Here is a 525,057-nt window from a genome sequence, read left to right as displayed (position 1 = left end):
ATAAGTGGGTTTAAATGACAGTGAGGTTGGTCCCAGTTCTACGTATTGCCTCTGAGGTTCAGCTTTTTGGATTTAGATGTTTTAAGGAAATATCTTTGTTCTAGCTTTAGTACTTGCCTAATGAGAGACACCTTTCGTCACCTGAGGTATAATGTTTCATGCAGTAATTACTCCTACTGATTACTTCGAAGAAATTAGCGATTTCATTTTTGTGAGGCAAAAGGAAAAATAATACTGTAACTGAAATCTTCTTTATTCGCAAGCCAAATGTAACCCAGTAATTCACACTGTGCGGCTCCATATACAGCACTAGCATTGTCCATCCCCTTGGTTTGCGGGGACTCGCCATGCACGTGTGCTTCACAAAAAACTGCCAAGTGTAACTTTGCTCTTTTCAAGGGAACAGTTTTGTACGCGTGGAACTCTTTTCACATCCTCACTTCAGTGCGATGCAGGATCTCCGAGATCAGCGGTGATCCGGGAACGGTGGAAGGCAGAGATTTTTGCAGGTGCAGTGCTGTAAGCTTTTTGGCTAGTATGGCTGGTATTATAGTACCTGGTTGTGTAACTTCTTGATTTCAGAAATTTGGTCATGCTGTTGCCTGGTTCGTAGCCTGTTGCCTCAGGAGAGCTGCTCCTTCAGCCTCTTGCAGGACTACGAGGCGAAACAGAACACAACCACCCCCCCAAGCCTTCGCTGGTCTCCTCTTCATTGAAAGTGTGCTGCTATAAACAGTGATTTTTTTTTTTGTTTTGATAAACTTTGCCCTCCTTCCTCCCACCCCTAATTAAAAAACAGCAGCTTGATAGCACAGCAGCAAATGCACATTAATATCAAACAGAATTTTCACCACCATTTTCATATTAACATGAGATGTCAGAATGTAAAGTTAGCTAGATCTGCACATGGGACCATTCTTGCTGTTAAAGGCTTAGGCTGGAACTGAGCCCAACATTTTTAAAAGAAATGCAACATTTCCAGATCAAATATTAATTACATGCTATATAGAATCATATTTTTGAAACAAATTTTATAAATAAGAATCTAGGCCTTTCAAACCATCGGCAATATTAATTTTGGATTTGAAAGATTATGAAAGATAAACAACCACATAACTGTGAATTAGAAAAATACTGGCCTAGGTTGCATAAAAACCTCCATTAAACAAATGCTGTAAGTTTTCATATGAAAATTCAGTGGCATTGTACTTTAAAAAACCATAATGAATTAACCATCCCGTTAATGATACTCGAGTTGTTTGTCACAAATCACATACACATACAGGAAGTCAGATGGCCAAAGAAGGCTACACACTGGATTAATACACAGTTCAACAGAAAGTACTCTCGATGTGCTCTGCTCCTTCGTTGTAACTTCCTGACGGTCGTTGCAGTTATCAGCTGCAAATCCTGGCACCTTGCTCCTCTAGGTCGCCTTGCTCTCCCAGAAGGTCCAACACCCCGAAGGCCGACACAGCGGGTGACTGCCACTGCGGTCTTGCGCATTCACCCCTCAGACCACCGGTTTAATCTCGGGGTGATTCACAGTGAGTGGTTCTGGTTTCCAGTCTGGTTGGAAAAAGTGAATATTGAATGTCCGTGCCCAGTTCTCAAACACTCGTTTCTCTGTGATGAAGCGATGATGACTGCCCTTTCGTCCCCGCTCGTGTGAAATGTACATTGTGCATTCATCAGGTCCCAAAGGTTCATAATAATGATAAGGTACTGAAAGATGATTAGGATCCCTGTGGAAGAAAGAAAATAGATGGAAGCCTGAGATGTTCTTTTTCACTGATCGAAAAGATGCTATCTTTAATGAGCTGACAGGCTCAAATCCACTTTTTCTCCCAGTTAAACCAAATTTCTAGGTAGCTGTATTTTTCTTGCATGTTTAATACATCAGCATGGGGCAAAGGTGTTTTCTTTGCTCTTTCTATTGCTCTCCTTTAATCCCCTCCTCCCAGTTAAATAAAGGACGGCAGTAGCTCATAAACAAGGGAGAGTGCTGCAGGGCTGTGTTACTGCTCTGAAATTTGAAGCAAACTGCTTAAAAGAGATTTATGTCTAGATTGTGATTTGTAAAAAGCCTTGCAGAGGTATTTACTGAACTGGGGGAAGAAAGGGAAGGGGCAGATAGAGGGGAGGTGGTTATCTGTGTCACATCAGCTCAGCTGAACGTTCCCAGCGTGGTGCACGAGGCTCTGAGGGCACCACTTCAATGAGCCTCTCTGCACGCCAGGTCAGTGGTACGGTCTGCTGTTGCTGGGTTTGCAATCAAACATCCGATGCATGAATGAGTTCTTTTAGATTTTACAATAGCAATTTTCATGTGTCTAAGCTAAAAATTAAAACCGTTCACCCATAGGAACCCTCTGACCTTGTGAGCCCATCTCATCAACCAGCAGGAGATGCAGTAGTCAGGTGGTGACACACAGGGTACGCCAAAGACCCACTAGACTTAGGATAAAGTTCATTTTAGCAGTTCTACCCTCAGTGTTTTGATGTTACATTCTGTAAAAGACACATTTGTATTACACTTACAATAAGCCAGTGATTCATTCTCCTTTTGTTTTATTCTTTACGTTAAACTGTACCCGTTATGTTTTTGCTGTGGGCACAGGCATTTGGGGCTGACGAGAACTCATACAACTGCCTCTGTCATAAATTCAGAGCGATCTGTCCCAGACAAAATATCCCCATTGTACCGCTCACCACAGTTGCCACCAACAAACTGTTCTGTAGCAGCAGCAAAGTGAATCCAAATGTTACCATTTAGCGAAGCCTTGGAACCGCTGCATGTTAAAGCCTGAGCTAACAGGACCCTGTAGTACGGAAGAAATCTCATGCAGACTGAGGGCTCTCAGCTCTATTACAGTTGATTATTTTCATTTTGAAGAGCTAACATGTAAACTCACTTTCAATTGAATGCATCTACAATCTGTCAGCATTCTGTCCTGGTCATTATTTCTACTGTGTAATTCTGTCACCTATGCAATTCTCTGATTTTTCTTATTTTACCGTTATCCATATTGTATACGCAGCAGTAATGTATGACATTGCTGCTGCTTTCCATTTGTACCTTAGATTAACATTTTAATTCAATCAATCTAGCTTCCTGGTAGCACAACACAGTGATCAATCTTACAAGACCAGAATAACAATAAAATTACATTTCTGGAATAAGATGGATTCTAAATTTACTGTATATATTCTCACCAGAATACTTAAGAGAGTGAAAAGAAATCCTTCAATACCTCACCTACAGAAAACATATTTGTAATGTAAAAAATACCCTTCATATAGAAATTTAATACCTTTTTTTAGCTACAACTATTAGATCTCAATCTTTAATTAATTTTTCACATACTTGTTTGATACATTATAATGTATCTTATTATAATCTCTTAAATGAATCATTTGTATGATTACGCTAAATCTTAACAGGATACATTTTAATGCGATCCATTTTTTCTTAAGAACTACTGAACAAATAGGCCTCCATCTCTCCTTTAGACTGCTCTTCCTTTCTGCACCAAAGCTGGATTTTACTCCTGTGTTCTTGACGGTGAACCTGTATTGCCTGGTGGAAATTTACTGCTTTAAAGTTAGGATTAGTAAAGTTGAAATCGTATTTCCAGCAGAGTTATGGAAGGCCCAGCACTGCACAGGGAGCCTGCAAGGCTGCTGGCCCCGACACCTCTGAGCAGATTTGGTTGGGATCCTCCCTCCGCTGCCCTGCTCCACCCCTGATTTTATGAAGGCCTGAGCTGGGTTTGCAGAACATGAACTAGAAGAGCAAAAAGCAGGAAATTAATCGCTGTGTGTCTCTTCCCTGTTCCTTTGCTGTACGCTGAAATTAGCAGTGGATGATAGGGATAACTTGAATCAGATTTCTCATCTATAGGAACACTGGTCATCTTTTTTTCTCCACGCAAAACTGAAAGTATACAGGTACAGGGGGTATGTGGATCAGACAGAGAGAGGCAGGAGAGAAGACTTGAAAGTGGTCCTCTTTCTTCTCCCTTACCCTGCTCACTTAGTGTTTACCTAGGGTTACACTCTGCTGTTACCTCTCTGAAGCAACATTTTGAAGCCTGCACCTCCCAGTAAGTGCTGTATCTCTTCTGCTATCGGCATTCTACCAGTGGATATTTTAGCAATGGATTTCCCTTTTGAAGACAGGGATTCCACATCACATCAAAGGCTCTGCAGCTAACAGCAGAGCATCCAAAGTAGGTGCCCTTAGCTCCAGGCTGTAATGGGTCACTATGTTTTGTGCAATGTCCCATCAGAAATGGTCCCGAAACATCTGCACAGGGCCTGGCGTGAGAGAGGCAGAGGAGCGGCGCGGTCCAGGCACCCTCTTGGGTTCAGGCGTCCCCGATGGGTGCTGTCAAGGCTTGTATGCAAGTCTGCTGAATGAACTGGAGGTGAATTCAATACAAAAATGAAAATGCTGGTGGCTTTAGAGCTCTCCAAGACTGCTCTGCACCTGACTGAGGCTTTGAGGCTGAATTCCCTATGTTGTGTTTTGGATTCAGGAACTCTGAAAGGCAGTTAGGTACCTAGGACGTTCTGTCCAAAGCCCTTCTCCTTTTGTGGGAGTTCTGGATTCCCCTAGATTGCACACTAGTAAGGTCTGGATTTGAACTCTGGCTTGAGTAACTACACCATAACCCAAATTAACTGTACTGTGCTATCTTCTAACTCTGCAATTAGCTTGTGTCACTGGCAAATGAAATGCATGAGTAATTTCTATACGGAAATTGCTTGCCACCTCATTTATTAACATTAAAACAGATGCTGTTTTATCACTGACTGATACTGGACATTAATCAGTATTTTGTCAGACTTTGCATGCATATTAATGCCACAGCTGAGAGGAATCTAGGAAAGTTCCTCTGTAAACCACAGCACACTTCCCGCCCAGTAGCCTGCCAGCACAGCAGCCGTGCAAGCGCTGGTACCCAGTGTCAGGCACCCACTGTTCGCCACTTCAGTGCACTTCTTCCCACAGATGGCATCCACCCACAGCCAAAGCTGTTTGCCTCGAAAGAAACACTGCAGAAAACCAAGGCCATCCCATATCGCATTCTGGTCAACCTCTTCCTTTACAAATAAAGAGCCATTATAAATCAACCCACTAAAACTGTATGTACTCACATGCTTTGTAAAATAATTCATATTATTTTACATGGAATGTGGAAAGAGGGGTAGGCCACTTGGGAAGAGTACAGAAACGTAGTGAGAGCATGCAGGGATGTGACGAGGAAGGCCAAGGCTCACCTGGAATTGAAGCTGGCAAGGGATGTCAAAAACAACAAGAAGGGCTTCTTCAACTACATCAGCAGCAAAAGGAAGGCTAGGGACAACGAATGCTGAATGAGGCGGGTGTCCTGGTGACGGAGGATGCGGAGAAGGCAGAGCTACTGAATGCCTTCTTTGCTTCAGTCTTCAGTGCTAAGACTGGCCCTCAGGAATCCCAGGCCCCGGAGATAAGAGAAGAAGCCTACAAGGAGGACGACTTTCCCTTGGTCGCGAAGGACTGTGTGAGGGATCGCTTAAGTGATCTGGATGTCCACAAATCCATGGGCCCCGATGGAATGCACCCACGAGTGCTGAGGGAGCTGGCGGATGTCATTGCTGAGCCACTCTCCATCATCTTTGAGAGGTCCTGGAGGACAGGAGAGGTGCCCGAGGACTGGAGAAAGGCCAATGTCACTCCAATCTTCAAAAAGGGCAAGAAGGAGGACCCAGGGAACTACAGGCCGGTCAGCCTCACCTCCATCCCGGGAAAGGTGATGGAGCAGCTTATCCTGGAGGCCATCATGAAGCAAGTGGAAGAAAAGAAGGTTATCAGGAGTAGTCAGCACAGATTCACCAAGGGGAAGTCATGCCTGACCAATGTGATAGCTTTCTACAATGACATGACTGGTTGGGTAGACGAAGGGAGAGCCGTGGATGTTGTCTACCTTGACTTCAGCAAGGCTTTCGACACTGTCTCCCATGATATCCTCCTAGGGAAGCTGAGGAAGTGTGGGCTGGATGAGTGGTCGGTGAAGTGGATAGAGAACTGGCTGAATGGCAGAACTCAGAGGGTTGTCATCAGCGGTGCTGAGTCTAGTTGGAGGCTGGTAACAAGTGGTGTCCCCCAGGGGTCAGTACTGGGCCCAGTCTTGTTTAACTTCTTCATCAACGACCTGGATGAAGAGTTAGAATGTACCCTCAGCAAGTTTGCTGATGACACCAAACTGGGAGGAGTGGTAGATACACCAGAAGGCTGTGGTGCCATTCAGCGTGACCTGGATAGGCTGGAAAGCTGGGCAGAGAGGAACCTGATGAGGTTCAACAAGGGCAAGTGCAGGGTCCTGCACCTGGGGAGGAACAACCTCATGCACCAGTACAGGCTTGGGGTGGACCTGCTGGAGAGCAGCTCTGCGGAGAGGGACCTGGGTGTCCTGGTGGACAACAGGTTAACCATGAGCCAGCAGTGTGCCCTGGCTGCCAAGAAAGCCAATGGGATCCTGGGGTGCATCAAGAAGAGTGTGGCCAGCAGGACGAGGGAGGTTCTCCTTCCCCTCTACACTGCCCTAGTGAGGCCTCATCTAGAGTACTGTGTCCAGTTCTGGGCTCCCCAGTTCAAGAACGATAAAGAGCTACTGGAGAGAGTCCAGCAGAGGGCTACGAGGATGATGAGGGGACTGGAACATCTGTCCTACAAGGAGAGGCTGAGGGAGCTGGGCTTGTTCAGCCTGAAGAAGAGAAGGCTGCGAGGGGACCTTATAAATGCTTACAAATATCTGAAGGGTGGGTGTCAGGAGGATGGGGCCAAGCTCTTTTCAGTGGTGCCCAGTGACAGGACAAGGGGCAATGGGCACAAACTGAGGCACAGGAAGTTCCGTCTGAACATGAAGAAGAACTTCTTCCCTCTGAGGGTGACAGAGCACTGGAACAGGCTGCCCAGGGAGGTTGTGGAGTCTCCTTCTCTGGAGATATTCAAGACCCGCCTGGACAAGGTCCTGTGCAGCTTGCTGTAGGTGACCCTGCTTTGGCAGGAGGGTTGAACTAGATGACCCACAGAGGTCCCTTCCAACCCCTACTATTTTGTGATTCTGTGATTTTGAAGGGTGAATAAAGTGTCATTAATATGTTGTGATGGCCAAGGTGCCGTGGCAGGACTGTGAAGATTTCTGGATAATTTTTTGCCTTCTATTCCCAGCATCTCATTTCCTTGACCTCCACACTAGCCCTGTTTGCCAAACCATTTAAACATTTTGTTATTAAGTTATTAAGGGAAAGAGATGAGACCCAGGCATATGGACTAAAGGGAATTACATACTCCCATACAGTTTAAAATCCTGTGAGCACCCCTCCTTCCATCAAGCCTGTCATAAGCCCCAGGAAATGTAACTAGCAACAACTGCTTCTTTGCACTTGATTTAAGGCAATTGAAAGTGGAGAGAGGGAGGTAAGAAAATACTAGATTTAAAAGCTGTGCCCAAAGGAATAAATTAAAGGATTTGAAATGCCAATTTTCAGGCAAATTATCACAGATGGGAAATGGCCTGGCAGTCAAATGAGGATTCTTATAGGAAAATGATCTGGCTCCGTAATTGGAGGAAAAATTATTCTTGTTAGTTAAAATAAGGCTCAGAATTAAGCTTTAAGTTTCTGCAAGTTCCAGAAGGCCCAGGCCGGGGGGGGTTAAAGAGGGCTCTTCTCACTGACACACGGAGTTTTCCTTGTGGGCACAAGGGCCCAGAGATACATGCAAGGAGCCACCCTCTCGCTGCTGCCGGTACTCCAGTGGCCAGGGACCGGAGTCACTACGGACCACATCAAGGCCTGCCTGTGGCCTCCACCCGACGCTGCGGAGCAGGCACAAAGCAAAGCAGCAGCCCTGCAGTGCCTCCAGGAGCTGTGGGGCTGTCCGTGCTCCACATCTGGCTGCCGCTGGAGGGAGGCCAAAGGATGTCCCGGTTTGGGAGAGGCCCGTGCATACAGCGGGCTGCCCAAGGGAGCTCAGAGTGGGAAATGCTTCCCATCTGGGGTGCTAGTTTGCTCCAGCAAAGGCTAGGATTGTGATCCCTGGGCACTGGGGAAAACACAGCATGATGGCTTGCCTTGCTCATGACAAAAGAGTGCGAGGCGCGCATGCTCTCCGAAGTCTTTGCAAGGTGCGTGGGAGCACAAGCTTTCATCTTATTCTAGAATGTGCAAGTCAGATGTATTTAGCAGCAGTATGAGAGCAATATCAAAGCCATTAACCCTTACTACAGCATAAATCTGTAGCAAAGGGCTTCAATATTACGTATTGCTTTGCTGTAAAGTAGCAGAAATTTATAATAATCAGGTCACCGATTGCAGTTCAGCTATAAAAATCAATGTCCAGTGAAAGTAAATAGAAATGAATCTAAACCATGTTGTTGCAATTAATAGTGACAAATCTTTTAGTCTGTACTCCAGACTCCTTCACTAGACTATTTTTCCTGCATGGATGGGAAGCAATTTGGTTAATGATCTTAAGCTAATAATTTGTAGCAGAATCAACAGTATGATATTCACGATACCTTTGAGATGTCCTTCACGTTACAGATGTGATACTAATTTAGTTCCGTGACAGTGATCACCCACACTCATTACTTGCTGCACAAATTAATACTTAAAAAATAATGGGTATCTGCTGAAGTTGTAAATTTGGTCATATTAACTCTGAATAGAAATAAGGTGGTGTTTTTTTTTTTTTAATCTCACTGATTCTTTAGTTGCACAGCACCTAAAGTACCTACACCATCTCGCACAGATATGAGAGAAGTAGGGTGTGGTTTTCTGTTGTTTTTTCATTTTTCTTTTTTAAATAGTAGATTTGTATTTTGTCTGACTAAAAAACAGGAAATATGGCTTAAAATAGGAATATTTCTTTATTTCTGCTGTTCGATTTTGTTGTCTTATTTCTTTGAAAGGAAGCACTGTTTAACTTCTTAATGTGTGGCTGAAGAGCAAACTAAGCAGGTTAACTGTATTTATGGGAAGAGGTTCCTTTCGTACATCTTCATGGACAGCTTCTTCCAGGCGTGGCAACTACAGTTTTCCCCTTCATCATCTGGGGAATAAACCTGAAGTGAAGACACTTTATATTCTTTTGATTAAGAAATTACCTTTTCCCCTTTTTACGACCAGGTAAGTGTATTTTTATGTTAAGATTTTTTTTATGCAAGCTGTAAGCATTATTACATCTATCAACAGTAGGATTGGTTACAGCCTTTCTTGTGCTATAATTTAACATTGTATCCCTTTCCTTTCAGTGTATCAATTCTATGAAAGCCTTATTATGGTCTCAGTGACAATTTTAGCATCTCTTAAAAACAGTTGGGTAATTTTTTTTTCAACTAAGTATATGTATCTAATCTCACTTTGCTGAAAAGTTAGGATTGAGCATTGCTTTACGGTGACTTGCTGTCTTCTGTATTTTTAGATCATCAGTTAATTTAAGAATTACTTCCGTGTGCCACTGGAATACAGCCACTTCTGGAGTAAGACAGGCCAGCCCCTTACAGAAACTGAGGAAGTGTGTGTTGGCCAACTGAAATGAGAGGGGAGCTGAAATGCTGAGCTGTGGAAGGCATTTATGTTGTCTGGAGTGTCTGATCTAGTTTGTTATTTTCCATGGAGAATTCATGATGAAGTCTGGCAGTACATCACAGCATTTATCGTCAGTGTTTTGTTATAATTTGTAGAAATTCTTACAAAGTGGAATTTAGTGTTGACATTTTGTATTGTAATTTCTTCAGGGACTTATCCTATGTGCCCAGGACAAATGCAGATTCACAAATGATCTTTTTCAGTGCTCAGAAGAAGTCAAAGCAGTCCTGTTCTTTGATAGATGAGCTAACCTGTCGCTGCAGCCTCACTCCCCTTGCCCCTGAAAGCCATCTTGAATTAGTCAATGAACCAGACTTCAGTGAGATCACTGCATTTGCAACAGAGAATTCAAGCAAGTAATTCTTAGTTGAAGGGATTTGTGAGCAGGTGATGAAACGTTCCACTGATGCCATCATTGCACACACATCATTGCCGGTACCACCTCTGTGCATTGCTGGGTCACCAGCAGTGCAAATGGGAGCAGGGCTAGGTGTGGGCACATGACCACACTGTTCTGAAAGGCCGGAGTGCTAGGCCTAGCAGTGGATGGACAGGTGGTACTTAAATCAGCGTAAACACTGCTGACCTAAAACAATTTTGCATTAATTTATACTGGATCAGTGCTTTGCGCCATGTGGCTGACAGGCTCTTGGTCCAATATCAGAAGTCCTGAATTCCGTTTCCTTCTGTCACTGATCCATAGCAGGAAACCTTCACCAGCGCCTTGGGTCCGAGTCTGGGATACAGCTGGAGGCACAACGCAGCCGTGAAATGTACCCACGCCGTTACTTCCCACACCAGCGTGAAGGGGTCCCACAGCTTCCACCGCCAGAATGCGTGTGCTGCTTCTGCCACTTGCGGCTCACACCCTGCATGCCCAAATGGGCGATGACAGGACTGGTCATCTATTCTGCAGGTCCAAATTTGGGTGGGTTTTTTTGTTTGGTGGGGATTATTTAAGAAGCTAGTTTACTCGAAGATTGGGACTCACATGACAGAGATACAACCACCTTAATTTGAGCTGCGTAGAAAGTTCAATTTAGAAACTAGTCACTGTGAGAAGTCCGTTCCTCTGTTAACTGGGGAGGAACTTTAAAAACGAATTAAAAGTAATGTTTTCCAGTACTCCTTTTTCAGATTAATTTCATGCCAATTATTGCATTACTTTTAGCTGATAAATATTCAGAGACTAAAAGAAACAAACAAGATGGATTAATTCTCCCACACTACAATTTTTAAAAAATATTTTATATAACATAATTAAATGCTGCTTGTTGTTTTCAGAATCAGATTTTGGGACATGTTAATTATTTTAAGAGGACTGAAGACATGTTGCAGAGAAAAAAAATTACAAGATTCAGGTATTTATCTGTAACATTCAACCTTGTTGGCTAATAATGGTTCCAAAATAAATCCTACCTGCAGAAATCCGGTGGCACCATGCCATAAACATTTATCCTGTCACAGAGCTCTAAGGCGATAGTCATTGTGAACCAGCCCGTGCTAAGCCAAGTGTTGGATATCTTCCTGAAAGCAAAAACATAATTAAGTTTCTAGGCTGACAAATAATTCTTGAGATATCTGAAGCAATTTCTGGGCATTTTTTTCATTCCTGTGAAAGGTTATGAAAATTGGGCAACCAAGACTACTTTGCTCATTCATCTTTTCATGATTTCGCTAGTGTCGTCTGTCAGTGGGCTAATCTATGCAGAAACTACCATTGCTGAAATTAATTTTGGGCACAGAAATGTTAATATTTAGCTGACCTTTTGGTAAGTTTACCTTAAGTGACTGAAACTTCATGTCTTATATTTGTGTTTTTCTGCTAGTAATCTATACACACGTATAATCGTCTAATGGAGCTTACACACCGGGTGCTCAGGAAGACGCGTCATTGGGGATAAAGAGGGTTGCTTAAGACGCTGTCTCCTATAGCACACAGAGGAGCCTGTCTGCTGGAGCGAGATCTGGCTGCAAGTACTTGGTCTCACCAGCCCTCCTCCCACCTCGTCCATGATTTGGTTTCTAGAAGCTCCCAGCCACTCACTGTCACTGCTGGCAGGCAACTCGTGGTTAGCTGCAGCTCTGCCTGTCCCTCAGCCAGCCTGGGAAACCTTCATCTTAGCTGCTACACCTCTGCCTGCCCCGAGTCGCATCCTGCCTGCTGGGACCTGCGAATACGAATGACAAGTGCTGCAAGGGAGGCCTCTAAGGCACCTCCTTTCCTGGCCTTCTCTGCAGGCTGGGAGAAATCTTTAAAAGAAATACAACTGATCCCAGAATTATTTATGCAAAATAGGGGATATCTCCTTGTAACTGCACACAGATGTAAGAGATTTACAAGGTGTGCCTAGATTTTGCGGTATCACAGGTTCTTACCTGCAAAATAGCAGCAATAAAGTTTCCTCTTCCTAGCATTTCCTTGTCACTGCTGTTCAGTGTGTAAGAGCTGGGTACTGTAATGGTTACTGGTTGCCTGGCACATGCACTGGAAGTCCCAGTCCTGTGTTAAGTGCCTGCACTGTCCCTATGCTGGGGGAGAGCCAGCAGTCTTGGAATGGGAGGGTCAGTGAAATGCCAGGAGCACTTCTTAAAGGAGTCGTAAGGGGCTATTTAGGCGCAGCCCTACAGGCCCAAGTTGGGCACCTCTCTTGGCAATGGAGGCACATACAGTGGGTATTTGCTCTAGAGAAAACTACTTCACTCAAAGGTCTCCCTTCACTTACTGTTAAAGCAGGAGACAGCAGGTCTCCCTAATGGCTCCTCACTCAGCTAGAAAAGTCCCGCAGAAAGATCAAACTTGTGTCATCTGCGTCCCAAAAAGGCCTCCGATTCCTGATGACAGCCTGTCACAGTGACTGGCTCTCCTTTCATCTCCTACTGAAGATGAGACACTGTGAGAGCAAATGCAGGTTTTTGGATGGCTTGTGCACCATGTCGGATCGTACTAGTATGGAACCTACATTAACCCCATTCCACCACACCTATATGCCTGACACCTGCGAAATTTTGTGACCCCCTAAAAACGCACAGCAGAGAACATGAAGTTCTCATCAGAGCAGTCACCTGGGAATCCCAGGTCCTGACCCCAGTTCCAAGGCCATCTTTTACAATGTACCCGGTGACAGGGGAATGCGCAGCAGTCCTGGAAGTAGAGACCTGAAGTCACTGCAGCCACTGCAAGCAAGTGCCAGCAATCACTAATTTGTCATTCAGCAGGCAGGAGCCCACTGTGCTGCTCCCAAGCTAATGCTGAACAAGTTGGTTCCAGGCAGGGGCAGCAGGAGGGAGATGTTTTAAGCACTGTCAGATTGAGGAATGCCTTGTACCAAGGTTTCCCCATTTCCTCAGTGAGTTGGACTATTGCAAAGAAAAAAAGAAATGGTGGTATCAGTGCTGGCTGCATAAAAGGCACTTCTAAACATGAGGGAATTCTTTAACCAAAATTGCCTGAGGGATGCTGGGGAGCCTAGGTAATTTGTGGGTCACCTGGTAATGTATGAACTCTTGAAACATACTTTTTCACTTCTACTGACAAACAGACTTCCAGGCTAAGCTAGCATTTGGAGACTAACATGATTTAAGCATCTCATTAGTTCCAATTATGGGACCTTATTTATTTTCTGAATTTGCACTTAAGCGGGGGGGGGGGGGAGGGGGCAGGGTGCAATTTGTCACAATGTCGTAGCTGGGTCATAAGCTCAGCAGAGGCCTTCAGGCACTGCAACAACACAAAACAGCAAACAATAATTTTTGGCTCAAAATTATTAGGAAAGGGAAAGCTAGGGAAAAGCCTAAAAAATTTGCTTTCCTGCCACTTGAGAGTTTCTGAACCTATATATTGCTAGGTAATTCAGGAACATGTTCAGGCTAGGAGCACTTTGGAGCTTGCACAAGGCTACTGTTGGAGGTGTCTGTGACCTTACGCTCCAAGCCCGGGGGAGCCGTTGCATCTAGACCATGACCAAAGTGGCTGGGCCTTGCACACGTCAGGCAACCGAGCTAGGCTGGCTGCTGCTGGGTTAGTTTTTTTTTTTGCTATGCACACTTATGCTGCAATTTAGAGTTTGAAATAAACAGGAGAATAACTGAATAGAAATAAACTAGCTTAAAACCTAAACAACAAAATAAAGATTTAAAAACTTACTCAAGTGCCACTCTGGCCTCTTTAAATACTATGTCTGTAGGACAGCAATATAGAAACAGGGTTGTAGTGTCTTGCCTTTTCATAAAAGATCTGAACAAGAGTCCAACAAAATAATACTGTTTTTATACCTAATCAGCAGTAATAAAAGAATATGAAGAACTGTCATGTGCTTATTAGGGGAAATTATCAGATATTCTTTTATATGATGAACTAACACACTGTGCTGGCAATTCTGTAGTGCACACTAAATTACAATTAAAGGCCTTTCTGCTCCACCAAAATCTCATTTACAATATCTATGGAAATACTCTTCCTACAGTTATTTCATTTATGCTTCCTTTATCTAATTACTATAATATTGGTTCTGAATCATATTTTCTTAACATACCCTTATTCAATTATAAAGTTATTTTCAAGTACAGTTACTTTATAATACCAAGTATATTGCTCTGAAGCCTTTGTCAGACACTATGCTATTTAACTGGCAATGTTTCCTGAAGGTTTCCCTTCATTTCAAAACCAGCTTTTTTTTGAAAAACACAATACATCCAATTACCTTTTTTATCATCATTTTCAAGACAGAAATGAATGGTTTGATTATTGCAACCTTGCAATCAGGCTTCTCTCTCCCTCCTTTGTTTTTTGCAGGCGCTACTGTCAAGAGCTCAGCAGAAACCTCCCAGGGAACAGCAACATTCTGGGCTGCACAATGTTCTGCTCCTGCCCCCACAGCTACATAAATTTCCTTTCCTTACAAAGTCCTTCCTACCCTGGTTTCTTTTCATCTTCCCTCTCTTTTTCTGTGCTGCCTATTCATTTATTTTCATCTCCTGTTTTAATCTTCTTAGTCCTTCAAGTATGCTGTATGTGCCCTCTAAAGGAGCAGTTCACACACAGCAGAGCCTGCAATTTCTTAAAAGCAACGGGACCTGTTCAGGAGGCTGCATTTTGCAAGCGTCCAAGTGCCCTGGATTCACATAGGGCGTTTGGGGTGCCCGTGACCGAGTCCACTATAAACTTGCTATAGTGTCATTAATGTCTCAAACACCTTGAGAATATTTCAGGAGCCAAGACTGAGCCTGGTGCCTGTGCAGAGAAAGAAACACTTTCATCTCATGCACAGCTATGGGCCGCCTGCTCAGGGCGGGTGATGCAGAACCAGAAAGAGCAGCTTGCCTGAAACTGCACAGCAAGTGTCAGGAAAGGAATGGTCCCTGGCTCCCCATGGCAGAACTGGCCAGACTGAAGCAGAGGAGGTAAACTGTTCCTCAGACCTGGGGACTGGAAGTGGGTTTACACTGAAAGAGTAATCCAGCAAAGGAGGTGGCAGCGTGCATTCCTTGTGTCCAGGGTTTGACCCTTAGGGCTGATGGTGGCCCATGTTGCAGTGCAACTACAGCTATATTAACTTTAATGCCTTTGTAAATACAGATAGTGCTTTGCACTTTTCTTGAAGGGTTCAAGTGCTTAATTCCCATGGATCATAACCTTCTCACTTTGCTCTACTCCAGGTGAACAAACGTGGAAAGACTGTAGCACATCAGAACTGGCCGGGTATCTCCCCTTGTTATCCTTCCTTCTCATGCTGGCAGAGGCAGAGCCTCTGGCAGAGCTTCAGAACCACCAATTTGAGGAGGATGAGAAAAGGACCTTTAATGTTAAGAAACTGACCAAGTTAATGTGTGCTAGATCTAGCGTTGGTGTGAGTCAATCAAGAACTTGGATACGTAGTCTGATCCACTGTAACTGAACAGAGCTCTGTGAGCAAACCATGTGGGGTGTGACAGAGGCAGCAAATGCCAAGCAAAGATACAGTCACCGCCAGCTAAGAGGATACAACAGTTTCCTCTAACACTGGTTCTGCTGTTTGTGTGCAGCCCAGAAAACAATGACCGTGTTCTTGAGTCCTCCCTCCACACAAGAGGATCGAGCCCAGCTCCAAGCTTTAGTACGTGTAATACTTGTGAAGTTAGAAAATTTCACCGTGAGTTACTGCACAATAAACCTACCTCTTCATTTGTACCTAAGCGGGGACCCTGTTCCATTTTTACAGCAGCATATTTAATATGTAAAAAAATAGAGTTCATTAAAAATAAATGTATTTCTTGCTAGGAAGTCTTTGGCTTAAATGCCCATTTTCAAACATTATCTGTGAAAATCCTCAAGTCCTGCAGTGGGTCACTTATTAAAAATTTGATTTGAAGATCAGCCTACAAGTCATAAACAGTCTCATAAAGATGGAACTATCACAATAACTTTCCTTTTCCCAGTTGGAAATACAAGATTAACTGTTCTGAAGCACCTAATGTATGACTAATGTTTATTTGTTTTACAAGAAGCTTTACAGCTGCAATGTTCCAAGAATGCTTAAATTCAATAAAAGGCTATTACAATTCACTGAATGGTGGCATTTCCTCTATAAGAAAACATAATCTATCCATTCTGATTTTTCAGAATCAGTAAAAAAACCTTTCAGGTTTATTACCCCAAAGTGAGATTTAAACAGCTCCTGCCTCCTTGTCTGTATAAACAGTACATCCAGATTCTGGTATTCTAAGTTGATGAGGCCATACTCCATACAAATTATTTTGATGCATATTTTTTACTTATGTTACAAGTGATGTTATTTGGCAAGTCATACCATATTACAACTCATGAGGGAGAGGATTTAATGGGTGTGATGGCCCCTCTGAACAGATCTGAAATTGGTATGTATAAACTACATTATTTTACTACTGTATGACATCCCCCAAATGCATCCACATAAGTTCTCACCTGTCTTTTCCAGTTTCTCTTTTAAAAAGCTCATCAAATTGAAGCATCTTGTGGCGAGAAATCATATATGCTTTTAATTGAGGCAGTATCTGATTCATCAGCTGCAGGTTATTATACACTAAGCCTTTACCATCTCTCCTCATGTAGCTGCTAGGACCCCAGAAGATAAACACAGCACCATGGCTCATATTTAAGAGTTCATTGCGATTTCGCAAAATCCTCTGAATACTGGAGTGTGCAATGACTCGAAGGCTCGTTTTGTTACCAACATCTTTTCCATAACCTCGAGTAGGCGCGTCATTCATTCGTATTACGCACTCCGTCTCGTCGATTCTGTCACCTTGTTTACTTCCCAGAAGGTGTCCAGAGCTGGTAACCAATGCACAACTCTTGCAGTGCATTTTTAAAGGCTGCAAAGACATACATACTTCAAAATTAGCTGTAAGCATCTTCCCATTCACTACATGACAACTATATTTTACACGTACGTGGCATATTTTACAGAAAAAATCTCAGAGGACTTTACATCAGTCTCTCCCAGCAGTCCTCCCAAATAACTGGGGACATACTACCTGCACACTTTGTAGATGGGGAACACGTGGTATAGGTGTATAGCCCTTAAAGCTCCCCTGTGGAGTTAAATCTACTAATGTTTAAATCCTTCTTTCCACTGCTGCTTCATATACATTAATCACAACAGCTTCTATACTGTTCCCAGCTGCTTAGGACTGTACTTCTTCCACTTGCCATAAATGAGCTATAATTGGAGTATTTGTGATGCTTCCTTTTCCAATTTTTTTGCAGGAAGTAATCAATCTTAAGTCCTCATGAGCACAAGTGTGAACAGCTTTTCCGCCTTGAGGTCAGGACATTTTGCTAAGGGAAGAGAGTTATACCTTGGTCCAGTCCTTCCACGCCATCGCCCAGTTGGTGCCATGACCACTGCAATGCTCTCATACCTCCCGTGTGGTTCAGCAGTCAGAGCTGGTCATTAACGTCTGGGTGTATTTCCTGACAGTGAGTTAGTGCACTGAACTTATTCTAGCTTGTCAGGTCATGTTTAGAAGTTACACAATGAAATGGAACAGGAGGTGCCTGTTCAGTGAGTGTCTGACCTAATGGAATCAGCAGAGTAAAACAAGCTTTCATGAAAATGAAAATGCATTATAAGTCATATTACTGACGTATGCCATCAATACAGATGCCAGTAAGAGGAGTATGTAAGTGTATCTGCTGCTCAGCATGAGAACTAGAAAGGGGCAAAGGGTTAACAGTATCCCCAAAGTGCTACTTTCTAACGAGAACACAATAAACTGGAAGATAAATACTGCTTGAAGGTGTGCCTTGGTGGCCGCCCGTGAAACAGTATCTTGCAGCATTTAAGACCAGTAAAATCAGATTACAGAACAGAGTGTCTGTCTTATCATTCCTTTGGGGGGAAAAAAAAAGGCAAACACACTGAACTGTGCTCACCAGTCTGAGGTTCCTTGGAAGGCTATTTTCGTTCATGATGATTTTGATCTACTGATCCTCTTCCCTAAGGCTGTCAATCAGAATTTTACTTTCATCATTTACCATGAAGAATGGCTTTCCCACACCCTCCTGGTGAGTAACAGGCTCGTTTAATTCCAAAGGCTCCAAATCAGACACCCAGCATGCCACCCAGAGGAGTGGTCTCCTGCACTGTGGCACTGGCATGGCCCCATGGCCCCATGGCTGATACGAGGAGGTGTCAGTATTCATTGGCTCTGAAGAGCACTAGCAACCTAAACCCATCTTTGACAACCTTTGGCACCTCAAGATCAAACCTTGTGGCTCTCCATGGCAGCTCACGGTTCACGCCACTACAAACATAGCTGGCATGTCTCCAGGTATAAACGTGGTGAGTTTATTAGCAATGCTGAGACATTACAGGGACATATGATTACACTTAGTATCAACCACATGTATATAGGAATCTAATGACTAAATCAGTGTGCTGTGAGGCTCAGCTTAAATCTCTAAAGCTGAAAAAAAGACATAACCTAAGTTTGAGATAATCTTAATTCCCTGTTGAAAATGCTTTGGCCGCTAGCATTTGAAGGGGGTGTTTTACTCAAATAACTTGTTTTTAATTCTGAAGGTAGTAAGTCCTTGCAGTCTGATCTTGTTTTCTATGAGAATACCTAATGAATGACGAAGTGCTTTTTAATTAAAAACAAAGTAACTAACTATACAATTTGTGTAATGACACAACAGTAAGCTTTGTATCTCCATCCTCCCCAAACAGCAAAGTCTCCTTTCTTTCACGTATATGGATCATAAGCCAGAGCTAATAATATGGGTAGAAATGTTCATGCTTTTGTGAGCCAAGGCTCCTAATGCAGTATTTACACGCATTTTCCTTTAAGCTTTCATCTGCCACTTTGATGAATTACCTAGCAAAAGGCTCTATGGTGAACTAGCTGCTCCACCATCATGCTTGGGAAAGCAAGATGAAGTGCTAATGAGGTTAAAGGAAATGTAGTCAGCACCAATGTTAATGTACGTGGGTTTGAATATCCACATAGCAAGACATTTTCACCTAAACAATCTCTGCTGGTTTCTGGCCTACTGAGCTACAACTTGTTTCTTTTAAAAGTCTGCCAGAGAACGCATCAATTGTTAGGAAACAAGGGCGACCATCAGTGGAGCTGTGGAAAATTGGGGAGGGGGTTGAGGGAGGGGATGTCGACATTTGCTAGATGATAAACATTAACATCCCCCAAAACATCAGTCCCAGATCTTGTTTGAAAACTGTTCCTTCTGGGAAAAAGTCTTTAGACTGAATTCAGGTATTGCCCAGCTTCTTGTTGAATGATGCATGGGGGCTGAGCCCGTGTCGCTGCTCCGAGCAAGTCATTTTCACTCACCTCACTCAGATGCTTTCAGTCGGAATCTGCAAAACTCACACCTGAAAATTGTCAGAGGAATTCACAGCCAACAGCCACAACATTCTCCTGCCAGCTGTTTATAATGCTTTGACAATATTGAAAGCAAGGGGGGAAAAAGCTATTGGCTGTAATACCATCTCATTGGGAGGCAGTGGTTGCACCAGAAATGTCATCTACTTAAGCAATACTAATGGAGGCACAAGGCAGTTCTTCGGGATTGATGACCAGCTGGGAAAAGTTGATGGCCTGAGAATAACCAGGGGCCATTAAGCCAGAAGAACATTAACTCCACACAAAGCTCTCTGTTACGGTAATTATTACAGTGATATTTGTTAAAAAAAAAAAAGGCAAACCAAAAAAAAGCAAACCCATGACATAAGAGTTATATTTTAGGTAGGCGATGCAACCCTTATTTCATGAGCCTTGCTTCAAAGTGCTCAGAAAAGGGACAGGGTGAGCGGTAGGTGAGTTTTATGGCATCTGTATTAATTACCTTGAAATGTAACAAAACCTGCATGTAAAAGCTGCTGGCATTTAATGGCACCCAGTGCCAATAAGCAGTCCCAGTTTTGTGTGTACCTAAACTACACGCACAGCACCTTGCACACCATGGCAGTGCGTGTGGCTACTTCTAGAACACAGCTCAGCCCCAGCAATACTCAGGGCTCTGAGTGAACAAGCCAACTACCAGCCAAATAAACTGCCCAAATTACCTCCTCGTTCCAGTCACCTAAACACATGTATGGGGGGAGGGAGAAAAGAGGTTACAAGACAGCAAGCTCACAGCGCTAGAACCCCAGAAAATGGCAAAATCAGCGTGCTTTTCTGGGATAGATGGGCTATCCCAAGGGACTGAAAGGAGCAGGTGAACCTTGCTAGGTTCTGGTAAACACCAAGACAGCATCTTAGTGGCCACAAGAAATTTGTGCAGCCTTGCACTGCTCCAAGTATCATGCATGGGCCAGACTGACTCCTGGCAACTTCCACTTACATAGATTATAGCCCAGTAAGTACTGTTGTTGTATCATATGCCTCTGATTTGTTTAATACCAACCAACAGACAAACCAAAACAAAAAACAATGCCACAGCTGTTTCTGTATTTTCCACTTTGAGGCAATATCTGTTCCGTTACCGACTTTAAAATCTATGTTGTCCAATGATAGAAAAATGTTGTTTTCAGATACTTTATTGCTTGGAAAAAATCAATGGAAAAATGTTATTCCTGATTCAAAATATGTTACTCTTAGATGTAATTATTTTCAAATGATTTTTTTTTTTTGCTTACAGAAGTCTTGATTTTAAAGCCAAGAGTTAGAAAACAAGACAATTCCCTCCTGTAACACCAGAAACACTGAAAAACACACTTTTTCCTGTACTGAGTACTAAATGACCTACTTTCAAGACCCCTGGGTTCACATCGCTCCATTATCAGTAGTATAAAAGTTTTCCTTCTATAAATAAAAAATAGAGTAGTCTATCTTGGCAATGATGACCTGGCCAATAACAAAAAAAGTCTTCTGGAGTGAAGAACAGCTCATCACTGAGTTCAGCAGAAAAAGACCACCTGTCAGTTCCTCAACACCAACATTCCCCATAGATACACCTGGAAATACTACAAATTACTTCAAAGTGTATTGGGAGACAGCAAAAGAGACTGAGAAAGCTTAAAGAATATCCAAATTCCTTTTGGATGAATGACCTTTAACTAAGCATTTGAGATTGAAAGTGCAAAATACCAATAAGGTACTCGACAGCTATGTTTGTCTCTTGCACTGCAACACCTGTACAGCATTTTGTTAGCCAGCACCCACATGCTTGTCTTCTGTCTGATCTGGAATGAAAAGCTATAGGGCTTCTTCACTCTGTATTAACTGCCTGAACTTTATTATTAAACCAACAACTTCCTCTGCAACAGCTCCCAAACTGACCACTAAAGTAAAAGCAGCGGCAGAAATAAGAAGACTGATATACAGGAAAGCAAAACTGTTTCCATTTTCAATTGAATTAATTCAGTATAGGGCTATATTAACAATTACAAAAGCACATACAAACACTACAAGAGGCAGTCTTACTGGTTCAGGAGAAAGTGTGCTTATCCAGAGCAGTCTAGCGTTCTCTTTTTGTTATAAAGCAGGTAATTTCATTGGCAGAAGTTTCACATCTCCCCTACCTAGTGCCCATTATGCTTGGCCTAAGCACAACAGCTAGCTTGTGACACTCACTGTGTTACCTCAGTATTTGCTTTTTATGTTCCTTGCCTTGTGCACAGAACTCATTCCTACGTGACGATAATGAGCCCTGTGTTCACCCCATGTTTAATGTAATTTATTACTTATGGTTTGTTCTTGATTGCTTCATGAACCACCACCAGCAACACTGAGTAATTAATGCATTGCCAGTAATATCGTGTTTTGTCCTGGCAGCTTCCATTCTAACTTTTTACTTTCTCATAGCCTTGAGCAGCTTTGAGGTTTCTCACAAGCTGCTGGCTTGGGACCACTGCTCCATTGGGCTGGCTGCCTCTCCAGCGGCTTCGAGGACAATCCCCCATCACAACGGGCACCCCAAGCTGTGCAGGAGCTCCAGCCAATCCATTGCTGGCACATCACAAACGGCTGCTCCAGCTCTTGAGAGCCCCTGTCACTCAGCACTGCTCCAGGTACAAAGCTTCTCTTGCCATTGCGTCTGTCCCTCATGACCAAGCTATACATATTGTTTCTATCGGTGCGCCTCCTTCCTTAATATTTTTCCTAGAAGACTGACAATAGTATGGCCAAATCTGCTTTTCACTGAGAAATACCCAACAATCACCTTAAAGTAGAATATAAACCCTGAAGCTTCACATTTGCGAAATAAATTCTGTTCTGTAACTGGATGCAGCAAGCTGTAGGGCTCAAGCTGCCTCATTAGTGAAGTACAGCTGTGCACAATGCAAGTACTCTGGGAGACATGATCCTGTGAAAATAATGCAAGTTCTCTGATATTTGCTTTGTAATATATTGATGTTGGGATGTTGGAGCAGTGCTTTCGTAATAACATGAAAAGAACTAAAAATGAAAAAACATACCAACGCAGTTGCTTTGGTATTTTTCAAGTCCCATCTACCTGACACGCAACGCAATGATGCTCTCAAACTAGTCTTCTCTGAACAGTACAAATTATTCAGACGCATATCAGAGTATTTTAGGTAACACTTCTGTGTATAAAAAGCTGAACAAAAAACCAGATTGAAGCACTTAAAGCATGAAGAGAGTTCTGAACTCCAACCAACTTCAACTTTCTGTGGTACACGCACTTTTCAAGTCTCTGGGAGTTTTGATTTTGTGGTGCCAAGTTCAGATCTAGGAGATGATTTTGCTTTGATCATGACATTGTCACATGTATGTACAGACAGGGCGTGTAGCTTCAGTTCTACACTATGCATGCCAGCTCAGACTCTCCCCTCAAGTTTCATCAATTTTTATTTTTTAACCCTTATGCTAGCAGATACAGAGGGCTTGTAAAGAGGAGGGGAATAAAGTCCTCTGAGCAAATACGTTTACAAGTTTTGTTGAAGTAGACTTTCGGAAAGTTAGAGAATCTGCCATGAAAGCAAGCTGCATTATCCACTGAACTAAAAGCACTGGCTGCCTTGAAAACTGTATCCCAGTGACTGACATCACACAAGTAAACAGAAAGGGTGAGGAGATGCCACTTGCCCAGCATTGTTAATCCTTATGCAAATCCAAATAACAAGCATTTGCAGCAGAACTTTGCAATTCAAAAAAGGTCTGGCAAGTCTGTTCATAAAGATAAATGCATGTCTGTTTAAAACGACAAAAGATAAAACAAATGAATGTCTTATTACTTCGCTTTGTTTCTTGGGCTGCGGAGCTTGAGTATGCAAATGTTGTGGAAAAATTAGCATCTCCATTTCCTATTGATTCTTCAGAGCTAATTATATAACTGGACTCTGACTTCAGATATTTGTTAAGTAGAAACAGTGAAATAGCCAAACTTCAGCAAATGCATGCATCACACTAGTCATCACAGCGCCCTAGGTTTTATTCCTCCAAAGAATGGAAAATTTTTGTTTTCCATGATACTATACTGATGGGCATTTGCAAAACCTGTAGTAAAAATATAATAATTCTATTTTCAAAAGGTCCTCAGACACATCTAATTCAATTTCAAAACATGAACCAATATTATGAAAAGGGAAACAGAAAAACAAATGCACACCATAAAGCTTTCACTGGGATAATTTTCTTAGAAAAGTACCATTAAGCACATTAGTCAGTGAAGAGTCTTCTGCTTGTTTGAAGTGTTTTCTGGCACATTTACTCTTTTTCAGGCGACTGCCTGCTAGTCAAAGCTTCCATTAGATTAATTAAAATACGGCTTCTCTCACTGGAAAGAAAAGGCACGAATTTGGTTACAGGACCTTGCCCACCTCTAGAAACCGAGCCCTTTCCAGTTACATAAAACACAGACAGAAGTCGCACAGGAGACTGAACAACAAGATAACTTCTGGTATATGGACTGCATTTCTCTTCTTATTTGGAAGCACGATTACCAGGTGCTGATGTTTTCCCCTAAGCCACCTGAAGTGAATATAAGGTGCAACCTTGCAAATTGTCAGCACATATAAAGCTAAGATTTAGAGAGTAGTTTCCATCCTGCATCCTATAAATGTGTCCCATGAGGAAGATTAGTATCAATCATAGGCTTATTGGAGAGGGAGATAGGATACAATGATAACCTGAAGCTATCAACTAGAGTAATGGTCTAAGAAGAAAAAGTAATCAGAGAAAGAAAAGAATATCCTCAATGAAAGACAGAACTGGAAAATCAGGCAGGAATGTATCATGTTGATGAACATGAGCTGCTATACAAGAGAGAGACTCACATGAACAATACACAGGCTCTAAAGAAATGGTTATTGCCTAATGTTTATCTTAAAAGGAGTGCAAATAGACATCCATATTACATCAAACTGCTTTATTTCTGTTCTGCAGCTGAAGTACTTGCACTAAAATGCAATAAAACCACAAGCATGGTGTCTTAACTATGCGAGTTGTTATCACTGAAGTGTCAGAAAAACAGGAATTATTTCAACGGTCCACAGAAAAGGTATTGGACAGTTTGGATTTTTGCTTCAGAAAGTTTTCATATCACCTTCTCTCGCCTGCTTTGGTATGTTCTGGCAACTCCTTCCAATTTAAATGCTTCATGGAAATATGCCCTCAGCTGCTCTCTCTGCATCTGTCATGGCTGTGCAAGATTTTTTTTGAGCTTTAAGTTTTACAGCGTCACCTTTTTTTTCTAGCCCAGGTTCACAGCTAAGCATCATCAATCCTTAAAGTCTGTGCCTAAGTTCTCAAACTGAAGCACTTGCTGCTTTCTGTGACACTATTTGGCTCATCCAAACTCATCTAAACTCTCGCTATGACCATTATTGCTACAAGGCAATAATGTGATAGCAACTGCAAGGACACGGGCAAGCCTTTCCAATGGCACCCAGTTTTAACATGATAACTTCAACACAGCAACAGAGTCCCTACAACAGGCCAGATGAAATTTAAACCCAAATGTCTGAGTAGAAAGAGTTAATGACCCCATAGAGAATTTTCTCTAAAATATATTTTGTCTTGTATTTCTTTATCTTGTTGAAGTAGACAGAAATCAAAAATAAGGCTCCTCATTCCTTTGACAGGTCTTTGTTAAAAAATTTTGTTCAAAGGTCTTTGTTTCAAAAACTGTCAAAAATGTTCAGCCACATGGTGTTCTCTAAGGCCTTTCGATTTTCATGTGGCTAGCTCCAGCTCCAGGTAATCTTCATCAGCTTATTTTATATTAACCCAGACTGCTCTGTATGTTCTTACTTCTGTCCCTCTGATTTAGCAGTGCATCAGGAATCAGGGAATGAAAGCAGATTAAATTTTTTTTTTTTTTAAACTCAGATACTGCATCTGAGTTTAAAATGTTTTTTCTGAGGATATATCAGGTTCAACAACACACAAAGTTGTACCGCCACTGGAGCAGGATCCCAATCACTGGCATATTGACACTAAAGACAGATGCTGGAAACAGGTGCTGGCAGCAAAACTAGTCAAAACATCCATTTCATTCAATAGCTACAGGATGCAGAATGTTACTGGGAATTTCTTCCATGCACATTTGTAGAAAAGAAAAAGAAAGTGTGTTTTGGGCTAAAATATTTGTATATTAAGCTTTGGACTAAAACCAGATGAAAAGAAAACATCTTGAAGACAGATGTTTAAAAAATCTGTATCTATATATGCAACTATGTATCACTATAATTTTAACTAGTTTCGGACTACAACCAAATTTGAAAAATAATTCTTTGAATTCAGGGGTCAGCTCTGAAGTTTTGAGGTTTTTTTAAAGGCTCTCAAGCATTCCAAACATGTCTTTCCAATTGTTTACAATTATCACAGTCGTGATCGGGAGACAAAAATAAACACACACACACATTTGTCCCACCAGGATGTTTGTCAGTGTGCAGGCTGATATGAAATAAAACACTTGGTGGAAGGAAACACTTTGCACTGAAATGGACCTACCACCGAGGGTTAATCAGACAATCATGTGCAAGAGATGGCACTGTCTCTGAACATGGCACTGCTTCTCCAGAGAGAACAGTACATGGAAACTTAAATCCACAGTATGCAATGCATTTGTAGAAGGGTGTGCCACAGAGAGGATGCAAGAGGTAGGTTTAAGAACAGATACCACAGAAATCAGGAAAAAACCTTTTAGTGAGCAGCAGCAGAGACAAAACCTTCCTGCAGAGGTGAAATGCAGAGCACCAGAGTCCCAGGGGATTTGTGGGTGCTTTATACACTTTATCTGCTTGTTATTTTACATTACTAGTCCTAAATTGTACTCCTTGGATATGATGTGTGTGTAGGTTTAAGTGCATTTTACCTGCTAGTGTCATTAAACAATTCCTGCTCGCTTCTTGCTGGGTTGGGGGGAGTGTATTTCACTGGCTTACTGCTTGGATCAATTTCACAATGGGAACGAGAGGCAAAGAGAAACAAAAACAAGGCAGGGAAAAAAAAACCCCACAAGATGGATGGCACTGCTTTCTTCAGTGACACTGAATGTACATAAAATTCAGCCCAAAATGCTACGGTAAGATGGGTGATGGTGGGGGGGGTGGGTCATGGAAGACTGAAAAGGAGAACATGGCAACATGATCAAAAAGTGCTAGGCTGCAGAGGTCTTCCAAAGTATCTCTGAATCTTTCATTGTTTCAAACCACCATTAGTGAATGCCTTGACAAATAACTGATAGCTGTCAGCACGGAATTTTAAATTCTGTAACCAGCACTGGCTTTTCAGGTCTCTCTACCACACCTGGATGCAGCCCAGGATTGCTTCATGTGAATGAATCTCTGTCAAACAGTTTCTTCAGAGCAACAGGCATATTCTAAAGAAGTTTCTTCTAGTTTTTCAGCACTAGACATGTAGCTCATCTTTCCAGCTTTACTGCCCACCCACCTGAACAGCATTTTTAACAAACCTAGACCTCTCTAGAGCCACAATTTCACTTCTCAGAAGAGATGGCAGGGTATTTTCTTCTTGTAGGGGAGAAACACTGAGGTGTTGACAGTTTTTTAAATGTGAATCTTTCAGCAAAGCTTTAAAAAGAGCTTTGTAGTGCTTTTTTCATTTGTTTCAAAAAGAGCTTTGTAGTAGACCAGCTACTCACCAGGTGTAACTGCTTCACTCCACTGAACAAAGATGTGACCAAGTGGGTTCATTCTGCCTTCACTGCATGGCCCTTGGGTTGCCCTCAGGGGCTGCTTCACCCTGCACCAGAATGGGCCAGGAGACCCTGCCTGCAGCTGCCCAAACCCCACTGCCTCGCTGGCAGGGTGAGACGGTACCAGCCCTTTTGCTGCCCACATCCATCAGGTGGTTCTCAGAGCTGCCTGGTGTTTCATGCTCTTGGCTCATCCCCAGAGCCCAGCAGTGGTGTCCACCTCACTGCAGGAACCCTGCCCGGGTGTAACACCTGACCCCCACACCCTGCGGTATCCCCAGCAGGGATGTCCCCACACCGGCACCCTCCTCTCCGATCCCCCACCGAGCCCACCCAAGCCCACCCACAGCCCCACTGATCTCACCGGGGTGGCACACTGCGACGAGGACAGGGCAGGGCAGAAGGGACACAGACAGCGCGGAGAGGCAAACACGGTGACAGTTTGCCAGGAGATGGCATGAGAACATAATCCTGACTCGGCATGCCCGGCCACCCAGACGGGTGTCCGCACCCTGGCAAGGGAGAGCCCTTGAGGACACCGGCACCGCGACACCCTGAACAACAGCGTGAACAACGTGGGAATTTCACCTTGAGTGTGGCAGTGTCTGCGCTGTGTCGGGCCTGCCTGTGTCCCAGATTTGCACAACCGAGGAGGAACACCACATCCTCCCAGGAGAAACTGCTGCTCCCGTTAGCACAGCCCGGCAGGGAGGTGCCGCCGTCCTGGAGATCCACACGTGAAGAAATGAGCAGCCAAATTCCACTGACATGTCAGCGTTTAATTGCGGCTGGAGTGTGGTTCAAATCTTCCCCTTTCTGTCATGTGTTCTGCTTCCCCAAACACAAAAAACAGAAACAATGCAGGATTTCTACCCCTCAAAAATAATCATCATGCTACAGCCCTACTATTATAATTAAACAGAAATTAATTACATTCTGAAGAAGGGACAGGTTCTGAAGGCTTAGTTGGTTTCCTTTTTAATTATTGTATAACATTGTGAACACAGCAAAAATCTTCTTTTTAACATGCTAAACGCACTGGGGGTTTTGTTTGCTTTAACAGACTGCAATGGATGCTACATTTGCATTTAATTAAAAAAAGTTATTAAAATAGTTTATTTTGGTTCAATGTGCATTTGTTTAGCATGTGGATGGTTTCACATCAGAAATGAGATTTTTTTTCAATCAGTATTGAGCAATAGACATCTGGGAAAGCAAATCAAACGAACAGATCAATATATTTTGAAAAGAAAGCTTGTTAATGCAAAAACATTTGGTCCTGTCACAACTAGATTATTTTTGAATATCCACCACTTCCAAAGGAATCAATCGCTATCCCAAAAGCTAAACAGTAAGTTGCCATTTTGACAGGAACAAAATAACGTAACCCCAGAAACTGGAATGCATGCAGAAACCTCACAGCAAGTATAAACTACGCTCTAGCCAACAGTGATAGGAAGAAACAACTGTTGTGGGTAGATGGCACCACCCCTTCCAGCTATGTTTCTAGGGGCATGGCTGGCTGTACGAACGCAGGGTCACTCTGCCCAACGAGGCAGAGCATTTGGGAGAAAGAAATTCTACTTTGCAGCTCCTGAGCAGCCTTATACTGGAATCAGGCACTTTGGCAGATGCAGAAAAAGAAGTGCAGGCATCCAGTTCACTTGAAATTCAAATGAGGGAACAGCGAGTTGGTTTATGTGCTTTCAGGGTTAGGCAGCAGCTAAGCAAAGATTTAAACTGCAATTTTATATTTAGGTTTAGGAGTGGAGCTTTAATTGGGTTAAGTCCTGCTTTAGACACCACAGCTCTTCACAGGATCTAACTCTCTGTTCCTGTATTAAATAAAAGTCCTAAGGAACCATTTCTTTGTAGCCACATGGCTGATTCATCACTCTTTGGAAGGCTACAATAAATCTGTCATGGAAGCCTACTAATTGCTAGTACATCACCAAAGTTGGAAGTGTCACAAGCATATCCAAAAAGAGTAGAAGTGAAGAGCCGAACATTCAAAGAGCTCTGGGGTGAAATTCTGTCACTTTACAGATGAACCTGTAATCTGTGTGAAAATAAATGATATATAATGATTACTAAATTTGAAATCAAATCTTCACATGAGGACAATTCAATAAGGTTAGGTGATTATACGACTACGCAGCAGCATCAATTATGGAGCCAGAAATAGTCTCACGTCCCTCAGAGGCTACAAAAAATCTGCATTGCTCTATTCACCAACATCATAGGACATTCACTTTCATCAAATAGTCTGGGGGTTCTCGTTTCGGGGGAGGCGGGGGGGGAAGAAAAAAGGAAGGCAGGAGCCCAAAAATGACTGGCAGTGATCCCAACTTATCACTTGAGCTACCATTTGCTCTGCCAATTGATGGGAAATGAAGTGTGATCAATTCTAGTCCATTGTACATCATTCCCATTGACTGACCTGCCAAATCCTTGACTGAATAATTAGTTAAGGTATCAATATCTGCCATTTTGCACAATGCTCACAAGACAAAGCCTTCAAGTTTTCATAAAATGGACAATTACCATGTTATCTGTAATTCTACATTTTCTTTCACATCTGTAACTCAGCCTTGATATTGCCTTGATTATGGAATAAAACCATAACAGTACACAAGTAGTAGTAAAATACAGAAGGATGAAATCTAGAGGTCAGTGCAACCCCTGAAGTAATACAACATACATTTTTAATCTTACAGATGGATAATAAGCCATATCAGAAAGGATTAAACCTGTGCTCCTCATTTACAATAGTTCACTTTAAGTAGCAACCTGTCTATTTTCCATCTCAGTATCAGGGGAAACAGCACTAAGTCAGGTACTTGGTGCTGACTGACAGCAATGCTGACATTTTAATAGCAGCTACTGTTTAAGAGCACTGTCATCACCCTGTGATTCTTAAATAAAGATTTAATCTACTTTTGATGCAGCAAAGCTCTGCAGACCAGGCAATCTGCTGCTAGGGCACATGAAAAGGTGGGGGCTTCTCTACTCCCACCACCCGGTCCCACACGGGGTGTGTAACAAGCTGTTCCAAAGCCATAAATTAGACTAGGTGAGGCACTGCCTGACATTATACTTTACATTACAGTCCCAAGTCTGAACTGCTAGCAGACAGGGACACTACATACACGTTTCTATCTCAGACACAAATGGTGTTAACTCCAAATACAAATCAGATATTCAGTGTAAAAAGTGACATATGACTTGTAAATTGGGCCCTTTCTAAGTACCTTGGCATTTCTATGTTTAGCTCACATGCATGGACATAGTTTCCAAGTATCCAGATGCCACAGCAGTAGCTAAAGACACCACTTCTCCCCCAGACCATTCTGCTGCGGCTCTGGGTGTGCTCACCACCTTCCCCCTTAACTCTTGTATCTATTCCCCTCTTATCTGCCAATGAAAAGCAAAATCAGAAAGGGAAATGTACAAACTGAAAATGCAAATGCATCATCTAAAATGCAGGAAAAGTGCTAGTGGCTTACAAGGCAGAAACAGAGAAACCATGAGAAAGAGAAAATACCCTACTCCACATTGTGGATGACTAATTTCTTCCCACACTACGTTGCAATAGATCCTAGCCTTTGCTAACACAAGAATAGGAAAGGCCCTTCCCAGAGCTAATAAAGACATGCCCTGCTTAGCGCTCACTTTAGTGTGCATAAATGCAAGGCATTTCTGGTTTGCCAGGTAGTGGCACCTGAGATAATCCAAAGAAAACAGATTCATCTTTCCTTCTGGGCTGACAGCAGGTTAAAAGCATACAGCCATAGCTTGGTATCCACAAAAGGCTTCCTTTGGACATGACACCAACCCTGCCCTGGGTATTTATTTTTAAATTGGCAGAAAATATCGTACCAGTGCTATCCTAGTGCTCGCTGGCTGACTGTTTTTTCGATCCCTGTGCTTGACAGGTGTGTGCAATAGCTGGGACATGCTGCAGGATATTTCCATGCTGCTGCTGTAGTGCAATAGTTTGCATAACACTTTGAAGTGAACGTTTCTTAAGAGTGTAAATCTGCATTACAGAGGCAGCACTTGTATCACAAACTATATATTCAAGTTGAATGCACATCTTTTTATGTCAAACAAGCTTTCTTGTGCAAATCTCTGTCAAGGGGATTTTCAAATTAGGGAAGGGACACAAGTTGGACCAATCGCCACCCTGAATTGCTTCAATAGTATTTGCCTACGAAGTGTACATGCAAGCTCTGTGCAGTGTGTGAACTCTTCCTATGTAAATGTGAATTACATATATATTTACTATTTGCAGGTGAATACAGTCCGAAGCAATCTGGTTCTGTGCATTTTGCATGTTGAAACAGCTTTCTCTCGTACGTTCTGAATGATGCTTTTTAATCTTATTTGAGGATCAGCTATCCAACGTTATCTCGCAATATCTTACAATGTGTGAGTCCCTCCTGACTAAGACTGGAACGACCAACTCAAATCCATGGACAGACAAAACGTTAACACATCATCTTCATCAGAAATTTCTGCACACTTCTGGGTTACCCACAGCAGTTTGGGTCTTAGTAGTTAGCCAGCCTCTCTCTTTTCAAGAACAAAAAACCGTATCTCTGGTTTTCTACAGGGCTTAGCTCTGGTGAGTATTAATTAAGCACTATGAGTATCATGGTAGAAAAATGTCTCTTTTCTCCCTGCTAGCAAGACTAGTAGCAGGGGGCATATAAAATATAAAATAAAATATTCGACCCTTTCCAGATTAGCCCAAAGCACAAACAAGTACTAGCATTCCCTTTGTTCTTCTTACCCAGAGCAAATGCTGCATCAGGTTCAAGAAAGACAGTTGCATCTTGAGTGAACTGGCTCCAGGAATCAATCAACTTATGTCATCCAAGAAGAGGTAGGATGTCTAGACTTCTACATTTGTGGAAATGGTTACTAGGCATTCAGTAATAATGATAACATGATGGACTGACAAGACTTTATTTTCCTCTGAGATTGGAAAATTCTGATTCTGCTTGGCAATAAATGTAAATTATTTACAGTGTAAAGATTTGGTAGATACCATGCAGTCTACTGCACATGGGTGTACGTAATTCTGATATGCCGTAATTGTGCACTATATATGCATTGATAAAATTAATAGAATTGCAGGGAGACTATTTCTATCTTGAATATTTTTCCACACATTAACCATTCATCTTAATACTATGCCTTTTCTTATCTGATTATTTTATTAGGAATTGGTAGGGGTTTCTATTCAGCTAAAGCTTACTGAATGAAGGAAAACTTGCAGTTCTTTAGCATGTCAGGTAAAAAGTGGATAAAGCAGCCTCCATACTGCGTAAGATGCCAGCACCCTCCAAAATAACATTTACTAAATGGATTTTCACAAGGGGCAATTTCTGTTTACTAAAGCAGTAAATGCAGTCTTGCAATATCTGAAAGAATTAAACATTCTCTGTGAAAATTAGCCATACAGCATCACAGGAGGTTCCCCTTTATCCAACATCAGTTAAATTTTGCTGTCTTCTAAGAAGATTAAATTCCCCCTTTACAGCTCTGTTTCCAACTGTCTAACACACTTCAGCAAGCTTTCAAAGGCAGGCTGGCATCACTGCATCCCCTCTCAAATCCAGACTGCTTCCTTTGCACCAAGCTTCTCCACTGACTATTTTTTCAGTGTTTTTTCCTTTCTTTCCTGGTTGCTCACTCCCCAGTATATCTTTATTTTCCAGGCTAAAATTTTTATGCCGTATATATGCCATCTCAGTGACACAACATAAATGAAGCACATATGGTAAATTAAGAACACGTTTGAAACATCCCTGAAATTCACTTTGAAGGATGAGGGGAGCACATCAAAAATTGAGGATGTGAATGTGAATTTTAGGATGTTACAGACATCAGCTGGGCACGCTATAGATTTCAATCTTTTTTCTGTTTCTTTTGTATTTGCTATCAGCATAGGGTTACCAAAGACTTCATATGGACAAACTGCAGCCTACGGACAGTTCATAAAATATGCTTTCCGTATGTATTCATCACTTGTTAAAAACATACAGCTGTTACTTTAATAAAGCATATTTTGGTAACTTCAATATATTTACAAGTTCATGGTTTACATTCTGGGTTGCTTTTTCTCTCAAGAACACAGTGATGGTTGCTCATGACTTAAACCCGCAAATGAACAGCATCTCTGGACCTTAGTAGACAACCTTCCTTCTAGTGACCACATATGGCTTTTCTTGATGCAGGCATCTCAGAGAAGGTCGAATTACTGCATAAGTAGTATTAGATTGATGAGCTGTTTACTCTTCTTACCATATTGCCAATTGTTACAATTTTATTATATATTTCATAATATTGCATGTTTCTCTTAAGTCTCCAGCACCCAGAGTGATGGGATTAGAAGAGAATAAGTTTCTCAGAGTGGCTGAGAAACTGGAAAGTGTAACATTAAGTACACAATGAAACTTCAAAAGCAAAGGAAAACAGAAACTCCAAATACAACACTACTATTTATAGCTTACTATTTTAAAACCAAAATATTAGTTGGACACAATTTCTGATTGTTTGACTCAGACTGTCCAGAGCTGCGATATCTAGGGAATGTGTGAAGAATGATCATATACGCTCACTTCAGACTTCTATAGTTATCACAACTGAGATACTGCTGCTTAATCTGTATCTACTCTCTACGCAGAAGTTTTGAGTAGTGCTCACTGGGAAGTGTTGCATCATACTCTCCTCTTTAACCCTGCTAGTGTCAGGACTCCCACCAGCAGTTTGGAGAACAGTGCTTCAGATGCTCTGTCTCCAACTAACTAAACCCAGCATTTCCTCTGCCTCAGTTTAATACATCCTCCTTCCCAAAATGAGAACTGCCACAAAACATGAGAATTTCCTGTATACACACAGCTTCTGCAGGATAACATGCCTTCAGCATCACAGCATCCTCTCTGCTTGGCCGCCCTGGTGCTGGCTCCATCCCGGTACTCCAGGACATGCCAGACACGTTTCCATAAATCTATTCCTACTCTCTCCCTCTCAAACAGATGCATTGGAGTCTCTATTTGCTTTACTCTTCACGCTTTAGCAAAAGAGTCTACCATGCTGCTTCCCCTCCACTTCTGCTTCTGAAGAACAGGCCACTAAGGAGTCACCTGCCATATGTCCTGGTAAAAACAGTAAGGTCATTTGGATCACTCTTTTCCCCTCTGCTCTTGCCTTCCTCCTGAGAAAAACCCAGCAACTCTTCAATTCATTCTTGCAGGCAAAATTTCTGCTCACCCTGGGAGAGCGAATTTATTGCGTTTCAGTCTCTCTGACCAGTTCCTGGCACTCACATACAACTCTCAGAGTGACAATGTGAAGGAAGGGAAATTTTCTTTAAAAAATTTTGAGTGAGATTTTAACTGTCTCATTGAAATGCTCGGCAAAATCCTTCATGCCAAATGAGGGAGATGTTATAAACTGCCTTAAAAATTGATCCCGAATGAATGAGTCACCTTCTTAGTAAGTAAGGCTTGGCAGGACTGATTTGCATCACAAAGCCACCACTGCCTTCTGGCATCCTGAAGACATTGTCAGTGAAAAAGCCAAGGACTGAATGGATAGAGATGCAGAAGAGAATCTCTTACTCCTAGCGCTGGCAGGCTTTAGCTGCAAAGCTAGCCTGAACTTTAACTACTGCTCCCTACCACCTCCCTACCCACACAGCAAAGCTTACGATCTGTCTCAGAGGACACTTTCAGCTTGTGCTAACACAGTGAGGAAAGCACAGGCTTGAGACCCGACGTTGGCTCTCTCCAGGCTGGAAAGCTACCTACTTACACGTCACACAGTGGCACATCAATCATACATGCTACTGTTCCCCAAGCATCACTGGACAGTTCAACTAGGATGAGATGCTCTTGTTCTGTGGCACAAATCCTAAATTTTCTACAGTGAACTGCGATCATCAAATGTTGCTGGAGTAAAGATATGCCATGAGAGGACACCATGGCTTTCATCCATGTGACTTCATTTTGGCATCAAAGAGCGAGCATCTTCGAAAAAGCTCTTCCATGGTTAGCAGTAAATATGTAATGCTGTAATTTATCACCAACAATCCCATTATTACACTGAAACTGGTTACACTGAAGAACTTTCAACCCCTAAGGGGTTTCAAGCAATTCCCAGTAAATTTCCATGTCTAGATATGTCAATAAATTCAGTCTCTTAAGCAGCAAGAATAATCCACCATGGGAATAATACTGATTTACCAAATCTGTGCAAATAAATTTGACTAACACAAAATACCAGTTTAAAAAGAAAAAGACAAATACTATTTGTATTTATCAGTATTAAGCATAATTCTGCCCCATTTCCTTTGTTTTGTACCAGACAAACTGCAAAAGTGTGATTCCTTCACAGCCAATAATCTTGCTGAGCTTCACCTTTTACTCCAGGTCTCTTCATGAAATTCATTCCAGCTGCCGAGTGTGACAGCTACACAGCAATATATGCTTGGTGATGAGCATTTGTGACAGCATTTAAGTAGACCCAGTTTTCAATGTAGTTCATACATCTTAGCGGAAAAAAATCCATATCAATGAATAGGATATGAATGCTATTCTATTATTGTCTCTACTGACCCCTCCCAAAGAGAGAGAGAGAGACTTTTCCTCTGTATTCAGCCCTTCTTATTCTTCGGTCATTTTTATTTTAGAGGCACGTTATTCTTCCAGCAAAACAAGTATAATGCCAAAAACCCAGTCTTATCAGGGACACAACTATATGGTAATACTTTATACTAGGCAAGCTGCATCACCCCCTCTCAATCAAGCCAAATCCTACCTGACTTACGGGTACAAATGCTTCTACATTAGCCTCTTCCAAAACAACTGTGCCAGTCTGTGATCACACCTTTTCTCCTCTCTCAACACCTACAGGGCTCCCTAGCATAGGTCTGGCACCTGGTTTCCTCCCCTGACCATCAACAGTAGCACAAAGTTATTCCTATTATCCACATCCTAAAGAAGCTAATGACCCCCACTGCCATTTCAGTAAGGCATTCCCTGAAAACACTCTAGAAATTCCAGTTTCTTTAGTCTTTCTTTTAGGCAAAGAAACAACTACACCTCGTCTTCCCACTGACCAACTACAAAATCATACTGACCAGTAATGCTTTGAAAGCTTCCTTTGTTCACTTCTGCTTAGTTGTCACGTGTGCACAGCCGTGCTTGCTTACTGTTAAATACAAATTTCATCTTACTATTTGCAGTCCTGCTTCTTAAGTGCGTTTTACAAGCAAGAATAATGGCAGTTTGTTGCTCTTATGCGAAGTATTCTCTGGTCAAAACCAGAAAAGCAAATATAAAATCCCCTCTCCCTGTCTTCCACATCAGATTTGTTTAATAAAAAGGCCATTTTGGTTTTCTTCCATGTATCTCTTCGCACCTGGGATCCAAATGTTGAGCTACGTTCTTTCTCTTTCTTGTATCATAGGGAGTAATTAGGATTCTGCACTCTGCCAGCTGGCAACTCAGCTGATGAGGAGTAAGGCAGAAAAATAATTCAGAGTTCAATACTCCTTTCCATCACTTAATGCAGAAATCAGCCAAAGAGAAAGAAAATGTAATGTGAGTAACGAGAAGAAATGGTGAACAGAGACTGTACAAGATGCTTGCCTGAAGGCTAAAGAAACTAGCTGATGCTCCGAAGACTTCCGTGAGTTTTATGTAAAATGGTCATTGGGTAATCTGGAGAAAAAGGAGCAGGGGTTGAACCAAGCTCTTCCCAGCATTCGGCTCACACTCCCGCTTGCTCAGTTCTTTGTGCCTAGAGGCACAAATCCAACAAGAAGTACGAAGTACAAAGTACTCTGACCCCTACATTAGTTTATAGTTTTGAAATTAAGGTTGTATCCTTAGAGAAAGAATTGTAAATCATCTCTCACCAAGGAAGACATGAAGGCTTTGCCTTCTGTGTTCTAGATAAGCATTCTAATCACCAGGCTACTCTTCAGGGCAAAGCAGAGCACCTTCTTGTCAAATTAAGGTTTGGCTGTTTTTTTGCAAGGGTGACCTTCATCTCTGATTTTTGAGAAAAGGGTGAAGAAACTTATTTCAGGACGAGCATTTAGGACATCATGAAGGAAGGTGTTTCTTCAGAGCCATGAATAAGCATGAAGATAGGATACTTAAGACGTAACCCCTCCCTCATTGTTTCCTATTATCTATTGGTTTGTATTTTGGGGGTTTCTTCCCAGGTAATTTTATACTGTCATAAACATATGTTAATGGATATATATTTACTAAACAGTGCATAAACCAAGAAGATATGGCATTTTATGTGCATATGCAGTTATATCTCCAAGACTTAAACAGTATCTATTGAAACACTTAGAATCTTCAAATATATAATTGTTTTACACACTTGATTCACAGACATTTCTGAATGTAATACAAACCCTTTTCAATAAAGAGATGTTATTTCCCACAATACAAGCCCAGTGAAAAGCATGGTTGTCATTATGTAACATGTTTTAGTGTTTCTTCCATGCATCTTTATCTCCATCACTAATTTTGTAATTTCAAGTAAATCCCAATGTGTATCTCCTGTGAGAATATGAAACACTACATTCCCTTCACAACTACAGGGCAGCAGAGATACTGCACTGTTTTTCTTGAACATAGTTTTGAATGTGTTATTGACAGAGAAATGCCCACCTTATTGATTCAAACAATATCTGAGAGGCATCAAAACTGCAGCAATAGTTTAGCTGCTAACATGAATCACAAACTCTTTTTCAGCACATTTGAAATGGGATCTTGCTGCCCTGAACACTGATATATAAATAGTTCTCTGACATAATGTAATTTCAGAGCAAAATCACATCAATGCATTGACTTAATACCAGGTTCTATATGAGAGCCTCATATTCTTTGCTGATTACTTAGGAAGTGCAGCCTGAACAGCCCTGCACAAGGCAAAAAAATCTAACCTATAGAAAATAAGATATAACCTTATTGGACAGATGCACTCTGAGATTTTAATTCTGCTTCAATTCCTGTTTAGCGGAAGTTCATTAAACTCCTACATCATGAGTCTGACCTAGAAAAGTAAATAAGTACTCGGTTATTCCCTTTAGAGCCCTGAGTTACTAATAAGGAATTATAAATCTCCAGTCACTTTGTCAAGCAGCCAAATACATCCCAAGTGAAACACAATCGCAAAGTTCATAAAAATGAGGCCGATCGAGATGCAAGACTAAAAATGTGATTTTGTTTTATAGACCATGAATTAATAACACATTGTTTCCGCTCTTGTGAACTACAAATATGGACAAGGAAGAATGAAGAGAATACAGCTACATTCACCCACCTAGTCAACTCCTTCACCGGCCCTTGTTTGTCTCCTCCTTGAAAACGTCAAGTTACTGCACTTATATAGCACTATTCATCACAGATGTTTAAGCTTTTTATGAAGACAGATAGGTAGTTCAGATGTGGAGAGACTTGGGAGCAAATAATCATAAACATTCACACGTGCCTCAGCCAAAGTCACCACACAAGCCAGTGATGGATTTCGTAACGGGGCCACAGTACACACCCTGGCTCAACTTCCAGCTCTAAACCCCACAGCGTATCATGGGCACTGCTCCAGCAAAATGCTCAGCATATACATTACTAGAACTTTATGAATGATCACGCTGAAGATGGTATCTGAAACAAAGCCACAGTCCTATGCATAGGATGAAATCTGGGCTCTGCTGGAAAACCTGACTCACTAACAAAACTCCTCTTGGCTTCAGCAGGTGTAAGACTTTCCATTCCTTTCTATGTGTTTCTTGAAAATCTGCTTTGTCTTTGTTGCTCTGTTTGTTGGATGACCTCAGTTATACTATCCAGGCTATGTTAAATATAGTAGCTTGAATTGTCATTACCTACAGCAATTAAGCCTATAATTAGATCCCCTTCAATGTCTTCTTGACTTGCAAATACATCCCTTCAACCTTCCCTGATGCTGTTTTACCATTTGACCCTGGAATATCTCTGGTTGCTTTCCTGGTGCAATAGCTCTGAAGTCCTCTTTGAAGTAATCTGGCCAAAAAGCTGAATGCTAGTTTTAACAGTATAGTGAGAATTATTTATAATCAAGTTTCCTCTGCCTAACTACAAAAGACCTAAGGCTCATTTACAAATCATCCTACTACAGTTTATCCCACTGCTTTTGCAGCTGTCTGTCAGAGCACGGTTTTGCCTGTAGAGCATTCTGAGTGCTGCTGAAACTTCAAAATATGCACCTGTACATGTAAACCTTGGTTTTGGTAGGAATTTGGCTACATTAATTACACTGGTGAGCTCAACCCTTCACCTTGTGAGGCTCACTCAGTTCGCCATGAGGAAACCCTCCTAATGAGGCCATAAAAGCCCAAAAGTCCTGCCTGCTCCCAGGAATGAAGATGGCACGTCTTATTCACAAGAGTCATGTTCTAGCTATGACTAAACCTTCCCAAGTCAGATGCTGTCCCTTTGGCTGCGGCCTTCTGAGGACAGAATGGTCTGTACCATGTATATTCTGCGTATATTCTGTAAAGCAGTTTGGGACTCTGTGGTACGAAATTAAGCTAATTTCTAACATGCCTTCACAATTTGAATTATACCCCATGTATCTGTCAGGTTGATTTTTGATTCTCTATCCATCTCTAAAGCTGAGATGGCACCATTAATTACATAGCTGGAACACCGTACCTGTATAAAAAGGTGAATGAAATCGCTAAATTAAGATTGCCTCCAAGAAACCCTTGCTTAGTCTCATTAGCAATATAAAAGTGCAGTAATTGAAATGCATGCAAGAAGTTGTTTATTCAACTGGCCAAGAAACCTGACAGTTACTAAAGGCAATCTCAATCTACACAAAGAGAAGGTTAATTAAAGATATGCAAATAATATGTTTTCTTGTGTTTCAAGCTAGAAAGTACCTAGTGTCCCATTTAAATAGATGATGAGAAGACAATAGATCCTCTGGAAGATCACGAGATGTGAAATATGTTGTACGAAAGGTGTTAAAAAATCATGCACTAAAATAGAACGTACTAAGAAAACAGAAACTCAAATCTTGTACACTTGGTGCAATTTGCATATATTTTAGCATCCCACTGGGAAAATAAAACATGTTTGGTAACTGCTGACACCTCCACATCAAATTCAGAGACCAAGTCACTGAGGGGGTTTTCCAGCCACACACAATGTTTCAAAGACAGCATGTCACAGTCTTTCTAGCTCTGACAGAAAAAGACAGACATGGCTCTGGGCTGTGGGAGAGCCAATGTTTTTTACTGTTACATGGTTAAAACCATCTAAAAATCCACCAATTGATCTGTAAACTGAAAAGTAATGTTAGTGACTGGACAGTCTGTGTCTCCACTTCAGGCAATTTAATATCTCCTATCTTTTACTTTCCTTTTCTCTCTGTTCCATAAAATGCCAATAAATCCTTCTTTTCTTTAATCTAAGCTTAATTGGGTTTTTGGCTCTTATCTGGGGAAATTACTTTTTCGCATTCCTGAGGGAAACAGAACAGTGTCCTCAGGAAAGCTGAACACACCAGTCAGTCTACTGGTCAAGGGCAGGGGAAAACTGTTATCTCCTTTCAAGGAATTGCCTCAGAGGGGTCAGTGGTATCATTATGAACAGAGAAAGGGCTCAATGACTTGAGGATACAATGCACCATCAGGGACTTAGACACACATAATAGACTACTGGTAGTGAGAGCTAGGATTATACACAAACATCCTAGGAATAAGATGGATATCTTCAAAAATATTTCAAAAGCAACATGTTCACTGAAATACAGTGCACATGCAAAAGTCATATCATTTTAATTATAAAAGTATAATTAAAGCAGTACAATTATCTTAATGTGGATGCAGACTTAGAGGTATAAAGGTGTTTGTTCCATGATAAGCTAGACTGGGAAAACAAGAATGAAAGGCATTTCTGGGATAAGGCATCTTGACACTATACATCTATGCCCATGGCAGAAGATGACTATTTCCATTAGGGATGTGAACACAATAGAATAAAACCTGCACGTAGACTAGACCCAACAACAAAAGAGGGCATATTTTAACAGAAATGGGGAAAACAGGGTTCTTAATAAAATAAAAAAGGGCATAAAAAAGCAGTTCTCTTTTGTTTGTACATCAAAGGCACAAGATTATCAACATAAAGGAAACTTTTCTTCTCACCGAGGCCCTCCTCAGGGTTTGCACATACAGACTTTTCACTAACAGTTCTCTGCATTGTGTAATTACAGAAGATGGAAATAGACACACAGTTATGAAGTGCTTTCAATGGAGTTATCACTTTGCAAGTCTGAGCCTAGCATTTTTATTATTTTTGCTGCTTTGTATCACTGTGCTGCTTGGAATATTTATTCAGAACATTTGTGTTCCAAATATTTCCATTTTCAGAATACAATTTAATGTATAGACAGAGCAGCAGACTGTCTGCTTCCTGACAGGGCTGATAAGAACCAAAATGTTTACAACGCAAAACTGTCTGAGAAGCAAAGCAACAGACCTCTGCAGGACAGGTGCTCAGACAGGAATATCTACTAGTAAATCTGAAATGTCTCACACTAACAGAACCATCCTACCCGCTATCCAGAAATGTTCCTCTGAAATACCAAAGTAACTCTTTGGTAACCAAACTTCTTTTTAATATAAAATACCACATCTTCCCCTCCTGTGGCCAGATACATTCTGGACACCGACATATTCGAAACATTTTGTTGTGACACCAACATACATGTAGGTTTTTTCCTCCTAGCTGAAACAGTACACTTCCAAATGGTCTGTGATGTGCTACGATGAACACACATACACATTTTGTTGTGACACCAACATACCTGTAGGTTTTTTCCTCCTAGCTGAAAAGTACACTTCCAAACAGTCTGTGATGTGCTATGATGAATACACATACAGTCTTACTCTCCTTGGGTTTCTTCAACAACTGTCAAGAGTGTGGAAAGCTGTGTTAGCCTTTGTGTTGTCCCTAGCATTGAGCACTGTTATCTCCAGATGCATTCTTAGGCAATGCCTCCTGCAATCCTGCCTTGCACCCATGATCTACGAAACCACTGCCCAGTATCAAGTTGCTCTCCTGGGGCAACTGCACAAGTAATTCACAGAAAGATCACAATATCCATAATTCTACCATGGCAACTTTGTGAGAGGGCTTGGGAGGAAATAAATAGCCCTGAAACAAACTCTGCTTTATAAAATACTCTGATGCAAATTCATACTCTAAACATTCTTCTTGTGCTAGAAGAAAGGAATATAAACAACTGAGAATATATATTTTATATTTGGATTTACAGGGGCCATTATGAAAAATTGATTAACTGTAACAAACCTCCAAACAAATACTAATTTAAACAGTCAGGTGAGAACCACAGTAGTGATGAACAGCTAACCAATACATTCACCTAAGACTAAGTCACAGTCAAAAGATGCTAGTTTCCATTATTCCTATTTAATATTGTGGATTTTAAAATACTTTGGGCTAGATCTTAAATCTGTTTGAAATGAATGAGAATTTTCATCAAACTACTTTTGAAGAACTAGCTCTCTGGATTTCTCATGGTATTATCACAGTTAATGAATGCACACAGGAAAGAAATTGGCTTAGTCACACAATCCACTAGCTGAGGTTTGCAGCACCCTCCCCACTGACGAAAATAATCTCACATTAAAATTTTGAACATTTTCAAACTGTTTCAAACACTAATACTGTTCTGTGCAGCCTGATTCCTTCCTACCGCGATGGCTAATATGCTGATATCACTGTAAGATCAGGGATCTAAATCCACAAAATACTGAATTGTACTAAAACTACTAGGCAACGACCCTGCCATGCTATCGTGGCATCTGTGTGCCAGTGAGGTCCAGCAGCTCCCTTGGGGGCAGGAGCATGGGGGGTCCCTAGGGAGCCGGCAGGGCAGAGCCTCAGAATTCCAGCCAGGGAGCAGGACACCTCGGGGGCAGCCCCTGCCCTGGGCATTGGGCACCTCCGCGGGGATGGAGCTGTGCTGAGGCCAGCCCAGGCTGTCAGCCCACAGCTTGGGCCCGCCTCAGCAGGGCAGGACTGGGGCAGAGCTGGAAGCTGACACTCCTACAGTGTTGGCGTCAGTGTTGCTTGGGCAGGAGCTGACGGCCTCAGGCTGGGCTGAAATGAGGCTCCTGGGCCCACAGGAGCCGTGGGTAGAGCTGTGCATGTCCTTCTCCAAAGCAAAAGCAGAGCTGCTATGCAACTCCGGCAAAAAGTATCTGTAGGTTTTGAGGAGAACACAGATGAAGAATATGGCTGTGCAGGGAAAGGGTCTTGTCATCAAGGAAAGGTTAGGCAGGAAGGTCCCAGCATCCGTTTGTGCTGCAGTATCCAGTCCACAGCTATGTCAGTGTCAGATCTAATGGTCAGAAAGGATAGATAGGTCAAACAATATTTATAGCATTTATAATATTTATGGGTACCAGGCAAAACATTTAGACGGTGTTGCCCATCACTTGTAGGTACAATGATTCCATGACAGCACGGCTAGACCAAGGCTCACTAACCAAGTGACATCATTTACAATTTTATATGTCTGGATAAGACACAAGGCTATGATCTTTCTCCCATATATATCATTCTGGTGAGTTTTACAAAATGTCAAATTACAAACCTGGTGTCATTATCTTATAATAAGAGATGAGATCTTTCCATTTAAGACCCCTAAATGTGAGATACTAAGTTCAATACCAGAAGCAGTCAACTAATATCAATTTAGGGCAGCTCGTGTCCATCCAACCAACATACAGGTAATTGCAAACAGCCCTCTTTTAACTTCTAAAAACAGCTTGCCACCAATCTTTCAAAAACGTCCCTATGAAATTAATTTTGGAGAGATTTTTTTTTTTTCCATCTCTTCCTAATGCAGCTTTAAATTTACATGTTCAATAAAGCAAGCAACACTCCAGCTCTAATAGCCAGAAGCAGTCTTGACCCTCATTTTATCTTAGCTGGAGATAATTACTTGATACTAATGTAGAGTGCCAAAGACATTCCTGAATTTCACTGAATTATTAGACAGATTTTGGTTCAACTCACTCAGTATAACACTACACAACTATATATCGGCTTCTTTTGTAGTATTCTTGCTTGCTTGCAGATGAAGGTCACGAACCTTGACTGTACTTTCAAGTAAATCCACAGACTTCAGGACCAATCCCATAATCTAATACATGTAAGTAATCACATCAATTGGTTTGTACAAATCCTTCTCAAACAGAAAAGTGCATACTTGTTTCCCAGAACCATGTTAAGTGCATTTATTACAGGCGCAATTCATGGAATATTATATTACGAATAGGGTATCATATCAGCTATGTAGCAAGTAGTCGCTGCTTTCTGTGGAGGTGTGCCACATGAGGTGTCAATAGAGTTTGTCAAGCAGTACCTTGAAATTCAGTTGTATCTCAGTGGATGACTGGTTAATTTTACGGAGTCTAGACAGAAAGTCTGAACATTAACATGCATAAATTTGAATCAATCATTGCTATGCATTTAACAGCCACTGCACTACTGGTATCTATGGAAAAATGACCAGAACTGTTTGGAATATCAATAAGAAACCCCACAATAGATGGTTACCTGTCAACAAATACTGAAGTACCTTCATAATCACAATTCCACCACGTTTGAAAGGATGTACTGCCTCTCTCAATGAGGCGATCATGCCCTTTGCAGCTATTAGCATTAAGTAATGGTCAGTCACAGTGAAAAATCTTGATGATTCAGCCTTAGTATATACAGCACAGTGTTATGCGTCACATGAGAAAAGACTGGCTGGATTTTCACTAATCAGTTCTGAGAGTGCCAAAGGCTCACTGATTGTTTCATCAACTCAGGTTTATTCCAAGTATAGCTCATCAGATTACGAGTCTGACAGACACTGAAGTACCTTACAGTGTTACACAGCTGATGAGCACAGTGTCACAACGGCAAACTGAAATGAGGCAGAATCTTTCTTTCAAAATATATTCTATTAAATATTAAGCTTTCTCCTTCAGAATGTGCTTCAAAAATTAACTGTATTATGCCAAAATTCTCTACTATTCAGATGCCACTACTTAACTGCATACTCCAAAATATGATACTTTCTCTGTGTGTCTGCAGTGACGTTTCTACACATGTTGGAGTAATATGACAAATGTAGCCTTTTGTATTCTTAATGGATCAGAACCAATACAAGGACAAAGGATGGTTGATCTCAGAAAGCAACAGGCACACAGACATTAAATGAACGATGCACCTGATATACGAGGTAATCCCCACAGTGGATGTTTCACATGCATCAGATATGTTGCTTTGGTATCAGCGCTCTGAAGAAATATTTCAGCCTTCCTTTGCAGCCTAGTAAGTAGTTAATAACCTTAATCTCACACAGTATATTTTAAAACACTGTAAAACACTTTGTTCTTTTTTATCTTCCATACACATTCAGCCTAACCAGGAGTGACACACACAGGCATATAACCTCACACTTGTATTGAGAACCTCATATCTACTAACAGATAGATCACTTCGGATCACAGGAATTTAAAGCCTTCGAAACATTTTGCAGTACTGTAGGAATCTTCCACTGCAGTGGCACTTTTAAGCAGGACAGAAATTTGTAGGTAATTCGGTTACTTGGTTTAGTCTGTGATGCTTCATCTTTCTTCGTGACTTTTTTCTGGTGTTTGATAGTTACATTATTTATTTAAATGACTACATAACTGTACCAACATGAGATAAACAGTACCTGTAATACTTCTAGCACTTACAAAAACTTCTCATAGTTCAGATGCAAGTGTACTGAAACAGTCACCCGACTGTTACTTTATGCTTTACCTTGCATCTTCTTGCCTCACCTACTGTCTTTCATCCTACTTAATCCTCAAATTCTTCAGGTCTGGGAATTGATGTACTTATTACAAGTCTGTAGAGTTCCTGGCACATTTAGGCTTGGTTTCCTACCTCTGCTCTAAAATAAACAGCCAGTAACAGAAAAGGTTCTCTGCTGCAACTCCCTAGAGACACTACTCACCAACACCTCAGAGCTCATTTCTTTCTAGTTCTCTGGCCAAAGCAATGCAAATTTGTACATTCCACTCACAGCAAACCACTGCATCTAAGAAAGGGCAGTTCAGCACAGCTTGACCCATACAACCAAATGTAACAATTAGAATCTGACTATTCTTAAAGAAAACCCACTATATAATCTATGCTTTGTAGGACCTGTGGCTTGTATGCTGATTTACACAGAGTTACAATTGATCTCTCTGGTAGAACCAACAGATATTGTCCTTTATTTTGATCTTTTTCAAAGAGACTCTGACCATAAATGAACAAAAATCTATGCATTTTCTTATCATTAAGGTACAACACGAAACCGGAAGTGGGGGAGAAGGAGCCCTTTTTATGCCAAGGGCTTCAGTTCTGGATACAAAGCTACTAACACCACTTTTACGGATTACATTGTGTCGACAGTAACTAATCAAAAGCTACCCATGTGCAGATTTAAGTAGCCACATATTCCTAAAGAGAGAGGCCATCTCTTCCGGAACACGCTGACAACATTTACAGGCACCGGGGGAAGCCGATGCCATTTTGGAATCAGACTAGGATAAGCAGGAGTCCAGCACTTATTACTAGAGCCTTCACTAGCGCAATAGTTAAGCATGTGCTCAAATATTTAATTATTCTCATTAAAGCAACAGACAAACTCACAAATTTAAGTACCTCACTGAAATGTAGTTGTAATTATGGTCTACTTTCCCTGCCAGTATCTTTCAATATCACTGAATATTCTCCAAAGCGTGTGGACATTTCTGGAGTAAGACTTAGGACAGTGGCTGAGAGGAGGGGGCCTCAACAGCAGAGTCATGGTATAGTTTCTCAGCATCATCTGAGTTAGCACTTGCATGCTGCTCTATTCCATCCATGAGATACCCCTAAGCATTCAGACAGACAATGCAATGATGCTTCTAAAATACAGTATTATGCATTATTTGACTGAACACTATGCCTCCCCGAGGGCTTGTGAAGCAATAGAAAGTCAAAGTGAGTTAGGCATTAAAACCGATTCTGAAGTCCCCTTTCCCAAAATCTTCTATACTGAACAAAAAAATTGAATAAAATCTTCATACTAGTAAAAAATTCATGATAAACACAATCTTTGAAATTTGAACACATAATTAAATGCTGCCATCATTAAAAATTCATAAAGTTTGAAAAGTATGGTAGAGTTGAAAATACCAGATATGTTAGTTACAGAGAAATGTGACTTGCCCCGATTATTCACTGAACCCCTGACATGCTATAACACACAGCACTGACGTCGGAACTTGGAACTTGAATTACTGCATTGTGTTTGCTCATAATAGAAAGTTACACACTATAAAGGAAGTTTGGGGTTGTCAGGGGTTTGTTTTCTTTTAAGAATCAGACGTTGTACAGTGCAGGCAACTTCACCTGGGGGTAGGGGTAGTGAGAAGGGATGGAGAACTGCTTGGAGGGAGCTAAAAGAGTCCTGTACTGAAAAATATACCAATGTAGGTAAATATTTCAGTTATATATTTCATAGTCATACTTACAACCTTATAACAGCACTGTGAAAGGCAATGAATGATTCAGCTGGATAAATACAAGTTCTTAATGGCACATCTCTACCTCTCAAACTAATATCCCATCACAGCCATTATTATCTGTTTCCTTTAGAAGAAAAGCAAAATACTAACGATGGTCAGAATTCGAACACACATTCTCTTCACAGAAAACCTTGCAAAACGCCAGTGTTCTGAAAATTGTTAACATTTTTTCAAAAAACACCTAAGCTTCCTGAAAAGTGTTTTTCCCTCAGTATTAGGTTTATTTGGCTTTACTAAAATGCAATCTTTCATTTTTAAATGCAACACCTTTTTTTAAAAAATATACCATTTTCCAAGTATCAAAACACATTAATAGAAAATAGGAAAATCTGTTTTTGAAATATCTAAAATGAAAAAAACCTTAATATATTTTTTTTAAATGATTTTGTTTTCTGGTAGGTTCTCCCTAAGAAAGAAAACAGATATACTGACACCAAAGTATGTTTTCTTTAAAGCTGATCGCTTTGTATACTGCATAGTATGGGAGAATGGTGAAAGAAACTTACCCTCTCATTACTATTATAATATGGCTCACTGGTAAACACATACAGGATACAAACTATATGCAACACTTTCAGATCCATTCCATTCACTTAAAAACAACTGAAGAAACACTCTTAGCATGCAAATGATTTGATATTAAATCAGTAACTAAAATAAATTTAATTTCACTTAGGATTCCTTTTTATCTTAGAGCGAAATAAGTAAATAGAACCTATTTGTTTTCATATTTATACTTTCTTTGATCTTCAAAACACAGGGAAATATACTGCATATTAATTTTGTATACTCAGTGGCATTAATTCCTCCACAAACCAGTCACCAAACCACAGCCTCATTTTAGCATAGCATATTGCAATGCTCAGAAGGATTACCTCTCTCCCATAGGTTATTTATGAATGCCCATTAAAAAGTGCAAAGGTGCAGCCTATTAATTTATCCATTAAATAGCTAAAATAACATTTGTTATATTCTGTAATATTCCTGACACTCAATGTCATTAGGTTTTTAGAAGGCAAGTTTTGTTCTCCATGTAATCACCTACATAGAAAAAATGAATGTTCACAGCTGTCAGAACATATCTACAACTATATTCAAACAGACAAACTATCAATACAAACACTTGATACATAACAACAAAGAATATTTACGGCTGCAAATAACTGACCATACAGGATACCTTTTATTTAGTAACTAACATAAAGAATTGGGTGCCTAGCATCAAAATTAACTTCACTTTTATTACAGTGTATTTTGGGGAGATAATTAACCATACATTTGTTCAATGCTTAAATTCAAACCACCTTTTTCTAGGATTAAGGCTCTCTGTGACAAAACAAATGCACCTGCAGAAATATGATTTAAAGACAGACTGGCATAATTACGTATGACTGAGAAATTCTGCACAGCTCCAGGCTGGATGCCTGACTGGATTTACTCCAGAGGCACAACTTTTTTGAGCTGAGTACCATGAAACTGGACAGTGGTCGTGAAGTAGCTATGATCCTCCAAATCCCCATCTGTTTCTGAACAGGTAAACTGTCTGCAGTAGTTAGACTATGGACATGATGTCTAGCATCAGCTAGAGTTACGGGGCTCAGATTTAATTCCCGTTTAAAGACATGGAAGGCTGAGGCGGAATCAAGCTGAGGTGTTCATCCTTATTATATGTAACAGGGAAAACCAGCTTCGTAAGCCCTGATCAGTATCATAAGCCTCCAAGATGTACTCAGCATAAAGACACAACTGAAGTCAAGGAAAATTGAAAGGCAGAAGTAAAACAAAACATGAAACAGGATTAACTAAGCAATCAAGAAGTAGAAAGCAAAAAAGAAAGGGCTAAATGCAAGAAAATGTGAAATTTCTTAAAGAGCATTACACTATAATATGAAAGAAGAAAACTACACTTATGGAGTCGGCAAAAGTCTAAAGTTTTAAGGCCAGCACTAGAAGATATAATGGATAATGACATGGGACAATTTTGAAAGAAAATTTCTTCACTAAGTGGGAAGGCAACTCATGTCCTTCAAACACATCTCACAATTGTGATTGGTATTCAGCAGGGATCAGAAAAAATAACACTCATCAACTTTCTTCCTGACATCAAAACCTGGTTAAGAAAGGAAAGTGATCAAAAGCACACTCCACCTACCAGCCAACTCGATCATACAGTGCGAGGTGCTTACGGGAGAGAAAATGCCTGAGGGAGGGCAGCTAGGTCACACCAGCCCCACAGAGGACAACCCCATGGTGGACTGCAAGCAAAGCAGTCCCCGGTGTGATGATAAGCATAGAGATCTTCACAAGGGGCTGACCTGCTGCACTGACATTCAACCTACAGCTATAGGGAGCAAAATATCAATCCCGATCTTCTACAATACAAAAACACCAGTGGGTAAATGAGCTATCAGAGGTTATGAAACTATACTTCTTCACTAAAAAGTGCTTGGATTATATTCTATTCCTCAAATCTGTGCAGAAAAACAGAGCCTGTATCACACTTCTGTATGTACAGTTAAAATATCAAGAACTGAGTACAAGGGCATACCACTTCTTCAGAGACACACTTGCATAACAACAATGAAATCTTGCACAGAGTACATAAGAACATCGAAAAGGACTTATCTTACACCCAAAATGAAAGATCCAACTTACAGAGGAAAGAATGGGAACTGTGTTAGTTCCAGCCACAGGCAGACAGTAGGAATCATTTGACCAATATTGCAGAAGTGTTCAAAAGACTGAAGGATACTAGACTGTATTCAGGCCAGCTGAGAACTTACACTGAAATCTTGGGAGAAAAAAAAAAATCATAGAGTTTTATTTCAAAAGGAAGGAAAATTACAACACCTCAAATATTTCTGGGTTTCAAAAAGCCAGAGGTTATGCTAATGAATGTATAGGACGGGAGACAGGCAATGCACTTCATATTTAACCAAGTCACTTAAAAGCTGTAAGCAGATGGCATATGAACCAGTCAATTTTCTAATTCAAGGACCCCCACACTAGAGTGTTAATATTCACGACACAAGTTCCTCCATATTTCAGGTTTTCCCATATTACAGGAATCAAAATAGTTTTCAGTGTGCAAATTACAATAATGTATTATATGATCATATACAATGTGTATATCCCTATAGAGCTCTCCAGTCAAAATACATTATACTATAGATACCAGCCTGTTACAGCTCAAGCTAGAGCAACTCAGTCCTTTAGCTTCTACTACAGCATCCTTTGGTTTTAAATCTGTGGGTCCGCTGTACAAGCTGTGTCTGTCATGTACATTACTAAATAAATTACTGATACAACTATTAGAACAGGTCAACATCTGAAGTTACGCATATGTGCTGGCAGGACTATGGCTTTCAATTCTACATAACCGGAAGTTCTTGGGAAACAAAGCAAGAGGAAATGTATCTCCTAGCTTCCTGGAGACAACAGGTTGCCTGTCCCAAAGTCAAGCACAAGTTTGCATTTTTTTTTGATCAATAACAAAAAGAATAGAAAACTATGACAGAACATATTTCAGTATTTATTACTGTCACTTACGATGCCCCATAGAAATCACTGATGAATTTGGTATTGACTCGAGGACTTCAGAATCCAATGCAAGACATTTTCACTTAATAAATTCTAACCAAGTACAAGATGAAAGTGCTGTCTACGTTCCTGGAATGCCTAATGTTGTGTTCACAATATTGGGCTACCTGATATTCAGGATGAAAGCCAAGATAACCCTAAGGAAAAACTAGTTATTAACATACCAGAAGACACCACCACTGCTGCAGCATGCATTTCAGTAGATAGTATGGGAAAGCACTGAATTTTAGAGAACTGTCTCAGAGGAGGTGGAGCGAGGGGCCACAATACAGTACCATATGCATTCCTGTCAAAAGAGGCAAATAACTACTGTACCTACAGGCCAACAGTTTTTCAGAGAGTCACAGGATGAAGCTTTACAAAAGGGCAAGAAGAAAGAGCAGGTTTCAGACTGTAACTTTCCAAGTAATGATATAGTTCTCTATAACCTGATACATTAAATAAGCATGTGTCCTTCTGGAGAGCAGTGTACAGTCAATAACTATTTATATTCAAGGTGATGGTACTATAATCCTAGGATTACTGACTGTCCTTCCTCTTGTTTCTTAATATGGCTCGTCTTCTACCATAAATCTCTTGCATGACATATTAGTAAGTTCTCACACTGACCAGCTGCCATGGACCTCCTTCACCACCTACAGCACAACCAAGTTCTTCTCTACAGCAAAACTCCACGAGCAGATCAAACTTACATCAATACACATCTGCAACCCCATCATCATCACCACCGCTCTCCAAATGCATATTCATACTATATATATGTGACAGGACAAAATAAGGGACAGGAAGGGGAAGAAAGACAAGACATGATGTGACATGATGTACCTATCAGAAATGCCACTACAGCAAATCATTTCATTTCGAGTGGTAAGTTTTAAGGGTACCTGCAGTACATGCAGAAATATACTCTCAGTAATAAACACTTAGCAGCTCTAAATAACCAAAACATTACACAAAATGAGCATGGTGAATAGTCATATATCCATTTCTCATTGATTCCAATGGGATTCAATGTACAATATCTGATAAATTATACTGTGCGGCTGATAAAACACATACAGCATTTCATGAATAATAATGGATATTTAACTTCTTAAAACTCATAATTCTATAAATAGTACTTTGTATTTTATATTGATTTTAGGGCACATATAATACATTATGTCCCATTAGAATCAATGAGGAGTGAAAATACAATTACTGAAAATAATTTGGATTAAGATAAATATGACGGAACTTTTAGCCTTTTTCCATGTTTTCAACAAAACAGTCTGAGAAACAAATGTAAGATGACATTTACATTTAAGAGTAGCAGAAAGGGATAAGAGACTTGTGACATCCAGAAGCACGGGATGGACCTACAAACCAGACAGCAAAGTTGCTCAGGTGAATAACTAATACATGAAAAGCTGATCTGACAGACTTGCTTCTTGTCTGTCCTCTATCAAGCTTAATTTTCTATCTAAATCAAAAATGAAAATCTTCATCGCTTTTCTTTCAAAAACTGGAATTTAGATTCTATAGCATATGTTTAATCTTCTGGAAAACAGCATTAACACAAGCACAGGCAATTATATCAGAATATCAAATAAATGGATTTAACAGACTTTTGCAAAAGCCTTATAGATGAACTCATCAGTCAAATTTAAATGCTTGGATAGAACAATAATGCTACTTACTAAACATGTCTATGAAGAGCTGACAGATTCTGTAGTTGCCAAGAGTAGCAATACACACCTGAGAATAATCATAAACATTGGAGCTAAAACAAAAATGGAGTTACCAACTTCTCTCACAGAGGGTGAGAAGATAAACAGCATAAAGAATATTGACAGAAAGGCAAATTACAAATAGTAAAAAACATCAACTTGCCATTTGTAGTTGTATCATGAACATATTAATGTAAAACACCAAGTTTTCTCACGCAGGACACAGGCAAATTAACTTCAAAACTGAAGACTTCCGTTGTCTTCCAGAACATTAATACTGAAGTAGCGTAAGTGTATTGTTACCTCAAAAGAAACATTTTTCTTCCAATTTTTACAAACTTAATCATGTCTCTTCTATTTCTTGCTTTTTTTAAAGCACCCAAGTGCTATGGAGTGGTTCTTTCAAACTAATGAGATTACAGACTTACATTATCACTATCTATAGTAAAAGGGAAAATGCCTCTCACTAGACTGTAGAGCAGAGGCTTTCAGTATTGTATATCTTAATGGCATATTTCATTTGAATGCACAGCAACAGACTGCACTGAGGTGCAATGAGATGAGGAAATAACACACAGAAAAAAGAACTTTTGAAAAAAAACGGTTACACTGAGGTGATATATAAAGTACAACTGGCATTTTTGAGACTACTGTTCTTCCAATACAGGATTTAACCTTTACTGAAAGAAGACCAAGGAGCTAGTTTCTCTGACTTCAGAACAAATGTTTCCCTACGTCCCATTTTAGCACCGGCATCTCAAAATAATTTGAGGTAAACACAGCTACAATACAACTATAAGCTGATTTATATTGTCATCATTTGGCTTCAAAGCACAGACCGTTTCTTTTTACAAACCAAATCCAGCGTGTATCACAAATTCACTACAGGTGAATTACACATCCTATCTGTATCCCATCCCATATCCCAACACTACATTTCCCATCCATAGCCTCACTTTTACTGCAAATAAGAAGATGAAGCACTCTGAACACAAATCTGAACAGGCACAACCGAGCTATTTCAAAAGCTGGAAGAATCTTTTCAAAAGCTTTATCAGTGAGAAAATACCAAGTCCGGTGTCCTCTCCCTCGTATCTTCAAAACCAGTGATTTCACATGCACCACTGGATTAAATGGCAAAGGCAGCAAAGAATGCCTGCTGCTTTTGCAGATGGATATGCTACATCGGGTAAAATAAAAATTAACACCATGGAATTGTTCCACAGAAAAAGAACATGACAATTGCATGCAAAAATACAGACACTTAGTTGTGACGGTCTCCATATAGTTTTCCAAGAATGAGGATGTTTCACCTGGATTCAGCACCTAACACTTGAGTTACGCAACTTGGTAGACAAATGCTTAACACAGAAGTAAAAATACCTAATTTCACTCTCTATCCCATTTCATGGCTGCAAGTCAGCTCCCTTAAACAAATAAGAATTTTCTGCCTTTCATCAACCAACCACAGCAGCCATGCAGCAGGTCCAGCAAGTGTGGGTACAGATGTGAACTGAGCAAGTCTTATCCTAGTTAGCCAGGCTGTACCTCTGGATCAGCTGTCGGGTGTCAGGATCCTCCTGGTCAGCCACTGGCCAAGAAACAGAGAAACCCCAAGCAAACAATGCAGGCTGCCTTTCAGTCTCAGAAACAACTCTGGATCACTTCGAACCCATAGGCTGCCTAGTTTATTGTGAAATCATCACTTTGAATTTCATCATTCATCTTTAAAATAAGTGTCATAACACTGATCCACTCTTTACCCTAATGGCTCAAAGCACTTTAGGAAGAGCTATGCAAGTGCTACGTATATCATGCTGAAAGAACAATCAATAGAACAGGTCCTGTGTTTGAAAGCACCTGGCACCTCAGAGCCTGCTCTGCAAGTCTTAAAGGAGTAATGTTAACATAAATAAACACCTTATTCTGTAACTGTGTCCTGTTCACATTGCCCTCGGAGCCATTTAGTCCATTGCCAGAAACAACAGCAAGGTCTGTTTGTAGCAGTCTACTTCATGTACAGCCTTGAATAAACAATTTCTCACATACTGTCATATTATTTTCATTTCTGTATTGAAAAAGCAAATGAACTGCCAAACATTACTTGCTAAAGCCAAACTATAATTTGCCTTCTTTAAATGCTGCTTTCAATACAAAGCATTAGTTCAGCACTATTTTATGGGAGGTGCATCATGTAGAAAACATCACTCCTAGAAGAATATATTCACAGTGAGTGTTTAGAGCAATGTTTGAACAGCTTAACACAGGAAAAGGGACTCCTTGGGGTTTTTGAATTTCTGGTCAGATGAGGGTGTTGATAGCATTTGTCCTATATCTTCACTCTTTCTCAACAGCCTCTGTAGGACTGAGAGTTGAGTGTTTAAAAGTGAGAGCTAGTGCAGTGGTTAGGAGACATGGAGCTTTCACCACCACTGTTTCAGCCCTCACGTAAAATATCCTGCTATTGACTTCTGTAAAGTTGCCAACCATATGCCTTACTGATGGGAAGCCTGCAACATCTCAGGATGTGGAGCCTTAATTTTCCTGGGACAGGGCACCCTCTCTGAAACCTGGGGCACATTCAGACACATTCATCTTGAAATGCTGCAGTCTTAACACCCAAAGATTTCAAACTAAGACTAGTTAGCCTGGTTCTATTTTACACTAAGCCCATTTCATACTTTTAAAATATTAAATAGGAGTGTTCAAGTGGGCAGACATTGTGAAGTGTCCAAGAATGCCTTCACACCAACCTCTCCCTTAGCCATTAGTATAAGCTGCATCCAATAGTACAGAATTGAACTATTCTGTTTACAATAACAATGGATAATACTAAAAGAAGAGTATAAATTTAGAGACAGCATAGAGCTGCTCTGACTCTCAGCAGGGGCCAAGAGTGATACAGTCTAGTTCCAGAAATATTTTTGCTGTTTGAATTTCTCTTTCAGTCTCAACTATAGGACTAAACCAGAAGTCAGTTGCAGTATAGTAACATTTACAAACAAGGCTTATATTTAAAGTAGTCGATCTCTCAAAAAAGCATACAAAAGTATAACACGTTGTATTTTTGCATTCATAAAAGGTTTCTGTACCTGTATCCCCAGTTTCAAGTTGAGTGACACATCCTTCAATCTCATCAGACAAATGGCTTGTTTGTTTGTTTGTTTTCCTATCCTTTCTCATACACATAAGTGCTCTTCTCCATTTCCTCAGATTTAGAATAACATATTTAAAAGGCATTCAGGACTCACATTAACATCTAACCAGCAGCAAAAACTGTCACTTCTATTTCATCCCTCTTAGCTCCCAGATTACAAAGTTCTATTAACTGAAAGACAACACCAGTTCACAAAGATAATCAAGAAGAAAGGTCAGTGCTTTATGAAAGCAAGTTCTGGCCTTTCAGGGCACCACTGGGACTTGAGCTCAGTGCTAGTTTCAAGTATGAAAAGACAGAGACTCAGTGTCCCTCCATAGTATAATCCTGGCACCGCTCATAAAACCACACAGATTTCCTCAGATCTGAGGATGACCACTGAAACACCAACCCTCAAATGGGAATTCCTTACAAATGGTCATTACTCAGACACTATCAGAATAACGTGACAGCAAGCATTGCCAAAGTGTGTACTTTATTAAAATCTAGACCTGCTGATAGACAAACCAGCGTCACCTTCTATAGCTGTCACCCTTTAAGCAGAGAATCCTAAAAAATGTTTAAAAGTAATATAATTATTTCCCTGATCCCAATTCTGTATTAACAATTTGGCTCCAATTCCTTCTGTGATATTCTAAGTTCTCGTGCTCCTTTAACAATGAGACACATATACAAAGATTTTTAGAAACATTCGGTGTAGGAAGTATTTGGAACGTACCAATTATTAGCCCTAGATTGCAGCCTCCCACTCTTTTCCCTAATCCGTATGAATCTGACGGGGAGAACCTGACCCTGCATGCTACTTGCCCTTCTGTCTTCAAATCTTATCGATGTATAGATTTCAACACTTCAAAGCAGAACGAGGAAATAGTCTATATGCCAACATAAGAGAGGTGGTGTACTAGGTGATCAGCAGCTGATGCTTAATGTCTCACAGGCACGTGCCCACAGCACTGGCAGCCTCTGCTAATAACAATTGCTTGGGCTGTGGACCTGGGTCCTAATCCTGCTTCTGCTGACTTTCAGGGGAGAATTCCACAGTTTTAGCAGAAGCAAGATTGGGCTCTTTGAATAACGATATTTCATTCGTAGCATTTCCTGACCCTGTGTGCCTCTTCCTAGCTCTGCAAAGCAGCGTGTGGGAACAGCCTTAGTCACCCAATGCTCTGCTTTTGTTCTCCCAAGAGATACAAAGACACAGAAAGTTACAAGAATGTCTGCCAATATAAGACCGTTAGGAGATGCACAAGAAGTGACAGATTAGAATAAAGAAAAAAAAAAAAGGCTGCTTGAGACTGCCTTGCTCGACAGAGTCTCAACATCACTTGATGGATTATTTGTCAGGGTTCACCATTTGCAAGTCATCTATCTGGCTTAAGCTGCAGCTCTGTGGCAGGAATATGTGTGTTTCAGCATCTAATCAGAATGGTCTGGTTTGTACACCTTCACCCTGAAAGCTGTGCAGTGCAGCTTTCAGTGCAGGTTTGTTATCCATGATAACAGGATTCACTACTTGCAGTTCTCTCCTCCAAGTTTCCTACTTTAAATAACAAGAATGGAATTATCCTATCTTTATTTTTATCCTTTGAAAGCGAACAGAAAAATATTTACCCCTAATCCACAGAAAGCAAAGAAAAATGAGGTCATTTAGACTTCAGCTGCATAATGTTAAGACTGAAAGATCTTAATTTTTTTCAAAGATGATACTCCATAAATCCTGTATTTCTGTACCAAGTTGCTCGTATCTCACTACAAAATCTAACTGAAACTTTTTGTATCTGTGTTCCTGTATCTATAATTTTTGTACTTGCTCTTTACACTTTGCAAATTTCAGGCAAAGAAAACCAAGGGCTATCTAAACACTGAGCATACAGTGGGTGCCCTTATAGTCTACAGAATTACAGGAGACCTACTGTTTTCATCTACTGGATCAAATACAGTCACACCACAAGTGATTTTTCTACAACTCAATGTCCAAGGAAACTCTGGATCATCATTCACAGAGAGGTTAAGGACTGAGCTGACAGTCTTAAGACTACTTTTACCTTTGCTCTTGAAGATGATCTTTCCGGGTATACGGCAAGATTTTTCCTGCTCTTCCCAAACTGTTCTTGTTTCTCAGGATTGTGATAGACTTCATGCTCCAAAACTATTAGTCAGGTACTTTATACAAGCACAACATTTATACTCAAGTATGTTTTAAATCATCCTATTTGTTGATCGTCTTCTGCAGTCAGGCAAGGAATTTATTTTTCTTTACACCAAAATACGATGGAATTACTTGAATATGCAGAGAGAAACCTGCGATGTGCTGTCGTGATTCTTCTCCCCATCACTGAAATTAATGTATTTGATTTTAAACAGAATGTATTTTTAATACAACTTCATATAATAGATACCAAATGCATAACACAATACAACACAAAATATATACCAAATATTTTTAAGGCCTAATAAATTAATGAATTTTGTATCAGTAGTTGGTGCCAGTATGATGAATACACTGTTTCCCTAAGGACCCGAGGGTGCCTATTTAACACTGTTCAGTGCCCATATTTGCACACACCTTTAAAGTTTATTGGAGCCAAAATACTGTGCAGCCCTGCTGCACACATCAAATACCATTCTTAAAGCATTAACATGCCCTAAGTCACCAGACTTGTTGCAAAATGCATGTGGGTCAACATGCTCTGAAATTCAGGCCATTTATTTAAGTGCCTGCGTACTAATTCAGAGTGAGATCTCAGCATCTCAGACATAGTCGATGACACTTTGGCAGAACCTGAAAGCCAAAACCAGAAGTGTGATGTTCAAAAGCCTTGTTCAGCCACCATATAAATCTGCATTTAAGGATCTCTTTCTGTGTGCCTGGCTATGATCTGACAGGGGCTAAATCTGGTAGCCTCACAGGACATCTAGCATTGCCACATAGGATGAAGTTCCAAGAGTCAGACAGTTCGGTAAAGCAGATCTGAAACCTCTTTGGAAAGTTACAAGGTAATGCTGCCACCTCCAGTTTAAGTGCTTCTCAAAATAGGTGCTTCAACAGCTTCTGGAGAAGGAACTCAAATGCTTTACGCACCACTTCCATATAAGCTCCCCAACTCAAGACCACAAATTGCATTCTCTTTTGTTTTCTTTTATCTGGGCTAAACCATTCTCCACCATGATCCTGTCCAAGCAAAAGGACTAGACTGAAGGTGCACTTAGGTATTTTTCTGTTGGGCAGCTCTACACAGCAGAACAGGTATCTTGAATACATTTCAGAAGCATAACTCTTCCAATCCACTGTACGTAACTTCAGTGTTACACAGAACAAGGTCTGAAATTTCACTTCCAGGCCACACATGAAAGCCAGATATCTCAAGAGATTGCTTGTGCACCTGTCCCAAAGTTGAGTCCCCTCAGTTTTCAACACTTTGGCACTTTTCAAACTCCTACCTGAAATTCCTGGCTGGATACTTGGGGTCAAAACTCTGGTTTGAACTTTTTTGTTTCACTATCCCCCCCTATGTCATAAGGAATTAATAGGCCTGTACTTTAAGGCAGGAGTCTCCATTTAATGTTTCTATGGCACTTGGGGATCTTCAGAAGCAAGGTGATATGTAAGTATCAACTATTGTTATTTAATGAGTTGAGGGAAAGAACCTCTTGTTTCAGAAAACGGGAAGGTTATATGTGTGTAAAACATAAAAACAGCCACTTGAAACTGTATTTGAAGGAGAATGCGAAAGAAAATTGTTATCTGTTGAGGGTTTATTTTCCTATTATTTCAAAAAATATAGCCTGATTAGAAAAGTTCAATTTAGGCATCTACCACACTCCAAAGCTTCTTTCTAGTATATTTTACCTACTGCTTCAACGTACAACCAGTATCACTTCATTGGATGATTCTGTTATCACTTTGAATGAATATTTGCACAAATTGCACTAGTTGGCTGTTATCAGATAATTCTTAAAAAAATCCTCTTCACAAGTTTTAGCTAGGACAACCTGAATTAAATGGTAAAGCTACCCATAGTAAACCTTTGCTACCTGTAGCACAATACTGTGGCTCCTTACTACCAGTTTTATACCCTGTTGGGGCTAAAATACTAGCTTTAATCTTTCACAATGAACTTAACTTTGCCTCCCAGCTTCACCATTCTCTCCACACAGTTTTGTTTCAAGTCTTGCCTTGTCTAAATATGCTGCAACTATAGCACATCTCTTCTTTTGTGACTTAATGTTGTAATTTGAAAGGAAAATGTAAGAGTAATTACTGATGTAATAAAACATGAACATACTGTAGATAACTATGGAATTTTAATTAGCAAATGTAGGTTCACAGAGTTTCCCCTGTCCTTTCAATGAGCTGTCATCCACTGCACATTTCGTTTTCATGAATTAAATATTTTGAACACTTTCTGTCAACTTTGTCTTCATATTTTACAAGCATAAACATAAAGCAAATTATGATGCTGATAAATAAGAGCTTGAAATGCAATCTTCTTGTAGAAATGTGTATGTCTAATACAGTCTCTCTTTTTATTGATTGCTCTGTGCAAAAATATGAAGGCGTAAATACTAGGAGAGTTGATTCATTTTAATTTCTTTGCACTTAGACATGGCCTCAGTCTAAAGAAGGATCTAACCAGACTCTGACAGTTAAAGATTAACAATCCTGCCATACCAACAGGCTTGACAAAAGAGCTTAACTTAATCCTTAAGGCAGTATGTCTTATGTGTATTACTGCATAGAAGAACAACTTTAATAAACACAGTGTAATGTAATTTTCAGCAGTTTTACTGATGTAAAGTACGGAATATGAAACAAACAAAAAAAAAGACAGACCTATTTGTTTTCTAAGGGAAAAAAAAGGAACTAGAAAAGTGACTATTTTTTTAAAGATTACTTTTATTTTGAATTTCAAAGTCTCAGTGCTTTGCACAGACTGGTACACAAAAAAGCAATTCCAATAAAAAAAAAGACAAGCAGATGCAACCTCATCACCCACAATCAAGCAGCAATGAGACTACAATTGCAGCTAAACTCGCTTACATACTGCTCTGTTATAGCTGGTTTTACCTCTGATCTCAGTCACAAGGTTTTCATGTACTTCCTGTGAGCGCTACACTCAATTTTAAAGTCTTGAGAACTTAAAAGAACTGTTGGTTCTGGGACTTAGCATGACATGGCTGAGATCACCTCTTGCAGTTCCATGTGGAATTAATCTTATTTTTTTATTTGCTATAGACTGTGAAAATTAAATATCATACCTGAAAGTCTAAATATTAGGACACTGTCATGTTAAAATGATTTTTTTCACATTATGCACTACAAATAGGATATGTCATCTTCATAACACACTGAAAAATATCCCTAGGAAGTGGCATAATTATAAAAAATAATTTCTGAGAAACTTTAATAAAGCTGATGAATCTTACCATCAATCAATTTATTCTATACATGTCTGCGAGCACTGGTATAAGGATAATGGCTCTGTCTGGTTTTAGCATAAACTCTGTTTCTACCATGCTGCTAACGCAGCGCTTTCACTGTATTCCATATCAATACAAAACCTCAAAGACAGGTTTTCAGGTTCCGTGAATTGTCTCAAATCTAGATTTGATCTGAAGATACATGCTATTACAGATTATATGTATATGTATATATAGGATATGTTGTTATTCCATCTTGACAGCAGTGAGAGCTCTGACGGAAAGACTGAGAGCCAGCTGCACCTTCTACTGAAGCCCAGGATGCTGCATGCTCAGCGTCTTTCCTGAGAGCAGAAACATGATCCCTACACTCACAAGTGGGTAACAAGCTGCTGAAAGTTTCAAATTAGCACAGCTGGGAGTGAAAGGTGATTCTAAAGCCTCATTTCATTTTCCAGGCCAAAATGTCCACAGGCATAATTAAAGATAACCTGAAAGCTGTTCTGTATTGCACAAATTGCTGCAAATCAAAAGGGATCACTGTGCTGGAAGAAATCAGACACATTAATACCAGAGATACCCTCCTGGCCCCGATATCCCTCCTCCACATCTACCAGCTGCACAAAGTACCTCATTTATGCCCTTAAACCATCAGGGATACACCAACACTACTCCTGAGAAAGAATATTCAGCATATCTATAACTAGGTTCATTGCTTCTTTGCACTGCTACAAAGACATAAAGCAGATACAGCAAAAGTGAAGAATTTAGCTCTAGTTTTGATTCTATTTGTAAAAAAACCAGAGCTTTTGGCTATTCATAAAAATTAAAAGAGAAATAAATTAAATCTATTAATATTATAATTACATATGGAAACAGTAACATTAACACTGAGCAGTCTTTTGTTACATAGTGAAGATATTACTAAATATCCTATCAGCAAAATTTCTTCATTGACCAAAATTAAGATACAGCCATCAACATTTCCAAAGAAACACACATGGTAAGAGTACCAGAAATCACAAATGAAAACACAAACATTGCAAATGAAAGAAAGCTACGTATACAGAAATAGCCATGTTGCAAGCAAAAAATCCCTTAACTTCATTTTCAAACATGACTTTCTAAAGTAAAGTATTTAAAATCTTTTATTTTATAAGTATGTGCCCAGAGAAAACAGCAGATTTTGTCATAAATGGTGACTTAAATGACTAAATCATGCTCTGCAAACTCCATTTAAGGTCTCATTTCAAACTTTGAAAACTTGATCCACAACATCATCTATCCTATTAGGCTGCTGTACAAAAGACAAATGACGAAAAATAGTCTTTTTTCTTAAGCGTACTAAACATGTGGCAATCTAACGACCAAAATTTAGGTAACAAGAATACTGTGAGGTATGTAAATAAGACTTCTGATGTTACACTGAGAAGTGTGCAATTGTACAATAAATCTGTAGATAGTTCTCCAGTTGTACTAGGCAGGAAATTCTTGGTGGTGTGGCAGAAGGCTCCTCTGAACCAGGGTTAGGAAACCATTAGGATATGGACCAGCAGGTTTTTGCAGGGAGATTCAAGCAAATACTGACCATGCTCTGCACAACGAACCATCAGCAAGCTCTGCCCATGCGTCGAGATTGCAGGACACAGAGCAGCTCTACGGTGTAAGCCACATAACCACACTAAATATACTGCTGAGTCCAAGATAATAAACCCTGCCTCTCAGTCAAGCTTATTAGTTCTGGCTTAGGAACATGCTAACTGCAGCTACTCAGCTGCCAGAGCAGAGCCGGTGCATCTCCAACCAGCTCAAAGGGAGGGCAGAGCATGCTCTCGTCTGCTGGCAAAATCCCATACAGACATATGCTTAGACATCATGTCAGCTGGCACTTGGCAAGAGGGGGAAACCCTTACTGAAGTGCTGGTTATTATGTATAGTCCCATTCATGTCCGAGGTAGTTCTCATGGATAATGTGAGCAATATTATAACAAACTGTCTCCGTCTTCGTAACACTCATGAATCACTGTTAAAAACAGAAAGAAATCTGGAGCAGTGTTACAAATAGAATACGTAAGCAGATGAACAAATGGAAATAGCGGTGACTTTGCCATAGGTTTTTAATTCATAAAATGTATTTTGGATAGTCATCAATGATACCAATAATGACCATTTTATGGAACATAAGTGTTAAGAAAGAAATTATCTAAATAAAACAGAAAGTGTTTTGTTATTTTTTTTTTTTTACAAAGAGAAGTTCACCTACAATTGTGCAGGCACAGGCAGATGAGCTGAGGAAGGACAGGCAGTATTAACTCTGCATCACTCCAGCAGCTGCAGTCAGACCACTGGCTGTATTTTGAGGTTTTATGTTCCTATTCTAGAGTCAAGCAATACGCTGAGATGTGTAAAACTAACCTTTTTACAGTAGCATTAGGAATAAAATAGACAGCAACAAAATTTAGGAGCACCTTTGTCATTATTGTAATCACCAAGCATGAAATTTCGCCAAGTGTTTGATTTAGCCAAGTGTCTGTCTGAAGGACAGACCCAAAGATGCCACTGAAAGACTGAGTGGAGCAGGGAAGAGACAGCACAGGTTGCACAACAGCACATACTCCTGGTGAGCTTCTGCGCTCTGCATGAAGACTGAGGATAAGGTTGGGAGGGCACTGCTTCCATGCATTTGGCCCAAAGCTTTCTCATAAGGACTATGGGCGTGTCTTGGAAATCATAATGTTTTCTAAGCATATCTTTGCTATGGCCAAATATACAATCTCTGCAAATACAAAGGTGTATATAGCTTGGATGGCTAAAGTCAAAGCATGGCTAGTATTTCAAATGCAGTTTCAGTCCCTGGCACTGCACTTGAGATTTGTCCAGAAACGGTCTGGGCGTGTCTGTGCCACCATTCCCCAGGCACCCCATGTAGCTTCAACCTATCCTGACCCTGAAAGCCACAGAAAGCACAGCGGAGAGCCAGTGCAGCTCCAGAAGAAATGTACCCGCTAAAGGTCAGGATTTCCTTGTTTGGATACAGTGTGACTATTCTGCTTTCAAATTCAAGCTAACCAACTTTTCTCCAAGTACACTAGGTAGATTTACTCACCCAGCCTCCACTAGCTCTGGGATCTCTGCATTACACTTTATTCGCCTGTAACCACATGCTATCTTCCTGTCAGTTGCCTCGATTATGTGCTTCCTCAGATGCTTACGTTTCGTACAAGTCACAAGGGTGAATTTTATTGGAACAGAATAAAAATATTTATTCACAGAGAACACAATGCAGGTGAGAAAGTTCAGAAGGAAATGAGCCTGAATTTAAATCATTTCACTATCTACAAAACATGGCCTGCTGTCTCTAACTGGGAGAAAAGGTTTTAACCTCATGCAGGCAAACTGGTAAGTAGCATCTACTTGGTGATGAATGCTGTCTCTAGAAGTCTATTTCTCAACGAGCCATTTCTTAAGCATAACAATATTCCTTTAACTTATCTCTGCATAAAGCTTGATACAGATGTACAGTTGCACAAACTTGCACTGTTGAATTTTTCTTTTCCTTGGAGATAACTCTTAGCCTGATGGTCTGCTGAGTGTTATTACATCTACTTTTATGACCTGCTATTGCTGAAGGCAAGATATATTCTAATTTAATACTGTCCAATGGTACAAAATTTAGAGAATATTTTGTTTCTGCAATATCATGCCAATACCTCAGGATGCTAATAACATACTAAAATCAAAATACAGTATTTGCTAAACAAAAATGGATATTCCAAATGTATTGACTCTGTACTGAGAAACATTTTCCTCCTCTTTTCCAGGTTATTTCTTGCTAAGCCATCCATTCTGTAATGGAAATTTTTCTGCAGTTGCAATGAATTCTTAAGATGTTATATTCGACGACAAAGCACACATTTATATATTCTTGTTCTATGTTACTTACAACAGTCCAGATTATCAAATTTCAATTAAGAAAACTTGATCTATGCTGCATGTATACCTTAGAAACCCATTACTGTTCCCTTTTCTTGGACAATGAACATTTTGCCCTAGTTCACTGTCATTGTGAAAAAATACGCTAGTAATCTATTACATATATTGATTTGCCCTCTCTGTATTTTAAAATAACCCAATCTTATTCTGAAGTTTCCTTGCAAGGTTCCAGTAAGAATCTAATATTTATTATTGCAGTTAATATACACCTTGTGCTTCTCTTACATTGTATGTCTCTCTCAATACAGTCCAGGCACTAACAGTATTACCAGATTTGCCTAACCTCATTCTCTACAGGAATGTGTGTTTCTCAGAGCCCCGCGCTGTCTTTCATATAACGCCATCAAGGGTCACCTCAGAGCTCCACTTCTACATTAGTGTTTTGCACTTCTGTTGCAAACAGAATCTCTGAAGGCAGACAGTTTCAGCTTTGACTTGTCCCCTCACTTTCTATGTGACTCTTCTTCTTAATTGTATTTGGCTACTTTCAGAATGACAATGGAGAACAATCAATAGCAGTTTCTGAACTGAAAATATTTGCTTTTCCAGCTGATAGCAAACTTCAGTCATCAACCTGGTCTTAAGACTTCAAGCTTTAACTACTGAAGCAAAAGAGTGATGACTAATGGCAACTGCTTAGGGATGAGGTGAAACATCATGATGCTTCATCTCACCTTCAAACTAGCTTTTGTGCTGTCACATCTGCTTATATCAGCATCAAATGACTGCTGATTTGATCATAATTGTCCTAATTAGAAGTTCAATTAATACACCGAGTTCTTCATATCAGTGCCACCTCAGCATCAAGGATGTGCATACGGAGCATTACTGAGCAATACAGGTTAAACTAATCAGGAAGGTCACTGGGAAAAGGAAACTACCCGCAGTCCATTGTTCTGAGGATATCACATAGTTAGGATGACACGCAGTATCCACTTATGACCCAGGGCAAGCAGAAAGGGAGAGCTTAAGGAACTCTCTATTGAGAGATATCCATCAGCTGTGAACAAAAATTACATTTCCTGTCATTGAATATCTCATTTACTTCAGCCTTGCTTCCACTAAGGATTAAAACCTTTCAAAAGAACACTTTGTCTTCACAGGACAATGAAAATAGCCTAAAATCCTCACAGTGCAAGACTGTGCGCAAAAAGCGCATAATATTGTAACTTTAAATGTTTATCAAATACAATATACTTCAGCACATGCTAGAAATATAAATGTGGTCATTGAAACTAATTATGAAAATTAAAAGAAAAAGAATTAAGGAGTTTTACATGAGATACAGGCAAATCTCACTAGCAGACAAAGTGTCACCAACTCCCTGCCTGGAAGCATTTTGCATACCCATCGAATGAAGAATTTTGCATGTTTGCAAAAGAAGACGGGGAATCAGACAAGGGAAACAGACAGCACCCACTTATTAAAGTATGATGCATAGGATATTCATTAAGCAGGAAAGAGCATATTTACTCACCTTTCACTTTTCACGATTCAGGATAAAGGCTATAATCCAGAATCAATCAAAAACAGAAGCGCAAAACAAATAAAAACATCTTCATGCATCTGCAATTTTTCTTCTATGAATAAAAAAAAAGAACTTTCTCTTAGTCACTTAGAAAAACAAGATAACATATTATGACCAATTTCATAGTATGAGATATTTCTGTGAGATGACTTTTTTAACATGTGAGAAAATGAAAACACAGTTCTGCATTAACTGTCTTGACTTAACCATTTACCTATCATTTATGTTTGCACTGAAAGCAGTCATCAAGATGTTGTGATACAGCCACTGAAATAATCTTTTTGCTTCAGTTTCTATGAAAGAATAAAGCTACATCTCAAAATGTCACAAATTACACGGGGCAAGATCTTCAATCTGGTATAAACTCCAATACTTTCTCTGTTTTCACTATAACGACAACAATTTACTCTCCTTTATCTTCTCGATAACCAGGAAATGATCAGAACACAGCTAATTTGTGGTTGGGTAGGTTTTTATGCATCACTTTACATGAATGAATGTAATAACACCGTGTATTAGATGCATACCAAACATCTTTCAATTTTCAGAGACACCTGAATATTTAATAGTACTTGTACTCTTTTTAGACAATTCTTTCAAGAAACAGGTCCTGACCTCTGCCAGGAGTCACCACCTATACTAGTTAGATTTTGTCTTTAGCAGCACTTCTTTTAGAAAGAATTAGGCAATAATGATAACTGTAAAATACTGCTTGCTTTTACTATCCTGATAGCTAACATCTGTGTTCTCTCTCAAGCAGACACTGGAGTCAGAATTCTATGAAACAATTGTCCAACTACAGAATATGGCTTTTTCATAAAATAAATGCCTAAACTGCACAGCTCACAGATACCTATACACAAGCATTTGAAAATATTTCAAGATATTCTAAGTAGGAACGGTGCCAGGCTAGCATTACTGGTTCTTTGCAGAGATGCCAAGCAACCTGGAAAACAGGAAAATGTACCATGATTTCCTATCATTGCTGTGCGTTACGTATCGCACACAAGGTATTATCATCTAACACACACAGAAGCTGCTAAAAATTTTAGACAAGGGTCATCAAAACGAATGACGTATTATGATTTGTTAGCCTGAAAAAGCACACTACTGCAGTAGCTCAAAAGCAAGAAAATATAAAGCACAAGATAGTCGTAATTCAGATGTTGGGTAAATCTGGTGAAACAATTGTCTCTGTGGATATTCAGTTACATTCTCCGACTGTCGTGGTCCTAATTTTTTTTTTTTACTGTCAACCGCATGAGGATTTTAATGAACCTACAGTAATCAAAATACACAAAAGCCAGGGAACCAACAAAAACACTGACCAAGGGGCTTTTTGGACTGACCCCTTGCCTAGGTCTCCAGCAGACAGAAGGGTTCCCCCAAGGTTATTCTAGAAGAAAGTCTCCCCCTTGTGGATCTCTCACATCTTAAAAGCTCCATCAAATACCTCAGTGCATATCAAAGTCTGCGCTCCTTCCTTTGTGGGTAAGAATTTCAGAGGCAAATGGGAACACGTGATGAAATTATGGTACATGCTTTACTTCAACTCCGTGGACTCGATCCCGCCTCAGACAGGACAAGTTGTTTTGTTGTAAGATACCTTACAATTCTGTGATAAATTCATTTGAAAGACACTAAAACCCTCAAAATAACTTAATTCCTTCCCATCTCCACCTAAGTTACTTATGAAGGTTGGTTTAGTGATCTCCCACAAACTATTCAGGTCAAAACCATCACTTCTTTAACTATTTACGTAAAAATTCAAATTCCAAGCTCTACCTACTCATTAAAAAGAATGTAAAACATGGCGAGATTCTCCCCTATTTTAAGTGCACAAAGTCTGCTACCCTGGAAAAAATAGTTTCAACCCACAACAACTTCTTCTGTCTCAGAGATTAAGGAGCTATAGCACTATTTGCAGAATGACTCTTTCTCAAACACTTAATTAACTACACTAATCTCCGATCTGCGTTAATTTAAAGGGATCACAAAGATTTTTTTTGCATATGGTAATTTACATTATCATAAATTAAGACATCATTGTGATCACTTAAATTATGCTGCTCTGAATGCTCTCTTAAGGTATTTAAACACGGTTCTAATAAATCATACATTTTGTCTGCAAGATTGATTGTGATACTTTTTTTTATTTTCTGAGAAACAAAATCCTTGATGGCTTGAAATATTATTCAATTACATACGTGACAAACTCATACTTTATTTGCAGTACCAACTGTTGAGTCAACATTCGGTAAAAAGCTTTTTAACTAACCAGAGACATGTTCTCACATTGATTTCAGAATAGCAATATAATGGTTAAATATTTACTCCTTGCAAGTTCTGGAACAGTGCTAGGTTTCTTACTTTCATTAACAGTCTCTTATTTGTATGCAGTAATTGCTTTAAAAATATTAGCATTGTAATTTCTTCCTAGCACTATGATAAATCAACAGAAAGTCTTATCCCCATGCCTCCCCACGGAAGAGCATAATTCTGCTTCCCCCAACACCAGCGACAAAGCCTCTTTAATTTCAGGATTACACTCACAGAATTCGGGAAAGATGTTAGTTTGACAGTCGGGGATTTTTGTCCCTTTTAACTGCAGAACAGATGTAATAGCAAAGCAGTGCTACAGTCTGCCAATGTGCCTCTGTAGCAAGCAACAGCTCCTCAAAGCAGAAGGGTAGCTGCTACTTCTCCACTTTGTTTCAGTCCTTGACCTCTCAATAGCAACTACCAGCAAACTATGTTTTCTGTTCCAAATGTGAGAGGTTTTAGGATACAAACATCCGGCTACCAGGAACAAAAAAAGATATCATTCACTCCTTTCAAACATACATCAACAATGACTCTCAACTGCTGTTGGTCTGGGACACGCAGAGGTGAAATGTCAAGAACCAACGTCTGAATCCACTGCATTTTTGAATTTTCTTGTTTTAAGAGTTCAGTTCAACAAAAACAAAGTTTGCACCACTAAACTGCAAAAGGCTTCTAAAGCTAAGAACATGGGTTCTGATGTCTGCTGCTCGATTCTGGAAAAAAACAAGCACTAAGAAACAAAACATCACAAATCTGACCAACTGACAAGAGACTCCTGCAACAAGGTTCTTCAACCCAGTAAAAAGAATATAATGTATTTTAGTTGTATTCTCAGAGACTGCCTGCTTATCTTGACAGGATGGATGCAGAACTACAATTCTTACCAAATATAAAATGAGGAAAATAATTGGTCATTACAATATTGCAAGCTATATTTTAAAATCACTGGTACTCTGCTACATACCTTGATTCTCTGGCAAATAGTCTCCACACACGATCACCTAGCACTACTAAATGAGCTGTATCGCTAGTTGTGAAATATCATGTATTACAAATGCGTATCATTATGTGGACAATTGTTAAATTTTATCCCTGAAGAGAAATGTCTATACTACCATACAACAGAGCTTTTGTATGTGTCAATAGTCATATTGTAACTATGGATTAATAATAACTTTAGTACTTATCATATCGCTTCTACATATATGCCCATCCTCTCTCTCATTAAATGATCAGAATGGGTACAACACCACAAACATGAATCTAAGTTTTCCTATTAAAGCAAACTATGGGATCCAGAAACAATGTCTTTCTAAAGTTAAGAACACGTTTCAGCTCCTAGAGCTGAACAACCTAGACATTTAGTCTGCTGCTAACTGTCATTCACGCATGAACACATACCATGGATGAATTCTGTATAATGGTCATTCAGCTTCAGGTCATTCAACCTGACAGATAATTCCAAGATTCTATATGGGAAATTAAAGAAGCTGTACTGTGAAAAATCTACCATCCACTATCATTTCACACTGTCACCAAAATAACATGTACCATTGCTGAAGTCATTCCCCCCTTACCATTCCAAGCCTGTTGTCCTCATACAGCAGGTACTTTTCAACTCCCTCCAGAGCTCTCTGTCTCTTCAAATCTCATGTCTTTCTCACAGCTACAGAATTTTAGCCTGCTCTCTTCTTGCAGCTCTTCTAACATCCTTATATCTCCCCGATCCCTTAATTTTCTCTCACTTTGGGCTGGACTTTCATGCTGCTTGCTATTCAAGCTGTCTTCTCTGCAGTCTCCAGTGTCCCACCCAAAACCCATGTTCTCTGAAAATTTTTCTCCATGTCTCAGTTCTTGCAGTCTCTCTCCCTATTTTCCTCATCACCAATCCTGCATCCCTCTTTTTCCCAACAATTAATGCCTGCAATCCTTTGCATTCTCCATTTTTCATTCTGCAGGAAACCTGTATATTCTAATTTTGTAAATCCATGTTAAACACATCGGTCTGTCAAAATACTAAACCAAATACACTACTAAAGAGTCAAATCTGAGCCCTTCTCCATCATCTCCTCTTGGCAATACAGTGTCCTCACTGCTCTGTATACCACAGTGGCACAGCTCTCTGCATGATCTCATGTGCATTAAAATAAGACAAAGCAAGCTGGGAACACAGCAGGGACTGCAAAATCTTCTTTTTGACCCCCAGAAGTTATGTGGAAAAGTTATTAAAGCTTCAGCAGATTATTACTGTGAGGCATGAGCTATGTGAAATGAAATTCAGAAATGGAGTATCTGTGGGTTTTGGGCCATAATGCAATATATTAAAAAGCCAGAGGATTAGCTTTCTCCAAAACACAGGGAAACACTAAAATTACCCTGGAAGATAGTAAACACAGAACAGTGATTTGAAGTACGTTCTATTAATGAGGGGTGTTTGGGAGTCAGAAGAAATCAATATAAGGGGTTACCAGTGTCAGAAGGCTATACATCCTAAAAACCTATGGATACTTTTTCGATGATTACTGCTTGCAAAAATTGTGTGCATATATATCTACACCTCATCACTACAGTCATGTTCAAGAAGAACAAAAGAATTAGAAGAGAATCACACAACAGGGAGCCACGTGCACAAACTTGCTTTTTCTATATGGACATTACATTTGAGAATTTCCAGGAGAACCACGTAAGAAAGCAAATAAAGCCTACAAGGGACCATCATGAGCTATTTTTCTGTGTTACAAGCCCTGCAGATAACTCTTGCGTAGAAAGTAAAGCCAGAAGGAACAATAAAAATCTCTGTATATCAAAGTCACTAATCTTCACACAGTATCTCTAAACTGAGCTCAGTAACCTGTTTGACAACATATCTTTCAGAAAGATGTCAGTCTGGATGTGAAAACATGAGAAAGTTAAGAATCCTCACTTCCTCTGCTTATTTTTTACAGTAAATTTTTCCTGCAAGAAGTGTGCATACTAAACATTATCTGGGGCTTTGGCAGAGTGGGGTCCTTGGAATTTCCAGGTAAATGCAACAAACTGAGGACTGCACAAAGAGGAATGTGCCCTGAGAAAATTACTGAAGCTCGAGTATCTCTTCAGCATGGATGTGCCACCTTGCTCACTTTATGTCATTAGGTCTGTCCTGTGAGATATTAAAGCTTAGTCTGCCTATCTCTGGTAAACGTACATTACAGTCTGGCAATCCAGCCTGGTAATTCCTGTGTGAAGGGGACGGATATCATTTTGTTCACCGTTAAAGAGGTGCCCCCAATTTCCAGAACGGAGACTACGGTTGACAACTTCTGCTTCCCAGGAGGAGGATGAAAAGGTCATTTGTGCATGAGATACAGCTCTCTTCAGTTTCCCAAGATTAAATGAGCTAAGAATAAACACCTACCTATTGACTTTCTCTTCCAGTAACTAAACTTTCTCCTTTAACCCTTCCTAACACCGTCATAAACACACGTGTAGTGTACCTCTAGCTAGCATCCGACATCAGAACAAAACACTTCACCCTCCAACATCTTCTGGGCAAGGAAAATCAACGCTCCACAAACGCCTACCCGCAGGCTAGACACCGGGTCCCGTTCATCCAGGCACTCAGGGCCAGGCACCGCGGCGGTGAAGCCAGCCCGGGCACCCATCCCGCGGCACGCAGGGAAGGACGAGAGTGCTGCGGATCGGGGGTGGGGTGCCCCCTCGGGAGGACGGGGCAGCGGGCCGGAGGCTCACCTTGTGCTCCAGGACGCTGATGTAGCCCTCCAGGAGGCCGGCCCCGACGGGCAGCGCCGGGCGCTGCTGGCCGCGTCCCGGCGGGCGGCTGGGCACCGCCGCCACCTGCTGCTGCTGCTGCTGCTGCTGCTGCCGCCGCCGCGGCTCCGCGCGGCCCCCGCCGCCGATGCCGCCGTACATGAGCAACAAGCTGGTGCACATGGTGGTGAGCGCCAAGCAGACGGCCAGCCCGTGGCGCTGCGGGGGGCAGAGAGAGCAGCGGCTCAGCGCCGCGGGGCAGCGGGTCCCCCCGCCGCGGGGCCCGGGGCGTGCACCGCTCCCCGCCGGCGCGCTCCCGGCGCCCGCAAGTTTCGCGTCGCCGGAGACCCGGCAAAAGTGCGAGGAGAGAACTGGGGAAGCCCCTCCTGGCCTCTCGCCGGGCCGTTCCCCTGCCTCCCTCCCTCCTGCTCCCCCCGCCCTGCTCCCTCGTCTCTTCTCCCCTCTGCGTGCCCGGTTCCCCCGCGCCTCTCATCCCCACGCAGCCGTCCCCCTTTGGGCACCCCATGCGTGCATTTTAACGAGTGTTGGGGATCGCAGCGCTCCCCCCCTGCGCAGCTACCTCCAGCCTCGTCCTTTAAGCCGATCGGCTTTCTACACGCTCCTTAAAACGCACACGCACACCAAAAAAAAAAAAAAAACAAAAAAACAAAACCCCCAAAAAACCCCACCCAAACCACAAACCACGAGCAACGCGAATAAAAGAAAGCAGGCGGAAAGTTGTTCGCCGCCGCTGCCGGGGTTTTGTTCGCCTTCGCGCGATCCCGACGAGCCGCGGGGATGCAGCCCGGGGAAGGCTGGAGCGTGTGCAGGGTGCCCGGGGCAGCCCCGCTCGGCGCCGCTCCTCTCCTCCCCGCCGCCGGAGCCGGGATGAGCAGTGCCAGCAAAGCACTTACCATCAGGGTCTTCATTTTGTGCGCCTCCCGGCCGCCAGTCCTCCCGCTCCCCGCTAGGCTCGGCATGGCGGGGAAGCCGCAGACATGGCTCGGCCAGGGAAGCGCCGCCGTGGCGGGGATTAGGGGGGAATTACACCCGGCCGGACCCTCGGAGCCTGCCAGAGCCGGGTCCTCGGCTGCCCCGCCTGCCTCCGCCTCCGCCTCCGCCTCCTCCCGCCGGCGCAGCGGCGGCTTCAGGGCAGGTGGAAGTTAACTTCGGCCCCCCCTCGGTCGCGCTGCTCCGCCGGCGAGCCCGCGCCTGGGCGGCGGGCAGCGGGCAGCGGGCCCGCGGCGGGGCGGGGCCGGGGGCTCCCCCCCTCGGCCCAGGCTTCTGTCCTGCTTGGAGCACCGGGGCACGACCTCACGTTACACGCTCTGTGGTTTTCCCTAGCGGAAAATTCCCCGTTCCCCCAGCTCTGGCTGGGTTTCCTGAAGCGGGCAGCGTTCGGGCAATACTTTAAATTCACGTTAGTAAAAAAAATTGAAGCCCTCAACTCCTTGTGCAGCGCTCACATCACCCTCTCCTGCCCAAGCCCTAAAAACCGTTTGACAGAAGCTTTCTTCGTTATTTTTTTTTAAAGTAAATCTTTCAGGCTTGCTCCCCTTGCCATCTTTTTTGGTTTCTGAAGACACTTTCCCACTCTCCTTTCATAAGCAGACTCCTAAAGTTTGGGGGTTTTTTATATCTTTTTTTTAGTGTATTAATGGTGTACAGTTCACTTGTAAAAACTTTATTAACAGACCTCAAATTACGTAGATTTCTTGCTCTGGGAATTCCACGTTTAATGCACCCCTTCAAAACAAGACATTTTAAGGTTGATTTCTTACGAAGTTATGAAACTGACAGCACAGAATTAAAAAAAAAATCTATCTCCTAATCATGAAGATATTTCTGTTGAAATTACTCATGGAAATAATAGTTCTAATACATGGCTTCACATCCAACCTATAGCTATATAACATTAAAGATTACATTAAGGAGAAAACGATCAGCAGGCTAACTCAACCATGGGCACAATAGCAGCTTTCTCAAGGCTGGAATTGTTATTGAAATTCATTTTTTATCTTTACTAATTCATTGGAGGACTAACAGTGAAACAAATGCCATCTCTAGCGTTGGCACAGCATGCCACATGTAGTGCCTGTTAAGAAAGTAGAAAGATACAAGAATGTATGGTACATCAGCGGACAGCACAGTAAACACGCTTTTTCATTTCAAAGAAGAATGCCATATTGCGCGCATGCCTGCTATCTGTTCAGTTTGGGGGTTTGGTTTCAATAGTACCAGTTGTTAAGACAAACGAAGCAACATAAGAAGAATCTTATCAGGTCTTGGTAATTCTTTATTACGTGGTTGCACTTGACACTCAAATTAGTGAAACAAAGGGCCAACTTGATGAATCACTGAAAGCAAATTATCTGTGGCTCTCCAAGGCTTCCTGCAAGAGACTACAAACGGCAGCTCATGCATTTTACAGTGCTGTTTCTCAACCATCAGCAAGCAGGTTGCTGGTGACTGACCTTTCTAAGTCTTTCTAATGTCTTTTGCCATGCCAAACCGAAGCATCATTTTTATGATTTAGGCTCATGGCTGTATGTTAGACATCTGTTACACAGTATGCCTGACCAAATTCATTAAACTTATGGGTTTTGGTAGAATAGGCTGATTTAAAAATCTACTGATAAAGGAGACAAACTAAATTTTCTAATTTAATGGTGAGCTTGACTTGAATAATGTCCAACTTTCTGCTTGTCAAATATCTAATTAGATTGCCATGACGGTCATAGACAGTATTCTTGGCAGTCAAATGCTCACTGAAACAAATACAGTAGTGTAATGTAAATCCTACGGAGGTTTTCATGTGTAAGCACGGGAACTTTAGAAATCATCTGGAAAACAGCCCAGCTATTTAATTTAATTTTAAATTCCTATGAATTAATAGTTCTAGCTATCTGAAGGTTTGTTTTTTGACACTATTGGAATCTACATACTTGTAGATATGCATCTGTATACCCAATAGCTAGACGTGCAAAGGGGAGAAGATCACAGGCTGAACTAATAACCATTTAAGCAACTTGGAAACAATACAGAGAACATCTTAAAGTCCGCCTGACTTCCTACTTCAACCAATTTATTTTCAGTATGCACGGGATACTGAACTGTCCATGCATTTCTATCACTCCTTAGAGGTAGGAGTAAAGAGAGATTAAAACATAGACAGCTGCTTTCCCTATCCCAGGAGAAAAGGTGGCAGAACTGTGGTTAGGTTTTTCAACAGAGTCTGACTGACGAGAGCTTTTCATCTGCATGGAAGGGGCTGGATAGTCCCCTCTTCCAATTTACACCCCCCACCCCCCCCATTTCACCTTTCCAGCAGCTACAGGCTGACAAAACAGTCACATGAAATAAAAATCCAATTGTGGCTGCTTCAGGAGGACCAAAGATGAAAATGACAATATAGAAATCCATGTAGAGTGAGAAATCCATGTAAGAAGTCATGATGCAGATAGAGAGAAACTTCTCAAAACTGACAATGGACTTGGAGCGACAGAGCTCTTTCACTGATACCTAAATAAAACCGCTCAAACAGCACCTTTCCCTGAGCTGTCTGGATGAATGAAATAACTATCTTTTTACAATGCATTTTAACCAAGGTTGTTTTTCAGATCTTTCTTTGTATAGATATAAAACACCCTTTCAAACTATGGTTGATTTCTCATGAAGTTCATATATAGACAACATGGCATCATCTACCGCTAAACATAATGAACAATTAGAAACATACTTTCCACATTACAGTTGGCCTGGAATGAGTACTCGAGTGGAGGAGCCTCTTACTCTTCATCTGTGCTAGTGCATCTCAGCAACTGGTAGCCAAAATATTCAGTGCAGGTTAGGATGAGGACAATGGTGAGTATTTCTGCTGATAACCCAGATGTTGTTTGCCAGGACATTTTCCCTGAGCACACTGGTTACTACCTGTGTGACTCAAGCAAACCCTGCTCTAGACCATAACCAGATGTAGGCTGTTGGTGTGTGCAGTCAGTATACAGAATGCCTGCAAACTGGAAGCTGCAGCTACTCTTCAGCCCTGTCCCCTCCTCAGAATGAAAGCCCAGACGAATGTTTAATTATTTTGTGACTCAGTGATGGCAGTGTGGCTCCTTTGCTGCAAAAAAGAGAATATTTTAGAGAACTGATTTAGATCTGTGCCCAGTTTTAAAGAGAGTAAGAAAATGAAGTTTTTGTTTATCTACTACCCTTCACAAAAGAGTGACAAGAAAAGGGATCTGGTGTGATATGAGTAGTTAAACTCTGGATGAGTTCTGCATGTTACTCTGCAGGAGTGCTGAAAGCACTTAAATACATTCCCATCACACCGTGTCTATGAAGATACTTTCAGAAAAATATTGGTGATAGAAGTGTGTAAAATAGATAGGAGAGGGGAGGTTAATTGTATCAGGACCATTTTGATATGCTTATGCCTTTGAAATGAAGAATCTGTCTTACTAAGATTCTATACGTGGCTAAGCATGAGAAAATATTTGTTAAAAATATAATCTAAAAGTGACTCCTATTTAAGTTGCATTATTTTGTTGTTTCTGTTACATTCTGTGGTCTGTGAAGCCTTGGATCTGTCTCCTGAAGAGTAAAATCATCGCTCCACTGAAATTAACTCCTGTACATCTTTTATCCCTCTTTGCTTGCTGGGGCAAAGAGCCCACTAGCAACTATAAAGCTCCCACTTCTAGCTCTGCAGCCTCAGGAGGTATGAGCTTAAACCATGATCACTAGCGTAGAACAGAATGTTGCTTGGCCTGGGCCTCTAGCCAGTGACATTTGGGAGGACGGCTGGGAGTGCCGTATTTCAGAGGGGAGGAGTAAGCATTTTTTGAGTGACTGGCTAGAAAAATGAGACTAAAGGTGATAAGAAGGTTGGAATATGATGAAAGTTTGTGTGGATTAATGGACAGAGGGGCAGTTAAAGGTATATAGGAAATTAAATACATCACACTGATATCACCTCCACGTGTTGTTTTATTATTTATGTACATATGAAATTTTAACCTCTTTTTCCTGAGAGAAAGGGCTGCATTTTTGCATCACAAACACAACCAAAGGAAGACATTCAGCAGCCAGCAAGGTAATGAGCTTACACTATAGATTTTTCAAACTGCCCAGTGATTCATGAAATGCCTTTCAAAACTGGAAATATGCATTGAGGATTGGTGAAAAAAGGTAGAAACAATATTACAGATCAGTCAATACTGTCTCTCCTTTATGAAAGCAGGCTGCCTTTAAACTTCTGACAGAAACAAACAGTGATAGATGCATAAAAAATAAAAAGATTGCATGGAAATAGAGGTGCAAATGAAAACAGAAGGGGAAAAATAGTCAGATAAGATCTGCTGAATCTGCTGGTTTTTCTTTTCTATTTCTTAGTTTTTTCCCCAATCTAGGAAGCATGACTAAAAGTATTGGATGTTTCAGAAATAATCTGTCTAGCTCAACTGAATGGACTCATCCGCTTTAAGACCATGTGTGAAACACCGTGCTTCATTCCAGTCACTTTTGGGGGGAGGAAAGTTAAACAAGGCACATACTGGAATACACAGCATACTCAAAATTCCACGTCTAAAGTCAGAAACTTTGAAGGTTAAGAAATTAGCACATGAGGCTGCAGATGGAGGGTACCCAGTACCACTTGTGGAAGCCAACAGGCATGACCAGCAACTATTCTTTGTGGCTTTTGGTTTTGCAGTCCACCACCAAAACAAAAGAAGGAAGACATACATAGTCTGTAAACAGAGCACAGATTTAACATATGGACTAAAGCAACTGAGGACATAATTACTACAATTTGGTAAGAGATTGGATTTGAATATTCTGGAGGTACCTTTGCTGTAATAGAAGAGATCTCAAGAGGATCCTGAATGGCTGAGCTTTCTGTGTATGTATGTCTGATCCTTTCCAGAGAAAAATGACACCCACAGGAAGTTAAATTATTAAATGGAACAGAATTTCTAAACTTTTTAAAAAATTACCAAGCAAATATTATACATGCCGCATTAGAACAAAAAAGGAAGCAAAGAAGGATAAGTGCTCATTATGGATTGGTTTGCAGTTCTTTATGTATTATTGGAGAGTCGATAGAAAACTCTCCTGCTATTACTAACACAAACACAAACGTCACTTATGATGACAGGCTGAACAACTATGGCAACAAGGGGATCCATTACCATCAAACTGAAAAGGCACAGTCATGGAATCAAGTGAAGTCCTTCAGTGGCCAAGTTATATATATCTTGTTTTGGTAATAGGTGCTGTTCTTATCTACAGGTTTACAGAAACCATCATTGCTATTCACATAGTATATCACTATATAAGCATATATGCAAATTCAGAGCAATAAATCAGTTACTGTACAGTGTGAGAATAGCTGCCAGTGACTCCTGTCATAGCTCAGCAATTTCATGCTCGTGTCCCATGTGCTTCTGAAATTATGTAGTGGCCGCCTTTCTTATGCATGAATTTCTTCCATTTACCCAGCATACTCCAGACATAGTTACCTAAATGCAGTCTTGGGGGTTTGAGCTTACTGCTGAGAGATCCTGAGTACTCTCGTGTCCCAGGGCTGTCAAAGGGAATTGAAGGAGGGTGTCTGCATTCAAGTGAACTGCCTGTTCAAGATAGTGTTGGTTGTAGCCATTTGCAAATTCAGGTGGGGATAGATTTCTACTAGGAGATATCACAGATTATGAGCCTAGGGCGCAGTCCTTTTAAACATATGGAAACAATGACCACGTTTATATAGCTTTCTTAGTTAATCACAATTGAACATGGATTCTGGATCACAAGACAGTATAGAATGACTCTAAAATAATTTCCTGTGTCCAAATCTTGTACTGCAAACTACCCTAGACAACTCTTCTACTGAGGATGAATAAGCATTGTAGGAATTAGCCTGAAACAGTGGGAGAGTATCTTCACTGCAATAGATAACTAACTGAATGCATCAAACCAGCTGCTAAAACAGATGGATGGTCTTCCTTTGCGATGTGCTGTGTCCTTGTTTAAACATTTCTGCCATATTATTGATATCTGTCACTCTTAAACAGATACAGAAAAACAGTCTTCTCTGTTTCATACAGGATAGATATGTTGGGTGTCTACCGGCATCCTTAAATCATGGATTAGAGCAAATCCATGGCTATATACACTCATTTTTCTTTCTTACACTTCAGGGCAGAGGACCAAGTTCAGCTCAGCTGCAGAGCTGGATCCAACATTTCCTGCAGCAGCTGTACCCTCCTTTCTTCAAACTGCTATTAATACATGTTATCAGATTCCCCAGCCTTTGTCACTGCCAGCTGCCTTATGCTTTTGATTCAAGTGACAGAACTTTAGAAAAACGTGACTTTTTCCAATCATGGTAAATATTTTATTCTACATGATGATTACATACCATTCTCTCCTATAAACTACAGTGCCAGGAACATACTGACTCGAGTTTTGGTGCAATACTTTTACTGCCTTCAGATTATTTCCCTGTTGGGTGTTGCATTTGGCCTTTTGTTTTGCTGAAATTCTCCGGAGACCAAAACATTCTGATCAAACACTCACATTTATCTAATTGCTTTATTTTTCCTTTTTATCTATGAAATATTTCAGTTTAGAAGAGATTATTTTGATGTCTTCTTTGACTATGATAGTTTTTGTTTGTATGGTGAGTATCTAATTTTATTTGTTACCTAAAGCCCTCAAATTCTGTAAGGCTTGTACAGTTTTTCTTGTGATCAGTACTTGAAACGTGAAGCTAAGCTCTGTAGGGCATGTGCTGTTTCTGTCCCGAGTTCAAATAAATGAGGCCTTAGGCCATTTACTATTTAGACCATAAATTCAGATGTCAAAGGAACAGGTGGTAACGTGACACAAGCTGTTCTTGCTCATTGTATCAGTTTCCTCTGCTCAGTTTCATCTCTGTCACAATCTCAAATCACTCTCCAACAATGCTTACTCCATTTTGGTGGGTTCAGTTTCTGTGCATTGATAAATGAGAGCTTTTCTGCTTCTAAGCAATATCAGTCTGGAAAATGTGGAGCTTGAAATTCGAAAGCGTGTCTATACTGGCACATTAACTCAGGCAAAGAACCACATTGCTGTGACTAAAGCCTTCTGGGATAAGGCTGGCTCACATTGCCCAGCTTGGAGCCTGTGTAGAGGAGCTCAGGTCCATCTGCACATCAGCTCCAACTCACTAGCAGTCTGCTACGTTGAAGCACTGTGGGTGGTAGTTCAAAAACTTGCGAACAGTAAAGACGAACAAAAGCTTACCAGAAAAATTAAAACAATGGGCATGATGCATGAGTATAAAAGAATATAATAGTTGCTCAATGTTCGCTCAGTCACTGATTTTGGAGATTTTTTTTTTGTGTTGAATTCAATATCTTACTGGTGAGAAAGTGTGGACAGTGTTGCAGTTTCTTCCCAAGTGAAGAGAGAAGGAATTCTCTGCCAGTCTTGTTTATGTAGCTGGCTCTATCATTTCAATCAAAGCAACTACTGACTCTGTCAATTTCTTCAGGATCCTCAAAAAATTTTATCCTAAGTACTATTCATCTTCAAGTGTTGTCTGCACACTTAACTAGTCCTCAGAAAATCCATGTGGCTTCATCCCCATTTATGAAAATAGTGGTGTAGTGAAGGTAAGGAATGCTGCTAACTTCACTCCAGCTGTCACCTTATAGCTATGAATATTTAGTATCACAGAATCACAGAATCACAGAATAGTAGGGGTTGGAAGGGACCTCTGTGGGTCATCTAGTCCAACCCCCCCGCCGAAGCAGGGTCACCTACAGCAGGCTGCACAGGACCTTGTCCAGGCGGGTCTTGAATATCTCCAGAGAAGGAGACTCCACAACCTCCCTGGGCAGCCTGTTCCAGTGCTCCGTCACCCTCAGAGGGAAGAAGTTCCTCCTCATGTTCAGACGGAACTTCCTGTGCCTCAGTTTGTGCCCATTGCCCCTTGTCCTGTCACTGGGCACCACTGAAAAGAGCTTGGCCCCATCCTCCTGACACCCACCCTTCAGATATTTGTAGGCATTTATAAGGTCCCCTCGCAGCCTTCTCTTCTTCAGGCTGAACAAGCCCAGTTCCCTCAACCTCTCCTCGTAGGGGAGATGCTCCAGTCCCCTCACCATCCTTGTAGCCCTCCGCTGGACTCTCTCCAGTAGCTCTTCATCCTTCTTGAACTGGGGAGCCCAGAACTGGACACAGTACTCCAGATGAGGCCTCACCAGGGCAGTGTAGAGGGGAAGGAGAACCTCCCTTGTCCTGCTGGCCACACTCTTCTTGATGCACCCCAGGATCCCATTGGCCTTCTTGGCAGCCAGGGCACACTGCTGGCTCATAGTTAACCTGTCGTCCACCAGGACACCCAGGTCCCTCTCCGCAGAGCTGCTCTCCAGCAGGTCCACCCCAAGCCTGTACTGGTGCATGAGGTTGTTCCTCCCCAGGTGCAGGACCCTGCACTTGCCCTTGTTGAACCTCATCAGGTTCCTCTCTGTCCAACTCTCCAGCCTATCCAGGTCACGCTGAATGGCAGCACAGCCTTCTGGTGTATCTACCACACCTCCCAGTTTGGTGTCGTCAGCAAACTTGCTGAGGGTACATTCTAACTCTTCATCCAGGTCGTTGATGAAGAAGTTAAACAAGACTGGGCCCAGTACTGACCCAAATAGTAATTTAGGTATTGAAGCCCACAAAGCCTAAAATTGAGTCTTGAAAGTTAGAAGTGTCTTTTGGAAATTGGAAACTTTTCTTGACTTCTCAAAATCAAGAGTTCTTATTTCCCAGCATCACTTGGAAATTCCTGCAACAGCAAAATCTCCCATCTCAGTTTAAAAAGTCTCAAACAGTATTGGGTGGAAAGTGACCTAACAAAAATGCTGGCTTGGAACATTACTTGACATTCTGATTCTACACATTTCTAGCTACTGTAAGTTATGAAACCTCATAGTCTCTCCTGAATTTACATCAGCTGTTGTCAAAAACTGATGAGACACATTGGAGACTAATGGGTCATTGGAAAAAATAAAATGTGTTGTTTTCACTCTTCCCCAAAAGGCAAAGATGGACTATGCACAGGCTCATTTAATGAGAAACTGGTCTACCCTCTATTACCATATGTGTTATACATATGGTCCAGCTCTGGTTCTCGGTTTCCTCTTCTCCGCTTCTGCAGGGGCTTTGCTCAGACCTTTCTGCTTTTCGTCACCTCTCCAGCCAGCAAGGCACAAGGATCTACAAAAAGCTATGCAGAGCTGAACCAGAAATGACCAGAAGCCTATCATCACTGCAATAGTTTCCAATTACCCTGTACTGATTGTCCTAACACATTACAACTGCAACTAACACCTGACACAAACCTTTCTCAAATCCCCCCTCCCTCATCTTCAACTAGAAGCACCTGCACTCATTTCCTTCCTTCCTTCCTTCCATCCGTCCGTCCGTCCGTCCTTCTTTCTCTCTCTTTTTTTCATTTTTCTGTTCCTTCTCCAGTCATTAAGTAGCTGGACTGGGTCTGCCCTGCCTAGTCTTTTCTACCACCTACTCTGTTATCTACTTACTTACCGAATCCATGCAGAGCTCCATGATGTAACTGGGTAGTGATGGGTCTGCTTGGCAAGCCACTTTTCAACAGAGTGATTGCTAGTCGAGTTACTTATCTGTAGCTATATTATTACAGCATGTCTTTGTGATTAATTAGAAATGCAGTGCTGTAAGTTTTAGTTTCACAATCTAGGTATTATTAACTAGCATGCAGAAGAAAGAGTGCCCTATTCACAGCTTTACATATTTAATGGTGAGAGAGGAAGGGGAAGGGATTAGAGTGGGGCAGAAAGAGTATATGCAGCAGATATGGATATAGTACAGGGTGGAAGCACTTTGAGGGGTATGTCATGGATAAACAAGGTCTCAGACATCGTCACAGGCAGTCAAGAAGTCAAAAGAGATATTAAGAAAGGTATTAAGTCTGGTCTGCGCAGTTTCACTCACACAAACAGAAAAGAAAGCTTTGGGGCCTAAAGGCTGCCCTGGGCAGCTGACATTTCAAGCCATCTAATTAGGATTTAGCAAAGGATATAGAAGACAGTACACAGAGAAAGCATGGTATGCAATGGCTGCTCTGTGACCATATCAAATATAGTGGAAATATAATTTCCAAATCTTAATAAAGAGCTGGTGTAAAGGAAAGTAACATCTCTGCCTCACCCTGCTTGCAGCTCAAGATCCACAAAGAGGGAGACAATGTATTCAAATCTGGATGATTAAAGTATATTCCTAAACCCAAACCTAAATATTTCTGTATAAGGGTGTTACGTCTCAGCATGCCATGCTGTCCTGAAAATACAGCTCTAGATCCAAGATGGATCTTCGTCTTCTCTTTTGTCTCATCCAAAGCTGCTTAGTCTTTGTGTACGTGTGGGCTGGCCTGTCACTCTTCTAGTCTGTTGCTATTGAATTGTTCATAAATATTGTAATCATTAGACAAGGTTAGCCTTCACATTTCAAAAAGGGAACATCTTTTTTTTGCAAGCTGCTGTTGGCTGGTTTTAATACTAGATTATGCAAACCAGGTGCTGATCAGCAGATACTTCGCAGACTGTAGGGTGCTCATTGTGGCAACATTGAAACAGACTAAAACATGCAGGAATATGGGTTACATAGATACATTTTATTCCTAAATGCAGGTATTAACAAATTGCCAAAGTTATTGGCCAATTGACTCAAAGTATAAGCATTAAAATAATTCACGCTGAACAATGTGTGGTTTTATTTCATGTTTAGTACAGTAGGCTCACCTGCACGAATTTGCTGTGCTTATTTAATATCTCTTTAAGATGAAAAATGATGCCAGTCCTGTGGTAATAGCATCTTTTGACGCTGAGGAAGCATTTCACTGGATTGAATGGCAGTTTCTCTTTACTATGATGGAAATTTAAAAATTTGCTATAAATGTATTGCATCAGTTACACTGTTCTGAGCAAGGATGCATACTAATGTCACAATACTATCTCAATTTTGACTTTCAACAGAGACCAGTCAAGGGTGCCCACTTTCAGTGCTATTTTTGCTAATGGAAGCAAACCAATGTGTAAAAGACTAGGGAGTTTGGGTGGAGACTCTGAAATAGAATGAGTTAGAGCTGAGAACTTGTATTTGCAGAACTTCGCTTAAAATAGTGTCCCATTTTGTTGTACATTAGTAAGCCTTTGTAGACTCTAAAACAGATTCCTCAGGGAGCTACAGTTCCTAAACAACTTCCCAGATATGCAGTGGATTAGGATTCAGCCATAGATTTTGAAGCTGAAGTGATGATAGCTGTGGAACCACTGTGAGCCTCTTGCACTCATTAAACTGAAAACTCACAAGGCTGAGGACCTTCACAGTGGCCTGCATGGGGTACAGTGGGGCTTCAAATGCTTTACTCGAAGCTTGGATTTTCACATGATTTATGAAGGAAGAATTCTTTAGCAGCATTATATTGCTGTGATCACTAGGGTGATGTAAGGAAGAAGTGTCTCCTCCCCTTTCAATAAAGCATATCACCATGAAGAAAATGGGAAAATCCTTATGAAATCTCAAAAGGCTATACAATTTCTTCATTACTTTTCCTCAGTGTTCTGAAAGAGTCAGACAGAAGTATGCCAGCAATATTAGAATGAATAAGCTTTTGCCTCTATAAACAGAAAGTAAGCACCTTCAGCCAAACCAGGCATCATGTGAGCAACTGTGGCACAAGCTCTTCCTCCATTTCCTAGCTTCTTGCTTCCCCCATGTTAAATGTCAGAGCCCCCTTCTGTAATATTGTAGACTTGCCTTGTACTGCTTTCCCGCATTATGTTCACATTAATAATGCTGAGAGAACATCCTCCCACACTGGTTCTCTCCAGTACACATTAACCCTTACTTGAGTCTTTCCCATCCCTAGTTTCTGGTACTGTTCTCTCCTGCACCAGATGAGCTTGGAACTTCTTGCAGATAAGTTATTGGTAAAGATCCTTCCCCTGCCTGCTCTCTTACAGCTGTAACCTCCACACAGGTCTCAATGCTACAGATTTGGGAAGCTAGAATTAGTCCCTATGGCAACAAAAAAATCAGCAAAATACAGGTGAAATGTTGAGAGGTATCTGATGAAACTAACTAAACAGCTGGTTCCAATTTATCACAGGATTCTGCAATTAAGTGTAATCAGATCATCATTCCCACTATGAAAAAATATTGCAGATAACACTGCATGACCAAGGAAATACATTTCTTGGGTGGAATGTGATCCTTCTGGTAGGACACAGGAGAATCAGAGGAAGGTGATGGGATATTTAGTTGGCCCTGAAATCAGCAATGTCTACCTGCCATCCGTTCTTGGTGACCCTTGCCTTTTAGTAACATGGTAAACTGAGATACCTACAGAGGGAAACCCAACCTAAAATCTATAAATACTAGTTTTCCATTCTCACACCAGAGAGAATGTTGCAACTGAAGGACGTTTTTGCAAATTAATTACTCTTCTTCTCCTCTTCCATTATTTATATTTATGGACTTGTAAAAGTTTTAAATATATGGTGATGTAAATTAAATACACATTGATTCAAACATTTAGGAATAAAGCCCTCTAGTTACAAAAATTGAGATTTCACCAAGTGCTTAGAAGTTAAATACAAAATCAGTAAATAAAGTTTAACAAAGCTAAATTGAAAGGCAAAATGAACTCACTCTGATGAGTTAATGTAATTCTCTTACGGAATACTAGTTTCCCTACTATAATTAATTTTAAACACTAAACTAGTCTGTCTGGTTTTTGATAATTATAAAAATGCATTCATCCATGTCCTGGCAAATTATTAATATTTATCATAAGGAATATCCTGTAGACATTAAAAATCAAGGGAGACAGAGTTTTCAGCAAATTGTTACACAGCTTTACTAAAACAATAATGGAGTTTTAAATACCTATGAGTCCAAACCAAAGAGATCTATAGGGCTAAGTCTTTGAGCCTCCTTCCTAGTGCCTACCTCACAAATCACTCAGGCAAAACTTGCATTGAACCCCAAAATCCAAGATTTCAGGACTGCAAGTGTGTGATACTGCCAAGTGTCCTATGTGCTCACTTCATTCGTGTTCCACTCCTGGGAGCCAAGAGTATCAAGTGTTCTAAAGGGATCAGGCCATAATGATGTTATAAAAAGATTAGGAAAACCCCTGTAGTTCTCTTCCATTTCAGGGATAACTTCAGTGATAAGGAAACTGCATCACAACACTTTTGAGTTACTTCTCTGACATTTCAGCAACACTGATTATCAGTAGTTCTGTTCATGGACATTTTTAAGCCTCTCAGCACATTTGGACCTAAAGCTTCACACTTGTAGGAACTCAAACTCATCATCAGTGGCAATAAAAATCTTTCCTTCAGTCAGCAAGAGTCATTGGGGGTTTTGCCTGCATAGAAGCTGCTGGATCAGCTCCATGCGATCCAGTTATATGTTGGCTTACTGGTTATGATAAACCTGAAGATCAGAAACTGGAACCAAATATGAGGCATAGCATTTTGCAGTTTCAAAAACTTGGGTTCCATCTAACTTTCTTTTCCATTAAAAACAAAACAAAACCCACTTGTCTCACTAATTTCTGAAATGAAATTTGACCAGAATGTGCTTTCCTTCAAAATATATTCTAATACAGAGGCAGGAAACACAGCAATTTCATAGAATAGTTGATTCTAACATACACACTAATCTCTGCGTGTGCATATATTTGTATACATATGTGAGTACACACGTTAAAACTTCTTTGGTTGATAGGCTAGCTCTTAAACGTCAGACAATTTGTTTGAGTGAGGAAACAGAAATTCAACCAAGAGTATCAGCAAGGATTACAATAGTAATGATCAATAAAACCCATTGTCCTCTTCCAAAATCATAGGCAAACATCAGTTTACATATTCATGAATTAGTGGACAACGTGTCCTCTCCACAAATTAGGAAAAGGGAGCTGAACATTGGTGGGAACATCAGGAAATCTTTGCAACCTTTTTGTGGCTAGTTCCTGTAACAGACAGAAGGAGCTGGGTTTTCAGAAGATAACCCGAGTTTTCCTTTTTTCATTGTGCTGAAGCAGAGCAGCTCAGCTCTGTGATGGGGACTGTGAAAACACAAAGCACCAGATGTGGCAGAGCTAGACAAGAAAAGAAAGAAGTGTATTCCTTGTCCTATCTCTACTCAATAACTAAAGGAGGCAGGAGTCACAGTGATGTCAGTACAGGCTGGTGTACATTACTCCTTGCGCAGAGTGATGATGCAGTAACCTGCACTCCTACAATCCACATTAACTTACTGCTATTTCATGTGCCAATGCAAAGACTTAAACCAGCAAGTTTGCTAACATACTAAATATACCTGTAGGCTGAGAAAAGAAACTATTAGATTTAGACTAATCCAAAAACATCAGAGGTATGCAGGACAACCATTGTGGCGTAAGACAAATAGAACAGCTAATGATGTTTTAAGGATGAATAGTTCTTGCCTCTGGAAGTGAAGAGTTTTAGCTGGTTTGTGCTCTCTCGCTTTGATCTGACATTCCCAATTTTGTTGACCTTGCTGACCACTGAGAAAGGAATGAAAAGACTTACAGTGTGTGATTGTAGGGTGCTATTTTTTATGTCAGCATTCTTCATTATTGAGTTGGCTGTTTATGCTGCTGATGTGTAATGTTGTGAAGCAGATGAGCTGGTAAAGTATGAAGGGTATTCTATAACCTTTGCTGTACTTTCAATTACCTTACAGTAACTTAGAATTCAGAAAGGCTGCTCTGAGCAAAATCAACATACAACAAGTTAAACTCCATTAGGAACTGAAGCACTAGGGCTGTTGTTGAAGGAGGGCAAAATGGTCTAATTAATAGTTATTGCATCAAACTCACACAGCAGTTGCAGTAATGACACTGATGATATTGATGGCATTGAAGATAGAGTTTAGTTCAGAGTGGAAATGAGCAGAGTATTTATCTTCAACTGTGCCTTGCTGTAGGCAGTGGAAGGCCTCAGAGCTTCTTTATTTCGTTGTTCGGTTGTTCATCTGGTTTTCTTTGATGGTGCAGCTCCAAGTGATTAATACATATATTTACACAAGATGGAGCACGTTCTTTTCACTGGAGCCCCGTGGCTGACACTTGGCCATACTGAAGATTAGGCATTTATTGGTTTTTGTTCCTGCTGTTTGGTTTTTCAGTGACAGCTGCATGTAGGTGGATAGTTATCTAACAGGGTCCCTCAACTTCTTTATAATTTTTATAAAACATTTCTCCCTCTTTGGTTTGTGAAGCTGTTGGCAGCAGGGAATGCCAATTCCTGCATCCTGAGATAAGGTTTCATTCTCATCAGTATTTGGTTTCCTTTCAGACTCCTGTTGATATGTTTTCTTTCTTTCACTTTACTGATGTATCTGTTTGGCTTGTGCTATTGTTCAGAAATAAACACATCACAAAGTCTTCCAGTAACCAAGCTAATTTATGAAGGTAGATGAGGTCTTAATCAAATGTCAGGGTAAGTATAGCTCCTACCCACTCTGATACTAATGACCACTGTCTCGCAAACACCATTTATAAATATGAAATGTCAAATTCCAGAACTGGAACAAAAATCACTGAATAGGACCAAAATCTAACAAGGGAATCCAGAGCTTGGAATGTACCTTGGGAATTCTTCACAATGACTGACACCCGTAACAGTAGCACTTTGATTCTGAATGGGTCATGCCATATAACACAGCTCGAGAGCCCGGTGATCAAAAGAAGAGTCAGAGTTACAGATACCATATAAAATCTTTTTCCAGCACCATTTAATTTGATGGCAAAATAACTCCTGACTTCAGCAAAGAGAAAGATTTTCTTGCTTTCCTCTATCCAGACTTCATTCACCTGCCATGTAAACTTCAAGGTTGCAAGTGCAGTCCCAGCTGGGACAGACGTGCACCCAAGCATCCCAGGAGTTTGCTCAAGTAAGCAAATCTCAAATACCCAGATGGACAAAAGTTTACCACACAAAGAGTGTGCCAGGCCTCCAGATACACTGTACAAAACATCTACAGCACCTGTTTAGCTAGGCATCTGCAGATTCTGCTAATTGAAGAATAGTCCTCTGGTAAAGATCTGGTGTAACAGCTCTGAAGTACCCACTTCAGGAGAACCTGTTAAGAAAGTGATATCCACTCTAAAAACCTCCCTTGCTTCAGGAGTGCCCACTTGTGATAAAGGCCAGCCCTTGGCTGCATACCTTACTTTCTGCCTCCCTCAGCAGCAGTAAAATGCTGAGTCACTTGGTGCTGAAACTTCTCCAAGCGAGTCTTATCTGTTGCCTCAGGAGCAGACTTACTACTTTCTTTCCTTTATGTTTTAATTTACTTTCCCTGAAGATAACACTTCAAAGCAGCAACTAATGTTCTGTAACCTCTTTATTGGTCCATCTTAACACCTGTTCATCCATTTACAAAAAGAAACTCTCTGTCTGTGCAGGAGGAAGAATGTAAATGTAGGAAGTATTGTAGAGGCCTGGACATATTCCCAGGCTTTACCATTAATTTGTATGTTTAGTATTAGGAACGGTTACAGGTTTCAGTCATTCCAAGTTGTGAATTTGTGAGATGCCTTAAACAAGTTATACAACTTGTTCTTGATTCTGTACATCATAAAAACTCCAGAATCTTTTAGTCCAGAGTTGCTGATAGCACAGCTAACTGCTCCATTTCACCAGGTATGCATGGTGAAATTTTCAGGCACAGAGCCTGAAAATTCACCTTTCTCATGACCTTCCTCTGACATTCCTGGCTTTTGTAATGAAAACTTTTTCATGTATTTGCAAGGCTTGGCCACCCATTGGCATAGATGGAAAGCAGATATGATTGTTGCTGAGAACATAGCACAACAGTAGAAACAGAGGTGCTGAAAATATTAATTTCCAAATAGCCATGATTTTCATGGTTGTCTTGGTTTGTAACCTCCAGTCCCAAATTACTGAGTACTGGAGAACCTCTATCACAGATTCTCAGCAAATGTTAATCCACATAAGGCCATCAACTCCAGAGCAGCTAACAAAGTGAACCTTAGAGAGGATTCTGTTCTTTGCTTTCCCCAGAACAGAGAAGGCTTGTTTTTCATCGGCATTTCTGTCAGTACCTCATCTCACCGTACATAGTCTTACACTGACATGTTAGTATGTGGATATTTTTTTCATGATTTGGATTAGGAGCGGCTGGCAGGTGTTCTGTCTGGATTCTGACATTCCTACTGAGAAAAAGTTATCATCAGCCTTGTTATTCCACTAGTTTTCCAGGATTACATCTGAAATCAGACCTGGATCCAGGGAGTTTTGTTATCTCTGATCAACAACTAAAGAACACGGCTAATATTGTTCATGTAATATGGGCACAATATGTCCATACGATATGGGAAAAGCATTCAAACAAGGAGTCCCAAACCTAGTTTGCTGGGAAGTAGCATTTACTAAGGGAAGTCCAAACTAAGACTCAAGAGATTTTTGCTCAGTTCTTCAGCTCAACCCAACATTCAGCATCTGAGTGGGGACAAATCATCTCACCTGCCCTATATAAATGGGAATGATATTTTGCTTGGTACAGGATTAACAGAATAATAATACCTTATACTGGCTAAGACAAAGTTTGTGAAAGCCAAAGAAGTATTTTATAGGTATGTTAGACCTTTAAATATCTATGTTCTCCCTCAAGACCTGTGCAGAAGAGGTGCTGGAATTTGGCCTCCTGCCCTGACATGCTATGACTGAAGTAACCTTCAAACGCTTCAAAGCTTCTTCTTATGTGGGACTCAGCAGAAGGGAAATATTCTTGCCTTTTTAACCGAAAGCTTCATTATACTAGTTTTGTTAATTGGTTACTAAATAGCTTACCCTAACCCTTCCTTTCAAGTTCACATCTACTCTCATTTATCAGCATTTCCTAGTATTTTATACAATATTTACTTGCTGGTTTTTAGTTTGTGAGTTTTTTCTTTTAGTGGGTATCCAATGCACCTAGGGCTATTTTGCTGTACACACCCCTGCTTCACTGTTTTTTACCTTTCTGTGAACTACAGAACGTTTGTTTGCAGAATATGTTTCATGCACAATTCGCTACATTCAACAATATTTTTCCCCTCTCTTCTGCTACCACATGCAGGGTGGCCATTCTGTCTGGCCCAAGTAAATGTAGCAAAGCCAAAGCTTCCAAGCAATTTGTGTTTAGTTTGGCATTGATGGAGTAAGTGGTGATGTGACAGGCAGTATGTGTGTTATCTACATATTAAGAGCATCCTTCAGGGCCAAAACTGGCTGTTAGAAAGCAGAGATGAGTAAGAACGCACAAGTTATCCCAAAGTTAAATGCTTTCTAAAACTGCATCAGCTTTAATAAGAAAGGGCAGTTCCAGGCACCACACGCATCTTTTTCTACTGTCAAACATAAATGCACAGGAATGTGTTGTACATGATTAGCAAGTGGAACCACGAGATCTGCCAAGAAATTTGTGCACCTTGCCAAATAAATGCCAGTTAGGTTAGGCAGTACAGACATTGACTCTGACCTTGGCACCTCTAAGCAGTAAACCTTTGTCCTGCTAATAAATGGTCAATCACAATGGCATTTTGGTTTACCAACATATGGTCAGGAATAGCAATATCTCAGTCCTTGAAAAGAAGACTCACTCTTCTTTTTACAGCTCCATTCTTCTCCAATACTTCTCTCAGTTTTTAGAAAAATAATTTCATGTTCTTCTCCCTATCAAGCTAGTAGTAGGCTACTCTGTTACCAGTCATGAGCGATATTCTGTGCACTGGAGTGCACAACCTGTTTTAATGAGCTTTGGCAGAACATCAGATTCATTCCCCCTCCCCCTCTCTAATTACAGTCTGCCATTTGTGTCATTCTGGTTCAGCATCTATCAGCAGATCTATTAGAAACACCTACTTCTACGGATTTATAAATAAGCAATAATAATGAGGTTAAAAATGAGTGAAGAATGGCATGCAGCTGCAACATTTTTTGATCCTTTTTACACTGTTTACCCAGTTGGTTTAAGATGTTTTTGAGGTTTTACAGCCCTGTGTAAAGAGCAGTTTCCTGTAATTAACATATGCTGTAAATTCATTTTGGTACTTGAAGGTGTTTCATAAACTCTTGTAAAACAATTCAGTGAGAAAACGATTTGCGAAGTTTCACCTGTGGTTCAAAGCTCTCATCCTGCAAGGACAAATACACATGTTTTACTTTCTGTAATTTAGCAGACATGTTTGTATCTAAAGGATGACTGATGTGCTTTGAGTCAAGCCTGGTGAAAATCTTCAGCAGACCTAGATCTGCAGTAACAAGTTGAAGCTACTTTTGGCCCCGAAATATTAATAAATTACTTTAAAAAGAAAAAAAAGGCATTTGAAAATTGCTTTTAGTTTTAATCCTTTGTCAGCCTTGGTTTTCCCAGGACTCTCATCCTGGCAGAAAGATAAAGGATATATATGAGAGTTTTGCATGTGGACAAGTCAGGGACATAAATTGCTACAGTGCAATGTGTGCTATTCTGATGATTAAGGACAGGACTTTGCCAGCCTTTCCCAATTTTTCTGAACCAAACAGGAATTTTGCTTGACTAAAATCTTCATACAAGCTGATCACACAAATGTGTGTACAAAAAAATTGCTGTTTGATCTTCTAAGCTGTCAGTCATTCTCTAGTAACTGTAGACTCTAACCCAGGACAAAGTCAAAACATATCCTTCCTGCCTACAGAGATGGGTCTGAAATTTTTTTACGGTTATAAAGCCATCAGCTTACTCACTAATCAGACCTCACAATATTTATGTCTGCTTAGTAGGACTGAATTAGGGTCTACTCAATAGATTTGGAAAATAAAGGTATCTATCTTCACAGTTGTTATCTTGCTTTAATACAGGAATGAGTCCTCTACTTTGCTCATTCCTGTAGTAGGACACATCTTCAACTTTCCTATGAATCACAGTCCCAACTTCACCTGTGACTAAGCAGTCAACAGCAGTGTCTTTTTTATTAGCCCACTTCTTTGACAATTCTGCAATCTGAGCCCCACTCTGGAGCTCCCATCAGGCACCAGGAGGGAAACTCAGCTATGAAGTATGACATTTAGCCTGGCTTCTTAGAAGCAAGTCACTGGATGATCTACAGAGTTCATGAGCTGCAGATCTGGAAAGAACAGGTCAAAGATAGCTGTGAGGATGGACAGAAAAGTGTCCCTCCCCAATCAGCTCTCTCAAACAATTTCATGGCCCAGCTAAATGCAAGTTACTCTTTTCACAAATAATTTTTTTCTGCCTAGGTTCTCCTTCCAATGTGCTGGCCAAGACAGAGTGCTATAATAGAGATAGAAGCCTAAAGCTTGGGGACCAGTAAGACAGGGATAGGAAAAACGGAACTCCTTAAACCAAGATGTATAGGATTCCCTGTGATCGTACTGAAACAATTCACATGTTGTGTGACTCCATGCTTCGTCATCCCTGCGTAGCGGTCTGAGTATCTGAAAGACTCCATGGAAGTAGCTGTATATCACTTCACCCTTCCAATGCAAAACTCAGCAATCTCTGCACTAGCTCCCCATGTCACTGCACATGAAATAATTTTCATTTATAAATAACAGGAACCCATGGGCTCTACATTTAGCCTTAGATGATTCTGAATTTGTGATATACTAGGAATTAATTCTCATCTGCAGGCATCTGAGATTTCAGTCATATGTATGACTGAACAGATAAAAAATGTAAGAGTTAATACAGATCTACAGTTCCCACTACCCACTCATGTCTGGCTTGACTGAGTGGTCTAAGTGTCATCACAATGCAAAGAAAAATAAATACAATGGTTCGTTTAAGCATATCTGTTATTTCTTTCCTGTTACCACAAGAGAATACAATAAAGACAATAGTTTCTCTTTTTCTTTCTAACACAGAATTATTAATACAGCGAAGTTGAGAATCTGAAGAAAGAAGTGCTTTACAGGAGGTCAGTAGTGCAAATTTTATTATTGCAAGTCCACCTCACTCCATATGACTATTTAACATGTTTTTTGCTTTGTTGCTGTACTGCATTTTCCAGTCTCAGCTTTGTTCTCTGAACACTAAATGTCATGGTTCATGAGCTGACTTTGCCAGCCTTTGCCCACTGTCTCCTGCCTTCATCTCCATAGCTCTTTCTTGTTGTGTTGTTGGTTACACGTTTCTCAAGAGCTAGTTTAAAATTGGATGATGGGGGTTTATAGTCTTTGCTTCCCTTACCCAACACACATGGATCTTCCCCTAAGGTAACACAAGTGCAGTGTCTGTCCTGATTGCCAGTCTTTCTTTGCTTTAATAAACCAAGAATGCAGTACAGTTCATAGTTTTTCCCTTGTATGCCTATTTACATTTCTACAGCTTAAGAACTTCCATAAATCAAAAGGTTCCAGGGGCATTTTCAAGGCTTTCAAGCTCAAAATATGGCTACTGTCCTACAAGTGAAGGCTGCAACAGCTGTAAAATCCCAATTTCCAGAAGTACTACGTATGTTAAGTTTGCAAGCAAGGGTATAATGGTAAACACAAATGCGCTAAGAAGTGCGTAAAAAGTTCTATTATTAAATTATTCTAACTTTGAAGTGGAAGAGCTCCATTCACATGCATCTGTCTATGACTGCATCAGTACCTGATGAGATACATCTCTCCAGTCTTACTCTTTCACGTTCTTGCTGCCTGTCTTTTCATGGATCCCTAGGGCACATAAAAACTTCACTCTCTAAAACACTCAGTCATGAACTTCTGTATCTACAGTCCCTACAAACCCCAGGTTTTATTAGCTGGGACTGCTATGTCCTGTTTTCTGCAGAACTGGCTGACATTGTTTCATTAAAGGCACTGCAGGTGCTGCTGAAAAGATGGTGCTTCGAAATAAAGTTGAGGAGGACATTCAGAATCTGCTGGTTTTGTCCACCTTCATTTCTCAGTTTCATTACAATTATCAGCAGAAGCCACCTGCTGCTTCTTCTGAGGACAGAAGTAGGACCCACAGTGGCCACCTCCAACTAAAAAATTACATTGCATTTAAAAGTTGTTTAATATAATACCATCTTCAGGTATTTAAAATCTCAGTAATCTGAAGTAACATAAGACGTATTAGATATGTCATCGCTTTGTGACTGTCAATTAGGGTTCCTATAGACCTGGGATTTGCTGCAAACCTCTGTGACTTTAAGCGTGACCTCTATGTGGCACTCAATTTTCCTATTTAGAAAGCAATAACAGTAGATTCATGGGAATGGTTTGTGGGTAGACAAATTTAGTGGCAGTGAGACACTCCAGTACCGTTGAGAGGTGGCTACAGAAGAATCCAGGTAAAATCTGTAACATTAATGGAGTGATCCAGTGAGAGTTACAGCAACAATATACAGCTGGACAAACACTTCTGGATGACTAGTGCAAATTAATGACTGGCCTTGGTTCCCCATTTAGTTCTCTGATTTCTATTCATTTGAGAAACAAAGTGTGAAAAACGCAAAGAGTGGTTCACAGTTTCCCTGTGTGATAGCTGGCTATGGATTATTTCTTTGTACTGCTTTAACTTGAATCCTACTGCCAATGTCAACAAAACAGTGATGGCTAAAATGAGCTACACTGTGGTTTTGGAATATCTCTCTTTTGACCTTCTCTGTATACAGGTAATATTTTCTAGGGCTTGGTTATAGTTTCTGAATATATACAGAAGGCTGTACAGGACCTGGATGTAGCTCCTTTGTATTTGCAAGGTAGCAAAAATAATTTAAAAATTGGCTTCATGGAGTTTAACTCTGAATCTGAAAACTAAATTATACAAAAGACAATTTCATGAGTCATAAAAGTAAAGATTCTAGACCAAGCATGTTCATCATGGATCGAACATTCATTACTACAATTTTTCATACTATGGACTGATTTTAAATAATAGGGATGGTCCCTGGAAGTGCCGATTTGTCCTTTGGTGCAGGCTAAAGAATGGATTCACAGAGCGGTAGATATTGAAGTTCAAGGATGCTTTGTGACACAAAAATAGAAGAAGCCCTCAGAATCCTGAAACATATCAGAATACAATATAATCCTGCTGATAAAGAAAGAAAAATACCAAGCAGCCAGTACAGCTTCCCAAATGTATACTCAGAGAACCGAGGGCAGCGAGAATGTTCTGGAAATGGAATTACATAGAAATGAGCAGAGCTGGACAAAGATAAAAGCAACAAAATGTGCACTGAGGTAATTTTAGTTAAAGAAGAAACAGTGAATAAAAGAATATTTGAAGACATCAAGAAGAAAAAATACACTAATGAGAAATTAGACCAGGTAATAAATTATCAGGAGGATTACCTTGCTAATGATTCAAAAAATAACTGAGCTGCCTGCACTGTGTGTTTGTTTTGTTTTCGTTTTTTTTTAAGCTTGGTCTGTAAGAAATATAAATAAGAAAAGGTGGTATAGATAAGTAGCAAAGAAAACTTTTATCTGCATATGGTTGCCTTGGGAGCCCAGAGCTTTTACCACCCTTCCCTAGGGCAGGCTCACCTGGAGGCAGGCATGTTTTCCCCAGACCTCTACCATCACTTTAGGGAAAAATTTGCTGAAGCCAAAAATTTTCAATGAACTGTTGCTCTCAATGAGATTTAACTTCATTGTATTTCTACAGCAAGCTACACTAACATTGTACCATTACATTCAGCTGCCTTTTTCAGCAATCAGTTCTATCAACCTTTAATTTCTCAACCTTGTCTTGTTCTTGCTAGCATTCTCTCAGCTTTCTCAGAATTGTCCACATGTTTCAGTGTGAGGTTGCAAATGGACTACAGTGGTCCTGGAGAGCCCCAGCAGTACTAAAAATCATGGCATAATTAGATTACACTCCTGTTCCACACTTCAGAATGGCATTTACTTCTTTCATCCAGCATCACATTTGTGCAGTGACTCCTATTCAGTTTAAGGTCAGGTAATTATCTGCAGTGATTTTGCACAGCTAACCACAGTGTATTGGTGATTCCATCTAGAAGTCTATCTGTATCGGATGTCACCTTACTGATTTCAGAATGTTTTTCCAATTTATCATCACCATTTTCAGTTCTAATCTTCCCCTTGCAGACCCTCCCAACCTTTTGGTCTCATGTACTTTTAATTTTTTTGTTTTACCTTGTTTCACAGTCTCAGTCAATAGTGAAATGCTTGTGCAGCTGGACATAGGAAAGATCCTTGTGGGATTCCACTTGTTATGTCTTCAGAGTTTGATGTACCAACAGACTTTGCGAAACACCTCTTTCAAAATCTTATTAAAAATGTATTGAAATTATCTTCAATATGATCACTGTCTTAGCAACAGGATGCAAGCAAAAATAGCTATGAACAGGAGGCTAGCATGCTTTATCTACAACAGTGACAATTTAAAGGAAGTAGAAAATACACATTTCATAAATTTCATATATCATCATATCATTTCATAATGAATATGGCACTTTTATATTCTAGTCAAAGACAGAGAAACCATAAAAAACCCTCTTAAATGTTAGAAATAAGAGTAAAAGTCATAAGAATTAAATTCTTCCTCCAGAAATCAAAGTCATGGTTTGTTATACACTGAAGCACTGCAATTCTATAGAAAGGACATACTGGAAAGTCCAAAGAGACAGCCAAGCACAGCAAATTAAAGCTTACAGTGAAGGGCTGAAGCAGCAAAAACAGCAACTGACTCTGGCTTGCAGAAATACTCTATCACAGCCCAAGGAGGTGATCATCTTTCTCCTTGCAGGTTTGGTGAGACTGCACATAGAATTCTGTACATAGCTTTTAGCACTCTAATGCTGGAAAGGTGTCAGTGAACTAAACATAATTCAGAAAAAAACCCTGAGAGATTATGTGTAGATTAAAGAGGATGCTTTTGAAGAAGGATTAAAATAACTAAATTAAAACTTGCTAGGCAATGCTTATAGGGACTAATAACATCTACAAATATTTGACAAGGAAGAAGTGACATTTTCCAGAGTTATACAATGGATCATAATAATGAATTACAAAATGAAGGCAAAAAGCAAATATAACCAGAATATTAGGAGAAGCTTCCTAACTCCATGGATAAGGTACATGTCTACCAGGAATTAATGAAATCCCCCTCCGTCAGCACTGTCCGACCTTGCCTGAGAAACTTGACAAAAGCCAGGAAATGGATGTCATCTTAATGAACTTTCTGACCATATGACAGAGTGTTATCTAACTTTCGTCTAACTTTCTATCTCACTTAACCGTATCAGAAACTAGATTCCAGGTTCAATTTGGAGTATGGAGTTTGAAAAATAGGATCTCTTAGTAAACCTTTGCAGCAGGCAGTAAAAGATGATCAAGTCAGGCAAAACTGCTATGAAAGATGTCTCTCAGACTTAATGAATAATCATTGATTTCTACTCTTAAAGGACAAAAGGAATGTTTAGTTCTGTTCTTGTCTGAGCAGCTGACCAGCAAAGGGAGGAAGTTAGGAAGAAAGGATTGTCCTGGTCATATGGATGACAAGATTAGACTAGATTCAGTTGCATTACTGGGAATCATAGAAAGATCAGGACCCCTCTCTTAGATGACTCCCACAGCTGCATTCATAGTAGTGATCCTGCCTTTTAGTCTTCACTGAGAATTTCTCTAAGCTCCATTCTTCTTTAGGAGATTTCCTGTTTTCTAAAGATCTTATTTACCTGGATCTACAATTCATGCAGTTAACAAGCATCCTGTGCCAGTGGAACTAAAATCTGCTGGAATTTCTACATAGAGAATTACACATTTAACTTGTGATATATTCCACTCATTTGAGGCAAAAGCTGCAAACGATACTTTCACTGGAAGAGAACCAAGTTCATACTCATACCAGGTGAGCTCACCTGCTTCAACCTGAAGTACATAACATTCTACCAAGAAATGAGAAATGAAGTTTTAAATTTATGCATTACACCCCTTTCTTTCCTCCATAAGTGATCCTGCCTTATAAGGGAGATGGAGATCAACTGGTGCATGCCATGTATTTTGATATCCATTATGTCTTTAATTATTGCACCCTAAAACTGTCAGGTTCTTTGTAAACAAATAAGGGGACAAAGCCTGAGGAACTGAAAAATCTAAACAGGTTACAAGTGTTAACATAATCCCTAGCAAAGTAGCCCGAGATGCTAAGTAGAGACATTGGCCACACCTGATACAACACAACAGAGCACAGTTTCTGCCATAGTGATTTTCAGAAGAGAAAGAATGGACTCTATATGAGTATGCAAATATTCGGTATCACTGCCATTTTAGTTTGGGTAACAGGGTGCAGACTGTTGGACCACTGTCACTGAGATTAAAAGATTTGCAAGTATTCCTTGTTTTCAGGATCTGGCCTTTTGTAAAAGAAGCAATGATTTAAGTAACACATGCAGGACTTAAATGGAGGCTCAACGTATATAAAATGGTTAAACAAGAGAAAAGTGGTACTCTTCTAATTAATGCACATTAATCCTTTTTTCTGTGAAAGAAATAATTTCCCAGTATTTCCATTGTTTCTACCACAACTTATTGTTTCAAAAATACTGTCTGAATCTGGTTTTAAAATCTAAATCCAACTATAAAAACATGAATGTTTAAGTACTTTGCTCAACTGCAGTTATTTATATAACAAATATATTTACTGATTTTTTAAAAACTATCATCCTGTGAATTTTGTTTAAATAACCAGCTTCAATCTTAGTTCTGTAGAAACTCACACAACTTATTGGTGGACATTTTCCTGAAAAGCCTATACATAGAGGAAGATTAGGTACATGTCTCTTTCCAGACTGCAACAACCACTGTTGATACAGAAAACAAGTGGAAACAAAACAGAGATAAAGAATGGAAATTGTGTGTTTCGGCAGACAGATCTGCATTAGCTTATACATTATTATTAATATTCATATTGTACCCTGGGTAATCACACAGCGCACCACGAAAAGTTTAAAAGGCATAACTTATCAAAGTCTTCTAATCCATTGAAGACATTTCATTGAGTTATATTAAATTGGCAATGTCAAGATCCAGAAGCTGCTACCCATCTCTGATGAAGTTATCGAAATTAAATGAAAGCAAGCTATGCTACAATTGTCAGGCAGGAACCCCGGCCAGGTTTTCTGCCGTACTTGCTGATGAAACAAAAGCTATAGCTTGTAGAGAACAATTGAATATTTCCATGTGTTATGCCAGTAATAGCTTTCCCTCTAGCGAAGTTTCTCTTGCTTCTAGCTAACAGTAATGCTCACTACCTAAAATCTGACAAATGGACTGTGTTCAAAGTTGGCTAATTGGAATCTCAGTAGTGTGGACGTGACTTTTGTCGCTTAAAGCTATGACAGTTCATCTGTTCTCAATGATAACTTAAACAGAAAGCACAGACTTTTCTCATCCATTGCTGTAGAGTCACAAGTGGTTGCTGTCACAATTATCAATATACTCAAACCAGAATTATTGTGAAAATAGTTTCTATGCATTCTTGAAGAATTTGAGCTTATTCAGAAAAGCCTCTCAAACATGAAGATAAAATGGTACGCTAAAATAGCTTCTGTAATATAGTTCTTGAAGCCTAAAGAGAAGATAAAATTGAATGCAGTTTTGAAAGTTTAGGTTTTGGGATTGTCAGAAGTAGGCAGTAATTTCAGTTTATTTTTGATTCTTGAAATAAATACCTTTCTGCAGAAGCACAGGTTGTAAGATACAGAGAAGCCACACTTAATTACTCCATTTAATACTATATTTACTCCTAAAATATGTGATACATCTTCTCAATAACTGATTGTTTACATTGATTTTAGCCTAGGCCTAATGTTCACTCCCCTGACTGCTTTCAGATGGGAATGTATAATGGCAAATTAGCAGACAGCACACTCATCTGGATTATGCCCGTTGCACATGACAAGGAATCCTCATTAACATTTGGGAGAAGCATATTCACAGTCTATACAGCCTAATAAACAGTGAAAAATCACCCCAGTGAGCTTGGTTCTGTTCTCACTGTTACTTCAGTTAAGCAGTGTACTTAGATAGTACATAGTTTAAACAGGTAAGTAAGCAACTTCTTTGAATGAAGGGCTCTATCTGAATGCCTGCAGTTTGTTATTTGCTTACATCAGACTTAAAGCAAGAAGCTGTAGGAATCACACAGAAGTTTGGACTTCAGATAGTCTGATCAGTAATAAACTAATGATATGAGATCATGGGTATGCATGTTTTCAGGATCAGCATATTTCTATTGGTTAGCTCCACTGAAGTCAATAGAGTAGAAGCAACAAAGTGAAAATGTGAACTGGTATTTTCTTCTTGTAGCTGAAATGGGTTTCTTTACTAAATCTCAGATGTCATTCTTTTAAATATAGAGTGTTCAGAAAATGGAAAAAAAATCCAATCCTTTAGTAGTAGTCATTTTTACAACCATTTTAAGTGTTCTACAAACTAGTTCTAGCAGACTTCCTGAAACTTTGGAAGAAAAGATGGGATAAACATGCCAGACACACTTTACTGTCTGTTCAAACTGAGCTCCCACTCAGAGACCTTACAAATCTTTTCCATAAATACATTTTTATCCAATGCTGCTGCAAATCATTGCTGAATGTATTAACAATTCCAGTAACCACTTACATATGCAAATTCTTTTTCATATGACTCATCACTATCAATATATCTCAAAAATGAAAAAGATAATAAAAAGGATTGAGTTGATTTGTAATTCATAAGTCAGTCAGAAATAACTTTTAAAATCAGACTGTGAACCAGCAGAATTTGTCATAGTCTCAAACCAAAAATACTTCACCTCATTCTAAAAAGCGTAAGTAAAATAAAAAAAAAAAAATTGTATTTTAAAGGAGTATCTTGGCAAGCAGTGCCTGAATAAAATAGCCTGATTTTACTAAGTTTTCACTATTTCAGAGCAGTAATCTCCACTCTATGTTCAGCCACCTCTGACTGCAGGTCTAGTCAAAAACAAATCAGTCCAGGGATTTGATGAAAAGGGTACAGCAGCATTTCCTCCAGTTTCTCTGAGCCAGCTTGTAGTAGTTTGAACTGCTATTAGGTCTGAATGTGACCTAATACATGGCAAGGGAGATGTCTTTTTATCGTATCTCCTTACTCTCCTTGCACATCCAGATGAAACTAATACTGAAGACTTGATTCACTTCTAAGGTAGTCGACTTCCCTCAGCATCTCTCGGGAAGCCAAACCACTGGTGATAAAAAGGCCATACAAGGCAAAGCGCTATATCTAGGTTGTTTGTGAGTGTATTTGAGTCACATGCTTCAGAAGCATTGTGAAAGCGAGCTGGCAAAGCTGCTGAGAGTTATCATAACCTTTGTGCATCTATGCTGATTAAATCCTGAAAGACACTCGTGTTTGCAGAAGGCTCAGTTGTTTATATGTGTATGTACATATGTGTGTGTGTGTAGGGGTTCATTCCAGAGATCACTGGCATGTAAACTACAAGTTTATATTAACTATCCACTCTCTTATAACATGCATATGCATTTACACCTGCAATGCCAGTATCTAATATAAAGGTACATGAAAGTACTGGATCTGATTCTAATTTGCACTGAGGTAACTGTACCAGCTTTTGACCATGTTACGGGGCTGTAAATGAGTGGTAAAACTGAGCTAGGCTGATTGTAATAAAGACTTGTTTTCATTGCTGTGTCCAAGACTTCATGTATATTAGAATCAGGCCCCACCAAAAAACAGGACAATGCATATTTGGATGACTAATAGCCATGGTTTCAATGCATCTCAACATCTATATGGAGATAGATTCGTAATGTAATTAAAACAGTTCAGAAATTCAGAAAGCGAAACACTCTATTTGCAGTTTGATTCATAGAAAGCCAGATTAAATAGTGTTTTTTTTCTTATCTCATAGAAAACCTTATTTGTATTTTTTGAAGAAGTGTTTACAGAGCATCTTTTCTGTATAGTTCATGAAAATAACAAAGGAGTAAGGCCATTTATTAACTGGAATCTGACAGCATGCACACATGTGGTTTTATTTGCATAACAACTCAATTTAACTTCTGTGGAACTGCAGACATGAGCAAGTGGCTCATGTTTTAGAAGTTTGTAAGATTAACCTGTGTCTGTTTTCATCCTTCAGTATTGTTAAATTTGGCCCAGTGTAACTACATGTGGCTACTGGACTGCATAAGTGTAAATGAAGGGCTGATACTCCTTCACATATTGGTTTACACAGTAAAATAATCTTTCCTAACTTACAAAAATTTGAGAAAGAATGACCCTAGGTATAATATTTTCATTTCATTAAAAATCTAACAACAAAGAAACAAATCCATATTAAAAAGAAAGTACGAATATGTACACTCAGTTAAATACCACCATAGTTATTTGGCAAGGTAATGGAAAAAGCAGTGCTGCTGTTTGTAGAAGTTACTATTCTGCAAGTAATTTTTGCTATTTTTGCTAATATTTTGCTTTTTATTCTCTAGAATTTAGATTAGAAAATTTTCATTTTTGTTCTTTTACACTGTCCTAAAGAAAATCAGACATATGTGTCTCCTTCAATGGAAATATACACAATATACAGGACTTCCATTTTGGTTTTTATATTTAACTAATACTATCACAAAAACTTTTAAGCTTTGGATGAAAAATCACATCTCAACGACTTTACAGAATGTCAAGAACTGTTAGGTTAATATAACAGATTTTTAGGTGCTTTCTTTTATTCTCCTGTGTATAGCACTCACTATCCCTATTTTCCTTCATTTGATCATAACATTAGTAATAAAAATTCACTTCACCTTAATAAAATGGAGTCAAAGCATCTCATTTCATATAGTTCTATTTTGTTTTAAATAGACACTGATTACTGATCTGAAAACATACCTTCTATACTGTTGTACCTTTCTGCCTCATTTTTCCATTTATATCCTTTGTTGACTGTGATGGAATTATACTAGCAAAACAATATGATCCCAGCCTTGAGAAGATGTCTCTCTGCTAGGTCAAACAATTTGCCATAATGAAAATTGCAAAAAGAAAATAAGTGCATTCACCAAACAGTCAAGAACACTGCCCTTTCTTCTCCGTGCCTCACGATAACAGATTGGCCTTGCCAACTTCCATCACAAAAACATTTTCATCTGTAGAAGATCTTATAATTCTTGTTTTGAGTGATTGCTTTTAGATGACACATAGCAATAAATACGAACATTATTTTATTTAGTGTCCAGTGCTTCTGAAAGACTGCAAGCCAACTAGAGCAGCAGAATATTGAATATATAAAACTACTATTAAAGAAGGTTAAGGCTGTGTCATAAACTATCTAAAATGTTATTATTATTTCAAGCTCAAGCTGATATGTTGGTGTACTACTAGGAGAAAAGAAAAAGGATACAATAGCAGGAGTGAAAACACAGTCACAGTCAGAAAAAAGTCGCTGTAGTAATGACTTTGGTATGACTTCATACAAAAAAGAGCAGATCCACTGTGGGTTACACAGTCTACACCAATGATACCATATCAGTCATTTAACTCCGAAGTTACAGGAGATTTTTTTTTTCCAACTAACAGTCTAGAAGACACAAGAATTGGCCTCATTTGCAATGAACACAATGTGAACAAGAGCCATAATTTGGGAACTGCAAGTTAAACTACATTTCTTCTGTCTTTTCTGTCTCCATTACAAATGATTTTACAGCTGGAATTAAGTTGATGGTCTTCATGCAAAACAGAAAGTAGAAAGGTCCTAGTAAGTCCACAGATATATAATTCAGTTGTATTAACAACTTCTTGTACAGCTTTACCATTCTACTAACATAATGCCCATGTACACGTGCACTGCTTTCCCACTCCCCAGCAGCATGATAAAGCACAGCCTTTTCAGGGTTCTTTGGCTCTTAAAGTCTTAAAAATGGTGTTTGGCAATCACCAGTGTCACAGAAGCACGTTCCCAGACCACTGCTATGTGTATCTTCATCTGCCCAGATGAAAGTAGGCTCATCTCTGCCTTTCGGTACTGACTTCATCACTAGCTGGTAGGAAAATATGCATTGTTTGCCTCTTACACAAAGTCCAGGAAAACCCTTTTCCACAGACAGAAGCCTTCATGCTTTCACAGAGCTTTGTCAGAATAGACCCCACCCTAGACATTTTGCCTAGAGCATTTTAAAGGTCATGATATTCCAAATCCCCACCCAGGACTCAAGCCCCAAAGACACAGTGCTCTGGTCCTCACCTTAGGTAGGACTTTGCCTTCACATTTAGCTTGTGAATGGTCCTACTCTTTCAGTGAAATTTGATCTATGAACGGTACACTTGAGTCTTAAACAACAGAAACTTTTTAATTCACATGTGAAAAAATAGTGCAAAAGCCTTGCCATGCTTTTGAGATTATGCTACCAATTAATCCCCCAATGTCATAAGCCTACCTACCACTTCTTATAGGTGTTACGAAAAGCCTAAAGAGCACGGGCATATTTATGGGCTGCACAGCCAGCCAGGAGGAGTTTCAGGGTGTGCAGCCTCTTCTTGATAGCACTGCTGAGTTCAGCATATGTCTGTCTCTGCTGAGAGTTAAAAAACCAAAGCAGGTAATTCCACAAAGGACTGGGAAAGTCCTATCCTGTTTTCGGAGCATTCATAGCCATTACCTGATGGATAACATGGGGAGCTTGCTGTTGTCAGAGGACATCAACAAGAGTTAAACTTAGAACAGCTAGACAGCTTTCTGGGCTTTCCGTGAAGAGGCACTGTTCTGCAGTGGATATTTGGAGGAAAGAAGCCTCAAATGTTGACCGTTACATAGAGTCAGATACAGCTGCACCAAACTTTCTTGGTCAGGATCTTGATTCTCAGCATTTTTATTTTTCTGCTTTGCTCCAGCTTTTGATTTGAATTTGATTTCAATTCCATTCTGAATCACTTGTGAGGATGTCTGACAGTGAAACATAGCAAAAGAAAAGTCAATATTCAAATGCTGGGTTTTCCAGATTGGATTACACTTGTAAAAAATCCAAACACATTGATCAGGTGACTCCACTTAATAGTACACAAATAATGAACACAACAATGAAAGCCTTCTATACGAAGTTATTTAATCTATATCCATTTTATGCAACCTTATGCTCACAGGGAGAAAAAATGTCTCCTTTTTCTTAGCTAGCTTTGGTCATTAGTGTAACTTAAAACAATCTCATGGGCTTTACTTAGTTACTTCATCAACCTCTGGAGTCCAAGCAGAGTGAAGGCATTGTACTCGGAGTTCCCAGATATACCCTGGTGATGTCGCTACTGTTTCTAGAAACCTCTCCAGACAGGCAGAATACGCAGCTGACTCCTTGTCCACTGGACTTGGTAATGACCCTTCAGGAGCATTTGTAGTTTAATCAGCTTTTTCCAGAAATCCCCACTGCAAGATATCCACTCATATGGTTTATGGAAAATTTACATGGTAAACATAACTCACAAAGATTTTGTAAAACACTTCTGAAACCATTGTCTTTTTAATTTAACAGCATAAGAAACATTCAGATTTGTGCTCAAAAATAATGTTGTATGCACTTCACTGTCTTTGTTTTCTTGCCACTGGCTGGGATAAAGCCCAATGGAGTAACCCATGGTCTTCCTATGACCATGGAGTTTTTCAGACTATCTTGCTTATTAGCCTTGGCTGGTCCTGCAGCTAAATCAGATCCTACTGTGACACCTCTGTTCTTCATCTCTCCAGACATCATTTCCTGGATCTTCTTCTTAGATGAGTCTCCAAATTAGGAATTTATCCAAATTCTCTGTTTGGCAAATTTCCATTGCTCCAAACTCAAAATGCTTCCCTGCAATCTATCCCTGTCAAATAACTTTGTCAGCTACCTTGTTCCTGACATCTTTACACATTAATAATCTTCTCATTAAGAATTAACTAATATTAGCTACCTATGTTAAAGGAAATTATGCTAAAACCTATTTTAGCAATTTAGTTTACTCATTCATACTGCCAAATTAGTACAGCAATTTTATTCCTTCACTAGATCTTTGAAACTATATAATTCTCCAACCAATCACAGATACAAGTTTCTTAGTAAATGTGGATGAGGGTTGGCTCAAATGTTGAAAGAGCACTGTAAGAATCAATCAAACTACTGAACAGATGATTTCTGCACAACAGTGCTGTTGTAGCCAGGACAGTTTGTGGGTATAAGAGAGAAGATAATGATACTTGTAACTACTGTAATGGAAAATGGAAATGGACATTATTTCTAGCCCATGTGAAATACAAACTATTTTTACTAACTAGGTTATATGGCTTGCAGATTGACTTATGATTTATATGTGAATTGTATGTCTGGTTGAAATATCTGAAATTTACAATCTGATAATCTGCTGACTGTGAAACTCTGTTTTGGCTTTGCTTGTGAATAAAGAATACATTCCATTTTTCTTCCACCAATGCCTCAAAGAGCTGAAAACAGGTAAAATTAATGAAAAAATATTTTCTGTTACCTATTTGCTTACATTAACACTAACCACATTGTAAATTTTTTTTCCTTCCATTTTAATAGCTGGTGAATTTTTTTCTCTCTGCTTTTGTATCTCCTTGAGTTTTGCAATCCAGGTATCCTGGAAAGAAAAGTCTGTTCTGTAGCTGTAAAACTGACATTTACAGCAGAAATTTGCTACATCTACTTTGCTCAAAAAGAACTCCCCCACACGAGAACAGAACATCTGAATGGCATCTTGAACACCTTGGCATATCTAGTATAACTGTAATGTAGTGCCAGACACTGAAAGACTTAATTACTCAGTACCCCAGTACTGAAAACACGATTATAACAAGCAGATAAATGTCATGTACACAGACATGATCTGGTAACAACTTTCCACTTTGATGATGATGATGTAGATTTGAACCACAGTCTAGAAGTAGAGATCATGAGGGTTTTTTTTCACCTTCCTCTGTGGAAAGTCTACTTCCATACAGAAAGAAATAACCTAATTTTTTCTTGGTGACCTCTTTTCTTTCTGTTTCTATCATCAGTATATGTTCTACAATATGGGAAGGAATGTGGATGAGAAAAATGTTTCTCTTTAAAGGTACTTAAATAAAAATCTCTATTTTCTGTAAATCAAATACCTTTATCACTATACCTATTATTTTCATTACAATGTATGAGGTAGAAATATGAAATCCTGCATATACTGATATGAAATGCTGCAATGTTAGGTTAATCACTGAAAAAAATTATAGCTTGATAATGAGGTTAAGAATGAAAATGTGGCATATAAAAAACTTTATGTGATATACATTTCAAATGCAGTTTTAATCAACCCCTTACGGAGGAGTGTGAAATCTAAGTAATAAAAATGACATACTGCTTGTGAGACTTTTAAAGTTACATGAAGATACATCCTAAAAAGAGGCTGGATAACCCCACAAGTAGGGTTATTGAGCATGGTGTATCACCTTTCCCAGGAAATTGATTGGGGCTGACAATTGTTGGTACCAGCAATTTAAAAAAACAGCTCCTCCATGCTGGTCAGCAACGTACACTAATGAAAGTGTTAGTATAGGTGTCTCAAAATAATTTTTCCGTGTCATTATAAAAAGACTAATTGAGACCAGATAGGACACAAAAACTATACAGATCGTCTTATGAAAGAAAGAGGATTACTAATGGTTATAGGCAGAGTGATAACTGTAAGGGCTTTTATTTATTTTAAATAATGCTTACATATCAGGTCCAAAGGTAACATTTCAAATCAACAAGTCCCTCTCACACAAATAAGAAGCAAAACCTAGCACACTTCTTAACTTATCTAGAAATGTCAAGTAATGAAGCAAGGGGCATTAAATAGATCATTTTATTACCACAACTGTAGCTAACACTAGGAGCTAGGCTTCTTTTACAACAAAGAAAAAGCCCAACAAATTTAAGACGGCAAAAGATAAATCAGTGCTCTCGAAAAGCTATTAAGCCATAAGTGTTAATTTCCCTTAGTTAAATCTTTGCTCCATCACCTTGTTATATATGAATCATTTCATAAAAGTGCAAAAATGGTGCTTCAAACATATTAAAGTCACAGCGTTATGTCTTCCTGAATAGGTCAGGTTCTTAAACTTTCAGTAAAGGGTACCTAAATGCAGCTATCTTTGAAAAAGCTGAAAAAAAGATGACACACATAGTGCAGTGGAGAGAATCTGTGAAAAATCAAGAATACAGACATATCTCAAATAGATCTCATTGACTTTTAGAAACACTTTGAACAACAGCTGTAGCCACTGGGGTGCTGTAATGACATACCCCATTATAAAATGTAACACTAAGTAAATGTAGGAGTGGAAATTTAACAATTGGACGTTTAATGGCTGCAATTATGGCAAAAGAATAATGAACCTATTAGACAGAAGAACTGGCAATTACTCTAAGGCTTATTGCAATACAGCTGTGAAAAAAGTAATACAGAAGCATGCTTAAAAATGGTTATTAAAGGGGGATAATGCATTCTGTTTACCTTGACAGAAGCAATTTTTCTTCTGAAATTAAATGGAGCTTTTTGGCTATCAGACATGGGAGCTCAGATGTGATGGATCCTGCTATTTAAAGGTAATGTATTTTCAGATATGCTTTTCTAGGTATAAATGATGTCTACACTAAGACTATAACAGCTAGATTTATCAGCCAACAAACAGACAGAGGAAGATGTTTAAGAACATACATAAATGAAAAATTAATAGCATGCAAAAATTTAAGGTATCCTCTAAGCAGTCTAAGTAGCTACTCTTCATGAACGGAAATGTTAAATGTTAGTTGTCTCCTATCAAGACAGATTATGTGCCAGACCTATTAGGCAGCTTACAAAATTTCCACATTGGAATTCAGATATAATTTATTTCACTTGCTTAATTTTCAGCTGTACACACTCCCGTAAGGGTATAAGTGAATGAAGTGTGATACAGATGAAACAAGGAAGGCTGCAGAAGAAAGCCACAATTGTTTTGTATGGAACTGTAATATTTGATTAAAGCAGGATATAATTTTTAAAATTTCAGTTTCCTTTAGATTGCCAGAGTCAACAACTAGTGGTAGAAAGTCCACAGAAGTGTTAGTAAATGATGCAGGATATGTTGCTTGTCCACACAATTAGCAATCTGACAGAAATTCAGAGGACAGCCATGTCAACCTTGCCTAGGTCAATGATTTATCTGGTGACTCTCTGTTATGCATTGTAGAAAGTTAATCATTCCACACACCAAGTTGTGGTAGTGTTCCTCAAACATATGTCTCCAGACTGACTAATAATCAATCCGTGTTCATCAGCTTTCTACTTCATTCAGTGTTTCATAAGGGATTTGTTAAATACACTGCAGCTCTCAGCCATGTGTTCCCATGAAAGAGCTCAAAACTTAAATATGGATCTAAATTTGGATGCCAGTGAATGCAACTAAAGAAAGGGCCTCAGGGTCCATGTCTTATCATTTAGTGCAGACAGTTAGAAAGAAATGAAGACTTGCCCTTTAAAGGCAATGAAAATAGGATCAACTAATTGAGAAATAGAGTCTTGGAAGACACAAAACACAGTGCCGTATGAATGGCTTCAAAAGGCCAGGAAACAAAGTAATCAAAAAGTTATGCACTAGCAAAATTCTCATCAATGGCTTTCCCCTAAGCTTGCTTACATCACAGAAATGAATAAGTGCAAAACCAGGTTTATTTTTGGCTTAAACAGCATGACTAGCAATCTGCATTTGGTTCAGGTTCTGGGACTGGCTTTGGCTGCTTTATGCAGCTGGGGCTGCTCAAAGCAGCTGGAAAACTGCTGTAAGAGGCCATAAAAATGTTCCAGTTTGCTCTAAATTATTCAATAGGTCATTTAGGCCCAAGGCCAGTATGTGAACATGGGTACCGAAAAGTGGCTTTGAGTTATGGCTATCAGTTTCCTGGTACGGGAATTAATTTTGAGAATGAAAGGGATGATGTTGAAATTTGATCTACTAACTTAAAAAGGTTTCTGTTTAAGAGCAACATAAAATTAAAATCAAGCTATTCATAATATGTATCAAATATCCACCTGGCACTGTGGTACTTTTTGGTACTTTTTGTTACGTACTTTGGCTACTACTCTATGGAACTAACTCATTAGTATACATATTCCCTGCACAATTTCCTCTGTAAGTCTCAGTTCCTAGAAGTAAGTGCCTAGATCAGTGTGAGAGCAGCAGGGCTACCGTCTAGAAGTAACAGGCTTTTGAAACTTAGGAGGGGGGACAATATAGGCTATGGAGAAGCACGTTACAGAGACAGAAACAGAGAAGACCATTAAGGAGCTCTGAGGTAAACATAACCTTGTATTACTTGTCCAGAGTCAGAACTCCATTACTTCTGAAATGCAGGCTGTTTATTTATTCTTAAAATATATAAATACGTGTATGTATATTTACAGATGACTTGTGGGTGCTGTAGTGTGAAAATACAGTATAATAATTACCCTGAAAAAGATACTCTTTTTACTTTAAAGTGTACCCTAAAGTTAGTGACACTTACACCACCACTCCTTAAGCATGCCTGCCAGGCAGAACATCATGAAACTATAAATGACATCTCTTTTACCACATAAAATTCCTCCTTGTTTCCCTCATCTTTGCCCATACTTAGTTTTAGATCATACTTACACTAGCAGTGTATTGCATCACCATGCAAATTATACTTACATCTATTAATGTGCAAATGGCTGTTTTACCAGTGTCTAAATTATTAGACTTCTCTTTAGACTGCAATGTATCAGTGGGGTCTCTGGCTGGAAAGGTAGTCTTTTCACACACTCAACCCAAGCATGACTAAGAATGTAGCTTTAAAGGCATAGCCTGTTTGATTAGTGTTGATACATACGTCAGAAACTAGTAACAAATAGAAAATACAAGGAGGTGAGTATGAAGGAAAGTAGAAAAAACCATGCCATGAAAACCTGCTATTAAAGCAGGACGTTATCCTCAGTTGTCATCTGCTGAGAATGTATGAGTTCACCAAGTAATAAATAAACACATCCTCAGGTTCTCTGCCTTAAAATGATGATACAGAAAAGCGCATTGCTACTATAATCAAGTTTAGGCTATCATTTGGTCTATGGCAAATAGATGGTATTAGTTAACTATCTCTGGGAGGAATAATTCATTGCAGAAGGAGGAGTAATATTTCGAAGACTGCCCTTCAAACTTCTCAGCTCCCCAGAGATGAAGTATATTAAACAAGACTAGAGAAGAATAGAGACTGTCTTTGAAGAAGCATTAACATGCAGTGCCATCTTTTAAATGTTTTAATTGCTGATATTCAGCATTTGTAGGAGTAAGACTGTCTGTTTATATCAAATTTCTCTTTCTTGTTAACTTCCTTGTTCCTCAGAAATTGCTGAGAGGAGTTTGTGCTTTTTTTCTATAAGCTGTACATATTCATCTGGATGCCCTTGTGCTCAGTCTCCTTCAGACAGAAAGCCCTTGCTCTTATACTTTTGGATAGTTCTTACAATATGTGTGCCTTTTGCAGCATGGGTATTTTTAAAATATTACAGAAAGTCATTATTAAAAAAATATAAGTACTATACAGAAGGATAAAGCCAGATTGGTTAATTTTGAATCTTCTTGAATGTGGCGATATAATCGATTTCCTGAATTCTAAACATTGCCATTCAGATAGTCAATACAATCGGGACAGACGGTCAGGACAATGATTATTCTATAAAGCTTCCCTTTTCTTTTTTCTTTTTTTCTTTTTTCCCTTTTTTTCATTTTAGTCTCATGCTGCATCAGACCTTTATAAATGAGCTGTAAGTTGTCCTGGTTCATTTAGCTCCATCTGTCTGCTTCTGGTTTTATTATGTGGTAGACTGTCTACAAGTGTCTTCTTTCTAGAGTAACCTTTGAAATTAAATGTTAATAGAGTATGAGAGCTTGCTAACCAAGGATTTCCTGTGTTTTCCTGAGAGGTTCCTCTCAAAGAAAAATTCTATTTTCACCAAAAATTTGCAGAAATTCTTCTCACCGTGTTGCAGCATGTCAACTCTGTGCAGTGAAATACAAGACAGGTCTCTGCATTAGTGGCAATCCAAGGCTGTTAGCAGGACCATATAGACATAGTAGATTGGATCTGGAAGCAGAATAGTGTTGATACAGTGGCCCTGTGACCAAACTTAGAATCCCTGCTGTGATACTGAGGGGATGAGATGCTTTGGATCCAAGCTGTTTTGTGTACACCTACGTAGGTATTCCTAAGTTGTAAGACAAAAACTGTACAATGTAAGATATACTTGTCAACATGGCTAAAAATGCAATCCACAGCGCATAGTGAAGAATGCTTTAAATGGGCTAAGTGGAATATCCACAGTATTCTTGCCATTAACTACTCAGTAAGATGAGTGGGAAACATCAGCTCAAAGGGTGCTGGCTGTGTGACAGGCACTCTCAGGTCTGGTCCATAAGTTCAACATTCCCTGACACCAGACTACAGCATCAAATTCCTAACTGGAATAACTTACAAACCTCTGAATTCTGGCTACTTGGGGGAAACAAATATGAATAATTAGCTCACATATTTTTAATGATTGTCTGGGTTTTTGCAGACAGTCAAAGTTAACTTTATGCACTGTTGCATTTCTTGAGAGTGCAACCAGGCTCTATTATTTACGAGACAAGAACATCACTTACTCAGCTTTTGGAAATCTTCTGTGCTTTAGAACGGGTCTGGCATCTTCTTAGTTAGCACTGACATGTTGTTGTTTAAAAGAAAAACCAAATCATGTCTCCCAAAGACTCTTAAACTTGAAGCACATCTGCAAACATCAGAAAATGTTTAGAAAGTTTGGGTAAACTCAAATTTCATGAGAATTGTTCATCCCTAATTTGCATGCATGACTCATGTAATTGTCAGTGAGTGATGAAATAGGGAAGCAGGTGGTAATGTCTGCACACTGGGTTATGAGTGGAGTGTTCCGAGGCAGGATGTGTTTCAGTCTGTAGGAGAGTTACTGGGAAATGTGACAGACTGAGTTCTTTTGGTTACTGGACAAACAGAATAGATCTGAAAAAGCAGTTTAAAAGGCCAGGAAGATAAACGCTCTGGTTATGTTAGAAAGTCTGTGACAAGAAAAGAAAGATGATTTCTTGGATGACCGATGTGAAAATATTGCATGCTCAAAAAGTACAATGCACAATGAGGGCTCCTATTATCACAGAGTCACAGAATAGTAGGGGTTGGAAGGGACCTCTGTGGGTCATCTAGTCCAACTCCCCTGCCAAAGCAGGGTCACCTACAGTAGGCTGCACAGGACCTCATCCAGGCGGGTCTTGAATATCTCCAGAGAAGCAGACTCCACAGCCTCCCTGGGCAGCCTGTTCCAGTGCTCCGTCACCCTCAGAGGGAAGAAGTTCTTCCTCATGTTCAGACGGAACTTTCTGTGCTGCAGTTTGTGCCCGTTGCCCCTTGTCCTGTCACTGGACACCACTGAAAAGAGTTTGGTTCCATCCTCCTGACACCCACCCTTCAGATATTTACAAGCATATAGTAGGTCCCCTCGCAGCCTTCTCTTCTTCAGGCTGAACAAGCCCAGCTCCCTCAGCCTCTCCTCGTAGGAGAGATGTTCCAGCCCCCTCACCATCCTCGTAGACCTTCGCTGGACTCTCTCCAGTAGCTCCTCATCTTTCTTGAACTGGGGAGCCCAGATTATAACTAGCTTATCCAAAGACAACAGAATAAGGAAGATCAGAGAGATACATTTGCATCGACGAAAAAAAAGCCACACCCTCTTTATTCTGCCCAATGGCCTCATTAAAAACAAATAAACCACCTTGTTATAAGATTGAGATCCACTGTCTGTGTTCTTCCACTCTATCACAGGCTGTCATATTGCCTGACATTAGTGTATACCCATTTACTTTATACTCTTTGCAGATCTTTCAAAGCAGCATTATACCACAAAAAGTAATGTACTAAATATCCAGTAATACAGCATCCTTTGGACTAAAGACAAGAAAGGGAAAGAAATATTCTTCCAAAATATTATTTCAGAAACTCTTTGACTATATAACTATGTTGTACTTCTGAAATGTTTCTAATCAGTCATTTTTACATGCTGCTATTTTGGCTGCTAAAAGAAGAAAAAAAGCAGAGACCAAAGAGGTGAAAGTTCCACTTCTCTAGTTCAGCTCAGGATTGGTTCAGAAATTAACAGCAGCCTAATAACTGGACATGGATAGACATACGATGTAGGTGTAAATCCTGGGAAAGCACTGCACAGTATTTACAGCTCAAATTTGTCCACCTGTCATAAACTAAGCGATCCTGTAGGCTTGTTGACAGCCATACCACATTTCACATTACAATGGACAGAATTAAAGTTCTCTTTATTGCTGGGTCACTAATGCAGACTAATGAAATTTAGTAAAAGCGTTGCTAACTGCAAAAAACATTCAGAAGTACTCTGACATTGAGATCAGCATTTCTGACTTGTCCGTTTTGAAATATGATAGCTCTGTGCTGAAAGTTAAAGTCAAATGTTCTGTCATTGGCTTGTTGCATTACAAGCTCCATTTACGACCAAACCATCCGTACTGTGCCAGGAGATGGAAACCATGTAAACTGCTACAAACTTGTGAGTCACTGTGGGATCTCAACTGTATATATCTCTTTCTCACTGAAATACCGTTTCCTAGTAGTAAAGTCTTTGAATGGACTCTGGAAAGCAACCTGCATGGGAAAGAAGTTAAATTCTTCAGTGGTTTGCTCTGAAAGCTGCAGTTTGTCTACCTGAACACTTCGCTTGAGGAGCTGTCTTAAAAGTGAAAGTCATTTTATTGCAACTAGTAAGCAGAACTAGCTGGCAGAAGAAGAAGAGGCAGGAGGTATCTATTTGGACCAAGGGTGCTAAGTGGAGTGAGGATCAAAGGTGAAGCATGACTTATCAAAGAGAATTTTCTTGTTTTCAGATTTTCAGTGCTCTAAGCTTTTCGAGAGATGTCGTCCCTCCCTAGGATTAGGAAATGCTTTGCCGAGCATGCTTTTGTCATTTTTGCCTCAGTACCAACCCATGAATGTACTGAAGTTGCCAGGCTCTCTGGTTCCGTCATGCCTTCCAGTGTATTAGTGGATCAGTGCAAAGCAAATTAATGAAGTCCTGTTCTTTGCTTTATATTTATATACATTTCTTATGTCTATTACTGAACAGATTAACAAAGCCAATACACATCCAACAAAGAACAGCCTAACAAATTCTAGCATTTGTGAAATGCCAAGTAAATTTGTGTGCTCACAGAATCCAGAGTGTATTTCTAGACACTGTAATTTCTCCAGGTTTGGAAAATATGTAAGATCACAACAGCAATAGGCTTTAGGCAAACAGACAGAAAACACACATTCCCATGGTGGTTATAAATCTCCAGTACCATACCTACAAAACTAAGTACCATTCTTCTGCCACTGTTTGCTTAATTTATGCATACATTCATCTAGGAAATATAAGCTTGACCTACAAAATAATCTGGACGGAATGACAATTTATACAAAACACCAAATTACTAATCACCATTGTTCAATCATCTGCTCTGATCCTTTATTTCCGATTTCTTCATGGATAGACTGCTGTGACCAACATTCATAAGTAAAGCTATTGTAACTGTGTCTGCAGGAAGCTCAGCACTTGGCAAATAAAACATTCCTTGAGACAAGGTGGTTGTAAAATTGCATACAGGTCTATAGTCTTCTACTCTTCACTATTGCTTAAAATTAGTTCTCTTTGGTTAAATTAATTTCTTAATGGCAATCAGTTATGGTACTTGTGGCTGGTTTATATTACATTTTACAGATTTCCAGTTTTGTGCCACTGAGACATAAGCTTCCTGACCTTCAATGCATTAAGCTAATGTACTCCCACATTAATGTAATCAAATGATCACAGGACTTTCTACCACCTGTGACTTACAGTGATTGGCACAGAAGCCATCACATTTCAGTTGTGTTGTCCACTATAATAACAACCTCCTTGCTATGTAGTTTTTAATTCATTATTATAGTGCAGTCACAATTTCCACAAAAAAAGCTGGTGGTTATAAGAAAAAATTAACTTGCTGGATACAAAAAGAAAGTCAGCTTTTACGAAAAATGTAAATTTGACACATTAGGGAGAGGTGATGTCTTTTATTATACAAGCAAATACAGCAAGGAAAAACAGACCAGCTTTGGGTGTACAAGGCCTTCTTCAGGCGAGGGGTTTTTTTCCACTCAACTATTATAATAGCTGTTTTAATAAAGTATATGACTTCTACTCCAAAACCTTGCCCTATCTGTATTCTTAGGCCATCATAGCAACAACAATTTTTTGCAATAGGTGTACACAAAATTGAAACCCTAGGGATCTCAAAATTTTTTGTGTTTTTTGTGTATGTTGTAGTGTTTATGCACCTTTAAACCATAAACAGTTCCTGCATGGAGGCAAGGGTGTGCAACACTGAAATTGCTTCACAAATATTTGATACAGGAAATAAAAATTTCCCTTGTTAGAACTAGCAGAAGGAATTAGGTTAGAACACAATGATTACAAGAATTGAAAACTTCATATTTTTCCAAAACTATGCCTGAGGTCACACAGGAGAGGAAATCCTAAAAAGGGCTTGCTGCATGTCAGAAGCTTGTAACGGTACTGTAACAGAATCAAGCACTAGCTCCCAAGAGTCTTTAGGCACCTAGGCTTGGTTTGGAGGCATGTGCTCCTCCAGTAACGGAGGTGACAGAGCAATACAAAGAGAAAACGCATAATAAATCTGCATACTTTGTAAAACTCATAAGCTTATCTTACAAGCTGGTTACATGATATAGTCTCTTTGAAAATGTTATAGATAAACTTGTGCCAGCCACAGTCCATCAATTTTATGAAATTATATTTAATGAATGCAGCACATTCCCATAGCACAGGAAGAACTACAGAACCATCATGAATAATGAACATAATGAAAGAAATATACCTCCAAGCACAGAACAAACTACTGACTGCATCATCAGATTAAAAAAAGAGGGTGACTTAAATAGTTATTTGCAAATACCATTCTGTAAACAAATTTGAATATAAAAGCCACACAGAGTTTGTTATTCTTCAAATTTGTATAAAGGATTTGTCATCTCTGAAATGACAATCCATTCAAAGTACAAAGGCAAATGTACTGAAAGTGCCAGTTTGATTTACCAGAAATACCAAGAAATAGGGCAGAATACAGCTGAGCATAAATTCCTACCAAAAGTTATCCTCAAGTGAGTGATCACTAGGGAGTAAAATGCTTGTGCCTCCGCGTCATAGACATATCAAGGAACAGCAGTGCACTTATCACCGATCAGTACCATTGCCACTGTACTCCAGAAAATTGTATTTACAGAGGTTTATTGCTTCCTTTACTGTCCCCAAATATAAGACAGAATTGGATCAAAAATGGTCCTTACCTTTCCCCAAGCAGAAATAAAAATACATAAAGAAACACCAAATCACTTGCCTCCCCACTCAGTTAAGAGTTTGAAAATAAAAAGGAATGGATTTTCCTTTATTTTCCAGTGGACTGCATACCATATTCAGGCCAGCATCACATACTGAAAGATTAGATAGCTGATAGTGTGATCACCTGACAGAGTTGGCTCAAAGATAACTCTAAAGCCTGTAGTTGCTACCCAGCTCAGGTTGTCCCACTTTAGCTGTGCTCAGTCTGAGCCTACGAAAGGGAGGGTCTGAGACTGAACCAGCCAGAGTTAAGCCTTCTTGGCAAAATGTAGATTTCTCTACCATCTTGCTGCATTTGGCATCTCTCTGCCTGCCTGCACAGCTCCTTATTAAAGAGGAAATTGAACTCACAGAAAGGAGGAAGAAGAAACAAACATCCCAAATGGGATGACAGCTTTCAAAATACTTTACAGATAGAGGAGAGGCAGCTCCCACAGCAGAGAGTGGTAGGAGTAACCCTTGAGTTCCACTCTGAAAGTCTGCTGTATAGCCCCACCTTGGCCTCTATGTAAATTAGCACCAGGCCAGGTGAAAGGAATCTACATTTATCTCCTCCTTCTTCTGAACTAAACTCTAAGCTGTGCTTTAGTGGGAATCTGGGATAGGGAAGTTCCTTCCTGCTGCATTATAGCACCAAAAATAGCAATTTTTGTTATGTAAAAAATTGTAAGCAAAACAGTAAAGACTTATCCTAAAAATGTTGGATCTAACTGTACAGCTGTTCTTAAAGATAATTAGTAAAAACTTGGCAAAAGCAGAAAAGGCACACGTATTTTCCTGTGTCTGGTATGAAGTTTAGACATCCAGAATCCAGATTTTTACAGAGGCTAGTTACATCTCAGTTAATGAGTCTCTTGACTCAACTGATGCATGTGTGCTCCTTAGTGCCAAACATACACACACTCTGGATAGAGTAGTGTTACCCTCACTACAGACGGAAATGTTTTCAGTTGGTTATAGATATAGTAAGTGAAAAGAAACTGACTTCATTTATTTGAAAGCTACTGTCTCCTGTGCACAAGAAGTACCAAGGAGAAGGTATGAACTTATGAGTGACACCAAAATAGAATGGAAAAATTGGCAGAGAATTTGAAGGAATATAAAGAGGAATGTAGGAGGCAAAGTACTACTAAATGAGTGATGTGGAAGTTAATTTGAATACAGAAATGTTTACATTTTTAGGGTGACTAAGACATGTTTTAAGGGTTCTCAGAATTAATCAGAGACTTATTCATGCAAAGCCGTGGTATGCATGGGGCCTACTATCAGTAACTCTGCTTCTCACTGTTTTGTTTTTTATGTTTCAAGAAGCCAATTAAAAAAACCACAATTATAAACAATCTGGTTATGTCATTGCATTTCCCGGATGGTAGGTCTGTAAAATGATGCTTGGACTTTGTATAATTGGGCCCACAGATGTCTCTCAGAGGAACTGAAATGTACAGAGAAAAGATACATGGGTTTTTGTTTGAGTTCATTTGGAACGAAAAGGCACAGCCCTACTGCAAAGCGTATTTGTGAAGCTGGGAAAAAATAAATGTGGTTGTTGCCATCTGGCTCTTTTAAAATGATCCCTACAGAGATCTGTCTCTGTCTATTTATACCATATCCATTGTCATCATATCTGACTGTCCTGTGAGACAGCACTCTGGGCAAAAAAACATATAGGATGATACTCTGAAAATTATGGAGGTGATTCTCAGTGAAAATCAGCATAGCAAGATTAATGAATGAGGTAACATAGTTTACACCAAATGAGAATCTGTCCTTATGAATGAATTGCCCTTTATTAAATGATTTTAGAAATACACTTGTCATGGCTGTTCCTAGCATGCTTGTCCTGCCTCAGAGACCAGGGATAAGGCAAAATGGCTTTTTGCTTTTCTATGTACGTACAAATGTAGCCTCATTCACACTAGTATTTATGGACCTTCTCTAACTGTATTCACATACAAATACATATTATGTCAGAAAAGCTTATATATCCACCTATGACATTCTTTGTAAGAAGCAGGGCCAAGAGGGGGTTGGAGGGGCACTGAAGAGAGAACAGTTGAAGACAAATATCTGTAAATTAAATACAACTACTATATATCTAACAATGAGGGCAGGTAGGCAGTGTTCACTATTTCATATTTAATAATCAGGGATACAAACAGAATAATGTGCTCCTCTGAAAGCTCTTCCATTTGAAGATTTTCCCTGTGTATCTCCAGCTGCCCTTCCCCTTTATACAGCTATGTCTCCTTTTTTAAGGCAGTAAACCCCGGAACAGGCCCAAGCAATGCTCTCTTTCTGTGGGGATCCACTCAAGGAACAGGGACAATACAATGTGATTCAGGCATCCATTCACACCATTCAAATGTTAATTATCCACAGTAAAAAAGCCACAGGAAAATGCATTAACAACATATTAACAACAAAGGTACTATCTAAAGATAGTTACCCGATTTTTGGGAGGGAGATGGTTTCAACAGTTAAAATGGGCCACATTCAGCCAATCATTTTCTCCTTTCCTAATTTCATATCCCACCCAAATGATAAAACTGTCCAAAATATTTGACCAGCCAAGGGGAAAAAGCCACATGAACTCCACTGAGTTTCTTTGTACAGCAGAAGAAATGCTGTAAACAACAAGTGTTTATTAGAAGTGCTCCATCAGTCTTTGTAAACGGTACCACTAAGACTCTCAAAAAAATACCCAACCTCTAAAAACTCCCTAACATAACCTTTCAAACTAAAAAAGGGTTCTTAAATTTTGTTCTTTCTTATTAAATCCAGTCTAATCCTAGGCAGGGGGCACAGATGGTTGCATTACTCACATACAGCATAGTTCTCCAGATTCTACCCCCACCAAAAAGGGTCTCTCAGCTTTTAAATGTTTTATGATTTCTGAAATCTTTCAAAATGTCTACTGTCACAGCTTTAGCATTACTGCTACTTAGACATGTAAAGACAGCATAAAAGTTTTTAGGTGTTCAAATACAAAAAAGCATCTACAGAAATACAACACTGAATGGCTTAATTCTGCTCCTATTTAGCTCAGCTGAGAGCAATAAGAAGTAGTTCAGTGCTGGTTTAAGTTTCCACAATACGCCCTAACCCCCTGCTCTCTACTGGCCCAGCAGCACTACTAGTTTTTTGGGCAAAACACTGCTATGGAAATCCTTGCTAAGATACTGGAACTTGCACTGGGCTGAAAGACTGGTGTGAATGCAGACTCCTTAACATAGCATTCTCGCTGCCTTCCTGGGCTCCACCTCACAGCAAACGGCCTGATTCTGATGCACTACTTAGTGTAAAAGGGTATGAAATTTAAATCAAAATCAGTCATAAGCTTTTTCTCCTAGTGGCAAATCCACTCTGTCTCATTTGAAGTAGGAGGTATTCCTAATTCATCCACCAGGATTTTCAGCCTAGCCACAGCTGCCAATTTATGAAAAAAACAGCCTAGTTCAGGGAGTATGAAACATGACAGCAGTGATAGCTCATACAGGTGAACACCAAGTTAGTGTTAAAATCTTCACAGGACCTAGTCTTGGAAAAGCTGTGAAATGTGAATACTTATCTGAGCCGGAATATATACTACACAGCAAGTCTCTAGTATATTCATTTCTCTTCAGCATTTTGCTAGGAATAACTACTTTAGAGAAGCCTGGTAGCCGATTCTTTCCCTACCTTTCAGCCACCTCTTAGAAGAGCTTCTTCTACTTTCCACCCTTTAGGGATCACTTTTATATCTTTTCTTCTAATCACATCTAGCTCCTTTGCTGGAGGTTGATATTTCTTTCACTTTTTTTTTTTCAAGAGAAATATAATTTTTCTAGCTACAACCTTTTGTTCCTTTCTCTTCAAGTCACACAACCATCATTCTGCATCTCCTTCTAAAAAAATTTCTGTTTTATATAATTACTCATAGATCAAAATAGCAGAGACTGCCTTTCCTGCTGTAGTTTTTTAGTGTTTCTGATAACTGTTAATGAGAAAACGATTTGCACTATACTTCTCTTGTGTCCTAGTTGGATATTACTTGTATTTAGATCTCGACATAACAAGAGGTTGAAACTAATTTTCATGAATATTTGTGGTAAAAAGAGGACACATTTGAAATTATAATATTTAGATTCTATTAAGGTGCAATCAACCAGCTTGCAGACAGCAGAACAGAGGCTCAGGAAGAAATTACCTAAGATCCCTGTAGGACTCAACATTCAGGGCCAGATCCTCCATTTGGCTTCAATGGAGCAATGCTGATGTACTCCCACACACAATCTGGCCTTGTTCTCTGCAGTGCTATCGCACCCAATGCTTTTTTTTAACTGGCTTGTCTTTGCCTGATTCAAAGACTTTTTTAATATTCAAGAAACTTTTCTTTATTCAAAAAAAACTTCTGTGTTTAAAAGCTCTAAAATGCAACCAATAAACTCCGTGTCAGCTTCTTGGCTTGATCATTTTTCATTCAGTCTCCATGTGCAAACAAAGACCTTCAATAGCCATTTTCTCAATACATCTCCCACAGATGCATAATATTCCCTGGAAGCTCTTCCAGAGATGAATGTGCTGAAATTTCACTGCGTAGGGGTAAAATACGGTATTATGTAATATTGAATTTTAGTCTCATATCAGAGATTTTCATCTGGAGATATTACAGCACCCAAAATGTAATATTCCAACTTCTGTATTGAAGCATCGAGTATTTAACTGCCAAATAAATGCTCTGTCAGCTGTACCCCTCGGGAACTCCAGTGATATCTGGAGCTTATCAGACAATTCTTAGAATATTTTTCCGAGAATTTCTTGAGGCAGTATCTCAAGCTAGACTGCGCCTATGTAAAAGCAGCAGTCCAAAAGGAAAACAGTGCTTTTATCCTGCATGCCTAGATAAAACATCTTCATGGGCTTATTGTGCAACATTCTGCAGTAACGGATATGAATGGCAGGCAAACCCCAGAAATTAAGAAGATACTTTCATGCATGTGTCTACAGGGAGTCTTCATTAACATTAAAGTTGAACCTCTAAAGAGATGGCTAGACATTTTGCATGGCACTCCTCCTGGCCCTTTACTTACAGTATTTTATTAGCATCGACGCTGAGATATTACTTACATAATAAGAGTTTATGACAGCACAAGTGCTTGTAAGAGAGGACTGCACTTCATTAGAACATATTTTCTGACACCGTGTATTCTTCATTAACTTTTAAACATTTTACTAATTAGATTTCACTTTGTGAAATGGACACTAAGTAGGATGGCTTTTATCCTGGCTCCTACTCAGTGAAAAATTATGGGATTGTGGGCAGCAAATGTTAATTGAATATACAGCAGTAGCTGAGTTCTGCTACTGCCCTTCTCTTCCTGCTGCCCTTTTCAAGACTGAAGGCTGCCATTATTGTTTCATTCCTTTGACCTCTTATAAGGGCAGCAGAGAAAGGTCAGGCTGCTCTTTTCTTTCCTCTCCTCCAGATCAGTCAGCAGTCCAGACCTCTCCAAATCTCTTCCCATAGTTTTCTATTACACAGCATCTCCCCGCATACCTTACTTCTACTCTTACTTCTGATTGATTGTTCTAGTACTAATATATCAAAAATTAGGCAGCTCCAGCTCTCCAGGCACAAATGACTAGCACTGGCCATATGATCAGATAGCAGCAAGAAAGACACCTAAAGCAAAATGTGATACAACTCTCCAGTGTTTCACCAGAATCCTCTTTCTGCCTCATCTCAGCCCTTCTATCTCTGTGACCAAGGGAGAAACAAGCAATCTGCCTCGCAAATTGTCTTGAAAGTTAACAAAGATGTCCATAGGAACAGTGACTCACTGCATCTGCCTTCCCACTTACTTTTGTTTAACTCTAATGTCGCAATCTAATCAAAGCTTATGTGATCACAGGCATGCTGCTCGTTTGCAAGTCTGTCTGGCTCTGCCTAGTAACTGTGGATTTCACTGGATAATTTAAAACTAATTTCACAGAAAAACAGAAGTCTCAAACACAGGCATGAGTTTCATGAAGTTCAGCAGCCAGCTAATAGGAGAGAGCCCCTGCTAGCACTTTGAATGAAGGAAAGGCAGGAGCGATTTAAATTGTCTCTTTTGTTCAGTTTGCCCAGAGCCTGGGAGGAAGTAGCAAACAGGTGTGAGTACACACATTTTAACTGGACCAGAAGTCTACACATAACTTTAAACCAGCCAAAGTATGTTTTCTTTTGACCACCAGACAGGGCAGAGGTTGGTAGAGACTATGGGAAGGAGATCTGAAGCCACTTCAGAAGCTACTGCAGTAGAAAGTGCATCTGGGGACACAAGAAAGGGATGGGGTAGTGTGGAAAAAGACAGGACATAGAGTTATCACAGAGTATGAGGATTCTTAAGAAACATGGGGAATCCGGAGCTAAATCAATGGAGAAATGCAGACTATTAAGGACAAATCCATTGCTAACCAGACTTCATTACTCCCAGAACAAGTAACAGGGCTATGGCTTATGTCCCTTCACTGGCAATAAGTACAGACCATCTCAGATAGAGCTCCTTCTAAGGATTCACTCAGATTATTTAGCTTTCTAGATCAAAGTCAACAGCTTCAAATGAATCTGGAAAACAATGGCATGAATGGCCTTATGGGGTAACATGAAACTTCAGCTTTTATTGATATCGGTGAAATGAGATCAATAAATGCAGTCGCATAACCTTCCAAAGCTCAGGCAAGTCTAGTTAATTCATTATAAATGAGTGTATCACCACTTGCTCTGTTCAGGTGTCAACACTTTTAGGTTGAGATAATATACAGAATTTACTGGTAAAATTTTTACTGTGTTGTCTTTCTAAATAGCGTGACTACAGTATTCGTGCTATTCCTGATAGTGTAGGGCTTACAGAGGACCCTTGCCCAGCCTTAATAAAGGCATTTGTAAAACTGTCCATAGAAATCTCTGCATATGGAATTAGGCTGATCCTGGAGAGCAATGGCAATGCCCTTACTAATTCAAACATTTTCTTATTAAGAGATTTTAGTACTCTCATTAACATTAATGCATGAGAGCAATATCTTGTTAAAAGGAAATACAGTGTACTGTGAAAGAATGCTGCAGAGAGGAAGATTTCCACAGGGCTTAAAGATCCTTGGCACAGGATACAAATGAGAGTGACTTCTGTGTCTCAGAAAAGTTACCTTGCTTTGCCCATAGAAGAAACATGGCTCACTGAATTTAATTAAATATTGCCCCCAGGCTTGATTCCTATAGCCAATGAGTTTGATGTTAACTCTTCCTTATACATTGCAAGTTACGAATGTACTGATTTTATATAACTTGTATGTGGGTTCCACTGCTTTGGAAAATCCAAGCCAAACGTTGTATGGATTTCTCAAGCATCTGAATACAATTTGAAAACTTGTTCAATAGAACTGGATAAATCTGGAATAAAATCCAGGAAAAGTTATAGACTGCTTACTTGTTCATCTCCCAGTTCACATACATTTTCAGGTGAAATATTATCGAGTTAAATTACGGAAGTAAATTTGGATCACCAAAGTAAGAAGACAAACTTAATCTATCCGGAAACATATTTTTGTTTCCGGAAGTTTTAAATCTTCAATATTGGGGAAAAAAGTATATTCAGCAATTCATACTGGGGCCTGATGCCATCTATTCTAGTGCCTGTTGTGCCCTTACTGGTAATGCTGCTATGAAACATGACTCTAGGCATACTCAAAGGTGTGGAATTAAACTGCTTCTTTCATGCCTTCATAGCTAATAGCTTTTATCAGGTTAGTATGTAGACTGATCAGAGGAAGAGGGTTTAAATACTCGGTGACTTGTCACACTGAGGCCTTCAACTGTTTGAAACAGTAGATTATTTTCAGACAGTTGCTGCTGTTCAATCATGCATTTTTGTTTTGTGATGTATATAATCAGTCACTATATTCACAAATCCAAGATTTCCCAGTGGGAAAAGTTTTAAAGATAGGACTTCTATTACTTTCACGTCTTATCAAAATGGAGGCAAGCAACACATGTTTTCAGCAGCAAATATCTTGGGAAATATACTAAGGGCTCAATCCTGCAGTTCTCAGAAATTTTAGGATTTACTGCTACTGACAGATAGGTTAGGACAGTATGCTAAGCCCAGATCTATTCTGCGTTCCAGACAGAAAACTCTTTTAAGGGAAAAAACAGGGAGGCTATCAAATTCCAGACCAAAAGGCTAATACATGTGTCAAAAAATTTACTCAAAAGAATGAATATTAGTTTCCTCAGTTTACACATTATCAACTTTTTTTTGCGACCAAAGCAGGAACAAAAACCTCTAACCAGTGCTAAAAACTCCCTTCACAAGCACTAAAGAACCTCTTCCCAGTCAGGAGAAACAGACAGATTTGCAGCTGTCCTTTGCAGCATCTGCATATCCAAGTCTGTGACAGCCCATCAGCACTAACTGCAGACACACAAAATGGCTGCACGCCTTCTCTGGGAAACAACAGACCTTGGTGCCTGCACATACCTTCTATCGCTCCTGACAAATCTTTTGCATTTTATATGAAGTGGAAAGCAGACTGTGTGCAGCAAATCCACCTAGATTTGCTCCATGTATTCCACCAGGAGCTTAGATTCTTTTGATATATTAAAGCCAGAAATACATTAAGTCACTGACAGACTGAAACATTTTTCTCAATATGGTGATGTACAGTGATGTAACATCACTGAGGCCCAGACAGTTTTGAAATGTGAGGGCAAATCATAGGCCTCTTAGCTTGCTAGATGCAGTCAAAACAGTATCTAAGATTTCAAGCCTTATAAAATTTAAGGAACACCAAAACACAGATCCAAGCTTTGTCTGCTACATCCACCTCTATTAATATTGTGTTAGAATATTCCCACATGATGAGGAACGTGTCAAAGATAGGCCAGCTTTGCTTATGCGTTATTGTCCAGAGCAGAAGAATATCCACAGTTTTTACATTTCAAATCTCTGTTTTGCTTAAACATCAAAGTTATTTCCAAAGCCCCCCTGTGAGAATCAAGACACAATTACTCTGAGTGCTGAACAGACAGTTGGTGTAGAGCATGACTCTGGACTGAAGATTTTTTCCCTTCTCAGACAAGATATCTGTAGCCAACTTTGACAATAACATTTCATACAATTCTTTTTGATTAGAAATATGCTCAGAAAACAGTCCATTAAAACTGAATGAAAGGTCAAGTCTCCATTTGGGTAATTATGTTGTTTTCAAGAGTGATCAGAGTACTATGGTAACGTATTGTGGATTAGTATCTGCCACCATATGGCACTTCAAAATGACAAATAGAAACAACGCATATACTTTGTTACAAATGTAAGCAATTTTATAAACTGTTTTACAAAATCAACCCTTGCTATTAAATACAGGAAACCTGTGGGATATTTTGTTGTGAGCATTGCTGTTCAGGTACAGAAATAGCTGAGGCCATCAGGTCCCGGGCAAATCTTTTTTTACTTCTAATTATTTTAGACTTTTTCATTTGTACTATCTAAGAAATCTTTAAGGTATCTGTAGCCCTAAGGAAACATCTGAGTTGCTTAAATACATGCTTAAAAGGCAAAGCAAAGACACCCAGGTGCAAAGGTTCAGTACGTAGTTCTACTAAAATCAACAGAAAGAGAAATCCTATAAATTTCAATGGGACAGAGTTTTCATACCAGGACTGCTGACAGGAAAAAAAAAAACCCAAATTGTTCCTCCTCCTTACTGCTTCCCCTTTCTGCAAATCATGAGATGGGTTTAAAAATTGAGAATTCAAAAAGAAAAAAGGAATTTTTTTTACCTTCTCTTTTCAAATCTCTGAAACATACATAGATTAGTTCTGAAGTTTTTCTGCAGGAAGAACTGCAGGGGTTTTTGTTGGTCTTTCTTTTTCAAGAGAGTTCTCATATGAATTAGGTCTTCAGGAAGAAATTACAAAATCCTGTGAAATACGATGCTTTCAAGAGCTCAGAGCAGTGTATAATGGTAGGCCTTGGCAGGCCTGGACAATGCCCACCTGGAAATTCTAAGCTCCTGCTGCCGGGCAGTGTTGAGCAGAGATGGCAGTGCTTTGGCACACAAGTTTGAAGAATGAGTTTGACAAGGGTGCCATGTCACTGGCACCATCCTTCCCAGCTGTGCCAGGCACCTATAGCAGATCCTGGGCACCACCCAGCCCACATCAGCTGCCGGAGCTGAGTCAGAGCTGCTCTGCCCTTGACCGCCACAGCCTCCATCTTGTCTGTGCTCTGCTGAGGGACCTGTCTCCCTCTTCAGAACTGCTTCCTCCAGTAAGAGGCCGGTGACAGACAGCCAGTCCTTTGCCTTTCTTGGAGAGTGACACTCCTCTTCTCCAATGAAAGCCCACCTCTCTGTCAGGCAGGGACTGTCCTGCCCCGAAGGCGGCTGGCAGGGCCGAGGGCGGGGCAGGGCTGAGGCGGCTGCCTCACACCTCAGCCTTGTGGCAGGAATGTGCCTCCCTGCTTTGAGCTTCACCTCTCAGACCGGGATGAAGTAACTGAGACAGACAGAAACTTCCCCCAAACAAGACAAACAGAACTGTTTTGATAAAAAACCTGCAGAAACAAACCGTGCGAACAATTGCATGGAAATCGTGCAGCTTCTCTCCTACCTTATCATTCCAATTACCTTCTCCTAATCTACACAATTGAAAGGTAATGAGCAGTATTTCCTTAAACCACATTAAATAACACTGTCAAAATGCAAATTTATTCATTAAGTATAAATGAGTGTGTTAAATATTCATGAATTGTTGCTTGCAGTATATAATTAATCCCATGGTCTGTGTGTCCAAAAGCATTTAGAAGATAAAGAGTTGAGAAAATGCTGCTGTAGAATGATAACATTTAAAGCATGTTTTTAAAAGCAAAGGTCGCCAGCCCTTTGGATCCTAAACTGTTACCAGTGCTTATAATTCATTGTAATACCTCTTCAGCATGTACACATGCTTTCATGATTCAAGGTTTGTATCCTCAACCCTTGCTGTCTAATAATATATTCAAGGAAAGAAATACTTGAGAGCGGAAGGTGCTATTAAATTATCCCATTCACTACTGATGCACTCAAATTAATACAGTACTTTTCACATTTTAAAATTCCCAAGGATTGCGAAGCTGTCCTTGAAAAATGATGCAGTTTGACTCCCTGGCCCTCCTTTTTCTGAAAAAAAGTGCATTCTGACACTTACTTGAACTGTCACTAAGGCTGGTTGTCATTTCAAGTATCATGAAAGATAAAATAAAGGCTTCAGCACCAGAAAAAGACTGGCCTCTTTTTTTCTGTGCTTTATAGCCATTTGTGGATGCGAAGAACAAACCCCAAGTCCTGTACTAAGCTTTAAGTAGGAGCTCCCGTTGATGCCAATGAGAAGTACTGCATGTAAAACACTGGATGTTACGGCTCAATGTCCTTAGCTTAAATATTCACTCTTTTCTCTGCCACTCTTGAATTCACGCTGCTTCCTTTCACGTCATTGAAACTGCTTTCAGAAACTCCTTGTCAGTCTGCTTCATACTTTCTGGGAAGAATCTTTGAGGTACTGATGAAAAGAAGCGATTTTCTCAAGATAGCATGAAGACATAACAAAAAATAAAATCATGATAGTGTTCATAGTAATTCTGTCCACAATCACTTGATGATCTCAGGTTGCTTACTGTATACAGCTTTCAGCTAGTTGTGCAAGTATAAACTCTGCAGTCTCCTCTTCCTTCCACAGCACTTTTTTTAAAAGTATGTCAGTGACTTGATTTATGAAGTTATAGTGTATGACATTTTTACCATGTCATTTTGTGTTCATGTGAATTAATCAACACAGTGCCAAAAGTGATTCACAATTCCAAGTAACTCAACCTGTTGTTCACAGCACACTCCGTAGAAACAAGTTATTTAAGAAGAGCTGTGAGGCTTTTTTCGTGTTTTTCCTTGAAAAAAATATAACAAACGGTATTTTATTTGTGTGCAGACATGTTTTGTTCATTCAGAGCCAGCAAGAGTATCTCTGCATGGCATGGACTTGTACTGTACCATGTGGACATATCCTACAATTAGGTGCTGGAGGATTTTCAGTTTCTATGGAGTATCTTCAGGGGACTTATCTGCATAGCTGTCTTCCTAGTTCTTCAGAACTAATACATAGGACAAGGAAGCAATAAGACTTTTTGCTAGGTGACGTCACCATAGAATCACAGAATCACAGAATAGTAGGGGTTGGAAGGGACCTCTGTGGGTCATCTAGTCCAACCCCCCTGCCAAAGCAGGGTCACCTACAGCAGGCCGTACAGGACCCCGTCCAGGCGGGTCTTGAATATCTCCAGAGAAGGAGACTCCACAACCTCCCTGGGCAGCCTGTTCCAGTGCTCCGTCACCCTCAGAGGGAAGAAGTTCCTCCTCATGTTCAGACGGAACTTCCTGTGCTTCAGTTTGTGCCCATTGCCCCTTGTCCTGTCACTGGGCACCACTGAAAAGAGCTTGGCCCCATCCTCCTGACACCCACCCTTCAGATATTTATAGGCATTTATAAGGTCCCCTCGCAGCCTTCTCTTCCTCAGGCTGAACTAGCCCAGTTCCCTCAGCCTCTCCTTGTAGGGGAGATGCTCCAGTCCCCTCACCATCCTTGTAGCCCTCCGCTGGACTCTCTCCAGTAGCTCTTCATCTTTCTTGAACTGGGGAGCCCAGAACTGGACACAGTACTCCAGATGAGGCCTCACCAGGGCAGTGTAGAGGGGAAGGAGAACCTCCCTCCTCCTGCTAGCCACACTCTTCTTGATGCACCCCAGGATCCCATTGGCTTTCTTGGCAGCCAGGGCACACTGCTGGCTCATGGTTAACCTGTCGTCCACCAGGACACCCAGGTCCCTCTCCGCAGAGCTGCTCTCCAGCAGGTCCACCCCAAGCCTGTACTGGTGCATGAGGTTGTTCCTCCCCAGGTGCAGGACCCTGCACTTGCCCTTGTTGAACCTCATCAGGTTCCTCTCTGCCCAGCTTTCCAGCCTATCCAGGTCACGCTGAATGGCACCACAGCCTTCTGGTGTATCTACCACACCTCCCAGTTTGGTGTCATCAGCAAACTTGCTGAGGGTACATTCTAACTCTTCATCCAGGTCGTTGATGAAGAAGTTAAACAAGACTGGGCCCAGTACTGACCCCTGGGGGACACCACTTGTCACCAGCCTCCATACATCAAGTGTCTTTCATCAATCAAGTCACTAAGAAGATGAAGCACTTCAACTTGTAGTGCATCAGAACAATGAACTGAACATCTTTTTGGAAGTGCTGACAAAAAGAGGCAGTGTGAGACCAAATGGATTTGATTAGCGTTATTTGAAGGCCTGAGCAGTAGCGCTTGATGAACTATAGGCGCTGTAAGAATAGGTTGAAGGCAAAGTTGGTCACAGAATGCAGGATAATGTTTCATTGTATCTATTAAACAGGTAAGTCATCAAACCCTGAAGCCAGGCAGCTGCAATCCAAACACTGCTGATGCTCAGTTTACAAGACGTTTCTGATAAGTGCTTTGTTGTAATTAAAAAGCTGTCCAAGTCTACCCAGATGTGTTGTAACCAGTACCTTATCTCCTGTGCCAAGATGAGGACAGACCTCACCTGTCAAAGACAACTAAGTTAGATAGCTCTCCTCTGGACAGGAGAAGAGTTAATCAGAAATTCTCTGGTAGAATGTTTTGCTTTTTCCAGTGAAGAATGCTAGTTGGTTGTTATTAAAATCTCCAGTAGAAAGATGCAGATTTTGATCAATCTTCTGACAAAACAAGCCAGTTCTTAATCTGTTTGATTTTTTGGCAGTTCCTCTGCTCACTTTACATACCATCTCAGAACATAGACTCTCTAGTTCCCAAATTCTGGCCATCCAGAGGAGAGATGGGAGCTGCAAGCCCAGGGACTGGGCTGCCCATGGAGCTCTGGTTTCCTCTGTGCAACAACAAAAAGAAGGGCCCAAGCAGATGTGTTAGAACAGCCTACATTTTCATTTGAAAACAGACATCTTGCACTCATCTCCTATTCTCCCCTGCCCAAATTTCAGAATCCTCCAGAGGCAGAAGTGCTTTTCAAAAAAGGACAGTTAGGGATCATATGTAGCCAAACAAATCTGGGGAAAAGGCTGGAGATACAAAGATGATTGGAAAGACTGTTTTTGCAAAGGAAAAGTAGGTAACAATACAGTGTTCCTGCACAGCCTGGGCTCAAGGTATGTCTTTAAGATTGAACAGGTGTCCAGTGTCAGAGATCAAAGATCATCATCAATTACACATTAAGCACCAGTGACTCTGCTTCATGGGGGGTTGTCTCACAGACCTCAGACAAGTTCAGGGAACCCTGAACATTGCTGCAGGAGAAGAATGCCTGTATGCTCCTCTAGGATATTATCCCTGGTGGCAAATGAAGGAAGACAGGAAAAAAAGATCATGAACATGGAGCATCTGTCTTTTGATGCAGGTGAAAGAATGGCACAGTTTGGGGGGCCTCCTGTTCAGTAGGAAGGCAAACAGCCTGCTAGGGAAGAGGCTGAAAATGAATGCTAAAAGGGGAACTGATGAAAAAAAAACAAACCCAAACAAACAAACAAAAAAATGAGTCCTCGTTCAGCTTGAAATCAAGATGGCAAAACCAAAATTAATCAAGGATGTAAAAGTAGTAGATATTCTACAAACCAATACTAAAAAGTCTGGGTAAAAAAGGAAAGGAATCAGAACTACCTATTTATGAATGCAGTAGGGCTGGTATTACTGACACTAGATGGGAAGAACTGCGTAACTGGAACATTAAAATCAATGGTTATAACCTATTTTGGAAAGATCAAGTAGAGAAAAGGGGAAGAAGAGCAGAATGCTATGGTAAAAAAGACATAGTCTGTTTTCAGGACACTGGCAGCTCAGAAGCAAATGATCTTGAATGCAATGGATCAATAGTCTAGCAGATAAAACACTAGATGGGATAGTAGCTGCTGTCTGCAAATCACCAAATCATAGAAGAAAGCAGGATGACTGGATGCCTTTGCACCTTCTATAATGTGTAGGAGCAAAAAAGCTGCACTATCATCCAAGAATTCAGTCTGCCTGACATAAGCTTAAAGTTTCATGATGCTGGTACTAAAACCTCTGCAGAATTTTTGAACATTATATATGAACACTTCTTAAACCAAAAAGGGAAACTCTCCAAAAATGAGAATTTTACGTGAGATCTCATCTCACAAATAATGGAAGAGATCAGAGGACTTGATAAAAGAATTAAGTATTAGTGGCTATGATGATAACTTGGTTGCCCCGTATGGGCATAAAGAGAATGAAGCCAAAACAGTAATAGGGATGGTGCAGTCATCTTACCAAACTGAAAATTATTGTGAAGGAGAATCAGCTAGGAGAGACAACTGATCAATAATTGGAAAATACAGATATTTTACTTAATAGCTGAAAAATTAGGAAAGAGAGCTGTTTAAAAATATCTAGCTCAAAGGGTTAATGAAAGCCTCTACATAGTTATAAATCAATGAAATGACAGAAGAAAGTTGATAACACTGAATATAGATTAGAAGTAAGGAATTATGTAAATAATTCCTCCAATAACTGTAGCCAAGTTGTACGGAGAAATTTATGGCCAGAGAATTAAGGACAATATTTTTAAAAAACATTAGGAATACTGACAATGGTATCAGTTCTTTATCAGATTGAAGTGGAAGACTTGTTAACAATAATGAAGCCAAGAAAGAACTGTTCAATAAGTATTTGTGCTCAGTATTTAAGGAAAAGACAAGCAATTGGTGATGCTGTATGAGGATGATGAACTACCAGGCAACAAAAAAACGCAAAGGAAAACATCAAATGGAAGCTACTGAAGTAAGAAATGTTTGCATAGGAATCTTCAACTAACTTGTATCCAAGAGTTGTTAAATTGCTGACAGAGGAATCTCTATTGTTATTATTGCTTTTTGCTAAGTCTTGGAACAATTGGGAAAGTTCCAGAAAGCTGGAAGAAAACTTATGTTGTGCTAATATTTAAGAAGGGTAAACTTAATGACCTAGATAATTACAGTCCTGTCAGTCTGAAATTGATCTGGAGCAAAGTAATGGAATGGCTGACAGGGGACTCAATTGCTAACTAATTAAAGAGAAGAAATATGGTAAATGCCAATCTAAGTGCAATATGGAAAAGAGATATTGTCAAACACATTTGCTGGCTTTTTTTCCAATTGTGACTACAAGCAAAACACAACACTGTTGATATACTTTGATTCCATATGACATTTGATGTGATATTCATGACATTTGAGTTAAGAAACCATGATAATACAAAATTGACGTCGCACATTAAATGAATTGAAAACCAGCTAACTGACATTTCAAAATGAGAATTTAAATGGGGAATGATCACAGAACAGGTATTCTGCTGGGATATCTTCCTGGGCATACTCTAGTTAACATTTTTATCAACAACTTGGAAGAAAATCCAAAGTTTTGCAGAAGACTTAGTCATTAAGGGAGAAGTGGGTAATAAAAAGAAAAGCTCACTGTGACTAGTTGATGAGGATTACTGGGTGATCTTGTGCAAACTAATGAAGTAGGATCCAAAGATAAAGCCACAGGAACAAAAACTTCAGGCGGATAGGCTGGCTATTCTGTAAGGGTTTGAAAAGTTCTAAAGGGGATAATTCAATAACAGTTGTTTTACCTGAGTATCTGGTTCTATGACAAATAATCAAATAAACTTGCATTCACAGTCCATGCCACTACTATTAAGTATGAATGTACTTACAGAGTAATATATAAACCAAACTGTCCTGCACGGAAAAAGCATGAAATGAAGCCATATTACAGCATGCTATTAGTATGCATTCACAGCTCATGCTGCAATGGTTCTGAAGGGAATATTACTGTATATTCAGAGAATATGTCTGAAAAATAACGCACAGATTCTTAACAAGCCCCTTGGCAGTGTGTCAAATTCGAAGGACTCTCAAAGCTTAGCATGTGAATGGCATTTCTTCCCTTTATTTAGTTTTAGTCTTATCACAGAAATCTTTTTCTTTCCACTGCAGTGGCTGACAAAGTAGCCCAGTTTGAAAAGGAAACAAATCAAATCTCTGTGCCATGAGTGCCTGAGTACCAGAATCTGGCCCAAAATAAGATGGTAACAGTTGCTGCATTATATATGCCAGTGCTCACAAACACACCTGGAATCTCTAATCCTTTCACAAACCCAGTTAGTCTATATGGAGTCCACGGCATGATGCAAGAGAAGTTACGCAGGTCCTCCTCATACTCTTGCCAACATCATAGCTGCAAGTAGAGGTTCATACCTTTTCATGAGGTGTGATCTGTCCCACAGCCCTTCAGTATCATGCAGCTCTCTCAAGCATGTGCTGAATGCGAACTCCTAAGGGTTTCAGTGACTTCACTTCTGAGTGCCATGCTTGAAGGATGCACCCTTTAGGGATAGGATCCAATACACCTGTCCTACAAATCTCCATCTCTGTGGCATGTGTGCGCACAATGTGTGTTTTAACACAAAGAAATAAAAACATGAGTTCTTTTAAGTGCAGGTTTTGCAGCTGCGTTTACCCAACATTACTGGATATGTTTAGGACAGATACTGCAAAAATGTCTTCAGTCAGTTAAGAAATAGTTTAGTCATAGTTCATGTTTGTGTGCAGCAGTTTATAATACTTTCTAGAACAGAGATCTTTATTTCTTTGAGTTCAGTGAACTGTCAGGTATTATTATAATGGCATACACATAAACAAGAATAAAAGTGTTTAGCACAAAATCATGTATAAATTATGTCAAACAACTGGAAAATCATTTACATTTATTCATATTTTAAAATAACCCAGGCACAATTTTGCAAGTACATAGAAGCACATTCTCCAAATGGGAGCAAAAAGTAGCATATAGCAAGAAAACACATGGCAGAACATCTAAAATAAGGACAAATAGTATGAAAGTTTTCTAAGCCTATAGTGATATCACCTATGAATACACGTCAGCATTACGAAAAGGCAACCAAAGAATACATGTAATAAATAGCATAACATGAACTTTCTAAAGAAGTTTATGTTAACAGCATATAGTAGCAACTGTCTAAGAACAGAAGAATGCTTGTACACTGTATATACATGCACATATGCACACATATACAGATACAACTGGAAGGCCACAAGAACAAAAATACCCTGGGAAAATAATGACAGGAAATTTTATGTGTGATGCAGTATATAAAAACAATATGTGCATTAGCAAGCATCCAGCATGTTCATGATAAAATCACATCCTCAAGTGGAACTGCAGTTAACTCTTCACCAAACTAAGCACTTTCCATGCTGTATCCATGCTGGATTGCTCTGTCCTATACCACATTCCTGACTTGTGGAGCACATTTGGACGCTAATCTTAGGAGGAGCTGGGAGCCCTTGATTCCCATGATCTGATAGGACAAATCAGATCTCAGATTTGAAAGAAAAATACCTATAAAAAAAATACCCATGCAAAGCCTGAGGGGGGGGCAAAAACACAACAAAGGGCTTCTATTTAGCCAAAAGATAGGCTAACAGGAATTTCACTTTCCTGTGCAGCAGTCCAGTATAGTGGCCTCACTTAAAAAGTTTTAGTTTGCATGATGGAGTGGTCCTGAGGATGTGAACTAGATTCCTTTTGGATGAAACTAAAAGATGTGCTCCGATCATTCATGGCATTTAGCTCATGGGACCAAGCTAGAGACTGTGTATGATGTGGAGATCAGGTCCTTCGCACCAACAGTTTCAGGCTGCAGATCTGATCCAGCTGAGCTAATTCTTTGCTAATGTAGACATAGGCTTTGGAAATATACAGAATCAATATGTACTCTAACCTATATTTAGCATGTAAGAGATTAGTCTTATTTGTTCTTACTTGCCACTATCTGGAAAAAAAAAAGACTTTCCCTGTACACACTCTTTGTATTTGCAGATGTGTTGTACGTATGCCCGTGTATGAGGAGGGGATAGATAAACAGCCAAAAGAGCAGTGAGCATGCAATTTTTTTTTCTCCAGCCATCCTCAGAAATACTATTTTCAGCAACAACAATATGAAAAAACTACAGATATCTTAGCCTGTCTTCTACATGTGCAATTCCTGTTACAAAGATACTCCCATAAATGTCAAAAATCTGTGATCGCTGCCCTTCCAACATCTTGACACTACCCATGTCAATAAAGTCATTCCCAATGTTATGCTCAGATGTGTGATTTCCTTGTAACAGAACACAGAATTGTGACTGAACACTAGAGTAGGATCCCAAAAGCAAGTTTAACTATTTCTGATATTCTGGTGAAAAATGTCACATTTAGTAAATATTTCCTGACTGGTTTCAGCAATTTATTTGCTGCCAGCTGCTAATGGCACTTACAGAGCTCCAGCAAAGTGTTTTGGGAACACATGATATGAGAGAAAGAAAAAGCACTACTTATGCTGCTTAAACTACGTTTACACACAACTTACATTATTTATTACAGTGAGAGAATAAAACGTATAACATGCTATCATGCATAATACATGGTAAGAACATGCATCAGTTCAAGTTTACAGTCTCTTTATGGACAGTAAATCAGAGCAGCAGTGGCAGATACTGACAGCTGTGTATCACAAAGAATTCCCAGAAACAGCAGCAAGTAATGCAAAAAAGATGCAAAACCAGCTGTTTAAGACACCCATAAAATGGTGAGTCTTTGTGAGTTAATGCTACAAACAATAACAAAACCCAGTGATAGCTTTCCCACCACATTCAGAGAAACTGAGTTCAGCACCTGAGGTGAGACTGTGCCTCAAGCAAGATTGTGCTGCTGACCTGAGGGAGCATCATTGCTCTGACACCCTTCACTCCTCACTCCCAAGTTAGCATCACCACCCTCCTGGCCCTACAGAAGGGAAGGACGGGGCAGACTTTGTGCAGCTCACAGGCTGCGGAAGTCAGGTGGAGAACACACTCCATCCAACGGGGCCGAAAAGGGCCCAAAGCTGCAGCTTGGTGGGGAGCCTATGAAAGCTGGGGGAGCAGGCCCAGGGATACCACACAGATTATTATGGCTTCCACAGAAGCCTGTCTTTCAATGGGGAGAGACTCTCTCTTTCTCCTTCAGCCCCTTTCTGGAGGGTTTTCCTAGAAGACTACAATCCAGAACAGACATGAGACTTCTGTAGATTACACAATACAAGGTTTACAAGGTGTCATTAGCTATACATCACAACAATAGCCAGAAAAATATGTATGAATCTGGTGATTGCCTATGTACCATATCATTCTTCACTCCCCCACGATTAAGTCACATTCCTCTGCACCCTCTCAGGAAAGAAGGTACAGAATGAGAAACATCTGCTGAAAGTGAAACACTTTCTCCTCAAAAGAGCTATGCCTAGTCAGGAAAAGCAGACCCTTTTTAGTAAATACATGACTCTCTGTTGTGCACAGTACATCACAATGCCCACAGACAACTCCTGTGTGATCCTTTGGCACTAACACAGAATTTCACTCTTGTGGAAACTCTAAGGTTCGTCATAAACAAACCCCAGACTTGCTTGAGTACAACTACAGACACATGCTATTTCTGAGATACATGCAGAAAAAAAAAATCAGCAAAATATAAGCATCAGTATGTAAAGTGCTTCTGATTTTCTACTTACTAAGGGCACCATCCAGTTATAATTTAATTCTTACTTACTGGATATGTCCCCTGCTTGAGCATCTATGCTCTGCTGCCAGCAATCTTTGTGTGGGGGTCTTACTTTTGTCCAGCCCATGAGCAGGTGAATAAAGACCATCTGCATCAGCCCTCCAAGTGTTGGATGGGCTCCCCTTTGTTAGCCATGCAATGCATTGTGCGCACATGGTACTTCTCAGACAGAACACTGCTTACCTTAGTACCCAGGAGTGGAAAGATTTTACTGGGATGGGTGCTGTACTCATGAATGTGCTACAGTGATTTCCATTAGTTTTGAATAGAGTCCTCAGAGAGTCATAAATCAGTGAGTCTTCAGAAAAGTTAAGTTGTGTCAGGCTGACTTCTTCATCCCTGGTGTTGCTTATATAGAAATCTTTAACAACACAGAATTTGCCTCTACTTTTTCCTGTAAAGGGCATGTTTTCCCATTGCTGGTAATTCCTAATGGAGAGACTAGCACAACAGTTCCACACAGAAGCTAAAGGCTTTTGAAGAAATAGAATACTTTGGAAAAGTGTTTCCAGGAGAGATCAATGGGTACTCCTCTCCTCAAGCACTTTAGGGGCATTATTTAGAAGTTGGAACACCATCTGTTTCTGAGTAGAACTCTTCCTCAGTCCTGCCCGCTTACTGATGTAACTGATACAAGCAGTCTGCAGATGGACCCTCCCAGCCCATATGGAAAGGGAATTTGGCTGGATACATAGACTACTTTTTTCTTTCTGTAAAGAGGTCTTGGTATAAGCAGAGGGATGTGATCTAGACATCTAGTGAAGATAAGCAAGTTGGAATCATGTCTGCTGTGTCTGTTTGGAAATGCAAAACCCAGTTTTTAATGTTATTCAGTTAATTACCTGTAAATTAGTAATTATCCAATCAAAAATATTTTTTTTGCTAGGAAAAACTCTGCTCCTATTTAAAACTCTTTTTTCCTTGAAAAAATATTAAATCAGAAGGCAATGCAACATAAAACATAAAGTGTATTAAAATTTAAAAGTCCATTAAAACCAAGGTTACATCAAGCCAAACAACAAATGCCTTTTTTTTTTTTCCTTCACAAGGTGTGTTTTAGAAAACTAAATTATAAACCAAAACATTTGGTGACTAATTAGCTGATAGATGCCAAAAAAAAAAGCCAAATTATTTGTGAGTATTCCTCTACTAGCAGCAATGTGAAAATCTATTTTGAAAACCTCAGGTAAACTCCCTGCTTGTTTTATACACGAGTAGCTGATTAAAATAGGACTGCTTGAATGAATAAGCAATTAGGATCTGATTATATTCAGGTAAACTGTAGTAGGCTTTATTTTAAAGAATTAATAAATGATTCTCAGCTGATGTCTTAACTTCTCTCAGAAGGTGAATCAAGGTCTCTTACTATACAGCCAAGTACTGAGATTCTTCAGAACAGTGCTGATTTTTAACAGATTTCGATGAAGTCATTTCTTTGTTGAATCATCTTTAACACAGCGGTCACAGTTCCTTACTCATATAATAAAAATCATGCAAATATCTGTTTAGTTTATGCTAAAGACAGGCTCATTTAAATAAGGGAACTGATGTTCATTTACTCTAGTGTGAATGAAGCCTGCTGCAATATTTCTAAAAGTGGACCTGCTCTTACTGCAATCCAAGAAGTGAGCAACACTTTTACTTTGCTCTGTGACAACTGCACTCTAATAATCTCAATTTTGCTGTACATTTAGCTGTTCCCACAGCTGTATTTTTCTTAGCTAGCCTTTGCATGAGATATTGTTCCACACAGCATGCAAGCACTCTACAAAAAACTTCAGTATGAAGCACATGTTCTACAACAGATATATGGTGATTTGGCAAGTCTTTATCTTTAAAACTTTCTCAGGCTTAAAAACTGCCTTGCATGTGAGCACAGCTCCAGCAGAATCCTGATGCTGTGCTCATTGAGGAGAAAGACTATGCTTTGTGAGGACACTTCTCATGTAAGCATGTCCAGCCCAACTGCACTTCCATAATAACTTTCTATTAACCTAAAGACCTTCTAAATACAAGTTCAATTTGACTGATGTTCTCCTTTTCAGCTCCTCTTCCCACGAGGGAGCTATAGGTTTTCCCAGGCTGCCCTGTTCAATAAATGTGGAACGTTCTCCCTAGTTCCGCATGTCCTGTATTCTTCAAATCCTGCATTACAATTTTTTTATTAGCTTTCCATTTATCCAGCCATCCATCTGAACTGAAAAGATACATATGCATACGGTGATAAATCTAGCTCACTGCCTTTTGCTACTACCACTCTTCATCAGTCCATTCCCCCTCTTGATTTCATCCCATGCTATATTAGCCTACAATTGATTGTAAACTCCAGGGACAAGAAGCAGCCATTTTAAATTATTTTTATATTATAGCATTGCCTGCAGCCTTCAGACACTTTGGACACCTCTTCAGCAAGGCATTATACAAATACCTTGGAAACGAGAATATCTGTCTCAAGAGCTTACATGAAAGTCAGTCACGACAGGGAGTAGGAAAATATTATTGTTCTCCTTTTCCAGATGGAAAGGTGAGACATCAAGTCATACAAGAAGTCTGGGAAGAGCCTGTATTTGAATATAGATTTTTATCCAGGATCATAAGCATGGCCCCAGCCTTTGTCTGACAACCAGCATGAACCCTTACAGCACTAAAGTAAGCAGTGAAAGCTGAACTATATTAAAAATAAAATCAGAAAGCTGCATTTACAGTAGAAAATAGAAGGGGCAAGAGAGATGATGCCCTGGCATCAGATAGGAACAAGAAACCAATGATCAGGAGGAGGAACACTGGTGAAGAAATTTCCTCCCCATCCTAAGAGTTGCAGCTGCTGCTGAGTGAATATATATGCCACGAACATATAAAATATAGATTTATATATACAAATATACAATAGCAAAGAGTCAGTATACAAATACTTACATGTAAAAATAGCTCTTTACTTTCCCCTTTTCATGATTTACAAAAGCATACAAAGTTTCCTGTGGTTAATGTTTAAGTAGTGTAAGTAAACCCTGTGTGTCATGTTCCACACGTATTTCTTTCAAGTGTTCACAGTATTGGCTATTACAGTGTTGAATCTGACATTCCGGACGTTAAAATATTTGTAGGACACATTCTAAACTTAAAGCATTAACTCAAATACAGTTTAAATAAAACTCACATGTGTAGTTGAACTATGGTCATGTTACAAATGAGTCTGCTGGAGTTGAAAACTTTCCATGAAAGTAAGCTTGGAAATATATACTTCAACTAGAGATTAATATATTTTAAAATTCTTGAACTGCGCCTTGATGTGCAGATAATACTGCGAGATGGTGAGTTCTTTCAACTCCATCTGAAGCAACGCAAGCTAAGAGAACTCCGTATTACAAATTATCCTCAGTAGGAGAGTGGATGGACAGAACAATCCTCCATCAGATCCAGACATGCTGTCACTTTCTTCAGCTACCCAACAGACAAGAATAAATGACAGGTACCATTGTTTTTGTGTTAAGAATCAATGCTCTGCAGCATTCCTCATCAGGAAAGTGCTTTATGGACTTAAACGAATCCTCATAACTCCCTTGTAAGTTAGACAGATACTATCCCTGTTTTCAAAGATAGAGCAACTGGAGATTTAAAATAAATTTATGATGGCTGCATGGGAAAAACTGTCAAAACACCGGTATTTGGATGTTGGAGCAACTCAAAGGCACAACTGGATCAAATGGAGATGTTCATGAGACAACTTCACACTAACCTGCTTGGGTACTGACAGCAGGCTTGGTACAACATCCAAAGGTTCATCCTGGACTGCAAAGCACTGTCTTTGCTAAGAGCCATGCTGCTGGAGCCAAACTGTGGGACAACAGCCTCCAAAAGTACAAACATCATCATCCAAGATGGTGCAGCCTGACCAGTGTGGAAGGAAGCTGCATTTCAGAAGTTCTGAATTAATCAGGAGCCTTGAGTAAATAGTATCCTCTCACGTGGGAGTTGTGTGCAGTTCAAGAACCATATTTAGCTCATCTCTAATTTTACCACATATGCAAGTGCTCACACATACCAATGTATTCAGGTGTGTTTTAAAATTTACTCACACATAAACCTTTGAGGTCTAAATTTTTTCTCATTTTTCTTGTAAATTTCTATTAATACCACGAATGGAACTAGTGCTGCAGTACTGCAAATGAGCTACAAATACTAATTTTAATTAATTAAGGTGATGGAGAAGTTTTAAAGGACCACCCTGTTCTCTTTGTGTACCTGTATATACAGGAAATCTCATCTGTCTTTAACTGCTACTGCCTTGAAATAAAATCCAGTTAAAGTATAAAGTGCATTGTGTGGAGTAAAACCCTAAGAAATAACAAACAATGTGTCTGCCTTCCATAGATCGATTAATTTTGCTTAACAGCTGAACCATCGACCCTCTTCATCTTCTAGTTTTTAGCTTAGTGTTACCTAGGCTGAGAAAGGCCAGCCAGATGTAAGCAAAATTATTGTAAACTGAGACATTTTTGTAATATGCTGTTAAGGTAGAGTTAAGAAAACCAGTATCAAGACACTGTCCAGTTGGGATGTGTAAATATTATTGTGTGCTTCTTGGCCCATTTAGCAAATACTTTCTTTTCCGTGATAAATCTATGGCCTCCGTATGGAGCATTTTCATGGAGAAAGTATTCCTCACACTCGTCTCTTCCTGGCTCGTAATAGTGGTAGGGAACTTTATGAAAGCCTTCTGACCTAGGGGAAAAAAAGATACACTTAAGTATTATTTTAAATAAAAAACATTTATATATACTACGCTTGAATTCACTGAAATCCTTTCCATGTGGCATCACCTGAGGTCCTTTGGTAAACTGTACAAGGGCTTTCATTACAGGATGATTTGTATGAATTTCCCTACAGAAAACGAAGATAGGTGTATCTCTCAAACTACACAGATCTTAGCAGTCAGTAAGAAGCTGATGGTCTGGTTCTTACGGGTACTGCACATTTTATTTAACCTGGGACAACTCAGCCCATAAGGCTCCATCCCTAAGCAAAGTCTTCTCTTTGGATAGTCCCAGCTCTTGAAACTAGCTCTTGAAATGGCTGAATAAGGCAGTTCTAAGAACAATATACATTTTAGGTAGGTAACATAGACAGAACAACAGCTTTAAGGAAACCCATCCTTCTCTGCTGACAACAGACTGAAGTGCTATCACGCTGTTAACTGGTTTTACATCAGGGCTATACAATGCCAGCTTGACTGAACTCTGTGAGGACAACTTTAGTCCTGTCACCCTTCGTCTCAGGGCGTCTACTGTGTTTTCATAAACAAAGAACAACATATGTTCATTCCATCTGGATGACTCACTCAATCAGTGAGATCTGCAAGTTCTAAAAAGTCAGTCTCTAATGTTAAGATACCGTAATTAAACAGCTGTGACTCATATTCCCTTTTTTTTTTTTCCTTGGTTTTTTTTTTTTAGGGTCTGCCAGGAATGAGTCCCACACAGGAGTAACACAGAATGCAGAATGAGGGTCTGCACAAAGACTTTGGTCTAGGAGCTGAGGACCCGCTGGGCTGGCTACACGCAAGTCTTGAACCAGCCTAGGTACAGAAGAATAGATTTGTATTAGTATCATACAGTGTTTATGACATTTCCTGCTTTTCTGAATGAGAAATCGTTTCATTTTGTATTTTGCTACCATATACTGCAGATTAAAGCATTTAACTTGGACTTTTAGAAATTGTGTTTAGAGCTATACTTCTGACAATAGGATTAATCCATTGTCACTGTAAGGCCACTAACAGCAGTTGGTTGGAATTTATGTCAGTTTACTGTGATAAAGCTTGCAGGACTTGTTTTATTATCTAATTAGAAACCCCTTACTACTCAAAACAAGCTATATATAATCTGTAACGTTCAAGTAGGTTGCTCAATGGTGGTGAAATGTAATTTCAGGTAACTATCCTGGGCTAATCAGTTTATTTCACTTCCAGGTGTATTTGGTATTCAGAGAACTAATACATTCGTATTTCCTCTATAGGTTTGTTTTAGCAGTAGAAGTAAGTACATTTTGTCAGAAGAGTATGAACATACTTTGTTTCCAGCTAATTCAGAAACTGCAAAAGATCTTTGATTAAAAATAGTTCCTTCTGACATCTGATGGTAGATTTTGTAAATGTTTTTATTTTATCAACAGCAAATGCCATATCAGGACTAAATATGCTGACAATAGTGTCACATCAATGCAAAACACAGGGATGTGAATGCCTGATCCATTTTTGGATTTATGATATTAAAATCGCTTGTGAAATTTTGACAAGACATCAGAATTGCAAATGCATGAAAATAATTTCCTGTGATCTTACTTGCAGTAGGTGTCATTTATCATCCCATAGACGTGAATTCCATAGCAGGCATCCATAGCCAAAATTAAGGTAAACCAACCCGTACTGAGATATGAACCTGACTGGACTCTGTAAAAATACAACATACACAAAACAAATCGCAGTGAGAAATTATCAACACTTTGTCAAAGAAATAGAATATATTACCCGGGACAAAATGCTTTAAGCAACTTGACAGTTTGTCAAAACCATACAGTTATTTTGAATTGTTTAGAGATATGCTCTCATTCTTGCCCGCTTGGGGCCTGAAGCTATTGTCCACAGAAAAAATACCACGTTAAATATTTGAAGTCAAACAATGCATCTCCCATAAGACAGAAAATAATTCATTTTTACATCCAAAAGATAGCAATTAGTAGAGTGTGTAAAATGAGACAAAGTTCACCAAAAAGCAAACTACTGGCAAAGGTTGTGCTGTGTACATTTGAGTATGCACCATCCTTTTCCACAGGCAAAATCTTAATCTGCAGTGGGCTATCCTCAGCTTGAAAATTCACAGAGTAATGAAACTTGTAAGGATATTTTGGTAGAAACCCATCTAATACAAGGCTTTGAAAAGCAGAATTCTGTGCATATCCCTTTACATAACTTTGCGTTATCGTTCTTTAAGATAACATAGCAGAGAGAAAACCACAAGAGGACAGTGCCCAGATTGATAACCTTTGCTCAGATAAGTAGTTGTATTAAATCAGTCCAAAAGTATTACCTGCATGAGAGAAAACAAATGATGTGTAAGGATTTGGCTCACACATTGGCTTATGTGAGCATATGTCTGCATTGTTAATTGCAGACCAAATCCTGTTCACTCTACTCTCACAAGTGTTACCAATAGGGGACTGGGAGTCCACAGAGCTACCCATATAACCTGGGCAAGCAAGACTTACTGCCTTAAAACCTCATAAGTAATCAGAACATACTTAGCCCTCACTGCTTAAAAACTGACTGAAGTCCAGCTTTGTGCATGTATTGCTTTCAGTTTGACTGAAATAAATGCAAATAATTACCTTAAAATTATAAATAACTTGTCCAATTTCCAAAGAAAGATATCACAAAAGTCATAAAACCATCTCAAGAGAGACCCAACTTTGGCTCAGTTTGAGAGAGTTTGGTGTGAGGCAGAGGAGAAGATAATTTAGCTTTATGCCACATGTTTTAGCTCTTAGCTTTTGGGTACAGCAGGGAGCAGTCTGTTCTCCACCATAAGTTAAAGAAGACTAAGATTTGCACACAATTAAGTTTTGTTGCAAAAGAACTCCCAAGTAGGACTATGTGAATCTGTTATTGCCATCAACAAAATCTTCTGAAAACATTTTCATCCTGGGGTAGGAATAAAGCTTTCATGTGGAAAAAAAAAAATCATATAGAAACTTATCAAGCCTGTAAAGCCCAATTTTCCTGTGAGTCAGAAGAACGAAACTCAGGTGTTTCTTCCTCATTCGGAGCAAGAACGTACTATGGTCTCCTGTCTCCCAGGTAAATCTGCCAATCTGTGGCTTTTGGCTCAGATTCTGTGTTACTTCCTTGCTTTTTCTTGTTGGAAGTTTGACTAAATGCTAATTATGATGATGAGTGAAAAAGTAGTTGTACAAGCTTTATAATGACATTTACATGACATACAGAACTGAGATTCAAATTCCTTCTCTGATTAATACCTTTTATTATGGATGGTAGAAAAGCTCCAAGAGCTTTACATTCCTAAAGAAAATCCAGTGCACTCCAGTTTAAACAAATCTTATTTTATTATTGAAAAACAATTACCTCAACTCCCAGAGAGTTTTATTGTACTCAAGAACAAAGTAGTTTGGGCTGCATCTTCTCTTCCTTGCCCATGCTTATCATCCTTCATGGGTTAGCTGGTGTGAACTTCTATCCCTACCTTTCCTGAAATGTCCTTTTCCTTGGGGAACTCCTAAATATTTGTGTAGCTGCTTTTGTAAATGACTATTCTGGAAACAATAAATAAAGGGTTAACTTAGCACTGAAGAATGACAAGTGGGAACAAAAGGCAGGGTGTCAAATACCCGTGTTTTGTTAGCTGGACACCAGCTATAATTGTGCTGCTTTACTTGACATCTTTGTAGCCACAAAATTGTACCTCTGTTTATCTGTCCCGTTAAGATTTTCAGTCCTTCAAACAGAATATTCTGCTACTGTCCAGCAAACAGAATTCCCAATCCGATTAATTTTAATTCTGCCATGATAAAAAGCTGCATTGCTTCTAACTTGCTTTCTGTTCTTGCACCGGAAGAACACTAGCCTTGAGCTTTTAAACCCATTTAGAATCATAATAACCATTTATAAGAACACTACAAAGATCAGGACACTTCCGATAATGGAGGTTTATTAGAGAGTACTATATTGACAATAGCATCTAAAATTTGCTATACTCAGGAGGAAAAAGGATTTTAAAAAAAGCATTAATCAATATTTCACATCTTATTTTAACACCATTGGACCTTAGTCCTCTCATCTATATACTATATTGGCAGGATAAATAAAAACTGCGGAGTTCCCAGATACATTCCTTGGGAGATGAAGTACATGAGAGAATACAGATTATATACTTTAAACCAAAGCACTTACATTCCTCCCATTTTTTCCTCTGAAGATATGTAGGGATGCAAGGGAATATACTTAAGCAGTGGGGATTCTGGATGATTTGGTAACACCTTAGAATTCAATCTGATACTGTAAACATACTTTCAACATTCTAATGAAAGCAGTATTAGAAATGTGAACACAATTTTGGCTGTCCCTAAAAAGTCATAAATCTCTGAATAGCTTTTAAAATATCATCCCATAAAACTGTAGTGCAAAGCAATGTCTCAGCCCTTGCTATTATGCTAACACTCTGCACTCAATTTCTTTCTCTACAGGAGAGTTTTACATGTTTTTTTGGCCAGGGCTTTTTGAGACTTATTGGAAAGAGTTCCTCTTGTTACTGCAACTGCATTCAGATTTCAAATTTTACACTGAAAAGAAAAGAATGTTCCAGTGTAGCAGAAGGCTACGTTACTGCACAAATCTGAGGGAAGGAGGACATTAACCCCAAAACAGGGAAAACAGAAGTTTGTTCAACAACATCCGTAGAACTACTATAGGCAAATCTATTGTGATATATCTGTGTGCAGCAAATCCAAAATTGTTCCCTATGGCTCACAGTGACTTTTTCTTATACTCTAAAATTAATGAGGCACCAGATCTAGGCAGGAAATTGTCTCAACAGCTCAGGAGAAAATAATGCACTACTTTTCAAAAAATGCATTTAAAAAGAAGATGATTTTGCTTTCAAGACATGATTTACAGCTGGATGCAGCAATAAAAAGGCAATGCTCACAAAAAGTTACTTTGTCTGTTTATCTTGAAAATGAAAGCTTATTTTGCATACTTTCTACATATTAGGATTCTTAAAGAAATATTAGTTACTGGGATGTAATTCATTCTGCTAAATACCATCCAGCTTTTCAGAAAAGTACATAGGCATGTGCTTAACATTAAACACATGATAAGACCAATGGAATAAACATAATTAAGATGCTTGAAAAAAAGCCCAGGCTTGCCTGCCTTGCTCTTAGCGAAGGTTTAAGTGCTTAAAATGTCATTATTTCATCTCAGAATATAAAAGTAAGCTCCAAGATTAATAGTTATTTGCAAGTTTCAAGTCTCAAAACAGAATTTGCATTTTTTAGTAATGCTTTCTATAAACTCTAGAAGAAAAACTCACTATAGTTTCTCACACCACCTTAAAAAGGAGACTTGTCTTCTATATTTTAGAAGGAAATGGTAAAACACACGTTTAGGATTGCCGAAATTGTAATGTGTGATACTTCCAGAAGATATTAAGTAACAAACAGCTTGCCAAAACATTAACTAGACACTTTCCCTTTTTTGCTTCATTTCAAAATATTGCAGTAAAATAAAATTCAACAATGACAGATTGAAATGACAAGATTCTCCAGGCCAATTAATTGACACAAAAATTATCTTTTCATAAAGGCTGTTTATAGACTATAATCCTCAGATGACCCTCCCACTAAACTCTGAATCAGCGGCAGCTTTATTTGCAGCAGCTTGTCAGGCCCCTTGACTAATAAATAGGTATAAATAAGGATATTGGTTTAAAAATACTAAGAAACCTGTAATCCACAGAGTGGAGGCTTCATAATGTGAGATGTCTTTCCAACATAGTAAAAGATTTATAAAAATGATTCAAAATAGATAGAAATATTTTCAGAACTATGTCAAGATTAGCTTAGACTGTGTTCATGTAGACTTATCTCTGGTACTTACTTGTATCCCCAGTGCATGAAGATACCGTTAATCATCTGGGAGGGGGTCAGTATACTCTGGTTTTGCCTGGCTCTCTGCTACTCGCCCTGTGTCAGCCTCATCCGCGACTGACCCTCAGGAATGAGGGTAGAAGGTACATGTCCCCTCTGCACTCCCTTGGTAAAGACAACCAGATCTTTTTCTCCTTGGTTTACTATAGGTTTTTGCATTGCTGAATAATAGTACGTTTCCTTACTACTAAAAGTATGGAAAATTTATCTGCAAGCATAAACTGGTGATCCATTACTATATTCTATACTAATCAAATTAATGCTACCATTGTACTTAGGTGACTGAGATTTCTCTTACTGAGGAAGCATCTCAGAAAATAGCTGCTGAACAACTCTTCCTCTTTGCCAGATTAAACGCCCACATTCCCAAGTCACAGATTTGGTCTATGCCTCCACTTCATATCAAAAGTAGATCTGTAAATGACAGATTAGAATGAGCTGACAGAAGAATACTGCCACGTCTGAGATAACAGCAAGGCTCATTTTCCTAGCACCTCTCCTTTAAGGAGCACATGTAATTCTCATGCCAGCAAGCTGTTCTCTTGAAAGGAAAAATGAAAGTACTTTCGGTACAGGAGAATGGTAAGACTCTAAATGCTGAAGAGTATTAGCACTAGCCTAGATTTAATTCTGTTTTCTGTAAGAGTCAGTGCTTTGCTGCCAATAATATCATTACACACTTTCTGCAGAAAAAAAAGCACAAGAAGAGCAATGAAGATGCAAGGGCAGAGAATTGATTTCACCTGGTAAAAATGTTTCCTATTTCTGCATTATAAAGATACCTGTTAGGCAGTTGTTTATCATAATTATTCATTCTTTTGTACATGTGTGTGTGTGCATGCATGTGCTTGCTTTGCATTCCATAGCAATGCAGGACATCTAATAATAAACACCCATGCCCCTCTAGCTGTGAGCAGACTGTCTCACACATTCAAAAGCCCACATGGAGCTTCAGGTCATTCTGAAAAATGAAACATTTCTATATGGACAGATGTTTTATTATCCACCATGCATGATTTTATGCAAAGTTTAAACAAGTGGAATGCATTATGAACAGCACAGGCCACATTCCAGATTCAGACAGCGGGTGCACCTAGCAAGAAGTACCTGGGATGGAGACGTGATGCACTCCTGCCAGCCCGAACTCTTGATAGATCACCCTTACTCTGAATCTTGAAAATAAACTGCAGTCAGATGGCATACTGTCCAATTAATCTCCAGAAATATAGGATTTCTATCTATATTAATACTGCACCAATAGAACACAGAGGACAAGAGTCCATTCCAGTTGAATTTGCTACAAACCTAGTAAAGGCTACTCCTAACTTCCAAACTAGCCCATGGGAATCTCCCCTCATAATCTGATTTCAAAAGAGATGTAACAATTAATAAATCCTATGTCAAAATGGCCTTGGAAAAAAGACAGGAAAGACACTTCTGAATGATCACAAAAGGTAACAGAGAAATGATGGCTTTGTATTTAACTGCACCTAATCTAAAAAAAAAATCCAACAACTATTTGACTTACTATTTACAGTTCTTGGCAAGACAGGCAAAAATAATAATAGAAATAAGAAAGAATCTGTTACTGCAACTACTAAAGTCCATGAGACATCTGCTTGGGTATGTAATTTATGCATATAGTTCCAATCTTTGTGTTGTGTACATATTTTTTTATTTCTTTCCTCTCTTTGTCTGCTCTATTAAGTATACACACGGAAACCTGAAACAAAGGGGAAAAAAAAGAAGCAGCTTAAAGAAATTGACTTCTGCTGCCCAGGCTTCTGTAGTTTCCTTATTTTGATTCCTTGACCTGACTTTGATGCATCCTAGCTCAGTCGTGAACTCAGGCAACAAGAGAAGGAAGTTATTTCATCCAGGCAGAGAGGCTCCTTCAGATCCCTGTGCTGCTGAGCTCAGAGAAGAAAAGGAGAATTCCAGTTTATGAAGCGTAATCATAGAGGTCCAGCTTGCTGCAAAGCACACAGAAAAGAAATAAGACTACAGAAGTGTAATTGTAAACCTTACCTTCCAGACTATATATAGATATGTATGTATTATTTTGGGGAGATTCTCGTGCAGGAAAACCTGTGCTAATCTTTTTAAGCTGAATAGCATCCCCTGCAGAGAACAAGAGTTGCTAGCTAAATTTCTTACAGCCATTAGGCTTCTGCAGCTCACACTGACTCTTCAGATACAAATTGTTCTTTTGGTGCAAACTCTTTACAGAACAATAACTCCCAATCCCAACCTTTTTTTGTTCCCCACTCTCTTCCTCCTGTTTCCAGAAATACAGATTCTCTTAATTTCTCTTGAATCAAGAACTCTTTATTTCCGTTTCTTGAGTACAAACTGTGGTCTAAGGCATAGCCTATGCTATTTCATGTGCTGAAGATGCTAGTAAAAGATGCCTTTTGTAAGTGCTCTCGTTTCAGTTGCCACCTGAGATCTGAAGTCAAGCAGTTTATGCATGATTACCAATAACCTTGACCCACTGGAGGTGTATTGTGCAGAAAGAGAAGTGTATGTCGCCACACATCTCCATTTGCACTTGGATTTCATTGATGAGAAAATGGATGTTTAAATCAAAAGAGAATCCACAGAAGCGTGGACCATTACAACCACACAATTTTGTCTGGAATGAGGGGAAATTACATTTGCATAGATGGATTTGAGGGCTAAGCTGTTGGCATCTTTACCAGCCATTTTTCTCTTCAAAAATCACCTGAATAAAATTTACTCCGCCCTTAGGAAGACTGATCTTACCAGGAAATGCAACTCTTCTGGTCTATGCCAGCATAGCACGTGCTCCACTGTACAACTACTTATGCTTGCAGTGGTTGAAGCCAATGCCAAATCTGCCTTCCCTGAATAGTACTCAACCCTGCAAGCTGTGGCACCATGGCGTACTCCTGTCCCACCGTTCTCCACTTTCCGTTGGCCTATGCTATGTCAAAAACTTACTGCAATCCCTGATGGCTGTGCCAAATGGAATCATGGCTGAAACCTTGACATAGCTTTCACAACTTGTGCCACAGGCCTCTGCAGGGCAGCTTTCTGTGCTCTTCTCTTCACCAGTAGCTGCATCCAGTTTGCCAAGCATTGGTTCAACATTTTCCCACAGCATGAAAGGGAGTAGAGAAGGATTTAGATTTTCATCCTTTGTAACCAAAAATGAATCAAAACTCAAAAGCGTGCCCAGTGGAAGAAAAAAAGACAACAGGGACTTTTTCCTGCATCTACATTTAAATCAATACTTGCTGTCTTGGGTCTGCACATTTTTCTCTAGGGAGGATATAAACTAAACAGAGCTGCAGTTAATTCAGGATCCCTGAAGAGAATTATTTAAGCAGGCTTTCCCACCCTTTTCTTTTGGTATTAAAGGGCACTTACTACTCCTAGCTGCATATTTTAGTGAAATCTATCGTAGGTGAATACAGAAGAAATTTCTTGATTAGCTCTTATCTCGTCAAGACAAGACACTCAAGGGAGTTCATCTAACCTTGGCTGAAAGTAGCTTGAATTTTTCATAAAAAAATTTTCTATTAGGTTTTTTTTTTAATGTTTAAAGCAAAAAATGAGACAACTTTCTAAACGTGCACATTGATGTTGGGATATGAGCAGAGGCTTTTATAAAGGTATTGTGTTTTACTGCTATGGTGAAAATGAAAGAACAGATGGCACGAGGCTGTAGCCTAACTTGATTCATTTCAGCGGGGAGAACACTGGACCAGATACTCAGCTGACAGAAATCACACCGATGTACATCAGCTGATATCCTTTTAAATTTTCTACAGTCGGCAGTCATTGTGTTCGTTCAATCACTATCTCTTTGATGTTAACATGGAAGGGCATGCAGTGTTACATTTTTCTCCCTACATTTCACATTTATCTGAGAACTTTGCTTTTCACCAGGTTGAATGGTTATCCTAAAAAAGCTTATGAATGGCCAGCAGTAATATTAACGGGAAGTTTCATTTCTGAAAGGAAAATATTCACTGAAAAAAGAGAACTCAAATCCCACAGAGAAGGCTTTCATTGGTGCATATCCCTCTATTAACAACTTATCTCTCCCCAGCTGTAGTATTCATAAAAGCGTTTCTAGGTATTCTAAAATTAATTCCTAATTTGTTGCTAAATTACTCACTGATTATTTACATTACAGTAGCACTGCGAATCCTTGCTGTGCAAGGCACTACACACCCACATGCGACAGTCCTTGACCCAGAGAGCTTACCTGTCAAATCATCAAGGGAAAGAGATCCTTTGGAGAACATACATATCCCTAGTTCTCTCAGGGAACTGACGCATACTGAGATTTTCTCCCTTACATTTAAGGCATGTATGTAAGCAGTAATTTAACATGCATGCAAAAGTCTCTGCACCAAGTATAGCAGGTAGAATGGAATAAATAGAAATGAATGTAAGTTCTAGTACCATTCCACAGAAACTTCCTACAGTACTGCACTGTGTTACAAAGCCACATTCTCTGAAACTGAATCTGGAGCCACAGTGCTGTTCTCCACACTGCCTATTTGTACAAATCAAAAGTTCATTTTAGATTGTGGAACATCAATATTTTTAACAAAAATGAAGTCCAGACAAATTATTATGATGTGGAAAAAAGGAGGTAAAAATAGAACTTGCGTGGGTCTGAAATTTAATTCAAATGCAAGAGGCCATAATGTAACCCATCAGTCAAGCTTTGAAGAGGAACTGCTAATTAACACAGATGTTGCCTTCCCTTTTACTACTGTAACTTTCTCCAGAATAACTTTTCCTTAAACTAAAAAAGGAACAAAATATGTCTATTTCCTTTTCTTTTTTTGACATACAATTTAATGAAACACACACACATTTATAAGTATCATACTACTGTTTAGTGTCAATATCAGGGTCTTTCTCACTGTCTCTGTTCCATCCAAATCTCTCGATTCTTTCAGTGCTTTCTTATTTAACTCACCTCTGTCCAACTGCCTAGAAAGAAGCAAATAAATCTAGCCTCTGAGCTATTGGAACTTCCCCTACCTTCTCCATCCTCTTTTTACACAGTAGCTGGCTTTCTGATGGGCACTTCTTACTGATGTACATTGTGGACAGAAGAGGTTGAGGTCTCATTAAAGCCTCACTTGAAACATAGGGTCCCAAATCCTCAGGACATGCAAAATTAGCTTTTGTCTTTCCCCTTCTGTTCACCAGGAGCCACTACATTTATGCAGCAGGGTCTTCTGAAGGCCAGATGCCTGCAGCCACTGACACAAATATTTACACTGAAGGCAGCACCTCGATTACAGACAGACATATTCAGCAGAACTGACAAAGCATGCTGCATTTTTTTCTCTCAGACGGCAGCCTTCAGGAAAAAGCGTGATATATCAAACAATTTAGAAAAGCAGAAGACTGCCAAGTAGAAGCTCATAGGAAGACGAACTGTGGATCAGAGGAAATTCCTTTCTAGCCCACTGCACAGTTCCTTCAACACTGGACAGTTTCAGACTCTTTTCTTCCCACATTCATTCAATAGACTGCAGGAGGGTAATCGTACAAATGGAAGCTGGGAGCAAAATCTCCATATTTATTAGAAGGGCAGTGAAATGCTCTAAAAGAGCTTTTTTATGGCTTCCCTGCTATCAATTGAAGTAGTAAATTAGTTAATTTTCTGAATCTTTCACAATCCAGCTTTTTGAGAATAGTAAACTCAAGAATTATTGGACTAATCATCTAGCCAGCTCACTGTAAGTGTAAGCTAACGCCTAGTTATCAAGTATGGTGAAGAATACAGTTAGCTTCAGGGATTTCATATTTTCAGTGAATCAAAGTTATTAGAACACATTCATGAAGCAGGACAGTTGTCCTTTGCTTTATAAATAAATTCTCTGATTTCTCCTCCACAGCTTATATTGACCTTAGTGACATCATCTGTTCAGTAATTCCCAGTATCAGCTAGTTAAGTCTTGGATATGTTGCCAATGAAGCTCTGCAGGCAGGCAGCTCTTTAGAAGGCCACACACCTGACAGCATACGTCAGAGGAGGCTGTTGCTGCTCCCTAGGCATAAAAGTTCAGGACATGACAGTTAACGGGATTCTTATCTATAAGATTTGCATAACAAAGATTAAACCAAGCTAATTCATTACAACTAGAAACTATAGCCCACTTATAACAGTGAAGATGACTCAAGACTACATCTTTTTGGCACCAAATTATAAAATTTAAAACTGCCAAAAATCTGTTATGTAGTTATGTTACAGAGAACCTCAGGTAACACTAGTAGCTACATTGCTGGAAGGAATACCAGATTGAAAATTAAGAGTTCAATCATTCACAATACCACCGATAGCATCACAATTAGTTTTACAAAACAACATCACTCTTTATGAGGCTTTTTCTTTGCTTCTTCATGCTATTTGCCTGATAAGCCATTGCCAACAAAGACATTATACTAATTACAATTAGTTATACAAAGTGTGGGGCAACTGAAATGATTTATTGATTTTTTTCCTCACAAAATAAACCTTATTTTGAATTCCAAATATACAGTAAGAAAAATAAAGCAGATGCCCCTGATGGCATGTTTACTCCAGACATGTATGAATGTGAATATACTTATAAAGACAATCCATTTAAAAATTTAATCTTACAGTAGTTGTTTGGAAAAATCAGTGCAGACTAGGTTTTATGCAATTAAATTCCTTCTCCTGTGAGCAGAGACATTTAAGGGACAAAGCCAGACCTGAGCTGTTTTCAAAAGAACTTAGAACTCAGAGGATCTTCCAACAATAGTTTAAAAAAACAAGTGTCCAGGCCAATAAATAAAAGTATACACGTTTGTCATGCAGTATTCATGCAGCACTGACTATGGTTGCATTTGATATAATCTATTATCTATATGCAACCTGAAGAGACGAAAAAATATGAAACGGTATTAAATATCTTTCTGTGGTAACTACAGCTTCACATCTAGGCATGGAAACAACAAAGGAATCTTTTTACTTCAGTTCTTTGAGAACTCATTCTAAGCATTTCTATGACACCTTCCTTTGTCCTCTACCCTGAAACATCATGAATGCTCCTCAAATCATACTGAGAATTTGCTTATCCTCGAGTACTGTGTTCAATTTTGGGCCCCTCACTACAAGAAGGGTATTGAGGTGCTGGAGCGTGTCCACAGAAGGGCAATGAAGTTCGTGAAGGGTCTTGAGAACAACTCTTATAAGGAGCAGCTGAGGGACCTAGGGTTATTTAGTCTGGAGAAGAGGAGGCTGAGGGGAGACCTTATTGCTCTTTACAGCTACCTGAAAGGAGCTTGTAGTGAGGTGGGTGTTGGTCTGTTCTCCCAAGTAACAAGCGACGGGATAAGAGGAAATGGCCTCAAGTTGTGCCAGAGGAGGTTTAGGTTGGATATTAGGAAAAATTTCTTTACTGAAAGAGTGGTCAGGCATTGGAACAGGCTACCCAGGGAAGTGGTGGAGTCACCATCCCTGGAAGAGTTAAAAAAATGTGTAGATATGGCACTTCAGGACATGGTTTGGCAGACATGGTGGTGTTGTGTTGATGGTTGGACTCGATGATCTTAGAGGTCTTTTCCAACCTTAATGATTCTATGATATTAATATCTCCAGTGTTCAAATGTATTTCCATGAAGGATGTGCATAGACTGAGAGTCTGAGCAGAATACAGCGCTTGATCCTTCATGGGAACGCTCCTCATAACTCTGTATCTTAAATTCCTTTGAAGTTTCAATGAAATATCTAGACTTACTGAAAAATGAATAGCTGATCCAGTTTATGTTCTCCTAGTCCTTTTTATTCACCCCATCTCCAGAGCTGCAACTCACTGAAGCACTTAGATATAAACCTTCTGTAATATAGACAATGAATGAATGAAGTAAATAGGCTTAGATGCAACAGCCACACCCCCAAACCAGCAGCTTTGCTCCCTGATCTCTGCAGTGCCTTTTGCCACTACACTAGCCATTTTGTCCTCAGTCTTGGCGAGAGAAGGCACAGCACTTACGCAAAATAAATTTCTTCTCTTCTTTCTGGTCTGCAAGTCAGTATTATCTGATTAGGTCTACTTCTTACAGCTTGTTCAGTCTTGCTTATCAGACACACTGGAAAATATTTCCAGTAATAAGCCACCAGAAATCTGCCTCCATATTTAGTGTCAGGCTACATATAACAGAAATCTTTTCATTTTAGTTTTAAAGTATTGCTTCATTCAACAAGCTGACTGCTGGCTGACACACAATCTAACCTAAAGGCTATGGATCAGCAGGTAAATGCAGAAATTCTATTAGTTTTCAGACCTGAGGTTTACGCCTTTCATTTCAAATGAAATCAAAATCCTACACATGAATAGGTAAAGCACAGAGTAAAGATCCTTTCTTAAAACCATCCATTACCTATTACATGAGTGCGAGGAAGAAAGCAGTTTCTGCATCTTGTAGATACTGAATTTCTTGTGCTCAATGACTCTGGCAAGGATGGTAAATAGCAGACATAAAAGAGATCCATTTTGAGGAAAAATTAAAACCATGACAAACGTTACATTAGGCAATGTGAAATCCTGCAAAGCTACAAAGACAGGCATATTCAGATATGCTTGGTATTAACAAAACCTCTCCAAGCTTGTATAAATTGGACTTCCTTACCTAAATCCAAATTTAAAAGTTATAGGCAAACTTGTCTATGCTTTAGAGGTTTTGAAAATGAGCATTCTCATTTAGCACCAGAGGAAGGAAAGAGTGCAAAAGTGCATATTACAAAGTATCTAGAATGTTTATGAAAATATTTCTTTTTCCAAACTGAAAGAAAACACATCAACAAAGAGAGATTTCATTCCTTTGTTCCTTCTATAAGTGTACATACTTTTGATATGTGATCAGATTTCCTACCCAGCTTTATATGTAAGTACAATAGATTTATGAATGTTTGACACCTGACTTCATTTTACCATTTGCTCTAAAGGGATATGTTCACTGGAAGTTCTTGGAGCACATACACCAGCATTTTGACATAGTATACAAACTGAATTCCCAAATCAATAGCAGTGAGTATAATTCACTTCTGGTGTGGTCAGGCAGAACTTCACTGAAGTCACTGGAACCACTTCTGCCAGAGCCGAAAATTTCTCTGTGAGATTGGTATATTGTCTGGCATGCAGGCAGAAGTACCTTTTGGAGACAAGGCCCCCTAATATGGGGCCCACCCTAAACCTGTGGAAAGAATACGTCTAGATTCTAGTTTTGCGGCTCAGAGATTTCTTTACTATATGCACAGTTCCTGTATAATTATGCCACACAGTTTTCCTTCAAAATGGTGGATGATGATTGTCTTAGAACAAGAAAATCAATTGTGATTACCTAATCACAATTATGATCACTCTAATAGTGTTTTTTTGCTGCATGTCTTGTTCTGTGCATTCACTTAACGAAATTGCTCCATGGTTTTCCTATTTATTCAGGAAAAAATACAGAAGCATGACTTTTTCTTCTTAGAAAAATTATGGCATTAAATAGTAAAGAAGCTACTCAGCTTTTTGGGCTCCTTCTCTCTCGTTATACAAGGCTACTCATCTCTTTCGTTTGTATTTTGTATTTATTTGTATTTAATCTGTATTCTCCTCTGACAATAGGTTTGATAGTCTCGTGTTTCATTTTGTGCTGATGCTATTATATAGCTTGATGATTACAAGTGAGTTGGTATTCTTTATCATAGCTCTTACCTATTACAATATTCAGTCCTCATGTATGGATCTCCCATACGCTTTCTCCAAGAGAGGTAGAACTGTAGATGTTACTCAAAACTGAGAAGAAACAGAAGTCTACACAGTGTGAGATTTCACCTTACGTGTTCAGTTGGATCAAGAAATGTTTCATCAGCTGGCTTAGAATAAAAGCAAACGGAAACCTCAAGATGCAATGTCCAGGTCCAGCTCTCGGTGAAGTCCAATAAGCCAATTAAATCACAGCTTACAAAGGCATAAAAAATAGCCAAGATCATTCCGTTTACTCCCACAGAGGATGACAATAGAAATGCTGGTTTATCTTGCCCTTCTGACAGGTACATTGCAGCACTTCTCCTGATTCCGCATATGAACTTTTGACAAGGAAGCGGTGCTCTGTACTCTCCTGTCAAAGGCTGACTTAAATGGTGCTTCAAAATTAACATTCTGCTGGCATATACTAAAATCAGGGCTACAGAAAGCTAATATAAAATATAGCGTCTGAGCTGGCACCATTGCTTATGTAGTCAAAACGTTTATAGCAGATTGCATACACACCAGCAAATGCAGCTACTTGTAGGGGAATTTGGAAGGTGTTTAACAGCATAGCACTGATAAAGGACAATTTAGGATGAGGATGAAGTACCATGTCTCCAAGTACGCTTCCCAACGGCACAGGAGATGTTGTTCGATGTTGGCAAGGGAGGAACACTGATATAGAGCAGTTTCCTAATGCATTCTTGAATTACCTTTTAAATCACTCATCTAAGTATTGACCAGATCTGACTACATTTAGCTTGTTTTATCTGATGAGATCAGGTTGTATGGCTGCAAGATTGTGATAAGAAGCCAGTGTTGGAAAGAAACTGCAGATCACAGAAAAGCAAAGCAAGAAAACCCGCAACCTTAAGCCATTCATGTGGAAATTATTCAATATAAACCGGTAATTTCTTCTCGAACTGCTCATATAATAGCCTATATCCATCTATCATTATGAAAACTACATAGATACACAGATTATTACCATATGAAACAATGCAGACATCTTACGTCTCCTCATAGGTCTACTAACATGGCTCAGGGCTTTTCTATTTTAGAGTAGTATCATTATCCTTTATCTTTAAGCTGTGTAGTATTGTCCTCCATTGTGCAGTGTTCATTATTACACGCTTTGTCATGCACTACCTCTGCAGATGTAAATAATACGCACAGATTAAACTAATCGATTTACTGATACCATGGACTTACATTTCACTTAGATCTATCACAGGTATTCCTTATGCTTACAAGACAAACCAAAGGAGTTGTCTTTTATATACTAGTGGATCACTCTTTGTAAATGTTGAATGGTTTTAGTGGTGACATTATGACTGTTTTCCTTCAATTTGTTCCTAAGAGGATGTAAGAAATAAAAATTGACTGGTAGGGGGAAGGAACATAAATTAAACCATTTTATGAAGACCATTCCTTAAAATGACTCAGACAATAAATTTTAGCAATTGTTCAAAAGCAAAAGCTTTTGTAAGTACCTGAGAAAAACAGTACAGGCGGAGAGAAAAGAGAGAACATCTTCAATTGAGATCATTCAAGTTTGCCATTTACTTGTGCAAGCACAACCAGAGAGCTGCTCTTCAAATAGGAAACTGTCACTACTCCGGGCCTTGAGTGATGCTTTGCTCTTGTTTTACCTTTGTATTTTTATTTGATTTCTCTAAGTGCATGCAAAGGACTAGTTTGAAATTATGCTTGTTTTCCTGTATTATGGAATACGTTGCCCATTTCTAACCTGCAAACTACAGTGTAGACTAGATAGCCTCCATAACATTTAAACAGAGGCTGTAAGAAGCAGCTGGAGTGTAAGTGTACAGCGCATTGTTTGAAAAGATGCTAGATATTATCTCACTCAGTCCTCAAATATCACAGCAAATGAACACATAAGACTAACCTCATTTCTCCAAGGAAGGGGTGTTTTAAGTTACTTTTCTAGAGATTTCTGAAGTCTCCCTTTAAGAAGAGAGTCTGGGATGAAGGCATAACAAATATAAAATTATCTCCTCTTGACAACTTTCTTCAGCAGTGCATAAATTGCATGAAACGCAATTCTGTATTGCATGAATGCGTGAAAAGTAACCATGGGAAAAATGCGTTTTACACTGCAATCCAGAACTGAAATATACACTGCCAACATACTCCTTTCTAAGCAGTTTAATACCAAAAGTAAGTGAGACCTCACAGTGTTATGCAAGGTATGCAAGGACAAATATTATCAACTAGCAGAAAAGCTGAGACTCGAGTGAACAAAGCTAGGTCTATACAGCTCAGTCAAATCTATGCTGAGCTTATGTACCATCCTCACTCACGCTCAGCAGCATGTCAGACACTGCCTGAACCTAGCTGTGTGGCACATGATGTTACAGCCTGTCAGACACTGCCTAAATCGACCTGTGTGGTAGATGATGTTACTGCTCCAACTGTTCATCACCACCAAACAACTGGAGATTACTGATCCCACAGTTCTGGCTGCACACAATGCAGGTCTCGAACCTGTTTCAAGCAAAATAACCAGACTAGACTAACTCACATACATTGGAAGCACAACAGCAGACAGCTGACTTTGCACTCAGCAGTTAGGAAGTGGCTGTGTCTCAAAGCAGTCCAGTCAGGAATATGTATCTTGACCCTCTGTTAATGAGCATTCTAAGAAGCTGCTCTGTCAAGGCTCATTGAATTTTCTGTTAATAGGAAATTAGGAAAATAAACACATCTGAGGAGAGTAAAATATCTGTTATTTCGATTAAGGACAAGAAAAGAGCTTCCAAAAGACTTTGTGCCTATAAAAACAATTACTGGAACTACATCTTTTTCAAGCCTGGATTGAAGCATGCCTAGTATCCACATACAAAGATCATCGTTGTAATGGTAATTGCTGTGCCACTTCAGGAGCCCACTCCAGGAGCCTGAGTAGCAGACATAGCTATGATTAAATACCACTCAATTCACCTCTTTGTATCTTTTACCTGGCACCACATTGTTATTTACCTGAACAGTGGTTATAAACCCCCACAATCCAAATATTATACAATGCAGCAGAATATTGCCAGCTTGAAACAGGACCACTAGTGAAGTACTCCTCCCTAAGCAAATAATGGTGAGAGCTTTTCAGTACTTTGCCTCAGGTGCTTAACTTTGTTCAAAAATAATCATGAGGAGAGGCAGAAAAGATATTTGACAGCATGGTTAGGTGGAGGCCTACACTATTACGGATTTTCACTCAGCAGCAGCAGGTAGAAGAAGAGTTAAATGCACCTTCTAGAAAATGATCTATCCTTTTCTTTCCTCCTATTTGTTAGGAAAAAAGCTTCAATTCAAATTATTTTTTTCCAAAATGCCACAAAACAAAGGTGTAATATTATTTATGTTCTTTGTGATCTCTTTTGGTTTTTGGTCTGGCATTACACTGTCAATATTACAATGTTACAAATTAGCATTTGTACTGAATTCTTAAGTTGTTTTCACATTTTGGAGTGCTCCAACATAAATAGCAATCTTGGTTTCGGTTCAAAGTACCTCCTGAAAGCAAAATGAATTAAACTGTTAGCACACCTGTAAATTAAGTAGGCATTCTGACCTACTAACTGAAGCACACAGAAGCTCTACCAGATATCCAAACGGCTTGCTCTTGCACTCATTGAAACCACCAGCACTGCTTTCATTGTCTTCAGAGTCATAGGATCAAGCCCAGAGTAATCAGCAAATCGACAAAAGATAAATTTAATGCTCAATCAATTGCATTAACAATGCATAGTAGACTACAGGACAACAGGAAAACAATGTGCTTGGCAAACACAAGTTGCACAAAGCAACAGCTAATGCATCACATCCCACAAGGTGTATGCAGGCATTTGCAACATGACTACCTGTATAAAATTTATCCCAGCAGTTCCTGAATGTCTCCATTACAGGTGGGCAACGTGCCAGTAATCATGCAATTGTGACGGAAAAGCAGTTGGAGGCCCATTTAGAAACTGAAAATCCCTGTCTGCTTCTGCCCCTGAATCTCAAGCTGACTTGATAAACCTGATGACTCCTTATTAGGAAAACATATTCCACAAATTATCATATGTAACCAAGTGGGATGTATGCTTAGTTTTTGCAGGCAAAGAAAAACCTTCATCCTGGCTTGAATCCATGGAGAACTTTTCAAAGTACAGAATTTCAAACAAGATTCAACCCCAGTAAATCCTTTTTCCTTGTGGCTTGCTGTGTAGACTGTCCTTTCACTGGACAGAGGTTTGAAACACAGGGAGCTGATTTCCCAGAGTGCCATCCTTCATTGGCTCCAGTTCTTACAGCAGTTTGTTTTCTCAGCCAACCCTGCACATTCCTCCCACTAATGAGTGCAACTGTACCACAAAACAGACATCAAAATGACTGCCACGCCACAGAATCCAGGCTCCTACAAACAAGAAATGGAAAAGAGCCAGATACTGTTCAATCGCATCTCCCAAAATGGCACAGAATTCCTGTCAATACATTGACCCGATGTTGCTGGTGGTTTTGTATTTCTTGTTCTCTATCTTTTCAATGTGTTCTTTTCAATAAAGTTTGAATAAATCTTCAAAAATTTAAATTAACTGCTCTGGAAAGGGCAAGCAATCAACTTTGGAGCCAAAGGAAAATAACCATTTTTCATTACAGAATTTATATATCCTTCAGAAACAGTATCTTAATTTTAACCTATACAGCATCCATAAATGAGCTTGAGCCTCACCTGAAATAAACAAAATCCTGCCAAAAGAAAAAATGTACCGACATGCTTGTTATGAAGCAGAAATTATTTTATAGCTTTCCTGTGAGGACCTGTGAAACCCATTTTCTTTTCCTGCAAAGCAAACATCTTCTGAAAGTCTGTAACTACTACACTCCAAAGTATGTATTAGGCTCTTCTAAGCAAACAGTAAGAAAAAATTTAGTCCAAAGTTTCTAATCATGAAACTATATAACATTACCCTTCTGGTTTCTTCTGGAATAAAAATGAGTATCACAGTGATGAAAAGGATGAAAACCAGAAATTAATTAATTAATTTGCAAGTGCAGAGGAATAAAATCCTTAAAATCCCAGATGTATTCCCATGGGTTTTGCTGAGCCATTTTACACCTTCTGAGGTATCTGCCAAGAAAAGGTCAGTTGAACTAATCCATGCTTACACCTTGGCATCTTCATTGAAACGTCATTTCTCCACTGTAGAGTTATTACTTGCTGCCCATGACACTAAGTCTCAGAAACAGGCTAGACTTGATCCTGAATGGAGGTGTGACTGATGTGTCTCTCATAAAGCAAAGAAATACATACACCAGGCATCTCAGGAGACTAATAGTCCAACTTCCTTTGGATTATTTTCCCCTTCTGTCTGGCTTTCAGAGCACTCCTTTTCCCAATAAGGTAACTACAGAGCGCAAAAGGAACCATCAATAAAAATTCAACATCAAACAATTAACTTTGTGGGACAAAACTCGAAGGAAAGTAAAAAGTATTTGCTTATGTTCGTTTACCAAAAAAACAGGGCTTAAACATTCACTACTAGTTGTGAATTCATCTTCTCTAACTGTGAAACCACAGCTTCCCTGGTTGGTCTCACAGGCTTTTCCCACACAAAGCCATCTCTTCACAAATTTGGAATCCTAAAATCTCACAGTGAATGCCTGGCAGCAAACAAACCAATGAAACAACACATCACAGAATAAAAGCAGCTATAAAAAAATCCTCATGTATAAAAATTAGTTGTCAGATCACTGACAACTCTATTCTGTCTTTCTGTAGCTTGCAATACCCAGGAAACAACCCCTTCAAATTTATCACTATTTACCAATACCAGTCACTCAGGTCTTGGAGCTTGGACCAGCTACAATGCATCTCCTTCTCATGCCATCTGTTCTTTGTCCTGAAATAATCATGATATATAGGGCAATATGATTGCTACCTGCTCTGAACACTTCTCCTAGTATCTTACCATAGGTTTCAGCAGAACCACAACTGTGAGGCTATGTGTATCATCTCTAAACCCCTGGTATAAAACCACTGGAGCAGAGAGGCAAGTTTTGGGACTAGTACTACTTCTTACGCTGTTATCACTCATTGTTCAGTGTTGGAAGAGAGATTCTCTCTGATTTCTTACCACTACTATCCTTCAAAGCTACATTTGGTGCAAGCAAATCTAGTTGATAATGGCCTCTGTTGAATAACACAGGATCATGTTTTGAAATTGGACTTCGAAAGGACTCTTGCTATTTACCTCAAAAATTAGGCTTTGATTGGTCTGTTTGGGAGTAAGGCTGGTTATCAGTGATAACACATGCATTTAGACTCATGAAGAAACCTGACAGGTGCCAGACATAAGAAATTATCATTTTCCTCTATGAGTCTGGCTCCACTACACACAAGTTCAGATCCCATTTTTGTTAGCCAAAGCCCTGTTCGAAAAATCATTTTACAGGCTTTAAGAAGCCTGTAGTCATTTATTCAGAATTTTTCCTTTTTATTTTAGTCAGTTATTACTAGAACAGCAAAGAAAAATGTTCCTGAGGTTTAAAGAACACATTTTTCTCCATATCTGCCTCTGCTTACATGTGAGGGGGAAAAGGCTCTGATAATCTACAGTACAAGCAGGAAAGGTGACAAGGGAGAACTTATCTTTTAAAATGCTTTCCTGTTTTACTTCAGGTGAAACAGGCAGTTCATATGCTAGAGGCTGTTTTCTGCATAGTCTGGAACACTAAAGAGAAGCAGCATGCTGAATATTATACAGAGAGCCTGCATCATAACACAGCAGCGTACTTAATATAGGGAAATCTGTCACAATTTGAAACGATGGACAGGAATATAAGTTTAACCAGTTTCGAAGTAAAAAGTTAAATACCAGCGAGAACGTTTGTTACTATCTGCTCAATATCAAGAACACTAAATAATTTGAAAAACCACAGTGAGGGTAATATATGCAGCAAACCACACAGGACTTTACCCTTGCAAACAAAGTTCGTAAGAAATTTTGCTCACAGGAAAAGGATCTTAGTTTGAATTTGTATGATAAGTAAATATTCCCACTTCTCTGCTGGTTTGGAAGAGAGGTTAATAGAGGTGAAACATTCAGCCAACATCTCTAACATACGCATTTTTCTGTGCAAGAAATCGTTAATATTCCTGCTTCATGATTTTATCAGCCTGGATGTAAGATCTGCAAAATGGAGAAAGGTTTATAAAATGTAAAAATGACTTTTAGAGCAAAATAGAATTATGTATTTATGCTTCTGGTCAGAAAGTAAGCTAGGGCAGTCATTTTATTGAATAAACAAAGACCAAGTCATCACCTCTCTCTTTGCTGGGGTCAAAGTCGGGATTTGCAGATCTCACCCACTGAGACTTAGATCTTCAGACCTATCCAGGCTGGTAAGATTCAATCCAAGCAGTAGTAACGTTTAAGTGGATTCTATTTCTGTTCTGCTTGAATTAACTGTCTGAAAGATTCATTACACATAGTTCAAGGCTCTGAACAAATCTGAATTAACTTCAGTGGTTCATTTTCATAGGACAGAGCTGGTTTGTACACAAGTGCAATCTGAATGTTATCAGTGACTTAGGTTGGTTTGATACGCACAAGACAAAAAAACCCCAAGGTATTTGAGTACGTAAGAACCTGATTTCCCTAATTCACATTAAAACCAAAAATATAGAGTATTGTAGTTTAAAAAAATCTTTGATGTTAATAGCACAAGTGATAAAATATGGGTCTAATCAAAATGACTCAGTACTGCACATTAAAGCCTGCAGTATCCAATTACTCATTGCTGTTTCTGGTGAGAAATGTGATATTCAAGGGTATAACCTAACCTGCAGCCATAAATAACACATATATTAAAAAGAACAGGTTGATGGCAGGGCTACCTAAATGCTGTTCTTTTACTGCACGATCTTAGCTTTGAATCTATTGGTAGTAGTCATAGCATAGTCGTTACATGGTACAGTTTTATTTAAAAGCAATCAGGTCCACAGACTCAGCAAAATCATAAAGTGGTTGTGCTTGTCAGAAAGTGACATTAATAAGCTTGAGCTTGGTATGGGGATGATCTTCCTTTAAAAAAAGGACTCGCATGTTTTATTTTGAACTTGTCATTTTGATTTGTCTGGGAGTCTCTCCTAGATTTGCCTTGAAAAACCTTACGAGAGACAGAGAGAGACGTTTTTTGGACATCTTGTCACATGAAAAGGCTTTCTCTTACTGTCCACCCAGTTTGCTAAATAAGCAACCTGTCATGCTTGTATTAAGTCACTCAGGCCAAAGCTGAAATTTGTTTCAAAGCTCATATTTCACCATTTTTCTTCTTGAATCTATTGAGCTTGTTATGTACAAACACAGTTGTCTGACATAGAAAGGGAAAACAACTAAAAAAAGAGAAGAAAAAACCCCACTCTGTCATATGTTTTAGGTTGGTTTTTTTCCCCCCTTTCAGTTCAAACAAGTGTCTGTTTTGTGCTGCAGAGATTGGTACAACACCTCATCCATTTCAAAAGAGCAACTGCTTTATGAACTCATGGAAAACGGTTATTTTATACAGCAACTTGCAGATATGATCCTCTGACAAGCAGTGCTCATTAAAAGAGCATCAGCTGGCTCAAGCAGTAGTCTTGGTTGTTATTGAAGTAAGTCAGACCCTTGGGGATTTTACCACCATTTGTTCAACAAACAGTCTCATTCTGTCCAGCTGTAAAAAAATTTTCCAATTTAAAAACAAATCTTTTGTAATGGGCTCAAGGAAATGTATGGTATGGGAGAATTGAGAAGTTATCTATTATACAGGCGTTCTGTATCCATCATCCAGGATGATTCTGCCTTCATAAACAAACAGTGACACTATTGGCAAACCTGGGATTTGAAGTAATGGTTCATTAATGCAACTGCACACTAAGTAATGTACTTTGGTGTCAGCGTTCTGCTGGGTTTTCTTCCTCATTGTAATGCTCTTTTTCCCCCTGGATATGCTTAAAAAATATCCTGGTACTCCTGTCAATATATTAGTTTGAAAAATGTCACCACGGGCCTGGAACTGTTGTGTGTATATGTAACTGTGCATTGACACATGCATTGGCTTGATGCATTCTGGTGATGTGAGCTCAGTCTCCTGTAGAGATCCAAATTATTATACGATTGCACTGAGCTTACAGACTCCTCTCATGCTGGGATGGAGATGGTGTGAGGAACTAAATTCACAAAACAGAGCAACGTGCTCGTAGTGCATGGTTTGAATAGCTCTTCCAACTGCACGCAGTGCACATCTTGCTTTTCTTTAGAGTGCAAAGATTAGATATGGCTGAGCTGGGGATGCGAGGTATTCAGTTCTTCCCCTCAACTAACATGATCACTCTCCTTCTGACGTGACCTTTCACTGTTTCTTCCTCTTTTTTTAATCATATTCAACAGTTCCCACGTCTACCTGTCAGAGACCAAATGCCTAATACAACTGTTTGTATAGCCCATGGCTCTGTTCCAACAGGGTGAGGGCTCAAAGGCCCTGGTAAGAATATTTTAATGTGTCATTTAGGATTTAGGATCTATTTGAAAAGGACAATTGGAATCAGTACTGCTGGTAAGGCAAGGATTTAAAGTGCATGTAGAGTAGGACAGGATTCAGCATCAAGGTGAATGACCTCCAGAAGGGACAGACTTGGTAATTCCTTCCATCTGTCGCCTATAGGTGACAGAAAGTTGATTAAGTCATCTTTGTGCAATCAGAGAGGAAAACCACATTTTCAGCAGACTTATGTAGTATCATGTTTAACTATTATCGTATTTGTCAGCAAGAACTGCTAGTCATTGTGTGGCTTATATAAATTTATTATGTGAAGAACTCAGAAAAGGTGTGCGTAATTGTTTCAAACGTGTTTCATTAGATTTTAATTTGTAGACTGATGTAACTGGTGCAAAGTAAAGTGACCTCATGCCTCCAGCCCCAGGAAATTTTCAGAAATTAGATGTTTCAGCTCTATGGGATTCATATTGCAATGTATTTTAAATTACAAGAACTCTTTTGCTTGCTGTTGTCCATCTGCATTACATTCTTTGATTGACTCCTATACTAAAAATGTATAGATTGCTTCTTATCTACATAGCTTAGTGCATCTTACACAGAAAAGTCAGGAAGAAAATCTCAAAGGCAATTATGTTGGAGTTAAACAGCTGCAAGGCATCATCAAATGCATTCTGGTCAGACCCAGCGGGAGTGTTTGAAATAGTTTGAGTTCATGTGAAAACTCCCCTCACACAGACTTTTAGAAGGAAGATACAAGTCTCTGGTCAGGATTTTTTTAAATTTTACAGAATTGCTCAGTTTCCCCAGTCCTATGAAGACATTACTAACAGTCAGCAGAGCTCTCCTTTGCTAGTGGCTACTGATTGTAATCCTTTTCCCCTGCCCCTACAGGTAGGGAATGTGAACAAATATGCACTGCAGTTAATGGGATCATCTTTAATCCTTCAGAGGCAACTATTCTACTCCATTAACCCATCGGGGACTGGCTGTAACAAAGGCCAGAGTGTGGTTCAATTCCTAACCTATCTCAGTTGCCACAGTATTTCTTAGGGTGCCATTTATCAACGAGTCTTTGCACACAAATGAGGCCGAATGCACTGAACCAATGCAGATTACCTACTGTTCAAACTGTAAAGCACATCAAGGAGCATGCCTAACTAATTCCACCACTGGGCTAAGATCATGCTGTATGCTTGACAGTAAGCACAGTCTTTCCAGTTTGCCCAGGGGAACCTCCACTCTTATAATTTTGCTTTTGATGTGCAACACCTACGGAACAAAAATACTTAGCAAGTTGCAAACATTAAGGGTGCACCTGAAAACTTCTTGTTCCAAGCCCAGATGTCTGATATTGAACGTGTCTGTTGGCACATTCCAAGTGAAAGCAATTTTAAAAACCAAACCTAACATACTGTTATTGATCTGGTTTTGTCTCCTGTGCAAGATGCAGCCTCTCCCCCTGAGCTACCTGTTCAGTTCAGATGGCTGAAGGCCACTGAACTAGAGAACAAACTGATTGATTTCCTATTTGTGGCCAACAGCACGTCAGTGCCATTAAATATTATTTAATGGCACTGATTACGTTTTAATGAAATTACCAAAAAATCTCAACCAAAAATAACAACAACCACCTCTCCCCTGACTGGTAGCATTTTTCTGTCCCTGAAGCAAGCACACTGTCTGGTTGCATTGGAGGGTCATATCTTGATTAAGCAGAGCGTCAAGAGTATTGATAGCATCTTTTCAGTATTCTGGGGAGCAGCCATCAATAAAACTCTAACAGAGTACAATGACTTCTACTCTCCTTTTATTAATCATGAAAATATATTTACAGTTGGAGCAGAAGTGCATTGTACAGAAGCATCAGTCCTCTCTGCTCACATCATACTGCAATCCCCTTTCATTTTATAGGAACTGAAGTCTAAAATGGAAGGCAGTTCACATGAATCTTCCTGTTGCAAACAATTATTATTACCAGAAATCTTCAAGGAAAATCAAAACAAAGCTCAGAGGCAAATCAAAATGACAACTTCAAAACAAAAGCACATTAAAGCTTAAAGAAAAAAAAATAGATCTATTTCCTTTACCAACTCTAACTTAATAAAGAAGATTCTGACAAGCACAGTCCTGTTACATGTATAGCTTCTTCAGTCCACATTCCTGTTTTATATGAAATGGTGTCAAGAAACTACCCTTTCAATAGTACTAAATGGGAAACATCTCAAGTGTATTTACTTTAGAAATGAAATGCAGGTGAGCAGGAAGCTAATTCCTTTTTTTTTTTTTGTGGTAAAACTCCTCTCTCATTTCTGGGCTGCAGCTGTGGGGTTTTTTGCAGATAGTTTGACTTGTCCAGAGGATGCAGAACGTGGACAGAATCTCATATTTTCGGAAGAGGGCAGAGAGGAGAAGTTTCCTGCTGCAGATCAGAGCATGTTGTGTGGGTCAGACAGACAAGTTTGCCTGTTCAAGAAAACCAAGCAAATAAAAATCTTTCCCCCCACTACACAGAGCAAACCTTTCTGGAAAGAATTCACTACAACCACTCACTGCCTGATCTCCGAGTTACTTGTTTTACCAGTCCCAAGACCTGCAAATCATCTCCTAGGATATGTCAAAATGCTCACGTCCCGCTAGGGTATGCAGCTCCTCATGGGAGATAGCCAGCACCTCACATGATTTGGCCCTTAACATACAGAGGCAAAAAAAGAAGAAAACTAAAATAAAGTACTTTCATGGTTCATGTGTATGAAACAAGGAATCCTCCTGAACGCATACTGCAGAGGCTGAACCGCTAGTGAAGTGGAGCTCCTACCTAGAAGGAGAAAAGCCGTTCTATTTCCTATGTTAAGCCCAAGGCAAATATTTGCAAGGACTAAGAAGCATACTTAATTGGCTACTCTTTTTGTAAGCAGAAGCCACAGAAGATGTTTATCTTCAAATCTGATTTCATACCTTACCTGTCACAGAGGAAATTAAACATTCAGCAAGTCACTCTCTCTGTCAAATATGGAGACAGTCGGCAAATGTAGGCCGTAAAGGTAGAGATTAATTACTGGTTGCATGAATTGTTGCTGTTTGCCTCTGTCAATTACGTCATGGTTAAGCATGGCCTGAACTCATGAGAGTTTTGTATCATTCCTCCCTGCATTTTTCACAAATAAAAAGTAAACAAATGTAACCAGAGGTCATTCTAAGCTGTCTCTACCCACTGGCAGGAAGAAATTCTGGGAGCTGCAGCATATCTCCCCATGATAATGAATTTAAATATTTTAACTACACAAGATGATTTAAAACTAACAGATCGAGACATGTCATTATTTATTTTATGAGCTTGAATAATATTTATGCACATATTTACTTCTGGTAAAAGATTTTCTGGTTACCATTTTGGACTGGATTTCCACCAGAAAGATCAACTATATCAGATAAAAGCTAAATTTCATAAAAAGTTGGAAATATGATTTACTATTAAAAAAGACAATATTTCTGCCTGTTGGGCAGCCAGCAGCATATCAGTACTCCTCTAGCACTTTAGAAAAGACAAGCATCCCAGTTTCGTCCACAGGTTTTTTCTAGAAAATGTGTTCTTACAGTTGAATTCATGAAGTAACCCTACGTATCAACGTTAGCCAATACCTACACAGAATTTCCCACAGGAGACCAAATGAAAAGAATATTGTAAAAATGTTATTAAGATACATGAGTAGGTGAGGGAATGAAATCTTCACAAATACTAATGTAGGACACTAGAAGCACAGCTTGAGACAAGTTTGTCTTGGACTGCAAGCACAGCCTAATCCAATTCCTATGTGCATTAAGGAGTCTCCTTCCATCAACTTTGACACATAGGACTAAATCCACCATAAGCAGATAGAGGAGGAAACTATTCACACCTGTTAGCATTACCCATCAGTTCTTTCCTCCCTACAGGTATTTATGGTCATGCTGTAACTAGCACAATGTCTATCAATACTCCTGAAAGGACTCTGCAAGAGCAAGCATTATTCTCACTTCTACTTTATAGATCCATAAATACCTTTACAGAGGTATTTTCTTCCTTTCATCCGACACTAAGGAATAGTACATTAAAAAAGCTGCTCTGGATCAGATAACAACTCTTGCTGACAGACTGAAGAAAGACTTCAATAATTGTGATTTCAAATACAGGAAAGCCCAATGCACTACACTTCACTTTAAAAATTGTTCAGACTGTGTGCAAGAAAAAACGCAGAACAATTGCATCTAATTCCATGACCACTTGGCACTGCTCAGTGATACAGCATGGGTAAAAGACAGCACTCTTCACACAGCTCCGTGTCAGAATGAACCATTTGTATAATTTGAATCATTTGAATTGACTAAGATAACAGTGTCTCAGTCTTATACGAGTAAGACTGGCAACGTGTGAGATAAACAAGACATGCTGCTCAGATAAAGAATAAAAACTAGCAATTATTAAGGGGTTGTCGTTTGAGTTTGCTAGACATAGAACTGATTAAAAGCATCACCATTCTTCTTTTCCGCATCACAGAAGCTGACTGGTGCAAGATCTCTGTTGTTACTTGCCTACTGATCCAGGGATATTGCATTTCCAAACAGTTGTGGGAATAGAGGCCAGCAAATACATTTGCCTTCATCTGGAAGGTGAATGTACTGGAATATGTTAAACATGTAAGGCTGTTAAGGAGGTTATGCCAGTTCTGCTGAGGGGAGGAAAAGGTTATAGGAAAGAGGGGACTTTCTTTGTGTAAATATATAGAAGAAAGAGGCTGAAAAGGTAACAAAATATTTGCTAAGTTTTGGCACAGATTTACTGTAGTACACAAAAAACGTGTTTTGCTCCCTATGCTTCAGTTCAGCTCCTTATCATCTGGCTAGCCAGCTCCACTACCCTGTGTGGGATTCAGCAAGACTGCAGTTCTGGCATGTGTTTGCACTGAAGGGAATCGTGATCTGACGTGAACATCCTTTTCACACATACTTTCGTTATGTGATTACAATTAGATCTAAACCTCCCTGCAGCTGTTTAAGAAATTCAAGCCTTAGCATAGATGTTCAAAATGTACACATATTCTTTTGCTAAAGACTATAATTCCTGCCTCCATATGGATTGATAACCTCAATCTATAGATACATATATTTTAAAGAACATCATTCATTTAGTTCTTTGCTAGAGTTACACATAACTAAACAAATAACAGGTAATCGTGCATTTGGAGTAAAGAGGCTATATTCTGGACTGTAAGAGATATCATGAAATCCATCCACTCCTGTGAACTGCAACTCCTCAGTTTGGCATGGCAGGAAGCATGTGTAATTCAGGCTACAACCAAATGAAGACTGGAGTATTCCCGTGCATGTTGTTATGACTGTAAGAATAATTCATTGCTTATTAACCTATACAGGATTATCTTGAACCAATAAGATTCTGTTAGTTGGACTTCAGCCATTTGAGTACTTACTACTTCTGTTTACAGGGAATTGGGGACTACCGCTACTCACCCTATCAGTCATTATGAGAAAATGTCTTTTTCCAACGAAGCCATTATGGTTACATGGTTTTACCTTTTCTATTTCCTTAAGGTATGAATTACTATAATATTGACATAAACAGATTTTTTTTTTGTCACTTTTTAACAATTGGGCAGCTTTCAGGTTTGGCCATAGGGCTGTTAAAATGAACTGCACTCTGACATTAGATGTCATAGAACGGCATGACAAGACCAGAAGCAAAACACAGTGATACCAGGTAACAAGGCTGAATTACTGTACTGGTAATTTGTATCATATACAATCTGAAAGTGATACCTGGCTGGTTACATTCCTGACAGGCTTATGTGTAACAAATCTTCAGTCCATGGTGGAGAGAGAGGTACACTCGTTATTTCTAATTCATTTCTAATTCTGAACTAGATCCATGCAATTATTTGAAAGCTGTGTCTGCAATAAGCTGATTGTTTCAGCATTTCTTTCTTCTATAGCAAAAAAAAAAAGGGTGAAAAAAAGAAAGAATGAAACAACACAGAAGTGACAATTTTGATGGGATTGCAAGCTTACTCAGCCATCACTGCGATGCCTGAAAGGCCAGGCACTTAGCTTTGCTTGGTACAGATTAATTACCCGGCTGTGACTCCTAGATCTCTATTTTTAAATAATGACTTGCATAAATCTCTGAAGACAAGAATTTACCACTGCTACATTGCACACAACCATGGCTGCAAAATATTACTATCAGTGGAAATTCAAGTTTGCAGGAAGCTGATGTAAGGTTTTTCCATGAAGAGTAAGAAAATTAACCCTGACACCTCTATAATTCCACTTGGGCTCACCTCCATTTCTGATATAACACTATCAAAAATTGCATCCTCATACTTCTACAACCACGGAATTGGCAATATTAAAAAAACTAACAAGGTGCCTGTGTTTTAGCTAGAATTAATACTTGATAAACGGGAAAAGCTTGAGAAATGTTGCAATAAGCAGTGTCAGGTGAATTTGCCCCAAGGCTCATGAGAACTATGTTACAGACATTCATACATGGATACTCCTACCTTCAATGAAGGTAAGCAGAACTATTTTGCCATTTTTCAGATTGTTTTTGCATACTTGTGCTGTTACCATTGGGCTCACAACTGTCTCTCCTTCTGAGCAGATGCACTGAAGTAGGTTTAACTACCTGCAGGTTTCAGATAAGAGTTGCTCCTTTTTCCAACTCAGGTTTGAATTCCCTCAATTCCTGTAAAATTTCTGTCTGCAGTCATGGCAAAGACAAAGTGCAGGATGAAAGGAACAGCAGCCTGCAGAGTGATCCTCGATAACTGCATACCACGGGATATTGTCACCAGCTGGAATAGCATTCAGGATTCAGATGTCATTCATAAATGAGATTTTTAACAAAATGATAGTCAATAAAATTGCCATAACATTACAGTGGGGAGAGGGAGAAGATATGAAACACTCCAGAGCTTATCTATGCTACAATATTAAGTGATTTACCAACATTTTGTGGTAGGTTTGTCTCAAGGAATACAAAAATAACTCCGCTTTGAAACATCCCAGTAGTTATTTAATAGGCGCAAAAGATCAACATATAATTACAGTGTATTTTGGTAATTACAGTGGATATGATTTATGGTATATTTTAGTTACCACAGAGAGCCTAGCATGAGGGATGAACACTTAAAAGTCAAGATAAATATATGAATACATCGCCTATAAAAAGAAATCCATTAAGTAACATCTACTTCACTGACATTTGCAAGAAACTGCAAAGCTACAGAAGAATAGCCCTTTTCCATTTGTTCTGTAAATGGCTGATGAGCTACAGCACCACCTCTCTCTGTCTGCCAGATCCAGTAAGACAAGTTCTGTTCCCTATCATGAGCATTTACCTTTAAGAAGTCCAAAGGAAAGAAAACACCTAGTGCTTCAGTTTAAATAGGTGACACCAAATGCTTTTTTCTTAGCATTATTTCAGCCTTATGCTAATGAATTCCAGCACTGTTGTAGGTGAGTCTCTCCTCAATTATGCAAACTTTGGTCTTTAGTGTAGAGGTCATTATGTGACACACAAAAATTGTATAGCAATGAGGTTATTCTCATTTTGTTACACTGCATAAGAATTGAAGACCAAACGTGAAATTAACTTCCTTCCTGGTCTTTTTTGTCTTCACAGATTTAGGCTAATAACAGTGGTATGGTATGACTGGGATACGAATATTTTAGCACACAGCATCATACCAATGTCACAAAGCAAACATCATAGTAGGGAGCATTGCATTAACACCCTTCTTCTGAGCTCTAGGAGGTGAATTTCATATATAATACAGTGTGATGTTTACCAATTCATTACAGTGACCTGGCTGCTACTTCCTCAGAAAACTGCAAAAATGAAAATGTCACATATATTTGCATTCAGGAGGTTACTGTGTATCACTGCACACTTCTGATGATGTCTAAACAAAAGTCTGTTTTCTGCTGTCAGTCTAACAGCTCAGTGGCTAACCCAATCTGAACTGCCTTGGGGGGCATCAGGGGACTCAAGATACGGGTAGCTTGAGGCATGAAGAAGATGAGGTACTTTGTTCCCTAAAGAAAGAGAAAAACTACTGTCAGGACAGCCTGTATCCCACAGGACCTTCTTCTGGATGTTACTGGAATAGGCTGGAGTGTGACTACAAGCAAAGAGAGGTGGCAGAGGATGGCTGCCATGGGAAGCTGGAACTAGCCTAGGAAAGGGGTTTGAATGGACGAGAACAGGATTTCAGTGTAGGAAATTGCCTCAGCTCAAGCGGATGCAGAATACGTCTTCAAGGACAAAAGACCGTATTTGGTACATGCATGGACAAGGACTTTCACATGCTGGCATCTCAGCTTAAATTCTCTCTGTTTCAACTCACTATTTTGTTGGATCTTTTTATACCTAAAAGAATAACTTTATAAAATATGTGTACAACATACAGTCCTGGTGTCTTTAAAACACATCTTACTCTGTGGCTGGATTAAGGCAAAAATAGGTTTGAGTTTTTTTCTCCCTAAATGTTCATTAAAAATCTGCTGAGACGTACAAAGCCAAGCAAAGATCACAACTCTACTTCAGAGTGACATTCCAGTCTGGACGAGGCAAACTGCCCAGCACCCTAATTTTGTGGAGTATCAACAGTGATGTACAACACTTAGTTCCCAGAAGAAAGAGAAGAGCTACAGTCAGGCCAGCTCATAAGCCATGAGGCGTCTTTCTGGGAGTGATGAGGATGTGCTGGAACAAAAAGACAGGGCCAGAACTTGATTTCCATTTTATGGGAACTTTTGACAGTCCAAAATTCAATTTCACTGCAAACTAATAAAGATAATTTCCAAAGCAGAACTCTACAAGCTGTGTCATCAGCCATTTTTTATCTTTAAATTTCCATTTAAAAATTAGTTTTGAACTATAATTTATTATTTTTCCAGTAAAACAGCAGCAATCTCTGTTATGCATTATTTTGAGTGAACTGCAAATATGACCTATAAGAATCATGCTGTATTCAGAAAATGGATACAGTTAATTAATACTGAGCATTCCTCTGCTTTTCTGAATGACGAATACACCCGGGTAGCAAAAAGCAGCACAATGCAAAATATAGATATTCAACTTCAGCTAGAGGAGTGAAGTGCAAACAAGTTCCAAGTCTCCTGTCTGCGTAGTAATAAAACTGTGCAAGAAATGTCTATCCGAGTGGCCTGACCTTCTAAAGTAATGAATGCCCAGCAGCTACCAGTGAAGTTGCTGTACCTCAGAATTCATTTAAAGTTGTTTATTAAGGGGAAGATTTTCACAAGGAAAACATGCAGTTATGGGAACAGAAATGCCAGATGTACCTTGGGAAATCTCATCACTGTCAAACTGGAGCAGCCAGTTTCAGCCTGGAGAAGAGAAGGCTGCAGGGAGACCTTACTGTGGCCTTTCAGAACTTAAAGGGGGCCCATAGGAAAGATAAGGAAAATATTTTTAGCAAGGCCTGTTGCGATAGGATGAGGGGTAACGGTTTTAAACTAAGGGAGGGTAGATTTAGACTGGATACAAGGAAGAAATTTTTTACAATGAGAGTGATGGAACCCTGGCACAGGTCGCCCAGAGAGGTGGTCAATGCCCCATCCCTGGAAACACTGAAGGTCGGGTTGGACGGGGCTCTGAGCAACTCGGTCTGGTTGAAGATGTCCCTGCTCACTGTAGCGGGGGTGGGCTAGATGACCTCTAAAAGTCCCTTCCAACCCAAAGCACTCTGTGATTCTAAACTCTGGAGTCAACATCCAGCTTTTGGTACCTAAGTGTGCAAACATTAGGTATATTTTCACTGTGTTTTGTGTAGAACGGATGACAAATAAAAAGTAATTATTAATTTTTGGTGACACTTAGTAACTCTTTTGGGCAATGCTGAAGTCAGGAGTCCTAATCCAGCATTTATCCTCTCCCCAGTTCTCCCTTGTTTCCTCTTCAGGAGATCTGTGGCCCCGCCAGCATGTACAAAAACCATCATGACATAATCCTGTTACATAAAGTGTTCTTTAAAAATTAGTTCTTTCAAAACAATCTCTTTTGTGACTTTCTGTGGAGTCATAAGGGGAAGAATCCCATCATGTCTCAATGCACCTTCCACAGTTTCTCAGCTTTGAGAGATAATAGATGTTCTCTGACTCCTTTGTGTGAAACGCCAACATATTTATGTTGAGATCCATGGTCTGAGGTTGAAGCATTATTACAAAAGCAGCAAAGTAGCAACAAGTTCCAAATGCAATTTTCTGTGAGACAGAAGTACATTCTGTTCCACGTTCACATTCAATGATCTTTACATGCTGAATGCAACACCGTTATCACATCTATTTGAATTCTTTTCCTGCTACGGCACTGAAGAAATAATTCTTAATCACACAACCAACTTAGACTTGCAGGTCATTAGGAGACCAAAGTTTCCTTCGGAGCTGAAAGGGCTGCATCATGAGAGACACAGGGGTGACGGAGAGCTATTGTTCAGCTGCAAGACAAACACGGTACTCGACACACTGCAGACTGGCAGAGTGCCCAGCACTGGGCTGCTCTGCTCACAGGATGAGTTCAACACAGCTTCAACCTGAAAGAATTACTCTAGATCCAGAAAAAGAAACTTCTTGTTAAGACTGTGTCAACTGTTTAGCACGTTGCCAATGCTGCTGAATGTGCCACTAGTGAGCACTTGAGGTCTGGAACAACAGCGTATGAGGGAGGATACAAAATGTGCTGTCTCTCTTGGCTGCATTCTTTGGCTTTACTTGGCCCAGGCAGGTCAGAGGAAGAGTCTACCTGTTGTGTTTGCAAGAAAGGATCAGTTTCCATTAAGAAATCATGCCTGAGCTCAGCAAGCCTGTTTGCCCAAGTGCAGGCGAAGCTGAAATTTGGAAATGAGAGAATGTGTTGTAACAGCATCCAACACTGAGGGAGGGTCTTCTAGGGAAACTTCTGCCTGTGCTCCTCCTTCCAGCGTGGGAAGCAGCAGAAGTTACAGCCAGTGATTCTCACTGCTCTCATCCCTGAAGATTTTTGTGCAGGACTCTGAGAAGGGATAGGGTCTCTGTTCTGTACAGAGAAGCAAACATAGCTTCACTAGGACTAAATCCTGGTATAAACATGCCCTGCTGTAAAAAGTAACTTGGATCAATGTGGCTTTCTGTACTGTCAAATACCAGCAGCACTGCATTGCACCAATTTCTCTGGGTGATCCAGCACAGCCCAGATGCTATTTCGGACTACTAGAAGTAGAACTAAAGCTAATGGGCCACACTGGTATTGTGGAGGGAAGTGAAACACTGTGGACAGGGAGGTCCCCATAATGGGTGGCTTCAGAGCTTCCAGATCTAAATGATCGTTTCCCTGAATCCATGGGACTGGGAGGTGCAAAACTCATCTATTCAGAAATTAAGATATTCTCCTCATCACAGAACTGACATATATTTTCTATTCAGTGACTTCTCGGCTGCTTTCCGTACTTCCCATTCCCTCCTGTACCTAGTGCTAAAGCTTCAGCCTTATGTTTTCCTTAATATCTTTAACTACAGTTTTTGGGTAAATGAGCTTAGTAGCTCCTAAGCCTGAAAAATTCTTAGTTCAAACTATGTTCCAAACTTTCCTAATCATTCCCTTCGCCATTCAAACACATATAAACATATACACGTGTGTACGTAATCTGAAACATCTCTTCTGCAAATGACTGTGTTTCTTCATTACAGCTAAAGAAGCTTTAATTTATTCCATCACACAAGAAGGGAAACACTCTACACTCCAAACATGCCCCCTCTTTTTTCAAGATCATGCTTCTGGAGCAGTTTCACTACATGGTTATAAAAGTGCAATCTTGAAACCTCTGAGATGAATGCTTTCCCATTAATTCTGAATTCTACCTTACTAGTGGCATTAACATGCAAAAAATCTGCTGGAACATGCAATTTTTATCACAACTATTAATGAAATACAACATCATAAACAATAAAGTTTAATTAGTAACTAAAGTGTCTATGGCAATTAAATAAGAAGGAAGTGTTCTGGAACACAGCGGGATGGATTATACTTTGAATCATTTACATTGCAAATGGATTTTAAAGATGTTATTGATGGAAGTTTGGGGGAAATTAAGATTTTCAGAAAATAAGACATTGACTCTATGACACTCAAATGAGTAACTTGGCTTAACATGAACTTGGTAACTGGAACCGCAGGTGGAACTAATGGGAGCAGCTAATAATACGAAGTGCACTGAAGAAACATTAAAAAAAAAGCTTAAGTGAATCTAGTGCAATGACGTGAGTCATTAGTGTCAGGCCAAAATAGCACTTCAAATTAAAGAATACACGTTCAGTTATGCAGTAAGGAAAAACCAATAATGTCTTTTATGCCTGAGTATTTGAAACTGAGCGCAGCTGCTTACTACGTAGTCATAACTCTACCCAAAACACTGTAATCATTTAAGATTCAGAGCAAAGGTCCTATTTCAAGAGAATTTGTGAATAACTTAAGTGGACAAATGGTGGAACACTGTCTACTTGTTTCAACTCACAGTTCATTCCACCTGAATTATTCAACCTACAAGAGCAAAGCTGGATAATCATCAGGAGAAGGCTGGGTAAGAACAAAAATAAAGACGAAAAGAGCCAGGCAGCTGTGACTGGAGGCCAAGATTTCCTCTCTATGACAGAAAGGTAAAGCAAGCATTAGTGTTCGCTCATTTGCAGAAAAAGTCAGTGAAAGTTAGGGAACAAATTATCACCAGCAGATTCTCTCAGAAAGTGAGTTTTCAGTTTTGCACAGGCTGACCTGAAAGCAAGCGAATCCTCCTGGGTTTGCAAGAGGACAGGTCACCTCCAGACCAGGCCTGTCCTCAGGCACCTTGCTCCACAGTCTGCATCAAGACTCCCTAACTCTGTGATCCCCCTGGGAACAGGTGCTCCAGCCTGCTGAAACATTGCTGGTCCTAGCACGGTGCCTGTGACTGCGCATACTGCACCTGCCAGCCTCCCAGAGGCTCTCAAGCTTTTGAGATATCCACGAGAATTTATTTAGGATGAGGCAATTTGGGGTTCTCCCATCTGCAGGGTACAGGAATTTGAATTGTTCCCACTGACAGTGGCTATAATATGGGCAGCTGAAGATTCATCTTTATGCTAGTAAGAATGGAAAAATACTGGCTTTTGATTCTTTCATTTCACAGGTTTCCATGAACTTGAAGTGTTTTACTTTTCAGACCAATCTAATCTTTAAAACAGCCTGCCATCTCTAATTGCTCTAGTGTTCAGGGTTTTTTTCCCATTGTTTTGTCATGTCTCCTCCACTATCTCATGCTCAGCATATCACTCTTAGTGAAATTTAAAAGACAAAATTCCGGGCTTTGGTGCTATATTAGAATTCAGTTCGTTTCATAAAGCTCCTTGGCATTATCTACTCTCTCCTTAAGGGAAGAGGTGAGTAAACAGAGCAAAAGGTATTTGTCAATAGCTTCATAAATCAAATCCCTTGACACTTCTGCTCCTACTCTCATCCCTCTTTGTTTGCATATTTACAAACATTCCAGCATCAAAGATAGGATTTTCAAAAGCATTCAGGTAATTGTTTACTTTGCTTCTAGTGCAACAGGAGGTAGAAGTACCCCTTCCCTAACGGGAGCCCTGATAAGCCTTTGCTGATAGTAAATCTCATCTCCGAGGTTTTTCTTCTGAAGAACGTTTGCAGACGAAGCACCACAAGCAGCTCGTATCTTTGCCACGGCAATGTCTGCTCTACAGGATGGATTCTCCCTGGCATATCTGCTGCTCTCCAGTGAACCACAGAGAGGGTCGTTTCTGCGACACAGCCTTAGCAGGTGACAAACTTCTCTCTCTCTTGCTCCTCAGCATTACAAGGAGACACTGCCAGTAGCTTTCTTCTGTTCTGATGAACAGTGGGCAAAGCAAATAGCCACACGTACTGCTGAGAACTGCTTTGCACTCTAACACTCACATCTGTGCGACATGAAAGCAATGCAAAAGCATAAAAACAGTGCAAGCAAAAAATCCAAATGTGTTATTTAAAGGCTTGAAGTTTTTGCTTTATGCTCTTCTAATAGCTCTGAAATGAAATGAAATGACACTAGATCTTTTTAACTGTGTGCAGAAAATCTGATCTTGCAAGTGCTGGCTGCTCCCCTCCTGCTGCTGAGTGCTTCTCCTATTGCTTTAGAACTCCGGCGCTCAATGCACGTGCTTTGTACCCGCGGCACCAATCTCATCATTTATATTTTTACTATTGCAAGGTGAAGGAAAAAACGAAACTCTCAGAGTTTGTATTGTTAATGCATGGGGTGGCCACGGAGCTGACTTTCTGAGCAAAGCTTTGCAACTGGAGGGCACGTGCAGACGTCTGCATACTGAGTAGCTGAGAGCTTGTTTTCCCTCGAACTCAAACTCCAGTCAAATGACATGACATGTGGAAATGGCTCCTTCAGGACTGGCTCATTAGTGCTCTTAAGACCTCTGATTCATCCACCAATTTAAACGCAAAAACTTCCACAAGTTTTGTAAATATTAACCAAAATAACGGTGTGCACACAAACATATGGGCATGATAACCGTCAGACAGCTTGGGAAAAAAGCACTCTGTTGCCACAGAAAAGCACCTTTTTTCCTCTGTGAATGTCAACTTCTTATGGGTGGCGGTGAATTCTGAACAACCAGAGACCAGTACGTACTTACGCAGCCCTGTGTGGAGGAGGAAAGACAGCAACATACAAGATCTAAACCAGGAAACATTCACATTTTGCAAAGGGTCTTGGATCTTTAAAATGAGCCAAATCTAAATCCCAACTCTGAAAAACATCTACCTTTCAGATCTTTGTTAACAGGTAGGCTCAGACCAGAGGTCTAGAGTTTGAATTTTTTTGCTCCCCGACAGCTTTGCTTCTTCCCTATGCATAACAATGCAACAAACAGGGAAGAAAGGCTGCCTTCTAATTAGAGCACAAGACACAGCACGGGCAGAGAGGACATTCACATGGCTTAATTGAGACACTTTTCCTCAGGCTTTCCACAGCCACTGAAGAGAGAGAACTTCACACGGCAACACAGGGCCCTGAGTAGGCCTCTGTTTTTAATCACCTCTCTCTCTGATGACTCTTGAAAAGACTCCACTTGCTGTGAAAAGAGGTTTTCTCTCCAATGAATACAGGAGCAAGAAAGCCAAATCTCCTAATGTAGGTTTCTGCATAGGAGTTTAAATCTCTCCAGTTCTGTTTTTGCTTATTCCACAAGATTCTGCGCCTGACAAAAAGCAGATGCCTCAGTTTTCTCATCTGCAAAATGGGAGAGATAGTGCCCCTTCCATCACGGGCTCCAGAGCTGTGCAGCTGACGCTGAGGCCTGTAAAGCGCTGCGGCTGTGCAACGGGAGTACAAGAGGCAGAACGGACAGAGTGTCATGCTTTGCACCCCAGCGCACTGGACCCTGTCTCTAACAGCAGCTCTCCACAGATAACCTAACTAGAGGGAAGGCAGTGCTACCAGTCCTCAACCGCTACGTACAGAAACTGGAATATGAAGAGAGGTGCTGATATAAATGCTGTATGTGGCACTGAGAGGCAGTTTTCCCTACAGCAATGCTATCCTGGATGTAGCGTAGCTATTTTAAAATGTTTTATGATTTTAAAGCATCATAAGGGTCAAAGTTTAATAACTGTGGTGTATAATTCCCTCTACCTTCAGCTCTACTTCTAGTGTTATTAACTTATCCGCAGTCTAGACATAATATGCAGCGCAGCAGTTCGAGCAATGCTCTGCCAAGCTGACAGGATCAGCTTCTCAAGGGAAGTCAGGGTAATTCACCCTCCAACTTTATTGAATCCTCTTCGGACCAAAACCTGCTAGTTGAACATTCGTTGCCACAATGTGTCAAGAGCTACAGCACGCAAGAGATGCGAGATGCGGTGAACATTTGCAATTGAAAACGCACAGCTGAGTGCAAGCGGAAACGAGCTGTATTTCAGAAAATGAATGGGATGGTTCCACATGTGCAAATAGCAGTTTTCACTGACGTTACCCAGCTCCTAAGAATAAAAGTCTTGCTTTTGCTTCCACTGGAAGCAGATTCAGATTCTAAATTGATTAGTGCAGCCACTTTTCTCGGGTTGCTGCAAGAGCAAAACATGGCCCAAGTCAACACTTCACTGTGGAGGAATCCACACTCTCATAGCATCAACACAATCAGCCCCCCAAATCCAATTAAAATAACAATTTATTCAATTAACTTGGTCTTTTTAACTAGCTCTGGATTTTCTCAACTACATCCATGAGGAGACTGATCTCAAGCACACTGAAGCCAAGGAATGACCACCACTGGCTTCAGTAGTTTAAATCAGCACCTGTTTAAATGATCTTGGACAGCCTTTTGCTCTGAGAATTGATCATAAATATCTATTCATAAAAAGCTCAGCATTTTTAAGTTTTTATACAACGAAAGTGATTTTTCACATAGGTCACAGAAACTTTTGTCTGGCCCACAACTGGATGAGCATTAACATGAATTTTTGCACATTCAAAATTAAAACTCTGTTCTTACGAACACTCAGACTTGAAATATCAAAATTTACTTTCTGCAAACGTTTATACCAGATATGATTGCTTGACAGTTTGCAGAGCTAATGTGAGAGTGTGAAACAAATTAATTTAAAAATTGAAATGAATATTCACAGAAGTTTTTACTTCACATTATTCATCCAGCTTTGTTTAATACAGAGGCCAAGGAACTAATGTGAATGGAGGCAAGAACAGAATACCAGTCTCCTTTCTTTTGCCCCAATCTTTTACAGTTTCTGGGCACAGCCTGCTACTCTCCAGTGCTGGTAGTCAGCAAACCTTCATTAGTAATAACATTTATATCAAAAAAGAAAGAAAGTAACTCCATTTTGCTTATCCCAAGGCACAAATGTGGGAAAAAAACGTGGCATTTCTTACCTGTAGAAACACTGTACCAGGGACAACCTCCCTTCCTGTGTTCAAGTCTATCTTCAGGATTGGTGCTAAAGCTGTGACACCACGCAACAGACATATGGAAGTGTTATTTGTTTCTCATTTACCAAACAGATAAGAATATGGAAATAGTTTCAGTCCATTTGTTTGATGAGCTTCCTAAGCCAGTAATAAACAAATCAATACAATTAGTTTTGGCTCATCATCATTAGAAACCTTCACTACTGGGATACAATTTAATTATACCTCTTGTTCCACAGCAAAGGAAAGCCTTTGAAAATGCACTACTTTGCCAACTATCAAACCAGGAGGGAGGAGCAAGAGGATACATCAGTGATGGAAGAGTTATTATCTAAGCGGGGTGTACAACATATAAAGCATATTGTGCAATACAATTTCCCTGATTGCGAGTCTAAAATATTCCTGCCATTAAGTGCTTACGAGCAGCCCAATGTGAAATCCAGCTGTAAAATGACTGTGTGTATGACATGCTTCATGTGAATGTTGCAATTAATACGGCATGCATCAATCACTCTTGGACTTGATTATAAACTGCACTAATCCTAATTGATTAATTAAGCTGCAAAGTTACATACAGTAATGTAGGTTAAAAAATCCCCACCCATATGTGCACTAATGTCCCAAAATACATTTTCATTGTGGAGATTAATGCTAATACTTTGCTCTCGGCGGTGCATCTAGAGTCTAACAAGAAGGGCTGCAACATGGATATCTCTGAAACTAGAAATTCTTCAGTACAGGAATGCAGCTAGCTATAACGGAGGTAAGGGAAATAAACATTCCTCAGGAATACTTTTGGGAGGAAAGAAGCAAGGGCTGAAATCTAAACTTGACTTTCCTGAACAAGTTCTGAACCACAGTTCTGCTGTGGCAATGCCTGCCACTGAGCAGTTCTCACCTCCAGGGGCGTGAGGGTGTGGGGGTGGGCACGGAGAACAGAAAATCTCAAGTTTTAGATGCGCAAAATGCACACTTAGCTTGGCAACTCTCCAACAGCATCAATCAATGCCCTCAAGACTTTAACCGGTATTTGCGCACCATCTCTCTGTGCCACAGTTGCAGTCACTCTTCTCTAAACCATGTCTGACAGGCTCAAAAGCGAAGATTCATCCAGAGATGGGGCAGCCGGGGTAGAACGGTGCCAACCTGTGTAAGGAGAAGGACCCAGACAGCCTGTAGCTGGAGATGAAAGAGCTACACAGGAGAGGAAGGAAATCTCTAGCGACCTCCCCATCGTGTCACCTTATCAAAGGCGAGGTTTGCCAGGCTTTTATTTGCCATGGTTTCAATCCTCCAGGGAAAATATCTTTGTGCAACTAAGGTGACTTGATACGTAAATAATGCAATTGGGATCACTCAGAAAACATTACATTCTCTGCGCATCCAGTGCAAAGCTCGCTATTGTATTTATAACAATACTTCTTTGGAGGACACATTTTAGATCGACTTGTAGGAACTTTTTACACAATCAATAAGCGTTATCTCCAGATTAATTGCTTGGATGTTTAAAAGCGTATTTCTGCTCGGTACCCAGCACTAGGTACTGGTAATCAATGCATTCCACTGTATAATTATCATCCTAATTTACCTCTTATTTTTGAACGTCAGTAAAAGGAAGAAAAAGCATGTTTTTAGAATACAGTAACTGCTGCATGTGTAATTTGAAAAATTGGGGTATATTTTAAGTTTCTACATGGAGACTTAAGATGCTAACTTCAGACAGCATTTTCAGGTATCTTGCTGTAAACAGACATCTAAAAATTACAGTAGGTTGTCTTAGCTGAAATTCAAGTAAGTATCATAATGGCAATATGAGCACTATAAGCCACTGAGATGTAGTTCATCTAGGGCTCTGCTTCCAAAGCATGTGACGTAGGTTTTTAGTTTCAGCTGGTCTCCAATGTCATCAGCAAGGGCCAATTCATCCTGGAAGGTAGGTATGAAAGGAAAATCGCCCTAAGGTTCCCCAGCAATGCCAAAGTGACACTGCCAATTCAGTATCCCAGCAGGACAGTCCCAGAGTGAGCATCTGAAGATTTCCAGAAAATAACAGAATTTTTTAAAATCCTCTTATATAGGCCTGTACATTTTGCTTGGCAAAGTCTGCAAAAAATAATATGGTCTGTTTCATGTTTGTTTATGGTTACTTTTGTCATCAGGATGTAATGCAGTAATGTATTTTTGACTGCATAGATTTACACATATACGCATTTGCCCTCCCTTAACCTTTAACACTTTAGCTTCTCTTTCATCAGGTCCCTGGATCATAATCCAAAAGTAATGGCCTAATATCACTTACATTGTCATCTGAGTACAAAGTTACTAAACACAGCTGAGCTGATAAAAGGAAAGAAGCTACTACTGGCGAAATGTATTGACGGCTGAGCTCTGTAACAAATTTATCAGTCTCTTCTATCATGTATTATCACTAGTAACTGCTGTGGCAGACTGCAGAGGGCACTGTGTTGTTGGAGCTATTAAAAGACCATTTTTTTCTGAGGAAGTTTGCACCATTCGGAATGAAGTGTTCTGCTTTGCTGTATTGTCTTTTTAAGACCTTCCTCAGCCTCACAGGACATGACATTGGTTGCAAGGCAATAAAGCAAATTGCCCAAAAGGCTACAGTTAAGGTGAAAGAGATGTGAGCCTGGGGGAGGAAATGCAAATTCATTAGCACAGTCATGCCTGAAGAGCATGGGGAGATGAACCTTTGGCACAGCTCAAGGAGCTCTCAACAGGCCTGTGCCTGCCTCACTCATTGTCTCTGCTGAGAGTCCAGGGGAAAAGCCAGCAGGAACCTGAACGCAAATGACACTACAGCGAGAAAAGGAAAGTTAATCAAATATGGGCTGTTACATTAGAAACATAACAAGACCATTTTCCAGGATGTCCTCTCCTCTACAGCGCAGCAAACCATCCACAGAAATACAGGCAAACCTGATCCCAACATCTTTTTCTTTGACGGCAAGATCTTAGGGCTGTGAGATTTCACAATTTTACTGTAAGTTTTACAATATCTAACATTCTTTGAAGCCAGCTTTCTGGAATCAATTGACTAGATGAGAGGTGCCACTTTTGCTAAAACAGAAGAAATTTTCTAGCCATCATGATTTCAGACAACAGCTAGAAAACATAAACTCTGGAGGCCCAAGGACAAGAACACAAATTAATAGAACTTCATGTTTATCCTTCTGAAATCATCTCATCTTAGGAGGCTCTGCTCCAGCCTTGAACACTTGGGAATGATGGCATTGAGGCACTTACTGACACCTCAAACAAGCTCCTGTTCCTGGCCCAGAATCTACACAGGGATTCAGAGGAGAAGCCCCACACAGTATGCGCCAATGCCGATGCCACGACAAGTACACGTGCCATTTCCACAGAGATACCTCCTTGCAGTACCTGGTGTTTTTCCCAGCAGTACAGTTTCACTGCGCCAAAGAGCCGAAGTTCAAAAAGCAAGAAAACCATCACACTTCGGGACTTGAAGGTAAGGCAGCTGACTGAAGCTGTGACCTTGCATGCGAGTGAAAAAAATGTAAAGCTTGTTACTACGTGTCTAGAAACCCTTTCTGAAAAGAAAACAGAAGTGCATTTATTTCAGTGGTCATTCATTCAAAAGAGTGCACACATTTTGTGCTTTTATCTCAACATCTGATTATAGACATGCAAAACAATGTTTGATTCTGTCATCAAATGGGTAATTTTGTGGTTTGATTGTTTCTTTTAAAGCAGATGATAGCTGCAAACAGTGCAAAAGCAGGCTAAAAGCTCTAAATGCAAAAGCTTACCTATGTCTTTTCTATGGTGCATCACTATCTGACAGCTCATCACTGATCGGGTCATTCAGCTCCACAGCTACAATGTCTATTAGGATCTTGCAGTGAATTCTACTGTCTGATTGTTCTAACAGTTCTAAGAGGATAAAGCAGTATGGCCAAATTCTCTGTTTCTAGAATGCAGTCATGATAATGGGCCCATAACTCCTACAGCAACCGCTCAGCAACATTCAAATGCTGTAAAATACCATAGCTGTGAAATCTAACAGTCATAACTTTGAGATCCCTCAAAATTGCTCTGCTTTCCAAGATACAGTTAAACTTGTCTGGGAAATTTATGCCAATGGGGATCATACATGTGCATCTGCAGATGCTAGTTCAAAGGACAAGTCTTATGATTTCAGAACATATTCTTCTATTTTAATTGAACCCAGGATGTTGAAAGCGTGCTGTAAAACAGTCCTTTTCCAGTGTCATTATTTCCTCCAAAACCGAGGTTTGAGTGGTTGATTGTTATGGAAATGAATGAAAAATGTCAAGAGATTCTGAATTTCGAGTGTTCTGCTCCTGATACCAGATCAGACTGTATTGTAATATGTAATTAATGGTGTATCTGCCCAGTGTACTCAATTACACTACTTTTATAAGCTGAAATAAATATTTCTTGTATGTATACACCCAGATGGTTGACTTACATTAGCTGTATGACCTATAACTTTGAATATCTTTATAGGCAGTTAAAATCTCAAGCATACTGTTGTATCACCATACTTTCTTGAACTTAATATGATATTAATTCAGGAAGTCACTTACAAAGCATTTGAGATGAGATAAAATAAACAGTAAGAATTTCACCTAATCTAAAGATCCAGCAACATGGGAAAGCTCTGATTTTATATTCCTTCAGAAGAGAAAGTTTTTCACATAATCACTCAAAATTTTAATTTCTCTGCACAGAATGAAATTCCAAATGGTTTTTGACAGTCGTAACTCCTATGCAAACCTATTTCATTTTAGTGGCTGAGCGTCAATTCATACAGTAATGGAAAGCAAATCTTCAAAGTTGTCTCTCTCTTCCCTAGTGTTTAATACAAATCGATGACACAACGTAACCGCTATCACAACATCTCTCCTTGCAGATTATTTTCTTAGTTAGCTTCACACATTTAATCAACAATGCTAAGATACTAAAATCACTTTGCTGCCTCTTTTTCAGTTTATCAAGACTCACTCAATCTCCCTCCAACTTTCAGTAAGCATGTAAGTCAAATAATACTGGTTGAATGGCGATTGATTTGAGGGTAACAGTTATATGTGAAATAGCATATATTGTATTTAAATTTAGTGATCTAATTTAAGCAGCAGAATTTTTGAGTACATGCATCAGAGATGGCCCAGTACTTTATCTTTCAGTAGGTCTCCTGTTATGAACTGTAAACTTCACTCAACAAGCTCAGTAAAACATTTTATATATATAAGCTGACTCCTAATTGTGTGCTGACATTTGTAATAGTGCAACAATCCCACGGATCTTTCTATTTTATTTGGCAAAGTGCTCTTTACAATATCATTCGCTCTCTTTCTCTCTGGAGATATATAAAGGTTTAACTGGAGCTCCGGGATATGCTGCACATGGTCAGAGAATTCATCAAGAGCCAGCCAACCTCTTTATTACTCCTTCATTCCCTGGGTTTATGAAAAGGGCTGTTATTCAGTAGGCAGCACTCTTGCCTCTGTCCCGGTGCTGCTGGAGGGATGGCCCCGATTCCTCCCACACTTGCCCTGTTTTAAGTCTGCAGCAAGTCCAGTGAAATCATCAGTAAAACTGGTCTTTGTGAGAGGAAAATGCAGGCCTTTATCTTTCAGAGAGTAAGTGTTCTTTCTTACTGTAAAGTAAGCATTTTTTCTGTATTGAAGCTACCAAAAATGTCAGAGTGCATCTTGTGAGGCCAGAGACATTTCACTTTTACGACCAAATTCCAGTTTGAATAATTACAAAAGCCAGTTAAAAATACATTTTCAACATAAAGGGGCAACATTTTCATGAAAACATTTTCCTTTCATGCTGCATTTTCCCCACTGTGTCAAATGCACATTTGTTCTTTGCTTTCATTCTTAAATGTCTATATTCTGTTTAGCAGCCATTGCATTTCATCCCAGAGGTGGCTGCATTTCACAGTGGATAAAAGGGACTCTTTTATAAATAGTAAAGTTAATTATTTCATCTTATTTCTTCATTTCCACCAAGATTAGCTGTTATAAATAAATACATTTACAGTCATCAAATACTACTGCCTAATTTCCCATTAGATTCATTCTCTACACTTCTTTTCCATAAAATCAGACTCAGCTTTTTTATACAAAGAGGGCACATGATTTTTAATTCCACTAGGATTATGTCTTTGGGTCAAAGCATAATTGCCTACAATAAGTAGAAGCATAAGAAAGTGACTTGGAAATGGAGAGACAATATGCTGGACCTGTTTAAAAGACATCTGGTGCCCCAATTCACTGAGAGCGATGCTAAAGGGCATTTGGTTTCCCCTGCTATGTGAAAATCCAATTTCCTTTGAACTAGGGGGAAATCATATTTTTATTGATTAAAGGGAACGAAGAAAAGCAGACAGATACCCAATTTTGTGGGTATCACAGAGAGCATCTCTGGCCTTGTATATGGTGTACTACTGCCTTAAATAAAATACTTTTGGTCTTAATTTCTTTAGAGAGCAGCTAGATCTAGGGAACCAAGTGTGCATCTGTGGGAAGACCAACGAAGAAACAATTCTGAATCTCTACATTTAGAGTTAGCTTCAGGCTCTATTATCCCGTAAAGCTGCTTGGCAGGGAAGGTATGTAATTGTTTGTAAGGTAAGAAAGGGTCTCCGTTCCCCACCCTGACACCAGATGGAACTAATGAACTACAATTAAAGTAACATTTTCTCCTTTCACAGATGAACTGACAGACTGAAAACGACAGGGGATGTATGCTCAGTATTGCTCTGGAAAGGAGGTGCAAACAGAGCTGTTAAAATCCTGATAGTTGTGTGCTAGGTAACCTCTGCACCCCTCTCACCTGCTCTAAATTCTCCTGAGTTGCTGCAGCTACTTGCCAGTCCTTAAAGCACCACCAAGAAGCTCTTCTCAACGTCAGCATCCTCACAGTGGGTCCTGGACACACATCTTGCGCTGACTGTAGTGCTTTGCACAATTGACTTTCTGATCCCTCAAGGTTATTCACATGAGGGGAGTAAATGCCTTTTCAATCAGCTGCAGAGCAGTCATGAACAGCTGGAACAATGAAAGACAGCCTGCTAGAGCTGGATCCCCTCCATTCAACTATCCTTCCACCGTGGCAACTGGAGTTCCCACAAAAGCATAGGAAGGTGATGGAGATCCAGTATCCCTAACTACTATGGGGTGGCTCCAACCCAGCAATGGCTCCATACTGTGAGGGAGTGGGCAGTCGGGGGTCCTGGTCCTGCACGCAGAGAAGGCAGTGATGTCGGAGGATTTCTGTCACGGCTGTCTGGAGGCCCCAGCCTGGCCAGTGGGCAGACGCTTGTTAATATCTTTAGCACTGGTGAGAAGCAGGAAACATTTGGAATAGTGACATTCAGAGCTGAAATCTGTTCACGACAGATGGGGAAGTTAATTCACTTCTGGACGGCAGACGCCACAAAAGGTTAGTCACAGAGATGTAGATCTCAGCAGGCACTGTAAATACAGTCAAGCATCAGCTTAAGGCTTCTTACTTCTTTGTGAAGAGAGTTTCTTTTCTACCATTCCCTCCAGTGGGTTCACTGCTCTGCCCTCGGTCCCACATCCCACTGGGGAACAGGTAACACGTGAAGTGCTAGGTAGCATCCCATGACAGTCTACAGACAAGTGTGACCCAGCTGTAGCTCTATAGGTCCCACAGGGTAAGATTACAAGGTCAGGAGAGAATGTGCTACGGACAAAGCAAGCTCTGCCCACACTCGTCTTGCCAAATTATCAACCTATTGGTGTACTAAAGGCTTACAATGTGAGTTCCTAAACATGCACCCCTCAGTGCAGATACTTCAGTCATCAGTCTACCCATTACAAAGAAAAGCATTCCCCCAAACAAACACAATTAGGTTTTCCTCCTTCTCTTAAACAGGAAAACACAGATGTAGTGAAAAAATGGTCTGTGCCCAACCAATGCTCTACAAACTGAGAAGACCCAATGTTATTGTGCCAATGGGAGGAATGAATTTCAGAAGAAAAGGCAGTCAACTAAAACTGCCAACCATACTCACATACTTAAGACCACAGTACTGTTGGCTTGAATGTCCCAGCTGAGCTTAGTCACAGCAGAACAAGAACAAAGCAATTTCAGCCATTTCTAAACTCAATTGTTGCACTGGAAGGATTCCAGGTGACTTTGCTCAGTAGCCTCACTGCAGTGAGATATGTCAAGCCTTTTCTACATTCAAGTAAACTCCAATACACCCAGCATGTTTGCAGGACTTCTGAACAACAACTACAAGCTTCCCAATATTGCTCACTATAACCACATCTATGGAAAAATACTTAGCAGTTATTATTCTTACACTTGGAAAAGGCATTCCAGCTATTTGGTCAGACTTCTATGGATTTTTTGGTACCTCTCTCACTCACTTTTCCATGTCATTTTCTTCCTCTGTCCCAGCGTGGAATTCATTTTCAGACCCAGTTTTATGTTGCCAGAAATAAGTAATTCTTCAGAACCGGGATGGCAGCCAGACTGAAAAGAGCATGATATAGCAGCCGAACTTTCTGCTGTACTGTGAAAGAGACCACCTCTGCCGTGCCTTTACCAAAACCTTGAACTAAGCACACAGCATGCCAACTGCACATACCTGTTAGAAGATATTACACAAAACCAGAAGACATTTGACCACTATTTACCTAACCTTTCTTTGCCAATATAGAGTTAAGTGTCTAGGTCAGGCATCTAGACTCTCTCTAGTCAACAGAGAAGGAGCAGAAAATTTGCTTCATCTATCTTTAGACAACCCTTTCAGAATACTTTTCAGAGATGCTTACTGAAAGCTGCCAGAAGGGAGGTGAGGGAACTACCTAAACCATCCTCCACACTGCCAAAGCAACCCACTGAAAGTCTACCTGCATTAGGGATTTTACACCTCGACCTTTACACAATTTCAATGAAGCTCTCTATATTTTATATTTAATATGTTAAGAACACAACTTCAGTGAGTTAACTATTTTTAATGCAAGCCTTTGGTTTTCACTGGGTTGGGAGCTCTTGCCTGAAGCAGCTATCCCCTTTTACATTAGCATTCTGTGTCAAGAAGCTGCACTCTATGACATTAAGGGTCTAAAAGTTTTAGGACTGTATTCTGTAGCACTAAAATCAAAGAGTCCAAATCAATGCTACAGATCACAGAATGCATCACTGGGAGTTTCTCACCATTAAAAAAACATGTCTCATGATCTACGTCGTAAATACACACACAATCAATTTTTAAAACATATATTGCTCTGAGTGCGTAGTGATGGTAATGGCAATGGCAAGGATGTCACTATTCCTGCCCAAATGTCTCCCCTGAGTGAAAAATGTTTTATTGAACTGATATGTGAAACTACCAACACAGTTGTTACAGATACATACAGTTTGTTAGTTACAGCCAGACTCTTTTGTAGAACTGATGACTAAAGTTATGGCCACTAATAATGCTAAAAACTGATTCTATAAGGCCAGTACTTCTACAATCCATAATGGTGCAGATTACATGATGAGATACAACTTCTCTTCATATAATTCACACAGAGGCTTATAAATACATTTTTCTCTGATAGATAAGGTCAGCAGAATCCTAACATTTCCCTAAAAAACTATTGAAACAACTGGGAAAATCAAGCTATTGTATTAGCCTTGATATTACATGAGTGATTAGAGATGATTTTTTAGGAATCAGATAAGAAAGCAGAAAAGCAAAACCAACCCACACACCAGTCTGAATGAAAGCGTTTTGACTTTCCCTGTTCTGCTACCATGCACAGGAACACAAGAAATGAAAGCACCTATTAAGCACAAGGTGGGAAAGGCTTCTGACTGGACTACTCAGCATCCAAAGGGCATGAAATCAAGAAGTAAAAAGAGTCTGAACTTTCTGCATGCATCTGCAGCCCAAAGGTACCGCTCAGTGCTAGGCTGATACGTCTTCTTAAACTGTAACATCGTAAGGTAATTTGGAGTTCAATTTTACTTTAAATAGAGAGGGGTCTCCTAGGAATTAGAAGAATCAATTACTGCATATTAGACAGAGCAGATATAACTTTTGTGTGAGCCTTTAATTTTAAACCAATAAATTTGGTCCTCAGTAGAAAAGTACACACTTTGTAACTTTGACTTTAAACAGTGTTTTCTCTGTAGTTTTTCAACTGAGATTCTCTGTATCACATTGCCTTCCTATCCACTCCTTTCAGTTCATTGCTTTTGTACATCAGAGACTGAGTTGTTACACTTTTGAGTCTTTCACCTTTAAAGCAACTATTGAACTGTATACATTGCTATTGTAGATTTCTTCAAAATGTTTAAAAATATTACTAAACAATAAATCTCTACATCAGTTTGTTATACCGGTCTTTTACCCCAAAGACTTAAGGTCAAATCTAGATTAGACAAATTGATGTAACCTGATGGTTTCATCAGTCTGTGGCAGTGCCTCATGCACATAGTAGAAGACCAGTTTTACGTTAGTTGGACCAGCAGTCTTTGCTTAGGAGAGAAGCCAAAGCCTGAGACAGCAGTGTCACAGTGAACTGGGTCTGAACCAAACACATAGAACTGGAAAGGTTTTACCAGGTTCTGGTGTATGATGTTAGTCCGTCGCTTTCATGGGCACTCAAATTATTCAAGCTATTTACACATAAGCTAAGATTTACAGAGAAGGATACAACTTGTCAAAGCGGATCAGGAATCTGATCCCAGTTTACAGTGACAGACAGTCATTAGTACAAGATGGCCGACTGCATGGAGGATGGATTGTTGTCTGTAGTGGCAAAAGGCAGGGAATATTCATATCACAAAATTACCATGCCTCCCAAAGTAGCTTTTGTGATAGCCTGAAAAGGAACGAATAGGCAGAGAGACAAAGGCATTAGAAACAATGTTTTCTGCTTAAAACATAGTACCTAGGTATTTAAATGCATCATTCTGCTGTGATGTTGCAGTATCTCACTTTTAGACATGGACAGGATACAGTGCAAAACCTTGATCTTCAGTATATTCCCAGCATACCCGTCTTTTATTTACTACCACTAGCATTTCATAATACCGAGATACCTGAAACACCAACAATCATGCACAACTTCATGTTTAGGAAAACCAGCACAAGATATTTAGACAAATGTTACCAGAAAATCTCTGCTTCTTCAAATAATGAAAACGTGCTACAGTCGTGTTCCCAATTCTGCTTTCCAGATATTTCATGGGAATTCCATATACTCCAGTAGAAGGGAAAAAAAAATCAAGATGCCTAAATTAGTCTGGGAGCTGTTTCATTTTCAGACATAATACAGGCTATTTGGTCAAGGAGGTGCTTTGGAAAATGTTTTTCCCTATATTTGTTCCATGTCCCCTGACTATAAACAGTAGTTACTGATGATCAAGCAATGTAAATGGAGTAAAACACTGGTAAAACTTAGCTGCCAGCTCCCACATTTCCTAGAACTAATTGAAACATCCTTGTGGCTCACTTTGAAGAGAGAAACCAGCTCCCGATGCAGCACCCCTTGCAGCAATCCTGTCGTGAACAGCAGTGCAACACAGCGTCTGACCTCTGGACTTTGGTGGGGGATGTGCAGGTTGAAAACCAGATTAAAGATCTGCTGATCTGAGCAGGCTTGGATTTACAGGGATTTGGTGGCAGAGAGGAGAGGGGAAGAAGGTGGTAATGGCTGCCTGAGAAATCTGTAACACTGTTCAATTCACAGTGCAGGTGAAGGGAAATCTGCAGCACACAGCAGCATGGCTTCTCTACCTCCCCTGAAGTGAAACTTTGCATCAGGTTCTGTCAACGCTATCCGGATGCCACCGCAAAGGCATCTGAGCTCACAGCTGACCATGTTGAGAAAGAAGAATAGCAGCATACTGTGGGCTATTTTCATCAGGTTTTCTTCAGCCAATTTCATTCCTCTCATGCTATAAGATCACTCACAGCCGCTCAGAAATGCCTAATGAAAAGAGAAATAGTGTATCTGATTCCAGTCATTCTGTTCTAAAGGAATTAATCGGAGTCATCATTACCTTAAACGCTTCCATTCAGAGTGGGTTTTATGATGAGCTCAAGAAGAGTAAATGCTGTTTCAAACAGGTACCTCTATATATTAAATCAAACGAATGATAAAGTGCTGGCACTTTTTGGCTGTAATCCTGTTACTGCTTAGAGCCATTTCTAATGCAAATGAAGAATGATGTAGCAGAGCTATTTAGCAATTTTCTTTGATGGGCAGTGCTGACTGCTGGAAAGTGGCAGCAATGCAACTGCTCAGACGTGGAGTGCTCCAATATGTCTTGTAAGATTCCTTCCCAAATCTAATGATCACCCATCCCTCCTGCAATGTGTGGTCTCGAAACAAGGCTCAGCTGAGCAACACAAGCCTACCATCACACAGAGGCCAAGACACAAGAGCTGGGTCTAGGCATACAGAATTTCAGGAAATGTGCAATTTCTAGTGAATTCACTTAGGAAGTTCCTCTTCTATCTGTTTATAAAAATGCATTTGATAAGGATTTGGTCATCACTTGGTCATCCAGGACTCCCCACCGTGGGAGGGAGCATGAACTTACATGGGCAAGAATACACACTTGTGCTTTCTGAATGTCAGGGCAGTGCATCCAGAGCCATCTGGGAACCCTGACTGAAGGGCATCTGCAGAGCTCTGCCTTAGACTTGCAGGATGATACCTGTGCACAACTTAGCAAATGAAACCCTGCATGAGTTTTACAGTCAGGAAAATGGGGAAATTAAAGCTGATTTAATGTCCTGCAGTGCTTTAAGGTCTGTGGATGATATGCATTATGAAATACTAAATATTACTAATGAAATCTAACTGGAGGAAGAATAGTGGCTTCAGCCTTGGGAAGGAAGGTGGGCTTGGGAACTGTATCTCTGTCTAATAAAACATTGCGTAAGGCCAGTAGGAGGCTGTCATCAAGTAAGAGCATATGTATGAAATGTGGTAGATTATATGTCTGCTGTAAATTCAAGCACAGAAAACTTCTTCATAGACTTCAAACTGCCTAGACAATATGAAATGGTGCATAAACATAAGCTTCACAATGGAATAGCACAGGCTCTTTTCAGGGAAAAGAACGAGCCACATCTAATGTCAGTTTCTTGGGCTTCTTTGATGTTTGTGTCTCATGAACTTGGGACATGGCTCTGACTGGAAACCCCAAGCTACCAAGATACAACACTGCTGGCTGTAGCCCCGATCCCAGACATTCAGACCCAATAACACAACATCAGAAGAGGCAAAGTGTTACAGAGAGGTAGCCAGAAAGAAAGACCAGATGCCCATGCCTTCACTAGCCACCCCCAAAACAGAGAACAGCCATCCTGCTAACAGTATCACAAAGCAGACATAGTCCGTCGTAGGGTGTGCAGCTGGGGGCACTCAGAGACAGACCCAAACAGAATCACAGAATCACAGAATGGTAGGGGTTGCAAGGGACCTCTGTGGGTCATCTAGTCCAACCCTCCTGCCGAAGCAGGGTTGCCTACAGCACAGGACCGCGTCCAGGTGGGTCTTGAATCTCCAGAGAAGGAGACTCCACAACCTCCCTGGACAGCCTGTTCCAGTGCTCCATCACCCTCAGAGCGAAGAAGTTCTTCCTCATGTTCAGACGGAACTTCCTGTGCCTCAGTTTGTGCCCATTGCCCCTTGTCCTGTCACTGGGCACCACTGAAATGAGTCTGGCCCCATCCTCCTGACACCCACCCTTCAGATATTTGTAAGCATTTATTAGGTCCCCTCGCAGCCTTCTCTTCTTCAGGCTGAACAAGCCCAGCTCCCTTAGCCTCTACTCGTAGGAGAGATGCTCCAGTCCCCTCATCATCCTCGTAGCCCTCCGCTGGACTCTTCTCCAGTAGTTACTCATCTTTCTTGAATTGGGGAGCCCAGAACTGGACAGAGTACTCCAGATGAGGCCTCACCAGGGCAGAGTAGAGGGGAAGGAGAACCTCCCTCGACCTGCTGGCCACACTCCTCCTGATGCATCCCAGGATCTCATTAGCTTTCTTGGCAGCCAGGGCACACTGCTGGCTCGTACTCAACCTGTCATCTACCAGGACACCCAGGTCCCTCTCCACAGAGCTGCTCTGCAGCAGGTCCACCCCAAGCCTGTACTGATGCATGGGGCTGTTCCTCCCCAGGTGCAGGACCCTGCACTTGCCCGTGTTGAACCTCATCAGGTTCCTCTCTGCCCAACTTTCCAACTTTCCTTGTTGGTTCCTCCACCACTTGCATCAGAAAGTTATCATCGATGCTCTGTAAGAACCTCCTGGATTGCGAATGCCTAGCTGTGTGGTCTTCCCAGCTCATGTCAGGGTGGTTGAAGTCCCCCATGAGAACCACGGCCTGTGATTGTGAGGCTGCTTGCAGCTGCCTGTAAAAGGCCTCATCAACTTCCTCCTCCTGGTCAGGTGGCCTGTAGTACACACCCACAGTAATGTCACCAGTATGAGCCTGTCCCTTAGTTCTAACCCATAAGCTCTCAACTTGTTCTTCATCTGCCCCCAGGCCAAACTCAATGCATTCCAGTTGCTCCCTCACATATAGAGCAACTCCACCACCTCTCCTTGTTGGCCTGTCTTTCCTAAAGAGTCTGTAGCCATCCATGACAGCATGCCAGTCATGAGAGATGTCCCACCACATTTCTGTGATGGCGACCAAGTCGTAGCCGTCCTGCTGTACCTTCCCCAGCCCGAAGCGCACACTGCTACACACTTAGTGGAAGCAAAGCTATTTATACTGCTGCATCCCAGGGAAAAGCGAGACATGGCATTCTGAAGTCAATGAAAGCATCAATAAAACCACTTCCACTCGGATAGCAGAATGTCTGGAAAACTGGGCAGATCTTACTGAAGAAAATGGCCAGGAAAAAACCCTCAGAAAGTTGTTTTCCAGTCAAACTGACCAGGTTTGAAGGATGCTAACCAGTATTTTTGCAACAATACTTCACTATTTTGCTCAGATTTTTCCACCTGAGGGATGACTTTGGAAATGGAGAAGCAGGGCATGCTGAAATCCATATGTTGTGGTGAACAGCGATGTAACTCTGAGCTTTCTCCACAAGACTGGGCAGGGCAATCTGTCCTCAAAGGGCGTATTTACAAGAAATCATCAAAGATAAATGTCTGGTTTCCGCTTTCCTGATTGGGGTGGATGGTACTGTATGATTGCTATTTCAGGTCCTCAGGTTTCCTGCTGTTTTCAATACTTTGCACTTTAAACTGTGTTACAATTGACTTTGGCCATCTTTTTTTTTATTTATTGAAAAACACTTCCACCCATTTAACTAGTTAATGCTTTCACAGCCCTTTAAAGTTGTAAAGCACTACAAATTTAGAAACTGTTCTTAACAATCATTTGGACAAATGGATCCAGCAAATTGCATATTGATAGGAGTTTATGTTCTTTGCAGTCAAATATTTCCTCACTCGTTTCACGCAAAATTGCTTGGCCAAACAGATTTTCCCAAGGCGCTCTCAATAATGAATGTAACTTTCTTTTGTTTCTGACTCTTCTCCGAACCCATCAGGAAAGGGTAAAGCATAATGATAAAGGTCTGTTGTCTCATGTAACCCTCTGGGACTGTTTTCTCTAATATAATTGTTTGAAAATCAGCAGTTTTCTGCCAGGAAAAAACACAAGCCATTTTCCTTCCAAGTAAGACTGAAAAAATCTGAATGCCACAGAGCCTGCTTACTCATGCAACATTAATTTTTAAAAGAATCAATTTTGTAATCTTTCAATTATGGTTTATTGTAATGATAATAATCACTGAGAAATCATGTTTTTTTTCCACTGTTAGTGCTGGTGGCTGTCATCAAACCGCTTTCAGCAAGGCTGAAAACACCTGGACTAATAAACCAGGCATTATTTATTTATACTTTAGTTTTACTCATTTAGAAACATATTAAACATCAATTCCCTTAGCAGTTGGTGATGTTACAAAAACTAAAAGCAAATAAATTATAACTGTAGCACATAAACACCTAAAAGTCACTGCCAGTCTGGCCATCTTGTACTGCCATAACTGAAATGTACTTCAAAAAAGCCGAAAGAGACCATATGGACCTCGCACATTGCTCACACTACAGAACACATGACTTGAGTCGCTGTGTGAACACCTCCTGTGCTGGAAGCTCACAGAAAGGCTGTCCTAGCTCCAGCTGGGCAGCTGCATACCACATCCCTTTGCTTTTCACGCTGAAATCACTGTGCTGGGTGTTTGGTTCACTTGAGCACAGGCAAGAAGCATTTGTGATAGCTCGTATATACACATACATGTAAATTGCTGCATAGCAGCTCCAAGCCTCTATCGATGCTCGCCTATGCAGAGCTACACACTCCTGTAACAGGGAACATGCATTGCTCATACAGCAGGTCACGCCAGAGCTTAGCATGTAACAGCACAAGCACAATGAGTTCATATTATGTTCACATTTTACAATAAAAAGTGTACAGAAAAATCACTTGGTTTCTGATCAAAATCTGAGCTCCCTGCTGTTTTAATTCCTGTAACCAACAATCATCAATAAATAATCATGCACAGCTTCTGCACCCCACTGTGATATTTTGTTTTAAGTACTGGATGTACTGAGTTGGGATCTGCAACTCCAGATCAGACTTTCCGGTGTTCTGCTCCAGGATGGAAGTGAAAGAGCAAGCACAGAGGGGAGAGCTGCTCTTCATCAGATACCGTGCAGGTCTGCAAGCTGTTTCAAAAAAGATTGTGCCGAAAACAGGAGGCATGTTCGAGGCAATACGTTTCACAATAAAAGGACAAAAGGCTGAAAGAAGAAAGCTACACAGATGACATAGTTACAAACAATGAGCCAGGAAATCAAAGAGGAAAAAAATGTGGAAAATATCAGCAAAGTAACGATAGAGAAGGAAAAAAATATTTGAAGGAAAGCAAGAACACGCCAAATGGAAACAAGTATCCCATTAAAGAGAAACGTGAACAGGGAAGAGTTTGTGACTGAAGTACAGTGACAACATTACAGCCTGTGATTTGAGTTCACCAATCCAAATGGAAAAGTCAGAGATCGGCATAAGGAGAAGGCACAAAAGTTGAAATGTTTCAGGAACTGCTTGGGGCCAGGCCTCAGGCCTCACAGACAACGTAAGCCTTCAAACGTACTGAGCTCTCCTGGCACACAAACAGACTCAGACGGTAACCAGGCTCTGAACACCACCACACAACCATGTACACCGTGGCTCATAAATTCAACCCACCACCTAGCTCACTGGAACAGAACGCTAAACCCTACCTTTGCAAAGACACAAGAACTGTCGCCTGCATGGAGACAATCCTGGAGGTGGATGCACTCAACAACTCAGCTCGCCTCCAGCCTCACTCTCTCTGTAGCACTCCCACTGCGGCAGCCTGGAGATGCCTTAGCCTTCCCATCGGCTGTGGGCAAGGACAGCAGGGAATGGGGTAGAAAGGTGACACCCACAACCCCCTCCCCTCAATGGGGAAGGCTGCTCTGCCTCTTTGGTGGGGAAGCCAGGCTGTTGTGGACACCTGGCAGTGGTGAGTCTGCCAGCTGTATCTGTGGCTCTCCTCACCCCTTTCTGTCACCATCTTTACCTCCCACACAGGTCTAGAGAGCTCCCTGGGTATATAGCGGATACGACGCTGAGCAGTGGAGGAATGGCAGAAAGCCAAGTCATTCATTCACTCACTGGATAAAGAAATCAAGCTATTTGTTTGTGAAATGTAGGCAATTAACACAAACTAATTGAATATCACACTGTTAGACCAAAGACATTTTCTGTTGATGCCATTTCATTTAATACCTTGAAAAATCAACACAATTATATTTTTAATGCCTAGTTCATAACTACTTAATTCATATCTCTTAATTCTGTTTTGGAGTGAAATGGACTAGATGATATCATTCCCACTTCCACGAGTTTAGCATTTAAAGATAACATTCAACCATGCCTTTATGTTTAAAAAACATGCGAAGTACTGAAAACTGGAGGACAACCTTACTGCATCTTTAAAAATCAGTGCAGTCTGATCTGGATATATAAATACCAAAAAGTCTTCATTCTAATTCATGTTCTTGCCATTAAGATTATTTGGGAGCTCCATCTATGCATTCTTGAACTAAGCACTTTTAAATTTGAGCTCAATATCCCAACACAGAAAACGAGAGGCTTCTCTATCCATGTCAAAGCACTGTTTTTCTATTTGTTCTTGCATATTCCATGTCTGGATACAATAGAAAAGGAACTTGACCACATGCCTGGCAATACTACTCAGCTCTAGACAATACTAAAACAAAATTGCCACAGATGATAATGCATACATTTAACATTTCTCTTTCACCTAAAGACAGACAGTATTCTACTGAATGACTCAGTGTCAAGCTACCTTTATCTAACACATCAAACCTGAAGGACCTAAAATTATTTTTAAATCTTTTGTTCGATGTAGCCATGTTGCAAGATTTGACTACCTCTGATAACTTCATTTCAAAAATGTTCTTTGTGAAGACTATATGTACCATTTGATAAAAAAACCCAACTCGTAACCATTGGTTTTAAAATAGTCACATGTTGAAGTACATAGAGAGTGGACACAAACTTTACCGAAGCATGCAAATCTACAATTCTGTGCAACATGTTCTCTTCACAGGAAGTGCAATAGTATTGTAAAATGTAATTAGATATAATCTTCCATTTTCATTAGCCATTAACATTATGTAAAGATAAACTAAAGCATAATGAGTCTTTTCATTATCACATAATTGTTATTTTAATGGTTATATTACAAGCGATATAATACTATACATACTTCCACCTCTCATATTAGTGGGCAATTATTTTGAAACTTTCTATTACTATCTACCCACAGAGACCAAAGTATTAACACCACCATTTAATATAATGATGACCATGGTTTTGAAATCAATATGATAGCCTCAGGGAAAAATGTAATGGAATAATGAAGAAAATATTTATATTATATGCCAGTCTCAGTCCTGGTACACAGACAGAAGTTTAAGTAAAACACATGGAGCTGCTCTTGCTACTGCTATCCTGAAACTGGTCAAATACATATGAAACCAGTGGTTATTATCGCAAAAACAGAGGAAAACTTTTAAGTGATCCAGAATTAAAAGCTCGGAAGTGAAACTGGAATAAGCCTTCCCTGAATACATCATCCCCAAGTACCATTCTAAACCATATCCAGATATACCACCTGAAATACCCTATTTCCCACTGATAAACAAAGAACTGGCCTTAGTTACTCACCCATTCATTGCCTTTCTCCTAACCAATCAAAGCAGTGTGGCTGGGCAGGAAGCAGCTAGTGATTAGACAGGTCTAAGCAGTACATAAAGCTTGAGAATATCCTGAGGATATCCTACATAAAGTTAAATGAAGTTTCATACACGCAAGGCACTTCATGAGCAAGAGCCAAAATACCTCTAGGAGTGAGAAGGCTTTGGGTTGCCACTGCAGCTGAGAGTCCCTGGCAGGATCTGTACAGAGGAGCTGAAATCCAACTCTGTGCTTGGAAGAGGAGGTAAAGGCAATTTAAGACCATGAAATAAGCCTGGAGGAGTTAAGGACCACTGCTTTCTTCTACTCCAAATACGAAACATATTTCAACAGTGTCATCACTAATATAAAATCAGAGCAGCATGGAGAGAGCGAGCAAAAACCCGCAATGACAAAGCTCCAGCAAATACACAATTCTCCCTTGCTAAAAGAGAAAGCTACCCATGACAAACACTAGTCACATTTCTTCATGGGCTGGAGGAAGGTGTGGAAATAATGCTAAGACAAATGGACACAGGATAGGAAAACAAACAATACTTGAAAAAATTGAAACTAAACCTCTTCTTTTAGAGGAATGCTGCTTTGCAAATACTATTCAGATTGTTTTCTTTCCCTAATATTTTGATTGACTGTAAAATGTCAAGAGACTACTGCTAATTTCATGTAGAAGGTGGTGCTGGAACATTACCGTGTTTGGCTAAAAACAGGTTATAAAGCAGCAGAAATTGGTTCCATTCTGCCGTTCCAGACCATTCCAACCCAAAATTAGTACTATAAGAGACTGAAATGCCTTCATGGCAAGCATACAACATTCAAAAAGCTCTATGGGCATGAATTTCTGCACAGCAATAGCTCCTGCTTTCCCCCAGTGTTCTTTTCTCAAGGAAGTCATGTTGTAAAAAGAGGATAAATATTCCTTGCCTCACAAAGGCATTTTGAAGCTTAAGTGATATCTGCAATATTTTCAGAGATGCTCTCACGGAAAATGTTTGGGATGCTCTTTGGAGACAGGAGCACTAGTATCTCTAATGAATGTACTTCCAGCAAAAACTCTGCAACAACATATGGAGAGCAAACTGAACACAGAGCACATATTTCTGACATTTATCTCTGTTTTTATTGTTAAGATAAAACCATGCTGTTTGTTTCTTAGGATTTCATCTGCTTTCTTTCCTTTCTCTGTGTCTCATTCTACATTAGTGACATCATCCCCAGCAATTGTTAAAGTTTTGCAGCAAATCCTGTGCTTTGGAAGTTTTAATGAGTCATGTAGAGAATGTTATTAGGCAGGGAGTTCATGCCTCCTTTCCGTAACCAGCATGGCTATAGCAGAGGGGATATGCTTGCTGGGATGACTGACTTCTAAGAACAAAAGCAAAGAAAAAGAAGTCTCCAAAGATCAGGATGGGATAGTAAGAGCAAACTTGCAAAGAACAAATGTGGGCATTTAGAAACCTTTTCTTCTATTGCAGTTGCATGTTTACTGAATACTAATGTACTGGATAGGGTTGCTCGGGTTCTGAGACGAGCGGTGCCTCTGGTATGCACTCCCAATTGTACTGCATGCTACTGCCAACAAGCATTGCTTGCAAAATCTCAGAATTAGAGTGGCTGCATCTTTGAGCATATGTGTAAAAAAGTATTCCCCTTCACACCCAAATTAAGCTACACGCTGATCAATGTCCAAGATGCCAGACAAACTATTTGAGGACACTCCTCAAGATTCATAATAAATCCCCATAGTTGTAGTTATGTATTTCCAAACTGTTAAAGCTTCCAAAACCTGCTGATGATCTGAATGCCTGAGAAAAAGAATTGTACATGCTGCTCTTGTCCATGTTACTCTTTAAATGCATAGCTGCCTCACTGTTAAAAGCTCAGAGAGTCTGAGTATCACAGGAACTGTACAGGATGCAGCCAGCAATTGTTTTCTAAACGCAGGTTGTAGCACATCCCAATAGCACATCAGGTTCTCCGAGAAGCATGGCTGTGAATCCTGAGTCACCTTCAAAGACATGTGCTATAAATACACGTGCGCACATATATATATCTGTACAGTTTCACCATTCTGAAATTGCAGCCTGGATTCTTTATGTGGGAGACATGATAACAGACATAAATAAAACAATGTAGAACATCTGTTTTGTTTTTATAAGGGTAAAAATACATATTGAAGACATGCATAAGCAAGCATGTAGTTAACACTGAGTTCTAAACTAATTTAATGAGACACAAAATTTCACCACCTTCCCTCAGCTTTCCCTCCCACCTATGTGTATGAGGACTCACACAGGCTTGATTTCTCACCAATTGGATTTTCAGCGCAGTATTTGTTTACTAATCTTTCTACATTTTAAGGCAAAATACTCCAACATCAGTTCAGGCTAAACCGTTTCTACTTTCATATAGTTTTTCTTTCGCCAGGTTGCCTACTTGTTCAAAGCTTTGAGAAGATAATCTTTTCTAGACATCACAGAATCCCTAAGGTTGGAAAAGACCTCTAAGCTCACCAAGTCCAACCTCCAACCCATCACCACCATGCCTGCTAAACTGTGTCCTGAACTGCCGTATCTACACATTTTTTGAACACTTCCAGGGATGGGGATTCCACCACTTCCCTGGGCAGCCTGTTCCAATGCCTGACCACTCTTTCAGTACAGAAATTTTTCCTGATATCCAGTCTAAACCTCCCCTGACACAACTTGAGGCCATCATTCAGCGAGATATTTGAAATTAGTTCCCATATATCTTTTCTTTTAAAAGTCTTTTCTAGTAAGTTTTACTAGCTAGTGGGTGGACAGACGTACAGAAACTCTTCTCTATCTGAAGCAACAAATCACTGTGCTGTTTTATTCCCTACCTCGTACAGTTGCTACCCTCACTTGAGCAGCAACTCTGTAACACAAAATCTCCCAGTGCATCTCACGCAGTTTGATTGCAGAATGTTGTCTTTTGCTGAACACTGTAAATACGGATCAGTGCACTTCAGAGAGCTTCCATTAGAAAGCCCAGAGTTATCAGTAACCAACAGGTATTATACCAAAGTAATAGCCACACCGCATTTATTTTCTAATCTATTTAATGTATCTTAGAAAAGCATTGCTGTGTGACAACTGGTGACAAGCATAGACTTCAATGGTAATCACTCCACATTTTCAAAGACAACTATTTCAGCTGGCAGCAAAGTTGAGTTAAAAAACGGATTACTTTCTTTTTTTAAAAAAAAATTAGTGCTGTTCATTTAAAATTTTAAGCTTCTTTAGGAAAATCCAGATCTATTTTAAACACCGTGGTCTGAAAAATCAAAAATGTTGAACTATGGAAGATGATCCAGTGAAGTTTTTATAAACACCAAAGGCTTCATTCAAAATCTATGGCTCTGCTATTTTTTCCCTCCAAGACTTCTGTCTTTAAAACCATAAAATATCTTCAGCAGCAGCAGCAAAGCTGGAACCACTGCGATCTACAGGACTGCTGGTATATGAATCACGGGCTTACATAATCCTTCCAAAAGGTGTATCTTCATGGGATGCGAGAAAAGTTGAAACTGAATCTCATACACATGCACAATCCCAGTGTTGCTCATGAGAGGTATCAGCAACACTCTCCTGACCACAAAAGCTGCAGAATATTTACAGGACAGGATAGAAAAGGTGTGCATGTAATTTGAGAATACCAGTACTGTACAAAGATTTAACATGTTTTGTCAGGAGCAGAAAACAGATTCAGTGGCACTTAAAGAAGACATAATAAGTTAAAAGCAATAGATGATGGACTAATTCAAAGAACATGTGAAAATGCACAGTGATAAAGTAGATCCTGATTATGTATTTCTTGATTTAAATTATTAGGTAAAAAGAAATAACTCCACGGCTAAAGTCAGCAACCACTACAGAATCAATAGGTCTCTGAGCCCATATCAATCTATATGCAGTCACAGTTTTATCACAAAATGTTAGACAATATTGATATTTTTTAATAAAGCTTCACTTTACTATGTAATCAGTGTAATGTAGTAGGAGCTGTGTTTCTTAACAAAAGTGTTGGTGCTTTGTACAGCATTTACTGGCATGCTAATAAAAAATGGACTACTTCTATTGAGTTCCATCTGCCCAATAGAGAAGAATGTTCATCTTAATTAGGAAAATCTTCATAAAGAAATATAAATGCAGTTACTAATGGGCTGCAGGGAATAAATCTAGGACACTCAGGAACAACTGGTCTTTTACTAGGAAATGGAAGAGTGAATATAAACCCCAAAACAGCTGTTAGCTGTCCGGTGATTGACCACAAATAGCAATAGATGTTGAGTTTTTAAGTGTTTTATAATGAAAAATCTATTTATTTCATTAAGGTTTCATGCTTTAGACGCTTGGTTTTTCAGGTAATAAAGCAGTCTTAGCTGACAATGAAACTATTTAAACCCTCTATGAATTAAGATAGACAAGCCTATTAGCATTTTTTGAAGGAATTCATTTATAAAAAGAAAGGAGTGCCGAGCAATGGTTCAAGAAATATCCACCATCAAGCATCTGAAAAACTGTCACTTTATCAAACACATATTTTAGAGTTTTCTGTGATGCTTATAGGCAGTTGAGAACTTCTTGCTGACTTTACCGGCGTAGCAGCAGACTCTACATCACCATGATAAAGGCTATATTAAAATGTAAACTACAGTTCATTTTGTCCTTAAAAATGTTTCAACAGGCATTATACATTTCCTCTGTTTGAATCAGTTTTTCCATCATTGTCTTCCAAGAGTTCTGTAGTTTAAACATGCTGATATTCCCTAACTCTGCTCATTTTTCTTTCAAAATGAAATGAACTTTTACTCATCTTTCAGATTTTTTTTTCATAAAAAGCATGTTAATAGAAAGCATTGATGGGAAGTACTTTCCAAGTCCCAAAAGCTAACTCTGTGAGCCAGGTTCAGTGTCAATGTTCACAGCTTCCCAATGAAAAACTGCTTTCTGCAAGTATTACCTAACACTAGCTAAGATTTTATATTTTCTCTGAATGGCCTTGATAGGGAAACTAATAAGTATATGTAAGCAAGTGCAAAAGTGAAACTAGCACTACTCTAATATTTCAGTCAAGCCATCAACCAGAAATAAGGCATAAAACTCTGACAGCTTTACTACCTCAATTCACAGAGAGTATCACCAAATAATAGAAGTTGCAGCTACTTGAGCCTCAGAGAACGTAATTTATTTATTCATTTCAGTGACATTTTTACTAGACTACAGTTCATGTAGATTAGTCAGACACATCAAAAGTCACATATTAGCTGAGGTGAAGCTGTCATGACTGCGGTTGTCTAACAGTGTCAATCTGAACTTTAGATGAATATAATTTGCTAGCTCTAAATGACAGAGATATAATACAGATCTTGTATATCACCAAGGTAATAAATAATTAGTGAGCAAAACTGAGTAAAATAGCAGGTTGAGCACACCCCCCAATTTTGAATCTTGACGCAGAAGTCAGTGATCAGAATGATCCATCTTTCTGCCTCAAATGATAAAACAGCTTTCTCACAACCTAACACATAGCACCATCTGGCATGAACAGAGGAAACTAAGAACTTTTGGAAGAGAAGCACAAAAGCAATTTAATTTCTTTGGAATTGTCCAAGATATTAAAAAAAATCCTTCAGAAACGGCCATCTGACTGTGAATGCAGCTCAGTGAACCTGCCTCCTGTAGACACGCTTGCATAGCTTATAATCTCAGTAAAATGTTGTTGAACTGAATTGTTTGGTGTCATGGTTCAACCCCAGCCGGCAACTAAAGCACCACGTAGCTGCTTGCTCACTTCTACCCACAGTGGGATGGGGAGGAGAATGGGGGGGGTTAATGGGAAAGCAATGGAAGAGATAATAATAACAGTAATAATAATATATACAAAACAAGTGATGCACAATGCAATTGCTCACCACCCAATGAACAATACCCAGCCCATCCCCGAGCAGCAATCACTGCCCCCAGTTTACACACTGAGCATGACGTCATATGGTATCGAATATCCCCTGTGACCAGCTGGGGTCAGTTGTCCCTGCCGTGTCCCTTCCCAGCTTCCCACACACCTGGCAGCATGAGAGGCTGAAAAGTACTTGACTGCCTAGCAACAACTGAAAACATCAGTATGTTATAAACATCATTTTCATCCCAAATCTAAAACACAGCACTACACCAGCTACCAGCAGGAAAATTAATATCCCAGCTGAAATGAGGATGTTTGGGTATGGGATGGGTGTTGTCACAGTTAAGAGAGTGTGTGTGGAAAGTCAATTCTTCATCAAACCAGCTGGGTTTCAGAACATTATCTCATGTCTCTTAACAGGAATTTTAGGATCTCAGAATACATCTCCCCAGCGAAGCTCAGCAGGCTCTTTTCCGTAGCTGTTTATACGAAGAGTGACTACAGACACCAAGTTAAGCTGTGCTTTGAGCAGTATCAGCACATGCATTACCAGCTGTTTGCTGGGGCTCAACATCCTCCACATGCAGTGGGACAGGAGCGGTCTGATCACACCATCAGCCTTGAGAGGGGACGTGGAGCTGTGCCATCAGAGGCACCACATGGACGTGCAGTGCTGAGCGGTCAACCTGAGATGTTTGTAGCATAAACACGAATGGAGTCTGCGGTCTGGTTTCACTGATACTAGAACAGATTTATTTCATCATTGCTTTTTGAAAGTGACTTTTAATGCAGACTGTTTTCTAAATGATCCTTAAAAGACACTCCTTTCTTCCTCATCACCTTCACCTAAGGCAATAACATCCAGTAGCATTGATCTATTTGCTGCTAGTTTTCATTAATTTTACCCTCCCTAAGGGTGGTGCAGCTTTGGTGCCAGCTAATTAAAACTTATTTAGGGCTGTTCAGTGCACTTTATCAGACCAGAATTAGCTCTGCTTTTTTAATGCAGACTACAGTTTTCTCTGTTATTACCAATTAAATGTTGTATCATATTGCATTATATTTCCAATGCATGGCAAAGATACAGATGGCTTTAGAACCACTTACCTGCACTGAGGCACACACAAAGATGCCACATTTAGTAATTGCCTAATGTTTCTTTAAGTTCTTTCACTTGACTTGATACATAGAATATACCAAAACATTAGTGAAGTACTGGAAGAATCTGCCAGCTTTATGCTCCCTCTAGGGAAGTACCAAGTAAAACGCATTAATGAAAATTTGTAAATGTCTAGCAATTAATATTATTTATGTACAACAATTATTCAAAGTGGATGAGCATTCACCACCTTGAACTCAAATGCTTCAGTAATGAAGAGTCTCAAAAAGAACATATGTCCTCGAGATTCGTAACACCGCATGCAAGGTTAATTCTCCAGCATGGATAGCCCATATCAGAGGGTTTTTTGCAGCACTGTAGAATTAAAAAATGCTTTATTGTGGAATAAAAAACCTTGTTTGTTGGATGGTATTTAGAGGCAATTCTTCTTTCTTCCATGAACCAATAATAAACCATTTGTCAACATCAAAGCTGTGGGTTTTGAACCTCCACTCAGTGAAGTCAGGGATGAAGCTCTCATGCCACTGGTGTAAGACCAGAGCATCTCTGCAGTAGAGAACTGACTGCAGCACATACCTGTTAGCTGCTTCTCATAACATCCTTTAAAACTTCAGCACTACTAGGATGAAACTACTGAAAAGCCCCACTAATTACCTAAAAAGATGGTACATCAAAGACTAGAAATAGGAAGCTCATTAAAGGCTTGACAGACTAGAAATCTGTTGCGATCTTACTATGCATTAGTAGCATACACTGTACATAAGGACAGTATTTTAGGATTAAACTAAAATAGATACAGTTACAATCCACTCAGTACATTTTAAAATGAGTTGAACTTGGTTTCCTTCCAGAATTTTTGCTGGGAACATGCTGAAACAGACCTCTGTTCAATCTAATATTGCAAGCAAGAGTTGATGTTTCTCCGAGGAACCGAAGGAATATTTGGCTGAGGAACCTGAGTCTGTCTCAGCATCATAACAGTCTGGCACAACGTGCAAAAGTCTTTTCATCACCCACTAATCTCTCGTGCTCTCCCTTTACTGCTTCCACAAATGCCACATGCCTCTGACAGCCTCATGACCCTCCCTAGAAACAGCACACGGGTCCTGTGAATTGAAGATGTTACAGAAAATGAAACAGTTTCCAAAACTGAGGTCCCCTGATAAGTACGGAACTGCAGGATGTTTTCTTGTGATACAGAAGGTGTTGGCTGGTGACACCACCATTGTTTCCCTTGTTTCTGGCTGACAAGTGCACTAAACGATGTTAAAAAAACTGCTTAGTATTTGAGGTGGAAAAGTAGGACTAAAAATGAAAGCTGCAGTAGATACAAGGATGTTATCTGATTGCCATTGTGAGGAGCGGGGTGAAGGGGGGTGTCACAATGTTAAAGGGTGGCTCCTGCAAACACACTGGAGTGTGGGTCATGACGCAGGCTCTTTGCAATTTGCCCCTGTTCGCAATGTGAAAATTTTAGTTGTTGTAACGGATTAATGAGAAAGAGATTGGACCACTTTGGCATTAACATCTTAAGAACTTTGTTCATAAGCATTGGGAGAACAGAAGTTCAATCTGCCTTTGACACGGAAAGAAGCATTTGTATTGTGTTAATTGAAAAATAATAAAACCTTGAGATGTGTCAATTTGTTGAAGAGGAATGGATTAGGCTGGAGATGAGAATACTTTGACATCAGATGATGAGATATTTTGATGGGATATACTAAGGTCTGCTCTCACAATAAGGATTTTTATGAAGTGTTGTAAAGTCACTGTGACCTGACTGGCTGTTAACATGGAAGAGTCATAAATACAAACAAATTTATGTTTAGCAATGCAGTAATGTACTCATGATAATATTTAGCTCAATTAATATGTAAACCGGATGACTGGATTATTAAAGGGCATTTTTGAAGAACGGATCTTGCATATTTTCTTGATTAGCCTCTGTTCAGCAGATTGTTCAGTTAAACTAAAGAAGCCATGATAACCTTGACACCTTTATGATATATAGGAGCTCCCTCTGACTCCAGAGTCACAGCAGCGACACATGCATGTGGTGAACAAGCTGAGGGGCAAGTTCTTCCCTACGTTTCAACACTTTTGAAAAAAGGAAAAATCAACTCTAACGAAGTTTTGCAGTTTAATAACAAAGTGAATCAAGAAGGCTTGAGAGAACAAGCTCTTCTACTTCAAAAGCTAAGTCAAAAGTTCAGCCTAAATTAATTTTTGAATATCTATATTTTTAATTTGGTAAGAATAGCTACAGTCCTTCACAACTGCAAATTCATGATGTGCAAATTCAAAAAGGAATACTAAGGTACAGCAGTGGTCTGGAAACTCCTTCATAGTTAGCTCCATTGAGTATGCCTGACAGGTGCTCTTCCATGCCAAAACACAGACGATCAGAATTTTTGCAGTTCAGTTACACAATCCTGTAATATGTGGTCTGAACATGCTAGCCAAAACAGTGACCCTCACACTTCCATCTCCTTACAGCCCCCACTTGAGCAGCACAAACACACATTCTCAGGCATGGAAAATAGAATTTCAGCATAATTTTGAAAATTATGACAATGAGATTTAGGTAAAAACCTAAATCTATTAGAGTATCACTGATAATCCATTTTCACCAAGAAACAGAAATAACACATAACCCTGAGATTTGGACTTGAAGAACAGCTACAGTGAATCTCAACAGAGAAGATAACACAATATGCAGAGTTATCCTGAGGTTGTGCATTTGGAAATGTTGTTTGTGTAGGATTATGCTATTCAAATAAAATGTCAATTTAATCAATAGTAAATTGAGCTGAAAACAACACACAGCTTTGAAAACGTTTCAGGAAGACATCCAATATTTTTGGGACTCAAGCCAACAGAAATGGAAAGAACAGAAGGTAGCGTAGGTGGGGTAAATGGGGCCTAGCTGCTGCCTCATCAAGTGCTTATAACAGTCAAAACCATATAACAATCCATTAAAAACGTGTCTGGGGACTTATTTAGTAGCTGGCATCCAGCATGGACTTCTCTCATGTATCTTTTGTCATAACTGTAATTGTTCTTCACATTTAGGACTTACCGGTCTTTTCCTGTCTCCTTCTTAAACACGGCATCACAGTAACTCATGCGCTTTTCTGTTGTCACATAGATTTTGGCAGTTGGGTAGCTGTCAACAGTTTTCTTCAGCATGTTGTACACAATGCCATTTCCATCCTTCCTCATGTTTCGAAAAGGTCCCCAGATCACGTAAACAGTATTGTTGGTTTCTTTGAAAAAGTACTCTGGATTCTTGAGTAGGAGAGGCACACTTGTGTGAGAGACCACTCTTATGGTTGTCCTCTTCCCAACATCCTCCTCGTAGCCCTTTGTGGGAGCATTGTTCATCCTCCATATGCAGGAGGACTTGTCTATCTCGGCTCCCACCTTCTGGCCAGCCATTTGTCCCGAGTTTGAAACAATGGCACAGAGGTCACAGTTAAGTTGTAGAGGCTGGAAGAAACAAAACAAAAACACTGGCAATTCTTCCTCTGTAAAATACGAAGACTGAAAATTCAGTTAAAAGAAAGATGAGCACAGCCCAACAAATTGATAGCAATGCTTCTCTTTAAGAAAACCTAACAATCCCCATGTGGTAGAGCTGGTAGAAAACCCTACCACTACAAAGCTCTGAATGCAATCCTTTTTTAGTGAAAGAGGTGGCAGCTCCAATGTTTTCCTTTGTTCTCCACCTTGCAAAGTCAACTAGAAAAATAATAATTCCTTATTTTCCTCTAAATATTACTCCTTCTACTAGAAAACAATGAAAGAAAGAGGCAGCAGAAAACAATATTTAGATCAATGCCTTTTTTCTCTTAACAAGGTGTTGTCAGCAACAGGAAAAAAAAGTATAGAAAAAGTAATGCTGGAAATGTAACTATACACTGACCGTGTTTATGTGTCTGAATTAATAGTTCCCAAGTTTGTGACAGAAATCAAACATGAGATGTAACTCTAAAAAGCAATCTAGTTGCATGAAAATCCTGCAGTTGGAAAGGAGACGTAGACAGAGGAACACGTTGTTGTCTCCAGAGAACAGTTATGATCCATGAAAAATGAGAGGCAGGTGGACTGGTGACAGGTGAACTAGGAACTTAATACTGCGCAAACTGAAGTCAAAGACAGTATTTCCTGAGCACGTTCTAGGGTATTATTTCTCCAGTATGAATTGAAAACAGGAACAGTTATCTTTCTAACAGAGATATAGGGAAGTACCTGATGTTCTGTTTGTCAGAGTATAAATAGTAAATGTTTTTTGGTTCTTTTGTACTGACAGACTAAAAGGAAATACCCTGTATTTGATTGTATGAAAAGTTTGGTTAGGAATCTAAATCAAATGAAAACTAGATCCATCAAAAAAAACTACAGAAGTCTGTCCAGACAACAGTTCATTTACAATTTTTCATATGTTCACAGACTTGATCTTCTGTCATGCTCCCAATTGGGAGCCAGTGATTCCAGTTTGATGTTTGTAGGGAATAACGCCCGTCATGTTCTTTGGACATGCAGCCTGACAGGATGCTAGGTGCTTTTCTGGTCAGACTTGTGGTTATTTTTCCCTTCAAAATCACACCTCATTTAGCTGATGTGGATGAATATCCTTGCTACATTTGACCACTATAAACTTAGGACACAGTGGCAGACAAAACATCAAATTTCTTTCGTAATGGTGCATACTATAATGACAAGAGATAAACATCTGAATAGAGCCAAATTATAACAGCTAAAATATCTCATCTTTGGGAGACAGATACTGTACAGAACTAAGGTGCATCCTGCAGGGCTTCTGCAATAAATCTCACAATTGCAAAGGTTGGATTTCTCTATGTGAGTGGGTCACGAAAACATTTTTTCCTCATTTCATCAGGAATTAAAGATGCCTGACTGCATGTAAAAGCATTGGCAATATTTCCTTTACAGAATACCATGTATTTTTTTATAGCTGTTGTAGTTTTAGAGAGCTGTCCTGCATAGCACTCTGACAGCAGGGATGAAATCCCAGGAGATGCAGCTGAATACAACAGTCTTTCTGTTTACCGCTTAGTTACAGAAATCCTCTCTAAGATACATTATGAGGACGTGGCTGGGTGACCTAAACAAATCCATAAGCATAACTCACATCCTAACATGAAGTGAATTGTTAAAGTCCCACCAGATTAATTTACAGATTTTAGGGCAAACTTTCAGACGAACAAATGCTGAATACGAAACCAACAGATAGGAAAAGCCATTCTGGTTAAGAATCTGGTCCCATTTAAATCTGTCTCAACCTCAGTGTTGGTTTTTGTTTTGGTGGTTCTTTATTTTCCCCCACAATATTCTTCCTTCTCTGTTAAATGGAGCCGCCCTCTCAAATTTGGAATAGTATGATTTTCTGACCTTAGTTAGAAATGCATTGCACATTTTCTATTCACTGAGTGTAACTGTTCTGCTCGAATAAACTGAGTACACTCACTCCTGCAATTGTGTCCCCTGGTTTTCTAGCTCTTTTGTTGTGATTCATTTATCTTGTTCCAATTTATAAAGCACTTTCATAATATTGAATGCCTGCACTAGGTCAACATATAATCTGCTCTTCTTCAATAGAGGCAGAAGTTTAACCCCTCCCAGCCCTATCTCAGTATAAATATTTTTTACAATGTAGGGAAATTTTACGTGTCCTAATATGCATATTTCCCAACAGAGATCCCAGAGAGATTTAGGAGACTGGCTGACTGACACCCATAACAGGCATTCCACTGACTCCAGAACCATCCACTGACTTCAGTATCTTTTGACATCTTATCTTCCTCAATGTATGAGAAAACACACATTGATATTCATACGTTGAATCCTCATACGGACACAGGCTGGCAGCTTGTGATGTTGGTTGATAAGTGTCACAGACTAAAGGGGCAGACTAATAATACTAATTATATTAATAAAAGGAGAATAATGCAAAATACACAAAACCGATACTGAGTTTCCCGGAGTTAGGTGCTGGGTGCTGGCATCCGACCAGGAAGTCCCAGACTGGCATTGGCAGTAGATGGGAACTGGACTCAGGAATGCACGGATCAGGATCTGGATCAGGATTGCAGGCAGGACAACGAGCAGGGTCCTCTCCAGAAGCTGGCCACGGACAAAGAGAGTAAGACCCTCGTGATCCCCAAGCTTTAAACTGAGTGTGACGTGCATGGCATGGAATACCTCGCTGGTCAATACAAGGTCACCTGTTCTGTCCACCCCTCACCGCAAGCGCAACCCTTTACAGCTCCTCACTTGCGAGACCTAAGAAGTCTACCGGTGACCTCGGCTGCTATAGTAATAATTATAAACAGGGGCCTTCTTCTGCATTCCATTCCTACCACTAGCTCAGTAATACTATAAACATTAGGTGTTACCAGCTTTGGAGCAGACACTGTCTGTAAAATATGCTGCCAACTTCAGAAAAATGCAGTGACTCAGAACAACTCATCTGTAAGGGAGATTCACTAAATAGAATTGGTTCTGTATGAGCCAAAATCAGGACATCCACATACAACAGCTTTCTCACTTTGCTTATTTAACGTGACATTCCTGTTTGTTATTACACCCTAGCTCAGGTCCATACCTGAGCCATCACTTTAAGACTCAAAAACTGTTCCAATGTATCTCCTCTGCCAGGTGGCTCCCACAGGAGCTATTCAGGCACAGGGATCTGGGTGCCCGACAGGCCGGAATTGGGAAGCACCTGGATAGCTGTGGCTGCTACTGAACTGGGACACAACTGACAGCTCCCAATGACCCTTGAGGAGTAGGAGTCATGTGCTGTTTTCCCCCTCACCCCATACTCTGGAGCCCTACATCCCTCATACTCTTTTCCCACATGCAGAATTTTGGCTGCAAGGTTGCCCACGATAGCCCTCACTTCTATGAAAAACTAACACTTTCCCATTTAACTTGTTATATTTTTTGTATTAAGGATGAACAGAAGCAGAGAGACAATTCTTTCACACAGAGATGGGAATATGAAGAGATTAAAACTCGAGAATGAAAAAAAACGTGCCTTCTTGGTGGTCTGTTTTGCAGTTAACAGTAACTGTTTACAGGTGTCCACATCACAAACACCAGGACAGCAATTAAACACTAACTCATCAGCAGCTTTATCAGAGAAACCAAAAATGGTTCTGGCAGGCTGGCCAGGCTGCCCTCTCATCTGTAGAGACGGCCCAGTAGCGATGGGATTGATACAGATTGGCACCCTATGCTGTTACTGTTTATGCTCTGTGGACCAAGAATGTCAATTCAGGGGTTACCTGTACCTTTCACAACGTCTTCATTCACTTGCATTGTAGATACACAAGCTAAAGAAAAAATACAGAGCGCCATCCACTTTTTCGTCTCTTTTCATGTATTTAGACACGTATTTCACCTCTATACAACATGGGGCCCGAGCTATTACTGCTTCTAGAAAATGATTCATTTTGTCACTGGCCAGAAGGATGCAGAAGTCCTCAGCAGAGCAGCTGGGCATGATTCTGACCAATTGTCCCATCTTTTTCCTGAATGATACATTGCAACTGTTGAGGAGCACTTATATTTTAATCAGTAAAGAAAATGAAATGTCTGACCTTTCCACTTCCTGTGCAAGCTTACAGACAATAGAAAAGATAACTAAAAGCGTGAACTAGAACTTGCAAAACAGTGCTGCTTCTCTAGCTAAGAGAAATAGCTGTGTAATAAAGGTCACTTATCAAACAGTTCTAGTTATAAAATCTTTGCATTTAGCACTGAAGTGGCTTCGCAGAATCAAAGGTCAAATCATTAAATAACAAAAACAGCCAGAATTAGAAAAGGTCACAAGCAAATCAAACTAGAAGCAGGTCACAAAACATGATTCTCTTCCACAGACTATTTCGATACTTGGAAAATTGGCTACTTTCCAATCTGAAACAACTCCCCCATCATTTCAAATGGCTCCACCAAGACAGTGAAATTCCAGTTACAAGACTGTTTGTATGGGTCGATTTCCCAGTGGAACAGGTCCCGGATCACCAAGTTTCCCAGACACGGACCTGTAGGTCCGCTGAAGTCCCAAGTGGGGATGATCTCAGGCCAGGTCTCAATCTCCTGGCCAAAACTGCCGCACAAGTAGGTGGAGTCCAACAAAACAATGTCTTCATAGGCCAGTCATGTGCCAACCTGCCGTCTCAGCAGAGACTGCCGCATTCACTCTGCAGTTGGACCAAATCGAGCTCAGGACCTATGCAGATGTAATTTACTGTAATGAAAAGCTGAATTTCTCTCGCGACTTCTTAGCACAATAGGCCGGTGGTGCTCTGGAGAGCTCACTCCAACCACCAACTCTGCTTCACTCTGTGAATCCCACAACTAATCATACAGATAGTCAGGAAATTCAGATTAAACTTCCCCAATTGTTACTTTAACAATATGATTGTAATTTTGTAAATTGGACGCAATGCCCATTCACTACATAATGAGGCAATTATTAGCAGCTCGCCACATATTAATTTGCTCCTTTAATGTTGAAACAAATGAGATCTTTTCTTATAATCATCCTATTTGAGTGAATTCTAACAAAGCCGATTGAACAAAGCTCCAGAGAGACTTTCTTTATTTCAATGCCATTTATTCTGCTACTCTTCTTGGATGTCTTTAGAGTTTGAGAGGATACAACATTTATAATGATGCCAATAGGGAATAGATTTTGCCTTTATTCTTCTTGATGTTCTTTTGAGGTCTTTGAAATGAAAGGTACAAGAGAGGCATTAACCGTCTGGCATTGTTTTTATTGCTTTTCTCTAATTTACAAGCCAAAAATGTATTTTAATTTTTCCTGTGCTTCAATGATGATTAACCAAGCTGGTTTTATCTACACTTACTCACTTTCTTCAGACCTCTGACTGGGAGGAAAGACTTGCCAGGCTTCTCTAAGACAAAATTCAGCATATTTAAAGAAAAGAAAGATAGTACTTGTGTGTTCACCTAGCAACAGCTATCAATTTAATACAGCATTCAGAAGTACTGTATATAAATCACATTATACAACTAATATCAAGCAATAAAAATTAAAAAAGATAAAAAAACCACAGCTCTGATTACCCTGCATTTGTGGTTGTGCCCCCTTCCCTCCTGTGGTAGTGTTGTGGGTTTTTTAAAATTCAGCAGCTGATTTTGCTCCTAGCCCCCAGCATCACACCTTCTCTGAGCCCCCAACAAACATCTCTGTCTTCATAAAATTTAATGTTAAGATTTCATAAAGATTTTAATATTCTGGTTTTATTTTTAAATAAGCCCTACGCCAATATGCATCCCATTTCCAAATAAATAGATTATGATCTGCCTTTTCATAAGACTGTTCCTGAGACTGAAGTGCCTGGGATATTTTATTTAGATGACTGTCACTGATACGTACATAAGTGCTAGCAGAAAGTTTTTATTTAAATTGAATGAATCAGAAGGGAATGCATAGAAGCCACATAATGGGACAAATCTTGCAGTAAGAGACTGCATAAATAACTGTCACTGAAATTCTTCCTATGCTCACTGACCCATTTGTTACGGAACTGCTATTCTTTGATTTGCAGCTCATGTTACAGCTCCTTAAAAGGGCTGCATCAGCCCTTTGCTTGGACAGGTATCTTGTGGATTCCTGATGTCAGCGGTAAAGACACAGAAAAGGGAAGGAAGCTTGGACTTTGGGCAGAGGTTGAAACTTGCATGCCAGAGTCTCCAGCACCATCTAAACTTTCATTTGGCAAGTCTATTTTTGAAAAATTTTAGCTTTCTTCCTCCTGGAAAAAGAAAAACCACAAACCCAAACCTTGCAAACATGAACCACAGTGCAAAGTGATGCAGTGTCATCTTTCTCACTTTCAAGACAGCTCCAGCTACTCCATGCCAGCTCGTACCTCTTTCAAGATACAGCAGAGCAAATGCTCACCAGAATGTTGTTGGTTTTGCTGCTGCTATGGGGAACAATATAGGCAGCTTTGAAATAAGGCAAGAATCAAGTACATCTCATGATACTGAGAGCTGAAAAATAAACGTCTCAAACATATCTGAGAAAACTCTGAGTAGCAACAGAGTCAAGTATATCCCCTGTAAAGAAGAAAACAGAAAAACAGGTCTTTTATATGTTTTCCTCTAATATAAAGCAAAAATTCAAAAGTCAAAGATATTACACCTCTTGATAATCCCATAAAATAAAATTTGAGTAAAACGAAGTCCAGCTTGATCAGAGTATTTTAACTTTCTGTCTTTTGAAAACAATATTTAAATGGTTTTCTAAAATGCAATTCAAATGCTCCTTCAATTGAATATTTTTCTGTATCATGAAAAGCTTAAAGCATGGTAGCTCACATTAACAGAACAGTCACTTTCATTTTTTCCTTTCTTCCTGATTTCCAGCTCAAACTTCAATGAAACCAACACCTTTTAAATAAACCTACACTAGTATTTTCTTCTGGAATTATAAACTGTTGTAAGGTTCCTGATAGCTCTATTGGTAAAAACGACTCAAAACCAGAAATGTAGTGGAGAGTAAATAAAGAACAGGAGAAATTGTCCTGTCTCTGCATGGAGGGTTAACGAAGGAAAGAAGCTGTCAGATTCAGTGTTTTGAGCACAACAGAAAGCCCCAGCAGAGGCAGAGCACTGGAGGACTAATGGTCAACAGCCCTGCGGGACTTTGAGCATGGAGAAAGTGGCAGGCAAAGAAAGTTTTGCCCTAAGGCATTGCCTGGAGGATGTGCGAGGACCTGTCCCGCGGGTGCACTCTTGCTCAGTTGAAGTCACATTTTAGTCGGTGTCTCAGTGGGCTGGTGCATTCTCCTCTCCCAGTGTACAATGGCAGACGAGATGTGCTCTTCTTAACGTGAATGAAAAACATCACAAAAGCGGAAGGAAGTAAATGGAAGCAGGATACCAACAGAGAAGAGAGAACAGAAAAAATTCAGAGAAGTGAAACAGGGTATGAAGAAGTAGAATATAGTTAGTGCTTAAAACAGACATGTGTACGGGGAAAGAGGATTTGAGAAAAAGTAAAATACTGATATATAGCCAGTAAGATAAACCATGATATTTGGGAATGAAATCTAGCAAAAGAGAAGAACCAAAACACCTGAAGACATTTGTTAAGGTATAACTAACTGTTGTGAAGAAAGCTTTATCAGACGTGTCAATCAAATAACTCAGCATTAGGCAGAGAGAATAGCTTTCTTCCTTTAAATTGCAACTGCCCAAGCAGAAAACAGATGGAAACAGATACATTCACTCCAGTATACAGTACTGCAGCTTGTAGGTAACCAGAAACCCTGACTTCTGCAGGCATTCAGATGTCTGCAGTTCCAGATCCACCTAATTAACTCCTGAATTGTGGGAGGTGGGAGAGGAAGAAAAGCAGAATCTTTTCTGGTATATAAAATATCAAGATAAAAATACCAGTATACCCAAGCACATATGTGGAAATGTTCACGTCAAACACAGTTGAGGACTGAACGCCTAACCGTTACGGAGGGATGCAAACTCCATCATAGACACACTATACAGCAAGTTCACAAGGTAGGCACTAAAATAACATTCACTCTGAAAAACAGCTTATAAACAAGTAATTTCCCAGTTGCTCAGAAAAGAAATCCAAACAAACTACATTAGTTCTAGAGTACCCCTAAATTCATCCCAGTGGTTTAGCTGATGACCATAAATAACCAGAGTGTTTGTGACAGTCCATCTATCACTCATTTGCAAACATACAGTCTTTGAAATATCATGGCTTTGTAATAGTTTAAAAGCCAGGAATTCTTCCAACTGAATGCTGAATCCAATAAGTCAATTATCTTAACATCCACCACATTGCTCACTTGCCCTCGTTAGCATGTGATGACTCTTGAATTTTCTGCACAAGTTACTGAAGAAACACAATTTGAACCAGACACTGTCCACCAAACTTCATAAACAACTCCAAACACAACACAATCCACTGCTCTTAACCATGGCTGCCTTTTGTCACTCTACAGCAAAACTGTATTTGCAAGTGTATTTGTTACCAGCAAAACCTGTCCTCACTCGATTCAGCAAGTTATTGGTATCATAATATTTAGGTTTACTTTATCTTCTGCAATTCTCTGTTTATATTGCATTTCTCTGTTTTTTGTACATAGCAGTAAGGAAGATAAAACTTGTTTCTTCTCTATATAGGCATATTTGCTCAGCAAACAACACAAAACACAAGCAGGTAAAATGTCACAACTCAAGGAGACATAAAAGGGTAGAACGTACTGGTAGCACATGGACTGAATAGCAAATGAATCACAGTATGAAAGGACAAAAACAATTTCTCACATCCAACACCATGTATGGCAGTAGAGCACAGGTAACCTATAACACAAAATCCTTCCTTAGACTGGACTTTAGAATGACATCCTTCAAGGCAACCAAGACCAAAAGGACTCTCTCCACAAAAGCTGTTTTTTCCTTCAAATAATCAAGTATCAGTGCAAAAAAAATAATGAGGATTCTTCACTATGAAGTTCCCTACTGTAAGACTATGTCTAAGGAATTCTTTGTCACAGATGCAAAACATTGGTTACTCTGCAACCGCTGACTTTAATTTGTATTTATTATAAATACCCACAGATGGCGGTAAAGTATATAATGTATACAGCAGACTTGTTCCAAGTTTGCTTTCTCTAATAACTTCCTACTATCAGCACTCACCATTAATCATGGGCCATTATCTAGGAACTTACTTGGCTGAACCACAGATGCAGGAATGCCTCTTAGGCCTCTAATCTAAATACAGCTGAAAAAATTACACTCACGAATAAATCATGGGACTTCTAATATGAGTTCACATCTTATTTTGGGTCAATTTATTTGGGATATGACATGGGGAAATGATATAGAGGTAAACAGAAAAAAACTGTCAGAAAATCTACCTTGTATTCCCATTTGTTTTTTTCATGAAAATCCACCTAACAGGCTGGAAGCCTAACCTCTAATTTATTTCGGTTCCATGCTGTCTAGACCTATTATTTAATTTTGTCTCTCTTGGTGGTCTATCTATCAAATTATTTGTATGCATGGAAGGAAAGTGATAAGCTAAAATGCTAATTACCCATTTTTATGAAATTTAAAAAAAAAATTCATGCCAGGAATAACAATAAGGTTTATTACAATAGCATTAAAACCAGTAGCATCTTTCATTTGACAAAATAAGCCTTAAGAAGCTTTCCGAGTCCAGTGTTTTTAATGGCAGGACGCCTTATCTAAAAGAGAATACGTACTTGCTTCTGGCCACATTCATTTCTTTTCCCTTCACTGGTATACTGGGAATATCTGCTGTACCACTTTATGACTGTCAGCTTTACATATTTTTAAAATCTTCTGCAAAAAAGTAATTTCAGGTTAAAACTTCACTTACAAGGTCCTGGTCCAAAAATCAAATTGTTTTAAATATCTTTTATTTTAAGATATTTAAATCATTCTAGTTTCAGAAAGATACAAGGTTAAATCATGATTTTTCAGACATCTGAACTTTCAAACACTATGGCACTGAGCACTAGGATAGAAATTTAAACTGGATTGGAAAGTTCTGCTTAAATCATTAGGAAGATTTATTTTAAGGTGTTTTAAGTTATTAATGGAACCTCTTGAAGCATAGCTGCATATTTAAAAACTCTGAAGTTAAAGTTCTGTTTCAAATGTAAAAATCGTTGTACATGTACTCTCTTCTGATTGCCTTTACAGCATTGCCTCAGTGCGTATGTGCACTAACCAAATTTTAATCAGTGCGGATTTGACTGCAGGCACTAGTTTGTCTCATGGACTAACACTACCTGCAGTAACTTTGTGAGCACTCTCTGGTGGGAACCACGGGGTTAAATGATTTGCAAATAATTCAGAGATCGTTCTGTATCGGTTCTCCTTCCACAAGGAGCTCGACAGTGTAGCTTCTGCTACTGCCACATCGCACAACAGCCCAATTCCCCCCTCACTTAGAAGCCATTGCTAAAGAAAAGCCCCTGAGCACAGCGGCCTCTGCCAAACCTTCCTGTAGGCAATGAGGCCTTATGCGGGTCTGTGCACCATTGCTCCGGAGCTCAGAACACGATCGAGGTCTGAGGAGGTGCTGAATAACACACACACACAAATGAGGTGGTAAGTTATGAGGTGAAGCATGCTAGAAGCAATTGCAAAACAAAATCTTATTAAAAAATGAAAATAATAAACCCTATCAATCTTTTCTCCACTATATGGTCTGGCCTGACAATGATATAGTTGCAAGATATAAACACCACCACCTCCAAAAGGGGCTGTTATAATCATATAGCTCTTATACCTACAATTTAATTTTTTAAGAGAGAAATTCATTTTTAGTCCTTCACACATATTAAGGAGAAAATACTGCTGCAGTGTACCTACACGTTGATTTGCTAGGAAAATCTATGGCACATCCATAGCCTCCATTACAGTGAAAAGCAAAACTTCAAGTAGCATCATTGGAGCCATGACTTCACCTGCTGTCTCAGCTCTGGAAAGAGAAATTCAGATTCTCAGTTCATAGACAGAAAAGCTTTCTGTCTGTAAACAGACTCTGCTCAGCAGCAAGAGAAACATCAAGGAAACTTCTCATGTGATGTGTCCAGCTTGGGGTGAGAATCTGTGCATGTCTGGGCTCAACAAGACATACTCTACTCTGAAGAACAAATTTAGATGTGGGACCATAAAATGAAATAGCTCACAAAAAAAGTGTTCTGTGTGATTACAAAGATCATGGTGCTGCTCCTTTACCTGGGCAGCAAGCAGAGGCTTCTCAGCTATGATTCTGCTTCCACCTGTGAAAAGGACACAGGGTATTTTCTTGATATAACCTATCTACTCACAAAGCCAGAGGCCGGTCTTCCTTCTTTGTATGTGAGGATGCATACAGATGTTCTGTGCAATACAGATTTACCTGGTGACTACTGAAAGTATTTCCCCCCCAAGTGGCCACGTTAGATTCCTGCTCTTGCCGGTATCAAATCGATTAAGCCAGATTCTACATTGCAACCCTGCCTGTGAGTGCTCAGGGTTTGTGTAGGTTTTGTTTGGGTTTTTTTTTTAAACCTGTTGACTTTAATGAAGCTTGTGACTCCGTATGTTTCCAAGGACTGAAAAGACGGCAGGATATTTATTGTCCGACAACTTGAAAAGCAATCTTAAAGGTCAACACCAAAGCTCGTTAGCTGCTCTGTAACTCCAACTGATACAGCAGTGGTTCTGACAAAACAGGTTCTTGGGGACAGCGGTAAGTAGGGAAAACTGGTCCCCTCTGATCACATCCACCTGCTGACCGCTTTGGCATGCTGGCACTATGACTGTGGTGAAACACATGTCAGCTGATGGCCTAGCAAGGGAAAAGATAATGGAAGACAGACAACCGCCTTCTATAGCGAACAGGGGTGCCTCTCCTTTTCTCCTTCTTCCAGAGCAATGCTGCTCCATGTTACAGCCTCTTTCACACCTCTAGCTACCAACAGCTCACAGCTGTACAGTGGGAACTGGAGAGGCTACGTTCCACCTCATTGCTACAGAGAGGGTCTGAGGGACTACAGTACACAGCTAAGTAAGGACAAACAAAAAAATTCCACTGAAGTCATCCACTAATTATAAAATAATAATGCAAAAGAAATGCCCACACAGGTTACAGCTTATGTTGAGGGAAAAATCCAGAGTTCCTGTGATTACCTTTAGCTTTACTAACAGTGGTGCCTCCACCAGTACTGGAAGGTGGTCATGATGCAGAAGTGGCAGCTCTAATGGACTCTGGGGCTAGGAGCGTGGTAAAAAGAAAGAAGAAAACCCACTGATCCAGAACAAATAAATCTTTTCCAAAACAAAAGTCAAGACTGCTGTCATGTGCTAGTGACCACTGAGCAGTAAACTGTAGCTTCATAGGCTGGGACAGAGGGGAGGAGGAGAAGTATGTTGCAAGAAATCAAATGCTCATCGTATTCTAGAAAAATGGGGAAAACTCCCATACAATCAGACCTGCAAAGCTCCAACTATAATACAGCAGAATTGTAGTGGCTAGGAAATATAGGATGATGAAAATAAATTCTGAAAAAGTACATCACAAGTGAATATTGTACTTATTCCCTCCCCTTGGAATAACACCACTGTAGCAGCAAAACCATTGCTAGTTCTGTCACAAGATCCTTGCAAAAATCCTGCAGGCCCTGTTTTTCAAAAGAGCAATAATGAAAAAATAAAGTCCTGTGGTGCTTTTCCTCTATCAGCCCTGTTTATGAATTCATAGCACAGCACGAAGGTTATTAAAATCCCATATGTGAGAACCGCACACAGCACAAGGAGATATGAATTGGCATTCCACAGAGATAATGCTATCTAATGGGCAAAACAAGTAGCATGGTTTCATTCTTATTCAGAGTACATTTGGAAAGGGCAAAGCATCCGGCTGCTGCTCGTGGGTAGCTGACCAGACACAAACCATTTCTTCTTCTTACCTGTTGCTTAATAAGTTAAATGTAAAGAGCATGGCTGTTATCTTGCCAGGCCTTGCTATTCCCAGGACACCCTTCTACTCGCAAACCATTTGATGCGGGGGGATTAAATGCTATTTGGGCAACCCAGATACAGTAACTATTAAACACATTGCTGTTTACTTCCACATACACGCATTCCAAATCAAAATGTAATTAACTGTGGAGATAACCAATACACCTCACAAATTAATTCCAGAGTCCTGCCTATCCAATAATTTATTTTCTAAAATTATTATTTCCCATTTTAATGTTGAAACGAAACAGTTAATGCCATGCTTTATTTTGCTGCCATAAATGTTTTGATCCCAAGCAGCACAGAGCTATTTTGAACACTATCAGCAGCTGGAAAAGCATCAGGGAAAAAAAAAACAACAAACAACTGCTCTGGAGAAAAGGTTTATGAAAAAAACCCAAACAAATCATGGAGAGGCACAAAATGTTTTCCCAGTTTCCAAATACTCTGAAACTTTTGTTAAAGAGAAAGCAATCCCCAGTTCATGATTCTTAAAACCTTGACGAGAGTTGAATTTGCTGTCTAAAACATACCCCACTTAAGAACAACAATCAAAGGTTTGCAAGGTTGTTTCTCTGTCTTGCACGTATGATCAGTCAGCCACCACAGTGAGACCGCAGGTGTCTGAGGGTAGTCATCACTAATTGCAGAGATGGAAAGCACTCCAAAAGAGGAAAGGCAGGATCCGCCGTGAAGCAACATGAGACAAAACCATCTTCTGGCAGGACTGAAATCCATGTGCTTGCTTGGCACTCTGCTATATTGCTGAGGAAGAGTTTCCTTCTGATCCACACCTCTATGACCAGACACTGCTGCTCAGTCTCCCCCACTTGAAAAATCGCTGCTGAAATTCAGAACTGCGATGATGCTGTGAAGTTTGAGTTCAAGATTCTCATTTATACCAAATTATATTTATACCAAATTATATTATATTTATAGCAAATTATACACTTTCAGCTGCACCTTCCAACCTTGTCGCTATGTGATAGGCCCCATCACAATATTACACCATCTGTTTCAGCTGTTGGATACTGCTTACATGCTACAATCAACATCACTGTCAGAAATTCTAACCTATATCAGTATTTTAGAGAGGCAGAGAAGACAGTGAAAAGAAATTAAGTTTCATAACTAAAATGAAAAATCCTTTCCCTTTGATGACTCCCGCCTTCTAAACTGTCTTTCTTTATGCATGAGACAGTTTGACTTGGGATTTGCTACCTGACTAGGATTAGCTACACACTTTGGAACAGGAACCCCACAATGAGAAATACATAAAACATAACAATAATTTTCTGTAGCATGCCATTCCAAATAGAGATGGTTATCCTTCCTATCACCCTCACAACTAAAGCTGCAGTCAAGTATTTAATGCTGTTCCACAAACAAGAGCTCTTTGGCTTGCATTCAGCATGCAAACGTGAGACTACTGGCTAAAAATTTCAGGGTCTGTTAGCAGCCAGTTCCTTCTGTTTTGTGGTTTGTGATTTTTTGTTGGTTTTTTTTCCCCGAGTAATAACAGATCTCAGGCAAAAGCTGGATAACATTTTGGTTTGCACTTGAGTGCCAAGATGAGCTTTGTAGATGTCTCCATGATCTCATGAGCAATGCCTCATCATCTCGCAAAAGCTGATATACCTAACACCAAATCTTAAAAGAAATTTAGGTGATCGTTGGTGACAAATCCAAAATTGCAAACCCTTACAATGCCCATTACTTAGCACACATTCAGCCTCAGACTTGTAAGGTGTCTTCCCTTTTAGACTGAAACAGCTCTTCAGTAGCTGAAGTTCCACATGATGCCCAGGCTAGGATCTTCCTGTGGCACCAATCCAAAACCTATATCCCACTGACATCCAGGAACAAGATTGTGTTGTAAAAAAACTGAATCCAGCAGATAAGGTCAGAGAAGGGTTATCAGAGATCCTTTTGGATTTTATTCCTGCCCTCCTGCCACCATGTAAAAGTTGACCATTTGTCTTTAGTTTTTATTTCTTACCACATCACTGGCTAACTTGCAGGATAAAATTCCCTGTGATGCTGAGATGTTTCATTTTCTTCAGAATCTTTAGAATTATTAAATGAAAAATCCTCTGATTGTGGTGAATATTTATTTTTAATTCATCAGTTTGTTTCAAATGCCTTCCGTTATTACGTTCTTTGGAGAGATGGGATTTTTTGGTAGAATAGATTATGACTGTTCTGAGCCTCTGATGTGGATACTGATTCATATTTAGAGCACGCAGAGTAACAGCTGACATATGCGAACACAGAAGACCTGCTGACATTGGAGCTCAGCAACACAGTTCTGTAGGCATTTCCAAGTCTTGCAGAAGCATTGAATATGCCAAGTGGATTACTTGCCACATCACCTGATGAATGAGACATCTAGTTTGACCTTGGTGTCAGAGGAAAACTTGTTTATATCTGTAAATACGTCAACCTGAATTTCAGTCTTGCTACATTTTTAATGTGGACACCAGAACTTCACTGCTCAACACAGAAACTTATGTGCAGTTGCACCTTTAGGACAAGCTTCTTTATTTCATTATTTCTGCTATTCCCACCTTATAACAGACTGCGTGTTTTTCTTACCACAAAGTATTCTGTGGTTTCTCTAGTGACAACTCATTGGCTACGACAGCAGAATTCAGAGCCCAAATGCTAGAGCTTTTCATTCTTACAAAGGAGTCAGGAACACAGAGCTAAACCTTCAACTGTCTTCAAGTAAGAAGCAAAGAGGGGAAGCCAACGACTCCTAATTCTGGCTGCAGCTAAAGAATGCTCCAGCTTCACCTGAAAATTGGAACAGCTCAACAGAAGCTTGATTTTTGAAGATTTCTGGTTAGGGAAACCATTTATTGAGGGCTATCTAGAGTACTTGGCCTAAGAATACACATGCAATGCATTTATTCCATAGGGATACTGAAATTTTATTGCCTGAACATGAAATGAAAAGGCTGGTAATATTAAGTAGTTTTTTTTCCAGATTCATGAAGGAATGATGTGTGGTTTTGAAAAGGCACAGCCACACTATAAGTCCCTGCACTTTGGAGGAGGGGGAAGGTAAGATCACCTTCTAGAACAGTTCAAACAGCTCTTTTTAAAGAAGTAGATGAAGAAATGTGTTCTTCAGGGTTGAGGAGATTTTCTATACGCCGTTACCTTCAGGTTTGAGTTCAGCTCTGAGAATACTCCATCTCTGCACAATATTTTTGGGTGATCCCCTAGCAAGTCACGTTTTTTTAAGGTTCTGATACTGCAAAATACCTAGCGTCAGCTGTTCTTTTTCTTATACTACTGGATCATTTTTGCTTTGATTACAAGCTCACAGAGTTTTGGTCTATGCTGAAAACAAGAGCCCACCCTTGTATCTTTTTCACTGCTATTCTCATTACAAAACATGAGGAAAGTAATTCCTTTTCACTTCTACCTTAGCTCCTCAAAAGAAGCCTTACTACATCACTATCAAATCAGAAGAAATCACAAACAAACAAAAAAAAAACCCGAGGAGAAAAACTGACTTTTGTTCTCCTGACCTTGGGAAATAAACATTCACTAGAGTTTCCCTTCATCTTCCCACTTCATTTCTGCCAAGTCACAGAACAAAATAAATATCCAACAACGAAAAAATCTTCTATCAGTCTTTTGAATACTTTTGGGACAGAAATCACTTAGAAGTGGTGTGTCAGGGCACCGTGTCTGTTTCTTCCTCTCCCTTTCTCAGTCTAAGGACGGTATTGAAAAAGCAAAAGCACTTCCAAGTGCTGTTTGGGGCATAAAATCCCCTGCCATTCATCTCTCACTGGGACGAATTTGGAAAAGAAAAGCACTTAGAAGTCTCTTCTGCTCTCCATCTACATTATTCTTTCCTCAGATGTGTTTTGAAATAAAAATAGAAATGAAATGCTATTTTCACTGTTTTGATGTTCAAATCAGGCACGTCTCCTCTAATTTCTTCCTTTTGCATTTCCTCTGTAACTAATATCAGTTTTCATTCTATTTCTCTCTCTTTTTAACCTCAACACCCTCCTCCAAATTCATATAATGAGATTATGATGCTATAATCTCATTCTGAGCGTGACCTTTGATTTCTATGGATTTGTATTCCAAAAAAAAGCTACATCTGTTCTGCTGGCCAGATGACAGCAACATAAACATTTAGTCAATTTAATTGATGCATTGACTTTCTAAAGTAGAGGAACCTTCACTGACAATGGCAGTCATCTCCTGCGCTACAAGTCACATATGTGTGCTCAGTGGCAGCAAAATCATCAATACAGTTTTTAATAACCAAAAAAGCAAACATAATCCTGAGACCTACATAAAGGGTTTTTAAATGATCTTTTCACTCTATTCAGCAGCAATAATAGTAAATTCAGTCTGGGCATTTGACTTCAGCACAGATTTGGATCAGCTGCTGAAAGGCCAGAAAAAGCAAACAGAATAATCCATGCCCTAGAAAACTTCACCAGCGATGGAAGAACTGGGTTAGTGCAGAGACGAGAAGAGAAAATGAAGGAGATGTGATAAATGTTTCGAAATATGTAAAACATGCTGCAAAGGATTCTCCATGTCTGCTCTACATGAGCAGGGTGGTAGCAAGAGAGATTTGGGTTAGACTTTAAGCAGCTTTCTAGCAAGTTATACACTGAAACACACTTACAAACAATCTTGCTGGGCCACAATTACAAACTAGATAACTCCTGAGGTCTTTTCTTATCCTATTTTCTGTGAATCAGTGAGCTTTGGTAGGCTGATATACATACAGCACTTCACAACTTAGCCTTCCTGGGTGACGCTAAAGAAAGAAGGTGATACTCTGTGCTGTACAGCAGCAGTCTCCAGCTCAGCACGATGCTCTGCACTACATGGAAAAGTAGCTATCCAGGGATCCTTCAGTAAAAAGGTAACTGGGCAGCTCTGTGCGTGGACGCGTGCAGGTGTGTAACTCCTGTACTAGAAAAGCAACCTGCAATTTGACAAACCCTAGTCCCCAGATAGAGAAAGCAGTAAAATGAGAACAAATCCAGTTCTCCATAGTATCTAGCAGCAATAATAACCACTTCCAACTTTTTAGAAAGTCAAAAAAATTTTGCTAAGTATTTATGGTTGTTTTAAAACACTGTCATGTGCTTCTGAATTTCAAGTTCAACCTACAGCAAAATGAAACTGAAATGGAGGTATTCACTAGCCCATCACCTTTAGATTTCTGCTGAAATCCTGCTTAAGTGCAACAGCAGAGTTGCAGTCAACCTTTCGTTCCTCTAAATCTATTCAAACATTACCTGAAGTATTCCTAGCAAACCCCTGCTTCTTGACAACAGCAGATATAAAGCTGAGTAAAAGCTGTATTTCTTCTTAGTTTATGATAGCTTTAGACTTGCTATCTTTTTTTTTTTTTCAGTCAAAAGAATAGAAGTAATTGTGGAATAAAGTACCACTCATCATGAGTAAGGATGTCAAATTCTGTTCTATTGTAAGCTCTGTCAAATGACAAGCAATTAGACCCTGCTTTCAAGGTCGCTTAAATAAATAATATTCTGTACGAGTTACTTTTCAAAAACTGCTTAATGTACATGCCACAGTCTAGAATAGTGATACATCTACACTGACTGTGGTGGTAAATGCGTATTTCAAGTATAAGAATTTCTATCTGTGCAAAAAAAATACTGTTTTTAAAGTCAATCTGAGGGCGTGCATTATCGCATGTTTCTTCACAGCTCTTCACCACCGCTTTTCCAAAATCTTTGCCATATTGTCAGCATCATCTTCATGTATAGCTGCCAGTGGAAAATGGATCAGACACTACAAATCGCTTCAAGGTAATGAAGCCTTGAAGGAACCTTCTGCAGAAAGTTGCTAAACATAGAGCCTAAGCCTGCTGTGCTCTAAATTTCCTTGGTGGGATTCTCCTGTGAAGGCAAACACACATTTGTTTACTGCAGAGGCAGCTTACGTGCCCTATGGTAAAGAAATGCTAGTTTGTGGCTACTACCTTTGATAACTAATTCAAGAAAAATAAAGTTATGAATGCTTTAAAAACATTACTAAGTGACTGACCTACAAAACACAGATTAAATGTGTATTTCAGGTATTGTTTGGTTCCAATCTCTTGCAAGCTTACGTGCCAAGTAACTTTCACTTGAAAAAACAGATAGTGGGGTTCCAATGGCAATAACCCTTGACAAAACATGAGTGTATTGTGTGTAATCTCTGATGCTTCCTGCATCAGAGAAGTCTTGTGAATCAGCGACATTCAGTTTGCCATCAAAGAGAACCCATCACTAGTGGAAACGCACATGTAGAGATTCTGCTGCAGTAGATTTCCACATCCATCACTACAGCTGAACTTGTCCAGCGAGCTACAGACTGGCCTCAATGCACGCAAATCAGTTTAAGCACTGAACAACTCTCTCTGACAGAGATCAGTCTGTCTACTCCATTTCCCGTACGGCGAGCAAATACTGCAGTCACACACAGCTCACTGGAAACAGAACCACTTACATAAGGCTACATGGCAGCGGGGCTCTGCTACAATAGGAAGAAAAGGTCATAAGGCAAAATAAATACTACAGGCTTGGGAAAGACAGACTGTAAAAGCTGATGTGCTTCAATTATTGGCATTGGGATGTGAAAGCCAGATGCCTAACATTTTTCTTGCTGTCTTTGACTTTACACTTGTAAATATTAAATGCAATAGCACAACAAGGTCACTCTATTCAGCACAACGATGCTGAGATTTTCTCTGAGATGCAACCTTTGGACCACTATTCTATTTACTTACTTTTGGCTTCAGCAGGATTACTCATATGGCCAGAAAGAGCTAGATTTATACCACTAATAAATTAATTAAAAAAAAAAATCCCGACTTTGTACAAGTCTGCTAATGCACACAATTTCATTGCAGCGAAAAGGAACAGATGACTTCATTCTCCTTTCTCACTAACATAAACCTGAAATCATGGATAAGTCATTTATGCCAGTGGTGGAAACAAGAAACCTGCCCTGTGAATAGTAAAACACTTCAGAGAGATCTAAATAAAGGAAGGTAAAGAGACTGCATAAGTTTCTGCTGAAAAACTGCTGTGCTGAGGAAAGATACTGCTTCTGGTTTATAACTGTACTTTTGACTTATGCCCTTGTTACCGAGCACAAAAAATACCAATTCTGTCCCCAAAAGCATGATACATGAGAAATAATAATGAATACAGATATCCTTTAAACCAAGATCAACTTGTTTAAACCAAGATCAACTTGTTTAAAAGACCTTTGTTATAAATAGGTGGTATTGTTAAAGGGGTATGTAAGAGTACAGATGAAGGGTGAGTAGGAGGATAATGAAAAAACTTCTGTGAAGAAGCAATAAACGGAATGGAATGGAAAAGGTCGAGTGTTTCTGTGGCTGCATTTTCAAATTTAGGAGTCTGAACTTTGGCAGCCATATCCATTTCTGAACTTCTAAATTGGTGGAGTGGCCATCAGGGCTACTTCTGATATCAAGTTATTTCTCAAAGAAATGTAAGTTTTTCTAGTCTTGGAGCACATGCATAACAAATGGCATAGAACTTGCACTCCCTTGGACTCTAAGCCTGATAGCGTCACCTTAAACAGCACTTCCTTCTGAATAGGCCTTCGACAATCATAGAATCATAGAACCATAGAATCATAGAAAGTTTTGGGTTGGAAGGGACCCCTAGAGGTCATCTAGTCCAACCCCCCTGCAGCGAGCAGGGACACCGCTAACTAGATCAGGTTGCTCAGAGCCCTGTCCAACCTGGTCTTGAATGTTTCCAGGGATGGGACCTCCACTACCTCTCTGGGCAACCCGTTCCAGTGTTCCACAACCCTCATTGTAAAGAATTTCTTCCTTATATCCAGCCTAAACCTACCCTGTTTTAGTTTAAAACCATTACCCCTCGTCCTGTCACTGCTGTCTCTACTAAAAAGATTGCCCCCATCTTTCCTATAGGCTCCCTTTAAGTACTGAAAGGCTGCAATCAGGTCTCCCCGCAGCCTTCTCTTCTCCAGGCTGAACAAGCCCAACTCTCTCAGCCTGTCCTCATAGGAGAGGTGCTCCAGCCCTCGGATCATTTTTGTAGCCCTCATTTGGACCCGCTCCAACAGTTCCATGTCCTTCTTGTGCTGAGGGCTCCAGAGCTGAACGCAGTACTCCAGGTGAGGTCTCACCAGAGCAGAGTAGAGGGGCAGAATCACCTCTCTCGACCTGCTGGCCATGCTTCTCTCAATGCAGCCCAGGACACAGTTGGCCCTCTGGGCTGCCAGTGCACATTGCCGGCTCATGTCCAGCCTTTTGTCTATCAGTACCCCCAAGTCCCTCTCAGCAGAGCTGCTCTCGATCCTTTCATCCCCCAGCCTGTATTGATACCGGGGATTACCCCGACCCAGAGGTAGGACCTTGCACTTGGCTTTTTTGAACCTCATGAGGTTCACACAGGCCCACCTCTCCAGCTTGTCCAGGTCCCTCTGGATGGCATCCCGTCCTTCTGGTGTCTCAACCGTACCACTCAGCTTGGTGTCATCTGCAAACTTGCTGAGGGTACACTCGATGTCGCTGTCCATGTCATTGATAAATATATTGAACAGCACTGGTCCCAGTACGGACCCCTGAGGGACTCCACTCGTCACTGGTCTCCATCTGGACATTGAGCCGTTGACCACTACTCTTTGGCTGCGACCATCCAACCAATTCCTTATCCACCGAATGGTCCACCCATCAAACCCATGGCTCTCCAATTTAGAGAGAAGGATGTTGTGGGGGACCGTGTCAAAGGCTTTACAAAAATCCAGATAGATGACATCCATTGGTTTTCCCTTGTCCACTCTTGTTGTTACACCAATCAATGGTATTACTCCTGAGTGAGCTATCGCTTATATTCACCATACCCCAGAATACTGCAGTTTGAGGGGCAGTATTAGATGCAGTTCTGTTTGTGCTGTGTAACATGCTTTCTCCAATGGGGAGACTCCACAGACAGGTGCAGGGAGGAAGAAATGGGAACAGAAGTTTGACTAGGAAGAAGGGAGGTAGGGACAGCAGAGCCCATATGGAGCCAAAGTCTAAAATACAGCTAACAATATATACCTTGTGGATCGTGGTCCAGGGGAGCAAATCTGAATTGACAACTTTCAATGGCAAGACCAAGACTGTCCTGTTCAAGGATCTGGTATAAATACCTGACTAGGGTGGGTGAGAGTTCAGAAGGTGGAACCAGACTCTTTTGAGTGGTGCCCAGTGACAGGACAAGATACGATAAGCATGAACAGAAATACATGAAATTCTGTTCACACATATTAAAAACTTTTATACTGTGAGGGTGGTTGAACACTGGAACAAGTTGCCCAGAGATGCTCTGAAGCCACCATCCACAGAGATATTCAAACGCAACCAGACAAAGCCTCGAGCAACCTACTCTAGCTGACCCTGCTTTGAGGAGGAGATTGGACTAGCCGATCTCCAGAGCTTCCAAACCCAAAGGCAAATATCTTGATCAACCCCAACTGAGCTACGTTTACAGGAAAGATCAGTCACAAGGTGTTTTTTTTCAAAAAAAAAAAGGAAGGCTGTGTGTAAAAAAACCAACTGCTTGAAATCCTTTCACTGTTCAGCAAAGAAAAAGGTGTAAGGCTGGACATATTTTTTCTGGATCTCGAAAAATGATTTGATTCTGCTTCATCCAGCAGATTGATTTCTAAAGTGGGAAAGTATGGCATTGAGAAAGACAGAAAACAGGGCGGGCTATAAATCTTTCCACAGAGAAGAAAACAAGGATGTCTATAAAAGCAACATTTCAAGGTTTTAGTGTAGCAAATGTGTAGTGCCATACGGGCACCTACGAGAACCACTTAAGCTTTTTTTGTACCATTTGTTGCTATTACAAAGAAAATGAATCAGGGCATCTAATGTAAGGCAAACATAAAAATAGAAAAGGGTAGTAAAAATCTTCTGCTAAGGAAAAACAAATGAACAACAACCTGCTACGCTAGCCAGTGGGCCTTTCTTAGACATAGTGATGTAAATTCCAGTCTAACATAGTTTCTGTCAATGACCAGAAATATACATCTTTGATATGCAAATAGCACATAGATTAAAAAAAAGTCTTCACTACATATTACAGTTTCTGCTAAATGTATTTTATTGCTTTTTACTGTTTGCAGAAAACTAGCAATAAACTGTGTCTGTACAGAAGGTTGGAGATAAAGATTCAAGTCCACAGGAGCTGATCTGAGTTGGCTGCTTTTAAATGCAAGACTACAGAGAGCTGAAATCATAGTTTTGGGACAAAATATCAGTAAACTCTATGCAATCACTAGGCAACACCGGCAAACTATTACAGTGCCAAAACCCAAATATTATCATTTTCTCTGCATCCACAGTATAGATAATTACACCAAAACAATGAGTAATGAGGGGTAACAGTTTATACAGATTTACTACTTTTTTTTTTTTTAATTTACAATTATATATAGGTATCAGCCCATATTCTAGGCAACTAACCCAGGAATCAAAATGTGTAAAGACCACACATATAGAGGTTCATTTTGACCAATTAAACCCATGTTTTACCAAGGGGTTCAGAATGGTATGGTGAAGTCTGAGCTCTTGAGGCAAAATAGTAGTAAGAAACATATAGACTAAATCATAGAAGTAACAAACGAACACTACAACATCCAGAACAGGGAAAGGATTTGGAGGTTGTGCTGGGTTCGGCCAGGGCAGGGCTAATTTTCACCAGAAGCCAGGAGGGGACACAGCCAGGCGGCTGACTCAACCTGGTCAAACAGAGCAGGGTATTCGACAGCATGTGCCACCATGCTGCATTCTGGGAGGGGAGCAGGCCAGAGGGAAGTTAATCATGGCCTGGGAGTGCGCAGGGCACCAGGCAGTGAGAGCTGCTCTATGCATTTCACTGTTTGTTTTGTATGTTCTCCTTATCAGTACTGTTGTTGTTACTGTTCGCTTTGTTTGCTGTTCTGTTAAACTGCCCTTATCCCAATCCACGAGTTTTTGCATTTTTCTTTCCATTCTCCTCCCCACCTCAGTGGAGGGAGGGGTGGCAGAGCGGCCGCGTGGCCCTTTGCTGCCAGCCACAGCCAAACTGCAACAGAGGTGATGATAAATTATACACTAAGCCACCTGTGCAGTGTATTTTCAGTTGATGTCACTTTCTGAAACTGTCAAAGTAGGACCACATCAGAAACACTTTAGTAAGCAGCCTGAGCTCTGTTCTTTGCAAGAAGGAAGTTTACTGTGGATGAAAAATAGAGCAGGAAATCAACCAAAATCATGGGTTTCTGTGGCAGAAGCAAGTGGTTTAAAAAAAAAACAAAACACAAAACGGGGAAGATAAAGAGAGTTGAAGGAATATCCTCATGTAGCATAAATGTCTCTTAGCTTCACTACCTTCACAGTACACCCATTGACTATCTCCCTTTAAAATTTTACCTATTACAAATTGGAAGTAATTCAGCCAATACAAAATCTAGCATGTGCTTAAACGCTTTGGGACCCACTCCAAAACACATGAAAAATCAATGTCTTTAGTCTTTATCTGGTTTTGGATGAGGCCCCTATTAAATATACCTCGTGCTAAGCGTCAGCTAAAGTGTTTTGCTAAACAAGTATCAGAGAGCAAGAAAGATCTCACAGAGGTCATTTCTGTCTGTATACAAGCACTTAAATGCTACTGGTCTATCTGAGATGCTGAGTTTTAAACACTGCAGGGTGAAAGCATTTGGACACTTCAAGAACAGCTTCTTGAAGAAGTCTAAATGTAGCAGCAGAAGATACTGTAAGTTCTGGATAAGTACTGAGGTTTGCATTCCTTTGGTTTGACATGTCATCCTTATTTGTTATCACCTGATCATCTGTGTTCTCCATGTTTATGATTTTAATTCACACAAACTGGGCGTTACATGAAAATGTGATTCTACAAATCCTTAACTATAGAAGTGAAAAACGTGTCATAAAAGTCAGATACAGAGATTGAAATAACAAAGGGTTTGAAAAGCTCCTGTAATTTATGTATATGACTGTCAGAGCCTGTACCAGCCTAAGTCTTAAAAAAAGATTCCAAAGGACTTCATAATATGAGATAAAACAATAATTTTAGGCTATGCTATAATGTAATTCATTGCCAAATGATTTCCATAGAGTTTCTAAAACAGAGAGCTTTACAAGAATAGAAAGCTTTGCAAAAGTCTGGTAAAATTGCTATAAAAACTGCAATAAAAGAGTCAATATAATGTCAGAGTTAGCTATCTATTTTCACTACTACTGCAGGTATTTTGTGAAAGGTTTTCATGGTCTTAGAAATTTTTTTAATGCACCATTCCTGAATGCTAAACAATAAAAATAAAAAGATGCAACTAAAGACAATTCCAATGGGAAACTAAAATAAATATCTAGTGCTAAGTGTAAGTAAAAGGTCACTTGCTCCTTATTTTCTGTCATTAAAAAAGTTATACTATGTTTCTTTTGTTCCATTACTCTACTAAAGTTCATTTCCTTTAAGGAGAAAAAACCCCCAACCTTCATTCCTGTGCATCAATGTTTAATTATAGCACATTTGACTGAGTCTAAGAACTACTGGTTCTGGAAAAGCATACAAATGGTGCTTTAAAGATGATGTCTGCATGGCTTGATACATAATGTAGATAACTTCATTCATTTCTTGTCCCCAGGATGGCAGGTTTTTATTCCAAGTAGTATCTTAGAAATGGGAAGGAAAATTATCAAGTTACAAGTTTGTAGAGAGAGCAAGATAAAAAAAAGGCTGAGTTTTTCAGGCTTTCTAATCCTGAACCTATCAGCTGGATTCATATTTTGATACTATTACTAATGCTGAAGATTACCTAATACCACCAGCTGTCCCTCTGGTATGAAGATTTCTAGCATGAGTAAGAATATAAGAACACAGTTTTACAGGGAAATGAGACTCCTTTAAGTCTGCAAGCTCTTAGGGACAGACTGTGAAGGTGGACATGTACTGGAGCAAAGGAGCTGCCTTTAGGAACGCACGCTGGCAAAGGTGGCTCTAACTCAGACATCCTTACATTCCAATAACCCCCCTTTCGCCCCTTTACTCTCACAGGTAGCTAAAGGGGACCTGGCCCCTGACAACAGCAATTTAGACATCCAGGCACCTCACCCCTACAAGGAAGCATAGGGAGCAAAGCCCTTGCTCAACCCTTGGCCATATTCATATTCAAGTGAGGGCATATTTCAGAATAATAGCATCCTACTCCAAGTAGACCACTTCCAGTGCAATTGTAGAGGTACAGCTCAGGAGAGCAGCATCAATGAAGCACTGAAATAATTTATGTGCATGCACAAGACAAAAAGTCTGTATAAACCTTCTTTACTTTCCTGTCCATCACTCTCCGGTCCCAGACTCTCCACTTTTCCAATTTTATGTTTACTGTTCTTTGCTGATAGTCTGAAAAGTTACAAATCACAGAAGCAGTTAATGCCAATTAGAAAGCTGCACTTTAGAACCAAAATATCTGGCTCCAGGTAATATTTTTGCAAAAGGAAAAATGGATGAAATCAAATTATCTTCTAAAATGAGGGACATAGCTAAAGACTACTCACACTCAAGGGAGAAGAGTCTTAGGAACAGAATTCTCATTAAAAAGATGTTTCATCCGTACCATCATCAATAAGCCGTGAAGAATAAATGTAGAAGCAGAAGCAGAACCAGAAATAATGTAACATAGTGTGTAAGGAAAGAGACTGCACTGAAAACATAACTAGCTTCTTAAAAATAATTAAGCAAAGAAAACAAATTCATCACCACTGATGTAAACCCTTCAAAGCTCTGACAGCCTGAAGTTTCCTGCTCTGCAGCATGATATCCAAGGTTCATTGCAAACCCCTGTTTATCCAACTAACTGCATTTCTCAGTAGTTCTACCTAATTAACAGTTTGGCAATGAAGGAGGCAATGGGGAGCATATATATGTAAATACACCAAAAATATGCTATGGAACATTAAATGTGTAAAATCAAGCATTGAAAATTTAGGGAACTGTCAGAATTCAGGTTGCTGTGCAGCCCTAATTGGGCCACCTTGTGTGCATGCATTATGATACTGTCTTTAATTACTCGACCACCTACAATTTTTTCCACTGGACCCCTGCCTGCATTGACTGACATAATGAGCAGCTACTCAATGCCTTTGTTTTCTTGTTATTAGTCAGTGTGTCCCCATGCCTCATTTATTGAGCACTATTCACACCCTGCTCTGAGACTTATTAATTTCTGCCTGGGCTGTCGTAAAGTACTTCTGTTCTAGTAGTTCCTCACTTCTCAAATACCATTCTAAAGAAAGACAGGAAAACATTGTAGTAGACCTCTTCAGCAGAAGGGGTCTGAGAAAATAAGGTGAAAGTTATAAATTAAATTAAGAAATATACGTTCACTGACACACAGAACCTAGAGCAATTACAATTCTTCAGTAATTTGTATATTCAAATAACTTTAATTGACTTGAGCTATCTCTGTGAAAGATCAGTGCTTCATAAATCAGACCCAAGGGTCTCAAACTAAGCATTCAGAAAGTAAACAACACACAATTAGTAAAAACATGGCTTGATTAGATTGGAATCACACAGAAATTCTGCAACAGAGGCTAGAATACAATCTAGCAGCTAGCATTAATGCTTAACCATGACAGCCTTGCCTTCCATTCTTGTAACGTCCTGACTCCTCCACACCTGGCCATTTCTTCAGCAAATGAGGCAGGAGTCCCAGCAACCTTCTTTACATATTTCCAGCTGGCACCAGAAATGGTGAAATCTGGACAACAAATGAGGCTGAAGTTGTCCCACTATGTACAGTCACGAATACATCAAAGAAATCTGAATCAAAACTAGACAGGGGATTTCAATTATGGCACCTCCCAGTTCCAAAACCTTGACTTTGCAACCCTACTAGTATTCTGTCACCTTCAAAGGTACATCTCTGCTGTCCACGGCAGAGCCAGCACCTTCCTATTCACCACAAAGATTTCAGTCTGTTGAACGTAGTAATAGTGGCAGTAGCAGAATACCACCCTCTACTTCAGTAGCAGCACTATTTTTCTTTTTTAATTGTAACATCATGATTGTTACTGAGAAAATATTTTTCTAACCAGCTGTAGTGAAAATAATGTATTTTCTCCTGACCAACAATTATGTCATTAAGAAATAAAATATTAATATTCAAGAAGCATCCAAAATTTTGAGCCTAAAAGGCAGACATATTCCAAAATTCATTAGGTAAACTGATTAAGAGGTATTTAACATGACTATTTTCTAAATTGTTTTTTATTTCTTTCACCCACCAGTTCTCCTTTTCGGAATACAAGTTATTCACTGGACACACAAGCCCACTGCCTCACAAGCACAGCAAAATAAAACTCCAGAGGTCAGAACAACGGCCTTGGACTTTGGACGCACGAGCTGTGGTCTGGCTGCTACCAACCTGCTTTGTGGTATCAGGCAAATGACAACCTCGAGGTCTCACTTTCCCAGTCTGCAAAATGGGATTAATACTTGATCTCAAAAAGAACTGCATGGACTTGTTATTTCAGTGTTACTGAACAAAAGCCTCCCTACCTCAAGCCTCTCCACATCTAAAACTGTGTGTGAAGGTGAAGTATTCAGCATGGTCCACTTCGTTGGAGAATTATCATGTATCCTGCAAAAGCCCCCTCTGCTCCCTGTGCGTGGAGACTGGTGGAGTCACACACACCTCTGACCTCCCAGGCGTCACTCTGTGGGGGCTGAAGAGCCAACGGGCAGATCACTTCCAAGGAAGCACAGCAGGGAAACCCGAGGCACTGGCATGTGCTCCATCAGTCAGATTTAAAATGAGTTAGAATTTTTTTGCAAAGCCTTCTTAACTTGATGTGGATGTAGCTACCGGTCAACTCCAGACACAATGCAAGAAAATGCAGAGATCCTACAATGGAATGATGGACAAAGCCCTCCTCAGGTGCCCGCTTCCTATGCGCAGCAGGCGCTCAGATATTAGAACTGAAAATTTATAATAGTGAAATCTAAAACTCTATGTAAATATATGTTCCAGAGGAACGATTTCAACTGACTCTTCAAAAGTCTAACGAGGTCATCTCACTGCTAGTAAAACATAATTAGCAGAATGACATAGCTTTTACTTATTAATCATACTTCTTTTGTACCAAGACTACAGGAACCGCAGCAAAAAAAAATATAATCAGCAAAAATATTTTCTGATGACAGGGTTTTTCTCCTATTAGTTCTGCAAAACATATTAATCCTGAAAGAACTATATTTCCTTTCAGTTTTGCATAGCAGTGTGCACAAATAAAAACGTTAACTGCCAGGACATAATTTTCAGTATGCTTGTCTTACTTCAGATGTGTGTTTTCTGTTTGGAGCACAGCTGTTCATATTTCCCAACATAAGCTTCACTGCTGTAAATATCTCCTCTGTTGAGGGCTACATTCCCAAAGTACTGCACAGGGGCCACATGTACAAACTGCATTAGTGCTAATGTAAGCTGTGTGCATGCAAATTCATTCACGGCACTTAGAAAATGCAGACCACAGACCTTGACCCCACCTCTTTGCCGCTGAACCAGAATTGCTCTATTTAATGCTGTGACTGTGACATAAATCAGATTTTTCAAAAGGCTTTTATTCAGCTAAAAGAACTCGTTCTGAGATAAAATTTACATAGATCATGCTGCAGAACCGCATTAATGAAGCGAATTACTCCCAGCAACCTGGAAAACAAAATAATTTGGAAACTGAAGGTAAGGTTGTCTGGGGTTTATTGCCACATTTTTTTCAACAGTAGAAGTCTGTGTTGTGTTTAGCTCAATTTCTTTACTTCTGGATTTCAAAAACAAGTCCTTTGCCTGTCAGCATAACACAGCTGGCAGCACTATTGCCTGTACGCTAGAAGGTCAGAGATGCACATCTCTGACTGAGACATGGGCTTGTATCCAATGCTGGCGCTGCAACAGAGCGTTTGGGGGATGTCATTGCACAGTTAGAACTGCCTGCCTTCAGATGAGACATTAAATCCAGGTCATTTCTGCCCATCAGTGGGGACCACCTGGGTGAAAGGTAACAATCCCATGGCAATTTTCATAACAGTAGGACATCAGCTCAATGGTCTTAACAATATTTACACCTAACAAATAGCTTCTGGTATCTGAGATTCCTTGGAAGCAATTGTTGAGCAAAATAATAGAAATCCACGTGACTATCCAAACCATGTCAACGTTACCGCCCTCCTCATTTTTCAAAGATTTCTCTGCTTAGGAGAAAGGGTAGCCTACTTCTAAGCACAATGAGAGCGCCGAGTCCAAGTGCACATTAATACATTTTGTATAGACATAGCATACACTTGTAAGTTTTTAGAAACACAGATTCATGAATTTCCAGTTTCCTAAAGGCCAATTTGCATCAATAATTATCAACCTAAGTTAGTATCATTCAGTCAGTCTGCTGCCTTATAGAGAGCGAAAAATGCAAGAAACATAAGAGTATGGGAAATAAAAGCTATTTCCACACCTCTTCTTCTGAGCCCAGCAATCAAGTTTACCCTATGGCTGGTGACAAAAGTGGTTGTTGGTGGCCATCTACCCCCTCTGTATCCTGGCATTGTGACTACAAGGTGAGAATCTGATGAACAGACACGGGCATTTTTTTAGCTTTCATAGGAGCAATCTATATTTTAAGATCAAGAGCAGAAAGAAAGAATGTTACAACTACCAATGGATGTCAGGCTGTCGCTCTGAAAGTGGTGAAGTAGCACATCCAATAAGAGCCAGAACAATAAAGAGATAACAGGATGGCATGAAAGCATGGTGTACTGCACTCTGGGAACTCGGGCAGTCACAGAAATCTCCCATTCTGATCAAGGATTTCACCTATTCTTCATGGACTATAACCCAGCAAGAAGATCTCTTCTCTGGTTTTTTTTAATCAGGCACAGTCGGAATCAAAGATGAGGGGGAATCACAAGTCTATAAAAAAAACCTTTTGGTACAGAAAGAGATTTGATGAAAAAAAATAATAGGAATCTGAATTGATTTGCAGGCAAGAAATTATAAAGCACATTTTTCCGTCCAAGGAAGCCCTCAAAAGGAAGTTGAGAGGACTTGCATCATTTCAGGTACTGAAAAAATAGGGCTCTTCATTGTGTTAACTTGAGCAATCTTAGGCAGGTCTCAAGGAAGGAAATATGTTGCTTTATTCATTCATGTGACAGGGGAAGTAAGAATGGAAGAACATTAGATAAAAGGCAAACTGGACTAATGTTATTTTTGACCACATCTGAGAAGGAGAAGCAAAACCTAATATATACATAGTAGATAGTGAAATAAAATTAGGCATACAAATAAAAACGCCGTTTCTGTAAAAATAAGAAATATGCATATACTTAACATCCATCACGGGAAAAATTCCATTGAGGTCACAATTACATTTTGAGAGTAATTTCAGTAGCAACCTATTTCATTTCTATAACACTGTAATGATTTCATCAGTAACAAATTCTCTAGGTAGTATCACACTGGAAGGTTTAAGGATGGCACCATTAAATAGCATCCATAATTGTTACAATCAACTACTTATTATACAAAAGGGTGCATTTGTGGATGACTGTTAAAATGTACCAATTTACCAGACTAGCATTTTGCTCAAAGTAACACTCTGAGCCTTCAAGAACCTCTTACCTAGGGACCAAAGCTCATGTCAAGTCCATTTTCTGCTGCAAAATGAAATTGGGCGTCCTTTCATAGCAGAATTTATACTACAGCCACAATACTACCGATGGCCATAAAGTTTAGTTACGATGGGGCAAAACATGGGTTTTTAAAATGCTACTGAGTGTAGGGCTGGGTATAACAGCTGTCGATAAAGGGATGTTTCCCTTACCTCGTTTCAGCTTCCTTTAAACTATTAGAGGAAGCTGCGACCTGTGCTTTGCAAAGGGTGACAGAATTTGGGCTGCAAACCTGACAAACACCAAATCTGTTTAAGAGGAATGGAGTGTTGCAGACACACACAGAGGTTCCACAAAGCACAAGAACCTGAGGTTTCACTTACAGTGATACTGGGAGCAAACCTAAACAAGCAATCTAGAAACACGATGTCCCTCCCAAATCCTCTAGATCATTAAATAATAGACACTACCTCTGTGTAGAACACTTTTTAAAAATTATCCTATCTCAAATACAAAAAAGTAGTAGAAATTTAGGATGCCATTAGGTATAAAAAGACTTCATCGCATCCAGAATTAACTAATGGTTATGTATAGAGATAGTCATATTGGAAAGAAACAAATATGCTACATTCATGAATCCTCTAGCAATTTAAAAATTCAAACAGATTTTAAGATGTATTATGCAATAATATCTACTCACATCTAATGTAGAAATGCCTGTTTGTGATATGTAGTTGTTAAAACTATATTTATGTTTATAAAAAACTTGCTAGACAAACTAGATTAAAAAAAAAAAAATTACATGCTTAGTGAGCGAAAGGAAATTACTAGAGGCATTTTTGCATTTAGTAAAGACTGATAAAAACACTGATTTTCAGGAATTCAGAATACAGCTTCCTACATAATTGGACAGTTAATCCAAATGTACAAGAACTACAAACGTATATTCAAATCAGGTGTTTTGAACACAAAATGAACTGCTAGTTCTTAACAGATCTGGCACATTTCATTATGAAAGCTGTTCCTCTAATGAACACATTTAAACTGCAAGAACGCTACTGCAGACTGCATCGAAAAGACGATGGCCAAAAATCCTATTTCCAAGAATAACTCAAGCCACTGCAAGATTTCTTACATGGACTAAAACAAAATAACCCAAAACAACAAACCAAACCAATCAACCAACCAAAAATATCACTTTGTCTTTTAGTTCTAAACGTTTTTTAACTGGCCTCATACAACACATGTTTGTGATCTTTTCCTAGTTAATTCTGCCTTCTGTTTACAATCTTCAGGAGAACATAAATGGTATTTGTAGAAAGAGCAGAAAAGCATAAGGAAAATAACAAGCTGGGAATCACCTTGGGAAACCATGAAGTAATTAATCTAATGAAAAAAACATTTAAGACATTTTAGCAAAAATAAATCCCAGGTAATTTGGTATCTAGAAGCAGAGGTAACATGTTTTGTCACCTTCTTTCTCCCATTACAGCTGAATCCCATGTTCTAAGAAACTGAGACACTGAGAAGTGAGAAGGGGGTGGGCTTTTGCTATGGATGAATTGGGAAAAACAAGGAAGAGTTTTGCTTGATAACATGGTGATGAGGGTGGAACTGTAAGTGTCTGTATACACTGGAAGCAGGAAGAGAATGGGAAATGGAAATATTTAAGATCTTTAAATAAGCAGGAATTAAAGAGGTATAAACAGCTGTAATATTTTCTGTATCTTAGTCTGATGAAAAACTGAAGTGGTAAACTATTAGTCCACTGCATGATCTTCCAAGGGATGTGGGCAAAGGCCCAAGAATTGTAAATATAAAAGCAGACAGGTTAAAACCTGAGTTAATGTGGAATACGGGTCAATCGCATACTAGCAGGGAGCTGAGCAGCCAACTGGGTTTTTTCAACTCTAGATTTTATTTGTTGTATATGCAACTATCTAGCACACACTGAAAATAGCAGAAAAATACATGCATTATTCATGCTATTCGTGGAAGACATGCACTGTAGTTTCAGTGAGCAGGACTGGAAGTAATACCAGAGGAAATAGAGGCCTTAAAGGAAGACACTAATCTCAGAAACCTCGGAGTGTCACTGTAATTTTTTTTTTTAAGGATTCTGTTATGATAATAGTTAGGTTTGCAGAAAATGATTTCTGCACTATTCAGATAAACGAGCTCACAGAAGGCCATTTCTTCCCCAGGAAATGAAGAGTGGGTAACACCCACCAGAATGGTAGCAAGCCACGTAAGAGCAAGCGAAGGGAGCTCCACAATGCTGATTCCTATGTGATTATCAACAGCCTGAACATAACAAATGTTTTAGATTTCACGAAAGAATTTACCTCATGTTGTGGCCAGCAGAGATGGCAACAAGTTTTAAACACAAAACAATATGACCCCCATCCATTGCTTGAAAATGACTTGTCATCTACAATTATCTCTCAGACTCGCCTTCTCATTTTCAGCTATCATCAGCCTCCACACCTACAAAAGTCCATTTCTCCTTGAGTCTTGTGCTCAGCTCCAAAATAATTTATTAGGAGTTACACATGCTTATCAAAGACAGACAGAAGTCATGTAGAAATTAATGGCAGTCCATGGAAGTTGCTACATATCATTATATAATACACACCAACAAAGCAGTCACAGTACCCAGATTGCCTCGTCCTTTGTCAATCAGAATAAAGCATTAGTGCAGTGCAAAGATTATCTTTGTTGTTGTTCTGGCTGTAATACAACGGTAATAAGTGACAATCGGTCAGGGATAGTAGATCCCCAATCCTTCTGACAATCAATCTGACTGCCCCCGTTTTACTTTATGAATATGACCAGAATCTCCAAGCTATGCCTTTGAAGCTGTCCTAAACAGTAGTATATTTTTGGAGACGAGGTAATCTGATCATCTAGTAGAAATTTTGGGCGGTGAAAGACAAGCGAAATCAGAGAGGACAGAGGGTGAAAAAAAGAAATCAAAATCAACAGTTTTGGACAACACGCACCAGATCTAAAACGGAAGAGCTAACAGGAAACAGGATAGACATCACGAATCTTTTACATGCTTGAAATAAGATGACATGAGAAACTGCATCGTAAGCTAGATAATGTTAATAAATCAATAAAATTAATTACACAATAAAAACCTGAGTACAAAATTGTCAGTCATCGATCAATTCCATAACATACTGTATGTCATCAAATACAGGGTTATTGTTTTTACCTAAAAGCCAGACTGTATCCTTCTTGTTGTTTAATTTCTGTTGTAGGACATTTGCCAGTGCTGACCTAAGCTTTCAGTGTACTGCCCTGGAACTACTTGGGGGTGACACCTGTGCATGCAGTCAGGCATTTCCTAGGAGTCTGAAGGCTCCTGAAGAAAAGCTTAGAAAAATAGTTTTTCAACTTGATGCACTCCATAAATTATATCTTCTCTTTACAAACATGAGTCCTAGGCAGCAGTACTCCAAAAGGCGGAAGGGAGGGAGGGTGGTAGCATTACTGAACTAGAACAAGGGAAATCAACCTAAACTAACTTGCACTTTGGCTGATGTAATACTAATACAAGGCCCTCGAGGATTCCTTGCAGCATCTAACTGGAGCAAGCAGGTTTTGCCCCCTGGAGAAATACTGCTCCAAGACCTGTGGCATTTCCATCAATCTGAAATCCAAAACTTTGTGTCCTAACTACAAAAGACTTTCAACAACAAATTCAAGAAGCTGTACTTAAAAAAATGATGCTATTACTTGCAGAAAAAAGAGGACTTGACTGGTAAAGGCAGTAATGTGCACTCCTGGGGCTGAGGATAAAAATGGAGGATGAATTGTTGTTATTACGTGGACAATCCCAAAATCACTCTAGCAATTTCTCTGCACTCTTTTTGGGAATTTCATTTAACACTGTATTTATTCATCTAATGGGCATGCCAACTGCTTTTCTGAGTTACAGGAAACAACAGTTTCTCTGACTAGCTGAATATGAAAAATATATCAAATGGGGAGGAGGAAAAATAAAGATGGAGGAAAGAAATACTGCAGATAACACAGAACTTCATTTTCTCCCTACCCCTCCCCAGACTGAATTTGTTTTCATTTTAGGGTGCAGCCCCATGGACACAATTTAACACGAACTTTTCAGTGTTAGTGGTAATATCACTAATTTGTTTAGAGATCATTCAAAAATGATTTATGATGAGTAGACAAAATTTACAGCTACACCCACAGAAAATGTAGCTCCTTGTTACAGATACTGTAACTCTATCCAGTAGAGCTCTAAAATGCACACACTGTCAGCATAGTGACACCAGTAAGGGACATGAGTTTTTTGATATGACAGTCATACAGACCCTCTTACAAACCAAATAACACATATTTGGTAGTATGAATTAATGTATTCAGCCAGACAAGAGAGACTATCCCAAGAAAAGCAATTATTGCAGGTGCAATTTGCATCTGCTCTAAGAGGGTCTCTGAGCTCATTTCTCTCAATGCAGCAGTTACACCAGCCCACCTGTTCCTGCCCGATCTGCGAGCAGATAGCGCAGATTAACAGCTCAAAAATGCATTTAAGATTCACATTTTAATCTAACAAAAAGCCTAAGAGAAAAGGCTCACGTGGTAGAAACTTTCCACCAGCTCAGAGAACAACAAAGTAGACAAAACTATGTATTCAATCCACAGAGCCTTGCAGCAGAACCTGAAGCTGCCAAAGGCAGGCTATGACAGATGGCCATGGGAGCAAACTTGGAAAGCAAAGGCTTTCAAGGAAGATGGCTGGGACTTTTAAGCTAGCCAGTAATTGGCATGATTGTCAGTGTTAGGAGTCTGTCTCTTGAGCAAGTTCTAGCTGCTGTGTTTACGTGCGCACCCGTGCACGTATGTGTGACTATGCGCGTGTGGCTGGCACGCTGCTTCCCTGCAGGGAAGTATTAATAGCCTCGGGTCAGCTCAGTGCTGGGCATCTCTGCCAGAACAGCTATGCTGGGCAAGAGCTCAGAGCTAAAATCGCTGATTGACATAGCCAGCAGAAACCCCTTGTGTAGAAACAATTATATGAGTAAAATTCTGTTTTCACTGGCTCTTTTTACTCTGTGGTGTATTTTACACACCAGTACAAAATGTACCTTAGATGTCATCACTGCATCCAAAACTAGTAACACTTTGCTGCAAAGGATACCTTGAATCTCTATGAGAAATAGACTCCAGGTATAAAATCAGGAGGGTGACACTGAACTTCTTACGATGGAGCATCTTATTTTTTAAACAGCAGTAGCGGGAGGATATTCAGTGCATAAATGATGGGGCACTGCTCTCCCAACTGATGAAATGGAACACGAAGAAGACACCTTGCTTGCTATTAATGCAAACCAGCCCATCCTTCATTTAGCAACTATTATTGACAAAAACTGAAATCACATAGTGGTAACGGAATTCAATTCTCACCCAGAGTAAGAGCAGTAAGTTCCTCCTTTCTCTCCTTGACCACAGCCTTCATCCTCATCTGCTCATTGCACTAGCAAGCCCACCTTTCCTATCACCCCCAGTGGTTTGGTCTCACTCAAGAAGCTATCACAGCAAACCTCTCTGCTCTTTTTTTTACCAGTCCAAAGAATACTCCATTCACTTTGTCTAGTCCATCTGCTATTTAACTAAAACAAAATTTACTCATAGGAGTTTACCTATGAAGGTGGCTAACCGCAAAACTTAGGTTTGTCTCTGTTTTCCAAATGGCCTCAAGTCAATTTTCACCGAGTCATATCTCTCATTTGGAGGGGCATTGCTCATGCTTCTCACATGGAAAACACAACTGGCACCTTCTCACAGGGAGCCTAACATTATCTAATATAAACCTCCCCCTTGCTAGCAGTAAAAAAATCCTCAAGAAAGTGGGCGAAATCTCTGGAAATTACATATAACCAAGGTGGATGGCAATTCTATGACACCAGGCATCTCTTCTGGTATAACCTATAAGCCCCGTTCAACAGATCAATCCAGCTCATGACTCTGCATTGTAGACGTTTATTTCTACCAGCCCAGATTCTTTAGGGATTGACTTTTAGTGGCACAGCTCACTGGCTGATAGTAATCTCTTCTCAAGTCCCTTAGTCTTTTTTTTAAAAAAGCAGAGCTGCCACACAGGCAGGAGTGCTTGACTCATCACATTCAGGCTCTGTGTGGAGCAGATTTAATTCCCTTGTATTGAATACTCGATATATTTATCCTGGCACTTGACTTTTTCCTCATGAGACACCATCAGAGTTGTGGAGCTTTAAAAACCTAAGCTAATTCCATATATACAGAAGGAAAAAGGCTGAGCTGGCAGGCTTTACTCTACTGAGGACACACATCATCTATGCTCCCTTCCCTCCTGTAGGTTCATAACAGCCTGAGTGGTTTCAAGTGGACCTTGCAGCTTATTCTGATGGTTCTCTCTTCTCCCAGGCAAAAAGGGTGCTGGAAAGAGGAAGGTGGCAGTGGGGACTCAGGTGATAATTTGTTTAGTGAGGTCTATTTCTGTAATATAAGATGCGCTACTGGAGTTGCTCATTTAGTGGTTAAAATCTTTGGCAGGAATTTTATTTTCAAGAGTGTGCCTATGGCTCCCAGAGCCAGGAATGGGACGTCTGGTATAGCTAGCCAACACAGACAGGTGGGGGGACGGGAACCAACAGCCCACCATAAAAATCTCTCTCAGAAATGTAACAAGAAATGTGATTGTCATTAAAAATATTATGTATCCAATCCTTCTGTAATACTTCCAAGAAAAGTTTTTCCTGAAAATTTACACAGAAGAAGCAGAAAAATATCCAGAAGAATACATGGCATGTTTAGTTTTACTTCCATTATTATTACTATTATTATTATTGCATGATTACTAAGGCTGAAATGATGTAACTGAGCAACTAATATATAATTGTGTCTCAGAAGTGATATAAATGATAAATGACTATGAAACCGATGACCTTTTCTTAACAAAATATGCTATGAATTCTTAAGATGCAGCAATGAATAAGATCCCAAAGGAAAAGACAGGATGGAAGTCATGAATTTGTCAGAAATTAAATACTAAAGCAACTTTCTGTCACAGTGAGTTCCAGCTGATGTAGCTTTTTTAGTGTCTGTAGGACCCAGTTCTCCCAGCAAGAGTAGGAAGCAAACATCTCTGAAGTTAGCTGAATACACCACGCATGTTCACATTCCGGTACCTTCTGTTTTGACACGAAGCCAAGTGCTATTCTCCAAGTTTCTCTTCATGGTAAGTGTCATTCTGCATACATCACTAACAGAGGCAAAGCTTAAACCTTCCTAGGTTGATCACTAGCTTGACTTATTTTTATAAAATATAAATTATACAAAAATTTCAGTCCTTTTTTATTTTTTTCTTACTTTTCATATCTGGAAAGAAACTAATATTAAAACACCCATCACATTCTTTGCTTTCTTTGTGCATTTTTTCATTTAGTTATTCAAGTTTTATAAGAACATGGTCTCTCATGGTTGGTACAGGTCCTTCCTATGATTACTCCTAACAGGTTTGACAACTATGCTTTTGCTGTTGTTGAAATGGTATGTGCTTCATCTTGCAGTCAGATAGCACACCACATAGCCTCTATTTCTGCGTGTTACGTTAGTTTTCTACTATACTTCAGGTGCTGATTTTTTTAATGCAATTACTTTATTCTGCTAAAAAAAAAAAAAAGGCAAAAAGACTACAGAAATATGTATAAGCTCTGTAGCCTCCTCCTATTTTTATTCATATCCAGGATATCTCACTTGTGGAAACCTCCACTCATTTAAACTGAGTTCTACCACAGAACTTCTGGCAAAAACAAAATAAAGAAACTAGACATAGGCTGTAGGTTCACACATGTTTGTGGCTGTGTGTCACAACTGGTAAGCAATTAATGCTTGTATACTAGTTTGTTCAGGTTATGGCACAAAATGGTAGTGATAATATGATCCAAATTTATCTCTTCAGTATCAACAATATTGATGAGTTTTTCAGTTACAACTGGATTTTAAAAAAAGCGTTAACTGCTACAATGCATGTTTCTTTTATCTAGTGCTCATCACTATACTGTGAGATTCTTCAATGTTCATGACACAAAGGGTCTTCTCTCCCTCAGAATTCATTTTAGATGAAGCCATTAGATCTCTGTGTTGCAGTTTAACATAGGGATTTTAGGTCATCTCAGAACTTACCCTTTTCCAAGAACAGTTTTAATCTTTGTATAGCACTTGAATATACTTCTTATAATTATGTTTCAAGTGTTATTGCAGCTATATTTCAGATTTTACGTATGTAAGAAAATGCTATATTATTTTAATACTGACAGTAGAGTAAAAATCTATTCAATATTCACCTTTCAGGAAGCACAATCAAATATCCAGGAACACTATTAGACTTGCCTAGCATATAGTTTCAAACTGCTAATGGGTTTTAAATTGATGTCATAATGCTGCAATTTAAATACATGATGTTCATTAATTTTACCAGAACTCTTTGTAGAGTAGAAGCAGTAATAAAGAAGGAGGAAGGTTATATTTTCTATACCTGCTTCTTTTATCTGCTTGCCCATTTTTGATACACAAGAAGAATCATTACACCAGCTTGAGGTGGGAGGCGTAGTTTACTCACATGACAATAGATTTCAATTCGGTAACCACTGTGGAGTTGTTTCAAAGTAATATTTTCTATGAAAAAATACCAGGAGTGGGATAAAAGTAACTAACACATGATAGGCGTGACATTTCTTAAAGATGGATTTCATTGGACCTATCACCAAAAATCCATAGGTACAAAGTAGATGAAATAAGGGACAGAAAGGTCATCTTGCCCATGCACCTTGTCACCGAAAGGTCAAAATTAATGTACTTGAGCAAGACAGCAATATTGCAAAACAGGCAGCCATAGTCTCTTGCAAATCTCAGGGAGTCCCCTCACATGTGGACATTGAAAAGGGAAAAGAGATCACCATCATGGAGGGCTACTAAGGGATCCCATTCTATTCTGGGGTGGGATGACAGGCACTGGATACAAATTTTCAATGTGAAGAAACATCTATTTCAGATATATCTCAAAAGTCAAACTAAAATGTGTCTAGACATAATGGGCCAGTATAGTACAACACTTCACAACTATTTATATTTCAAATATGGTATGTTTACAGTACATAAAGTCAGTTTTTCCAAAGCTGTTGCTATAGCTACAAATCAAGGAAACCATAGCAACAACCCTGTATTATGTACAGCCTTAATTAGGGATTAAGTTATGTCTCTCTTTGCATTTTATATTAAATACTCCCACACAATCTACTTACAGTAATCTTAAATTTTTTTCAGACTTTTTAATAATAAAAAACTCCATAGCATTATACTGTCAAGTTAAGTACACAACACCTTTGAAATATGTCTTTACTGCATTACTCTGTTCATACCTAATAATATACAGGTCACTGTTTTTCACTCGAGATCAACACACATGTTCATATCACCATATTTCCTGATCTTCTTTAATACAAATCATTGATCACTTCAGCCTTAACCACCAAGTAATTGATTTTCCATCATCTCATAAGGTTTTCAAGTCTCATCCCACTCGGCCTAACCCCAAAAGAAATCAGCTCCTCCTAACTTCAACTTTTTTTTTCCATGGATTAAAGTCTTGGGTTTTTTTTCCTTTTCCCTCAGAAAGTAAGTATGCAAGGGAGGGACAGGAAAGGTAGAGTAGTAGTTCATTGAGATTTTCTAGCTTCCCTGTCACATCAGATGACTGACTAGGGTGGTGGTAAACTACTGTAATTACTCTGTTTTGTTGATCTTGTATATGTACTATTTAAGTACGCTGAGAAGTTGGGATCAGAGAGCCCTGGCATGCTGCGTGCAGCCAGGCCTCAGAGTAGACCCTGAGAGGAACAGGTAAACAAGCACAGAGAACAAAAGTGAAGAAAAGGAGAAGGATGTTGGAAGTGGCTGAGGAACAGGAGGGAGTGCTTTTGCACAGCAGGAGACACGTAGGTCCCAGTGGGCTGACACGCTGCAAAGGGCACCCTAGAAGACTATGAACACATTCAGCAGGTTTACTAGATGCTCTCAACAGAAAAGAGAAAGCCAAAACCATGGCTTTAAAAGCCTTCCCTCCTATCTCTCCTTCCATCACATAATTTTCTGATAATTCATTATGGCATAGTTTCCTCATCTTTTGGTCCCTGCCAATTGATGAGATGGTATGTATTCCATTTTGCAAAAACCTTGGCCCCATTTATTTAGGGCATTAGCTGTACTCACACACTGGACCTTCTGCTTATCTTACGTACCATAGCAGCATAAAAAATAGAAAATAATATCTCAGTTCTATGAAATGAGCAGAAATTCAAAGTATTTGGCACTTACAGAATGGAGAGAGCTGTGGTTTTAATCTCTGTGAACAATTAAGAATCGCTGGCTATTTTAATATAAAGAGTAGACAAATGCATATTTATAAAGCAATCTGTGTTGTAAAAATTGTAGTCTGAGAAAGCTGAGTGTGAGTTAGGAACACAAGCTGTGTAAAAGCTTTTCATATGGGCAGCACAATAAAACTTCCCTCGCAAAGGGAATAATTAAGTCAGAAGATAGTGCATTCACAATTAGCAAGGCGTGTTCAGTTTCTTCATTATCATTTTAATTAGCAAATATTAATGTAATCTCCAAATACAAGGGGGAAAACAATTAAAATTACTAGGTTTAAGAAGTCTTTCATGACCTAAGCTAAATTGAGACAAATGTCTTACTAATCGATACTGGTCACTAACTTTCAGGACATTCATTTCCATTTACTGTTAGAACTTCCAAGCGTGTTATCAAATTTAAGAATGAATTAAAGCTCCCACAAGCTACATCTAACCTCTGATGAAGGCAATTGTGAATAAAAATGGATTAGCCTGCTCCTCTCCTCTCCAGTTATCAGTTCAGACTGATAAAGATCCAGTGACCATGGCAGCTCTACCTCATTCAGATTCCAGGCTTGCCACTGTGGCAACAACCAGGGACAGGCAGAACACACTGCCCTCTCATTTTTAGCGGGTTCTTGGTCCTTCTGTATTTAAGATATGCTGGATGGAGCCTTAGCCCTTTTGAACTCAACAGCAGGTCCCATTCATTTCACAGGGACTAGGATTCATACACTGATTCAAACATATTTCCTTTTGGGTGCTTGTCCTTTTTCTGCTCTGTAGATAACGTACTTGGCCTCCAGTATACCCAGTGCTGCATCTTATATGCACAACAATTGAAAGATACAGAAGTTTAAAAGAAGCCACCTCAAAAACTATAACCCTCTCTCATTCTGATTTTCATATTTAACATTCTAAAGGTGAAATAATATCTAACTTATCCAACACACTTACAGGACTGAATATTATGCAGTGGTAAAGTATAAAGCTGTTATGTGAATTAATTTCATTCATGAATACAGTAATAGCAATTTTAGAAAGAAAAATTAGTAGCAGTCTGATGGTATTTCATGACTGACAGTGCCATAACTGCTCAGAAACAACTTTTAGAGAAAGTTAATTTTTTAATGTTAGCTTATTTTGCAAGTTTGCATGAGTTATAAACAGTATGCAGAGAGAAAGAGTCTGGGGAAAAAGCACCACTACCACCAAAACCTAACAATGTCATTAGATATTTTGCCAACTAAGTTGAAAGCAGGAGTCCCTATAAAATACAATTTTATCACACAAGTATTTTTACCACACGACAAGTTTTTTGCAAAGCAGATACAGCCCAAAACATTTTAAAATACCAAACGAAAATACATACCTGGCTTTCAAATAGCTACCAAGTGTTAATGTAATATTTTGAGAAAAATCCAATAAACCTCTAGCTCTACAAGTTTTCTACATTCACATATCTTCATTTCACAAATCATTCCCTTTTCCTCTTCCATGCACACACAAACACAAATATACTACTTTTTCCTTGGTTATCCCAGGCAAAATTAAATATTTTTAGGACTTCATTACAAACACACACAAGAAAATTTCCTTGTGAGTTAAAGGAACTGAAGGCTTGAGATTAAACTGAAAAAATCTTTTGCTTGTATAAATATCAGTTTTTACTGCACCTAAGCATGACTTTAAGGACAGCTCACTGCTCTCTCTGCTGCAGCCATGACAGAAATTAAAAAAAAGGAAAAAAAAAAGTCAATGGTCATTTAAACGGTAGCACACATTTAAAAGACACTTTGTGCAGAAACATTGCTTGCTTTAGTTTTTACACTGGGCAGGTTGGTAGAAAAGCAGCTAGCGGGATCAGAGAGAGAGAAGTCTGCTGGTCTGTTTTGCTGTGCTCTTGATACCAGGTCTTACCTCTTGTGTTTTCACATTTGTATATCCATAATGAGTTCTCAGAGGCTGTCTTTGGCCGTTAGAAAATGGTATCCATTTGACACTGGTTTGTCCAAAGCAGTTTAGGATCAAAGGGAAAGTTACTTCATTTGTGAGACGAACGATGATCAGACAGAGGAATGCTGCAATGAAACTCACAGCAACGATGGACTTCCTCTGTAATGAAAAGAAGAAAGGAAATAAAATATTAAAATTCAGAATTGGTTTTAATAAAAAATACATATCTTCTATTGTAGGACGAGAGAAAAAACACTCTAGAAAGCTTCATGTGAAATTATTTTTAGAGTAGTCACCTTGCTGCAGGAGTACAAGGAGACAGGTGACTGGATCATTTTATATCAACAAATTTGCATTTCAGAGGTTTTGAGACTTTCTTTTAGAACTGGTTTAAATTTTAGTGTTCAGAGTGAAGATTTTTATGTAAACATCCACACCAAAGTCTCAATTCAAAAACATCAGTGTTTTAGACACGACAAATACACAAAGTAAAAATGCCATTCGCAGCCATACCACACAAAGTTTATTGTGAACAAGACGTTCACTACAGATTGTATTTATAGCGTGTTAATTTTACAACATTCCAGCGCAACAGAACTCGTACTCTAACCTTAAATACTGTAGTATAAATGTGAAGTCAGCACGATGTTCCACCGTATTCCTGGTTCACAAATTTACAAAGTGGGGCATTATTATCTTCGACAAGATGACCTCCATTGTTAATAACTAACAGTTCTGAAGCCTGTATCTAATTAACCTTTGCTTTCCACCTCTAACCTAACCAGTTGGTTGGAGTGGCTAATGTAACCACAGAACAATATCAACTTTTTCGCTGGGTAACCGCCCAGTCTGCAGGAGAAAAAAAAAAAACTTATATGAAATACGATGTTTCCCTCATTTTTAGCTATTTTTAAGTACTGCACTCAATTACTTCTAGACAAGTTAGTTAAGAACCAAGCATGTTATTTGGCATATGTAAAGATTCTAGGTATGATACTCCATCGTAAAGGTTATTTTAAAATTTCCCCCGAGGGAATGGAACAATGATCATTTACAGGTGTTTTGACTGTACTTTAATTACATTCTAGCTTTACCTAATTTTCCACAGTTTAATCACCCTACTGAATGTTATTCTATCCTTCTAAACAGAAATAGATACATAAAACGGGGCGGGGGGGGGGGAAATTAGTTGCCTGAGGGCCTGTATATAATTATATAGTAACACTTAATTCTGAATGGCAGAATCCAGTCACCCCAATTCCTGTCTACAAATACCCCCAACCAACAGGAACCAGCCGAGTACACATTTAAGCAGCTTTTGTACATGATGGCAATAAGATTGCACATGCTGCAATGGTGACAGCGGGTGAAAGGTGAGCTCTGATTGCAACCGTGAAAGATGAGTCTGTTCTTTGCCTGGAGGTTTATTTGACAATCTGCAGAAACTAAAATTCAAAATGTTGAGCAGAAGAAACAGCAATATTTACACAGTTAACGTACTGGCAAAAGATGTAGACAAAGTTTTACTGAACACGAGCACACAAGGCCTGTGTGCCCATACACAAGGCCTGTAGGCACTGCTGCCATGCTTCGGTTCAGCTTCTGGACACAGAAAACAGCGAGAATCACAAAGGGCACACAGCAAATTTGAAGGGATATTACTGTATTCCCCCACAAAAGAGTTAACAAAATAATACGTTATGGGGGTCAATTGCATGGCTCTATCTGTTTTGATGTATTAAGAGGTTGCAATTTAGAAGATAAAAGCAACGACAGAGTGAGATGGAAAACCTAAGTGAATGAGGTCACTGGGAGGAGAAAGCGAAGAGGATGGTGAAGAGGAGAAGTATTGTGGCACTGCAATTCAGTGAGGAATCTCAGTCAGCTAATGGCTGTGCAATGTAAAATTAAACCCAGCAGATCTTCACAGGGCAGCACAGCAGCCGCAACCCAGTCACAGCTTTCAGAATTCATGGAAGCCACTGCACTTTCCATCAGCTGCATTATAACAGATTTACATTAAATTGCAATAAACTGGCTGGGGAGCACTTTTGTGTCACTTCTCTTTGTACCAGATGGAGTCAGAAATGTTTAGCTATATATCAGGGCCTCGTAAGTGTTAAGAGCAGCTAAGATGCGCAGTGCAAGTGATAATCATAAAGCAATGAGGAGTGTGGATTAGCCACGTTATTTATTGCAAATCAGAATTTAAATATTGCAGATAGTTAAAGGGGAATCTAAAGTCTTATTCCACTATATTAGTGCCCACAACAGCAGGCAGCAATACTGCCCTGTATGATGCCACTACCTGAGTTCCATATATTCTGTCTTCCTGATTTGCTGAATACTGTTTTATATTTCTTTTATTTTGTGCAGATATGTTTTGAACTTGAAGACATTGTAATCAGCTTGCTTTGCTTCTCACAGGAAGCTGTTCTAAAGAGCCTCTGCCCTGAGAAGAATTCCTATTGTGTGGCTAGATTTCTTGGCCTTCATTAGGATGCCATCTGATTTTTATATTCCTTCTCTTTAAATACACTGTACTACAGGAGGAAAGAAAAAAGTGTCGCCTTTTTTTCTTTTTTTATGTAAGAAAATAATGTTTGAAAACAAAAACAGAAAAGATTTTTCTGTCTGTGTTGCTCAGCCAGAAAGTACCTGCACTACCTAGAACAGTGCAAGAAGAGACAGGAATTTTTACAGCAGAAAGGAATCAAGGAATCTGTTGTAATTGTTTTGGAAAAAAAATTCAGCCAAATGTAAATACAATGTCTACTTACTCACTTGTACAAAGGAAGCTTGTGTTAAAGATTCAGTTCCCCTGTAATTTTTGTTAAAGGCATGAGATCCAACAACGTGCATTCTCTGAGGGAAAGACTATTGCAAATTGGAATTTTAGTGGCTCTATAAATTTCACTGAAAAAAATATGGACAAACAACAAAGCACCTACTTATCATAATTTTAGCCTTCTTAAGTACCAAGTAAGGCAGTCTGCCCAGTGGCCAAGAGTATTCTAAAGGGCACCTCTAAAAGTAATTGGTTTCCCTTAAGTTCCTCCCTCCTTTTCCTGCTTAAGAAAAAAAAAATACAGGTGCTATTTGTCAGCAAGTGCTTCTTGTAAAATGTCCCTTTCTGCAGATAAATGGATTTTGTTATCTTTCCTCTGATAAAACTTAAAATGTAGCATTGGAGAGTCCAGAAATTCTACATGACATTAGCACATGACAGAGAAGTATGAAGCTATACACAGGGATGAATGCCAGACCCTAATTTGTCTCAAAATTTGTGTGCATCAACATTTTAAATACTTACACATCCTACCATTTGGGAGAGCTAAACCAACATTAATTAGCAAGTCTGCACAGAAACAAATCTTCTTCCTTCTTAATTTTCAGTTCTCATGAATGCAAATAGTCTCTTAACAAAAGAAATATTTCTCTAACTTCGAAACTTCCTCTGTATAAATCTCAATAAATCTTTATATTTTTCTAGCTAATTCAATGTAGATATTTTGATGTTGCTGACATTTAAGTTAAAAATGTATATTCAGTTATAAACATTTTTATACTCATTCAGTGAGGAGTAAACAATAAGACATATTTTAAACAGTTTCTTAGCTGGAGGACTTGCACCATATATTAGCTTTTGTAACATTTTATTTGATCCACTATAGTACATGACTAGTCTAGATGACAGTTGCAAGAAGAAAATTACCACACTTATGAACACAGGATCCTATAGCAGAAAAGCGGAGTTTACTATTTGTTAATGACACTAAGTCTAAGTAGCTGCTCATTCACGGTTTAAAAAAGAAAAAAGATAGAAGCGGACACACTTCAGATCAGAGTACATGTAGTGCAATACCTGGGATCCCGCTGGGTAGAAAGTGCACGCTAGAACTAAACAGTTTCTTCTCAACTCTTTTTACTCAATCTCCACAATAATATAATCCAAGTTTCAGTTATTTCTCAGACACCAGGCTCATTCTGTCTAGTGTGTGTACCAAAAGCAATAAGCAGGAGGCATGATTCATGCTTCTAGGGCTTCAATTTATATTTATGTTGTTAAAATAAGAATTGAAATAAAAACAGGAGTGTCATACTACTATGCTGGTTAGGGTTTCATGAAAAACTTCATGGAAATAAAAAACAGCACTTTTATAGATATGTGTATATATACTTGGCAACATGGTCCCTAACACTATTTATAACATCCATATCATCTGGTTTTGGCTATTTACCAGTGCCAGTGTGATTCATTAGCTTCTTTTTGGCAAGAACTTGACAGACTGAACAAGTCTTAGTCATTTTTCTTTCATAATCTGTTAAGAAGTTTGAGATGACAAGATCATTTTTTATAGTTCAATAATGCCTGATAAAATAATATGACAAATATTTTTTGTGTTGTATACAGTTGTCTAGCAGGGAGGAAGAAAGGAAATATTTTCAGCATTAGAAGAGAATTTCATAAGTTGTAAATTTTACTGAGGTATGTGCTAAGTATGTCTACTTTCTAGCCCAAGAGCAACACCCTGCCACTTAGAATGTATTATACGGCAGAGACTATGAAACCCCTTCACAAGCAGTAATATAATCCCATCCTAGTGAGATTAACAGTAAAAACCCATTTCACAGATGCATAAACTGAGGCTGAAAGCAACTTTCCTAAGATCACAAAGAAATCAACAGAAGCTATTCCTAAACTTTTATTCCAGAACGATGTTGTTTCTCAGGTTTATTGTTTCTATTATAACTAACTGCCTGAAATTGTTAACTGCCAAAGTTGAATATGATATTATGGAAGACTCTTCAAACCAGTAAAGTTCCATGCCCCAAACAGTAATTGAAAATAAAGCATCTTTTAGAAACTGATTTTTTTTTTTACAGTATTCATCTTTTCTGTTATTTTCATGGATACGTGATAACAGTGTGCTTGGAAGGACAAATCAAAGGTAAAGACTTATGTGAGCACTTCGAGTCTCTTAGATGACACAATATGCGGTAATATTGTATTAGCTTCACAATACCTACCTTTATGAGCATACTGAATAACGCAATCACTTTTTGAATATCTCTGCACATTATACTACTTTTATTATGGGACTGATGCAGGGTTTCAGGTTTTTTACTCCAGTGTAATACTAACTGAAAACAATAGTGGCTACACTTACTGAATTTGTTTCATTTTGTAGACCACTATATGTAAAAAATAGTTTCATTTAATTTTCTCTGCTATAGTCTTGAGCATCCTCTTCCAAAGCTGCTTTCTGTTACAACAGATCATAAAATGAAATTCTTTCAGCACGCTAGTTCAGTCTACCTTACTTATTTCACTGGTATTGGAAATAAATACACCTTCCAGCTATTTCCTTTGTCCTGAACCACCCTTTAACAGGGCTGCTGGAGGGATACCCAGGCAGGGGTCCTAGAAGTTTTCAAAGAGGGAGTGAGACTGTATAGCAAAGATCCTTTTAGAAATAGACATGTGTCAAACAACATTTGCATAAAATCGGTAGCTGAAGATTTACTTTCTTCTCCTCCAGAAGTGAAAGATAACCTGAATATGTTCAAAAGCTCCATGGGAGATGGCTATCAATGTTTCTCTCTCAGGAGAAGAGAACAAAGCAGGTAAGCGGTTATATCGCAAGTAAGACCTGGTTTGGGTTCAAAAACCAACAAAATTAAGATCAAAGCTTTTTTTTTTTTTTTCCTGGGAAAGGGCATCTTTGCTAAACTGGCATGTAAGCAGCCAGGAAGCTGAGAAGTAAGAGCAGAAATAAAGTTCAGCAATGGAGAAGCAAGGCAAGAAATGCAGGATACATAAAAACAAGTAAAAGAGATACAATGAAAGAAACATATGACTTATTTCCTTCTGTATGGCCTAGAAAGTATTTCTTCTAAGAACATACCCTGAATCAGGACTATGTTCATAGCTTATGATGTTTGAGAAGGCATGAATAGAAGACACATTACTTCTTGTATGCCTCCTCTGTAGGAGCTCTGGCCTTTTCTACAGCTAATACAGCTGAAGAGCTCTTAGGAACACAGCTCACTGTACCTCTTCTATCGTTACAATTTGTTGAAAACGTGTTACACATTCTGTTTTCACCATGATTCACTAAGCAGTCCCATACGAATGATGGTGTATCTAGGTTCATAACAGCTTGACACAGTATTTTCACAGCAAAACAAAACATATTCAAACACCTCCTTCATTAAAGACAAAAATCAGCAGAGTGCACTCAGGCTCATTAGGGTAAGACCTGAGCAATGAACAAAAACAGGAATTACCACAGTATGATTGATGTAGCAGTAGCGGTCTATATTAAAAGCCTTCACTGCTTACATATAAGAGGATTATTGCTATTGACATTTAGTGTCAGGTAACTGCATAACTTTATTACATATGGCATTCCCATCAGAAATAGCACACATATTTGGGTAATAATAAGAAATTATGTAAGATTAAGAACATCAAAATTTCAAGGAGCAGCTGTTGAAGTATTTTGAAGGTCTCCAACATGCTATCATACATAAGAAGTTACTACATTTGAAAAGGCCAGGTGATTCTGAGCCCGTCAAATTTCAAAGTGGCCAGATTTCACGAATAAATCTGCTTCACTATTCCCTCTTCCCCTAACCTCAAAGCCTAAGAAGAAGGAGCATTATTTTGTCAGGAGATATCCTTATCCCTTAAAGTGATTTCAGGCTTTCCAGCACTTTGAGTTCTCCAGTTCCTACAATGATTGTTTCTCCCACTCCTTTCTTGCTTACTTCAAGCTGGATTTGTTACTTCCTTCAGCAGTCTACTTCTGGGCGAGGGTTCCCTGTGCAAACAGCCTCTACTGACAACAAGGCACAAACGATCATTAGCACAGCTCCAATCTTCACAAACCACAAAGTCACAGTACCACCAAGGCAACCTCAACTTCTGAGCAAGGCATGCCTTCAGCCAGTCTGCTACTTCGTTTTATACCCTAACTGAAAGCTGTCCAGTAGCTTAGAAGATCTAGCTCATTAAAATGCCCATAGAAGAGAAGCACACTTTAAATAAGGTTGTTGACTTTCCATTCTATATGATCTGCTAAGAATATTTAATTTAAAACTGATGTTACTGATTCATCTATGTCCTTCACAGCTAGGGTGAACTTCATCAGTAGCTATAGATGCATATTACATAAACACTAATGTAGTCTCTGCATGATAAAATAGTATTAGAAAGGAAAAAAGCCTCTGCAGTACAGCTCTCAAATGGCTTTTTGCGCTTTTTTTTGCCTTTTTTTTTTTTTTTTTTTTTTTTTTACACACTTTGGATTATTGCCCAGCTCTTCTTATCAATAGCTTGGCAAGCTTTCAGAGACACACACAGGCTGACACGCTTCCCTATAATTGAACTGCTGGTACAAGAATTTGTGATCTTTCAACCTGGCAGTTGGTTGTTACTACTTATTGCAGTAACACCTGATTGCAGCTATTTTTCACCTGCTGAGAAAAAGTTTGAAGAAAAAAACACCCATCTGTGAGTATTAACTCCCACCCTGCCAGAGATACCTCACATAGATGACCTCTCTCCTCTGTAGAAATATATAAAGATTCATGATAAGCAACATCGTAAGAATGAATCTTGTGTGGTTTTCACAAGCATCCTGAAAGACACACTACAGCTGCCAACATTTTCATTAAAAATCCCTTTCAAAAAGTTGATTCTTTCAACCAGAAGTAGACTCAAAAATGCATAAACCAGAAGAAAAGCAACAACAAAAAGCCCCACAGATACATCAAAAAAGATTCTTAGGAAACAATAAAATACTAGCAGACCTCTGGTCTGCAGATGTCTCGCTATAAAAAATATATAACTGTTAAAAGCCTATTGCATTTCTTTGTTATTTTATATGAAATATCAGAAATTCTCAATTTCTTGTTTCAAAAACGCACAGGAAAGGGAATATGATGGCTTCTAAAGTGAAAGTGAGATAAATTCAATTTCTGCTCCTAGCAGTAAAATCATCGGTGTGTTTGGTACGCAGCAGGAGGAATGGATGTTAATCACAGAAGTATAAGTTTAACAAATACTACACTGGGATGCAACCTCCAGGACTACTAACTTCTAGATAAGGGGGGGGGAAATCGAACAAATAAAATTAAACATGTGACCGCAGCCTAAGGGCAGAAGAAATGAAAGTAAATAAAATGTTGTAACAACCCCATATTCTCAGTATTCTCAGGCTGCACAGCTGTGAAGAAAATGCTGTTTGCTGGAAACCTTCACTTGTTTGCAGGTCACTTCTACCTGCGGGGGAAAGTTTATGCTACAGACCAAAAACTGCATAACCAGAAATTCACACAAGTGAAATGTAATTGCCTGCCACCAGCTGGACAAGCCCAAACCTCCTCCACTGAATTTTCCTCTGTAAAGATCCCTGACTGCCATGCTGGACTTGAAGCTAACAAAACTTGGCCCTGTGCCTCAGTTTCCTTCTACAGGCCAGATGACACTGGAAGATAAAAGAGATCTTGCCCAGTCTATCACTTGGCAGGACTCCTGCTCTGGCCCTTCACACCAGCTTCATCCCATACTGTTCTTTGGGAGGTCAGCACTTTCGGAAAGTTGCTCTGGATGCTCTCTCTGCCACAGCGTATGCAGCACACCTGCTCTTCAGAAGCATGAAAAGGAAAATAGAAGCAGGTGGTCATTATTCATTTTAGTCTTGTGCTAGGCAACCTTGGACAGCCAGTGCACCCTAACACAGTGCAGATTAATGTCGCGTTCCAGCGGCCGGGACGCAAACACTGTTCAGTGTGCGGAGGCATATGGGCTCTTTCAAGGCCTGGCTGAATGGTTGGCTCTGCTCTGAGACGTAAGAAGATACAAGTACTGAATATGAGGGTTAGAGACGTCCTTCACAGCCACCAGGCAAAGGTCCAAATTCAGAGAGCAGAAAGATAAATTTTTTCAAACTGGTCTTCCCAAAAAAACAAGAGGACCACCGTGAATTAGAAAGAAGCTAATCTTAAGCAGAGATGACGCTCTTCAACCATTCTGCAGGAGGTCTTTTGTTCCTTGAGCTGTCCAATATTTTTTTTTCTTTTTTTCTTTTTTTTTCACATTTGACCAAGAGACTTTCTAGCACAGCTGGAGCCACATTGTCCTGGGTTGACAGGAGGCAAGAGCAGCCTCCACAGACAGCCTTTTACATAAACCCAGTAAACTGGGCTCTTAAATTGTTTCAGCAAGGCCCTTTCCCTTCATCAGACACAGAAATCTCCCTGTTTTCTTCGGATAAATCTGCTCTAGCCTACATCATTCATACACAGTGGCCACATATGTGGCAGAAAAGTAAAATGTACTATTCAATGCCTCCAAGCATTGTCTGCTTCTAGACTTGGAGTAACATTTCAATAGACATAATGATTTGGAGCCCATAAAAAGCAAGACCTAATTACAAAGAAGTCTAGGCTGTGAACAACTATTTTATAACGCGAATTTTATATTTTCTGCCATATAGCTGGGAACATGCTAGTTTTAGTGAGAAAACCACACTTTTTCCCCTGCTTTATTCTTGTTCTTTTCTTTATGCTGTTTTCTCTGTTGGAAACTTAGGAAAAGGGACTTTGAGAAAAAAAAAATGAAAAAAATTATAAAGAAGCAGTATCATCTCTGAAGAGATCTTCAAAGCCTAGATTTAGACGTAGGTGTTAAATTAATTCTGTGGCATACAATCCTTCAGGGCAGCAAACTTTTGAGCAAATGGAGGCATGTGAAGAATGTGGTATTTGCTGGGATGGTCTCGTTAGGGTTCATTCTACCCGATAAATTCATTTGCCACTGCAAGAGCAACATGCCATCTTGTAGGGTATACACTGAATTAATTTCTAGGCTGGGTTTTTTAGAGGGTTGTTTTTGGATGAAGGTATGCAGAACTCAGCAGGAGACTTTTTATATTATACATTAACAATGATATTATTATCACAGCACTACAGTATAGAGCTTTCCATCTAGAATGCAAATCTACTGTAATGAACACTGTATGCTCATAGCGGCAGACCCAGCAATGTTATGATCCAAATGAAAAATAGAAGGAAGGCCTAGTTTTTAAAATTTCATTTGTAGGAGGGGCTGCACTGAGCAATGCAGCATCTGTACTGACACAGAGGGGCAAACGGCCTGTACATTTTTGGCAGAAACTTTCCTTTCAAGTACCAGGATGATCTGACCTTGCTTTACTTGCTTGTACTGACACAATCACAGGACAATGTTACAAACCAGCAGTCACTTAAAATTTCTTGCCTGTTGAGCACAGTTGTACTCCTTATATATGTAGAGGTCTGTTCATCATTCATCCTTGGCACTCATGAGCAAGAGGTTATCACAAGCTGCCACAAGAGAGACTGTCCAGTTAGCAAAGAATATGCAGCGTTACAGTTACAGAACATAATGACTGCTCACATACTGCTCAAGAAGTTGATGACATCCCTCAGTTGACTAGGGAACTCCTTAAATCAGGGCACTGAAACTTGATAAAAGTACTGATCAAGGCAGTGGCCTCAATTTAATTATGAGCTTTATTGATCATGTCTTCTCCTTATAAGAAAAAAAAAACCAAAAACAACCAAAAAGATGTGTCCACAAAGCACTGAGATTGTGGCAAGGCCTGGTGGGACACTGCAGAACCGACTCCTTGGCTGCTCTGACAAATCCGCAGTGGACAATCTTCGCCTTTTGTGCTGACCTCTCACTTCTAGGAATTAGGAAAACAATTTTATGTGAACTAGTTTTCATCGGAAGGAAGCAAAATACAATTTCACATTTACAATAAAATCCTTGATCTGAGACCTGCTTTGTGAATACGCACAGTTGAGTGGTGTACCTGCAGTGGAATAGCACCCAAAAGCCACAATCAGGAATCAATCTCCATTGTGCTAAAAGCTATAAATTCTACGGATTCATTATTTCTACAGAGCATCTCAATAGGCGCTAGAGGAAATCATAAAAATTGATAGTTTTCCAAAAGAAATTCTTCTAAGCAGTAAAGTTTAATCTGTCACTGATCTGTTATCCTGATAGAATAGTACAGGGACAGTAACAGATATGTCCTACCCAAAAACACATTCCATCATCATATCACAATCCTCTCACGCTGGGTGAGCTAACTGAATTGAACTTGACCTTCAAAGCCCTTGGAATGCAACAAAATATCTCTGTTTTCTGACATTTATGGGTGGCTTTTCTGCATGGCTGCTTTTATTGTCTAGAAAATAATGGTAAAAGCTGTGTGTACAAATGTACTATAAACACTGACAAATCACATGAAAGAAAGACAGATTTATTCAGTGTACATTACTCCAGAGCTAATCTAACCAAATCTAAGATTTACATTTTTAAAGCAGATAAAAAATTCAGAGTAAGCATTTTGATACAATAGATATATACATGATGAATTTATTTTAATCTGCAAGTGTAATTGAACTGATTTGGATTTTCTGTGCTTTTATTTTTGTTTAAAAATGCTTTATGTGTTTTATATGAAAATGCATCATTGAACTAGCACATGCACAAGGAAAACCCTGGGGAAAATTCATACAGAAGATAATCAATCTCTGTCTGATAAAGCTTAGATAAAAATACATTTGGACATGAAACCCTATTAAAAACTAAAAGTGCTAGATATGAAAAGGCAAACATATCCTGTTTGTGGCTTTCCTGAACTTAAAAGAAACCACTCCTAGCCACTCTACCAGAGCTGATCCAGAACATTTTGACAGAAGTGTGACACAAACGTGCACCTAGCACAGTTTTCCACCCATGAAATATAAAGGGACTGTCAGGTGTCAGAAACTATTTCAAACCCCTATTCCCTTCATGCACATTTTACTGCTTTGCATGCAAGAAACAAACAAAAGTACTAAAAAACCCCTAAGCACCGAAATTGGGTTTAATTTTTGTATGGTTGTAAATTAAAATTAGTGGCAAGACTGCCTCACAGGACTGTTCTCTAGAAGACAAGGTGGGCTCATGGTACAAAGGCTGCACCTCTACTGTGGGATGGACACAGATGGCTCCCGTTCTGCTGCCTGACATTGGCAAGTCACTGCTACTCTGTTCCTCAGTTTCATTGCCTGTAGAAGTACCCTACCATCCACCAGGCCATATTGTTTTCAAACAACAGCAAAGTTTGACCCAACTAGAAACAAGTATCTTCACCAAATATTTTAGTCAAAGACATGATCTACTATCTGGGTACTTGGTACTATGCCAACATATCTAGCTACTTGCACTGAACAAAAACAAGTGTTGAATCCTGTTCTTTCATTTAAAGATATCTCTAATTGACGTAAAGGAGAGCAAGAGAAAGCCAGAAGCACAATTAGATTTGAAAAGGAACAGTAAGAAAAATATCATTATAAAAATTTTATTTTTATTCTTCCCGGTGCCTTTGCTTCTCAGTTACTCAATTTGCAAACTCAGGATCCCTCAACTCCCACTTGAGTCGACTCTGGCATCAGCAAACCCAGCTCCTGAATGCTCTTGCTGAGAGGTCTGTGGGACTGAATACCGCATCTTTGTAGCTTACAGCCGTAAGGAAACTTCCTTAATTGCCAGCTGTGCAAGCTTTGACCTGGATATGAAAAACAAATTCTCGTCCTCAGTTTTGCTGCTGATGCAGGAAGCAGATTCTGCCCACAAGCCTTCCGTAGGATATAAATGTCTCCCACACAGTAACAGCCCAGAGGACATTTATTTTCAATTCTCTTTAACACCTCTCTGGTGTAAAGCAGTAGAATAAGGCCACTCAGACCCTAATGAACTCATTGCAATGTCCCAGAGGTTACAAAAAGGTGTTTTTGTTTCTGCCAGGAAAGGTGCCAGACAACAGCGAGATTAAATAATGTGCCCCAAGACCCTTTGGAAGGCCGAGGCAAAGCTGAGTTTTCCTAAAGTTCATTTAGAACCAGAATCACACTCAGTTATTTCTAAAAAAGAAGCATTATCTTTAATGTTGGGGTGTCTAGGATCTACGATTTTCAAAAAGTATGTATAATGAATGCAGTAATGTTACTCTTACATTTACTGTTTCATTGTTTTCAATATTTCCCATTTTTTTTCTCAAAGGTCTTAATTTTTAGGTAATAGTTATCAATTTTTATCTCTAGCTTTACCCCAGTGCTGCTTAAACAGCAGATACCAATAAATGAATAAATCTGGACCGGACAGAGTACCCCACTGTCCTGTGGCCACAGGTGACCGACCACCTTTCATGGTGCCCATGTTCTCTGTCAGTATATTTGGGTTTTTAGTAGTTTGTACAGTCATTAGAAGTTATGAGAGTTTATGATCTGTTCCAACTACTACAAGTCATAAAAATTATCCTAGTGCTATGAAAAAAGCAGCACAAGATTTTTCTCAGTAAACCTCTAAGTCTTTCAGCCATAAATCTCAACAAATAATGCTGTTTGTTTAATTTAACACTTTATACAGATTAATGAGACAAGTTGTCCCCTAGTCAGGGGAGGAACCAAAAGATCCATCCTAACTTCTTTCATTTCCAGGTTTATTCATTGTAAGTGTTATATCATGTGACATTCACGCATTACTGAAGAGGTTAAAAGAACAAAATGAACACCACTAATCAGCTGATCATTTTTCATTTTATTTTAGATGTCAAAATTAAAGATGCCCTTCCTTTTTCATCAGATCTCTTTTTTTATACTTTGTTTCATTAAGTAAGAAGCAGAGTATTTGAGCAATCAGGATATTTCTCTGCAATTTCCTTGCTTCTGCACATGTAACCAACCTCACAGAGCTAGAAAATAGATTTATTCAGTTTAAACCCTAGGTCTGTTGAGACTCCAACAAGTTTTTTGTTAGAAGATCCAACTTCAGATGTTAATGTTCTAAGATATTAAATCCTGATATTTTCAATTCCTCATTCTTAGTTATTCAGCATTCACCACAAATGTCATCAGTCAAGTTTCAGCTGGTCTTACTCCATTTCCTCTTGCCTGAAAGTTTATCACCTCATTGAGTGCCACAACATCTAATTTCATACCCTCTGACCATTCTTAGACACCCTAATCCTCCAAAAAGTCACACAGTACTCCCTATTTTGCTGTGCTGGATACTGCCTTTGCTTAAGCAACTTCTTGCTACCCAGCAATACTGTTATAAAATTCTCCTCTTTTATTGACCTTAAGAAATTGCCATAGTTTTTCCTGAAGTTATGTCCCAGCTTCCCATGTAAGTCTTAAACCTTCCTGCCAGCTTCTCTTGTATCTATTCTTCATTTATATATACTCCTCTGTCTAGCTGACTAATTCCAACCTAAATTTCCTCTCAGAAGAATTAATATGAGGTGAAAGATGATGTTCTTTTTATCATATTAAATATCCTTTCTCTTTCTGGAAACAGAGTCACTTTCCCTCTGCATATCAGTACATATGCCCTTTTTTCCTGTAGTTGTTTGGCTTTTGTTTTTCTGTTATGATACCACTCTTGTGGTTGCTGTAATAGTCATGGGCTGCTGTATTTCGGCCCTGTTAATATTTTTAAGCCTTTGTTACTGAGATCTAGATGTTTTGATTGGTTCTGTATTAAGAAAAACGTGCTCTTACTAAGAAAAAGAAAGTAGTGTTCCACTTAGGCCCCGTGAAGTGACATCTACAGCAAGAAGTACACAGTTGGAAGTATATAATGCTGTAGGGAAAGAATGTGCTTTGAGGGATTACTGCGGGCACCACTTTTTCATAATGTATTTGCCTAGAAAGTATTAATCTACATGAAATGACAGTAGACTAGAAGCAGTTGTCTAGTTTCTTAACAACAGACTGCATTCAACATATCTAATTAGTCCTATCCATTCTCAAAAATTTACCTTTGATGTATCTTCGCTCAACCTCAACCAGTTTTAAGCTAACTGAACCAAATTCTTCTTGTATCTTCCAGTAAGCGGGTCCTCCATTCTTCTGACACACTAGCTTCTCACCCCTCGTTCTGCTTTCAAGTCATCTTCCTTGACTATCGGTATTGCACTCAGTCTTTCAAAAGAGATCTCACTAGTATACACATATCAGCTACAAAACTTCCCTGAACTAAGGTATTTCATGGTTCAGTTTTATTTAGATCATCTTGTGAGTGATCAGTGTACCCACAATGAGTCCTATGTCATTTGTTTCCAGCTGATGAGCTGCCAGTATATCAAGCACAGTGGCTGCTGATTCCTTTGTTTTCTAGGGCTTGCCTAAGTGATTTTTTTTTTTTTTTTTTTTTTTTTTTTACAGAAGACTCCCTGGAGTCTTCTGTAAGTGTAGCTTTGGTATTAACTGTAGGAGCCAAATGACCTCCAGCAAGGTTTTACAAAAAAGACTTTTTGGAAAAGCTCTGGTCTCAGTAATGCCAGGCAGGACAGAAGAGGTTGCAGCAGGCAGAATAATAGGAGCTGTTGGATTTAGGGTCAGATTTTTGGAAAGTGCTCTCCCCTTTCTGACAGAGAAGCACAGAAATGAGTCTTGAAAACAGTATCGCAAGCTAATTTTAAGTTTTTAGACACTACTTCAAAAACAGTTTGCAATGGATAGCCTTAATTCACATTACTTCGGAAGTATCTCAAGGAAACACACTATGCACAGGCTGTACCATGACAGAAAACCTACAACAGTCAGGTCACATGTTTATATAAGAATATTCACTATGCTTTTAAACAGGGTTAAGAGGAATTTTCACACTAAATGATTCAGCCTCTCAAACTTTGACGAAGATCATACCAAGGAATGTCATATGTTACCCACTGAAGGGTAAAAATGTACAAGACATTAGACTATTAAGTAAACTACTAGGGTTATGGACATTTTATTTCAATCATCTTCTGCCTTTTTTTTTATTGAGCACCAGGGCTGTCAGCTCCTAAAAGCCTCATACTGTCACCTCAAAGAGACAGCAGCTGACATATCCCTTTAAAGTGAAAGGAAAAAGAGATTTTGTGACATCATAAAACTGGCGATGATAAAATCAGTTTAAATAAGTACAGAAAGACATTTGCTGCTCATCTTTCACTTTTGTCTCTTGTTATTGAATGCTCACAAAAATGGAGAAGTAATGCATCTTCCTCTCTTACACTCAAAGTGTTTCCCTCTGGTGATCTAAAAACAACTGAAATCTATAGGAAAGTTCTGCATTGGTTAAAAATCTCAGAGTTTTCGCTGGCTCCCCTGACCACAGGATAGATGTCTACACAATATTTATACATAGAAAAATCACTGAGAAATTACTAGACTGTTTTACTGCACAGAGACCTAGGAGAAAGGAGAATCAGAGAGGTTGCAACAAATCAACTGTGCAGCAAAAAAACCCATACAGCAATTAAACAACCAGTCCTGGCACACAAGCCTCTCCTCTGCACTGCGAAAAAAATAAAGACCTAAAAAGACACCCTTTAGCACCTGCAGCAAGAGCATGGCCACAGCAGGCTATGCTACTGACAAGGATGAAATGTTGTTGTTCTATTATATAGGGGTAAATGGTTTGCTCTTGTTTTAACCACATTGTAAACCCAATACAAGAGCAAACAAAGCTGCTCTTAAGAATAAACAAGGTCAATAAGATGAACTAATAGCCCATTAAAAATTGCATCAGAAGGAAAAAAATGATACAATAATAGTTCACTAAGGCACAAATTCAAAAACAATCTGATGAAAATGCAAAGCAGTTCAAAATTTGTCAGTTACTCAAACTATCTAAGATTCAAAACAGGTCAGGTCATCACATTACTAAATGCAAAATTTCATTTTTTTTAATTATGCTGTTGTCTAGTAATGAATAAATTAGGTTTGATTCATTTTATTCTCTCCTCCTATGCAGCACAATTACTACAGTACTGGAATGAGATTTAAAAAAAATACCATTTCATCAAAGGTTTTTAATACCTATCTAGGATTTAATTTGATCACCAAATTTGATCTATAATGATATTAATAGATAGAAAAATCCATAGCAGAGTCCATTATTGTTGAACTCTATCATCTTTTTAGAAAGTACAACACTAAAATTATCTATTAATTAGATTAATTTCAAGGAAGTGTAAATCATCCTGACCCATGACATTTGCTTGCAAAGCTATTGTGAGAGAATAATTAATAGGCAATATTATTCTGAGCAGATGTGAACCTTGAACTTCCAGTCACTAGACAAAGTCTAACTAAGAATGCATAATCTTACGGAAACTCCAACATCCTGGAGTGCTGCAAGAAGCAGGAGAAGAAAAAAAAAAATCTAAGTAGATTGTTTTTTTATATAGTCCGTATAATCGCTTAAGATGACCACAAATTGAAAGTGGGTATAAGTAAAAATCTCTGAATTGTAGAGCTTCTACGTGAGAAGCACTGTGCCACTCAAATAATAGAGCCTCATATAAAGAACACTTCTTACAACTCATTTCACTTGTAACCTATTCTGCTGGCAAACTGTATCGCCTTGGGCAAGTATTTAACCCTAAGCAGTAGCTGGCAATAAATACATACAGTAAGGAAGAAAAATAAAACATTTAAGCAGAGGTTTGCAAATTTTCCTCACCTTTCCATCATGTGAAATAAATTTCTACACATTCCAGATTAGATCTGTCCCAAACATGTATCCAGTTCCTAGGTTTAAGAATTTAATTGTAAGGTCTTTATGACAGCAATACCATCCACTACACAATGAATGGGAAGTAATCAAGACTAGAATCTTGTGTTCACATGTAAATTTTCAATGGAAATTAGTCACTGTGTTTTCTGATGAGCTATATGTCACATTGCACTATCTGCCTAATAAATTGTAAAATGTTTTCAGTTGTGAGGGATGGAGCTCTTATCTGCAAAACCTCTTCATAATATACTGAGAGGCTATCAAAATGTTCTGTTTCAAGAGCTGAAGAGAGGACAGAATTGGTTTTAAGCACACACAGACTCCCAGGAACACCCTGTAAGCACAGATGGATGGAAAGTGCTATTCTGCTCTACGATGGCATTCCCCCACGTGAAGATTCCTGCACCATATTTTATGACATCCAGGCTTTTAATGCAGACACTGTGCAGAACAAAAGCAGATCACTGAACTGAAACACCTAGAATCTTGCATCCCAAGACTTCATTAAAGATCACACTGAACAGATGTACATTTATAATATTGTGACTAAACAAGGAAAGGGTGGATAGAAGACAAAGAACCTTACAATCACAGAATGCTTTGGGTTGGAAGGGACCTTTAGTGGTCATCTAGTCCAACCCCTCTGCAGTGAGCAGGGACATCTTCAACTAGACCAGGTTGCTCAGAGCCCCGTCCAACCTGGCCTTGAATGTTTCCAGCGATGGGGCCTCCACTACTTCTCTGGGCAACCTGTGCCAGTGCTTCACCATCCTTATCATAAAAAATTTCTTCCTTATATCCAGTCTAAATCCACCCTCCCCTAGTTTAAAGCCATTGTTCCTTGTCCTATCGCAACAAGTCCTGCTGAAAATATCTTCCCCGTCTTTCCTATAGGCCCCCTTCAGGTACTGGCAGGCTGCAATAAGGTCTCCCCGCAGCCTTCTCTTCTCCAGGCTGAACAGCCCCAACTCTCTCAGCCTTCTTCCCATCCCTTGAACCCCAGTTAGTTTTAACTCCTACATAGTGCAATGTATTGCTTAACAGAACATGATAAACACCATTGCTTTAGCTATAATTTTACGACAGCTTATAGCACCAAGGAAGAACACTTTTTCTTGGGGAAATACTGCATGTTTCTGATAGACTATGTAGTAGATGCTAAATGTGCTGAATTCAGATGGAATGTGCACCAGAGGGTCAGTGGAAGGAAGACCTCGCAGTATGGCCCTTGACCCCCCGTCAGAAGTATTTGGAGTGGCATTCAGTAAGGCCTGGCCTGGAGTTCTTTTATAAGAAAGCTTCAAGAATAAACTCCACCAAAACCACTACCTGTACTTCTGCTTCTCTCCAGGAAATCTAGTGAAATCGATTTTCTTTTTTTATTAGAGAGGCTATTAAGCATGAGGCACCAAGAAATGAATGGACAGCAAGCCACATAAAGAGACAGATGCATCTGAAAATGCCTCTTATTTGTTGCACCATTGCTATTTGAGAAGAAATACCTACATGGGTGGAAGATCAGTCTCTGTCCAGACTCCACTGGCAACACATACAATGATTCTAGAAGCCTGCATGCATCCAGAAATCTGCAGGTGCAGCAGGTGGTCACTACAGACATTTAACCCTAAATTTGCCAAGAGAACAAGGACATTTCTCCTAACTTCTGAGAGACATCCTAGCTCACTAAAGACTGTTCCAATAAAAGCCACATATTGCTGACAGACCACTTTGACTGTTCATCATAAAGAAATTTGAAACTGGGGCTTGCAGATGAGGTTAAGAAACTCATTATCCACACCTCCCCCTTTCCATCCATTTCTTTTAAACTCGCATCCTCATTGCTTTTTCTTTGATTTTCTCCTGCTTTGATCATCCAGAGCTGACCACACAGATTTGCTCCCTAAGTCATCTTTCAACAGAAGCAGAAGCAGTAGGAGAGCTGGCAACCAGACCTAAAAGGTGTTGGACAGCCACACACTGCTGCTGTAAAACAACAGGCTCTTAGTCTGATCTTGTTTCTTCCTGATGCACTGGTTTCCTGGCTAGTCTTTTAGCCGGTGTGATAAAAAGATTGTAGGCCTAATGATTCATTTTCTGGTAGTAGAACACTTTGGCATACAGTGACAAAGAGAACAAAGCAGGATACCCCCCCAACGCATGCACAGTTTAAGATGCAGTAACGGTCCTGTGAGAGCAGAATGAAGTCCTACAAGCAGAATTAATAGGATACCTTATTCTTTAACATCCAAAGGAGGCAGAAGTAAAAGAAAAATGAAAACTTAAAGTGTCTTTTATTTCAAACAAAAGGAGGATATTTAAACAGGAGAGCCTCATGGGAAAGATTCTGTATCAGTACAAACAGTGCACTTGTTCAGAATATAACGGCAATGATAACATTACTAATGGAAGTCAGAAATCCTCTCAGTTTTCATGTGGATTGCAAATGAGAGAAACAAGTACCAGAGCAAAGATATCCGTGTGCACGTGCATGCACACATACACTGCTCACCCTTTGCAATTACTTAATTGTAATGTCAGACCAAAGACAGTCAGAGTACAGATGGATGATTTCTCATCTGCATCTAGCTGTGGACTTTCTGTTTGTCATTGGGCCTCGGCAATAGCATGAAGCAATATTATACTCATTAGTCCCTGGAGGTTACTGCAGTTTATGATCAAACAGAGATGAGTTTTCCATCTTCCCGCTACATGTATATCATTTAGCATTACAAGATGTTCCATGAATAATGGAAATAATGAAACTATGTCCTCTAAGACACTCTCCCCAGGCCAGAGACAGCATACACCGTAGTCACTAACAAATTACATCTGCGTTGATTAGCTGGCAGCTGCAGCCAAGCAGAGTGTGTACTATAGCTCAGCTTTGTCTGCCTTACTGGCACCTGGGAACTTACTTGCGATCCTCCTCTTCTAAATTGTCACTAACATTCACAAAAGTCTTAAGAATGTAAGCACCTCTGAGATGATCTGGAAATGCAGAAGTTATTTGGAGAAGAAGACTGGATAGACAGATAAACACTATGGCTGTATAAGTGTTCTTTCTGACAAAACTTGAATAGTGATTGTTCTAGTTACTTCCTTACTGGTTCTTGCACATCACAATTTTAAAATAAACAACATTTAAAGTATGGATTTTTCCTCATTTATCTCCATGCTTGAGGATAGGAAAGAACATCAATGCTCCACCTGTTCATCACAAGAATTTATAAGCATTTTTTGGCAGTCTTCATTTCTTAGGAACACTAAGACAGGATCCAACTTACTGAGTACTGAATAATTTTTTTTGTAGTACTTAAGTACACTGTAACAGCAAAAGGCCTTTAGAGACTTATTTAGTAAAGTAGGCTGGAATATTCTAATTCTGGATCCACGTGGGCTTTAGCAAATTCCATAACAAAGCCAGGGCCATGCAGGAATTCATGGTTGTAACTATATTGAGCAGCATGGCCAGAAAAAACCCCAACATTTTAAAGCAACTAAGATGGAATTTAATGCTTCCAATCCAAAAAGGATTTTTCTTGAATTGTTGCCAAAGACAAGTGCATGTTACACAATTTTAATTCCACTTGTTGGAAGTATATAAGCATTAACTAGTTCACTGTTACATGAAAAATAAGGTCTACAGGAAATAAACATCTTTAATATAAGAACTCACTGCTGAAAACATGCTAACATTGTTTTTTCGAGTGTTTTTTTGTTGTTGTTTGGTTTTGGGTTGTTGTTTTTTATGTTAATAACTTGAACATGACTTCTCTGTCTCCTATCCCTCCTTTCTGCCCCTGATAAACTAGGTATGCATTTGCAGATTTTGACAAAATCATAACGAGTGTTAGGCTGGTTTCTTAACTCAGAGGTAACATTCCCAAGAGAAAAACCAGCAGCTGATCAGATCAGCACTCACACTTGAGGTCAGATAGGCACAACTCAGCTATTCAATGTTTTGCTTGACATTTTGCTGGCTGACCAGCACATGCACACAGCTCGAGACTTGACAGATTGTTTGCCATCTTGCATGCCAAGATTACAGCAAGAGAGAGCAGGTGAGCAGGAGTGTACAAGGAGAATAAAACGCACATTAGATCACCACTGTGGAGAAAAACTTGCTTCCTCAAATATCACCAGTCTTGTAAAGAAATTCTCAGACTCTCTCAGTATCTCATCAGACACGACTAGCTGAAGTTAGAACCCTACGTGCCATTATACATGCGTACCTCAAATTTACTTCAGAAGATGCTTTAATAGAAATGCACATATTTGTTAAATCATGTCAAACAGTTCCACAATCACATTGCACAGACAGAGCTTGATTTTCTCTTCATACACACCAGCTAATAAGATGTATTCCAATTCATGCCAACTGAACTATTCCTGATTTTCATCAATGAAAAGAATTCTGTTCAAAATTAAGCAACAATTAAGTTTTTAAAATCCCATTAACTAAATGAGAGGCTGAAAGATGCATATACTAGAGTAAGTCATTGATCTTTATTAGCTTGTGTTACCTTTTATATCACTGGTAAAAGCTACAAACTGATAAATATACAAAAATACATCGTTAGACAATCATGCTATTCTGGCATCTCACTAGAGATGAAGGGCAAAATACATTGCATGAGGTTTGGGTGCATGGGAGGCTTATACAAAAAGCCAGGGATGGGGTGCAGGCGAACAAAAGAAAAAAAAGGAGTCCTGAAATTTGGGGATATACAATGCATGTGGATAGAACTACACAGCTTCTATTCCCAGAGATGTGCTTAAATACATCCTCAAGGCAGCAATGTGATTACAAGGAATTGGTGCATTGAAATGTTCTGAGAATGGAAGCTGATCCAGTTCAAACAAGTGAGAAATGAGGATGCTACAATGTTGAATATTTAATTAACGAAAGAAAAACAGAGAAGATTCACTAGAGACAACTGTTCCACATTCCCAGGCTTTGGCTAGCTGGCTTGAGAGACATTTGCATTGTTAAACTCAATTTAAGTTAAGGAGAAGAGATAGAGGCGTGCAAGCGTCTGATATTGTTCAATTAACATTTTGGTTTAAGATTTTAACAATAACATCTTGAAAAAGCCCATTTAATGTGTAGGAAAATGTCTGCTCCCATTTGGTTTGGCATGTTCTGGAAATGCTGTCTGATTATACCTCAGCCCACAAGATTGAGAAAGCTGTCTTAAAGGATTACAGCCTACAGACTTACATTTCTGATTTGTACAACTGCTGCAGGGAATCATTGAGGAAAGCATTTTGCGAGGGTATCGTACAGAATGTGCATCTCAAGTGTTTTACACACATGAATTCAGCAAACCTGCCTTCCTGGACAGCAGTAAATCAAGGACCCAAGCATCTTAAGGAGGAAAAGGGGAGAGTAATACATTATATAATTTTTCTCTATTTTGTCCTGTGAACACACTCTTCTGATAGTGCAGAGGTCTGTTTGATAAAGCAATTTGATTGATAACAACTGTGCCATTCCTCTGAAGAGTCCACATGAGTATCACAGATGGTGAGATAACTTGCTGTAATTTTCTCACCAAAAGAACACCGAATCAGACTTTCAGCCTACACAGCAGTCAATAATGTCCAATAAAATTCACTAAAGGAGACTTTTTTTTTTGAGGTAGGGAAAGAATTATGTACTCACACTTCTTGGATTTTTATTATACCAGCATCCACGTCTCTGCTGCGATACCAGAACATGTTCTACACTCAGCAGGTCTAATATTTCTGCCCTGGTGATTCTGAGTGCACATGTAGGCTAATGTCAGATTTTGACAGTGAAAAAGAGAATAAAACATGGGAAAGCAAAAGAGGAAAACACAGGCATAAATAATACGAATTACAAGTGACTTAACTGAGATACTCGGAAGACTATAGAACTGAGGGTCTAGTTAGTAATCACTTTGTAATATCTTTACATTATACTGCACTAGCTGGGTAACGCAGTGTCACTGTGACCTGCTACTCAGAGCCTAACTAGAATAAGTGGGCTCAATTACATTTAGAGAGGATTCGGGGGGTGAGGCATCTAAATCTACAAAAAACCAACTGTATTTCACTATACCAAAGGATTAGATACATTGAAAAAATCAGGTACAGCATTTCTATGATCCAAGCTATTCAACTGCAGCTCTCCCTTAATGTTTTAAAGAGTTTTTACCAAATATACTGACCACAGAATAGACAAGCACAGAGAATATTGTCAGTTTGCTGGTGTGCTGCAGACTGTAAGGATGTACAGAAGCATTCTGTAACATCTAACTAGAAAAACTGACAATAATGGGCCTTCAAAATATGTACCACTTTGGACCTCAGACAGCCTTCTGCAAACTGAAAAAATAAGCTTTCTGTTCCAAGATTTTATTCCTAGTTCTCTAATAAGCAGGCCTTCCTGTTTCATCAATAATATCCAACATAAGGCAAGCTTATATCAAGCCAGCCTTCTGTTTCCAGTGACTTCATGTTTTCTAAACCGTCAACAGGTGAAATCACTGTCTAGCCACCAACTCCAGAAACAGCACACCTCGATTCCAACATCATACTGGACTTGGGTAATTACTGTGATGAAGGAGCACTATACCAATATGCATAGCTATTCTGGGATTGTTACTTGGGAAGTAAATAAGAAACATAACTTAGTCCTTCTAACTCAAATGCTGTAATAACCTTGTTTCCATGAATCTTATAGTTTCCCTGGATAGCACAAAACTTCAGAGGACTGGAGTTTGCCTGCCAGTGTTTGTCTCGCAGGTGTATTGCTCCGCTGCCTCTTCAGGTTTTCCCCACATGCTCCCTCTTCACACAGAGCCCTGAAAGCATTTCCACTGGCAGCATTCTTGGAATATGCACAAAGCTGGCTGCTTGTCTGCAAGCCTCCTTCCCCTGCCATTGCATCAGCAATCTGTCTGAAGAGCCTGCTTTAATTCCAGCTCTCACACCTTTCATTTACTGGCATTTAGTTCCGTTCTCAATGGCTTGCCTCTGGAGAGTTCTTTCCCTTGGGAAGAAACGCCGCAGCTTCATTGATTGGCTCATGCTCTGTATATAGCAATTTCACAGAAGTAGACTATATTGCTTGAACTCCGTGGCACAATTTCCATTGTTTTGCAACAGCTTTAAGACTCTCAAAATGGTCTCATCAGCAACACTATTATCTATTTAAAAGGCTGCACTGTTCTTTGAGTGCTGCCATTCAGTAAGCCCACCTGCACTGAATGGAATAGCATCATTGTTGCAAGTCTAGATCACATTTTGGGTCTTGAAAAACAAACCATGCTTCAGCTCAAACACAGAGCTCCAACTAAATCGCCAAGGCATCTTTTTAGCCCTTGCTGCTTTTGATGGTAACTGATAAAATGTCAGCTACATATTTTTCCCAGTAATACAGTCTGGGAATTTGCTTCTACTTTGGCAAGCTCAAAATAGTTTCTGCTACGTCTAACTCCCGCACAGAATCCTATTCAAACTAAGACGACTGGCTTTCTTGACTATTTCCTATGCAAATCTCACTTTCAATTTTATGAACCAAATTAAAAACATGTGTTCTTTGGATAAGCAATTTTCAGTTCATAAGTTTAAAATCCTTAAAGATTCTGTTCCCAGGAGTGGGAATATCCAGTATTTCATGGAAGCCTGGCTTTTAACTTCCTTTCTGCTTTGCTGCAGTTGTATTTCAGACACCGTTTTTGTAACACTGTTTCTGAATTGTGTGGTTTTCACTTGTGAGATGTGAATCTACTCTTGTAGACTGTGCAAAATACACATTTTTAAACTCCAACAGTACCCAGTCTCCTCAGCTTCTACCACTGAAAAAAACCCTCTATTTTTTATTTTCTTTTTATAGTCAAACAGTGTTTTTCTGTGAAGAGCCTAAATTTGTCCCTCAGCTTTTCTGCCATTATCATTCTTCAGATAGAGCAGAAATCCTTCTCTCACCAAATAAAAGCCATTAGTCCTTCCCTAGCCATAGCACTTACAAAACTGAATCTTCTGTGGCAGTTGCAGTCAGCCATAGCCTATAGGTAGATTTTTTGAAAGGTCACATCTTCACATTTAGCCTTTTCTGCCTGCTGTTTTTTGTTTTGTGGTACACTGTGTTACAAGGGTTATATTTCCATGCCAAAAAGGAAATATATTAAAGTTAGTATCCAAAATAACCAGACAGCAATAATAACTGTTTGCAAAGGAATGCACAGAGGTAAGTGACTTTGTACTCCAACAGAAATGACACTTACCAACTCAATGTTCTCTAAATGAGCAACACGCAGTGGGCCTCTCACAACATTTCTGTTGTTTCAGTTACAGTAAATTTCAGTGACAGAAAACTTTCGATTAACACTGGTAGAAAATTGGCCAGCTATACTTTGACCCCTTTCAGCAAATAGAAAGTTCAGAGCATTTTTAGGAAGTCATGAACAGAGAGTTAAACTTTGACCTCTTGACATCAAGAGGTATGGGATAAAACATACGAGCAAGTAACATTAACTGTTAACTGGATCATCAGCAGCCTCTACCCATAATTGCATTCACTGTATTAGATGTAGCTGTATGTGAACAGCAGAAGCATAGCCTGTCTGGAGCAGCAACACAAGTGATGTGCGGCCTTTCCTCTCTGTGCAGCCATTCATGTGTTACCCAACCATGGAAACGCACACTCCTGAAGGATCAGAGAGATCCACCTGCCCCAGGTCCCTGGCACGGCAGAATAGTCTCCTTCCTATGGAACATCGATTAAAGGCAGGCTGAAAGAATAGACTTTGATGGCAACGTACACATCAAATGAGTAAACTGCAGATTTTAGCAAGCGCTTTGTCCATCCTATGGAGCAGGCAGACCCTTGCTCAACACTGTGCAAGTACAGCCCTAGTATGTCTTACGAGGACCTTGGGGACTTTTCAGAGAGAACAACATTACAGCACCCCTGACACACACCAGCACTGTTTCCTGGCTGCAGAGTGTAAAGTTTTGTCACATCAGTCTGGGAAGGAGACACTATTCAGCAACTTCAATCTGTTTCCTCTCATCACAGTTGAGTATTTTTGTTTCTAAGACAAAATATTTCTCATAAGAGTTAGCAACCAGGCATGCAACTGAGCTGAGGAGGTAGTTCATTGACCACCTGTTCAAGCATGCCCCATCCCAAGCAAAATGGTTTGGGTACATTTGTAGCATGCCTGTTTAAGCCCTACACAGAAGCACGGTCATCCCCAGAGGCTTGTCCTCATGGTGAAAGACAAAAGACCTTATATCCCCTGAGAATGGCACTGACTAGACTCGGACACTAGGAAAAGGTGGTCTGGTTTCTACATTCCTATGAGTGCCTGTATCTTGACAGTACCTAAGCAATGATCCAGTTTGTTGTAATGTTTTCTAAATCCTAGCCAACAGTTTTATCTCTGCAGATACAGAGTAAAGGGGTTCTTAAGAAATGCACTTACTAAAAGTCAGGAACTGTGCCACCAAAGTCCTACGTGTAAGTGGGGAAACATCACCCACCATGCAAGCTAAAGTTTTTCCCAGGTTACTCATTAGGAGCCCAAAATAATTCTATTTCTTGTTTCTACATAGAAGCTCTGGACTTTGAGGCCAGTTCTTGTAATGGCTGACAGCTAGATGGAGGTTATAATGGCTCCATTATAAAGGAAATCCAAAAGGATACAGAGTTAAAGGTTTCACAGCTCAACAACTCTGTCACTGCTTGATGTTTTGGCTTTTGAATTCTTGTCTGTCTTCTTCCTTTTAACATTTTTAAAGGACTTGCTAGCTGGACTACCTATTAAAGCAGTGTTATATGCTGGATAAAAATGTAATAGAAGAGCTCCCTCTTTAAAACAAATAAAAATAAATGCAACAAATGTGTAATTCTACTCTTGCCCTATTGATTTCAAATCCCACAGGAGTTTCACTATTGCATTATAATTTACACGATAACTCAGGGTAGAAATTGTTCAGTGAAATGCACTGATGTTCACCTTGGGACCTGACCTGGGCAGGGTTCCATCCTCCTGCATTTTCATTTTGCCTTGAAATTGAGTATTCATTTTTAAACTCACCAAAGTATACATATGACTCAACAAAATTCTCAAGAGGAGGCCCACTAGTTTTAGGAACAACAGTGGAGAGAATACGAACAGAGCAGTGTGAAAAGAAATCTCAGCAAGGTTCTGCCTGATTGAAGTCTCTTCTGCATTCAACATTTGAATTTTCTACATTATTTATTGCCACCATCAAAAGTTTAATCCTTAAGGCCTCATTCTGCATGCAGTTGCCTGATAAGCACATGAAAGCCTAGGTAGCTTAATTCCAATACAGTTCTATAAATTATTAACCTCACCTCCAAATATGATGTGCATTTCATCGGAGGAATCATCTGAGATCCAGAACTTCAGTGTGAAGACCAAATTTCTTAGACTCAAGCTCATTTTCAAGAGCACTCTTAAATGATCTTTCAAGAGAAGACTATACTGTAGACAAGCACCATTTTCTAAGCTGCAAATAGGACCAAGAATACACCTTCAAACCCAAATTTACCTAACGGAATCGTATTTTCAACCTACATTTCTGAATCTTTCTGTCCAGCCAACCAGACAAACATTCTGAACACTTCCCACACATCCCGACTCCCCAGAAAAACTCCAAGCAGATTAACCTACAACAGTGACTAATTGTAAGGTACCTTGAGGTAACTTACTACTTTGAGTGCATCAGACACGATAAATTAGGATGTGACAAATCTCACAAGAGAAAACTCTCTGCAAGCACCACTTCTATTATTCATACACTACTGTCACCCTAAGTGTTCTCGGAAGAGTTCTCCAAATGTCACCTTCCTGCTAATTTCCACATAGCTGCATACATGTAGCTAGAAATACCATTTCAAGTATATCCCAGTATAAACGTTCAGTTTCCACATACACAGAAAATGCATTAGTTTCTTCTAAAGAAAAAAAATAAGGAAAAGAAAAAATAAAAATAAAAACACATTGTGTCCACAGAGCCAGTACATCCTTCTATGTTCTCCTCAAAACTGAAAGCAGACAGAATGAATAAAGTTATTTTTAACATCACTAAAACTCCAAAGAGCTTCCTCCAAGGGTCACTGAAGTACATAGGAAGGCATGGGTTGACTTCTTTCTGCAGCGGTCCTGACCTTGCATTCAGACTGCCTGCTCAGTTTGTCTATATTAGCGAATCAGTTGTCATTTCCATTATTTCCCTCCAAAATTTGTATGTGAGAAATAGCAACACTTTGTGCAAATATCTATATTCTTGTACATGAGGAAATATGTAAATTCTTTGTTAATATTAGTTTTTATTTCTACTTGAGAAGTTTTAGCCATCTAGCTAAGAAAAAGAAACTAGGTAAAATAACCAGTTGTCAAGTGGAATGCTATACATCAAGTAAGGGACTGTTCGGCTAAACTACTCATAAGCACCTCTGATAAATCTGCACAGACGAGAATTCAGTTTGCCCAAAATGGGAAGAAAAAGCTTTGTATTTTGAACAAGTGAGAGAAAGCAACTACAATGTTTAAGTATCTTCCGTAAAGATCCTCAGATCTCTCAAGCAGAAAGAGAGAAAGCATTCTAAGATTGAAGAATGAAAATGCTGGTAACATCTCAGCTGAACCCATTTTAGGATCTGATCGAAAATGTAGTAAGTAAAGACATGGTGAGTTTCCATACGGTATTGAGCTGGTTGTTTCCATACGCACTCGCCAATAACGTTGCTGCTAGTAAGTAAGGAGTGGTTGTGAAGCGGGCAGTACACATCCAGATATTGTACTGCCAATATGTGAATTTAATTTTTTATTGTATAATATCCTTTGGACATAAGGAGTTTTGAGAATCCCAACATTACAAGTATTTTAAGCAGACTTCAGGGTTTCTTGAGCCAGCCTATTAAAACAAACCCTAGATCCCTTGAAGTCAATGACTATTCTACCTGAGTAAAATAGTCCACTTCCTCCACTGATTTCTTTTCACCTTTGTCTTCAGAGAAAAGTTCAGATTCTCTCAGTAGCTTCTGTCAAGATCTTTACTACATTTAAGAGTATTTCTAATGTCCGGCAAGGTGAAAAATGCTTTCCGTAATCAAAGCCTTTATGAACATTTTAAATTTTGTTCCATTCGAGTCTTAGTGATACATATATATATACACACACACTACATGCTGTATTTTGAAATGCGGGAAACTAATGCAGATAGTTTAAGTAATCCATGTAAGTGTGAGTGTCTGAGCACACCAGATTCAGTACACAAACCACAAGATCCATTACAGTTTATTAGTTTAACAGCTTTCAGGACAGCCTTAGCTACAAAACTGTCTTGTTGAAAAAGTAATGCAAACAGCACTGATTTTTTTTGCAAACTTTCTTATTTAAAACAAAACAAAACAACAACCACCAAACACCTTTTTCCTTAGAGCATAAAAGAAACGTGCTTCTTAGAGTTTGCTTTTCATTAGAAATCAGAAGTAGTATCAACTTTTCTTCAAATTACCTTTGGAGGCCACATCTGGTTAGTTTAATTCTTCAAAGATTGCCTTGCTCTGACTCCTCGGCTCTTTTTTCTCTGTCATACATTGGCTCGTTTTATGTCTGACAGTTCTTTTATTACCAGATTTCATTTTGAATCCGATTTCCCCCCTGCCTCATTACTTCTGTCTTGCTCTCTGTTTGCTCTCTTTTTCTTTTCCTGTCTGACAATTCTCTTATTAGTGGATTTGGTTTTGCTTTTGTTTCATGCTTTCTGGTTCTATTCTCTTGTGTCTTATTTTTGCTCTTTTACTTATTTTTCTTCTGTCAAGACCTCCTTTTCTTTCTGCCTGTTCTCTCAAAAGGTATATACTTAGCTTTTGTTTAAGGTTACTGGATTTCAGCATGTTGTGGAGTTGGTTTATCATTAGATATTGACATGCAGAAGGAATCAGGTTTAAATCTTCGTTTCTTCAGCTGTTTGATCTCAAAGCACAATCGCTAATCTAAGTATCAACCTATTTATGTAGCCATTAGCTCTGCTTCTCAGCTACTCCAACATGCCCTAGACCAAAACTTACTGTGTTATGAGCAAGGGCACTGCTTTTAAACTCATTACTCTCCCCCAGCATTCCCCATAAGCCATTAGGTTCCCTTCAGTTAGTACAGAGAAAAGATGACTTACAAGCCATATCTTCATTCTGCTCCTCACAGGTTCTCCCAATATGATCACTACGGTAAACGAACACTGTCCTGAAGCTCATGAACAGGCACAACCAACGTTACTTGCAGTTCCTTGCGTCTCAGCCCCTCCCCAGGGAAACAGTTCTGTGTGCACATCACGCAGTCTCGCTGCAAGACATTTCAGGGGGACAATAAGAGCTTTTGTGTGCTTCATTGGGGAAAAAGTGGAAACACTGCTAGCAGAGAGCCTCATCCAGCTGGCCTCCCAATCCTTTGAAGAATCTACCAGGATTGCATGCGTCCTAGGGTTTAACAAGTGCCCACAGGAGCAGAGTCACCATTTCCAAACAGCCAGGCTGCTGAGCGAAATCCAGGGAGACCGCGCTTATTTGCCACCCACATCACTAATTCACTTCAGGTGCCAGAATTTGAGGCAAGACCAAGCAATCACTACTAGGACAGGGAGCTGAAGTGAAAGGAGCTTGGCCAAGCTTGGCCTATACTGATACCTGGGGATCTATTTATCAATGGGGTATTTTTATGGGAGTAGAAAATACAGTTGGGTGAACTTTCTGCCATTGCCTGCAAGGACAATGAGAATATTGTCTCACTGCCCCTTCACATTGTTCTTCTGGTGTTTTTCAAATTAAAAGGGAAGTAGCTTATGGATGGAGAATTTCTGCTTCCAAAAGCACCAAGGAAAGGAGCTTTACTAGATTTCTGGGTGAGAGATCAAACTGATGTATTATTTGTCAAGAGACACATTAAATAAACTTGGCCTTTTTTGCTGTCATCAGCTGTCTGAAAGACAAGCTACAAGCATTATAATTTCTTTTAATGCCACAGCACTTATGTTAGAGAAAGCACAGTTAAAGCCTCTTGTATTTGGAAGGAAGGTGTGGTATCAGGGATGAGCACTACTTGCTGAGGTTGTTTGTTCCTCTGTGGGGGGACTAGTTCCCCGGCAGTATCTCCGGTACATGTTTACACTGGCAGTAAACAAAGTAGCAAATATTCTTTGATAAATTAATATTTGGTGTATCAGTAGGAGGATGAAGGGCCATGTCATCTTCATAGCCTATAGAGGACCCCTATAAAGTGACTCAGCATTCCTTTAAAGGTCATTACTGCCCAATTGCAAGGAGTATACTTCCATTCAGTTATTTTCAGAACACAGCCTCTCTGTTGCTGCCAAAGAAATTTTCAGGTCATTTTTTTGTTGACAGGTCACAAGACTTTCTCAGATTGCAGTTCTGTGGACTTAGAAATCAAAACCAACTCTACTCAAACAGCAGTGCAGACTATTAACACAATGATTTCTGCTTAAGCTTCTGAAAACTTACGAAAATGCAAATCACATGCCATGCACTGTGGGCTAGGCATACTAGCACCCTGTTCCATTTACTAATGAAATCTAAGAAATCAAAAGGATATAATGCATACACAATGATATGGGGCAGTACAATATAAAATGTAAAGGCATGCAGCCATGCAGCATTATTTGCTATATTTAAATCCTGTGGACACACTAAAAACTGCAGCTGCATGAATCAGATACCAACCCTTCCTCACTATGCACAAATTCTATATTCTTGGACCAGTATCAGACTCATCGAACTGAGTCCATCTTGAGAAAAAAGAAAGAAAATAAAGAAACTGCTCAGAAACATACTGTTGGGGGAGAGGGGATGGGGCGCAGCTTTTTTTTTTTCTTTTCTTTTTAAATTGACACATCTGCACCAATTTCTCAGACTAAATTGTATTAATCACATTACCCCAGTAAGTCCCACAAAAATGGCTCATCTGACCTGCTGACAAGGAAGGCCATCTCAGTTCCCGCAAACCCTACTCTTCTCCACATAACTCAGTTTTCTACCTTGTGAGTTAAATAGAATTGGGACTAGATTGCACACCCTTGATACAGAAGTTCCACTAACATTTCAATAACTGTTCACCACCATGCATAAAAGCTCCTATTAGTGGTCTTTGAGTGCTGCTGAACCCGACATAGCACTAAACTGCAGCAAGCAGACTGGGATTAGAAATTTCAAAGCCATTTAGATGCACTGTGGTAATCTGCCTGTGGGAATGATCTGCCCTCATAGCAAAAGCGTGTTAGCAATGTACTCCAATTCCCACCGGCTCTCCTGCAGCCTAGTTATAGCTATCATAAGCCATATTTCAGCATTCCCCACCATCTCTGCTGGATTCAATCACAATAAGGACCCCATGCACCCTTTCCAGGAGAGCCAGAATCGGGTATTTGTAGACACATGCTGCTTTTAAACTAAAACTGTATGGCAGAGCTTCCCTTATTTACAGCATCTTGAGAAATGGAGCAGTCAAAAGATAAGTACTATATTTCCTAAAGCCAAACCTGCACCCCACAGAAATTAGAGACTGATCTGCATTCAAATGGAAGACAAACTCTGTAGGCCAGCCCATAACTCCACTGTATGTGTTATTCTCGTACTCCAAACTGAGACTGGCAAGAAACACCAAATTTTGCCTCTGCACTACAAGTATTAGCAGTATCCAAACAATCCCAAATGGAAGATGCATAAGCAATCCTGGGTCCTCAGTTTCTTAACCTTTTTGCAGCCTTGAATTCAGGCCAAAGCAGTGACTGTTTTGAATCCGAATGCTGATCTGGAGTCATAAACTGGTCCTAAGTTTCTATCTGGAGCCCATCTATACCATGTTCAGAGTAATTGCACATGCCAGAATCATCATGGACCCTGCACACTTTTACCAAAACTCTATCCACCTCACTGGAATTTAATCTGGCCCAGAGTCTGAATTAACTTTATTCAAACAGAACCTTGCTATAAATTTGCTGGGAACTATCCCCCAGTTTTTTATCATCAGGAAGACAAAAATTTAAAATACAGTTTACATTTTCCAAGGCCAAGAATTGCTGGCTTTCTAGTAACACTCTTGACTTGTAAATAAACAGTAAGAAGGAGGGTAAAAATCTATCATGCAGGATAATATCCCTCTCATAAATACTCAAATTATATCTATCTAGCAAACAAAGACCAACCAAGGCTTCTGAACCACTTAACACTTCAACTGTTCAGAGAAACCCTTGGATATTGTTAGCAGATAAGAGACAACAAGTTGTGAAATGAATATCCTTTCAATTCCCTCTCACTTACTTCACATTACTTGAGATAAGAGTAAATTACCTCAAATGCATCCCTTATTGAAAACACAAGGATATGTTTCCATATCTTTAAAACATTTATATTTTCAGTTGACACTTCTTCCTTTCACCTTTTGTCAAAGATGCGCTTAGTACCAGTATTTTCCTTCCTGTATCGCATCCTCAACAAAAGCCTATGGAATACAGAAAGCAACTGTCAAACAAGGACAAGGTTTCAGCCAAATCTATGCATCTTGATTTTTCACCGTCCACTTGATCACGCTTTCCCCAGAGTTCAGAAGTATTTAGATGCAAGTGTCCAGTTCATGCACATGAACAGAACACTTCAGGCAAAAAGGAAAGCAGCCTATGGGTAAAACACAGTATTAAAATGTCTACATATTTCAGCCCATACTTCAGGAAAGTTCTCCCTCATAAAGGCTTGAGTTTGTCAGTAAAAAAGGCACCCAGCAAGTAGGTAAACTCAACTATCTCAGAAGCCAAAGACCAACTCGCTGCCAATTTTGTAGCTTTGTAATTCCCAACCAGGAACTCTCATGATTGAAATACCTCATTAATTGATAGTGAGTATTTTTCCACTATAGAATCACTTCATATACACAAACGTGAGGTGAGCAGAGGAGGCTGACTGTCACCCTTAAATGAGTTGACTCAGGTAGGCATCCCTTCCACCTTCACAACACTGCTTCTCGTCATTGTTGTTTTAAAAGTTGTTCCAAAAACTTCACTGGTTTGAAAATACATAGCAAGAGACAGAAATTGCAAAGGAAGTGGGAAAGGCTATATTATTGCTGTGAGGCAAGATAAATTGAAGAAAAAACTATGCTCTGACTGGTTTTTGTATTCTTACTATTTTAAACAAAAAGTCAGTCTTTTGTGGAAGATATTTCTGATCAATTCATTCTAATCGATCAAGAACAGTGACTGAATTTTGTACAAGCCACAGGAAGACTGCCAGTGAAGTCTATGCCTCATCCCTAGTAAGGCTGTTTTACGAGCTGTCATATTCTGCAAATCTCGTCTAAAACTGAGCTCTGCCTCTGAACTTTTTAACAATTAGATGAAATGTTTTGCTACAGTTTTGCTACAGTTTCACTGTAATGCAATTGAGATGAGAGTTTAAGTGAAACAAAACTTCAAAATGCCACTCTATTTATATCCATCCTTAAATTGCTTAAAATACCCAAGACCACTTCCAGCAAAAATTTCAATTGCTGCAGAAACTTAATGGACCTTAACATTTCATATACCACAGAGCCAAACATGGACAGACAAACTACAGGTTGATGTTATTTAGAATACTGTAGGACACCAAAAGAGCACTCCCGGGTAAAAAGCTCCCTGCCGCTAATGGTCTGTGTTTAAGCTGACAGCAGTGACATACGTACACAGGGTGAGAATTCCTGGGGACAAAGTCATGATACAAACAAAACACTGTCTTCAGAAGAGGGAGGCACAGATCTGCTGGTAATGTCTATTGTGAATTTGCACATGTACATGCAAATAAAAAAAGGTTAAAAAGCAAACTAGGCTGAAACTTAGCTTGCGGAATAAAGAAGCTGAAGTATAAATTCAGGATACCATCAGAAAAAAGAGAAGGAAATACGTGCATGCAGAGGGGAAAAGGAAGGGATGCCCAGAGAGAAGAAGAACCATTTACTTAGTTCGTGAATGTGCCATTATATTCACACTTGACCTGGTTGCCTAAATATATACCCATGAGTTCTGCCTAGCCCTGCCCTTTTTATGAAACCATCAGTTACAAAAACAGGTCTGTCACTACAACCCTGACTAGTACAGAAGGCACTCTACACTTGTATGAAACAAATAGGAACCGATTGAGTCTGCACTAATGCATGAGATTCAGCTGATAGGCCATTAGAAGTGGTGAGCAGCATCCCATTATTTTTCCAGCATCTTCCCTTGCATTTCTTATTTTTAGCTTGCTGTTCTAAGAAAAGAAGTCACAGACTACTGTATCCTGCCTGACCATTCACCACATTCAATAACTGTGTTTCCTTACAAGTTTTGTGAAAATCTGCTTCACAGGATATACTCAAGGTTATCCACGCTCACTGCACTTCTGGTCTGTACTAATGCACACAGACCAGCCAGCTGCCAGAGCTCCTGTAGCTCAGGATCTGTCCTAGCACTGATTTGAGCGAGCCCTGCTACCAAAGAAAAGAGCTAGACAACACAGAGAAGATAAAAAAACAAAAAAGAAAAAATCAGAGGCACTGCAAGGAGTTACCATTTCATAAAGGCTGGGGGTGAAGCAGCTGGAAAAGCAAGAGATACTGTGAGCAAGAAGGATGGAGGGAAGCATGCAATGACCTAAGGTCCCCATACAGAGGCAACCAGGTTGTATGAATTCCACTACTGACGGAATGACTTTTTACTCTTTAAGAAACTCACTGCAGATAGTCTGTTGGTGTCTGTTCTCATTGTTTCCAGGACACAGATTCATTAGGAGGGTTAGATAACTATATGTCCATAAGACAAATGAATTTATGTAAAGGTGTTTCAGTGTCTGCATAAGGTCACAAGTAAAGTGCTCAGACTTCTACTAGCAGTGCAATAGCTGTTCAACACGGGCCACCATAAAGCCAGTGGCACCATGTGCATACAGCAGCCAAGTTCAGGGCTTATCATGGTCCAGCACAAGTCAGGAGAGACTACTAGGGCTTGTACATAAATATATTAACTCTTACCTATTATCAGGAAACAAAATGTTTCCATGCAGAAAGCGTAAGATTTTTGCTTACAGCAACGCTAAGACATGAGAGTAAATTCACAGAACTCATTTCTGATAACGCTTTTTGACAGAATACATTAGCCAACTCATGAGTCCTGCAGTTTATTTTGATTAGGATGAGAAATTTATGATAGAACCAAGTATCTCATGCAATTCCATCTGCTAAAAAAATAAATTTAAAAAAAAAGATATATACAGACTTTCCTTGAATGCAACAGAAATTCAGGTAGAAGGAGGTATTTTCTTCACTCACACAGTGCCAAACTTCTTTCTAGATGATATTCAGTCCAGAAGGATTTTTTGGCTTTTCTACTGGACTAGACTGCCAAGGATTTTGTGACTCCATCCAATGATTTAAATACAGCCCTCTCTCACCGCTCTAGTACTCTTTCTACCTTCCCTTGCCCATATACTGAAGCCTTCATAAAATCACATGCAATGAAGCCTTCTGCCCACATGCACCCTGTGTTTGCTCATGTTTGAAGTGGAAGCTGCTATCGCTCTGCCATCTGTTCTGTAAAAGAGCATCTCTGTTTCATACGGTTCTCCCAGATGAAGGGCAACTATTGTTTCCCCATTGGTAGCAATAGTTTTAGTCCAATGCAGAACGATATCTAGTAGCAAAAATACTGCTTTACAACCTAAAAAGAAAAAAAAAAAAAAAAGGTTAAATAAAGTTGCCTGGAGAGCAACCCAGAAGACTTCGAAGAGGTTAAGGAGAGACAGTGATATTACATTCGAGTGTTTTAAACCCTTTAAATGGAACCTTTTTCATGCTAAAGAAAAGCGATAGCGTGAAAGTATTTACGGTAAAAGGCCAGCTTAAAATGTCCTTGGCTCAAAGGCCATCCAAGGCCACCTGTCTTTGCCTTTTTTAAACATGAATCTCCACATTTCGTTCATTTCTTTTCAAAGCATAAGTAGAAGTGCAACCCAGTTGTGGCGATCTGGGAATAAAATTAATTTTAAGGAAGTGTTTCAATTTTGAGTGTCTGATCCTACAGCTTTAGTTTTGTATCAAATAATCAATTAAGAAGGCCCTATTTTTTATTAATGCAAAAACAATTGCTCTTCAGTGCAGTGTTGTGGATTTTCACACCCATATGACCATTTTTCTCTCTTGCTCAGGCCGCTATCTCTGTTTAGCCTCAGTGGCTTTCCTCTCTGATCCGTGAGCAGATATTATGGATTCCTTCCACTGTGTGTTTGTATTCTTTTATCCCTAGCTATAGACATTGGATTTTTTTCTTTTAAAATTTTCTTTGAAAAAATTCTGATTTGCTGTCCATTTTTAAGGTCAGGCTTACAAAACATGCACACCCTATCTGTGCTTGATATAGCTTGTTAAATATTTTATTTTATTTGTGTTTTTTTTAGCTGGATACAGCCCTCTGGGGCACTTTTATGAAGGATGCTTTTGAAATGCAAATGTGATTGATTTGATATTACAGCTTATATTATTCTACTTGCACAGTGCCTTTGGGAACAAGAGAACAGAGTTTCTCTTTTTACTGATGAAAAGGTCCTATGATAGGTGTTTTCCTCTCTTCTACACACAAACACAAAGAGCCTACTAATTTCTAAAAAAAGTTAGCAGTGTTCATATGCTCATGCCAACCAACTTTTAGTGCCTCTTCCATTTTCTAAAATGTTTTGTATAATAAAAACAATAAATGTGATACTCCCATTTAAGAGGCAAGGTAAAATTTACACATGATGCAGACACAGCTCCACCTTTAATAGGCTGAATAGTACAAGCCATACAATTCTTATCAAAGTTGCTAATGAAAGTGCATAAAGCAGCACAGCTAAGCAGTCTAGAACATGCTGCTGTGTTTGCCATCACAAGAGAAAAGGTGCAAGAGCAAAAGAAAAGTTTGCAAACCCTACGATTACTTACTCATGTTGCGAGAATGATTTGACTACCTTTAAAAAATCGTTAAATAGAAGTCCAATTCTTTTATGTAATATCATGACCTTTAAGAAAAATGTATTCCAGCAGAATATTCAAACATCTGGAAACCATGGAATAGCACACTCCCATTTGAAACACTGCGTTCCACTTCCCCCTGCCCCCAGCGGGGTGGAATGGACATAGTAAATATATTTCACTGTAGTTCTGCAATGAAACCTTGTTCCAGTTTCGAAGGAAGCATATTTCTACAACCTATCGAATCCCAGCAACTTAGCAGAAATACTTTTGAATGTAATACATAATGGAAACCATTTCAAAATAGTGATGTATTGTCTAGGGAGAAATTAAAAGTAAAGCAAGTAACTAAGAAGCTCTCTGCATTTCACAGGCACAATATTAAAATACACCCACAAGAACAAAAGGCATTTGTGTAAAATTTAAGCAATATTAAGTGTGCAGTTTTTCCAGTGAATTGGTAAAGCTCAGAAGATGTAACTAATTAGAACAGAAGGCTGCAACAGTTAGACTATTTCAGAAAGAATAGTTAAGGTACGTTGCCATATGGTTCTGAAAACTCATTCAATGCAATCCAAATAGAAGAACATGTGCATACACCCCTGTGAGTTGCCCAAGCATTAATATCGCCTTTTAACTAAGCCATTTAGTACAGGCACGACTGTTACTGAGCTGCATGACTTTAGACAGTGAAGGTAAAATTAAATTGGGAAAAGATTACAAAATCTGTGAAAATAGCATGAATCAAAACAAATTAAATATTCACCTATGTGTTATATGACATACGATTTTCGATTCTGCTGAAACAGATAGCAATGTATAGCAATAAACTTTCTAACTTAAAAGGAGCAACCATATCCTTGCACAAACTCACACCATGGTTATGACAGTGTGGTCATGCAGCAGATCCTGAGGTAAGGGACCATAATCTATATAATATTTAAATCACTAAGCTACATGCTCAAGATACAGAAAGAGCCACAGCTAAAAAATCAGTTATAGAAAAGGCCCTCATATCAGGTGCCATCTGTTCCTATTTGAGCATGCTCCTTGAAAAAAAACAGTAAGAAAATTTTTGAGTTTAAGAAAGAAGCTGGCATGACATTTATAAATCTAAGAAAGAAATAGAGTTAGAAGTTGAGACGATAACATTTAAGACCTTGACCAACAAAATTTGGCTGTCATTCACTTCTGTGAAAATGCAAACTCTTTTTCACTAATGAGGAAGCCGCACGGTTGAAAGTTAGTCTCGTCTTTAACTGTGATGTTGCACTACTGATGTTGATCCAAAAATAGCACCAAAATCAGAAATTTGGCTCCTTCTCTCTCAAGCTTTGAGAAAGTCTGGGCCTCATTTAAACACCAAAGCTTACTTCACCGCCTAACAAATAAACTGTTCATTCCACCACCCTGAAAAAAATAAATTAATACAAGAACGAGTAGTCTGAAAATCTCATTCTCTCCTCTCCTGCTGGAGCTATTCTTACCCACTGTGTCAAAATCTATCATCGTATAAACTCTTTGACTGCTACTTATTTTTACTTGCACTTAGCATGTTTTGGGTATCAAATAATACACAAAATAAGCCCTTTTATTGAATCCAAAAGAAGAATGGAAGACTATTTTTGCTATAGTTTAATGAATAAAACTGTCTCATATCCATAATCCCTGGCTCATCTCTTAGGAGGCAGAATACAATCCCCTGGGAGATTTCAGTAAAAATGGAACTGTGCTCCAGTGCTGTAACTGGTAATTGCCTTCCACAAGCTCTGTGCTCATGCAAGGACACCATCCACAGGATTAGCTGTTCTGCTCACACCATCGGTGATAGGATAATGGCCCTGTATGCATACCTGTTCCAGTTCCTGAATCTTAAATCACCTAGGGGCTGAAGACACTTTCTTAATTGTGTATATTTTACAACCAGTCAATGCAAAATTAATTACTACCTCTCCCAGTCCTGCAAAAGACATTTAAAAAGATTTTTAGACCTATACATTTTTAAAAAGCATCCTCCATTGATCTATGTCTCTGCCACAGATCTGTGTGCTGCTTTCTGTTCTCTTCAATCTGAGTCTTGAAAACAAAGTACCTTTTCTGAATCCCAATGCCTAAATGTATTCATTGACATTTAGTAATATGTTTTACTACTCCGGCCTTTGAGCATGTTGTACTGCAACTGCCTGGTCAGCCCATAGCTTCGCCACAGGTCAACGACACTTCTAAGGAGGGAATAAGAAAAATGCTATTTGAGCTGATTGTATCACTTACTCATTGTGGTTGTGAATAACAGTAACACCACAGGGCAGTTCGTTGCTCTTGGTGTCAGCTCCCTTCAGAAACTACGTTATTGCTACCGACGAAGTCACACTCACAACAATGGGCTACAGAAGAAAGCTGCATTGCCATCGCTTTTAAGGAGACAATAGATTTTGCACAAAGTTAATTCTGAAAATAGTGTGGTTGTAAACAAGATATTCTGAAAGTTGCAGCACTTATTTTGAAGAAATCTATGTGAGGTAGAATAAACAGGGAAACTGCAAAGAGCATTATAGCTTAAGAATCATTCTTTTTTGTCACTTCCCTGATTGGTAACATTTATCTAGTGTGAAAATTAGCTGTTTAAAAACCCATACTTACATGTGTAAAACAGATATTCAGATATTTTCATAATCCTTAACACTAAAGATTCTTACTAGTAGAACTTTGCATCATTAAGCACTCTTCCAAGAGAACATAAATATTATACATGAGTTTATTATTTATTTATCTTTACCCCAGCTGCTTTAGAGACTATATTCTTATAGCATGTTGAAATCCAGCCATCTCTATAACAGAGAAACTAGCCATCCAGCGATCCTAATCAGCACACTTTGGGAGAAAGCAGACAGAAAAGGTGCCAGAACAAACATTTGCTGAAAAAAAGGTGTCATAGGGATGTCAATTCTATAAAGAGAGAGATTTACTTATAAAGGTCTCATCTGAAAACCTCCAGTTTTATGGGAACAGATGCAACAAAAATATGCCATGCCATGAGGGCACACATGTTCAAGAGCAAGGGACAGACTTCTTAATTCTAGGTAGATAGTTTATACATATAGCTATCAAAGCATTTTTCTATGAAATCAGCAGGAGAACTGCTATTGATTTCCACGCGGACTGCATTTTCCTTCCTATAGCTATGTTTCAACAGGGGAGACCTTAAGAAAGGGTGAATAAAAAACTGCTTCTTAGAGAAAAATACTTCTTTTGAAAATAATTAGTAAAGGCCTTTCTTTGTCCTTATACCTTTTTCTTTCCCCCATCCACAGGAAAAAATCAAGATCTGTTTTTCGTCTTCTCAGATCAGCATTACCTGTTGGTACAACTGTACTGAAGCTGACTGATTAGCTTTGATTTTTCCATCAGCTACTTCCCACTAAGTGTCTATGATCTTTGATCTGACAAATACTCTACAAAAATTAGCTGGACATCAGCTACCTAAACACAGTGTCTACTATCATTTTACAAGCCTTAGCCTCTAGCTGACTTTCTAGGAAGGCTGTGTCGTAGCTGCCAGTTGAGTGTGCATTAGAGACCTATGTTGAAGCAACAGAATCCCATTGTTCAGTATAGACTTTCCAAAAGCAGGAAATAATGTATCAGTCTGACAAGACCTATTCCAAATTCAGCACCTGGGTCAGGACAGATGAAAAGGAACCTCAGAGGTTTAGGTACTTTTGTATACAGTTTATTTCCAGTGTTGTCTTAAAGGACAGATTCCCCAAAGACCATCTCAAGCTTACAGATTTAAGAGCAGTGTATCCTACAAATTCACTGTACACTTGGGTTTACATATTACTCACTGCTATTTTGTAACAGTAGATGGTTACAATAATAGTATTTCATGTTGTTTCACAGTTAAGGAAGAAAGAATAATCATTTGGGAATCCACTGCGTGCCAGTGAAACCAAGTAAATGTTTTGCTATTCAAATTGTGGTGTGAAAGCAAAATTTGTCATCAAAAGTGCTGGTACAGATGTTTTAAAATCTCTTTAAATACCTTTCCTACAAACACTGTCATAACACAGAATAATGTTTTCTCCTGACTCCTAATCGTGAAATTCATCATTGAATTACCTAATGATTTCTAAGAAATCGCTATGATGCTCAGCACATTCTTTCTACACCTGATTTGCCTTTGTGTTTTATAAGCAAGTGATTTCAACAAAATATTTAAAAATATGCATTACTTAAGAAAAAAACTTTGATAAAAATAGCAAATGATTGCTTTTGGGTGGCAGGAGAATACTGCAACAAGTTACACCAGCTTGACTGAAAGCTGAAGTCAAGTTTGGATTACAACATTCAGAGTTAGGCAGAAGAAAGCTAAGTGAATTAGAAAAGAAGGGAACACAAGATGTCTAGGAAGAAGTCAGGGAGTTCCTTAATCTCCTGTTCAGAAGTAAGCTTGGCAGCTCCTTGAAATCGAAACGTATGTTTACACTAAAAACCAAGCTGCAATTTGTCATGTGTATTTTAGGACCAAAAAACTTCATCAAATTCTTCTAGAAGAGAATGTGTTAAATCATATTTCAAAATACTTCAGAACTTCTGTTTGGTTAGACTAGGGAGACCCTGGTGCTTTGTACTACTAGTTTTGGTGCAATTGATTTACTCCCACAGAAATCACTCACCTGTCAGCATGGAAAACATGGAAACATCAAAGCAGCTATAATATATGTGCACCAATAAAGTCATCCGTTATGCTTTTCTTTTTTCTTTTTTTAAACCTAGCAAATAGAAGAAGGCTTTATTAACCTTCACTAGAATTAAACATGAATTTTTAAAACAAAAGATCACTGGATGACTTCTACCCAGGAATCCTTCGGAAGGGACAATGAGCCTAAGCTGCACACCAGTAACCAGAAACGGCCAATGCCTTTTCTGGCCTTGGAGGTATCATATAGACTTCCTTGCCTCAGTTTTTTAATGTGGGATCACAAATAAGTGTCATAATGTTGACACTCTATAAGGTCAACTTATTCCCATAGCTAATACTGTCAGTAAATTTAGCTATAAAGTAGTTCAAAAGGAACTATGTGTGTGAACACACACACACACGCGTATCTTGGGAGAACAGATGATTCACAAAGAAGCACAAGTCTCTCTCTTCCTCCATGTTTTCTAGCTGCTCCCAACTTACTCCATTCAGCTTGTTCAACCATCTCAAATTCACTTTCTCCTTTATCTAGTTTGACTACATTAAAACAAACAATCAGAACAAAACAAAGTGCCACACACCACACAAAGAAGTTTCTGCTCAAGGTTTTTGTGTCTCTGAAAAGCAGAAGGAAGAAAGAAAAAAAAAATAAGAAAAAGTGAAGTGAAAAAGAACATTTCCCAAATGGAGTAGCTCTGTGTGATGAGTTGATAGATGAAGTTAGAAAGCAATAAAGAAATTCACCTTCATCGACTACGTCACAAGAACATGGCTCTAGTGAGGGCTCATCAACCATGCTCCGCATCATTAGGTGTTCCAATAACAGCCACATGCTGAAAGATAGGAAACTTGGAAAAGAAAAACAACATGATCTGACCAGTTCCGAGAGCGATATGATTAAAAAGTGCCTGAAATCAAAGGAAGTTCATGTTCCTTCAGGAAAGCCTCCTGTCCACAGACTGCACCCGTGAAGTGCTGTCTTTGTTAGGCTCGGAAGTGGTACCACAGGCTGGGCGCAAGCCCTCCGCAGAGCCCCCTGAGGAGAGCCTGGAGGATTATGTCCTATGTTTAGTTTTAGGTCCTGTTCACCAACAGAAAACAAAAGACAACAAAAGATGGACCAAAAGATGAGGCACATATCAGGAATGCAAGACTAATAATATTTTAGAAGTGATCTAGACTTGAAAATTTCGGGGGGGGGGGGGGGAGGGAGAATAGGAATCTGTTGTTTGAATGAGGAACCTTAATCAATGTTTGCTCTGACATTCAAAAGTAAAAAGTAATAAAAATAGAAGTTAGACAGCAAGTGTATATGGAACAAGAGACCCTACCCCACAAAAATATCTGAATATCAAAGTTCCATTTCCATGTGTGCAAGTCAGACAACTTCATATTTTTGGTCCAAAGTGTTTGCTATTAAACAATGTGGTAATCACAATTCAATCTATTCTAGCATCAGTGGTGCTTGCAAAATTCTTAATTGGTGGGGGATCTCAAATTTTGTAGTAGACATGCATGCATGTGTAAATACAACAGATGTTAAGGTGAACAAATTCATACACAACAAGTATAGCACAGGCCAGATTATTTATATGCTGCAAAACAAAACAAATCCATTATCTTGCAGAAGATGTTGCAGTTTTGTCCTGCACATCCCTTCTTGATGCTCAGACCAAGAGGCTGCACGTCCACAGCCCAGGGAGCCTGGGAACTGAACGTGAAAATCCTACTGCAGGCTAGGAAGGAGCACAAAGGCACCAGAGATCTGTAGTATGAGCATTAAACATCGCAACAAGTTGTTACACAGAATTTATTCAATGCTATGATACTGTTCTCTAATTTTCACTCTGCTATGCCACCATGGCACCTTACTGTTGATGCAGAATGCCCAGGAAGTATTTTTGCCACTTTTGTAAAGTTTTGGTGGGGATAAGACCCCACTAACCTCAAGGTAAAAGCCACCCCTATCTGGAACACTCAGTATAAAAATAAGGGTAAGTTTAAATACATCTTCCACAAGTGAAAAGAGATTTTTAAACAGTTTTACCAAATATATCAAAGTTCACCTAGGGTAATCCTGTTCCAACCTAATTTAGTATTCAAAATCCACTTCAGCAGTTTAAGAACTAGTGCCTTTTTCAACGCTACCAGTTCTTTCTGCTATGCAGCTTGGGGAAAGCTCTGTTGCATCCTACAAGATCATACCAAAAAGCTGACTTGAAACATCACAGCCACGCATACAAGAAAACGCAAGGCATAACATAACAACGTGTTTTAAATATCTATTTTCCTCAAATGATATACTCAGAATATAGGTTCTATTCTGGAATACCATACATCCAGTGCAACACATTATGGCTGTCTGGGATTGACACAATATTGGGGAGGTTTGTTTTTTTTTTATTTATTGCCTAAAAATAAACCCAAGAAATGCTAGCAGGACTAGTCTGTGTTATGGACCTCTTCACTGCTGACAACGAACACAGGTCCAAGTCACTGTAAGGTTCATCTTTCATCACAGCTACCTCTCACCCCTACAAAGGCTGCATTAAACACCTTCCAAATGACAAAACAAACAGGTAAAGCAAAAACAACAAAAAAGACAGGCATGAAAAATATGAGTTCTTCCTTTAAAACATCAAGAACATGAATTTGAATTTTGTATCTGATGCCTACACACTGTGGTTTACAGAAACAGTAAAAATATATAAACAGAATTTGAAATAGCTTGAAGAACCACAGAACAACACATCTGTTAACCAAATGCAAAGTATCTAAAAAAATTAAAGAGGTTGTGGAAATTGTTTTATCCTTTTGCATTGCACACAATCATTATGTGTTGTTCTCTTCTAATTAAGTCCTCTAAGCTATAAGAGTTTAAATCAACACAAGTGTCCGGCCACAATGTCTGTTTATATCAGTCTTTGATCAAACCTAGCTGCAACAAATTAGGAAGAGTCTTTAAGTAGTAATTAGCAGCATTATTACAAGAGAGCAACAAAATACTTGCATAACGTATTTCTCTCAGACCAAAGCTACCAACAGTAGTAAGGGAGGGTAGTCTTAAACTGCTTTTGAAGACTCATAGTATATAAGAGCATGAATTCACTTCAATAAGTACTGAGATAAGAGAGTATATAACATGCTAAGACGTACACTAAAGTGAAACATTTTTGAAGATTAAGGTGTTCCTCATATGGCATTTCACAGTCTATTGTGAGGAGGGAAGAAGGATGGGCATGAGGTCAGCAAGGAAAGGAGATTGACCAAGTGCAACCACAAAGGGAATCCAGGAGCAGGGAAATGTCTTCAGCATAAGTGAACTCCCTTTAATTTGTATTAATGACATGCATAACACTACTGTCCTGCCCCCTGGAGAAAGAAAAAAAAATCAGCCCAACAATCACCACAAAAAAAAACCCCAAAACGCATCATACATTGCAAACTACATTTTACTGTTTGCATAGGCTCCATTTTGAGGTTGTCAATACACTGAAAGAATCCACAAGAAAATTAATGTGGTACAGCAAACCAGTGAGAAATGTGCATTTTTCTTCTATGTCTTGTTCTACTTCATTAGCCAGCAGAAGCAAAGTCTTGGAGCATGCGACTGAGCAATTTGTCTGTTGTCTCAGAAAAATACCAAACTTATTTGCTATGCTGGGGGGGAGAGGAAGGGAGGAATTTCTCTCCTTGACTTCCTTATTATTAATCCGCATCTGAGAAGTCATGCAGTTTTTATGCATGTGTACCCAAACAGCCAACGAAACTGAGAAAACTAGATGCCTGTGTCCTTTCATGATATAACCAAGTTTTTCCATTATTCTAAAAAAAAATAAACAAACAAACAAAAAAAACTAACTGGAAGCAGGGCCATTTATCAAGGAAAAGATAAACAGTCTTTTCTATACCATATTACCATTTCACAACTAAGGCTAAGAAAGACACTATCACTTCACAAAAGAGCAAATAATTATTTCAGTACCACTAGAAATGCTCTTTCTAGAAATAGATCTATTTTTATTTCTCCAATACTACTAAAATATGTCTACAGCCAATCCTTATTCAGACCTAAAGGCAGTTTTTAAATTGCCAGTTATGATGTTAATTCTTTGCTAATAAGATTTGTGAATTATATAGCAAGCACAGTTTAATGTAACTATAATTTGCCCTCCTGCTGCTAATTGATGACAAAGCACTACATACTTTTTAAACTTTAAAGAAAAATTAAACATAATTTTCCAGTGCATTATTGAACTTTATTGTACACAGATTGCTTGAAATACTAATGTTATGATGATCAACAATCCAGTTCTAGATTACCTTTAACTTCCACACCCTGAATATCCTGTTACATACCATCAACCAATTAATACAATCGTTCTTTGCAATGTGAATATTAGTGGAGGAAATGGAAAGGTAATAAAATGAACAACCATATACAATGTGGATATGAATGCATTTTCCAGTTTTGAGACTTCGTTATTTGTAATTATGGAAAAAATGACACTGCTACAGAGGCACATATAATAAATATAAAACAAGCCTTATTTTTTAAAAAAATCCATTTCCTTTTAGTTAGTTTACAGAGATTTCAACTTCCCCTAAAGCACTGCTTTTTATTTTAGCTAGCAGAAATATTCTGGTAAAGGTAGCCAGTGTTTGTTCCCTGACATTTCTGCTGAGAAGAAAAACAAGGATTTGCTCATCTCACTCTCTGAATTCACAGTACATGTGCGAGAAATAATCAATACATCTCAGTTAATACTGCCAAATATTTCTGCAAATAATCACTGCAGTTGTAATACTCAGTCCCGTAGTCGGGGGGCATCTTTGACTCTTCCATCTCGAGAAACCTTTCCAGTGTCTCAAAGCTACTTCCTATACAACGTTTCTAAAGCACATGCTTGTGTTATGTGCTCATCAGTACAAACTAATTTGGGTCCCTATTAATTTGGTCTTGATGATTTCTCCTTCCCACAGCTGCTAAAAATGTATTCATTTCAAACACCCCCAAAAAGCCGCTGCCAAATTCATCTTCTAGTTTCCCCAAAGCTTTTATTGCTTTGATTATTTCCATCAGATCCCCTTCCAGCCAAATAAAAAAGAAGATACTGTTATATGCTGCAGAACTCAACTTCATCCTCTCCTTGCAGTGTTCACACAGCTTTTCTTCCAGAAACCCCACTGGCAGCTAACTCTCTCCATTATCACTTTCAGTCCACCTGACCATCACTTCATTCTCTTCAGGACTCTACGCAGCTTGGAGGCCTACAAAGCCTTGTTTGATAGAAATGAAGTAAAACATCTTCCTTCACTTTCCAGTACTCCCAATCTGCTGTTCCTTGCTCTGCCTTTACACAGAGGTCAAATACTAGAAAAAAATCACCCTCTAGCCCCTGCTGTGTAATTAAGTTGGGCCAGATCTTCGCAGCTTTCCATTGTAGTAAGATGATTTCAGCCATGCTTGGCCTCCTTTGGCTCTTCTGCTTTCTGTCAGAATTAAAGAGATTATCTTTATTCACAGAAGTTTTGACAAAAAAACACCCAAAATTGCAGTTTTCAAGGTTGCATACGATGGCATTGGTACAAACCAAAGCCCGTCTTTGCGTGCATGCACTGGAATGCTCAAATAGTCATAGGGACAGAGAACAAAACGGACAGCATGCAACTCTTCCGACAGCATAAGCATACTAGAGACCAAACCTGAAAATAATTTCTTCAATATTAAATGCTTGCACAGAACTAAGTGATCTAGTCAGGGAAGTAGGCATGAACTGATTTTTTTTCCTCTATCAAGACAGAAAAAAAAAAGAATAAACAGAGTAGATATATTACAGAGTTCCTCCTCTTCAGAAAATATTTTTCACAGAAGCCCAACATTTGTGTACTCATGAAGAGAACTTTGTTAAGAAATTCATACTGTGACTTTACAGTTCACATCCATTTTTTAATGGACATACATATATAAAATTTGCTGTAATGAACCCTAGAACAAGCACTGCATTCCTTGCTGTTTATTTGAAGACCAACAAGAGGTTCTTGTCCTTAATTAAGCTTCTTAGGGCTCTAGAATAAAACTTAATTTTTACCACCACCTCAGTTTAGATGGATAAAGCCTTAGCGTAATGAAATTAGTAGAGAACTTCACCCTACAATCCAGAATACAAAGATAATATCTTTAAAATACAATACTTCATGTAGTAGACGTAGTGGGAGAAATGCAGAAAATTATGAATGACATTTACATGCGTGCAACTATGTGCAAATTTTACAGCCACGATCAATTAGGCTTTTTAACTAATACATCTTTAGAAAACACTTACTAAGAAGGTAAGGTTAAAGCAAATGTCTTCAGTGAGAAGAAAGACAATCCCAGTTTATTTCTAACACACTACTAAAGATATTATTTAAAATTAGGGGGATACCTTTCTAGAAGGGCACTAAGTGATGATACCCAGATCACTCATACAATTCAGAAAAGAGATTTTTATAAACAGGCTCAGGCCAAGAAAGATTCCTAGAGTTAGTGACGAGTGTAATTCTATCACACAAGCTTATGTATATGCCCTAGGGAGCTACAGAGTTTAGACAAACTTGAATTAAGGGAAAGTGCTCTCTTAAGATCAAAAAGAGGAACAATGAAATTTAATTTGCTTGATTAAAACAAATTTGATCTATTTCCACAAGAAAAAAAAAGCTCGTCTCTGATCAATTTAGATTCTTTGCGGACACTGCCAAGATGAAAATAACAGCATAACTCAACCTGGTTTTTAACAAAGAACGGAAAAAGAGCTCACCTCAGAGATGTGTTTCCAAGGTGAGAGCTTGATTACAAGGATAGAGAATTATCTTTAGGAACAACTAACTTCAAAATTTGAAGAATGGCCAAAGGTTTTGAAGAAACTAAACTTTTAGTAAAAACAGCATCTCTTCCTTTCCCATTTTTGCCCATGACCACAAGTGGAAAAGGACCTACGGAGACTCAGGCCTGCTCAGTGTGAAAGAATGGGAATCAGGCAGCCAAGTAAGGTTCGTACAGGGAGGCAGAGATACAGCGTCCTCCCCCCGCCTGCTGCACTACGATCAGGGCCTCTGCACATGGAACACACGCTTCGGACCACACCCTCTAGCAAAGGCTGTCTATCTTCTGTTGTGTGTTGCATTTGTTACAGAAGATTTCTTGCCCTCATTCAGCAGGGCACAAGGACCCTTGGAGAACCGTTTCTGTAATCCATAGTCACCTAGGCCTTCAACCCAAGGAAGAGCTGGGGGCAGGAACTGGTGAGAGCTCTGTATGGAGCATAGAGAAGGCACGGTGCCTGGGAACTACTGACGACAGGGGACAGCCTACGGGCAGGACCTTCCTAGGGCCGAGCCAAGAGAAGTGGACACCAACACTGGAACAGACTCCAACTTCACGCTCAGGTGAATCACTGGGGAAACCTTGGACCTTTCTGGAGATTACCCTCTGCTCAACATGATCCAGCAGATCTGTGGAATTAGGATCAGTACTGTGGGATATCAGTGTTAGACAGGTAACAGGTAGAAGATTTGACTTTTAAAATACTCAGTGGTCATAAATGAGTGAGCACTGCAAATTATGTTAAATGCAAGAGAAGGTGAGTCATTTAAGAGTAGGTGTACAAGCTAACAGATACTAAAGCGGTTCAATACCAATAAGCTTCAATCAATGTATCTTACAGCAACAGGAGAATAAATCCTTGCAAAAATCTGTCCATAAACAAATGATGAAGGAAGAAGCAGGAATGTACCTCTAACGTCTGTAAGCCAGTGATGGTGGATGCTGGGAATTACAAGAGAGCGCTGCTCCTATTGGAACAGAGTGAGAGGCTACACGGACCACCTAGGGAGGCTGTAGAGTCTCCTTCTCTGGAGATATTCAAGACCTGCTGGGACAGGGGCTTTAGGTGACCCTGCTTCAGCAGAGGGGTTGGACTAGATGATCCATAGAGGTCCCTTCCAACCCCTAACATTCTGTGATTCTGTCTAACTGAGCAATGTATTTATGTTCTTTAAAAAAGTGCAAGCTGTTGAGACTGTTGTGTGCAGAGAAGAAAGTGCTGAAGTACAGATGAGGAGGGGAAACAGCTCAGTGTGCAGCTGCGATAATAAAGCTGAGTGTGAACAAAGACAGCCATCGCTATCACCGATTTTGCAGTTCAATCAAGTTTTTCATTCACAAGTCTCCAAGGATTATACAAATGTTCATTAATGAGGTAACCAATCTCTTTCCAACTCATTTTCAGATGAGTTAACTAAAAAAATAAAAACATAATAAAAGCTAGTTTCCCAAGCTTGCTGTTTTACGATTATACTGCCACCCAATAGGAGATTTTATGGCATATTCACATACAAGGCAACATCTAGAGAGCTCTGCACTTAAAAAGTGCTTGATGAGGTGGGATAATACACAAACAGAAAGGAAGAAAGCTGAAGTGTTAGACTCCTTGGCTCCATCTCCTTTTGTTCACCTGCAGTGGACTTGGTGACAGGAAGGACTTAGCTCCTTCAGGTACCTGATATCAGAGGATAAGAATACTGAATCTCCCTCCTGTACACACACACGAAGAGCAAACAATGATCATGGCAGCATACCAGAGTCCTGTCCCAAGCAGACAGACATGAAAAGAATTTAGTTAGACAGAACTAGAATAAGAGCAGCCACGTTATCATCTGTAACAGGCAATGGCTGCCACTGGCTACAAGCAGCATTTGGAATTTTCAGCACGAACTGGGAGGATGTATATAAAATTTTAGAAGCATTTTCAATCCACAATGTCCGTCATGTGCCAACAAAGCGTAATAATGAATATGGAGAAAAAGCAGATTGGTAGATTGTCAATCTGCATGAAATGGCCAAGTCACGCTATTAAGAAATCTTAAAAAAATGAACTAATGTGCAATACATTAGTAAGGGAAATAAAAGTATAGGAAACAAATAAGAATACTCAGGAACTCTGTTAAGATCTACAGATACATGCAATGCTATTAAGCAAGGCCACATCCAAACAGAGATGATGTGAGGTACGGACTTAAGAGTCCATTCATCCAGTACCTCAAAAGGTAAGAAAGCAAGCAAAAAGCAAATGCACTAGTACGAAACACAGATGAGCTTAAGACAAAGGCATGTGGGAACTGGGAAGAAAAATAGCCGAGACAGTAAAGCAATGTTTTGTATAATGGGTCATGTGCACTAACTGTGTAAAGGGAATAATGTCACAGCTTCCAGACAGGAAAATAATGCACCATACTGAAGTAGGGAGCAACAGGGATCAGTGGCTTGGAAGATGACATTTTGCATGTATCACATTAATGTAATGCCCTGTTTGCAAAGCAAAGACAGCACTAGGCATAGAGAAAGAGACACACATATGCAAACTCCAAACATTTAAATATGGTATAAACATTAGTCCATGTACTACACCACTCAAGTTTCCTCAGAATTACGCAAGAAAATAATGCAAAGCTACTGTCAGACAAACCAAATTAAATAATCATGAAACTGAAGTACACAGGTTATAATTGTATACAAAAACACCAAAGAATAAATATACACCCACTGAAGTTTCAAGAAGTACAGATAACACAATCACTGCCTTCAGTTAAAACCAGCGAATGGGTGCTCCGAGCAGCACTAAAACAAGCAAAGTATTCCTATGAGAGATGCAGCAGATGCAAAATAAAGATGCAGCCTGAATATGTCTCTCTCAACTTGATACAGCCATCAGAGGTAGCATGAAGCTTATTACCAATCATCCCACCTTGAAGCACTATGTGAATGAAAAGGCAATCACACAACGTGATGCCAGTGAGCTGGGGCTTGAAGGATCATTCCTATAAAAGGGACAGTCAGTACCTTGTGTGTGAAGGTCACTATCACCAGAGGTAAAATGTACACCTGATTGAAATGTCTTGCAGTAGTGTTTGCATGTGAAAAGTTTGGTTCGAGGACAAGAAACCATTCTAGTGGAAAGAGATCATAAATCACTAGAGCGCTGCATTTTTTAATTTTTTTTTAAAGTAATGACGAGAAAAAAAGACTGAGATATACTTAACTGACTTCCCATCCAGTACAACCTTGCAGCATCAAAATATGGCAGTTCAGCAGTCATATTAACTCTTCATTTTGACAGACTCAGCTGAAACAGTTTTATGCCAATATCAAAGGAGATGCTACAATGAATCAAAGAAATTACGAAGAACAGAAGTTTATTCAGTCCTACATCCAGCATCTTTTCAGGATGATGCTCCTTCCCAATAGTACAAGTTCCCAAGAACAGAAAGACCTTCCTTTCTTGCATACCAGACCTATGAGGCAAGGGTAGAAGGCACAATTAGATGTGGTGGCAGCTGAATCTGAGTGAGAAAATACCACTGATAAAAGAAATTCTCTAAAAACGAATTTACACATCTTTTCTAATATGAACAATAGATGCTACACAGACCTCAGGCATGACAAAAGATACCTAAGCCCGGTGAACAGCATGAACTCATATAATGGTGTCCAGTCTAAGCAGAAGGAAAGACCTTAGCACAATGTAGGAAGAGCCCTACAGACTGCTTGCTAAATGGTCAGACATTGTAAAATTACTCCATACTGGGCAAGCAGCAAAACTCAAATCAGAAGTCAACAATTATATATATTTATTTATTTTACATTCTTTTGTTTAAAGGCATTATGTTGAATGTCAGCCCTTAAAGAAGGCAGCGTAACTTCAACTACCTTTGCAGACAGTCAGTCATTAAAGGCAAATTGCACAACAGCAACACATTCAAACACTGATGGGTTTCCAGCCATTAAAGCACCAATTTGTTTTGCCTCTCCTTGACTTGCATTTGTTACACAAATGTACAGACAAATATAAAAAGTGTAATTAATGCAAGAAGAATGATGCATTTTTTTCACCACTGGCATTTCAGATGATACAGGAGGGTAGGACAGGTTCCCAAGGGAGGGTGTGGTAGCAGCATAGTATGGCTGCCTTCATGGTAGGATACCGTGATCCAGCTCCAGACAGGGCTCAATGATGGGAATGGGAAAGCATAAAACCCGACTAGTATGTGGTCTTGCCAGCTGGTGTACCACCACTGCAGGCTGTGGATCACAGGTGCCACCACACCTCTCTGCAGCACAGGTCTCAAGTGCCGCTCCATCCTCTGCTGTTGGCAGGAGCTAATGGTAACAGCTCGCTACTGCTAGAGGAACTCCTCGCTTGCAATACATAGATGGTGCTTTGGGTGCCAGAGGTCCCACTTCAGTCCCTGCTGACTCACATCGTGTCTTTTCTTTAAGCAGCTATGGTTCATTACTCATCAGTCTGCAGGGTTCTTCTGCTCACATCTCTAACTATTAAAGCACACTAATATGGAAGATTTACAGGAAAATGGACTTCACTGCCTTGGATAAAAACAATATTAATCATGCAAAGATCTGCTCTGTGCCTTTGTAAATGTTGTGGGGAAACCAAGAAGTCTGGCTGTGTCCCAACAATGTGCTTCTAGCACTAGAGCTATCTAGTTTAAAATCTCATTTTCTAAGTACTAGATTAAATAAATACTGCAACCCACAAGTGGAGAAATTAAAAGTCTTTTCCAAAGCTCTTTCATAATATTAAAATGCCATCTGTTATGCAAGAAGCCTTGAGTCTGTGGAAGGCCAAGTAAAAAAAGAAAAAAAAAAATCACCTTCTCATACTTTTTAAACGTACCCAAAAAAAAACAGTTTAGGCAGAAGCATGAGTTGAAGCAGAGGTAGCATCCAATAAGTCCTCCTGCTTCTGCACGTGGCACAACTGCAAAGAAGACTAGGTTTAAGAGTTTTAACATAGCAGAAGCTGCAACTATCATATTTCCTATCCCTTTAATATTATTACAGTTTTAGAGGATCCTCCTCCTCTTGAAGGAATTTGGTTCTCATCCATTCAAAATGCTTCTGCAATGCTGGAAGAAAGAAAAATCCAACTTCAGAAGCAACATGCAATGAGTAAGACATGGTTTTCTATTCGAAAAAGTTAAATAGCTTTTACAGCCTCTTTGGTTGCTAATTTAATCCCTCTGTTGGCAGATATTTTTGGTTAAGTTGCTGGAAGAGTTGTTCTGCTTTACAGTCAGGTGGAAAACAATAATTCTTTGAAGACCTCTCAGTTTGGAGAGGACATAGGCAAAACATTAACGTTGTCCTTGGAATCATGATAAGGATTGGACATAGGGGGCTCCTTAAAAGACACTAACTCTAATTTCAGCTACCTGAACGTGGAGAGTCAGACTTATAAAATGTAAAATTTTTTTTGCATAGCAAGGCACACATCTTAGTTGGCCAGGGCATAGCAGATCCTTTCTGAACCCTGATCCAGTCTGACCTCTATATCATACACAACCATGTTTCACCCAAATAACCTATATCAAGCTGAAAGACTGGAGTTATGCATTTTAATTTAGGAGTGAAATACTCAGCCTACTGTGACTACAAAAAAGAAAAAGCCAAAGCACCAATGTTATACAAAGCCTTTGCAATGGCCAGGAACTAATGAGCACAAGGAAGTACAGGTAGTTCCAAAAGCCAAAACACACCTCTGCAGCACAAAGTTGAAACACTCCCAGAGCTCCTGCCCAGCTAAGCCAGAGGAAAAACCTGAATGATCACAGGCCTGCAAGCAAATCACTGCCAAGACACACAAGGGAATTCTCTGCACCAGCTTCCTGGAGATTATGCTGACCTGACCTGCTTATTATCCAGATGCCAGCTACGACCTGGTTTTGATGCTCAAAAGAAAGGAACCCTGCTTTTAAAGTTGAAATATGTAAGGGGAATGGGCAGAATGTAGAAGAGGAATTCATTCCTGGCAGGCAACTAGCAGAAACCCTGATGCATGCAATATAATGTAATCATCATATTAATGCAGAGTTCTATATAATAAATGCTAACCCTAACTTCTTTCAGGGTTCACTGAAGGAAAGAAACAGGTCAAGGAACCTTTAATTTCACATCTTCAGTACACAGAGATTAAAGAGCACCTCCCCAAACCAGAGCAAAGTACATATTTCAAGGGAAGCAGACAATTTCTCCTTAAATACTCACGGGGATGCAACTCCACTGTCTCCCTAAGGCACTGCTCCAATGCTCCATCCCTTGAGTGCAGTGAAGACTAACAAGAGTTACTAACGACATGTTTGCTACAAAGGCTAGGTCTATTCTTGATAATATTATTAGACTTATTAGCAGCATTTTTACTGTTCAGCATATCCTGCTGCATTGCTGAGTAGCGGTGATTGGTTACATACGGATAACTCTGTTCAGAATTGGCTGCAGTCTTGCTTTCAGTTGGTGAAAGTGAATTCATTCTCTCACTTTGCTGGGTTTATGCACGTAGCTCACTTCTACCCGCACTGATTTTAAGGCCTCAGGGCAGGATATATTTTTTTAATGACTTTTACTTGTTCTACATGTATTCATATGCATACTTGTAAAGTGCATCTGAGATGAATATATAAACACATTATCCAGTAAACTATGTGAGTGCTAGCAAACTATGAGCAACCCAACTGAAAGGTGGCAGCTTATCAGATACATATGAGAACTTTCCAAAAGTCGTGTCTCATTTAGTTTTCCATCTCTGCTTTCATACTTTTACTCTGCCACTAAATTGCCTCACTTCCACTCCCAAATCCTCTGGCTCTTTCTCCTCCTTTCTCAGACTCCACCAAAAGGCCAACTACCTAACTCATGTAGTGGGCTCACAGCCTTATATTGCCTTTCATGTTTCTGCTGCATCAATTATCACTCGATCTCTGCAAGGACGAACAGTGCCAATAGAACCCGTGTGAAGCAAATAAAATGAGAAAGTGGGGAAAAAAAAAAATGGATGACCAAAAATACAGAAAAAAAGATAAAAGGATGATATCAACAGCCCTGTTTTTCTGTGAAACATAAGGCAGCTAAACTCAGCATTGTGACGTAAAATAGTACTGATATCTGCACTTTCAGAATGTGTGGTTTAATCTCCATTGGAATCCCTAGTGCTTAATATGTCAGTCACCACACACAGATTTAGTATTTACCGCCAGGTATTAATTCTCAATTGTTTTAAGCATAAAAATCATCAGCACTGGAAAAAAACAGCTAAGAAAACATGTCTTTTATTGGCTCTTTTCACAGATATGTCCTGCCTTGTTTTAATTAATAAAAAAACCATACTATTGACTAAAAATTTCATCTTTCCCCAAGTAGTTTATCAGTCTGACCACAGAAATATCTCCGAAGCAGACTCAAATATAAGGCCAAATTCTCATTAAGAACAAAACCAAAATAAACCTCACACAGTAGCAGATTAGAACCAAATCTCCTTTACTGTAAGTGACCGAGGACTTTGGCAAGGAAATTTCTGGAAGGCTTTTCACGTCTGGACCATACCACCTTCTCTAGTTCAGAACAGCCTTGAATTTTTACCCCCGGGTTCCTTTGATTGCTGTCGATGTAGATCGTGAATTATAACAAGAAAGCAAGCGCCTTGGCTACCTCATGCAGGTGTCCATTCACCCCAAACATTTGCAAAACAGAGGTTTCTCTTTCCTTCCTACTGCTCTTTTTCTTTTATAAAGTGGAAGAGTAAGTAAAATAGATGGCTGTACAAAGGAAAAAGCAGGGAAAGAGTATTCCCTTTCAGAAGGGCAGCAAACAGTTAATTTGAAACAAATGTAAGTAAATACCTCCAGTCTCCAGTTCCTACAAGTAAGATCTAAACTGCATAGAGTTCAAAGAGTTTCTTTGCTCTACTGTTACTAGCATCATACAGATATTGGGCCAGAGGCCCCATTCCTCCATTGCACTAACAAAGCATCAACTATGTGGAGTCCCTCAGGGATCCGTACTGGGACCGGTGCTGTTCAATATATTTATCAATGACATGGACAGCAACATCGAGTGTACCCTCAGTAAGTTTGCAGATGACACCAAGGTGGGTGGTACGGTTGAGACACCGGAAGGACGGGATGCCATCCAGAGGGACCTGGACAAGCTGGAGAGGTGGGCCTGTGTGAACCTCATGAGGTTCAACAAGGCCAAGTGCAAGGTCCTACACCTGGGTCGGGGTAATCCCCGCTATCAATACAGGCTGGGGGATGAAAGGATCGAGAGCAGCCCTCCTGAGAGGGACTTGGGGGTACTGATAGACGAAAGGCTGGACATGAGCTGGCAAGGTGTGCTGGCATCCCGGAGGGCCAACCGTGTCCTGGGCTGCATCAAGAGAAGCGTGGCCAGCAGGTTGAGAGAGGTGATTCTGCCCCTCTACTCTGCTCTGGTGAGACCTCACCTGGAGTACTGCGTTCAGCTCTGGAGCCCTCAGCACAAGAAGGACATGGAACTGTTGGAGCGGGTCCAAAGGAGGGCTACAAAAATGATCCGAGGGCTGGAGCACCTCTCCTATGAGGACAGGCGGAGAGAGTTGGGCTTGTTCAGCCTGGAGAAGAGAAGGCTGCAGGGAGACCTGATTGCAACATTTCAGTACTTAAAGGGAGCCTATAGGAAAGATGGGGACAATCTTTTTAGTAGAGACAGCAGTGACAGTACAAGGGGTAATGGTTTTAAACTAAAACAGGGTTGGTTTAGGCTAGATATAAGGAAGAAATTCTTTACAATGAGGGTTGTGAAACACTGGAACGGGTTGCCCAGAGAGGTAGTGGAGGCCCCATCCGTGGAAACATTCAAGGCCAGGTTGGACAGGGCTCTGAGCAACCTGATCTAGTTAGTGGTGTCCCTGCTCGCTGTGGGGGGGTTGGACTAGATGACCTCTAGGGGTCCCTTCCAACCCAAAACTTTCTATGATTCTATGATTCTATGTTAAGAATGTGATCAAATCAGCACAGCTCACCGGAGCCCACTTGCAAGAAACCAAGATGAAGAGAGTAGTACTTTGGTAAAAATGCTGACACCCCATGATTGAGTGATTGATAGTGAGAGAAATAAAATTCCAGGTCCGTCACCATATTCGGATCTCCTAACTTCCAGGATGACCTTCCTTAGTGTTGTCCTGGACTATTTATAGCACATTTTGAATATGCTATATGGCCTACACGATACTGGCATTTCAGGACAAGGTTTTTGAAACTTCCATAAAGTAACTCATAAAAGTAACTTTATTTTATGGCTGCATCCCTCATTAGACAATTTAGCACTGATTGCCATTGGTCATCAAATTTCTTCCACTTTCATTCACGTTTTCAAGGTAGAGGTCACAAGGAATTACATCCCAGGATATGGCAGTTCCTTCATTGACTAAGGCAGTCTCATATATTTTACTCCACTGAAGTCAAATGTCTTCTCTACCTTCTCATTTCAAAAGGTACAAACAGACAACAAGCATTTTCTAGCCAATTCTTCGCAGAGCTCCTTTAAACACTAAGTCATTCTGCTTCCCAACTCATCTACCAAACACTTTCTTTCAAATTGGAATGACCCTCACTGCAGTAAATTTTTAAATGTAAATGTAGTTGACAGACTGCCTGTATTTGCCAAACTGAGTGCTATACATTTGCGAATACTCCTGTTCAAGTAAGCAGAGAATGCAAGACTAGGTGTTTATTTTATTTTTATTGATGATAATGTTCCTGTCTGATAGAAGGCTAAAAGCTTAAATAAAAAGCCTCTTTGAAGTGAAGGTCAGCACAATCAGATACTTAAAACTCAAGGTTTAATTCACCATATGAAGGTTAGTAAAGGAAATCAACAGAGACTACTTTGCACGATGTTACTAATGCAGAAAGGCTAGCATAGCAATTGCAGGAACAGATTTTTATATAGGGCTGCTGAAACATTTAGAATTTCAACACAGGATCAGTTTAACTGTCCAGCATCCAAACAATCATAAAGAGCAACCCTGAGCAAGGCTGCTTGCTAATTGTGAGCTAGCGCAGAACCTCAGCACTGGATCCAGGCACACAGACATTTCTTATCACTAGAAAAACAAGAGGGACTGTTGTAATCTTGGTACCTACTGAGGAAATATCTTCCTTGTGTTAGACTGGAATTCAAAAACAAATGCATTTTAAAAAAATATGAAATACAAACAAAATATTTGATGAAAATCATTATCAACCGTATGCAAGCCAGATTTTCACAAACTCAGGCTGGTTCTGTACATAACTAGTGGACTTTAGCCTGGAATATCAAAGATAACAATGCTATGCTTCGAGATGTCCCAGGACTTAGTTACAAATTAAATAATACATCACCTTCTTCAAGGAGAAACCATGTAGCTAGAACTCCGCGAAATGTTTGATCTAGCTACAGACTAACTGCAGACAGACATCTCCAAAGTGTTATTGTTATTGACAAAACTTGCACAACAGGGACACAACCTAATAAACCAGAAGGATCAATTATTTCTGCAATACATTCTTTACCATCTCAGTTCTCCAAGCCCTTTAAGTAATTTCCTTAGGAGTAATTCAAAGCAATGGCAAAGAGTCCTTGGAAAAGTGTATTTAATTTTATCAGGCTTTTGAAGAATACTGTGAGCTAAGATCCGGTATTTATCAGCATATTCTGTAGCCTGTATAGCACAAGCTTACACAAAGTACCAGTTTACTTTCTCAGCAAGTCTTCCATGAAAACACTTTTCTTTGATGACATGAGATCATTTCCATGCCCCAGGAGAACAGCATCCCCTTCTCCCCCACATCGTCACCCTGCTTACATCCTCAGAAGCTGGATCCATCAAAATCCCAGCAGAAAAGGACCTGGGGGTGCTGGCTGACAGCCCGCTGAACATGAGCCAGCAGTGTGCTCAGGTGGCCAAGAAGGCCAACGGCATTCTGGTTTGCAACAGGAATGGTGTGGCCAGCAGGACCAGGGAAGTGATCGTGCACTGGTGAGGCCGCACCTCAAATACTGTATTCAGTTTTGGGCCCCTCACTACAAGAAGGATATTGAGGGGCTGGAGCATGTCCAGCGAAGGGCAATGAAGCTGGTGAAGGATCTAGAGAACAAGTCTTACGAGGTGCGGCTGAGGGAGATGAGGCTGTTTAGTCTGCAGAAGAGGAGGCTGAGGGGAGACCTTATTGCTCTCTACAACTACCTCAAAGGAGGTTGTAGTGAGGCAGGTGTTGGTCTCTTCTCCCAACTAACTAGTGATAGGGCAATTGGAAACAGCCTGAAGTTCTGTCAGGGAAGGTTTAGATTGGATATTAGGAAAAATTTCTATACCGAAAGAGTGGTCAAGAATTGCAACAGGGTGCCCAGGGAAGTGGTGGAGTCTCCATCCCTGCAGGTATTCAAAAAACGTGTAGATATGGCAGTTCAGGACATGGCTTAGTAGGCATGGTGGTGATGGGTTGGTGGTTGGACTTGATGATCCTCCAACCTTAACAATTCTACAATTTTATGAAACACAGCCCCAGTGCAGCTCATGCATCAAGTAGTAGGAACAATCAGTCCCAGATTCAACTGCTTCAGACAGTCCCTGTGCCTGCATCTGTACAAGGATGAACTACCTCACTGAGAGCTCCTTCAAAAGCAAAGCACTGATAAAATACCAGCAGTATGTAATTAAATCCATGTCTTCACAAAGGTATCTGAACCTACATATACAAAATGCTGACATTTTGCCCCAGCATGTAACTGGTTTCTCCAAGCACTTCATTAGAAACATGAAGATATTTGAAAAAATTTCATTTACAAGTCTTTCCTTGCACAGTGGCCAATTCAGATTACGGTTCTCTTAAACATCACCTTTTATCAGTACACTAAGTTTATGCCTTTTTTTTAACCAATAAAATATGGAGGCCTTCTAGACACCCTGTCTTCACTGGCTCTCACAGAAGACAGTACAGTAGACAAAATTTTCTGTTTTATTTGAGTCGATCTGAAATTAATGTGAATTTAGTGAACATACTAATGAAAGCAGAGCTGCTTGGAGCAGACCACCTCCCACAGATCTCATCACTGGAACATCCACCCAGCACATGCAGACAAACAGCATAACTGGAAAGACTGGAATCAAGAAGCAAACTGAACATCACAAGCGCAATGGATTCTGTCTTCTTGCAGACACCCTTCTGGATGGCGCAAAACTGCAGCAACACTGTTTCTGATCTTTGTAAACCCCAGAGCGAGAATCCTGTACCAACACATATTAATTACAACCTTAGTTGATCCTTTCTTTAACAGAGGCATCAAATTTGCATTTCCTTAATCAGTAAGCCAAAGTGGGTATCTAGTGATGAAAGTGTTAGGTATTTGATACCCCTCAGAACTGCAAGCTTAGATCCCATCAGCAATCTAGTAAATATGCTCAACTTCTTGAGATTTACTACAAGAAATCTTTAAACAGAATCAAAAAAATTAAAAAGGAATGGGCACCAAGAAGGTAGTTACAGAAGGTAGCAAAGTATGTTTGCCAAATTTTACCCAGCTTAAACCACCATTCTACTCACATTGATAATAAATGAATTAAATAATTGATCATCTTCCTAACAATGCCCAAGAATTATATCGATTGTACCGTTTAAAGAGAAGAAAAAAAAGCCATCTTAATGCTTACAGTGAACATAAAGAAAGAGTAATTACAGAACTACTGGATGAAAAACAATCACAGTATTCTAGTTAAAGAAGCTGAGGCTAAGTAGTATAATGTACTCATCTGTTGTCTGTCATAATGAAGGCAGTAATTTGTTCCAATACCATTTAAGTACCTTAAATCATTTGGAATGCATGGTAAACTTCACAATGGCATTGCAAACATTTAAAAAGCTATAATTTCGTTGGGAATCTGAGTTTGGATTAGGGTGGCAACAACAGGGTGTGATTAAAGTGAGACACTTCACCTTCAAAATTTCCAGGAGGGGTTCAGGGGGCAGAGTAGGGGATGCTGTTTCCTTGGAAACTAGTCTACATGTACAGTTGCAGTGTTTAATATGGATTAGATGACATAGTTACTATGAAGCAAATAGAATTATTCTTCTTTAAAGTCAACAAATCTAGAACACAAAAGTTTCCAACCTCTAGGAAACAAATGGATGCTCAATAGGAAAGATCACACAGCAAGCGTGCACAACCAGAGCAGAAGAGAACAGTCACTAGTGTCCAGGCTGGAAAAGTAACAAATAGAATAAATTCCATGTGTGTCCTCCTTTGTGATGAATGACTGCCACAAGCTCAGTTCTATCTTTTATTTGTTTGATCTCCTTACAGTCATTATTGGTAGGATATGTTTCACTTGGCATAGGTCTTGGAAACAGACTGCATTTCAGGAGAGCAAACTCATTTAAAGGCATTTTTGTTAACAAATACATCCTTTGTAAGGGTCACACACAAGATATTTACCAAGAAGCAAGCTTTCAGAGGAAAAAAAAAAAATCTATAAAATATTGAACAATCATCCTTGTTTCTAGCTTAGCTAATGTTTTACAGGTATTTTGGAAGCCCAAAGCCCTCTGCATTTGAATGATCAGCTCGGCTGGACTGCTCATCTGATAACTTTCAAGTGGTTTTTAGACAGAATTTCCTAATTGAGTGGCCATAAGACCTTCCATAAGATACAGCTACAGAAGGTGTATGTTTTACCTGGATATATTTTAGCCCCCAGACACATCTGCTCCTGACCTCGAACACACTTATGAATGCCCTTGATTTTACAATCACTAGAGCTCTCTAATGTCAGTAGAAGTACTGCAGCAGTCACTCGCCCTGCAGACATCCATGCACATGGTTAAGTCTTTGAATATGCATTCAAACACGATCTCCACACAGAACACTAGTGGAAATCAGCTAAAACTAAAGGCTATAGCTAAAGGCAAAAAAGTCTTGTAAAGTTTACACTGAAGTCAACCATTAAAAAATTAAAAAAAAAGGTTTTCATCATGTCACCTGCACTGTTGAATTACAGCAAGCAACAAAAAGATTAGGAGAAAGAGAATATTTAAATCACTATGGTTTTTTAAGCACTTCAAACTATTACACATCTGTGGGGAAAAAAAAGAAAAACAAGAAAGATAGATAGATAAAGCTGTTTAAGGGTTAAGTCAGAGACAGATCAGTCAGCCCTGGACTGAAAGTCTATTTAAATCAGTTCTTGATACAATAAATTAAATTTTCAGATACAAAATGCAAAAATCCAATACAAAAAATGATCTACAAAACCACATCTGTTAGCTGAAACATTCCCTGATTACAAGGCACCTAAATAGCTGTCAACTCTCTTAACAATCCCAGGTTAAAAGACACGCGCTCACAACAGAACAAAACTACCACTGTAATAAATCCAAGTTATAGGCCTGTATGCAATTAGTGCTTGCCATTCCCCTTCTGGTTTTAAGACACACAGTTATATAGTAGAAGGTGTTTGATAACAAAATACTGAATAAGTACTACAAGCAAATTTTTGGTGAGAGTTTGTTCACATTTTGAAGCTAATGCAAATTTCAACATGGAGTGGGTTTTTTTTTTTTGTTTTCACTGATCACTAAAGTACTGCATTTTAGTGCACTGTATTAATGGTGCCAAATTTCATTAGCCTGTGAAATTCAAAAGACACCTCTCCTCATGCAAGATACTCCATGAGAGAACCTATGCAATAGACCTCGTGATTTGGAAAATATTGTCAATAGTCCATTAAAATTTGAAGTTTCCTATCACAAGTCAAAAAAGAAAAAAAAAACCAAACTACAACCTTTATTTAAAAAGCACGCTGACAGTAAAATAAATTTGAAATTAGTGCTCTATAATCACGGGACTCATCTGTAAACATTTAGGTGTACTTTTAAAAATTGCTAGCTTTTAAGCATATTAAATACTAAAATCTAAATGTAGCCAGGTAAATGTTACTGGTTTGCATCATATTAAGAAAATCTTTGGCATCATTTAAAGCAGCTGTCAGGGAGCAGAGGCACATCAGTACGAAATCTGTATTTTAAACACCATCTGTATAGGGTTATTGTCCAGTTTTTTATTATTGTTACCACGACATATAGTAGCATGACAATTGTCCTAGTCACAATGGAGTTGTGTCACATTACTCAAGAAAAACATGTAGAGTAACTACACATTTCTTATTTTAGCAGTGATCTAGGACAAAGCCTTACTAGAGTATAATTCTTGCAAAATACAGCATTGTTGATGTCAAAACCTAATGCAAAAATTTCCAGTGATTTACACTTAGTCTCAAGATGGCATTGAGTAGAGCTCTAAATCAACTGAACACTCCTCTTAAATAGCTATCATTTAAACAACAAGATCACAAAGAGGAGGAAAAGCCCCAAGATTTATCAAAGGTAAATGGACTTCAGATAGCTTCAATACTCTTTGTGCTAGAAAGATACCAACAAGTTGGAGATGTCATATATAAAACCAGAGTTGTTATTTATAGTTGCTGCTTCTCTAAATTTAATGCTCAGCCTTCCAATACAGAGTTGCCATTTTTCCTCTTGTATGGAGACTACAAAGCATAAAAAATGAACCTGCACTAAACATGTGCCTTTAACAATCCTGTTCTTTTGACATGCCCATGCCAACTGGTTAAATCCTCTACCACCACAACAACAGCTGATGTCTCCGCTGCTGGAACAATAGCTGCACTTAAACAGCAATTTCTTTATTCCATATATAGATCATCTAATTATGCCCCAGGATAATTAGCAAAATTCAAGAGGCATTTTTAAAAAATAAAGTCACAAATACAGTAAATCCGAGCAAGACATCACTTCCTCACAATGATACAGTAAAATAAATACAAAAGACAGTATTTCTGGCAATATGGCAAAGCTCTTTGAAAGGACCGTATAAGCTCAACTTTCATTTCCTCCTCATTCTTAAAACATTTCTGTTTTCTGAGAATAAAGTGGAGAAGGCAGAACAGAAGTTACTAGGGACGTATATAACCTATTACAAATGGACTTGTCAGCCACATTTAAGCATTTATCATTTACATATACGTAGATATAAAAAGTCAAGTCTATGAAATTGTTCTGTCTTAGATTTCAAAACTTCTTGAAGTATTTCCTACTAGTTTGGTTTAGCATCTTACCATGCCTCTCATTGTGTAGCAGTCTGTAATAAAGTCGTTCTGATTCAAATGTAGTAGTAGTAAAATTATGCAAGAAGTCTACTAAATTAAAGCAATTATTAAGAATAAAGGTAACTACATCACTAATTTATAGGTACACACTGAATACAGAGTAACTTATTACCCACAAAAAAACCAAACAAACCAACTAATCTATCAGTCAATCGCAATCAATCAGGTTTGCCCTCTAGGGTTTTTGGTACTGTCAAAAGCATTTAGGAATAAATCCAGTGACAAAGCCAGAGGAAACCCTTCCAACTCGTCTGTCTACTGAACACATCTCAAGTAGCAGCAACCAAAAACTTGCACGGACAGTTTATTTTGAGTTTAAAAAGCACATAAAGTAATTAAAGCCTAATAGAGAAGCCTAATAGAGGTGGAAATTATATTTTTTGTTTGTTTGTAACTTCATGTTTTCTTTAGATACCTTGTCTCTAGTTCAAATATTTATGGGCTTTCACTTTACAAATTTGGAAGAAAATTTCTAAATCAGGACATTTCAAAAATAAAAAGATTCTTGTAAAATTTGACTTTTTCTGGGTACTTTTTAACGCCATCTCTCCTCCTACCCCCCATTTCACCATCCCACATCCATCTGGGAAAATACATACAAGCTCATGAGTTATTTCACTGTCATTAAACCTGTAGTTTTCAATGAAAAGTCAGTTTTTGGCAAAAATATTCCCTAAAGGGAGCGACAGTTGCAGGGAGTTCTGGATATGCAGAGAAATCCCTGTTCTTCCAGTCTTTGTTCCTAAGTGAGGTAGGTCCTCACTGGTGCCAGGGAAGACAAAATGCTTCCCCTTACGATGCCTGGAGTAATATTTGAGGTCATGCCTCTGCTTATGCCTCTTCCTCTCTTCACTGTTCTTACTTCAGCAAGCGTCCCACTAGAGTCAATTAGAATTTTGCTTGAGTAAGCACTGCAGGATATGGCCTGTTGGCATTAAATAAGTCATCATTTTTAATTGGCATTTGAAGTTCGATCAAACCACAGACTGTACCTCACACTGCCTTAGTAAACATTTACACAGTGTAACAATTTGGATCATGTTAATTTTCACAAGTGATCCAAATATACACTGTACAAATACTGAGGTTAGGTGAGTTATTTCAGGACAAAAGATATCTAGATCTATTTTTCTTACATTAATATGTATTTTGAAAGTCGTAAGACAGCCCAAAGTTATTTATTTTAGGGCATGCACACATTTCTTTCAGATCATTTGGTCCAGTGCCAGTAAGTACTGTGTATACCACAGACTTTATAAAGCTTATTTTATCAGTAAATTTATCCTAAGCCTCTTTAAGTGCAACATTATTCATCTTGAAAAGGCTGTAACAGCATGCTCACCACTTTTCATGATTACACTAGCTGCTACCAAAACATCCCAATATCTCTCATTATTGGGATTTCTTGTTGAGACTTTCTCCCCAGTATCACTCCTCCTTCCTCTCACAAGGGGCCTTGTTGTGTTAGCTGTATTACACACTCAGGATGTCTACTGTTTAAAGCACTTTGGGACTGAAATTTGCATGAACCTCAACAGATGTTGTAGAGCATAACATCAGTTTTGGGGTTTTTTTTTTTTAGGATCTTAAACCGCTTCACATAATATTATTCTGGATACTTGAAGGACAAACTTCACACTGATGAATGGCCTGTCTCGCAATTCTTACTCACACATGTGCTTCTGTTAGTTTCTACGGAAATACACGTAGGACCCTAAGCTACCCTAACCTTCAAAACCTACTTTTTCACCCAGTTTCTTCAAACAAACACACATGGAGACTTCATTGTGTCTCATGAGATATGTTTCAATCCAGAAACTGTTATTTTTTTTTCTCCTGTCCTGTTAATCCTTTTGCAAGGCTAAATCATACTTCTATTTTTTGGTTGGTTGGTTGGGTTTTTTCCCCCCAAAGGAAATCCCCATTTCTTGGGGCACTGATCTATTTCAAACATCCCCATGCTCAATTCCTGATGCATCCTCAGGACTAATGATAGCTAAAAGACAGAAAATATTGAGCTTGCAAAAGATTAAGTCATGCTTACAGAGAATGGGTAACTAAAAACTCAAAGGAGCAGATGAGCTTATGTACAATATGTTTACGTACAGGCAGAACAAAAAGTGAAAACACTTTAAGAGCCAAATCAAGTGGATTGTTTCTGTAGCATCCTACAGTTAAAAGGCAAATTACAATCAGTCCTTCAGTAAAATTGAATTTGACACCTCTTTTCTATTGAGATTAGGAATTATCATCTTGCAAACCTGCACTTTGGAGCATCAGTGTCAACTTGTCTGGAATGTAATTTAGATTTTTCAGTAACATAAAATGCCTGCTCTTTTGTAGTCATTAGTGGCTGGCATAAACAGTCTGACAGTATTCTAAATGAAGGTCCTGACAGTTTGCAACACTAATCCAATATTTTGCCAGTAGCTCTAGAGCTCTCCAAGACTGAGGGCGGGGGGGGAATGCACCTCTAATCAAAATCCCTTTTTCTTATTCTTGTACTGATGGTTTGCAAGTGTTTTTGTGGGACCAACCTTATTTCTGACGAAGAGCTAGAAAACACACAGTGGAGTTCAGAATCACAAGCATTTATGCACATGCTTAATCGTCAAAAAGATGAGCTAATATAGATTAGCAGTTACTTCTTAGAGATGAATCTAAAACTAATGCGGAGAAAAAAAATATTTCTTTTGAAATGGAAACAGTCTGGGATCTCTCATTCCCTCTGGTGGCCACTGGAGCTTAGACACCGGAGTCGAGAATGTGAACTGCACCCTTTCGTTTGATAAATGTAACCAGACTGAGCTTTGCCGTGACGTCGCATTTTAAGTGGAACTCCCTGAAGAAATCAATGGCGAATTCTGCTTAAAAACCAGTGGCATATTGTGGCCTATAGTAGCCTCAGGAAGATTTCTTCCTAGCAGGGACAAAAATTAAGGTCATTCTCTAGGAAGAGAGAGCACTAGGGCTAGACATAAAGTAATTTAAAATTACATTAACATTTTGATTGTTTCTCATGTGTTGTGCTTGCCTTAGCCTCAAATCAGGAAAAATAAAATATCAAGATTTAGGAAATATGAAACAAGACAACTGGTGCAATTCATGGTGAAAAGCAGGTAATGTAAAACAAATAGGAAAAAGTAAGCTGCTTTTTAACAAGGTCCACTTCGATCTGACAGATCAAGAAGTTGGAAAGCCTTCTGTCTGTCTCCACCTCAAAAATAAATAAAAAGTGCCCCTATGTTTAAAACTCCATTGAAAAGGGAAGAACACTAGTCGAAGTAAAGTGTAGAGCAGCAACATGTGAATGTAGCATCTAATTATTTAGGTTAAGTGAAAAAGATGCATAGGTACTACAGAAATTTCAATCCCAAACTCAGTAATCCCCATCAAAATGAAGGGAAATCTTAAGGAGTGTAATACAAGCAGAAAAAGAATAATTCAGACTATTATTGCTAGCTTCCAGATTAACTACAAGCACTAATGGCAAAAACCAAAACAAAACACTGTATTTTACAGTTCCTGTTCACAGTGGATTAATGATTAAAGATAAACAAAATGACTGGTTTACATTGTGCAAGGAGAGGCAACTACTGAAAGCATTAAGGTGTTATTAAACTGCCAGCAAACGGTACCAAGTCAGTTCTGATATCCCCATTTTAGAACAAATAGAAGAATTGTATTTCTATGACTGGAGCACATATAACCAGTTGAGAAATTCGGGATCAGCTGGTTTATAAAGGAAACCTAAGACTGGACTCATCAGACTAGCAGTTTGATTAAGAGCATGAAAGCAGAAAACCTGATATATACCTCTATTAAAGATCTAAAGAGTATTTTGGAGTTTAAAATGCCTCTGCTTGCCTTGAAAAAAAATGTTAAACATCATATAGCATCTTTATACAGAAGTATCTACAAAACTTGTGTTCTACTGCAAGATGGTAAAATATCAGTTAAAATATCATTCTCACTTCTGAGCACACCCAAAAACTGGAAATGGGGAATCCAGAGAATGATGAGCAATGAGGATGATCAGACCACAGATTTTTGAAAAATAGGAGGAACAAACAGCTAGGGTAAATACTTTGATTAACTGAAAGGAGAGATGCCAAGGTGATATGCTTCAAATACATAAAAGGCTACTGTTGTTCGTGGCTGTTGGACAGTACACATAGTAAAGGGATTAAGTTTCAGCAAGACGGATAAGGACAACATTTTCAAACAGTAAGGAAACACAGTAGTTTAGCCTGCAAAGTCTGCCTTATTGAAGGTGTTAAGAACTAGTTAGACAATCATCCATCCAAAAGGACAATATAGCTGATCTTGCCTTAGGGCAAGGTCACAGAGGTGATCATGGAGGTCCTCTCCAGACCTGTAAGTCTACGAACAAGGGAAGAACAAGAGCAGTCACTAAATCTGAAAGACAGAAGATAAGAAGCAAAACAAGTGAACAGCAAATACTCTTTAACACATTAGCTTAGTAGGCCACGGAACTCATTAGCAGGGAAAAATAGAGGTTGAATGTTAAATACTTTACTAAAAGCAATCATTCATTTTTATAGACACTGAAAAATATCCTCAAACTGACTAGGACTGTGCAGCTATAGCAGTAGTAATGTGATTATTTATGGCTGTTTACATGGTAATTTTGCAACTCAAAGAACTGTTCACTCAGAAGGTAAGTGACCATGAGACTGATTCCCTCCAGTCTCCTGTCCTAAAAGACAGGGCACTAATCTGCATCCCCAGACATTAAGAGAAAAACATTGCCTATCTCAATACTCACAAGAGGTCCAGAATAATACTGCATCCCAAAACTAATGCTTTAACATCTGTTTTAGTATGGTTTGTACTCTGCTTAGCAAGTGTTCTCGCTTTAAAAACAGTGTAGGTAGCAGGTAAGAAACTCATGGAAAAGTGTTTGCATTTCTGGAGTAGTGGCAGAACCTGCTCCCATAAGCTTCAAAATGCCAGGGTCAGATTTAACACATTTCTCTCCCCAGAAAGTTGGCGTTCTCTCACCCACATTTCACATTTCTTATCATAGAAACTAAATCTCAGAGGGTGATGCTAATGACCCACGCTGTCTTTCAGCTTCACATCTTCCAGTTGGAAACATAACCAGACTAGTGAGCAATCAAATATCATCATACCTAAGTGACAACAGATGAGATGAACTTGGTAGGAAATAGAATTTCCACCTTTCACAAATGTGTGACCATACTTCACTAGTGTACTGCAAGTTCTCCAACTACAGGCCAGATCTCCTACCCTGTTTTGACTGTACCCAAGACAGTGTTCTGAGCTGAACACACTTCCTTAGCGTATAAAAAAAAAAACAACCACAAAAAAAACCCAAACCCACACAAAAACCACCAAACAAACAAAAAAACCCTTGCAGAACAACCCTCCTGCTGCAATTTTCTGCAGAGATTCTGGTTATTCCTTGTGGTTTTTTCCCACATTAGCCTAAAAAGCAGATGCTTTTCTTCCAATACTAGAAATGTAGTAACACTTTCCCAATACAAGGATTTGCTTTGTCGGTGAACTAAAACTAGGTCATATTTCTGACTGACACTATTCAAATATTATATCTGACATAAGACTGATCCTCCACCATTTACATAACTGTTATCAAAATCTGCATGGTTATGCTGGTCATCCCTTCTCACTGAGTGGCTTTAGTGCTTAAAAGTTGTAATATCAATAGTTATTTGTACTAATCATTGTGCAGGTAACTATAGAAGGCAGACAGCGCATTCTAAGGTTCTGAGACAGAACCTTAGTAAATCATGACAGCTTTGAAAATGGCACACTGAAATATACACGCATGTAAAAAAGGCCCCAATAGAGCCCAATATTTCTTTTAAAATTCCACGAGCGCCCTCTTGTGTGAAAGCGGCCGGCGCTTACGCTGCGTGCAGCGGGGACGCACGTAAGATGCTGTTTTAAAGTCTGCCACCACATAATTACATTCCCGCTTATCACCTCGTAACTTCGCCTATTTCTGACACGTAATTTTTTTTCTTCCAACCTATTACACTGGATTTTTATCCTCATGGACACATGAGCAGCCAAAGTCAAAGCCAAATCGCTGCAAAATAACCAACTCTGTTACTTTGTCTTATAAACACGGTTCCCTCCTGTGTTTCCCAACTCAGCTCTGCAGGAGTGATACTTCCCTCAGGCTGCAACACTGACACGTGCCAGACCCTAATAAAAATAATAAGAAAATACCAGCCAACACTTTCAAGCTGATAGGAGAAAACTGAAAAAAAGGTAACTAGAACCGCAAGAGGCGAGTGTGCAGGGGACTCGGCTTGCTTTTCATTGTCCATCTTCAAATCAGACAGTTTGTGATGGGAAATTTCGAGAAAATAATGGCCTATTTACACTAGAATGTCAGTGGGAAAGCATCATTTGGCACAGAGAAAGATGAAAACTGAGAGGCATCACAGACACTTGCCCAGAGGTAACATATCGACTAATGCCACAGATTTCAAATTGACAGGTGCTCATTAAAAGCCACAAATGCAAGCAGCCAGAGTGAAGCCAGATTTACTAGGGAAAACGCAGGTTGCCTGTTAAAGCTGCCGTAATTACCAAAAGTGGAGCAGACTCCGAGCTACCAAGCAAGAGTGGGTAAAACGAAATAGGGAGAGAGGCAGATGGAAAGACCTGAAGTGAAGGTAGAAAGATGAAAGAAGAAAGGGAGAGGAAAGGAGTTTACAAGTTGAATCCACACAGAACATGAAACCCTCATCACTTGCATTACTCGTTCTTTTAATTTTGTGCTTGCCTTCCCCTAGCAACTAAACCGAACGTCCTTGACAGTCTGTCTTCTGTAGCAGCACAGAACTGAAACTAGACATCAGCTTAGCCCTTTATGGTCCCCACAGTATTTTAATTTTCTAAATTGGAGATTTATGGAAATGCTGACATTCATCTCGCAGTTAAAATGGTAGCATGTTGCTTACAAACACAGACTTTCTCTCCTTTTAGCTAGAATGCTGACAAGAAAGCCTTAGCTGCTTTCTAATCATTATTCTGCACATGATGGGCTGTGAATTTTATGAGCTTTATCATCTTACTGCTTACATCTTAAACAGTGTCTGGCCACAGACATGCTTTTGCTCTCCGTATTCTTTAAACAACAGTGGTAATAATTAGCAACTGTGAGAAGCCTGATTATCATATGAATGAAGAAACAATTGAAAATGCAGCAGAATTAGGACCCAGTAAACATCAAAGTCTTTGCAATTACAGAATCTTTAGCAACAGATGTCATTCAGAAGTTTACCTGCCACCACACCATTACATTAAATGCTATTAACAGTAGGGTCTAAATTGCACCACGAGACTTCAGGTTTGACTGAAGAAACTTCATTGTATTGATGACCTCTTTCTCTGTGTAGAGACATAACAAGGGGACCTGAAGTCAGGTTAGTATGTTTCCAGCAGACTTACATTTTATTTGTAAAAAATATATGTTTTTTTGTCTCTCGACCAGCTTGCTTTTTTTGTCTCTTCTCAGATATCAGAAAGTAAATCTTTATGTGATTAGTGCTGCGTATATGTTGACAAAACAACTAAAAAGACCTTGTTGTGATTGAGAATATGCTGTTACTCGAAATGTTGCTGTCCATTAAAAGTGAAAGAGTGACAAACTGTTCTTCCTTGTAACTTAAAAAAAAATTCTTAAGAGACAAACTAGCATGCTAAGCTGTCCTACTGAATGGCAACTACCTTTATTTCTGCCTTATGCTTCAAGGGGCTTCTATGGGAGGAAGCTTTAAAAAAGGTAAAACTGCACATGAAACCAAATATGAAATATCAATACTTCTAACTCTGCTTTAATTATCCTCAACAGAGTTAAACAGGCTGTCATGCTGCAGAACACTGGTAAAGGGTTAAGAAAGGCTAAAAGAAAATGCAAGTTCTGTGACTGTTGACATTTACCTTTGTAAAAAGGCAATGAAACCAGACCAAGAAACAAATTTACTGCACAGACACCCTTTCATGCAAGAGACTAACCATGAAAATTAGATGGAAGACAATGCAACCGAGTATGAGCTCTTCCACATCAGAATGAACATGCAGAAAAACAATCAGCTACAGCCAGCATACAGGGCCTGGATCTAACAAAAAATAATGCACAACTTCCCCAGAATATCATAGAATGGTTTGGGTTGGAAGCAACCTTAAAGATCATCTAGTTCCACCTTCCACCAGACCAGGTTGCTCAGAGCCCCATCCAGCCTGGCCTTGGACACTGCCAGGGAGGGGGCATCCACAGCTTCTCAGGGCAACCTATGCCAGGGCCTCACCAGCCTCTGAGTAAATCATTTCTTCCTGATGTCTAATCTAAATCCACCCTCTTTCAGTTTGAAGCCATTACCCCTTGTCCTATCCCTACAAACCCTTGTGAAAAATCCCTCTCCAGCTTTCTTGTAGGCCCCCTTCAGGTACTGGAAGGCTGCTGTAAGGTCTCTCCAGAGACTCCAGGCTGAACAACCCCAACTCTCCCAGCCTTTCCCCACAGAACAGATGTTCCAGCCCTCTCATCTTTCTTGTGACCCTCCTCTGGCCCCACTCCAAGAGGTCCATGTCTTTCCTATGCTGAGGGCTCCAGAGCCCGATGCAGGACTCCAGGTGGGGTCTCACCAGAGTGGAGCAGAGGGGCAGAATTCCCTCCCTCGACCTGCTGGCCACACTTCTTTTGATGCAACCCAGGATACGGTTGGCTTTCTGGGCTGGGAGCGCACATTGCTAGGTGATGTTGAGCTTCTCATCAACCAACACTCCCAAGTCCTTCTCCTCAGGGCTGCTCTCAATCCATTCTCCACCCAGCCTGTATTTGTGCTTGGGATTGCCCCGACCCACGTGCAGGACCTTGCAGTTGGCCTTGTTGAACTTCACGAAGCTCACACAGGGACACCTCTTAAGCCTGTCAGGGTCCCTCTGGATGGCATTGCGTCCCTCCAGCGTGTTGACTGCCCTGCACAGCTTGGTGTCACTGGCAAAGTTGCTGGGTATGCACTCGATCCCACCGTCCATTTCACTGACAAAGATGTTAAACAGTGTGGTCCCAATACTGACCCCTGAGGAACACCACTCGCCACTGGTCTCCACTTGGACATCGAGCTGCTGACCCCAACTCTTCGAGTGCGACCATCCAGCCAACTCCTTATCTACTGAGTGGTCCATCCACCAAATCTGTGTCTCTCCAATTTAGAGATAAGGATATCGTGTGGGACAGTGTCAAATGCTTTGCACAAGTCCAGGTAGATGATGCGAGTTTCTCTTCCCTTCTCCATCAACGCTGTAACCCTGTCATAGAAGGTCATTAAATGTGTCAGGCACAATCTGCCCTTAGTGAAGCCATGTTGGCTGTCACCCATCACTTCCTTATTTTCCATGTGCCTTAGCATAGTTTCCGGAAGGATCTGCTCCATGTTTTTGCCAGGCACAGAGGTGAGACTGACTGGCCTGTAGCCAGTGTTGTGATATGGGCACGTCTGTCATCAGTGGGATTCCCACACAGAAAATACTAGACATAAACATCAACATGCATTAAGAGCTCTTTGTAACAAAAGGTGTTCTCTATTTTACAAGTGTGTCCATATGCCAGACTCACCCACTGCCTTTCCAGAGTCCAACTTTAATAACATGAAATTTCATTAAATCTTCCGATAACTGCTGGCCATAAGCCGAGGCACTAAGACATTCCTCTCATCCTGCAGAGCAATGAATTCTCATGGAGCATGTGTGCAATTGTTAACCCATCAACAGTCTTTTCTCTGTACCCACATCCTCAGCATTGTAAGTAAGCCCAAAGTGGGATGGGTTCAGTCAAAGTATTTACCTACCTTTTTCTCACACGCATAACCTTCCTCCTTTACTACATGCTTTTCTTTCAGACCATGGTAATATTTATATCTAGTGTTCCCTATGTGCACACTGATAGGCAGATAATAGCATATGTAAATTATTTGACAGAAACAGTAAAACTTCATTTTTTATTAGTGAATTTATCATCTTGCTCTTTTCCATAAGCCAGAAATTCAATCCATTTATCAAACTGTAAATCAAGTCCTCAGAACTTTCAAATTTTATTTGCAGAGGTATTTAGTCACCTGAGAGCCATAGCAATATTTTAATATACCACTGAAAATGGCCTCCTGCTTTTGCTTACATCTTGAGACAAAAGATAACTAAAAAAAAGAAAGGGGGGGGGGGAAGGCAAAAAAAAGAAAGAAATGCAATAGTTTCCCACATATGGCAGTTTGTGACTGTTAATTTCAGCTGCTGAGTGTTCTCATTTCCCTCACAGCGTCAGCAGTTGGCAGGGAGGGGGGCGGGGGGGGGAGGAAAAAAACCCTCTGCAACACACAGCACTTCTGGAATGTCTCCAAATCCACAATAACATTCCTCCAGGACTTTGGCGATTGACAGACAGCACACTGCAAGCAGCAGCCACAGCGTTTTCCTCCAGCATTTTTAAAGCCCAGCAGCACTACTGTCACCCGTTAACATCCCAATTGCCTGCAGAACAGTTTCCCTGGCCTCAGGTCTCCTGCAGCACAAGGCACAGAGCTGTCACATCTCTTGTCGGTTTGCTCCCTCAGCAAATTCAGTTTACCCTTTTACTTGTTTATTTTCCAAGCAAAATCCAAGCTGGATCACTTCCCCAAGAAGGAGAACTGATGTTAAAATCCACCTGAATTTGTCTCTCCTGACAATACTCTAAACAAGGAGTTAAGAAATAATTTTCCCTTTATAAAAAGGAGGGAATTTAGGGCTTTAGTAGACAGCAGCTTAGATCATCCCAGCAATCAATCCCAACCAGCAAAATCCAGGTCAGTGAAACTGAATGAAGTCAGAAGCCTCCAAAGAATGAAACATGCAATTGTCAAGAATTACAGAAAAAGCTTAAGATCTGGTTAGGACAGAGGTCACAGTAAAGCTGCCAAGTGGAAATACAAAAGTTATCTGGAAAATAATCTCCTTTCAAATCCTACATGCAACAAATTACTTAGAGAATTTGTCTCAAAACAACAAAAATGAGACTTTGCAGGGGGTGGGAGGAGGAATAAATACAGCCATCTTGGAGCTGTTGACGTGCAGGAAACAGACTCCACAATCTGTAAGATTGTAAAGTAGGTATGTTTATTCGGCGCCAGGCGGCACGGGGGGTAGCCCCACCAAAGTCGTGCACGTGCCGGACAGTAACTTGCCTTTTCAATTTATACAGTCAAGTATTACATATTCACCAGATTTCCCAAGCCACCTATACATATGCATGACCCATCCGCGCTTGCGCAGTGCCTCCTGGTGGTGGTCATCGGAGGTGCCAAGATGAAGGCTCATCCTCTTCATCACGGTGTTCACTGATTGACTTTTGTTTCTGCACAAACTCAGTTCTCTTCTGGCTCCCATCCAAACTGCAAGGTCAGTTTTAGCCGGTCCTAGGCGACTCCCCAGCCCTTCTCAGGGGGTACCCTTTGTAAGGAAATGCAAGACGCTCTGCCTCAGTTAATTTCAGCACTATCAGTTCTCTGCACAGTAACTATCAGGCAGTGCTGCTTTTACCAAATTCCTTAACTATTAGGCAAGGCTGCTTCTACTAAAATCCCTTTAACCCCTTCCTTCACTGTAAGGAAATATTTATTGCGGTGATCACAGGCTTCACCAAGACCTTCTCTGACATCATCTCAAGATTAATAGAATTAGATCCAGTATTTTACAGAGGTATGAAATTTCTGCTAGGACAGAAAATAGCTGGTGATACAGACAGGTCTCCCCTGGCTTTACAAATGGCTAGAAGCAATGTAAGACAAGTTACAACACATTACAGTAAAGTACTATGCATTGCTTCATTTTCCTTCCTGCTGCAGCAGGAATGCAAAACCTTCTAATTCTGTTTCACATAAAGGATTAGAGACCACTCTGGGGAACTGCTCCAAACAGTCTCTGCTCAACTTCTCTGAACGCAAAGCTCCGGCTGACCTACAAATCCACATGGATATTGCATATCTCACGCTGATCACAACTTCAGAAATCAGAGCTGCTAATAGGACTGTTGACAGAACATCAGCTACTGGAATTTTGTCAGTGCTCTGAGTACCTTTAAGGATTCCCTGTCCTGGAAGGTGAACTGAATGAAGTAATTGAAAATCCCAATTATTTAGAAGTGTCCTAACTGGTCCCTATAGCCCTTTAACAATTCTTACCCACGAAATGGAAACAATGCCACGCCCCCCACTCCCCAGTTAAAGCTACAAGTTACAGTTAATTGCTCACGTGTGCGGGGACACACACACACACACACACACACCACCCACCTACAGCTATGTTTAAGTTTTTCTGTGGAAAAATACCACCTCAAAAAGCATCCCCTACAACAGGGCCAAAGAAAAGCTCTGAACTCCGAACACAATACGCACAAAGGCTCCTGGATTGTCAGCATGGAGCTTGTTCTGCTTACCACATGAAAGCAGAACAGTAAAGCCTGTTGTGCTCCTTGTGTTTTTTTACAGCACAAACCAGAATCCTGCTGACCATTCCTCATCAGAAGGCCTGTGACACCTCCAGAACTCCTCCAAAAGGAATCCACATTGCGAGGACAGGTTCAAGGGCAGCTTTTTTTGAAACCTCATTTTATGTGGTACAAAGAAAAGCTTTGGAGTAGGCAAGAAGTGAGAAATTTAGGTCACATCTTGCAATGAAAAGCTTAGACATTTAAGTGATAGAACGACTTTGATGTGTTTCATACTATTTTAAACCATGCCATTTATATGGAATCCTGTGAAAAAGATCTTCAGCCTGCTCACAAGCAAGACGGAAAGAAGAACTTTGCACTGATCTTGTGCTATTCTCTCAAAACTGCTCAGACCTTTGTTTGACATTTGGGTTGTGGTTTTTTTAAAATGCTGGTTTTGTGGGTTTGAGGGTTTTTTTCAGCTCAGCATTGTCCTCTGGTAAGCACAGAAGATAAAAATTTTGAGACCAAGAAAGGTCAAGACAATTGACACCATCCACAGAGGTAGGAATGGAGGATGCCTCTCCTTGGTCTAAAGCAGTATTTAAATAAACCTAGACTTGCCATGGCATTAAAATAAATACACAACTATATAGTATTATTGAACTGGAATGGAGAATATTTGTTGTGGTCAAGAGAGCTTCAAAAAGTATATAGATGGATCTGGTCAGTTAACTACAGCCCTTCTGCATTATTTCAAAGACACTTGCATCATCCTTGGTTTTGGACTGTATTCCTCATCAACAAAACTCTTTTGCCAGGGACATGATCCACTACTAGTGGGTATAGTACTAAAGACTGATTTCGTAGCAGAAGAGTTTAATTTTCCTTGTATGCCCAATAACATCTACATGCTGTCTGGAAAGCTTAAGGTTTTGGAATACTTAGAAAGTCAGACTTTAAGGGGTGAGAAAATATATTTTCTAGGCAACAGGAGACTATGAACCACTGCTTACAAGCAACAGATACTTATGTTTTTCTCTCTATTTGTTATGTCGAGCACTGAAGCATCTAGCATCTAAACCATCAGACGCCACAATTTCATCTTGCCCACCAAAATGGGACTTCAAGAGACAGCTTGAAGGCTGCAGACACTACTTGCAAGTGTGTTCAACATAACAGTACCTTTTTAAATATTCACTAATATTTAAATTTAATATACTGCCTTTGCAGTGCTCTACTATTTACTACAAGGTCTTCTTAATGCAGGCACACATCTGAATAGTTTAATATCAGCATTATAAAAAATACTAACATTTAAAAATAAACAACAAAAAATTACCAATAGCAAAATTACTTAAGGAATACTCTTAGGTGTTTACAAAATGCTGCCTGGTTGATTCTCATGGTAAAAGAGAACATTATTCTTTAAACGGCATTTTAATTTTTGAAAAAGCAAGAAAAGTGAATACAAACACAACCTGAATAAGGATTAAAATGCAGGAATTCCCCATCTCCCAGCCCAATGCTCAGGTAATCAGAATACAGTAGCAACAAATAAACTTCACGTCTCTAACAACCACATTTGTGGCTTTGAAGAGCAACAATCTCTTTAAACACAACATCTCTAGATATTATGCAGATCTGTTATCCAGGCTAGTTCCATATTTAATCATGCGGAACTCTACAGTGCTGTTTTTCACTCTCAAAGTTTCCAAACTACTAGGTCTCTTATTGAAAGAGTGTAACTTCATGTAATGGTAGGCTTCCCTAGACTGCACTGAGAGACTATGCTGAGTATCCTCCTTCCCCAAGCAGCCAGGGATGCGGTATTTGGAGTGGTTTGGAGAGGCTAAGGAGGGATAATTTTTCATTGTCCCATTCAAGAAAAGGAAGATGGGGCATCAAGTGAACTGATCATGTGGCTTATTTAAGCCGTGGCACTGCTTGCCATAGTACATGATAAAACTATGTGGGTTCATGAGAAGACTGCACGAGTTCATGAAAGAACTTTGTTAAGGGATATGGAATAAACAGAAACCACTGCTGGCTCAGGAGATCTCTTCTCCCAAATTGCTGGGAGCTGGGAGAGAGCAGGGGAAGCATCGTCTGATGCTTGCTTTGGTCTTTTACGTCTGCCAAGTAGGCATTTGGTCTCACCTTTCACAGCCAGTCTTCTACGTGTATTAGTATAATTTACATCCTTATTATTACAAGGATATTCAAAAGTCTTCAAGGGGATTGGACCATCATGCTTGATGAGCATAGGACTAGAATTGCTTACGACATGAAAGGGATCTATACCTTGCTGGCAGCCCTAAAGCACCTGCATAGAAATTGGAATAGCAGGGCTCAGATCTCCACATGTCACTGCTCAGAGCACCACACACGGCAGCTGTAAAATGCTTCATCGTATCTACAAGTACCTGTTTAAACCATCTCCTTCAAAATAAACACCACTTCAGCTAAGATACATGAAAAGCAACTCAAAGGTCTTGGGACCCTTATAAAATAACAGACTCCTATGACCTAAATTCTCACTGATATCAAAGAAACAGAAATCAGGCACAAAGTATACTTCTTCTTGTGTGCCCAAATGCTTAAACTGCTTTTCAAAAATGAGACTGAGTCCTAGCAATCCTCCAAAATTTTTTAAATCCTAAGCACGACAAGCTTTTGAAACGTTACCCTTTGGGCCAACATGATGCCATCTCCAATATTTTACGCCTAGCCTTATCAGTCCTGGCAGGGACCCGGCTTCACAGCTTGAAAATCTGCGCAGAGACAAACATCTGGCAGCAATCTGGATGTGGCTCTTCTTCAGCTGCCTGATTAACAGCGCACGCTGGTTTGGACAGCCACTATCTCAGACACCTCCTTATGCCTCTAACCAGACTCCCTGGGGGAGGACAGTAGCAAACCACAAAAAGCATATCCATAGAGCAGTCTCTGGAACTGATTAGTCTTTTTGGTCAATATTCTTCATTTGTAAGATTCAGGGCCTGGATTCCAGTTTTTCTGACAGCAATAGATGCATGACTGGCAGAAGCAGGTTCACAAAGAGGGAAAAAGCCTAACCTGTTCCCCCTGGTCTCGCCACAAGTCCTTCCATCCATTATCTGGTATCAAGACTCTCTGGCAAAAATGGCTCACACATTACTGGGGAAAAAAACCCAAAACACAACAGAACAACAACAACAAAAAAAAAAACCACCAATAAAACCCAAGGATTACAGTTGCTATGTGTCCTGCATAACCCAAAAAGAGCACCACTGCCAGTCTTTTATGGGCCATTCCATAGCAGAAAGGAAGCTGTTGTGACACAGATACACATCTGCTAGAAACTGGAGCAATGCAGATTTTACCATTATACTGTATGGAATGGGACCCAAGAACTTTCACACGATGGATGTCACCGTGCTCCTGTGTGGTCTCTGTCATCAGGAATCAGAGTGCCTTTTCTTCAAGTCATTACCAACCTGGCTAATTCCTACATTAAAGGAATTTAAAAAGCAGGATTCACCAGGGGATGAGGGGAGTGTTGAAGTGTGGTTTTTTTGTTTGTCTGGTTTTGATAGAAACATGGCACGTAATAGATGAACCAGATCCAGTGAAAAGAGCAGGGCAGGCTGAAAAATCAGCTTGAAAGTGAGAACAGCTGCAAGAGAGATAGGTCTGTAGCAAATAGGAATCTTATTGTAACATCTATCAATATCACATAGTCTTAAAAAAGGGAGAAAGCAAGGCAGGAGTATAAAACAAGGATGAGAGGCTTCTGAGAATAATGCAAAGAAATGAATATAAGGCACAAAGCTAAATCTAAGCTAAATAATGTCAACACATTGAGAAGAATGGCGCACATGCAGTAGTGTTGACGCTGCTGATAACACAATCTGACAAAACTCCTAATATGTTAGGCACAAATATTTTTTCATGCAATATCAGACATGCATGACTTCTTATCCCATTGATTTCATTCCCTTTTCTGCTAGCAAGAGGATTCAGTTAAGATCCGGTCCAGTCAATGAGCTTCTTTCCATTGACTTTTGTGGGCTCTGGCTCAAGCCCATACTTGTCAGGGCCAACGCACAGTTTACAGTATGTGTCTTGTCACTGTCCAAATAGAAAATTATTTCAGTATTTTGCATATCCATTTGCTGAATCAGAGAGAAAGCAGATTTTGCTAACAGCAGTAGAAAATAGCTGGGAGGAGAAGAGACAGAATTAATTTTGGACCTTAACAAGCCAAATTACTGTGCTGTTCAGTCGGTAATTGACATGTTGGAATACAATAAGGGGTCCTAAAGACTCTGAATGCACCCAAGTCACCTGCACAGCCTTTGTGTTACAGCGGGAGGGGCAGGGGGGACGAAGTCAGGACAGGACAAGGCAGCCTTGCACACGCATAACCAAACTGTTAAGGCTGGGCATTTAGCGTACCTGCAGTGGAACAAGATGTCATGGATTAATTAAAATTATGACTAACACAACAACAACAACAGGTCTAGTAATTTCCTGTGTGCTTACAGGGCCTCAAAGAGAGCGGGCATCATAGTGCAGCTAACCTAGATTTCAGAGGTCTGTGTAAGAGAGTGTTTCTGCTCCATGCTTGAGCTAACTCATTAACTTAGAAGAAGAATCCAGTCTTTACAATGTTAGTATACATAAAGCACTTTTCTGTACATAAATTTCAGGACATCCCAGTCTAAAGTCATTAGTTTAACAAAGGGTGGAGAAAATTTGTACTAGCAACACTGTAGAGCAACTGCTTACCTGTGGGAAATGCAAAAAAGAAGGAAAATAAAAAGGAGAACAAAAGCTACTGAGGAAGCTCCTACGAACACACAGTGATTAGTTGATGCAGTTATGAGGAGAGTTTGTTAATTTCTTTGGTTTTGGAGCTTTTTAAGAAACCACAGGATGGAGGCAAAAATCTTTAATACCTCATTATTCAGCTTAAATTTAGGGATTGTAAACCACTTTTTGAGCATCGAATAGTGTTCAGAACTGGATTCATCTTGCCCACCTGTGCTTTGTATTCTATCATAACCTGCCAATACAAGCATCTTCACTTTCATCTGAAGGAGCGAGCAACCTCCTGCTCCTCCACACTCTTTCTCAGTAATGATAACAGTGCAACACATGATGCTTCCAACACTGTCTGCTGCCTCCCTCTCCTTCCAAGGCACAGTTAAAATGTTTTTCATGTTTACTCTTACTTCTTCTGTCACACACACAGTACAGCATCTTACACTTCCAATTTTGTATGCTCTCTGCAAATATAGTCCTTGAGAAAATATTTTGACATTTGTTTATGTTTCCATACTACAACTCTGAATGAATTTTCATCATATTTGGGGGTTTTTTTTAAAAAAACAAGACAATACAACCAGGGGGACAATTCACATGGAGCTGCACATTCTGAAGGTACTTTCAGCTACGTTTTCCAATTATATTAATTATTAACGCGTGATATACCACCATGTTGCAGAGCAATAATCAAAATAGTGTGATTTTTTTTTTCTATTTTATAGGCTGCTTAAAAATACTCATACTTGGCTCTGTAGTCCCTTATCCTTGCCTCAGTCAAAGCCTTTCAGTGGGTTTTATATTGTCCACAAAAATGCTTTTTGCATCCACAGTATGCTTAAAAGCTCTATTTCAGATGCCAGTCCCACATACAAAATCCCATTCATGGAGCTTTAATCAGACTCAGTTACGCTCCACAGTGAGATAACAACACAGTGTCACGGTGATGAGACCAGCCGGCTGAGAACCAAAATAGTTTGAGGGTCAGCCAAGCAAAGCAAAAATTGAACATGTTAATTCATGACACTGCTGGAAAAGGAAACAAAAAGCCATGAGTGCTAGAAAGGGATAAGGACCTTGGCCCAAAGCAGTCACCAGGCAGCTCTCAGTCCCATTTTCTGCTTGTGCTTCTATCTGTCTGTAGGTGGCTTCTCTGCTCCAGGTTCTTGTTTCATTCACCAGTGAATTCTGCCAAACAAACTGGCTCTTTCAGATATTCACAGCCTAGCTACCAATAGTATTAGCAACCACCATGAAGATCAGCTTTAATGTAGGGACATGCCCTATTTATTCTTTCTCCAAGAATGGAGAATGATTTCTTTGCAAACAAAGAAAAGCAAACAATCCTCAGAGAAAGGTAACAATCCACCTCCAAATCAGAGTCTTAAAAAATATCAAGCACCCATCTTAGGCTGGAATATAAGACAGGATAACTTTCAAAATGGCATAGTGCCACATGCATTGTTTTCCTAGATGGATGATTCCTATGAAGTTGGTGTTACAGTCATCTTTTCCACACACAATGTTGAATTCATTGTTGCTGCCTAAGACAACACTATCGTATATGGGACAAACCCCCACAAACCGCTTTTACCAGTGAACCAGCACCATACTCTACAGACTAATGTAATGTTTTAAAAGTCATCTGTGATGACTTCTACAGAGCTGAGCATAAATAACTGTTTTCTAATGATGTTTCAGTAATTTATAAACACTGCTCAAACAACTTACAAAGTGTTAGCAATACCCAGCCCTACTAGCAATGCATTTATTTTAAGAGACAGAACATAGCTTACTAACTGGTTTACATATGTTCAATAAATCATTTATAATGAACTGTGAAACCCCTAGAAAAAAATACAATAAATTAAGTTCATTTGGTAAATGCAGCTATTGACTAGCTATTTAATAGAGCACTCATAAGAGACTACATGAAGCATCTGTCTATAGCACCTCATGCTTACTAAACTATTCACCACTGAAATCGGCAACCTTAAAAAAACCACTAAATTTAATTCTAAAGATTACTGACCTGTTCTAGTTGTTAAATACATCATTCATAACACATTTAATGAAACATTTATTCTGAGTTACGCAGCCCTCAAAACCAACACATTTTCACAGCTGTTGAAATAGCATCAGTCTTCTGTGCAGTAACTACATCATAGCTTATGATTAATGTATTATCAATTTATAGGCTACCCTGAATTAAGGCAGAAAACATTAGAAAGGACATGCATTTGGATTTCTAGCAGAACTGAACAGCAGGGGCAGAGAAACACCATGTGAGCACCATGCCCCTGGGGACTTCCAGAGTGAAATGTCCACTTTCTTTGGTCCTGAAAGGATCCTCCAAAACACAGGACTGGTTCTTACATGTCTTTGAATTTTTGCAACTGCCGTAAGACCTGCTAGTTTCACTTGAAGATTTTCAAAGCTTACCTTCTGTTTCTACAATGTATTTATGCCTTAGCAGTGAGCCATGTTTTCGACTCTGTGTGAGAAAGGGAGTTGGAGAAGTACTTTTAAATAAGACACCTTGCAGTTAAAAGGTCAAGATCCCAGCACTTTTGAGCAGCTTAAAAAGGTAGCCAGGAAAACCATTTTTGGCCATCAGGTAAGGCAGAATTAAACATCATCTTTCTGTTTTGCAAAATTATGATTTGTATGTAATAATTTGATTCTTCTTTATTCAAATGTCATTTATATCCCCAAATAAAAGATGCAGGTGCAACCACTGCTACATTTCCTGACTACTGACCACCACCCACCTTAGCCTTGGGACATAGCTTTGTTACTACATCCAATTTAAATTAAGCTATGCTTTTTTCTTGGAAATGCTATGCAGAGCATTAGCTTGTTACTTTGCAGCTTCAAAAACAGCAGCAGCTCTGCAAGATTCAATTCAGTTCTTTCTTACTCCATACTGATGTTAATGAAGTGCCACTTTACCCAGAAATCTGGTTATCGGTAGCAGATGAAATACACAAAGCAACGAAGTTTATGTTCTACATTTTTAAGGAGCTCTGTGCTGCATCATTTATATGATGGAAATGTGTTATGGCTTATAGTAGCACCCAAGCCTGTTTGCAATACCTCTGCAGGGTGACTCAGTACTGCTTAAAATACCTGCCGTATATATTTCTCTGTCCCAGCACCATTCTCTTCCTATTCTTTTCCTAATTAAAAAAATATTTTCACTCTGTGTTCTGGAGAACACAGTTTACTTCAAAAGCAACACAACAACATAAAATGGCTTCAAACTCCTGTATGGCTAAGTAAAATGCTTAAGGCAAATCAAATTCCCTACACCAGGACCACCAGTAGTCTTGTTGCTGAAACTAAAGAATCCTTCATATGTCTGCCCTGGAAAGTCATTGCTACAGTAAGAAAATGCTGACAACTCAACAATTTTGAATGAGAGTCATCAGAGCAGCAATTTTTTAAACTTCTTTTTTAACTTATAACACTGCTTTCTTATGATATTCCTGTACAAAGCAGTGCTTAAGAAAGAAGATTCTTTCTTCTAGGCAGTATAGGTCAAGCCTCACAGAAAGCAGACTAATTAATCCATTTGAGCGCAGTCTGAGCTGACCTTGCACAAGTTTCACAGAAATTTCCAAAAGCCTAAACAAGAAAAATTCAAATCAATAGAAGAGACTAAGACTTCAAATTCTTATGGCTGATCAGAAGTTTCTGTTGTTGTTTTATCATGTGCAGCAAAAAAAAAAAACCTTGCTCCGTTAGAAAAAAATGTAAATAAAATATCTACAGTCTGCTATTTTCTAGATTCTAAATTTAACTAGGTGGCTCAGAAAGCAGCAGATTATTCAAAAAGACCCTTCTGAGATACTGTGCTTGACAGCCAAGTTAGACTTGCACTTAATATAACCACTTGGCAAATTACACCCAACTGTTGTTTTCCTTAGATAAAAACCAAACAAGAGACAATGAACTAGATTTAAGACAAGACGTTACTCTGACTTATGTCCAGTCTCTGCTTATTATTTTGTGAGGTTTGTTTTAGTAATTATTCCTTCAAATACCAGAGGGTGCCAAAAGAGAAAATAGTATTGTTCAATCCATGCGTAAGTTAATAAAGGCAACAGAGCTGTTTCAGTTGTCCTTTAGTCTATATCCTTCACTAAAAGGAGGTATTAAAAGATTCCAGAGAGAGCAAAAACAATATCAAAGTCTCTGGCTAGAGTCCCAGAGGAGAGAACCCAACAGGGAGTTTTGCCTCAAGCCAGAGGGGAAAGAGTTCTGATCTGCTAAGCAGAGTAACAGCAACTAAACCAACACACTGACAGAAAGGATTGTTTGTTTACAGCTTCTATAAGCTGGAACACAGACCTTTCAGTTGAAAAAGCTGGAATATTTTGTTGCTTTTGAATACGGAGGTCTGAACTGTGGAAAATGAAGCTTTATTCTAGTCATGCATAGTAACCCACTTACAGCCTCCAGTCTATCAAACTCAGAAAATATTAAAAATATTGTGCCCATATCGGACAATGTCTAAGAAAGAAAACCGAGGAACCAGGAAAAGTATTGAGAAGCCAGAAACTACATCTAGAAAGACAGAGGATACGAGATACCAAGTCAGTAGTTCCATTTGCCCTTACCTGCTGTCCACCAGAACGTGGACAGGCATGCAAACACACACATTGTAGGCCAGTCTCGCAAACAGAAATCTATTTTAAATTGTGCATATTTGCCATTGATAGTGAGCCTGCAGTAATACTGCCTGTAATAAAACTGATTCTGGGGCTGTGGGATGCTTACAATAAACTCTAGAACTTGTGTGTTTGTTTTCCACCTTTGTACCAAAGCAAAAATATATAATTTACTTCAGGAGTCAGAGGATCCAAAGCATACGACATCCACCATTCACACAGGTTGGCTGCACACCTGGACTAAGTTTAGCCTTGAATCCAAAATAATGAGATATGGCAACATATTAGACATAGGATGGTCATTTGAACCTTTCCAGATGGCAAGTAAGTACCGCTAACAGGAGGGCCAAAACCACATTTCAGTAAAGAATTGTAACAATAATGTTAGAATTAATTCCTTTTACAGGCACCAGCAGATTGACCTTTGTTTCCTACAAATATTCTAGAATAACCTTACCAGTAAGCATTTTAGCAGACAACTGATTTTAAGCTCTGGTGAACAAGTGGCAAATAGAAAAAAGGAAAAAAAAAAGTTTGACAATACATTTGCATCATAATCCTCAAGAAAAATGTAAGATGAGAACAAAACAAAGCACTTTTCTAACTCCTTTGAAAATTATAAGACTAGGTTTGGGCATATCTAGCAGATGTTTTCCATGAACGACATTATTTTTACTGGAATGATGGAATGGACAACGTTATGAAATGCAGATAGCATGGTCTTACCATGCACTGTTTGGGTGCCCAGAACTCAAAGTTTACTGTGCCTGCACTACAAACCTTGAGAAAGGAGGTGGGGATTTCAGCAGACAGCTGGAAGAAATCACTCCCGTTCATCACACTTAGCTCTATTAAAGGCATATGTATCAAACATTCCCTCACTTATCCTTAATACTGGAAACAACCCATGGAATTTTCATACCAGTAGTAAGCTATAAACCTAGTTCCAGGTACTCTCTCCTGTATAATTACATAAAGCTTAGTTTCTGGGTGATAGAGTTAATAACCCTGAGTATAGGTTTTATATAGGGCCTTTGGGAAAAACCAGGCAAGATGAGTCAGTGAGCTGCAGAAAGAACAGCTGAAAAGAGATGGACCAAGTCTGCACTCGCTCTCTCACAAACCATCAAATTACTGGAAGCTTATCGGTTTAGCTAGATTTTCCTGTCTAGTTGAACACAGGCAGAAGACAAATAGTTACACTCCACCACTTCAGAAAATTCTCTCAACTGAGTGCATTATGCACGAACAAATTAAATTTAGGCTCTAGGTAAAAAAATTTTGCCACATTAAAGTTTGCTGCCAAATACAATCCTTCAAGTTTTCTTACGAGTATCGCAAACTGCAATTCCTTTCAAGAGAAGCCTGCAATTAATTGCAGAGACCTTAACAAAGGATCAAGGATGCTACATTCAGGATAACCAGTCAATAATTTATTCATGCCCTAAGCCAACTGGTGAACAGTTCCTCTACTTCGTGACTGGAGGGCCACCACTTCCAGCTCTTCAGTCTGCCCCTCTACATGTGAAATAATTAAACTGCCAATGTTTCTGCCTTCTGGACGTAACACTATGTCACCTCAGCAAGATTAAAGAGAACAAAAAATGCTCGACCTGGCCATAGGTGAGGATGATTCTGTTAACACAGCCACTGGACACGTTTCAATAAACCTGCTACATATGGTGTACTACATTAACATTATGAATAGCAGCAGCATTGTAGAAATAATAAAATCACAGAATAATTAAGACTGGGAAACCTCTAGAAATTACCTAGTCAAACCTCCTGCCTAAATTAGGCCTAATTTCAAAGTCGTATCAGGTTGCTCAGGGCCTTGTCTTACCGAGTTTTGAGCATTTCCAAGGCTGTTTATGCCCAGTCCTTGTGCCAATATTATTCCAGTCGTAATTTTTTTCCTCCTCATATTTAGTTGGAATTTCGTTATTGCAACTTGTGGCTGCTGACTTTTTCCAATGCTCCTCTGAGAAAAGCCTATCTCCATCTTCTCTAACCCTTCTGGAGGCAGAAGACAGCTTGAAGGTACTCCCTAGGTCTTCACTGTTCCAGACTAAGCAAGCCCAACTCCCTCAGACTCTCCTCATAAGATTTTTCCTTTCTAACAACTAGGACATTAGTGGGTGGTTATCTGCCTCCCACTATTCTTTGCAAAGGAGAAACCTCAGACTTTGGGATTTTTCACTTTTAATTTTAGATCCTATAGAAAGCAAGCAACACACATCAACCTCCCATACACACGGAGACATATTTGGTATTTGTTACAGGAGATGAGGACAGGCGACAAACTTGCCTAGCAACTGCATCCAACAAATCCTTTCCATCTGCTTTGTCACACTTCAGAATTACTCTTGGCCTGTGACAGGAAAAGAACAGGGACAAGCCCTGCTCTCGCCCGATTGCCTACATTTACTAGGGAAGGGACATGCTTTAATAATCCATACAGTAGTTAAAGACCTCTCTTTTGAAGAGAGGCCTTAATTTGGCCGGATTACAAGAAATGCCTTGAGGCACCTCACTTCTTCAGCCAGCCCAGGTGCAATCCATTGCTGGCTTTTGGAGGGGCAGCAATACCCCCAGTGGCAAAGGAGCTCCACTGCCCACAGATCCCTTAGCACGTGCGCAGCTTGGGAGGAAACCATCCCATGTCACACCACCAGCCCTCACATCGCTGGCTTTCATGGAACAATGTTTCTTTCAGCAGAACAAGAAATTTAACAAAAAAAATTGTTTTAATCTTTTTTTTTTGTCAACCAACACACATAAAACAAAAAAATCCGTGTTATAACACAGAAAGAAAAAGCCAACTTTTCCTTCCTCTCACAAGGAAGAGAGATCAGAAGCACCTGGTGATGCAGCCTATTGCATTATGCATACATTGCCACAAAATCCCCACCTGTGGCATGAATTGCCAATAGTCTAAGATAAAAATTAACCCCAAGAAAACATTCAAAGTGCAGTCCCTCACACAGTTCTGCAGTAAATCTTTCTTACTTCCCCACACTTGTTCAGCGCTTCAGCAGCAACAATGAAATTAAAAGAGAAAAAAGCCCAGACTACCACTCCATTATTTCTTCCTCATGGTAGACATCTTCCAGTTTGCCTATTGCTGATCAGATTTTACCACTTCAGCACTGGAAAAGTATATCTCCCCATCCATATTCAGCCAGGGATAGCCCCTGCTTTCTTCTCGGTTCCTACCACCACACTCAGCCCATCAGTCAAATTCAGAGAGGGACGGTTGTATTCAACAGCTCTTACTCTTATATTTTTTCCCCCCCAATGCAAGTCTGGGAAGGAGAGCATGTACTCACACCTAGCTACTCAGGAGTCTGACAGAGTAGTTAGTCAGCTGAGATATTTGACATCTTTTTTTATTTAGAACCATTGCGCAGGTGGAACAAAATTAACAATTCTGAAGTACTAAAGAGTAAGAAAACAAAATTTCAGATTTGTGTTTAACATTGTCCTGTTCGCACCAGTTCTGCAAAGAAATAAAGCGTGTGTGCCATAAAAACTAACTTTATCTTACCTATTTTTTATGCAAATTTCATATTCAGCCCCCTACACAACAGCAACCCATATGTTTTCCTGTTTATTGCAGAAATAAGCCAAATTTAAGCTCCTGATGTAAAACCGACTGAACCTTTAAAATTCCTAGGAATATTACAGTACAAAGATACAAGAAATCCTAGACGTTCTCAAGTAACATTTCTAAATACAATGTAATTTGATTTTAGAATTATTAATATAGTTTTTCCTGTAATTTCCAACCGAGTGCTTATCACAGCTGATGACAAAACTGCCATCATAGAATACCTTCAGGGATAGCCCCTGCTAATTCCCAGTTCTGTTGCAGTTGTTTGATAAGATCGGGACAGCACTTCTGGGATTTTATTTCTGACTGGCAGAGTGCAATAAATTAGGAAACAGAAGTGACATCCCTTATCAAAACTTTAACCAGAGTGTCTATTCTTAGACCTGATCTCCAGACTCAGGTTTCAGAAGACAGTTTCATATAATTTTATTTAAGTAACATTAGTACTTACCAATTTGCAGGCTAGGATTTCAAAGCATGTGTCACCTAAATCTGTTTTGAATTAGTCCTTTGCATCTGCTATTATACTTCAAAGAAATGACTGCAATTAAGTTTAATTACTTCCTTCCACAGCTTTGGATACAGCCCTTATTGTATTTCATTACCTTTCCTCATGGATTGCATGGCAAATAAATGACAAAGAAACTAGTAAGCAAGTACATTACATATACATAACAATAAGGCACATGTATCACACTAAGTTATTATCATAGTCTGCAATCACATAAATGGAATATTAGGAGAGAACTTTTCACACTAGATCAGCAAAACCTGGCTTATTCTCTGAAGTTTTTAATACCTTTCTTACCTAATTTATAAATAGTTTTAAATTATTGAAAGGAAACAAGCCTATTAAGGCACAAAAATAGTTTGTACTTTTTACTCAAGAATATATTAAAGATCATCATCTAGACAGTGTGTCAGTTACCAATTACTTTCCTCTGTACTCTGCTTGTCTAGTAGTTACAGAAGCATGCAAAATAGCTCTATCCTTTCCAGTCGCCTGGAATACTGTACCCATGATTCAATACAGATCCTATAATCTCACTTTTTTTCCCCCAACTACAGATGGTAGGAAAGATGAGGTAAAGCAATGGTAGTGCTATGTAAGTAAAGCAATTCCTCCCATTTCATTTGGATGAGGTCTCAAGTATTGACTTGCAAAACAAAACATAACTCATTTATATAAAATTGTTAATGACTATTTTGAACCAAGGTTAATGAGTTTTCCATTCTCCTTCTTACAAGGATGTTTCTTTCCATAAATGGATTACATTTTCCCATAAACTGCTTTAGAGCGCTTTCATGCAATTCTTCACAAGACACTTTACAAATACAACAACGGGCTTAATGGTGCCATTAGCAAATCATGACAAGCCATGGTACCTTGCCTTGAGGCCCAGAAGGAAATTCAACTCTGGCCTTACTCACAAGGGACTGAGGACTTCCCTTTGAGAGCAGAATTTGGCAAACAGACAGAAGAAAAAACAAAAAAGAAGAAAGTCTGTCTAATTGAATTTTCTTTTCAGTGTCACTGATAATGTTCTAGTGCCGATTTTGAGGCTAAAAAGCAGCTACAATCCATTTCCACATGTCTGTGACCTGCACGATAATCTGCCTCTTGGGGGATGCACTTTTCACTGTGCAATTGTTCCCCACTGCAATGGCCTCAGGCAGATTTGAAACTGATGATCAGAGGTAAAAGGTAAAATAGGAATCCGCAGCTCTAACAGCTCTTGCAGTTTGCATTCAGAACAAGTACACCAAAGTCAGCTTCTCCCACTGGAATCAATGAATGGTGAGTAGTAATGAGGTCTCATGCAAGACTTCAGTGGAGGAAGAAAGCACAGTTGATCTTCTGGTTAATTCATAAGTGCCAGCAAGCCTAACATTAGTTTTAGTAAATACTGAAAACTGAATTTTCAGAAATGCTCATTTTCCAACCCTTGCCTGAAATACCGGACACACGAAGAGGCAAAGAAAGCTACGCAAGCAAAGCTTTAACAAAACGCCAGCTGAGCTTCACCTCATGTACCTCAAAAGCACAAGCACCCTCAGGAGACAGCAGATGAACTAACACACTGCCTTCTAGGCACGTGGTCAAACTTGGAATACCAACAGCATTTAATAAAAAACCAGCAAACAAAGTATCTTCAGAGGCCAGCAAGATGCAACACCACAAGCAGTTTTAATATTCTTTCATTATTTGACAGACATTCAGTATCACTCTTTCAATAAAGGACAACTACAGTGCAGTCACTGTTGTCTCTTGCTCTCGTAGGATCCAACAAAGGAAAACTTTGTCTAGTCTTATTTGGCCACATTATACAACAAACTGAAGTACAGTGGACTTTGAATGGCTTCTTCAGGATCTCAAACGGATACAGTTATGGGTAATCATTCTTTTAATTGAAAAAATTTGGTTGTAGGACACAGTGACAGAAATAAAAATTATGATCTGCAGAAATAGGAAGCAGAAAAGAACCCAAAACATTTTGGGGATATAGACAGATAGATACACTCATATGCCGAATAAAAGACCACATCTAAAGAAATAAAGGGCCTAAAAACATAAATCCAACAGACTTGGTCTCTAACTGTCCATTACGATGTATGAATACAATTGCTATGTAAAACTACAGTGTTAGTGCTATTAGAATACAGTATCGCTTCCTAGGTAATTCAGACTTATCTACAATCAAATGCAGAAGTTAAGCAATGCAAATATTTTGTGGTACCTGGAGTTTGTGCAGAACTGCAGGTGAGGTGGTGGCGGCATATCACAGAATCACAGAATGGTAGGGGTTGGAAGGGACCTCTGTGGGTCATCTAGTCCAACCACCCCTGCTGAAGCAGGGTCACCTACAGCAGGCTGTAGAGGACCTTGTCCAGGAGGGTCTCTCCAGAAAAGGAGACTCCACAACCTCCCTGGGCAGCCTGTTCCAGTGCTCCATCACCCTCAGAGGGAAGAAATTCTTCCTCATATTCAGATGGAACTTCCTCTGCTTCAGTTTGTGCCCATTGCCCTTTGTCCTGTCGCTGGGCACTACTGAAAAGAGCTTGGCCCCATCCTCCTGACACCCACCCTTCAGATATTTGTAAGTATATATTAGGTCCCCTTGCATCCTTCTCTTCTCCAGGCTGAACAAGCCCAGTTCCCTCAGCCTCTCCTCATAGGAGAGATGTTCCAGTCCCCTCACCATCCTCGTAGCCCTCCGCTGGACTCTCTCCAGTAGCTCTTCATCTTTCTTGAACTGGGGAGCCCAGAACTGGACACAGTACTCCAGATGAGGCCTCATCAGGGCAGCGTAGAAGGGAAGGAGAACCTCCCTTGACCTGCTGGCCACACTCCTCCTAATGCATCCCAGGATGCCATTGACCTTCTTGGCAACCAGGGCACACTGCTGGCTCATGGTCAACCTGTCGTCCACCAGGACACCCAGGTCCCTCTCCACAGAGCTGCTCTCCAGCAGGTCCACCCCAAGCCTGTACTGATGCATGGGGTTGCTCCTCCCCAGGTGCAGGACCCTGCATTTGCCTTTGTTGAACCTCATCAGGTTCCTCTCTGTCCAACTCTCCAGCCTGTCCAGGTCACACTGAATGGCAGCACAGCCTTCCGGTGTATCTGCCACTCCTCCCAGTTTTGTGTCATCAGCAAACTTGCTGAGGGTACATTCTAACTCTTCTTCCAGGTCGTTGATGAAGTTAAACAAGACTGGGCCCAGTACTGACCCCTGAGGGACACCACTTGTCACCAGCCTCCAACTAGACTCAGCGGTGCTGATGACAATCCTCTGAGTTCTGCCATTCAGCCACTTCTCAATCCACTTCACCGACCACTCATCCAGCCCACACTTCCTCAGCTTCCCTAGGAGGATATTATGGGAGACTGTGTCGAAAGCCTTGCTGAAGTCAAGGTAGACAACATCCACGGCTCTCCCTTCGTCTGCCCAGCCAGTCATGTCATCATAGAAAGCCATCAGATTGGTCAGGCATGATTTCCCCTTGGTGAATCTGTGCTGACTACTCCTGATATCCTTCTTTCCCTCCACTTGCTTGTTGATGACCTCCAGGATAAGCTGCTCCATCACCTTTCCCGGGATGGAGGTGAGGCTGACCGGCCTGTAGTTCCCTGGGTCCTCCTTCTTGCCTTTTTTGAAGATTGGAGTGACACTGGCCTTTCTCCAGTCCTCGGGCACCTCTCCTGTCCTCCAGGACCTCTCAAAGATGATGGAGAGTGGCTCAGCAATGACATCCGCCAGCTCCCTCAGCACTCGTGGGTGCATTCCATCGGGACCCATGGATTTGTGGACGTCCAGATCGCTTAAGCGATCCCTCACACAGTCCTCCTCGACCAAGGGAAAGTCATCCTCTCTGTAGGCTTCCTCTCTTACCTCCGGGGCCTGGGATTCCTGAGGGCCTGTCTTGGCACTGAAGACTGAAGCAAAGAAGGCATTCAGTAGCTTTGCCTTCTCTGCATCCTCCATCACCAGGACACCCGCCTCATTCAGCAGCAGCCCCACATTGTCCCTAGCCTTCCTTTTGCTACTGATATACTTCAAGAAGCCCTTCTTGTTGTTTTTGACATCCCTTGCCAGCTTCAATTCCAGGTGGGCTTTGGCCTTCCTCGTCGCATCCCTGCACGCTCTGACCACATTCCTGTACTCTTCCCAACTGGCCTGCTCCTCTTTCCACATTCCATGGACCTTTCTCTTCTGCCTGATCTCCACTAGAAGCTCCTTGTTTAACCATGCAGGTCTCCTGTCTCCTTTGCTAGATTTCTTTCTCAGGGGGATGCACTGCTCCTGAGCATGGAGGAAGTGACGTTTAAAGAGCGACCAGCACTCTTGGACCCCCCTGCCTTCAAAAGCCCTGGCCCACGGGATTCCTCCCAGTAGCTCCTTGAGGCCAAAGTTAGCCCTCCTGACGTCCAAGGTTTTGATCTCGCTTATTGCCCTGCTTCCTCCACACAGGAGGTCACTGTATGGTCACTGCAGCCGAGTCTACCTCCGACCTTCACATCCTCCACCAGTCCCTCTTTGTTTGTTAATACAAGGTCCAGCAGAGCACCTTTTCTTGTTGTTTCCTCCACCACTTGCATCAGAAAGTTATCATCGATGCTCTGTAGGAACCTCCTGGATTGCGCCTACCTAGCTGTATGGTCTTCCCACCTGATGTCAGGGTGGTTGATGTCCCCCATGAGAACCAGGGCCTGTGATTGTGAGGCTGCTTGCAGCTGCCTGTAGAAGGCCTCAGCAATTTCCTCCTCCTGGTCAGGTGGCCTGTAGTACACACCCACAGTAATGTCACCCATGTGAGCCTGTCCCTTAATTCTAACCCACAAACTCTCAACTTGTTCCTCATTTGCCCCCAGGCCAAGCTCAATGCATTCCAGTTGCTCCCTCACATACAGAGCAACTCCACCACCTCTCCTTGTTGGCCTGTCTTTCCTAAAGAGTCTGTAGCCATCCATGACAGCATGCCAGTCATGCGAGTTGTCCCACCACGTTTCTGTGATGGCAACCAAGTCGTAGCTGTCCTGCTGTATAATGGCTTCCAGCTCCTCCTGTTTATGGCCCATGCTACGTGCATTGGTATAGACGCATTTGAGCTGGGCAGTCAATCTCACCCCTGACCCTTGCACACCAAGCCTGGGCTCATCCCTAGTGAGCTGGGTGATGTCCCCTTCCCCCTTCGAACCTAGTTTAAAGCCCTCTCAATGAGCCCCGCCAGCTCATGGCCAAGAATCCTTTTTCCCCAGATATACAGACAGGGAGATGTCCCAGGGGTATTATTCATAGGTGGCAAAGCTAGATAGTACGCAGCCAGCTCAGCTGACCATAGCTGGAAAAGGTTATGGAGGTATCTGCAAGCCCAGGATAAAGAATGCTCTCCATCATGACTAGATGAAGTAGGGAACAACTCCCTTTTTCCATCTAGGCACACTGAAACCATATTCCAGTGCTCAGAAGGAACCAATTTATCAGACTGGACAAGGGGACTTGCTGCTTCTCTAACTCAGGGCAGTGAGGCATGCACACAATAGAGCTGCATTTCTGCTGCAAGACTTCCCATGCAGCTTCTCTTCCTGTTTAAACGGTGGCTACAACCAGATTAGGGCACTGGCAAGCAGTGTCCTGCTGAAGGGCAGACAATTAACAGTATGGGCTACTACTACTGCAGGAAGTTTTTTGGTAATAGTACCAACAAAGATTTCCTGACACTTTGCAGACTACTCGTTCATGCTTGCACCACCTGGGTGCAAGCTGGGCCCAATGCAATCTCTGCAATACTGAGGAAACTAATCTTAAAAATAACCCACTGCAAAGCAAAGCGTTATTCTAATCCACTTCCATTTTCTGTTTATGTTACCACAGCCCCACATACAGCTGGGCTGGCACAATAGCTGGGAAAGTGAGTAGCTGTGGGTGGCTCCTCAGAGGTGCCAGTCTCTGAACCCAGATCCATGCTGAGGAAAGGGCGAGACGCGCTGCTCCCTGGGACACCGGCCACATGTTGACTATCTGGCTCTTGGATTACGCATTTGGCTCTGGGGTCCGGGTCTGTTCTCGTGGTTAAGACAGCGGTTATAGACAAGGAGACCAAGTCTCTATATTTGGCATTCTCAAGAGGAAGCGTGGTTAGATGGGGGAAGCTTCCATGGCATTTCAAGGTCCTTGGTTCTCCAGTTTCATCTGAAGTAACCTGGTAAAACCACTAATATACCTTAACTAGTTTAATGAAATAAGAGTGGGCAAGTGGCAGTGAACATGAAGGAAAAACATAGTATGAACTGCATTTCATAAGAGCTGTAAACTGCTGAGACAGACTGCCGGGTCTCGGTAACAAGTACAGAGCAGTGAGTGATGGCTGGGAGAACATGCATACTAAAATAATGATACCGCTCAAGAAGTGTTTCTAAAGATGCCATCTCTTATCTTGTTTGGAATGTTTAATGGCTCTTTTCTCTTCCCATTTCCCTACTCAAGAAAAACATTTAGTAGGGTAAAACTAGTTTTTCTGTAAAAATATTTTTATGCCCTATGGAAGGAAATGAAAAAAGGTAGAAGAGGGATAGCAACAGATGCCGAGACAGCTGGCTGAAATTCTCTCAATCATATGGAAAAAAAGTTACAGAAGTTTTTCTTTTGGCAAAACTTCCATATCCCAATTACAAAAGATGTGTCTTCAACCATTTTTTCCCCACATTACACATTCCACAGTTCCCAGGGATCCCACAGGAGAATGAGTCAGTCTCATTCTCCATTCCATTTTTTAAAATGAAAAGGGGTTTTTTTGTCTCCACATAAGAAGCACTAATAGAAAGCTCTCTTTTGTTAACAGTTAATTACTACCTGACTAGCTCGCCACAGATGAATGCAAACACAGGAAAATTACAATAGATGAGCTGACACACAGTAACTTGTAAATAACTTATTCATGTGGCTGAGAGGACAAGGCTAGAATAGTTTAGTAAAACTATACTGAATTTTAATAATCACATAAGCCCCAGTGTGGACACACATAAACAGGAATTCATATCTGTATTCCTCTGCCAAAATGAGAACAAACAAAATCATATAGGAACTTTATTCTAGTGTAACTGCGTCCCACAGCAGAACACAACTCATTAAAACATGAAAACCTTCTAGCCTTTTTGGATTAATCCAAAAAATAAAGTGACTTCTACTCATGAAGAAGGGCTAGATCTTAGGAATTTAGAGAAGTACATACATAAACCACAAGTACGTGATTTCATAATCTAATGTAAAATAATACAATAATAATTATTCAAAGTACACCAGGTGGCATTCTACTGGCCTCAGCAGGCTTGTAATAATACCAATATGTATATTAAAGAGCTAATAATTACATTTAAAAAATAACAATGTGTACTATCATCCCATCATTCCCAGAAGAAAATTATGTTAAAATCTGAGTAAGCAATAGATTTGGAAGAAACTAAAGACTGATGTTTACCAAAAGGTTGTGAAACTTGCAAGAAAAAAAAAAAAAAAGTGGTATTTGGTTTCTGGCTTTTCATATTTAGAATTAAAACACCAAACCTCATGGAACGGTGTCTCATGTTGTTATATGCTCAGGATGGCATTCCCTTTGCCAAAGGCCTTGCAAACTTCTAGTAGTGAGATTACATATAATATTAAGGAAAAGAATTTTAGAAAGAGAGAGATGATATCTAATCCTGCAGCAAACCACCACGCAAGGAATGCATCATTAGAAGAGACAGGATCTATAAATAATTCATTCTGCATTTCTTCTGTACAAATTGCTATTCCCATGAAATAAACATGTTTTTCTGATTACTTCCAACTGCTCCACACCTGCATCTTACCTGCCTAGGCTAGCATTCCACTGCCTATTGTTAATGCAAATTGCTGCAAAATGTACCTTTCATAAGAAGCTACAGCTTCATTTAATTATTAGCAAGTGTGGTGCTCTCATGTTAATTTTAAGATGTCACACATACTACACAGATATATGAGACCTGCTTAACAGGACTACCTTTAGACAATACAAGCCATTACTTCCTGAACGGCATCACTTACAAGATTCCATCTCCCAAACCCTTCCATTTCAGTTCCTGCCTCATCTTTGTTCTTCTCAATAGCAAAGATGAAAAAAAAAAAATCCAGCATGGTATTTTATCCAATTTCAAATATTAAACCAAGAATTGTCATGTTTTCCAGGTGCTTCTGCTAAAATGATCAGAAGAAAAATAACTGTCATTATTTTAAATACAAACCACATTTATATAAATTTTGTACTGATAACATCATTTCAGTTGGTTGACTGATTTTTAAAAAATAAAGAGAAATAGTATACCTGCACAGCTCCTGAAAAGCATATGAATGCACCAGTATATCTTGATAAAACTTGTGACAGTACAATCAAAATCATATTTGTAACAGGCAATATTTGCATAAACATTGGGTGTTCTTGAAGGGGGGGGCTATGCAGAGGATATTCAGTTTAATATTTAATATTTTCTGAGATTCCATATCCAAGTCCTCAGACTCAGGAGCACAACACACATTACAATCACACATTGTTCTTTTTCAGTCCACATTCCCATTTTGCAGAAACCAATGAACCCACTGGAAAAGCATTGGTCTTTCTTATCTCGGCAGCTGCATAGGTTATGTGCAAGAACCACCCCACAAAATGCCGTAGATGCAGTTTTTCCTCCAACAGGAATAGCAAGTTCATCCCACATGAGTATTTGATGCTGACGACAGTGAGGCAACTGCTCCCTCAGCTTTAAGAGATGACAGGGCCCAAGGCAGAGTCTTGCCTTATTTCTTGGGAATACAATAGAGCTGCCTTTACTCACCTTGTTTACAGATCCCTACAAGGATCAATCCTTCCTAGCTCCTGGAGAGAGGTCTCAGAGAGGTCTCAAATACTAGCAAGATAAAATATACCTCCACCTCTTCTTTGTTATATATGTGCACACTTCTATCCTTCTGTGCTGTGAATCAGACCATGGATGGAGAGCAACTGATAGGCAGAAGAAAGTATTGAGAAGTGTCATGAATAACGACCACAAAATAAATTATCAGTTTAATATCTGAAAGTCAGACTGAAAATCTAAGATAAATTTACAATCAATAATTTAATTTTTCTTGCACAAAATAGCTCTTTTTTACGGTAAAAGCCACTCTGGGGAGAGGATTGGTCTAAAGATTATGTTCATCCAATAACCGCCAGGAAGAAAAAAATCCCTCTTACAGTCAACCTGCTGCATAGATATTGCTTCTGTGGGAAAAGATGAAAGAACAAACCCTGGACAGATCCAGAACTACACTTCTGGAAGGTACGCAGATACTGCAGGAATGAAGTATGGCAAAGGAACAGACAAAATGCTGAAAGCTCTGCCTTTTCAAATTAATTGAGCAGATCTTGTGATAGTTCTCACTAAAACCTAAAAAAAATAAAACAAAAACTGAGTGCATTTCAGACCCCCTTAAATTAATCACAAAAGTTTAGCTACTGTCATGAAAACTGTATGCTTTGCTTTTGGCTGCCATCTCACTAGAAAAAAGTAAGAGCACATCTGTCCCATGTCTCAAAGGGTTTGATACGTTACATCAAAGTATAAGAATTTGTTGCCTCCTATGTTTTATGTCATACTATGACATGCCAAGTTATCTGGTCTGAAATGAAAACTGAAAAAAATGACCAAGACATAAACCACTGAAGCTCACACACTAGTCTACAAAGAAGCTGAATTTTTAATAGATTACCTTTAATATGCGATTCCATACTCGTGATAATGTTCACAACAATTGTGTATCCCTGGTGGGGGGGAAGCCTAAAACATCTGGATGACACATGCTTCATTGCTTGAAGATGAACTGCAGAACAAAACCCTTTCCCCCATTACTGCTTTGTCACGCAACTACTTCAATGTAAAACTCTAAGTATGAGATAGCTCCTAATTTCACGCTGGTTTTGCAGTTTTAGTTTTTACACCTCTAATGAATTCAGACAGGAAACTCCAGTTTTAAACCAACTGAAGTATGCTTACACTAGAGATTGTCTTGGTTTAGCTACATGGGCATCAAAATGAAATTCATTCAGCCAAAGCAAGTCCTCTTGTAGGACTAGACTGCTGTCTTCTGCTTGGGAGGGGGCTAATGTATTATCTTTCAAGGATAATTAGTTTAAGATCATTGCAAGCTAGAATGAAAAGTGGTTTTATACTTCTTAGAATTTAACTTTCCTTAAATTTTCAAGAAGCCAACATAATAAAAAGCACATTACAAAATTCCACATTCTACACTCCATAAAATCTTGCATCGTAATTAAGCACCACTGGACCATGATACAGCAAATCCTAGCCCTGCACATCGCCGGATTCATTAATGCAGCTTCATTTACTTTGGAGCAATTTAGAAGTAAACAATGTAGAGCAACAAAAAAAGAAGTCTTTTAGTTAGAAAAAGAATAATTTTAAGAACTGTATTTAAAATAGAAATATCCAATGTAGAAGGAGCATCAGAAAGAATTAACTATGGACTTTTGCTAGTTTTGTTTGGCTGGGGAAAAGAGGAGAGGAAAAATCAGTCATAGCAAATAAGGATGGAGTGATCCAAGAAGAAATCTCATTACTGCCTCAAATCCTGATTTGTCTCTGTAACTCCTTGTTGTATCCACCTGTTACTTTCCAACTCATTTGTGCATACCTCATAAGGGGCACATTTGCATATTCACACCTTCCATCCCTAGAGATACAACCACACACTCCTAGGAATTATTCCAGTCACAACAGAAACACCGCAGCCCACAAAACTGCTGATCATCATGCTAAGACGGGCTGAGAAGAGAGCTCTCATTACAGTAAACCTGCAGCAAATTTAGTCATTGGTGGGAAATGACCCATCAGATGGGCATCCTCCCCCAAGGAGGAAGGTCACCTTTGTTCCTTTCCCTAGGATCTCTCCATCGCTTGCCATCTCAGAGGAAAGAGCACAGCGTGAGAATCAAACAGGATCCAAGTACAATTCTCAGCACAGGAAAACGGATGGATGCCATGCATAAACACTGCTGCAGTCAATTTAACAGTTGAGGGAGTATGTGAATTATCTTGGACCCAATTCAAACTGGATATAAAGGTCATGTCCATGGAAGGTCCCACATCCTTACAGATCCCTAGCAGTGAATGGAATTACAGTGAGACACAAAACCTACCCTGCAAACCACAGCAGAGGTGAAACAGGGGATGTGCTTCTGATGATGCAGAAACTTGGGAGGAAATATTTACAATCTTTGTCATGCACATAGAGGTTAAAAAAAAAAAACAAATAAATAACTAAATACCCAAAATTACAAGGGTCCAAACACCAGGACCAGATTCTTTTAGACCTTCTGCCTCTCCCTTCTGAACAGCTACTTGCCATGGTGGAAAATTTAATATAATGAGATCAGCTTTGCTATTTTAGTCTCAAAAGTGCAGATGGAGCACATGCCTGCAGAGAGTAATGTTATCTGTATTACTGCAATGTCTAAAGATCCCAATCACATGCGCACCATTGAAATCTCAGAGAAAACTCTTGAAGAAAATTCCTGCCAAAATCAGCTTTGCATGTGAACTAAGGACAAAATGCAACCTGTGGATTTAATTAAACCAGCTGAGGTAACCACAGAGAGGAAACATGCAAAACAATCATAGGTGAACACATAGGTATGGTCAGCTTCGACAGCATCCTGCAGGAAACTGTTGCAATCAAGTGCTGAAGGGTTTTGTTTGTTTGAAACCTCTAAGTTGCATTTTGGAAAACAGTTCTTTTGATCTTTAGTTTAGATAAAGAAATATTAAAGCAGCTATGGATTTTAGTTGGCCGTCTGCTTACTTTGAGAGAAGGACTCAGTCAGCTGTGGCAACAAGAGCAGAAGGTTAGAAGTGTGCACATATATACAAATACTATTTAGAACACAGAATTTCACTGAAGGTTTCAACTCACTTGTGATCTCTGCTGGTAGAAGGACATGTCCAGCCTCTAGGCACATGAAATCTCTTTTGTTCACTGCACAGTAAATACAAAGCACACCAAACAGAAGGAAACCTCTTTCTAGATTTCACATTTAGCGCTCACTATATGGGCCCATCACACATGGACTTTTTTATTAAATTCTACCACATTAAGCCTACACAGTTAAAATTGTACTATGATGACAACATAATCCACCTCCATCATCTTCTTCAAACCATCCATAGGGGAAGGCGTAACCCCCAAAGTGCAGCATGTGTAAACTGAGTTACCTGTTCTATTTGCTTTAAAATATCACAGTCCAGTCCTCAGTGGGGGAATATGAACACTTTACAGACTATCACTATCATTCATGTTGTATTTAAGGTAAGAAGATAGGTACATTGAAGTATCATTTTTCAATTATACAAAGCCTAGAGTTTCTTTGAAGTAATTTATTGAATAACATCTGTCATCATTCTAAAGGGTCAGTGGCTGATATAGTCGAAGTTAGGGAGTCGAACATTTTCAGGGATAATAGTGACTACATAAACACTAATCACTCCATTAATTTAGTAGTCAGCGAGGTGGCATGTAGCTACCATAGTAACACGCACAAGATCAGCTGTTTGCTTCCAAGAAGTTCCTACGCTTCGCTCAGCTATTCTGCCACGATTTTTAAAGACATGATGGAAAAAAATAAAAACACATCCTGTATCTTAGAACTCGCCTCTTTCTCTGCATTTCCTTAACAGAAGAGAGAATTCCTCAGAAGAGAGTTTCACTGGTTTTGATGAGAAAGTACCACTAGTGAATGGGAAACAAAGTTTCTGGAGCCATGATCAGCGACAGCCCCGCTAATCTTGCCTAGAGAGAGCGCACAACCAACACCACAGAGACGGCACACACCCTAGGAAGATTCACCTTCCCAAGCATTTCTACAAGGGCTACACACAGAGATTATTTCATGCAGTAGTCATAGTAAAAGGAGGTCTTGGTATGTAAAAGTTATACACTTTTTCTATTATGCTCTTAACCACTGTCAGTAACTCCAGTTAATTAATAGCCACCTCTCTTCTTTGTACTTTACAGACACCTCTATCCAATTTCATTTATATCACACTCTCTTACATACACAATTCCAATATTCAACAAGTCTCAATATCGTCCTGAGAGAGAGAGGGAAATGAGTGAGAAGGAGGGGTGGGGGCAAAATTTAAAGATCTAGGAACAGAGGCAGGGCAAGCCACAAGGCAGAGCCACTCAAGGCTGAAGTGGCAAGGACACACAGCTGTTCTGGCTTGCCATCCACTGTGCCCACCACCTAGTTAAAATCTATACCTATAGCACAGATTTAAAAAAAAATTTTTTTTTAATATTTCCACACAGGCTACTGACTGAATAAACGAGAGAGTCATGACATACCCGAGAGAAAGGAGGAGGGTGTAGCTAACTGGTTTGTATTTTCAGGAAGGAATTAGCCTGGTGTCATATCAAAATATACATATTATTCTGAATTTATTGTTATGGTAAAAGCTTGAGAAGTACCTGTAGGCATTACATTAAAAACTTATACACCATTAAGCATCTTGATCTAGACATTTAAATTACTCCCATGGGATGTCTGTTTGAGAAAGTCCAGCCTGCCTTATGGCAAAGCTAATCTTCACATATCTGTTTCACTTTTTATCCTTGCACCTGCCTGTAATAACAAGATTAAGAATTAATCTGGCAGAGGGATGTCTGTCAAGGAATACCCTTTTATCTGTTGATTTAGTCATCAGAATTACAACCAAATGGAGCTCCAGGCCTGTGCAAAGGGAAGGTGTTTATTGTGTTATAATTCAAACTCTGAAAGGAAGGCACTGCAGAAGTCATGCTTGCAGCAGGCTGTGTCACCAGACTGGGCAGAGGAAATGATTGGGAGGGGGAAAGAGACACTGGAGTTTTCTTATAGAAGTATATTCTTATTTAACTGTTAGGGCCAGAGGGAAGATTTTGCATGTGATCTCTCCACATAGTCAAAAAAAAGTAAAGAGGTCTGGATCACTTGCAGATCCAAGCTCAGTCATTCAGGAAGTGTTTAAAAAGGAGTACAGACCCTTATCTTTGTGAAGCCAGGCTCCATTCACAGAGCTCGTATCTCCTCATCCCAAGTCACAACTCCCAGTTGCGTCAGTGCTGTCTGCTTAAAGGAGTTTGTTACCATCTCCAGGCAGAACCTGCTAGTTCAGGGAAGTTTCTGCACTTGAGGCAGACTTTGCCATATTTATCAATAAAAGCTGCCACAACCTACATACAAAAGAAAACTCAAAATACGTCCATGTACCACTGACCCACTAGCAGGGAATGAATGAGAGGGGAAAACAGTGCAGCAAAATAAGTTGTTTTCAAAGTTGAATGCCAAAAAAAAAGTGATAAGAACTGGATTCAAGAGACATAGGAACGTTTATTTTTTGGGGACTGTTTTGAAGCTTCGCAATTTTCCATTGTGCTGATAAGCTCAAGGCAACTGCCATGAGAGGCCATCCCAAAATTCGGGATAATAAACCCTTTGTTAGATCAGACGGAAAATAACAAAACATTCACAGATCAGTTTTATTTACTACAAGAAACAAAGGGCAAATGTATTCAAAATACACATAGGAAGAAACAAAGCAGATAGCAAATGAGTCTGAAAGAAATCCCTTTCAAGCCAGGCACCAGCGAGTGACTCCCTGCAAGGGACACCACTGTAAGGAAACAAACGCTGTTTGTTCTCAACTGACTGCACTTCCGCCTCCTCCCCTTTCATTCAATATCGGGTGCTAGTGATGCTCCCTCCACCTCCATGACATGCTGGTTGCAAATACTTTTATCTCAGTGAGGAAAGCAGGCTGCAGAAAGCATATGATCACACGGTAAGTTTACACTTATATTTGCTGGCGTGATGGGGAAAAACCCTCTATCAAATAGGTTGCTTAATTAGCAAATGTAATTAAATATTAAGCATTATTATGTGGAGCGTGTGGATCTTGGGTAAATTCAGCAGAAGAGTGTGTGCTTAAGGAGCAACTGGGACAGCTGTGTACATCTGCAACCTTTGCTTTAAAAGCAGTAAATGCTGCACAGTCAGAAAAAGAAAACAAACTTCCCCCGTTTTGTCCTTTGTACTGGAAGTCTGTTGCCCGAATGCTATTGTTCCTAAAGGAATTCAGCGCAAAGTCTGCAGAGACAAACCAGAGCCCCTCACCCCCTCCTATTACTCGGTACACAGTTCCCTTCCCGGTAGCCGACAGCTCGCAGTTCTGACAATGCGGGGAAAGAGGAAAAGAATGGCAGAGGGAAGCAGAGCACAGCCGTACATTGCAGAATCTCTCCATATTCTCTTGCCAAACAAAGCCAGTACTCAAAAAGACAACGAAGATGCAATAGGACCATACCAAATCCATGCCTCTGAGCAGCGAGGGGCTCTCCAACAATGCATTCAAGCAACAGATAGAGATTTACCTTCAAAATGCAGGCCATGTTCTCTCTCTATCCTTCCTACCACAAAGCAGCAGGATTCTACTTTGTGAGCAGCAGTTCCAGTGTCAGGCAAAAGGCTGGTAGAGCTGCAAAACTGCTAGAGCCTACATTCCTGGAGATCCAGATAAGGGCACCACGCATCCAGGATCCGTTAGTCATATTAGTCTTCTTATGCTCCGTTTGTTCCACCCATCAGCTCCTGCCACTGGCCGGGAGCCAGCCCGGTACCTCCCCTCCGTCACATGACCGAGTTTGATTCATGGCTCCAGCATGTATTTTTGTGAGCTCCAGGACGCTCTCGCACAATACTATAAGTACAAATGGCAGTCTATAACTCGCAGATGTTTTGCAACGGTTGGAAATCAAGCTGCTTGTTTACAGTTAATCCCTCTGCAACTCTCTAGCTGTTCGCAGGGGACAGTTGCTGCTAGCTGGTCAGAAAAGTCCAAACTCGCTCTGTTATTTGGGCTCTAAAAATCCTTACGCTGCTTCTTAGCATGGAGTATTGTTTTATTTTCAGCCCTTTTCATTTTACAGCAGGCTTCCCTTTGTCTGAAGGCTGCAGCTGCTTCCCTCAGAGCTAATCATTATCAGCAACCAACACAAATATCCCGCCAGAGGTGCTCGCATTGTGCTGCCCCTGCCTTTTTGTGTAAAGGGCTGGCATACATCACAGGGAATGGAAAGTGCGGGCTGGTTTGGGGTTTTTTATTTGTGCAAGTGTGATAAAGGCTCTCTGAACTTTATTTGGGCTTTCCTACACTGCAGTGGGATTAACTGCAGGTTAGTGCATTCAACTGTTGAAGAAATTCTTCATTTTACATCATCTCATTAAATTCAAATTCTTCTCTTGCATATCATGCTCCACATATTATGAAGGTTTCACTTCATATTTGTGGCTTCTCCTGCAGTCTCTTTCTCCCCCTTTTACACTTTCTCAGTACTTCTCATTACCACGTCTTGGAACCCTTTGCATTTTCTGTACTTGGCACCTTCCCTGTATTACTTGTGTGCTACATTGCTTCACTCCTGCTGCTTTAATGCATACCAAAGCTCTCCCTCTCCCTTAATAAATTCCCTGTAGTGGATGTCTTCATCCTCTCTGCAGCGACTCAGGGTACCTGTTTACATGCAGCCAATACGTTCAAGTTAATGTTATGAAACTGCTTACCATGGAGCTCCTGAATACACGGAATCCATAAGGAGTTAGTACTGTGCCGCACATCTAATAATCAATGCTGCTCCCTGCCTGGCAAGCCTCTCCTCTCCAGGTGCAATCCCTCAAGACAGTAAGTAGGTTGAAACTAAAGGAATTAGCTGTCCTCATTTCTGTGCAGGGGGAGATCATCCCCAAGAGCAGAACAGAAAGGGACTAGGGAGGCTTTCTCCAGCCAGCTCACACTCCTTGGCTGCCTTCCTGCGCACTTCCAAAGAAGATGCCAATTTGTGGAGAGGTGGTGCAAAGGCCAAACAGAGCGCTGTAGTTTTACACAGATCCTGCAAACTCCTCAGCCCCTCTCACCACTGGAAATCCACCTTTTTGCTCAACTACAGCCACAAGCCAAAGCTCTTGAGCTGAAAGTCACAGTGTTGGGTAGACTAATGAAAAAAGCTCACTGAGATTTCTGTCAGTTGTCTAACATAAGGAAATGTCTAAACAACAACAACAATAGCAAAGATCAGTGGAAGAAGCTTGTGAGGGAGGAACCTATGGTCTTTTTTTATTAGAAACTACCACCAACCAGTGTTAAATTATTCTGGATTGTGGTTTATGCCTCTCTAAAGAGTAGTTATTCATAAGGAGTTCTGTAACAAAGCTCTGTTTTTTAATGAATAAGATACACAAATTATTCTCTTTTTTCTGATTAAAAAAAAAATAATTGCCTATTTTTTTCTCCAGCAGTCAAGCATCTAGTTTTTCTGGGACTGAAACTATTCCTTCTATCTGTGTGGTGGGCATGGCAAAAACTTCCATCTGAGACAGATGAAAAATATTTCATCCCCTTCCCCACCCCACTCCCCCCTTACCAACTCTGTAATGAAGGAAAAGAATGAGACTTGGAGAGAGACTGTCCTGGAACGGTCAACCCTTTTAATATGTCCAAAGCATTGAGGGATTTCCAGTGAATTATATTCGTTAAGTAATGGCATAGATGTGGCTAGGTGTCTTGTTTTAAGCATTTCTCTGAGATACTTTTATTCTAAACACCACATCAGACAAAATATGGTGACCTTTAACTTTTTGACTTTTTGTAAATGGACATTTATCTGAAAGATACTTCATCATTACTTCACTCCAGCAACAGCCATCCTTCCATCCCTCTGTAACTTGCCACAATCCAGCCACCTCACATTCACCTGCCTGCCGAAATGCTTGTATGTCACCTTTTTAAGGGCATAACAAAAATAATGTCTTAGACTGTCCAACAGGCAGCTACAGCCTCTCTAAATTTTCTTAGTTTAGTGAAATACAGTCAGATAGATTTTCTGGAACACTACAAGTGCTGCAAGTGCCCATGAGTTGCTCACAGTGTGCAGAGGGTCCTGTTGGCCATTCCCAGGCAACACGGATCCCTGAAGCAGCAGCTGTTGTTTTAGACAATGCTCTGCTGGTGCTTGTAAGCGAGCCGTGTGAAACTCAATGTTTGTTCTCTGCAAATAGAGGCAAAGCTTGAATTTTTTCTTCCAGAACTCAGTTTAGAGAGGAGAAAATCTAAACCCATGTCTTTCAGGCAACGATGCACTTTTTCTTTAAGGAGGAATAGGAGATTTCACTTTATTTGCTCCTGGGGACAAGAACTGAAGGTGTGACTCTAGCTGAGAACACTGTAAACAGCAGCAGAAAGCCCTGCCTTAGGCTGAACTAATTCCACCACAGAGAAACTACATGAAGAAATGCATCCACCACATGAAGAAAGCAAACAAACATTGTAAGCACATCTTTTCCATGAGCCTTATGAAGTGTTTAGCTTGAACTTAGAATGCTCTTGAAATCAGCTTGAGGTCAAACACAGCTCACTCAAATTTCAGTCGCACCTGCAAATTTCCATCCAAAATGAACACCGTTGTTGTTGCCTGGTAGGGATGTCAAAGGCAGTATGAAACTACCTTTTAAGTCTGAATCATTGTGACAGGCCACACAAAGTCATTACTTCTAGTTCTGAGGACAAAGACCTGGCATATTTACCATCTAATTCAAACCCTGCCAATACATTCCTATGGAGGCACAACCTTGGGGAAAATACAGGTGTTTGGGCAGCAACCCTTTTCAATTCTAGGTCTTAAAAACTAATTCTGTCATAATAAATCAGTCCTTTGTGGAGAATGCTGATTAAACCTTAATTTGCAAAGATTAGTACAGCAACACAATACCAGCATTCAAGTAAGAGTTTCTCTGTAATGCCAATATGGCTAGTTATGCCAGGCTAGGCTGTGCCGTGAATATGGCTCAATTAGTTTGTTAGGTGAATGGACAGCATGTAGCTGATGAAGCTGTACTTTCACCTACAGTAAGATCTTTGAAGCCAAAACCTCACAAAGAGGTAACAGACTTAAACATTAAATTAATTTGTTAATCCCATACTCTGTATTTTGAAAGTGCCTGCTTTAGAAAGTCTGAAAATGATCAACTTCTCACTAACAGTTGAAATCATACACTGTCTCAACTAGTGAAAATGTGCCAAAAGGGAAGAAACTATTTTTATACTTGCTGCCACTACGAAGTTTTATCAGGCAGGGATGACACAAGATGGCATTTCTCACCCTTCAGGTGCAATCTGAGTCAGTGAGGGAGTAACAGATCTGCTCTATGTTATCAAGACAACTTATCTTCCCAACCTTCTGTATCAATTTTTCCTTACCATGTGTAACTCACCATTAGAGTTAAGCAATGTAAGCTACTCAGCAGCCCAATAGCAGGAGAGAGGTAGAAGATGAGATGATAGAAAGACAGCCAGCTACGATTTGAACAGGAAGTCTTATCAAGTTATCAAAATGTTACATGTAATTTTAATTTAAACCTTTTCATGAGCCTGACTTTTCAGGTAAGAAAAAAGGCTTAATTAGGCTAGTGTGCTTCACTTCAGAGTTGAGCTCCTGCTACACTGTCTGGAGTCCAGAAGCTGAGGAGAACATATGAGGCTTGATACAGCCTGCATTATACCTTTACTTTTCAGAAAATCTGTACAGCTTAACACAAGCATGACATATACACACATTAGCGAAAGAGCCCAACTGGAAGTATTGCCCTACACGGCTTCCTTCTCGGCACAATTCATCTGTACCTCACTCAGCTGCAGGACAACCATGCCGCACTGGGGGAGAAAAAAAAGCAGAAGGTTTAGTTCTGGAATACTTCTGCATGTTTTACTGGCAGGAGAGAAGGATTGCTTGGCATCATTAATGATATTAGAAATTCAGCTCGTCACCTCACTATCATTCAGTGTCATGGTAACTATTTAGCATAGCCACACAGCACTTTCAGACCTTCAATGTTCTTGAGTCCCACCATCCCTTTTCTAATACACACGTACAAACACACTCAAATCCATGCCTCCCAGCTAAACATTATTACAAATAAATTAAAAATACCCACACAAAATGGAGTCTTAGACATAACAGGTTTAGGAAAAAAATTCCCTCTTTACACTCTAACACAAGACAAATCTTTGAACAAGGTAAACTCTACACTATTTTATATCTATAGGATATAAAGGATATAGTCTATCCTATATCTGTAGTATATGGCTTTTATACAAAGCAAACAATGTTGTCAATAAATATTTACTATTTAAAAGAAAATTTAAAATCCACAATATGTTTAAATGCATGAATATTCAGAGATTAAAATGCAAAGGTCTGTAGAAGTTCCTGGAAGCAGAACAGAGCAAACCCTACAAATCAGTAATCTTTTCAAAATGTTGTAATTTTGTTTTCAATCCAAACTCCTCTGAGAACTTCAGGTTTCTCCTTTTTGAGTTGCATATTAAACAGTAATCATTTTACACTGAACTACAGATTGTTCTATTTTATATTAATGAAAAAGTGTATGTCATATCTCATTTGTGAACTTGTTTTAACAGAACAAATGGAATTTAAATGGAATTTAAAATGCAGGAAAAAAAAAAAAACATGATCAGAGAAGAACACTGTCCATCTTCTCAGGCAGCTTTCCTCTAACTAAAAGAAACTAAGCAACTCTGAAGAGTGCTGTGTCTGCTTATGCCACGAGCTGTTTTGCTTGTATAAAAATAATAAGATAAACAAACATATAACTTACTGCATATAACTTACTCCAGGAGAAGAAAACCTACCAATAATATTCTGAAGGGCATTCAAAAACTTCATGATGTGTTTGAAAATGCACTGTAATTTAAAGGTAACGTTGATGCCTGGAGAATACAGTTGGTTGATAGGCATTTCTTGCAAGTTCTTCAGCCACGGACATACTTGGGTTTTCCACTATTAGATTTTTACATTCGTTGCTCCTATTATCAATGCCTTACACTCCCGCTATTTTTATGACATATCATTCTAACATCACAAAAACATTATTTCACACTTAGATACGCCCATGTCTATTTGCCCTCTAACGAGATTTTGTCTTGGAGAATACAGCTGTTCACATAAAAGGAGCTTAGGAAAAGGAACCGGCAATGACTTCAATCACAGTACTGAAGGCCCTAAATTGGAACAGAAAATTTAAATGCAGCATTTTAGCTTAGGAGAATACCTGCTCTTGAACTGTAGAAGCAGAGACTGTCCCCTGCTGTGCTTCCTCCAAAGATCTGGTCAGCTACTGGTTTTATGGGCTAAGCTCTGTTATTATCCAAGCTGCCCGTCTTTTGAAAGAAACCTGTCCCTATCCCTTCCCGAGGCTTTATCTAATGTTTCTTTGCACTTGAAAGGAAAACATTAAAAGCACAGCAGTAAGAACAGATTTATTTAATACAGGAGTGGATTAATTTTGTTCGGGGCAGGGTGGGGGGGAGGAAGTGTGGGATGGGGTTTTTTTTGACCTCTCTCATGTAACATGTCTAGAGGGGCTCAGCCCCAGCACTGTCAGACCTGAGACACCCTGCTCAAGAGCACCCTGCTATATATCATACCATCACAAAACTCTGAATCCCAAAGCCCTATCTTGGTCTTGAACGAAGAATTGTCCTTCAGCGAAAATAAGTAAATAAATCAATCCATCTGTATTCTGGGAATGAGATGGGAACTTCAGAACCCTTTTTTTGCCAGGGACAGGGAGGTTGTGAAGAACAGGAACCCATCTCTACTTCACAGAGCTGAAAAACAGGGGAAAGATAGCCCCTGGCACTCACCTTGCCTAACCAGTGTCCCATAAGTTATCCTTTTGGGCACTGTATAGACCTCATCACTGCCACCATCCTCTGAGGGATGGGCTCTGAGCGGGGACAGCAGCAGCCACTGCTCAACGGGCTTTGCTCTGCCATGAACAGAAAGTCAGAGAGATGTGCCATGCCACCAGGGACAACCGCTCTTCTGCCCCACATCTTCTTAAAAGACAGAGGGAGCGGCATGACAGCCAGGATAGAGTCCAGGACAGAGGCTGCACATGGCTGGGGTCCAGAAAAGTCAGATCCTGAAGGCAGATTTGGCCTATGGTGCAGAACTTTCTAATTAAAACCAGCACAACTGCAACACAAAAGCAGTCAACGTATTTTTTCTAATCTTCTTCTCAGGTTTTAGAGTTCTTTGTAGTTACAGGCTTTCAACAGAAAAACAGACAAATGTAGTCAGAAATGGGTCCAATTTTGCAATAATTTATCACCTGCACTGGCTCTATCAAAGCTAGCAGCATGCACAGGATTATAGACTAGCACCAAGCATAACTTGTGGCCATGTTTCTTTGAACATTATGAATTAGCATTATTTTAGCATTCTATAAATAGATCTGTAACATGACAGCTGTAATTTTAGGAACAAAAAATTGTTTCACAGATGTTTTTTGTCTTGAATGTATTTTATTCAGTTATGGCCCCAATGTTTAGATATGCAACAAAAAATGTTATTTATATACCAGAAAACTAAGGAGCATTTTCTTGTTAACAGAGGTGTCATGTAGAAAGATGTACCGAGTTGGTCAGAAACTCACTAGAATCCGTGTATTCCTATTTTTAAACCTCATTCTGTACTTGATTCCCCGATTTATGAAACCAATTAAACTAGCATACTGAAATCCAGCTCTACTCTTTCCATTAAAATTCTCTCAATGAAATTCCCTTCTTGGCATATTTAAAGTCTTACCTAGCCACAGTGCAAAAAACGGAAACAGTAAAAGCTGCTTACAGATCTTGAATCATGAGCTTTACTCCTCTGAATCCTAATAAACTGATACCCTACTCCCCTATTAAATCCACACTGTTCTTAAAGGTTTTAGAGACACTAGCCAGCCATCACACTGTGTCCTAATGTCAGACTTTGCTCCACTGGATCTAAAGAGAAGAAAATATCTACCTTGTTATTAAAGCTGCTTTCACCTGTGAAAATTGCCAGTTGCAAAACTCTGCTGTACTTCCAAGAGTCCATCTCAAACTATAAACATATATCCTCAAGAAGAAGGCTTTTATATTTTCCAGAATATCTGATAGCTATCATACCAGCCTTTTAACAATTAAAAGGATTGCATGGAATATATTTTAAGAGAGACAAGGTTCCAAGTTTGTAACTGACAACAGTTTTCTGACAGTCTTCTACACTGCTGCGTAATACCAAACTAGAAGACAAAAAGGTGCAGTTAAGTGGATTTAAGGAGCTTAATGAGCTAGAGAACTTTTGGATACTGCCTTTATCGGAACAATCAACAACCTTGACTTTAAAGATTTAGAGTTCCAAACACAAAGATTGAATTACACACAAATCACATGATTGAAAATATGCAATTAAAGTTGTAGAATTGAACACAAGAATAAAGAAATACAGCAATTCATTTTGTCTGTGCAACTTAAATTTAGCCTGGGTATACAGACCTCAGAGTTTTTAAGTGACGTGATCACACAGTTCTTTCCCCAGAGAAGGTTTTGGGGGTTTTTGGTTGGTTGGGGTCTTTTTTTTTTTTTTTGATTCATTTTTCCTCACTTTTCTAGTTCAAAAGATGGAACTTGCAAAAGATGAGAATGAATCAGCATTACATGAATATGCTGTTTCCTACAGGATCACTGCTTCACTTACTGGAAAAATTATACAGTGAATGAGAAATGGTTTTAAGGAAAAACTGCAGAAGTAGTCTGATGATTTAAACCATTGAAAGCAGCTGTGAAGAGGTGGATTCTGAACTTGTCTCCAACAGAAATCCTCTGCAATGCGCTCAGAATTAATAGCTAGGAACTAGTATTATTTTTCCTCATTTTCTGGTCTCCCAATTTGAAACCATAAGGGCTTATTCACTGATGCACTGGGTACTTGCAGCTGCAATTGAAGGTAATAAGAGTTATATTTTGAGCATATTAGTATGCTCAAATAATAATATAACGCTAAGTAGTCTGAAAAAATCTTCGGCACCCTATATTGGACAGCAACATAAGTGGACACTAACCGTTTTTTCTGTGACTCACTCTCTTCCCTATAAAACAGTAATAACTTTTAATGTGAATGTCATATTAGAGTGAATGGCATAAGAGTGTCCATTAGGAAATTAAACATCCTGTCTTCAGGAAATGCTTTCACTGTCATGAAGTAATATGTGGCATAGGGCCACACTTGGGCAAGGAGGAGCAAACAGAATATTAAATAGCTGCTCTCCACCTGCATCCGACCAACCTGTGCGTGTAAACAAGTCAGGGGCATCAGAACAAAAACTATGTTATTGATCACGTTATTTAGAACTATGTATAATGTTTAGGAGATAATTTGACCAAATTAAGACTGCAGAGGTAATCAGCTTAGCATTTTAAACTTTTGAATGCCTAGGTTTTTGATTTAATACTATTTTTGTTTTAGTATCTCAAATCAGAGGTACAGATTCCATCTCCTGCCATTACAGTGGCACTCAGCGGGGTTGTCAGTAAAGTTTTCTAACTTCCAGGACCATCCGAGACACCACTCCTCAGAAACCAACAACTCACACAACAGTAGTCACTTCTAGACCTAGAGTACACCACACAACCTTGCTGCTACTGTGTATCGGGGAAAAGAAAGGCAGGATCCTGTCCTGTGACAAACCCAAATCTACTTAATACTGACTACTGAATCTACCAACTCTGTTATTTAATAGAATACAATTGAAGTTGTCTCTACCAACATAACCTTTCTTAATCAAAAGCTACAGAAAGAGGGTATGTCATTGTTATGCTAATGTTGAGATGAGAAAAAAAAAAACACGAAAAATCCCACATTATTTTAAGATGCCCAATAACTTAAGAAACCAGAAGTCTCAGAGTAAGTCCATTTAATGGTCCAAATAAAGTGTATATAGTGGTTCCTGGACAATTAGAAAAGTGATGTGTTTGTTAATTTTGATGATTTATGATTTCTAGTGATCCTAATGTTTTCTTCATAGTCATTTTAGAGTTTTCAAAAAGGCATGAAGTCGTCTGTTAACAGTTTCTCCAGACAAAGTGGAAGATGCATACATCCATTACAGTGGTAAAAATAGTCAGACCACCACATCTTTGTGTTTTAAAAAGCCAGTTTCTTGGGCAATTTAATCCTGCCATTCATCCCTCTAAGCCAGTGAGGGACTTTATTGACTCTGTGGCCTTCAGTGTAAAATACCAGATTTTGTAAAGCTAATTCAATTTGCAGTTTTCACTGGAAGTAAGCTTTGTATCTCCAGGAGAAGTTCCACATGTCTTCAATCACAGTCACCTACAAACCTTCATAACTATCCATCCTCCCACACTACAATTTAAATATATCTGTTAAAATATTCTCAGGAGTTTCAGTACATATTTACTTATATTGCCCTATAGTCACAGCCTATGTCCCAGTAGCAAAGGAATAAGAACATGGAGCCAAAACCATTTGAGAATGTCTAAGTGAAATGTGTTCATAATGCAGATTTTTAACATTAATGTGCAAGACAAGTAAAGAGTTTTCCTGTCCCTATATTTTCAAGACTATTATCAGCATATCATTTTTCTGTCCTTATTATTGATAGCGTAACCATTAGTGTTTGCAAATCACATAACACCATGATTCTCTTGCAACATAAGTGCAAGTAATGTAGTATGTGAACACCAAGGAGGGAATAAACTAAGTATAAAGAGATATTTTACATAGAAAACATTTCAGAAACAAAAAATAACTTTAATCATCCTCAGGTGGGTAACACTCCTTATTTCATTTTCCCTCAGATTTATTTACTAGAACTAGTGTTAATCTCAATAAAACTACAGTATTTCTGTTAATCCACGAGAAAGTATAAAAATTAAAAATAGCCTGTAATTTATCATGCACACCATAATACAGTTTTATAACATTTTTATTATTTTCAAAGCCTTCTAGGATTTTCTTTATCAAGATGTGACAGAACTCTTCCCATAGCTCAGTTGTCTCTCTAAAATACTGCACTACATGATAAAGAAAAAGCTTTATAGTTGGAGATAAACTTACTGTGTCTGGCTTTCCCTTTAAAAAAAATTTACAATGGCATTTGAAGAAATTGCAGCACCAGATTTCATTGACACTGAAAAAAAAATACATACTAGGAGCTAAGACTGAATTTATGCCCATTTAGACATTTTGTATAGCAGTCATGGAAGCAAGGAGTTGTCAGACAAGGCAAATTAAGGGTTTTACGGACTGGTTCAATTTAAGTTCTGTAGTCCACATGCAAGCAGGATGGCTGCTCACACCAGAAAGTGTCAGAACACAAGGATAGCCTAGATTTTATTTTTTTTTTAATGCAAGACTAAATGAAACACCTATCTGCAACTACAGAGTTCCTCCATTTTATTCATCTGAAATAATCTTTTTCAGTTAAAGGCTCCTAAAGTAGGGGTGCATAATGTTGGAGTTGGGGGCAGGGACATATTTAATTATGTTGGACTAATCCTATCCTTTAATCCCTTTAAGGAAGTATCATTCCAGAAGTGGATGCCACAGTAGAAATGGCCAGATCTACTGGACTTTGCCCAGGACCATATTTACATCCTTCTTGGTATAAATCACAATCCTTAGAAGGGAGATACAAACCTGACTGTTCTGTGAGGTCTTGAACAACTGAGAGGCAACTGGTTCAGAACTGTCAGGAAGGACAGCTTTTTAAGTCATAGCTCTGTCATAGGACGAGTGGCAATGGCCTCAAGTTGTGTCAGGGGAGGTTTAGATTAGGTATTGGGAAAAATTTCCTTACTGAAAGAGAGGTCAGACATTGGAACAGGCTGCCCAGGGAGGTGGTTGAGTCACAACCACTGGAGGTGTTTAAAAAAAACACATGTAGATGTGGCACTTCAGAATATGGTTTAGTAGGCATGGTGGTGTTGAGTCGACAGTTGAATTTGATGATCTTAGAGGTCTTTTTCAACCTATAATTCTATGATTCTATGATACCCTTTTTATTCTTGGAATATTTGCTTTGCAAGTTAACATTTATCTACCCTCTTCTGATAAGAGCAGAGAACTGCATATTGCTGCGGTCCTGTAAAAAACTTATTCTAATATACTAGCAACCAGTAAAGAGTTCCCCTTATGGAAAAATAAAGAAGGTCATCAGGCTTTGCAGTCACACTTCCCTTCTGTGAACCACGCAGTTGCTGTTATTGCTGTAGTCTAAGGGCTGTAATATTATTAGGGTGTCAGTCAGGACTAAAAGGTCTTAGGATAATACAGGGCAGGGAGGAAATACAGAAAAACAGAGGTCAGACAGGAAATTACCCCTATTGCAACTTTGAGAGCATTTCCTTCCTTCCCTGGTACTATTTTTAAATCCCACAAAGTGAAGCATCAGCAGTTCCTCCAAGGGGACAGCAGCTCTGCATTATAAAGGTAAATGCACAAGGCCACTGACTGGCACATTTAAATAGACTGACATCAGGGCTGGGTAAAGAGCTGGCAGATTTGTGTTTAATCCCATTTTCACAAACAGAAATGGAAACTGTTTTCCTAAAGTGAAATTCTCTTCCTTTAACATAGCTGCCCAATTATAAGCCCTAGGTAAGTGAGAGCAAAGTTGTGAATTTTCAAAGCAGCATATTAAACCCACTTGAGATTTTAGTAACATTTACATTTCTACAGTGTGCACAGTTATTTCTATCTGGGTTTCAGAAGAAGGCCGTTATTGGCATTGCTTGAAGCTTTTCTTATGCACAGTCAAAACAAACACTGTTACACAAAAGAAGATCAGTGGAGGGGCAGGACAATTTAGCTTTGAATATATTTCAGACAGTAGCTCTGCTTTGCTCTGAACAAAGCTTTTGGAGTTTTATCATGCTATTCTCTCTGTCCTTGAGAATAGCTGCAGAGAGATGTGGGATTCTTCCCCCTGCTCCTGCTCTCCATCACCCACACTTCCCTCTCTCCAAACCAGCTCAAAGCAATAGCAAGGATGAGTGACCACAGCCAAGCTAGAATAGCATTGGAGATCACCCACGTAGTATCACATTAATGTACTCAGGTAAATAAGTATGTGCTGGAAAATAGTAATTTTGATACAACAATGGGAGATGGCTTGTCAGAGGAAATTATTTCACCTGGAAAGCAAGCAACAATCTCCAAAAGCCACCATTTCTGCTTTACGGTTTACTACAGTTCACAAGAATAGTGAAGAAACTTTCAAGAGGCAAAATGAAACTAGATCAGGACTCTGCAAGTCTGAGAGGAAGAACCTGAGCGAGCAGACCAAGAGACAAGGTTGCTAGCACCAAGATCTCACCATGACACAGATGGAAATTTAAAGCTTTAAATCCTTTCTATATTCATTTATTTTCTATTTCCAGGAGAGATTCGCTCAAGTGTTTAGCACACATTTGCAGTTTGCTTCTAAAACCACACAAGAATTTTCAATAATGTGTGAGAAACTGGAAAATGTTCTCAAACAAAACATTAATCTATTTACAGGAACAGTCTAAATTTATCAACTCCAAGATTAGTGAAAGTTTCCTAATTGTGGCTGAAAAACAAGTAAACACTACCATAATTAAATCCACTGAGAAAGCAAACACCAAGAACTGCTCAGGAAGTCGCTAAACGTGCTATAAAGTGATGTGACTACTCACAGAAGTCAGGATCTGCTCTCAAACAGTTTCAGCACATAGGACACTAAGTTTAGTGGCTGATTATACCACATGATGAAATCACAAAAAAGATCGGTTGGAGCTCAGGTTTATATTGGTGCTTTCAGTTCTTGTTTCAAGCTGCAGTGTCAGTGTTGGAACGTTTGATTCCAAAAGCACAGACAAATTATCTACACAGTGAAAAAATAAGCCCCACCAGGTGGTCACGTCACCCACCCCTTTCACAAGAAGTATGTGCATTTTTCGTGAGGTAAATGACAAGTGAACGTTAACACTGCTGGAACAGATTTCTCTCATAATTAAAAGTTACTTAATCATCTTCTATGCCAAACCTGTGCTGTTGCCTGTTAATCATGAGTATTCAAGGCATGGCTGAAAAGCAGTACTGCTTGGGGTGCAGACTAGTTACCTGCACAGCATCATGGTGCAATTCAAGTAATGGTGTCAACTACTTTCACAGACACCAGAGTATACTTTGTGTAATGGCCACTAGTTTTACTAAGTATGTAGCTGGCGGGGTTGTTGACTACAAAAAGCTCTTAATTACATTATCACAAGAAGAGCCACTTGTCTTCAGCAACAAATACCCCCATGAAGAGATTATTCTGCTTCAGCGTACTCTAGTTTGAGCACAATATTCTTCTTTGGGATTATCCTTGATACCCATACATAATAGTATCCTTTTTTCCTGTTTCTTGCACATACTACTACCAACATTTAGTTATAAATAGAAACATTAAAGAAAGATAGGGGTATATTTAAAAACAAAGCCACCTGGGAAAACATGCTGTTAGTCCAACTCATCCCTACTTGTCATTACACTAAGAGCTGCGAAGATGAACAGTGAAAGTGAGGAACTGCACTGCTCATCCTCTTCCTCTGCAACATCAAGGTGGTTGTAGCCTGCTCTGGGATGCAGGCATGCCCTGGGCTGGGATGGCCGAGGCATAGCTGCCAGCTCTCCCAGAGAGTGGCAGAACTGTCCCCTCTGTTCTAGCAGAAACCTTTGCAATGGAAGACATCTCCATACCCTGCTAGGACAGGGAGAACTCCTGAACTCAGATAATGCCATCAATAGCCACTGTCTGGCCAGCTGTTTAAGTGGCATTCGTCCTGTACCATGCTGTTTGGTAACCTCAGTCAGCAGTGAAACACAGAACTCTGCTGCTCGACAGTTCTTGCAACGGTGCCGGCTAAATAGTGAAGTTACAAAATCTCATCTGTTTTCAATAAGCATCAGAAGGGAACTATTCCTGCATGCATACAAAAGCAGAAACTAAGAATTTGTTTTTAATTGAGAACAAGAAGTATTAGATTAGAGTCCTGTTCCAGGCCTGCGGACACAAAAGAGGTGCTGGAAAGCCCTGGGAGGTTGGTGTAAAGAACACAGAACTGCGGAAAGGATAGATACAAGAAAAAGCAGCTGCACCATGTACCAAGTCTGGCACATTTGAACAGGAGAGCAGAAAGATCTACGAACAAAAAAATAAAAAAATGAATTTTCTATCCAAAAATTGTATTTATTATAAAAACCTCTCTTCAGTCACAGACTGGCAAACTGTGTTAAACTGTCTTCCCATACATCCAAGATGAACCAGCTTGATTACAGGTTTATATAGGGACAAGCAAGCTGTGGTTGTGTAATAGCTTGAACTCATCTAAGCTCTTTCCTCTTCAGGATTAATTTTCAGCAAGAACAACTGCAGGAGGTGGCACCTGGTTGCAGAAGTGCTACTGCTAGTGAAGGAAAAAGTAAGAGTGAGTGAATGAGTGAGTACGCGCATGTAAGGGTAAGGCAGCAACAGAGTAAAGGCTGCAAGAAGAGGACAGTGACTGTTTACATTTGCTTAAAATGCCATGAATCCTTAGAATGACCACAGAAGTTTTTAAATCAAGATATAAGCAAAGCTCACATCCGAAGTGAAGAGCATAAATAGAGCAAAGAATTAATTTACTAAATGCAACAAACCTTAATGAAAAACAAAAATGAAGAGGAAAAAAAATGGATAGCAAATACAAAGTAGAATAGGAGGTAAACCTAGATGCAGGGTAGCACTCATGAGAATTATGGAGAGAATTGTGATAATGGAAAGTGTCCCGAGTCCAGGGTCATCTGAGCTACAGGTGATAAGGACAGCAAGATTGCTATATAAAGGACCAGCACAGTAATTCAATAGATGACATTCTGTGTGTAAGAGAAGAGCACACAGTGCAAGCCAGCAAAATCTATTTAATGCTCAGATTAGGACCAAGACATGACCTTGGCAGACAGATAGAAAATTGGATGTAAAATAGACATGAAAGCACCAGTGAATGTGATATAATAACTACAAAGGTCTTCCCAGTGTCATGCAAGAGAAGGAAGCAGAGTCATCCAACAAAGATAAATGCTGGCACAATTGTGAAACCACTGGGACAGTGCAAATTACAAAGAAAAAATTATACTGGCCTACAAGTCAGTTATTCTCAATTCTAGTAGACTGTTATCAGCCAACACTGCTGGATAATATTGGTGTCTCCCTGTCCACTTTCGAAAATAAGCAGAACACATTTTACTATTAAGCTTCTAGTGGATCACAGCAACATGACCAAGATGGTGATCTGCCTCATGAGACTCAGCATCATGCAAAATAAAATTTTGGTCTATGTATTTAAGAGAACAAGAAAAACTGGCACACAATCACAGTTAAAATCCCATCTGTGATCTGGAAGGAGCCAGGAAAATAATTGTAAGATAAAAATGAAGTGGCTTTATAATAAGGTTTTTTTTATCTGCTATGAAGTACTTGAGGCACAGTGCAGGGACTCCTGACCAGAGGTTGAACAGGCTGCTATGGCTCTGTGGTGCAACACAGTGCATGGCAAATACACTTAAAGTTCTGAAAGCTTGACATCTGCATTTGCACAACACTGCAACCAGTGTTGTTCTGAAAACAGTGAGATAATTATGGAAGAAAAGATGCCATAAAACTTTTATTTTTTAAAATGAAAAATATATTGAAATCTGAAATACAGGTGAGAATCACATAAAGGTTTTACTAGGTGCATGTCATGACAAGCTAGAAGGGTTTCTTTCTCCACCTTGGATTGATAAATTTCACATCAGATATTCCTATATGGCTATTGCATCCCAGAAGTAAAGTAGGATCCAAAAGAGTTGAGCTTATTAAATGATCTGCAACATAATTAGCCACCAGTGTGGGTACTTACGTATGTGTCTGTGTGTGCACATACACATGCATCTGTAGGTGTATGTATATAAAATGCCCATATTATTAGTTTCTTTTCTGTGGCTGTGAACATACTTCAATTTCCTCACATTAGCCTTCAAAATTATTTTACAGCATTTGTCTCACAGACTCTAATGGCTTAGTTACCTAATGAAGTAACAACTTAAATGGGGAACACTTAGATTTGTTTGCATGGGGAAGTATGAGAGAAGAAACCTTCCTGAAAGTACAATGAACAGAATTTGTAGTCAGCCAGCACTCTAGCAGTAGCAGAGCACAAGAACAATACTGGAGTCCAGCATTAGTGATCTCCAAGGCAGATTGTTTGCGAGGGGGGTATGCTGTGCTTTTAGACAGAGGGCTCCAACCCAAATTCCTATAGCTATGGCCTTCCTTTTGTGGATTCAAAGGCAAACCACTGCCACAGAAAAATAGTAGTAGATTTTGGTCAAGCTTTCAGCAAAGGGCAATGAAACATAAAATAACATCAGAGAATAAACTTGTTAGCATCGAGCCCTCCAACTCCAGCTGAAGACTTTTGCTTAGGAGCATGCATGTGGCAATATTCAGAGAATGTACACTTTTAAAGTGACAAATTCAAGAGGCACCCAAGCACATACACTGACCTCCCTTCCCCTTCATGGTGTTTGGTTGGGTACAACAGCTCACTGCAGTTCTTAAATACCATTCAGAACTACAACAGTGTAACTCATAGCTTGTACTTAACAGAGACGCTCCAGGTGAGAAGATTGAATTACTTTTCCAACTCAAAGCTTTCTAACTTGCCCTTTGTAACCTTGCTGCACTCCTTTCCTTTCTACTAGTCCCAAGTGCAGCATTCTGATCGCACAGAAGATGTGAACTCAGCCCAATTTATCCAAATGTTATGTATTTTTATATTTTCAAATAGTTCCACAAATCTAGAGAGTGATAATATTTAAATCAGATATTGTATTTGTATTCTTATATTACCTGCAGCCCAACCAATGTGTTTTTATAAAAAAAAAAATTTAAAATAGGCATTCAGTGGTATGGACCAGGTTATGTTATAGAGCTAAAAGATCATAAAACAAAAATTGTCTGGGACACACAGAGGTGAGCAGGACCACCTGGGCCTGTCTTGTCTTACTTTGAAATCAGTCTCAAGAGGAGAAGGAATAAAGGAAAAATAGATATCAGTCATCCCAGAGCAAATACCAGTAGCATGTTGAATATGGACCAAAAGCCAATCTACTATTTCTTGTTGGTAATGAAATAATGGAACGGGCTTGTCTGTCTGAATTTTCCACTTCTGTTCTAACAGTTGGAAACAGCTGACGTTGTCCACTAGAGTATTCAGAACTACTCAGAGATAAACCACAGGAAAATGGATGTACTTAAAATAAATAAATAAGCCTTCAATGGTCAGAGTCATGCTTCACATCGAATCCTTTCTTTTCTCAAGCACGACTGCCTTTCTTGCAGAGTTGAAAGAGGATACAAATCATGGCAATACTATTGAATGTGACTGGCCAAACATCATGTAAGATGAGCGGGAAGGAGGTACCACCCCTTTGTAATGCTCTAGTCTGGTTCCTCACACTAAAGAGACATTGTTATTGTCTCCATATATTTTCAATTTAATTTTTCAAAATTCCCTTGAGTTGATATATTGTGTCATTTGGACTTTATGCCTAGCATCACCCACAGTCCTGGTGTGGCAGCAGGTCATAATGCACACACAGGTAATGCCTTGCAGAAGAGTGAATTACTTCACTCGAATTGTTGTTCTTTGGAGCTAATTATCTTTTTGTCATCTTCCCTGGGAAGGCTTTTTGAGAAGAATACTGTCTCTGTTTCCCCCATTGCTGTTCCTCACAAACTCTGGTGAGTGAAACTTGAAATCTGTTGAAGATCCCTGTCCTCTTAAGAAACAGATCAGAAATAAGCCGTTCTTGATGAGCATTTTCAGATTTGTTATCTGTGTCTTCCCATTGCTTGCCAGAGACTCTCCATATGATTACTCTCTGAAGCTATGAGATCCCATCCAGCACAAGTGACCCTTACAAGCTGACAAAAATGAAACAAACAAGCAAGCAAGCCTTTGAGCCATGCTGGATGAACTCCATTTACAGCATACTCCCTCTAGGAAAAGCATAAATAGTCATCTATGCTTATATAACTAATTGAATTACTTCCAGAACTCCTTTCCCCCAGCTTAACATTCATAACCTCATAGGCAAGCATTTGACAGAATTTATTTCTTTGGAAAGATTACTGCCTTCACCTATTAGAGCTCTTATGCTCCTCAGTAATCAAGGGACCCTTGCCTGAAAGCAAAACCTCAGACTGAATCCTAGCACTTTCTCTTGTACTGCTGAATATGTGGTAATATTTTATACCTGTTAAATGATATCCTGCTCTTTTGAGAGGTTGAGCAGCCTTGGATTGACTGATGTTAGTCTCCAGAATAAGGTGGAAGGGGACAGTGATTGTTGCAGCAATCAGTGTGCTTCCATTGTACTTCCTAAATGAGTCCCCTCCTCCTAGCTAAAATAATGCTTGCTACAAAAATTCATAAGCCATGTCTTCGAAGATCTCATACAAGCGCTTTCTGTAGTCACAAAACATCCCTCCACAACTCCAAATCCAGCATCCCTCTGTCAAGAGCAGATATTTACAACTTTTCTTGTAAAAATCTCTCATTAAAACAGGGGAAGGAGAGGTATTGCTGCCTAGTTCCTACAAAATAGCCAGCTACAGAACACCTGCTAGGGAATTGGAGAACTTTATTCAATTTCCTCCTCAGCCAGAGGTTATTCAAACCTTCAGAGAGGATGTATAAGCAACCTTTGGTTTAAGGTATTCTTCAGTGAGGGCATCCTCCATCTCACATGCTGAACTTGGCCACAGTGTGACAAGGATATCAGTGAAGACCAGCGAAGGTAACCATCCCTTAGAGAGGTGTCCATGCTCATGTTGCCTGGGGCCACAGGTAATACAGGAATACAAACACGAAATAATCTTCATGTGTCACAGGAACAGTCCAAGTCAAAAAAAAGTACTCTGGCCTAGCTCTACACTAGCCACCAGAACACCAAAAGGTAGCTAGTTTTTACTACTGCAGCTACATTGTTATGTCAGTTAGGTGAACAGCCCAGTGCACAGCCTGAGCAGGTCTGTCTCCACAGACTGACAGCCGCCCAGTGTACCCTCAAGCTCCCCATGACTCTGTACCAGGACTTTCAGCTAATCCTCTGGTGTTGAAGGCTGATCGTCTCTGTAGTCTATAAAAGCTATTATCAACTTGATTTGACTTTTACCTTCATACCTTCTTTTTAACTTGGGGCCATCCATCACTAAAGCAGTTTATAGAGTACTTCATACCCAGGGTTACAAACAACTGCATTGCATTCCATGTGTGTGTACATCTGTAACGTTCTCCTTTGTACTAAAGTCTCTCAGTTTCAAATCAAGCCAAGACTGGCTTCTGGTTGTCACTATTCATCAGTTTTCCCTGTACGGCCTAGGAGATAAGGTGATTTATTGTGAAATCCTTTTGAAGTCTTGCCATTAAACATAATTTCTGTTATATACATTTAACTCTCAAGGGTCTTCACCATACCTATCTCGATGCATTGTTTTTTTGACATATACCAGAACATAAATATTTGTATAAGTGAGTCTACAAACTGTGATGTGACTGCATACAGAGCTAAGTAATTACCTAAAAAAATTAATGTGACTACAGATAGCTAAAATTCATATGCAGCAATTTAATGGCACAGTATTGTCTACTGATCATTATGTAACACAGTGCTGGAAAGTAAATAACAATGGCTTCCATTGGAATAAGCAAGTGAACAGAAGAAATCAAAGTTCACACTCTCTTCGTATACACTGTGCTTCTTTGCACCATATTAAGGTGGTTAGGTGTTTCCGCAGACTTTTTTGAATTGCCAAGTGAGTTTGAAGCTTACCTGCTTTACTCTGAAAAGCTAAACTGGAATGTGTGTAAAAGTCACCTACGTACATCAGTGAAGCTTGGACAGTGTTCACCTCCTCAAAGTGCTCCCAATAGGAGCTTTTATTGTTGGCTCCAACTGGCAAAGCAATGCGTGTTTCACACAAGTCACTTAATGTTTGGGAAACACTCAAATACTAAGGTAATCAATGCCAGGCAAGACCCTGGAAAAAAAACAATTGCACTGTTGCCCATCTACTGCAATGATACTCTCCTGTCATTGCTCCAGGACACAGAGCAGCCGGTTTCAACCCATTCCTAAATGAGTTTCTTGGCAGTACATAAAATGGACTTCTAATGCTGACCACCTTTTCCAGATACCTCTTTGCCAAAGCCTCATAAAGGGTGCACCTACCTACCAGATGCAGATGCTCAGCAAGTTAGATCATCTGTGTTGACTCATAACTTCAAACTGAAACCTTGCAGGGAAACCAAGGGGGAGCCTCAACCCCCAATATGTAGAAAAAATACCCATCATGTCATAAAGACCAAAGATTAGCTTACCAAGTACAAAATATATACATACTGTATCTAGTTCTCTTGATTTTGATACCTGGCTTTGCTAGCCAATATAATGCTTTCTACCCGGTACTAGCCATCCCTAAATGTTTGCATGCAGCAACACTTATCTCGTTTACAAGTTCTTCCAAATCCATCACGCTCTCACATGATGCATCTGTTTCTCTAGCTAATCAGCAAAAGTAGTGCTTAAATTATGCCTAGGCCTGCATTGAATCACAAATTTAGTTTTTCACTCCATTTCATGATTTAAGGAGTTATCCAGAATAGAAAATACATCTTGTTATTGACAACTTCTGCACTATGACATCACATTTTTGGCAAGGTACAAGCATTCTGTTTCACAATGCTGATAACTATGTTCTAGCAAAATATGTTTGTAAAATCTCTTGGGAAAGGTAAAGGAAAAGGAGACAGAAATCCTAAACAACTATTCATTTGCCTTTCATTCTCTTCAGAAGTGCTAGTCCCTTTGAGAACACATTCTTCCCTTTCTTCTAAAACATCCTTGCAGCATCCTATTCAGAATGTGTTACAAGGATTATTCTATGTCAGATGAAGTGTAGTAAAATACTGTTATGTGAAACAAAGCTTCTTGCTGAAACAAATAGAAAGTAGATTTGCTTCCATTTTCACACTGAAATAGTAAATCACAGAATCAAACTGATAAGATCTATCACTTAGGTTGTTTGAACACGTGCCAGCACATCAGAGGAGTACTGTCTTCTTGACAATACACAATAGTGGATGATACACATTAAGACTAGGCCTATGCAAATAATCGATTTTGCAGTTTGCTTGGGGAACACAAAAACCCATTTCAGATTAGTCTGAAATATTCTCAGTTCATGGGGAAAAAAAAACAAACAAAAAACCCCACTCAAGTCAGAAGAAGGCATTTCATACTTAAAGTTTTTAACCTTCTGAAATGTATCTACATAAGAAGCTAACAGAGGAAGCATTTTAAACATTTATTGCACATACTGCAAATAAGTCATCAATAATATTTTTCAGGTAGACTTTGAAATGGTCACTGTTTAAAGAGGAAAAACCGGAAACACATCAATCCTTACACACATATACTATTACATTTCCATTATAATTATTTATTACTGAAAAGAAATTTGCAAGAAGGATTTTGTCTGCTGCATAGAATACAACACCAAAATCTATATACTTGTATTCCCTGCTGAAGAAAATTGGAATTAAAATGTGTTTTTCTGTAGCCTTAACAATATATTTAGCAGAATGCCTTAACCCATTCATATCTATGCTGTGAAGTTCTACAGAACAATATTTCATTCAGAGGAAAAATGATGACTTCTGTATCTAAGGCCTGCCCATCTGTATTTCCTTGTCCTTTGGGCTTTAGCACACATAGAAAGGTTTTGTTTACATACATGGATTAAAATTAAAAACAAAAAAAAACTATGAAGTGTCAATTATTCCTGGCATCAGTACTGACACAAGAGATAGTCCTAGGCCAAATGACGGGCTTTGAGTGCCATTCCCATTACATTAAATCCATTAAATATTATATATAAGTCTACTAATCCATATCAAGCCCTAAAGGTTTTTAAGTATCCGTAAAACAACCAGAGGCATGTTATTTTTTAGAAAGTCAATAAGAAGTTTTCTCTACTATTCATAACTTGGAAGAGTTTTCTGTGGCTTTCATTTTACCTTTAAATAACAAACTCAGTGTTATCTAACATGCTGTCTCTGAAAATTCAATCAGCAGTACTTTCTTCACAGCCCACACTTAAATCTTAGCACTTAAATAGTATTCTATATCTTCAAAGCAAGCACTGCACAAATATTTAAACTAATCCTCACAACACTTCAAGGTCCACATTAATTCAATAATTTAAAACAAAGAGAAAGGACTTATACCAAATATGAAGAAAAATACAACTCCAAAAAAAGGAAACAAGTACAGGATGCATTAACTAACCTGAACATGCAGATATCATGAAGCACTAGGCTTGCTTTAGAGACAACAGAGCCCACACAAGTGAAGATGTTCTGAAACATATTAGTATTAGAAAGCCAGCACTGCACACACAACATTTTAAGAATGGAAACACCACAAATAACTCCTCATCAATACAGCTTCATTTGTGAACCAACCTTAATGAGTACATCCAACTCCTTCCACACTTTTCCAACTTCAGACATACTCTCAGCTTGCTCTCCTTAGTGCAAATCCTGAGCAAAACCTGTCCATTTAGAAAGCAACTCTCTCACTTGGGTTAAAGGTATACTGGTCATAGAGGTAAATCAGTTTGCTGAGCATTTATTAGTAAAGAAACCACCCCACCCTTTCCTGGGTAATAAGAAGACAGCTGTGATTAGCTTGGCCAGAGCTTCTGTTCTACAGCCCTTTTGCCACAGCCAATGTGTTTGTCATGTCCTACCTGTTCACTTCTTTAGTAACTATGGGAGGTTCATAAAATCTACAACAGTTATACACATTTAAGCATTTTAAGGACCAGGTTTTCGAAGGCGTTTAGGCATGTAACTCATTTACGACAACCAGACTCAGACATCTAAATATCTCTGTGGCTCTAGGCCTTAATTCTGTGCAAGCTATCATCTCCCGATTCTGGTTAGAGTTAATCTGAGGATTTGGCACAAACAGCTCATTTATGTCATTTCATTCAATCATGATCTCTTTTCCTTCCCTGGCTCTCTCTGTATATATTGGCTTCTTCCTTCCATCATGTTATATTCACACATTTCAAATCCATCCCCATTTATTGCTTACTGCTGGGACTCCATTCGGTATCTCATCTCACCTTTAATTTAATTTAAAGTAGATGCTAGAAAACCAAAGTGGACAACTTGGATCTAATTTAGGTGATCAAACCATGCCATCAGCTGATCACTTTCCTACAGATATCATGAGAAATTCTTATTTCAAATCCAAGTTCAGAAACTTCCCAAATTTAGCAAAGACTACTTTGCTGTACCTAGCAAGGCCACCTCACTCCCTCACGTGCCATTCTGGAAAGATAACAGGATATTAGAAGAGCTTCAACCACATAGGAGGAAGATGTCCTCTATAAATGAGTCATTTGGGACAGATTAAACAAGCCTACCCAGTTCCTGCCACAGGCAGGGAGGGTCAGGTACTGGCACATCTGGGGCTGCATTTGCAGTACCTAATGCTGCTCTTAAACACAAAGCCACCCACAGAAAACCATGGTGGAGTCAGCCATACACCAAACTAGCACATAACTTACCTGATTTTGGTCCTTTCAATAGCCATAATATAAGTGGAAAAAAATAACATGAAGACTTTTTTCACCCTCCCTGCCAAATTGTACCTGCTATGTAAGGGAATCTCTCCCAACTTCTTTTATACAGTTTTCCGGATCTGCAGGGCTGAAAACTTGACTGCAAAAGGGAAACATGTGGGAGGCAAAAGACACGGAGACATTTGTCCTGGGGAAGCTTAATTAATTGTTTTTATAGCACATTAATGATGTTAATTGCTTTGGAATTGCCAAGGTTTTTTTATCATTACCAGCAGACACAGTCATGGAGGACAAGAAATAGTCTGACAACCGTACGTGAAGCATTGATTTTAGATTGTGACTTCAGTGTTCTGTAGCTTTTTCTTTTGACAGATAATCACAGACCACATGATACTACAATAGAAAGCCCTTCTGGTGCAGATAAAGGATGTTTTGGGGGACTAGGAGGGAACAGAAATGGAGCATTTTTTTTCTAATATGTGTCTAAGGTGTAGGAACCTCAACTCACCTTTTTTGTATTCACTCCGGTCCATGCTGATTTTATTCCATTCTGAAATTATCTTGGTTCAGTTAGAAGGCACTCCTCTCAGCTGAAATAGATAAATACAAAGGATAAGATGGCAATTAAAGGTTGCTTTTTTCCCAGCTTCTACACAGAGTTTGTCCTTACTGGCACTCACAGCTAGAGGACTACAGTGCCATCTCTCTCTCGGAGCAATGTTTGCAACATCATTTAACCCACCTTCATCATAGGACAAAGTTCCTGTGAGGAGGAATTATGCTAGTGTATGCTAAGCAGGCAATCGTTACAGCTGTTGTGCATCCCACCATCACTTTTATATAGCTATAGACAGTTGCACCACTACCATTTTGCTGCGGTCTTCCAGTTTCAGGAACACCTTATTGAAAGAATGTGAAATCCCATTAGTTTACATTCTCTATTCTATGTGATGGAAATACTGCAGTTATGGAGCATGCCAAAACAACTAACTCCTGCAGAAACAATTGTGCTGGGTTACAAGCGAATATAGCTGAGACAGGCAGAAAAACATGCTTAGCTGGCATACCTCATGAGCAGCCTTTGCTCATGAGAACCTTAGGAAGGCTAGTAATGCACTGCTATATTCTTGCCTTTTGTGTTCTTGATTGTCAACTTAATGATTGTCTGAAAGCACAGATGAGGGAGAACTCCTACCATGCCAATTCTACCATTGGGTGTACAAGTTGCTCCAAAGGAAATAAACTGATGGACAGCTGGTTTGGTGCTGTATTAAAAAGACCTATTCAGAGACCAGCAAGTTCGCCTGTCCTGGGTCAATTTCAGGGACATCTCTTGTGTGTCCCAGAAGGCTGTTGTGGTAAGCTGTACCCATTAATAGTACTACTCATGCTGAATTCATAGCGTTCCAAAAATCCTCATAAAATGATAGTGCCTGAGTACCCTTCTGCTCTCATCATCATCATCTTTGGACATTTGGTAGAATCCTCTTTTATCCCTTAGCACATGTCACTGCATTGAATTTCCAGCTTTCTGAGATATGCTAGCCTCTAGGAACAAGCTGCAGCCAGTATCCTCAGCTATCTCATTACCAGCCTGATTAGAGGCAGAAGTTCAGTGTCTTGGATGGCAAAGAAGAGATTTCTCAAAGCAAGCTTCTAGCTTTCCTATGAATCTTGCATATTTGGCTTAGGAAGCTTAGACCTAAACATAGTTTTCAGCTTATTAAACCTCACTATGTGACCACAGAACTGCAGAGATGGTCTTCACATGCTAGGCCTGTCCACTGCAGAATGTCATTGAAACAAATGAAACAAGCAGGAACTCCAACCCAGTATATCGTTTCTCTTTGTCTCTCACAAGACAAAGCTTTTCCCACACAATCATAAACTCCAATAGGAAATTAATTGTGACTCAGTTACCTAAGAAAGTTCAAAGCTCCTAAAGCAGTAAATCAGCACAACTGAGCCACAGCCAATGCTAACAAAGAACGCATGCTACCAGGTACACACGTGGAGGCTATTTTTCAATACTGCTGAGCACCCACAATGCCAAGTGAAGCGAAGTGGAATGGTGGGAGATCAGCACATCAGAAGATCAGGCTCTTTGATTTAAAGACTATCCTGAGGCACAGAAAGCCTACCAGTGGGATGAAAGAATGGAAGACAATGACTGTCAGTAAGAGTCAAGCACTGTGGGAAAATAAGTTGAAGCCAACAAAATACTCTCCTCTGTGTCCCACTCCTCAGAAAGGCATAAAACTCAGTACTCTATGAATCCATGGCTAAGAAATATATGTGGAGAGGAAAAAAGTGATAAGCAGTGCAGTAGTGTTTCAGAGCTGGGTTTTTAGGGTGACTGCTGAACAGATGCTTGATGGGAGTACCTAAGGGAAGGCTATTATGTTCTCCAGCTGGTAGAACCCATCTCTGAAAATGGATGGTGTAAGAATCCTTCTACTGCAGAAGATAAAGCACAGGCAGATACCCACATACACAGCCCTCTAATTTGACTGCCCAGCTGTTCATCAATTTCCAAATCTGCATAAATATAATAAATTATATTTTACTATGAAATATATTCTGTCTAGTGCCTATAAATATGACAGCTTATTGCAGAGTCTTCATTCAAGAGTACTTCTATGTCCTCGCTTAGTAATTGCCTTACCCACTGACAGCTACAGCTCTATCAAGATGATCCTAGTGATAGTCATTATGCAGTGTATACAGTATTAAAATACTAAAAGCTTACTAAATACTAAAAACATGTCATCCTATACTCTTTCCCCTCACCAGCTAAAAAGGAAATGTGAATAAAGGTTGCTATTTTTGTTAACCACAAAGGAGGAATTTAATATATATGTACATGTATATTAAACACGAGCGAAAAATTGCGAGCCCTTTCAGTCTGTAAATTAGCACACTCCCAGTTGTATCAAACTGCAGGCTCAGGACTGGATCAACAATATCCACAAACATGTGAGAACAAAACAGCGTATTTCAGACTAGTTTGTCAAACTGGAGAGACTCAATGCTTAGCCTCTTTTTTAACCACTCCTTTACCCTTCCTCATCCTCAAGACCCTATAACAGCAGGCATTGCCCTCAGCTGTATCCTGCTGCTCTTTCTCTACTGTGATCATTTTTTTCCACTTCTGGAAATGCAGAGATAGTCTGAGTGAACTGGACCGTAACTGGTATGGAGCAGTAACAAAGTGCTCTGTTCTATCAGATACAGAACATAAAACTGGGAGAGAGAACTAGTTTGTAGATCTTCTGATTTTTTTACGATAAGAATGTTTTCACCTTTCCTATTACTTAATAAGAAAAGTTGGAATGTACACAACTGGAAAGTGGGGTGCTCCCAGAACCTGTGAGAATCACTGGACATCCACGTGAAACTCTTCTGGGTTTTCTTTTGAATCATGACCCACGCTGTAGACCTATCAAGCAGTAAAATCCCAACACCTCCTTGATTGTAGATGCCTTCTGAATGCAGACAGTGTATTGTAGAGGGAGAAAAAGCACGAGTGAATACAACCCCCTTATCAAACCCCTTTAGATAAGTAGAGGCTTTCATCTGGCTAGAGAAATAGATGGAGGCAATGTATTTAACCTGTAGGAACAACTCCAAGATAAGCTTCCCCTTGGACACTGGACACAGAGAAAAACAAGGAGATTCCAGAAGGTGAACAGGATACTCAGAAGAGGCTTAGAGGAAAGCAAGTGGAAAGGACATGCTATTTTCAAGTTCTTCAGGAAAGATAATCTTTCATGGCTCCCTGGTCACTGAATCACAAATACTGTGATAACTAAGTTGCTAATGTGCTAAAGCCCCAATTAAATAGTTTACCTCATCATGCCAATGTCTAGTCAAGTCTCACATACTGCAGTAGAACATTTTGAAAGAACAACATTTTTGGTTCCTTCTAGAGAGGGGATGGATGTAAATGTATATAATTGCTTTGCTGTATTGTGCATTAATGCTGGTTATCAGTTGTTACCAGAACTGAGCAGTCTGTGAACATGTTATATTAAGCTACCACTGCTACAGCGTGTAGATGCCTTGAGTTTTTCCTATATTTATGCAATTAAGCTGCATTTAAGTTTCCACTGCCAGGGGTGATTTCTGTGGTAATGTGTTGTAAACTTCTGTCCAGGACAGGATTTCAATAATACAGATCCTAATAAAGCCTTAGTGTAAACACACTGCTGAACTTTGAGGATGAAACACATAAGATTTGAGTACTGAAAATAAAGCTGGCATGGATATCTATGTCTTTTCCTCTTTTCTGCAGATGTCTGAGCAAGCTTTCCTGAACAGGAAGTGATCTTGTTATGAATTTAATCAACGTTGTATTTAGTGGGCCCTAAGTTCCACATGTCTTTATTTTAATTGGCTATTACTGTTTTCAAACAGCTGTTAGTGAAAACTGCAAGAGAAACCTACGCCAGCAGCACACAGCAGGTACCATAAAAAGAAATGATGGGTACTCATGATGGGTGACTTCCTGTTAAGGGGCAGTGAGGCGCCCATCTGCCAGCCTGACAGGGAGGCACGCGAGGCATGCTGCCTTCCAGGAGCTAAGGTCCAGGATGCGGCCAAGAGGGTACCACAACTTCACAGAATCACAGAACACAGAATAGTAGGGGTTGGAAGGGACCTCTGTGGGTCATCTAGTCCAACCCCCCTGCCGAAGCACAGTCACCTACAGTAGGCTGCACAGGATCTTGTCCAGGCGGGTCTTGAATATCTCCAGAGAAGGAGACTCCACAACCTCCCTGGGCAGCCTGTTCCAGTGCTCCGTCACCCTCAGAGGGAAGAAGTTCTTCCTCATGTTCAGACGGAACTTCCTGTGCCTCAGTTTGTGCCCATTGCCCCTCGTCCTGTCACTGGGCACCACTGAAAAGAGCTTGGCCCCATCCTCCTGACACCCACCCTTCAGATATTTGTAGGCATTTATAAGGTCCCCTCGCAGCCTTCTCTTCTTCAGGCTGAACAAGCCCAGTTCCCTCAACCTCTCCTCGTAGGGGAGATGCTCCAGTCCCCTCACCATCCTCGTAGCCCTCCGCTGGACTCTCTCCAGTAGCTCTTCATCTTTCTTGAACTGGGGAGCCCAGAACTGGACACAGTACTCCAGATGAGGCCTCACCAGGGCAGTGTAGAGGGGAAGGAGAACCTCCCTCGTCCTGCTGGCCACACTCTTCTTGATGCACCCCAGGATCCCATTGGCTTTCTTGGCAGCCAGGGCACACTGCTGGCTCATGGTTAACCTGTCGTCCACCAGGACACCCAGGTCCCTCTCCGCAGAGCTGCTCTCCAGCAGGTCCACCCCAAGCCTGTACTGGTGCATGAGGTTGTTCCTCCCCAGGTGCAGGACCCTGCACTTGCCCTTGTTGAACCTCATCAGGTTCCTCTCAGCCCAGCTTTCCAGCCTATCCAGGTCACGCTGAATGGCAACACAGCCTTCTGGTGTATCTACCACACCTCCCAGTTTGGTGTCATCAGCAAACTTTCTGAGGGTACATTCTAACTCTTCATCCAGGTCGTTGATGAAGAAGTTAAACAAGGCTGGGCCCAGTACTGACCCCTGAGGGACACCACTTGTCACCAGCCTCCAACTAGACTCAGCGGTGCTGATGACAACCCTCTGAGTTCTGCCATTCAGCCAGTTCTCTATCCACTTCACCGACCACTCATCCAGCCCACACTTCCTCAGCTTCCCTAGGAGGACATCATGGGAGACTGTGTCGAAAGCCTTGCTGAAGTCAAGGTAGACAACATCCACGGCTCTCCCTTTGTCTACCCAGCCAGTCATGTCATCATAGAAAGCTATCAGATTGGTCAGGCATGATTTCCCCTTGGTGAATCCATGCTGACTACTCCTGATAAGCTTCTTTTCTTCCACTTGCTTGATGATGGCCTCCAGGATAAGCTGCTCTATCACCTTTCCCGGGATGGAGGTGAGGCTGACCGGCCTGTAGTTCCCTGGGTCCTCCTTCTTGCCCTTTTTGAAGATTGGAGTGACATTGGCCTTTCTCCAGTCCTCAGGCACCTCTCCTGTCCTCCAGGACCTCTCAAAGATGATGGAGAGTGGCTCAGCAATGACATCCGCCAGCTCCCTCAGCACTCGTGGGTGCATTCCATCGGGGCCCATGGATTTGTGGACGTCCAGGTCACTTAAGCGATCCCTCACACAGTCCTCCTCGACCAAGGGAATGTCGTCCTCTTTGTAGGCTTCTTCTCTTACCTCCGGGGCCTGGGATTCCTGAGGGCCAGTCTTAGCACTGAAGACTGAAGCAAAGAAGGCATTCATTAGCTCTGCCTTCTCCGCATCCTCCGTCACCAGGACACCCGCCTCATTCAGCAGCGGCCCCACGTTGTCCCTAGCCTTCCTTTTGCTGCTGATGTAGTTGAAGAAGCCCTTGTTGTTTTTGACATCCCTTGCCAGCTTCAATTCCAGGTGAGCCTTGGCCTTCCTCGTCGCATCCCTGCATGCTCTCACCACTTTTCTGTACTCTTCCCAAGTGGCCTGTCCCTCTTTCCACATTCCATGGACCTTTCTCTTCTGCCTGATCTCCGCTAGAAGCTCCTTGTTTAACCATGCAGGTCTCCTGCCTCCTTTGCTAAATTTCTTTCTCAAGGGGATGCATTGCTCCTGTGCATGGAAGAAGTGTTGTTTAAAGAGCGACCAGCACTCATGGACCCCCCTGCCTTCGAGAGCCCTGGCCCACGGGATTCCTCCCAGTAGCTCCTTGAAGAGGGCAAAGTCAGCCCTCCTGAGGTCCAGGGTTTTGATCCTGGTTATCGCCCTGCTTCCTCCACGCAGGATCCTGAACTCGACCATTTCATGGTCACTGCAGCCGAGTCTACCTCCAACCTTCACATCCTCCACCAGTCCCTCCTTGTTTGTTAACACGAGGAGAGCACAGACTACTATCCACTGTTATTCTTTCATGGAGGCACAAATGACAGCGCAAGTTGGAACCTTGGCAGAATTAAGGAAGATTTTAAATCCCTTGGGGTGAAAGCAAAAAGCATTGGTGCCCAAGTTATCTTTTCCTCCATTTTACCAGTTGGAGGAAGGGGATCATCTAGAAACAAATGCATTATGAGTATCAACTCCTGGCCTCATGGCTGGTGCCACCGTGAGGGTTTTGGTTTTTATGACAATGGGACTTTCTTCAATGATTATAACCTATTAGAGAGAGATGGAACCCACCTGTCTAGAAAAGGCAAAGGGATCTTTGGCAGCAGGCTGGCCAACCTGGTGTGGAGAGCTTTAAACTGAAGGACTCGGGGGGTAGTGGGCAAAGCCATAATGCTCAAGCCACCCCATCTGCCTGGGAATGAAGTGTGGCAAATCAGAGCAGTGACAAATGCTCCTCAGCTGTGTCCCAAGCTGTGAAGCAAAAGACCAACAACCTTAAGGGTGGGCATGGACACGGCAGATCCTTTTGCACCCCTCCAGGGAAATCAGCATGCTCGAGTTCCTCTCTGAAATGTCTGTACACCAATGCACGCAGCACGGGGAATAAGCAGGAAGAATTAGAGATCTGTGTGCGGTCACAGGGCCATGATCTCATTGCAATCACAGAGGCATGGTGGGACAGCTCGCATGACTGGAATACTGTCATAGATGGCTACACACTCTTTAGGAAAGACAGGCCAACAAGGCAAGGTGGTAGAGTTGTTCTGCATATGAGGGAGCAACTAGAATGTATTGAGCTCTGCCTGGGGGCAGACGAAGAATGAGTTGAGAGCTTACGGGTTAGAATTAAGGGACAGGCTCATATGGGAGACACTGTTGTGGGTGTGTACTACAGGCCACCTGACCAGGAGGAGGAAGTTGATGAGGCCTTCTACAGGCAGCTGAAAATAGCCTCACAATCACAGGCCCTGGTTCTCATGGGGGACTTCAACCACCCTGACATCTGCTGGGAAGATGACACAGCTAGGCACATGCAGTCCAGGAGGTTCTTGCAGAACATCAATGATAACTTTCTGATGCAAGTGGTAGAGGAACCCATGAGGACAGGTGTGCTGCTGAACCTTGTGCTGATGAACAAAGAGGGACTGGTTGAGGATGTGAAGGATGGGGGTAGCCTTGGTTGCAGTGACCAAGAAATGGTGAAGGTCAGAATCCTGCATGGCAATATTGCAATATTGCAGGGCAATAATTAGGATCAAAACCTTGGACTTCAGGAGAGCTAAATTTGGCCTCTTCAAGGACCTACTTGGAGGAATCCCATGGGTCAGGGCTCTAGAAGTTAGAGGGGTCCAAGACATCTGGTTGCAGTTTAAGCATCACTTCCTCCGTGCTCAGGATCGGTGCATCCCCCTGAGCAAGAAATCTAGCAAAGCAGGCAGGTGACCCGCATGGATGAGCAAGGAGCTTCTAGTGGAACTCAGACGGAAAAGAACTGTCTATGGAATGTGGAAAGAGGGACAAGCTACTTGGGAGGAATACAGGAATGTTGTCAGAGCATACAGGGATGCAACGAGGAAGGTTGAGGTCCACCTGGAATTAAATCTGGAAAGGGATGTCAAAGACAACAAGAAGGGCTTCTTCAAGTACATCAGCAGCAAACCGAAGACTAGGGATAATGTGTGGCCGCTGCTAAATGTGGTGGATGCCGTGGTGGCGGAGGATACAGAGAAGGCAGAGTTACTGAATGCCTTCTTTGCTTCAGTCTTCAGTGCAAAGGCTGGCCCTCAGGAATCCCAGTCCCTGGGGGTAACAGAGGAAGCCTGGTGAAAGGATGACCTTCCCTTGGTCGAGGAGGATTGTGTGAGAGATTATTTAAGCAATCTGAACACCCATAAATCCATGGGCCCCGATGGAATGCACCCACGAGTGCTGAGGGACTTGGCAGATGTCACTGCTGAGCCACTCTCCATCAGCTTTGAAAGGTCCTGGAGGACAGGAGAGGTGCTCAAGGACTGGAGAAAAGCCAGTGTCACTCCAGTCTTCAAAAAAAGGCAAGAAGGAGGACCCAGGGAACTGCAGGCTGGTCAGCTTCACCTCCATCCCTGGAAAGATGATGGAGCAGCTCATTCTGGAGGTCGTCATCAAGCAAGTGGAGGAAAAGAAGGCTATCATCAGGAGTAGTCAGCATGGATTCACCAAGGGGAAATCATGCCTGACCAATTTGATAGCTTTCTGCGATGGCATGACTGGCTGGGTAGATGAGGGGAGAGCTGTGGATGTTGTCTACCTCGACTTCAGCAAGGCTTTTGACATTGTCTCCCATAACATCCTCACAGGGAAGCTCAGGAAGTGTGGGCTGGATGAGTGGTCACTGAGGTAGACTGAGAACTGGCTGAATGGCAGAACTCAGAGGGTTGTCATCAGCGGCGCTGAGTCTAGTTGGAGGCTGGTAACTAGTGGTGTCCGCCAGGGGTCAATACTCAGCCCAGTCTTGTTCAACTTCTTCATCAATGACCTGGATAAAGAGGTAGAGTGTACCCTCAGCAAGTTTGCTGATGACACAAAACTGGGAGGAGTGGCAGATATACTGGAAGGCTGTGTTGCCATTCAGTGAGACCTGGACAGGCTGGAGAGTTGGGCAGAGAGGAACCTGATGAAGTTCAACAAGGGCAAATGCAGGGTCCTGCACCTGGGGAGGAATAACCTCATGCACCATTACAGGCTTGGGGTGGACCTGCTGGAGAGCAGCTCTGTGGAGAGGGACCTGGGTGTCCTGGTGGACGACAGGTTAACCATGAGCCAGCAGTGTGCCCTGGCTGCCAAGAAGGCCCATGGTATCCTGGGGTGCATCAAGAAGAGTGTGACCAGCAGTTTGAGGGAACTCTGGACTCCCCAGTTCAAGGCAGATGAGGAACTACTGGAGAGAGTCCAGCAGAGGGCTACGAGGATGATGAGGGGACTGGAGCATCTCTCCTTACAAGGACAGGCTGAGGGAGCTGGGCTTGTTTAGCCTGAAGAAGAGAAGGCTGAGAGGGGATCTTATAAATGCTTATAAATATCTCGAGGGTGGGTGTCTGGAGGATGAGGCCAGACTCTTTCCAGTGGTGCCCAGCGACAGGACAAGGGGCAACAGGCAGAAACTGAAGCAGAGGAAGTTCCATCTGAACATAAGGAAGAATTTCTTCACTCTGAGGGTGACGGAGCACTGGAACAGACTGCCTAGGGGGGGCTTGTGGAGTCTCCTTCTCTGGAGATATTCAAAACCCACTTGGACAAGGTCCTCCGCAGCCTGCTGTAGGTGACCCTGCTTCGGCAAGGGAGTTGGACTAGATGGCCCACAGAGGTCCCTTCCAACCCCTGACACTCTGTGATTCTGTGAGTTTGGCTGGCGCGAGCCTCTGCTCCAGAGCCCTTCGCCTTCAGTAGCTCAAGAGAGTGCATATGTCTTTCTGAACACTAGTCACATTAAACAACTTAAAGTAAAGGTTTTAATTGATGCATTTGAAAATTAAATGTGATAAGAAAATTATGCTCTTCTTCAGCTGGTGTACAGGGAAAATATTTAATAAACTAAATATGAGTAAATTTAAGACAAATCAGGTAAAAAGATCTTCCAACTGTAGTTAAAGAAACTGGACATAAAATATTTGCAGAGCTTGGGCTTTTTTTTGGGTTTTGTTTTTTTTTTTGAAGTTCAATAATTAGACCTGTTGTAGCTGTGTCGATGTGTGTGTTTCAAGGCTACTGTAATCTCACCTTTCATGGAAGGAAGTTGCAACTTGCAAAAAAACCCAAAAATCAGCAAGGAATCTACCCCTCTTCCCTGAACAAGTATCCCTTTTCCTGAACATGTATCCCTTTTCTCTGAGTGACTTAGATGGGCATATTCATGGAAGGGTAGTTCTTCATTCTCTGAATAACCAGATTATAAAACAGTAGGCATTGCTAAGGGCAAGAAATCAAACTTGATTGTCTGATGCAATATGGCAATTCCTACAGCATTACCAGTAGTTCATTTCCATACAAAGTCCTTCAAATAGCTACATAAGAATTCCACTCTTCCAGGGATATATCTCTGTCAACAGAATTTGCATTGCATGCAATATTTATTACATCCTTCAGGCATTCCACGTGACTTGTCTCACACTGGCATCTGTACAGGTCCAGGTGCACGTTGTATTCCCCGAGAGGTTGTGAAGGAAGCCTTGGCAAAGGAGCTCCAAGAGGCAGTCAAGGGTCTAAGTATGAAAATGATTAGTTAGGATTGCACTTAGACTGTGAGATATTATGAGTTAGCTCTGTAAAGATACCTGTTCAAGGCAAAAATTAAGACACAGCAGACATTCCATATGAAGGAACAATCTGGCACACTGGCAACAAACTGATAGTGTTTAGTATATTTGTAGAATGGAGCATAAGGAAGCAATTAAGCCTCCCCACTGCTTATAAGCTGTAGAATTGATTTTTGAAAATCTCATCTTATTTGATAGAAAAGAACAGCAGCTTCTAGACTGCTATCAAAGTTTATTCAGCTAAAGTAGGCAATGCAGTTTTCTTCTGACAGTATGTTACTTGCGTAGCATTTAAGATTAAAATGTGCACTCTGCCCCCACTTTTATTGTCAATTATCTTCTCTTTAATGAAACTGCATGCTTTAGAGAGAAAACAATCCTGCTCTCTTAAAAAAGTGAACACAACAGCAGCTGTTTATTTTGGAGTGTTCAATAATATTAGATTAACTCTTTCCTCCAAAAGAAGAGCTGGATTTTAAAGTCTGTTCCCTGAGCAGCATTTTCTATCAAAATGCTTGCTAGGTAGCATTTTTTCCCCTCAGTTGTTGGAAAATATGCAACACAAATATTGAAACAAAAATGTAGCTTTCTTTTCACTATAGAGAGAATACTGATTTGGAGTTTTAGCACAACTAAATTCTCTTTGAAATATGCAGATATCTCTGATTGGAATTCCAAAATAAACAAGGAACCGTCAGCCAAACCCTAAAGAAAGGGAAAAAAAAAACCCAGATATAAGGCAGTTATCTCCCCTGTCAGCATGCTAAGCAAAGAATTCACCCTTGATTTCCAGCAAATATTTCAGTGAGAGCACAATGAGGTCTTTATGAGCTGAGAGGTAAAGACAAAATAAGTTCCATTGACTGTGCTCTGGAAATAAAATGAAAGGGCTCCATACTTGTAAAAATAAACTAGATCCTTTTGAAGAAAAGGGAGCATTGCAGAATCTAAATTCATTTCCTTTGCAATATCCTCTCCTTCATTTAGACTCCGTACTAATTGTTACCTCTTCACTTTTGTAAGCTTTATCAAGTTTTTTGTGACTTTTTCCACCTGTTTTGGCTGAAATCTATTAATACATAACCAGCCTGTGGAAGTATCATAATCATATCATGTATTCTATACACCCTTGTGTAGCACCTATCTTTTGTCACCTCTTAAATGCCCTGGAAATACATCCCCTCCACCATCAAAGAGTCCATGATAGCAAAGCATGATTCACAAGTGTCAAAAAAAGATATACTGAAGCACATTAGTAGGTTTTCTTCTATTCCAAAAAGTTGTCTAACGCTGTAGTCTGGACAACTTGTGCAATGTATCCACCCCTAGCCATGATCTTTTTTGGGAGTGTCTTATCATTACCTCGTTGGATTGGTATGCGTCTAGCAGCGGTTATAGTCATTTGGCTGCCTTCAGCACTGCCTTAACCAGAATGCTTCCTAATGTCTTCTGAGCAGACTTCATGTCCATCTGGTGCCCCAAGGTGAACTGACAAATTCACTCTGCAGCAGAGGACACGACCAGCAACTTCTTTTTAATTTGAGCTTATCTCCCTTCTGTGCCCATCAAAGCACTGCAAGCTCTACTGAGCTGGCTTTGCCTCAGTGCTGCTCATAGCCCTCCTTCCTAGGCATCAGTACCTCTATTGTTACACTTCTAGCCATTCCACATGAAGACTGAAGGTGCTAAAAGATGGTACTGGTCCTGGGGCTTTGCCTGCTCTTTCAGATACTTCTTGACCATACTAGATCTCTTAACTATCCCAAAGGTCCATAGGGGTGTGGATTCTGGAAACACACTTGATAACTTTTAAACCTACTTCACCTGCATGCCTTGAGCTGAACATATTCCTAATGATTCAGTTTTTCCAGTTCTAGACAGGGTCCTTCAGATGTCATGTGCTCACTTCATCTTCAGCTTTCGACATAGCTTTCATCTCAGCTTGATACCCTGCTCCCAGCACCCTACTTGGAGTTGTTACAATTTAATACAGCGCTGAATTCTTTCTTCAGTGAGGCCTTCTTCTGCTGCAGAAAAAAGCAGTATCAAATGCAGTCTTCGCACTTGAGATTCCCGCTAGCACTAGTTTCCCAGTGAAATGGCTCTTGAGTCACACTGATGGGCAGAAACGTTTTTGTTGTTTGCTTTTTTGCTGGTAGGGGTTTTATTTTTAAGAACATCTCATGAAACCCATAGCAAAGGCTGTTAAGGGGCTGATACTTCTTTTTCATATTAGTGTCCTGATCCCAAAACTTAGCACTGGAAGATGATCCATAACTTATGGAGGTATTGAATGAGCATTACAATTACAACTTTTTGTCTGATGCTTCTGATATTTATATTTTATAGACACCCTTGATAACAATCCCATTTTTATAAGTGTCAAAATCTGATTATTATTTCTTTTGATAATATTTTATTACTGTTTTATTATGTTTTTGACCTTGTACTTTTTTGTGATCTGAGGGCGTGCACAACTACACAACAATCTGTCAGAAGTAATATTCTAACTCTAACATTAACCTGAAGTTGTTTGTACACCATGTAATTTTTATCCTTTATTTTTTTAAAAAAAAAGGTGTAAAATATTTGTCCAAAAGTGTCCCCAGGTGCAGGACCCTACACTTGCCTTTGCTGAACTTCATAAGGTTTTTTCCACCCAACTCTCCAGCCTGTCCAGGTCTCGCTGAATGGCAACACGCAGCCTTCCAACGCACCAGCCAATCCTCCCAGTTTTGTGTCATCAGCAAACTTGCTGAGGGTACACTCTATCTCTTCATCTAGGTCATTGATGAAGAAGTTGAACAAGACTGGGCTGAGTATTGACCGCTGGGGGACATCACTAGCTACAGGCCTCCAACTAGACACAGTGCCACTGATGACAACCCTCTGAGCTCTGCCATTCAGCCAGTTCTCAGTCCACCTCAGTGACCACTCATCCAGCCCACACTTCCTGAGCTTCCTTGTGAGGATGTTGTGGGAGACAGTGGGTGTTGCCTCACTTTTGAGAACTATTAGCTACTGGAATAATCTTGAGAAGCTTTACTTATGTTTTTGCTTTAATGTCTAGCACCATCTGCAAAATACATTATGCCCTCTCTAAGCTGATATTTGCCAATAGGAAATCATAGATCTTTCAAATAAGCAAAGCAGGATCCAGAATCTTTGAAGACCTGGACTAACTACCAGCTGCAAGTCTGGACAAATTCTCCTATAATTCTGAGCATGTCAGTAATAATTTGTAAAAAATTATTATTATGTACCTACAGAAAATTGATATAGCCCAGTGACTTGGGAAGAGTAGACAAAAGATGTCACTCATACATATTCACCTACCTGTTTTTTCTTAAAATACATGTTTTTTTATCAAGAGAAAAAGCCCTAAAATGCCAAACTTTGTATGATTAAAAAAATAATAAAATCTTAATCCAATTTTTGTTAGAGGCATCTTTATCATAGCTCTACCTTCTTTCAAAAAGATTGTAATAAACAATTTATTAGAAACATGTGTTATGGTTACATTTGGAACATTAAGGTCTTAATTCGCTTGAATACACATAGGCACATGGTGCCATTTAAGATGGTCTTTTTGCCTATCTAGCCTCCAGCCTGTCCCCATATCAACACCATCACAGATTTTTTTAAAAATGCACATAGTGCAGTATTCAATAATTACAGGTGAATTTTACTCTTAGACTTGTCATCATCTTATTTTGCTTGTATAACCAGATTTCATAAATTATATACTAGTCAGTACCTTAGCTAAACATTTCCATCCAACATCCTTATAATCTGTGGTAGAAACAAGTATAAAATAATCATACAGGCAATAGCGAAACAGAGATTTTACACATCTAAATGCAATCTCTAGTGATTCAGGTCTTTTCTCATGCTAATAACAGAACTACTTAGGTTTAGCAACAGAAGACAATTGCATGTCACAGAGTAGCATAATACAAAATGAGAAACTTCTAATATCTGTGAGAAAAGTGACACTATTCGCCTTCATAGCATAGCTTATAACTTACTGTATTTCCATTACTTTAGCATTTGTTTGATCTATTCAGAGCAGTTCTGGATAGGAAGATCTAATTCAGGGAAGCAATCTTATTACAGAATCTGAGACCAACAGGACTGTTGCTGCCTTTCCTGCTCACCACAGGACTTCTGGGTACAGGCTGTAAGGACACATTCATGTTTAATTATTCTGAAAATGTCGCGTAAAGAATGAGAAGGGAGTTAAATCACTGTACAAAGATTTAAACTGGAAGCTGGTAAGGCTTTAGTAACACTCTGCACGTGAATTATGCTTCCAATAACACATAAATGTACTATGAAGCTTTAGCTGGTATAAAGTAGTTTCTTACGGCTTAATGTATTTGAAAAGAGAATGGCTGTACTTTGTGGTAACAGAAATTCCAATTATGAATCTAACTCATAGTTTAATTCACTTAATGATAGCTGCAGTTAAGGCAGAAGCCATGTTTAAATACTTTTTCTTCAGCTGGTGAAAGTGGAGAGACACTGCTCATTTCCTCATATTTACTGGAGTGCAGTGATGAATCGCCAGCCATTGGCCGCACTGCCCTGCGCCGGCTCGGCTTGCCTCTCGCTTCAGCTGGGCTCCAGCCGCCCCGCAGGCCACCTCTCACCTGCCACACCTGAATGGTGGCCAGTTCCCTTTTTACCTACCCCAGGGCCTCCAGACTGACCTCTGTGTCCCAGGATATCCAACCACGCAAACATCACAAGCATCTACGGGAGAGAGGAGAGGGGCAATGCAGAAGGAAGCCGACACGTTTGATACGTGGTGTGGCAGGTGCCTGCGCCCAGGCTCTGGCAGGAATCTCTGTGAGGAGAGGTCAGGGCCACCCCGTGCCCGACACGGCTGGTTCCAACCAGTCCCAGCTAGTTCCACAGCAGCTCCACTGCAGGGCACAGCTGAGCCCATCACCGACACTGCTGGAGCCTCTCTGGCAACAGACTGAAGAAGGGAGAAACCGCATGGCTGTGAGGAGTGAGGAAAAAAGTGGGAGAAATGAGCCCTGTGAGCACCCGGGTCAGAGAGGGAGGAGCAGCTCCAGGTGCACGAGCAGTGACTCCCCTGCAGCCCCTGGAAAGACCATGGTGGAGCAGATTTTCTCCTGAAGGATGCAGCCTGTGGAGAAGATCCGTGCTGGGACAGGGGAAAAGCATGAGCCCTAGGCTGCTTAAGCTGAGAACAGCACGTGCGCTTGCTCTGCCACAAGCCACGTCCCTGAAAAAAAATCTGACCTGCTAAGACCGCCTTGCCTCAGCAGGCGAAAGCAACAGCGTCACCAGATATGTTGAAGATGCCTTGTGGTGGCCTCATGGAAGAGTTGATTGGTCTTCAGATTCTTCTTCATTTTACTTGCTAACAAAGAGAGGATGAGCAGCTCTGTTCTTCCAGTACAGTCACTGCAATAAAAAAAGTTATAAAAAAAGCCCATGTTGGTGTACAGGGTCCTAGCTACAGACTAATTAATATCCCTCTGCAAGAAAAATTAACATCTTAAGAAGCATTTCGAAGAACGAGGGATTTTTATTGCATTGCAAGATTTTCACCTCATACATATGGAAGCATTATTCTGTTAAAAGCAGGCCTCAGCACAATCCTGACTGCAGAAGAGCCATGACAGAGCCCGACAGCTCAGATTTGTCCCGAGTGCTCCTTTTAGTATTCAAATAGCAGTCTTCAGCCTCAGCCTCCACCCCCTGCATCTGCTTTAGCTGGAAGTGAGCAAGAACATCCAAGATTTACACCGGCAGGCCCCTTTCAGCCTCAGGACAGCTGCCAAGCCTTCAAAAGCCACTGCTATTCTGTTCCCACTGCTACACCTCCAAAAAGGCAACCACAACATTTCATGTACATTTAACACTAACATGAAATATTTATTACCCTTTCCAGCTTTAAGTTCTGTTTAGCATTTTATCTCAAAGCTCAAATTGGCACCAAAAAAAACACCTGTACACCTGGAAAGATTTCAGTCCCTAAACCCATTAAAGCTGCAGTTAAGTGAATTGCTTCATGAGATCAGTTAAAAGTTTATTTGCATTGTACATAATCAGCTCTCTTACACTCTAAATTATCTTGTTGTTACAGTGGTACAGGGACTTTAAGAGATGTTAAATTATTTGAACCTGCATTATCTCATCACACTTACGCAATCTGTCAATAAATCAATGTATTGTGTATGACTGGAAGTGCCTGGCATATACTTCTTAACTGTCTGCACCAGCAGTAAAACTCACTCTAACATGCCTGGGCATTTCAGACCCCACACCTCAACCTCTGATGCAACACAAACCCCTCATAATGCAGCATTCCATGTCCAAAAACCCACAGGAGTGCAAACTAGACCCATCCTAGCCTCCCTAAAATACAAAGACCAAAACTTCTCTTTTAGTAAGACTTCATAAAGACAGTATGTTAGTTCAGCTCACCCCTGCTTTTGCTGAAACAGGTGAAGTTACAGCTCATTTCACATGTTCCTGGCCATTATTCCCCATTGCACATGCAACTTCCACCTGATTAGTCAGATGTGTTGTTTCCAGCAGAAACTCCCTCCCAGGTGAGCAAGTCTCACGTGTTTAAAAAAGAGAGGATCCCACCAGCACCCATCTTCTCTCACTCCCTTCTTGCTAATGGTGTAATGGCTCTTTCATGATTCTTGTAGTTTCATAATCATGGGTATAAGCTGTAGGACTTGTTCCTATTTTTAACAGTGCCAGCTCATTTCAGAAGGTTAGAAAAAATAAAATCACATCTTACTGTATGCAAGAGACTAATAAAAAGTCTATATATTAGGGTAACAGGCAATGTGTAACTTAGTTCTGCTTGTAGATGAAGTTATGCAAAGCCTCCTGGTGTTAAGCATCTGGAAGGCAAGAACACCCCAGCATGCTTTAAAGTGATAGCCCAGCTCCTGGCAGCTTCACACTTGCAGGATAATCAAGCATATTACACATGCTCTCCCTTGTGTCAGCAGCTTTTCTGAACAGATCCAATCCATCCAGACAAAAAGGACACACACCTTCCGTCTTTCAACCATGGTATGCTTGAAGAAAGGCACACAAGTTTCATTCTACATGTGCAGAGAATAAAATACAACCAGGCAGACAGGACAAAACCATAGGAAAGTCCCTCAGGCATGTCCTTGTTCAATTATTTTGTTTTCTGGAGTTGCACCTGTGACACAGAAGTACTCAAGGCTGTGGGCCCACAACAGGGCTACAGAAGCCTTCCAAATTTCAGAGGCACAAGACAGGGATACTTTTACACATCCGGAGTCAGCTGAATGAAGCAAACACCTAAAAAGTTCCTTTGACTTCATCTGTGTTATCAAATATACTCAAGAGCAAGATCACTGCAACTCAGCAGTCTGCTGATGCCTCACAGGCCAGAAGAGCCTTCTCAGCTGCATTTCCAGTTCTCCTTCTCATCAGCACCTGAATGGGTATGTAGTGAATCCTGGGGCAGGAGAGAGGGGGGGGGGGGGAAGAAAAAAAGAGATTCTTTGTGTGCCCACTTCCCCTTCAGTCCTTACAGCAAGAGGAGGATCAAAGAACCCCAAACTCATCCTTTCACCCACAGGCCAGGCAGTGTTACACAACCCCAAGACTACAGTAGGTGTTTTGCCATGGAGAGCTGCCCCACCACACTCCCCCTCTGCAGTTTCAACTCTTCCGACACTACAAGTTTTAATTTTAATGATCTTGCTTAGGCAGAAAAAGTAGCATCTCAGCACAAACATCTCTCATCTTGGTTGCACAAGGCAGGCTTTGCTAGCGCAGGTTTTTCTTTACCTGGGTTAGAAGCTGATGACGTCTCAGCTGTCTATAGAACTGCAACACGGAAGGATCAGCTCTCACTACTTTCGGATCAAAATCCAGAACACGGAGGCCTGCAAGGCTACGGGCTCGTGATAGGGCTACATAAGCCTGTCCACATTCAAAGACACGAGACAGGGAGATTTCCACACAATCTAAAGACATGCCCTATCAAAAACAGAGAAGTTTGTTACAGAACAAAGAAACGAAAAAGAACGCTGTGCTGTATCAACCCTAACCTGTCCTGTGAGTCTGTCAAAGGTACCATCCTCAGTGTACGGGCTCGATAAAAAAAGGAAGTCTCTTGTTTGGCAGTGTAACTGATTAAAAGATGGGAATCAGTAGAAAAAGGACAGTTTTCCACTGCCAGGAAATTGCTAGCAGACAGGAGGGTCCACTAACTAACTCCAGCGAGCCTCTTGCTGTGTGAAACTGCACAAATCCCATATAATCAACACAGCAGGGAAAGAAATCCTGCTGTTTTCACTCCTAGTAATTAACTGGAGCCGCCACCAGTCTCCAGCAGTCCTCAGGCAGACCATCTGAGACAGAATCTGGATTAGGCCTGGCCAGCCCTGTCTGCATCATGAGACATCCCAGGAGGCAGCAAAATTTGCAACATGGCCTGGTTTAAGCAGTAGCATTGGAACAAGCTCACAGGTCTAACAGTAAGACAAGTTTTTATCAAAGCGCATGAAAAGATAGGAACTGTATTAGTTACATTGAAAAAACCCAACACACACCACCAAAGGGGGAGTCCAGCCCAAAGAACACAGCTGTGACTCCTCAGGTGCACCACAAATCTCAGTGTCACTAATGCTGATGACTAGCATAGAAACACTACCCCGATCAGCCAACAGCAGTAAATAATGCTGCTTTATAGGCTAACACCAACTACGCAGGTGGCAGCACCCTTATGGAAACTCATCCCATCCCATCCTTGAGGGCCCACCCTTGACCCTATAGACAAGCACCACAAGCAGAAGAGGTACTGCCTTCTCTGCAGCTAGACACACATATTATAGAGATCCCCCACAACTAGCGCCTTTCAGTTCTCCCCTGTTTTAGCAGCAATGCAAGCTCACCCAGGAAATAACGCTTATGATGGTGTAAAAGTCTATAGACAGCTGTATAAGAACACCCACCTGACTTTTGTGAATGGAAATGGCCCATGCCAATTTTAAAGGCAACTGCTGACGACTCAGGTGAACTCCTGATGCTCCTTTGAAGACCCATTTCTCCATTTTGATGACCTGTGTGATCCCGCAAAGAAACCTCACCTTAGGCAGCCCTGTAGGAATGGGAGCAGGAGAGAAAAAGGGATGTATTCCTGACACTCAGACGGCAGGAAACCAGCACTAAGAACACTTTTTTTCTTCTGCTTCCCCATGTCAGTCTTTCATGAATTTTAGGGCTGCATTAAAAAAAAGAAAATCTCGCACCAAAAAAAAAAAAAATCCTAAACCCACACACAGTAAAGAGGATGCCCTGAAATTATGTTTGAGACCTACTTAAGCAGGAGAATTACAGTCAGGTTATTTGTCAGTTCAGATGCAGAGACAAAAATACACATTGCAGGTAGCAGAACATTATCGTCCAAGAAAAACAAACAAAAAACACCCCACCAAGACTTGCTTCAACAGAACAGACAAGAAATGTAAATAAGCACACACATCTAGAGAATAAAGAAAAGCAAACACAAGAGGCCCTACAGATAGCTACAGCTGATGCAGCGCATGACATCACAGCTCCTGAAAGCCCCAAGTCTCTCACTCCAGAGAAGACCTCCTCCCTGCTTTCCCTCAAATTATTCTTACCAAGCAGTAAACAAAATTAATAAGTCACCAGCCACCAGTGATAAATTGTTGGGTTTTTTCCTCTTCCTTCAACAACAACAACAACAAAAAAAAAAAAAAAAAAAAAAAAATCAAAAAAGCTTGCTTACCTTTCTGTTCACTTTCAAATCCTACAACAACTCCTCGTGCCCCATTCACCAGCCCTTGAGACACATCCAGATTCTTAGCTAGCATCACCTACAGAGAAAAAGAAAAATCCCCTAGTGCACTGGCTTTACAGCCTGTTCAGCCACCTGCAGCTAAGCTGCTAGCCAGGAAGCATAAGCACAGCAGGCTGATCTGGCCACAGCCACATCACCCTATTGCAGGATAGAGCACTGTCTCCAATCTGAGTGAAATTATTTCACAGCCCTTCCTTCCTAGGATTCCCAGCTACATCATTCTGCAGACCCGAAAGCTTCACTTGAGCTGCTTCTGTCCACAGCTTGTGAGCTCAGATCCAGGGAAGTTTGCCGTTCACCAAACACAAACCAGGCTAGACATCTACAGATTCTGGGAACACCTAAGGAACAACTTCCCAAGGCACACAGTGCTGCTGCTGAGCACAATCTTGCATCCTTTCCACTCTGACAGCCCTAGCTCACAGCTAGGTGCTCAGCCCTGCAAATCTGGCAAGCTGTGCTGTACCCTTACAGCTCAGGAGGGCTGCTGTACCTGGAGCTGAGACTGCAGGCAAGGACTGCCTGTGCTCTCTACTACCTGGAAACTTCTAAACCTGATTGGAAACATGTGTCCAAGTCATAACAGTCACCACTGTCCATGAGACACAGATCTGCACTCAAATCAAACTAATTCTCTATCTGGATAAGGTTCCAAACAGAAAGGATACAAAGATTGAGACAGAGTCTTCTGTTGGCCTGGCACAGCTGTTCTGTACAGAACCTGCATTCTATACACTTATCTAGTCTATATATTTATCTGCTATTCCTTTATTTTTCATATGCCATGTGGTCTGCTGGTCTTTCACAAGTGTATGTATGTACACTCACCTGAGCTCCAAGCTTCAGCTCAACTCTACCACCCACAGGACACTGAGCATCAATTAACTTCACTAGCATTGGGTCACTGTCCAAAGCCTCAAAAGCATGCACTTCTCCTGTTAAGGAAAGAAAGATGTGACGAACTGCAACCATTGAACATATTCCACACAGCATTGCAGGGGGCTCGGCATTTATTTCTAACAGCAGTTCCTCTTTTAATATCCATTCAGCGGTGGGGCATTTTCAGACAAACCGTGTCACATCTAACAGCAGAAAGGTCACTATTGCCTCTCTTGCCAACATAACTCCCAGAGCACAAGAAGGCTCAGGAATCAAAGGTCAGCAGTAAATAGGAACTGAGCCGTCACCGTTTTGAGCATATGACCAATTTCACCTCCTGCCAACACAAAAAGGACTAAGAAAGAATCCTTGGGCCAGACAGGGGTTAGAAATTAAATAACCCTTAATTCAAGTTGTGGCTAGATAGAGCACAGTCTTTCTGAGATGCTATAAAAAGAAAAAGCAGGGGAGGGAATAAAGACTCATCCTACCTCATAGCAAGCAATGAGCTTGCTGTCTGTTACACACCAAGGAGTGACAGTGTGGATTTTTAAGCAAAAAACTGAAGTTTTTCCCCAAGCAGCTCAACTCCAACACACAGAGCTTGGACTGGGGCTGCTGTGCGTGATAGAACCCCGGTTCCTCGCAACACTATTGTATGCCCATTGCATCCACTCAGAGCTCAGTGCCAAAGCCAGCAGCTTCCTCCAAGGAGTTCACCTGATAGCTGTTGCAAGCGTCTCTCATTAGTTACTTCTACATCATCTTTATGGGTGCAGAGCCGTGTAGCCAGGATCCCATCACGCTCAGACCTGTTAGCAGCAGCCTGCATCAGCAGCCTGCTAACCTCCTCTGTGCACCTGGTAACCAGGAAAAGGGGATTATTATTTAAAGTGATCGGGCATAGGTCTAGTGCAGCAGTAACCTCCACACAGCTGGATCAGACTGTGCAAGCCCCAGGCCTCCAGAGAGGACCACAAAATGTTGGAGAGCAGTGCAAGTGTGTGCCCCAGCCCTGCCCTGTCCACTGCCAGCACGGGATCCATTGAAATCCTTAGCAGAAATCGCAACGAGGGACCCGCGAAAGGGTCTTTCCTTGCCAGAGCAGCATGTATGAAAACTGCTTATATTAACTAAAGCGTTTACAACTATTGCCCCCAGCCACGCATTCCTGATAGAGCACAGGGAAGTGACAAACTGCTCTTCCTCTCCTCCATCAGCAGAGAGCAGGGATTACAGAGAGAGATGAATTTCTCCTCACCTGCCTAAACGGACTGCACTCAGGAGCGAGACAAAGGTCTTGTCGGTCTGTCTCCGCACTTCCGTCAGCTCCATGTTTATGTGGATGCATTTCCTCCAGCTTTTTGCCTGGAAAATCTTTCTCTTGTTAAGAAAGAGGCAAACTTGAAGTACAACAAGGAGTTTAGGGACAGTTTTGTACCTGGAAGCAGAACTTGGTTTCTTCATTAGCCTTGCAGACTGGGGGTAGCTGCAAGAAGTCGCCACAGATGATTAGCTGAATTCCTCCAAAAGGCTCATCCCGTTTTCTGACTGCCCTGAATGGGAGGGAAGAGAGGAGAAGCTTTGAATACCCTCCAGGACCTGGACACAGGCAGGTCTCAGGAGTTATTTCTTAGTCTGCCAGTACATTCAAGCATACACCACCTGCAGTAAAAGATGATTATCCTTAGTCATGTCAGCTCAAACAGTTAAGCAATGTCATCACAAGACTGACTTCAAGTTTGCTTTGCTCACCCACCCCAGATGTCATTACCAGTCTTGGTTCTTTGGTAGCTGCTACACTACAACTGCTTCTCTCTGCAAGAGAGAGCTGCTGGGCACAGCACAGGTGGCTGCATTCTCGACCCAGCTCCACAGACAACGCTTGGCTCCGGAGATGGGAGCAGCGGCCAGAACAGCCACAGCTGGGGAGCAGGGACACGATCAGAACCCGTCTCACCACAAAGGTCTGCCCAGATGCTGGCCGTGATTGTACGCTTCCTTCCAGTCCTACGCCAGTGATTGCTGTGCATCCATTCACACAACCAGAGGAAGGAAGCAGCCTGGAAATTCGGGAAACTCATTTCTGCAAGTTGTTTGTCCTGTCACCCACCTCGCCACTGCCTCCAGTCTGTCGAAGAACTGGCCGTCCACCATGGAGATCTCATCGATAATCAAGTGCTGGCAGGCCAGCCAGTGCCGGCGCGCCCCAGGCCTCTCCGCCAGCTGGATGCACTGCTCCAGCGGTGCCTTCCCAGAGCCGATGCCTGGCAGGGGAGAAGGCGGCAAAGCTCGGGGCAGCTCCTGGCTGCTCGGGAAGGGAGCAAGAGCTGCCAGCCGCCCGCTGCCAGGCAGGCCGCTACCTGCGAAGGCGTGGAGAGTGGTGCCACCGATGTGGCAAGCCGCCACTCCCGTGCTGGCCGTCGCGTAGGTGCTCTTCGGAGGGAGGGAGCCCGCGATCTTCTTCAGCAGGAACGACTTGCCGGTCCCTGGGCGGAGGGAGGGGCGGCAGGTCAGCGGCGAGGCCCGGGGGCCGTCCCCGCCAGCGGCCGCCCGGCCCCCTCACCCGCGCAGCCGGTGAAGAAGACGCTCTTCCCGCTCCGCACGGCGCCCAGCACCGCCTCCTGCTCCGCCGAGAGCCTGGCCGGGGGCCGCCTCTCCGCGCGGGGCACCTGCGGGACGGGCGGCGGAGCGCCGTGAGGGCGGGGCCGGTCACCGGGGCCGGTCACCGGGGCCGCCCGCGGCCGCCCGCCCCCCCCCCGCCCCCCCGCCCCAGGACTCACCTCGGCCGGGCGCTCCCCCCGCGCCTCGCCGCCGAGGAGGCGGCCGGGGGCGCTCGGCAGGTCGCGCTCCTGCAGCGGGCTGATGGCGGCGAAGGCCGGCGGCGGCCGGTCCAGCAGGCGGGGGACCCGCGGCGCACCCCGCGGCCCGGCGGCCACCTTGAGCCGCAGGAGGCGGAGGAAGCGGCGCAGCGCGTCCGGGGGGCAGTCGGAGAGCAGGACCTGGGCGCCGTCCGGCCCCACCCGCACCGCCGCCCGCCCCTCGCCCGCGAACCGCGTGAAGAGCCGCACGGCGTCCCCGGCCAGCGCGAAGCTCAGCGCCGCCGCCCCGCCGACCACCCGCAGCACCGGCTGCCGCAGCTCGTTGCGGCCCAGCAGCACCAGCGCGCCCCGCAGCACGCGGCGGCGCGGGCCCGGCCCCCCCGGCAGCGGCTGCTCCACGGCCACCGTGCAGCGCAGCCCTGCTGCCGCCATCCCGCCGCCCGTTTAAACCCGCCGCGTGCGGCCGCCGCCAATCGGCGCCGGGGGCTTTAACCCGGCGGCCAATGGGAGGAGGGAAGGGAATGGGTCCGAGGAGGGGAGGACCGGGCGCCAATCGGCAGCCTCGTCGGGGACCACGTGAGGCGTCGCCAGGCTACGGGACGGGACGCCTGGAGGCGCGGCGGAGCTATGGCCGCCCGCGGCGGGGGGAAGGAGCCCCCGGACCCGGTGTGGCAGAACCGGCTCCTGAGCGAGTGGGTGCGGAAGGAGCTGCGGTGCCAGAAGCTGCACACGCAGTACGGCGTGAACCCGCTCCACCGCGGTGAGGCGTGTCACCGGGACCTGGCGCGGAGGCCCCGAGGGGAAAACGAGCGCTGCCCCGAGCCGCGGGGCGGCGCGGGGGGGGAGGACACCCCGCAGGCTCCGCTGCACGTCAGGCACCAGCGGCTGCACCCCGGAGCGGCAGCAGCGGGCAGCGAGAGGAGCAGGGCTGGAAGGGGCAGCCGGCGGGCTTCTCTGCAGCCGGGGGAACCCGCCTGCGCGCCCCGAGGCGGAGCGGAGACACCCGGTCACACGGTGCCTTAGCCAACGTGGAGAAGGGAGGCTCCTGAGGGAGCAACACCGAGCTGAGATGGCATAGAGCCCCCAGCACTGCACCGTGTTTTTTCAGCCCCTGGGCTGGCATCTACCTGCCCCTTCACAGCCACAGAATGTCATAACCACTGCTGGCAGGGAGGGGTGATGGGAATAGATTCGCTCGGGTCTAGCTCTTATAGCAAAAAAAAAAAAAAAGAAAAAAAAAAAAAAAAAGAAAATGATTTGCTGGAACCCGGCACCTGCAGGCCACTGCCTGGGTGGGCGGAACGTTGTTGTGGCGAACGCAGGCAGCATCCAGGTAGAAAGGCCTTTTAGCATGGTTTCTAGAAACATCCCTCTCTAAGAAGCTGCTATTAGTTAGTACTCTGACTCATTTTGTTCTGTTGACATGCTGTGCTTCCTTCACAACTTCAGTGAAGTAGCTGGGCTCAGACTGAGGGGTAACCAGAAAGAACATCTGCAGTGATACATATCCTATACCTGGCTGTGATGGTGCATTCACATTAAAGTAATTCACCTGCACCATTTCTTTCCAGTTCACGTGATCACCAAGAAGCCTATGTCTTGGCATGATAATATAGAAGAGCCAGCAGATGGTAAGAAATCTCTGAACAGCTTGTGATAATTACATAAGAAAATGACAATAAATAAGATTAAAAAATTCCAATCAGTCTGAAAGATGATATACATGGAAACACCCCTGTGACAATATAAGAAAGTTAGTCATCATTTGCATTAAACATAAGGCAGGTTTTTTCTGACTTTAAGGCCCTTTCCCATTACTTCTCACTATCAGTACAAGCTTGCATTCATGCAATAATACTTTTATTTTTTGGTTTTAGTTATCATCCTATAAAATTCTGCTTGAGAATCTAAACCTCTTCAGGAGGAAACAAAAAAAAAATCTAGAAACACGTATTACACATACACATTGGCTGTCATTGCAGATTCTACCTAACCACTGCATAGGGTAAACTGCTGAAACAGCTGCTGAGTCTTGCTTTAAAGCGCTAATGACAGGGACCTTTAGATCAGCTGCTCTCTTATTTCTAACATGCCAGTTCTGTCTGAAAACCTTAATGGTCGGTTAAGGTTGGCCTGTTCTCATCAAGGATTAGTGAGGCAAAAGAAAATCAAAACAGGGAACGGCAGCAGGTCTCAGGCAACTGAGAACGATGAGAGCTAACACGGAGCACTGGTTGATACTAGAAGTGGTACAAGACAAGTAAGATGCTGAAATACAGTAGACAGGCATCACAGAATTAACAGGACAGCATAGGCAGGCAAATCTTGGAACTTCATCAGGAAAAATTTGAGTAGAAATGCCAACCTGCATTCTCTTTCAAGACCATTTGCAGAAGCACAGAAGTTGCCTCCAACCTTGGCTTTCTTGCTATTGCCTGGACAGCGTTAGGATGTCCTGTTCTAACACACATCCACAGGTGACTGGTTTTTAAACATACTTTTTCATCTGTGTCTCTTAAACCAACAGCCAAGTTTCTGAATCTTATTCACCATGCAGCGCTGGAGCCAACAAAGAAATACTCAGAGCCACAAACTGAAAGCCAAGAAATTGGCTGGAACACAACGCCTTTGGTGAGTAGGGTGCTTAAGGACTCGGCTCTTTGCAGGATTCAGAGAGGTTCACCCCATCACACTGAAAGATATTCATACAAGAAAATAATTTGTGACAAACACAGAAAACAGGAATGACTAGGAATGAGCAGAGCTGTTCATGGACAACAAGTTTTTAAAATGTACTCTTCACACTGGGTTCTGACTACAGAAACAATACTTTCCCAAAGAAGGTTGCATGCAAAATATCTACAATGACAGTTCACCCCAAGCATATTGCCAAATACCACATATGTAGTCACGGCTGTTTATTAAAGCACTCTGCCACCAGAAATGGCGTAGTGAGCAATGTGAAGTGACATACGTAACTACCGTGAGAAGAAATGTGCTGCTGTACAGGATCTTTCAAACAAATTGCAAGAACAACCATAAAATTAATAATCAGCTAAGTATACCCGAGGCAGAATACACCAGTGAGGATTCATCTGGCGAAGTGTGAGTAAACAGGAGGAAAAGAAATCTTATTGACACATTGAGACATCAGTCATATCTGACAAACAAATAGCTGTGATGATGACTGACTTTGTAGATTAGCGTTTCCAGAAAGGCAAATGAAGGCCTGATTCATTTTGGCCAGTTGCAAAAAAAACTAAGAAAATGAGAAAATAAGAGAGTCTTCTGCAACTTTTCATATTACACTTCAGGTAAACTAGTTACTCATGACAAGGCTAGAGACAGACATCCCAGCAGGGCTTTACGCTGTTAAGACACTGGTGGTAGGATTAGGCTGGCAGGAAAGAGGAAGCAGTGAACAGTGGATTCTCAAATAAGTGGTGTCCTACTCGTTTGCCACTTGGGCATTTCTCAGCAGCAAGAACACTGTGCATCACTTCTGAGGAGGGACTACTGCTACTAATTCTAGTAAGAGCATATGAATATTCATCATTTTTCTTTCCCAGATTCAAGTGGACCGTACTGATTGCAGACTCTACTTCCCACGCCGGAGAACTGACATCACTAAATGCTGCCACGGGGCACGGGGAGGAGCAGTCTGAGAACCTGCAGTAGTAGAGTGGCAAAGCCACACAACTTAGAAGCAGTTAACGACATCTAATGTGTTAGGCCCTGCTTGTTATTAGGTGTGTCTGGTAGGTTTCTGGCAAGAGAAGACAGCGAGAAAAGGGAAGAGAGAACCTCAGTCTGTCCAGATCTGCAGCCTGACAATAGTTACAGAAATAAACCTATTTATGACATTGCTGCATTTGTCTCACTGCTGTTCCCAAACCCATCTATATAAATAGTCTAAAAAACACTTTAACTTCTTGACAAGCTTCAGACCTCTTATTCTGACATCGGCAACATGATCCAGAACTCAAGTTCACCAAGTACGTGTCAACAGTAGCTGTGGAAAAAGCTGTCAGAATGAAGGGAACAAAGGGCAGGCTTCAGCCACCATTCATAACACAGCTAAACACAAATTAGACATAGTTCTGTGCGAACCGTTTAATGCGTTCACACACCATAGGTTTAAGTACAAAACAATCCTTCAACAAAACAGACAATACGAAGATATTAGTGATAAGGCACTAGTTTCCACTGACTTATTTTCTTGCCACTTGGAAGCATCCAGCTTGCTCCATGGTTAGCCGCTCGATGACAGCAGAAACAGACATCTGACAACACACAGGAACATACGAACCCCACTGGGGAGCACAGTCCTCTTATCGCGCTCGGCTCTTCATTTTCTGCCTTGCTCTCTTTCCAGGTCTCTTCTGCAAAAAAAAGGACAGATTCAGATCTTTATTTTCATGTTTTCAATCTTTGTTCTAGCTCTACAGCTTGGGGAGGATACCAAGGAGAGGATATTTGTCAGTACCTCTGGAGAGGGAGGTTTTGGGACACAGGCAGCAAGAAACAGTACTCTCTAACTCCCCCACTCGTTTCCCTGCTCAGACACTGAGCCATCGTCCTCAACTCTGTCTGCAACTGAATTACGCTCAGCTCCCCAAGACATACACTGTCACTTCCAGATGCAGGAGGCACCCATCATGTACTCAGCTCTCCCTCCCAGACCAGGGCTGGCTTCCTAGCCAACCAGGATCATTTGCATGCAACACTTTACTTACATTGAGGGCTTTTTTTCCTCCTTTTCCTGGGCCTTTGTTGTGAGCCACTTTTGACCGGAAGCTGGACACATCATTAAAACTCTCCTTTGTGTTCCACTTCGAGCCCTTCTTCTTCCCACCAAAACCAAACTTCTGATTCTTGTATCGTCTTTTGGCATTTGGTCTGAAAAACAACCAAACAGCATCATCACTTATATTCCCTTCTCTGGGAAGCTCTCAAGAAGGCACGTGTACCTGCTGATGGACTCCCATCAGCCAGCATAAACCTCTCCCCTCTTTCTGAAGAGACAGAAATCAGCGTATTTCAGTCTCCATTCCATTCTGGCCACAGTCTTCCTCCTCTCTAGGGACAGAAAGCCACCTCAGACTTATTTTAATGAACACTAATCAGAACAGGTTTCTTGTTCAACAAAATGATCTCCTAAAAGACTGAAAAAAAATCAGATTCTGTATTTAAATATATTTCTTTTCTGGTCTCACCCCTTCTTTATCCATTGACTTGCACTGCCTTTTTTATTCCCCTGAGACGATGTCTGCTCTTCATCTAGAAAATCCAGCTTGTCGGAGAGACCTGCAAGAGCAAAGACATTACAGTTCCTCAGCTACCACCACAGAAAATATGAATTTTCAGTCTAAGCAAGTAATAGCAACAAGCCACCCTCACTGAAGAACACTACCTGGGAGGATTTTCACTGCCACTGGCATATGCTTCAGCACAGCAGCAGCCTTTCAAGTCCAGCCCCAGAGATGGACACCACACATCACACTGCCTTACATTGCTCACACACCCCTATTCCCATTACACATTCGCTCTCTTAGACAAGTTGACTTTACCTTTCTGGTATTTCTTGACTGCATTCAACATATTTTTTTTCTCCTTTTGCCTCCTCTGCAGAATCTCAGTTTGCACCTGAGATTAGAAGCAGAATGTTAGTGTTCCTTGTAGTGTCCCATACTTTTTTTTCTTTTAAAGGTACCCCACATTTTGCTATGTTTTCCTTCAAAGCTGCTAGACAGAAGACTGGACAGATTCCATGTATTTTAGCCAGCCTCCTGTGGTTTCACTTTCTAAGCTCCTCACTCAGGCTCTAGATTCTTGTCATAGATAAGTCCCTTTTGTAGCTCCTTCTCACCTTCTTGCCATATTTTCTCATTGCGCGGAGCTGTTTTGCTCTCTCAGACCTCTCCATTGCTTCCTGTTTACTCTTAAGCTTCTGTCGAATCTTATTGGGGGAGAGAAAAAACAAAATTTATCAGTAACACGAAAGAATATATTAAGAATGTGATGACTGCTGTGCAGTCCTGAAATCAATAATTATGTGAACTATCAATGAGTGTAAAAACAAAAACATCTCTCCATCAGATAATGCTTTATAAGGAATAACGTTCTTCCAGCTCCAGGCTAGAACAGTTATTACAGAAACTCCCAAACGGATCTGTAACCAAAATCTGGTTAAAAAGGCAAAGCTCACACAAAGACAAGACAAAGCCTTGCAATGGGCTCTAATGGAACTGCTAAACAAGAGCATCTTGTCACATCCTGTCAGTCTGCTCAGGTGTATGTAGAAGACTTGATAGTTTCTTTCTTGTCATTACAAAAGTAAAGCACTGAAGAAGAGTCAACAACTTTTCCATACCATGGAAAACATCTTTTTCGTTCCCTCCTTGTTCACAAACATTTCTGTAATGATGGCGCATTACAAGGGATTACAAAGATTTCAACACAGAGCTTCTGGATTCACTCTGTGACTCCACCAGGAGATAACAACTGTTCTTCAGACAGAAGCCAGCAAAAGAAGGTACTAGTAATGTGCAGAATTGACTTAAGCCGCAGCACAAGCTAATTATTAATCTTCATCTTATCTAGGAAGATTCTATCAGCCATCAAAACAGCAACCAAGTCTTACACTAACCTCCAAATTAGACTCCAGCTCATGCATGTTTAACTTACACTACGTAGTATTTATTCCAAAACTAAAACAAAAATTAAGGTTCCGTTTTGAACAAAGACCACAATCAAGACGCAAGTACGTGAAATTCTTATTTGCTACACAAATCTGATTTACTACCCATTACAGATTAATTCAATAACACACAGTTTAAAATCACAGAGAACAAAACCACACTGAGTGTAAACAAAGGGTGATACTTACATAGGGGAAAAAAGATCATGTTAATGCAAGCCTTAGTCCAAAGATCATCTTGACTTCAAGTCTCAGGCCAAAGAGCACGAACACAGCCAACTTTACTTTACAACTGCTGTCACACATGGAGAAAGAGTCTCCATTTTTAATATTAAATACATTCAGGACAGAATATAAATCATGCTTTTCTACATTATGTTCCAGTCTGTTATGGAAATCCCCACATTGAACTGAAATACCTAAAGAGGAAGAAATCTCCTGCCACAAACAAAATTTCAAACACAAACTTTGTCACAGGCATTTGTCAAAGAGATGAAGGTAAGTATTCACACATCACACCTTCAAGTTAACCCCCAACACAGGCTAAAACCAACACATAACACAGGAAAGAAAGCCGTTATTAATTGCACATACCTTCTGCATCTGTTGGTCTGATTTGGCCATCTCTGCAAAGTAATCATCTGGCCTTCTCGTAGGAACCTGGAGCTTACGCAGCCTAGGCAGGGCTTCCAGGACGGCTGCCTGAGCCTGCCGGTAACTGGGGAGACAGCACAGCACCAGCTCTGTCACTGGGTATCAGCATCTCACAGCGCTGGCAGAAACTCTGCTCATGTAAGCCAGCTGATACAGGGATCTAACAAGTGCTGATCTAGAATCATATCAACACGCTGTGCCCTACAGCATTCAGTCCTACTAAACGCAATTTACATGCCAACATAATGTTAACGCTTATATCTTGCACATGTACAGTTATCTAGTTTCCAGCTACAGTTTTATATATCGCATTACAAGAGGCAAGGCAAGACAAGAGAACTGTAATAACACCAAACAAACCCACAAAGAAAAATCCGTATCCTGTGTGAAAGCCACAGTGCTGCAACCAAGGAACTGCTGAAGTAAACTTTTCAGCAAAGAATAGAAGTCTGCTGCGGGGAGAGAAACTACTGCCAGTCACAAGACAACTTAAATGTACTAGCATTAATCTGTAGTTCTTCTGGAAAACATTCAGAGCCATCGAACGCGAAGCCCCCGGCCCACGAGTGCCGCACTGACAGCCAGCACGGCAGTCTGCAGGACACCTGCAAAGCACAGCCCCAAGCACGCAGCGGCACGCCGAGGCCCTGCACGAAATCCCCCTGCGTGACACTCACAAGCTCATCTCCCTCTGGAAATCATTCTCGGGGTCAACGGCGTCTTTGTCGGCAGCGCCCTGCGAGGCGGGGTCCACGACCTGGCCCGAAGTCACGTCCAGCCGTTCCACCCAAGCCAGCTGCTGCCTGAAGTCAGCCAGGCACTGCTTCAGGCCGCCCTGCGGGAGAAGCACGGTTCTGCCCGGCGCCGCACGCAGCCACCGCCCCGAGGCCCGGCTCAGGCCGCACCGCGGGCTGCTCCTCCCAGGCCACAGGGCGACAGCCCGCACCACCGCAGGAACCCCGCAAGCCTGTCCCGGCCCGCACCCATCGCGGGGGGACGCGGGCCCCGGCCCGGGAAGGCCCCGCTCACCGCGTCGTTGCGCCGCTTCGGCCGCTCCTCCAGCACCACGTTGAGCCCCGGCTTCAGCGCGCCCCTGGCGAAGGCCTCCTGGAGCTGCGGAGAGCGCGCCGTCAGCCCGGCGGCACGGGGCGGCCCTGCCCCGCGGCTGCCGGGGGAGGCCCGGCCGCCGGCCCCGCGCCCACGGGCTCACCTCCGAGTCCGAGAGAGAGGAGCCCTCCGAGTCCGAGTCAGAGAGGGACCCACGCCGCGCCATGCCGCTGCCGCCGCTCCCGCCGCTTCCGGCCGCGTGCGTGCGCGCCGCCGCCGCTTCCGGGGGTGCCGGGGCCGCGGTTGCCACGGCGACGGCGGCAGCGGCATGGCGGCGGCGGCGGCGCAGCCCGTGGCCGTCTTCGGCTGCCGGCCGCGGGTCGCCGGCGGCGTCTGCTTCTTGGAGGACCGGGTCGTGCTGCACGCGGCAGGCGCGGGCTGCCTGCGGCTCCACCTCGAGCAGAAGTGGCGGCAGTTCATCCCAGGTGACCCCGGGCCCGGCCCCGGCCCCGGCCCCGGCCCGCCCGGCCCTGACCCCTCTCCCCCCCCGCAGGCACCGAGAGGAGCCGGGGCGTGCGGGCGCTGGCTGTCAGCCCCAACCGGCGGTACCTGGCCGTCTCGGAGGCGGTGGCGGAGCGGCCCGTCCTGACGGTCTACGAGCTGTCGTCGGTGCCGGCGCGGCGGCGGAGGACGCTGGACGCCGCCGAGCTGCCGGCGCAGGAGGCGGTGTCCCTGGCCTTCTCCGCCGACTGCCGGTACCTAGCGGCCGCCGCGGCCCCCCCGGAGGGGCACCTCGCCGTCTGGCTCTGGGAGAAGCAGCGGCTGATGGCAGCGCTCCGCCTCCAGGCCCCGGGCAGCGGCGTCTGCCAGGTAACGGCCGCTGCCGGGAGCCCCGGGCCCGCGCGGCTCCGGGAGCTGGGGGAGGGGGGGACGCGCCGGCCTCCAAAACCGAGCTGGGCCAGTGTCTCTGCGGCTTCCCTTTAACGTTCTAGTAGATGGTGGAGTGGTTCTTCGGGAGCCCATTGCGCTGTTCCGGAAAGGTGGATGAAAGGATCGAGCCATGGTTCAGCACCTACTGGGTGCCAGGCCCCGCATCAGTTCAGTCTGCAGGATTCGATGCGTTCTCCTGTGGCCACAAGGCTCCTGTCCAGGGCAAGAGAGGGAGGAGAGGCTCCACACTATAGATTTTGCGACGTTTCTGTGGCCTTTCTTGTCATCTGTTGTTGGCCTTCCTCAGCAATAGGACACTGGGCTAAATAAATTTTTGCTTTCACCCATAATCACAGAATCACTGAACGGTAGGGGTTGGAAGGGACCTCTGTGGATTGTCTAGTCCAACCCCCCTGCTGAAGCAGGGTCACCTACAGCAGGCTGCACAGGACCGCATCCAGGCAGGTCTTGAATATCTCCAGAGAAGGAGACTCCACAACCTCCCTGGACAGCCTGTTCCAGTGCTCCATCACCCTCAGAGGGAAGAAGTTCTTCCTCATGTTCAGATGGAACTTCCTCTGCTTCAGTTTGTGCCCGTTGCCCCTTGTCCTGTCGCTGGGCACCACTGAAATGAGTCTGGCCCCATCCTCCTGACACCCATGCTTCAGATATTTATAGGCATTTGTAAGGTCCCCTCTCAGCCTTCTCTTCTTCAGGCTGAACAACCCCAGCTCCCTCAGCCTTTCCGCATAGGAGAGATGCTCCAGTCCCCTCACCATCCTCGTAGCCCTCTGCTGGACTCCCTCCAGTAGTTCCTCATCTTTCTTGAACTGGGGAGCCCAGAACTGGACAGAGTACTCCAGATGAGGCCTCACTAGGGCAGTGTAGAGGGGAAGGAGAACCTCCCTCGACCTGCTGGCTGTACTCTTCTTGATGCACCCCAGGATCCCATTGGCTTTCTTGGCAGCCAGGGCACACTGGTGGCTCATGGTTAACCTGTTGTCCACCAGCCCTCCCATGTCCCTCTCCACAGAGCTGCTCTCCAGCAGGTCTGCCCCAAGCCTGTACTGGTGCATGGGGTTTTTCCTCCCCAGCGGCAGGACCCTGCACTTGCCATGGACATAATGGACATAATGGACATTCTCATGTCTGTATCTCTTGTATTGCATGAGATCTATGGTATAGGGCCAGTACGACTGGCCAGTGAGTGTGCAATGTGTCCCTTGTGTCCCTGCAGAAACATTCATTAAATATACTGGCTGTTCTCAGTAGGCGTAACACACACCTAGGAAGCTCTTGGCTCACTTGTGCGCCTTCCTGCAGTCTGTTGTACGTGCAGATCAGAGCCCAGGAAGAGTGGCTAGGAGCGGGCTGATGGCACTGAAACAATTCCTGCATCCTGCTTTGGGTGCCCTTTTTAAGTATCTTTCTTGCAGGGAGGTGAGAGGCTTCCAGTACATGGGTTGTTTGGACTCTAGCTGCCATTTTTTCTGGGGTACAACTACAAGCAGAGGCTGGGTGAACTACTGACTTCATGAGCTCAGTTCCTAAAGGGAGGAGAGTGGCTGTAAAGACAACTACTGTCTAAAGTCCCATTAAGCATGAAAAATGTGGTCTGACTACCCCTGCTATCCTTGCTGTTGGGTACTGAGATAGCTATTCCACTGTTCTCCCCAATAAACACCTAATTCTGTGAATTAATATGCATAATGGGCAAGGTTTGCCTGACATATAGAAATACGTAATTTATTCCTGGCCTTCAAGAATGAGTGGTCCCACTTTTCAGGAAGCTTGCTACCGGAAAAACTTGCTGATCAGCAGTAAATAGGTATTTTGGCCTTACTTTTGTCATTTAATCCTGAAGGGCAGAGACAATTTCTTTTCGGTATTGCGTTGTGATTCAGATAGCACCTTAGCTTAATAGAGTAAATGTATTTGTAGCATCTGGCATCATGTAAAGTTGATATACACAGTTTTGAAAGGGAGAAAACTGCAATATGTAGTCATGATGGTTATTTCTTAGTATCTTCTGTATGCCTGTGTGTTTCTATGAACCTTCTTCCCTTGTTTGTTTTCCTGCATCTGGTATTGAAAGTCTTCAGAACAGATACAATATTTACTTATTTCTGAACACAGTTGTATAAAATAATTTCTCTGTCTTTTGTTCCATAGGTGAGCTTTGGTCCTCAAGACAATGCACAGGTTTGTATCACTGGAAATGGCTTTTTTAAACTTTTTAAGTACAGCGAAGGAACTTTGAAGCAGATGAATTTACAAAAGGGAGAGCCACAAAACTACTTGTGCCATGCCTGGCTGTCTGAGAAGGAAGTTATCTGTGGCACTGACACAGGCAAACTTATCTTGTTTGAAACTGGAGAGCTGCGCTGGGAGACAAGCGTAGAGTACAAAAAACCACCGAGGGAACTAGAAGAAGATGCAACAACAGAAGAATATGAGAGGTAAATCTGTTAAATGCTATTACTAATAGTTTCGTGCTAGTGCATGCAGATTAGTTGCAGGCCATTCGCAATTTCCTTCTTGTCCAGCTCATGAATAGGTTATAATATTTTGATTGCTGCTGATAAGCATATTTTGTGTTGTCCTTCTTTATTCTTAAGCCTCTATGCACTTCCTGCTTGCATTTCTTCTGACGTCTCTTGTGGGCTGGCCTCTGAAGATAATGGTTCACAGCAGAATGCTTTGCCTCAAATATCTGCAGTTGCAGCTTATTCCAAAGGCTTTGCATGTTCATCTAGCCCAGGAGTTGTTCTGCTGTTTGAGAAGACCAAGGAAAAGGAAATCTACAAGGAGAGTCAAGAAATCTGGGTAGGGAGAAAAAAGCTTTTCCAAGCACTTATGCAGTAGAGGCCTGTTTAGAGGGATGAGGGTGCTTCTGATCCAGTTATTAATAATATTTAGCACATCTCTAAATTACATTGTAAGCATTAGCTAACTGTCCTCGTGATGTTGACAGGAAGGGAGTTGCCACAGGTCACACTGAAAGTCAGTGACAGATGTCCTTTTGCAAGGTAGCTCTGCGTGTTCCTACGTGTAAACTGTGCTTTGAGGCTGCTGAACTTCAGGAAACATTTAAGAAACTTTTATTTATGGAGACTTTTGGAGCTAAGAAGTAGTCTACATCAGTTTTGAAGAACTAGGCTGCTTGTTTTTTTTCCAATGCAAAACTTTTCTCGCCTCAGATATTTATTATAGCTGTCGTGAGACTTGTACAGTATTACTCTTAAGTAATCTAGTAGGATTTCTAACTGTTTTGTAGCGAGCTGTATGCATTGACTTACTGCCATCTTTGGCTAAGAACATTCAACTCTGATGACCTGGTCAAGCCTTCATAATCTGGGCCTAGGAGATCAGATCTTCCCTATGCACGAGACCCTGTAATAAGACTGTTAGCTTGAATGATACCCTGCAAAGAACTGTTATTCTGAGATCACAATTTTCAGGCAGTTTTCATTCTGACACTTGCTAGGTTTTTTTCTCAGTGTTTTCTGCTACCATTTTCATTTTTGTTTTATGCAGTAGTTAAGATTACTGCTGAAATGTCCTCTGATACTTTTTTCAGCTGTAATGCTATAGATGCAGTTAGGTTATCTTGTCGTCTATTCCCTGCCTTGCAGTAGTTATTTGCCATCAGGTATGTAAGTTGTCTCACTGACATTATATATATACTTATTAGAGTAGCGTTACAGGAAAAGTTTGTGTGTGCGTGCATGCCTACTGGTAAAATGTAGAGACATGGAATATCCCATGGGATGCATTTCTTGTGCAGCTTCCTCAGGACGTGTTCAGCAGTGAGCCAAAGAAGTCAGGCAGACAGGACATTCTATGTATATGCTTCAGCCCCTCTGAGGAAACGATGGTCGTTAACACAAATAAAAATCAGCTTTACATGTTTACTATGCTCTCCACTGATCTTGTGAAGGTGAGTGCAATCTTATCACATTCCACGGGCATCATGTCTAATAAGGGCTGTATTGTAATGGCACAAGCTATTCAGTGTTGCTTGCTATGATGCATTCTCATAAAATCCATAAAATAGCGTCTGAACCCTTAAAGCTCATGATATGAAGTGCTCTGCGTGCTTCTCTGAGAGCTGTAATTCAGCAGGCCCTTGCTCAAGCATCCCTCCATATGAATACCTGATGTCATTTAGCAGAATGATGGAGGACACTGTTAAGACCATTTTGGGGAGGTGTACACAGCACCGGGCCTGCTGGCAACAGGTGGATCACAGCTATCTCAAAGGGGAAAAAGGATTCTTGGCCACGAGCTGGCGGGGCTCATTGAGAGGGCTTTAAACTAGGTTCGAAGGGGGAAGGGGACATCGCCCAGCTCACTAGGGATGAGCCCAGGCTTGGCATGCCAGGGTCAGGGGTGAGATTGACTGCCCAGCTCAAGTGTGTCTATACCAATGCACGTAGCATGGGCAATAAACAGGAGGAGCTGGAAGCCATTATACAGCAGGACGGCTACGACTTGGTCGCCATCACAGAAACGTGGTGGGACAACTCGCATGACTGGCATGCTGTCATGGATGGCTACAGACTCTTTAGGAAAGACAGGCCAACAAGGAGAGGTGGTGGAGTTGCTCTGTATGTGAGAGAGCAACTGGAATACATTGAGCTTGGCCTGGGGGCAAATGAGGAACAAGTTGAGAGCTTGTGGGTTAGAATTAAGGGACAGGCTCACATGGGTGACATTACTGTGGGTGTGTACTACAGGCCACCTGACCAGGAGGAGGAAATTGCTGAAGCCTTCCACAGGCACCTACAAGCAGCCTCACAATCACAGGCCCTGGTTCTCAAGGGGGACTTCAACCACCCTGACATCAGGTGGGAAGACCATACAGCTAGGTAGGCGCAATCCAGGACGTTCCTACAGAGCATCGATGATAACTTTCTGATGCAAGTGGTGGAGGAACCCATGAGGAGAGGTGTGCTGCTGAACCTTGTTCTTCAACTACATCAGCAGCAAAAGGAAGGCTAGGGACAATGTGGGGCCACTGCTGCATGAGGCACGTGTCCTGGTGACGGAGGATGCAGAGAAGGCAGAGCTACTGAATGCCTTCTTTGCTTCAGTCTTCAGTGCTAAGACTGGCCCTCAGGAATCCCAGGCCCCGGAGGTAAGAGAAGAAGCCTACAGAGAGAATGACTTTCCCTTGGTCAAGGAGGACTGTGTGAGGGATCGCTTAAGCGATCTGGATGTCCACAAATCCATGGGCCCTGATGGAATGCACCCACGAGTGCTGAGGGAGCTGGCGGATGTCATTGCTGAGCCACTCTCCATCATCTTTGAGAGGTCCTGGAGGACAGGAGAGGTGCCCGAGGACTGGAGAAAGGCCAATGTCACTCCAATCTTCAAAGAGGGCAAGAAGGAGGACCCAGGGAACTACAGGCTGGTCAGCCTCACCTCCATCCCGGGAAAGGTGATGGAGCAGCTTATCCTGGAGGCCATCATCAAGCAAGTGGAGGAAAAGAAGGATATCAGGAGTAGTCAGCACAGATTCACCAAGGGGAAATCATGCCTGACCAATCTGATAGCTTTCTATGGTGACATGAATGGCTGGGTAGACAAAGGGAGAGCAGTGGATGTTGTCTACCTTGACTTCAGCAAGGCTTTCGACACAGTCTCCCATAATATCCTCCTTGGGAAGCTCAGGAAGTATGGGCTAGATGAGTGGTCAGTGAAGTGGACTGAGAAGTGGCTGAATGGCAGAACTCAGAGGGTTGTCATCAGCGGCGCTGAGTCTAGTTGGAGGCTGGTAACTAGTGGTGTCCCTCAGGGGTCAGTACTGGGCCCAGCCTTGTTTAACTTCTTCATCAACGACCTGGAAGAAGAGTTAGAATGTACCCTCAGCAAGTTTGCTGATGACACCAAACTGGGAGGAGTGGCAGATACACCAGAAGGCTGTGCTGCCATTCAGCGTGACCTGGACAGGCTGGAGAGTTGGACAGAGAGGAACCTGATGAGGTTCAACAAGGGCAAATGCAGGGTCCTGCACCTGGGGAGGAACAACCCCATGCACCATTACAGGCTTGGGGTGGACCTGCTGGAGAGCAGCTCTGTGGAGAGGGACCTGGGTGTCCTGGTGGACGACAGGTTAACCATGAGCCAGCAGTGTGCCCTGGCTGCCAAGAAAGCCAATGGGATCCTGGGGTGCATCAAGAAGAGTGTGGCCAGCAGGACGAGGGAGGTTCTCCTTCCCCTCTACACTGCCCTAGTGAGGCCCCATCTGGAGTACTGTGTCCAGTTCTGGGCTCCCCAGTTCAAGAAAGATGAAGAGCTACTGGAGAGAGTCCAGCGGAGGGCTACAAGGATGGTGAGGGGACTGGAGCATCTCTCCTATGAGGAGAGGCTGAGGGAGCTGGGGTTGTTCAGCCTGAAGAAGAGAAGGCTGCGAGGGGACCTAATAAATGCTTATAAATATCTGAAGGGTGGGTGTCAGGAGGATGGGGCCAAGCTCTTTTCAGTAGTGCCCAGTGACAGGACAAGGGGCAACAGGCAGAAACTGAAGCAGAGGAAGTTCCATCTGAACATGAGGAAGAATTTCTTCCCTCTGAGGGTGACAGAGCACTGGAACAGGCTGCCCAGGGAGGTTGTGGAGTCTCCTTCTCTGGAGATATTCAAGACCCTGCCTGGACAAGGTCCTCTACAGCCTGCTCTAGGTGACCCTGCTTCGGCAGGGGGGTTGGACTAGATGACCCACAGAGGTCCCTTCCAACCCCTACCATTCTGTGATTCTGTAAGGGTGTGTGTCACTGTTAAGCCACTTAAGTAAGGCTTTAACAGAGAGATTTTTAATGTAACTGTAGTAGTTTATGCTCCACTGTAATATGCAGAATCTTTAATGCAACAATAAAGCTTGAACAGCCATGGGAATCTCATGTTACTCTAAAACAATAGTTATTGAACTCCTGGTTAGAAGTGAAACCTCTTTGTGAAGGACAAACATAATGAAATACATTCTCTACTCTGAAGGAATTCAATAATACAAAGACAATAGATAAATGTATTATTGTGAAATAGACTTGCATGGAGTTAAATAGCTAGCCTGTGTATAGGCGTACAGAAAGATCTTCTCTTCCAGCATGTATTGGCTAAACATCCTGGTCAAGTTGCTTATCCCTCAAGTTGCTTATCCCTCAGCACTTGATTATTTTTAAATATCTGCCTGACCAGAAGGTCTTGACTAAATTCTTGCAGGTCCAGTTTTGATTATTTATTGAACTTGCGTTTCTGTGGACACCTACAATTATGTTCTGCTCTCACTAGTGTATGAGAACTACAGAGCCTATTATCTTCCCTGGATCACTTTTCTTGTTTATTAATTACAAAGTTAAAACTGATTCTAATGTTATTATGTTCAGACTGGTGCAGTGAAAGGATTAAGTGGTTTCCTCAAATCTATTTGATTACTGTATGCAAAGAGCTGTGATAGATTTCTTACCTGACTTACTGCCTGCTGTGAAATATTTGTGATTTTTTTATGTTCTTATTGCTTCTCAGGAGAAGGTAGCTTATTTTGCTTATCTGAATTTCCCATTGCACTCTGCTTCGGTCACTGGTCTGGACATCTGTATTTGGAAACCTGTTCTTGCTACGTGTTCTCTGGATAGATCTGTCCGCATCTGGAATTACAAGACGAAGTAAAGAGTTCTTTGTGTTTGTTATTACCTCTTGCTTTTTTATATATTGTATTTAGCAGGCCACAGCAGCAATCTCATATGAATGAGAGTGTTGTTCTGGTAAAATTCTTGTGTGGTGTGGGATGTAAATGATCTTACTGACATGATTTGGGGAGTGTGAATATGCACTGCCTTTAAAACCATTGCCAAAAGAATCCAAAGCCTTTTCTGTTAAGCCATTTTATTGTCAGACTTCTCACATATTTTGGAAAAAAAAAAGTCTTCAGGAATGTTTCATTCAGCTTTGTCTTAAGATACTATTGTCCCATCTTCTGCTTCATAGCCACAGTTCTTAGGCAAAATGAGTTGACCTTTTAACATTGTATGGAGAGAGAAGGGAGAAAAACAAACCTCAGAAGAGATGTTTGTGTGGGTTTGCAATCAGCGGTTCATTCACCTGCTTCATTATATTACAGTAAACAAGGATTTGCTCTTGCACCTTCCTCACCTTCTCTGTGAAGCAGAAGGTTGAGATTTGCCTTTGTTTCCTGTAACGTCTGTATGATCATTACTTAACTGAATGACAACACGTTTCCTCAAGGACAAGGCAGAGTCAGATTGTAGCTGCAGGTGTCCTTGCCACGCCAGATAATGTCCTGTCAAGCGTGCATAGGGAGTTTGTACTATTCTGTACTGCACAATGGTTTTCTCTTTCAGAACTTTGGAGCTGTATAAGGAGTATCGGGAGGAAGCATACACAGTATCACTTCATCCCACTGGCCTTTTCTGTTTGGTTGGGTTTTCTGACAAACTACGATTTATAAGCCTGCTTTATGAGGACATGCATGTTTTCAAGGAGTTTGCTGTGAGAAAGTGTAGAGAGGTAAGGAGTGATGCAAAAATGAAATTGGGGAGTTACAGGGAGCAGAGTGGTGAAGAACATGACAGAAGATAGAAACCTCTCCAATAGACCCTAGCAGGATTTAGGAGATCAGAGCACAGAGAAAAGGATTCTGACTGTTGGAAAACGAGCCCGGAGGCTGGTGCGTAACTGTGGACCTGCGAAGCAGCAGAAGGGATAGTTTGCTTAGACGTACTCAAGGGCCAAATTCTACAGGGGAAAGCACCAATTAAGAAAGCAGTAAGAGGCTGATTATGCAATGGAGTTTTCTTTTTGTGTAACTTTCTGATATTAGATGATGTCATTGGAATTCAATGCATGAATTTTTTTATCCACTGCATCTACGCTAATGGGTGGTTATGTTCTTTTCATAGTGCGCATTCAGTAATGGAGGCCATCTTTTTGCAGCAGTTAATGGAAATGTGATTCAAATTTATTCCAGCATCACCTTTGAGAATATTAATAATCTGAAAGGACATAGTGGGAAGGTTAGTAAACAAATCCTATACAATGAAACTCGTTAAAGTATGAACTAGTTGGTAAAATGAATTTTGAAAAGGTAAAGGACAATTATGGATCAGAAATGGGCCCAAAAAATTCTTTGGTCAGAAGTCCATGTATGCATGCACTAGATACATCTGAAGAGTCTGTCCTTAAATTGAAGGCAAATGATTGGCAGGTAGCTGAGCCAGGGAAAATATCTCAATAATAAATTAAAATGATCTTTTTCCTGACAGTGTGGTCATAAAGTAGTTCTTACTGATTTTTTTTAATGCTAAAATGGAATTAGTTGAGAAACATCTAAGGGTTTTTAAGTAAGACTTAAAAGTATAATTCCAAAGTTGTCATGGATTTACCAGTAAAATGACTGTATGTCTATAACTTACACATGAGACTCCTTGGTGTGTTTTGCTTGTGCCAGATACATGCAGTTAAATGGAGTGCAGATGATGCTAAATTTGTCTCCTGTGACACACGTGGTGCTGTGTACGAGTGGAACTTGCTGACAGGTGAAAGGGAGTCAGAGTGTGTGCTCAAGTCCTGCATCTACAGCAGCATTGCCCTGTCTTCTGATGCCAAAATCATCTTTGCTGTTGGATCTGACCAAACTCTCAAAGAAATTTCAGAGTCCTCGGTGAGTTAACAAGCACTCTGGGATTTTGCCAAGTTCTCTGGGGAGGGTGCTGGTGCTTTGGTTTCCTGATCATCTATTTGGTAAGTAGGAATCAGTCTGGTTTTGATAGCTGTGATGTTTACTGACAGTTTTGTTGTGTTCTTACGTCCTTTACCATGAAACCTGAGATTTTGTTGTAGTTTTTTATTTTATAACTTTACTTGGGTTTACCTAGAAATCTTCTAAACCAGCTAGCAAAGTAACTTGGCAATATCATATCAACTGTTTTGCTGAAATACAAGCGTATTGCATCTATCGCTGTAGGCTACGCACTTTTGGGCTTTGTTTTCCAGAAAAGTTGTAAATTGTATGTGATAACAATTACACCTTTCAGAAGTGATCAACTTGAAGAACTTGTCTTGAAATTTTAAGAGTGAGTGTCTGTAAAGCGTAATACTAATTGTTTTTCATGGCTTTACTTGTATAGGCATGTAGATTCTTTTAACTGCATTATTTGCTGCAGGCAGAGGTATGACAATTGCTCATGCAATAAGTAATCAAATAGTATTGGAGAACTTAATGTAATGTGTGGGTGTTTTTTGTTTGTTTTTTTTTTTTTTTTAGATCCAGCATGAAGTGCCTGCTTTTGATGTTGTTTATACTGCAGTAGCTGTTCCTCATTCTGGGCACATGGTATTTGTTGGTACATCTCTGGGGACAATTCGAGCTATGAAATACCCGTTACCTTTGACGAAGGATTTCAATGAGTATCAGGCCCATGCAGGTGCTGTTACAAAGGTAACACAGAGTACTTCCTTTTCCCTGCGATACCAGCTGCACACGTCTCCTTTAGCGCTGATTCTCTTTCCCATTTCATAGCATAATAGGTTGAAACAAAGGCTGAGCCTGCACATGTCAAATGAATATTACAGCATTCATACAAGTCCTGTCTCTAGAAATAGATGTCACTGGATGAACGGTTGTTGGCTAAAAAGTGGCTAGCAGCAGGATAAGTAACATGGCATATCCCGGATGGAGAACTTTGATATAGCTCTTTCTGGAAAGAGGAAGATAAAGTTATGCAGGCTTGAAAACCTCTTGCAAGAACGGAAAGAGGAATTAGATAAATGCATTAAGCAACTTGCTGTCACAGTAAAGAGCAGAAGAGATTGCAGTGCTTGTCTACAGTAACCAGAGTGTATTTCTAAAAGGCTAATGAACAGCATCTGAAAGGTGGGGATATGCTGAGGAGAGTCTGCAACCATGGAACGTTTCAGTGCACTTTCTCCAGGAAGTGGTGTGTTCTGTCCTGTTAAAACTGTTTGTAATTTTGGCATTTTAAGTATCACTGTCAAATACAGCACCTTGACTTAGAGCTGTGCAGTCCAACGTTAGGCTATGAACTTCAGTTACTGGAACTCTACTTTCACCTCGCTCATAAGCTGTGTCAGCTCCCAGGAACTCTGTGCCAGGCCACGCAGTCACAAGAGGTCTGGAGGAGGTGACAGCAGTTATTACTAGGTAGTTCTTGGTGGGACTTTTTGCATATTCGAAAGAAAATATTTAGCCATCTGTTGCTCAAGCAACTTCTCAAAGAAAAAACTAGAGACCTTTGGAATTGCCATATAAATTGCCTGTGTAAGCTGTAACTGTCTAGAAGGTCTCCTCTGTTCCAGGTTTTTAAAAATCTTCCTACAGCGTGGAGAGCAGAAGCATATCCAGTGTCTTCACATGTTCTTCTTTCGTTTCCCTTCCCCTGTTGTCTGGACCAGGGTGGAGCAGGAGTAGAGGACGTAATCAAAATGTCGGTAGTGGGGCTATGTTAGTATTTCCACTGTTGACTTTCTGTGGTAGAAATGACAGGAAGTATGTGGATGGGGAGAAAAATTAGGTATAAAATCAAGCTGTGTCTCCATTCTTCCTCATCTCTACTATTATTTTGTTATCTCTTCCTTCTAAGATGTCCATAACAAGCGATGACCAATTTCTGCTGACTGCCTCAGAGGATGGCTCTATATTTATCTGGAAAGTGTATGATAAAGAAGGTGGGATTCTGAAACAGGAAAAGGAAGTTGAGTATGCTGAGGAAGTGCTGATCATGAGATCAGATATAGAAGAGAAGGTAGGATAAGCAACTTGTGAACATCAACCGTGGGATACCGAGTGTACGACTAATGAATTATATTTGCATGTTTGTGACTAGCTGCTCGTGTATGGCCTTCTGTTTAAGGGGCCTTGCATGGCTTTCATCATAAGAGAGATTACAGCAAGTAGCTGCAGCTGATTGTTAATATGCATAGTGCATTGTATGAACAGTGACTGTGCATAAAAGTTTGGATTAAGTTTTAATACTTTGCCCAATATCTGGAAAGCAGTTTTAATTGAGTGGAGAAGTCATCAGCTGCATTTCTGTAAACCATCTTGTAAGACAAGAAAGGAAACTTACTTCTGGAACTTCTTCATGGTCTGTCTGTGTGAAAATTGTCTGCAAAGTCTGTCTCTCATAAATACGTGCATGTAAATAAAACATCCTGAACAGGCTGTTGCTAATGGCAAATAATCTCTCTGTTAAAACTGTCTTCTCATCCATGTCCTAACAGAGTCAGGCAATGCTAGACCTGCAGATTCGTGTGAAAGAGCTACAAACAGAAAATGATTACCAGCTATGTCTCAAGGATATGTATTGTAATGAAAAAATAAAGGAATTAGAAGAGAATTTCACTCAGGAAATAGGTTCCCTTAAAACAAAACACCAGGTATGATTCATATTGCAGAACCAAATACCATGAAATCTTTCACTGGACAGTTGAATTCAAGCTTATATTATGTATGTATGAATGCCATAAAGCATCTGAAAAATGAAGCATTCCTTTCCAATAAAGATGTTCTTGATATTTGTAAAGCATGAAGCTGCCTTTGAATCGAATATCTTGTAAGTAGGAGATGCAAGAGTTCTCCTAGGTAGCCTGTAAGTATCTTCACAGAAAAACAGTTTCAGCAATGAATGCTGCCTAAGACCAAGGATCAGTAAGCTGTATAACCCTTGAGTAGAAATGGGACCATGTCTTAAAAGCTCTGTCACACATAAGGTTGCAGCTGCTGCAGGATCCAACAATTATTCTTATTAATGCCACCTTCTTTATGCCCTAACCACTTAGCTTTTTTAAGAGCATCTTCTGAGATGTCTTCTATGCTTTTTGAAAAAAGAAGTAAAATATATGCCCCGGATTTCTTCTGTTTGGGTGTTTATTGATTTCTCTGTGGTTATGAAGCAAGACTTCCCTGAAAGGCAAAAGCCATAATAATTTTTCCCAGTGTCTTATTTATCTGTGTCTGTTTGCTCTATTCTGTCTGTCTGTCTGGTGTGCACACCAGATTTCCGACCTGTAATTTGCTATATTTCTGGACCCTTTTTTCAGTTAGAAGGCAAGTGATCCAATAGCAATTTCTCTGGCAGTAAGATGGCTTGAAGTGAGAGATTATGTATCACATCGTTCAATTCTGTCAACCTCATGTTCTTTTTGAGCTTTTGGATGAATATTATCCTGTCCTGGTGATTTGTTACTTCTTATTTTGTTGAATTGTATGTAGTCCCTTCAAGCAGTATTTTGGTTTAACTCCACATTAAGAAGAAATCCAGTGTGAAAGCTTGCCAAGTTACTTGCTAGTTTTGTTATTTTATGGTCTTGTCATTTTCAAGTGTTCCTTTGATACCTTTCTTGTCTTTAGCCTTACAATGTTATTGCAGGTTTCTAATTTTGACTTTTTTGAGGAAGTTTATTATTCATTTTAGTGTTTTCTTTAAGTAGTTCCTCAGGCTCTTTGGCTTTCCTTGTGGTTTTTGCATTTAAGTAACCTGAGCTTTAACCTTTCTATTGTTCCTTATTTTTCTACAGCATGACCTTTTAAAAGAAAGCCATTTCACTTCTTATAGATTCCTCTACCTGTGTTTTAACTATGCTGGATTCCTTCTGTGGTTATTCAGGACTTTCCATAGGTAGCACTTTGCTATAGAGTTATAATAATATCGGCTACCCTGAAACTTCTTTAGTCATGTTGATTATAGGCTTGCAAGCAAATGCCTTTGAAGGTGAATAAAAGTTTTCTGGGTAGGCAAATTGTACTTCCTGTCCAAGTATTGGTGCATCTTAAGATTAAACTGAAGGACAGATTTGGACAGGCTTGGGGCTAACCCTTCTAGTTGTTGTGTTAAGCAGGCAAATGGAGTATTTCTGCTTGTACAAGACCCATACAGCTGTGATGAGAAGAAAGTGAAAAAATTGTACTTATCGTACAGTTCCCAACTGTTCTGGGAAATTTCTCGCCCATTTTCTGGTTCCAGTTCTTTGTGCTTTTTTAGAAGATGAAGTCATTTGTAGTGGTAGGCAGACATTCCAAGCAAATGTCATTCAAAACTCACTTTTGCCCAGCTTTATGTCATTCTATGCAAATGTCAGTGTTTTAGGGCCTTGATGTTGCTTCAAGCGAGACAGGAAACAGCTTGAATTCTAATATCTGGACAACAATTTGTGGAAATGCAAATTCTCCTCAAGCGGGCACACACAAAGAAGTGGAGGCTTTTGTAGCTCACGAACTTCTCTTGTGAGATTTGAATTATATTGTACCCTGTATTCTATAACTCCATTTGCTACTTTCCCTTAGCTTTCCATAGTTTTGTAATTTGTTGTAACAAAGTAATCTCTGGGAAAGCTTGGCTTAGTGACACATGGCACCTGAATTTTGGTGAGAGACTTCAAACGTAAATGTTGTTGTGTATATGTTCCCCACCATGGGCAAGAGCACAATTTGGACACTGCTTTGCCTCGTTTCAAATGAAAAAGTATTTTTCTTTTTTTTTTCCCCCCAGATTTTACAGGCAGAGAAAGAAAAACAGGAGCTACAACACCAGTTTCAACTGTCTGAGCTGATGGACAAACAGGCCAGGGAGGTGCAACAGCTAGGTTAGAGTATAACAAGTGTTTGTAACTAGAATCTGGAGCAAGTGCATTAGATTCACAACAAGTAACGTGACAGGGGGGGATTATTAGAGTACAAGTACGAGGACAAATACATGTATGTCATATAGGTATTGCAGACAAAACATTTGTCTGAACTGCACAACACGTGTGACCAAGCTGAGAGTATGCACATGGGCACTGTATCTTAGATGTCTGGTTTTTGAGATTAGTATTTTCTTCATCTATCTTATAGCTCACTGTGCAAGAATAGTGAAGTCATACAGTTCAGCAAGGAGGCTAATGTACAATGCACACAACATGGAAATACCTGGACCCCAGATTCATAATCAAGATAAAACAGAAATACTGCAAATTTGTACCAAAAAAGCAAGTCCACCCATAAATGAGTCCATTGCCTATTCATACTCTGAAACAGTTGTGCTTATACAGCTCTATCATGATTGTCATCTCAAGGGAATTCCTAAATTTGCTGTTATTAATTTATTGTAATGGCAAAGTAGGAGATTTTGGTGTAGATTTTAGAGTTGTTCAAGCTGGAACAGAACAACATTCTGTCTCGATGCAGGAAGCAGGGGTATAGCAGACAACAGAAAGGTGAATGACAGCTTTGGAACAGGCATTATTAGTGCAGTGGTAAGTCAAAGGGAGAGCAGGAAACTCAAGAGATGTTTTTCTGATGTAATTTTTTGTATGGCCACAGACTCTAAAACCCCTTCTAGTGTAACTTATTGCAACCAGCTGCCAAAAAGACAGTAGAGAATAAGACATTAATGACTGTAGAAGGATAGGATACACCTCTCTTCTATTAGTTTTATCCATTCCGTATGTCTCATGTTACCAGAATCTGACAGTAATCAGAAACTCTTAATGGAAAATGAGAAATACCAGGAGCTGCAAGTGAAATCCCAGAGGATGCAGGAGGAATATGAGACACAATTGCACAATTTGGAGGAAAACAAAAGCAGGGCTATGAAGGAGCTTACAGAATACTATGAGGAAAAACTTAATGAGAAATCTATTCTGGTGGCGGAGGTAGGTAACTTGATTTGCAGTTTGAATTATTGACTAAGTTTATCTCCAACTGTGATAAAATGTTGCCTAAGACAGGAGAGGTTGGCTCCCTCTATGCAAATCCTAATCTGCCTGTAACCTTGGCGAATAAGTTGACAGGTAGAATAGTAATGAGGAAAAAACCCAGCTGAGTTACCAACTTTTCTGGGCTTCATACCTTGAGTAAGTAACTTGCTGAGGTTAATATCCTTGGGCATTCTCACCCTTGCCTCTCTTTCTCCTAGATCCAAGAGTTCCTGTTTGCTAATGTTGGTTAGATGAAACGTTTACTATAAATGAAGAAAGATTCAGCCACCTTGTTGTAGTGAAGAGATAACATTTCTGAATTGGTGAATTCCATTCCTGAGTCCCTGAGTTTCCTGCCTGCATAATTGGGGAAACAAAGTGAAATACCCTGAGTACTTCAAAAAGTCCTGCACATTGAGGTCAAAGACTTGGCTTGACAAAGGGCAGCCATATAACTGATACTTATGTATCTAAAGTGAGCAAATTCTATTAACGTTACGGTTTGCAGCCCTATATTGCAATACCAATTTGGAAAGAATGTGAGGAACGAACATGAGAAGAGAGGCGTACAGAGACTGATGCAAACCTGAGTGATTATTGGTCCTAATGCATCAGAAACAGCAATTTTAAAAGATATTCTAAAGTGTTAATCATGTTTGCATTTTCTGCACCAGGAACAAGTTTGCTGGTGTTAGGATTTGGGCCAGGTTCCTAGCTTAAAGCATCCATGCCTTAAGAAGAATTTTTTGTCAGTTTTTAAAGTTACTTTGATCCCCTAATAAGTTAAATTACTTTAAATGATATTACTGCAATTGAAGAGTCCACTAAATATAGATCCTCCCAGAAGAATCGCAGTTAGAAATAAAGAATTCTCCTCTTCTTTAATGGTCTTTTACTGTTGTCTTCTCTAATGTTTGCTTTCCTTAACTGCAGGCAGAGGAGAGTATGAGGCAGCAGCTTCAAGCACATGAAGAAATTACGAAACAAATTGAAGAAGATGAAGACCGAGAAATCCTGGAAATCAAAATCAAGTTTGAGAGACGGCTCTTGGAAGAAAAGGAATCAAACCTGCAACTGAAAGGAGAGATAGGATTAATGAATAAAAGGGTATCTCTTATTCTGTGATAGGATCAGACCTGCACGTGGAGACCTATGGCTGAGGATTGAATGTGATTAGTGGCGTGTCAATTTAGTCTGTTAATTTAGTCTGTAAATATGTGGCATTGTTTATGAGAACAGTAGCCCCTTCTTATATCAGTTTGAATGTTTTAGAATATTTGGGCAGAAGAAGAAGCTGTGTGCTGATTGTATTACTGATATGATTAGAGGTAGATAATAGAGGCGGTGTGTTTTTATTAGTACACTTTCTTTTATCTTACCTAGCTTTAAATTATAAATAATAGTATTGTTCATCCTGTGATGGGAAAGAAATCAACCTTTTCATTTTTCCAAGTTCTAATGCGTTGCTTTGCTAAAAAAATACTTCTGCTGGCTCATTTGATGCAATAAACACTTTGTGTTTTGTATGCATCATCATTTTTTATTGGTTTTGCTAGTATTTTTAAGGAGGCGTAAAACCTTTTAGCTCTCTTACTGGCTGGGTATTACATTTGCCTAAGGATGTTCGAGGGACATTTTTTCTTTTCAGTTTCTTCAGTATCTATCTGGAGACAGAGAGGTTCTCTTCTTTCATACCCTCTATTATCATGGTACTTGTCTTTTAGACACCAGGAATTTGTTCATGGGTCCTCACAGTTTGGCCAGCACCATTGCTTGGCATTGACTTCCTTGGCTTCACAGATCTTCGTACTGCTGCGGAGACTTTGAGAGTACCTAAGAGCTATGAACTAGGCAACCTTCCAGTCTACTTTTGACATCTTTAGAGATGCGTGACAAGTGATCACCTTAAAATAATTTTCCATGGCTTGAGTGTTATTTGAAGCTGATGTTTGGGTATAATATCCATACCCTTCTTGCTTCCAGATGCAAATTACTTGATTCCTTGTAGTTCAGTGAGTATTCTGTCAGAATATACAGAAAAAGCAAAAATGGTTCTTCAAGCCCCTGTTGAGTTACAAGTATTTAAGTGATGTGATGCACCTTCATAATATCTTGGTTTGATATACTTTATCTAACACTGTCTACAAGGTATCTTACAGAGTAGGATGGCTAACTTGTGCATGGCTTTTGGAGACTGTTACGTTCTTACATGTTTGCCTCTCCAGCTGAACAGTCTGCAGAAAGAGCTCAAGGACCGAAACAGGGACATAGAGGAAATGAGAATGGAAGAGCAGAAGCTGCAAGGCATCATTGAGTCACTGGAGAAGTTCATCTTGGCACTGAAGACAGAGATCCAAGAGAGAGCCGACACTATCCAAGACGAGGTGAGAAACTGGACAATTGACTGAGATCAGTGTCACACTCCCTTAATTTAATACAGATATTTATCTTAATAGTATCTTCTTGTGATAGTATCACATGACTGGAAACTCAGTTTTAACTTAAAGAATTTGTGGTCTTTAGTTTGGGATTTTAGTCTTTAGTTGGCATTCTAAGCTTTTCTTGGGGAGCTCAAGTTCAGGATGTTGAGTTTCTCGTCCCCTGTTCTGTGATCTGTAGATGGCTCTCTGCATGATTTGCCCCCTCCCTTCCCACCCAGTCAGCGTAGATGTGCAATTGAAGTCCAGTCTTCCCCTAGGTCTGTGGCTGCTGTTTTTGTCTCTACCATATTTGTGCCTTATCCTAGGGATCTGTTTGCTGCGTCTGATTCAGATCTCTGTACCTATTTCTCCCAGGAGAAGCATATATATGACCTAAAGATGAAAAATCAGGGACTGGAAAAGTTCAAGTTTGTGCTGGATTACAGAATAGAGGAATTTAAGAAGCAAATAGAGTCACGTGAAAATGATATTAAAACAATGAAGGAGCAGATCCGTGAAGTGAGTAACACTCTTGTTTGGCCTCTGCTGCTAAGCCCTTTGAATACAAAGGTGACCTGGCAAGTCCCATGGAAGACTCCGCCCTGTTTGTTGCTTGACTTCTTATAAGGATACACGGCACCGATTCAGTATCTTTACAGCTAATAAAAATATTTGCACACAATAGCTACTATTTAGTTTTCTATCCATGCTACCAGTGATTGACACAGTTATTTAAGCTCCTGTTTCAGTATTTAATTCTAGACTCTGAGTAATATCAGTTTTGCTTAAAAATAGATCATGTTCTTATGTGGTTACCCTCCACGTACCCTTTAGATTTTGCTAGACATAGCCTTTGCTGATCTGGAGGGAGTCAACTTGTCCCAGAAAAATTGCAGCTTAAGGCAAACATAACTCTGTTTAGGGGTTAGGTACATGAACAAATTATTGTTCATCAGCTGATCCGTGGAAAATGTCCATGTATTCATACTTAGCTTGCAGCAAATTTATTGAGGCAACGTATTTATGACAGAAACTTACTACAATCTCTCCATAGATGTACTTTCAGCTCAGCCAAATTAAGACTATGGTGACATAGCTAATCGGTGACCTATTAGTTTTCGTAGGTCTTTTTTTAGAACAAAATCCTTTTAAATAAAATGCAAACTAATGAAAATTTTATATGTACATCAGACTAGCATGATGAAAACCCTGTGCTCTCTTCTGGTCACCATCTTATGCTGGTAAATGCTGTAGTACTTTTAGTGCTTTCTTTCCCCGTGTTCTACATATGTACCCAAAGCTTTTCAACTTATTGTTGCACTTACTCTTTCCAGTATTGACTGTTAATTTCCATCTCACCCATTTTTATGCTGATGGAACAGTAAAGCTCCAGTTCAGCTCAAGGAAACGCAGGGGCATCCCACCACTTAAATACGTGGAGCTGACTTGTCTGTTCTTGTGTTTTCTATATATTCTGGCAGAGGGCAGTGTTGTTCCAAAATTGACTTTTTTCATGACGTAATTCAACCTGAAGGGGGCTCTACTCTGTCAAGTCTGTACTTCCAGTCTCTGGTTTTCCTGTTACGTGTTGTTTTTTCATGTCTCCCTTTAGTTCTGATTTCCTCCTCCTGCTTCCTTTCAGATGGAGGGGGAGCTGGAACGATTCCACAAGGAGAGCACACAGTTGAAGCTGAACATCACACAGCTGCAACAGAAACTAAAGGCAACTGATCACGAGATGCACAGAGAGAGGCAGAAGGTATGGGATACAACCACTGTGTGGGTCCTATGTAATGAAGTTTGTGGGGACAGAACACTGCCAAAGCATTAATCTGAGCAAACAGGTACTTCAGGGATGCTGTGTCCAAGGACCGGGAGAGTCCCTGGCCACTGGGGACAAGGACAGAAAACTTCCAAGCGTGCAACCAGGTTTGAGAGCTGGTATTAAAAATATCCAGTTATTTTTGTGTCAGTTTATTCAATTAACAGATAGTCTTCTGGGTTTAACAGAGCAGTGAGGCAAATGCTTAACTGACTACCCTTTCCTGCCCAAGCTTGAAATCTGGGGATACTTGGCCTAAACAGGAGCAGCATGTAGGCTACCACTTGCAATGATATATAGACATTAATAGGATGAAAAGAAGGGTGAACTTACTAACGGAAGAGACGAGGAACCCTTGTGTTTGACGACAAGCACATCAGACATGAGGGAGGAAAAGGGACTGCGAGTGAAGGCGAAGGAGCTTAGCAGGCAGTGCAGGACTGTGGAAGGTAGAGGGGGCCTTGTAGAAACCAAATGAGAATGCGAAGGCAACCTTATTGTGAAATCATGAAGTTGTGCATGTGTCTGATGTGTTTCGTCCCTTGCCTTTTCTCATTAACTGTTTGCATGTTGTTTCTAAGCAAGAGTGTAGGTTGTTTGGGACACTGACAATAGGCTAATGGTTTTCAGATGAGATCTCTGGATGCTGGCACTTACGTTGCCTAATGCAGGTATCTTGGATTATTATTACTACTAAAACTTATCACTGCTATTTGACATGTAGTGCTCACAGCCCCAGTGTATGAAATCGTTTGGTTTTTTTTTTAATAAAGTGGAAGTGTATGAAGGCTTTCACAGTTCTTCTAGACTTTCTAGAAAGTTGCACATGATAGAGTGCTCTGATGAGCCAAATGAGAATGTACCTACATCATTCTTGCAGAAGCAAAATATGGAAACTCTCATCAAACGATTTAAAAGAGATCTTCATAATTGTGTGGGCTTCATTCAGGATTCAAAAAAAATGAAAGATGGCATCCGTGAGCTCTACACCAAGTATGTGCAGCAATCAGACGCGGTGAGTCAGGGCCTTTGCCTTCTCCTTGCAGATGAATTTCTCTGGTAGTGTAATTACTGAGGCAACACACTGTGCCCCCTCAGGTGGAGACTGAAGCAGTAGACACAAATTTGCAGCAGGAGTACATGAGACAGCGAGAGTATCTTGAAAGGAATTTGGCAGCTTTAAAAAAGAAGGTGGTGAAGGATCAGGAAATCCACCAAGTTGCCTACATACGCATTGTACAGGTAATAAGCCTTTCCTTGTGGTATTGGGAGTGAAAAAGGAAGCAGCTGCACAAAAGAGACTTTAGTGGCCTTGCTGCTATGGTTGCTTAGGATTTTGAAACAGTTTTGGTTTGCTTCCTTGCCAGAAATTCCTAAGTTTTTCAAGTGCTTCCATTCAAGGATAATATTAATTGAGCCACTAAAGTTCTATAATTTTCTGGATAAAAAGAGCAAGATCATAGGATCTTAGAATCATAGAATGGTTTGGGATGGAAAGGACCTTAAAGATCATGTAGTTCTGACCCTGCTGCCATGGCCAGGGTCACCTTCCATTAGACCAGGTTGCTCAAAGCCCTAGCCAACTTTATCTCCCACTCCCTAATGTAAAAGGTGATAGGTAATCTCTGCTGCCTGGGTATTTTTTAACCAATAAATGTACTTATTTTTTATTTCAAACGGTATTTATAATTGTCATCATAGTCACTTTGCACCTGTCTGAGTGCCAGGTTGTACTTGCTGTGTGGTAGTGATTAGGAAGTAATTTTAAAGGAAGAAAAGAAAAAAAAAATACTTTCTTTGGCCACATAGTCCCAAGCCTACTGGTCTGAATTAGAAGAACTTTCTGCTTTTCACATCCACATTTTTCGAGGAAGTTCGGAAACACATGATGGATATGCCTATTTGTACCAAGATCTCTTGCTCTGAATCCTTGTGCCTTACAAGGCAAGGTAAACTTGTGACTGCTGGGGCCAAAGATCCAATTTGTTTTTATCCAGTGAGAGGATCTAAAGCCCCACACCAAACATCCTAGGAGGATGGCTCTTTTACAGTCTCATCTTACCATGATCTCCTTCTGCTCAGTCAGCATTTCCTTTTCCCCTCACTGGCTCTTTCTTCATTGTTACTTTATTATGATTCCTCAGGATCATTAAACCTCAGTCCCCTCCTAAGTCATCTGTTCTTTGCTATTTATTCATAGTGCTTCTTCAGGCCTAGGCAGCAGCAATTTTCTTCCCTGGCCCTGTTATATTTTTTTTTTACTTCTTCTGTGAGTTAGATATTTGTTTTGGCACAAAAGGAGATGGCTTCAGAAAATAGCTTGAAGAATTTCTGTGCTGAAATAGGGTGACAGATGGTGCTCATAATGATAATACTTGATGTCTTGGATCAGTAAGCCTGACGTGAAGTAATGATTAAAACCGAATTAATCAAACATCTGGAAGATGAAGATATCAAAGGTTCTAACCAGCCTGGTTTCTTCAAAGAAAAAGCAGTTCTCTGAACTCTAGTAGATTAATGAGACTTTACAGCCAGGAAAAATTATCACGGTCTTCCAGTCCTTCACAGGGGGCTTTTAAGACCAGTTTAGACAAACTTCTGTCAGGACTTGCTTTGAAAAAGTAAATGACATCTTGACAGCCTTCTAGCTCTGTATTTCTATTATTCCTCAACTGTGCTTACGTTTTCAGAGCTGTAGGTACTTTCCACTAGTGGCTGCTGCAACAGATGATTAGAACTGTCAAGATAATTTCAATTTTCTTACCAATTGGCAAGTTGCTTGTTGTTAGATTATTAGTTTTCCCTCCAGCCTTCTGTATTTGTAATGGCTTCTTTGGTCACTTGGATAACTCAGAACAAGACACACTGAATAATCTTCAAGTAACGCTGCTTGAATTGAAGCAAGTATAGGATGATATTTTCTGTAATATGTCCTACCTGTCTCTGACAGTCTGCACTGTAGGGACTTCCTAGGCTGTAGATTGCATGCAGACATCATATTCAGTTGTACCTGATGGCCTCATCCTCCATGCGTTTGATCAATTCCTTTTCTGAAACAATTGTTACTTTACTACAACATCCCATGACAATGAGTCTTACCACGAACGTTTCTCTTAATCCATTACATGATCATTGCATTGCAATGCAAGCTTTCTGTCAGAACACAAAGACTGAATTAAAGGCTAATCTCTCTGGATAGCATGCCTCTTCAGAATAATACCATCAGTGTCAACCAGCAGCCTTCTAGCACCCAGAAAACCAAACAAGAATTTCTACGCAGCCCACATTGCCCCATATAAGATACTATTGTACTGTCTACAGTACAATACAAGATAGTATTGTACTGTCTAATATTGCAAAAGCAAGATCTTCATTTGATAGCAACATTCAACCACTTGGAGTGAACTTATGAAGATGTTCATGACTAAAGGATGCCTAAACAGAAATGCTGTGACCTAACCCTGCAAGCTGATCGAAAGAAAATTTCCTTGACTGATTCTTGGAAGTTATCCTCTTCATGTATTGCTTTCAGGATCAAGCTCTAGGAGAAACACATATCAGTCAAATTTCATCTGTGTTTGAAGACTTGAATTAAACAAGTCAGAGCCCACAGAATATTGTGGTTTCAGAGCAGGCTGCCTAAGTGCACCAACTCATGCTGCATTTAGTGTCCAACACAACCACTGCAAGAACAACTGGTCCTGCCCAACAAGTTCAGACCTTGATGGATCCCACAGTCTTCCTCCAGCCAATGACTTTGAGCTGATGGGAAACTAAAGCAGAGTTGGTGTACTTGTCTTAGTGTGAAGTATTGAGAATCTTGCCACATAGGTGCACCTTGAGTTACTGCTGCCAACTTGAACTCCTTGAGTGCATCTATATACAGATAATTGCAGTAAGCATTGTACTTTGTTACTAACCAGTGTTCAGTTGTGGCGTGCCAATACTTTATAAGTATACTGTAATGAACCGAATTGTATGCCTTACATAAATCTTTTATGGCAACTTAATTATCTCTATCAGCCAAAATTATCTTCAAAAAAAATCAAGATTTGAAGGCACTTTTTTGGTAGGAAAATGTCATTAATCCTTGTTCTTATCTCGAGTTGTTTTATTGGGTTTGCTATTGCTGGAGACTGGTATTATGTGAGGTACCCAAAGCATGCCTTTTGGCCATTTACCTTTTTAAAATATTGCCATTTATGATGAAGTTCCAGGGGTTGGAATGGTGCTGTGTTCCAAAACTTCTAAAAAAACAGCACAGGTAGCTGAAATCATTGCTATTCTTGGTTCAAGTATAATGGCAGCTGTTTAACATTTGCACTAGCTGTTGATGTGATAGGGTATGTCACTGTCTTTGTAAGAGGCAAATATACAGTTCTGCTTCTCTTGAATTCAGAAAATAAATATCTAGTTAATTGTTCTCCTGTTTCTGTATCACAAGCAATAGTTTAATCATCCTTCACTAGTATTAGTCCATACTGTTTTTGCTGAAGTCTTTGAATCTGCCAAAACAATGGGTAAAGTACATTCACTTGAACTTTCACAACTCCTTCAGCAAGGTACTTTGTGGTAGGCTATTAAAAAAAATAGATTATTGAACTGTTATGGGTTGAAAACTGAAAAAAGAACAAAAGATAAATACATGGCCAACTTTTCCTCATAACAGCATGTTAGTAGGTATCTCAAGTCTCCATAGGCTTTATATATTTCTTAATAATTTGGAAGGGGTGTTGGAAAGTGATGCCTGTCAGAACTAATGAAGAGGAGTTTGAAGAACTGCATGGAGATACTGATAATTTAAGTGAACAGACACATGGTGGCAAATTAAAAGCAAAATAATGCACACTGAAAGGAGAAATGGGAGTTCTTCATATTAATTCTTAATTAAATGGATCAACCCAGGAAGAGGCCTGAGCTTCCCTGTGGAATTAGCATGGAAGGTGATACCTCAAGGCACAGCTTCAGTCAGAAAAACAAATACTAGCTTATTTAGCTAATATGATTTGAATACTGTCGTGTTTTGTGTCCAATCTGCTGTAGCCTTGTCTGAAATGTTGTGTATTGTACTGATTGCCCTGTATCTTCTGCTTGTGCTACTCATCCTATACTGTCCAGTGTCCTTCCCAAGGATATGAAGATATGTATAGCTGAGCCAGGTAGTACCTGTGCTTTTCCTCATAGGGCATATTTTTTTTGCAGGAAAATGTGAGTCTGATTAAGGAAATTAATGACTTGCGGCAAGAACTGAAGATGGCCCACACCCAGGTACATGACCTCCGGTCAACACTAAGATTAACCAAGAAAAAGCAAGCAATTCAAGACACAGGTGAATAGTGCTTCTTGTATGTTTTCCATATTGTCAGTACTCATTCCAGAAGCCCTTTTTGTCCTTGGTGAACGACTCTGTTACTGTCTCCATATCATTCCAGCTTGTCTGGCTGGTGGTAGCTGTTGTATGTTAGCTGTAGAAGCTGCTGAATACTGCAGAACCTTACTGTTTAGCTCTACTGTTTCAGCTCTGAAAGATGCCTTTCCTTGTTCACGCTAAAGAACTCTGCGAGCTGGACCTATGTTACTCTGCTCTGTCCTCTCTGATTTTATCTTCTAGCTCCCTCCAGTGAACTGCTGTCCAGCCCAGCTGTCCTGAGGTTGAATGCAGAGAAGGAAAGTGAGAAAATCATAGAAATGCAGCGGCTAGAAATTCAGTACCTGCGAGACCAACTCCAGGAGAAGCAGCAAGTCCTTGCAGTTCAGCCACTCGTAGACGGAAATCTTTCTAGGCTGAATCTGGAAAGAAGTCACAAGACACAGCAACAGTGACCTGGTTCAAGGATGCCTTATGTTATTATCTTCTCCTGGCACAATCAGAAATACAAAAGCATAGATTAGACTTCCGTGATCCTGTACTCTTCCACTAGAAGCATTTGTGCAGCCCTCACTGCTCTGAACACAAGCAGCAACCTTCACTCCGTTCTACTTTCCTGAAATCTGCCCTTTCCATGAGGCCTAGGAGCCAGGAGAAAAAAAATAAATTTTTGTTAGTGCAAGACTGATCTTTGTGCCTTCATGCTAGGGCAGGTATGCACCTTTCTCTTGAAAAGTAATGTGTCCTAGTTCAGAAGAGCTGGTCAAACTCTGTAAGCCTTTTCTGCTAGAATTCTAATCTGGTGTCATCGTGCTGCAAAAATCAACACCAGCCTCTTATTTTCCAGTGTTGAATGGACTATGTCCATCCAAAGGACTGCCCGCACTGAGGACACGTGTCAGTATTATTCTAAGCAGGTATCCAGTCACAGACTGAAATTCAATTACCTTGTGAGGGCAACCTTGGATAAGTGGTCAAGCACACCTGAGCTAGAGCCCTTGCTCAAGCCGCTGCGTCCTGTCTAGAGATGTGTTACAATTATTTCAGCAGGACAGAAAGGCAGCCCAGTTTCAGACTCCAAAATCTGGAATAAAGTCCAAACCATATGGCGTAACTCTTCTGTAACTTTCATAAATTAATCTTTGCTTGTCTTTTTTCTAACATCCGCAATCCCTTTAGTTCGGTTTTTCAGTGAAACTCTCCTAAAAAGCCACTGCAAAGTATTCATGTACAGAAAAAAGCAGGACTAATTTCTCTAATAATGAGGGGAAAAAAAGTAGATTTTTCATCCTTTGTTGTCAGTGCATCATGCACTGTCTCACTGAGGAATACTTCACATACATCAGAATTTTAAAGTGCTGATTGCGCATGGAGTGAGATGGTATTGCAACAGCCAGTATGTTACTGTTTCCATTTCCTATCCCGAATTGCACAGAAGTGATGAGTGCTTTCTACATACCACTAATCATATCATACAGAAGGTGGTGGTGCCAGGGCTGAATGACATGTAAGCTATATTACCATTTGGGATACGAGGCTCCTTTCCAGGCTAACACCGTGCCAAAACAGATGGTTCCATGAGCTTCTGTGAACTGGGAGACTTCAGATGAGTGCTTTGTCCATGAAGGTGGAATTAGTTTCTTTAGTCTTACTTTTTTTGTTTTGCAGCTTTAACCTGTATGAAGCATAGGTTTCACAGGAACAAAAGGAAGAAGTTAAGATGGAATTGGTCTGTTGATTTGCTAGCTTAACACCCTTTCTTCCGCCCGCCACCCCCATATAATCATCTTGATACTTCCTGTACAGAAAGAGGATGTAATTAATGTAATTAGCAAATATTTTAGAAACTAGTTCCCTCTTAAATTTTCAGAACACACCCATTTTAATTTGCTAGACTCCCATGTGGTATAATTTTGCACTCACTCTGTGAGAATAAATTGAGTGGTAGAAGCCATGCTTTAATAGATGTGGTTTAGAGAAATGGAATCAGTCTTTCTGAAAAAGAACCTTGTCCTAATAAGAGGAAGAAGTATATGCAGGTGAAGAATGATTTCTAAGTGCTGATTAATATGCTTAAAAGTGTGCCCATGTGTCACCCTTATTAGAAAGATTTTAAAGGCAATATAAGGCCTGTTGGATGAAGCCTAGGTAGGTGGACAGGTGGGAAACTTGATTCAGGAGGATTTTGAAGTTGATCTTAGTGGCTAAGAGGCAGCTAAAACATTGTTTGTCGGGGAGAACACTAAAAGTCAGACACAGCAGAGTGTTACAACTGAGGTTTATCAGAGACCTGCTGTGAGCAAAATAGATGTGCAGGCCCCTTCTATACTGGGAAAACTGGACCAAGGTCAATCTCCCACACATGTGCTGTAGAAATATTTTCAGAATGAAGTTGTAACTGGATTATGGTTTTGTATGCTAATAGTCTTCTGATTTCTCTCAGGGTGCAAAACATTTTCATCTTTCATCCTCTCTTAGTCTGTGTTGTCTTTTTCTCCTCTTGGTACCTCTCTAAAGGAGCTGGTGAGCATCTCATGCTCTTATAAAGTTACAGCCCACTTTTTACAGTGAATATATAGCTATCTTTAAAGCTGAATAAGGTTTCCCCTTGGATGATGTGTTTGCTAACTGGCCCAACTAGAGGACAGGTTTTTCTGGGTAGTGGCAAGCTCATTGTTCAAGGGTGTTTGTGTAGGGAAATCCACCACATCCCATTTGTTGTTCTAGGTTTAGGACAACAACCACTGGACACATGATATTTCACAGGTTTCAAAAGGTCTGTCAGATTTTACTCAGGCAAATTCCCAAAGCTGTCACGCTAATTGGTGTCTATTGTAATAGCATATCCGAGGCTTCCCTTCTCACAGCCTGCTAAAAAAACAGCATGCGACTTAATAACTGAGCCTCCCTTTCCAATAGTCAGGCAAGAGCTGCTGTTCAGCCTGGTTCCCTTCTTACTACATCTCCCAGGAGATTTTCCAGCTGCTCAGACTCACACTAGAGATCCCTTCTGCTGTCATTAAGCCCTGCCACAAAGGAGGGGACATGCACTCAGTCTGGGAGTCCCATTCCCCTCCTCACTTCTGTGTTCCTGCTACTCTCTTTTTTCCTCTTCCACTCTCAGAGGAGTCCTTTTCTGCTTCCCTGATTCCTCTCAAAATCATCACCCTTTTCTTACGGCTAGAATACCAGCAAGTCGGCTCTTCTGCCGCATGGTAGGCTCTGCTGATGCCACTGTCTCCCAGGGAGGGGGGTGCTGTGGCTGCCTGGTGATGGGGACGTGGCACCGCAATGACATCTTGCCTGACTGAAGTGCCTGCCTGGACTAATGCCCCACAAAGAACCAGTCCTGATGCGACCAGATGGCCCTAGCCTATAGAGTAGCGCAGGAGCTACTTTATTTAATACCACATAATGCCAAATACTTGCTGAATGTGTCAAATCTTCCCCACCGCTGCCAACCTGGCTGCAGGCTTCCTCTCACCTGCTGCCTGGGAGCTGCTCCCTGGCTCCGGCACCCCTTCACCTCCCGCCGGGAGGAGACGAGCCACCGTCCAGGACGGGTGCGCAGCCGGGTTCTGCCCGGGGACGGAGGGAGGAGGGAAGGAGGGAGGGAGGGGTGATGCCTGCGCAGCGGCTCTGGAGCCTCTCCAAGGCCAGCAGCAGGTTTACTGAGACGCCACCCTGCTGGGGAATGCACCTGCCCCGGCGAGAGGCCAGGGCTCGAAGCCCAGCGTCGCTGCTGCCCGCGCCGCACCAGCAGCGACAGCCGACAGGAGCACCTTGTCTTGGCAGGCGTTGCCAGAGGAAGGGAAGAGATTTTCCCCGTGAGCTCCCTTAGCTCGATCCAGTGGAAGGAAAGCCAGGAGAACCCACTGCTGCCAGCCGGGAGCAGGGAGGAGCGCTGGGCTGCGGCGAGTGTGCTTTGGCTGCTGCAGGTGAGTGAGCCCTCCGCCCCGGGAGCCCTGCGTGCGCGCGAAGGGCCGTGCTTCATCGGTAGCTGCTGGCAGGCTGGGGGGCTGCTTCAGACGTGCTTCTTAAGAGACCCTGCCTCTTGCCACTGCATCATTTCTTCCTTGTGCCATCCTGTTTCCTCTCGACACGTAAGGCTGGGGAGTTTCTCGTCCCTTCGGGACTCCCAGGCCTCCCTCGGCAGAGATGCATCAGGACAGGCTCTGTGGGGTCAGGGTGATGGATGCCTCTTACGCATACAGAGGGGAAGGGGACATGAAATCTTATAATGGAGCGTGCCAAAGCTATCTAGATCTCTGTAAAAAGCAGCTGCATGGTGACCTGGTTACTACAAGCCCTCCACCGTCCTTACTCCCAGAGCCCCTAGACTTGGTGAATGGCAGGGACAGTCCACCATCACCCTGGGCTTCTCCAGGGCTTCCCGAGTGATGTCAGGTGGCAGAAGCACTGGTGGGACAGATGCTCCCTTCTGGGAAAGCGTTATCCCTCTGGCAGGGTAAAGATGGTGGAGAGATACAGATTAGACAGCGTAGATTTGCCCAGATTTTGAGCAGTCACGGAACAGAGAGGCACTGGGAATTCATGGTTGATGTAGCAGCCAAGGAGTGTAGATGTCTTGCTAGGATTTTGGGTGAGACAGACCGATGCCACATAAAAGCTCCATTATTCCTGTTCCCCTTGGGTTCATCTGTGCCCACTCCTGAGTTCTCAGGAGGAGAGAGGGGACCTTCTCAGACGTCCCAGGGCAGCAGCGTCCCTGCTCCCAGGGCACAGACAGGCCTTGAGCACTACGACCTGCAGAGCTTCTGCTTTGTGTATTGGCAGTAATTCAGGCATAAAGCAAGATATAGGAGCTTCATTCTCTTTGAGCCTACTAAGAGTTAGAATAGAATAGAATAGAATAGAATAGAATAGAATAGAATAGAATAGAATAGAATAGAATAGAATAGAATAGAATAGAATAGAATAGAATAGAATAGAATAGAATAGAATAGAACATGCTTAGGAAGCATTTCTTTACCAAGGGGGTGGTTAAACACTGGAACAGGCTTCCTAGAGAGGTGGCCGAAGCCTCAAGCCTGTCAGTATTTAAGAGGCATTTGGACAATGCCCTTGAAAACACGCTGTAACTTGGTCAGCCCTGAGTTGGACTAGATGTTCATTGTAGGTCCCTTCCAACTGAAATAGAATAGAACAGAATAGACAGAATAGACTATTTCAGTTGAAAGGGACCTACAGCAATTCAGGCACCTGGCCAAGAAGCAAATAAACTGTGATGGACAGAAGAAGCAGAGGAAGGAAACAGCTTGTATCTGTTTGGGATTGTGAGGCTCTGTTGGCTCTCATCTAGATTGCTCATGCAAATCATTTTGTGTATTGCTATTTTACAGCAAATCTTGCTGGACTCTCCTGGTCTCCATGATGCTCACAAATTCCACATAGCTGCACAAAACCCTTCCGAGGCTGGAAGTGCTGCAGGAGCCTGTCCCACCCCCAGGCCTCCCCTCCTGTACGCTGTGGGTAAGCAGTGTCTCAAGGCATACCCTGGGTTTGGAGAGAGGAGGCAAGTGGGGAATATTTCAACAGCTGGGTGGTATGTGGCTCTGAAATTAAAGCATTAATGAACATACAGTCCACAGCCTATCTGTCAGATATCAGACAGTCAGACATAAAAAGTCTGTAAGTAAATAAATAAATGCATATTCCATTCCTAGGCAGTCAGCAGGGGTGCGTCTCTCACACCTGCAGCCAGGAGTGGCCAGAAACCAGTTGACAATGACCCTCAATTCCCAGTTAAATGTTGTCAGTGTAGGAAAAAAACCCAAAACCAACCTGAAAAAGGAAAAACATGAACATTTTTGTTTTCCTGCATTCCCAGTGCTTTCCTGTTCTTCCTTCCCAGCTGCCAGCCAGCAGTGGGGAAGGACAGCCTGACAATTTTTTCCTGAAATGCAACTTTCAGTCAGAAAGCATTGTGCAGCTGGGCTGGTCCTTGTTTTCTTTTTCTCTTGCATACAAAGATGGGAGCACTGAAGGTACCAGGCTCAGCAGTAAGTAAATGGTAGGGATTCATGGCCTGTGATACATGTTATCAAACTGTTTGATCTGATGGGCTAACTGGCTTAAGCTCCTAGAGGGTCTGTGCTATGGTCAGTCCTAGACCAGCGAGACCAAGCAGCCCAAAGAAGAGCTACAGAAGGAGCAACTGCTGTGGACAGCCTGCCTCACCGTGGTCTTCGTCACAGGCTGCAGGGGAAAATCTCTACTCTGGTGCCTGGAGCACCTCCTCCCCTCCTTCTTCACTGACCTTGGTGTCTGCAGGGTTCTTTCTCTCACATACTCTCACTCCTCTTTCTCGACTGCTGCCCCACAGCAAGTTTTTCCCCTTCTTAAAGATGTTATCACAGAGGTGCTACCACTGTCGCTGATTGGCTTGGCCTTGGGCAGCAGCGGGTCCATCTTAGAGCCAGCTGGCATTGGCTCTGTTAGACATGGGGGAAGCTTCTTGTAGCTTCTCACAGAAGCCACCCCTCTTGTAGCCCCCTGCTACCAAAACCTTGCCACACAAACCCACAACACTGTCCTTCTCCCTCATGACAGAGCAGGGATCCACATCCCTTCATTTCTCTTGATCTGATCTGGGCAAACTGATGTGCTGCATAATTCCTATGAGGAAAGGCTGACAGAGTTGAGATTGTTCAGTCTGGAGAAGAGCAGGCTCCGGCGAGACCTAATAGCAGCCTTTCAGTACCTGAAGGGGCCTACAAGAGAGCTGGAGAGGGACTTTTTACAAGGGCATGGAGTGATAGGACAAGGGGTAATGGCTTCAAACTGAAAGAGGGCAGATTTAGATTAGATATAAGAAAGAAATTCTTCACTCTGAGGCTGGTGAGGCCCTGGCACAGGTTGCCCAGAGAAGCTGTGGGTGCCCCCTCCCTGGCAGTGTTCAAGGCCAGGTTGGACAGGGCTTTGAGCAACCTGGTCTAGTTGAAAGTGTCCCTGCCCATGGCAGGGGGGTTGGAACTGGATGGTCTTTAAGGTCACTTCCAACCCAAATGATTCTATGATTCTATGATAATGCCAAGAAACCAGATTAGCAAAGTTGCTGTGAGATCTAGTTTCATCCCTTCTCCAAGCAGTGGAGGGTGACAGCCCAGCATAGTGCTGCTTTGGTTTGACATATAAAGACAGTCAGATTTTTCTTAAGAGGATGCGAGGCAACGCACCCATGCTGAGGAATGGGAAACTGTAGTTAGATTTAAGGAAAAATTTATTCATGGTGGGGATCATTAAACACTGGAATGATCCCAGAGGGGTGGTGGATCCTTCATCCTTGGCAGTATCCAGCACCTGAGTGGATGGGGCCCTGAGCTACTCAGTCTGACTTTGAGGTTGACTCTGCTTTAAGCAGATGGTTGGACCGGGTGACTTCGTAAGGTCCCATCCCACCTGAATTATTCTGTGATACTAAGAGTAAAAACACTGTCACTAGCAGCACAAACCCTTGCAGCTTAGAGAAGCCCAAGCAAGTGTGGATGCTTATAGAGCAAAAGATTATATTCCCAGAACATTTTCAAACAGACGCAAGAAACCATGGAGGCACACTTCAGTGGAAGTCTTTGCCTCTCCAAATAATTTGTTTAATATAAGTTAATATAACACCAGGAAATGCATGCCCGTAGAGGTTACAGCTTATTTTGTTCTGCAGACAGATGTTTTATCTTACTCCCTGACTTTCTTCTGAGCAAATTAAAATGGTTAAATTTTAAAAAGCAATGTGAGAATGCAGTACTGTCGCTTGATTTTAGGTGGTGTTTTCCCTCATTGTGGTTTGTGCTGTTGTGGGGTTTTTTTTGCTTACTCTTTGACTCACAACTTGCTTGCACAACTTCGGTCAAGCAGCAGAAGGCCACAGACTTTGCACTTCTCCAAGCTTTATGTTTTCTTAGTCCAAAATTTCAATCTAATCTACAAACCCGCTATCTACTAGACTCACCCGTTTGCTGGTAAGGAGGAGATAAGGCACCTCTGTGCTTGGAGAAGGAAAGGCAGGAGGAAGTAGTGCTTTAGCACTGAGCTGGTTTGCATAGACTGGGGAAATGTCTCCAAGCTCAACGTCTTCTCACCCCTCTAGTTTCAAAGTGCCCTGTTACATCCTCACCTTCTCCGGGACCCATGTCCCAGGCACATGCGGACAGCTCAAGGTATCTGCTGTCTCATGCAAAATCAAAGTGGGTCCCAGAAGGCACAAATCAGCATACTCAACCACAGATTTTTTTTCTCTCTAATTGATGCTTTCTGATTGTTCTGGCTCTAGCCAGGACCTGCAGATCTCCCCCGGGCCTCCAAGCCAAGCGTACCCTCCGGAGCATGGGTTCCTGCGTGCCCGCTCCCTGCCCCGGCTATGCAAGCACCAGGGGAGCGGCGCAGCACCCAGCTGCTCGGCACGATGGGTCCCGGGCCCAGGCCCGCGGTGACTGCAGGCTTCCTGGACACATGCTGCCAGCTGGCAGCGCGCCTGGAGCCACGTCCAGAGTGACCTCATGCTCCATCGCAGCCGGGGAGCGACTCGGGAGGAGCTTGGCCTGACACTGTCAGGCAGTGTCTGGTTCAGGCACCCCCACACTGCTGTCCTCCCTCTCCCCCCACCCCACACTGGCTCGTCCCTGATGGAGGGGGATTTTGAGACGTTTGCTGGTACCAAAGCCGTTGCCGTAAGAGCATGCAGGCTGCGGAGACTGAGGACAGGGAGAGCTGTGGGAGCAAAGATCCCTGGTGTGTGCGGAGCTGCCATGCGTGGAGGTCACAAGTTGTCCCCACCCATCCGTAATGAGCCCAGAGTCCCTGCGCCATGCAGCGCAGGGCACGGAGACAAGCGGACTGTGGCTGGCGTGGGCTGACGGGCTCCTGGAGAGACGTTTCCAGCAGGCAGGGTGCTGCGCGGCCGTCCCCTGGCCCGGGAGAAGTGACACAGTTCTGGCACAGGGGATTGGCATCCATTCCTGTCCCCACCACGGCTCCTGTGGGACCCTGAGCAGTTTGTGTGTGGGTGCCCGTGATGGCTGAGGGTGCATCGTCCTGACAGGGAAGTGACCGAGGAGGCACTTCAGGGATCTCCAGGGTCTGCCCCGTGTCTCAAGGGTTCGGCTGTACCTGAGATGCTCCTGCGCCATCCTCCCCAGTGCCTCGTCTTGCTTTGGGTACTGGCTGTGCTGGAGGGAGCCTCTGGGGCTGTGGGACCAGCTGGAGCACTCACATGCCAGTGCGGGAGGTTATGTGAGAGAAATGCAAGTGGTTTCCACTCTTGGTGTAAAAGTGTACCCAGAGCAGCTCTGAGGGGGACCGGGGCACCGGGGAGGTGATGAGCTTGGGAAGTCAGGCTGGGGGTTGAGACAAGGCGCTGTGCCGAGGGGAGCCCAGCTATGCGCAGCACCACGGAGCCTGCCTCCACCCTGCAGCCACCGCTGCCCTGCCCCTGCTCCCCTCGGGGGGTGAAGGGCTTCAGGGACCAGGAGGAGCAGAGAAGAGAGCAAAATTGCAGGGTGCCAGGTCCCAGGTGTTTGGGGGCTCTTTCCAGGGAAGGGCTGAGACCACGAGAGAGGTAACCACCACAATTCTGTAGGGAACTTGGGAGAGGGAACCAGTGGTGGTGCAGGGGCAGGGCCAGGGCTGAGAAAATGCAGCAGGGGCAGCTCTCTCTCTTCCAGTGACTGGACTGGAAGGGTTAAGCCCCGGTCCTGACCCCCACCTCCCGCTGTCGTTGTCGTTCTGGGCAGCAGAGCCAGTTGGTGACAAGAGGCTGATGCTGATGAGGGAGCATGTGGAGTCGGAGCTGTGAATGGGGCTTTATCCCAGGAGGGACCTGCCTCTGCTCCGACCCTGCCCTGCTGCCAGCACCAGCTGCAGGCAGAGTCCCGCGGGCAGCGATGTGCCAGTAGCTCAGAGTGGGGCATGCGGGGCTGGGGAGGCGGGAGACTGACCCTCGGGGCGGGCTGAGGTCCCCCCGCAGTGCGTGGAGGACTCCCAGGAAGATGTGCGTGGCTGATCCGTGCTCCAATGCGAGGGGCTTCTGTGAGGGAGGCAGGGAAGGGTCTGCAGGCCAGCCTGGAGCAACCAAGGCCCAGGGTTTGGCAGGGGATTGTCTGATGCAGGGGAGCAGGGTCTCTGTTTAATGATATCTTTTCTTGTTGCCTCTTTCAGATGAAAGACACAGGAAAGGAAGGACACAGACCTGGTTGTTCCCTTATGGTGCTGCTCCGGGGATGCTCTACCACGTCCTGCAGCCCTGCCTGGGGGGTGGGCTCAGCCCCAACACATGGACCATAGCTCTCCTGGTGGCACTGCTGCAGAAGGGAGCTCCACTGGGCTCCAGAGAATGAGACAGAGGAGTCCCCGCTTGAGAAATGCAGCTGCCTTCACAACCGCTGCTGCCTTGACCCTCCGTTTCGCTGTAAGGGTGTAGATTCATCTGTGCAACCACCCCACCTTGTCCTCCCCACCCAACCGCCCACCATGCCAGAGCTGGAAGAGCTGAGCAGCCCCCGCACCCCTGCAGATGCAGACCACATCCAGAGGAACATCTTGGAGGAGCATGTGGAGCTCTGGTGGTTCCAGGACCCCAAAAAGTCCATCCTGTGCTACGGGATGGCTGTGGTGCTCATCCTGGCGTGCGGGATCGGGGGCATCATCCTGCTGTACAGCACCAGCAGCCGGTCTGGGGAGTGGAGGCTGGCCGTGGGCACCACGCTCTGCCTCCTGGCCCTGCTCGTGCTGCTGAAGCAGCTGCTGAGCTCTGCAATCCAGGACATGAACTGCATCCGCAGCCGGGATCAGATCGAGCTCCTGAAGAGCGGAGGCTTCTCGGACTGCCTGGTGCTGCTGCTCAGCTCCCTGGTGCTGGTGGTCTGCGGGGTTGTGCTCACCATCCTCTCCACCACGACCATGCAGCTCAGCCCTGCACGGCCGCTGGCCAGCATGTTCACCAGCGGCGTTGTCCTCCTGACTGCTGGCAGCGCCATCCTCCTCTGCCTGCTGCTCTACCTGCTCTGCACCTCCTGCCGCCAGGCCGCTCCTCGGAGCCTGGAGACCGGTGAGATCCGCGTCTTCACCATCTCCGGCCGCCTCGCTGTGAACAGGCGGCTTCCTCCCACCTCCAGCATGGCCAACCTCATCTGACCCAGGACACCGCTGCGTGAGCCTCACTGGATACGACCCATCAGCTGGGCTTGTGCCGGCCTTTCCCTGAGGAAGGGCGAGCGTCGCGGTGTGCCTTGCACTTCTTTTGGAGATGACTGGCGTTTGCTCTGCCCCAGGCTGATGGCACGGCAGGGACTTGGGGTGCCTGGTCGGGCTCTGTGACCTGGCGTGTTAGGAGCACGGCGATGGCCTGGTTGGTGTTTTATCTCCACAAAGCCTCCTGCGACAGCTGCTGCCTGCCCGGCCATGACCCCTGTCACAGCGTTAAGGTGAGCCTGTCCTCTACCCTGGGGACCTGGGTGCTTCCTTGGTTCCTGCAGCTCCCGGGGCTGTGTCGTGCGCTTTCCTGGCAGGAGAGGCTGCGGCTGCGGAGGGTGTAAAACCACCCCGCGCTCTGCAGAGCTGCCAGCTCAGACCCCTCTCTCAGCTGGCGCCAGCGCTTCGTGCCCCTGCGCCCGTGAAGGTGGGCACACGCCAAGCGTGCTGCGATGCCCTGTGTCGTGCGTCCCCTCCCTGCCAGGCTGCGGGACCCCTGAGAGAAGCAGAGCCCCCAGCAGCTGACGAACGGTGGGAAATATTCTGCACGTCCGCAGACGCGCAGCGCAAACGGAGGGAGCTTGGGGCGAGGTGCGGCTGCAGGGGCTGCTCCCGAGAAAGCACCCGTGTGACTGTGACAGCGAGCGTGGGATTTGCGTGGCATTCTGTGTGCAGAGCCCTGGCACGGCTGGTCCTCATGTGAAATGCCGTTTGTACCTGCAATGCCAGGATCTGTTCCAACATCAGCGTCCTGCAGCCCACCGTCTTCTGTGGTGTATCACAGGGGCGATCAAAGGGTGGTGGTGTCAGGGCCCTGACGAGTTCTCAGTGCTGGGCTGTCAGGGCTCTGTCACCACGCCAGCGTGCTCCAGCTGCGCGAGCCACACGCAGCAAGGTGCCGTCGCGGGGGGTGGTGATGGGACACCCGGATCCCGGGGCCGGGTCTGCAGCCCTGCAAGGGCAGCACGAGGGGTGAGTGCTGTTGCCCTCCGAGCAGAGACTCCTCTGCTGCCGTGGGACCGCTGCAGCCTGCTCCCACGCTGTTTCTGTCTCCCAGGTGCTGCTGCGGGGCAGAAAAGTTCTGCTACTGCTTGGGCCTTACCTGGAGCTTTTTTAGTGTGTTTTATCTCTACAAGGTGTCTGTCATCGAGGTGCCTTTCCCAGAGGCAGACTAACAGCTCACCCTGGGGAGCTTTTCCTGTGACTTGAGGCTAATTTACCTGTCAATGTTTAAACTTCCTCCATAGACCCACGGACCATTTACGTGCCCTTTCCACAGACACAGGTCCTAACCTCCTAGCAAAGCTGCTCCTGTGCAACCTTCTCTTCATCTTCCTGTCTGCTCCCATCTCCCCCTTACCTGAGCTGCTCTGTTATTCTTGCTCATTATTTGCTAAATTCCCTTTGTAATGGAAGAAGACTGAGCTATTCTTTCTTGGTGTCTGGTAACAAATTTATTTGGAAGAAGGCGATAACACATTCCCTCCGTGACAGCATGAATCGCTGTCCATGTTACACCTGGAGACAGGCTCGGAGTTGGGCATGAGTGAACCCCTCCAGGCATACACTGGACAATGAGGACTTCATCCCTTCGCAGCTCCAGACCACACCATCCCCAATGCACTCAGGTCGCGTGAGGGCACTTCTGTATTCATCTGCCTCTGCCCTGCTCCTGCTGGCTTTCCTTTCCCCCGCAGCCTTGGATGATTTCCCCCAAAGTACGGGAACATCATTCTGGCTTTCCTTTTCTGGATCTCCATTATTTCTAAATTCTCCTCTACTGCTTTCACATCATCTATAGCTTTTATTAAACTACTGTTTCCTCCTCTCTCTGTATCGCTTCCCTTAATCTGCCTGAGAGTTAAGAGGGTGTTACAAAGCTCAGGTCCTTCTGTGCTAAATCCTCTGCGACGCAAAGAGCCGTCCTTCCCTCCGGGGCCATTGCACCTCAGGTCCAGGAGGGACCTCTGTGCATGCGCAGGGAGGGACAGGCTGGAGCTGGACAGTTTTGCATCGTCGCTGTCGCTGCTGCTCTGCACCTTTGTGTCGGGGTGTGTGCCGTTATGCCAAGCTGCACCGTCTCTGTCTGCATCAGTGCTTTAGCGGTGATTCCCAGCTCCCCAACGCGCAGGTGTGGACAGCCTGCACACCAGCTGTTTTGCGCATCTGGGGATTTCTGTGAAGATCGCGACTGCGCCCAGCTCGCAGCTCCGCGCCGCCTGCATATCAATGTGAATCTTCCCCTCCATAGCCCCTTCAAAGTGTGCCCCAAGTGCCCATGAATTGTGCCAGAACAGGATGCTCACGGGCTGTGCCAGCAACCTGAGGAGATACCGGCTGGGACCAGGCTGCCTCCGAGGTTGGTGGTTTGGGTGTCCGGCTGCCCAGGCGGGAGCCTGCACTGCCCCAGTCACTGGCTCACCTCTGCAGTGCTGGTCTGTTCCTTTCTCGGTTCCTGTGTTCTGCGTGGAAATACATAATAAAGTGCTACACAAATCGACCGTGTTGAAGACTGATGCTGGAGTGAGGCCTCTCTGCGGCGCAGGAGGTGGCAGGGCTGTGCAGAGCTGCCCTGCGCTCAGCCTGAGCCCTAGGTAGGTATCATGGCAGCCCAGGGTCCCTCCCGCAGCTGTGCTTTCGGCTCATCAGCTAGCATGGCAATGCCCCCACAGCCCCCCAAAAGCAGGTACTTACTGCCTGATATGCGACTCCCACCTCCAGATGCACCTGCATCTCCCTCTGCTCAAGGACCTAGACACAGCCGGTCCCCCTTCCCGCCACTCTGTCAACCTAAGGCCTTTCCCTGCCCCTGAAAGATGCTCACGTGGAGCACGCAAAGCCTCCCAAATATGTCGGTGCCGGGTGGTTTGTTTACAGAGAAGCTGTTTCGCCCTGCGGTAGGGCCAAGCCTTAAGCCTCGCGGCGGCAGCTGCTGCCTGCAAAGAGCCTGGAACCAGTCTGCCTGCATACCTTCTACTGGTCCCATCCGGCAGCCTCAGCGGCCATCCCTCCACAGCTTCCCGGGAGAACCCCCTCGAGAAGGCTCCTCCGCTGCTGCGCTGATGCCCCTGTGCTCCCAGCCCTGCATGCCAGAGGCATTTCCCCCACCGCCAGCTGCTGGGCTCCTGCCCGCTTGCACTGGAGTTGCCTGGAGAGGGGGGAGAGGGGCTGCCACGGGACTGGAGCCCCCTGGACACCCAAAAACCAGCCACCTCTGCTCCGTCAAAGAATAAACAGGTGGGCCTCCCAGCAGGGTCAAAGCAAACAAGCACCCACCGCCAGATACTGAGGGACAAGAGTGAGAGAGATCCTGGATATAAGAGCCTGGGCAGTCCTATTTTTTCCTCTTTTAAGACATCACTGAGACCAGAAGTATAATGCTGCATCTGGCATGAGTTCATGTGACTGAAAAGCATGTCAAAAAGCCCAGAAAATACCTTCCAAAAGACAACTGAAATACATTTTCCCAGTCCTCAGTCTCCTATCTTGCCTCAAAGGCACTAGAAACTTCCAAAAATTACAGCACATATGGTGTTTTCACAGGTAGCTGTTAAGATGAGCCCAGAAGGCAAAACATGAGGCAGTGACTACAAAAGTAAAGCTCAGTTTGGAAATACAGCATTTAAGAGCGAAAACTGGCTGACCACTGAAACAAGCCAGCAGGTTTTCCTCCTCCTGGCTTCCAAGGACACGTTCCCTCTCTGGAAGGTGCTTTACGTCACTGGCCGGTATCACACATCCAACGCCCGAGCCACTCGTCCCCTTTGGCTTACATGTTCTGACATGTATTATTTACTTTTGTACACACTGTGCTCTATAAATAGCCAAATGAGTAGAGAAATAGAAAGGCAGTTCACAGGGAAATGGAGGTTTGAAGGAGATGGGGGAATCAGCCATGTGGCGGGGCTGCAGGAAATGCCATCCCAGTGATGGTGCTTCGTGCTCCAGAGCATGACGGAGAGGTTCCCGGGCTGTCAGGGGTGGTAACGACTGGGCTGCGCCCTGGGATATCTTCCCAGCCGAAGGGCTCCAGCCGTGTGAATCACTTACCAAGGGTGAACGCCGCTGCTGCTCCCTGCTTTTAACTCCAGCGTGACCCACGTGCTACAGCAGGAACAACATGGAGTTACCTACGTCTCATGCTGTTTATCGTACCACAAAGATGACAGGAATGCAAAAATTACAATGCTCGTATAACTCCGCGGTTAGAGATACAGCCGGGACTCCGCAGTGGGTGCTGGGGGACAGGGCTGTCTCGCCCCAGCGCGCGTGCCTGCCTGGCGCCGCAGCCGGCGCCGCCAAGTTCGCTCAGCTCTGCCGAGCTGACGTGGGAAAGGTAGGTGCCTTTCCAGCACGTCTTGCTGGAGGGGGAAGAGAGAAAACTGGGAAGCAACACAGCGGGAAGCAAGGCTGGAGAGACGTGCACAGGGCTGCCTGCGCCAGATCAGGTAACAGGTTTGTTTGCACAAGAGCACTCGTTGTGCCACAGACCTGTTCTCTCACCGCCGCGGTTAACGAGGAACGTATTTACGGTCCTTGAAAGCACATGTGGAAAAAGCCACACCCCAGCGGTGGGGCTGGGGGTCTCCTCCCGGCACCGCCACTGGGAGAGCCCCAACAAACCATGTTAGGCAGAGGCAGGGTTAAATCACGCTTTAATCACACCCTGGAGTGAAAACGCATTGGGAGACAGAGCAGGGCTGGGTCCGGCACCGAGACCCTGCGGGGAGCGCCGGGGCAGGCTCCTCTTCCCACCCCACCAGGACGCCTGGGCGCAACGGGCACCGTCTCCTTCATCTCAGCATCAGAGCAGCGCTGGGAGAGCAGCAGGGAGTCTGGGGGCCCCGTGCCGGTGCAGACCCGCTGGCGTCATGCTGGGGCACCGTGGGGCCGGCTGCCTTCAGCCTCCATCACCGTTCCCAGCCCAGCCCCCCTCCTTTCTGCTCCTCTCCTCCTGCCCTCAGCTGCGTGGGCCCAAAAGCCAAGGGAAGGTGGGAAAGGGCAGGAAGAGGATGGAGCTGGGGGGAACAGCGAGAGGCTGCAGTGGTGGTGGCTGGGCTGCAGGCTCAGATGGAGAGGTGAGGCTCCCGCTCCTCTCCCTCCGGCAGCTGCTCACTTGGCTGGATGTAGTTGTCCTCGATGAAGCCATCGTCATCATCAACTTGCAGGTCGGCAGCACCAGGCGTGGAGTGGCTCTCACTGGCCTCCAGGCCTGAGGAGCCCCTGTCCCAGCTGCTGCTGTCCTCCATGGGGCTGCCCCCGGTCGAGCTGGTTTCAGGCAGCGGCCGATGGCGGTAGCTGGCAAAGTTCTTGTGGACGAGCTTGCACTTGGCAGCCAGCGCAATCAAGATAGAGATGCTGATCGCTGCCACCAGGAAGGCCACCAGGTATGGCCAGCTCCTTCCCCCCTTCCCTGTGGGCGGTGTGGTGGCTGTGGCACAGGAAAGGCACATCAGGGCACGCCGCATCAGCCAGTGGCATACCTCAGCAGCCAGCCCTGTGCACGCCTGCGATGTGCAGCCAGCACTGCATTGCTCTCGTTAGGAGCAGTAGGAACGCTCTTCACCGAGGACTAGCTACCAAGGGTGCATAACCACTGCGGGGAGAACTGCCGGATGGCTGTCTGACACTGGTGCCCATCACCGGGGAGTCTGTGCTCTGGCTGGCTCTGCGGCATCTGCTGAATTTCCAGTTGCAAAGCCAGCAAACATCCCCAGGTGGTGGGCACCCTCCGCGCCCAGCCACCCCTGGAGACCACCCTCCCCACCCAGCGCTGCACCCACAGCGGCCAGGCAGCCTGAGCCTCTGGGACAGTGGGGCAGAGCAGGGGGTCTCCGCCTGCGGTCCCCTCCGCAGTGACGGACGGCAGGAGGGAGCTAGACCTTATGGATGTCCCCCGTAGCTGCCAAACTTACTGTTGCCTTGGGTCACTGCTGTGATCTGCGGCGCTGTGCTGGCCCCCCGGGGAAACCGCTGCTTCACGGGGCAGCCCAGGTCCTGGGAATCCAGAGCTGCGACCTCCCGGCCCCGCAGCCCCGGGGGTGATGCGCAGGTCACCTGCACAGCTGGGAACACATGGACTGAGGTGGGACAGGACACTTCCCCTCCCCAGTGCAGAGAAGATGCTCCCTGCTTGCTCCTGGGTTGATGGGAAGCATCACAAGGTGCTCCTGGCTCTGCCCTCCAGCCTCACCATCCTCAGCACATTGAAAAGCACAAACAAAGAAAAAATTCCCAGACCAAGGAACCATACAAGCATGTGACCATGATTAGGAGGCTCCTTTTAAATGGATAATACTAAATTCACGGATACTGATAGAAACCCCACTGTCGCAGGCCTGCTCTCACCGGGGAGCTGATCTCAGAGGGTTGGAGCCTGATCCTGCTCCATAGGAGGAGCTGCTGAGCGCTCAGCAGCTCTTGAACATGTGGTCACTCCACATAGATACATAAAGGTGGATTTAGGGGCTGATCTGTACATGCAGCCCCTTTCCCAGAAGAGTGGCTAAATTATCCTCTCTGTTGTTCCTGGAAATCTCTCGCATGATGTGCAACTGCAAGCGAGGAACTGACATGTTTTTGTTCTGTGTTCCACAAGAGGGTGGGAGAGGTCCCTGGAGAGCTGTCTCAGACCCTGCCCAGGGGTTGGAGGGAAAGGATCAAGTGGGACCCTTGCACCCGGGGTTCCTCCCGTCCAACACCTCTCCTGCCACCTGCCCCGGCTCGCTCACCTTGCCTGCGCTGTAGCCACCGCCGCAGGGGGTACACAGTGCAGTCACAGACCCAGGGGTTCCCTTCCAGCCGGACCTGCGGGACTGCCTCCATCACCTGCAGGCTCCCAGCATCCACAGACACCAGCGCGTTGTGCTGGAGGTCCAGCTGGAAAAGAGCCTTCAGCGGCAGGAAGAAAGGGACCTCCAGCTCTTGTAGACTGTTGTTGCTCAGGAGCAGTGTGTGCAAGCTCCCCAGGCCCTGGAAAGCGTCTCTGTGGAGGTAGGCGATGCTGCAGCTGCTCAGGTCCAGCAGGTGCAGTGCCCCGAGGTTGGAGAAGACTGCTGGGCTCAGCACCAGCAGGGCATTGCTGGAGAGGTTGAGGGAGTGCAGGGAAGGGAAATGCATCAAGAGGGTCCCGTGACGGGGCATGACCAAGGAGTTGAAGGAGAGGTCCAAACTGGTGATGTTGCTTGGAAGGGAACTTGGAGCGTGCAGGAGGCTCTTCCCGTTGCAGTCGGCCCATCCCTGGGAAAAAAGCCACTGTCTGAGATGGGCTGTCTGTGCTGGGGAGGATCTCTAGACCAAGACTCCCCAGAAGTTCAAATGTCTTAATTAATTACCCTTGCAGAGTTTAAAACAGCAAAGACACAAATTTGTTTAAAAACCACGTAAGCTGCCAGTTTGGTGTGGGCCAAGATAAACAGAGAAAGACGAGCTGGACAGCCCAGGACGGAGAGCAGCTGACTGAGGGACTAAAGGACGAGCATGGAGAACTGGGGGGAAACCCAGACAGATGGGGTGCGTGCAAAGGGACCAGGTTGTCACCTGCCTTACAGGGCAGTTATCACACGGCGTCAGCTTGCAGAAGGTCTTCCTCTTTCTCCCCCAGACCCCCACCTCCAGCCCCTGGGGAGCTCTAGCGTGACACAAGGGCATCCTCCCAGCCAGGCAGGGAACCGGGTGAGAGCCCTGCCTGCTGCGAGGGCAGGCAGGCAGGCAGCGGCCACCGGCCGGGCTGCAGAACCTTGGGCTGCTCCCCAGGACCTGCGCGGGACGTTGCCCCCAAGCCGCCAGCCCTCCTTATGTTGCTGAGGATGCACGGCGAGCGGCAGTGGGTCAGTGCAGCCTGGCCGTGGCTATGCTGGTAAACAAAACAGACCAGGGACATTTGCTGTCTCAAAAGGCCAGCAGTGCATGCTGGATGGATCGATGAACCCGCACGGATGGATTTTTTTTCCCCGAAAAACAAAGCACCCAAAATCAAGCTGGTTTTGGGGACCAGCCCTCAGCATGTGTTACTCCTGCCCAGGCTTTATGTGGGAGAGGGTCAGCAGCCCAAACTGAAGCTGCTGGGGAGCAGGTCAGCAATTTAAGTTTGGCTGGGCAGGCAAGGGCTCCTGCTCCATGCCGCATTTGGGCCCCACGGGCAGAGATGCCATGCTGGAAGTTTGTTGCCATCCGTAGTCCCAGCTTTCTAGGTCTGTGTCTCTTGTGTGATCACCTCTCCCTTCATCCTTCTGTTCACCTGCATCTCCTATCAGGCCCTGCCGTCCCTGCTCACTGGAGGAACAGACGTGCACATACAACCCTGGGCTGCTGAGGACCGGGCTATAACGGGGCCGAACCACGGGGGCACCGCACAGGTCCTGTCTCAAGCTCGAACAGGGCTGGGTGCAGGGAGGCTGAGGAAAACAGTACAAACATTTTGAGGGAGGATCTGAGAGCTCAACGGGCAGCACGGCCCCATGCCGTCCGCCTGCGACAGCCACTTTCCCTGCCACCTCCCCAGCTCTGTCCCAGGGGAATGGGTCAGTTGTATTTCCCGCTCCTCACCAGGTGCTCAGGGATCCTGACCCCACGGCTGTTCTGACCCTGGCTCCGGTCACTGCATCACCGCGCACCGGAGCAGGCAGTGAGGGGCTGGGAGCCCCTCAGGGACATGCCTCGCTGCTGCTCGCCATCCACCCCTTACGGGCAGCTGTGTTAGGGCAGCACCAACAGACTCCCCTGAGTCAGAACCGCACAGCTCATACAAGGCTTTGCCAGCCCCGTCGTGCTGTGGCAAACGGGCTGGGCATGCGGTGTGCGGAGCCGGAGGCGGGAAGCAGGGCTGTGGTGGGGATGGCAGCCGGGCAGCCGGGCTCCAGGCACGGGTGGGCCAGACCCGCGGCCGGTGGCCACCGGCACAGCACATCTCCCCCCCCAACCCCGCTCGCTCCCATGGGTTCACTGCGCATCGTCGCCCGGGTCGGCAGCACCGGGAGCGGGGTGCCCCTGCCCACCCCCCACGCCGGAGACCCCTCGGCCCCCCTACCTGGCGGTTGAGGCTGCAGGGCTGTGCTGTCCCCACCGACCAGGCGCAGAGGAGGCCGCACACCATGAGCAGGCAGGCGGCAGCCATTGGGCTCCAGGAAACCGCCGGGCAGAAAATCAACTCTCCGGCAGAGAAAGCCGGGAAGCTGGCGGAGCCGGCCACGCCGGGTGAGGTGTGGCCGCAGCCGCAGGGCCGCGCCGAGCCCCTGCGCCCCGGCCTCACAGCCCCACCGAGCGCCACCACCGCGGCCTCGCGCCCTCCCGGGCCGTGCGCGGGTGAAAGGTGGCGGCGGCGGCGGTTACACATTAACGGCCACGCCCCGCCGCCTCCCGCCCACCGCCTCCCACCGCAGGGCATCGGGCACCGGCAGCGCCTGCCCGGCGAGTGCGGGGTGCCAGGGGCAGGGGAGGAGGGGGCATCCCCGCGGCGGCTGCGCCCCAGCGCCACGCGCCCGGGGCCTCGGCTGCAGCAGCTGGGGCTGAGGCGGCGGGAATGCTTCCCATGGGAAAATAAAGGTCTGGGTGGGATCAGGGCGGGAAGGGGTGAAAACACGCAGCTAACGGGCAGGTCCCTGGGCCCGGCAGCGGCTCGGCGGTGTTGGCGTTCCGGCGTCGGGGAGTCGCTAATAAAAACGTGACTTCCCCGAGCAGCACCCAGGGCTCCTCTGAAGGCCCCAGAGGGTGGGGGTGCCCGCCGCCTCCAGCACCCCTCGCACAGACCTGCCGCTCGTCAGCGGAGCTCCCTGCCAGCCCTGCCGTGTAGGCAGTGGAAGTCTGGGGAAACGCATCAAAGCAGCATTTTGTGGGCCATAGCCTGGGCAGGGGAGGTGCTGGCAGCACTCGCTCCCGGCTTTGACGCTGCAGCAGAAGGGAGCCCGAGCTCTCCTCCCCACTCCCTGCTGCCCGTTCCCACTCAGGAGCCTGAAGCTGCCTGCCAGCAGTGTTATGGCTCTGCAGTTTCCATCCCAGCAGCAGCCGGGACGGTGTGGCCCCTCTTCCCCCAGCTGCCAGGGGGCTCCTCCACAGCCACGCATCCCACCTGCTCGTCAGGGAAGGGGCTTCCCAGCAGCCCACCGGTGACCCTGTGAGTGTACAGTGAACACCAGTACAGCCAGGCAGCTGCCTGCTCCCCAGCTGCCCTGCCGATGCGCCTGGGTGGGCTGGGGATGCTCGGCCACCCCGCTCCTGGGCTGCTCTTACACCTGGCAGCAGCAGCCCCTAACCTTGCAGGGCCTCCCCGGGACCGGCCATGAACGTAAAACAAAACAAACAGCCAGAAGACAAGGTTAAAAAAATGTTGCTGAGGCAGCCCAGCCCATCGGTGGATTCGCGGGGCGTTTGCGTTTCCTATCAGGAAATGTATTGGTGCATTATGGTTTCTGGCACGTGGTGCCGTGCATTAGAATGTGCAAATGATAACAAAAAGGGGTATTTTTGTCTCTCTTTTTTTTTTAGCCTATCGTGATTCAGCAGAAAAGTTGAAGTCTGTGAATTCAGCAGAAATTCAGGTGCTTTCAGTGTGCTGTGGGTCGGGCAGCCGGAGCTTTCCGTATTACAGGAGAGCAAGCGTGGCGAGCTGCTTTGGCTGGGCTCGGCTGCACCCAGCTGCACCCAGCTCCCTGGTTCCTCCTCTGGAGATATGTAAGGTTAGATGGGAGCTGTAGAGTCCCAGCTGGGTCTCCCCACAAAACCTCCCAGAGAGGTTTCCTACCCCACCTCCAACCCAAGGGATCTGCACAGATAAGACACCTCTCATCCAGGTGTTCCTAGAAAAAATAAAAGAGGACAAATCAGCTTGAGTCAGATCCCTCAGCAGATCCCTGAGATCTCCTGGGCATCACCTGGTGTGGAGAACTGACCCCAGACGGCTCGATTCCCCAAAAGAGCAAAGCAATGCCGTGGTTCTCCTCGGGCAGTACGAGGAGCCATGCTGTGCTCCCTGGAGGAGCACACTGCAGGGCCTGCGGTTGCAAAGCGTGTTTGTTCTGTGTAAATAATCCTGTCCTCAAGCGGATCCTCACATCGGAGGACGTTTATTTCACAGCGTGCATCATAACTCGCAGCTCTGTGTGCTGCCAGGGGCGCACAGAACGAGTTTCTTCCCTGGGTGCAGCACGTGTAAGCATGCAGTGGCACGATGGCAGTTATGGTTCTGAGAGTGACCAGCCTCTACAGCCAGTGAACGAGGGGAAGAAGCCATTTATTTATCTATTTGTGTATCTGTCCCCTTTCCACGGCTGTACTGAGTGCGCGGAGGAGTCCCTGGCCCAATGTGATTGCAAATGAGCTTGGGGTTGGCCAGGCAAATGGGGATGTGGGGTTCCCCAGGAGGGCACCGACGGCGGGAGGGAGCAGCCCCGGCTGCCCAGCCCCTGCACATCCTGCTGCGGGATGGACTCGCGCTTACGGTTATGGTTGTGCCTCAGGTGCCCCAGGGGTGTCCCAGAAACAGAGCTCCTCGCCTATGTACAGCCCATGGCAAAGCACCATGCTTAGTCTTCCAGACAAATGGAGGCAGCTGCTTCTGGCACCCACCTTTTTCAGACCCTGCCCATCCCTCCTGTCGGGGGGTGGCCGGGTGACTGCTCTGGGGGAGGCCCTGCCTGCTGCCATCCTTCCCTCGGCATGCCGTGGGCACTGCGCAGCCTCGGAGCACGCTGTAAATAGTCGGAAGCGATGAATGGATTTCCCCTTCCTCTCCATGTGTGCTTTAGATTTTTGGCCGGATACGGCATGGCCTCGGGACACACCAAAACATGAGGCTCGCTCCCCGGCAGCCCCGGCTTTCACGTGGGAACAGTTTGATTTGTGAAGCAGTGTGAGGTTTGGCGAGTGAAGCTGATGGTGGTTTCCTGGGGAATGCCTTTCATTTCCCAGGCAAAGAGCCCGGACCCCACCAGAGGCTGGGGCAGCCTCACAGGAGGGCTGGGTGTGGGACCCCCTGGGTCCGGGGGGACAGCGGGGCTGTGCCGTGCCGTGCCATGCTGTGCCATGCCCGTGCCGGTGCCTGTGCTGGTGCTGGGGAAGCCAGGCTTTCTGCTGCTCTCCGCCTCCTCCCAGACATGTTTACTGCAATGTGGCGGGTTTTGTCCCCGGCAGTGGCCACCCGCCCGCATGGGCTGGCCAGCTTTTTGTCACCCTGCCTGTGCTCCCACTCGGCCCCTTTCAACGCGGATGGCAGCCCTGTGACGGGCATGAGTCAGGCCCCGGCACAACACGGAGCCCAGGTGGGGCTGTGCCTCAGCACCCCGGCTCGTGGCGGCGGGAGGCCGAGGTGTCATGAGGTGTGTACGGCCTCAGCATCGCCGCACTCCACTCACCGGGGGAGAGCCTGCATAGGGCAGCTCCCGCCAGCTCCTGGAGTCAGGGCCGTCTCCAAACAATGGGTGGAGAGCAGGAAACGCCGCATGGGAAACAGGATTTGGCTCCGCCGCCGCCGCCAGCCACGGCCCCTTGGCCCCTTTCCTTTCCCTGCTCCAGAGAGCCCTTCCCACAGCCATCAGCCACGGGGCTGCACCGAGGGGACAGGGATGCTGCTGCCCGGGCGGACTGGGGCATGAGATCCTCTGCACGGCGGGCGAGGAGGGGGGTCAGAACACTTCCCTGCCACGCTGGGGGCTCAGCATGGCTCGGGGAGCCCTGAGCACGCGGCCCTAGCCCGGGAGGGGTGGGCGCCCGCTCCCCGGGAGAGCTGCCACTGGGCAGGGCACCTCAGTGTCCTCTTCGCCACCAAGCCCTGCTCCCGAGCAGCCGAGCGGCCACCGAGCAAGCGGAGACGGGGGCATCTTCCTTGCTGCACCCTGGCTATGCACCAGAGGTGGTGGTCCCAGCTGCGCCGGATGCCGAGCAGCAGGGTGGAGGCGAGATGGGGGGCACAGGCAGGGAGCAGGGGTCCTGAGCTGCCACTCATGCGGAGCCCCTAGGCAGCTGCGGCCTCCGGCTCTGACCCCGGTGGCTGGGACATGCTGGGGATTTTCTGACGTCTGCCAGATTCGGGACACGCTCCAAGGACATGGGACTCCAGCTTTATCTTCTGCTTCTCCTCCCGTGGCTGGCAGGTAAATCGCCGCTTTCTCTCTGCCCCGGGGAGCAGCCCCTGCCCAGGGACGCTTGGTGGGTTGGGGCAGCTGTGGGAGCTCAGTGGTGCCATCAGAGCAGGTCTCGGAGGGAGGACACATCCCTTCGTGATCGGCCATTTGGAGACCTCGGAGGCCGGCAGTGCCCTGCCCTGCCTGCCTGTCCCAGGCACGGGGCTGAGGCACGAGCAGCCTGTGGGAGCAGAGGGGCCCCGAGAACCCTGTCCTGCTGCACGCTTGGCTCATGGCAGGGTTCTGAGCCCCTGGGGATCTTGGAAAGGGGAGTGGAAATGCCCACCGTGTCATCCCAATGGATCTGCACCCGACCTGGCTGTGCCTCCTGGGCTGGAGGTGGCTAAAACGTCCTGCAAACGGGGTGACATATGGGTGATGGGGTCTGGCCCTGAGGCCAGGCTGGGATGGCTGTGCCCTTGTCCAGTCGTGATGTGCCCTTGTGCTCCCCCACCCCAGGGGCCATCCTGGACATCACCCTGATCGCCAACGTGCAGAGCCTGTCCCACTCCGACTTCTTCCTCTCCTGTGTCATGGGGGAGCGTGACGTGAGTTACCTGCAGATCGAGCGGGAGAACAAGATCGTGATGACGCACCCCAAGACGGGCTTCCAAAACTACCGCAACCGCAGCAACCACGTCCAGGCCAGGGGCTTCTCCATGGCCGATCTGGTGGGGATCCTCTACTGCCTGGGGCGCACCCCGACTGAGCAGGCCCAGGTGGTCTACGTGCACAACAGCCACAACGGTGAGCAGCTGGGGGAGCCGCGGGCAACTCCTTGCCTGCCCGCTGGGTCCACGTGGGAGCTACCTGCCCCGTGCTTTGCAATCCTGGTGCCAGCCGGCATGGCAGGGGGCCAGCGGTGACCCCCAGACTAGATTTGGGGTCTGCCAGCACCGGTGGGGTGGAGAGGGGAGGGATGTTCAGCTGGAGGAGTGCGGCCGAGCCCCACGGAGGCGTGCGGGGATGGGTGGCAGCGCAGGCAGCCGGCTGGGCTGGGAACGGTGCCCGGGAGCAGGGCAAGGTCCAAGTGGAAGTCGGGTGCCCTTGGAGAAAGCGATGGGGCCTGGAAATCATTAACCAGGTGGGGCAGCCCATGGGAGCTGTGGCAGCCTTGTGCCCCCACCACAGGCTCCCGGGGAGGAGGTGACGCCGAGGCACACCTCTGGCAGCCTCCCCATGTGCTTGGCGAGCACCATGCCACAGCAGCACCTTGCCTCTCCAGCCAGGTGGTCTTGCCAAGAGACACTGCCAAGGGCGGTGCTGGGCTTTTGTCTCCCACTCCCATTTTGGGCCATATAAGCCGAAAGGGTCTCTCCGAACCAGCCAGCAGCAGGGATGCCAGCCGGGGCACTGCCCCCTCCCCGACCTCCGCTCCTTCTGTGCTTGAGACTTTGCAGAACTCTTGGGACTGAAATTTTCCATGATAGGTGTTTGCCTAAGGGATGCTTTCTAGTTCTTTTTTAGAAAACTTGGTCTAAAACAGCTGACCTTTTGCTGAGAATGAGGGAGGGGGATACAAGTTTCCCTGCCTATGTTAAAACACAGCTTTAGCAAGCAGCTCGAGTACCTCCAAGATGGGGAACAGAGGCTGCTGGTGCGGTCCAAAGCATCCCTCAAGGAGCAGTGACCAGCCTGTGTCCTCAGCCAGAGGCTCAACCCGAAAATGGCAGTGGTCCTACTGGAAATGGAGCCGGCCCGTCTGGGCAAGCAGGGCGGCACAGAGGCCCCGAGGGAGGGAGGCAGAGGCACCGGGAGACGGCGTGGGGGGCACGGCCGGCAGCGGGGAGCAAGGAGCACAGAGGGGGCTCTGCACCCCTGAATGTACCCCTATATAAGTCACGGAGGGAGGTGATGGCTCTGGGGCTCCATCGGCATGACAGGGGTGTCCCATGGTGGAGGGCTCCCAGCCAGCCCCCTGCTCCTGGGTCAACATAGCCAGGCCAAAATAGTGCTGCAGAGGAGCTGGTTGGTGCTTGGGTCCAAGCCCCTGCGGGAGTTACAAGTGCCAAAAAAGTGGCTTTTTTCCAAGTGCCAAATAAGATGCTGTTGTTCTGTTTAATCTAGAGAATGAGAAGTAAAAAAATAAAGGAAAAAGCAAGTGAAAGGATTACACCTTTGCAGCGGGAGGGAGGGCTGTGAACAGAACCCACTGGGGAGGCTTGGTGTGTCTCGTCTCTCCTGTTAAGCCCAAGAGCGGACCAAAGCAGGCCAGGGTGACGAAGCAGCGGGTGGGGAACGCAGCTAGAGGAAAGCTGCCATCTCCCAAAAGGTCATGAATGAAGAAGAACATAGGAAGGATGCTAAACTTTAGAAGTTTTGCTGTAAAAACATAGTAAAGAAGACCAAAGAGATCCTGAGGACCAATATCAGAAGGATTTAAATCTGGCAATAAACTATTTTTCATAATATCCAGAGCAGAAATATTCCCAGAAAAACAGTTGCATAAACCCAATATTCTTGTATTTTGGCATCCATGTGGACAATAGAGAAGTGGGGGAAGCTTGCTGGGGGATCTGTGTGAAATGGCAGGGCCGACAGCAGGAGACAGGCGAGGAGTAGCCGAGGGGAGCAGCGCGGCGTTGCCAGGCTGAGCTTGCCGTGATCAGGGCTGTGCCGCTGCCTGTGCAGCGTGAGCAGGCGGCCGGCAGCAAGGCTGCTCGTGGGATGCCAGCCTTTCCTGAAAGCTTGCTGGGTAGGGAGCTACAGGCCTGCAAACCCGAACTGGAACCGGGCAAATTAGTAGAAACCGTAATAAAGAGCAGAATTTGTGGCTATGTGGTCCCCGAGAAAGAGACAGCATGAGTTTGCAGTGGGAGGGTGTCTGGGGTGGCAGCGGTGGGGATGCTGTGGATGACCCAGCAAACACCGCCTGCTCGCGTTCCTGGAGAAAATTGGAAAAAATCCCTTTCAAAGGCTCTTTGGGAGCAACTCCGCACCCATGGGGTGGCAGTGGAGGTCTTTGCATGGGTTAATAACTGACTAAAAGAAAGGGAGCAAGAACAGGAGTTAATTTGTGGTTCTTGTCACGTGGTGAAGTCCCCGCCGGCGTGGCTCGGGTCTCTGCAGCGACCTGTGCCACCAGCTGTGTTACAAACAGCTGAACATGCGGCGGTGCCCCGAGCTGCCCGGAGAGATGGGGACGGATGAGCTCTATGGGGGGCTGCAGACACTGCTGGGTGTGATGGGGTGACAGATAAAATTCCACGTAGGTAAACGCAAAGCGCTGTGTTTGGGCATCCCCAGGGGACATGTCGGGCTCTCCCTCCAGTGAGCGAGACAGGATGGGGGGGGGGGGGGGGGGGGGGGGGCCACATCTGTGTGCCCTTTACAAAGGACTGTGCAGGCTGTGGTAGACAGGTCCTGACGAGGGGGATAGGTGGAGAGGCGATTCCGGGGAATTGCCAGGACGCGTGACCTGCGGTGCCCTTCCCCGGGCGTCTGCAGCGTGTGCGGTTTCCTCCCAGCCTCGCCAGGGCAGGACGCAGGGCTGGCTGTGCCTTCGCTCCGACATGGCACGGCCGCTTTTAGTGTGTGCAGGCTGGCGTGCTGGCAGGCTCCGAGAGCCAGCGCCCGCCTGGGCCCTCTTTGTGTCTGTCCTGGCACGCCCAGGGCTTGGTTTCCCAGGCCGTAACGTATTTATAGCCCCTTTTGTGCTCAAAGCTGGGCTCTGGCTGACTCACATTAATAGTCTGGAAGTTCATTGCTGCTGCACAGCACAACACCTTGGAAATCAGGAAAACAGCCGTGACGGGGCCACTGATCCTGCTTCCCCTCGCCGCCCCTCGCCTGCCCTGCTGTCGCTGCCTGCAGCCGCTCGGCACCTCCCAAGCCAGCAGCAAGCAGGGTGCAGCGTGCGGATCCGTCCTGGCTGCTGCCACCATCATCCCGCGCCGGGCTGGGGCTGCGGGCTGGACAGGGGGCAGGGTGCCCCGTCCCACTCCTGGAGCCTGCCTGCGGGGGCTGGAGGGGCCGGGAAGGGAGCGCCTGTCCCTGCGGAGGCTCAAGGGGGTCCCAGGTCCCACGCGGGGTGGAGGGGGAGGCATGTCATGACATCCCAGCGGAAATGTGTGGTGGGTGCTGGGCTGTGTCTAGGCTGTGTTTCGGGGTGGCTGGTCTGGGGGTGCCGGTACTGCCCTTGGGTGTGAGTGTCCTGGGGGGCAACCGCTGCTCAGCCTACTTCTCCTCCTCCGCAGCCCACCTCTTCCCGGTGAAGGCCACGCTGTCTGTGAACGTCGCTGAGCCGGCCACCTTCTCTGCCAGGGTCCTCAAGAGGAAGGAGATGGACGTTATGTGGAAAAGAAATGGCAAGTGGCCCTGGGAGCAGGCACAGGGCTGGCGCTGCTCCCAGGCGGTGCCTGGTGCCGTCCCCGGGGGCACGGGGGTCCCCAGGTCACCCTCTGCCCCCTTGCAGGCACCTACTACCAGACCACGGACCGGGGCGAGGTGCAGGGCAACCTCGTCACCCTGACGCTCCCCAATGTCAGCGTGACTGAAAACGGGGTCTACAGCGCCACGTTCATGGGGGACAGCCCTCTGTGGAGCGCCTTCTACCGCCTGATCGTGCGAGGTGAGCGGGGCCCTGGCTCCCGGGGACACGGGGACCGGCAGCCGTAGCCAGCCCCCAGCCTGGTGCCAGCCTGTGCCCCTCCGCTCTCTCCGCAGCCTGCCCTGCCAGGAAATGGGGACCGTCCTGCAAGAAGGACTGTCCCGACTGCCTGAACGGCGGCGTCTGCCACGACCATGTTGGCGAATGCATCTGCCCTCCTGGGTTCATGGGCACCCGCTGCGAGCGAGGTAGGTGCCGGGCTGCCCAGCAGCCGGAGCTGTGCCCGGGGCATGCAGGGGGGCCCCACTGCACCCCCAGATCCGGGTACCACAGCCAGAATCTCTGTGTGCATCCCCGGTGCCTCCCTGCCAGCAGTGGCCCTGTTTCTGGAGCAGGGACGGACCACCCACCTTCCCAGCAGGACACGGCTCTGTGCCTGCTCAGGGTGGCAACACAGGGCTTGGGGCGCCAGACCAGCGCCATGCCATGCACTAGCAGTGTGTAGGGGAATGGCGGGTGAGGGCAAACCATGCTTGTTTTTTTCAGCCTGCCGGGAAGGTCAGTTCGGCCGCAACTGCCAGGAGACGTGCCAGAGAGCCCAGGGCTGCCAGGGGCTGAGCTTCTGCCTGCCGGACCCCTACGGCTGCTCCTGCGCCTCGGGCTGGAGTGGCTCCCGCTGCAGCCAAGGTATGGGGACGTGGGCATCCATCAGCTTGCCTGGGCTTCCTCTGCAGCCTGGCTCTGCTCCCCAGCAGCAGCAGCACCCGTGCAAACCTCTCCCAGCCCCAGAGTCGGCGTGGGCTGAGCAGTGGTGCTGCCCGCACCAGCTGCCCGCAGCCTCTGCCTCCACGGCCCTGCACCACGGCCGCGGGTAGCAGCGAGCTCTCCTCTTCCCGCAGCCTGTCCCCCGGGATACTACGGCCCCGACTGTGCCCTGGGGTGCGCCTGCCGAAACGGAGGCAGCTGTAACCGCTTCAGCGGCTGCGTCTGCCCGGCGGGCTGGCACGGGCTGCACTGTGAGAAGTCAGGTGAGGCTGGCGTGGGGCTGCGGCGGGTCTCTGTCCCCCATCCTTGGGAGGTCTCCGGCTCCTTCCTCACCAGTGACTGGGGGGGCCATCGGCTACCAGCCTCGCCAGCCAGCTCAGCAGCCCCCCTTGCCTGCAGAAACAGCCCCCAACCCTATGGAGACCAGGGTCCTGCAAGGGGACCATCTAGTCTGGCCCCCCAGGATTAGCTGTGCCGAGAGCGTTGCTGAGCCCTGTGTGTGGGGTGGGGATCAGGACCAGACCACAGCGTGTGGCACCAGCCCCCTGGCACCAGGGTCTGGCTGTGGCCGGCACCGGGGAAAGGGGCCAGCCTCTCTCGTGCCTGGGGAGGAGCAGGACCAGCCCTAATGTCGATTTCTGTGTGCCAGACCGGTTCCCCCAGATCATCCAACTGGCCTCAGAGCTGGAGTTCAACCTGGGCTCAGAGCCTGTTGTCAGCTGCGTGGCCACCGGCAACCCGCTGCCTGCCAGTGACAGTGTGGAGCTGCGCAAGGCTGACGGCACCGTGCTCAAGGTATGGCCCCCATGCCCTTGCCCCACCACCATCCCCATGTTGCCGGCTACCCCAGAAGCACCCGTTGCCCCGCTGGTCTGCGGGGCAGCTCCAGGCCAGCACGCGGAGCCAGGGGGCTGAACCAGGGGGCTGATGGCACCCTGTGTGCCCACAGCTCATCAAAGCCATCATTGAGCCGGGGCAGATCACCTGCGAGTTTCAGGTGCGGCACCTGACAAAGGCAGACACGGGGCTCTGGGAGTGCCGGGTCTCCACGACCGGAGGCCAGGACAGCCGGAAAGTCAAAGTCAATATCCGAGGTGAGGAAAGCGTGGTGGCGTGAGCTGGATGAGCCGGGCTTGCCGAGGGAGGCTGACGGCTTGGTGTGGCAATGCCAACCCCCCCCCCACTGGCCTGGGTGCCACCCATCGTGTGCCGCAGTGCCAGGAGACAGGTTTGGGTGGTGATAAAAGACTTCCCAGACAAAGCTGCAAGGAACCAAGAGGTGGCAGCGGTACCCACGCTCTGCTCCTCCTTGCTCCCAGTCCCATTGGTGTCCTTCCCTCCTTCCACCCCCTCAAGTGCCACCAGAGCCCCTGAGCCCCCCACGGCTGCTGGCCAAGCAGAGCCGCCAGCTCGTGGTGTCACCCGTGGACTGCTTCTCTGGCGATGGACCCATCACCTCCATCAAGCTGCTCTACAAGCCCAAGGACGACACCTCAGCGTGGTCATCCATTGTGGGTATGTGTCTGCTGGGGGGTGGGGGGCACAGGTAGGACCCAGGCAGGAGGGGGTGGCTGCCCCAGACAGTGGGGTTCTGGGGTAGGCAGAGGTTTCCATGCCGGGACCCCCATGGTGATGCCAAGGAGGATGCCAGTGGCAGGGCAGATTGTGGTTCGTGGGCAAGGCTTTGATGTGTCCTCTTGGCCAACAGTTGACAACAGCGAGAATATCACCCTCATGAACCTCCGGCCAGTGACTGCCTACATCGTCAAGGTGCAGCTGAGCCGGCCAGGGGATGGTGGGGAGGGCAGCAAGGGGCCTGAGGCCGTCATGGTGACCGAGTGCCTCGGTGAGCCTCCATCTTCCTCACCCCGACCCTGCCCCTAACGTTGACCCTGCCCCTAACCCTGCCCGGTGCAGGGTCTGCAAAGCCCTGGGGCTGATGCGCCATGAGGTTCTGCTGCCTTTTTGTTCACAGAGCCCACAGTCAAGCCTGTGATCGAAGGTTGGTCCATAGAGGAAAAAAACACACTTCACGTCAGCTGGAAATTGTCAAGTGGCCACGAGCCAGCACACGGGTTCATCGTCCGCCTCTTTGACTCTGCAAGGCGGCTGGTCTGTGAGAAAAACATCACATCCATCTCCGTGCTCTCTGCCCGCATCGGGGACCTGGAGTTCAACAAGGAGTACTGGCTGGAGGTGCTGGTGTACCACTGCACCAGCCTGGGGCCCCCCTCCGACCTCTACAAGGTCATGATCAACAGCAAAGGTAGGTCCAGCAGAACACAGGGAATTACTACAGGGAATGAGAATGACAAATCACTTATAATTGTAACAGCGACCATCCCCAGGTCTGGCTGCTCCCGTATCCCATCTCTGATAGAGCAGGAACAGCTGCTTGGGGGAAAATGGGTCCTCTTCTCCCCACTAGACCCCACAGGCTCCAGCACCAAGCAGCTGAGATACATCCTAAGCTGAACATGACATTCAGGCCATCACAGGTGATGCTCACAAACAGCTCTGTCCTCCACGCCCTTGCCCAAGCCCTGATGGACCTGTCTATGGTTGTGGCCTTCACAACACCCTGTAGCAACAAGTTTCTTGATATAGTTATACATTGTGTGAAGAAGTTATTTCCCTTTGGTTCACTTTAACCTCACTGCCTGGTAATTTTTCTGGACAGTCACTGGGGCTTGGGGAGATCTGCACCAACTCCTGGGGTCACACACGCCCATGCAGATCCCCACACAGGTGGGAGACCATGGGGAGGTGTTTCTGGCAAGCAAGTGAGGAGTGCACGAGGCCTTCAGTGAGGCTCAGTGCTGGCCACTATGCTTTGGGAGGGCTGGTGGGCATCAGGCTTGGAGGATGTGAGGGTTTCTCCTCTTGCTGCTTGCAAGAGCTTTGTGTGATTTGGGGATTTGTGTTTAGGGATGTGGGCAGGATTGAGCAGGCTCAGAGGAGGCGACGGGAATGATAAAATATTCAAAACCTGCTGTGTGTGAGGGAGGGCTGAAGAAAGAAAATATCCCAAGAGCTAGTCAATACAGAGACGAGGTCTACCTTGATGGTCCCTGAGGCTGGGAGTGTTTGTGGATGCAGTCCTGTCATGTTGTTGTACCTGGAGAGCCACTCCTGGCCCTGGGGTCCATGTCTACCTCCTCCTGCCTCCACTTAAGCACGGGCTACGGGTCTCTGGAGGTTCCTCAAACCTGGCATGGCTTTGGTTGACATTGCCATCCATGGGGTCTGGTCCTCAAACCAGTGCTCAGCTCCTACAGTGCCAGAAGCCCTGTCCTGGGGCTGACCCTCTCCTCTCCTTGCCTCAGGCCCCTCCTCCCCACGATCGCTCTCAGCAGAGTCCGTGTCTGACACCGCCGTCAGGCTCTCCTGGCAGGTCCCCGAGTACCCGAACGGGGGCATCACCAAGTACATCGTGGAGCTGCAGCAGGTGGGGGGGACCAGCGAGCCCCAGTGGATCGACACCGACAGTGGCGCTGAGACCACCAAGATCGTCGGGGGCCTCAACGCCAGCACCAGCTACCAATTTCGCGTTCGGGCCAACTCCCATGTCCCAGGGGAGTGGAGCCAACCTGTGAAAGCCAAGACCCTGGGGGACGGTGAGCGGGGTGTCGCAGCAGGCGGGAGGCTCACAGCTCTGAGGGAGCTTGGGCTTAGCATCTAGGTCGGCAAAGAGTGACCAGAACAGCTCTGAATCAGCAGCCCACACCCAAAACACTTGTCTTCAGAAATCCTGCTTCTCTTAGTCCTGGTGGGGCAAGGGGGACACGGTGACAGCATGGCTCCTGCAAAGTGGCTCTGCCTTGGCCAGAGGGTGAAGTGATGCGCTGGGAGCTAGAGGAGCCGGGCAGAGCCAGCACGGGAGGAGTTGGTGGCTGCACCCAGAGCTGGCTGAAGGTCCAGAAACCAGTGGGTTCAGTGGAAGGGCCTGAGCAGGGACACCCTCATCCCTGCGCCACCATGATCCCAGGAGCCTGGGATGCAGTTGTGGTGTCTTCATGGGATGCCGGGGTGCCAGGAGAGGGCTGCCATCTTGGAGTTTGGCCACCCGTATAGCCTGGGCAGGGCTTGGCCATGAACCATGACCCTCCATCCCTCCTTTCGGCAGGAGCGCTGAGCGTGCCGCCCAGCCTGGGCAGCCAGAGCACCGAGCAGGCAGGAATAGACCAGCAGCTGCTCTTGGCCATCGTCGGCTCCGTGTCTGTCACCTGCCTCACCATCCTCTTTGCCCTCCTGGCACTCTTCCTCATCAAGAAGAATTTTTTCCACCGGCGTCGCACCTTTACCTACCAGTCTGGCTCGGTGAGTGCCGCCTGCCCCACCAGGACCATGTCCCCAGCTCCCCACGTCCCAGCCCGATCCAGGTCACGCTCCATAGCCTCCAGTCTGGATGAAGTCAGACCTCACTTCCACGCAGAGAGGGTGCGGAGCCCACCCTTGCCCACAACGCCTGCCCTGCCAGAACTGCTGCATGGGCAGAGGGGTGCCCGGTGCCTCTAACCTCACCCGCTCCCATCTGCTAGGGGGAAGAGACCATCCTGCAGTTCAACTCGGGGACACTGACCCTGACGCGCCGGCCCAAGCCACAGCCTGAGCCCCTCAGCTACCCCATCCTGGAGTGGGAAGATATCAAGTTTGAGGACATGATCGGAGAGGGCAACTTCGGGCAGGTCATCAGGGCCATGATCAAAAAGGATGGCCTCAAAATGAATGCAGCCATCAAGATGCTGAAAGGTGAGCGTGGAGTGAGGTGGACATGATGGGCTGGGGGATGCAGCTGCATCCTGGGCCATGCTTGGGGGTGAGGAGGGGCAGGAGCCATCAGTGGAGGAGCAGGGGAAGGGCCCTTGTTGTAGGAGTGGGGTGTCCATCCCTTCTTTGGTTCCAGAGTTTGCTTCAGAGAATGACCATCGGGACTTTGCCGGGGAGCTGGAGGTGCTGTGCAAACTGGGCCATCACCCCAACATCATCAACTTGCTGGGTGCCTGCGAGAACAAGGGTGAGGACTGTCCCCCTCTCCCCAGCCCCACGGCCCCTGCCCAGCTGTGTGTTCCTCTTTGCTGGGAGGAGCCCCACGAGCCCAACCTCCTCCTGTCCCCCAGGCTACCTGTACATCGCCATTGAGTATGCTCCCTATGGAAACCTCCTCGACTTCCTCCGCAAAAGCCGAGTCCTGGAGACGGACCCGGCCTTTGCTAAGGAGCACGGCACCGCCTCCACCCTCACCTCCCAGCAGCTCCTCCAGTTTGCTTCAGACGTGGCCAAGGGGATGCAGTACTTGAGTGAGAAGCAGGTACATCCCCAGCAAGACCCCCCAGAGCATCCTTCCCTGGGGGCCTTGGGACTCCCCATCAGGGCACAAGACCCCTGGGACCAGCAGGAGGGAGCATGTGGCTTCTGCTGACTACTGGCCCCTTTCAGTTCATCCACAGGGACCTGGCAGCCAGGAATATCCTGGTGGGAGAAAACCTGGCCTCCAAGATTGCCGACTTTGGCCTCTCCAGAGGGGAGGAAGTCTACGTGAAGAAGACAATGGTGAGGCAGGAGCAAAGCATCTCCATGGGGCCTGCACCGATGCGGTGGGCAGGACCTCCGCCATCAATAGGAACAACCCACCATGTTGGGACCAGCTGGGTCACCGCTGCCCTCCATCTGCAGGGCATCCCCCATCCCCTGACGGTCGCTCTCTGTTTCCCCAGGGCCGCTTGCCGGTTCGCTGGATGGCCATCGAGTCCCTGAACTACAGTGTGTACACCACCAAGAGCGACGTGTAAGTCCTGCAGGCAGGGATGCTGGGGCAGGGGCATGGCCATAGCTGTGTCCATCCCACTCTGGGGTGGTCAGCGTGGCGGTGCTTTTGCTCTGGGCTCGGCCTGAGCCCTGGCTGCCCCCTCCTTCCTGGGCTTTGCCCCATGCCCCCATGGCCAGGGGCTTCGTTACAGCCTTGGGTCCCGCTCTTTCAGGTGGTCGTTTGGTGTCCTGCTCTGGGAGATCGTCAGCTTGGGTAAGGGTCTTCTTTGTCCCCTGCCTCCCCTTGGGTCCCTGCAGGTCTGGTCCTCCTGCAGCTCCGGAGGTGACACCCGGGACTCATCCCCGCTGCAGCCAGCTGTGTGTCTCTGGCTGCAGGGGGGACGCCATACTGCGGGATGACATGCGCCGAGCTCTACGAGAAGCTGCCGCAGGGCTACCGCATGGAGAAGCCACGCAACTGCGACGATGAGGTGTAAGTGGGCAGAGAGCCCCGGCTGACAGCAGCACCCACATTCCCCTGGCCCAGCTGCCCAGGGGCGCTCCCGGTAGCACCTCCTGGTTCTCCTCTGCACTGTGTCTGGGGCGTGAGCTGGGGTCCTACACCCCAAACACCCCTCCCAAGCTTTAGTTTCCCACCTGCTTCCCCCCATCTCCCATGAACAGCTTTTCTGCCCCGTCTCCCTCGCGTTCACACTGAGCCACCACCGTCTCTCTGTCCCCAGGTACGAGCTGATGCGGCAGTGCTGGCGCGACCGTCCCTATGAGCGCCCGCCCTTCGCCCAGATCTCCATGCAGCTCATCCGCATGCTCGAGGCCAGGAAGGTGAGTGGCAGTGGTGGAAAGGCTGGGTGCAGGGCGCCTGCGTTGCCCTGGCTCAGTGGGAGGGATGCCCGCCCTGCGCGGAGCTTGTCCAAATGCTGGAGCATCTCTTGGGCTTGGAGGAGGGGACGTCTAGCAGCAGAACCTGTGTGACCCCACCACGCATGGGGGTAACCCCAGCATCACTTTCTGGGTGTGGGGAGCCCCAGCGCCTCCCCGAAGGACACAGCGCCCATGAGCGTGCCAGTGGGGATGGGAGGTACACGGGGACACGGTCACAACCGGCTCCTGACTGGGGTTCCCCCACAGGCCTACGTGAATATGGCCCTGTTCGAGAACTTCACATATGCTGGGATCGATGCCACTGCCGAGGAGGCGTGAGGCTGCACGGGCACCGCGCAGACGGGCAACGCAGACCCCAGCCTGCTGGGACAGTGCTGTGGGGACGAGGGGTTGCCTGTCCCCGCCTGGGGCCGAGCAGCCAAACGCCGGTGCCCCTTCCCGAGAGCACCTTCCCCACTGCAGGACTGCACTGTCCCCTCCCCGGCTGCCCCACAGTGTGTGCTGGCCATGCTGGCATGCCACTGGCCACCAACATGGTCCACAGGAGAGGGGCTCTCCCAGGATCCAGGGTGCTGCTGCCTGTGACCAAGGACACCAGCGCCAAAGCTCTGGGGCGAGAGGGGAAGCAGCGACCCAGCAGCTGCCTGCCCTGCGGCTCTCAGTGTGCTCTGGACCTGAAGTGGTGCCAGCGGGGCTATGAGCATTGCTGCTGGCGTGGGACAGGGCCACCCCAGCCAGTGCCAAGGGACGAGGGACAGCGTCGGCTGCGCACAGCCTCCAGCTCGGCCGTAACTCTTCAGAGGTGCCAGCTCTGCCTTATGGACAATAAATGTAGTGCAACAGGTAGCCAGGCCCAGAGGAGGGGAGGTGGGGTCGCAGCTCTGCCGCACTGGCAGCACCGGGGAACAGCATGCGGGGCCCAGCTGGTCTGCTGCTGCGGTGGGCACGCCTCAGGATCCTGCCCCTGTTTGGGTCCTCTGACCCAGGGATGTCCCAGCGCCCCTAGACAAGCCCCGGGTCTCATCACGCCATGGGGCTGGGTTTTCTTATTGTCCAGCTGGGATCTCCCTCCTTGTAGTTTAAGACTTTGTCCTGCCCCCAGGGACATGGAGAACAGACCATGTCCTTCCTCTGCGCTGCTGCCTCTCACGTGCTTGAAAACTGTTCCTGCAGCTTCCCCTCAGCTGGCCGCTCCTCATGGGGATGGCCCCGCTCCTCCCACCAGTCCCCGCAGGGCTCTGGGGCTCCACACTCTTCCCACCCCGGCCAGCTGGCGCTGAGCCGAGCCGTCGGGTATCTTCCCGCATCTTGCAAAGGGACCACTGTGTTTGACCCTCTCGAACGTGTGCTGCTGGGGCAATTCCCGCATGTGCTGGTCCCTCGAGGTTTGCCTGAGCTCTGCGCTGACCCCCCTGTGGGAGCTCCTGCCCCAGCTGCAGCCCCTCGTCTGCACTGCTGCCATTTGTTATGTTGACAGTGGGTGGGCTTCAGCTCTGCTGGCTTCAGCTTGCTAAGCCCCAGGCACGCCATCCAGCTGCCCATCCAGCTGGCTGCTGTGCCCTGTGGGAAGCAAGGGCTGCTCCTCCAGAGCCCAGTACCCCAGCCCAAGGCAGAGATATTTGCATTTGCCCTTCTGGGCAAGAGTCTCTTTTCCCCACAAGGTGTTTCAACCCTGGCAACACCATTTTGGTTTCCCATTCTGGCCTCCTGGTGCTCTTTGGTGTCAACTGCAGCCATTAGCAAGCAGCCTCTCTGCCCCATCACTGAGGTCCCCAGTGAAACGGCGATGGGGACTGGCCCTCACAGGCAGCCTGACGTGTGCCACCACCTCTGCACCTCCACCGCCAGCTGGGAACAGTGTCTGAGGCAGCATCATCAGCCCCGCTCAGACCAAAGGCTTTCTGCTTTTTGCCTCCATGATGGCAAAGCCCAGTAGCCGGATGGAGAAGGAAGTGGGACTGTGTTGACAACATTTGACTGTGACAAATCGGTGCTGGCTGTTCCCATCTCCCCTGATGTCCCCAGTGCTGTCTCCGGCTGCTGCGGGGCAAGGAGACGCCAGCCCGCCCTTGGCACAGGGGGGATGCGTGTGCGAGTGGCTCCTCATGCCCCGGCTGGTGCTCCCCGGGCTGCACCGCGGTGCTGTGCCCTGGCAGAGCAGGACACCCCTCCGGCCACCCGTGCCGAGCAGCAGTGGTGGACTGACACAAGACTGAGCATGCCCACAAGACCCCACCACGAGAGCCCTGCTCCTGCACCAGCTCCACCAGCATCTGTGCGGGCCCTGCCGATTCCCCCTATGCCCACAGCTCTCCTCCCTGCCCACCCACGGGGATGATGCTGCTGGGCCGTGCAGAGCAGACCAGGGCACAGCAGTGCCAGGCGGCACAGGGCGGGATGGAGCAAGAGCAGCCACCCTGTGTCCCCATGTGCCTGCAGCCCCCGGCGCCCTGCCCTGCCCCGCACAGGGGCCTCCCTGGTTTCTCGGGGCTTGTTTTTCTTCCTACCCCAGCCTCCCGGCATGCCGGTAGCCACAAGGGCAGGACATGCTGCCTATCTGATAGGAGCAGTCTCTCTCGGCAGTGCGGCTGGCGGCCGAGGGGCCGCGGCATGGTGGTTTTGGGCACGGGGAAGTGCCGGCGATGGGGCGGGGGGAGCCTCCAGCCAGGCTTCCTGAGCTGCACAGCCGCCACTTCCCAGATAAAGGTATCACCCGGCGGAGCTGCAGCAGCTCCCGGGGCACTGGGAAGACCGGAGCACGGCACGCGTGGCCCCGGCACACGGGGTGTGGGATGGCAGCCTGCCTGCGCCGAGGCTGGCTGCTCTCGCTGCTCCCCGCTGTCCTGCTCAGCCAACACAGCCCAGCATCAGCCCCCCAGCCAGTGACGTCCCAAGGTAGGTCCCTGGGGCCATTTTCTCCCCCAAAGGATGGGTCAGAGGGGAGCTGGCACGCTGGGCGTGTGCGGCGAGCACCCCACAGCAGCCAAAATCTGCAGGGTTGGGGAGGGGGCATTCCAGGAGGGTGTGCGGGGGGTGTTCAGGGTGGGTGATGGAGCCCCCTTCCCACCAGTGGGATACCCTGGAGTGCCCGGAGCAAAGGGACATCCCTGCTCTCAGCAGGCAGGGCCTGACAGCCCCCAGGCACCCCTCTGAGACAGCAGCCTGGGGCTCCCAGTCCTGCACAGGGAGCAGAGGGGCTCCCCGCTCATCAAAAGTTCTTGGAGTCATGATGAGAAGGGTTTGAGCGAAATTCAAGCTAATGTCTGACCGCACAGCTCTGCACCACGGGTAACGTGGCAGCGCTGCCAGGCTAATCCCAGTGCTACCACACTGGCCATGACCTTACTGCTCCACCAAGCATCCTTGGGTCAGCCGGTAGCTGGCCCCAGCCTGGCTCGTTGCACCTGGCAGAGCCGCTTCCCAACCTTCTCCCATTTCAGGCCTGTCCGCGCTTTCTTTGAGCCCCTGCTTAGCCCTTTAACACTTTCCATAACACCATAAAATGCAATAACTGAACAAAATCCTTTTGATCTCCCGCTCGTCTCTCCAGCCTCACCCCATGTCTCTGGCCACGGCAGGCTCGGGAGCATATTTTGAGCCACCCCCACAGGCAGAGTGTGAGGAAGGATGGGGTTGGGCTCATCCTCCCTCTGCCAACAGCCTCTGCGACTTCGCTGTGCCCGGAGCCCACTGCCAGCTTGGCAGCGTGGTGCCCGAGTGTGGCTGATGTGGGCTGCAGTGCTGTGCAGCCACTCTTCCCCGGAAATGGCCTGTGCCCAGCAAAGATGCTCTGGTAACCCCCAGGACCAGCGTGGCCTCCCACCAACGCCATGGGTCCCTGTGCCGCCGGGACCCGGCCACCCCATTCCCGGGCACTGGGCGCTGGGGACGTCACGGAGCCAGCATGAGGCCTGGGGTGGGGGCAATGGGGTGCAAAAACGGAAGAGCAGGTGGGGGGGGGCTGAGGTCTGCAGGGAGGGGACGTGGGCTGGGGGAGGAAGGCAACGCAGCGCTGGGAAAGGAGGAACAGGGCTGGGGGGATCAGTGCAAGGAAGGGACAGGGAGAGCAGTGGGACACTGAGAAGGTGGCAAGGACTTTTGGGGACTCTCTTATTCTTTGACCAGGGTGGGCTCAACTGGCAGGGCAGGGAGTGCACAGCAGAGAACAGATGCACTCAGCACATGCAGCAGGGCCAGGCACTGGCAGGGGGCTTCTTGTGGGGTCCTGCAGCTGGGGGCAACCCCAGGAGAAGGGGACACATCCCAAGAGGAGGAGGAGAAGGGCTAGAGTGGGTCCCAGGGCAGAGGCTGTGGGGGAGAAGGAAGTGCTGGAGCAATGCTGGGGGCAGCGAGGCCACCCCTCTGCTTCACCCTTCTGCACCTTGGGGCTGTCTCCTTTCGATGTGCCAGCAGAGCCACTGGTACTTGGGATGGAGATGCTGCAGGGTGCGATGCTCCAGTTCATCCCCACAACAACAGGGAGGGCAGCTCGCGAAGTGGGGCAGAGAAACCCGCAGCCCCCCAAGCAGTCCCTGGGCCGGGGTTCGAGCATCCCCCTGCTCAGGACCACGTGCCCCCACACCAGCCCCCAGGCCCTTTCCCTCTGCCCGGGGCACTGCTCCTCCTTATCTCACTTCCGCGCACCTTCCGGCGTGAGCAGGGCAGGGGTGCTTCCCCCCGATCGCCGGGCCCGAGCCCCCCTCTGACCGCAGGGCTATTTCGGGATGTTTGTTTGTCCCGAGAGACCCGGCGCGCTGAGGAGGGGGAGCAGCGGGGCCGGTTGGCGGGGAGCCCTGCCGCCAGCCAGGACCCCGGCGCGAGCCAGCACGCGTGCCGTGTCCCTTCCCACCATGCCAGGCTGGTGGAGGGCACCTGTGCCACAGCCATGCCCACGTCCATGCCCACGCTGCCCCAGGGGCCTGGGTGGGTTGGCCTCAGAGGCAAGCTGGCCAGCGGGACACAGGTGGGATGGGGATGGGCTTGTGGCCAGGGGCTCCTTCACACCCACACTCCTCCCAGACGCTGCGCTGCTGGCAGGGGTGCCCGAGGACATCCGCTGCTTCTCCCGCTCCTTCGAGGATCTCACCTGCTTCTGGGAGGAGGAGGAGGAGGAGGCGGCAAGCAGGACGTGCCACTTCTACTACTGGTACAGCAGGTAGGAAGTGGTGGGGACACAGCCCAGCCTCCCCCTTGCCCACACCGAGAGCAGCAGGGTCGAGGTGCTGCAGGTCTCTGTGCCACCCCTGCAAGGAGAGATGGTGGAGAGCCCACAGGAGCTACACAGCAGCCACCACGCAGCCTGCCGCAGGGCTAGGACCATGGCTGCCCTCAGTCCCATGGGGATGGTGCACAGGGGGGCACAGGGAAGGAACTGGTGACACTGAGGTCTCGGTGCCATGCCCCAGGTCCCCTCTCCTCCAGCCTGGCCCCGGGCAGGAGGCATGGGGTGCTGCAGGTCCCCACTCTCCATTCCTCAGGGACGTGCCCACAGCATGCAAGGTTTCCACGTGGCGCCACGAGGCCAGTGGGACGCGGCATGTCTGCGTCTTTCCTGGCCAGGACGTGCGGCTCTTCACCCAGCTCCACCTCCACGTCCTGGACGCCACCACCAACCAGACCAAGTACTGGCGGGAGCTCAGTGTGGAGGCAGTGGGTGAGTCCCTCCCGATGGGCAATACCCCTGTGACACCAGGACAGTCCTCAGACCTGGGTCCCCTGCCCTTCTCCGCGCCCCGTGCCCTCCGCAGGGGCCGGCAACACCCTGCGCCCCGGGCACGGAGGCAGCCCTGGTGTCCGCAGCAGGGCCGGGGGGTGCCCAGGCCAGGGCTGCCGCAAGAGGGCAAACGCCCCGGCACGTTCCCCACAGGTCTCATCGCCCCCCCGGCAAACATCACGGCCCGCTGGGCTGGGGCTGCGGGGCAGCTCTGCGTGTCGTGGCAGCCGCCACTCGCCGGCTACCCGGACTTCTTCCTCTACGAGGTGCAGTGCTGCCCTGCCAGCTCCCCAGAGACGCCCTGCGGCACCGAGTTGGACCCCGGTGGGCAGCGCCCCGGGGACCCCTCCATCCATCCAGCCATCAGCACCCACACACCCACAGTCGGGGCAGCCGCAGCCTCCCCGGGAGCAGAGCAGGTACACAGAGGGGCCAGGAACGGGCAGGGGGATCCAGGGGCCGCAGCCGCTTCCCAGCCTGGCCCCTCTCTTGCAGGGGCTGGTCCAGGCCAACACCTGGGTGGTCCTCCGGGACCTGAGGCCAGGGGTGAGGTACCACATCCAGGTGCGCACCAAGCCCGACGGCACCTCCCTGGACGGCATCTGGGGGCCCTGGTCGCAGGCACTGGCTGCAGAGACACCCCGCTCCTCCGGTGAGCGGCCATCCCCACTGCCGGGGTGCTGGCAGGCACAGCAGGGAGGCACCCACACCCGGGGCTGCGAGGGGTGGGGGTCCTGGGGTACGTAAGGTGCAGCACCTAGGTTTTGGGGGGGCAGAGGGAAGCAGCCCCCTCCCTGCCCTGGCTCTCACCTGCCCAGGAGACATCGGGCTGTGCTGCAGCACCCGTGACCTGCAGCGCATGCGCTGCGAGTGGAGCTGGGACCCCGCAGAGCCCCACGGCTCCCACCAGCTCTTCTACCGGCCGCCTCCGAGTGGGGCTGGCACAAGGTAAGGGGCATGGCGAGGACACCAGGCCTCAGGGTGGCACACCCCAGGGACCACTGGCCCTGCTCTGCGTCCCACGTCCTGCACCGTGCCACCTGGCTCTGTGCCCTGCCCAGCTCCACCACCACCGACCCTGCACCTCCCCATTGTCGCCCCTGGCCATGCTGCTGCCCCTCCAACCACGGCAGCACCAGCTTTGCTTGGCAAGGGCCGGAGGAGCCAGGCAGCACTGGCTGCGGGAACGGGGCAGCCGCAGCGCAGGGCCGGCAGCGGGCGAGGGCAGCAGGGCCGCCACGCTGGCGCTGACTGGCTCCCTGCTCCCTGCCCAGGGAAGACGCGTGGCAGCGGTGCGAGGAGGTGAGCGTGGGGGCACAGGGCACCCATGCCTGCACCTTCCAGCCCAGGGCTAGCAGCCTCATCTCCATCCTGGTGAACGTCACCCGTCCCCACGTGCCCACCCTCAGCTACTTCAAGGAGCCCTTCTGGCTGCACCAGGCCGGTGAGCGCCAGCACCACCGCAGCCCCTGCCCGCGCCGGCAGGGCACGCAGTGGGGCAGGGTCCCCGTCCCGTGGCAGCGACACGTCCTCACCCCCAACAGTGCTCACGGATGCCCCGCGGCTCGTCCAGGCGACGGTGGCACAGGGCCGGCTGACCCTGCAGTGGCTGCCGCCCCTCGAGGCACTGGCGGGGCAGCTGGACTACCAGGTCCGCTACGCCGCGGACAACAGCCGCGACTGGCAGGTGACGCGGGGCTGGGGGCCCCCCAAGCAGCCCTGCCCACCCCTGCCGCCGGCACACGGCCTGCAGGGCGTCGGGCAGGACGGAGCCGCGCCCCGGCAGCCGTCGCCTCCAGCTCGGCTCTGCCCCGCAGGTGCTGCAGGTCCCGCGGGCAGCCCGGAGAGCAGTCCTGGACCTGCGGCCGGGCGCCCGCTACTGCGCCCAGGTGCGGGCCCAGCCCCGCGGGCCGCGGTACCAGGGCAGCTGGAGCGCCTGGTCCGAACCCGTCACGGCTGGCGCCATGGCCGACGCGGGTAAGGGAGACAGGGCAGGAGCGGGGGCCGTGGGCAGCGGACGGGAGACCGAGGGTGCTGGAAACGGGGCGGGGAGCGGCGGGGAGGCGAAGGGCCGGGCGGCGGCGGGCCCGGGGCGGGCTGCGGTCCCAGCGCTGCTCCCCGCCGCAGGCTGGCTCATCCCGAGCGTCGCGGTGGTGCCGCTGCTCTTCACGGGAGCGCTCCTGGGGCTGCGCTGCACCTTCCCCTCCCTCTACAGGTAAGCGCGGTGCCGGCGGCAGGCGGGCCCGGGCGCGCCGCCCGGGGACACCAGGTCACCCCGGCACCGGGGCTGGCCTCCGACGCCGCCTTCCTCGCACCCAGCAACGTGAAGCAGAAGCTGTGGCCCCCCGTCCCCGACCTGCACCGCGCACTGGGCGGCTTCCTCCAGGAGAGCGGCAAGCACGGCCAGGTGAGGGGGCCGACCCCCGCGCCCCCCCCCCCCCCCCCGGGCTGCTCCAGGGCCGCCCCCACCGCGCCCTCTCCTTGCCGCCCCCAGGCCAACGCCCCCTACAAGCAGCCGCCGGAGGAAGAGCCCGTCCTGCCCTGCCTGCTGGAGGTGCTGCCCGGCCCGCGGGGGGGGGCGGCCGCGCCCCCGCCGCCGCGCGCTGCCGCCCGGCTGCCCAGCACCGACATCGCCAACCAGTCCTACCTGCTCGTGAGCGGCTGGGACCCGCGCGGGCCGCCCTGAGCCGCGCCGCGGCCCCCGCACCGACATAAACCACGCGCAACCACCCGGCCGCCTCCTCGCTCCTTCCCGGCGGCCGCCTCGCTTCGCTCCGCCCCGGCCCCGCGGCCCCATCCCCGGCCCCGCGCCCGCAGGGGAGCGGCGCTGCCCTCCCGCCCCGGGCCCCGCCACTGCCGGCGGCACGCGCCGCCGCCCGCTGGGGGGAGCCCCGCCCCGCCCCGCCAGCCAGCCAATCGCGGCGCGGCGCGCAGTCGTATCCATGGCATCGATCGGCGGTTTGGGTTTGAAGCGGCCAATGGGAGGAGCGGCCCCGCAGGTTTTAAATATGCTGCGACGGAGGAGAGCTGGGCGGCTCTCGGCTGCGGCGCTGCGGTAAGGGGCGGCGGAGATGGGGCCGCGTTGGGGCGAAGCGGGTCGTGGGAGAGAGCCGGGTGGCGAAGGGGCCTTGAGGCGCGGCCTTGCCGCGGGGAGCGAGGGGGGCGCCGTGGTGAAGCGGCCCCTGAGGGGCGGCCGGGGGGGGGGAGCCGTTGAGCCGGTGGCGGAGGAGGGGGAAGGGGGGGAGGCTGCAGCGGCCCTGCGCGGCCCCCGCTGACGCCGTCCGCCCTCCCTCAGCTCCATGGCGCAGTTCGTGTTCGAGACGGACCTCCATGGGCTGCTGCAGCTGGACACGGCGATCCCTAACGCGCCGCCCGCACGGTGGCAGCGCAGGGCCAAGGAGAGCGGCACCCCCGGGCCCGGCCCCGCCGCCGGCCTGTCGCCCATGAAGCCGGTCAACCGCTCCTACAGCTCCAGCAGGACGCCGTCCAGGACCCCCGGTGAGCGGCGGCGGCCGGCGTGCCCCGCCGGGCTGCCAGGCGCGGGGTGGGGGGGGTGCGCCGCAGTGCCCGGCTCCCGGGAGCCGCCCGCCGCAGCGTGAGGCGGGCAGAGCCCTGTGCGGCGGGGCCGGGCGGAGCGCTGAGCCCCAGCCGAGTCTTGCGGGCACGGCCGGGTGCTGGGGCGAGTGCGGGGGGGCTGTCTGCTGGCAGCTTTAGCGGCTGTAGCGGTGAATTTGCACCCTCCCCTTATCTGTGAACTCTGGAGTTGTTGCGCTAGGCCCAAGGAGCCGTCTCCTGGCAGTCCCCAGTCGGAGCTTAGTGCCGTTATCCGGGGCAGGGGGCAGGAATGGGCGTTAGTTGTGGCTGGGTGGCACAAGCTCTCCAAGTCCTGCTTGTTTGGGGCCTGCCTGGTGGGTGTGATGTGGCAGAGTGCTGGGTTTGCGGTTTCTCGAAAGCTCAAATATAGGCTGTTCAATAGCTGTAAAACAATATTTATGCACGTGAATGCAGGTAAATCTGGATCCAAAATCCAGAGCACCCCAACAAAGGCCGGGGCGGATCGCTACATTCCCAGCCGCAGCACTATGCAGATGGAGATGGCCAGTTTCCTCCTAACCAAAGAGAATGACCTTGCTGAGGAGTCCCCTACCAAGAAGGTGAGTGTGATGTGAAGTTGGAGTTACTACAGTGATCACTGGCAGACACCTAACCCATCCTGGCCCGATTACAGGGAAGCAAACTGAGTTCTATCAAGCAGGCACATGAGGCTGACAGCCTCAGCCATCATTGCTTCCAGCTCTGGGCTTCCGGAGCCTGGGATGGGTTAGAAACTGTAGAGCCTGCAAATGGAACGGGTACACAGGAGCCTGAGTGTAGCTGCTCTGCAGGGGTGTTTCCCAAGGCAGAGGGAAGAGCGTAGAGCTTTACCCCTCTGCTTCCACTCACTCTAGCCTGTGCCACTTCTGGTAGCAAAATTCAACTTTGGGCTAACGAGGCTTTAAAATACAGCAGGCTGCAGAGACACAAAGCTGTGAGCCTGTGCGCAGTGAAACTGCTGGTGGTAGCTATTCTAGGACAATGTCTACATGGTGAGCTATTCTGGAACGTGTACACTGTGTTCTGAAATGTGTTTGTGAAGCATTTGGTCCCTTGTGGCTGTGGCTTTCCCCACTGGCAATGAGACACTGAATTTGTCACTCTTCTGTATGTAAACATGAGCAGGACAGCATGCCAATGTCTGAGGAAAAACTACGCTGAGCTGCCTGTCTGTAGCCAGCTCCTGCAGCACAGCTGTATGCTTCATTCTAGAAGAAGGGGCTTTAGGTATATGCTCTGCCAGGGGCAGTTTTTGGTGCAGCGTGGCCTTTGTATTTTGAATGCACCTTGCTGAGGGTTGTTTGTCTCTGTAGGAGCAACAGAAAGCCTGGGCAGTGAATCTGAATGGCTTTGACATAGAAGAGGCAAAGATCCTCCGCCTCTGTGGAAAGCCGCAGAATGCTCCAGAAGGTATGATACAGAGCTTGCATGAGTTGGCTCAGCTGGAGGTCTGGGCAGGGGAACAGCAGCACCAAGGCCCTGTGTGTGGACATGGGAGAGACCAGCTGGCAGCTTCTCAGAGCTCCTACGGACACTGGAGCCTCCCTCCTTAGGTTTCCTGAGGTTGAGGGGCTGTATAACAGCTACAGTGAATTTATTTACAAAAGTTGAAACAACTGCTGCTTGCTCACTTACACCGCAGGTGGCAAACCTTCCTGAGGTCTGCAAAAGCTTCCAGCTATTTGGTGTTCACTTTGTTGCTTAACTGTCACTAAACTTAATGGGATACAGAAAAGCAAGTGCTTGTCGGTTAAACTTGTTCCTGTGAATTTGGGAATTGGAAGTCACCCTGGTTCAGCAGCTAATACTGCTAGTGATGTTTGTGCACTGCACTCTTCTGAGTGCATCTCTTCTCTCGGGACTTCATTTTCACTGAAAGGGGTTTGTAGTTGGGTGAGCAGCGCTCAGCTGGGAGGAAACAGTAACTCAGGTTAACAAATCTGTTCCTCTGCACACAGGCTATCAGAATAACCTGAAAGTGCTCTACAGTCAGAAAACAACACCTGGATCTGGCAGGAAGAATGGCAGATACATTCCCTCAATGCCAGACCGGATCCTGGATGCACCAGAGATCCGCAATGACTATTGTAAGTAGGCTGCAATGTTCAGTCCTGGGCACTGAGATCATTCTGCACTGGAGTGCAGTTCCTAGGATGGTGTGGTCCAAGGAACTGGAGCTCTAACTGGGCTGTTTCAGTATCTTATGGACCACTTCTGGAGTGTCCCTGTGTAGCCTTGCAGGAACAGTGGTCCAGAGTGCTGTGTAGGTGACTTGGATCAGAGCTACCTGGCCCTGCTAGCTGGGCATGGTGACACCTAGCAGGCTGCCCCTTGCCTGTATGCCTGCACGCACACCCCTGGTGCAGGTGGAAGATCTGGTCTCAGCACTGGTGAAGGGCAGGGCTCTCCAGGTAAAGCGCAGTGTGACCTGCATTGCTATTCCAAATTGTAGATCTGAATCTCATTGACTGGAGCTCTCAGAACTTCCTGGCAGTGGCTCTGGACAGCTCTGTCTACCTGTGGAATCACGCCTCTGGGGAGATTATCCAGCTGCTGCAGATGGAGCATCCAGATGACTACGTTTCTGCTGTGTCATGGATTAAAGAAGGAAACTACCTTGCTGTTGGCACAAGTAATGCTGAGGTCCAGGTGAGTGCAGGAGCACTAGAGGTGTTGTCTAGAGATTGCTGGGGCTGTGGGGCTTTGGGACAAAGGCTTGGCTAGCACAGGGATGATGCAGTGCGCTCTTGACTTGACTGGTGTGGGGTGGAAATGTCCACAGCCAGTGACCACCTGCAGCAGCAAGGCAGTTTGCTTTTGGTGTTTTCTGACACCAGGAGTTACTTTTCTGTTCTGTAAGCATGAGATACAAACTGATCTCTGCTCCCACACTGACAAGGTTGAATGCCAGAGCCTGTGCAGCGAGTTTCTTAGGGCAAAGCAACAGGGCTGGGTGCCCTCATCCTCTGGAGAACTTATTGCTCTGTCTCTCTAGCTATGGGACATACAGCATCAGAAACGTCTCCGAAATATGACCAGCCACTCTTCCCGTGTGGGGTCCCTCAGCTGGAACAGCTACATCCTCTCCAGGTAAAGCAGTGGGTGAAAGGCAGTGTCCAGCTGTTGCAGACTCCCATTTCAGATCTGTGAGTGGCTAGGGGTGGCAGGGAGGAGTTTCTGTCCTGGCCTGGGGTTCTTACTAGGCCTGTTCTGTTGCAACTGTGATGAGAACACCTCTCTTCCCTCTTGCTGTTTGTGCTGAAGTTGTGAAGAGCTTCTGTGGCTGCTTCACTCAGGCCGACAGGCCAGCGATGCTGGTAACACTGGTTGAAACCCAGTGGGCAGGTATGGCAGTCTTGCAACAGCATGAGAGTAGGTTTTGGTGAAAATAAGTGTCAGCCTGACCCTGCAAGCCTTCTCTCTGCAGTGGGGCACGGACTGGCCACATCCACCACCATGATGTTAGAGTGGCTGAGCATCACGTGGCCACACTTGCTGGCCACACACAGGAGGTGTGTGGACTCAAGTGGTCTCTAGATGGCCGCTACCTGGCCAGCGGTGGCAATGACAACCTGGTGAACGTCTGGCCATGTACCCAGGGGGACAGTGGAGACTTTGCTCCTGTACAGACCTTCACTCAGCACCAAGGTGCTGTCAAGGTGAGTTCAGCGCTGCTGTGGGTGAGGTGTGAGGACATGTCTGTGTGCAAGGCAGATGCACAGCATTGGCTGGGTGCAGGTTGCCTCTTGCATGGCTTACAATTAACCCTTTTGTTTCAGGCTGTGGCGTGGTGTCCATGGCAGTCAAATGTTCTAGCCACTGGAGGTGGGACTAGTGACAGACACATCCGCATCTGGAATGTGTGTTCTGGCACCTGCCTCAGTGTTGTTGATGCCCATTCCCAGGTGAGACATGAACATCAGCTTGGTGACAAACACCTTCTGGCAGGACATCCATGCAGAGCTGCTGGCTCCTGAGGCCCAGAGGCATGGGAAGGGAGGGGGGACCATGCTCATCACTGGGTGGTGAGCATCAGCATAAGCAGCTTGTCTTACCTGCGTTACTGCCTCTTCCCAGGTCTGTTCTATCCTGTGGTCAACAAACTACAAGGAGTTCATTTCAGGCCATGGCTTTGCACAGAATCAGCTGATTATATGGAAGTATCCAACAATGGCCAAGGTCACAGAACTGCGAGGTAGGCTGAACCCTTTGCCTGGGGAAGGGAAGGCTGCTAGAGGCTGAAGGCAGATGCAGTCCTTGGTTTGAGCAGACTGGTGGTCTGGAGCATCACTGATGCAGAATGGTCTCCAGGGGCATGCTGCTAGAGGGAGATGTTCCTGTGGGCTGCTGAAGAGACACCATTGCTCCATGCACATGCCTAGGGTGTGAATTCATGCTGCTGCAGCATGGTGTGGGGATAGCTATGCAAGCTGGTGGGGCTCAGGCCATATGGGAGCAAACCTGACCATTGTGGCAGAACCAGAGGGACCAGGGCATATGGTGATCTGCCCAGCCCTGACTGCACACCTCCTCCTCCTCAGGTCACACTGCGAGAGTCTTGAACCTGACTATGAGCCCTGATGGTGCAACAGTGGCCTCAGCAGCTGCTGATGAAACGCTGCGGCTCTGGCGCTGTTTTGAGATGGACCCCATAAAGAAGAGGGAGAAAGAGAAGGCAAACAGTGCCAAAAGCAGCATCATTCACCAGGGCATCCGATAAGTGCACAGGGCTGGTGTGGGGAGTTGGGGAAATGTTGGTTTACACAGTGTACAGTATTTTAAATGTTAATAAACTGCTTTAATTGGATTTTTTCAATGGAGTCTGATGGAAGAAAAGGCCATGGCTTACAGAACCAAGCCCCTCCTCCCTGAGGTCTGGGATCTGGGCAAGTGGTGGAGCTCTTGTTCTTTAGGGCTAGTTTGCAGGCAGCCTGAGCCTAGCAGAGCCCTGAAGTCCTAGGATGAGCGTGCTGTGCACTGACTGTACTTCTGCATCTGTCCCAGCTCACCTAGGGGTCTCACCTGCCCTGTCTTAATGCTGACCACAAGTGCAGCTCCATCAGAGGGGCTGTGGCTTGCTTGCACCCCACAGGGGGAAGCTGTGGCACCGAAGGCCCCTCTCTGCTAGCAGCAGTAACTGCTCTCTGAGGGAAGCTGATGTCCAGCCTGTGTCTGTAGAAGTCCCTACTTGGCCCCTCCTCTAGCAACGCCCTACCAGGAAAACCCAGCTTTCTTTGCACCTCTTAATTTTCTTGGATCACAATCATGGAGCAGTCTGGCCTGGGGCTGAATACTGGTTTTGGTGTTCTGGCTCTGGTAAGAGAAAGGGAAGTATTAGGGGGAAAAGAGGGGTTTTATCTGTGTCTGGTCTTGTTTTTTTTTTTTTAGACCAAAGGGCTAGACCTTGGGTGACTTCTTAACCAGAACTGACCTTTCCCAGGGCTCCAGCACTGCAGCAGGGGTAGGAAGAAGCAGCCCTGCCTTGTCTCTGTTTCCACAGAGCAGTGAACCGTCTCTAAACTGGCAAACAGGGCCCAGCTGCTGCTAGCTTCGGTGCCAGCTGGAGGGGGGGGGGAAGGAGCAAGGCTCAACTGAAAGCACAGGATGTCTGTCTCCTGCTTCTGCTCTGCCCTGCCTCTTGGCCAGGTGGGCCTTACTGTGGCTCTGCAGGCACCTACCAGCAGTGACCACCCATGCCAGAGCAGCCTGCGGACTTGTTCTCAGTGGTCTGAGCGCTACTGTTGCCTGCACACAGCAGTTAGTCTTGTTCTGCTACCTGCAGCCAACACTGCCTGCTCTTACAGTGCTAGGGCAGAACAGCTATTTTTGCAGTGAATTTAGGAGCCAAGAGCTATTGGAAAAAAGGGGAGGGCAGGGGCTGGAAACACACAGCAACCGCTGTAATCACCCCAAAGGCCAGAATGGGGCGGGCAAGGGTGTAAAGCCCAATCCAAAACAAAAGGTTAGTTTACATTGCCACAGCCAGCTTGGATGTCACGCAAGGGCCTCCCAAGGCACCATCAACCTGGTGCACAGCCCTTAGTCGTGTGTTTTTCCAGCAGCCTTGGTCCCTGTCCTCCCCTCCTGCTGCAGGGAAGCCCTGGTGCCAAGCTGAATCCGCATGCCTATTGCTGATATGGGGGGCACAGCCTCAAAATCCAGCTTGCAGCAGCTGAGCCCAGCGCCTTCCCAGCAGGGCTGTTCGTGCATCCCCAGTCAGGGGAGGAAGAGGCAGTTCTTCCTCTTCAGAAGCACATCCCAGCACAGCAGCTGGATCTAAGGGGGAAGGGGGCAGGAACACACACACAAGGTTTGGCCCTTCCCTAGCGCTGTGCTGCTACAGCAGGAGCCCGGCCCCACGCCCCTGCGGTTTGTCATTGGGAGTTAGCACAGACTTGCCCTGTGGCCCCACCACAGATTAAGACATCCCATGGCTCCTGACCCTGGATGGCAGGCTTCACATGCCTGAAAGCTGGTGTAGTTTCTTTACTCCTGTGTAACTGCAGTTTATCTTTCTCAGACAGCCTGTCTTGCCTCTCCCCTTAGCACATACCCACCCCCAGCAGCTGTGCGTTACACACACCTTCAAAGTCCTCTGAGCGTTGTTGGAAGCTGATGGTATTGCAGCATCCTCCTTTGGCCCCACAGTAGTCCAATTGCCCTGGAGTGAGGAGCAGCAGAGGAAAGAGCTGGGCACTGACTCAGCAGGCCCAGGAAACACTGCCATATAAGGTGTGAATTCAGTTTGGAGCAGCAGCCCTGACTGACCCCAACAGGGTATAAATTACCAAGCACCTCAGACTGCCCATGGAAAGATCACAGCTAACAGGAACAATTGGAGGAAGGGAGAGCAGAGCATACCTTGGGAACAGCCCATTTTACAATGCCAAGCATAAGTAGTTTAAAGTATTGTTACTATTTTGGGCAAAAGCAAAGACAGTCCTGTCTTCACCGAGAGCCAGCTGGGAGAGAAGGAGGCTGGATGGGAGAAGCTGTATTGCAGCCGGACTCTCACCTACAGCTCCTGAAGTAGTGACTTCTGAGCACTGAACTGATTCTATGCACCCCTTCAGCAGGGACCAGAACAAGCTCTCCTGCTGCTCCTTGCCCACAGAGAAGCAGCAACAGGGAGAACACTACGCAGTACAGCAGCGAGATCCCATTTTAAGGCTTCCTACATTCAAGGGCACTGAGCCCTACAGGACAGGGTAATGCCCAGGTGGAGTTACACACATTGGTCACACCAGTCCAGCTCACATGAGGTTTTCCTACATTTCAGAGCATGGCCTTGAGGTGTAAAGCAGCTCAGGCAGGGTCAGCAGAGCTTTCCCTTGCACCAAGCCCTACTCTAGGGCTTTGGCTGGACATCCTCTAGAGCCCTCCCACCCTCCAACCAGACCTACAGTGAAACTCAGCTTCTGGAGGCCTGCTGGTCTAATGCATTCCTCCAGCCAGCTACCCACCTCTCTTCCCAGGCCCCAGTCAGCCCCCGGGCTGGCCTCTCTGCTCAGGAGTGCCCTGGTCACAAGGTGACAGGGAAGGCAGCACTGCACCCCAACAGCACAGAAGGGCAGCCAGACTGTCTCAGGTGGGAGGGAGGGCAGAGCGCAGCCAGGAAGATGAGCTGCTGTAGTAACAGCAAGGCAGCAGCACAGAAGGCTCCCTCTGACCAGCTCATCCACGTTCCACACAGATCCACACTGAGGGGCATTCACAGATGGCAGCAGCTGTGGCTTCAGCAGATGTAGAAAGCAAGAGGCTGCTGCTTCCTCATCATCTCAGTTTCCAGGGTCTTCATTCCCTGCTCTGCCACACCTCAGCTCCCCAAGATTTCTGAAAAGCAGCAGCTCCTCCTAGGCAGCTGGCCCAGGTCCCAGCCCACACCCATGCTCCACCCCAGCCATTCTTTCACAGGGTGGAGTCACTTTCACAACAGGAGCCTTGACACATTTCCTGCCCTCAGTGCTGCTCTACCAAAGCACTTGGAAACAATCTGCCATCTGCCTCATCAGCACACTGCTATCGCCCTCTCCCCCCAACACACAAACCTGCTACGCCTGCTGCTTCTCCCAGCCCTGCCTCCAACCACCCTCGGCAGGACCAAGCACCTGGAACAGCTTCTGAGCACAGCAAGCCAGGAAAAACAAGGGGGCAGAGCCATTTCTCCTTCTGTTTGTTTATTTGTAATAGAAGAGCAGCCCAATCTGACAGGGCCTGGCTCCTTCACCTCATCCTCAAGGCCACCAGCATGGTTTTGGTTACAGCCAGAGCAGGTGATTGGCACCAGGCCCAGGAGAGCTGCTGCACAGCCCTGCTGCACAGCACAGCACACCTCCACCCAGGCCCAGTGGGATCCAGGGGAGAAGAGGCACTCGCTGTTGCACCACAGCAGGGCACACTACAACCATCTTCCACTGTGCTCACGCTGGGCCAGAGCAAGGCTGGTCCCACGCAGGAGAGCCCAGGAGCCGATCCTGGGGGCGATTATTGCTCAAGTCTTGAGTTTGCAGGAGTGGAAGTGGTCCAAGGCAAGGCTGAGCTTGGCCCCACCCCCCCCGGAGCAAGCCAGCAGCTGCCATACAGGATCAGGTAAGTGCAGCTAAAGCACACACCAAGCACCCAGCCCAGGCACAGAAAGGCAAGGCAACCCGGGCTTATCATGTGGGGGAGGCGTTTCAGGCTGCCACAACCCCTGCTATGTACTAGGCACAGGGCACGTGTACTGTACTGGGCAGCTCTGGGCCCTCCAGTCCCATGTATGCTGCCCCTACATCCTCCACAGCCCCACCTGAGCACAGACAGGCCAGGGCAAGACCCCCCCACCTGGGCACACAGGGACCAGAAGGGACACACAGCACTGTGGCAAGGAACAAGGTGGCACAAGGCATGGTAGAGCAGAAGCACTCACACTTGAGCTGGCAGCAGCAAGCAACCAGGGTCAAGTCTGCTCATCCACATAGGCTCTGATGAGACAGGGAAGAGGAGAGGGCACCAGGACAGGGACCGGTCTCTTCTTTTGGTCCTACTCAGAAGGAAGTGGCCCCCAGGCAGAAGGGCCAGATGTAGGCACTTGGGGGAAGTTCCTTTGGAAACACTGGAATGGGACTGCAGCCCCACAGCTGTGATGCAGGCAGCTGCCTCTCTGCTCAACAACACTGAGAAACAGCACAAGCCCTCCCAGGAGCAGGAGAAGTCGCCCATGGCTGCTCAGAGCAGAGGGGCTGGGCATGCAGGCAGAGGACAGCAGGGCTGGGCACAGGGGTACAACAGTCTGTAGGCACTTGACTTGGCTAGTGGCACCCAGGAGCAGGGGAACAGGTTCCAGCTGCCTCTGCCCCGGGGCTCTCATTGGCTCTGGGAGGGCCTTGCCCTCTAGTTGGCTTTGACCTTGCCATTGGTGACAGTGCCATTCTCATGGATGCTGCTACTGTTGTGCTGGGCTGCTTGCTGAGCTAGCCTGGGCAACCGTTTGCCCTTGGTGTAGGACTGGTACCAAAAGTTGGAGAAGAGGATGAAGAAGATGGTCCCATAAATCCAGATGAGGTGGATGAAGATGGGGAACTGGTACTGGCAGCTGGGCATGAAGTAATACTGGGAGATGTGGATGGAGACAATCACAAACTGTGCCTGGGAGCAAGGCAGAGCAGGGACAAGTTACTCATAGGAGCAAGGTCAGGGATCCCACTAGAGACCTCCTTTCTAAATGAAACCAATGGGCTCCTTTCCCACTCTGAAGTGGAGGAGGTCCTTACGGTGAGGCAGTCAGCAGCAGCTTAAAGAGACAGGCATAACAAGTCTCTAGGCAACATGTGCCTCTGACCCTCCCAACATGGCTGCCACCCAGGGGCAGCAGGCTGAGCAGCACCCACACTCTGTCCAGGCTGGCAGGGCCATCAGAAGCCCACAGTGGGCCAGAGCTGCTAGAAACCCAGACTGAGAGGCTGCAGAAGAGATGGCTACAGCTGCTGGCTGCACCTTTCCTGGGTACAAGGGCTGGCCTGTCTCTCACTTCAGAGGCTGAGGGCACACGCTCTGCTCCACAGCACAGACTCACCAGTTGGATGGCTGTGATGTGCTTCTTCCACCACAGGTACTTCTGGAAGGCAGGTCCTGCTGCTGAGAGCCCATAGTAGAAGTACATGACAACATGCACCATGGAATTGATCATGGCATGGAATGAGCCCATACCCCCTGTTAAAAGAGGTTTTTCTTAAGCGCAAGTCAACCCTCTACAGCAATCAGCGCTACACAGAGCTCCTAGGAGCCCAGGAGGGCCAAAAAAATCATTCCCAGCCCCTTGCTGGGGCTAACCCCACCCTTTCTACAAGATGCACACCCAGACTATTTCCATCTTACCTGGACCAAACTTTGCTCCCCACCACCAGCTCCAAGGCAGAACAGAGTGGTGGAAGAGGTGCAGGAATGTGACCTGTTCATTCTTCTTCCGCAGGACAAAGATCACCTGCAATGAGAGCCCAACAGCATCAAGCACCTGCAGCCCCAGGAGCAACTGAGCAGGCTGGGCCACCAATTCAGTGTCTGATCTCAGTGATGCTTCTCCCGACTCCAAGCTCACTGCCACCACACATTAGGTCACCCCACAGCACCCAGAGCTCTAATATACCAAGAGTGGCCTCTGCAATCGCCCAGAGCGGCCTCCTTGGCAGTGATGCCAGAGAGAAGCAGTGCCAGATCAGACTAGCAGGGCTGAAGGAAGCACCTACCCAAAGCACACTGGGCCCCAACTCCCCACCCAGTAAGCAGTGACAAGGTCTCCTCAGTAACTCACTCACCGTGTCTGTCAGTTCAATGAACTTGGAGAAGACAAAGAGCCAAGCAACACTGACCATCTGCAACAGAACAGGTTACCATTAGAGGCCTACCTCAGCCTGAACATGCCCAGTGACTGAGGGTCTCCATACAGTAAACCTGGGGTGAAACCAAGAGCCAGGGACTGTAAGTCCTCTGCCTCAGGAGACACAGGTAGCTGTGACCTTGCTGTCCAAACACAAGCACTAAAGGCCATCCCCACTTCTTGGGAGAGGGATAAGAACTCACCCTGAGGGCCTTGGGGTCCTGTGAAAAGTCCACAGGGTCACATCGCCAGGTGTACCCAGTAAGCCACCCTGCCATCAGGAACTGCAAGAAGAGCATCATCAGCGTGAGGCCCATCACCCACTGCACTTCCCAAGCCCTGCACAGCAGTGCTGGGAACAGCCTGCATGTGCTGCTTTACATGTGCCAGACAGCCTACTGCCAACAACTCACCTCATAGACTATGTAAAGTGAGAGTCCCACCAGAAAGAAGTTGTATAGCACCATGAACTTCTTCAGGTTTAATGGTTTTCTGTTTGCCATTAGCCAGGGACCCAATGATAGTACAAAGTAGAGATATGCCAGAAGGATACCCATCACAAGGAACGGGGACTGCATCAGTGGATAATCAGCAATGCGGGGGTCTGCAGAGAGCCACAGTACAGAGCAGTTAGCATCCTCATCCCAAGAGTGGGGGCAAGGACATGGCAATCCTGCTCTCCTAGGACAGCAGCGCAGGTAGGGGGGCAGTCTGGGAGCAGATGCTGGTGGAGCCAGCCAAACACAGTAAGGTACAGCCTGATGCCACACTGCAGGGCAGCCTGGAGATCCTCTGCCCAGGATGGCACAAGTGCCCCAAAAAGGTCTGCACAGGTACTGAGGCAAGACAGCCTCACAACAGCCAGCCCAAAAGACCCAGAGCTGCATCTGTGTCAGGGCAGATGCAGGATGCAGCTAGGCCCAGACTGCTTCAGGGATGACAGACCACTCCCCTGTGCCTGGGGCAGTAAGACATGTAGTGACACCTGCCCTGCAGCCGAGCACAGCCCAACACGCACCTGCTTTCTTCATGAAGTCCTGATACATGGTCACAATCCCCTCCATGGTGGTGGCAGTACCTCTGTGGAGAGAGGAAGGGCAGATCAGGCAGTGTTTTCCCAGGAGGGCAGCCTGCAGAGCACAGCCCTGCAGATCAGCAAATTTCAAGCACAGCTTCAGAGGTAGTCATGTGTATCTGGCCAGCATTGCTCTCAGATGATCACACACCAGCACCCACAATTCTAGCTGAGCGACACATTCCCCAGTTCTCCCCACTGAGCCTGCTCCTGTCTCCCCAACTCTGCTGGGAGCCCCACCATCCACCAGCTGTCCTTCCAAGGAAGGATCCTAACATTTCAAGCCACTAGGAAAGCTTCCAACCTCAGCACTATCTCCAGCCCCTTAGTCTTGCTCCTGCTGTACAGGCTCCAGTATTACCACCCACAACCACCACGATATTGCCACCAACCTTGCCACCCCTACCCACCCAGCACACTGGTCTGCCCGACCCTGCTGCAGGGTCTCCAAGCAAGGTGCAGAGCTGGCCCACGCTCTCCAGAGCAGTGACTTTATGATCAGCTTTGGTGTCCTGCCCATTGATCCCCACCAGAGAACCAACACAGCATCACTGGCAGACCCACTGCACAAGGAAGGAAAACCATCAGTTCAGAAACAAACACCTGTTTCTGATCTTCAAGTTCCTGGTTTCACATCCTTGCACAAAACCTTCCTGACAAGAGCTACAACCCCATAACCCAGCACCTCAGAGGCTAGGTGCATCTGGCTCAGCAAGGACATTTCCACTCCACTATCAATCAGGTGAAAGTATCCCCAGTTAGGGGAGAAAGCTGCAGGAGAAGGATATAGGGCTGCAGGGAGGACTGGCACTCCCCACACCTGCTCAGACTCACTATGAGCACACACCAGACAGCAATCCAGATCCCGCTCTTCTGGAGAGTGTGTAAGCACCCAGGCTCTTGTGGCTGCAGACAAGTGTGAAACACCCTCACTCAGCCCACCATGCTCCCCAGTTTCCAGGACCCCAGAGCAGCAGGAAGGGAGGCAGAGCACAGGGCCAGCCTGACTCCCACATCTGCAAGGGAGGCTTTCCCCACAGCTGCTACCAAACAGACATTCCACCCACCCCTTTCTCCAAGAAGGTGTGCAGGGATCACTCCCACACCCAGGCCTTGGAAACAGGTCTCCAGTCCAGTCTCGCCAGGGGGTTTATCACTGCCACCTCCAGCAAGCACACAGCCTCTCCCAGACCAGCAGGTGGGAGGCTGAAGCCAGAGTAACCTTCTCCCCAGCAAGGTCCCAGTTGGGAGTATCCAGCAGCCACTGCCACCTCAAGCCCTCACCAGCCAGCTCCAGTACTGCTCCTCCAGCTTCACTGCTGGAGGAAGAGCTTAGCAAAGTGCTCTTTGCTCTAGCTGGGACCCAGGCAGGACAGCAGCAGACTACCAAGCACCTACACGACAGGCTTCACCAGCAGCACTCTTCATCAGGGCCCAGCACACACCATTTTGGCTCACCATTCTCTGCAAATCACTCTAGTGCAGCAACAGTGCCAGCTCTGTGCCTGCCCAATCGTACCCCACATGTTCCTCCAAACCAGGGAGTGCCACCCAACCTCTGCAACAGCAGCGGGGTGGAACATATCTCCCCCTGCACCCCCACAGCACCCACTCCTCCAAGCGAGGCTCCAGAGCAGCCTGCGCAGCCATGCACCCCGGGCACAGAGCCCAAAAAGTTTTGCTGTGCTTCAGAAGGTGGTTCCTCATGCCACCTGGGAGGCTGCTGCAGCAATAGTGCAAAGCCCACTCCAGACTGATCCCCACACCTCAGCGGCACCAGCAGCAGAACAGACACTCACCTTCTCAACCCAAGGTATCAACAGGTTTAACAGCAAATAATACTCACTTGGAGAATCACTGTGATAGAAGTAATATTGAAGGTCCTGGGCACTTCGAGATTCTCCACATGCAGAGGCCAGAAAAGCTTAGCAGGAACTATAGCACCCTCAAGAGCCACTCAGGGCTGCAGCTGTGGGAAACACAGTGAGTACAAGTCCTGGAAGCTGCTGAGCTTTAAGCTCTTTAATGGCCAAGAGCAAGCTCCAAACTTGTCTGTCTAGTTTCAGCTTCCAACCACTACATCCAGTTACACCTTTATTTGCTAGACTGAGGAGCCCTCAAGAGTTACTTCCCCAGCACAGGTACCTGACTATTTAAGCTCTGTGTTTATCTTATCAAGCAGAATGAGTCAGCCTTACTACAGGTCCAGGGCAGAGACAAAACTCCTGCAGAGCACCTGCCTATTTTGGGCAGACGGGGATGAGAAGATCGTATCAGTCTCCCACAAGCTCAGAACTACATCTCACACCGCAGGGAAACACTTGAGCTCAGGCACTATGGATTACTTTGCTGACAGATGCCAGCATGGCTCCAGAACCACTGGCCAACTAGGACCCCAGCTAAAAACAGTGTGGGGTCTCAAGACACTGTAGACTTGAGTGAGAAGACAGGTCATCCTGGCAGCAGCCCTGAACCCAGACAACTATCCCCACAAGCACTGGGAGAAGCCCAATTCAACCACACACTAGCACAGAAGTCCCCACAAGTGTGAACAGCAACAAGTCCCTCTTGCTGGCATGTCTTGCAAAGCACCTCCACCCATATGTGCCACAGGGAGAGGGGAGGCATTGGACTTGTACTGAACATGGGCTCAGGGCAAGCACCAGGACTTCCACCAGGGCAGAACCAGCAGCATTATGCTGCTGGCCCTTATGAAAAGGACCTGTGCATTTTCCACAGCTTCCCTAGGCAGAACAACATCCTGTTACATTCAGGTAACAGATCAATCAATTCTCCAGGGAACCCCCGAGGTCTTCAGGTCTTTGCAAGACTTGGTATCCACACTGGCATGCAACACGGTCCTGCATTCAACACAGGCTGAAGTGTACCTTGCTCAGTGAGCAGACACAGGTATGTCTCACTCTCCTCCTGTCTCCCAAGGGGTAGTCACTGGCCTCGGGGTGTTGGCAGTCAAGCTGCAAAGGGAGAGTTGTAGAGCAGGCCCAAGCACCACCTTCACTAGTCAGGAGGATGCAAAGTGCACTGGGCTGCTTGAGCCATGATGGCTCCACAGAGCCGTTCTGCTGCAGGCAGGAGTCTTCCAGCACAGAGCAGCAAGCATCTGGGTACCTGAACTCAACCGTCTCCTCTGTGCACAGCACCAGCATTTGATGCCCCTCTGCACTTTGAGAGCAGTTCACCACACAGCCAGACATTACTCCTGCTGGCCCCCCTGCCACACTGAACATCACACACTTCAGGCACTTACACCTCAGTGGGCGGTATCTATCCTCTCTGAACAGGGGAGACACTCTCCTTTGACTCATCCCAGGTCCTGATCCTCCTGGGAAACGACTGGCAGACGAGGAACCCAAAGCTGAGCCTTGAACAGCTGATGAGAAGTCAGGCAAACAGGTCCAAGCATCCCAAAGCACCAGGAACCCTTGGGGCCCAAACACACCCTGCACAATACCTAGAGACCTTGCAACACATCTCCCTCCTTCCACCTCTCGCCAACAGGGTGTCACTTCCCCATCTCAGTAAGAAAGTTCCTACTATTTGCAAGCCAGAGTACCAGGCCACATTCTGCCCCAGTAACCACCATCAAGGATTAGATACTTGCTTACGCCAAGCAATGTGCAAACTGCATATTTCCAACAAGCTATACAGCTAATTAGTGCAACTTCAGCAAGAACAGCAAGGTGCTTTATGACCAGTCCCAGCAGCCCAGGAACAGTCAGACCACAGCACTGAACCATGACACTGACAGAGACCAGAGCTCAACCCAGTTGGTTTTGTTAACAACCTCACAGGGTACATCTCTCCCCACACAGCAACTATCTGCAGGCAACAGGCTCAGCCCCGCCATCTGACACTCCACACTCCTATCCCACCAGCGTTCGAGTCAGAAATCAGTCCTGTAATAAGTAAGAATGCAAGCCACCCTAATGTCCCTACTAGTTTAATTACAGCCCACACCAAAACAGTCTGGTAGGTGGCCATGGAGCTGCCACCAGGCCCTTGCTGAACTGACTACAGCAGGCCTGGCCCCTGAGGGGCTCCCAGGGGAATAGCAACTGTCAGAGGTCAGGAGATAACCAATTGACCAGAAATTAAGCCAACCCTCATCCCTGATCTACAAGCTGGCAATGAGGCTTGCTGCCTGATGCAGCTCTGAGCCTCACACCCTCTGAGAAGGGAGAGATCTTCACCCAGCACCTCACTACAGCACCTGCCCAGCTTCCTGGAGCTCCAGAAAGTCATTGCCGGGTCCAGCAAGGCCTGCACACAACTCCATGCACCCAGGGACTATGGGGACCTGCGGTTCAGAAGCATCTGCCAGGAGGAGCTCTTGCTGTGGAAGAGCGGGACTGACCAACCCAGGGTCTGGTGGTCCCAGACCAGGCACAGATAGGGCTGCACACAGCACACACTGAGGCTGGCACCTCCATCTGTCAAAGAGCTGTCAGTCACAGCTCCACAAGAAGCCAAGTAAATCTAGCTAGACAAGGAGCACAAAACCACATCTGCCCTGAACAACACACGAGTAGCAAGGCAGCCAGAACAAGACAAGAGGGAGAAGGAGCCTGGCCAGCCCTGAGCAGCAGCAGCAGCACCCTGTTCTTTATGAACTCTGCAGTGGGATCACTAAGACTGAGGCTTACCATGAAGCAGAGTAACCTGGATTTGGATCTCCTCCTTCTGCCATTCTGAGCCCAGGTGCAACCAGCCAGTGCACACTTACTTCACACACAGCATCTTGGAACACCAGCTCAAGCACATGCTGCAGTGAGCACTGAACAGGTGAGACGTATTCAAGTGCACCTGCATTACTAGTAACAATTTCAGCCATCTCACTGAAGACCCAGTCAAGGCACTGCTGCCCACATGCTAAAGTCACATTTTTTCCCCTCAAGAAAAAAAAAAAAAAAATCACACCCAAACAAGATGCCTGTGCCCCAGCTTACAGGGCACACAAGACCAGTCCAGCAGGACAGCACAAGCCACTAGTTTCAAGTGTGGAAAGCTGCACCAGCAAATCAGGGCAGAGCAGGAACACAGAGCTCTCCTGGCCTGGCATCTTGATTCTGATGACTTGGGACGGGTTCTCTGATCAGAGTTTGAGAATAACTAGTCCCAGAACTCTCAGCCCATGACATAACTACAAAGACTACAAGGAAACTTCATGCTAACACCACCAGGTAAGTTTTCCTACTTGAATCACATCTACTGGTCACTTCCTCTGGCTCAGCTATTTCATGCTGTGTGTCGAAGGACATGGCTAACAGCCTGGTCCCATATGCTCTGCATCAGCACACTCTGAAGTCAGTACAGGAAGACTGCGTTCACAGAGAAGGGATGCAAACTCTCAAACCTTCGATATGTAACAGCTCTTGCAAGAGGCTGCCATTGCAGCACGTAGAGGAGTCACATCAGCTCCGAGTGGCATGGGATGACCTGTCTGAAGTTGAGGAGTTTCCCCATCCTCACCAAGTGTGTGTTAACACCACATTACTATCTCACACAGCAGCTGCGAAACCCTGAGGCCTTTGGATAGCATCCTATAAACAGAGATTAAGCTTTTCCCTTCTCATGCTAGCTGGAAAGGGGAGAGCCAGAGGAGGCTCCCAGATTAGCTGCAGAGCCTGCGCCATCAGCGTGGCACCTTGCAAACTTTCGGGGGAAGGAGCAAGCCCATTGCAACAGGGTACTGGTAACCTTGTACAAAAAACAAAGCAGGTAATCAGACTTCAAGGTCCCACAAGAGCATACGTTGCAGTAAAAAATCTATATGCACAGCGCACAGTGTTTTTTCAGAGACAGCACGCCCCCCAAGCTGTTAGAGTAGGCTTACTCCTTATCACATTCAACACTGGTGGCTGTGCATTCAGGGCACTGGTATCAGTACAGATGGGAACAGTCAGGGAAAAAGCAGGGAAAAGGCAACATTAGGCAGAAATCTGACATAGCAAGGAACAGAGGAATACAGCAGTGAAGGAAGAAAAGAAACAACAAGGGAAGATACCTACAGAAGTGGAAAATAAAGTCTTTCCTTTCCAAGCTAACCACACTGAGCTGTATCCACTCACTCATGCAGCACCAGGTGAGCAGAAAAGGAGGTGAGATGGCTGGGCTCCCTCTCTGAAGTGATGGCACCCAGCAGCCCCCCAGGGTGCACGGGGAGCACGTTCAGGAAGGACAGAACTAGGCAAGTGACAGAGGAGGGCAAGCAGGGCTGGACCAAACAACTCCTGGCACCTGCTTCTAGAAATAGGTCAAGCTTTCTTAAGTCCCCTATCAGAGGAACACAGAGCACCACCTCCACAGGAGGTGGAACAGACTGTGCCAGAGCATTTATCTCTGTGGTTTTAATCATTATACAAGTGCCTCACTACAAGACTTCACCTCTGTTCCCACAGCAGCGTCTGTAATCATTACACAGTAATGATTACTGTGCTTTGTCCCATCCAGGCCTGTGAATTAACTGGACACGAAGACAAGACAGACATTAAAAGACTACAAAGCAAGATGCAGAAAGGAAAGACTCCTAAAATCCCTCCAACAGCTCTATCCAGACCATTCAAGAAGCCCAAGTGTGAACCCAGAGCCACTTCTCAAGACCAGTGGTCACTGCCTAGAACTCACCATGACGTAAGCTTTGGGCTCCCCTACCCTCTACACTAATGCTGCAGTGCAACAACACAATCACCTTCTAACAAGAGCAAGGGATGTTCTCTGGCAGTACTAGAGACGCCAGATCCCAGCAGCACAGCATATGCACCACAGATGCTAACAGGCATAAGGCTTCATAGATACCACCTTTAACAGGGTTCACAGCCCTCTGCATACACAAAAAAGCATCAGGCCTGACTATCTCCACACAGGTGTAAATGGACCACTCAAAGCCAGGGCTGTTGCTCCTACTGCTGGTCCTAGGGAAAGCTTCTCAGAGTTAACTAGAAGCAGCACAAGATGTAAATCTGTATGTACACAGAACAAGTGTATTAGCAAACCATGAGAGTAAGCTAGCTGATCTGATCCACAGGGTAAGAGCACTCATTGCAGCCAGGCTGGAGAACTTGCTGCCTCAGTTACAGCTTACCACTCTGATCCATCCCACAGGGAAGAGTCAACCAGAAATTAAATACCCTGTTAGACACTAAGGGAAATCAAGAACCATCAGACTTGGTTACCACCTCCACCAGCCCCAAGCCACTAACATCCCAGATAGCATCCAGACACCAGCCTGCTGGTGGGGAGCTGGCTGTCATCTCCGAGCAACAGCAGCCCCACAACTCCCGCAGCGAAGAGCCCTGGCTCCTGGGGACCACCTCCTCCCTGCAGGAGACCAGGCTGCCTCACCTGTTTGACTGGTAAGACCCATACTTCCCAGCCCAAGTACTCCCACCATCTGACAGACAGTAGGGCATATGCGAGCACAAATCCAACACAACAGCACAGAAACACAGATCTCTTGGGCCACCACAGGCATCACTCCCAATATCTCCTGTAAGTTCCTTCTGAAAGGTAGGATCTCAGCCTGAGTGTTGACTGTGCAGAAAAGGGGAAAGCATTCAGCTGCAACCTTCAAAGATAGCACCAAGCATGCAGCAATGTACCTGCTTCTGATGCCAGCTTCAGAGCTTCCTGAGGATGCAAAACTTTTCTCCACCAGCAGAGAAAGGACACTATGCACCTTGAATAGGCTCACCTATTTTTACCTCCAAAATATGGTGTGAGACACCTGTAGGTCAGAGTGAGTCTTTGCTCCCCTAGCCTCAGTTTTAACAGTATTTTCACTCATATTACATTTCTGCCCTGAAAGACCATATAATCTCTCTCCTACCTAACAGACTTTCAGGAAACGGAGGTGAGAACACAACATGGGGCAGGACTGCAGAGGCCCAGGCTATGTGGGTGACATGGCTTAATCCCCATAACAAGATGCATCAAGAAGACGCTGCAACAGCTGGCATCATGCTTGAGGAAATAGGCTGTCAGTAGCAGCTCATAACTATGAGCTAGATGGGCTTCCTAGGAGAAATGTAATACACAGCCATCTTCAAAAAGCCCCAAGGGCTCAGCCAACTGTCTGACTCCCTAAACCATCCTTAAGAAGCTGCCCAGCAGGTCTGGTGGGAAGGCCAGCTCCATCCAGCTAGGAATCTGCCCTGGCTGCATTCTGGCAGAAGAGAAGGTGGTCAGCTTGGGACAGTACAGCAGGATGGATGCACTGCTGCACAGGCAATGCTGGCCTCCAAGAGGGGAGGAGATGCTCTGAGGGAATGCAACAGCAGGGAAACTGCCTGGTGTTAGCCCACCGAGCATAGCAAGGGGTATTCACCTTGCTTCTTCCCACCCTTAGGGCTCCAGAAGGAAGGTGGTCAGTCACAGGGACAACACCTGACAGTTCCCCTGCAAGAAGCAGCCAGGCACCGAGGCATATGGACTGACACCCCCAAAGGCCCCCCCTCCTGTCGCAAGGCCTGTGTGTTTACGCTGCCTCATTTCGCCTGCTGCAGAGGTCCAGAAGAAGCAGCTTTCCTAAGCGCCTCTTCATGGTGAGAGAGGAACAGGCCCAAATAAGAGACTTGCAGACCAAGTCCAGATGAACGTCTGGCCATGCTTATTAAACCAGCGGTGTTCCAGCAAGTGCAGGACCGTGACCAGCCTGAGGTAAGCGTGCAGCCAGGCTACCGCTGCCTCCAGGAGGGAGACAGGGACCCCCCCCTCCTCCCACCGGCGTACCAGGGCAAGGGCCGCAGGGAGGCCGAGCACCTACACCAGCCAGCGCTCAAAGCTCACATTGTGCCGCAGCAACGGGGGAGGCCTGGCACCGCCACCCTGCCCGAGGAGGAGGGAAGAGCCGTCTCAATGGCACATTGATGCCGAGGGCCGTGTAGGAGAGCGCTGCCCGGCCACCAAGCAGCCGGCGCCGCTGCCACAGGCGGGTCTCACCCCGCTGCAGCGCAGCCCCGGCGGACCGCAGCCCCCCCGGCAGGGGTCGAGCCCAGCGGCCAGGGCGGAGGGCGCTGGGGAGCTGAGCACAGCCGGGGCCTTGCTCCCCCCCCACCGTGAGGCGGCTCCGGCACAGGCCCCCGGCCCGCACCCCCGCGGCCGGCGGGAGGGAGCGCCGGGCCCCGCAGGGACACCCCGCCCCGGAGCGGGAAGCGCGGCGGCTCCCGGCGCGGCCTCGGGGTGGGGCACCGCCGGGGCCTACCGCCGCGCCGGGGCCCGGAAGCGCCGTGCCGCGGCCCGGCCCAGCCGCCAACGGGGCCTGCACGGCCGGGCCCGGGGCTGCCGCCCGGCCGGGGCTACGCGGAAGGGCCGACCCCGGGGAGCGAGCCCCGGCCAAGGCCTGCCCCGCTGCTGGGGGGGAGCCCAGCCACGGCGGGGCCGATCACCCTCCCCGACGCGGAGCAGCCGCCAGATCTTGACGCGGAGAGAAAACAACCCCCTGACTGGGGGCCTGTGCCTGCCAGCGGCGGGGAGGCAGCCCCGGCGCAGCCGGGACCCCGTCCCCAGCACGGACCTGTTGCCGCGGCGTTCGCGCCCACCGCCGGCGGGGAGAGCCAGCCCTCCCTCCCGGCAGGCCGGGAACGCACCCAAGCGCCGCACCGAGGGAACGGCTCCGGCGCACGGCTGCCCCGACGCAGGGGGAGGGAATTCCGCCCTTCCCTGGGCACCCCGGGGCAGCAGCACCGGGCCGGGAGCCGGGGAGCACCGCAGCCCCTCGCACCGCCGGGACCCAGCTCGGGCTGCACCCATCCTCCTCCTTCTGACACCGGCGGCCCGTCGCCAGGATCCACGCCGCCGCCGTTATCCCCCTCTGCGGCGGGTGACAGCCCCCGCCAGCGCCTTCCCGCCCGGCCGCGCCCAGCCCCGCCGCCTGCCAAGGACAGGTCACAACACCCACCTCGCCCGCGGCCTCCCCACGCTCACCCCTCTGAGGCCCCGGGGAGAGGGACGCCACCCGCCGCCTCCCGTGCCCCGGAGCAGCCCGAGGGACAGCGACACGGGCGACCACGCGAGCCCCCTCCAGCCTCTTCCCCTCCCGCAGGCTGCTCAGCGGGTGCCGAGCCGGCACATGGCCTCGCCGGGGCAGGGCCCACCATCCCCAGCAGCCAAAGCTTCACCCAGAGCAGCCCCCTCCCAAACCACCCGAAAGGACCCCTAGGAGACGCCGGGCACCCCCAGCCCAGACGGCAGGGACGGACGCTGCACCCCTCCCAGGCGCAGGCAGCACCCCCGCAGACGCACTCACTCACCACCGGCCACACCCCGCTCTGCCCGCCACCACCGCTGACCCCGTCCTTAAATAGAGTTGCGCTACCCCCCCGCCGCTGCCGATTGGCCTCGGGGGGGCGAGTTCCGCCCTAGGGCGGAACTCGCCCCCTCGAGGCCAATCGGCGCTGGCGCCACCGCCCGCCCATTCCCTAGCCACGCCCACGCCGGCAGCGCCTCACGGGCCGGGGCTGCGCAGCGCCCTGACATTTTGAGAGAGGGCGGTGCTGGGTTTTGGGGCGGTTTTGGCCGATTTTGAAGTGCGAGGCAGCTGTCTGGAGAGGCCGAGGGGGTGGAGGAGCAGCAAGAGGAGGGAAAACGTGGAAAATGGCTGGGAAAAGGCTGCGGGTTTTGGCAGGGTCTGGGTGGGGTGTGGAGGGCTGGCTCGAGGGCGGTGGTGAGGGCATGAGGGAAATGGCGGAAAGAGGGGCCTGGCGTCGCCTCTCACACTGACCTCTGCTTTCTCTGGTGCTCGTGAGGTGGAGCCAGTCATGTCACAGTCCAGGGCTGTCTCGACATCTGTTTCAAATGGGAGTCCCAGTCCTCCTGTGGGTTCCTGCATGGTGGCCGCAGCCCATCCCACAGGCGAAGCAGCAGCACGGTGGGCAGAGAGGCCAGGCAAAACCTGGATCATCATCTGCAGCCAAGGCGGAGCAGCCTGGTCCGTCCCAGGTGGTGGTGCACGCACCTTCGCAAGAGTTCAGTGTCAACGGGAGGCCCTCAACTTGGATGGTTTAGGTGGACTCTTCCAGTCTTAGACTTTTGGGAAAGAACCAACTACAGATCAATAAACAAGTGGCACATATGCTCATTTTTTTCCCAGTGACACCACAACAGCTACTGCAAGCATTTGGAAGGGCAGGACAGAAGTACACACCAGAGATGTTAAGTCTGACTGCATGCTGCTTCCAGCACCGCTTCATCCTGGGGTGTCTTCACAGACTTACCAAGCTTCATCGGCAAACTGGCAACAGCAGATGAGGAGAAAGCTGAGGTACTCAACAACTTTTTTGCCTCAGTCTTCACTGGCAACCTCTCTCCTCACCCCTCCCGAGTCAATGAATGGCATGAAGGAGACCAGGAGGGTAAAATCCCTCCAGCTGTAAGTGAAGACCAGGTTCGGGACCTCCTGAAGAACCTAAACGTACAGAAGTCCATGGGACCTGATGAGATGCATCCCAGAGTCCTGAGGGAACTGGCTGATGTAGTTGCCAAGCCACTCCACGATATTTGAAAAGTCACGGCAGTCAGGGGAAGTCCCCAGTGACTGGAAAAAGGGAAACATTGTGCCCCTTTTCAAAAACAGTAGAAAGGAAGACCCTGGGAACTACCGACCTGTCAGTCTTACCTCTGTGCCTGGGAAGATCATGGAACAGATCCTCCTAGAAGATATGCTAAGGCACATGGAGGCCAGGGAGGTGATTCGAGACAGCCAGCATGGCTTCACCAAGGGCAAGTCCTGTCTCACCAACCTAGTGGCTTTCTATGATGGTGTAACAACAAGAGTAGACAAGGGAAAACCAATGGACGTCATCTATCTGGATTTTTGTAAAGCCTTTGACACGGTCCCCCACAACATCCTTCTCTCTAAATTGGAGACCCATGGATTTGATGGGTGGACCGTTCGGTGGATAAGGAATTGGTTGGATGGTCGCAGCCAAAGGGTAGTGGTCAACGGCTCAATGTCTGTATGGAGACCAGTGACGAGTGGAGTTCCTCAGGGGTCCGTACTGGGACCGGTGCTGTTCAATATATTTATCAATGACATGGACAGCAACATCGAGTGTACCTTCAGCAAGTTTGCAGATGACACCAAGCTGAGTGGTACGGTTGAGACACCAGAAGGACGGGATGCCATCCAGAGGGACCTGGACAAGCTGGAGAGGTGGGCCTGTGTGAACCTCATGAGGTTCAACACGGCCAAGTGCAAGGTCCTACCCCTGGGTTGGGGTAATCCCCAGTACAGGCTGGGGGATGAAAGGATCGAGAGCAGCCCTGCTGAGAGGGACTTGGGGGTACTGATAGACAAAAGGCTGGACATGAGCCGGCAATGTGCACTGGCGGCCCAGAGGGCCAACCGTGTCTGGGCTGCATCAAGAGAAGCGTGGCCAGCAGGGCGAGGGAGGTGATTCTGCCCCTCTACTCTGCTCTGGTGAGACCTCACCTGGAGTACTACGTTCAGCTCTGGAGCCCTCAGCACAAGAAGGACATGGAACTGTTGGAGCGGGTCCAAAGGAGGGCTACAAAAACGATCCGAGGGCTGGAGCACCTCTCCTATGAGGACAGGCTGAGAGAGTTGGGCTTGTTCAGCCTGGAGAGGAGAAGGCTGCGGGGAGACCTGATTGCAGCATTTCAGTACTTAAAGGGAGCCTATAGGAAAGATGGGGACAATCTTTTTAGTAGAGACAACAGTGACAGGACGAGGGGTAATGGTTTTAAACTAAAACAGGGTTGGTTTAGGCTAGATATAAGGAAGAAATTCTTTACAATGAGGGTGGTGAAACACTGGAACGGGTTGCCTGGAGAGGTAGTGGAGGCACCATCCCTGGAAACATTCAAGACCAGGTTGGACAGGGCTCTGAGCAACCTGATCTATTTAGTGGTGTCCCTGCTCGCTGTGGGGGGGTTGGACTAGATGACCTCTAGGGGTCCCTTCCAACCCAAAACTTTCTATGATTCTGTGATTCTATGATTCTATGATTCATCTTAAAAAGTGGCCGGGCTTTGACTTGCGCTTGTCTGATCTGAAGGCGGTTTCAGAATTCACTATTCTAATTGTTAGGAACCATCTCCTCATTTCCATCTTAACTTGATGCACAGCCAGTTAATATCCATTTGTTCCTGTGCCAGCATTGTCTTATCTCACATAGGTCCTTGCCTTGGTATTTATGCCCCAATATATTTGTAGACAACAATCATCTCCCTCTCAGCCATTACATGGAAGACTGAACAAGTTTTTCCAGCATTTTCTTACTAGCCACCTGTCCCTGCACCTAATGCCATGGTAACTCCTCTGGCCGTGCTGCTGTTCAAGTTCCCTTTCCTGAAGATGGGTGACCAGGAGTGGTCGCAGGCTTAGTGCTCACCTGGTGAGAATTCCCTGTGCGGATACAGCCAGGGCTGCATTCGCCCTTCTCAGACTCGCTTTGCAGTGGTAACTCAGAGTCACTCTGTGGCCAGTTACTCCTGTTACTCTTCTTCTTCAGGTGCTCGCAGCTCACAAAGTCCCTGAAATGAAGAACTGTACTCCTGGTGACTTTCATGCCTTTTTTTTGGTATGGTGGTACAGCACTCCTTTACTTTTCCCTACAACAACATTCTGATTTCATCAGATTACACCTAATATTTGTGCCAGTCCTCCTTACGGAAATCAGTTTATGAGAACATCCACAAAGTACCTCAGTAGTAACTTCTGCGTGTCCTGATATGCTCCCTTTCACCAGGCTCTGTTTTCTTCTTGACCTTAGCCACTCACTCCCACGTGAAATTCTTGTGCTTGTTTCTGCCCCAGCATCTATCAAGATTCCCAACTGATCCCAAGGTTCCTGGCTGCTTCCCTGGAGTCCGCACAGGGCCTATAGTTTTATAGAAAGGTTTTTTCTTAACTATCAGGTTAGTCAGACATAATGGACTGTATTTTAGCCCACTTTCCATTTCCTGTCCATGTGCTGCAATATTCTTTAGTTGAATGCTGTTA

The 525,057-nt window shown here is 42.7% G+C and overlaps 12 protein-coding genes across 22 annotated transcripts; 6 read left to right on the top strand and 6 right to left on the bottom strand.

Moving 5' to 3' along the window:
• Positions 1–1,513: 1,513 nt before the first annotated feature.
• ST6GALNAC5 (ST6 N-acetylgalactosaminide alpha-2,6-sialyltransferase 5) lies at positions 1,514–74,661 on the bottom strand. The gene is made up of 5 exons (XM_075424727.1): positions 74,361–74,661; positions 73,429–73,665; positions 16,565–16,974; positions 11,062–11,169; positions 1,514–1,745 (listed from the first exon to the last, which is right to left on the bottom strand). The coding sequence occupies exons 1-5, from the start codon at positions 74,424–74,426 to the stop codon at positions 1,514–1,516; spliced, it is 1,053 nt and encodes a 350-aa protein (XP_075280842.1). The 5' UTR covers positions 74,427–74,661.
• Positions 74,662–137,852: 63,191 nt separating this feature from the next.
• On the bottom strand, positions 137,853–370,092 carry ST6GALNAC3 (ST6 N-acetylgalactosaminide alpha-2,6-sialyltransferase 3). Its single transcript, XM_075424725.1, has 5 exons — positions 369,882–370,092; positions 261,846–262,040; positions 217,278–217,687; positions 147,107–147,214; positions 137,853–145,488 (listed from the first exon to the last, which is right to left on the bottom strand). Exons 1-5 carry the CDS (start codon positions 369,897–369,899, stop codon positions 145,302–145,304), a joined length of 918 nt encoding a protein of 305 aa, XP_075280840.1. The 5' UTR covers positions 369,900–370,092; the 3' UTR covers positions 137,853–145,301.
• A 42,673-nt stretch (positions 370,093–412,765) lies between these two features.
• On the bottom strand, positions 412,766–419,331 carry PIF1 (PIF1 5'-to-3' DNA helicase). Its single transcript, XM_075424724.1, has 12 exons — positions 418,861–419,331; positions 418,644–418,749; positions 418,441–418,566; positions 418,191–418,344; positions 417,519–417,633; positions 417,339–417,445; positions 416,798–416,937; positions 416,027–416,133; positions 415,127–415,214; positions 414,327–414,472; positions 413,158–413,349; positions 412,766–412,822 (listed from the first exon to the last, which is right to left on the bottom strand). The coding sequence occupies exons 1-12, from the start codon at positions 419,329–419,331 to the stop codon at positions 412,766–412,768; spliced, it is 1,809 nt and encodes a 602-aa protein (XP_075280839.1).
• A 182-nt stretch (positions 419,332–419,513) lies between these two features.
• On the top strand, positions 419,514–422,736 carry CFAP144 (cilia and flagella associated protein 144). Its single transcript, XM_075424723.1, has 4 exons — positions 419,514–419,659; positions 420,471–420,530; positions 421,427–421,530; positions 422,469–422,736. Exons 1-4 carry the CDS (start codon positions 419,527–419,529, stop codon positions 422,562–422,564), a joined length of 393 nt encoding a protein of 130 aa, XP_075280838.1. The 5' UTR covers positions 419,514–419,526; the 3' UTR covers positions 422,565–422,736.
• A 261-nt stretch (positions 422,737–422,997) lies between these two features.
• Positions 422,998–427,547, bottom strand: EBNA1BP2 (EBNA1 binding protein 2). The gene is made up of 9 exons (XM_075424722.1): positions 427,464–427,547; positions 427,283–427,366; positions 426,931–427,088; positions 426,194–426,317; positions 424,769–424,858; positions 424,470–424,545; positions 424,116–424,206; positions 423,636–423,798; positions 422,998–423,281 (listed from the first exon to the last, which is right to left on the bottom strand). Exons 1-9 carry the CDS (start codon positions 427,524–427,526, stop codon positions 423,231–423,233), a joined length of 900 nt encoding a protein of 299 aa, XP_075280837.1. The 5' UTR covers positions 427,527–427,547; the 3' UTR covers positions 422,998–423,230.
• Positions 427,548–427,628: 81 nt separating this feature from the next.
• CFAP57 (cilia and flagella associated protein 57) lies at positions 427,629–457,420 on the top strand. 5 transcript variants are annotated; one of them, XR_012764393.1, is made up of 23 exons: positions 427,629–427,785; positions 427,854–428,170; positions 430,403–430,689; positions 430,849–431,056; positions 432,018–432,170; positions 435,755–435,894; positions 436,591–436,756; positions 437,149–437,262; positions 437,697–437,909; positions 438,513–438,686; positions 439,849–440,010; positions 440,489–440,644; positions 442,756–442,849; positions 443,709–443,899; positions 444,878–445,051; positions 446,170–446,328; positions 446,740–446,883; positions 448,007–448,123; positions 449,067–449,201; positions 449,285–449,428; positions 453,389–453,515; positions 453,798–454,267; positions 457,350–457,420. XR_012764393.1 is itself a non-coding variant. In XM_075424717.1 (22 exons), the coding sequence occupies exons 1-22, from the start codon at positions 427,629–427,631 to the stop codon at positions 454,007–454,009; spliced, it is 3,744 nt and encodes a 1,247-aa protein (XP_075280832.1). In that variant the 3' UTR covers positions 454,010–455,122. The 5 variants fall into 5 exon arrangements, 4 of the variants coding, with proteins under 4 accessions (XP_075280832.1, XP_075280833.1, XP_075280835.1 ...); XM_075424717.1 differs by lacking the exon at positions 457,350–457,420 and having other exon boundaries at positions 453,798–455,122; XM_075424718.1 differs by lacking the exons at positions 440,489–440,644; positions 457,350–457,420 and having other exon boundaries at positions 453,798–455,122.
• A 6,000-nt stretch (positions 457,421–463,420) lies between these two features.
• On the top strand, positions 463,421–466,589 carry TMEM125 (transmembrane protein 125). The gene is made up of 2 exons (XM_075424059.1): positions 463,421–463,560; positions 463,728–466,589. The coding sequence occupies exon 2, from the start codon at positions 464,040–464,042 to the stop codon at positions 464,700–464,702; it is 663 nt and encodes a 220-aa protein (XP_075280174.1). The 5' UTR covers positions 463,421–463,560; positions 463,728–464,039; the 3' UTR covers positions 464,703–466,589.
• A 2,785-nt stretch (positions 466,590–469,374) lies between these two features.
• Positions 469,375–474,049, bottom strand: C6H1orf210 (chromosome 6 C1orf210 homolog). The gene is made up of 4 exons (XM_075424716.1): positions 473,788–474,049; positions 471,491–471,998; positions 470,675–470,824; positions 469,375–470,190 (listed from the first exon to the last, which is right to left on the bottom strand). Exons 1-4 carry the CDS (start codon positions 473,872–473,874, stop codon positions 469,826–469,828), a joined length of 1,110 nt encoding a protein of 369 aa, XP_075280831.1. The 5' UTR covers positions 473,875–474,049; the 3' UTR covers positions 469,375–469,825.
• Positions 474,050–477,300: 3,251 nt separating this feature from the next.
• TIE1 (tyrosine kinase with immunoglobulin like and EGF like domains 1) lies at positions 477,301–492,470 on the top strand. Of its 2 annotated transcripts, none has more exons than XM_075424713.1 (23): positions 477,301–477,844; positions 478,334–478,621; positions 482,071–482,181; positions 482,289–482,444; positions 482,540–482,671; positions 482,970–483,110; positions 483,323–483,451; positions 483,838–483,983; positions 484,138–484,282; positions 484,545–484,703; positions 484,897–485,034; positions 485,164–485,454; positions 486,515–486,805; positions 487,315–487,628; positions 487,730–487,940; positions 488,095–488,205; positions 488,309–488,499; positions 488,628–488,741; positions 488,906–488,976; positions 489,170–489,210; positions 489,333–489,429; positions 489,680–489,779; positions 490,086–492,470. In XM_075424713.1, exons 1-23 carry the CDS (start codon positions 477,799–477,801, stop codon positions 490,155–490,157), a joined length of 3,495 nt encoding a protein of 1,164 aa, XP_075280828.1. In that variant the 5' UTR covers positions 477,301–477,798; the 3' UTR covers positions 490,158–492,470. The 2 variants fall into 2 exon arrangements, with proteins under 2 accessions (XP_075280828.1, XP_075280829.1); XM_075424714.1 differs by having other exon boundaries at positions 487,315–487,508; positions 490,086–492,469.
• Positions 492,471–492,481: 11 nt separating this feature from the next.
• MPL (MPL proto-oncogene, thrombopoietin receptor) lies at positions 492,482–498,238 on the top strand. Its single transcript, XM_075424715.1, has 12 exons — positions 492,482–492,734; positions 494,859–494,994; positions 495,317–495,492; positions 495,706–495,971; positions 496,048–496,204; positions 496,371–496,500; positions 496,827–496,996; positions 497,097–497,239; positions 497,370–497,529; positions 497,680–497,767; positions 497,872–497,959; positions 498,047–498,238. Exons 1-12 carry the CDS (start codon positions 492,482–492,484, stop codon positions 498,236–498,238), a joined length of 1,959 nt encoding a protein of 652 aa, XP_075280830.1.
• Positions 498,239–498,522: 284 nt separating this feature from the next.
• Positions 498,523–503,947, top strand: CDC20 (cell division cycle 20). The gene is made up of 11 exons (XM_075424705.1): positions 498,523–498,607; positions 498,848–499,050; positions 499,561–499,706; positions 500,460–500,556; positions 501,105–501,233; positions 501,599–501,795; positions 502,142–502,236; positions 502,574–502,805; positions 502,926–503,051; positions 503,224–503,341; positions 503,688–503,947. Exons 1-11 carry the CDS (start codon positions 498,531–498,533, stop codon positions 503,864–503,866), a joined length of 1,599 nt encoding a protein of 532 aa, XP_075280820.1. The 5' UTR covers positions 498,523–498,530; the 3' UTR covers positions 503,867–503,947.
• Positions 503,948–507,306: 3,359 nt separating this feature from the next.
• On the bottom strand, positions 507,307–521,839 carry ELOVL1 (ELOVL fatty acid elongase 1). Of its 6 annotated transcripts, none has more exons than XM_075424711.1 (8): positions 521,815–521,839; positions 511,020–511,081; positions 510,415–510,605; positions 510,205–510,285; positions 509,940–509,996; positions 509,503–509,608; positions 509,201–509,337; positions 507,307–508,773 (listed from the first exon to the last, which is right to left on the bottom strand). In XM_075424711.1, the coding sequence occupies exons 2-8, from the start codon at positions 511,063–511,065 to the stop codon at positions 508,519–508,521; spliced, it is 873 nt and encodes a 290-aa protein (XP_075280826.1). In that variant the 5' UTR covers positions 511,066–511,081; positions 521,815–521,839; the 3' UTR covers positions 507,307–508,518. The 6 variants fall into 6 exon arrangements, with proteins under 6 accessions (XP_075280826.1, XP_075280822.1, XP_075280827.1 ...); XM_075424707.1 differs by lacking the exon at positions 521,815–521,839 and adding an exon at positions 521,345–521,389; XM_075424712.1 differs by lacking the exon at positions 521,815–521,839 and adding an exon at positions 520,682–520,706.
• Between the last annotated feature and the right edge of the window lie 3,218 nt (positions 521,840–525,057).

The sequence above is a fragment of the Opisthocomus hoazin genome, chromosome 6, assembly GCF_030867145.1.
Source record: "Opisthocomus hoazin isolate bOpiHoa1 chromosome 6, bOpiHoa1.hap1, whole genome shotgun sequence".
In the NCBI taxonomy this organism is placed as follows: domain Eukaryota; kingdom Metazoa; phylum Chordata; class Aves; order Opisthocomiformes; family Opisthocomidae; genus Opisthocomus; species Opisthocomus hoazin.
This window is presented reverse-complemented; position numbering and strand designations above follow the sequence as displayed.

Coding starts and splice junctions, on each gene's coding strand:
- CFAP57 (XM_075424717.1), top strand. CDS start 427,629: ATGGCGGCGGCGGCGGCGCAGCCCGTGGCCGTCTTCGGCTGCCGGCCG. Junction 442,850..443,708: donor CAGGGAGGTGCAACAGCTAG/GTTAGAGTATAA, acceptor TCATGTTACCAG/AATCTGACAGTAATCAGAAA. Junction 443,900..444,877: donor AATCTATTCTGGTGGCGGAG/GTAGGTAACTTG, acceptor CCTTAACTGCAG/GCAGAGGAGAGTATGAGGCA.
- TIE1 (XM_075424713.1), top strand. CDS start 477,799: ATGGGACTCCAGCTTTATCTTCTGCTTCTCCTCCCGTGGCTGGCAG. Junction 478,622..482,070: donor CGTGCACAACAGCCACAACG/GTGAGCAGCTGG, acceptor CCTCCTCCGCAG/CCCACCTCTTCCCGGTGAAG. Junction 488,206..488,308: donor GGGTGCCTGCGAGAACAAGG/GTGAGGACTGTC, acceptor CCTGTCCCCCAG/GCTACCTGTACATCGCCATT.
- MPL (XM_075424715.1), top strand. CDS start 492,482: ATGGGGCGGGGGGAGCCTCCAGCCAGGCTTCCTGAGCTGCACAGCCGC. Junction 492,735..494,858: donor CCAGCCAGTGACGTCCCAAG/GTAGGTCCCTGG, acceptor CACTCCTCCCAG/ACGCTGCGCTGCTGGCAGGG. Junction 494,995..495,316: donor TTCTACTACTGGTACAGCAG/GTAGGAAGTGGT, acceptor TCCATTCCTCAG/GGACGTGCCCACAGCATGCA.
- PIF1 (XM_075424724.1), bottom strand. CDS start 419,331: ATGGCGGCAGCAGGGCTGCGCTGCACGGTGGCCGTGGAGCAGCCGCTG. Junction 415,215..416,026: donor AGCTGAAGCTTGGAGCTCAG/GTGAGTGTACAT, acceptor TTTTCTCTGTAG/GTGATGCTAGCTAAGAATCT. Junction 413,350..414,326: donor TTTCCATTCACAAAAGTCAG/GTGGGTGTTCTT, acceptor TGTTTTTGATAG/GGCATGTCTTTAGATTGTGT.
- ST6GALNAC3 (XM_075424725.1), bottom strand. Junction 217,688..261,845: donor CAAATGTGAAAACACAAGAG/GTAAGACCTGGT, acceptor TGTTTCTTCCAG/CCTCTACAACTTAACTGTGA. Junction 147,215..217,277: donor AAGGAGACAGGAAAAGACCG/GTAAGTCCTAAA, acceptor GTATTTTTACAG/AGTCCAGTCAGGTTCATATC.
- ELOVL1 (XM_075424711.1), bottom strand. CDS start 511,065: ATGGAGGGGATTGTGACCATGTATCAGGACTTCATGAAGAAAGCAG. Junction 510,286..510,414: donor CACTTTACATAGTCTATGAG/GTGAGTTGTTGG, acceptor CTCTTCTTGCAG/TTCCTGATGGCAGGGTGGCT. Junction 509,609..509,939: donor TCATTGAACTGACAGACACG/GTGAGTGAGTTA, acceptor CTCTCATTGCAG/GTGATCTTTGTCCTGCGGAA.
- ST6GALNAC5 (XM_075424727.1), bottom strand. CDS start 74,426: ATGCCGAGCCTAGCGGGGAGCGGGAGGACTGGCGGCCGGGAGGCGCAC. Junction 16,975..73,428: donor TCAGCGTCCTGGAGCACAAG/GTGAGCCTCCGG, acceptor ATGTCTTTGCAG/CCTTTAAAAATGCACTGCAA. Junction 1,746..11,061: donor GTGCCACCGGATTTCTGCAG/GTAGGATTTATT, acceptor TTTCTTCCACAG/GGATCCTAATCATCTTTCAG.
- C6H1orf210 (XM_075424716.1), bottom strand. CDS start 473,874: ATGGCTGCCGCCTGCCTGCTCATGGTGTGCGGCCTCCTCTGCGCCTGG. Junction 470,825..471,490: donor GTGGCTACAGCGCAGGCAAG/GTGAGCGAGCCG, acceptor ATGTGTTCCCAG/CTGTGCAGGTGACCTGCGCA. Junction 470,191..470,674: donor AGCAGTGACCCAAGGCAACA/GTAAGTTTGGCA, acceptor CCTGTGCCACAG/CCACCACACCGCCCACAGGG.
- CDC20 (XM_075424705.1), top strand. CDS start 498,531: ATGGGAGGAGCGGCCCCGCAGGTTTTAAATATGCTGCGACGGAGGAGA. Junction 502,237..502,573: donor AACAGCTACATCCTCTCCAG/GTAAAGCAGTGG, acceptor TTCTCTCTGCAG/TGGGGCACGGACTGGCCACA. Junction 502,806..502,925: donor AGCACCAAGGTGCTGTCAAG/GTGAGTTCAGCG, acceptor CTTTTGTTTCAG/GCTGTGGCGTGGTGTCCATG.
- CFAP144 (XM_075424723.1), top strand. CDS start 419,527: ATGGCCGCCCGCGGCGGGGGGAAGGAGCCCCCGGACCCGGTGTGGCAG. Junction 419,660..420,470: donor CGTGAACCCGCTCCACCGCG/GTGAGGCGTGTC, acceptor ATTTCTTTCCAG/TTCACGTGATCACCAAGAAG. Junction 420,531..421,426: donor TATAGAAGAGCCAGCAGATG/GTAAGAAATCTC, acceptor TTAAACCAACAG/CCAAGTTTCTGAATCTTATT.
- EBNA1BP2 (XM_075424722.1), bottom strand. CDS start 427,526: ATGGCGCGGCGTGGGTCCCTCTCTGACTCGGACTCGGAGGGCTCCTCT. Junction 424,859..426,193: donor CAGACCAACAGATGCAGAAG/GTATGTGCAATT, acceptor TCCCCCAATAAG/ATTCGACAGAAGCTTAAGAG. Junction 423,282..423,635: donor GAGGAAAAAAAGCCCTCAAT/GTAAGTAAAGTG, acceptor TTTTTTTTGCAG/AAGAGACCTGGAAAGAGAGC.
- TMEM125 (XM_075424059.1), top strand. CDS start 464,040: ATGCCAGAGCTGGAAGAGCTGAGCAGCCCCCGCACCCCTGCAGATGCA.